The sequence below is a fragment of the Chiloscyllium punctatum genome, chromosome 2 (assembly GCF_047496795.1).
Source record: "Chiloscyllium punctatum isolate Juve2018m chromosome 2, sChiPun1.3, whole genome shotgun sequence".
Classification (NCBI taxonomy): domain Eukaryota; kingdom Metazoa; phylum Chordata; class Chondrichthyes; order Orectolobiformes; family Hemiscylliidae; genus Chiloscyllium; species Chiloscyllium punctatum.
Window position 1 is genome coordinate 106706191 of NC_092740.1, and position 576716 is coordinate 107282906.

At 41.4% G+C, this 576716-nt stretch overlaps 1 protein-coding gene and 2 long non-coding RNA genes across 26 annotated transcripts; 1 reads left to right on the top strand and 2 right to left on the bottom strand.

The window, feature by feature from the left end:
* Window positions 1–25886: 25886 nt before the first annotated feature.
* On the bottom strand, window positions 25887–40178 carry LOC140487761 (uncharacterized). Of its 2 annotated transcripts, XR_011962940.1 has the most exons (4): window positions 40079–40178; window positions 31647–31698; window positions 27032–27268; window positions 25887–25956 (listed from the first exon to the last, which is right to left on the bottom strand). It is a non-coding gene; the product is annotated as an uncharacterized lncRNA (long non-coding RNA). The 2 variants fall into 2 exon arrangements; XR_011962939.1 differs by lacking the exon at window positions 25887–25956 and having other exon boundaries at window positions 26980–27268.
* On the top strand, window positions 39766–399734 carry LOC140487612 (multiple PDZ domain protein). Of its 23 annotated transcripts, XM_072586923.1 has the most exons (54): window positions 39766–39874; window positions 67605–67711; window positions 78207–78288; window positions 87378–87440; window positions 99107–99273; window positions 111565–111720; window positions 124714–124908; window positions 125718–125857; window positions 128611–128833; window positions 132594–132722; window positions 141268–141474; window positions 143040–143154; window positions 157015–157103; window positions 159540–159735; window positions 160140–160232; window positions 161256–161335; window positions 168957–169103; window positions 178166–178336; window positions 180373–180456; window positions 187847–188032; window positions 190346–190555; window positions 193623–193748; window positions 201954–202115; window positions 208120–208246; window positions 227822–228020; window positions 238173–238208; window positions 246791–246895; window positions 262215–262301; window positions 262648–262825; window positions 268493–268603; window positions 271151–271240; window positions 275512–275616; window positions 279876–279962; window positions 280168–280239; window positions 309637–309814; window positions 317016–317212; window positions 320601–320692; window positions 326387–326471; window positions 327238–327318; window positions 346758–346850; window positions 350802–350876; window positions 353374–353536; window positions 356563–356708; window positions 360789–360872; window positions 367253–367446; window positions 372399–372546; window positions 373755–373841; window positions 375808–375910; window positions 377593–377633; window positions 384294–384416; window positions 386896–387000; window positions 387190–387302; window positions 393928–394051; window positions 398852–399734. In XM_072586923.1, the coding sequence occupies exons 4-54, from the start codon at window positions 87425–87427 to the stop codon at window positions 398996–398998; spliced, it is 6468 nt and encodes a 2155-aa protein (XP_072443024.1). In that variant the 5' UTR covers window positions 39766–39874; window positions 67605–67711; window positions 78207–78288; window positions 87378–87424; the 3' UTR covers window positions 398999–399734. The 23 variants fall into 23 exon arrangements, with proteins under 23 accessions (XP_072443024.1, XP_072443023.1, XP_072443043.1 ...); XM_072586922.1 differs by lacking the exon at window positions 67605–67711 and having other exon boundaries at window positions 39772–39874; XM_072586942.1 differs by lacking the exon at window positions 67605–67711 and having other exon boundaries at window positions 39772–39874; window positions 193626–193748.
* Window positions 376458–383113, bottom strand: LOC140487768 (uncharacterized). The gene is made up of 3 exons (XR_011962941.1): window positions 383039–383113; window positions 377436–377534; window positions 376458–376723 (listed from the first exon to the last, which is right to left on the bottom strand). It is a non-coding gene; the product is annotated as an uncharacterized lncRNA (long non-coding RNA).
* Window positions 399735–576716: the final 176982 nt, after the last annotated feature.

The following is a 576716-nucleotide window of genomic DNA, read 5'->3' on the forward strand; positions in this document are numbered from 1 at the left end:
TTAGATGAGCAGTATAATATGTCACAGACAAAAGGGGAATGAGTGTCACTTTAAATTATGATTGCTTCTCTCATTTTAAGCCCCAAGACAATAAGGTATTGTTTTATTTAATCCTTTCCCTATTTACTCCGGTCTCTTACTGAGATAAATTGAAGCAAGTTCCCCAAACCCCAATTTTTGAAATAAACTCATAACAAAATTCTTTAAGATTAAATCACTTACAGAATTTATTAACAAATAATCTGAAACATGAGAGAATTGCTTCACTATTTTGAGTGCACTCAAGATATGAAGAAAGACAAGAAAGCAGTGCAAATAGGTTAAAAATTGCAGCTTAAATGAAGTAGAAACTATTAAAAATCTGTTCACATGGGGATGTAAGAATAGTTTTTTTTCACTCAGAGGGTTGCAGGTATCTGGAACTCACAGCCTGAAGGATAGTAGAGGCAGAAACCCTCATAACATTTAGAAAGTATTTAAATATGCATTTGTGATGCTAAGGCATACAAGACTATTGGCCAAGCACTGGAAAATGCTCTTTGAATAGATGGTGCTTGTTTTTGACCAGTCCAGGCTTGAAAGGCCAAAAGGCCAAAAGGCCTTTTCCAGTGATGTACACAGCTATGTACTCTATGGGGTTACAACTTTCTGGAGATCTGATAATTGTTTTTTTGATGAATTGGGCCCAGTCATTTTTCTTCTTTCAGACCTAGAGTCCTGCTCTCCTTCTGGAGGTCAAACAGTAATTCACTTAGAATACCAGAATTGTAAGTTTATGCAAGTCAACGATTTCTAATTCAAGTTATCTATTCTTAATAGACACAGAACTTAAAATCAAAAATAGAGAAGCAAATTCAGTTTTCCTTGCGTTTTCTCTGCATGTCCTTCAGCCATGATGCGCCTTCATCTTTGGCAGATAGAAAAACAATCAATTCTTTCTTTTAAAACATGCTCAAAAAGAGAAACTTATATTAATGAGATATACAATCATTCTCTCATTCATTCCAAAGAGAAAAGGGAACAGGCACACAGGTAAGATAGGGAATCACAATCCCTACTGTATTTTGTTTTGAGAATTTGGTGGAATTACTGTAATATCCTCATGGGATTGAGGGTGATAAGCTGGCAAAGGGTTTGAATTCCTGCTGGGGTTCTGCCATATCTATAGCATGGTTCATTAGTGGCGTACATCCTGACAGATCCTTTTTTTCAAATTTCCCAAGCATGCAGGCCAAATCCTCCTAATGTTCTTTGGTCAGGGGTGTTAACCAAATATTTGAGCTTAATGTTCTATTATGTGCCAGGCCAGAATCCAACGGTTCAGCAGGGGGATCCTCCTTTCTCCCCTTCTCAAATGGCCTCTCTGCTTATTCTCAGAGATGTCCACCTTCTGTAGACACTCACTGGCTGACTGAATTCTGGTTTGGATTTTGTTTTATCTGCATATGAACTTCTGTGGCTATCACATTCTTCACATTCAGAGTTCTGTAACCTTGTGAAGGGTTTGGTCCCCTGCCTGTCTAATATCCTTTGGAACACTACTGCTGTCATAGCACTGAGCAGCACTGATTGTGAAGTCCTGTCAGTCTTACACTGCTTGCCTATTTGGGAAACTCCTTAGTCTCCCTCTAAATTTAGAAAGACATGCATGCCTGAAAAGCTTAATCCATGGTCCTCACCACAATAATACCTGTGAGCAACTGAAATCTCAAGAGGGAGCTCATTGGTTTGGTGGCATTCAAGTTTTATCAAGTGATTTAGTGGCACCACCCTGAGATCACTATTGGAGAAAGGAAGAAAGTGAACAAATGTCTTCCTCTGGTACAATGGAGTCTGATGGCTCCATATTGAAGGAAGTGTGTAACAAAGTTATGGGGATGTTTTTAAGGTGAGAGCGAAAAAGTTCAAAGGAGATGAGAGTGGCAGGAGTCGAGAATGTGGTGCCAGAGGTGGTGGTGGAGGCAGATAAGATAAGGGACTTTTCGATAAGCACATGAATACGAAAAGAATGAAGGGTTATGGACCAAGGGCAGGCAGAAAAGATTAGTTATCATGTTTGGCACAACATCGTGGACTGAAGGGCCCATTCCTGTGCTGTACTGTTCTAGTTCTATGTTATCTTTTTGATGATTGCCTCTGGTGGTTTCATTGTAGTTCACTGTCAAGCCATATATAGACATTCTTATGAAGTAGGTATGCGCCATTCAGCTGCACATAATTTCTGGAATGGATTGAAAAAGATGTTAGTTCCTTCAAGTCAGACAGACAGACAGACAGGTAGACATTTTTCAATCCAAGGAGGTATATATCCCTCAGCATCATCTATGACTTCCAGGCAATGTGTCTTGGAATAAAATCTGTACCTTTCAACAGACAGTTCTATATAACATATACGACTGATTCTGGGGAAACAACGGTATACTGGCAAAGTCACTGGACAAATAATCCAGAAAAGCAGGCCAATGGCCTGGGACTTGAATTCAAATCCAACAATAGCAGATGATGAAATGTGACTTCAATTTTAAAAATCTGCAATAGAGATAGGCTAATGGTAACCATGCAAGTGATTGTTCAACATTAACTCTGTTTCACTCTCCTCAGATGCTGCCAGACCTGCTGAGGATTTGTTTTAGCATTTTCAGTGCTTTCAGTCAAGAATGCACACTATGATAATTTCTCATCACCTGAGATGGACTTGTCCAACTTAAAACTGCTCAAACGGATGCTCTAATCAGAACCATCCCAGTGAGCTCATTGATACAAGGCCAAAGGAAAAGTTTCCAAGACAATCTCATTGCCTCCATGAGGTTTTGAATTCTCCCATTCTCTTTCTATTCTGGAATAATCAGGTGTCTCCAATTATTTTCAACAAATAAAGTCTATCTCCTTACATGTTTTACCTCTTTTACAGATTACTTCTGAAAAAATATTGACAATCAAATGTTTGACATTGTGACAAATGCAGGTTCCTAAAGAACGCTTCACTTTTCAACCACGTAAAACATTTGAACATTGTTCATTAAGTCCTATTTTAAATTTAAGAATTTATAGTCATTGTCTGACAAATCAAATGCACAAAAGTTAAAAACAAAACCAAAGTATTGTGGGTGTTGGAAATCAGAAACAAAATCAAAAATAGCTGGATAAATATTCAGAACGTTCTGAAGAAGGGTCACTGAACCCAAATGTTGGCTCTACTTTCTCTCCACAGGTGCTGCCAGACCTGCTGAGTTTTTATAGCAATTTCTGATTTTGCATAAGAAGTTACATGTAAGATATAGCTATTGCGAACAAGCAGTCTTGGAATTTGCACTGAATGAGTTCATTTTTTCAAATGATGCAAATTTACATTGATTTCTTTCCTTTTTTATTCACTCATGGGACACAAGCCTTGCTGGCCCGCCAGCATTTATTGCCCTTAAAAAGGTAATGCTGAGCTTCCTTCTTGAACCGTTACAGTTCACATGCACATTTCCTTACACTAAGTTTCAAGTGAACAGACACACATATATAAACTGTGAATGTTTTGCCTACATCATTGTGAAAGTATTACCTACTGAATAGTTATACTCGCTCTAATTTTGGTCCCCATATTAAAGAAAGGCATTGGAGGTTGTTCAAAAGAGATTCTCAACGCTGATTCCTAGAATGGAGTTAACTTATTAAGAACAGCTAACAAATGACATCTTTATTCATGAGAGTTTAGAGGTATGAGGGATGATCTTATTGAAGCATACAAGATTCTGAGACAGCTTGACAGGGTAGGTGTTAAGAAGATGTTTGCATGAGTGGTGGGGTAATCTCAAATCTGGGGATATAGTTGGAGAATAAGAGGGCACTCACTTAAAACTGTGATGCAAGTAATTTCCTCTCCCAGAGTCATTGAGAACCACAGTGAAGAAAAAGGGCCTTTGGTCTAGCATGTCCACACTGGCCAAAACAACCACCTAAATATTCCAGCCTTTTATGCCTTGGCACCGCAAGTGGATACTTCTTAACTGTTACTAGGCCTCCTGCCTCTTCCACCCTTACAAGTCACAAGTTCCAGATTCCTGCCATCCTCTGGGTTTAAAGGACGTTTCTCACATCTGCTCTAATCCTCTGCCATTTGCAATAATCTATGCCGCTGGTCATTGATCCATTCATCAAGGGGAAATGTTTCTTCCTGTCTACAATTTAAATGCCCCTCATAGTTCTGCACATTTCAATCATGTAACCTCTCAATGTCATTTGAACTAAGGAAAACAACCCAGCAATCTAATTTCTCTTCATAACTAGAATCCTCCAGTCTTGGCAACATCCTGGTGTAATGATTATAACGGGGTCAACCAAGTGGACCTCACAGAATGTGAAAACTAAACGGACTGCGGATGCTATAAATCAGAAAGAAAAACAGAAGTTGCTGGAAAAGCACAGCAGGTCTGGCAGCACATATGAAGAGAAATCAGAGTTAACGTTTCTGGTCCGGTGACCCGTCCTCAGAACTGATGGTAGCTTTGTAAATGTCAGTTTAGATGTATTTTAAGAGGAGATAGGTTTGTGAAATATTAGGGAGTTGAAGGCAATGCTCAGCTGGCATGACAGGTGAGTTGACACCTAGCACACATCAGTTATGATCTTGTTGAATGGTGGGGTGGGTCTGAGGGGCTAAACTGGAGACTCCTCCTATTTCATAAATTACGATGTACTTCTACTAGCTGACTAGCCTGGGAGGAAATGAGGACTGTAGATGCTGGAGATCAGAGTCAAGAGCATGGTGCTGGAAAAGCATATCAGGTCAGGCAGCATCCGAGGAGCAGAAGAATCGACGTTTCGGGCAAGAGCCCTTCATCAGGAATAGGCACTCTCAGCTGATATTAATCCTAATGGTTATTGAACGCCTACTTTTTTAAAACATCTCTCACTTGTTTACAGTGTGAAGTCCAAATTTTATCCTTATTGTGGGTCAATTAGCTTTTATATTGTATGGTACTGGATTGGATTGAAATGGGTCAAGACTAACAAAGCATGTCTGCAGAATGGTGAACGGTGAATTTATATAGCTGGTTTAACCAGTTTTAGTTTTCCAAATGTGTGAATTTTAAAATAACCAGCAATAAAGCTAGAGTATTTAACAAGATAAATGTTAGTTCTTTGAATATCTATCACTGCAAGCTATTAAGTAAAGAGAATTGATAATAACTACAATATCGATGTAAAGTAAATCCTAATAAATGATTCTTTTAACGATGTTAATAAGGTCCATTTGATTTCAAAGCAGATCTTAATTTCTTAAAGAGTTCTCTTGACATAGTAAAGGGTTTGAAAACTCGAAGTCAGATTCAGCAGTTACAGTGCTTGCAGATTGCCTGGATATTTGGCAAAACTCTGATTGATTTCTGAAAACACTTTTTCTTTAATTCCTCCTTAGCTAAGAATTTGCTCGCTAAGATTCCTTTTTGGGGAGTTCATATAACAGATCAATAATTATAAAGCTGCTATGTTAAATCTTGATGAATTAGATTTTGAGAAACTGCTGGAGGTGAGTTGCTTTCTTGAATTGCTGTAATCCATGTGGTGTAGGTACACCCTCAATGCTGTAAGGGAGATTCAGGATTTTGACTGAGTGACACCAAAGGAATAATAATTGATTGTTGCACAAAACAAAGTAACTTATGCTGGGAATCCGTCTTGTTCTCAGAAGTTTTGCATTTTCACACCTTGAGAAGCTTCTGTTGTGTTATCCAAGGATTGATTAAATTTGCAATGTTTCCCTTTGTGATGTTGAGATACCAGACCAGCGTCCTCAACTTTCTGGCTGAAGTGAATCAATATGGATAGCCATCTATTTCTAGCAGCCATTTTAGTCTCCTTCTGTCTATTGAAAGAGAAACCAGCCTTTTGTCTCAAAATACGTAATAATTACAGAGTCGTTAAATGTGTGCTTCATTTTTAAAGCTTTCTCCACCTGCAAAATATTTTTGTCAGTGCAACCATTTCCATTAAGTGGACCATCAAGAAATGCTACATATACTAAGCATTATCTGTAGAACCAACAATTAAAGATCATGATACAAGTTCATCAATATCAAAATTCACTTGTAATACAGTTAGAAAGCCAGGCCATAAATGAACTAGGTTTTCAGGCCATGTGTTTGAATAAACAGAGGATGTGATGAACATCTTGATGCTTCAGCTAACTACAACCATGTGTGACTCCTGCTCCTCAGCAGGCAGTAGATGCCACAGGGCTTATAGCAAGAAGGGTGTGTGATCACACATCACATCAGGCTAATGAGATCTTCGGGGGGAGAAACACTGAATCCCTGAGTAGGGAAGATGTTTATTGCCCCAAGCAATCAGCACCACAATGCTACAGGAAGCAGTGAGAAAGAAGGGGAGCAGCAACAAAGCAAAGAACAAAGAGAAGGCAGATATTAAATAGAGATAACTGTAGAATTAAACCCATGTGTAACATCTGCTAACTGTGATGCTGTGTCTAAGGTTGCCACAGTATCAATGAAATAATTCGTTGTCTTAAATTTGTCTTATTATGTGTCACAGGTTAACATGGTGTTTATTTCTAATTTTTTTGAAATACATTTAAGTTTATTACACAGAGAAACTAAGTGTTGTGATAGATCAGAATATTATTCTTTCACCGCTGGGTTCCTGGTTTGAAATGCAATCATGAGAAAAGGGATGGAAGTTATTTTTCTCATTTTGTATGCTATCTGTAAGTAGCCTCAATCCAGTGCTTAGTCAGTGGACAGGCACAGCACAAATTGCTCCGACTGAGTCTTGAAGAGTAAATGTCATTCATAGATATCAAAGTTGATGTAGGCTAGGGATATGCCATATTGATGTATTACGTCATGATTTTTATAGGTTAGCGTAAATGAAGTTCATAGAATCAAAGAAGCATTACAGTGTGGAAGCAGGCCATTTGGTCCATTGAGTCCACACCAACCCATCTTAAGAGCATCCCACCCAGACTCGCACCCAATCCCTGTAACTCTGTATTCCACATCGCTAACCTACCTAGCCTGCACATCTCTGCACACACAGTTTAGCATGGCCAATCCACCTAGCCTGCACATCTTTGAGCTGAATTGAATTTATTGTCATGTGTACTGAGGCACAGTGAAAAGCTTTGTCTTGTGAGCAATACAGATAGATCACATAGTTAAATAGCATTTATAGTAAATAATAGGGAAACAGCGGCAAAAACAAAATACAGGTACATGCTAGTGTTAAGAGTTTGTGAATCCGTTCATTATTCTAACAACAGTAGGGTAGAAACTGTTGTGAAACTAGCTTGTGCATGTGTTCAGGCTTCTGAATCTTCTCTCTCCGATGGTAGAGGTTGTAGAAAAACATTGCCAGGGTGGGATGGATATTTAAGAATGCTGGCTGTCTAGTAGATGGATTCTATAGATGGGAAGTTGGCCTTTGTGATTATCTAGGCAAACTTCACCACTCTCTGTAATCGTCTCCAATCTTGAATGGTACAATTGCCACACCAGGTAGTGATACATCCAGACAGAATGCTCTCAATGGTGCACCTATAGAAGTTGGCAAGGAATTTTGTCGTCGTGCCAAATTTCCTCAGCTGCCTTTGTAACCAGTGCATCCACATGAAGAGTCCAAGAAAGCTTGTGGATGACACTCTCCACTCATTCCATCTCTGTGCTGTTAACGTGTAGGGGGCATGAGTAAAATCCCACCGAAAGTCAATACTGAGTTCCTTGGCTTTGCTGGCATTGAGAGCTAGTTGTTCTCAGTGCACCATTTTTCCAGGTCTTCCACCTTCGTCTGTAGTCTGTTTCATCGCCATCTGAGATTCCACCGACTATGGTGGTGTCATCAGCGAACTTGTAAATGGCATTGGTCTGGTATTTGGCAACACAGTCATGGGTATACAGTGAGTACAGTAGGCAGCTGAGTACACACCCGGGGTGGGGGGGGGGGGGGGGGGAGGGGGGGGGGGAGGGTCCAGTGTTGACTGTTAGTGAGGATAAAATATTACGCCCAATTTTCACTGATTGTGCCTGTGGTCAGGATCCAGTTGCAGAGAGTGGGGCGGAGTCCAAGATCACTAAGTTTAGTAATCAGATTTGAGAGGCTAATAATGTTGGAGGCTGAATTGTAGTCAATGAGTAGGATTCTTACATAGCTGTTCTTGGTGTCAAGATGTTCTAGAGAGGAGTGAAGGGCAAATGATATGGCATCTGACATGGATCTGTTGGTCCAATAGGCATATTGGAGTGGGTCAGGAGTAGTGGGGAGGCTGGAGTTGATTAATGCCATGACCATCCGAGGAGCAGGAAAATCAATGTTTTGGGCTGGAACCCTTCACCTGAAACGTTGATTTTCCTGCTCCTCAGATGCTGCCTGACCTGCTGTGCTTTTCCAGCAACACACACTCAACTCTGATCTCCAGCAACTGCAGGCCTCACTGTCTCCTAATGCCATGATCAGCCTTTCAAAGCACTTCATGACCACTGAAGTTAGGGCCACTGGGTGGTAATTATTGAGACATGCTGCATGAGCCTTCTTAGGCACAGGAACGATGTTGGCCCTCTTGAAACAGGCAGGGACAGTGGCCTGCTGCAGGGAGAGGTTGAAGATGTCTGAGAATACTTCTGCCAGTTGATCTGCGTATATGCTGAGTGCATGGCCTGGTACTCCCTCCGATTCCATCGATTTCCTTGGATTCACACAAAGGAAAACTGATCTGACCTCCAATGCAGTGACTATTGGGAAATGTTCTATGGGAGGAAACCAGAACACCTGGAGGAAGCTCCACACAGATGGTCGTCTGAGGCTAGAATAGAATCCAGGAACCTTAAACTGTGAAGCAGCAGTGCTAACCACTGAATGACCATGCCGAGGTGTTGGGGTAGACCAGAAAACAGCAATTGCTTGTAAAGTTTCCCTAGTTTCACTTTCTTCACTCTGGAGCTGATGCAGAATGTGACTATTTGTAAACACGGAATTAAACTTAATTTGAAAACAGAAGCAAACAAAAATAACAGAGCCAGACCAATGTCAACATCTCAAAACCTAGCCCCTACATGGTTTGGAGGTGCTGGCATTGGGCTGGAGTGTACAAAGTTAAAAATCACACAACACCGGGTTAGAGTCTAACAGGCTTAATTGGAAGCACTAGCTTTCGGAACGCCGCTCCTTCATCAGGTGGTTGTGATGAACCACCTGATGAGGGAGCAGCACTCCAAAAGCTAGTGCTTCCAATTAAACCTATTGGACTATAAACTGTGTGATTTTTAACTTTGTAGCCCCTACATGAAATCTAGACAAAAACTGAAAGAACTGCAGATGCTGTAAATCAGAAACAAAAACAGAAATTGCTGGAAAAGCTCAACAGATATGGCAGTATCCGTGGAAAGAAATCAGAGTTAACATTTCAGATCAAGGGACTTTCCTCAATTTCCCCAGATGTCCAGTTCAGAGGAAAGGCCACTGGGCCCAAAATATTATCTCTGATTTCTGTCCACAGATGCTGCCAGACATGCTGAGCTTTTCCAGCAATTTCTATTTTCATTTATGAAATCTGGACAATCCAGTGTATGCCGAGGAGTAGAATTGAATGTGCAGCAGCTTATAGGGATAGAGCAGTTAAATAAGCCTTAAAAATTGTAAATTTTATGGGGACCACGGTTCACTTCTGATCAGTTTCACCCTTTATCTGGCCAAATGCATTAGGTCTGTGGCTGGAAAGATTTGCACTTATAAAATACTTTTCACAACCAGCATACATCACAAAGTGTTTCACAGTGACTGAAGTACATTGTTGTAATGTAGTGAATGTCTCAGCTCATTTATGAATAATACCTTCCACAATTGTTTTTGTGTTGTTGATTGAGATTTAATAAGGGATCAAGACACCAGGGATAACATGCCTGTTCTTCTTGAAAACAGTACCATGTGATGGACCTTTTACATCCTACTAAGAGGGCATAATGGGGTTTCTGTGTGACACCTCATTTTTTAAACAGCACCTTCAACAGTGCAACACTCCCTCAGTACTGCACTGGAGTGTCAACCTTAATTTTGTACTCAGGCTGTGGAGTGGGGTTTGAACCAGACAACTTGATTTGACTCAGACAAAAGTGTTACTTTGGATAAGGTCAGAAGTCTCACGACACCAAGTTATAGTCCAACGGGTTTGTTTAAAATCACAAGTTTTCAGAGCACCGCTCCTTTGTCAGATGAAGTGCAAGGCACAGAATATATAGGCAGAGAGATAATAGCAAGGTAATTCCAAGTAATTAAGAGTGTTAACAGATAAGTACATATAATGTACTTAACACAATCTGATTAATTAAAACAGAGATAATTACAAATAATCAAACATAAGGTGGTTTGACAATCCAAAGGCTGAAATAATGTGAGCAGGTATCAGAGTCGTCAAGATAGAATCTATGACAATGGATGACTGAACACAATGCAACAATCATCAGGCAGGAGTGTTCCCCCCCAGTTGGGAAACACTTCAGCAATCAAGGACAGTCAGCTTCTGATCTTTGAGCAAACATCTTCCAAGGCGGCCTTCAAGATGCACGACAATGCAGAAACACTGAGGAGAAACTGATAGCCAAATTCCATATTCATGAGGACAGGCCTCAACTGTGCTCTTGGGTTCATGTCACACTACATGTAACCCCATTATACTGTTTGTAAAATCTTCCTTACTGTTCTGTTTTGACATCATGAGCTTGATTACTTGTTATTATCTCTCTATCTTCATTAGTTTGTACAGTTTCTGATTACTTGTTATTTTGATTAGACTCTCTTCATACAACTCTGATACCAATTCATGTTATTCCAGCCATTTGGTTTGTCTCTAGCACCATCTCATTTTTGATTATTTGTAATTATCTCTCTGCCTCACCAATTCAGTTCATAGGTCAATCATTCACTTGTTATTCAGCCTGTTGACACTCCACTCACACGAGTTGTACTTATCTGTTGAAACTTTTAATTACTTGGGATTATTTTGTCAATATCACTCTGGCCACCATCGACACCACAAACTGCTGGCTCAAAGTGGAGAGATCTCCAAGAAGACCATACACATCAACATAGGCATCAATTTTCTACAGAGACACAAGAAAGGAGACACAATCCCAGAAGGACTGTAGACCACAAGCTCACTGAAGTCAACCTTCAACATAGACTATGCTGAGAAACTCTGCCGTCACACCTCTCACACACTCCTCAACCACCTTGTACACCAGCTCTACAGCAGATGCCACAACCTTGAAATCAAGGTAGAGTTCATATTCTCCGCTTGTATACAGGACATAGCAGACCAGCTATGAGACACTGCCAAGCAGACAGGCAATGGAACTATGCCATCTACATGCACACCAAGAACAGGAAACTTGAGAAACGTGGCATCACCACCACAAACAAATTATCCTCCCGTATCACAATTGAAACCTGTATCACTCGTCAACCAGACAAAACCAAAGTTCTCAGCTGAGGACTTAATTTCTGCCCCACTACCAGAATAGATACTATCAGTCATGAAGAAGGGTTACACTTGAAATGTTGACTTCTCCACCTCCTGATGCTGCCTGTCTTGGTGTGTTCTTCCAGCCTCCTTCTTCTCTACCTTGGATTCTAACATTTGTAGTTTTTTTTTGCCTCCAACTCCCAGTCTTATGGCAGACACAAAGGAACTCATCAGGCAAATGAGGCTCCAGGAATTCTTCCACAAAGCCCAAGATGTCAGCAGCAAGCCCAATAAGACAGCCAATGAACTGGAACAGTCAACACAGAGATATGTACTACAGCAACCGAAAAAGAAAAAATTGAATTGGACGCCTCTGGAAGGCTGCTGCCCTAGGCTCGACATATGTGCTCGAGTTGTCAGGAGATGCATCAAGGCCAGAATCATCAGCTGTGCTCACAAGATAGCCTAGAACATTATCCATGCACAATGGAATGCAATCCAAACGCTAAAGGCCAACTGCAACATCATCATCAAGCTACTGTCATACACAATGGAAAGGACTACTGCAAAGAAGCATACCGAGAACTGAACAGACAGGAACACTACAGACAATTGCTTGCTGACCCTATCCATCAACTCACCAGACTAATCAAGACCTTTGAACGGGTCCTTCAGAATATCTTAAGCGTTTTCATTCCAAGTACTTCTCACACAGGGGACTTCTATTGCCTTCCAAAGATACACAAAGCCAACAAACGTGGACATCCCATCGTATCAGGCAATGGGACCCTGTGTAAGAACTTCTCTGACTATGTCAAGGGCATCTTGAAACCCATCCACAAGGAACCCCCCAGCTTCTGTCACAGACTTCTTACAGATACTCAGCATCCATGGACCAGTCAAACCAGGAACATTCCGCATTACACTAGCATCCCCACAATGATGGGATCACTACAACAACCTCACTACTCAACACTGACAATTGCAAATTTCTAGCTGCTATCCTATGACTCATCCACTTCATTCTCAACCATAATATCTTCACTTTCAACAACCAGCTCTAAATCTAGATACACAGAACAGCCATGGGGACCAAATCTGCACCCCAATATGATAATATTTTCACACACAAATTTGAGCAAGACTTCTTTTCTACACAGGATCTACAAGCAACACTATACACCAGATGAATTGTTGACTTATTTCTTCCTTTGGACTCATGGAAAAAGCTTACTGAACCAATTACACAATGATATCAACAGGTTTTATCCCACTATCAGACTTACCATGGACAACTCTTTGGAATTGGACACGCGCATGTCCATCAAGGACAGACACCTCAGTTCTTCATTCTAAGACAAGCCCATGGATAACCTCACGATGCTTGACTTCTGTAGCTTCCACCATAAAGACATTAAAGAAGCCATCCCCACGGACATGCCCTGCCTATACAAAGGATCTGCTCAGAAGAGGAGGAACCTACAATGGACATCCGCATATACTGAGAGATGCCTCATAACAACGGATACAAAGCTCAACTTATTGATCAACTGTTCCAATATGCTAGCGAGTTTTGAGAAGATTTGTAGCTCAGGTTGAGGTACTGGATGTAGGTTTACTTGCTAAATTGGAAGGTTCATTTTCAGACATTTCATTATCATACTAGGTAATATCTTCAGTGAGCCTCTAGACGAAGCATTGTTGATGATTCCTGCTTTCTATTTATAAGACTGGGTTTCTTTGGGTTGGCAATTTCATTTCCTATGGTGATGTCATTTCCTGTACTTTTTCTCAGGGGATGGTAAATCAGGTCCAAGTCAATATGTTTGTTGATAGAGTTCTGGTTGGAATGTCATGCTTCTAGGAATTCTCATGCATGTCTCTGTTTGGCATGTCCTAGGATGGATGTGTTGTCCCTCCCCCACTAACATCGTTACATACAGATGAGGAAGGACATCACTTCAACTGGGACATAATATAAAGAAATTATATTAGGTCCTTCACAGCCTTCAGCATGCTATTGATGTAGACAAACATTTTGTCAAGGTGATCCCTACACCTCTGCTACTCACCTTTAAACAGCCACCTAACCTCAAACAGACTATCTTTCATGGCGAACTACCCAGCCATCAGGAAAACAGTGCACAACCCTGTCCCGGCAACCTCTGGCACAATGTCAGAAGATCAACAAGATTCACACATGGGAACATCATCCACAAGTTACACAACATGTACTCATGTGATTCTGTCAACATTGTCTACCTCCGATGCCACAGGAAAGGATGGCCCAAGGCATGTTATTTCATTCAGACTATGCAAACACTACAACAATGGATGAGCAGACACTGCACAACAATCCAGCTCTGCACTGTCCTCATGACCTGTCCTACCTGCCAATCTCCCTTCCCACCTATCTGCTCCACCTTCCTCTCTGACCTATCACCTCCATCCCCACGCCCATTCACCTATTGTACTCTTTGCTACCTTCTCCCCAGCCCCACCACATTTATCTCTCCACCCTGGAGGCTCCCTGCCTCTATTCCTGATGAAGGGCTTTTGCCTGAAACATCGATTTTCCTGCTCCTTGGATGCTGCCTGACCTGCTGTGCTTTTCCAGCACCACTCTGATCAAAACTATGATTTCCTGCATCTGCAATCCTCACTTTTGCCTATTGCACAACAATCACCAGTCAGGAGTATTCCCTCCCAGTTGAGAAAATCTTCAGCGGTCAAGAACATTCAGCCTCTGACCATGGCTAATTGTCCTCCAAGGCGACTTTTGAGATACACAACAATGCAGAATTGCCAAGTAGACATTGATAGCCATGTTCTATACTCATGAGGACAGGCCTCAACCGTGACCTTGGGTTCATGTCGTGCTACATGTAACCCCACTGTACTGTTCTGTGTTTGTAAAATCTTCCTTACTGTTCTGTTTTGACACCATTACCTTGAGTACATGTTATTACCTTCATTAGTTTGTACAGTTTCTGATTACTTGTTACTTTGTTTAGACCCTCGTCATGCAACAAGTAAGCATGTTAATCCAGCCATTTGGTTTGTCTCTAACACCATCTTATTTTTGATTATTTGTAATTATCTCACTGCCTTAATTAATCGATTAATAGGTCATTTCTTCTTGTTATTTAGCTGTTGCACTTTGTCACATCGTTTGACACTTTTGATCATCTGCAAAGACTTGCTATTCAGCCTGTCGACTTTCCACTCACATTATTTGGACTTATTCATTGACAGTCTTAATTACCTGGAATATCTTGCCATTATCTCTCCACCTATATATTCTGTGTCTGTGCACTTCCCTCCACTTCACCTAATGAAAGATCGGCACTCTGAAAGCTTGTGATTTTAAATAAACCTTTTGGATTATAAACTGGTATTATGAGACTTCTGATTTTGTCCACCATAGCCCAACACCAGTATCTCCACACTTTTAATAAGGATTGTAAGGGTCCAGGAGCACTGCAAATCACCTTCTTGTCTAGTAATACTGTCAAGTGAAATTCTGAGAATATTTGGTCAAGTTCTGAAACTGGTATTATTGTAGAAAAGATCTTATGATTGCAAGGTTTGTGAAGGTTTGTAGCTCAGGTTGAGGTTTAGGGTGTAGGTTTGCTTGCTGAGCTGTAGGTTTAATATCCAAATGTTTCATTACCTGGCTAGGTAACATCATCAGTGGTGACCACCAAGTGAAGCGAAGCTGTTGTCTCCTACTTTCTATTTATATCCTTCTCCTGGATGGGGTTCCTGGGGTTTGTGGTGATGTCATTTCCAGTTCGTTTTCTGAGGGGTTGATAGATGACATCTAGATCTATGTGTTATATCTATCAGAAAACAGAGGAGAACCACCTATACAACGTATTCAAGAAGAATGGATACTCAAAAAATACAGTGCGCAGATTCCTCAAGAACAAACCACGACAAGCAGACCGAACACAGCCAGAAACCCTAACCACCTTACCATACATCAAAGAAGTTTCAGAAATGACAGCCAGACTACTAAGACCCCTCGGAATCCTAGTAGCACACAAACCGACCAACACTCTCAAACAAAAACTAACAAACTTAAAAGATCCAGTACAACCCATGGACAAAACCAACGTCATCTACAAAATTTCATGCAAGGACTGCCACAAACACTACGTAGGACAAACAGGAATAAAGTTAGCCACCAGGATACAGGAACACCAGCTAGCCACAAAAAGACACGACTCTCTCTCCCTCGTAGCCCTACACACGGATGAATAAAACCACCAATTCGACTGGGACAATACATCTATCCTGGGACAGGCTAAGTAAAGACATGCCAGAGAATTCCTAGAGGCCTGGCACTCCAACCACAATGCCACAAATAGACACACAGATCTAGATACCATCTATCAACCCCTCAGAAAACGAACAGGAAATGACATCACCACAAACCCCAGGAACCCCATTTGGGAGAAAGATATAAATTGAAAGCAGGAGACAACAGCTTTACTTCACTTGGAGGTTGCCACTGATGATGTTACCTAGCCAGGTAATGAAACGTCTGGATATCAAACCTACAGCTCAGCGAGCAAACCCACACCCTAGATCTTATGATTGTGGAGAATCGGACTGAAAATGGGTGAGGCAACACTGAAATAGGGATCTTGTGGTTTTGTAGCAACGTGGGGTCAAGTGTATAATGCAAAGGTACAGGCAAATATGTTTCAACACCTCTTAGACCACAAACACTCTTTCCGCATCACCCACCTCAATAACAGCAATGTCAAAATCCTTCTAAATCTATGGGACCCTATCGTGGAAGAGCCCCCACCTTAAGTCAATACGTAATTGTTAATTTACACATTGTTTGAGAAAACATAAATTTCCATCAGCAAACAAAAATTTCCAGATTTTGAAGTTTCCAAGTTTTGATACAATGTATACAATTAAACAACAAAATAACATGTTGTACTCTTTAAATGAACAGGATTTTAAAAATCTTTATTTGGGCAGGTTCAAGTCCTGCTCTAACACAAAAGCAAATACTATGGATGAAGGAGATCTGAAATAAAAACAAACTGCGCTGTATATTTCTAGCAATTTCCGTTCCCTTTATTTCTGAACTTGCATTGATTGAAATGACATGAATAGCTGCCAAGTCAGAGAATGCAGCTACTTGCAAATACAACTGAAACAGTTTTGAAAATACCACCAGCTGGGAGAGACAGCAAGAGTATATCTGATGAACAATTTAATAAGAAAGAATTATGCAAAGTGGCAGGCTTTTTAAATTTGGAATTAGTAGACATGAACCTTTAAGAATCTAGCAGTACAAAGGGCCAGAGTTGGCCAGCAGTATAGTGAAGAGGAAATTTCTGGCAGATATATAGTTGAGTCTGGAGGTATATTTCTGGACAATGATGTGGTCTTGAGGCCTATTGACTTTTTGAGTTGTAGCAGAGCTTAGGATGGAACAGGCTTCAAATAATATTATTTACTAAATGTGGGATCGTCACCACACCCCTACCCTCCACAACACATCCCATCCAGGAAAGCTGCTTATATATAAAAGACAGTCTAAATATTTAAATTCATCAAATGAATCATTATTATAGAAAAATGAGTTTGTTATAATTTTTGATGTTGAGATTTGAATGGACTCTGCAGAGTTTTATGCCATCGGAGAGCTCAGAAAATGTTTTAAGAGAGGTGCAAGATTGCCACCTAGTGACTGTACAATAAAAATGCTTTATCTGACAGGGGACATATTAAGAATGCTGACAAATATTGACATCTTATAAACTTTGGTCAATCCCAAATTGCATTGAGGTCTTTAAAAAGTTTTTAACCAGTTCTTTCACTGTATTTTACCAAACATGTCACAATAATTACACACCACACCCCATGGCATCTGTCACATACAATTCCAACCCCATCTTACCACATATGTTCTCAGATCCACTTGCCGCTCTGTGGTCATTTATAAAAAGACTGGCATCTCTTGTGGTCTGCGCCATCTTTCAATAAATTTTGAAGACTCCTAGACAAGTCCAAACTACGGAACCACATCTTCAACAGCCCTACCATCTGTGCTACCATAGTTCTGGAAGAGGCATGGTAGCATTAAATCAGGGGACTGTATAATGTTGCCATAACCATAGTTGGTTTTCCATGTCTCTCAGTAACTAGCTTTGTAGGGCTGCAAGACTCTCAATCACATCAAATACATGAGAGTGGCTCAGAATGTATGAGTTTAGGAGCTGTCAGGTTAGCGGACACTATCCTCCAGGAAGTAGTAACAGTGATAACAGATGATGTGAATATTAATCGAATTGAGCTCCTTCTGTTGATGAATTCCATATCATTGTAATACAGCTCCCTTAATGCTACGTATGTGCAGCTGTTGGCACCCTAACAACTATTATCATAATATAGCTATTATCATCGTGCAGCAGTATGTACTGTGAGCTGAAATAATTTGCAAAACAAAATAAATTATGGAATTAAATAGGAACACTACACTTTGGGTACTTCAGGCCCTTTCTTAGTCAAAAACAACTAATGTTGTACATTCTTAATTGCCTACTTCTATAAATTAAACAGTAATTAAACAGTAATTAAAATGAAATACAATTGAAATTATAGAATGACAAATTAATTAAAATTAATACAAACAAATTCACACCGTGAATGTCTAATTACCAAGCATCATCTAATGGCAGAAGGTGGTCAGTTCCAGATTGAAATAATTGCATGAATCAATGTCTGCAACTAGGTTGAAACTGTAACTTCATTCCAAATTCAGAAAGGCAGGCACCAGAAAAAGCCAGAGCTTTAAAGGTAAGAACTTTAAAACTTAAGATATTAAAGGAGGAACTGAGGGACTTGGAGCACATGCCTGCAGAAAGTACTTGAGAGCAGGCAAGCCATACAGGAAATCTGAAGGACACAACCTTAAGCTGAAATTGAAACTTTAAGAAATATACTGTCCCTATTTTTGATTGATTTTAAAATGAAACACTGTAATTTTAAGCACTGGAATTTGCCACATACGGGCCTGAATTGAGGTGTAGATCTTAGACCTTAGACCTTACCTAGTTAAAATGCTAGCAGATCAGGGATAAGCAGGAAGGCAATCCAGGAAATTTAACTGGCCAATTATTTGCAAATCAGCTGCCCTGGAACACCATAAAACTTATGTGCCCAGTAATGCTTTCTTTTACAAAGCTACTTTTTATAGATTAGACATATTGTGAGATCGACAAGTGTTTTTCAATCTTTGGCAGACCTTAATATGTAAAGTTCTGCTGCAAAAACACAATAATTAATATCCAGGAAAACTTTGCTCCTTTAATTGCAGCCTTGCCACTTCTTGAATTAGAAGACTAAGGTTCAAGCGTCACACAAACATATAATGCAAGCTGATATTTCAATGCAATACTGAAGGAGCACTGCATCTGAGTCAGTGGTGATAGCTTTATTAATCTACTCAAAAAGTCAGAAGCACATAACAAGCATTTCTCTCTCAACCAACACAATCAAAAATAGATTGTTGACAAATGTGTCTCATTTGGAACAAAAAATGAAAGAAAACAAAGGGAAAATACAAAATTCACAATCAATGAATTAGATTGCTGCTTTGTAGTCCAGCAACATCCTGTGAATGTTGATGGGCAACTAAGTAACTAACAGGAGGAGGCTTCACAAACATTGCCCTCCTCAATTACGGGGAACCCAGAATATCAGTGCAAAAGATAAGGCTGAAATATTTGCAATTATCTTCAAACAGAAGTGCCCAATGAATGATCCATCTCAGGCATCTCTTGAGATATCCAGCATAACAGATTCAATTAATTTTTTGTGATTTAAAAAAAGGCTGCAGTCCCTGGATACTGCAAAAGTACAAGCCCTGATAACATTCTAAAATGGCACTGAAGCTTGTGACCAGAACTTGATACACCCTGAGCCAAGCTGTTCCAGTACAGCTACAACATCAACAATGTGAAAACTTCCATCTGCACAAAAAGCAGATTAAAACAATCTTGGAAATTAATATCTCATCAATCTACTCTCAGTAAAGTGATAAAATTAATTTTCAATGGTGTTATCTAGCAGCACTTGCTCAGCAATAAGCTAAGTTTGGGTTCCACTAGGTTACTCAGCACTTGACCTTGTTACAGATTTAGTCCAAGCATGGACAAAATCGAAGAACTCCAGAGGCGATTGGAGAGTGAAAGTCCTTACATCAAAGTTACATTTGACTGAGTATGACATCAAGAAACCCTGGAAAATACAGACCCAATGGAAATTGGGGTTGTGGCAAACTCTCTGCTACTTGGAGCTCTGCCTGTTATAAAGGAGAATGTGCTTGTTGAAAGTCATTCATCTTAATTCCAGGACATCACTGCAGGAGTTCCTCAAGATAGTTTCCCAGATCTGACCATTTTCAGTTGCTTCATCAATCACCTTCGCCCATTCAAAAGGTCAAAAGACGGGATGTTCTCTGATGATTGCACAAGATTCTGCAATATTCCTGACTTCTCAGATACTGAAGCAGTCTATGTTAATAGGCAGCAAGAACTAGACATGATCCAGGCTTGGACTGACAAGTGACAAGAAACATTTGTGGCCAGGCACTTACCATACCCCAGCAAAATAATCCACCCGTCACCTTTGACACTCCAAGGAATTTCTGTTGCTTAATTCCTCACTATCAAATTCTGGGAGTTGCCTTTGACCAGGAGCTGAACTGGACCAGCCATATAAACACAGTGGCTACAAGAGCAGTTCAGGGGCTTGGAATTTTGCAGTAACACAACACCTGAGTATGTCTGTGATCCTCAAGACACACGCAAGGAGTATGACAGATTATTCTCCACTTGCCTAGAAGGGTTAGACAAGTGTAGCTTTAACTACATTCAAGAAACTTGACATTATCAAGGACAAAGTAGTCAGTTTGATTGGTAACCAATCCACCACTATTCACTGTCTTCACCAGCAACACAAAAGTGGCAGCAATGTGTATTATGTGCAAGTTGCACTGCAGCAATTCACCAAGATACTTTTGATAGCATTTTTAAAACCCATAACCTTTACCACCTAGAAAGACAGAGCAGATGATGTGTGGGGATATCATCTACATGCAAGTTCCCCTCAAAGTCTCACACTATTCTTAATTGGAGCTATATCATCATTCCTTCACTATTGCTGGGATAAAATGATAAGATTCACAGACTGTTGGCACCTTGGATTTACCTGCATACATTGATTGCAGTGGTTCAAGAAAGTGACTCACCACCAACCTCCCAAGTATGATTCTGGATTGTCAACAAATGCTTCCCTTGCCAGCAACGCTCACACATTGTGAATGCAGAAAGACAGGAAGCAGAAATACAAGAAAAAATGGAAAAAGCCAAAACAATTGTCACATAATCAGGTTATATGTGATCAGGACTTCACTGGTTGAAACCCTCCTGGAATGCCTGAGAACATAGTTGACATTCTTAGTAGGTGGCATGGACTTGTAGCATCAGACCTTTTAGATTAGTTATTTGTGAGACATCTTAATATGTTCTGAATCCCCAACTAAATAGAGATTATGGGATGTAGAAAAGCAGCAAGTACTAGAAATAACACATGGTGGCATCTGTGGAAAGAGAAACTGCTAAGGATTTCAGTCTTATATGACTGTTTTTCAAAACTGAAGACAAGTAGAAATGTGATGCAATTTATGCTGTTGAAAAGTGAGAATGAAAAACAACAAGAAATGACATGATCACTATAAGGGCGAGAGAGTTTATTTGACAAAGATATCATAGATGTCTTTTTGTCAACAATATTGCTGAATGCATTGTCATTGTTCATGAAACTTTCACCAGTCTGATGATATCACCCATTTTTACTGGAATATTCTGATCTTTGCTGAAGCTAAAATGTGCGGTGCATGCTGTAGAGTCACAGGAAGGGGAAGACATGCTCAACTTTTATGGCAGCAGTTGTCTTCTTCAGGCATATTTTCAAACGTGTCAGTTCTTTTAATAAATGAGCATGTGTTAGTCCGTGGATGAGTGAATTGCAAATGGTGAGATAGATGTGGCAAGTGGATAAGTACAGGATGAATGGGTGAATTGAATAGGTGGGTGAGTGGATAGGGTTAAGGTAATGGTGTGCCAGATGTTTACTGGATTTGTTTTGGAGGCATAGCTATGTTTTTCAGGTATGGTAGTTGGATGTGGGGGTGGTGTCTAATCTGGGGATGGAGTTAGTTATGTTATTAGGTCGGGGTTGATAGGTCAGATTAAGAGGCTAGTTGAGTGAGGGCTGTATTTGGATGGTCAGAGGGTAGTCTGGTAAAGGGAGTAGTCAGGTCAAATCTTAGAGCTATTCAAATGGTTAGGGCAGATAATTGAGTGGTCAGTTGTATTGCTTATTTAAGTTTCCCAGCTATCAGACCTATGTAACATTTGTTGGGTAAATTTCCAGATAAATACATTTATCTGACCAAAGTATCTGCCTTAACCTCAGGGTCAGAGATACTCATGAAGGATCTTAGGGATCAGGAATTAGCCCATCAGAAGCTCAAACTTTTTAGGCAGTTCCTGTGTACATCTAGTGTTAGGATTTCTTCAGAGTTTCCCAAAATACATCCAATGTATGATAATCTAGAGACTAGAAAATTAGGGCCAAAGTATTTATCTAGAGTGAGTTTAGTTCCTAGAATACTGACCTGATCTGTCAGAAAACAAAACCATGAAAATCAATATTTAAACCAGGAGGTGACAAAACCATACAAAATCAAAATGGGGGAGGGGAGGTGGAGGGTGGTCCAGAGATTACTATCTGAAATTGTTAAACTCAATATTGACCCCAGAAGATTGTGCAACCTTTATTTTAACGATCTCGTTAAAGATGTCTTCCCTGTTTGAGGATCTAGAATCAGGAGGCACATCTTCAGGATAAGGGGTGGACCTTTAAATCAGGAAACATTTCCTCACTTAAAGGGGAGTGAAACGATGGAAAAAAACATGCCATAAAAGACTTTGGAGGCAAAGTCACTGAATATATTTATGAAAGAGATTTTAAATTTTAGGGTTTTGAAATTTAAAACCATCAAGGGTATTGGGAGAAAGCAGAAATATTGCATTGTGACAGGAGATCAGCCATGATTGTATTGAATGGAGGAGCAGGCTAAAAAGATGAAATGGCCGACTCCTGCTCCTGGTGTCTATGTTTTTTTAAATTACCTAATTGAAAGATGAAGTACTGCTCCTTAATTTTGCTTTGGGCTTCTTTGTAAAATCACAATAAACATTGGATGAAATGCAAGCTTGAGGGCAATATAATGAATTAAAATGGCAAACGACTGGAAGCTTAGAATCATGCTTGTGGACTGGGTGGAGATGTCCTGCAAAATGGGTATCCAATTTGCATTTGGTTTTGTCAGTGTATAGGAGACTAGATTGTGAGCAGTTAGAACAGTAGACCAGATTTAAAAAAAAGTTGCTGTTTCACCTTGAAGGTATATTTGGATCCTTAGAGGTGAAGAAAACAAAACAGAGAGTCATACATGAGAAAGTATCGAAATCTAGCTTTGGAACATACATTCCCAACCTACATCTAGAACCAATCATGTACTGGAGCTCAGACCTAGTGAAAGTCCAGACTCTAATGGTGCAGAAGTGGTAAGTGTTCAGGTCTTCATTGCAGTTGCACCTCGGAGGCCGTAGCATCAATGTAGCTTTACTGCTGAGGGTTTCGGAGGGAGAAATGGTGAACTGCAGAGTCAACAAGAGGGACGCTTGAGAAGAAGGTGGATCATTGAAAGGGTGAGTCTTAGTAAAGCTACAAGACAGATGATCAGTGACAAGACAGTAGTGAATTAGAGAATACTAAAATGCTCAAAACTGGAGTATCAGCGAGAGAAAGGGTCTACAGTGATTAGGATGGTCAAAGAAAATGATATGTGGTGATGAGGAGGTTCATAGAGCAGAACTAGTGGTGAGCAGGATCAGTGGAAAATTGGCTATACGTAGGAAATTACCATTTTTTTCAATTGGTAAATGAAAAGGTTTTTCATTTACCAAATTGACATGGTTAGAGAGTTGGCTCACAGGCAGGAAATGGCGAGTGGAGGTAAGGGTTTTTCATTCTGGTTGGTGGGATTCTCAGAGGTCAGTGATGGGACTGCACTGTTTACAATATATTAATGACTTGGAGGAAGGAAGTGAATGAACAGTAGTCAAATTTGCAGCTGACACAAAAATAGCTAGAAAGGCTGGTTGTGAGAAGGCTACAAACAGGTTACCCAGAGATATTGGTAGGTTAAGTAAATGGGCAAAAGTTGGCAAATAGAGTTTAATGTGGGAAAATGTGAAGTTCATTTTGGAAGGAAGAACAAAATAACAGAATATTGTTTAAATTGAGAAATATTGCAGAAAGCTGCAACACAAAGGAATTTCGGGGTAGTTGTGCATGAAACATGGGAATTTAGCACACAGGTACAACAGTTAATCAGTAAAAATAATGGAATCAAAAACAGAAATTGCTGGAAAAATTCAGCAGGTCTAGCGGTATAGGTGGAAAGAAATAAGAATTAATGTTTCGGGTCTATTGGAGTATAATCACAGGAGAATCCTAATGCAACTGTGCAAGGTGCTGGAGAGACCACATCCTAGAGTACTGTGAAGTGAATTGAATTTAATTGAATTTAATGTCACGTGTACTGAGGTACAGTGAAAAGCTTTGTCTTGTGAACAATACAAGCAGATCACATAGTTAAGTAGCATATATAGTAAATAATAGGTAAACAGGGGCAAAAACAAAAACACAGATACAGGCAAATGTTAAGAGTTTGTGAGTCCATTCTAACAACAGTAGGGTAGAAAATGTTTTGTGTGTGTTCTGTACCCTAATTTAAGACAAGTTACCTTTTTTTTAGATTATATTACTTACAGTGTGGAAACAGGCCCTTCGGCCCAACAAGTCCACACCAACTCACCTAAGCGCAACCCATCCAGACCCATTCCCCTACATTTACACCTTCACCTAACATTATGGGCAATTTAGCATGGCCAATTCACCTAACCTGCACAGTTTTGGACTGTGGGAGGAAACCAGAGCACCCGGAGGAAACCCTCGTAGACACGGGGAGAATGTGCAAACTCCACACAGTCAGTCGCGTGAGGCAGGAATTGAACCCGGATCTCTGGCATTGTGAGGCAGCAGTGCTAACCACTGTGCCACCGTGCCGCCCATTGGAGGCAGTTCATAGCATGTTCACTAGGATGATTTCTAGTGGGGTGGTCTTATGAGCAAAGGCTAAACAGTTTGGGATTTTACTCACTAGAGACTGAGAGGAGACCTCATTGAAACATGTAAAATTCTTAAGGGGCTTAACAGGGTAAATGCTGAGAGGATGTTTCCCTCATGGGAGAGTCAAGGACCAGAGAGCATAGTCTCAGAATAAAGAGACACCAGTTTAAGATTGACATGAGAGGAAATTTCTTCTATCAGAGAGTTGAGCGTCTTTGGAACTCCTTGCCACAGAGGGTTGTGGGGACAGCATCTGTCTGTATCCCAATCTTGAGTCAGACTGGTTCTATTTCCATAGTAGGATTGAGTGCCTGCAAATTGTATGTTTTGAACAAAATACAGTGTATCTACATTACAATTCTGCAAATACAAATTCACCCCATAGACTTAAGTGTGTGTGTGAGAAAGACAGAGAGAGAGAGAGAGCGTGAGTATGTAAAGGCATGCGTGTGTGTGTGTGAAAGAGTGAATAGTATAGTGGACCACTTGTAGTGTCACATGAACCCAAGGTCCTGGTTAAGGCCATCCTCATGCGTACCGAACTTGGCCATCGGTCTTTGCTTGGCCTATGAGTTATTGCATATCCCAAAATCCATCTTGGAGTATGTTCACCTGAAGATTCCAGACTGAATGTCCCTGACCACTGAAGTGTTCCCCGACTGGGACCAAGCAGATACTATGATAACGAATAAATGGACAATGCGCAACAATCACCAGATAGAGATGTTCCCTCCCAGTCGGAGCCCAGGTAGTCTACTCATATTCCTATTTCTTATGGTTTTAATATAGGAATTCAGCATTGCAAAACATTTCAACTTGCAGGATATGTCATTTCAATTTTTTTTTCTGGTAAAATCCTCTAGAACCTAGCTGCACATTTTCTTTAATGGGGGAATGTGATTCGCCAAAAGTCTTTTTTTTAAGTCATGATTTTCAGAAATGCAACAGTCTTAAGTGAGGACTTATTGTAGAAATATTGTGCAAGAAGAGTATCATCAATTGTTTGCGGTAAAATGTATTACTATACCAATGTGCACGCTAACTTACCATTATCATGTAAACCTCCACAGTGAGGCATTGAATGGAGGCATCCATCTTGCAGTCAGTTTTAGTTAAGCCATAGTATGGGCCAGACTGTTGCTTTGACTGCTCTTAATATGGTATGTGGAATGGAGCTGACGTTAGTTGTTGAAAAGCTGTAAAAAAAAGTGCAGTTCTTGACAGAAGGACACGGAAATGTTCAATGCTATGAAAGCAACTAGAATAAATTGAAAAAGTGTAAGGAAGCAAGTGTCAGTTGGTAAAACATAGTGGCTGCAATTTTTCCCATCTCAGCACTAGTTGACATCAATGGTGATATCAAAAAGAACTGATGAAGGGCTTTTGCCCGAAATGTCGACTCTCCTGTTTCTCGGATGCTGCCTGACTTGCTGAGCTTTTCCATTACCAACTCTAATCTCCAACATCTGCAGTCCTCACTTTCACCTATCAAAAAAACCTGTCAGCTTTTCCATTAGCAATGGCAAAAATGCAAAATACTGGTGTGATCTACTGAATAAGCCAGAGCTATACTTATATCACTGCTGGGAAGGTTGTTTCAAAATGCATTACACCATTAACCTCTCTGAAGAACCGAAAAAAACCCAGAAATTTTGAAATTTTGAGGCTATGCTTTGAGGCAAAAATGAATATAACATTATCTTGCAGCCCCCTTCCCCTCCACATGCCCAAAATGTCAACTGTTTTGCTCTTTGGATGCTGCCTGACCTGTTGTGATTTTCCAACAGCACCAGCACTTGACCTTATATGCCTTGTCATCCACATACCTCTGAAATGTTACAAGGGTTTCTGCCTCTATTGCTCTTAAAGGCAGTGAGTTCCAGATTCCCATCACTTTGTCCTCCTTTCCTGATACCTTACAGGACCAGTGCACATGCACATCAAGATCCCACTAACTGTCAATGCTTCCCAGGGTCCTGATACTGTTTATCATGTATTCCCTTGCCTTGTCTGTCTTGCCTGTGAGTATTGAATTGAATTGAATTTATTGTCACACATACCGAGGAATAATGAAAAGCTTTGTCTTGTGAGCAATACAGGCAGATCACAGCGTTAAGTAACATTTATGGTAAATAATAGGTAAACAGTGGCAAAAACAAATACACAGGTACAGGCGAATGTTAAGAGTTTGAGATTCTATTCAGTATTCTAACGACAGTAGGGTAGAAACTGTTGCAAAACCGGCTGGTGCATGTGTTCAGGCTTCTGTACCTTCTCTCCGATGGTAGAGGTTGTAGAAAAACATTGCCAGGGTGGAATGGATCTTTAAGAATGCTGGTGACCTTTCCTTGACAACGGGCCTGGTAGTTGGATTCTATAGGTGGGAAGTTGGCCTTTGTAATTGTCCAGGCTGAGTTCACCACTCTCTTTAACTGTCTCCGATCTTGAATGGTACAGATGCCATATCATGTAGTGATACATTCAGACAGAATGCTCTTGATGGCGCACCTATAAAAGTTGGCAAGGGTATTCATCATCACTTTGCCCACAACCAAAGTAAGGCTCACTGGTCTATAATTACCAGGGTTGTCTCTCCTCACCTTCTTGAACCAGGGGACAACATTTGCTATCCTCCAGACTTCTGGCACTATAGACAACGATGAAATAAAGATCAAAGCCAAAGGCTCTACAATCTCCTCCCTGACCTCCCAGAGAATCCAAGGATAAATCCCATCCAGCCCAGTGACTTATCTATTTTCAAACTTTCCAGAATTGCTAAGCAAAAATCACACAACACCAGGTTATAGTCCAACAGGTTTATTCGGAAGCCCTAGCTTTTGGACAGCTGCTCCTTTATCATGTGGTTGATGAAGGAGCAGCACTCCGAAAGCTACTGCTTCCGAATAAACTTATTGAACTATAACCTGGTGTTGTGTGATTTTTAACTTTGTACACCCCAGTCCAACACTGATGTCTCCAAATCAGAATTGCTAACACCACCTCCTTGTGAACCTCAGTCCCATCTAGTCGAGTCGCCTGTATCTCAGTATTCTCCTGGACAATATTGTCTTTTTCCAGTGGGAATACTGATGAACAATATTCATTTAGCGCTTCCCTTATCTCCTTGGACTCCACACACAACTTCCCACTACTATCCTTGATTGGCCCTAATGTTTCTCCAGTCATTCTTTTATTCCTGATATACCCATAGAAAGGTTTAGAGTTTTCCTTGATCCTACCTGGCAATGACTTCTCATGGTCCCTTCTGGCTCTTCTTAACTCTTTCTTTAAGTGTTTCCTGAAAAACTTGTAACTCTCAAGCACCTGAACTGAGCCTTCATGTCTCACCCTCACATAAGCCTTCTTCTTCCTCTCGACAAGAGATTCAACTCCTTTAGTAAACCACGGCTCCCTCGCTCGGCCATTTCCTCCCTGTCTGGCAGGCATGTACCTTTCAAGGACCCATAGTAGCTATTCCTTGAATAAGCTTCACACTTCAATTGTGCCCATCCCCAGCAGTTTCCTTCCCCATCCTATGCATCCTAAATCTTGCCTAATCGCATTATAATTGCCTTTCTCTCAGGAATAACTCTTGCCCTGTGGTATATACCTCTCTCTTCCTATCGCTAAAGTAAACCTAACCGAATTGTGGTCATTATCACCAAAGTGCTCACCTGCCCCCAAATCTAACACCTGGCTAGGATCATTATCCAGTACCAAATCCAATATGGCCTCGTGCTTTGTTGGCTTGTCTACATACTATGTCAAGAAACCATCCTGCACACATTGGACAAAAACTGACCCTTCTAAAGTACTCAAACTATGGAATTTCCAGTCAATATTTGGAAAGTAGGAGAAAGTGAGGACTGCAGATGCTAGAGATCAGAGCTGAAAAATGTGTTGCTGGAAAAGTGCAGCAGGTCAGGCAACATCCAAAGAGCAGGAGAATCGACGTTTCGGGCATAAGCCCTTCTTCAGGAATGAGGAGGGTGTACCAAGCAGGTAGAGAGGAGGGATAAAAGGTAGGGAGGAGGGACTTGGGGGAGGGGCATTGGGAATGCGATAGGTGGAAGGAGGTTAAGGTGAAGGTGATAGGCCGGAGAGGGGGTGGGGGCAGAGAGGTCGAGAAGAAGATTGTAGGTGAAGAAGGCGGTGCCGAGTCCGAGGGTTGGGACTGAGATAAGGTGGGGGGGGGGGCAGAAATGAGGAAGCTGGAGAAAATGAATGCAGCTTATGCCCAAAACGTCGATTCTCCTGCTCTTTGGATGCTGCCTGACCTGCTGCGCTTTTCCAGCAACACATTTTTCAGCAATATTTGGAAAGTTAAAGGCCCCATAACAACCACTTTACTATCCAGGATTATCTTTGTTATCCTTTCCTCTACATCTCTGGTGCTATTTGGAGGCCTATAGAAAACTGATTGACCTCTCCCTTCCTATTTCTAGCCTCAGCCCATACTACCCCAGTAGATGAGTCCTCAAATGCCCTCTCTGCTACTGTAATAGTGTGCTTGACTAACAATGACACACCTTCCCCTCTTTTACCGGTTTCTCTGTTCTTACTGAAACACCTAAATCCCGGAACCTGCAACAACAATTCCTGTCTCTTCTCTATCCATGTCTCCGAATTGGCCACAGCATTGAAATCCCAGGTACCAACCCATATTGCAAGTTTGATTAGAATCCCTACAGAATGGAAACAGGCCTTTCAGCCGAACAAGTCCACACCCACACTCCAAACAGCAACCCACCAGGCCTACCCTACACTTACACCTGACTAATGTACCTGACACTATGAGCAATTTTACATGGCCAATTCACCTGACCTGCACATCTTTGGACTGTGGGAGGAAACTGGAGCACCCGGAAGAAACCCACACAGACACGGGGAGAATGTGCAAACTCCACACAAACAGTCACCCGAGGCAGAGATTGAACCCGGGTCCTGGTGCATCGTGCTCACCCGCCTTATTCCGGATGCTCCTAGTGCTGAAGTAGACACACTTCAAATCACTTTCCTGCTGACCAATGAACTCTTGCAACCTTGAAACCATATTTCTGACCTCAATACTCTCACCCTCATGGACACTGGAACTACAATTTAGGTTCCCATCCCCCTGCTGAATTAGTTTAAACTCTTCTGAATAACATTAGCAAATTCCCCCCCCTAGGATATTAGTACGCATCCTGCTTATAGAGACCCCACCTACCCCAGAATGAGCCCCAATTACCAGCTATCCAAAACCCTCCCTCTTGCACTATCCCTGTAGCCACATATTCAACTCCTCTGTCTCCCTATTCCTCACATCACTTGCACATGGCACGGGCAACAAATCAGAGATAACAACTCTGTTCGTTCTAGCACTAAGCTTCCACCCTAGCTCCCTGAATTTATGCCTTACATCTCCATCCTTTTTCCTACCCATGTTGTTAGTACCTATGTGGATCATGACTTGGGGCTGCTTCTCCTCCCTCTCCCTCTCCCCCTCCCCCTCCCCCTCAAGGTTCTGAAGACACGATCCTGGCACTTGGGAGGCAACATATCAACCGTGAATCTCTTGTTCCCCTAACTATGGAGTCCCCAATGACTAATGCTCTGCTGATATCCCCCATCCCTTCTGAGCAACAGGGACAGACTCTGTGCCAGATACCTGTATCCCATGGCTTAAGTCATGTCCCCCAACAGTATCCAAAATGGTATACTTACTATTGAGGGGAATGGCTATAGGGGTTCCCTGCACTGCCTGTTCCCTTTCCGTCCCCTGACTGTAACCCATCTGCCTCTTTCTTGTATCTGAAGTGTGACTCTGTAACTCTGTAACTCCTCTGAATGACTCCCTCCAAAGTTCATCCAGCTCCAGCTCCAGTTCCATAACGCAGTTTTCGAGGAGCTTGAGTTGGGTGCACTTCCCGCAGATGCAGTCAGCAGGGACACGACTGGTGACCCTTCCCTCCTATATTCTGCAGAAGGAACATTCAATTGCCCTAACTGCCCATCCCTGCTGTTCTAAATTCCCAAAGAGACTTGAGAAATATAAAGAATAAAAAAAACTAGTTACCTTACCAATCCAGCACACAGAATTTTTTTTTATTGGTTAGAGGAGGAGGATGGGTGGGACACAATACCTAAGTAGTGTTTTGGGTTACGCAACCACCCAAATATATTACTTCACTTACTCAACAGTCCCGTGTCCACTCCTGTTCAGCATGCGCTTCGTGTATTCATGAAGTAAGTTTATATAATTGTAAATTTATCTTCCTGGCAGGCCCCTGAACATCGAGACTGATGAAAACACGAGGTAAGTTCATAGAATTTTCTTGTTGTGTAAGGCTATCATCCTCACTACTTACCATCTGACCAATATTTGTATCACCTGTAAATTTACTAATCATTCAGGTCTAACTCATTTGTAGAAACAATAAACAGGAAAAGCCTCAACACCAATCCATGCAGAACCTCATTGGATGCTGACTTCCAGTCCCAAAGACACCACCTTTTGTCTCCTGCCACTCAGTCAATTGTGGATTCAATTTGCCAAATTTCCTTGACTTCCATGGGCTGTTACCTTTGCTCTCATTCTCCCATCTGGGACCTTATTAAAAATCTTTCTGAAGTCCAAGTCAACTTTGTCAATTCCATTGCCCTCATCTACACACTTGGTCATCTCTTTGAAAAATTTTATTAAGTCGTTCAGATATATCTTCACCTTAACAAAACCATGCTGACTATTCTTGATTAATCTCTGCCACTCCAAATACAGATTAACTCTGCCTTCAGTTTTGATTTGGAGGAGCCAGTGTTGGACTGTTCCTCTGAATTGCTATGAATACCTACCATTGAGGTTTGACTGACTGGCCCGCTGTCTCCTGGTTTATCTTTTGCTTACTTTTTGAATATTGCTCCAACATAGGGTGTCTTCCGGTCCTCTGGCACCTCTCCTGTGGGCAAAGAGGAATTGAAAATTATTACCAGCCCCTCTGCTATTTCCTCTTTTGTCTCACTCAACAGCCTGGGTTACATAATTTAGGACGTTTCTTCATTTTACCTCCATTATCCTTCCATGCTCCCTTTTTGCTCCTCTTTGCCTGGGCACACCCTATACTCCTCTGGAGTTTCTGCTGCTTTTAGCCCTCAATATCTGGCATACGTCTCCCTTTTTCTCTTTAATCAGTCCTGCCTAGTTTCGACATCCAAGGTTTGCTGCATTTGTTGGTCCCACACTTTAATTTTACGAGAATGAATTCCACTGGCTGTAGCTCAGTTCATGATTCTCTGCAGCTCTGAAGATTGAATATCATTCCTTGAATTTTTATTGTGGATGAGTCCCACTGCATGTGATTTAAATAAATGCATTCAACCTTTTCTGCAACCTCAGTAATCTCCTTTGATCTTGCTTTGTTTATTTACACTTCTAAATTGCCCTTTATTGCAAAAAAAATCAAAAACCAATTATTAATATGCTCCATATGAACAATACAATCTACATTGCCTCTTAAAATCAATCCCGGTAGATTTCATTATTACGTGAGTTTGCCATTGGGTGGCTTTGCATTCTAAGATCACACTGGAGTTTAAGTAAGATTGTACGACATACTTCCTGTTGGTGCCTTGAACGACTAAAAAAGCTAGTAAGTTTGACAAGCAGGCAGCAGGTACTTTAACCTCACAACTTCTGAATTCTCCTTTGTTTTGGACGAGACATGTTGTTGTTCATTAATTTCTCAGAATAGGTATTTTCAATTCACTCCACCAGGCGGCCAACAGCTCTTAGTTGCTATTGGGAAACATGATCCCCTTGCCCATTTCTAGAGGTATAAAATTGCATAAAATATACAAAACAAAATTATTTGATTAATAATTGTATAAAAATATTCAAAGTAACAACTGCAGTTTGTAATTTCTTTGATTATTGAAAAAAGTTTCAATATAAAAACAAGGAATTCCACTCTCTTTTTCAGCACATATTATTTCTCCTCCTTTCCTCAAAATGGTTCAATTATCACCTATCTTCTAACCCTACTTAACCTGAATACTATACATAGTTTTCTTTCTTATGTACAAAGCCACAGGAAATACCTTATATTGTAAGATACATCTATCATAGCACGTTTTAAATTGAACTATCTTGAGAAGTTCTATTGCTGAAAAACCCAAATTAAATATGACAATTACTTCACTATGCAGTATGTGTTGGTATCGTAGGAAGACGATTTGCCACTTCTGAAAATCATGATCTAGTTCTGCTCTGTTATTGGCAGAGATGGTTGTGGTCTCAAACTCTCCAATCAGATTATAGGTAGTGTTCAGTTGCACTGAACCGAGTAAAACAAAACTCTCCTGGAATATTATATTTTTCCCAACTTATTACCGAAGAAGTAGAATCCTAAGCAGAACATATTTCCTTCTATTCCATTTCATGTATTTCATGTGGAATTAACTAACCAGTACTTCGCAAAATTCTTAGAAGACAAATAGGTAGATACCTATATAAACTCAATATAATCTAACTATCTTGCATATATTAATCAACCTATATAAACTCAATTTAATCTAACTATCTTGCATATATTAACCATTCAACAAATTACGTTCATATTTAAAGAAATTGAAAAATATGCAGCATGTTCATTTTTAACAGAAGGATTGAGCAAGTTAAACCCAAGTAAAAATATGATTTGCTCTCTCTGTGTCCTTTTCTGGACTGAATTACCACAACATGTTTCTCCGAATGATCTCTTGAAACACATTCATTCCATTATTGCTGATCTACGTAACACAATAGTTAGATCTTATCAATTGTAGATATACCAACTATGCCATTTTGAGTTAACAGTCAGATTCAAAATTGAACATACCACATAACCCACAATCTGGAATTTTATGAGTTTGATATGTGTCAAAGAGCTGCCTGGAAAAACAGTGAGACACTCACACTGGCAAGACCTGCTGTTTATTCTGTTCATCATGCACTTAAGAGAATGGCACCAAGCAATGCAATGTCCTACCTGCCATGAGCACTCAGCAACATCACAGGATAGGTCTTGTCTCCTGCTGGCACAGCACTCTTTGATTCCTAAGATCAAGGAGTGACTCAGAAAAATTTGTAGTTGTTGTTGGAGAAGACACATGAGCTGTGAGTCATAAATGTTTAGTGACTCACAATCTAGAACATGTTGATCCCTTTGCAACTCGATATTCTGTAGTTATTCTCCATCTAATTAATACACTGCTTTGTTATTCCTTCTGCCAAAGTAAACAATTTCACATTTTCCCAAATTATACTCCATCTGTCAGGTTTTTACACATTCTGTGATGATGCTTTCTTGTCCCTGTTTTTTTTCTCAGGGGTTTGTAAAAGCACAGGTTCCAAAAAGTTTGTGTTCGATGGGTTTCAGGTCCAATTTGATTATAGCTAACAGATACTGCCTGAGGCAAAAGGCTTTCAAGTTTAAAAACAAACACTTGTACAATGAAAGGGGAGTGGTCAGTTCTCCCAGTTCAGCTTTTCCCCGGTTTGACTTTGTTTTAACAATCTGTTTATTAACTGAAAGCAACTAGGCAGATGCTGTCAAGAGTCAAGAGTGTGGTGCTGGAAAAGCACAGCAGGTCAAACAACATCTGAGGATCAGGAGAATCGATGTTCAAAATGAAGGAATGGAAGAGGCTTATGCCCAAAACGTCGATTTTCCTGCTCATCAGATGCTGCCTGACCTACTGTGCTTTTCCAGCACCACACTCTTGACTCTATTTACTGAAGCAGTCAGGTAGTGTTTGAGGCTGTTGATCCAAGAAACAATTACATGGAAGAGGGTGTTTCATGCTGCCATCTTGCTCCCACCAGTGAGACCCTGGGTTTGATTTTACCTTTTGTACCAAGGGGTGTTAATGGGGATTGTTGCAAGTATTTGGAACAGCATAATTAAGTTGGGATAGTCCGTTAGGTTTTTGGATAGGTTACGTTATTCTGTATTCTGTTTGCTTTTGTTTGTGTTTCATTCGGTAATCTTGGAAATAAATTCTGTTTTGGTTAAAACTAAATGGTTTGACCAGCTGCAACCCTCCTGGAATATCTGCATTATACATGCTCAAATTAACTAGTGAGGTTAGGGTCTGGGCTACTTTCTTGAAATGTTTTGAGGGGTCTGGCCTGGTCTATAACAATTCATTCAACCTTATCAGTGTGCAAACTCTTTATGTTTATTTCTTAAAATATTTTCCAACCTACCTTTCAATTACTGATATGAGTTATAAAATGTTGAGGGTCAAGCACAGACATTTATGGACTCCACTTGTCACATCAACCAATCTGAAAAAGATCCATACTCTCTGTTTTCCATCAGCATTCAATTTTCTTTTCATGCTACTATGTTACCCCCATCTTGCCAGTTCCTGCAATAACCTTTTTTTAAAAAATGGAACTCAAATGGATGAGGAATTTACAACAGCAAGGGGGTGAGACGGATGACAGTTATAGGAAGGGAGACATGTCACAGGTACAGTCACGTAGAGGGATGAACTCCAGGAAAGTAAGAGAGGTAGGCCAGTAGTACAGCAGTTTTCTGTGGCTGTCCTCATTTTAAACAAGTATGCTGTTTTGGAAAATGTAGGAGGTGATGGATTATCAGGGGAATGTAGCACAAATAGACATGTTTCTGGTATCAAGACAGGCTCTAATGTAATGAAGCATATGTTAGGTTCCAAGTGATCGATTGTGTTAAGGTAGTCTCTAGTTAGAGGCACAGGCAGACATTTCTGTGGCCAGCAGTGAAAAATCAGAATGGTGTGTTACCTCCCTGATGTCAAGATCAAGGACATCTCAGAGATGGTGCAGAATGTTCTCAAGGGGGAGAGTGCCCAGCAGGAGGTCATTGTACATATTGGAACCAACGATATAGGAAGGGAAAAGGCTGAGATTCTGAAGGGAAAACATAGAAAGTTAGTCATGAATTAAAAAGGAGGTCCTCGAGGGCAGTAACATCTGGATTACTTATGGTGCTACGAGCGAGTGAGGGTAGGAATAGGAGGATAGAGCAGATGAATGCGTGGTTGAGGAGCTAATGTATGGAAGAAGGATTCACATTTTTGGGTCACTGGAATCTCTTCTGGGGTAGAACTGACTTTACAAGAAAGAGGAATTGAACCTGCATTGGAAAGGGACTAATATACTTGTGGGGGAATTTGCTAGAGGTGCTCGGAGGGATTAAAACTAGTAAGTTGGGGGTTGGGACCCAGGGAGATAGTGAGGAAAGACATCAATCTGAGACTGGTACAGTTGAGAAAAGTGAGTCAAACAGTCAGGGCAGGCAGCGACAAAGCAGAGAACAAGGTAGGACTGATCATGTTAAAATTCAACATCTATAAATCATTGATTTGTAAAGATGGCAGTTAGAGACTGCAAGAGAAACCCTTCAGGAAACCATGTAAGTTTGAAAGGGGTTTTCTGCCAGAGCGTACATTTGGCCTTAGATCTTTGGGTGTTCATCCTCCAAGGCAAACTTTGGGATATGCAATGACACAGAATGGTGGAGCAGAGACTGATAGCCAAGTTCAGTACCCATGAGAATGGCCTCATCTGGGACCTTGGTATCATGACACACTACAGGTGACTCCAATACACCATACCCTCTCTCTCACACATACACACATACTTATACAGACCCTCTCTCATACACACACTCTCTCACAATCACAATCTATCAAGCATGTGAACACACACACACAGTCTCTCCGCCTCACAAGCAACACACACATGTAAGTCTATGGGGTGAATTTGCATTTGAGAATTGTATTTGTACATACATTCTATTTTGTTCAAAAATCACAACCTTGAGTCAATCCATGTGACATTTTATAAATTCCTACTTTGGAAATAGAACCAGTCTGACTCAAGATTGGAATACAGACTCTAACCTCAAACCTTTAATGCATTGTCTGAGCTGAGATGTCACTTTTTAAAATAAAATCTTAAGTTATCTCAGGAATGTGACTTGAAAGAAGTTCTGGGATTTGCATATTAATGCTTTGAAACCTGCAACCCAATTTAAAAGAAAGACTTAACAGCAATCTAGGTTTGTTCAACATATCACATCAGTTGTACAACAGTATGATCATTTGTGATAAATTCTGTCCTATAATTGTGCTCTACTATCTACCTGATGAAGGAGCAGCACTCTGAAAGCTTGTACTTCCAAATCAACCTGTTGGACTATAAACTGGTGTTGTGCAATTTTTAATCTTGAGTATACGTAGCAACCCAGCTTCAACAGCTTGCTCTGATAAAGAATTCCAGAGATTCACTACCCTCTGATGAGAGAAAATTCTCCTCATGCCATCTGAAATGTGTGACTTCTTATTCTGACAATATGGTTTTCGGCCCTAGGGCCTCCCACAATCATCTCATTCGTCTATATTTCAACTGAGTACAAGCTCAATCGACTCAACCTCTGCCCATAAGATAGGCCTTCCATACCTTTTCAGAGTCAAAAATGCATGATGCTGGAAAGGCACAGCCAGTCAGGCAGCATCCAAGGAGCAAGAGAGTCAACAATTCGAGTATAAGCTTTTCATCAGGAATCACATTCCACACCTTTTCAATCTCATCTCCAGTTCTCACTTCCTCTATAGCTATTTTCAACCTACTGAAATTTCTCTGGATTGCCTCCCAATGCCAATATATTTTTCTCCTTAGACACAGAGTCTAAATTTGTTCACAACATTCTAGCTGTGGTCTTATACCTTGTATGGTGGTAGCAAAACTTCCCTACTTTTTTCTTTCATTCCATTTGAAGCTGACCTTCCCTCTTATCCACTGATCTTGGATGTTAATTTGTTGTGACTCATGGACAAGGACTCCCCATCACTCCATTGCTTTCTGCATCCTTTCTCTATTTAAATAATACACCTTTAGGCACAGGATATCTAAATTTATTAGGTGAGATATTTAAATCTAATAGCTGAGATTGTATCTAACAGGTGGAATAATTGAGTGTAATGGATGAGTTATTTGCAGTAAATAAGTGGGATATTAGTACCTATTGGATGGGAGATTTAAATCTAATCTTGGGATATTTGACTCTAACAGGCAGGAATTTGAATCTATTGCATGTGATATTTGAATCTGGAGGATGAATTATTGGAAGTTGACTTGAAGGATATTTAAAGAAGGTTGGGATATTTTAATCTGGTATTTTGAATCTAAGCAGTGGGACATTTAAAACCTAAGGGTTGGAATGTTTAACTCTAACAGGCAGAAATTTGACTCTAATATGCAGAATGTTTGAAATTAAGAGTTACAAATCACACAACATCAAGTTATAGTCCAACAGGTTTAATTGGAAGCACGAGCTTTTGGAGTGCCGCTCCTTCATCAGGTGGCTGTCAAGTGCACAACTGGAGGACACAGAATTTATAGTAAAAGTTCAGCGTGATGTAACTGAAATTATACATTGTTTATTAAGTCTCTCAACTGTTAGAATTACCATGATAGTTTCACTTCTTTCATATGTAAATCACAACTTTTTTTTTAAAAGTTACATTCTCAGGTTAACTGTAATAATTGGTGTCAGTGCAGGTAAGATGTTAGCCCCCTGTGTTCCCTGTCTGTGCCATAATGTTTAGACTAATTCTAATCTAAAAAGTGAGTTAACAGAGTCTTACATGGATTCATACAGTTTTTGAGCAAAGTACAATGTAACTCTGCAAGTACAAATTCACCCCACAAACATGTGTGTGTGTCTGGGGTGGGGGTTTGTGAGTGTGTGAGAAAGAGTGTATATGTGTCTGTGAATATAAAGTGTTCTAAGTCTGTGAGAGGATGCATGTGTGAGTGTGTGTGTTTGGGGTGGGGGATTGTGGGTGTCTGTGAGAGAGAGTATCTAAGTCTGTGAGAGGGTGTGTTTCTTTGTGTATGTATAGTCCAATGGTATCTTCAGTACCATCACACTGTGAACATTTGCTATAAATTCTGTGTCTTACAATTGTGCACACAGAATTTAGATATCCTGATGAAGGAGCGGCACTCTGAAAGCTAGTTGCTTCTAATTAAACCTGTTGGACTATAACCTAGTGTTGTGCGATTTGTAACTTTGTACACTCCAGTCCAACACAGGCATCTCCAAATCGTGAAATTAAGTGGTTCAACTTTAAACTTGAAAGGGTTCAGAAAAGATTTACAAGGATGTTGCCAGGGTTGGAGGATTTGAGCTATAGGAAGAGGTTTAATAGGCTGGGGCTGTTTTCCCTGGAATGTCTGAGGCTGAGGGGTGACCTTATCGAAGTTTATAAAATTATAGAGATGATCATGGATAGGATAAACAGAGATGATTTTTCCCTGGGGAGGGGGATTCCAGAACTAGAGGGCATCGGTTTAGGATGAGAGGGGAAAGATATAAAAAAGATTTAAAGGGTAACTTTTTCATGCAGAGGGGCGGTACCTGTATGGAATGAGCTGCCAGAGGAAGTGGTGGAGGATGGTACAATTGCAACATTTAAAAGGCATCTGGATGGGTATATGAATAGGAAGGGTTTGGAGGGGTATGGGCTGGGTGTTGGTAGCTGGGACGAGATCAGCATTCCTGATGAAGGGCTTTTGCCCGAAACGTCGGTTTCGCTGCTCCTTGGATGCTGCCTGAACTGCTGTGCTCTTCCAGCACCACTAATCCAGTATTTGGAGATCAGCATAGACAAGTTGGACGGAAGGGTCTCTTTCCGTGCTGTACATTTCTATGACTCTATTTAAACCTAAGGGCTGCAATATTTAACAGACAGGATATTTGAATCCAACAATCTAACGGGTGAAATGTTGAAATTTAACGGGTGGGATATTTGAATTTTAAACGACGGGATATTCAAATCTAATGACTAGGATATTTAATTCGAATGGACGGGATATTAAATGTTAAAGAGGATGAGCAGTTGAATCAAATGACGGTCCACTTGAACCTAACGGTCTTTGGTTTCATTCGGAAGCTCCTTCCGTCCAAACTCTACGCATGCACCTCCCGAGGGGGTGGTGCGCAGGCGCAGCCCGGAGTCGTTTGCCAGTGCAGTGTGTCAGGCGGAGTCGGTGCCGCTGGGTGATGGGTAATCTTTAACGGTATTCTTCTGTCGGGTGGGGTAAGGAAAACGAAATGTACTTTCTAATGTCTGAAAACGGGGCTGCTGCTGCTACTGCGGCGGAGGGTGTGCGGGAAGACGTTAGTAGAGAGAAAACAGCAGGCAGCCGAATGGTCGGAGGGAACTGCCGTGGAGACCCCCATCCCCCATCCCCCATTCCCGGGCAGCCCGAGGGGGTGTGGGAAAACCTCCCCCCTTCCTTACCGCTTCTCTTCAGTGTGTGACCAGGGATTTTAGCAGTTCAGCCACACGCGAGCATTCATGGTGCAGCGTCTTGCCCTAATCACTCGCGATGCTTTATTTATCCTTCCTACCCCCAGTTCATAGACTCTGTCCGCATCCTTGAACAGTCCCATCGTATCTGTTCCATCACAGGAAAGGAGCTGGGATTCAGTGTCACTCGGGTGTTGGGCCGGGTCCTATCTACCATTTTCGAGGATATTTTCTACCCCATTGGGAAATGGTGAGAGTGTTGGTTAAAAGCTGTTTCGATGCAGTTTTTATTGTTCTCTTTGGTCACATTTCATGCTTATGGACCTAGTGCTGGAAAGTGGGGCTAGTGTCTTGTTTGGTGGTACAATGGTCTGAAGGGCCTCTTCTATACTGTATGACTCTAGGTTTGAAACATTATTTAAATATTTGTCTGTTGCAGTTGTATGATTGTGTTAGTATTAAAACTTAAATTGTCAGCCAGACTTTGTGAACTTGAGGGATTTTGATACAAAGAAAATGATTTGAACCATAAATATTAGGAAGGCTTGTTTTGTTCCTGTATGAAATTCCATTCCCTAGTTAACAACTTAATTCCTGTCCCTGGCAACTGAGATAAACCTGGCTGACTGCAATTTTGATGTCATTGAGATGTACAGCATGGAAACAGACCCTTCAATCCAACTAGTCCATGTTGACCAGATATCCTAACCTAATCTAGTCCCATTTTCCAGCACTTGACCCATATCCCTCCAAACCCTTCCTATCCACAGACCCATCCAGATGCCTTTTAAATGTTGTAATTGTACCAGCCTCCACCACTTCCAACTTAGTCCATACATGCATCACCCACTGTGGAAATAAATTGTCACTTGCGTCCTTCCTTTTTTATAGAGTGGTGCTGGAAAATGGGACTCTGGTTTCCAGCATCTGCAGTCATTGTTTTTACCTCCTTCCTTTATATATCTTTCCCCTCTCGGCCTAATCCTATGCCCACTAGTTCTGGATCCCCTAGGATATGTTTCTGAACACTCTTCCATACCTCATTTGCATACTCTTAACAGTATATAAGCTGATGTTGGTGTTGAAACATAGAAAATCTGAGACGGAATAGACAATTAATCCCTTTTGAGCATGCTATGCTATTCAGTATGATAATGGTTGATCATCCAACTCAGGGCCCTGTTCCCACTTTCTCCCCAATTCTTTGATTCCTTTAACCTTAAGAACTATGTTTATAGTGTGATTTTTAACTTTGTACAATAACAACACCAGGTTGTAGTCCAACAGGTTTAATTGGAAGCACACTAGCTTTCAGAGCACCGCTCCTTCATCAGGTGGTTGTGGAGGACACAATTGTAAGGCACAGAATTAATAGCAAAATCTTAGTGTGATGTAACTGAAATTATACATTGAAAAATACCTTGATTGTCTGTTGAGTCTTTCATCTGTTCGAATACCATGATAGTTTCACTTTCATGTGTAAATCACAATTTTTTTTTAAAAGTTGCATTGTCAGGTTAACTGTAAAACAATTGGTGTTAGCTAGACAATATGTTGAAGGTGTTAGCCCCCTGTGTTCTCTATCTATGCCATGATGTTTAGATTGATTCTAATCTAAAAAGTGAGATAAGAGTTTTACATGAATTCATACAGTTTTTGAGCAAAGTACAATGTAACTCTGCAGGTACAAACTCACCCCACAAAATGTGTGTATGTGGGTCTTTGTGTGTGTATGTGTGGGTTGGGGGGTGTTGAGAGTGTGAGAGAGTATATATGTGTGTATGTGAGTGTAGAGTGTCTTAAGTCTGTGTGTGTGTGTCTGTATGTATAGTGCAATGGTGGTCACCTGTAGTGTGACATGAACCCAAGGTCCCAGTTGAGGCCCTCCCTATGGGTATGGAACTTAGCTATCAGCCTCTGCTCAGGCACTTTTTGCTGCTGCGTGTCCCGAAGTTCGCCTAGGAGGATGGTCACCCGAAGGTCTGGGTTTGAATGTCCTGGACCGCTGAAGTGTTCCCCAACTGGGAGGGAACACTCCTGTCTGTTGTTTGTTGTGCAGTGCCCATTCATCCATTGCCGTAGCCTTTGCTCAGTTTCCTCAATGTACAATGCCTTCAGGGCATCCTTGCCTGCAACGTATATGATAGACAATGTTGGCTGAGTCACATAAGTACCTGCCAATTAGAAGGTGAGAGGTGTCCCCACGTGTAATGGTGGTATCCATGTCCACACTCTTGAAACATCTTACAGCACCTGCCGTGACTGTTATATGGAAGTGTCCTGAAAGCCAGGCAGCTTGCTACGAGCAATGATCTGTTTGAAGTTTGGCGGTTGTTTAAAGGCAAGCAGTGGAGGTGTGGGGAAGGTCTTGGTGAGGTGCTCATCCTCATTGATAATGTGTTCAGGTCACAAAGAACATGGCGTCATTTTTCAGCTCTTGGGAAGTACTGAACAACAAAGGGTACCCTGTTGGTTGCAGCACATGTCTGTCTCCTGAGGAGGTCATTACGGTTCCTTGCTGTGGCACCTCTGAACTGGTGGTCGATGAGTTGAGCATCGTACCCCGTTCTTATGAGGGCATCCCTGAGAACTTCCAGGTGTCCGTCACATTCCTCCTCATCTGAGCAGATCTGGTGTATGCATAGGGCTTGTCCATAGGAGATGGCTGTTTTAATATGATGTTTTGGATAGAAGCTGGAGAAGTGTAGTATTGTGAGATTGTCTGTGGGTTTGCGGTAGAGTGTGGTGCTGAGGTGTCCATCCTTGATGGAGATGCATGTGTCCAAGAATGAGACAGATAGTCGAGAGTAGTCTATGGTGAGTTTGATGGTGGGATGAAACTTGTTGATATCACTGTATACATTTATCAGTGACCCCTCACCATGGGTCCAGAGGAAGAAAATGTTATCAATGTACCTAGTGTATAATGTTGGTTGGAGATCCTGCGTAGAGAAGAAGTCTTGTTCGAACCTGTGCATGAAGATGTTGGCAAATTGGGGTGCAAATGTGTCCTCATGGCTATTCTATGTGTCTGGATGAAGAACTGGTTGTCAAAGACGAAGACGTTGTGATCAAGGATAAAGTGGATGAGTTGTAGGATGGTGTTTGGAGATTGGCAGTTGTTGTTGTGGCATACTGAGGCTGTTGCCGCACTCCCATCATTGTGGGGGATGATGATGTAGAGTGCTGAAACATTTATTGTGGCGAGGAATGTTCCTGGTTCAACTGGCCTGTGGGTGCTGAGTTTCTCTAAGAGATCCATGGTGTCGTGGCAGAAGCTGGGGATCCCCTGTGCAATAAGTTTCAAGATGCCTTCAATATAGCCGGAGAGATTCTCACACAGGGTCCCATTGCTTGACACGATGGGACATCCTGGTGTGTTGTTTAAGTCACCTACGCAAGAAGTACGTGGGATGAGGGCACGTAGGGAACTTTGAAGGACTGGATAGACTTTCCTGCAGTGATAATGTTGCCTACTGTAGCAAGACTGACATCTCCAAAACATGACTACCATCGACACCACTAAATGCCGGCTTAAAGTGGAGAGGATCTCCAAGAAGATAGCACATATCGACAAAGACATAAAGTTTCTACAGAAATGCAGGCAAGCAGGAAAGATCCCAAAAGGATTACGGATCATGAACCCACTCAAGTTAACCTACAACACAGACCAGGCAGAGAAACGTTGCCGCCGCACCTCTTGCAAACTCCTCAATCATCTCGTGCACCAACTCCACAGAAGGCGCCACAACCTTGAAATTCAGGTGGAGTCCACGCACTCATCCTGAGCTCAGGATACAGCAGTACAACTATGCGACATTGCCAAACGGACAAGGTGACGAAACTACACCACTTACATGCACACCAAGAACAAAAAACTTGAGAAACTTTGTATTCTCACCAGTAATAGCAAAGCCCACCCTGGCACCACAGTAGACAACACTATCGCTGCGGGGAAATCTATTATCAACTTATTGGACCACACCCTTTGACTGGAAGAGATTGAAGAGCTGGGGTCTCAATTCTGCCCCACTACCAAAATGGTAGTTGGTTCTTGCAGCAGACGTGGAGGAGTTCATCAGACAAATGAGACTCCGGGAATTCTTTCAAGGCGCCAGCAGTGATGCCAACGAGCCCACTGGAACAGTCATCACAGGGATCTGTAGAGGAGCGACCAAAGAAGGTGTCAACTTGGACCCCATCGGAGGGCTGCTGCCCTTCGCTTGACATGTATGCTCCAACAGATTCATGATTTATCAGCTGTACCCACAAGATAGAGCAAAATATCACCCGTTCACAATGCAATGCCATCCAGCCTCTCGACAATCACAACATTGTCATCAAACCAGCAGATAAAGGAGGAGCCATTGTCATTCAGAATCTAACCGATTACTGCAAGGAAGTGTACTGACAACTGAACAACCAGGAACACTACAAGCAACTACCAGCTGATCTAACCAAAGAACACACCTGTGAATTAGACACATTGATCAGGACTTTGGATCCAGTCCTTCAGAGTTCCCTTCGCGCCCTCATCCCACGTACTTCTTGTGTAGGCGACTTCTACTGCCTTCCAAAGGTACACAAAGACAACACACCAGGGCGTCCCATTGTGTCAAGCAATGGGACCCTGTGTGAGAATCTCTCTGGCTATGTTGAAGGCATCTTGAAACCTATTGTACAGGGGATCCCCAGCTTCTGTCACGACACCACTGATTTCTTACAGAAACTCAGCATCCACAGGCCAGTTGAACCGGGAACATTCCTCGTTACAATAAATGTTTCAGCACTCTACATCATCATCCCCCGCAATGATGGGAACGCGGCAACAACCTCAGTACTTCACATCAACAACTGCCAATCTCCAAACACCATCCTACAACACATCCGTTTTATCCTCTATCACAACGTCTTCACCTTTGACAACCAGTTCTTCATCCAGACACATGGAACAGCCATGGGGACCACACTTGCACCCCAATTTGCCAACATCTTCATGCATAGGTTCGAACAAGACTTCTTCTCTACGCAGGATCTCCAACTAACATTATATGCCAGGTACATTGACGACATTTTTCTTCTTCTGGACCCATGGTGAGTGGTCACTGATAAATGTATACAGTGATATCAACAAGTTTCATCCCACCATCAAACTCACCATAGACTACTCTTGACTATCTGTCTCATTCTTGGACACATGCATCTCCATCAAGGATGGACACCTCAGCACCACACTCTACCGCAAACCCACAGACAATTTCACAATGCTACACTTCTCTAGCTTCCATTCAAAACATCATATTAAAACAGCCATCCCCTATGGACAAGCCCTATGCGTACACCTGATCTGCTCAGATGAGGAGGAACGTGACGCGCACCTGGAAGTTCTCAGGGATGCCCTCATAAGAACGGGGTATGATGCTCAACTCCTCGACCTCCAGCTCTGACGTGGCACAGTAAGGAACTGTAATGACCTCCACAGGAGACAGACACGTGCTGCAACTGATAGGGTACCCTTTTGTTCAGTACTTCCCAGGAGCTGAAAAACGACGTCATGTTCTTTATGACTTGCAACACATTATCAATGAGGATGACTACTTTGCCAAGACTTTCCCCACACCTCCACTGCTTGCCTTTTGAACAACCGCCAAACCTCAAACAGATCATTGTTCGTAGCAAGCTGCCCGGCTTTCAGGACAAATGGCTGAGTTAAGTAGCCTGCACCACTTTCCATGTGCCATTGTGCACTGAGGGAGAAGAGTAGCTGCTTAAAGTTCTGGAAATGTTTTGATGTTTTCCACGTTTCTGTAATCACAACTGAATGGAAAGTACTAGCAAAAGCAGCTAATAGAATAGCATTTAGGAAATGATTGTGTATATTTAATGTTAAGGGGCAAAGAAGTTTTAAAAACCAAATACTCAGTTATTTGACTTCACTGCAAAACCACCTCCCAAGAAGGAGCAGCACTTTGAAAGCTTATGATTTCAAATAAACTTGTTGGGCTATATAACCTGATGTTGTGTGAATTCTGACAACTCAGCAGAACACTGAACTGTTCCATCTGTATATAACAGCATCCGTTATTGGCTTCTGTGTCTAGTAAAATTTTAAATTTGCTGTATGATTTTTCTTGGGAGGCATAAACAGAAAGTTGTAACAACTGGGTGCTTTTCACAGTATATTCTCAATTTTCCCTCAAATAAGATTTCTGAACAGTGATTGGCCTATTTTGATTTTTAAAAAGTGAGTTGCAGGACAAACACAGCCGATCAGCTGGGGGGGGGGGGGGTCAAATGTTTTGTGTAAGCTCTTCATCAGGAATCCTGCTCCTTGATGCTGCCTGACTGGCTGTGCTTTTCCAGCGCTACACTTTTTTGACTCTGATCTCCAGCATCTGCACTCCTTATTTTTTTCCATTTTGATTTGTGTAGTTTGTGAAAAGCATTGAACACTGGTAACTTTCCATTTTTATCATTAAAAAATAGTTTATCTTTCATCAAAAGATTAATGTATAATAGACTATAGCCTAGGTTAGATTGAAAATATGAATGATTTGTTTAAACAAATCATAGTCCTGTTCTCTATTCAGATTTATTCTGAATAAGTATTGCATCTGTTTGAAAGTTTGTGCCACTAACTAAAGTGAGTGAGGGCTTAAGGGAAAACAGAAGCAAATAGTGCTACACTGCTCAGCTGCTTGCTTTCCACCCAGATGAGTAGAAATCAGATTTGTGACAGAAAGAATGGCTTTTAAACAAAAGTTCTTCTGGTGGAGGTTTTAGGATTCAAATTTATAAAAACTGCCATAGGGCACCTTACCTGAACGCATTCAAAACCAGGTAAGAGTTGATGGCACAAGTCATCACTCATGGATATGATTTACTGACTGTTGCAGGGTGGTTATAACTGGAATTTAAATATGTGGGGATATCAGACTATTTGGAAGGACAGGCAGAAAGGAAAGGGAGGTGGTGTAACTCTGATATTTAAGGATGACATCAGGGCAGTAGTGAGACATGTAGATTCTGTGGAGAAAAGGTTGATTCAGTGTGGGTGGAAATTAGCAATAGGAGAAAACGTCACTGTCTCTTGGCCACCAAATAATAGCAGGCAATAAACAAAAACTGCATGTAAAAATGGTATGGCAATTGCAGGAATTTTAATCTACATTGATCAGTTAAACAAAGTCGGCCATGGAAGCCTTGAAGAGGAGTTCATAGAATGTATCTGTGATAGTTTTCTTGAACAATCTGTAATGCAACCCATAAGGGAGCAAGCTATCCTAAATCTGGTCCTGTGTCATGAGACAGGAATAATTAATGATCTCACAGTTAGGATCCTGTGGGAGCAATCACAGCATGATTTAATTTAATTTAAAATACAGATGAAGGGTAAAACTGTCTTCTGCTAAAGGTCCTACATTGGGATGAAGGAGTTGGTTAAGGTAGACGGGGAGCAAAAAATATACAGTATAGTGAGACAATTGAGTAGTGGAGGACTGATTAGGGATGGTCAACATGGCTTTGTGAATTTGAAATTCTGATTTGATTGAGTTATTTGAAGTAATGAAGAGCACTGAGTGCAGAGCAGAGGAAGTGATCAATTATGGACTTCAGCAAGATGTTTGCCAAGGTTCCTCATGGTAGACTGGTTAGCAAGGTAGGTCTCAGGGTATGCAGGGAGAACAAGCCATTTGGATACGAACTGGCTCAAAATGACAGGATAGTGGTGGAGGGTTGCTTTTCAGACTGGAGGTTTGTGACTAGTGTGCTGTAAAGATTGGTGCTGGGTCCACTGCTATTTGTCATTTTATACAAATGATTTGGATGTGAGCCTAGGAGGCATAGTTAGTAAGTTTGTAGGTGACACCAAAATTGGAGGCGGTGTGGACAGCAAAGAAGGTGCAGTGAGATCTTGATCAGCTGTGCTGAGGGGTGGCAGATGGAATTTATGGTAAGGTCCTGGAGAGTGTTACTGAACAGTGAACCTGCATTCCAAAGTCTTAGTTCCTTGAAAATAGAGTCCCAGGTAGATGGTGAAGGCATTTGATATAGAGATATACAGCATGGAACAGACCCTTTGGTCCAACTCGTCCATGCCGACCTGATATCCCAACCTAATCTGGTCCCACCTGCCAGCACCCAGCCCATATTGCCCCCAAACTCTTCCTATTCATGTACCCATTCAGATGCCTTTTAAATGTTGCAATTGTACTAACCTCCATTACTTTCTCTGGCAGCTCATTCCATACACTTGTCACCCTCTGCATGAAAAGGTTGCCCCTTGGGTCTCTTATATTTTTCCCCTCTTGTCGTCCCGTTCCCCTTCAGTCGAAGCAAAATGCTCGGAGACACAGTTGTTTTACCTTCCTTTATCCAGGCCCTGGAGAGAGAGAGAAAACGATTGCCCATGTGCACAGGGACGTGAGTTCATGGTCTTCTCTCAAACAACCGCTTCTCAATGAATTATAGTCATTTTACAGGGAGGAGCATCCAGATAAGGCAACATGTGTATTAATTGGGTGACCATTACGATCAATGAGTATCGATAGTAGAGGCTAAGCCCTTTACTGTTGTATAATGGTGCGTTCTTAACTTATACAGTGGATACTTTTCCCCTTGTTAGCTGACCTTGCATACTGAATGCTTTCAATATTGTTAAATTGCTCGACATAATGACTGCTTTTCCACCTTGTTAACCCATTACCCTTGCCTCCAGCACCCCGTTGTTAACTGTATGTTCTTATCTGATCTGAGTCATGCTTAGATGTGTCTCTTGTTTCACAAACTCAAAACTTTAACTCTTTCCCTGCCTTCACAAAACTCAGACCTTTTAACTCTTTCCTTATCTGCTTATGTCCTATACACATTCTCACTCTCTCCCTAAACCTATGCCCTCTAGTTCTGGACTCCCCTATCCCAGGCAAAAGACCTTGTATATTTATCCTATCTATGCCCCTCATGATTTTGTAAATCTCTATAAGGTCACCCCTCAGCCTCCGATGCTCCAGGGAAACAGCCTCTGTCTATTCAACCTCTCCCTACAGCTGAAATCCTTCAATCCTGGCTATGCTTGCCTTTTATTGGTCAGTGCAATGAGTATAGGAGTTTGAGATCATGTTGCAGCCGTACAGGACATTGGTTGAACCACTTTTGAAATGCTGCATTCAGTTCTGGTGTCCCTGCTTAGGAAGAATGTTGTGAAACTTGAAAGGGTTCAGAAAAGATTTACGAGGATGTTGCCAGGGTTGGAGGGCTTAAACTATATATAGGGAGAGGCTGAATAGGCTGGGGCTGTTTTCTCTGGAGTCAGTTGAGGGATGGTGTTGTAGAGGTTTATAAAATCATGAGGGACGTGGATAGACTGAATAGCCACTCCCTGGGGTCGGGGAGTCAAAACTAGAGGGCATAGCTTTAATGTGAGAGAGCAAAGATTTAAAATGGACCTGGCTACAGAGGTAGTATTGGGCAAGCTAATGGGCCTAAAGATATACAGAGTCCCCTGATTCTGATGGAATACATCCCAGGGTACTAGAAATCAGAACTTGGCTAACTGAAAGAAGACAGTCTGGTGGTTGATGGGAAATGTTCATCGTGGAGTTCAGTTACTAGTGGTGTACCACAAGGATCTGTTTTGGGGCCACTGTTGTTGGTCGTTTTATAAGTGACCTGGATGAGGGTGTAGAAGGATGGATTTGTGGATGACACTGAGGTCTGTGGAGTTGTGGATAGTGCTGAAGGATGTTGAGGTTAGAGGGACAGGGATAAGCTGCTGAGGTGACAAATGGAGTTGAATGCAGAAAAGTGAGACGTGATTCACTTTGAAAGGAGCAACAGGAATGAAGAGTATTGGGCTAACTGAGAGATTCTTGGCAGTGTAAATGAGCAGAGAGATCTGTGTCCAGGTACATAGATCCCTGAAAGTTGCCACCCAGATTGATAGGATTAAGAAGGCATGCGGTGTTAGCTTTTACTGGTAGAGGGATTGAGTCTCAGAGCCACAAGGTCAAGTTGCAGCTATACAAAACTCTCGTGCAGCCGCCCTTGGAGCATTGTGTACAATTCTGGTCGCCGCATTCCAGGAAGGACATGGAAGCTTTGGAAAGGGTTCAGAGGCAATTTTCTAGGAAGTTGCCTGGTATTGAGGGAAGGCCTTATCAGGAAAGGCCTGTACTGAGGCTGCTTTTGTTAGGTTGAGAGGTGACTTAATTGAGACATATAAGGTAACCAAGTTTAGATAGGGTGGACAGTGAGAATGTTTTCCTTGGATGGTGATGGCTAGCACAAGGGGACATATCTATCACCCCTCAATTTAAAGCTATAGGACAGACGCCAGAGGTAATTTTTTTACTCGGGGCGTTGAATGCACTGCCTGCAACAGTAGTAGACTTGCCAACATTAGGGGTACTTAAATGGTCATTGGATAGATATATGGATGAAAATGGAATAGTGTAGGATAGGTGGGCTTCAGATTGGTTCCACAGGTCGGCACAACATCAGGGGCCAAAGGGCCTGTACTGTGCTGCAATGTTCTATGTTCCATGTAGACTGCTCGAATACAAGAAGTGGCTGTTTAGCATTTAAATAGAAATTAGCTGCATAATTCTTGTTTAAAAGTATTAAATCGTTTTGACAAAACTGTTGAATTCAACAAAACAAGCAAAGTTTAACAATTTTATGAAATCTTATTCTAGAATCTCTTCCTACCAACTACCCTGGAGTCCCTTTTCTTCTTTTCCTAATATGAGCAATTGAGTTTGAAGTTCAATTTGTAATTTGTAAGGTAAGGGTTTGTTTTATTTGTGAGCTTTGTACTGAGATGATTGGAGGTATGTTTTTGTTTGGAAGCATGTTTCTTTGCATTTAAATTGTTTTGCAATCTTTGAAGAGAAGGGTGTTAGATTTCATGAAATTAGTTTAGTGTATGAAAGAAACCTGTACTGTTGGCTTGCATCAGGGACCCAGGGGAGACAGTCAAATCCATAAGGGAGTGAGTCAGTCAGTAACTTATACTTTTTTTTAAGTGATGATTGTAAACTAAAACTCACTATATTCAGTTTGATCTGGGAGTCCTGGAGTGAAGTGAACTGAAGAAAATACATCCTGTAAATGTGGCAAACTTTACTGGGAGGAAACCTGTTGCAGCTTGGCAGGCCTAAAAAATTCGCCTTAGTGTGGAGTTAATTATAAAGCTTTCCTGGGTTGCAAAGTGTGGTGCTGAAAAAGTACAGCAGGTCAAAAAGCATCCTAGGAGCAGGTGAGTTGATGTTTCGGGCATGAGCCCTTCATCAGGAATGTGGAGGGGGAAGGGGCTGAGATAATAGGGGGTTGGGCTGGGGGGAAAAGGTAGCTGAGAAGGCAGTATTCTACATGGATGCAGGTAGAGGGTAATTGTGATAGGGTAGGGTGGATAGGTGGGAAGGAAGATTGTCTAATGTAATATGGTTCACATTCTTGTTCAATCAATATTTTGTTCTTTGTTTTCATTAACTGACTTCCAAGAGATTGAGTTTACTTTAAACAATTGGTTTCATTTAAAAAAAACACTTGGGATCTACGAAGCTTGGTTCATACTAGCATCTGACTTGTTGTATTAACATTAATTGGAATCATAACATTAAAAAATTGTACAAGTTCACTCACTACTTTTTGGGACCAACTAAAGGCATGGCACTACTGTCCAGAATGTGCACACCACCTCCTGAGGTAAGACCTTAGGGGACTTCTATTAGTTTTTTTTGCTAAGCAACCTTCCAATTTTGAGACCTCAATAGTCCCTTGTTCTGGTTGCGATCTGATACCCTCCTCTTTTAGCTTCTCAAGCTTTTTGCTCTAAGTCTCTAGAAGGACCATTGAAGATTTCTTCCCCTATCTTTTTGAAATGGGCAAATTTTCCAGTTTCTTTCTCCCTCATGAATTCAAAACTGAACTCCAAACTCACCTGTCTTGTGCATGGTGAATGATTTGATATTTTATCTATGTAAGGTGCATATATGACTAGCATTGAACTCCTGTTCTGAAAACAATACTGGCTGGAGGTCAGTGAGTCAAGCAGCAACTCCTGTTGGCATGCTCAACTTGGTGAGCTACAGCAAACTAAACCCAGACAGCTAAAGAAAGAGAACATTCTGACTACTTCAGTTTGTATGTCTGGTATTCTATGGTACATACTGTTTGTTGCTTTAACACTTCCATTCCTGTAGTATAAACTTTCATTAGCTTTTAATTAATTTCAAGCTTGTTTGAATTGCATTCACATGAGATGAATTCTTATCCAGGTGTTTATTTTTGTATTTACCACTTTTTTAAAATTTCTGGAAGTAAAAGTTGTATCTGAAAATGAATGATTCTCCAGTCATTCTTTTGCAGCAAGACATTATCAACTTGTGGATTTTTAAAAATTTTAGAGCCATGTTGAAAATGTATGCTTAATTATACAATGTAAAACCACCAAGAGAAAGGTATGCTTTGCATTAAGATACTCAGATACAAGTTGCAAAATTTACTTGTTTCCATTTTTATGGAAAGTGATAGTGTGTTAAACTCATTACATGATATTTTCACAGGCTTAGATGTTTGCAGTAAGGATGAGTGATTTTTTTTTAAAGCATAAATATCAATCTGGTTTACTAATGGACCAGTAGAATCTGTTTTTATTTAACCTATTTTTCTAATCAACATGTTCAGAGATGATATTATACCTCTTTGAACTTTGGCTTCTTGGTTCAGGGTAGGGACAAGAAATTGGAAGATGTTTTAATGAGGAATAACTGTACCTTTTGTTAGACCTCATTGGCTACAATACTGCAACTGCAAAGATATCATTAATTGGTATGGTGCACTTGTAATGCCAGATCCGTTGTGGTTTATTCCTAATTGCCATCTTAAACGTTCAGGCTGTAAGTTTGCTCGCTGAGCTGGAAGATTTGTTCTCAGACGTTTCACTACCATGCTAGGTAATATCAGTGAGCCTCCGTTGATGTGCTGGTGTTCTGTCCCACTTTCTATTTGTCTTGGTCTGGTTGGTTTTTGTTGTGAGAAGTTGATAAATGGGGTCCAAATCGATGTGTGTTTGATGGAGTTCTGGTTTGAATGCCAGGCCTCTAGGAATTCCCATGAGAGTCTTTGTTTAGCCTGTTCCAGGGTGGATGTATAGTCCCAGTCAAACTCGTGTCCCTCATCGTTTGTGTGTAAAGATACTAGTGACCGTCTTTTGGTAGCTAGTTTCCTGCCAGTCTGTCCAATGTAATGTTTGTTGCTGTCCTTGCAGGGTGTTTTGTATATGATGTTTGTTCTGCTGGTAGTTGGTACAAGGTCCCTGAGATTCATCAGCTGTTTGTGGGCTACCATGATGCCAAGGGGTGGAGTAGTCTGGTTGTCCTCTCTGATGTCTTTAATGTATGGTAGTGCGGCTCGAGTCTCTGGCATGTTGTCATCTTTAGCTTTGCAAGAATCAGCAGACTGTGCTTATTTGGTACCTATTGTTCTTGAATACGTTTGTATAGCTGTTTTTCAACTTCTCATAGTTCGTGGGTGCTGCAGTGTTGTGGCTCATTTTAAATGTCCTGATGCAGTTCCATTTTGGGTATTGGGATGATTGCACCTGTAGTTGAGGATCTGATCTTTGTGTCACTTTCCTGTAGACGCTGGTCTGCAGCTCTCCATTGGCTTTCTGTTCCAAAATGACATCTAGGAAGGAGTCTGTTGTTGTTGTCTTCTTTTGTGAACGTTATACCACTAAGGATGTTTGTGGGTTTCTTCTAATTTGTTCCATTCTGTGATGACAAAGGCATCATCTACATTGTGGACTCAAAGCTTGGGCTGGATCACAGGGAGGGCTGCTTGTTCCAACCTCTGCATAACTGCTTCTGCCAAGAATCCTGATATTGGTAATGAACTTGGTGTTTATGTACTTGATTCATCTGGTAGTGTGGCCAGTGTTTCTTTGGCCAGAGTGATGTTTATTGATGTGAATAGGGCCGACACATCAAAGCAAACCATAACCTTGCCATCCTCTACCTTGATGTCTTTGATGTTCAGGAATTCCTAGGTGGAGAGGTGTGAGTATTCTAGGTATCAGCTTATGGTGAAGTTCCTTTGTTAGTTTGTATGGTAGTATTTGCTTTTTCAATGTAGTCTGTTCAGGATGACACCAAAAAACTCTGTACACCAATGTGACTGACTAGGAATGGACAAGTACCCTGGAATGAGCTATCAAAACTACAGTGGACCTAGATCAAGAAAAAAAACTAACCCTATAAGGAAAACTGGTTAAGCTAACACAGCAATAACAGACAATTCAGGAGCTTGGGTAAAGAACCTGTCAGACTGACCATTCTCAGACATAGTGTTGGGGGGGGAAGCTGTCCTAGTTCGAGGGAAGAACTTCGACTACAGGGATGTGGACAAAAAGGACTTAGCTAGCAGCACTGGAATCAATTCTGAAAGACAACAGACTTACTGAAGAAATCCAGCAGGCCATCAGACAGATAGACGGTAGGACAAACACGAAGCAGAAAGAAAAAAGGTACACCCTCAACACACTGGAAAGGAAAGCCCTGGAAGGAGTTGGAAATATTGTAATCCTGTCAGCAAAGGGCACATGACTATCATCCTGAACAGAACACAATACATTGAAAAAGCAGACACAATTTGCAGATACCGGCACCAACCAACAGTGGCAATGGACCTGACTTCACAGCCAGAAACCCATATTACAGCTATACTGAAGAAACTTCAAGACAGACCTCCCAAAGAATGAGACCTGAAGGATCCAACACACTGTTTGTTTCTACAAATTATCAAAGGTACACAAACCAGGGGCCCCCCTCAGACTATTGTCTCACTTTCTGGCACACTGGCATACAGATCTAGCAAAGTACCTTCAATGCAAACTGAAACACCTAGTAGAAGACTCTGTAAGCATTCCATCCAGGAATTCTTGAATGTCAAAGACACAAAGGTAGAGGATGACTAGGTCGTGGTTTCCTTCATGATGGCCCTATTCCCATGAGCAGACATCACCCTGGTCAAAGAAATGCTAGTGGCAATACTAGATGGACCAAGGACAAACATCAGGCAGCACCAACTCCACTAATATCAAGATTCTTGGCAGAAGCAGTTATGCAGATGTTGGAATGAACAACTCTCCCAATATTCAGCCCAAGCTTTGGTTCTGCTATATGGATGACATCTTTGTCACCACAAAACCGAACAAGTTAGAAACACAAGAAACAAACACAAACAACATCCTTACTGGTGTAAAGTTTACATGAGGAGAACAGCAGATTCCCCTTCCTAGATGTCACTATAGGGGGGAAAAACATGTCAATTGAGCACCGCAGATCAGCATCTACAGGAAGGTGACACAGATCGGATACTCGACTACAGGAGCAATCATCCCAACACTCAAACAGCGCTGCATCAGGGCATTATTTAAATGAAGCACAACACACTGCAGCACCCAAGAACTGAAGCTGAAGGAAAACAGCTTATTCAAGAACAATGGGTATCTGATATGCACAGTCCAGTTTATCTCACAACAAATGCAAACAAGAAGACCTGCCTAAGAACTCGAGCCCCACTACCATACATCGAAGACATCTCTGAGCTGATGGCCTGACTACTCCGGCCCCTTGGCATTATGGTAGTCTGCAATCCTACCAACGCACTGAAACAGCTCTTGATGAATCACAACCAACTATAACTAGTATCCTTGCACACAGACTGAGGGACACCCAGTTCAACTGGGACATTACATCTATCCTGGGCAGGCTAAACAAAGACTAGCATGGGAATTCGTAGAGACCTGGCATTCAAACTGGAACTCCATCAACAAACACCGATTTGGACCCCATTTACCAATCTCTCAAAGAGCCAGAAGTGAGTTGCCCACCGCAAACACAACAGATCAAGACACACAGTGGGACAGAACACAGCACTTCAACGGAGGCTCACTGTTAACCTAGCATGGTGACAAAGTCTGAACAAATCGCCAATGTTAAGGGCATTTAAATGGCCATTGGATAAACATGTATAGATCATAACTGAATAGTGTAGGTTACGTGGTCTTTAAATTGGTTTCACAGTTGGGTGCAATGTTGAGGGCCGAATGGCCTCTTCTGCGCTGTTATTATTCTACATTCTATATTCAAGGTCAGCATGCAAACTTACAGCCTGAGCTACAAATCTTCTCAAATTGTAGACATTGAAATGTGCTAGCAAACAGAATGGACCAAGGGAAGCGGGGACCAGCAATTAATACTCATCCTTAATCAGCAGTATTCCCATCCTTGAATGAAAAAGTATTGTGCTACTTGAGGATATGCATGATATGAATAGAGTAGTTTTGCTTTTGAAACATGTCAAGATAGCAGTTGTGTTTTTGAATCTTATAGTGTGAATGAACATTGTACCTAACTGTGTTACCAGTTGAATGCAGATGAATATTTCTTGAGTGGAGAAAATGTGTAACCAATTCTGGCAGATGTAGAGTGCAATTTGTTTTTAATTTTTTGGCTAAACCTGATTTATGGTAGTTCAGATAACCAGGGGTTTGGGCTTTGATTAATTATCATAATTAATGTGGATTTTGAGACCAGTTAAAAGAGAAACTGCATTTATGTAGTACCTTTCACAGTCAAATACTTTTTAAAATATGATAATTGTAGGAAGTGGTGGCACGGTGGCATAGTGGTTAGCACTGCCGCCTCACAGCGCTAGAGACCCGGGTTCAATTCCCGCCTTGTGTGCACATGCTCCCCGTGTCTGCGTGTGTTTTCTCCCACAGTCCAAATATGTGCAGGTTAGGTGAATTGGCCATGTTAAATTGCCCGTAGTGTTAGGTGAAGGGGTAAATGTTAGGGAATGGGTCTGGGTGCGTTGCTCTTTGGAGGGCCTGTTTCCACACTAAGAAGTAAAGCACCCAATTCCTGTAAATGTGATAATCAGCAAATTATCTGTTTTTTTTTGTGCTGTTGATTGGCCTGGACACTACTTTGAACGATCATTTGTTTGAAATTGTGTATGACTATCTTTGTCTGCTTCAGAATAGACTGGGCCAATGATTAGCTTATCCAAAAGTTCAGCACTTTATAATTTACTATACTGATTCAACACCTATAATGCTGCAGTATCAGCCTTGATTTCTGTGCTGAAAATGTGAAGTGGACGTTGAACCTGGGATTTCCTGTTAAGGTGGTGACGGTGCTTATATCTTTTTTAAATGCAGTTAATCATTCCTAATTTAGTTGCCCCACAACTACAGGTAACTGAAAGCTGTGATCCTCTGACAGTCCCATTGTCAGACACAGAACTGGATGGTGCAGACCCTTGCCTTGGCTCAATGACACCAGAGCGGGTAAATGACCCCAGTGAGGAGCTGGATAGCTACCTCAGCCCAGCGAAGGTCCAGCAGTTCGTGTTCACCATGGGGATGCAGACAGCTACCCCAGAGACAGGACAGTCAAATGGACAATGGTAACCCCATAAACTGGGGATTAAAGAAGGTTCCTTTGCTATCGTATAACAGGGCACCCACTCACTAGGTGGGTTCCGCTGAAGCCACAGCTAAATACTAAGAGACTGGTTGGTTAATAAAGGGAACTGTAAATAGGATAACTGTAAATTCGATTAATTCAATCTGTTCTTTGTAATGTTAAGACGTGCAATGTATATATCTATGAACGACATGACAAATTGTACAGGTACCAAAGATTTATTTCTATGAATAAAGTATATTTTGAAATAAAAAAGTTGTCTGATCTCATACACCTGATCAGTCTCCCTGGTAAATACTGAAGCAATGTCGTTAATATTATCCATTTTGATTACCCTGTGACATTAAACTGTTTGTCCCTGAGTCATGCTATTTCCAACCTGCATCTGCTAAGAGTCTGCAGAAACCTGCTTGCCTTCCTATTGGTTTGTTTGAACATTCTTCTAAACTGCCTTACTTCGCTGTCATGCTTTTCTGTCAATAGACTAATATTTATATCCTTTTCCTTACACTCGTCTTCAACTCATCCGTGGTTCGTTTATTTAACAGAATATTTCTTTTCTGAACTTTGAACACATTTAGTCGCTTCACAAGCTGTTTTAAACTGCTGTTGCCAATTGTTTGTTTTACTTTCACAAGCTCTGTTCTCAGCCTATCAACATCTTATTGTATTACACCAGTGCCTGTCATAGTTCTTTCCTTTCTCAGTTATCTTAAACCATACATATATTATGCTTGCTTGTTTCCCAGCTTTTGTTTTCTGCTCTGGTTCATTTCTCTGTTTCAATATCCAGTAGAAAAAACTTCTTTTTTCTGGCTATTTAAATATTGGGTTAGAAGTATTTACTAAATTAGCTCTTTTAATTTATGGTTGCTGCAGTTTCCTTTTTTTTGTATTATGATGCAGCTAAGTAGCTTTCATAGCTGCTCTAACTTGATTTTTAACCATGCATTTAAATTTACAATATAGCAATATTTATGGCTTGGTCATTCATGTCTGTTCTTTATTCTGTGATCTTGTTCTGTTTTCACCTAGTCTTGTTTCATTTCTAGTAGATCTTCTCAACATGTCTTAAATCTATACTACTCTACTTTCTGGCAGAAACCCTTACTCCACTTATTTAGTCTTTTCAAATCTGTTTTATTCAGAATAGAATCAATTACCTGAAATTATTTCTGCTCCATATATTTCAGTATTTCTCGTGAGTAGCCATAGTGAAAATAGAAATTGGAAGAATGGGAGGATTGATTGCCTTAAGCAGGGAGGTAAGGCTGTAGATCTTTAGGGCTATGGGACCAGTTCCAGGGCAAGAAGCATCAATAGGAAGGAACAGGTTATATCTAACAGAACTGCAACCAGCACTTGTGTTGGAAAGTGGTTGTTTGGTTGCTGACAATTCCAAATGTTTAACACCAGTGTATAGAGAAAAGAATAGTCATTGAGATCTGTCGCACAGAAAAAGGCCCTTTGGTCCATTGTGTCTACATCAGTCAAAAACACCACCTAAGTACTGTATTCTAAATCCATATTCTAACATGTGGCCCATAAGCTTTGGCATTGTAAGTGCACATTGAGTGTCGTGATGGTTTCTACTACTTACTGGCAGTGTTCCAGATTCCACCATCCTGAGTGGAAAAGTTTTCTCCACATCTTCTCTAAACCTTCTGCCCTTACTGTAAATTCATGCCCCTTGGTTATTACTCACTCATAATTTTTATGTCTCTTAATCATGTCCTCTCTCAATCAGCTCTACTCTAAGAAAAAAAAATCCAATTTATAACTGAAACACTCCAGCCTAGGCAACATCCTGGTAAATCTCCTCCACACCTTTTGCAGTGCTGTCACAACCCTTCTATAATGTGGATTCCAGAACTGTGCACAATACTTCAGCTGCAACCTAACCTACAGTTGCAAGGCAACCACCGCCTGCTTTTAAACTCCTGCTTCGCCAAATAAAAGTTGGTATACCATAGGTCACCTTCACTTTGTCTACCTGTCCTGATACCAAAAAGGATGATGACACATACCAAGGTCCCTCTGTTCCCAAAGTCCTACCAATCACCATGTATTCCCATGACTTGTTTGTCCTGTCCAAGTGCATCATGTGATATTTACCTAGATTGAATTCCACTTGCCACTATTCACCTTATCTGAGACTTCCAATTTTTTTGATGGTTTATATGAAGAGTAAAGGAGAGAAATTTATGAAGTATATTCAGAGGATTTAGAGTCAGATGTACAACATGGAAACAGGTCCTTCAGTCCAACGCATCAAGTGCCGGCCAGGTATTCTAAATAAATCTAGACCCATTTGGCGGATATTCCTCTGAACCCATCAGATGTCTTTTTTTAAAACATCATAATTTTACCAGCCTCCCCTACTTCCTTTTGGCAGCTGTTTTCCCCCCCTCCCCCCCAACACACACACACACACACACACACACACACACACACACACACACACACCCTCTGCATGAAAAAGGTTGCCCCTTTAGGTCCTTTTTAAAAAATATCTCTTTTTTTCCCCCCCTTCCTGTAAACTGATGCCCCCTCGTTTAGGACTCTTTCTCCGTCTCCCCCCACCCCACACTGGGGCAAAAGACCTCGTCGATTGACCCTATTCATGCCCTTCATGATTTTATAAACTTCTATAAAGTCATCCCTCAGCATCCTGTTTTTTATTCCCCAGTGAAAATAGCCCCAGCTTATTCAGGCTCCCTTATGGTTCAACCCTCCAGCCCTGGCAACATCCTTGTAAATCTTTTCTAAACCCTTTCAAGTTTCACAACATTTTTCCGATAGTGGGAGACCAGAATTGAACACAGTATTCCAAAAGTAGGCAACCACTCCTCTACAGCTGCAACATGACCTCCCAGCTACTGTACTCAGTGGACTGACTAATAAAGACTACCAAATGCTGCTGCCTTTATTCTATGTGCGACTCCACTTTCAAGGAGTCATGAACCTGCACTCCAAGGTCTTTGTTCAGCAGTACTCCCCAGGACCTTACCATTATAAGTCCTGCCCTGATTTGCTTTTCCAATATATAGTACCTCACATTTATCTAAATTAAACTCCATCTGCCACTTGTCCCATTTTGGCCCATCTGATCAAGGTCCTGTTGTAATCTGTACACTGAAAGAACCTTCTTTGCTGTTCCCTACACCTCCAACTTTGATGTCATCTGCAAACTTACTAACTATACCTTCTATGCTCACATCCAAATCATTTATATAAATGATGAGATCCTTGTGGTACGCCACTGGTCACAGGCCTGCAGTCTGAAAAGTAACTCTGCCACCACCATCACGCTCTGTCTTCTACTTTTGAGCCAGTTTTGTAACCGAATGGCTAATTCACCCTTTATTCCATGTGATCTAACCTTGCTAATCAGTCTACCATGAGGAACCTTATGGATTGCTTTACTGAAGTTCATATCAATCATGTCCACTCCTCTGCCCTCATGAATCCTCTTTGTTCTTTCAAAATATTCAATTTCAGCTTGATTTCCTATGCACAAAGCCATGTTGACTGTACCAGATTAGTCTTTGTCTCTCCAAATATGTGTAAATGCTGTCCTCCAGGATCCCCTCCAACAACTTGCCCACCACTGATGTCAGGCTCACTGGTCTATGGTTCTCTGGCATTTCCTTACCATCTTCCATCAAATAATGGCAATGTGTTAGCCAACCTCATCTGTGGCTCTCTAAGATATTAATGTCTTGGCAAGGGGTCCAGCAATCACTTCCCTAGCTTCCCACAAAGTTCTGGGGTGCACCTGATCAAGTTCTGGGGATTTATCCACCTTTATGCATTACGAAATATCCAGCACCACGAGCTCTAATATGGACATTTTCAAGATATTGTTATTTATTTTCCCACATTGTCTTCCATTACCTCCTTCACAGTAAACACTGATGCAAAATACTCATTTAATATTTTCCCTCATCCCCATGTAGGTGGTCTTGTGATCTTTTAAGAGGCCCTATTCTTTCCTGAGTTAGTCTTTTCTCCCTTTAATGTATTTGGAGAGTCCCTTTTGGGTTAATCTCTGTACAGCATTTATTACCCATCCCAGTCGCCATTGAAGGTGGATGAGCTGCTGTCTTCAACCACTGCTGTCTGTACTATAGGTTGATCTGCAATGCCATTCAGGTGGGATTTCAGGATTTTGATTCAGACAATGAAGGAATGGCAATATATTTAAGTCAGGATAGTGAGTGGCTTGGAGGGCCACTTGGGTTGTGGCGTTCCCAAGCTGCTACCTTCCTTCTATACAGAAATGGGTTATGGGTTGGAAGGGAAGGTGCTGAGAATTTTTGAATTTCTGCAGTGCATCTTTTAGAAAGCATACACTGCTGCTATTGTTTTTGGAGGGAATAAATGTTTGTGGTTACAGTGCTAATTGAGCAGGCTGCTTTATCCTGATTGGTGTCAAGCTCCTTGAATGTCGGAGCTGCACCGATCCAGGCAAGGGAAGTATTTGATCACGCTCCTAACTCGTACCTTGTAGAAATTGGACAGACTTTGGAATCAGGAAGTGAGTCGCTTGCTGTGGTATTCCTAGCTTCTGAACTGCTCTTGTAACCACTGTATTTATATGGCAAGCCCAGCTGGGTCTGTGGTCAATGATAACCCTTTAGAATGTTAAAAAGGGATTCAGTGATAGTAACACCATTGAATGTCAAGGGGCAGTGGCTAGATTTTTAGTTATACTACATGGGAACAGTCTATGTCAAACATTTTGGCAAATTTAAACTAGTCACATCTGCCTGCTCCTGGCCCATATCCCTCCCAACTCTTCCTATTTGTGTACTTATCTAAATGTGTAACAGTTCTAACTATGCCCATATCCACCACTTCTTTCAGGAAGTTGGTTCTACCTGCAAACCACTGTGTTTTTTGTTAGATCACATGCATACTACCATGTTTTGTCTTAAATCTCCCTCCTCTCATCTACAACTCTGTCCCCAAGTCTTGAAATCACCCCCATTCTAGGGAAAAGACACCTACCATTAACCCTTTCTATACCCCTCATGATTTTAGAATCCTCTAAGGTCACCTCTCAATCTCTTATGCTCTAGTGGAAAAAGTCATTGCCTATCCAGCCTATCTTTCTAACTCCAACCTTCCATACTTGGTTTCCCAATTCCTGTACTCAAAAGGACTGAGCAAACCTTTTTTAACCACCCTGACTATATGTGACACAAACTTCAAAGAATTGTGTATCTGAACTCCTAAGTCCCTATGTTCTAAAACACTACCCAAGACCAACCATCAATTGTGTAAGACCTGCCCCTGCTTATACCCGAATGCAATACCTCTCATTTATCCAGCTTGAACTACATCTTCTATTTTTTGTCCATTGACACATTTGATTGAGATCTCTTTGGTAATCATAAACCTTCACTGTCTACTATGCCACCAGTCTTGGTGTTGTTGGCAAACCAACTTGCCTGGAAACAAGCATGCCTTCTGTTTTCATCCAAATCATTTTGTTAATGACAACCAATGAGGACCCAGTGAAATAGGGCCTAAGGCCTTCAGTCCGTTAAGCAGCCCTGTACCACCACTGTCTCATGCTGTCAAGTCAATTATCTATCCAATTGGCAAAGCTCACCCTGAATCCCATGTGACCTACCTTCACTAATTAGCCTGCTATGTGCAACCTTGTCAAAGGCTTTAGTGAAGTCCCTGGTAAATGTCTACTATTCTGCCATCAATCTTTTTGATAAATTCCTCAAAACTCATCAAGTTTGAGAGACCATTTTCCTCCCTCAAAACCATGCTGACTATCCAAAAACAATTTTTGCCCCTCCTAAATGTATATATGTTCTCTCTTTATAGAACCACCTTCAACAATTGACTAATTGAAGTCAGATTCTCAGGTCTGTAGTTCCCTGTTTTGTTCTTGAAGGTGCAATATTAGCTACCCTCCAGACATCTCACCTGTAGTTATAGATACAAACATTTCTGAAAGAGGTCTCAATTTCCTCCCTGATTTCCCACAGTGTGGGAATCCTGGGAATTTATCCACTTTTATATTCTAGGACCTCCAGAACTACTGTCATGTGAACTGTTTTTAAAACCGTGAGCTCTCCAGCCTCCATTTTTTTGCTCCACAGTAAAAGCTGATGCAAAATATTCATTTAGTACCTGTGTCTTGGGGTTCAAAACAAAGACCATCTTGATATTTCAGGGACCCTATCCTCTATTTAGTTACTCTCTTAACCTTTATGTATTTGTTGAACCTCCTTTGGATTATCCTTTGGCAAACAAGGTAATGTTTTCTTATATCCCCACTCTGCTTTCCTGATTCCCTTAAGAATGCCCCTTCAGTCTTACTGTCCAAGAGATTCATATGAACCCAGTTGTCTGTATCTAAATTAAGATTATTTATTCCATTATTCCTTAATCTTACCAGCCTTACCTTTCACTCTAACATCATGCCTGTGAACTCTCATCAGCTCACACTTTTAAGCCTCTGATGTTAGATGTCCTTTTTTACCTGTGATCAGTCTAACCCAGTCAACATCTGAAAGTTCTAGTGTCAACCATTAACATTTGCCTTATTCCAATCAAAAAATTTAACAGAAGGCTTGCCCTTTTCCCAAAATCATTTTGAAACCATTAGAATTCTGATTGCTAGACCCAAAGTTCAATTGCCTGCCCTGTCTTATTGCCCAAAAGGTAAAGTTTTGCTCCTTCTTTAATAGGAAATGGAAATTCGTTTTGAACACATTTGACAAAAAAACTTGACCATCCAAACCTTTAGCAGTATGATAGCTGTAGTTAATATTTGGAAAATTAAAACTCCCATTATTACCATCTTATGCTTTCATGTATCTGAACATGTATTCTCAACATGTTCCTGGAATCTCAACATGTATTTGTTCCTCAATTTCTCTCAATTCCATTAAGGTGATCTTTCCCCTTATTTCTAACTTCTATCTTTTTTTTTCACTGACTTTTCGGAAATATCTTGTTATCCTTCCTGTAGCATCTAAAACCTGATGCATGAACTGCCAGTCCTGTCCATCCCTCAGCTAAGTTCCTGTAATAGCTATGGTGTCCCAATCCCATATTCCTAAAGAGTTCACCAGTCTTGTAAGACCTCTTGCACTGAAATAAACGCAGATTAATTGGTTACCGCTTGGCTTTTGTGTAGCATGAATGTTATTTGCTAGTTGCTGTGGACAACATCCAAGTTTAGGCTGATGTATTAAATTTTGAACATGGACTCTTTCAATATCTGAGGATTTATGAATAGTGCTGAATGTTGGACAATCTTCAGGGAACACCCCTACTTAGCAGGGATGGCATGGTGGCTCAGCGGTTAGCACTGCTGCCTCACAATGCCAGGGACCTGGGTTCAGTTCCTGCCTTGGGCAACTGGCTGTGTGGAGTTTGCACATTCCCCCCATGTCTGCGTTGGTTTCCTCCAGGTGCTCCGGTTTCCTCCCACAGTCCAAAGATGTGCAGGTTAGGCGGATTGGCCATGCTAAATTGTCCGTAGCATTAAATGCATTAGTCAGGGGTAAATGTAGGGAAATGGGTCTGGGTGGATTTATCTTCGGAGGGTCGGTATGGACTTTTTGGGCCAAAGGGCTTGTTTCCACACTAGGGAATCTAATCTAATTTAATCACCTTGTGATGCAAGGAAGGTCATTGAAGTAGCTGAAGGTGTTTGGGCCTATGACACTACTTTGAGGAACTCCGTTCAGTGATGTCCTGGAGCTGAAATAGTTGATCATCACCAGCAACAGCAATAACCATCTTCCTATATGCCAAATATGACTCCAACCATCAAAGAGCTTGATCTTCATTCCCATTGATTCTAGTTTTTTCTATAACTTTTTTTTCTTTTGGCTCTGTATCAAATACCTTTGACAACGTAGATCTCATCAACTGCATCATCCCTTTGAAAAGGTTTCCTCAACTATTCCATTTTACTTGCACATGGCTCAATTTGGTATGCATGTAAATGACTATATGCTGTTGTGCCAAAGGTTCTAATATCCAATGTGGATGCGGTTTCTTCACTAGCATGGTTTGATCTGATTGGTTATGTGGGATCTAAACATGTTTCATGTCCATACACTTCCATTCTGTAGGTCGCCCTTACACCTGTTCTGCACACTATCCATCATGAACTTCACTTTTTCATTTTGCACATCATGGTGATTGTATTTTAGGAAATGTTCCAGGATTGTGATGTTTGACATAATTTTCAAACATAAAACATGATAGACTTTAAATTATTTATCTTGACCATGCAAGCTACAACACTTGTGAGCCAAGGGGGGTAGAGATAAATGGGAGGCGTGGGGTGGGACTGGGGCTGGGCATAAGGTAGCTGAGTGTGTAATAGGATGGGGGGGGTGATGGTGATAGGGTGGAGTGGACAGGTAGGAAGGAAGATGGACAGGTCAAAAGGGCGGTGCTGAGTTGGAAGGTTGGATCTGGGATAAGTGGGGGAAGGGGAAATGAGGAAACTGGTGAAATCCACATTAATCCCGCGTGGTTGGAGGGTCCCAACCTTGAGGAACGCCTCATCTGCCTTGGGACCATCCAACCACGCAGGATTAGTGTGGATTTCACCAGTTCCCTCATTTTTCCCTCCACCCTTATCCCAGATCCAACCTTCCAACTTGGCGCTACCCTCTTTTTACCTATCCTATCTGTTCATCTTCCTTCCTACCTGTCCACTCCACCCTCCTCTCTGACCTATCACTATCCCTATCACCCCCACCTTCATATATCTATTGTGCACTCAGTTACCTTCACCCGCGCCCTAACACCCTTTCCCATTTATCTCTCTATCCCCTTGGCGCACAAGCCTCATCCCTGATGAAGGGCTCATGCCGAAAACGTAGATTCTCCTGCTCCTTGGATTCTGCCTGATCTGCTGTGTGCTTTTCCAGCATTACATTCCTGACTCTGATCTCCAGCATCTGCAGTCCTCCCTTCAAGCTAAACACTAAATCTGGTCTACTGTTGGCCTGTTATTTTCACTGACACTGTTTTGACCTTTTCCATTTCACAGTTCAGTTACCAGGTATGGTGAAATATCATGGATCTTCAGTCTAGGTTGCTGATGTGATGCCATTGGCACTTGTTATGCTAATACTTGATGAATCTTCAGGCACTTAATTTGACATCAGGTTCTTTTTGTTAGTTTCTGAGCAATCTAGGTCTGTAATCACAAGAATGGACTCATGAATTACCTCATGAACTGGCTATGCCAGTTAATTGTTGGTCTGACATCTTTGAAGGCCAGATTTTATTGGCCTTATCTGTCCCTATTTTGGCACATTTTATCTTGGGCATCTACTTCATCTTGGGTCCTCCTATTTTCACAGCTACGTTTTGCTTTTGCAGCACAGTTACTTGATGTGTTAGTAAAATGTTATTACATTCAGCTTTGTACTACATTTGATGTCCTGGAGGTCTCAGTGCTGTTTGTCTCTTTGCCATCATTCCCTTTTTCCCTCTGCTGCACAGATTCGAACAGCAATTCAGTGCTGGGATTTGCATAAACATGCACAGATCCTGAGTAGCTACATAGCCACACGGTTTCTCTGCTTAGAGATACCATTATGTGTCAAGCGTATGTGAACTATCCTGTTTGTGTAGTCTGGCTGGCCACAGTTTGGCTCCACAATGGAATGTTTGACTTTTTGACCTTTTATCATTTATCATGCTTTAGGCATATGCATTTACATGGGGGAAGGAGTAACTAACCTGATCAATTTTAACTGTGAGCTGGGTGAGATTTAAAACCAACCTCTTGATTTTTGTACTGACCATGGAGGGACGATAAGCATGTTGGACCTGATGACGGAGCAGTATTCTGAAAGCTTGTGATTTCAAATAAACCTGTTGGACTAAATCCTGACGCCGTGTGACTTCTCACCTTGTCCACCTCAGTCCAAAACTGACATTTCCACATTTATGTAGGATAATGTTCTTGCTGTTTGTGAAGAGCATGATTGAAATCAATGTTTTTGTTTGGTAAGGATACCAAGGTCTATGGAGCAAAGTGGGAAATAATTCACATCTGAATCTGTGACGGTGAGAAATGTGTAACCCATGGGAGTTTCCTATGCTAACCACACTTACCAAGGTGAGCAGTGTGCTGGAGTATGCATATACACCTAGTTGACTGTTATCTGAAGCTTAAAATATGAAGATTGCAGAGAGCATCAAAGGCAATACTTGAAGATAATTTGGAGTTGCCAAAAAGTACTGAGCATACTTGAAGCAGCAGTGAAAAAACTCCAGTTTGTATATTTAAGATTGTCATCTGCTTCTTGATTTGCAGTTTGGCTTTGTTTGCAATGTCCCTTGGCAATGTTTTGATAAGTTTTACACTTGATTCTTTTAAAAAAAGTACTTAAAAATAAGTCACTACTATATATTCTTGCGGATTTTTTTGTTATTTCACTGAAAAATGATGTCTGCCATGATTAAGACCCTGGGACCTTTTTTCATGAGTTTCTGATCTTAGTGACAAAGCACTTAATGTGTCTTAGGGGAAAAAAATGAATATTGCTTATTCCCCTGTAAAACTATATTTAAGTTCCCAAAATTTGGAAGAGTTTTGGGAGGCAACGTGCTTCACTTAGCTTTTGCCAGTATAAGGTACTGAATCATGGTGGATTTGAGATGGGTTTTTTGTAAATAATAAATTGTGATTGAGTCCTGCAGCACAGAGACAGGCCCTCTGGCCCAGACTGGTTCACGCTGGCCAAAATGTCCATCCACGCTAACCTATTTCCCTACACTTGGCCCATATCCTTAAACCTTTCCCATCCATGTATTTATCCAAATACCTTTTAAATGTTAATGTACCTGCCTCAACCACTTCTGCTGGCAGCTCATTCCATATGTGTACCACCCTTTTTTCTAAAAAAAGGTTGCTGTCTGATTCCCACTTATTCTTTTCCCTCTCGTCCTTGATTCCCTAACCTTGGGAAAAAGACTGAGTGCATTCACCCTTTTCATGCCTCTCATCTTATACTTCTACAGGATTTCTCTCCCTGTCTCCACACCCCCCCCCCCCCCCCCCCTCCTCCCCCAGTCTCTAAAGAAACAAGTCCTAGCTTGGCTAACCTCTCTCTATAACTCAGACCCTTGAGTCTTGGCAACATCCTTGTAAATGTTTGTGCTGGTTCCAGTTTAATAACATTATTCTTATAGTAAGGTGACCAAAACTGACCCAATACTCCACATGTAGCCTTACCAACATCCTGTACAACCGCAACACAACTTCCCAACTTATTTAGTCAATGCCCTGGACTGATGAAGGTGAGCATGCCAAAAGCTGCCTTCACTGCCCTGTATACCTGTGACTCCACTTTTCACACAACCTTGCACCTGAACTCCAGGTTCCTCTGTTCCACTACACTCATTAAGGCCCTACCATTCACCATGAAACTCTTACCTTGATTTGACTCCACATTAAACTCCATTTGCCATTCCATGGCCAACTTCCACAGCTGATCTAGATCCTGCTGCAATTTCTGATAACCTTCCTCACTGTTAATGACACCTTCCATTTTAGTGTCATCTGCAAACTTACTAATCATGCCTTGTGCATTCTCATCCTAATCATTGATATAGATAACAAACAGCAATGTGCCCAGCACTGACCCATGAGGCACATCACTAGTCACAGGCTTCCAGTCCAACAAGCATCCTTCTACTATTACCTGGGTCTGGGTGGGTTGCTGTTCGGAGGGTTGGTGTGGACATTTTGGGCTGAAGGGCCTGTTTCCACACTAAGTAATCTCATCTAATCTAATCTACTTCCTAGCATCAGACCAATTTTGTATCCAATTTGCCAGCTTTCCCTGGATTCCATATGACCTGACCTAACCTTCCAGAGCAGCCTACCATGTGGAACCTTTAAAGGCCTTACTGGAATCCATATAGACTACATCTACTGCCCTGTTCTCATTAACCTTCCTCGTCACTTCATCAAAGAACTAACAAATTTTGTGAGACATGATCTCCCACTCTAAAAGCCATGCTGACTACTCTTAATCAAACCCTGTCTTTCCAAATGCTTGTGTATCTTATCCCTCAAAGTTTTCTAAAGTAACTTACCACAGATGTCAGGTTTACTGGTCTATAGTTCCCAGCTGTGTTTTTTTTTCAGCCCTTCTTTGAGGGCACAACATTTGCTATCCTCCAGTCTTCTGGGACCTCACCTGTCACTAATGATGATGGAAAAATATCAGCCAGAGCCCCTGAAATTTCTTTAGCCTCTTGCAGGTTTCTTGGATATATCTGGTCAGGACCAGGAGATTTATCCACCTTCGTACATTTTAATATGTCCAACACCACCTCTCGTGTGATATGAACTGTCCCGAGATAATCGCCACGAATTTCCTTAAGTTCCCAAATCATCTTTGTCTTTCCCCACAGGAGGAACATTCATTTGAAGACCTCTGTCATCTCCTGCAGTTCCACACAGGTCCACTTTGGCCCTGTAGAGGTTCTTCTCGTGGTCTTTCCTTGAAGAGCCTCTTTGGATTCACCCTACTCTTTTTAGCCCAGGCCATTTTAGATTAGATTAGATTACTTAGTGTGGAAACAGGCCCTTCGGCCCAACAAGTCCACACTGACCCGCCGAAGCGCAACCCACCCATTGCCCTACATTTACCCCTTTTACCTAACACTGTGGGCAATTTAGCATGGCCAATTCACCTAACCTGCACATCTTTGGACTGTGGGAGGAAACCGGAGCACCCGGAGGAAACCCACGCGGACACGGCGAGAATGTGTAAACTCCATACAGTCAGTCGCCTGAGTCGCCATCTCATGCCCCCTTTTTTGTTCTCTTGACTTCCTCCTTTAGTGAATTCCTGTATGTTCTATATACTCCCCCCCCCCCCCACCTTTCCCAGGGATCCCCTAGATCCCAGCCGCCTATAACTGAGCTGTGCTGCCTCTTTTTCTGGTCAGAACCTCAATATCTCTTTGTTATCCGTGGTTCCCTATTCCTGAGTAAAAAGGTATGGTGGTGGAAAAGCACAGCTGGTCAGATTGTATCCAAGGAGCAGGAGAGTCAACATTTTGAGCACAAGCTGTTCATGAAGACTTGGGAAATTGGGAAAGTTAGTGGTGATTATCTTGGACAGTCCATATCACAGAGGTGGTTTTGGGATGTTAGAATGTATGAAGGTGGATAAATCTCCTGGTCCTGATTTAAGAGGTTATGCTCCTCAACATTGACTCTCCTTGGATGCTGCCTGACTGGCTGTGCTTTTCCAGCACCACGTGTTGTGATCTCTAGCATCTGCTGTCCTCTCTCTCTCTCCATGGTTCCCTATTCCTGCCAACCTTGCCCTTCACGTCACTAGAACATATCGGTCTTGAACTCCTAGCTATCTCACTTTTAAAGGCCTCCCACTTGCTGGAGGCCTTTTGCCTGCAAACAAACTACTCCAATCAATCCTTGCAAGCTCTTGTCTAATTGTGTGAAAATTCAGCTTACCCCAATTTAGAACTTGAACCTGTGGAGCAGTTTTCTCCCCCTCCATACCAACTATTCTAAAATTAATAGAACTGTGGTCATTGTTCCTAAAGTGCTTCCCCACAGTCACCTCAGTCACCCATCCTGCCCTATTTCCCAGTTTTGCCCTTATCCCTTACTGTAATATAACAGTAATCAACAGTATGTATGGATAACATTCTGAAAATATTAAATCAGGCAACCGGAGCAAGTTAATTTTGTTGACTGATGGAGATTTGCAGAAAATATTCATGATTGATTTGCAATGCTACCTTTTTTAGCAAGTATGAAGAAGGTTCCCTTGGCCATCTAGCACTAACACTGATGTATTGTGCACTTTAGATTCCTTAATCTGTTGATGAGTATTAACTCTAATGATGCTACATTAATTAGCGTCCTGTAACAATTATAGCAGTTAGGTGTTTCATATTTGTTTTAGCAATTGATAGACTGTTTTAGTAATGGCATACACAGCCTAGTGGATCACTTTTTAACAACTTCTGAGTAGTAGCAGCTTGCTCTTTGTAATGTCTATTTTTTTTTCTTTTTGACTCATTTGGAAAAAGGAGCCAGAATATTAACCAGATATCTTTTCTAAGTTTGACTTTTCTAATTTATTTTAGTCCAAATATCCGTCTGGCAGATAATTGTAAAACTGTTACACAAGATTGTGCTACAAATAACTTGGTAAGATTTGCAAGGTTTGTGAAGATTTGTAGCTCAGGTTGAGGTTTAGGGTGTAGGGTTGCTCGCTGAGCTGTCGGTTTGATATCCAGGCATTTCATTACCTGGCTAGGCAACATCATCAGTGGTGGATTAGTGGTGCTGGAAGAGCACAGCAGTTCAGGCAGCATCCAACGAGCAGCGAAATCGACGTTTCGGGCAAAAGCCCTTCATCAGGAATAAAGGCAGTGAGCCTGAAACATGGAGAGATAAGCTAGAGGAGGGTGGGGGTGGGGAGAGAGTAGCATAGAGTACAATGGGTAAGTGGGGGAGGAGATGAAGGTGATAGGTCAAGGAGGAGAGGGTGGAGTGGATAGGTGGAAAAGAAGATAGGCAGGTCGGACAAGTCAAGGAGACAGTAACTGAGCTGGAAGTTTGAAACTAGGATGAGGTGGGGGAAGGGGAAATGAGGAAGCATCATCAGTGGTGACCACCAAGTGAAGCAAAGCTGTTGTCTCCTGCTTTCTATTTATATCCTTCTCCTGGATGGGGTTCCTGGGGTTTGTGGTGATGTAATTTCCAGTTCGTTTTCTGAGGGGTTGATAGATGACATCTAGATCTATTGTTATATCTATCGGAAAACAGAGGAGAACCACCTATACAACGTATTCAAGAAGAACGGACACTCAAAAAATACAGTGCGCAGATTCCTCAAGAACAAACCACGACAAGCAGACTGAACACAGCCAGAAACCCTAACCACCTTACCATACATCAAAGAAGTTTCAGAAATGACAGCCAGACTACTAAGACCCCTCGGAATCCTAGTAGCACACAAACCCACCAACACTCTCAAACAAAAACTAACAAACTTAAAAGACCCAGTACAACCCATGGACAAAACCAACATCATCTACAAAATTCCATGCAAGGACTGCCACAAACACTACGTAGGATAACAGGAAGAAAGTTAGCCACCAGGATACATGAACACCAGCTAGCCACAAAAAGACACGACCCTCTCTCCCTCGTAGCCCTACACACAGATGAAAAAAACCACCATTTCGACTGGGACAATATATCTATCCTGGCACAGGCTAAGCAAATACATGCCAGAGAATTCCTAGAGGCCTGGCACTCCAACCACAACGCCATAAACAAACACATAGATCTAGATGTTATCTATCAACCCCTCAGAAAACGAACAGGAAATTACATCACCATAAACCCCAGAAACCCCATCCAGGACAAACATATAAATAGAAAGCAGGAGACAACAGCTTCGCTTCACTTGGAGATCGCCACTGATGATGTTACCTAGCCAGGTAATGAAATGTCTGGATATCAAACCTCCAGCTCAGCAAGCAAACCTACACCCCTTGGTAAGATTTATTTGTCAAATTATAGTTTAATGCAACACTTTGCTTAAAAATCAGGAAACTAGATTTCAGGTTATTATGGCTGGATTGCTTACATTTTTATATTAATACAACTGGTATTTGATACTTCGCATGTCTGTAAACTTTCCTGTTTATAAATATAAAATTTCAATTTGGTTAGATTTTCCTGTGTCCACACAGTGGAAGTTTCCACCTGAAAAGTGTAGTTATGTGGAATGTCAACTCTCAAGGGTGATTGGATTACTTAACCACTGTGGTCAAATGAAGCTGATTTTAGCTAACCAAATTGGCTGTTTAAAGCCAGTAATTCAAAAGCCATATTTATCACAAAATAATAAATTTAAAAATGAACTCTTTGGAGCTGCAGCAACGTTTCCTTGTTAGCTTTTGCCATTTTAATGAGTCATATCAATTTAAAGCTTGTTGCTTTAATTTTAATGTGCAAATACATGCAATCTACGAATAAAGAAAATACCAAATGATGGTCCTCCTTTCTAATAGATATAAATCTGGAAATCAATCAGGCCAGCAATACTCCCCTGTTTTATGAAGTACTGTGTCAGACGGCAGCTTTGTCAGGCTTTTTATACTTTTTTTTGAAAACTTGTTCAGAGATTTTACATGAAAAGTTCAACTAAGGGTGTGATGCCACACTAATCCAATAGAAAATCATTAAGCCTAGCAGTAATGTTCAGCTATTGAAGTCCTGAGATGAGGAATTTCTTCACTGAATCATTGGGATTCTCTACCTCAGAGAGCTGCGAAGGTTCAGTCATTGAATATATTCAAGCCTGAAATTGGTAGATGTCATAGTAAAAGCATTGTGGAATAATGCAGCAAAATAGTGTTGAAATAAGAGTCATGATCTCATAGGTTGATAGTCTTGGATGAATAATCTACCCCTGCTCCTAGTTCTTGTCTTTTTAAAGTGTTAGGACTGAATTATTTAGTTCTAGATGAATCTTGAACTCTAATGTGTTAATCTTTAGTTGTCCTGAAAGTTTACTTTTATAAACATGGAGTTTTATTCTTTCAGACCTTGGCAGGTTTAGGTAAAGAGACAAAGAAAAGCTGTTCACATTAGCTGATGATGCAAGGACTAGCAAACACCAATTTAAGGTTTGTTAGCAAGAGTATTCTTACACCTTACAGGCAACCTATAAGCTGAGGCAATCGGTTATTTCCAAAAGGAAATTGAATGGACACTTAAAATAAGTTTGTGAAACTTTGGAACTAGAGCTGAAGAATAGAATTGACTGACTGTGTTACCCTACAGGACATCACTGACTCACTGCTGATTGTCCTCCTGTACTTTAATAAATTTTGATTCTTGTCTAACTCTTTTGCATTACTAATGAATAGTTATAATGCCTCCTATTTGTACAGTAAATCTTTTGAATACAAATTGTAGCTCCATATTATGCTTTACTTTGTAATAGAATTCTAAAATCATACAATCACAGAATTATAAAGTACTGAAGGTTTGGATGCTGTAAATCGAATAACAGATTGCTGGAAAAGCTCAGCAGGTCTGACAGCATTTGTAAAGAGAAATCAGAATATTGGATCAGGTGATCCTTCCTCAGAATACTTTAGAGGTTTGTGTCAGCTTTTTTCAGTAACTAAAAGTTAGTACCATCTCCTTTTTTTCTCCCACCCCCCCCTCATTTTCTTAGGAATTCTTCTCCTTGGTCTATTTCTCAAATATCCTTTTCAATGCAACCAAAGACTGTTATAAAACCCACTGGAAAACTGCAAAGCAAAATCACACTTACCAAATGATTTCTAAATGAAGCAGTTACTAAAGAATGTAAGTGAAGCTCTACACTGCATCACTCAGATGCATTTTAAAGTTAGTGTCTCTCCTCTTAGACTGGGTTCAAGTCCCATCTGATCCAGAGGAGAGTACTAACATCTCTGAATGGGTTGATTTAATTTTTTACTAATCTATTTTCTAAAAAAAAAGAATCTGAGCCAGTACTTAAGGTCATGGAGATGTACAGCATGGAAACAGACTCTTCGGTCCATGCCGACCAGATATCCCAACCCAATCTAGTCCCACCTGCCAGCACCTGGCCCATATCACTCCAAACCCTTCCTATTCATATACCCATCCAAATGCCTCTTAAATGTTGCAATTGTACCAGCCTCCACCACCTCCTCTGGCAGCTCGTTTCATACACATACTACCCTCTGTGTGAAAAAGTTGCCCTTTAGGTCTCTTTTATATCTTTCCCCTCTCGCCCTAAACCTATGCCCTGTAGTTCTGGACTCCGCGATCCCAGGGAAAAGACTTTGTCTAGTTATCCTATCCATGCACCTCATAATTTTGTAAACCTCTATATAAAGTCACTCCTCAGCCTCCGACGCTCCAAGGAAAACAGCCCCAGGTAGATAAACAGGTAAATGCTATTTAAAATAAAAATTACTTGTGAAATTTATCAGTGCAATAAGCTACATTTTACAGTTTATTTGCATCCTTCCCTGCAAATATGTATCGCCACCTCTTTTTTGTTCTGCAATTCGTGCTTTGTGTTGGCGTTTAGGATGTGGGCGCACTCTGTTTTTGACTTTTTGGCTCTTGAGTTGCATTTACTGGCAGCTGTATTCCATCTGTCACTGGAGCAGCATATTATTTTGCAGAACCTACTTTGCTTATGTGATGCACATTTCCCCAGTGACCTTTTTTTTAAAATCCATGTTTAAAGCTGAAGTAGCAACATTTAAAATTCACAATCTCTGCCTTATACTTTTGCTTTCTGTCTAGTTACTGTACTATGTAGACATGGCATCTTTTTTAAGTGAGGCTTATGTTTGTGGCCACTTGGCTTTTTGTATTCTTTCTGTCTTTGTATTACTCCAGGTCAAGGAGTCACCTGTCTAATGGACTAGTATTTACCATTGAATTAAAAAAAAGCCTTTCAAACAGACCTTTAAGGGAAAAAAGCCAAGTTCTCTTGGCAAGACATAGCTAAATTACTGTGTCTCACTGTTTCTGGTTCGCACTAACACTTTATGCAACAGAGTTAAAAATCGCACAACACCAGGTTATAGTCCAACAATTTTAATTGGAAGCACTAGCTTTTGGAGTGCTGCTCCTTCATCAGGTGGCAGCGCTTCAAAAGCTAGTACTTCCAATTAAACCTGTTGGACTATAACCTGATGTTGTGATTTTTAACTTTGTACACCCCAGTCCAACACCAGCAACTCCAAATAATTTATTCAACAGTACATTCCAAATCTTAATTGTTCTTTTGTGTGAAGTATGGTTTTCCTTAAGTCATAATTGCACAGTATGTCCATACTTTGTCCATAGACACTCAGCTGTTTAGGCTCGTTGGATGCTGCCTGAACTGCTGTGCTCTTCCAGCACCACTAACTCAGCTGTTTAGGTTAGGCCATAGTTTGTCATTCATTTTCCTCAAGCCCATCTTGCCTTATGTTCTGTTCTTTCTCTGTCATCAGCAACATGTGCCCTTTTATTCTCAACTTGTCATTGGAAGAAGTTTCCTCTTTTATTCTAGCATAATTTTAGATAACGGTCAAATTTCCCCTCCGTCTGGTTGAAAGATAAGTTTATCCAGGTTCTCCTCTCCTCCCCCCCCTCCCCATTATAGTAATCTCACAACCTTCGTATCCTGTCTAAAGTGTGGTTGTCTGAATTGGATAAAATACTTTAGCAGAGCTAAACTAGTTGTTTACTTAGGTTTTGCAACACTTCCTTTTTTTCTCTACTCTAGGGTTCACAACCTTCTTTCTTCAACAATTTCTCTTTTCATCCACTTTAAGATTGCACAATTTAGTTTGTTGCTCCTTCTCAATCATAAGCTCTAATTCAATCATTTTTGTAATTGTTAAATTTCATTTGTCATGTTTGCTCATTTCACCAATTTTTTTTATTTCCCCAAGTCTTTTGCTGTATTCCTTTGCTGCAGTTTGTTACATTTACAGGATGACAAATTTGATAAAGCAATTTAAACTTGCTAAACACTGTTCAACTTGAAAGCAAAACGTTTCTTCAGAATGGCTACAACTGAGGCTCCAACTGACATTGTGATATTTCAGTGGATTTTTGTTTATGCTCTTACACGTCGTAATGTGTCAGAGCATGTGATACTACATGCCATTTTTAAAATGGGGCACGCCTATGAGCAATATTTGGATGGCATGGGTGATTCTTCTTGGCCATGACCTCTGCAAAGTATAGTTGGGGTTTCTTTTGAGATCTAGATATAAAATTTCTGCTTGGCTGGTTGGAATGTTTTTTTTTAACTTGGGGGCCCTGCAGCCTATTCTGCAGATGTTAGGGTGCCTTGACATTAGAAATATTAAACAGTTACTGAAATTTAGAAAGAGATGATGTCATTCATTTTGGATTGAAGTATACTGCACATTAGTTTGTTTTCATGAGAGAGTCCAGTATCTTTTTTGTTTATATCAATCTTGAGTAATTGCCAGAGTTGTGGTTGTCATGGTTTGCTCAGTGTGGCCAAGAGAGGAGAAATCCTTAACATGTCCATTTTCCTTGAAAGGAACAAGGAATTTATTACCATGCCAAGATCAGAGATTTGGAAACCACAATTAACCTTTAACTTAGAATTTACAGTTTTACATGATTAAGATTTTGTTTTAAATGGGGATAAGTAGAGCACAGCCCCATGTCACACAACATGTCACTAACTGTGACCGTGCATGTGTCATTGTTACCAAGTGTGTTCTTATAGCAATTACACAAAATGACCCATTAAAATTAAAACATTTTGGTAAAATCTAAATGTCGGCTAATAATTGTATTTTGCTATAGGACTTGCCGTCCTTGTTCTTTGGATTGGAATTGTCAACAATGATTTAATGTATTCCTGGGGATTTGTTGATATGGCATTCAATTCCATGATACCACTCATGATACTTAACATATCTAATCACCTAATGTTATCCCACTGTTTTGCAAATGTTATTTACTTCAGTTTTGTGTTTAATTATCATTCGCAGCTGATTAAGATATTTGACATTTGGTTTTGTTTTTTACATTACAGGAGCATCTGCTTTTCAAAACAGCACGCTTCCTGGACTGTGAAATTGAGGCATTTTGGTGTTTTTGAAAGGTGCTATATAAATGTAAGCTTTTTTGTTTATGATAAAAGGAATAGCCTAAATTTAGATAAATGAAGAAATGTAAAGATTAATATTGTTTTAAATAAAAATACTTGTTTCTATAGAATTAACTGGAGAGAAAAATGGCAAATTTCACTCAGGTGAAAAGACAGTGGTGGTAACTTCTATGTAAAATTTTTAACCAGTTTTGTTTATCAAAATGAACAGATGAGTTTGGAGCAGAAGTAGGCAATTCAGCACCTCAAGTCTGCTCTACCATTTGATAAAACTATAGCTGATCTGATTTGTAACCTCATCAACATTCCTGCCTACCTGATTAATATTTCATCCCCCTTAACAAAAATCTATTTCCCCTCTGCATTCTAAATATTCTGTAACTATGCTTCCACCACCTTGTAAAGAAGAAACTTCCAAAGACTTAATCCTGTGATGGAAAAAAAATCCATTCCATTTCTTAGAGATGGGCAACCAGTAAGCAGAAACCCCTAGTTCTAGATTCTCCCATAAGACATCCTCTCCACATCAACTCCGTAAAGACTTTTCCAACACCTTAATGTTTCAATCCCATCACTTTTTGCTTGTTTATTTCTGATAGGGTCTCACTAGTGCTCTGGATAACTGAAACTTCATCATGGCAGGAACTGAATAAACAATGTTCTGCTAGCTTCCTAATTGTTGTACCTGCATATTAATTACTTGCGATTTGTGCTTAAGGATGCCCAGATCCATTTTCATCTTTGAATTCTTCAGTTTTTCGCGATAATGAATTTTTTATTCTTCCTCTGAAGATTGACAAGCAAATTTCATTTGCCTACTCACTTAACCTATCTACATTTTCATGGCTGCCTCTTTTCCTCTTTGCATCTTATTTTCTTACCAATGTCATTCAATTTAATCAGGTTATTGGATTGCCCATACAATATTAAATTTAACTTGTATAATATAACATTATGTAATAACGTTGGTATTATAAAGCAAAGATTCTGACAAATAGAGTACCAGTGTCGGATGAGCAGGACAGCTGAGATGTGAACCACTTTTTTTTCCATTGACTTGTGTTTTCTTTCATCCTTAAACTGTTCGTGTTAACATTGATCTTCTGAGCCTTTTGTACTGAGGCTTCCCTAAAGTCTTTCATGATGGCTGTTGGGCCATTCATGACAATGTTGATCAGGCCTGATTGCAAATAAAGATTATCTTGACAAAGTGATGGAGTTTGTAGCTGATGTCATGTGGTTGAAGACCACCCTTGTGTCAGCCACATAATAGCTTCTTGAGCCTTTGATTTAAGGATATGAGACGGCTGTCATCTTACTGCTAGGCTCATCTGCTCCCCTTCTCTTGCATCCTTCACCTTGTGTAGATGCCAAAAGCATTGTTACTACATACACTGACTCTGCATTCCCATCCTGTCCCAAAACTTTGAATCCTTTCTCTAACAAGAATCTTCTCTATTTCTGATTTAAAATAATCCAGTGGCACTCTCTCTGTAGCTCTTTCGCTGTTTTTATCACTATCTGTTTTTATCTCCCTATTTCTCCAGCTTGTGCATCATTGACCCTTCTTCCCACCCTTGCTGAGATTTATTTTTCTCTCCCTTCAATCTTCATTCATGAGATGCTGATATCACTAGCAAGGCCAATATTGCATTCTCATCCTTTGGGAATGTAATGGTGAACGATTTTGAATTACTCTGTACATAATCCAACAGTCCTATTTCTGTAGGAGTTCCAGCATATTTTTGACCCAGTGAAGAAGGATTGTAATTAAAGATAATGGGTTTGAAAGAAGCCTTCGGAAGTTGTTCCAATGCTGGATGCAATAAAAATTGAGTGATATATAGGGTGCAGGTTGAACAGGTTGCTTTCTCCTAAATGGCTTTAAGCTTCAGATTATTAGGATTGCAGTCATCCAGACATGTTATAAGTATTTTGTTTATTCCTTACATCAGTGGTCCTGAAGTTTTAATGAGTTAAGAAATGAATCACTCACTGGAAACTACCCACTCTCTGGTCTGTTTTGAGCTACAAGTATTTGTAGTTTGTGATGGCTTAGGATAGTATGCTGGAAAATCAAGCCCTGCCATTCCCAGAGTCCACCCGAAAGGTTAAAATATTAAAGACACATGTAAAATTCCCCAATTTACCTTTGTTAAAAGACAAATTGACAGAAACACAGATCAGGTTTCTACACTAAACAAGAATTATGACTTATTGCAAGTAAATAGACTCCAGCTATAGGTAAACAATTATGAACTTTGCTCTAACTTTACTAGTTACAATTCTAATCACCTTTATACGCTCCCCCTTCTATGCATAATACACCCAAATATGAATGGGAGGACAGACTGTTTAGAGTTGATGTGAAGATTGTTCTGGTGAGTAACCCCATAGACATAGGAGCAGAAATTAAGCCATTCAGCCTATTGAGTCTGTTTTGTTGTTCCATCATGGCTGATACGTTTCTCAACCCCATTCTCCTGGTTTCTCTCCATAGCCCTTGATACTCAAGAACATTTCTATTTCAGTCTTAAATATACTCAAATGATCTGGCCTCCACAGCCTTCTGTGGCATTGAATTCCATAGATTCACCACTCTGGCTGAAGAAGTTTCTACTTATCTCAATTCTAAAAGGTCTTCCCTATTACTCTGTTCCCTTGGGCCCTAGTCTCTCCTACCAACGGAAACATTTAACCAACATTGACTCTGTCCAGGCCATTCAGTATGTTTCAGTTACTCACTCTTCCCCCAAACCTATTTATCCTTCTAAACTCCATCAAGTATAGACAGAGTCCTCAAATGTTCCACATATGATGTGGAGGTTTTGGGTGGACAAAGGTTTTTTTTAAAAAAAATCTCAACACCAATGGTTACAGTCCAACAGGTTTATTTGAAAAGACAAGGTTTTGGAGCGCTGGTCCTTTGTCAGGTAGCTATTCTTAATACCAAAATGCAGGACCTATCACTTTTCCACGCTATATTTCATCTGCCATTTCTTTGCCCATTCTCCTAACTTGACCAAATCCCTCTGCAGCCTTCCTGCCGCCTCAATGCTCCCTGTTCCTCTACGTATCTTTGTGTTATCTGAAAGCTTAGCCAGAATGCCCTCCGTTCCTTCATCTAGAACATTAAAGTGTATAAAGTGAAAAATTGTGGTCCCAATATTGAGTTTTGCAGAGCACCACTTGTCACCGGCCACCAACCTGAAAAAGGCCCTTTTATCCCCACTATCTGCTTTCTGCCAGACAGCCTAGCTTCTATCCATGCTAGCATCTTCCCTCTAACATCATGGGTCCTTACCTTACTCAGTAGCCGCCTGTGCAGCATCTTATCAAAGGCCGCCTTGAAGTCTAGGTAAATCTATTGGCTCCCCTTGGTCTAACCTGCTCATTACTTCGTCAAAGAATTCAAATGCATTTATTAGACATGACCTCCCCTTGATGAAACCATGCTGACTTTGTCCTATTTTACCATACACTTCCAAGTATACAGAAATCTCATCCTTCACAATGGATTCCAGGATTTTGCCCAAGACCTAGGTTAGGCTAATTTTATAATTTTCCGTCTTTTGCCGTAGTCCTTTTTTTTTTAAAACGGGGGTGTCACATTAGCAATTTTCCAGTCCTGAGATCCTCCTCGATTCTAGTGATTCCTGAGACATCACCACTAATGCCTTCGCTATCATTTCAGCTATCTCCCTTAAACTCTGGGGTGTAGTCCATCTGGTCCAGATGGTTTATCCACCTTTTGGGCCATTCAGTTTTTCTAACATCTTGCTGGTGGCCACCGTACTCAGCTCTGCTTCTTCACTTTCTTGAACTTTTGGGATAGTATTTACGTCTTCCACCGTGAAGACTGACGCAAAGTAATTATTCAGTTCCTCAGCTGTTTCCTTGTTACCCACTACTATCACTGCAATGTTACTTTCCAGTGACTCAGTATCCACTTTTGCATTGCTTTTGCCCTTTTTGTATAACTAAAGAAACTCTGCCTTTTTTTTATATTATTGGCTAGCTTACCATCATTTAATCTTGTCTTTTTTTGTTGCCCTCTGTTTTTGTAAGCTTCCTAATCCTCTGGTTTCCCACTGCCCTTCGCCACATCATTTACTATCTCTGACGTCCCTAGTCAGTCATGTGTGCCTCATCTTCCCTGTACCATGCTGCCTTTTCCTCGGGATGAATCTCTGCCGTGTTTCCTAAATTCTCCAAAAGTTCTACCATTGCTGTTCCACTCTTTTCTGCTAGGCTCCTCCCAGTCAATTCTACCTATCTCCTCCCTCGTGCCTCTGTAGTTGCTTTTATTCAGCTGTAATACCATTACCTCTGGTTCTGTCTTCTCCCCCTCAAATTGCAGAGTAAAGTTAATCATATTATGATGACTGCCTCCTAAGGGTTCCTTCAGCTTAAGCTCCCTTATCAAGTCTGCTTATTGCACAACACCATATCCAGCCTTGTCTGTTCCCTCGAGGGCTGTACCACAAGCTGCTCTAACAAGCTATCTTGTAGACTTGACACAAATTCCATTTTTGTGCAATCCGCTACTAACCTGATTTTTCCCAGTCCACCTGCTTATTGAAATCCCCCAGGATCACTGACTTTGCCTTTCCTACACAAACTTTCTATCTTCTGGTATATCTAGCAGCCCAGCTTCTGACTACTGTTAGGAAGCCTGTACATAACTTGAACGATGGGTTTTTTTCACCTTTTGTGGTTCCTCAATTCAACCCCCACAGATTCTACACCACCTGACCCTACTTTGTTTCTTACTATTTGATTTAAAACACTTTTACTAATAAGGCAACCCCACCTCCTCTGCCCACCTGCCTATCTTTTCGATAGGATGTATATCCTTGAATATTCAGCTCCCAATCCTGATCCCCTTGCAGACATTTCTGTGATGCCCACCATGTCAAACCTGGCCAATTTCAATATGTGCCACAAGCTCATTTACCTTGTGCTGTATGCATTTAGATATAACACCTTCAGTCCTGTATTAACTGCCCTTCTGATTGTCATTTGTTTGTCCAGTGTGCTTGAAGTTTGTTAACCCTTTCTGTACTTTATTTATCTGTGCAGGAGATTTTAATAACCTCTCCTAAGTTCCACATTTTTACCACCACCTCCTTTTAATTTGGGTTTTCAAATTTCCCCTATAAATGAACCCCCCCCCCCATTTAGTTTAAAGCTAGTTATGCGATTCATTAGGACTTTGGTCCCAGCACAGTTCCGATGAAGACAATCCTCTTGGAACAGGTCTTTTGGCACCAGTACTAGTGCCAGTGTCCCATGAATTCAAACCCTGTTCATCTCTGATACCTCCCTCCCCTTCCTGGACCTCTCCATCTCCATTAATGACGACCGACTTGACACTTGACATTTTTTTACAAACCCACCGACTCCCACAGCTACCTGGATTACACCTTCCCACCCTACCTCTTGCAAAAATGCCATCCCGTATTCCCAATTCCTCCGCCTCCGTCATATCTGCTCCCAGGAGGACCAGTTCCATCACAGATCACACCAGATGGCCTCCTTCTTTAGAGATTGCAATTTCCCTTCCCATGTGGTTAAAGATGCCCTCCAACGCATCTCGTCCACATCCCGCACCTCTGCCCTCAGACCCCACCCCTCCAACCGTAACAAGGACAGAACACCCCTAGTGTTCACCTTCCACCCTACCAACCTTCGCATAAACCAAATCATCCGCCGACATTTCCGTCACCTCCAAAAAGACCCCACCACCAGGGATATATTTTCCTCCCCACTCCTTTTCTGCCTTCCGCAAAGACCGTTCCCTCAGTGACTACCTGGTCAGGTCCACGCAGCCCCCCTACAACTCACCCTCCCATCCTGGCACCTTCCCCTGCCAACGCAGGAACTGTAAAACTTGCGGCCACACCATCTCCCTCACCTCCATCCAAGGCCCTAAAGGAGCCTTCCACATCCATCAAAGTTTTACCTGCACATCCACTAATATCATTTATTGTATCCGTTGCTCCCGATGCAGTCTCCTCTACACAGGGGAGACTGGAAGCCTCCTAGCAGAGCGCTTTAGGGAACATTTCCAGGACACCCGCACCAATCAACCACACCGCCCTATGGCCCAACATTTCAACTTCCCCTCCCACTCTGCCGAGGACATGGACTTGGAGGTCCTGGGCCTCCTTCACACCTCCGCTCCCTCACCACTAGATGCCTGGAGGAAGAACGCCTCATGTTCCGAGGCGGAACACTTCAACCCCAGGGCATCAATGTGGTCTTCAACAGTTTCCTCATTTCCCCTTCCCCCACCTAACCCTAGTTCCAAACTTCCAGCTCAGCACTTTCCCCATGACTTGTCCTCCCTGCTTATCTTCTTTTCCACCTATCCACTCCACCCTCCCCCTGCCCCGGCCTATCACATTCATCCCCTCCCCCACTCACCTATTGTACTCTATGCTACTTTCTCCCCACCCCCACCCTCCTTTAGCTTATCTCTCCATGCTTCAGGCTCACTGCCTTTATTCCTGATGAAGGGCTTTTGCCCAAAACACGATTTTACTGTTCCTCAGATGCTGCCTGAACTGCTGCGCTCTTTCAGCACCACTAATCCAGAATCTGGTTTCCAGCATTTGCAGTCATTGTTTTTATCCTGTTCTCCCATGCCAACCTTTTGAGCCGTGCATTACCTGCTTAATCTTATTGAGCCTCAACCAATTAGCTCGTGGCTGAGGTAGTAATCCAGGTTCTGCTGTTTAATTTAGATACAAGCTGTTCATACTACCTTAACGAACCTCTGCCCTAGTTTTATCTATGTCATTGTATTTTTACCCTCTAAGTTCCTCTGCAGCCTAGATGAGAGATCCCAAACTTGAGCACCAAGCAGGTAACACCAATCTTTGGGACTCTTGATCCTGGTCACAGAACAGTGTCTATGCCTTTAACTATACTATCCCTAATTAGAAGAACAATTCTGTTCTCCCCACTACACTTGAATGACTCCCTGCACCGTGGCGCTGCTGTCCCTATTCCCGTTCACACGGAGCAAAATTCTTGAACCTGTTGGACAAGGATGGGCTGTAGCTCCTGCAACTCTACCTCCTGGAGCCCTCTACCTGCCCCACTGACAACTACACCATCCTGTCCCTGACTATTGGCTGAATTCGAGTTAGTCTAAGGAATGTGATTATTTCCTGAAACACAGAATCCAGGTAACTGTCCCCCGGATCTTTCACAATGTTTGAAGCTTAGACTCCAACTTATTAACTTTGAGTCAGTTCTTTCAGCAACCAACATTTACTACAGACATGGTCACTGGGAACTGCAATGGGATCCACCAGCTCCCACATCGTGCAGAAACATATCACCTGACCCTTCGTCCTATTTTAATAAAATAGTTGTGAATTTGGTTTTTCTAACTTTAACTTTGTCTCTGCTTATGCAAGTTGTAACCAATAAATTAACAAGATTCATTTTAACAGACTCAAATTTAGCAGAGTACAGTGCTAATTGGTTGTCGTTATCTGATGCTTCCAGTGGTCTGCACAAAGAACTGATGGGTGGTTGATTTATTTAAAGGTTTTTGACATCAGTTCAAAACTCACAGCTTACAGTAACTACTAAAGGAAAGAAACTGGTTTCTTGAGCCTTGAATTGCTTCCTGTTTAGAGGGCAGACAGGTCCTGAACTGGAAATTGATCTGAAGCCTTCTTATTATCTTGTTCATAGTCCCAGGTTGTTGAGCTGTGTGAGAACCAAGGTTTTCTTTGTCGTGTCTGTGGACTAGTGACTAGTTATCAGCTGCTGGCCAACCAAAGATCCGTTTGTGCACAACCTTGGGCTGCAGCTTGTAGGTATACTTCAGTTGCTGCTTGACCAAGCAGCTCTGTAAACCACACTTGCAATGATTAGGTTACTTGATTCCAAAACGTGCAGCAATCATCCAGCAGTCCTTGGTTTTAAAAAGTATTTTTCTCTCATTGGTCGACAATTTAAAACCCAGTTTTTTAAACAAACCTGTCTTTATAACTGTCTATATAACTGCCTAGTTGCCTTTTCTAATCAAAAGTAAATCCCAGGGTGATAAAGTTGTTAAAATCAAAAGAAGGCAGTCTGTGTCCCTTTTTTTTGTGTCCATTTGTTTTCTCATTTTATACGGATTTTCCTCTTTGCTAGTCCCCTGTTTGTATTGGTCCACCAAGATTTTGGGAGTTTTTAAGCAGTGCTGATTGGCTTAATGTTATCATCCTCACAATGCAAAATACTGTTCACAATTTTTTGCAAGATATAACCCTTCACATGTGGATCTTAGGCACAGTTTCTCCTGAAGTAGCATTTGGGAGATCAGACATCCAATTCTGAGGAGCTTTGCCCAAAGTAGAGAGTTCTGTAGACTTCTGCCTCCTGCATTTGAATTGAGCACAAAATGGGTAATTTGCACAAGGTGGCTGAATTTTCTGTTTATTGGGTCTTGGAGGAATTTATCAAATTCGTATTACATTAAAGCAAGACTGCTTCATAACCTGGTTTCATAATGTTTTCAAGTTTCTTGTTGCAGTGACCACTTTATATTCCTAAAACACAAGATGATACTAGACAATATTGTTGATTTATAAGCTTTAAGAGCATGAGTTCTTTTATCAATTCTGCAACCATGACAGGCCAAACTGCTGCTGCTCTGTGAATAATTCCTCTAAAACCACTCATTACTCAGCTCAGAGGCTTTAGCAGATTCAGTTTTGTTGCAGGACAGGAAATGTAAACTATAATTTCCCATTGAGTATAGAATTTGTAGCAGAACTCATCTTTTTCATTTAATATTCCTTTTTTAAGATTTTAAAAAAAATTCTGTCCCTGTTGAAGTATGTTCTTCGTCAAGTCATAGTTGAAACTGTGTCCAATTGAGACATTCGTCCCATAGGATAGATTAACCTTCTGTACTCTCTGTAGGAAGAGGAATGCGTTTAAAATTAGGGCTGACATCGAATTCATTATTAATGAGCATGTTAAATAACATTGAGCCAATATTGCCTCGAGTACTGCAGTTTAGCAGTAAATCTAATTGGGATTTTTTTTGCCTTTGTTTACATGTTGTGCCCTTTTGAATTTTAGGAAAGTTTTGGCACCAGAGAGATCGATTTCATCTTGTGATTGGAAGCATGTTGGAAGGCTTAGGTAAGAATTGTGTGCAGTTATCATGCTTTTGTTGAGAGAATGACTTGCTAGTTGGATCCCTTTTAAAAAGAAAACATATGCCTTTACTCCAGAATAGGTGCTGGTACTGTTTCTGTGGCATTGAATAATGTTCATCAATCAGAAGAATGTATTGAACTAAACTAAATGCAGTATAATGTATAGCTGAACTCAACTTGCCATTTGGGGACCCCCTGGAAAGGGTTTTCAAGAAACCATCATAATGTTACAACAGAGATGGGAAGAGTGCATTGCCTTTTTCTTGTCATTACTCCACAGATAACAATATAGGTGTAAACATTTTGCTCAGCTCTCCATTGTGGCAATCCTATGCATTAAGGCATCAACCAGGTTTCTTGGTTTATTATAAAATTTCATCAGTGGAAATCCAGAAATTGGTTAATATAGGTTAATGAGCACATCTGATGTAATGGGAATGGGCTTTCTTTATAGAAATTCACTTTTTAAGATCAAAACTTCCCAGCAGTTTTTGAAGACCAAAAACAAAGGCTGAGTTGTTCTGATGTAGTCAGTCTGACATTCTGCCCGTAACTAAACACATAGTTGCTGCTGGTGCCTCTTGCAGATAGTTGCAAGAAACATTGACAAATACTTTGAACCTGCAACTACTTTAAGAAACAATAGAATCATTCCAATTTAGATCAATCTTCAGACTTCTTGCAAACTACTCCAACCAATGTCAAAAGCAGAGTCTGGAACCCGAGAGTTCTAAGTCCAGGGAAGTGGTCTCCAGTAAGAGACATGATTACCAAGAAAAGCCTCGCTTTTTAAGAAAAGAACATTTCATTATCATCTTTTACCTCTTTGAAAAAGGAATGCAATAAATTTATCAATAATTGACACAATATGAAGTTTTCATAACCATATGTAATAATTACATTAACTTGTGTTTAAGCAGACAGGAATTGTTTTTCCACATTTTTGATATATTTTTTCCCAGAATGGAGAGCCTAGTTTGAAATCGAAAATAAAATGTAGGATGAATAGTCAGGGTACCGTGCTTTCATTTTTTTTTCCTGAATTTGAATCCAAGCTAAACTGACTGCAGTGATCCTATAAGAGTATTATGAAATGGGAACAGGAATCGTATGTTTTTTTTTTAGATTAGATTAGATTACTTACAGTGTGGAAACAGGCCCTTCGGCCCAACAAGTCCACACCGCCCCGCCGAAGCGTAACCCACCCATACCCCTACATCTACATCTTACCTAACACTATGGGCAATTTAGCATGGCCAATTCACCTGGCCTGCACATCTTTGGACTGTGGGAAGAAACCGGAGCACCTGGAGGAAACCCACGCAGACACGGGGAGAACGTGCAAACTCCACACAGTCAGTCGCCTGAGGTGGGAATTGAACCCGGGTCTCAGGCGCTGTGAGGCAGCAGTGCTAACCACTGTGCCATCGTGCCACCCACAAATGAACTGCCAAATGAGTTGTAAATAGTTTAATTATTCTGTTAGACTTTTTTAAAAAATAAAAAATATATTAGTTTTTACTTCAGTGACTTTTGGGATAGTGTTTTGTCTTTAATTTTAACAGATTACAGCACAGATTAAATCATTTTGTGTTGTAGGTTTAAATTAGCAGGGAGGTTTTTACCTGTGTTGTAACAAGTAATGTTGACTTATTTAGCAGATAATGTAAATAAAAACAAATGTTTTACAGAGCAACAGGAATGAGTTATTCTTCAACGTGAAGAGGGCCTACCTAAGGTCTTAAATGAGTACGTTGGTAACATACTGTTTGTTACTGAAGACCAATGCAATGTAACTGCAAATGAGAAGGCAGAACCAGTGTTAGAAAAGATAAAAATAGAGGAGACACAACCAAGTTATTGGTACTCCTTTTAAAGTATGACAGCTACCTAGTTTTAGGTACACGCATTGGGAAGGAAAGTTGACATTCTGAAGTCTACGGCTTCATGGATGGAATAATCCAGAGGATTGAAGTATTGACAATGTTATTTCCTTTCCATTGAAGTGAGTGGCAAGATTCAAAGGGATAGCCAAGGACACCCATATGGGGACCCAGATGTGCCTGTATCTTTGATAGGATACGTAGAACACACCATCTTCTGCAGATATACTGGCCACAGCACTCCCCCACCTTTCCCTGCAATACATTGACTATCTGTCCTACGTTATGGTCCCATGAAGGAGTTGAACAGTTCATCAACTTCACTAACACCTTCCACCTTGATCTCACGTTCACCCGGATGATTTCTAATACTTACCTCCCCTTCCTGGACTCTTCTGGTGACTGACTCAACACGGACATCTATTTCAAACCCACCGACTCCCACAGCTACCTGGACTACACCATCTCCCACCGCTTCCTGTAAAAAATGTGACCACTAGTCCAAATTGCCTCTGCCATATCTGCTCTGAGGAGGAGCAATTCTACTTTAAGACATCCCAGATGGGCTCCTATTTCAAGGACTTCAATTTCCCCTCCCACGTGATCAACAATGGGAGCACATTTCGTCAGCTTAGTCGTAGATGTACAGCATGTACAGATCCTTTGATTCAACTCATCCATGCCGACCAGATATCTCAACCTAATCTAGTTCCACTTGCTAGCACCTGGCTCATATCCCTCCAAATCCTTTGTATTCGTATACCCATCCAGATGCCTTTTAAATGTTGTAATTGTACTAGCCTCCACCACTCCCTCTGCCAGCTCGTTCCATACACGCACCACCCTCTGTGTGAAAAGATTGCCCCTTTAGGTCTCTCATATCTTTCCCTTCTCACTTTAAACCTATGCCCTCTCGTTCTGGAACTCACCCATCCCCACGTCAAGACATTGTCCATTTACCCTGTCCATCCACTTCATGATTTTATAAACCTCTATAAGGTCACCCCTCAGCCTCTTGCTCCAGGGAAAAAATCCCAGCCTATTCAATCTCCCTATAGTTCAAAACCTCCAACCCTGGCAAGATCCTTAAATCTTTTCTGAACCTTTCAAGCTTCACAGCATCCTTCTGAAAGGAATGAGACCAGAATTGCACACAATGTTCCAAATGGGGTCTAACCAATGTCCTGTACAGCCGTAACATGACCTCCCAACTCCTGTACTCCATACTCTGACCAATAAAGGAAAGCATACCAAATGCTGTCTTCACTATCCTATCTACCTGCGACTCTACTTTCAAGGAGCTATGAACCTGCACTTCAAGGTCTCTTTGTTCAGCAGCACTCCCCAGGACCTTACCATTAAATGTACAAGTCCTGCTAAGATTTGCTTTCCCAAAATGCAACCCCTTGCATTTATCTAAATTAAACTCCATCTGCCACTCTTCAGCCCTTTGGCCCATTTGATCAAGATCCTAATATAATCTGAGGTAACCTTCTTTGCTGTCCACTACACCTCCGATTTTGGTATCACCTACAAACGTACTAACAATAGCTCCTATGTTCACATCCAGATCATTTATATAAATTACAAAGTATTGGACCCAGCACTGATTCTTGTGGCAATCCACTGGCCACAGGCCTCCTGTCTGAAAAACAACCCTCCACCACCATCCTCTGTCTTCTACCTTTGAGCCAGTTCTGTATCCAAATAACTAGTTCTCCCTGTATTCCATGAGACCTAACCAGCCTCCAATGGGGAACCTTGTCGATTACCTCACTGAAGTCCATATAGATCATGTCCGCCACTCTGCCCTCATCGATCCTCTATGTTTCTTCAAAAAACTCAGTCAGATTTGTGAGACATAATTTCCCACACACACAGCCAATTTGACTATCCCTAATCAGTCTATGCCTTGCCAAATTCATGTAAATCCTGTGCCTCAGGATTCCCTCCAACAACTTGCTCACCAGTCTATACTTCCCTGGCTTGTCCTTACCATCTTCCTTAATCGTGGTACCATATTAACCGACTTCCAGTCTTCTGGCAGCTCACCTGTGACTATCGATGATACAAATATCTCAGCAAGGGGCACAGCAATCACTCCCCTAGCTTCCCACTGAGTTCTAGGGGTACACCTGATCCACTTCTGAGAATTTATCCACTTTATGCATTTCAAGACTTCCTCCTGTGTAATATAGACATTTTTCAAGATGTCACCATCTATTTCCCGACATTCTATATCTTCCATGACCTTCTCCACAATAAACACTGATGCAAAATACTCGTTTAGTATCTTTCCACCATCTCCTGCGGCTCCACACACACTGCCTTGCTGATGTTTGAGGGGCCCTATTCTCTCCCTAGTTACCCTTTTGTCCTTAGTGTATTTGTAAAACACTTTGGATTCTCCTTAACACTATTTATCAAAGCTATCTAATATCCCCTTTTTGTCTTCCTGATATCCTCCTCAAGTATACTCCTATTGCCTTTATATTCTTCTAAGGATTCACTCGATATATCTTGTGATATATATATCAGACATGCTTGCTTATTTTTCTTAACTAAAACCTCATTTTCTCTAGTCATCCCAGCATTCCCTACACCTACCAGTCTTTCCTTTCACCCTAACAGAAATATTCTGTCTCTGGACTCTCGTTATCTCATTTCTGAGGGGAGAATAGAGAAAGTTAGGCAGGAATTAACAAAGGTGGTCTTCAAGAGTGGTAATATCTGGATTACTCCCAGTGCTACGAGTGAGTGAGGGTAAGAATAGGAGGATAGAGCAGATGAATGCATGGCTGAGGAGCTGGTGTATGGGAGGAAGATTCACATTTTTGGATCATCTGGGGCAGAAGTGACCCTGTACAAGAAGGACAGATTGCACCTGAATTGGAAGGGGGACTAAGATACTGGCAGGGAGATTTGCTAGAGATGCTCAAGGAGGATTAAAACTAGTAAGGTTGGCTGGGGGGGTGGTGGGGTGGGGGTAGGTAGGGGTGAAGAGGAAGGGAACCAATCTGAGGCTGGTACAGTTGAGAAAAGAAGCAAGACAAATAGGGACAAAGCATAGACGTTATCTCATTTCTGAAGGCTTCCCATTTTCCAGCCGTGAACATCTGCCCCCAATCAGGTTTTGAAAGTTCTTGCTGAATACCATCAAAATTAGCTTCCTTCAATTTAGAACTTCCAACTTTTAGATCTGGTCTATCCTTTTCTATCACTATTTTAAAACTAATAGAATTATGGTCACTGGCCCTAAAGTGCTCCCCCACTGACACCTCAGTCACCTGCCCTGCCTTATTTCGCACGAGTCGGTTAAGTTTTGTAACTTCTCAAGTAGGTACATCCACATACTGAATCAGAAAAGTTTCTTATACACACTAAACAAATTCCTTTCCATCTAAACCCTTAACACTATGGCATTCCTGGACTATGTTTGGAAAGTTAAAATCCCCTACTATAACCACCCTATTATTCTGACAGATAACTGATATCTCCTTACAAATTTGTTTCTCAATTTCCCGCTGACTATTATGGGGTCAATAATACGATCCCAATAAGGTGATCGCCCCTTTCTTCTCGTTCCGCCCAATAACTTCCCTAGGGGTATTTCTGGGAGTACCCTCCCGAAGTACAGTTGTAACGTTATCCTTTATCAAAAATACCACACCCTCTTCCTTCTTGCCCCTTTTATCCTTCCTGTAGCATTTGTGTCCTGGAACATTAAGCTGCCAGTCCTGTTCGTCCTTGAGCCATGTTTCTGAAATGGCTATGATATCACAGTCCCATGTTCCTAACCCTGCCTTGAGTTCATCTGCCTTCCCTGTTAGGCTGCTTGCATTGAAATAAATGCAGTTTAATTTATCAGTTCTACCTCGTCTGTGCTTTGTCCCTGAGTATTTGTCTAGCTTTTTTTCTCAACCGTACTAGTCTCCGATTGATCTCTTTCCTCACTATCTCCCCTCTTGATCTTCACCCCCCCCAGCACCAGCATCACCAACCTTAACTAGTTTTAATCCTTCTGAGCACCTCGAGCAAATCTCCCTGCCAGTATATTAGTCCCCGTCCAATTCAGGTGCATTCTGTCCTTCTTGTACAGGGTCACTTCTGCCCCAGAAGAGATTCCAATGATCCAAAAATTTGATTCCTCCTCCCATACACCAATTCCTCAGCCACGCATTCTTCTGCTCTATCCTCCTAATCTTACCCTTACTAGGTCGTAATACTGGGAATAATCCAGATATTACTACTCTCGAAGACCACCTTTTTAAATTCCTGCCTAACTTTCTGTATTCTCCCTTCAGAATTTCATCCTTTTCCCTTCCTATGCCATTGGTTCCAAAGTGTACAATGACCTCCTGTTGGTCTGTCTCCCCTTTGAGAACATTCTGCATCCTCTTAGACATCCTTGATCCTTGCACTGTGGAGGCAACACACAATTCTGATATTTCACTGCTGGCCACAGAAACTTCTATCTGTACGTCTGATTAGAATCCCCTAACACAATCGATCACTTGAAACCTGACATCCCCCCTCATTAAGTTAGAGCCTGTCTTGGCACAGAAACTTGGCTGTTCATGCTACATTGCCCTGAGAATCTGTAACTCCCTACATTTTCCAAAACAGCATACTTGTTTGAAATGGAGATAGCCACAGAAGACTCCTTACCTTTCCTGGACTTAACCCATCTAGGTGATTATATCTGCGGCTTTTCTTCCCTCCTAAAACTGCCATCCATCACATCCCCTTGTTTTTGTAAATTCCTCATTGGCTCTAACTGTCGCTCCAACCCATCCATTAGATTTGATAAGTTGTGCAGTCACCGGTATTCATTGCAGATATATTCCTCGGTAACACCAACTCTCCCTAAACTCCCACATTGGACAAGAAGAGTATATTGAATTGTATTGAAGGCCTTTTTTCTTTTGCTTCTTCCAATCTACAGACCCAGAAAATAGCAGCGTTGTGTACCTCTATAAAACACTGCTCCAGGCTAACTTAACACTTATTACTTCAGAGACGTATTTCAATAAAACATAATCAATAAAGAACCCATTCTACTCACTGTTGAACATTTACAGCAAGGCCATACTATTGACTTATCTGCTTCTGTGTTGTGACTTCTTCCCAAAAGGTTCCTCCACAATCAAATGGTCTTTAATGGAGTGATAATTTCCTGCACCTCTGACCTTTTACCCCACCCCTCCAATCCCTGGTCCACACCTTCCACCCCAATAATCTCCAGATACAGTGCATTATCTTCTACCACCTACAATCAGACCCCACCACTAGAGGTATATTTCTCTCCCCACCCTACCTACATTGCTTAGACCATTCCCTTCGTGACACCCTCATCAACTCCATGTGCCCACGCCAACCTACCCTCCACACCTGGCAGCTTCCCTTGCCGTCACAAGAGATGTAAAACCTGTGCCCATACCTCACCTCTGTCCAAGTACCCAAAGGGTCTTTTTACATCTGGCATAGATTTTCCTGCACCCACAAACACCTTGTCTACTATGTCCGTTGTTTTTGATGTGGCCTTGTCTATGCTGGGGAGACAGGGTGCTAACTCGCAGAACGTTTCAGGGAGCGTCTTTGGGAGACATGCATGAAACAACCCCACTGCCCTGTGACAAACTACTTCAGCTCCCCCTCCCACTCTCCAAGGGCATACAAGTCCTAGACTGCCTCCACTGCCAAATCTAAGACACCCGCCAACTGGAGGAAGAATGCCTCATCTTCTGCCTTGGGACCCTCCAACCACCTGGCATCAAAATTGACTTCATCAGTTTTTTTATCCCTATCCATCCCAGAGACAACCCTTCAACTCAGCGCTGCCATCTTGAACTGTCCGTCTTCCTTCTCACCTATCCACTCCACTCTCCCCCTGACCTATCACTATGACTCCGCCACCTGCATCTACCTATTGCCTTCTTTCCAGTTACCCCCCCCCCCCCCCCCAACCAATCTCCAAACCCGCAATCCCTGATAAAGGGCTTATGCCCGAAATGTCAATTTCGCCTGCTCCTTGGATGCTGTCTGACCTTCTGTGCTTTTCACGTGCCACACTTTTTGACTCTGAACTCCAGCATCTGCAGTACTCACTTACTCTTAATGTTATTTCCTGGCAAAACAAGGGAGAGCAATAAACCAAGCTACTATAGCATTAATGTTGATCAGTAACTTTGAGAGACAATAATTCAAGTCAGAATGCCTTGGCACTTGGGTTAATAAAGTCAACAGATTTTTTTGCTTGCAAATTGCTTGACGAGTTTGACTGAAGTTAATGGAAAGATGAACATGTTATAGGATTTAAAAAGGTGTTGAATAAAGTATTATAATAACTGAATTGTTAGCAAAATTGAAGTCAATTGGCTTAAAGGGTTAGTGACCATACGGATAGAAAACTCTTTTTAAGGGTAAAGCAGCAAGTAGTAGTCAATGTCAGTGTCTGCTTTTCAGACTGGAGGGTGTTTCTCTGGGGTTTGGAAATGTGATACATGACGTGCAATAACATAATTCAGGAAGATGTAAACTGGTGAAATGGGCAGGCACATTACAGATGAAATTTGTGCTGTGAAATTGAAGTGTGTTGTAGTACACAATGAGGAGTGCAAATATGAACTAAATGGTATAAATGTGAATGGAGTAGAGAGACCCAAAAATCTGCTGGTCTTTGAAGGTGGCAAGAGTATGTAATTAATACAGGTGGGATTCTTGGCTTTATCAGAAGAATAGAAGGCCAGAAGTTCTAGTAAAACTTAAAGGACTGATTAGGTTGAACTACTGTGCTCAAATGTGGCAGACTTTAGGATCTGTTGGGCCTTTGACAAGACTACAGGATAGCATTACTGGTGGGGGGAATAGTCTGAATTATGTGGAAAAAGCAGGAGTTATGCTCCATCGAGAAAATTTAAACAAGAAGCTTGTAACCAGTATCACATTGATTCAGGCATAACAATATTATGATTCTTTTATGAATGTGTATTTTTTAAAAGCCATAGTTTAAAGAATTTCAGTGGCTCCTGAGGACCACCATATATTTTTGCAGTTTGAATCATCTTATCTCTTGAGAGAAAGTAAGGATGGCAGATGCTGGAGATCAGAGTTGAAGAATGTGGTGTTGCAAACGCACAGCTGGTCAGGCAGCATCCGTGGAGCAGGAGAGTTGACATTTCGAGCATAAGCTTTTCTTCAGCGATTCGATAGAGACATACAAGATGATCAGAGGATTCAATAGGGTAGACTGTGAAAGTCTTTTTCCTAGGATGATGTGTTCTATGTTCTATATGTTCTATCAGGGATGTGGGTCAGGCCGAAGCAGGCTGAGAGATAAATGGGAAGGGGTTGGGCTGGAAGGTAGCTGGGAATGCGATAGGTAGATGAAGGTGGGGGTCGATGGTGATAGGGTGAAGCAAATAGGTGAGAAGGACAGGTAGGACAGTTCAAGAGGGTGGTGAGGAGTGGAAGGTTGGATCTGAGATAAGGTGGGGGGAGGGGAGTTGAGGAGACTGGTGAAATCAGTATTGATCCCATGTGGTTGGAGGGTCCCAAGGTGGAAGATGAGGCGTTCTTCCTGCAGACATCGGGTGGCTAGAATCTGGCAGTGGAGGAGGCCCAGGGCTTGCATGAACTTGGCGGAGGGGAGTTGACGTGGTTGGCCACAGGGCAGTGGGGTTGTTTAGTATGTGTATACCAGAGATATTCTCTGAAGTGTTCCGTAAGTTGGCGTCCTGTCTCCCCAATGGCTCTGATGTATCACCATCACCCCTCACCCTCATTTACCTATTGCATTCCCAGCTATCTTCCAGCCTCACCCCTTCCCACTTATCTTCCCGCCTCAGGCGACTGACTGTGTAGAGTTTGCACATTCTCCCTGTGTCTGCGTGGGTTTCCTCCGGGTGCTCCGGTTTCCTCCCACAGTCCAAAGATGTGCAGGTCAGGTGAATTGGCCATGCTAAATTGCCCGTAGTGTTAGATAAGGGGTAGATGTAGGGGTATGGGTGGGTTGCGCTTCGGTGAGGCGGTGTGGACTTGTTGGGCCGAAGGGCCTGTTTCCACACTGTAAGTAATCTAATCTAATCTCAGTTTGCTTGGGTTTCTTCCACATTCCTGTTGAAGAACGTATGCTTGAAATGTCAACTCTCCTGCTCCTCGGATGGTGCCCAACTGGCTGTGTTTTTCTAGCGCCACAATTTTTCTTATCTCTTGAGAGCTCAAAGATACTCTTGAAACTCTTTATTTTGGATATTGGATAGACTAGGCCTCTTGTCACTTGGAGTAAAGTGTAGATGCATATTCTCAATAAAATGGGTGCGAGAAGAATTCAAACTGATTTTTGTACGATTACAATGTTTGAACAATGACTCAGCAATGTCCCCTGCTAAAATATATTAGCAGAAATTCAAGCTGACTGCCAATCCCAGAAATCCTTCAGAGAAACTTTAAAGTAAGACGATCACTGCTGCAGTCCACTAAGCAACCAGTGTGCCAAACTACAATTTCTTGAACGAGAACTACTAACCTGTTCCAGCTTCAAGTTAATCTAAGAATTCTAGTTTTGGGCAGGTCAGCTTCAAGAACCATCACCAGTACTGGGCAATGGTTTTTGCAATTTCAAGATCTTTATTCAAGACAAAATATCGACTGAACTCAAACGTGAGGCCTACACTAAAATGGAGTTAAATTCAGTTTTCACAATTATTGTTGTATCTTCATCTAAGAGGAGAACGTGAGGACTGCAGATGCTAGAGATCAAAGTCGTGAGTGTATTGCTGGAAAAGCACAGCAGGTCAGGCAGCATCTGAGGAGCAGGAGAATCAATGTTTCGGACATAAGCCCTTCGTCAGGAAGCCATTCATCTTCCTGATGAAAGACTTATGCCCGAAACATTGATTCTCCTGCTCCTCAGATGTTGCCTGACCTGCTGTGCTTTTTCAGCACCACACTGTCATACGTTCTGAGTCAAGTGAGTGACATGCCAGGGTTTTGTTAACCTTTTTGGCAAGCATGAGAAAGATGACAAACCTCCATTTGAAGTACACAAACTTCTTCGGTTATAAAGGGCAAATAAATGGAAATGTCAAAAAAATGTCTGATAGAATTATTCAAAATCACAACCTGTTTTAAAAGAATAGTTTGGGTGAAACATTTTAATGGCAGGAGAGCTAGTAACCACTGTAACACAGATTTATGCTGATAGGCAAAACAAAACAGATGTGATGTAAAGTAGCTGACTATTTTTCTACTGCATTTGTTGTGATCTCGATGGATTTCCTTCATAGGTGATAACAAATTCAATAGTAATATTTGTTAAATTCATGGAGGGAAATGACTTTATGGGGGAGGGCAGGCAATTGGGAACAATTTGATAATTGTTCTTAAAAGTATGACAGATGTGATAGCATAATAGTCTCCTGTACTGTGTCATTGTATTACTTGATCATCTCAGTCACTTATTCGATAAATAACATTCCATACAGTTAAAGTTCCACATTTGCTTACCAAATATAGAAAGCTCCATTTTTAAATGTGGTTTTCTCATGTTTGCCCTTGTCACCAGCGGTGATTTCATTGCGCCAGCTCATTTTGTTAAAATTAATTGTGAAATATATTAAAAAAACACTAAAATCTATGTTTAATTTGAAGCATTCATTCCGTTTTGACTGTGTACCATGTAGCCACGTATTGCAAATACTTAGCATTGCATGCTATATCTTAGTATTATTTTGACACTGTCACTTGAATTAATTTTTATTTGTAGATACCCAGCGAGCTTTGCTGGCTGTGGAACGGTTACAGGCAAAGCTACGAGAAAAAGGAGATACGGCAAATGAGGAGAGACTGAGTTTATTGAGGTCTGTGCTACAGAGCCCACTTTTCAACCAAATCCTGAACCTGCAGAGCTCTGTTCAACATTTGAAAGATCAGGTAAAAGACAGTGTAGTATAAAAAACAAGTTAAAAGTGGTTTATTTTCAGTACTGAGTGCATTACTGGTGTTTCAACTGTCACTGATAATTCTAATCTAAAATACACAAACCAAGATTAACAATTTAATGCATTGATTGCCTGCCTTGAATTGAATATTTGCTGAAATACGGCTCAAATAGAAACAAGTGAGCAATACTTTGAAAAGTAAGCATAGAAAAGAATCAAGGAATCCCCATAGTGTGAAAACAGGCTTTTAAGCCCAACAAGTCCACGCCGAACCTCTGACGAGCATCCCACAGAGATTGATCCCCTTGCCCTATCCCTGCATTTCCTGAGACTAATGCAGATAACTTGCACATCCCTTAAGAATTAGATTAGATTACTTACAGTGTGGAAACAGGCCCTTCGGCCTAACAAGTCCACACCGCCCCACCGAAGCGCAACCCACCCATACCCCTACGTCTACCCCTTACCTACACTATGGACAATTTAGGATGGCCAATTCACCTGACCTGCACATTTTTGGACTGTGGGAGGAAACCGGAGCACCCGGAGGAAACCCACGCAGACACGGGGAGAACGTGCAAACTCCACACAGTCAGTCGCCTGAGGCGGGAATTGAACCCGGGTCTCTGGCGCTGTGAGGCAGCAGTGCTTGCCACCGTGCCGCCCAAACATTGTAGACAATTTAATGTGGCCAATCCACCTAACTTGCACATCTTTGGACTGTGGGAGGAAACCGGAGCACCTGGCGGAAACCCATGCAGACACTGGAGAACGTGCAGACTCCACACAGATGGTTGCCTGAGGTTGGAATTGAACTCTGATCCTTGTGCTGCGAGGCAGCAGCATTAACTACTGAGTCACTGTGCCACAAAATAGTTCTAAAGGGACAGAATATATCAATGTCATTTGGTGACCATCATCTGACCTCAAGATTCCATAGCAAAGCTGAACAAAATAAACTACTTGAATTTAAAAGAGCAACTTGCATTCATGTGAGTTCCACTGGTTTAGGCAATTCCAATAGATGGTTTGGCTGACAAAGTATGTATGAAGTTGCAGCTGTGATGTAGAAAATTTATTCATTGTTTTGTTGTGTTCCACAGATGATTAGATTTGGGAAAGAGTAAAGGAAAATTAACATCTAATGGGGTTGTTGAAAAAAGAGTGATAGATGAGGGAGAGAGGCAGTGCAGCTTAAACTTTTGAGTTTGAAGTTTTGAAATAAAAATCAGAAGCATTGTGGGGAGAGAGAAGTGGCAAAATTGATTTCAAAGTACTGAAACCATTGATGTATGGTTTAGTGGTAATGGAAGTGATACTAGAATAGTGATATTTCAACAAAAACATAGAGCAGCACAGTACAAGGCCATCGGCCCTCGGTCTTGTGCGAACCTGTTACCCTACTCTCAGATCAAACTAACCGATGTACCCTATGTTTTGCAATCATCCATGTGCCTATGCAAGAGTCACTTAAATGTTCATAATGTATCTGACTCTACTACCACTGCTGGCAGTGCATTATAAACACCCACCACTCTGTGTAACAAACCTACCTCTGACATCTCCCCAAAACCTTTCTCCAATCACCCTAAAATTATGCCCCCTTGTGATAGCCATTTACACTTTGGGAAAAAGTCTCTGGCTATCTATCTATGCCTGTAAACATCTTGGATATCTCTGTCAAGTCATCTCTCACCCTTCTTCGCTCCAGTGAGAAAAGTCCTAGCTTCCTCAGTGTTTTTTCATAAGACATGCCCTCCAATCCAAGCAGCATCCTAGTAAATCTCTTCTGCATCCTCTCTCATGTTTCCACATCCTCCTTATTCTGAGGCGGCCAGAATGGAACACAATATCCCAAATAAACCAGAGCTCCATGGAGCTGCAGCATAACCTCTCAGATCTTCAACTCAATCCACCTGCTAATGAAAGCCAACACAACTATATAGCTTCTGAACAACCCTATCAACTTGGTTGGCAACTTTGAGGGATCTATGGACGTGGATCTCAAGATCCCTCTGTTCCACCATGTTGCCAAGAATCCTGCATGAATCCCTGTAATCTGCATTGAAATTTAACCTCCCAAAATGAATTTCACTTTTCCAGCTTGAACTCCACCTGCCACTTCTTAGCCCAGCTCTGCATCCTGTCACTGTCCCGTTGCAACCTACAACAGCCTTCCACACTACCTACCGCTCCACCAACCTTTGTGTCATCGGCAAACCTACTGACCCACTTTTCTACTTCCTCATTCAAGTCATATATAAAAATCACAAAGATCCCTGCGGAACACCCTGGTCACAGAGCTCCAGGCGAATACCGTCTATCTACTACTACCACCCTCTGTCGTCTATGGCCCAGTCAGTCCTGTATCCAGACAGCCAAATTTCCCTCTATCCCATGCCTCCTTACTTTCTGAATGAGCATACCATGGGGAACCTTATCAAATGCCTTACTAAAATCCATGTACACCACATCCACTACTCTACCTACATCAATATACTTTGTCACATCTTCAAAGAATTCAGTAAGGCTTGTGAGGCATGATCTGCCCCTCAAAAAGCCATGCTAACTATCTCTAGTCAAGCTATGCTTTTGCAACTAATCATGAATATGACCTCAGAACCCTCTCCAATAATTTGCCCACCACCAATGTAAGACCGACTGGTCTGTAATTCCCAGGGTCTTCCCTATTCCCTTTCTGGTCAGGAATATAGTTTACCATGATCCAATCATCTGGTAGTACTCAAGTGTACAGTGAGTACGCAAAAATCATCACCGAAGGCGCATGGGTGTGCGCCTTCTATTGAAACCATGGGTGTGTCACATCTGGCCCGAGGCCTTGTCTATCATCAAGTATTTGAACTAATAACATTAGTTGACATTGTGCAATATCCCACAGTGCATAACTGCTGCTGTTTTGTAGCTACCCCTGGAGAGATACAGAGATCTCTCTGTAGAGATCATTCGCCTCTCTACAGGATGAGAGAGATCATCTGCCATGGTATGCCATGCTTGTCGTCTATATTCCAAACATATGAATTTAGAGAAATATGCCATTTGGTAAGATCTCGGCTGATATGTTTATGTTTTGATTTCCATTATTCGACAGACATGATATCTCTTTATTCAACTGACTAACAAGAATCTGTCCCATTTCATCTTAAAAATGTTCAGTGAGCCTGGCCCGCCTCCAGTGATTTGAGTGGTGGCGTTCCAAAATCTTTCAACCCTCAAATTTTTCCTCATTTGGCCCTGATAGGAGATCCTTAATTTTAAACAGTGCTTCCTATTTTTGGCCTCCTCCATAAGAGGAAGCATCTTTTTCCATGTATACTTTGTCAAGACCATTTAAGCCTCTTAAATCCTTCAAGTCACTCTTTGTAAATCACAAGGAAGGCAAGCTGATCCTTCCTTATAAGATACTTGCTTGTTCCAGTATCTGTATCATAAACCTTCTCTGACCTGTGTGCGGTGCATTTGCGTTATCCTAAAAGGAGACTAAAACTATACATAATATTGCAAATGTCCTATAAAACTGAATCTAAATTCTTTATTTTTATTCTACTAAACATGAGGTGACTGACTGGAATTTGCACTGTCTTCTTGTGCCTGCACAGGTTTCTGCCAGGTTTCCTCCCACAGTCCAAGGATGTGCAGGCTAGGTGGATTAGCCATCAGTTTATTTGAACAAAAACAAAAGTTATGGAGATAGGATGGAAGGCAGGGTCTGGGTTGGTTGCTGTTCATGGGTCAGTGCAGATTTGGGCTGAATGACCTTTTTATGCACTGTAGGAATTCTATAACTCTAACCCGTTGACAACCATTCATGGTCCCCGTTAAGAGCTGTTGATTTCCCCACACTGTCCCTCACAAGCTCTCTTCTCAAGGATCACTGGAACCAAAATGTTAATTCTGCTTTCTGTCCATAGATGCTGCCAGACTTGCTGAGTTTTTCCAGAAAGTTCTTTGTTTGAAGCAAATTTTTATGTTCAGTTTCTCTTGTATAAAATTAGTAGTCTGAATTACTTGCATACTAACTTAGAAACTCTTGCACCTGAACATCTAGCTCTCTCTGCACCTCTAAATTCTGCTGCTGTTCCCATTTAAGTAATACATTTTTACATACTTCTGCCAAAATGAACAACTTCACATTTTCCAACATGATATTCCATCTTCTAGATGTTTGACAACTTTCTCAATTTATATCAGTTTGCATCCTCATGTCTTCACAATACAATTCCTAATGTATCTTTGTCATTTACATATAGTTACCATGCCTTTGTTCTTGTCTTAGTGATTTCGGTACGTGGTTAAAAAAAACCCTGTAGAGACTCCTGTGGGACTCTACTCCTTGCATTCTGCCATTCAAAGACACATTTATACAGACTATTTTCTGCTAGCCAGCTAATCTTTTTACTATGCTAATATTATATCCTCTGTTAATAAGCTCCTGTTTTGTCCAATAATCTTTGTACCACATTGTCAAATGCCTTCTGGGAATCCAAGTACAGTACATCTTTTTTGCATCCGTTGATGGGATGTGGGCATTACTGGCTGGCAAACATTTATTGCAGGCCCTAGTTTCCCCTGAAGGTGGTGAGATGCCTCTTTGAAGCCTGCAGTCCAAGTGGTGTGGGTTGATCCACAATGCCCTTGGGGAGGGAATTCCAGGTTTTGACCCAGCAATGGCAAAGGAATGGCAATATATTTCCATGTCAGGGTGATGAGTAGCTTAGAGGGGGCATTGCAGGTCGTGGGATTCCCATGTGTCTTTCCAGACAGAAGTGACCATGTGTTTGAAAAGTGCTATGGTAGGATGATTCTTGAATTTCTGTAGCATTTGGAGATGTTACACAAGACTGTACTAAATATCAGTGGTGTCGGGAGTGGAGGCATGTGGATTTGGTGCAAATCAAGTGGGCTGCTTTCTCCTGGACAGCGCTGAGCTTTGAATGTTATTAGAGCTGCACCTGTTTCAGGCAAGTGGTGAAATATTTTATCACACTCCTGACTTGTGTCTTCTCTGTGGTGGCTAGGCATTAAGAGGTGAATTACTCACCAGAGTATTCCTAGCTTCTGACCTGCTCTTTTAGCCATTGTTTGTGATGAAGTGCTTGCCAGTCATTCCTGATGAAGGGCTTATGCCCAAAACATCGATTCTCCTGCTCCTTAGATGTTGCCTGATCTGCTGTGCTTTTCTAGCACCACCCTCTCAACATTGTTTGTGATGAATCCGTTTGAGTTTCTGGTTAGTCCTGACCACTTGGATGCTAGTGGGGGAGTAAGTGGTGGTAACACTATTGAATGTCAATGGGTAGTGGTTAGATTGTCTCTTGGTGATGCTAATAGCTTGACATTTGTGTGGCGTGAATGTTTTTTGCCATTTGTAAGCCCAAGCCTGAATTTGTCCGAATCCTGCCATTTGGCCATGCTTCAGCATCTGAGGAGTTGCAATTGTTGCTGAACAATCTGCAATCATTGGCGCATATCCCTGTTTCTGACCTTTTTGATGGAGGGAAGGTCATTGAAGCAGCTGAAGATGTTCGGCCTAGGAAACTACCCTGAGGAACTCCTGAGATGACTGACCTCCAACAGCCAGGTATGACTTCAGCCATTGGAGATTTTGCTCTCAATGCATGCTAATTCCAATTTTGTTAGGGTTTCTAATGCCACACTTCATCTCCTACAGCCTTAATGTCAAGTATTGTCAACTCTCTCCTCACCTCCAGAGTTCACCTGTTTTATCCATGTTGAACCAAGGTGTTATGGACTAGACGAGACCCCTCAAAATTATGTAGTGTATGTAATTTCCATCATTTTAAGTTAAACAGTGATTTACAATGAAATAAGGACAGTTATTTAAAGTGAACTGGATGTATGGATTAGGAGGGATGACAGTAGCAAGTCATGGCAGACAGTTAAGGAAGTAGTTTAAGACTCTCAGCAGCAATATATGCTAGTAAGGAGTAAGATGGCAGCATCTGTGGTGACAAAGCAAGTGCAGGGATTCTTCCTCAGAACTGGCTAACTGAGCAATGTATGAACATAAATTTGGAAAAAAAAGCTTACAAGGTGGTCAAAGTCAGTGTCTGAAAGCTAGGATAACTTCTGAATCCAGGAAAGGAGGATTTAAAAAAAACGAACTGAGTAGGTTAGTGAGGAATATACAAACTGACAAGAACTCCTTTTAAATATATAAAAAGGAATTAAGATCAAAGAGAACATTAGAAACTTAATGTGGGAAGACAATTATGGGAACAAAGAATTGGCAGAGGCATTCAACAGATATTTTGCATCAGTCTTAATGGTGGAAAGTGCTTCAAGCGTCCCAAAATACTCAACAAGGGAGAAGAATTGAGTGCCACCACTTTTCCTCGAACACCGGTGAGGTCCCGGAGGACTGGAGAATTGCTAATGTTATCCTCTTGTTTAAGAAGGGTAGCAGGGATAATCCAGGTAATTATAGACCAGTGAGTCTGACGCCAGTGGTTGGGAAGCTGCTGGTGAAGATACTGAGGGATAGGATCTATTGCCATTTGGAAGAAAATGAGCTTATCAGTGATAGGCAACATGGTTTTGTGCAGGGAAGGTCACGTCTTACCAACTTAATAGGATTCTTTGAGGAAGTGACAAGGTTGATTGAAAAAAGGGCTGTAGGTGTCAAATACATAGACTTCACTAAGGCATTTGATAAGGTCCCCCATGGTAAGCTGATGGAAAAAGTGAAGTTGCATGGGGTGCAGAGGGTACTAACGAGATGGATAGAGAACTGGCTGGGCAACAGAAGACAGTCATAGTGGAAGGGAGTTTCTCAAATGGAGAGCTGTGATCAGTGGTGTTCCACAGGGATCGGTGCTGGGGCCACTGTGTTATGCATAAATGATCTGGAGGAAGGTATAGGTGGTCTGATTAGCAAATATGCAGATGACACAAAGATTGGTGGAGTAGCAGATAGTGAAGGGAACTGTCAGAGAATGCAGCAGAATATAGATAGATTGGAGAGTTGGATGGAGAAATGGCAGATGCAGTTCAATCTGGGCAAATGCGAGATAATGCATTTTGGAAGATGCAATTAAAGAGGAATTGAGTGCCACCACTTTTCCCCCATGGAAAAGCCCTGGGGGAAATTGATGTACAGAGAGATCTGTGTGTTCAGGTCCATTGTTCCCTGAATGTGGCAATGCAGGTCGATAGTGGTCAAGAAGGCATGTGGCATGCTTTCCTTCATCGAATGTGGTATTGAGTACAAGATTGGGCAAATCATGTTGCAGTTATATAGAACTTTGGTTTGGCCACATTTTGGAATACTACATACTGTTTTAGTCGCCACATTACCAAAAGGATGTGGATACTTTGGAAAGAGTGCAGAGAATGTTCACCAGGATGTTGCCTGGTATGGAGGGCACTAGCTATGAAGGGAGGTTGAGTAGATTAGAATTATTTTCATAAGAAAGACAGAGGTTGAGCTGGACCTGATTGAGGTCTACAAAATCATGAGATGTTTAGCAAGAAGCTTTTCCCAGAGTAGGGAATTTAATCATGAGTTTGTGAGAGGGAAAGGTTTAAGGGAGATATGCGTGGAGGTTCTTTACACAGAGGGTGGTGGGTTCCTGGAACGTGTTGCCAGTGGAGGTGGTAGAGGAGGGTGCAGTAGCGTCATTTAAGATGTATCTGGACAGATACATGAATCGACAGGGAGTAGAGGGATACGGATCTTTCGAAAATAGGCAACTGGTTGAGATAGAGAATCTGGATCGGCGCAGGCTTGGAGGGCTGAAGAGCCTATTCCTGTCCTGTAATTTTCTTTGTTCTTGTTTTATCACTATGAATAGAGAAGTAGTGTTAAACCTAATGGGGTTAAAAGGATGTACATCCTCTTGCCATTGATGGTTTACAAAGGATCCTCAAAGAAGTAGCTACAGAGATAGTGGATTCATTGGTTGTAATTTTCCAAAAATCGTTGGATTCTGGAGAAGTAAGAGGATTGGAAAACAGCTATTGTGACACTCCTATTTGATAAGGAGAAATGCAAAATGTCAGAAGCCAATTAGTCTAATATATATTCAAAAAACCGTGTAATCAGTTATTAAGGAAGTAATAGCAGCTCGGATGGAAACCATAATCTAATCAGTCAACGTGGCTTTATGAAAGAGAATTAATGTCTGACTAATTTGAGTTGTTCAAGGAAATCTTGACAAGAATGAGTAGAGTGAAGCCATTAGCTGTGATGTATTTGGTCTTCCAGAAAGTTTGACTTTACAAAAGGTTAGGTCATAAGATAAAGCGCATGGTATTGGAAGTAATATATTGGTGAGTAGAGAAACGGACAGTAAACATGAATGGGGATAAAGGATTAATTTTCAGGTTTGCAGACTGTAATCAATGGGGTTTTATCGGGTTCATTTTTGGAACTGCAATTATTCTAAATATATATTAATGACTTGGAGGAAGGAAGCTCGCCAAGTTTGCAGATGACACAAAATAGAGTTTTATTCTTAGTTGATAGAACCTTTCTAGAATCTAGTGAATTTTTGAAAATTAATACCAATGCATTCGATGCCTTTATTGACCACTTTTATTTGATAGACCTAGGTAGATCCAGGATCTACCTAGGTAGTCCCTGGATCTGGATCCACGGACTTATAACTCTCAACACTGTTTCTCTATTGTACTTTGACTGAGTTCCTTTCTCCCTTCCACCTCTGGATTTTATAGCTATTACTTGAATGTTCTTTGCATCCTCTGCAGTTAAGACAAGCCAATTATTTGTTAACTTCATCCGCTATTTCCTTGCTGTTCAATATTAACTCTGCATTCCAGCTCACCAGAGGACCAACATTCACTTTACTGTACTTTTTTTCACATTTCTACCTGGTTTTCTTGTGTTCTCATTTCTTGCTCCTGATTTCATTTGTTATTCTCTACTTTTTTTTCTACTAATCACCTAAGCAGTCAAGTACACAATTTGTGCCTTTTCCTTTAGTTTGTTGTTTCTTGTACTATCTTAATCACCATGATGGGTCTTTCCCCAGAATTGTTATTTATAGTAGGAATATACTTCTGAAATATCTCTTTGTAATGTCTCAGTCAATTTATCCTATATTCTTGATTCCCAATTCACTCTAGGTGATTCAGTTTGCATGCCGATGTGGGTTCCCTATTTAAAATGCTAATTTTTGATCTAATCTTCTCCCTTTCAAAAGATAACAATATATGTAATGGCTACTGCTCCCTGGAGACCGTTTCCTTTGAGGTCAGTCATTTATTCTGTCACATTGCATAATGCCAGGTCTAATATGACCTGCCATCTGCTACTTTAAGAAACCATCTCAAAAGCATTCTAAGAACTCCTCATCCAGGCTACAACCACCTTTTTAATGCAGTTGAAAATTGTGCATGATTATTGCTATTCCTTTTTCATAAGAACTAAATATTTCTTCCTTAATACTTTTTGTATTTTGTATACTGTTGGGAAGCCTGTAGATCATTGTCTTTTCCCTATATTCCACATTTTCACTCAAACCTCTTAATCTTGATGTCAAGAACTGAGGTAATCTCTGATTACTTCATGTTGCCATCTTTGATTTAAGAGTGAATGCCTTTGCCTTTAACTCTGTTCCTATTCTTGAGGTTGTATACCCTTCAGTATTCAGGATCCACTTTTTATCATGCAACCACTTCTCTCATGGCTATCAGATCATACTTATTTAATTCAATCGGCACAGTCAATTTGTCTACTTTGCTACGAATGCTTTGCACATTTAGATATGGAGTCTTTAGATTTGTTGTTACTATCTTTATAAATCTAGTTTTGACTGTTGGGTTTATTCTGTCCCTTCCTGCCACTTTGAGCCTCATTGCACATGTTAGTATTTTATTCTCTTTCCTTAGCTCTACTCCTTAATTTCCTACATCTTCTCAAGCTTGATCTTTTACCCACACGTCCACCCCCACCCCCACCCCAACCCCCACTTTTTGATTTTATAGCTTTCTCTATTTTCCTGGTTTTATAGTTTGCTGCAACACTAGTCCTTGCACTTTGAGTGCAAGACTGTCCCAGTGGTGCTGCTCATCATCCAGAAACCACTTGTCCCACACAGTGTTTGAGCATGTATTCAGTGTATGTGCTAATCTTATGTGCTGTCTGTCATTTGACATGTTATTTAATTACTGTTAAATTATTCAGATAAGCACCCATTTAATCACTTTCTCTGCCTTTTGTATCGCTGAAAGGTCATGGCATGTTTGTCTATGGCCACATGTAAACATTTACGCAACTAGAACTTCTCCACAAGAAGAAACAAAATTCTACCTCTATTTTTCTCTATGCCATCCCAATTGATTTTTAGTTGCATTTTTCAAACTACTAAATGCTTATTTTTCCTAACTTTTTGTATTGTGTTGAAAAAGTTGCATTCCATTTTGCAGGAAATGTAAATAATACCTGGTAACAAATCAGATTTGTTCCAATTTTTTCAGTTAGGTTTCTAACTCCTCCAGGTATAACCTTTTTTCCTATGCTGCTATGTGAACTATGACAACTGGCTGCTCCTCATCCCACTCTCTTTGACAGGTGTTTTGAGTCTTGATACTGCGTAGGCCACAAAGTGTTTGAATTATACTCTTAGTTGCACAGAACAGTGGCTATCTCTAAATAGTCCCCTACTATAAACACTACATCAGATGCAATTGACTGAAGGGATTTTGTTCTGTGTTCTGTTTTGGGTCCAGTGATTCTAGGTCCTCTGAGGAAGGATTACCGGACCTGAACAGTTAACTGATTTATCTTCAGATGCTGTGTGATCAACTGAGCTTTTCCAGCAACTGCTGCTTTAATAGTCAAGTTCTGGTCTTCTAAGTGACTATTCACGTAGGTTTTAAGGAGTGTCTTAAGGAAAGAAAGGGAGGTAGAGAGGCATTGAAGTTTAGAGGGAATCTGAAGAAACTAGTGGTGGAAGGATTGGCCATCTGTGGTTTAAGTGATTTTAAAATTGGACATGTTGAAGAGGACAGTTGGAAGATTGCAGGTATTCTATGGGTCTGGAAGAGATTGCATGAAGGTGTGCCCTTGTGTTTTTGGTGATTTTGATGAAGGGCAGTCTATTGACAAGAAATGTCCTGTGATAAATCCATATGAGACTTCAGAAGGAATAGATTATGGGAAGTAATGCCATTCCACGTGATTCTCTGGCTGCAGTTAGCTAAGTTGTAGCTTTGCATAGTATTAATTTTCACTGTGGTTCCAGGTATTATTTACATTTTCTGCAAAATGGAATGCAACTTTTTCAACACAATAAAAAAAGTTGGGAAAAATAAGCATTTAGTAGTTTGAAAAATGCAACTAAAAATCAATTGGGATGGCATAGAGAAAAATAGAGGTAGAATTTTGTTTCTTCTTGTGGAGAAGTTCTAGTTGCGTAAATGTTTACATGTGGCCATAGAGAAACATGCCATGACCTTTCAGCGATACAAAAGGCAGAGAAAGTGATTAAATGGGTGCTTATCTGAATCATTTAACAGTAATTAAATAACAATCACAGAACTAACAAACTGTATCCCAACAAAAGTGGCCGCTTTAATGTAGAGGGAAAAATAAGGGGAAGAATTTAGAGAAGTGAAATACAATGTATGATGCACAATGGATTTTTTTCGAAATCTATTAGTGCCATATGTAAGATGTTTTGTTTCGTCCCAATCTCTAAACTATATTTCTCTTCATGGTTAATATTTAGCGGTCAGTGTATTTTACTTTAAACCATTCCTTGCTGTTTCACAGCAGCCTGTCTAGATGAAATAAACAATCATTAGAATGGTAGAATCTGTATTGTGTTAAAGCAGCCCAGAAAGTTTGGTCTAATGAGAAGAATCTAGTGGAATAAGCAAAATGTAGTTTATTGCAACCATTTCCAGATTAAAAAGCAGTCTCTACGTTACAATTAAAAAGTGTTGGGAGAACTTAGCCTTATCTGTTTCTCCTAAAATCTTACTTTACTCTCCTACCAAGTCCTTGTGACATCAGTATAGTGATGTTAATATGGTTTATTACACCCAATCAATTCACAACCCTTTTAGATCCGCATGTCATTCCCCAAGCATTCTTCTGATCACTGTTATTGTTGTATATTTTGTTATGGCTATGTCTGCTCATGTGAGCACTGTATTTACTGCTTCAGTTTGTGCATACACATTTAAGATAAGGCTGAAGTATTTGTAACATTCTTCTGCCAGAAGCGCCAAATGGATGATGCATCTTGACCTCCTACTCTTGTCCCTTATATCACAGATACCAGTCTTCAGTCAACCGGATTCACTCCATATGATATCAGAAACAAATGGAAGCAGTAGCAAAGGAGATACAGCACAGGCTATAGACCCTGACAATGTTCTGCCAGTAGTACTGAAGAAAGCAAAATCAGAAATTACTGCTGAATCTCAGCAGGTCTGGTAATATCTGTGGGAAGAAAGCAGAGTTAATGTTTTGATTCCAGTGATTCTTCAATAGAACTGATACTGAACACTTGTGCTTCAGTACATGCCACTTCTCAAGCCAACCTGTTCCAATTCAGCCACAATATTGACACCTATCAAACAATGTAGAATTTCCTGGCTATCTTCTGTACATGCGAAGTAGGAAAAGCTCTAACCTGGTTGAGAAGTGACAGGTGGTGTTTAATTTAGATAAATGTGAGGTGTTGCATTTTGGAAATCACCAAAGGACTTATACACTTAATGGTAAGGTCCTAGGGAGTGTTGCTGAACAAAGCAACCTTGGAGCGCAGGTTCATACTCCTTTAAAGTAGAATTGCAGGTAGATAGGATAGTGAAGATAATGTTTGGTATGCTTTCCTTTTTATTAGTCAGAACATTGAGTATTGGAGTTGGGAGGACATGGTGCGGCTGTACAGGACGTTGGTTAGGCCACTTATGGAATATTGCATGCAGTTCTGGGCTCCGATGTTGTGATACTTGAAAGGGTTCAGAAAAGATTTACAAGGATGTTGCCAGATTGGAGGATTTCAGCTATAGGGAGAGGCTGACTAGGCTGGGGCTGTTTTCCCTGGAGTGTTGAAGGCTGAGGAGTGACCTTATTAGAGGTTTATAAAATCATGAGGAGCATGGATAGGATGAATGGACAAAGTATTTTCCCTGGGATGGGGGAGTCGAGAACTAGAGGGCATAGGTTTAGGGTGAGAGGGAAAAGATATAAAAGAGACCTAAGGGGCAATATTTTAACGCAGAGAGTGGTGTGTGTATGGAATGAGCTGCCAGATAAAGTGGTGGAGGCTGGTACAAATACAATAATTGTACAATTGCAACATCTGGATGAGTTTATTTATAGGAAGGGTTTAGAGGGCTATGGGCCAAGTGATGGCAAATAGGACTAGATTAGATTGGAATATCTGGTCGGCATGGATGAGTTGGACCGAAGGGTCTGTTTCGGTGCTGTGTATTTCTATGACTCTATAACTCTAAAAGTCTGCACCGACACTCCGAAGAGCATCCCACACAGACCATTTAACCCTGCATTTTTCATGGCTAATCCACCTAACCTGCACATCCCTGGACAATTAACACAGGGATGTAATCTAGAGATCTTTGGACTTAGCAGTTTTATAATGTGATAACAGCTGGATTGCTAAAGCCAGATTCTTAGACAAAAATAAGCAGCTGTCTTAAATGAGTTGAAGGGGTTGAAATTGTTCCTGTCCCATCAACTCATTATTGTAGAGTTGTTAGGTTGGAGATTGGAGCCAACAGTATTTTTATTGTTGCATTTTTATTCAGAAATAAGTAAAACTGCTATGGAGAGATTGGGGAGTTCAGAGCTAGAGGGCATAGGTTTAGGGTGAGAGGGGAAAGATATAAAAGAGACCTAAGGGGTAACTTTTTCACGCAGAGGGTGGTACGTGTATGGAATGAGCTGCCAGAGGATGTGGTGGAGGCTGGTACAATTGCAACATTTAAGAGGCATTTGGATGGGTATATGAATAGGAAGGGTTTGGAGGGATATGGGCCGGGTGCTGGCAGGTGGGACTAGATTGGGTTGGAATATCTGGTTGGCGTGGACAGGTTGGACCGAAGGGTCTTTTTCCATGCTGTACATCTCTATGGCTCTAGATGCATCACATTTATCAGTTTCAACAAGTCTCAGCAGTTTTATGATTTCAACCCTTTTTTCACATGACAGAAAATAATACCACATTGAAGCAGAGCATCTACTGTGAACTTAGAATACTTAAATAAACCCCTTGCTCATCTACAGAATAGAATAACTTGTCCCAACCTGTGTCTTGAATGCTGTTATCATCTTCAGCATCACATCATCCTCACCATTCCACAAATCAACTTTTGTGCCATTTATTTCTTGAATGTTTTGAGAAGAATCTCTCACTCGTTTTTATACTAATAATACTCTGCTAACTCATTCATGCCAGATTCCTTATGTTGGAATGTGTATACTGCCTTCCTTGGTGAATATCTTCTCTGATCCATCCAGTCATTCCATTTTCCTTATCTTTGAAGATCTTCTTTAGGCAAACATCCAATGGATGGACAAGCATGTTTAGAATATCAGAAAGCATTGCACTGTCACTATTGTGATCTAATGAAAAGCACTTTCTTTACAAAATCCTCCTAGTATGGCTGCTCAAGGTTTTTTAATCATATTTTCAAACCATCTTCATCTATGTGAATAGCAACTTAGGATATTTTCCATTGAATACCTCATTTGGCTCAGGTATGCATGGTAGCACAGTGGTGAATCTACTTCTCATGGCAAGTTGTCTTTAAGACTGTGTTTTCTCTTCGTTGCTCAGTGTTTGACTTAATATATCAAAATTGATGAGTCTTACTATGATCCCAATATAGACTAATGTCACTGAGTCACAGTCAGAATCATAGAGTATAGAAAAGGCCCTTTACCCCATTGAGTCTGTACTGACAATATCTAGTACTAAAGGTGCTCTAATCCTAACTTTCTGCACTTGCCCCATATCCTTAAATGTTATGATGTTTCATGTGTTCATCCAAATATTTTCTTAAATGTTGTAACGTTTCAGCCTCCACTATCTTCCCAAGTAGGCATTCCAGATTCCTACCACCCTGTTGATTTTTTTCCTTCAAATCCCCTCTGAATTTCCTATCCCTTACCCTAAAACTATGCCCCCTTAATCAAGGTGAACAGCTGCTCTCTACCCACTCTGTCCATACCATTTGATGTTATACAAATATGTTCCTCTCTGACCCCCCCCCCCCCCCCCCCCCCAATCTTGCTTTCTCTGCTCTAAATGAAATAATCTAAGCCTTCTAGTCTGTTATAGATGAAATGCTTCATCCCAGGCAGCATACTGGTGAACTTCCTCTATTTTCCCCTCTCTAGTGCTAACACATCCTATAGTGAGGTGACCAGATCTGCACAAAATAATCCAGCTGTGGTCTAGCCTTTGTACAACTTCAACATTGCCTCCTGACTCTTAAAATCTATGCCATTACTGAAGAAAGCAAGTGGCCCAAATGCTGTCTTCACTATTTGTGTTCTCTTCTGATTTCAGAAGTCTGTGAATAATTGCTACAAGCTCCTCCTGTTCCTCTGAGCTACATAGTATCCTGTCATTCATTAACTACTTCCTTATCTTGTACCTTCTTCCAAATGCATCACCTTATACTAATCAGGGCTAAATACCAACTGTCACTGTTCTGCCTATCTGACCAATCCATCTATAATTTTGTTTGGGGAAAATTTGGTCATCATAGATGAGTTGAACTGCAGGGTCCATCTCTGTGCTCTGTACCTTTGAAAGAACTCGACAGAGGCTGGTATCCCATCACCAAGTAACCCTTTATTATGTGCACAGTGTGTGACACAGACCCTGCCAGCTCAGTGAACAGAACCCCTGACATTCCTGTTTCTGTGAGCCAGGGCTCCCTGATTGGAGAGGTTAACCTTGTCCATTCAGGGAACTTCTATTTTGAGGTCCACCTGATGTTGCAATTACTCCAGACCCACAGTAATGTGATTGATTCTCAATTGCCCTCTGAAATGCCTAGCAAGCCATTCAATTGTACCAATCATTACAAAATCTCAAAGAAATGAAATCAGGTGAATCACCTGGTATCGACCGAGGCACCAGCAAAGACACTGGCAGAAGCAGCCATGACAACTCTACCAGGTCTTCTTTGATAATATCTGGGTGGGGTTTGGTGCCAAAATTGGGACAGCTGTCTCACTTGACTAGTCATGCAAAAGCTTGACATAGTCATACCTGATATAGAATGTCCTGGACACTATCATCACCATTCCTGTCTCACCAGAAGAGGTTATAGCACTGTGGTATATAGATGGGAGGGAGTTGCCCCAGGAGTCCTCAACATTGTCTGTGGAACCCATGAAGTCTTGTGGCTTCAGATTAAACATGGGCAAGGAAACCACGTGCTTACCTTCCTCAGATGATGAACTAGTATTCCTCCATGTTAAACAGCACTTAAAGGAAGTAATGAGGATGGCAAGGACACAAAATGTACTGTGGCAGATTTCAGTATCTCCCACCAAGAGTGGCTCTGCAGCAATTCTGCAGATTCCTAAAGGACAGCTGCTAGACAGGATCTGTGGCAGGTGGTTGGAGAATCCATGAGGGAAAAACATACTTGACCTCACCCTTACCAATCTGCTAGCTCTCGCAACTCAAGATTGGGATCCAAGAGGCTCTGTGGGCCATAACAGCATCAGAATTGTACTCCAGCAAAATTAGCAAATGAATAGCCTGGCATATCCCCCACTCAGCTATTACCATCAAGTCAGGGGATCAACCTTGGTTCAGTGGAGGGCAGGCCAGAAGGAGCTGCAGGGCAGACTTGATGAGGTGTCAATCTAGTGAAGCCACCAAACAGGACAGCCTAAGCAGCAAGTGATAGACAGAGCTAAGTGATCCCACAAACAATGGATCAGATCTAGGCTCTGCAGTCCTGCCATATCCAGTCATGAATGGTGATGGACATTGAAACAACTCACTGGAGGAGCAGTCTCCACAAATATTCCCATTCTTGGTAGAAGAGCCCAGTACATCAGTGCTAAAGCTGTTGCAGCAACCTTCAGCCAGAAGTATGGACTGTATGATCCATCTCAGCCTCCTCCAGTGGTTCTCAGCATTACAGATACCAGTCATTAGCCAATTTGATTCACTCCACGTGGCATCAAGAAACAGTTGGAGACATTGGATACTGCCAAGGCTACAGGCCCTGACAACATTTTGACAAGAAGTAGCTAAGAGGATTGATGAGGGCAGAGCTGTGGACGTGATCTATATGGACCTCAAAAAGGCTCTCGACAAGGGTCCTCGTGGGAGACTGGTCAGCAAGGTTAGATCACATGAAATACAGGGAGAACTAGTCATTTGAATACAGAACTGGCTCAAAGGTAGAAGACAGAGGGTGGTGGTGTAGGGTTGTTTTTCAGACTGGAGGCTTGTGACCAGTGGAGTGCTACAAGGATAAGTGCTGGGTCCACTGCTTTTCATCACTTATATAACTGATTTGGATGTGAACATAGGAGCTATAGTTAGTAAGTTTGCAGATGATACCAAAATTGGAGGTGTAGTGGACAGCAAAGAAGAGTACAACAGGATCTTGATCAGTTGGGCCAATTGGTTGAGGAGTGGCAGGTGGAGTTTAATTTAGATAAATGTGAGATGCTGCATTTTGGATAGACAAATCAGGACAGGACTTACACACCTAATGGTAAGGTCCTGGGGAGTGTTACTGAATAAAGAGACCTTAGAGTGCAGGCTCATTGCTCCTGGAAAGTACAGTCTAAAATAGATAGGATAGTGAAGAAGGCATTTGGTATTGCTTTCCTTTATTGGTCAAAGCATTGAATATAGGAGTTGAGAGGTCATCTTGTGACTGTACAGGACATTAATTGGCCACCTTTGGAATATTGCATGCGATTCTGGTCTCCCTGTTATAGGAAGGAAGTTGTGAAACTTAGAAGGGTTCAGCAAAGATATAAAAGGATGTTGTGAGGTTTAGAGGATTTGAGCTATTGGGAGAGGCTGAATAAGCTGGGGCTGTTTTCCCTGGACCATCAGAGACTTAGGGGTGACCTTATAGAGGTATATAAGATCATGAGGGGCATGGATAGGGTAAACACTGAAGGTCTTTTCCCTGGGGTGGAGAGTCCATTTAAAATGAGAGGGGAAAAATTTAAAAGGGACCTAAGGAGCAAAGTTTTCATGCAGATGGTGATACTTGTATGGAATGAGTTGCCAGAGGAAGTGATGAAGGCTGATACAATTCCACCATTTAAAAAACATCTGGATGGGTATAGGAATAGGAAGAGTTTAGAAGGAGTAAGCCAAGTGCTGGCAAATGGGACTAGATTAGTTTAGGATATCTGGTTGGCATGGATGAGTTAGACCGAAGGGTCTGTTTCCATGCTGTATATCTCTATGACTCTGACTGTAATAATACTGAAGGTTTGCGCTCCAGAAATCACTGCTCCCCTAAACAAGCTGTTCCAGTACAGTTACAGCACTGGCATCAAGCTGACAGTGTGGAAAATTTCCCAAGTATGTTCTGAAGGTAAAAAGCAGGACAAATGCAACCTGACCAGTTGTCCCCTATCAGTCTACACTTGATCATCAGTAAAATAATGGAAGTTGTCATCAGTAGTGCTATCAACAGCACTTGTTTAGTAATAACGTGCTCAGCGACACCCAGTTTGGTTCTGCCAGGTCCACTTACCTATTGATCTCATTATAGTCTTGGTTCAAACATGGACAAAAGAGTTGAATTCCAGAGGTGAAGTGAGAGTGATAGACCTTGACATTAAGGCTGCAGATGACTGAGTGGAATTGAAAACCCCTTGCAAAACTAGATCAATTGGTATTGGGGGCAAACTCCGTGGTTAGAGTCATACTTGACTGTGGTTGTTTGGAGGTTAGTCATCTCAACTCCAGAACATCTTTGCAGGAGTTCCTCAGGTTAGGTCCTTGGCCCAAACATTTTCAGCTGCTTCATCAATGACCTTCCCTTCTTCATAAGGTCAGAAGTGGGGTTGTTTGCCAATGATTGTACTTTGTGCAGCACCATTTGTGATTCCTTACATACTGAAACAGTTCATGTTCAAATGCAACAAGATCTGGACAATATGCAGGCTTGGGCAGATAGGTGGCAAGTAATGTTTGCACCACACAAATGCCAGGTTATGACCATCACCATTAAGACAATCAAACCACTGTGCCTTTATATTCAATGGTATTCCCATCACTGAATCCTCCATTGTCAACATCCTCGGGGTTATCATTGACCAGAAATTCAAATGGACTTCTCACACATCAACACAGTGGCTACAAGAGCAGATCAAAGACTCGGAATACAGTCGGTTCTGATATAACGCGATAGTTCCCATCTCGTGTTGTAAGAAAATCACGCAATAGCAATACCATTTAAACTTATGGGGCTAGAATTGGGTATCGCCAATGCAAGTAAGGAATGTTTGTATTCTACAACTAATGGTCTAAGTTCTTCAATGGCATTAAAGCCAATTTGCGTTGAAGAAACAAGCGTTATTGCAGAACAGACTGTACTGTGATGAGTAACACCTCTAGACTCCCTAATGCCTGTTCGCCATCTACAAAGCACAAGTCAGGATTGTGATGGAATATTCCCTACTTGCATGGATTGGTGAAGCCCCAACAACACTCAAGGCACTTGACACCTTCCAGGACAAAGTAGCCCACTTGATCAGCAGTACATCCACAAGCAGTACATCCACTCTTTCCTCCACTAATGCTCAGTGTCAGCAGTATGTACTATCTACATGATGTACTGCAGAAGTATTGGTCTTTATTGCAAGAGTGTTTCCCAGAGTGGGGGACTCATTTACTAGGGGTCATGAGTTCAAGGTGAGAGAAGAAAAGTTTAAGGGAGATGTGTATAGAAAGTTCTTTATGCAGAGGGTGGTTGGTGCCTGGAATGCATTGCCGGTGGAGTTGTTAGAGGTGGGCACGATAGTAAGGCATTCGACAAGGTTCCCCATGGGACACTGGTTAGTAAGGTTAGATCTCACGGAATACAGGGAGAACTAGCCGTTTGTATACAGAATTGGCTCAAAGGTAGAAGACAGAGGGTGGTGGTGGAGGGTTGTTTTTCAGACTGGAGGCCTGTGACTAGTGGAGTGCCACAAGGATTGGTGCTGGGTCCTCTACTTTACATCATTTATATAAATGATTTGGATATGAGCATAAGAGGTATAGTTAATAAGAGGCAGATGACACCAAAATTGGAGGCGTAGTGGTCAACAAAGTGGGTTACCTCGGATTACAATGGGATCTTGATCACTTGGGCCAATGGGCTGAGACGTGGCAGATGGTGTTTAATTCGGATAAATGTGAGGTGCTGCATTTTGGGAAAGCAAATCTTATAGCAGGACTTATATATTTAATGGTAAGGTCCTTGGGAGTGTTGCTGAACAAAGAGACCTTGGAGTGCAGGTTCATAGCTCCTTGAAAGTGGAGTCGCAGGTAGATAGGGTAGTGAAAAAGTCATTTGGTATGCTTTCCTTTATTGGTCAGAGTATTGAGTACAGGAGTTGGGAGGTCAGGTTACAGGTCTACAGGACATTGGTTAGGCCACTGTTGGAATATTGTGTGCAATTCTGGTCTCCTTCCTTCTGGAAAGATGTTATGAAATTTGAAATGGTTTTGAAAAGTTAGAAGGATGTTGCCAGGGTTGGAGGATTTGAGTTATAGGGAGAGGCTGAACAGGCTGGGGCTGTTTTCCCTGGAACATCGAAGGCTGAGGGGTGACCTTATAGAAGCTTACAAAATTATGAGGGGTATGGATAGGAGTCCAGAACTAGTGGGCATAGGTTTAGGGTGAGAGAGGAAAGATATAAAAGAGACCTAAGGGGCAACGTTTTCACGCAGAGGGTAGTACATGTATAGAATGAGCTGCCAGAGGAAGTGGTGGAGGCTGGTACAATTGCAATATTTAAGAGGCATTTGGATGGGTATATGAATAGGAAGGGTTTGGAGGGATATGGGCTGGGTGCTGGCAGGTGGGTCTAGATTGGGTTGGGATATCTAGTTGGCAGGGACTGGTTGGACAGAAGGGTTTGTTTACGTGCTGTACATCTCTGTGACTCTATGTAATTACCTTGTCTTTCTGAACGTCCCTGAAAAATGATGCTTAATCTCCATCACTGTTTGCACTACTCGCAATGAATCATTTGTTCATCTGCTGCAGTTTTCACAATCAAACTTTCAAGCAGCCACTGTTCAGCATATTCTCGAGGTATTGCGTTTTTTTTGAAGAATTATTCAGTGCCTATTTATAATCTTAGGCTGCACTGTCCAGGTTTATGTAAAACTTCAAATCCTTTGATATCCATCTCCTGATGCCAGTTTCTTTTGCAAGGGTTGGTTTGTGGTCACAGTTACCTAATGAGTTGATGATTTGCAGCAATTTTCTGAGTGAATGGAGTCGTGGGGAGCTTCAGAATATAAAAGGGTCCTTTTGGCCTATTATACTCATGCCGGTCAAAAGCAGCCACCTATGTATTCTCAGCCTATTTTCCAGCACTTGACCTATAGCCTGCTACTGCCTTGGAATCACAAGTTGAAAAATATTGTGCTGGATAAAGCACAACAGATCAGATAGCATTCTTGGAGCAGGAGAGTCGACATTTCGGGCATAAGACCTTCATTAGGAATGTGGCGGGGGAAAGGGGCTGGGAGATGAATATGGGGATGGGGCTGGTGGGATGGTAGGTGGGATGGCGAGAGGTGGATGTAGGTAGGAGCTAATTGTGATAGGTTGGTGGGAAAGGTGGAGTGGCTGGGGGTTGGGTGGCGAGGGGGGAAGGAAATGGACAGGTAGAGCAGGTCAAGTAGGTGTTGTCAAGTTGGAGGGTTGGATCTGGAATGGAGATAACGAGATTTGGAAACTAGTGAAGTCATTGTTGATGCTTTTGGTTTTGGGTCCTGAGGTGGAAGATGGGTTTTTTTTCCTCTAGTTGGCAGGTGGCTTGATTTTGGCGGTGGAGGATGCCCATGGTTTGCATGTCTTTGTGGAGTGTAAAGGGGAGTTGAAATGGTTGGCCACAGGGCAGTGGGGTTGTTTGGTGCGTGAGGACCAGAGATGTTCCATGAACCGCTTCGCGAGTGGGCGCTTGGTCTCCCCAATGTAGAGGAAACCACATCGAGAGCAATAGATGCAGTAAATGAGGTGGGAGGATGTGCAAGAAAATCTCCGCTGGGTTTCAAATGATCCTTTAGAGCCTTGAATGGAGGTGAGGTGATGGAGGCGAGGGGGGAAGGTGTGGGTGCAGGTTTTGCACCTCGTGCAGTGGCAGGGGAAGGTGCCTGGTATAGAGGGTGGGTTGGTGGGTAGCATGGATGTAATGAGGAAGCAGGGAAGGGAAATATATTTTTGATGGTGGGATCTAACTGTAGGTGGCGAAAATGGCAGACGATAATGCGCTGTACTTAGAGATTTGTGGGATGGAATTTGACAGCTGGTGTGTGGTTGTGGTGGGGTTCGAGGGCTGAGGTATGAAAAGTGGAGGAGATGCAATGGAGGGCTTTTTTGATCACATGGGCGGGGAAATTGTAGTCCTTGAATTAGGAGAAGTCTCGAAGTCCTGACACCTTCCCCTGCTACTGTCCAAGGTGCAAAACATGCATCACATTTCCATCCTCACCTCCGTCCAAGGCTCTAAACGATAATTTCAAATCCACCGTGGATCTTCATGCACATCCTCCTATCGTATTTACTTCATCTGTTGCTCTCTATGTGGTCTCCTCTGCATCGGGGAAACCGAGCACCAACACGCGGAGTGGGTCAGGGAACATCTCTGGTCCGCACGCACCAAACAACCCCACTGCCCTGTGACCAACCACTTCAACTCCCCTTTACACTCCACCAAAGCCATGCAAACTCTGGGCATCCTCCAACGCCAAAATCAAAGCCACCTGCCAACTAGAGAAAGAACACCTCATCTTCTGCCTTGGGACACTGCAACCACACAGCATCAATACTGACTTCACCAGTTTCCAAATCTTCCCCACTCCCTCCTCATCCCAGATCTAACCCTCCAACTTGGCACTGCACTCTTGACCTGACCTACCTGTCCACCTTCCTTCTCACCTATCCGCTCTATCCTCCCCACTGATCTATCACAATCACCACCTAACTACATCTACCTATTGCGACCCATCTATCTTCTGTCCCAGCGCCCCCCCACACCTCTTTCCCTCCCCATTCCTTCCCCCCCACCCAATTCCCCCCCACTCCACCCTCCATCTCCCTCCCCAGCCCTACTCCCTCCCCACTCCAGCCCCACCCCCACTCTCGCCCCCCTCCCTCCACTCCCTCTACCACACCCCCACTCCCATTCTTCCCCCCACCCACCCACCAAAATTAATTAATAAATTATTCCAATATGAATTCCTATTCATGATGGCTACTGCTATCAAGAAGCCACCCTGACTCTGTTTAGGTTATGGTTTTCCAACTATGCTGCTATTGCTTCCTTAATTGATTCGTTCTTCACCCTTGACTTCACCTGATGAAGGAGCAGCGCTCTGAAAGTTTGTGATTTCAGATAAACCTGTTGGACTATAACCTGGTGTCGTATGACTTCTGACTTTTTCCACCCGAGTCCACTCTGACCCCTCCACACCTTAATTGATTCAAACATTTTTTCCAACAAAATATGTTAGACTAAACGGCTGTGATTACCTGCTTTTTGACTCCCTGCCTTTTTGAATAGGATTGTCACGTTGGCAGTTTTTGAATCCTGCAGTATTGCTCTACAATTCAAGAAATTTGGAAAAATACAACCAATTCATCCACTATTTTCCCCACATCTCCACTATCTCTGGGTTAGTGGGATGGTCAAAATATATTTGAGTTTGAATTTATCACAGTTCTTGGGGCTATCACTGTTGCACCGTTATATAGTTTTCTTTAAAATGAATATGCTCCTTAACTTTGTTAATTAGCCATGGTTAGTTTAACCCTCTCTTCTAATCTTTCCTCCTTATTGGGATATATTTTTGAGTCATGAAATAACATAATAATGTAATAGTCATGTAATAATCGTTCCTTCTTGGGGGATCTTTTATTCTGCGTTCATGTATTAAACCTGCCTTATTACCCAATACCAGCCGCAGAATAGCTTGTTCCCTGGTTGGTTCCATGACACATTAATACAGGAAAATATCTGTAATGCACTCCATGAATTTGTTGTAGCAACTCTTCCCAATTTGATTAACTTAATCAGTATGAGAATTGAAAGCCACTCTAATTGTTGCTATATTCCTTTCACGTGCTCCTACTATTTGTTGATTTATAGTCTTTTCCAAAGTGTGGCCACTGTTTTGAGATCTGTAAACTCAAATAGATTCCACCAAATAGATTCCACCACCCAAATAGATTCTATATTATTCAAGCCAAGATTATTTCTCTCACCTATCTGCATTTCATTTCTTTTTAACAGTGCAAACATGTGCAGGCTAGGTGGATTAGCCATGGTAAATGCGGGATTACAGAGATAGAGGACGGGGCTGTGTTTGGGTGGGATGCTGTTTGGAGGGTCGGTGTAGACTCAATGGGGCAACCAACCTGTTTCCACACTGTAGAGATTCTGATTCTCCAGCCCAAGCAACATCCTGGTTATGAAGAATTTACACAGCAGCATCTTGGATATAGATTAGATTAGATTAGAATACTTAGTGTGGAAACAGGCCCTTCGGCCCAATAAGTCCACACCGACCCGCCGAAGCGCAACCCACCCAGACCCATTTCCCCAACATTTACCCCTTCACCTAACACTACGGGCAATTTAGCATGGCCAATTCACTTAACCTGCACATTTTTGGATTGTGGGAGTAAACCGGAGCACCCGGACGAAACCTACGCAGACACAGGGAGAATGTGCAAACTCCACACAGAGGCAGGAATTGAACCCGGGTCTCTGGTGCTGTGAGGCAGCAGTGCCACAGTGCCGCCCACAAGATTACATTAGTCGGACAAAAAAGAATATAACTGAGATAATTGGGGAACGCTACCTGACTTGAAGTGACATGAGCCGTTGCCATGTGTTGGTCTTGTACAAGTTGTGAAGGCTGCATCCTGTTGTCTAGCTGAGATATTTGGGAATCTTGCCTGGTCTTCCTCTGCAGAGAAAGTGGAACATCCATAATCATTGTCAAGTGGAGAATTTTTGTTTATCGCACTTGGATGTGCTTTGGTATTTGCAGTTGGAATATTACCCCAGTGACTTATTATAAATAAACAAATATAGAATAATTTCTAGATATCTTTTCTTGGTCTCATGATAGCATCTAGTGGGAGTTTTGAATTTGTATGCAATGATTTGATGCCAATTATTGTACAACTTCTGTGACATTGTACCTTTTTTCAAAAACAGGTGAACATTGTGCCGCCTGCCATACCTTCAGGCATTGATCTTTCTCAGACTGTTGGCTCTCCTGTTACTTCTATTTCATCTCCACTAAATGAATCGTACGTGATAGCTCAGCAGAATGGGAGTAAAGAAATTGAACATGAAACCTCAGCGCAGCCCAATGAAGAATTTGAGCAGATTTTGAGAAGAATGGCCCATGTAAGAAGATGAATCAATGTAGCACAAAGTAACTAATGTTGGACACTATCTGGCCTATTTAATGTATGTTCTTTCAACATAACTTCATTTCAAAGTTTTCAGACACCTACTGACCATAGTTTCTCTCATTACCACTTTTTTTGATTTGTATTAACTATTTGTTTCTTTATTCCTGTTGCCCTGTGTTAGGTAACTCCAATGTCTGGAAGTGTTGAAGGAAAAAAGGAGAATTAAAAACTACTATTAACAATAGTTTCACTATCAAATATATTTTCACCGAGCTAAATTAAATCTTTATTATTTTTTTAAACCTGTTGGTTATTTCTGTTTTCTTTCATTAGAAACGGCAGCTCACATCCTGAGCCAGTCTTCAAATGTGGCTTGAAATTCCTTATCTGCGAATTCAATTTTTGGATTGCCCTTCGATTAATCTGAAGTTCAAGCTGGAATAGTTTCCTCCAAATGAGAGACAAACAAATCCCTTTTGGCAAACTTTTTATTGTATTTGGGTAGACAGCAAAATCTTGGATCAAGTGTTGTCAATAAATGAAAAATCCTTATTAGTCCGTAGTAGTTTGTATTAGGAATTGATCGAAAACACGCCTTGATGTATACTGGGAGCATGCTTCAAGCTTCAGCATTCTTCTGCAGTCATTTCAGATTGACAACATTAATATTTTATATAATAATTGATGGTTGGGGAGGATATTGAAAATTCCAGTTCTGGTTAATATTCAATATTAGTTTAAATTGTTGTATGATAGAAAATCTATTTTTGCTAGTAGTGACCAGAGTCTCCATCCCTCTAGGGTCGTTCCATTGAAAAGGTAAATTTGATGAAACCTGCCTGCGATGGTTTGGGGTTCAGTGTTGTTGGACTTGAGAGTGAAAATAAGGGAGAACTGGGGATCTTTGTCCAAGAAGTCCAAGAAGGCAATATGTCAGTAAGGTAAGAGTTTGAAATCCCCAAAGTAGTCTCAGTGGGCCAAGCAGCCACCTTCTGCATTGTTCTGTTATGAAATTTGGCATTGAGACACCTGATTGATTTATGATCTTGAATTAATTGGGTAGTATGCCGCTACCATTGAGACCTTGAATTGAAACACTTGCTGATGTCATGAGTAGACTTTTCTCTGGCTTATGTTCATATTGTATCTAGATTTTAAGTTTTTAGGCACTATTATTAGAGTCATAGAGTCATAGATATATACAGCACGGATACAGGTCCACCAGATGCTGACCAGATATCTCAACCCAATCTAGTCCCACCTGCCAGCACCCAGCCCATATCCTTCCAAATCCTTCCTATTCACATACCCATCCAGATGCCTTTTAAATGTTGCAATTGTACTAGCCTCCACCACTTTCTCTGGCAGCCCATTCCATGCACACACCACCTTCTGCGTGAAAAAGTTGCCCCTTAGGTCTCTTTTACATCTTTCCTCTCTCACCCTAAACCTATGCAGTCTAGTTCTGGACTCCCCCACCCTAGGGAAGACACCTTGTCTATTTATCCTATCTATGCCCCTCATGATTTTATAAACCTCTATAAGGTCATCCCACAGCCTCCGATACTCCAGGGAAAACAGCCCCAGCCTATTCAGCCTCTCCCAATAGCTCAAAACCTCCAACCCTGGCAACACCCTTGTAAATCTTTTCTGAGCCCTTTCAAGTTTCACAACATCCTTCCGATAGGAAGGAGACCAGAATTGCACGCAATATTCCAACAGTGGCCTAACCAATGTCCTGTACAACCACAACATGACCTCCCAACTCCTGTACTCAATACTCTGACCAATAAAGGAAAGCATACCAAACGCTGCCTTCTATATCCTATTCTCCTGTCATTCTACTTTCAAGGAGCTATGAACCTGCACTCCAAGGTCTCTTTGTGCAGCAACACTCCCCAGGACCTTACCATTGAGTGTATAAGTCCTGCTGAGATTTGGTTTCCCATAATGCTACATTAAAGTAAATTAAACTAAATTAATCTCCATCTGCCACTTCTCAGCCCATTGGCTCATCTGATCAAGATCCCATTATAATCCAAGGTTGTCCACTACGCCTCCAATTTTGGTGTTATCTCCAAACTTACTAACTATACCTCTTATACTCACATCCAAATCATTTATATAAATGACGAAAAGTAGTGGAGCCAACACCAATCCTTGTGGCACTCCACTGGTCGCAGGCCTCCAATCTGAAAAAACAACCCTCCACCACCACCCTCTGTCCTCTACCTTTGAGTCAGTCGTATACAAATGGATAATTCTCCCTGTATTCCATGAGATCTAACCTTGCTAACCAGTCTCCCATCGGGATCCTTGCCAAACGCCTTACTGGAGTCCATATAGATTACTGTGCCCTCATCAATCCTCTTTGTTACTACTTCAAAAAACTCAATCAAGTTTATGCGACATGATTTCTCACGCACAAAGTCATATTGACTATCCCTAATCAGTCCTTGCTTTTCCAAATACATGTGCATCCTGTCCTTCAGGATTCCCTCCACTAACTTGCTCACTGGTCTATAGTTCCCTGGCTTGTCCTTACCACCTTTCTTAAATACTGGCACCATGTTAGCCAATCTCCATTCTTCCGGCATTTCACCTGTGACTATCGATGATTCAAATATCTCAGCAAGAGGCCCAGCAATCACTTCCCTTGCTTCCCACAGAGTTCTAGGGTACACCTGATCAGGTCCTGGGGATTTATCCACTTTTATGTGTTTCAAGACATCCAGCACTACCTCTTTTGTAATATGGACACTTTTGAAGATGTCACTATCTATTTCCCTGCATTCTATATCTTTTATGTCCTTTTCCACAGTAAGCTCTGATGCAAAATACTCATTTTGTATCTCCACTATCTCCTATGGCTCCACACAAAGGCTGCTGCGTTGATCTTTGAGGGGCTCTATTCTCTCTATAGTTACCCTTTTGTCCTTAATTACAAGATGAATTTGTCAAACATATGTAAATTACATGATTTAATCTAATTATTAAGTCGAATTTACCAAAGTCATGTTATGTACAGATAAAACCCCTTTTGGCGTGATTGGATGTGAACATGGCAAATTTCTTTTAGTCTGTCTCATAAGTTTAAAGTCTTTCCTTTCATGCTTCTAGAAGCACTCAGAGCGCATTACAGAGCTGCTTTAGTTAATACAGCCCTATAATAGGAAAAGCTATAGAATTAGACAGTAAAGGGGTAGCTGTAGATGTAGGGGTAGGGGTATGGGTGGGTTACGCTTCGGCGGGGCGGTGTGGACTTGTTGGGCCGAAGGGCCTGTTTCCACACTGTAAGTAATCTAATCTAAAATATACTTGTAACACCAATTTGTTACAGTTTTTTTAATCGATTTTTAAACTTTTTGATTTTACGTTTTTGATCCCCTCGATGGAAATTGTGCAATGAAATGACTTGTAGGCAAGAAGTTAAGTAAGTTTTTCTTTTTAAGTGCTGATGTCATTCATTTCGTGGTTATTAAAAGCTCTGAAACTATTTTTTTTCCTTGCTTTCTTTATGGAACCTACTCGTGATGCATTAGTTTACATTGAAATTTAGGCCACAGACAACATTCTGTTTTGTTTGAAATTGTAAAAAACTATTTATTGAAGTTAACCATGGGAAATGAAAATCATTAAAACATGGTGTATAATAAATGACATTAAATATTTCATCTCTATACTCTTTTAATAGAGATGGCAAACTAAAGGAATCAGACCAAATCCTAGCTATCAACAGACAGGTCCTAGACCAGACTGTCACCCATCAACAAGCTATTGACCTCCTGCAGAAAGCCACTGAACAGATTCAGTTAGTGGTTGCCAGAGGATCTGTTCCATGTTTGACTAGTCCAGGAGCTTCACGTACACCATCGGATGCAAGTACACTCTCTGCCCATTCTTCTACTGTAAGTTTAGTAAGTGTATGAAATGCAAGTTGAGTTGCATTTAGGAGGTACATTGAGGAGGTGGTTGAAAGCACAAAGAAAGGTGATGTTATAGATAATCTAATTCACAGCACTTAAAACCATGTTTCTTGAATATTTTGAATTTTAATTTTAAAATTCATTTATTCATTTGTGTATATTTTGAGTAAATCTGATGTGTGAAAACATTAAATGTGATTTTATGCTGACTGTCTTTCATTTTCAAGCATACTTGAGTCCAGTTAACAAAACCATTATAATTTTGCTGCAAATGGTTTTCTATATAATATCAACAAAAATTACAGTGTTAGCCATATTGCTGTGGAGAATGCAGTAGGAGCTGAGAGTAGGACACCTTCTCTTCCTGCCACCATACCCATCAGCACTCCACCTTGTGATCTTAATTGCAGGTGGTAAGTATGATGGGAGAGGAACGGAAATTTGTAAAATCTTATTTATTAGAAAAAAGTCTTGGTGCAATATTCTTAAGCATATTTCTAAACTTGCTGCCATGGTTTTTAGTTAGTGCTAATTTTGAGTTTATTAGGAATGTATGTTTACTAATTGTATGAAATAGTATCAACATTCTGTTCACACTTGCAGAGACTTCAGTCGAAATTGGTGCTCCCAATGTGAGCAGCCATCTATTTTATGTTGTGTGCTACTATGAAGTACCATTGGCACATCTATCATATCTTTTCAGAAAACCAGTTCTTAAACATAAATTTTGTCTTTGTGTCAGAGTATTTTAAGTAGTATTCTCATCTCATCCAAGACAATTGTTATTACTACATTTAAAAAAAACATTTTAATCCTGCATTCAATATTTTGCTTTCTTGTCAGAAACACAATTTTGCTGCTATTCTCATTTGTTTTTGCACCACACACACTACTGAATCCCTCTGTTACAGAAACAAAAATTGGTGGAGAAACTCAGCAAGTTTGGCAGCATCTGTGGGCAGAAAGCATTGTTAATATTTCAAGTTCAGTGAACATTTTTCAAATCTGAAGATTTATTGGACTCAAAATGTTAACTCTTATCTGTCCACAGATGCAGCCAGATCTGCTGAATTTCTCTTGCAATTTCTGTTTTTGTTTCAGATTTCAAGTGTCCACAGTGCTTTGTTGTATTATAGTATGTTCATTTGTTGCAGCCCCTTTCCTTTAGTCATCTAGTTGTTTTAGATTAGATTAGATTACTTTACTGTGTGGAAACAGACCCTTTTGGCCCAACAAGTCCACAACGACCCGCCGAAGCGTAACCCACCCAGACCCATTCCCCTACATTTACCCCTTCATCTAACACAACGGGCAATTTTAGCATGGCCAATTCACCTAACCTGCACATTTTTGGACTGTGGGAGGAAACCGGAGCACCCGGAGGAAACCCACGTAGACACAGGGAGAATGTGCAAACTCCACACAAAGAGTCGCCTGAGGCGGGAATTGAACCCTGGTCACTGGTGCTGTGAGGCAGCAGTGCTAACCCCTGTTATGTTTCACATCACTGATTATTTCATGCTTATCAGACTTCCTTCCCTCCAGTTTACTACTAACAGTTGTACAGTCTCTTGCTTCTGCTTATACTTCTTGCAACTTGGATGCTACATCACCTACAGCAGATTTCTCCCACACCACAACCTTCTGTACCAGGTGTGCAGTCTTGGTGCACACTCATTTACTGGGTATATGTGGTTCCTTTCAATATATATTAAAACGCTCTGCAATAGCTAAATATTCCTGATGAAGGGCTTTGATGAAACGTTGATTTTCCTGGTCCTCGGATGCTGCCTGACCTGCTGTGCTTTTCCAGCACCACTCTAATCTAGACTCTGGTTTCCAGCATCTGTAGTCCTTGTTTTTACCTACCTTTATATAGCTAAATATAATCTAGTAATTATGTAACAGCTCTTCTATTGATCCAAAAGATATTGTAAGCTTGCAGCAGCTTATATAACAGGAATAAATGGGACAACATTCCTTTAGCTTTATGTTGCTAAAACCAAAACCATCCTCTTAACCTTCTACTAGCCAAGACCTTGCATTCGTCATTGCTGCTGCTTATGTCTTGATCTATGTTGATGTGCTCTTTGGTCTTCATGATATTGACTCTGTTGTCGAGGCTGTTTTGTTCCACATCTACTACATTATTTGTCTCTCTCTTTCTTCTACCTCCTGTGACTGTCTCTCTGCTTCCCAACCTGCTGTCCAAGCTCATTTTGTTTTGTAGATAGTGTATTTATTTGAGCAGAGTGACTAATTGAATCACTGAAGATCCACATCCACTTCCACAATGCAAGAGCTTTATTATTTTAGATTGGTAAGCAGAAAATCTCTGGGGGTCCAGAAGCTGCTTCATTGAACAAAGGAAAGACATAAGTATGTGTTTTCAATCTGCCTTAGCATTTACAAGTAGACCATATTATTGATTACATACAGATTCATTCACATCAGTTGTGACTGTGATCAGCTGATGGACAGTTACAAGAGTTGCCATGATCTCATGATGTTCACCAGACACCTTTATGACCCATCTGTGTATTCTCACAATGCATCTTATTCAACCACATTCCAAGGCTGCTGACTTCTGCATTTGTTATTCAAGTCTCCCTGTTCATAGACTGAGGGCTTCTCCTTACTGTCTCAGGCTCTGTCAATAGGAATTCAGTTAAATCCCTTAATGTTGGTTAGAGGTAAAAATCCATTATTCTTATTATATATTAGTTTATATGCGATTATAATCATCTAAAGGACGTTGACTAATGTGAGTCATGTCTATCCTCCCCTGCTGTTTTCCATATTAAACAGCAAACTTAGGAGCCCCTCTTGTAAGTGAATCAATCAATACTTCTCAAGGATGTCCCTTTGTCAGAATTGTTCCTTTATAACCTGTGACCTTTTTTTGCTGCTTCTTATTCACATTCTGTTGTGTGATTTTTGCGATTTGTACCTTATCTGATTGCTATGAGTTCAAAGGCCATTCTGACAATGTAAATTACTGCTTTAGCTAACAAGTTTTAGCCATTTTCATCAACTAAAATCCACAGACAGCCATTTTATATTAACAAAGAACCATGGGTAGCCCCAACACTAACAAAGAAAAGGGAAACATAACCATTTCAATAATGTTAAAAATCACACAACACCAGGTTATAGTGCAACAGGTTTAATTAGAAGCACACTAGCTTTTGGAGCGACGCTTCCTCATCAGATGATAGTGGAGGGCTCGATCGTAACACAGAATTTATAGCAAAAATTTGCAGTGTGATGTAACTGAAATTATACATTGAAAGATTGTCTCCAAATCATTTCAATAATGAGGGTAAAATGTGAAGTGACTTTTATAAACTTGCAGAATGACGGTCTCTTTATTAAAGTTTATTCTTCAGTTTTTATTTCATTTTTACCGCCAACAGTATTTGAAAAATGTAAATACACATTATTTTATGAAGCTATTGTAGAATTAGATTGTGCGATGCATGCGGCAGGGTTTTGTTTTGGTTGAGGTACCTAGGTTAATTTTATATTTCAGCTGCTTCAGCGGTCCATATAGGAGACTGATATTTGAATAATGCCTACTATTGTCCTCCATAAACCTGAAGTGGTTTGTTGTATATATGCTTTTGTAGAGGTATATGTTTATATAGTACACTGAGTAGATGTGTTATCTGCCTTTATCAAAATTTGAATGTAGTGACATAGAATTGTGTTGTATATATGAGCACTGCAGACTGCGTTTTATCCCTAACAGGTCCACTGGCAGACTGTTGAAACAATTGAGCTAGTAAATGATGGTTGTGGTTTGGGATTTGGAATAGTCGGTGGAAGAACAACTGGTGTAATTGTGAAGACTATTTTACCTGGAGGAGTTGCTGACCTGGTAAGAGTTTTAAAATTCAGTTGCTTTGCTGAGTATGTAATTGCATCAGTGCTACCCACCTTCGTAGTTTTATTGAGATAGAAAGTGCAGTTTTATTCGTGGAATTCTACTAACTCTTAAGAGTGCACTTTAACTGCTAAGATTCAACAAATTTGGCTGAGGATGGAGGATTAAAATTTCAAAAAATAGAAACTGTTAGGGAACCGCATTCCTTCCAGGTTTAAGAATGGGGAAAAGCCAAGAAAGGAATCCATGTTCAGCTGTTGGGTTATTGATTAATATATTCAAATGTCAGTTGACAAAGTTCAAGTGAACTTTCTAGTTTTAACAAGCCATGTGTGGATTTTCCAAACTGGAACTGTCAAGGATCAACCAAGGAAGAGCACAGTGGAGTGTTGCTGAAAATAAAACTGATACTTGGAAGCCTTGATAGAGCAAAATTGTAATGCATTTAACCAGCCTCAATGACAGATTTTTGCTTCATTGTTTATGTAAATGAAAGCTGAAAATGTGTTGCTGGAAAAGCGCAGCAGGTCAGGCAGCATCCAAGGAGCAGGAGAATCGGTGTTTCAGGCATGAGCCCTTCTTCAGGAATGAGGAAAGTGTGCCAAGCAGGCTAAGATAAAAGGTAGTGAGGTGGGACTTTGGGGAGGGATGTTGAAAATGTGATAGGTAGAAGGAGGTTAAGGTGAGGGTGATAAGGTGAGGGTGATAGGCTGGAGTGGGGGTGGGGGCAGAGAGGTCAGGAAGAAGGTTGCAGGTTAGGAAGGTGGTGCTAACTTCGAGGGTTGGGACTGAGACAAGGTGGGGGGAGGGGAAATGAGGAAACTGGAGAAATCTGAGTTCATCCCTTGTGGTTGGAGGGTTCCTAGGCAGAAGATGAGGCACTCTTCCTCCAGCCGTCGTGTTGCTATGGTCTGGCGATAGAGGAGTCCAAGGACCTGCATGTCCTTGGTGGAGTAGGAGGGGGAGTTGAAGTGTTGAGCCACGGGGTGGTTGGGTTGGTTGGTCCGGGTGTCCCAGAGGTGTTCTCTGAAACGTTCCGCAAGTAGGCAGCCTGCCTCCCCAATATAGAGGAGGCCACATCGGGTGCAGTGGATGCAGTGACGAGGGAGTCATGGAGGGAGTGGTCTTTTCGGAACGCTGATAGGGGAGGGGAGGGGAGGGAAATATATCCCTGGAGGTGGGGTCCGTTTGGAGGTGGCGGAAATGACGACGGATGATACGATGTATATGGAGGTTGGTGGGGTGGTAGGTGAGGATCAGTGGGGTTCTGTCCTGGTGGCGATTGGAGGGGCGGGGCTCAAGGGCGGAGGAGCGGGAAGTGGAGGAGATGTGGTGGAGAACATCGTTAACCACGTCTTGGGGGGGGGGGGGGAATTGCGGTCTTTGAAGAAGGAGGCCATCTGGGTTGTTCGGTATTGGAACTGGTCCTCCTGGGAGCAGATGCGGCGGAGACAAAGGAATTGGGAATATGGGATGACGTTTTTACAGGGGTCAGGGTGGGAGGAGGTGTAGTCTAGATAGCTGTTGGAGTCGGTCGGTTTATAGTAAATGTCCGTGTTGATTCGGTCGCTCGAGATAGAAATGGAGAGGTCTAGGAAGGGGAGGGAGGAGTCTGAGACAGTCCAGGTAAATTTGAGGTCGGGGTGGAAGGTATTAGTAAAGTGGATGAACTGTTCAACCTCCTCGTGGGAGCACGAGGCAGCGCCGATACAGTCATCGATGTAGCGGAGGAAAAGGTGGGGGGTGGTGCCACTGTAGCTGCGGAAGGTGGACTGTTCCACATATCCTACAAAGAGGCAGGCATAGCTGAAGCCCATGCGAGTGCGTGCCTCTTCGTAGGAAGCATGGGCTCCAGCTATGCCTGCCTCTTCGTAAGCCGCATAGGTTGTTTTTCAAACTAGAGGCCCTATGACCAGTGGAGTGCCACAAGCATCGATGCTGGGTCCACTACTTTTCATTATTTATATAAATGGTTTGGTTGTGAGTATAAGAGATATGGTTAGTAAGTTTGCAGATAACACCAAAATTGTAGGTGTAATGGACAGCGAAGAAGGTTGCCTTGGATTACAACAGGATCTTGATCAGGTGACATCTTGATCAGATGGGCTGAGAAGCGGAAGATGAAGTTTAGTTTAGATAAATGTGAGGTGCTGCATTTTGGGAAAGCAAATCTTAGCAGGGCTTATACATTTAATGGTAAGATCCTCGGGAGTGTTGCTGAACAAAGAGACCTTGGAGTGCGGGTTCATAGCTCTTTGAAAGTGGAGTCACAGGTAGGTAGGATATTGAAGAAGACGTTTGGTATGCTTTTTTTTAATTGGTCAGAGTATTGAGTACAGGAGTTGGGAGGTCATGTTGCGGCTGTACAGGACATTGGCGAGGCCACTGTTGGAATATTGCATGCCATTCTAGTCTCCTTCCTATTGGAAGGATGTTGTGAAACTTGAAAAGGTTTAGAAAAGCTTTACAAAGATGTCACCAGGCTTGGAGGAGGCTGGGGCTGTTTTCCTTGGAGCGCCGAGGCTCAGGGGTGACCTTACATAGGTTCATGAGGGGCTTGGTTAAATAGACAAAGTATTTTCCTTGTGGTGGTGGAGTCCAGAACTCGAGGGTATAGCTTTTGGATAAGAGGGGAAAGATGTAAAAGAGATCTAAGGGGCAACTTTTTCACAGAGGGGATGGTATGTGTATGGAATGAGCTACCAGAGGAAGTGGTGGAGGCTGGTACAATTGCAACATGTAAAAGGCATCTGGATGGATATATGAATAGGAAGGGTTTGGAGGGATATGGGTCCGGTGCTGGCAGGTGGGACTAGATTGGGTAGGGATATCTGGTTGGCATGGACAGGTTGGAAAGGATTTGGAAAGGCAAGGACTGATTCGGGATAGTCAACATGGCTTTGTGTATGGGAAATCATGTCTCATAAACTTGATTGAGTTTTTGAAGAAGGATTTAGGAGTGCAAAGCTGTGGACGTGATCTACATGGACTTCAGAAAGGCATTCAACAAGGTTCCTCACGGTTGACTGCTTAGCAAGGTTCGATCTCATAGAATACCGGGAGAACTAGCTATTTGGATACAGAACTGGCTCGAAGGTAGAAGACAGAGGGTGATGGTGGAGGGTTTTCCTTCAGACTGGAGGCCTGTGACCAGTGGAGTGCCACAAGGATTGGTGCTGGGTCCACTGCTTTTTATTGTTTGTATAAATAATGTGAATGTGAGAGGTATAGTTAGTAAGTTTGCAGATGACACCAAAATTGGAGGTGTAGTGGACAGTCAAGAAGGTTTCCTCCAAGTATGATAGGAACTTGATCAGATGGGATAATGGGCTGAGGAGTGGCAGTTGGAGTTTAATTTAGAGAAATGTGAGGTGCTGCATTTTGGAAAGGCAAATCCGAGCAGGACTTATACTTAATGGTAAGGTCCTGGGGAGTGTTGCTGAACAAAGAGATCTTGGAGTTGCAGGTCGATCGGATAGTGAAGAAGGTATTTGATGCGCTTTCCTTCATTGGTCAGAGCATTGAGTGTAGGAATTAGGGGGTCATTTTGCAGTTGTGCAGGACATGGATAAGGCCACTTTTGGAACATTGTGTGCAGTTCTGGTCTCCCCTGTGGGAACGATGTTGTAAAACTTGAAAGGGTTCAGAAAACATTCACAAGGATGTTGCCAGGGTTGAAGGATTTGAGCTCAGAGAGAGGCTGAATAGACTGTGTCTGTTTTCCCTGGAACATTGGAGGCTGAGGGGTGATTTTATTATAGAGATTTATAAAATTATGAGGGGCATGGATAGGGTAAATAGAACAAGTCTTTTTCCTAGGATGGTGGAGTCCAGAACTAGAGGGCATACGTTTAGGTGAGAGGGGAAAAATTTAAAAGAGATTCAAGGGGCAATTTTATTATGCAGAGGGTGATGCATGAGTAGAATGGGCTGCCAGAAGAAGTGGTAGAGGCTGATACAATTAAAACATTTAAAAGGCATCTGGATGGATATGTGAGGAGGAAGGGTTTTGGAAGGGATATGGGTCAACAGTTGGAAAATGGGACTAGACTAGGTTTGGATATCTGGTCAGCATGGACAAGTTGGACTGAAGGGTCTGTTTACATGCTATGACTCTGTGTATATTAAATGCATGGTGCCTCCCTTTCTCTGACTTTGAAGTCTGTAAATGTACTCCGCGTTAATTAGCATTCCGGAATGACCCTAATCATTTTATTGCTCTGTTTTAACATGACATTTCCCATCAGTACCTATAACCGTAACTAGTCCTTTCCACTCTCCTTATACCTTTTTTCTTTCATTTGTAATATAGCACATCCCAGGATTAAGCTTTAATGCTCGTGGCTTTGGACAATGTCTAAAGGCTCATGAACTTTCTCTGAAACTGCACCCTTAGTCAATGCCCTCTATCCTGCATGCAGGAGGGGAGTTATTTATAGCCCTTTTCCTAGCTAGGGGAAGATCACTCAAGATTGAAGGAATTTTTAAATTTCTCTCAGTAATAAAACACCCATGGTTTCTCTTTGACATCGGTTATAACGTCTTAACAACGTAGTTGGCTGGTCATTAATTTTAAATTGGATTCTCCCATCGCAGGAAGGGCCACCTGGAGCCTGATTTCTTTTATCCCATTGGTTGGAATGTGCATTAGCTACATTTCTGCAGGATTACTCTTTTTAGAGAAGTGTCTCAAAGTGCAGTTGATTATTGGGTAGGATACATGATTTCCAGCATCTGCAGTCATTGTTTTTACCTAGTATATACTTAAAGGCTAGCTGTCCTCAAAGTAGATGTATCCCACATTACTTGAGAGAAGGAAGCATTGTAATTGTGTAGTCTTTGGGTCAGATCTTCTAGTCCTCGGTGATGCCAGAAGGCTGGAAACTTGTAAAAGTTACACAACTGTTCAAAAATCCTGGCAAATCCATATCAGTCTGCTTTACTCTGGAAGATAATTGTTGTACATATTTTAGTGTAAATGCTTCAAACTGAATCTGTATTTAATCCTTTTCAGCTTTAACCCTTTCCAAGTGAACAAGTAAAATTGTGCCACTTGATTTGAGTGTAGGAAAGTGTGAGGTCATCCATCCTCAGACTAAAAGGATAGAAGAGGATATTTTCTAATTGGTGAAAAGCCATAAACCCTGCTGTTTGAGATCTGCTATCTAAGTTTATAAATCAGTAAAATGCCGCTATTAGGTACAGAAAATAATCAAAAAGAACAATGAAATGCTGGCCTTTAAATGTAGAGGTTAGTATAGGTGAAGAAAATAAATGCTTTATCTGTGTAAAACCCTGGTTTGATTACACCTGGAGTATTATGAGCAATGAAGATAGAATGCAGTGTAGATTTACAGTAATGATTCCTGGATTACGAGGATTTGGTTACCAGGAGAGATTTCAGAAGCTATTTTTTTGACATCTGGAGTTTAGAACCTTTAGAATGATTTGATTTAAGTTTTCAAGGCATTTAAAAGGAAAAGACAGAATAGGTCGATATTATTTGTTGGGTGGGATGTCTAAACCTATGGGACAATTATAAGTTTTAGGACCAGACAGCATCGGAGTAAAAATTTGCACTTATAACTGTAAAACTGTAGAAGAGTAAAATCAGGAAACTTGTACACAGAAAAGGTGAAAATTTTGCAAACTTTTCCGCAAATGCCAATTGATTACAGATCAGTTTTATACTTAGAACTGAATTTGGTAAGCAAAAGTCCATTAAAGGTTAGGTTACGGATCAATTATCATTGATCAGTAAATGACAGAACATGTTCAAGGGACTAAATGGCCAACTCCTGTTCCCAGGCTCTTGAATGTTATTTTAAACTAAGGATCTGAGGCTACTGCTACACAGATGTACATAGATTGAAGTGCTTTCTCAACACTGAAAGCCCAAGATTCTTTTCATTTCTTCTTTAAAGACATTCATAATTTCTCCATTAGGACAATGAACAAACTGTTGATCAACTTAAACTGATTCTTCGTGACTGCTTTTTGTATTGTCTTTCTCATTCTTGGAGAGTGAGTAAATGGTATAAATATCTGCCAAGCATTTTGTCTTGACAGAGTTTTATGTATAACTGACTTAAACAGGTAGAGGGATTTTCTTTTAAATCAATATGCCAGGTCCCAGGTAAGCAAATCTGAGTTTGTTTAACTTGAGATTCTAATGATCCGATACAAAATCCTTGACTTTAATAGGATTATTCTATTAGCGAAAAACATTTATGTGCAATCATTTCAAAACTTAGCTAATTCCTGCTTCCCCAGAAGCTGTCTTTGTTTTAAGGTGATCCTCCTTGGCATCTTCATTTGAAGGGGAAAGGATGAGTGGCAGTATAGCATTTGAAACCATGACACTTGCATTTTGATCATTAGTAGATATACAGCATACATAGAAAGATGTTCACTATACAGCCAGAAGTTTTTTTTTAAACAACCCTGGGACTATAGAGCCACGGTTAATACATCAGTTTATTAAGGTCAGTTGGAATAGTACAATACAACAACTTCCATTTCACATGGAAATGCAATCTTCAGCTTCATAAATTTAATTTGTGAAGCAGTGTTCTGAGGCAGGTCAAAGATCCGAAGTTTTGATGCAGCCAACTGTTGAAAGTGACAATGTGTGATGAGCTGTCAGTTGAAGCAAAGAAGACTGACTTGTCACCAGCTCGTTTGGTGTTTCAATGAATGACATAATTCTATGTAGACGTCAACTTCATCCCAAAACTTTAACTTAGAATTTGGCTTTGTTTTTTTTCCCCTGTTTTTCAGTAGCAGTCAAAATCCTTGAGTACCTGTGAGACATTACTTCATTGAATGTCATGAACCAAATATTATGATGTCAGATTGATATTTTCTCTCTCACTCTTTTTTGTTTTAGTAGCAAATAATTTCTGTAGACTTGAGAAGAGTTTGGGACTAAAGCTAACTCAACACCCTCTCCCAGACTATTACTAATTGAATACCTATCCTGATTGTAGGACAACTGTATATTAAATAAATTGGGGATGTTGTCATGCTCAGTTTGCCATCTGCTATAACTCTAGAATGTATAATCCTTGTGTGGAATGTGTTTCAAAATTTCTGTTGTGCGAAGTACTTGTCAGCTCGCCTGCCTGTTTTGAATCGCAAATTCCAATTGAAATGTTAACACTGACAAATTTATTTTGTACTTTGGCTCTATTGTTAAAGTACAGATTTGAGATGGCCCAAGGAATTCCTTATGAACTCAACCTGTAAACCTCTCACAGTTCTTCCTGGAGGTCGTACCTTTGGTAGTTTGGAATAAAAAAACCTTTTACAGAGAGTTTAGTTTAATTTTAATCATTCCCTTCATTTGCTAATAGCATCACTGTTACAACATAACACTAATACCTATAAGTCCGGCTAACTGGATTCTAATAACCCAGGAGAGTATGACATTGCTCTTCCTTCAAGAGCCCTGGCAGGCTACTTCATTGTACTATCTCAAACAGACTATCTTTATACACAAGTTTACAAAGGCAGTACTGTCACAAATACAAAAAGGGAACAAAAACACTGCATGTTCTGAACTAGATAGGTAATAGTGAAGACAATAACTCGGGACAGAAGTTAGTTGATACAGAGTACTGAGTTTTGTTTCGAGTTCAGAATCAAACATTGTTATTAATTTCACAAACGATCAACCGTTTATCACTCAGTGTCCTGTTTATATAGATTCATTGATGTTAAGGCAAATGTTCTTAATTGTCTTATTCTCCCTGCCTGTCTGTTTTCTAGTGTGCAGCAAATGTGTTCTATAATTTAAAAGTACATTTTAGCCTAAATTTTTAAGGTCAAGTTTTTAAGGCTATAAACCTTTTCACTATCATGGTGAAAATTATTCTTGATTTCTCTGTCACTGAGCCATGTCAAGTGCCTTTTTAAAGTATGAGTGGTGTGGGCAGGCACTTTCACTCAGGAAGATGAGGATGAAACTTCGTGATTTTAGAAGTAGCCTGATCTATTTGGTAGCTGTCAACTGAGCTACCCCCTCATCCACACTCCTCATTGTAGAACTGTATCTAAGTAACTTAGTCTTTTTGCTTAACATTCTCTGTTAATTAATTCTCTGTACATGTTATTAGCTGAGTGAACCATTTATGCATGTATACCCAAGGCTAGCTAGCAGATTACTCTTAATATCCCAATTCTATGTTATTTTTTCCACTGTATTTGCTCTTCTCATTTCCTGTCATGGATACTGGCAATCTACCTTCGATGTCCTTTTTCCCCCATTCCTAAATTGATCTTTCAATTGTGAATTTATGATGGCTCCTCAAATCCTTCCAAAAGGACATCCATTTAAAGGTTAAATTGATTAAACTAATTAAAATCTGGCTTTTAGTATGTTTTGTATCTCATAAGTATGAGCATGGAGAAATCGTCATTATCCTTTTATACAGGACGCTTCCTGAGCAAACTGCAAAAATACTCTGCTTGTAATTTGTTCTTTTAGATAGTCAGTGTCCATTACAAATACTTATTTTGCTCTTCATTTGTGCTAAAGGATGGACGTCTTCAAAGTGGTGACCACATTCTAAAGATAGGTGACACGGATCTACTTGGAATGGGTAGTGAGCAAGTGGCTCAGGTGCTGAGGCAATGTGGAAATCGAGTGAAATTGGTAATAGCTAGAGGAGCTGCAGAAGACTCTTTGCCTGCTGCCCCTCAAGGACTTCCTGCTTTACCATCTGTACCTCCTGTAGCGGAAGAGGCAAGTATGATACCTGGTTTTCTTCTGAACACAGGGTGAGAAAAATGTTTTCTAGTTAATGATCTTGTGAGAGGAGAAATACATTTTTGCCGAGCAAGTTTTCAATCATAATTGGATACATTGATCTTAAATTTGAGCAAAGTTTAATCTTTTTGCCAATTTTCACCATAACCTTTGCCTAAACATGCAACCAATTAAAATGGATGTTGAGAATCTGAAAGTAAAAATACCAATAGTTGGATGTAGTTGACAGATTTGGCAGGATCCACATAGACCTAGGGGCACTGAAGGAATGATGATGTATTTCAAAGTCCAGACAGTGAGCGGCTTGGAGGGGAACTTGTAGGTGGTGGTGTTCCCATGTTGCAGTCCTTCTGGTTCATTCTTCCCTCTCACTTTTCACTGTCCATTTTACAAAACTGCTACATCTCTTGGCACTTCCAATTCTGAGGAAGGATCAGCAATTGAAGCCCTTCATAAGCACCGTCAGACCTGCTGAATACTTACCACATTATTAGTTTTTATTTGCCTTGACTGTATTCGTTTAAAAGCAGTTTGGGTACTAAATTTCATTTAAATAGGAATGACACCATTATGGGCTGATCAATTGTGGTCATATTGGTGTACATTACTGTATGAGCTGAAGGTTGTAAATTAATTGCAATAGAAATTGGCTATTGCTGACCATATTTTATTAAGGTATCTTAACTTTAGCCAGAGTCTGTCAGCACATGCCAATAAAATTGAAAATCATTTGAGATCCCTTTCCCTATGCCTTTTTGGCGAAAATAGTTGGAATATAATTTGCAGACATGTTATAATTCCTATACTTAACTTTGGTGATTTCCTATTTGCCATTGAGGCAATTCTGTTAAAAGGATATTTGTATTTCAATAAGACCTTCTGAATGTTATGAACCATCCAAGATTGCTTCATAAGAATATTAGCAGTCAAAATGTGAAACAACCATAAAAGAACAAGACCAAAAGGTTTGCCAAAGAGGTAGGTTTTAAGGAACACCTCTAAGGAGAAGATGGATTTGAGGCAGAGATTTAGGGATGGAATTCTAAAGACTGTGTGGCTGCCATTAATACTGACAGGATTATATGCTTTCTATAAAAGAACAGTAAACAATAAAGTAGCTATATTTCAAAAGGTAATTCAAAGTTGAGTGGTTTACTGTGTCCTACAGACTTGGAACCAAGATTTGTTTTTTTTTCTGTTGATTCCTATTGTTATAAGAGTTGTTGAAAATACTCAGCAGATCAGGCAGTATCTATAAACAGAAGCAAAGAGTATGCTTTCGGTTAATGACCTTTCATCAGAAATAATAAAAACTCATATTCTATCATACCCATTCAGTTCGATGATCTTTCATTAAAACACATTGGTTAACTCTGTTTTTCTGTGACCGCAGATGCTGAGTATCTTTAGCATTTTCCGTTTAATTTTCACATTTCCACTCTCTGGCATTTTGAATCTTATTGAAGTATTTATAGTATAATCATACTTTTTTTGAAAGTGGAGTATAAAGTATAAATATTGCAATTTGTTTTTTTAATTAGCCTGAACCAGTCTGTTGTCAGAGTGTTGATGGTGAAATATTCGATGTGGAACTTACAAAAGATGTTCATGGACTCGGCATAACCATTGCTGGCTATGTTGGTGACAAAAATCTAGGTACTGTAATAACTTCTAAGATTTTTAAATCTGATTTTATACTGTTCCTTTCTTTCTATTTTCCGTGTTCTTTCAGGAAAGAAAGACCTGAATTTCATCGTTATAAAGTTGTTGTATTTCCCACATATCAGTGAATACTGTGGTTTATTGTGATTTTGTCAGCCTTGTTTATTTTGTGGGGATGATGGTTGCACTTCTGATGTGTTTCATGTTGAGGGTGGAGCATTTTTTCACATTCATTTTTATGGCATTAGTATCTTAATTTTTCAGTTGTAGGCAAACCTTGCTTCTGTTGTGAGATTGTACACAAGGAGTTTTCATAGGTAAAAGCAAGGACCGCAGATGCTGGAAACCAAAGTCTAGATTAGAGTGGTGCTGGAAAAGCACAGCAGGTCAGGCAGCATCCGAGGAGCAGGAAAATCAACGTTTTCCCAAAGTGGAAATGTCTGTCATGAGGGGATGCAATTTTTAGGTAATTGGAGGAAGGTTTTGGGGAGGTGTCAGGCATGGGTTCTTTGCTCAGAGAGTGTTGTGTGCGTGGGATACGCTGCCAGCAGTAGTAGTAGAGTCAGATATATTCGGGACATTTAAGCGACTCTTGGGGAGGCACATGATAATTAGTACAATGAAGGATATGTAGGTTAGTTTGAACTTAGAGTAGATAAAAAGCCGGCACAATATCGAAGGCCGAGCGCCTGTACTGTGTTGTACTGCTGTACGTTCTAATATCTATATATATAAAGGTGGATAGTGTGACTTGCAGGGATCTTGCAGCTGGATGATCTTTGTGTGTCTGCTGTCCTCGATGTTTAAGGAGAGATTTGTTAGTCTATAGATGTTGTTAGAAATTTGGCGAGTTGTTGCATTGCATCTTATACATGATATGTGTAGCAAACATAGTGGTGACTTGGAGTGTGAATGAAGCTTGCTGTTTTGACCTAGATGAGTTTGAGCTTCTCTAAATTGGTGCAGCTGCAAGTGAAGGATACTCATCACACTCCTGAATTGTTTTGAAGATAATGGAAAGTTTTTTGACAAGTTGGGTGGCGAGTTCGTGCAGAATATCTAGTCCCGAACCTGATTTTGTAGCATGGATAGTCCAATTTAAGTTCCTGGTCAATGGTAACTCTCAAAATCTTGATGCTTGGGTTTCGGCATTGCTGGCACTCCTAATTAACATGTGGATTTTTTTTCATTCATGGAATGTGAGCGTTGCTGGGTGTCCAGCAAGTACTGCCCGTCTCTAGTTGCCCTTGAGAAAATGGTGGTGAGCTGCCGCCTTGAACTGCTGCAGTCCATCTGCTGTGGGTTGACCACAATGCCATCAGGGACAAAATTGTTTGAATTTGATGCAGCAACGGTGAAGAAATGGCAATATATTTTCAAAGTCAGGATGATGAGTGGCTTAAAGGTGCAGTTGCTAGTCTTGTTCTTCTAGATGGAAGTGGCAGTGCGTTTGCAAGATGCTACCTGAGAATCTTTGAAATTCTGCAGTGCATCTTATAGATAGAAGACACTGCTACTACTGAGTGTTATTAGTGGATGTTTGCGGATGTGATGCAAATAAAGTGGGCTGCTTTGTCTGGCATGGTGTTGAGCTTGTTGTGTTGTTCAAACTGAATCCATCCAAACAAGTGGGGAGCACTCTATCACATGCTTAATATTGTAGGTGGTGGTCAGTCTTTGGGGAGTCAGGAGGTTAATTACTGTTACGCTGCTGCTCCTTTAACAAGAGTATTTTGTTCTTGTTTTTTTTAACAAGAGAGGTTGTAAAGGCAGAAGTGTTGAATTGTCTACTTTAACAGTGGCAGGGGAGTGGTTTTATTCTATTTTGGTTTAATTTTAGCAGGCATTCAGAAGTTGCTGCAGTGCAGAAAGGTTCCAAGCTTCCGCAGATGGTTCCTGATTGTCTTTCTGTCTGAAATCTCTTTCGGAACTGTTTCCTCCTGTGTTGAATTTACCTCTTGCCAAGGCATGTGTTCATGGGATGTTACAGGAGTTGGAACAGCTCCTTAGTTAAGTTGCTATATTGAATCGGTTGGGTTTTCAAATAGTTGTTGCTCTAAATTCTCTTTTTTTTTGTTTGTGTTTCGACTGTAGTGTTTAAATAAATTCTGTTTGCTTCAAGTGGTTTGACCAGCTGCATCACTCTTGGAATATCCACTTCACGTCTGCCTTTAAAATAAGAGAAGTTAGTGTCTGGGCTACCTTCTTAAAATATTTTGCGGGGATCTAACCTGGTCCGTAACATATTGGGGGCTATTGTCAGGATTGATTTGAAAGTTCCAATTTGGGAATGCGGTTGTTGGATTCAAAGGTGGCAAATGGTAGATGTTCATGTCTTTTGTTCCGCGTGTTAAATTCAGTTGGTTTAAACAGTACTCATGCTCTTTCAATCACTTAGAGCTTTTTGGAGCTTGAAGAAGTGACTTTACAAAAGGTGAACAAAACAAAGCTGCTGGAATTAGCAGACAAGCTGGTGTTGGAGTTGCCTTCATCTATGAGAAAAGGAGAAATAATTTAGCGATAGCTCCGCATTTAGATTTGCTGGAAATGCCATTAGAATCTTTTGGAAATGGCTAAAATTGAATTGAAAATGAAGCAGCTTGCATTATAGGGAAAAGAAAAAGAAAGAGAAAATGGAGTGAAATAGTTTTGAATTATGATTACAAGCAGTAGATAGAGAATAAGAACGAATCACCCAGACAGAGCAAAAAGAAAAGGACAGAATCGCTTTAGCAGAACAAAAAGAAAACGAGAGGAATGCCATAGCAGAACAGAAAGAGAAAGAAAGAGAGCTTGAATTTCATAAATTGGCAGATAGACAGGAAAGTTGGCTTAAAAGGATGGAGGTGAAGGTAGAAGGTAGGCTTAGTGAGGAAGATAGTGAGGATGAGCCAACCCATCGTAGCCAAAGACCTGGTGGGGATCTGTTTAAACAAATCCAAACATTGCCTAAATTTAATAAGAATAATGTTGAAGCCTTTTTCATCTCTTTTGAGAAGGTGACCAAACACATGCACTTGCCAGTTGTCACGTTGGTTTTGTTGATCCAAGCAAAACTTGTAGGTAGAGCCTGTGAGGTACTTGTATCACCATTAGAGGAGATATCTGAGCAGTATGAGGAGATGAAGAAACCAACCTTAAGTTCATATGAGTATGTACCAGAAGCCTACAGACAATGTTTCAGGAGTCAAAGGAGGGGCCCTGGTCAAACATACTTTGTTTGATCCTTTCAAACTGAATGTATTTTTGATGGGTGGATAGGGCATTAAAAATAGAGCAAATATTGGACACTCTTAGGGAGACGATTATTTTGAGGAGTTCAAAAATTCACTTCCTGAAATAGTGAGAACTCATGGAAGAGCAGAGAATTAAAATAGCAGCCGAAATGGCTGATGACTGAGTTGGTTCATAAATCAAAGTTTGGCTTCCAACATCAATTTCAATTCATGAGAGATAGAAATTGGGGAAAAGAGAAATCCTCACATGATAAAGGAAAAGTAGATCTTGGTGAAGATCATAAAAGTAAGTCACCACAAGATTAAAAAGGAAACCCTTGAAGGGGAAAGAAGTTGAAAAGCCCCAGTACTTTCACTGCAATAAAGTAGGCCACATGTATTTTCCTAACCCATCAGTATTGATGGGTTAGGAAAAACACCAGGTAGGCAGATGTAGGAAAACAGGATAAGCCAGTGAATTTTGTTGAAGTGGTGAGGGAAAGCACAGTGGAAATGAAAATGCTACACCAGAATGTACAACCTTGTTGGAAGTTGATTAAGGAGGAGGTACCAGGTGGTCTTAAACCATTTACTTGCGAAGGTAAGATTTACTCACATAGGCCAGGAGCAACAGGTAAAGAAGTTACAATATTAAGAGATCATGTCAATCTTTGATGGTAAGAGATGAGATATGTAGCTTAGAAGTTGAATGTGGAATTCACGGTGAGATTAGAAGTGCTCAGTTATGTAGAGTGAGGTTGAAGTGTCCAGTGAAATGGTATGAGTACTGGAGAAACTCTTGGCTCCAGGATTACAATTTGTCCTTGCTAATGATATAGCTGGGTCACATGTCGGAGTGCTGCCTACTGTGGTTGAAAAGCCAGTGGAAAATCAGACAACTGAAGATTTACGGGAAGCATATCCTGAGATTTTTCTTGACCGTGTGGTAATAAGGTCACAAAATCACCAATTGAAACATGACAAATCAAAGAATACAGATAAGAAAGTTGAATTAGAATTATCAATTACCATGTTTGATCAAATTGTGGGACCAAACAGGAACAGGTGAAGGACAGAGTGGATATTTTTAGCTCAGAAACTAACTGAGTTACAACAGAAAGATGAAATATTGAAGCAATTGTATCAAAAAGTGTACACTGAAGAAGAATCTGCATGATTCCCCGAGTCCAACTATCTTAAAACAGATGTCTTAATGAGGAAATGGAGTCTATCACATATTCAGGCAGATGAGAAATGGGCAGAAGTTCATCAAGTTGGATTGCCAGTGGGTTAAAGAAAGGAGGTCTTGCGGGTAGTACATGAACTACCAGTGGGAGGTCACTTAGGGGTAAGAAAAACTCAAGCTAAAATACAAAAACATTTTTACTGGCCTGGACTGCATAAGCATGTAGTTGAATTTTGCCAGACATATTGTATATGTCAGGTAATGGGAAAACTGCAGGCCTTAATAAAACTTGCACTTTAATACCCATTCCTACATTTGAGGAACCATTTACAAGAGTCTTAATTGGTTGCATAGGACTCCTACCTAAAACAAAAAGTGAAAATCAGTATTTGTTGACAATAATGAATGTGTACACTAGATTTCCAGAAGTCGTTCCATTTCGCAATATCATAGCTAAAAGGACTGTAAAAGTTACTCAAAACTTTCACTAGATATGGGCTACCCATAGAGGTACAGTTAGATCAAGCGTCAAGCTATACCTCAAAATTATTCAGGGAAGTTATGGACAGTTTAGGACTAAAACAGTTCAAATCCATGACATACCTTCCAGAAATGCAGAGAGTGCTAGAAAGGCTGCATTAGGCATTAAAGACCATGTTGAAGGCTTATAGTCTAGACAATCTGAATGATTGGGATAAAAGAATTCTATTTGTAATTTTTGCCATGAGAGATGGACCAAATGAATCGACCAAATTCAATCCATTGAATTATTGTTTGGGCATGAATGATCAAGAAGAAATTTGAGTTAGCATTCAGAGACCACATATTTGGACTATGTCAAATTTTAGGGAATGGTTAAATAAAGCAAGGGAGTTGGCTCGACAGCATTTAAAGGTATCTTATGATGAAACAGGAGGCAGCCAAGAAATCAAAACGTGCAATTTTGCTAACTGAGTTAGTGTTAATTTTACTTCCAGTGATAGGTGAACCTTTTAAAGTAAGGTTTAGTGGACCTTATCAAGTCGAAAGATGATTAAATGAAGTGAACAATTTGGTAAGGACTCCAGACAGAAAGAATGTGCTCAAAAGGTATTTTGACAGGAAAGGAAAGCAAAAGGAGAATATGTTACTGTTTGCAACACAGTGAAGAACCTAGTTCAGACTATGTCGAATTGGACATTGGTAGAATCCTTACAGTGTGGAAACAGGTCCTTGGGCCCAAAAGATCCACACCGACCCTCCGAAGAGTATCCCACCAAAACCCATTCTCCACTACTATACAATTACCCCGACTAATGCACCTAACCTAAAAATCCCTGCACACTGTGGGCAATTTAGCATGGCTAATTTACCTAACAAGCACATCTTTGGGTTGTGGGAGGAAACCAGAGCACCCCACACTGCTAATCAACACAGCAATGAACCTGCACAGTTACTGCCTTTGCTGTTTGAATTCATGTATAGCGGGACATTGGAGTGCATCTGGGAAAATTAACGAACAGTGAAATTCACAACTAATCTTGGAGGAACCAGTTTGGGAGAGGTAACAACACAGGAACATCTAAGTGAATATTTTTAAGTGTTGCTTTACAGTGAATAAAGTGGGTTTGTTCTTGATTATATGTTTTATTGAGATATGTCTCTGGGTTAAAATTAAAAATTTAAGCCATAAGTATTAAGTTAGCCTGGAGCAGTGTTTTGTAGAGGAATAAGACAGTGCTATTTTCTGGGTTTGGAAATTTAAAGAAGAAGAAATGGCCTTTAGAGTGATATGCTCTTCTTGCCGGATGTGGGAGTTTAGGGAGAGTTTAGATGTTACTGAGGATTATATTTGCAATAAATGCCATTGGTTGCAAATCCTATCAGATTGAATGGATCGGTTGAAGAGACAGTTAGAGGCAGTGAGGAATTTCCAAGAGCCAAGGGGGTGGGATGGATGGCAGTTATAGGAAGGGAGAAAAGTTGCAGGTGCAATGCTATGAATGGGTTAACTCCAGGAAAGGTAGGAGAGGTAGGCAGGTAGTGCAGGAGCCTCCTGTGGCTATCCCCATTTGAAACAAGTTTGCTGTTTTGGAAATGTAGGGGGCGATGGATTCTCAAGGGGAATGTAGCTCGAACAGCCATGTTTCTGGTATTGAGACTGGCTGTAATGCAATGAGGGGTATGTGGGGTTCCAAGAGATCAATTGTGTTGGAGGACTGTCTAGTCAGAGGCACAGACCGACATTTCTGTGGCCAGCAGCGAAAAATTAGAATGGTGTATTGCCTCCCTGATGCCAGATCAAGGATGTCTTAGAGAGGGTGCAGAATGTTGTCAAGGGAGAGAGGGACCAGCAGGAGGTCATTGTCCACATTGGAACCAATGACATAGGAAGGGAAGAGGATGAGATTCTGAAGGGAGAATTTGGAAAGTTAGGCCAGAATTTAAAAAGGAGGTCCTTGAGAGTAATAATATCTGGATTACTCCCGGTGCTATGATCCAGTGAGGGTAGGAATAGGAGGATAGAGCAGATGAATGCATGGCTGAGGAGCTGGTATATGGGAGAAAGATTCACATTTTTGGATTATTGGAATCTCTTCTGGGGTAGAAGTGACCTGTACAAGAAGGATGGATTGCACCTGAATTGGAATATATACTGGCAGGGATATTTGCTAGACCTACTCAGGAGGATTTAAACTATTAAAGTGGGGGGTTGGGACCCAGGGATATAGTGAAGAAAGAGATCAATCTGAGACTGGTACGGTTGAGAAAAGAAGTGAGTCAAACAGTCAGGGCAGGCAGGCACAAAGCAGAGAACAAGTTAGAACTGATAAATTAAACTGCATTTATTTCAATGCAAGAGGCCAAATAGGCAAGACAGATGAACTCAGGGCATGGTTAGGAACATGGGACTGGGATGTCATAGCTATTACAGAAACATAGCTCAGGGATGTACAGGACTGGCAGCTTAATGTTCCAGGATCTAAATGCTACAGGAAGGACAGAAACGGAGGAAGAAAGGAGGGGGATTGGCATTTTTGATAAGGGATGACATTACAGCTGTACTGAGGAAGGATATTCCCGGAAATACTTCCAGGGAAGTTATTTGGGTGGAACGGAGAAATAAGAAAGGGATGATCACCTTACCGGGATTGTATTTTAGATTCCCTAATAGTCAGAGGGAAATTGAGAAACAAATTTGTAATGAGATCTCGGTTATTAGATTAGATTTAGATTAGATTACTTACAGTGTGGAAACAGGCCCTTCGGCCCAACAAGTCCACACCGCCCCGCCGAAGCGCAACCCACCCATACCCCTACATTTACCCCTTACCTAACACTATGGGCAATTTAGCATGGCCATTTCACCTGCCTGCATACCTTTGGACTGTGGGAAGAAACTGGAGCACCCGGAGGAAACCCACGCAGACACGGGGAGAATGTGCAAACTCTACACAGTCAGTCGCCTGAGGTGGGAATTGACCCCGGGTCTCTGGCGCTGTGAAGCAGCAGTGCTAATCACTGTGCTACCGTGCCACCCACAATCTGTAAGAATAATAGGATGGTTATGGTCAGGGATTTTAACTTTCCAAACATAGACTGGGACTGCCACAGTGTTAAAGGTTTAGATGGAGAAGAATTTGTTAAGCATGCACAAGCAAGTTTTCTGATTCAGTATGTGGATGTACCTACTAGAGAAGGTGCAAAACGTGACCTACGTTTGGGAAATAAGGTAGGGTAGGTGACTGAGGTGTCAGTGGGGGAGCACTTTTGGGGCCAGCGACCAAAAGTTTTAAAATAGTGATGGAAAAGGATAGACCAGATTTGTAAAAATGAAGTTCTAAATTGAAGGAAGGCTAATTTTGGCTGTCTTAGGCAAGAACTTTCAAAAGCTGATTGGGGGTAGATGTTCGCAGGTAAAGGCATGATTGGAAAATGGGAAGCCTTCAGAAATGAGATAGCGAGAGTCCAGAGACAGTATATTCTTGTTAGGATGAAAGGAAAGGCTGGTAGGTATAAGGAATGCTGGATGACTAAAGATATTGAGGGTTTGGTTAAGAAAAACAAGGAGAAAGTTTGGACTGCAGACGCTGGAGATCAGAGCTGAAAAATGTGTTGCTGGAAAAGCGCAGCAGGTCAGGCAGCATCCAAGGAGCAGGAGAATCGATGTTTCAGGCATAAGCCCTTCTTGAGGAATTCCTGAAGAAGGGCTTATGCCCGAAACGTCGATTCTCCTGCTCCTTGCATGCTGCCTGACCTGCTGCGCTTTTTCAGCTAAGAAAAACAAGGAAGCATATGTCAGGAATAGGCAAGGTGGATCAAATGAATCTTTAGAAGAGTATAAAGATAGTGGGAATATACATAAGAGGGAAATCAGGAGGGCAGAAAGGGTACATGAGCTAGCTTTGGCAAATAGAGTTAAGGAGAATCTAAAGGCTTTTTATAAATACATTAAGGACAAAAGGGTAACTAGGGAGAGAAAAGAGGCCCTCAAAGATCAGCAAGGCGGCCTTTATGTGGAGCTGCAGGAGGTGGGAGAGATACTAAATGGATATTTTGCATTCGTGTTTACTGTGGAAAAGGACGTGGAAGAAATAAATGTATGGAAATAATTGGTGACATCTTGAAAAATGTCCTTCTTACAGAGGAGCAAGTGCTGGATGTCTTGAAATGCATAAAAGTGGATAAATGTCCAGAACCTGATCAGGTGTGCCCCAGAACTCTGTGGGAAGCAAGGGAAGATGGGCCCCTTGCTGAGATATTTGTATAATCAATAGTCACAGGTGAGGTGCCGGAAGACTGGAGGTTGGCTAACATGGTGCCACTGTTTAAGAAGGGTGGTAAGTACTAGCCAGGGAACTATAGACCAGTGAGCCTGACATCATGAGACCTCAATTAACATGCAAAATTGCTATGTGGTTGAATACAGGATCTCTTCCAGATTTCCAGAAACAATTCCCAGGTAGATTAGATTAGATTCCCTACAGTGTGGAAACAGGCCCTTCGGCCCAACAAGTCCACACCGACCCTCCGAAGAGTAACTCACCCTGTTCCATTTCTCTCTGACTGATGCACCAAACACTATGGGCAATTTAGCATGGCCAATTCACCTGGCCTGCACATCTTTGGAAGGTGGGCGGAAACTGGAACACCTGGAGGAAACACACGCAGACATGTGGAGAATGTGCAAACTCCACACAGACAGTCGCCTGAGGTTGTATTTGAACCTGGGACGCTGGTGCTGTGAGGCAGCATGCTAACCACTGAGCCACCGTATCAAAATGATTTAACTTATCTCCATAGGGTATAAGCTAATACTTAACTTTGTACAGTACAAATTGCAATAAAAGAACTAATGTTTTGATTTGTTTACATGTTACTCAAGAGTATGTCACAAGAAATTGCTCGATGTTTGTTTACAAGTAATTGTCTGAATCCGAACAGTGCAATTGGAGGGGAAATGTGCATAGTAATTGCTTGGTGTTTTGGCAGAGACCTGCAAGTATATTTCTGTAACAAGCTGTATTTATAAGCACCTTTTTATTGTCATAGAATGCCCCAAAGTGCTTCATGTTAGAATGATAAAACATAACCTGAAGCCAAGCCACATTTATTTGCATTGCTGTGGAATTGTCGTCCCATTTTCCAACCCCTTCCACTGTCAAAGAAAACCGCTCATCAACACAGTATAGTTTTACCTCCTTCATCTTTATTCTGGACCCTGGTGGGAGAGAGAACGATCGCTCATGTGCACAGAGACATGAGTTCACAGTCTTCTCTGGAACAGCAGTTTCTCAATAAACTATATAGTCATTTTACAGGGAGGAGCATCCAGATAAGGCAACATACATATTCATTAAGTGACCTTACAATCAGTGAGTGTCAATAGTAAAGACTAAGCCATCTGCTGTTACACAATAAATAACTGGCTTCCCATAATGAATACTTTTCAACTTGCTAAACTTGCTTCTAATATTGTAAAATCCCTCTACATAATGACTGCTTCTCCACCTTGTCAACTTTTTACCCTTGCGTCCAGCAAGGGTACATTGTTAACTTACATTGTTAACTGTAAGTTCTTACCTGATCTGAGTCATGCTCAGCTGAGCTGCTTGTTTCACAAAACTCAGAGTTTAACTCTTTCCATGCCTGCTTATACCCTATACACATTGTCAGTCACATGACGTTAAGTACAAATGATGAATAGAAAAGATTTTAAAGAGTGCCTTAAAGAAGAAAAGCAAATTAGAACAGTCTCGAGAGACAATTCCAGAGTTTAGGATTACCATTAGTGAGACGACTGAAATTGAGAATATTCAAAAAACCAGAATTAGAGGAGTGCAGATATCTCTTATTGGCAGGAGGGGTTTAGAGGGAGTGAGGGGCAAAGCCAGCAAGGGATTTGAAAATGAGGATGAGAATTTCAAAAATCAGGTACTAATCTTGTTAGTAGTCAAAGTTTGCTGTCTAAGAATAATGTTCTTCCCAGGGTAGCTGTGTCTGTTGGAACCTTTTTAAATCAAGGTTCAGCCTGCAACTAGCCTCCAGGGCTGGCCTGTCAATCCAAAGAAGCTTGTTTTGTCTGTTCTTTTCCTTTTACAGGCTGCTTCAAGGTCTGTAAGTCATTCCCAGCTAGCAATTCCGAGTTCACAGCTTCAAACCAAAATCAATAAAAGAATAAAATAAAAATAATGAAAACTCAGCAAGGGTTCTAACACAGGCTAAACATGGGGCAAGAACATCTGCTTACTACCTATCATCACGACCCCTCAGCTGGTGAATCAGTTCTCCTCTATGTTCAGCGCTTAACAGAGGAAGAAAAGGGCAGTGTACAGTATTTTGGAAACTTCAATCACCATCAGTATGTGATGTGTCTATGTACCACTGACTAAGTAGGAGAAAGTGAGGACTGTAGAAATTGGAGATCGGAGTCTAGAGTGTGGTGCTGGAAAAGCACATAACAGGCCAGACGTTTCGGGTGTAAGCCAATTCTCCTGCTCCTCGGATGCTGCCTGACCTGCTGTGCTTTTCCAGCACCACATCCACTGACTGAGTAGGCCAAATCTTGAAAGACATAGCTAGGCTAGACCTGTGGCATATGGCAAGAGAGCCAACAAGAGGGAAAAAACTAATTGACCTTGTTCTCACCCATCTGTTTCTTGTATAGTCCTTTGTGGAGACAAACTCATCTTGTGTGTCTCAGTGCATGCCAAATGGTATAGATTTAGAACCAATCTAGCAACTCAAAACTGTGCATCCATGAGGCATAATGCCTCTACTTGTAATTGATGGTCTGACATATCCCACACTCTAGCATCACCATCAAGCCAGTGGATCGACCTTTGCTCAGCGAAGACTGCAGGACAACAGGCAGTAACAGCACCAGGCGTACCTAAAAATGGGGTGTGAAAATGCAGTATAGTACACAAATATTGGAAGCTGCATGCAGTTGACAGCTAAGTGACCTCACAACCAATGAATCAGGCCTAAGTTCTGTGGTTCTACCATGTCCAGTTATGAAGTGTCTTGGATAATTGAATTACCAACAGGATGATTCGGAGATGCCGGTGTTGGACTGGGATGTACAAAGTTAAAAATCACACAACACCTGGTTATAGTCCAATTAAACCTGTTGGATACTACAAGTATTCTCATCCTTAACAATGTAGCAGTTCAGCATGAATGCGAAAGATGAGGCTGAAGTATTTGCATCCCATTCTGGTTAGGTGCGCCAAGTCAAGGATTTACCTTGTCACCACCATCAGAGTTTCATTCCCTCTCCTTCCTTGTCAGTCTTCTGCAGGGACCATTTCCTCTGGTATGCCATGGTCTTCACTCCCAACACAATGCCCCTCTGCCTCATGGCACCTTCCACTGCAACCGTAGAACGTGTAATACCTGTCCATTTACTTCCTCCCTGCTCAGTATTGAAGGGCCCAAACACGCCTTCCAGGTGAAGCAGCGCTTTACCTGCATTGCAGTACTGCATTTGTTTCTCACGATGGGGTCTCCTCTACATTGGGGAAACGAAGTGTAGACTGGGTGATGACTTCACAGAACATTTGCGTTTGGTCTGCAAAACAGACTCTGAACTTCCAGTTGCCTGCCACTTCAACATATCACCGTGTTCCGTGGCCCATATTTCTATCTTTGTCTTGCTGCAGTGCGCTAGCAAAGCTGTGCAGCAGCTCATTTTCTGCTTAAGGACCCTGCAGCTTTCTGGACTCAATATAGAGTTCAATAACTTTAGGGCTTGAGCTTGCCCACGTTCTTATCCAACCCCACACACCAGGCCTTATATAGTCTGCTATTATACACAACCCATTGTTAGCCACTAATATTCTCCATTAATAGCTATTCACTTTCCTAGCCAGATTGTTAGCTATTCCTTTGTCTGTCCAATGTTTTTCTCTCTTTCCAGGTTCTCTCCCCACCTATTATTTACTCCTTACTGACACTTTCCTAGCTTCCATTGGTTCTGAGGAAGGGTCACTTGACCTGAGACGTTAATTCTGATTTCTCACTACAGATGCTGTCAGATTTGCTGAGCTTTTCCAGCAAATTCTACTTCTATTTCTGATTTACCAGCACTCTCGATTCTTTTGCTTTTCTTCAAGTCAAGGATCTATCTTGGTCTTCTCTCAAGGTCTCCAGCATGGTAGTTGCCAGTCTTTAACTTCTAAACCAAAACAAAGAACTGCAGGTGCTGGAGATCTAAAACAAACAAATAAAAATTTGCTGGAGCAACTCAACAGGTCTTACAGCATTTCTGGAGAGAAAACAGTTAACATTTAGTCTACTGATCCAGATGATAAGAACTGTAGCAAAAAGGCAGCTCACATTTCAAGAACAGTTGCAGATGGGCAAGAAAAACTGGCCCAGCCAGCAATACCAACATCTGTGAAAGAGGAAGTGAGCACTGCAGATGCAGGAGATCACCAGTCTCTGGACTCTGCCATTTCTGCCACCTACAGTCATGATAACCTTGGCTGTCTTTAATGTGGTCACCTCATGTGAAACGTGAATTAAATTATCTGAAGACTGGTATTTGTGGGATGGGCTTTCTTCTCCATTGGATTGTTGGTGGTCATTTACAAAGTAATCTTTTACTGAAAGAGGGAGAAAAATATATGGAGACAGTTTCCTTTTTAACCAAATACAATCTGCTTCTGAAAAAAATTGAAAGGTGAAAATACTCATGACCCTTTGTTTTGTTGTAAATAAAGGAGTTTGCTTTATTTGCCAAGCTGACATTTTTGTGTTCCTGTTTTATATTCAAAACTTGAATTAGTGATATTGGAATTACCCGTTTGGCATAAAACCAAGCTGCATAGTTGTAAACAATCTGAGTTTGATTTTATGGAACATGACCTGCCAATGAAGATTTGCTGTGAATTAAGAATTAATATTTGTGAGTTTTCCAAAGATTGAATGTATATTTAAAAATTTATATGGATGGGTTTGTGGTTACAGAGCCTTCTGGTATCTTTGTGAAAAGCATAACTCGAGGAAGTGCGGTTGAACAGGATGGAAGGATACATATTGGTGACCAGATAATAGCTGTATGTACAATTATTATATGGAGAAATCTTTAGATTTTCCTAAGACACTTAGTAAGCTACATAAACTCTAGTCATCCTGCAATCCTGCTTGATGGCAATATTGGGCAAGTCAGATCCCATAATAAAACCTGACTTGATTGATCATAGATTCACTTTTGCGGTTTGTTACTGTGAAGATTAATCCCTGAAAAAAAAACATATTCACATAAGGCTGCGCCAGTGAAACAGAATTTCACCTATTTTCAAATAATATGTTACAAATACTCAAATCCCAGGAATATATAAACCCTAACTCAACTCTTGAATTTTCTGTTTATAGTCAGAGATGTACAGTATGGAAACAGAGCCTTCAGTTTAACTCATCCATACTGACCAGATATCCTAGATAAATCTCGTCTCGTTTGCCAGCATTAGGCCCATATACTTCTTAAACACTTCCGATTCATATGCCCATCCAGATGCCTTTTAAATATTGAAATTGTACCAACCTCCTCCACTTCCTCAGGCAGCTCATTCTATGTATGCACCACCCTCTGTGTGAAAAAGTTGCCCCTTCAGGTTCCTTTCATCTCTTTCCTCTCTCACCTTAAACCTATGCCTCTAGTTTTGGACTCCCCTATCCCGGGGAAAAGACCTTGTCTATTTCCCCTGTCCATACTCCTTATAATTTTATAAACCTCTATAAGGTCACCCCTCCGCCTCCAACTCTCCAGTGGAAGTAGCCCAAGCCTATTCAGCCTCTCCCGATAGCTCAAGCGTTCCAACCTGGGAACATCCTTGTAAATCATTTCAGAACCCTTTCAAGTTTCCCAACATCCTTTCTATAGCAGGAAGGCCAACATTACACGCAGTATTCCAAAAGTGGCCAAACTGATGCCTTATACAGCTGCAACATGACCTCCAAATATTATACTCAATGGATTGACCAGTGAAGGCTAGTATACCTAATGCCTTCTTCACTGACCTTTCTATCTGGGACTCCACTTTCAAGGAATTATGAACCTGCACTCCAAGGTCTTTTCGTTCAGCAACATCCTGTATTTAAATGGCTAGTTCTCCCTGTATTCCCTGATCTAACCTTACTCACCAGACTACCATGAGGAATAGCGTTGAATGCCTTACTGAACTCTATAGATCACGTCCATCACTCTGCCCTCATCAATCCTCTTTGTTACCTCTTCAAAAAGCTCAATCGAGTTTATCTGATTGTCCAGTTTTCTGGGATTGCTGAATCGGTTTTATGTCTGCTTTTTAGTTCTTACAACTTAAAAACTTCTTTTGAAATTTTCACAGTTTAGAGGTTTCACTCATTTAAAAACCTTTCTGCCAAGGTAGTTGACCGTCTTGAATTGAAAGCCCGATTCTCCTGCTAGGAGGAAACTGTTCTCACTTTTGAGTGGAATTCCAAATTATTCTGAACTGAAGTTAAAAGCTAAACTATTGACCTTGGTTCTGTTTTTTTCTTCCCTGTTATTATCTCCATCGTCCTGCTAGACATTTCACTGGATCACATGCCTTGGAAATGAAATACTTGAGTCACTCTTCCAACTGACTTACCAACCTTTTGAAAAAGCAACAATATCTACAAAATGGAGGTCACACTCTGCCTCTATTTTGAAATTTCAAGTTCTAAAATGGTTATGCACATTTATCATAGTGAGAAAGTGATCTAATTTTTTTAACTGATGCTCAGCCAAGTGAAATAACTATATCTTATTTTAATCTGAAACTGCATTGTTTAAATTTATAAAATATGTTTAGAATCCCTACGGTGTGGAAACAGGCCATTTGGCCCAACAAGTCCACACCGAAACTCCAAAGAGTATTCTACCCAGACCCAATCCCTACCCTATTACTCTATATTTACCATGACTGTTGTACCTAACCTACACATCCCTGAGCACTATGAGCAAATAACATGGCCAATTCACCCAACCTGCACATCTTTGGACTGTGGGAGGAAACTGGAGCACCCAGAAGAAACTCACACAGACACCGGGAGAATGTGCAAACCACTCAGCCAGTTGTCCAAGGCTGGAATTGAACCTGGGTCCGTGATGCTGTGAGGCAGCAATGCTAACCACTGAGCCACTCTGCCGCCTGTGTTCAAGCATTCTGAACAAATAATATCATTATTTTAGAAAAGGAAGTAAATATGTACTTTTCATGTCTAAACTGTAACTGTCATCTAATGTGTGATCAGAATATATGGACAATTTTTGGCAGTACACTTTTCATGTCATGACAGCTGATGCAATTAACTTGATCTATGATTCTATGCAATTTGAAATCTATAAATGAAAAAAATAGAATCTCTGAACTGCCAGATCAGCCAGCCCACCCACCAATTCTTTTTTTGTGAGACTACAATTTTGTTATAATAGATCATTTTAGTTATAATTTGGGCAATGTAGTCTAAATCTGTTTCCATTCTAGGTGGATGGAACAAATATTCAAAGTTTCACTAATCAACAAGCCGTGGAAATGTTGCGTCACACTGGCCAAACTGTGTGTCTTATTTTAATGAGGAAGGGACACGAAGCAGGAACTTTGACACAGCCTGACTGCAAAGATGAAGTAAAACCTGAGAAGTGTAGCGATGTCCTCACAATGGATAATAAACATGCTTCAGGTACATTAGTTCCTGCCTGCGTTATGAATTTGACTTGCAGTTGTTACCAGTGCTTTAAATTATATTTGTGTTGTTCTAGAAATGTTTAGAAAGTAGATAATTTGGTTAAAATCGTGTTTGTCATAAGGCAGCTGAAGGGCCAGAAACAGGTTCTTATTTTAAATATCTTTAGAAAAATGCATAGAGGAAACATTTAAAATAGATGAAAGAACTTAAGTGTAAGTAAATGTATGTTAAAGCAAAATACCGATGAGAGTTGACTTTGCAGTAACCAGTCTTTTTGAGGAAAGAAAATTGAATGTTGCCAGTTTGATTGTTAGTCTTGGGGGTTTTTATGTATTATGGGAACTTGTGATTTTAAACGTAGGCAAATTATTTGTCTTCTTTTATGTTAATGATTGAAGATTCATCAGCTTTGGTGAATAGGATTTCAAATACTTCACCACCTGTTGCGGAGCAAGGAATTGAAGCTGAAAGTGACACTGGGTTCACAGCAGGTACAGATTATCCTATGTGAACACATCACATGGCGAGTTATTGTCAGGTACTTGCTTAACCTATAGCATGACTTGGAGATTGTAATTGGAAACCTTTTGGTGTCTAAGTCAGCAATCAATATGTGGTATGTATAGCTTCACATGACAGAATGCAGAGTAGTAACCACTCTAAAATAGGTAGAGCTTCCACTCTGCACCCAGATATTTGGGTAAATTAGTGGACTTGGCCTTGAATCAAAGTTCCTTAACTGAACATGGCACCTGCTCTTTTTGCGGTGGGGTGGTTACATTATGCAGAGGTGGCTGCCTCATGTCCGAGTTTGGTGATCCAGGTGTGTGGAACCAATGTACGTAAAATTACACCTGTTAAGAGCTGATCTGAACTTCATGGATTCATTTGGCTAGCTAGAGTATCCTCTTGAATAGTTAAGGTCCAGCGTGGGATATGGTCATGGGACACCTTTGGGACAAGTCAGTTGTTCTTTGAGAGAAGTAAGGTGTTGTTTCAGTGGTGAAGGTTGGAGTGGATCAGGGTACATGGGGGCATACGGTCAACGTAGATAATGTATGGGGAAGTAGGGGTTAGGTTTTTGCATTTCCAATTCAAGACCAATAATTCAGATCTGAGTGTTTAATTTCAAGAGTAAATTCTGCTGTCATCTGAAATTGAGCTTGTAAGATGTTATGTCAGTCTTTTTCATTATTGACCTGATCATTTCAGTTTTATAATGTTGAACTTCTGATTGTTTAACTTATGGAATCATTCATTTTATCTTTGAAACTGGTCTATACTATTTACTGTTGCACATTGTGGTAGGCAGGAGAAGAAACATGTTTGGTAAATAAGTTTTACGAGTTGAAGAATTTTTGAATCTAGTGACTGAAATGCTCAATATCTGTTGAAGCAGATAGCAAATACATTCTTCCAAAATTTTATGTTATGAGAAGGTTTTTTTTATAATATTCAATATTACAAATCTTAAGTGAAATAAAATTTGTTTTATAAATCCTTCTTCACTCCAGGCTTTCAGCTGAACTCGTCAGAAGAGGAAAGACTTTGTGTTAAGTGGCAGGAGATTCTTGGAGCTAACTCTGAAATTGTGGTATGCAAATGAAAAATGTACCTGTTGCAATTCAGTTAAGAATTTCTGGGCATGGCCAGCTTATATATAATAATCTACTGTCAAATATCACAAAGCATTTTCAGAGAGGTCCTTTTCAGGTGTACTATAATACTGATCAGTCAATTTTCTTTGGAGCCATTTGATGTAATTTTTTTTGCAGCAGTGACATGAAATAAGCTCTTAGTGAATTGGCTGATGATTTTTCACCCACTTTATTTTTAATTGATTTGAAAAATATTGCTAAGGTTTTTGCCAAGTATAAAAAAAAACTGGAAAATAAGTCCTCGAAATGGGCCGTGGAGAGATGGGGAGAGTGGCATGGTTTGTTTGGGAGGGTATAAAAGGTGAAGGGGTATGTAGGTGTGGTGGAATAGGTTGGAATGGAGGATGTGAGCAGTGTGGTGATGCAGAGGTTTGACTTTGAATGTATAGGGGTCATAAATTAGAATGGGTTGCCATGGATGGGGTACAAAAAGGGTATGTGGGTGAGAGGGAGGGGAAAAATGGGGCCTATTTTGTTTTCAGTTTTTGTTTACACAGCTGGGAGTGTGTTAACACTGAGGCTGGCTTTTCATACAGACAGTCTTTGCATCCAGCAACCCTTGTGATCAGACACACTGGAAAAATTGTTTGCTAGTTCCCTCCAAGCCTATTATTATTTTTTTGTGGGAATAAACCAATTTCAGTCCCATTGACTTTAGTCCCCACTACGTGCTCCCTCCATCAGTCAACAGCTCTATCATTTTCTCTGGTGACTGTGTTAGGTTGAACCAGACTCTGAATAGTGTCCTACTTGTCTCCGAATCATGACTCTGATATGACATTCTGGTCACTTTTTTTCTTGTATTATCTCGATTGCCTGTACCCAGCTCTATAGTATCATGCATCTCTATTCCTGCCACACTCATCATCAGTTGAAACCCTCATCATTGCTTCCATTATCTAAATTTGACTATTACAGTACTCTTCCGGTTTGCCTCCTATCTTCTGTCCTTCATAAAGTTTAACTGTTCCAAAGTTCTATTATATATTTTAACTTGCACCATAACCCTTTCACCAATTGCACTGTGCTTATTGTCCTAAGTTGACTGCCAGTCTGGCAACACCTTAATTTTAAAAATCTCAATCTGTGCTACTCTAAATGTGGTCTCTTGTATATCCTGTAGTTCAGTCCCTCTACCATAGACATCATGCCTTCAGCTGCCTGAGTCCTAGTCTTGCATTCTCCCGTGCGATCTTGATGTCCTTTTAACATTTTTTTAAAAACCTACCTTTTTAAATCACTTTTTTAAATTCTGTGCTGTAGCACTTCTTTATGTGGCTCACCATTAAATTTTGATTGATAACAAAAGAAGACAGCGAGTGGTAGTGGATGGAAAGTACTCCGCCTGGAGGTCGGTGACCAGTGGTGTCCCGCAGGGATCTAATCTTGGGCCTCTACTGTTTGTAGTTTTCATAAATGACTTAGATGAAGAAGTGGAAGGGTGGGTTTATAAGTTTGCCGATGACACAAAGGTCAGTGGTGTTGTAGATAGTGTCGAGGGCTGTTGCAGGTTACAACAACACATTGACAAGATAAAGAACAAAGAACAAAGAAAATTTACAGCCCAGGAACATGCCCTTCTGCCCTCCAAGCCTGAGCCAGTCCAAATGTACCGTCTAAATCTGTCGGTCAGTTCCTAAGTATCTATCCCTCTGCTCCCAACCAACTCATGCATCTGTCCGGTCGCATCTTAAGTGAATCTACCATGCCTGCCTCTACCACCTCTGCTGGCAACACATTCCAGACGTCCACCACCCTCTGTGTGAAGTACTTGCCCTGTGTATCCCCCTTAAACATTCCAATTCTCACCTTGAAAGTGTGACCTCTCGTTATGGAATCCTTCACCCTGGGGAAAAAGCTTATCTGTATCCACCCTGTCTATACCCTTCATGATTTTGTAAACCTCAATCAGGTCCCCCCTCAACCTCCTTTTTTCTAATGAAAATAAAGCTAACCTACTCAACCTCTCTTCATAGCTAGCACCTTCCATACCAGGCAACATCCTCGTACACCTTCTCTGCAACCTGTCCAAAGCGTCCACATCCTTTTGGTTAATGTGGCGACCAGAACTGTACACGGTATTCCAAATGCGGCCGAACCAATGTCCTGTACAATTTTAACATGACTTGCCAGCTCTTATACTCAGTACCCCGTCCAATGAAGGCAAGCATACTATATGCCTTTTTGACCACTCCATCCACCTGTGCAGCAACCTTCAGGATGTAATGGACCTGCACTCCCAGATCTCTCTTCCCATCAACTTTTCCCAAGGCACTTCCGTTCATTGTATAATTCACTCTAGAATTAGTCTTGCCTTAATGCATGACCTCACATTGAGGGCCTCTACTGTTTGTAGTTTTCATAAATGACTTAGATGAAGAAGTGGAAGGGTGGGTTTATAAGTTTGCCGATGACACAAAGGTCAGTGGTGTTGTAGATAGTGTTGAGGGCTGTAGAGGCCCACATTGAAAGCCATCTGCCACTTTTCCGCCCAACTCTCCAGTCTATCTATATCCTGTATTCTTTATGCTTGTATCCCTTATGCTTGCTGCTACTCCACCAACCTTCGTGTCATCTGCAAACTTGCTGATCATACCAAAAGTGCCCTCTTTCGGATCATTTATGTATATTACAAACAACAGTGGCCCCAACACTGACCCCTACGGAACATCACTGGTCACCTTTCTCCATTTCGAGAAACTCCCTTCAACTACTACTCTCTGTCTCCTGTTGTTCAACCAGTTCTTTATCTGTGTGGCTAAAACACCCTGCACACCATGTGACTTCACTTTCTCCATTAGTTTACCATTGGTAACCTTATCAAACGCCTGCTAAAGTCCATGTATATGACATCAACAGCCCTTTCTTTATCTATCAACTTGGTCACTTACTCAAAGAACTCTGTTGGTAAGGCATGATCTCCCCCGCACGAAACCATGTTGCCTATCACTGATAAGCCCATTCTTTTCTAAATATAAATAGATCCTATCCCTCAGTACTCTCCCCAGCAACTTTCCCACCACCAACGTTAGGCTTCCTGGTCTGTAGTTACCCGGAATATCCCTACTACCCTTCTTGTACAGGGGGACAGCATGAGCAACCTTCCAGTCCTCTGGCACCTCACCTGTATTTAAGGATGTCACAAAGATATTTGTCAGGGCCCCAGCTATTTCCTCTCTTGCTTCCCTCAGCAACCTGGGATAAATCCCATCCGGTCCTGGGGATTTGTCCACCTTAATAACCTCTGACCTACCCAACACATCTTCCCTACTTATGCCAACGTGTTCCAGACTAATCAAACTTCTATCTCTAATCTCAAGATCATGTACCTCTCCACAGTGAACACTGATGCAAAGTAATCATACTCTCAGGTTCGACACACAGCATTCCTTCATTATCCTTTAGTGGTTCAATCCTTTCTCTAGTTACCCGCCTGCTTCTTATATAACAATAAAATGCTTTGGGATTCTCCTTAATTCTGCTTGCTAAAGCTACTTCATGACCCCTTTTAGCCCGCTTGACTCCTCGTTTAAGACTTGTCCTGCTCTTCCGATATTCCTCCAGGGCCTGTTCTGTTCTTCGCTGCCTAGACCTTTTGTACGCTTCTCTTTTCCTCTTGGCTAGTTGTACAATTTCTCCTGTCGTCCACGGTTCACAAATCTCACCCTTTCTATCCTTTGCCTTCAACGGGACATTCCTATCCTGCACTATCTTTAATCTACCTTTCAAAGTGTCCCATATCTCAAATGTGGACTTCCCTTCAAATAGCTGTGTCCAATCCACATTTCTGTACTCCTGCCTAATTTTGATATAATTGGCCTTGGCCCAGTTTAGTACTCTTCCCTTAGGACCATTCTCATCTTTATCTACGAGTATTCTAAAACTTACAGAATTGTGGTCACTGTTCCCAACGAAATCCCCCACTGCAACTTCTACTGCCTGTCTTGGCTCGTTTCCCAGCACCAGGTCCAATATAACCCCTTCCCTCATTGGACTATTGACATACTGCTCTAGAAAACTCTCCCGGACGCTTCTTACAGATTCTACCCCATTCAGACCTCTGACACTAAGTGTATCCCAGTCAATGTTGGGAAAATTAAAATCTCCCATCACCACTACTCTATTGCCTCTACATCTTTACATAATCTGTTTACCTATTTGTTCTTCTACCTCACGTTCACTGTTGGGAGGCCCAACAATGTAACTGCACCCTTCTTATTCCTCAGCTCCACCCATAATGCCTCACTACCCACGACCTCCATAGTGTCTGCCTTTAGCACAGCCGTGATATCATCCATGACCAGCAATGCAACTCCAACCCCCCCCCGCCTTTTTACTTTCCTCCTTGTCCTGTCTGAAGCATCTATATCCTGGAACATTTAGTTGCCAATCAACATACCCTTCCATCAACCAAGTCTCTGTGATTGCAATAACGTCATACTACCAGGCACCAATCCAAGCCCTAAGTTCATCTGCCTTACACACTAAACTCCTTGCATTAAAGTAGATGCATTTCAGGCCACCTGTTCTTTTGCGCTTATCCGCGCTCTGCCTACTCTTCCCTTTATTAATGCTATCTTCATGATTCTTACAGTCTCCAGTCTCCACCTCACTGCCTACGTTTTTCTCTTCTGGTTCCTAGTCCCCTGCCACATTAGTTTAAAACAGTCCCCAACAGCAGTAGCAAAAACTCCCCCAAAGACTGGTCTGGTTCAGATGTAGATCGTACATTTTGTAATAGTCCCACCTTCCCCAGAACCAGTCTCAATGTCCAACAAATCTGAACCCCTCCCTCCTACACCATCTCTCAAGCCCCATATTCATCCTGCCTATTTTTTCAGTTCTACGCTGGTTAGCACGCGGCACTGGTAGTAATCCCGAGCTCACTAACTTTGAGGTCCTCTTTAATTTCTCTCCTAGCTCCCTGAATTCTTCTTTCAGGACCTCAACTTGTTTTCGACTAATACCGTTGGTACCCATATGCACCAAGACAACTGGCTGTTCACCCTCCGCTTTTAGAATGCTCTGCAGCTGATCAGTGACATCCCTGACCCGAGCACCTGAGAGCCAACATACCATCTGGGAGTCCCGTTTTCGGCCACAGAACCGCCTATCTACTCCCCTCACAACAGAATCCCCTATGACTATGGCTCTATGAGTTTTTTTCCCGCCCTTCTGAGCAGCAGTGCCTACTGCGGTGCCATGATCTGGACAACTGCTGCCCTCCCCTGGTGAGCCATCTCCCCCAACAATATCCAAAACTGTCTACCTGTTTTGGAGGAAGATGATCGCAGGGGACACCTGCACTGCCTTCCTACTCTTTTTCTGTCTTTTGGTCACCCATTCACTGTCTCCCTCAGCAATTCTAATCTGTGGTGTGACCAGTTCACTAAACCTGCTATCCACGACCTCCTCAGCATCCTGGATGCTCCACAGTGAGTCCATCTGCAGCTCCAGAACCATCATGCGGTCAAACAAGAGCTTCAGCTGGATACATTTTTTGCAAGTTTACGAGTTAGGGACGTCAGACATGTTCCTAAGCTCCCACATCAAGCAAGAGGCACATGCCCTGTGTCTGAGGTCCACTGCCATTGTAAGCGTAGCTTTATATGAAGTAACTAAAATCAAACAATGCACTTAAATATATGAAAAAGAACGATAAGAAAGAAATAAAAGCCTTACCTTTCAGAGTCTTTTTCTTCCGGTTAGAGGAGGGGAGCGTGAGGGAGATGCTACACATGTAGTATCTCGGGTTTAGCCACTGCCCAAATATAAATTAAGCCCTTACCCTTCCCAGCTGCCCTCGCTTCACCTCACCTTCTCTTCTCGCCCCTCTATCAAAATGGAGGCCCGACTCCCGAGATAAGTCCCTTTTGAAGTGGGAAAACTTACCCTTCCCGGCAACCCCAGCTTAACCTCACCTTCTCTCATCTCTGCTTTGTCAAAATGGAGACAGATAGATTCATAGAGATGTACAGCATGGAAACAGACCCTTCGGTCCAACCTGTCCATGCCTACCAGATGTCCCAATCCAATCTAGTCCCACCTGCCAGCACTCGGCCCATATCCCTCCAAACTCTTCCTATTCATATACCCATCCAAATGCCTCTTAAATGTTGCAATTGTACCAGCCTCCAACCACATCCTCTGGCAGCTCAATCCATACACGTACCACTCTCTGCGTGAAAAAGTTGCCCCTTAGGTCTCTTTTATATCTTTCTCCTCTCACCCTAAACCTATGCCCCCTAGTTCTGGACTCCCTAACCCCAGGTTAAAGACTTTGTCTATTTACCCTATCCATGCTCCTCATAAGGTCACCCCTCAGCGTCCGATACTCCAGGGAAAACAGCCCCAGCCTGTTCAGCCTCTCCCTGGAGCACAAATCCTCCAACCCTAGCAACATCTTTTACTGGGCTGAGAAGTGGTAGATGGAGTTCAACCTGGTTAAATGCAAAGTGATTCATTTTGGAAGGTTGGATTTGAACGCTGAATATGGGTTAAAGATAGGATTCTTGGCAGTGTAGAGGAACAGTAGGATCTTGGAGTCCATGTACATAGATCCCTTAAAGTTGCCACCCAAGTTGATTGCATTGTTAAGAAGGCTTATGGTATTTTAGCTTTCATTAACAGGGGGATTGAGTTTAAGAGCTGCAAGGTTTTGCTGCAGGTCTGTAAACTCTGGTTAGAGCACACTTGGATTATTTTGTCCAGTTGTGGTTGCCTCATTATGGGAAGGATGTAGATACTTTAGAGATTGTGCAGAGAAGATTTACCAGGATGCTGCCTGGATTGGAGGGTTTTTCATATGAAAAGAGGTTGAGTGAGCTAAGGCTTTTCATACTGGAGAGAAGAGGAAGTGAGGTGACTTGATAGAGGTGTACAAGGTAATGAGAGGCATAGATGGAGTAGATAGTCAGAAAGTTTTCCCCATGGCAGAAATGGCTTTCATGCAGGGTCATAATTTTAAGGTGATTGGAGAAAGGTATAGGGGAGATGTCAGAGGTGAGTTCTTTACACAGAGAGTACTGGGTGTGTGAAATGCGCTGCCAGTGATCGTTGTAAAGTCAGAGACATTAGGAGCATTAAAGTGACTGCTGGACAAGCACATGGGCAGCAGTAAATCGAGCGGTATGTAGGTTAGATTGATCTTAAATTAAGACAAATGCTCGGCACAACATCGTGGACTGTACTGTGCTGTACTGTTCTATGTTCTATTACATTCCTGTGAAGTATCTTTGAGATCTGTTAATTAACATTACAATGTAAGTGTATGATATTGGAGATGATATGCCCCTTATGGTAATTTTTTTGAACTATTATTCATAGTTAATGAAGTTAAGTAGATAACAAAAATAATATAAAGAAGCTAAAAGTGAAGAAATGACTGGCTTTATGGTCATCAAAACTTTTGACACCCAAAGCATAGACAACTAGTTGTGCTAATATTCTAAAATGTTACAATTTGTACAACATTAGTTAGTTTCAATCATTCACTTTTGGCTTGGAATTTCTTGAAGATAATCAAAAATAATGGCTTGTGCTATACCTTTGTTCCAGGTGACTCAAGTAACAAAGTTCAGTGAAAGTAGTGGCCTTGGTATAAGTTTGGAAGCTGCCGTTGGGCATCATTATGTACGTTCCATTCTCCCGGAGGGACCTGTGGGATGTAATGGGAAACTCTATAGTGGAGATGAGCTATTAGAGGTAATATTAAATTTTGCTTGTTTGTTTGTTTTCCTTATTTTTTGTAATTTCAGGTATTTGAGTATGGCTGAAAAGTACATATGCTGCACCATTCAATATGATCATGACCATTCCCCCCACCCCACCCGACCCAAAATCTCCTGATCCATTCAGCCATGAGCTATATCTACCTCCTTGAAAATGCACAACCACTTCCTGTGGAAATGAATTTTACAAGCTCGCCATTGAAGACATTTCTTCAGTCCTAAAAGGTTTACCCCTAATCCTTAAACAATGACACCTGATTCTGGGCTCTCCCACCATCAGGAACATCCTTTCTGCATCTAAGCTGTCGAATTCCTGTTCGAATTTTACAGGTTTCTATTTGATTGTCCCCACTCCTATTTTCCTAAACTCCAGTGAATACATTCTGAACTAATTCTCCTCTCACCCTAAACCTATGCCCTCTAGTTCTGGACTCCCCAACCCCAGGGTAAAGACTTTGTCTATTTACCCTATCCATGCTCCTCATAAGGTCACCCCTTAGCCTCCGATACTCCAGGGAAAACAGCCCCAGCCTGTTCAGCCTCTCCCTGGAGCACAAATCCTCCAACCCTAGCAACATCCTTTACTGGGCTGAGAAGTGGTAGATGGAGTTCAACCTGGTTAAATGCAAAGTGATTCATTTTGGAAGGTTGGATTTGAACACTGAATACGAGTTAAAGATAGGATTCTTGGCAGTGTAGAGGAACAGTAGGATCTTGGAGTCCATGTACATAGATCCCTTAAAGTTGCCACCCAAGTTGATTGCATGTCAGTGTGCCATTCCAAGAATCAATGTGGTAAACCTTTGTTGCACTCCCTATGTAGCAAGAACATGCTTTCTCAAATAAGGGAGACCAAAACTACACAGTATTCTAGGTCTGGCGTACAATACCATGTATAATTGCAGCTAGATAGATATCCTTATTCCTGTATCAAATCATAGATTCATAAAATACAGAAAAGGATCTTCAGCCCATCTAGTCTGCACCAAAATAACTATCATTAAAAGTTGGCAAATCCCAATTTCCTGTACTTGTCTCATATCCTTGAATGTTATGATATTTGAAGTACTTATCCAAATTTTCGTCTTAAAGGTTGTAAGGTTTCCAGCCTCCACAACCTTCTCTGGTAATGCATTTTCATCACCTACTGAGTGACAAAGATTTTTCCCAAATCCTGTCTGAGTCTCCTGCCCCTTACCTTCAAACTATGCCCTCTTGTGATTGATCCCTCAGCCAAGGGAAACAATTGCTCTTTGTTCACTCTGTCCATGTCACTCATAATCTTACACACCTCAATCATGTCTCTCCTCCATCTTCTCTGCTCTAAAGAAAACAATCCAAGCCTATCTAGTCTCTCCTTGTAGTTCAATTCCTCCATCCCAGGCAACATCCTGGTGAACCTCCTCTGCACGCCCTCCAGTGTTATCACATCCTTCCTGTAGTGAAGTGACTAGAACTGCACACAGTATTCAGTTGTGGCCTGACCAACACTCTGTACAACTCCAACAATACCTCTTTTGTATAACTGCAATATTACCATGCTGTGAAAATCAACATACAGTTTGCTTTCTTTACTATCTCCTTAACCTATCAGCTTGCTTTCAGCATTTGGTGTATTAGGGTATCCAGGTCTCCTCTCTCAATTTACAGCCATTGAAATAATCTGTTTGCTATATTTGCTACCAAAATGGATAACCTCACATTTATTTGCATTGTACACCATCTAATGTATTTGCCTAATCGGTCAGCCTGTCCAAATCATACTGCAGCATCTTTGCTTCCTCCTGACAGCTCACCCTTACACCCAGCTTTGTGTCTTCTGCACAGTTTGAGATATTACATTCTGTTCCCTCATCCAAATCATGAACATATGATGTGAATAGTTGGGGTTCTAGTGCCGATCCCTCGTACGCCACTATTCACTGCCTTCCATTCAGGACAAAACCTATTTTATTCCTATGTTTGTTTTATGTCTGCCAACTAATTTTCTATACATCTCAATGCACTACCCCAATCCTCCGAGCTTTAATTTTATGCATTTATCTCTTACGCAGAACTTGGTCAAAAGCCTTCTGAAAGTCCAAATAAACCACATCCACTGACTTCCCGATCAACTATGCTAGTAACATGCTTGAAGAATTTCAGTAGATTTGTCAAGCATGATTTCTTTTTTTCTAAATTCATCTGCCTGTGTCTCACTGTTTTCCACATGCTCTGCTACAAATTTTGAATAATGGACTCTTCCCCACTCTTGATGTCAGACTCACTGGTCTCTACTTGCCTTTTAAAATAACTGCATTAGCTGCCATCTGACCTGTAGGTACTGGTCCAGACTTTAAAGAATCTTGGAAGATGATCAGTAATGCGTCTATTGTTTCCTTAAGTACTCTGGGATGTAGATTACTAGGTCCTGGTGATTTATCAGCCTTAAATCCCATAAATTTCTCCAACATAATTTCTCTTCTAATAGAGTTGCTTCAGTTTCTTCCTCTCTCACCCTGTGTTTCCTATCATTTTTGGTACATTATTCATGTCCTCCTTTCTGAAGATTGAAACGTAGTATGAATTTAGTTTGTCAGCCATTTCTTCGTTCCTATTATACATTCTGCGATTTCTCACAGTAAGAGGCCTGTATTAGTTTTCACCAGTCCTTTTCCTCATTTACATGTCTATAGAAACTTCTACAGTTAGTTCTTGTGTTCCCTGCAAACTTACCCCTATGCTGTATTTTCCCCTTCTTAATCCATCACTTGGTCCTCCTTTGCTGATTCCTCAGAAATCCTTAGGTCTGTTGTTCTTGTGTTACCAATTTTTATACTTTTTTTGCATCTAATACTATATCTAGCTTCTTCGTAACCATTGGTTTAGTCATTACTCGCATCTGCATTCTTCTGCCAGACAGAAATAAATATTTTTTGTAGTTTACCAATTTCACTCATTGCATTAGCAATGACAAACATTCAATGTAATTTCTGTCAGTGATATTTTTTGGTCCATCATAGCCAGCTCATGCTTCATAATATTGTAAATTCCCTTATGATTCATAATCCTAGTCTCACTCTTAACGACCTCACACTCCAGCTTGATGAAAAACTTTTTGATATTATGGCTGCTTATCCCCAAGGGGTCTCCCAACTACATTACCAATTATTCCTTTCTCGTTGCATATTATCTAATCTAAGACGGCATGTTCTTTCGTTAGTTTTTCAATATAGTGGTGCAGGAACCCATCCCACTTACACATTCAGGAATTCCTCCTCTTTGTTGTAAATAACTAATTTGGTTCACTCAAACTATAGGCAGTTGAAAGTCACTCATAATTACAGATTCTCCTTTACCGCATGCATCTCTGATTTCCGATTTAATGCCATTCCCAACATCACTACAGTACCCCGACTAATGTTTTTGCCCTTGATATTTCTTGATTCTACCCACACAATGTCAGCGTGTTTGAGCTAATATCATTCCTCAGTATTGTGTTTAATATTGTCTTTTACTGATAATGTAACTCCACCGCCTTTTCCTTTTTGTCTGTACTCCCTAAACATTGAATACCCATTGATGCTTAGTTCTCGTCTCTAGTGACCCAACAGCCATGTCTTGTTAATCTTAACGATATAACACCCAATTAGATGTGTAAGTGTGATTAATTCCTCCACTTGAGTGCTCCATGCATTCAGGTGCAAAGCCTAAACCCATTTTTTAACATTTCTTGTTCCATTCCTACTGTTTTTTTTCTTTATTGTGACCTTGTTTGCATCTGTTCTTTGATTTGTCTGTCCATCAGTTTTATTCCCTTTGTTTTTTGTACTTGTCCTTGGTTTCTGTTTCTCTGACTCTTTACATGGATTCCATTCCCCTGCCATTTTACTTTAAATCCTTCCCAACCATTGTGACAATTGCTTCCCCTTGGGCATCAGTCCTGGTCCCGCCCAGGTGTAACTTGTCCAGTTTGTACTGGGTCGCAATATGCCAGGAATCTGAAACTCTTCCCTCACACCATCACTTTAGCCCTGGTGATCATCTGACTGAGGGTGTCACAGTGACTCACTGATTAATGCTGCTGTGGCAGAGCCAAGGACCCAATTCCAGCCTTTGAAAACGATCTACCTGTGTACATTCTCCCCGCGTCTAAGTGGTTTTCGTTTGGGTGCTCCAGGTTTTCCACCATGGTCCAAAGATGTGCAGGTTGGGTGGATTGGCCATGCTAAATTGCTCATAGCGTCCAAGGGTGTCAGGTTACATGGATTAGCCGTGGGAATGGCAGCCTTATAGGGATAGGGCAGGGGTGTCAGTCTGGGTGAGTTGCTGTTTGGAGGGTCAGTGTGGAATTAATGGGCTGAATGGCCTATTTCCACACTGTAGAGATTCTGTGATTCTATGTTTGATATATGCCTACTATTTCTGCTCTAACTAGCACGTGGCCCTGTTAGTAATCTTGAGATCGCTACCTTATTTTTTGAGATCTTATTTTGACTTTGCTTCCTAATTCTACTCTACTTTTAGGACCTCATTACTTTTTAACAAATCTATGTCATTGATATCACTGTGTACCCCATCACTGGCTGTTCACCCTCCCCTTCCAGGATGTCCTGTAGCTGCTCTGAAACATCCTTGACCACAGAGGTAAGGTGCCATCCTGGAGTCTTGTTTACAGCCACATAAACTCTTGTATATTCCCTTTAAAATTGAATCCTCAATACCTCCTGGATTTCCATACCTTTTTCGTCCTTTTCTGTGGAGCAGAGCCAACTGTTGTGCCACAGATTTGGCTTAGGCGATTTGGCAGTTTTTGTCTTAGGAGCCATTCCCCTCAGTGGTATCCAAAGTGGTACAGAGAAATGGTCAAAGGTGATTCCTGCATTGTCTTCCTCCCTTTAGACTTCCTGGTGGACACCTATTCACTTTTTGCCTGTAGAATCTTACCCTGTGTTGTGACCACTTCTCTCTGTACATGCTATACATAATTCTCTCAGCTTTGTGGATGCTCCACATTGTTCCTAGCTAATGCTCCAGCTCTGAAAGATGTGCTTTCAGAAATTGCAGCTGAAGACACTTGCTGCACAAATGATGGTCCAAAGCATTGAAAATGTGCCTGGCTTCCCATACTGAACAGGAGGAGCGTGGCTTAGGGCTCTCCTACCAAGACTTACCCCTTTTAATGTAAATCTTTTATAAGATGTTGAATATCAAATGAAAGCAATTTCTCAAGGGCCTTTTTTTAAAAAAAACTGTTCCTTGTTATTACAAAATGAAGTCCTTAGAAACTATGAACCACAAAATGATCTAACAAAATATGTGATAAAAGTCATAAATATTTACTTGACCTTACCTACTATTTAGCAAACAGCTCTCTCCTGATAGCCCTTTTCTATTTCAAAAATATACTTTATTCATAATTTATAAATAAAACAAGTACAAAACAGGCCTGTACAGACTTTGCAGAAAATACAGTGGAATTTTGACTTGTTAATTGCAATTCAGTTGCAACGATAGGTCATTTCCTGATTATGAAACAAACTATTTACAGGACTGTGAATAGTTGGCTGATTGTGGCAGGACTGCAGAAGTTAAATATGATCCATTAGTTGTGGCATCAATTGGCTCTGTCTATCACTTGCTGCTTATGCTGTTTGGCATGGAAGTAGACCTGTTAGTAGCTTCACCAGGTTGACATCTTTTTGGTATGCTTTGTGTTGCTCCTGGCACACCCCCTTACACTCTCCATTGAACCAGGGTTCATCTCCTGGCTTAATGGTAATGGGAGAATGTAGGATATGGGATATGCTGGACCATGAGGTTGCAGGATGTATCGGAGTATGATTCTGCTGCTATTGATAGCCCACACTATTTCATGGATGTCTAGTTTTGAGTAGCTAGATTTGTTTGAAGTCTGTCCAAGTCTGTTTTAGTACAGTGCAGTGACAACACAACATAACACAATGGAATGTATTCTTCATTTTAAGATGGGACTTCATGTCCTCAAGGATTGTGCAATGGTGACTCTTACCTGTACTGTCATAGAAAGATGCATCTGCAGCAGACAAATTGGTTAGGATGATGTAAAGTATGTTTTTCCTCTTGTTAGTTCCCATATCACCTGCTATAGACCCAGTCTCTCAGTTTTGTCCTTTACGACCCAATCAACCCGATTAATACTGCTTGGTGGTAGACATTGAAACCTAGATTTTGAAACCACATTTTGTACTTCTGGCATCCTGCAAGTGTTGTTCAACATGGAGAAGTCCTGATTCATCAGCTGAGTGAGGAGGGTGCATGGTAATCAGCAGGCGGTTTCCTTGCCCGTGTTTAACATGATGCCGTCAGTCTTCTTGGAGTCCAAACTCAATGTTGAGGACTCTGGGTAACTCCCTCTTAACTATATACGTCTGTGCTGCTACCTCTGGCAATCTGACCCCCCTCGATCTGGCCCTATTGTGCTCCCTTGGGGGTCCCCCTTCATCCAGGAAGACCCTCCCTCTGGCTCCTTTTTAACTCAAGGCCAAGTTTGCCCAGAAAACAAAAGTTAAGGCTGTCAGGGAATACCCTATCCCTAAAACACAATGTGGGATCATAAGATGTATAAGAGTCTGTAATTTTCCAATAACTTGTGTGTAGCTTTCTGGAAATAACTGTGTTTCTTTAACAATCTTAAGGAAAGAAGTACGTCAGTCGAATACTTGACTGACAACCTTGGAGAAGCTGAAGGTATCCTAATTTTTCCAAACCTTTTTAAAATGGCAATTGATGCTAATGACTTAGGTATTCAAATTGCAATTATATGAGTTACGTATAGAGAAGTCAATGGAGCAGTCTTCACTGAAACTAACTGTACTAGAGAAAGTACACTACCATAGAAAAGGAGACTTTGAGATTGTTATTGGCTCTTCAACACTCAAAAGCCTACGTCTATCATAATAGCAAAGAAAGATTCATCTACACTGACCAGAATCAACTCACAATTAGTAAATGGTTTAAAATTCAAAATACAAGACCATACTGATGGAGTCTGTTGTTTTTGCCGTTTAATGTAAAGATTAATAATGTTGCTGTAAAAGATAATGTGATTAGATTAGATTAGTTTACTTACAGTGTGGAAACAGGCCCTTCGGCCCAACAAGTCCACACCGACCCGCCAAAGCGCAACCCACCCATACCCCTACATTTACCCCTTACCTAACATTATGGGCAATTTAGCATGGCCATTTCACCTGCCTGCACATCTTTGGACTGTGGGAGGAAACTGGAGCACCCGGAGGAAACCCACGCAGACAAGGGGGGAATGTGCAAACTCCACACAGTCACTCGCCTGAGGCAGGAATTGAACCCAGGTCTCTGGCGCTGTGAGGCAGCAGTGCTAACCACTGTGCCACCGTGCCGCCTACATGATCTCGGATGCATTATTTAAAATGTTTAAATTGCGGAGTTTAAACTAATAGAATAAGTTATAAATTTAAAAATTGCTGAATGGTTATGGAGAATTCTAGTTAAATGGGGGAGGGAAGAATGAATTGATGTAGTCTCGTCTTTGTGGCTTTGTCACATACTGTGTAACAAAGCACATTTTTTTGAAATGGTGTTTCATCCCTTCGAAAGCTACTTATTTTTCGCAGCTTTAAAACAGTTTTTTTCCTCTGTATTCAAAAGTACAGAGAATCTAAATGGCTCAGTCTTTATTTCATAGGGCAGCATACCTTCCAATTTAAAAGGAACAGTTATTTATACCTCTGGGCAAAAATACGAGTCCCGACCTTCCATCACATGGCCACAAAACAGACAACGCAGGAGTGTTGCTTAGTCACAGAGCCTAACCATAATGCCTCAAATTGGCCAAACCAGCCACCCCAGACATCACACACACCTCAGGACATGACTCATCCAGCCCCAGACCAAGAGAACATACTTCTTCAGATTAACTGATAATGAGCCTCCCACTCCACAATAGCCCAACCACCTCTAATATCCTTAGGATACAACTGCTCCGACTAGGAGTTGAGTCTTCACAAAGAGTACCCAGACAAGGAGGCACCAAGGGTACTTCACTTGCCCCCTCAACAATATTAACACATTGATACCAGGATGAAACCCACTAACACCTACTCCAGCCAAGGATCGGCATCTCCATTTCAATTAAGAAAATCTTTGTCAGATACTGGACACTTGAATCTTTTCAATGAATGAATTTTGTTTCTCTTTGTTATACAACTCACACCATTGTCTCATAACTCACACACTTCATTGTTGTAAGGGTATAAAACTCCACTGTTTTCTCTTTTCAGGAAGAAGCTATGGTTCCTTCTGAACAGCCCGTCATTTACTGTTTCAGTGGGGTCAAATCTCTTCCATGATAACACTGTTTGTTAAATAAATCCTTGCCACTTCTCAGGCCGATCTGTGTTTGTGATCTCTGATTAATTCGGCTAAATTCTCTGGCAATACCACACCATCAATATCCTTGCAGTTTAGCATTTGGCCTTCCTGCAGTTGATGGTTTTAAATATTAATGTTTTAAATATTAAACTTGTTGAACATAGCTTAAAAATTGTTGAATAAATTCAGAAAACTAAGATAAAAATATAAGTATTAGTATTCCAGTTAACATAGGGTGGCCCAGTGGTTAGCACTGCTGCCTCACGGTGCTAGGGACCCGAGTTTGATTCCAGCCTCAGGTGACTGACTGTGTGGAGATTGCACATTGTCCCCATGTCTGCACTGTTTTTTGTCGGGTACTCCAGTTTCCTCCCACAGTCCAAAGATGTGCAAGTGAGATGGACTGGCCATGCTAAATTACCCATGATGTTCAGGGATATATAGGTTAGGTGCATTAGCCATTGAAAATATAGGGTTACAGGCTTAGAGTAGGGGGATAGGTCTGGGTGAAATACTCTTCAGAGGGTTGGGGTGGACTTGGGCAGAATGGCCTGTTTCTACACTGTGGGGATTCTATATATTAAAACAATTTATAAGTATATGTTTATATATATATATTTAGTTAAGTATTTATTGTAGAATTAATTTGGTTCTGCTTTTTTTTAGGTGAATGGAATACCACTCCTTGGTCAGAGCCACAAGGATGTTGTCAGTATACTAAAAGATTTGCCTGTTAGTGTCACCATGGTCTGTTGCCGCCCAATCCTGAAGCCCAAGAACGAAACTGATGTAGATCATATGGTTTCCGCAGAAGAGCCCATTCAGTCAATGGAAGAGGTATTGTAGTGGTAGCATCTACCAGTCAACTTGTTTGCACTGTAGTAAAGAAACCTTTACAAGCTTTTCCACACAACAACTATTTACTTTGCACTGATTTCTGTTCTACGTGCCTCACAATAGATCACTTGTTATCAAACTCTAAACATAGCATGATTTGCTGGGAACCGGGACCTTGGGTTCATGTCACACTACAGGTGACCCCATTGCACTATACACACAGACGCAGACAGACAGACACACGTGCACTACTACAGAGGGAGACACACTCCTACAGACAGACACAGTCACGCAGACCTTCTCTCATATGCTCACACATAGACTCCCATACACACCCTCTCAGAGGCTTATACCCCTTTCCAATCACACACACACACACACAGTCTCTCTCAGACACGCATAATCAACAAATGCACACATACACATATAAGTTTGTGGGTGAATTTGTACTTGTAGACTTACATTTTACTTTGCTCAAAAACTCCATGAATCCATGTAAGATACTGTAAATCCGCTTTTAAGATTAGAATCAGTCTGACCATTGTGGCACAGACAGCCCCACACAGGGAAGCTAACACCTTCAATACATTATCTGGGCTGACATGACACCAGTCGTTAAAGTTCACTTGAGAATGTAACATTTAAAAAAAGTTTTGCGATTTACCTATGAAAGAACTGAAAGACCAATGAAAGACCAACATGGTCATTCTAAAAGAAGAGAGACGAAACAAACAATTCAGGTCTTTTCAATATATAATTTCAGTTACGTCACACTCTAAACTTTTGCTATAAATTCTGTGTCTTACAATCTTATTCTCCACAACCACCTGATGAAGGAGCAGTGTTCCAAATAAACCTGTTGGACTATAACCTGGTGTGTGATTTTTAACTTTAAACATTGTATGAACTGGAAAAGTAAAGATCGCATTGCTTGTATGATTAAGCTGAATGCAAAGACTACTTAATCCAGCCTTCTCTTGCTGACGATTATTTCTAATCATTTTGGCTTGTTTCTGTTTCTTTGCTTCTAATGCTGTTGTGCACAAAGTGCTCTTGCTCACAAACTTGGATTAACTGCATATGCTTATTGAAAAACTGACCTAAATTCTGTATTCTGGCATTGAGATTGAGAAACTTATGTTCACACTTTTTTGGTAAAGAAGCAGCTTTTGTAGTCTTCAGGGAATGGCCTCTTTTTTTTATTGCCTATGTTGTGTTGAGTGCTGAGAGGTTATTTATGGAGGTTGCAGTCCCTGCATCATAACAACTCTGCTTGCTGCTGACATTAAAGGAGAGAGGAGGTTTTTTTTCCCCACACACTTCACTTTGGAGCAGTAGTTAAGATCATTTTACTGTGAATAAACAAAGCACCATTGGATGCACATAAAAGTCTTGTCTTGCTAACTTTTCAGTTTCATGTTGTACTCAATTGACCAAGTAATTCACCTGCCTAAAATTATACATTGGAAGTAAATATTTACTATTATGTTGAGAAGTTTGGACCATAAATGTATTTTTATTTGGAAAATTATTCTTAATTTTTCTCTTTTTCTTGCACTAAATGTGAGAGTTCCATTCTATGAATTTATCAAGTTAGAACCTAAATTCAGAAATGCCTCGAAAGCAAAATGCTGTGTATTCTGGAAATCTGAAATAGGATCAGAAAATGCTTTCAGGAAGCTCAATAGGTCAGGCAGCATCTGAAGAGAGGGCGAGGAAAGCAGTAACCATTTCCATTTTGATGACCATAGTAAAGGCCTCCATTTACAGACAGTTGATCTCATAGTCTGACCTGCCAAAGTTTTCCAGCCTTTTCTGTAACTTTATCCTGTCTCCCTGACCAACATATTTTAGAGGATGTCACAAATATATATCCCTTTATGTACTTAGTTTTATTCCAACATTCAGTGGGCCATATTTTTGAAGACTCAGGTAAAATTGCAAAATTGTGAACTTTCGTAGATTGCATTTTATGCACATAAGAAACAATAATTGTGATCGCCAATTCAGCTGATTATGATACAATTATTTTGTAGCCATTGGAATTTCTTCCTTCATCGGCGCCTCTAGCTTGGATTGAGGATCAAGCAGAATCAATTCTTGCCCATGGATTTTTACAGGTATGGATATTTGTGTGTTTAATTTTAGTTTGTTAGTATCCACTTTAGTAAATGTCTGGTTCAGGCCGCATAAGGTCATTCCTATTCCTGTATAGGAAGAAACCATTTAGCTAACGTACCTGATTCCAGAGGAAGTTGTTCATATAGACCTATCAGCTTCAGTCCACTGAACTGACCTTCCTCTCTCAGATTTAAAATCAGTTCTATTCAAGCATTTAGCAAATTCCATTTAAAATTATTGTACAGTCCTGGCCTCAATAAACCTGATTATGATAAAGCATTCAATTGATTGAAAAAATGCCCATATTAGAATAAGTTTTCATTCTTTTCTTACTGTTTTGTCTGTTTAATGATTCAGCATCTCCTCAACACTGGGGAGACAAGTGTAGACTGGGTGATGGCTTTTATGGAACAGCACCACTTCATCTACAAAAATGAGCCTAAGCTTCTAGTTGCCCAACCACAAGACTGTTCCCATGCTAACATTTCTGTCTCAAGTCTGCTGCAGTGCTCCAGTGAAGCTCAATGCAACCTGGAAGGACAGCACCACATCACTGCCTAGGTATCTAACGGTCCTCAGGACTTAATTTTGGGTTCAATAATTTCAAAGCGTGAACACCTTCCTCCAGGTTTGTTACCCAATCCCACATGCCAACTCTTGTTGAATATGGGTTTCCGTCAGCACAGTCATTTTCAACCATTGGCAATTCCTGTTAGCACACATTCAGCATTTATCTCTTTCTCAGTTTATCAGCAATCCCTTTGTCTGCTTGTCTCTTTCTTTCTCTGTGGGCATTAACTCCATCTATTAGACTCCTTTTCTCCCCATTGGCCCATCCATCATCAGCATAATTACCACCATTTCCTTACTGTTTTGATTCTGATGAAGGATAACTGGACTCAAAATGCAACCTCAGCTTTTCTGCCCACAGATGCTACTAGTCTTGCTGAGTTTCTCCACTTTCTGTTTTTGTTTTAGATTTCTATTATCTGCAGTTTTGGTTTATTTTAATGAAGTGGTTTAATTCCACCTTTATTGAACAAGTGCACATGGGATAGTTGCAAATGTTCTGGCATTGATTAATGATTGACTATTTATCCCTACTGTTTGTCAGCCATTCTCCTATTGCCAGGCTGTGAATGGGGTACTTTAAGGAGCAGTAGTTGGGGTCTTGGCTCTTCAGAATATACGCCGATGATTTTCAAGTGTGAATCAAATTAATTTATGCAAAGTATGAAGCTAAGTGAGAATGTGTTGTGAGGAAGATGTAGGATGGATTTGGACAGGCTTTGAGAATAAGAAAGAGCATAGCAGCTGGAATATAATATGGAGTTTATCCGTTTTGCAAGGAGAAATTCATGTCTGATTTTATTGCAGATGAATTTAGTGCAGGAATAGTGATGGCGTGTTTCAATCATTCTGGAGTTCAGTTAACTGCACTTGGAGTAGTTGAGTGCAGTTTTGGAGATATTACGGATATTACCTTTGCCCTTTAGCAAAAAAATCACTTCTGGAATTTAAGTGCAACCAAGCATCTACCCCAGTGAAAATATACAATAAAGTTAATTTTTAGTGCCACATAAATCTAAAGCTTTCACCAAGTCTGAATGTGACCTCTGGACTGCACATTATCTGCTAGTGCATTGAATTCCGGATTGTAATTTAAGACAACTAGTTTTAAACAGTTCATTAAATGGTCATAGGAATTAGGAGCAGGAGTAGGCAATTCAGCCCTTTGAGCCCACTTTGCTTTTTAACATGATCATGGCTGATCTTATTCTGGTCTCAACTCCACTTTTCTGCGAGGTCCTCAAAGCTCTTTATTTTGCTTTTCATCAGAAACTTATCTATTTCTGCCTTGAATCTGTTGATTGATCCTGTCTCCACTGCACTCTGGGCAGTAAGTTCCAAAGATTCACAACCCTCTCAGAAGGAATTTTTCTTCGGCTGTTGGACTACAACGTGTGGTGTGTGATTTTTAACTTTGTCCACCCCAGTCCAACATCGGCACCTCCAAGTCTCTTCATCTCCATTTTGAAACTACCTCCTCTCACTCTACTGTCTGTGAGATCACTTATTCTAGAGTGTTCCACAAGGGGGAGCTTCTGTGCAACATCCACCTTATCAATCCCTTTAGCATTTTGTATACCACAATCAGATTACTTACTCCCCTCACCCCCCTTCTGAACTCCAGCAAGGAAAAGCCCAAGCTACTTAACTGATCCTCATGACAGACTTTTCATCCCTAGGAATCAATGTGCATAATCTCCTTTGTACTGTCTCCAATGTCAACACATCCTTCTTCAAGTAAGGAGACCAAAACTGGGCATAGTACTCTAGATGTGGTCTCACCAATATGTTATGTAATTGTAACAGCACTTGTTTACTTTTATTAGTCCTTTTGCAATAAATGCCAGGATTCCATTTGACTTTCTTATTATGTACTATACCAGCATACCCGCTTTCTGCAGTTCATGTAAAAGACGTCCAGAGAAGGACCCATTTTTCCTGACCCTCTGCTTTCTGTCAGTCAGCCAATCCTCTATTCAAGCCAATACTCTACACCTAACCGTCTTGGATTTAACTTCTGGATCAGTCTTTTATGCAGCATCTTGTCAAATGCCTTCTGGAAGTCTAGATATACCATATCCACTGGATCCCCATTAATCACCTTGCTGGTTACTTCCTCTAAAGAACTCGAGCAACTTTATTCAGCTTGACTCGCCCTCCGTACAACCATGATGATAACTGGTGAATTGAACTTTGGTGTTCCAAGCGTTCAGTTGTCTCCTCCTTTATGATTTCGCCTCAGCAACTTCCCCACTCAAGGTGCAGGCCATCAGGCCCCAGGGATTAGATTACTTACAGTGTGGAAACAGGTCCTTCGGCCCAACAAGTCCACATCGACCCTCCGAAGAGCGACCCAGTCAGACCCACTCCCCTACATTTACCCGTTCACCTAACACTACGGGCAACTTAGCATGGCCAATTCACCTAACCTGCACATTTTTGGACTGTGGGTGGAAACCGGAGCACCCAGAGGAAACCCATGCAGACAACGGGGAGAATGTGTAAACTCCACACAGGAATTGAACCCGGGTCTCCGGCACTTTGAGGCAGCAGTGCTAACCACTGTGCCACCATGCCGCCCCGTGTCTTTAATCCCATCAGTTTATTTAATACCTTCACCCTGTTAGCAATTTCACCAAGTTCCTCTATAGGAACTGCAGTTTTAGAGAATAAATTATTATTTTCCACTGTGAAAACAGAGACAAAATATTGGTTCAGTGCCTCTCATTATTATATTGGCCCTTTAGAGGACAAAAATGGCAACATTTACTTGCACTATTCTTTTCCTTACAGAAGCTTTGGTATCAGTGGTTATGTTTTCTCTTAGTTTCCTTTCATAGTTTATCTTGGATCTTCTGATTTTGTTTTTAGTATTTTTGCTGACATTTAAAGTTTCCCAATTCTCCAGAGTGCCACTAACTTTTGCAGTATGATATATCCTAGTTTTTGCCTTTATTATCCTTGTTCCTTGTTAAGTCATGGATGATTTTTCAGCTTTTTACAATTCATTTTCCTCTCAGGAATATACTTTTAATTTAAAGGTATTTAGAATCTCCCTAAGCATTTGCCATTGTTGTCAACTGTCCTGCCCTTTAATGTTTTTGCCCAGTCCTCTTGGACCAACTCCTTCCTGTACACTTACCTTTGCCCAACACTGAAAGTACATATGCGACTCTGCCTTTATTCTTTCAGTCTGAATTTGAAACTCTGGCATGTTGTGGTCACTCCTTCGAAGAAGATCCTGAACTACAAGACCATTTATCAATTCTTCCTCTTTACGTAATACTAAACCTAAAGTAGCCAGTTCTCTGGCTCCATGACATCTTGCTCTAAGAAACAATCCCTAATACACCTTCTGAACCTTTCTTTGAGGCTACCCTTGCCAAGTTGTCTAATCCAATCAATATACATGGTCAAATCATCCACAATTTCCTTTATGCCCTTCTCACAAGCTCTCATTATTTCCTGATTTGTACAATGCCCTATTTTGGCAGTACTGTTCGGAGGCCTGTAAATTACTTCTACCAAGGGGTTTCTTCCCTTGGTTTTTATTTCTACACAGAGTAGAATTCAACATTTTGGTCCCTACTCCCAATATCATTTCTTTTTACAGCCTTTATGTCATCCTTAACCAATAAAGCAAATCCACATTATTTTGGAATATTTAACTTAGACATTTAACTCCCAGTCCTGATCTTCCTGTAATCACATTTCAGTATCCCCATCTGCTCATACCCATTTGTGTCTATTTGTGCCATCAGCTTTATTCTGAATATTGCGTGCATTTAGGTACAAGGTTTTAAAATAAGTTCTACTGGTTTGTCTTTCTCTCTCTATTTTCTTGTGCACTGTGCTTTCCATACTGACCAATTTTACTTATTAATTCCTGATAAAACCGAGCCTCATCTCCATCGTTTACTCCGACTTTTAACCCCCTTATTTCTTTCATGATTCCTAGCCTCACCATGATTGTTAGAGTGCCTCTGCCTGTTTATCCTATTAACCTCGTTAGTTCCCACCCCCCCCGCTTTATTGAATTAAATCCACCTGAGTTGCACAAGCAAGCTTCCCCGCCAGGATGCTGGTGCCCCTCCAGTTAAGATGCAACCTGTTATTTTTGTACACATCTTACCTGCCTTGGAAGCGATCACAATTATCCAAAAATGTGCAGCTCCTCCACACCACCACCACCACTCCTACCCCCCCCCTCCAGCCATAACAGATTTTTTGCCATGTGTTAAGCTTTACTATCTTCTTATCTCTTGCTACACTACCATGTGTCACAGAAAGTAATCCTGAGATTACAACCTGGAGGTCATACCTTTCAATTTATGGCCCCTCTGAATCTCCTTGCAGGACCGAGTCACTCTTCCTGCCTGTGTCACTAGTACCATGACCTCTGGCAGTTCACACTCCCTCTTCAGTATATCTTATGAATGCTTGAAGAGATCCTTGATCCATTATCTGTAAGGTGGATGTAATACTTGGACCTGATTTTCTTCATTTTGGAGAACACTGCCTCACAGATGGAGTGGAGTCAAAGCATACTCTTTAAAGGTGATAGTGTTTTTTTACCTCTGTTTTCAAATTCCCAAAAGTCACTGTGCCTTGATCCATCTTTCAGTTCAATATCATTTTCCATAGTAATTATCTTAATATTAAATTCACTATCTTGCAAATCAGTACCCAACTGACTTTGTAGCTGACCCACCAGTGTTTATTTGAAGGAATGGGTTTGAGACAATCAAGGCTATTTGTTCCATCGCATCGAATTCCTGAAATTGCCGATTGAATTCCTTCACTAACTTGCTCAGGTGTGCACAGAAGTTTCCTGGGTGGAACCAGTTTTCTTTGTCTTTAATTTTACTTTCCCATTACTTCCTCCAGACTTGGTAAGTGTTGCAGCATTTTGTTTTTTTAATTAAGAGAATCACAGGCCCAGTTTCAGTTCGGATGCATTTACAGCACTGATTTATACGTGTAAAGTCTCTTTCCTTCCCCTACATTTCACAGTTCAGCTCTTTTGTCTGTGAGGAACCCGAAGTTGAGCAACACATCTGGCAGTCCAATGCAAACTTCATTACTTAACTTAAGAAAAATGACAACTTCAGGCATCAGATCTAAAAATCTTTACTGAATTACTACCCCACAAGCATGATCAGTTTGCTGCAGGCAGCTTTAAGTTTGTCAAGTAATGATTTAAAGAAGTGGTGCTGAAGGGTACCCACTCAAATTGAGTTTACAGTCTTGAAAGCAATTTTCATTACATGAAAATATTCTAACTTTGCGAAACGCTGGTGGATTGTACAGTGGTAATTGACGTTAGGGAAAATCAGTATGAGTGTTGCAGATGAAACAAAGACTGTATTTCCACTGAGCATGACTGGTGCAACATCAGTTGTGACAGAAATTTGTTTCTTGGCTTGAGTGTTCTTCTAAAGCAGATGTCTTTTTGAATTTGTTTTTTGATGTCCTCACCCCCTTGTTCTTTAATGGGTGAAAGGGTCAGCAGATCCCCTCTGTTCTCATGCGAATGGTTTTTAAACAAGTAATCAGCTGGGCTGTGTTAGTCATGTTGATGGATCTATTGGACGGCAGCGAGATGCATTCATCAGACTCAGGTCCTGCTGCAGTTGTCAAAATAGGTTTTTGGACAAAAGTTCCACTCAGCTATTTTAGATGTACCAAATTACCTGTTTTGCAATGCTGTTATTATTTCTTCTTCGTTTTTAAATTCTTCGAATAAAGAATGGCAGATACTTAGAACTTGTTTAGTTACTCAGCCATCTATGAATGTTTTGTCAGAAGATGGCAAATGTGAAATGATGCTTCAGTGAGGACTTTACTCTTCGCTAGTTAATTTCCATATCCCTGCTATAGGAAAGATATTGTTAAACTTGAAAGGGTGCAGAAAAGATTTATAAGGATGTCGTCAGATTTGGACGGTTTGAGCTGTGGGGAGAAATTGAATAGGCTGGGGCTATTTTTCCTGGAATGCAATGACTGAAGGGTAACCTTTATAGAGATAGGGCTTAGGTTTAAGATGAGAGGGAAAAGATTTAAAAAGGACCGAAGGGGAAACTTTTTCACACAGAGGGAATGAGCTGCCAGAGGAAGTGTTGGAGACTGATACAATCACAACATTTAAAAGGCATCTGGATCAGTAATGAGCAGCAAAGATTTAGAGGGATTTGGGCCGAATGCTGGCAAATGGGATTAGATTAATTTAGAATATCTGAGTGGCAAGGACAACTTGGACTGTGGGATCTATTTCTGTTTTGTATAACTTTGACTCTATGACTCTCAGAAAGCAGTCACTAATGATCTTTCAAAATGACCTTATTACTAATTTTTTTTTGAAGAGTGCTGTTGAAGGGAAAGCTGTCCTTGAAATTATTTTACTCTGATGGCTGTGAACCTTTGAAATTGTCTATCACAGAGGGCTGTGAGAGCTTTTTTTTTGAGAATATTGAAGGTAGAGATTGATTGATAGATTTTTGATTTCCACAAATACACAGGGTTATTTGGGGATGGGGTGGATAAAAAACATTTGACTGTTCAATTAACCATGACTGTTGAGGCAACAACAATTTGCTAAATCCTAATCCAGAATGTAATACCCATTTATACCCTCATGGTTTACTAATTTTGTTTCATCTGGCTGAGTATCAAATTAACTCCTTTCCCTGTAGAGGTTTGTAATATTTAAGAATCTAATTTTGCATGCGTTGAGTAGACCAAATGGCCTTCCATGGTTTGGATTTTGTTTAAATTTAGCAATAAATGTATACTAAAACATTTTAAATGTATTTTTTTCAGAGTCATGTCAATCCAAATGAGATGAATGCAACATCTGATATAGATGATGCAGTTGTGGGTGAAATAGAAAGAAGACAGAGTGGTGTGGAGGCACAAAACTCTCTGGCAATGTGGGAGTCTGAAATCCAAAACATAGAACTGGAGAAAGGTAGCTCAGGACTTGGGTTCAGCATTCTGGATTATCAGGTATTTAATTTTGGTCTATTTCATCTAGGTTGTATGACAGAACTGTCATTCGTTTTATTTGTACATGGGATGTGGGCATTGCTGGCTAGGTCAGAATTTATTGGCCATCTCTAATTGCCCTAGACAGCATAGCCATGATCTGCTGCAGTCCCAGGGATCATGACACCCACAGTATTATTATTAAGAAAGTTCCAGGACTTTGACCCAGCAACAATGAAGGAATGACAACATTTTCAAATCAAGATGATAAATGGCTTGAAAGGAGATCTTGCTGGTGGTGGTTGCAAGCATCTGCTGCCCTTATCCTTGAAGATGGTTGAGGTTGTGGATTTGGAAGATGCTGTCGGAAGAGCCTCGGTGGGTTAAATGAATTAATAATGGTACATTACATAAAGTTAACAATTAAATTAGCATCAACTACCATTTGAGGAAGAGTTCCAAACATTCACTAGTCTTTTCTGTGTCAAAGTACTTTGGCCCTCATTCTTCGACTTGTGCCCCCCAGTTCTAGAGTCTTCAAATAATGGAAATTGTTCATCTGTTTTCTATCTTGTTTTTCCCTGTTAATATCCTGAACACCTCGATTAGATAACCTCAACCTTCTAAAGGCCTAGCTTGTATAATCCCTCCTTATAACCTAATGTCTGACATCCAAGTATCATCCAGGTAAACCCGCATTAAGCTCCCTCCCAGGGCCAAAACATCCTAAGGTGGTGCCCAGATTTACTTTCTGTAATTCAAATGTGGTCTAACTACAGCATATACGTTTACCCCCAAAACTCCCAATCCTCTAGCCATTTAGATATGAATGCCAGCATTTCATCAGCTTTCTTGACTATTTACTGCACCTGTTCATGGCATTTTAAAGAGCTATGCACCTAAACCCCAAATCTCATTGGACTTCTGCTGTATTTAACCTTGTGCCTTCTTAAAAATAACCTGAGCTAGCCTTTGTTTGGTTTGAATTGGATAGCCTCACAATTGCTTATATTAAAATCCATCCAGTACAGCTATGTTCATTCACCTAAACTGTCAATATTCATCATTTTGTGCTGTTGTCAACACTACCTACAATGCTGACCAATTTCATGTCATAAGCAAATTTGGATATTTGACTTTTTGTGTCATTATCCAAGCCATTAATAAATATTGTGAATAATTAAGGCCTTGACACAGATCCCTGTGGGATACCACTTTTCACATCCTACTATTTGAGCACTTACCCATTATTATACTCTGTTTCCTGTCAGTCAACCAGTTTCCTATCCATGTCGGTAATTTGCCTTAAATTTCATGAACCTCCATGTTAGCTAACAGTCTGTTCTGAAAGTCCATAGAAATGACATCCATCAATTTGATGCCAACCACCTTTGTCACCTCTTCAATAAACTAATGTTTGTCAGGCATGACCTACCTTTCATGATTCCATGCCGACTTTCCCTGATTAACTGACGTTTTCAAGGTGATCAATTACTCTATGCTTGATTATAGTCGCCAACAATTTCCCCATCTTGAATGTTGGGCCAATTGTTCTCTAATTCCTTAGTTTCCCTTTGCCATGTTTCTCAAAAAAAAGAGCAACATTAGCAAATTTTCAATCTAGATGTACAACTTCTGAATTTATGGAACTCTGAATGATTATGGTTAGGGCTTCAGCAATGTGCTCTCCTACCTCCCGTTAATACCAATGGATGGAAGCCATTATGTCCTGGAGATTTGTTACTTTTTAATTTAATAATTATTGATGATTAATTAAGCTAATTTTATTTATACCCTGATCCTCTTAGTTGCTTTGGGAGTTCTGCTAAGCTATCCTTTTTTCCTGTGATTACTGAAGCAAAATAATCATTCAGCATGTCTGCCATTTCCCCATGGTCATTGATAGGACTTGCACTCTTAGCCTTTAATGGGCCAATAGTGCTCTTAACCAGCCGATTATCCTTTCTATATAAGTATTAAGTCTTCTCATAGTCTTTTCTGTCATTGCAAAGTTTTGCTTTCATAATTGTTTTTAGCCACACTCAGAAGCCACTTGGTGGCCTTTAGTCTTTATATTTGTCTCATCCTGTACTGTCTAGAGGTTTGTCATAATTAAGAATTCCATTTTTTTATCAGTCTAATGGACCAAGCAGCCTTTCTTCATCTGGATTCACTTGTAATTTATTGACTGAAATTGTTTGTACTTTTTTGTTTCCTTCCAGAGGACACTTAGAACTTAGTGTGCTTGACTTTTAAATTAGTTGAACGGTGGTTTAAATGAGTTTTTTGTCTTTTAACTCTAAATTATTGACATTTTAACACTTGGAACTACAGGATCCAGCTGACCCAATGCGAACAGTTATTGTAATTCGATCATTAGTGCCCAGTGGAGTGGCAGAACAAGATGGTCGACTTCTTCCAGGAGACCGACTCATGTTTGTCAACAACATCAACTTGGAGAATGCTACTCTTGAGGAAGCAGTTCAGGCACTGAAAGGTGCATCAGGAGGCAAAGTTAGAATTGGTGTAGCCAAACCTTTGCCAGTAAGTGTTTTTTTTCAATATTGAAGGGTAGAGCTGGTGCAAAATTCTGGCATTTGATATAAGCGATAATAACCAAAACTCTTTGGCAGGCAGGAATAGGAATTTGTTTGTGTCTCATCTTTTATTTAGATGTAAAGTGGGCAAATGTATACTGATTATTGCACATGAGCTCTTGCTTCTAATCTGTACCAAATGGTCATACTACGTTTGGGCCATTGACTGTGTTTGACTGAAATGTGCATAGAAGATTTTTCTGTCCCTGTTTCTGGGTCCTTTTGTAAGTGGAACTTGCCCTGTGAAACCTCTTAAAGTTTTCCCAGTTGTACAGTAGCCTGTTAAAAGGACTGTTGATGGGACTGCTGAAGAAATTGCAGAGAGGGCTTTGCTTTTACCTCCCTCTTCCATAGAACGTGGAAGAATTGCATCATAATCCTCCAAGTTGTGACTTGTATTTAAGTTTGTGAAAGCAGATAACTGCATAGTGTGAATACTGTATCTCTGTGCCTTTGTACCCCATTCACTATCAATTGAGGTGACCATTTGTACTATTTATTTGCACTGAATTCCTGGAATTCATTCTCCCTTTTCATCGTTTCTCCCCAGTTATTGCAGTCACCATCTATCATGTTGCTGTTTCTCTTATATTCCAGAACTCTCCAGTCCTATATTCACCAGAGTTCATCCTCCTTGACCCATTCCCCAAATTTCCCTCGTGAGATAGACTACCCCAAATTCTAATCTGTCCTCGACCCCTTTTGTTGACTCATTGCCTGATCCTTGCAATGGAGTAAGATTAGGGTTAGGAGCTCTAACCCAACCTAAAGACTCTGCTAGAAATGTATTATGTATTTTTAACCTAATTCTAGTTTAGACAATAATTTCCAATTAAACTTCATTAAAATTTTCAATTTAGTTTAACATAGATTTCTACTTGATTGACATATATCATGAAGTGATAAATTTTCTTCATAGCCACTGCTATGTTTTCTAATATTGTGGTACCATTCAACATGCTGTTTTATTAACTGCATTTACTTACTTAGCCACTGAGAGGCTGCAGCTAGAATTCACACTTGTTGCCATGCATTGAGGAGCTTGCTCATAATCATTTAGCATTTGAAAAGCTGGTTAATTCAGCTTTAATTGTTAATTACTTTACTTTAGGTTTAAATAAAATGATTTTATTCTGAAAGACTGCCTTACAAACAACTCATGTTTGTGAAAATTCAAATGATTAACATTGGCTTCCTTGAATGTGACCATTCAGAAGCAACCAAGTAGAAATCTCAATAGGACTAAGATTGATGGGGTCTTAATCAAATCTTTTTTGGCTTGTATTGTGTGCTTGACATAATGGGGCTTAATATTGACAGAGCAATTTGTTGTACTGCTTGTGTCTGTCTGTTAGGTGTCTGAATAAACACTGGAGAGTTGGTATAAGTTGCATTTCAGTTGACTTGCTATTTGGAAATATTTGAATGCGGATGCTTTACTATCATTACTGTAAAGTAACTTGTATTTCAGTTCTAAAGTGCATAAATACATAAAATGTGATGGAGGAGCAGCATTGTTTCTTGACTGTATCACAATACTCTGGCTTCATGCTTGATGTTTCAACTCATTTTGTGAAGTGCCACATTTAATTTCATGGCTACTGTTCAGAGCCTTTTGATTTTATGAAAGATGGAGTTGTTCTGCAACCTAGATTTCTGTTTTATTTAAGGGATTTTTGTTTGCTCAATAACTTTGTGAAGCAAAATTCACAACAAATCACCATGAAAATTTTGGAATTCTTATGCAGTTAATTTAAATGTTCCCCCCTACAAGATGAATGGTGAGACTGGGATCTTTACTTGTGTCTCCTGTGATTCTTATCTCTGCACACCTGACCTTTAAAAATGGCTACTCTTGCGTTGAATCTTTGGCATTTAGGTGGAAGACTGGATTAGATGTGGATAGGTGAAGGCGGATTGGTGAGGAAGCTGCTGGGTACAGAAGCAAGATGGCCAGAAAGCCAGCAGCAGGAATCTGGCTCTGTCTGAAAATTTAAAAGTAGAAATTAAAAACATGATACTTTTCTTCGTCCTTTGCATCTCCACTCCCCCATGCAAATCCATGTTTCCTCTTGCTCCATGCCCTATTCTTTACATCAAGGTAAATCCCTCCAGCTACCACGTCTTGTCAGGTTGCAAGCTTCAAAACACAACTTAAGTGACTCTCCATGCTCCCCATGCACCTCATTCTTTCCTATAGGCCTTCAGATCTTCATGCTAACCAGTACTCATTTACATAATCTTAATGGCTCATAACAGCTTCATGTCAAACATGTCCTTCACCTTTTGCCCTTGCATGCACATAGTATGTACTGTGTACAGACCTCTGAATCCATGCAAAGGAATTGGTAGTCCCACCTGAAAGAGGCTATATCACTTGTAACTATCAGTCACCTGAAATGGCATGCACCTGTCCATGATAATGAAAGGCTGTTAAACCAATTGTGCTGCAATACTTTTTAATTCTTTGATTAACTTGACAGCTCCCTTTGATAGACTATGTTAATAGTTTCTCGGATTGTGGCAACGATTCTTTCATGATCTTTATGCACAAATATGCCTGTACTTAACACTCCCAAAGAACACCTGACTTCCCAAAGGTGGCTTCGCTTCATGTGCCTTGGGACTAGATTGGAAAGGTATCTCCTGTCGTTCAAAGAAATGCACAAAGTTCAGAAATACAGTTAGCAGGTTAACTGTACACATTTCAGTTTTCGGACTCCAAGGGTACTGAATTCCTACCTTAGTGAAGTTAGATATTTTTAAATGGCCAGTAACCTCCATAAATTGCATGTGCAAATCCTTATCCAAGCTCATTCCCACCTGATGCAAAATGGGACGTGCCATGTTTGAGGTGAGACTTGCAATTTCTGGGCTCTTCACCATTTTCATCACAAAATACTATTCATTGAAGACTGAATTTAGGCTGGTGTTTTCCGGATAACCATGTGTATCACGTATATCCATCTTGTATATCAGCTGCTTGTGATACACTCTCAATTCCAATGTTTCAGCAGTTTTCTCCAGAGGAGGGAGATTTGCCTACTAATGAGGAAGCTTTACTCTACTTGAATCAGCCTTGTGACGGTGGTGAGGAGGAGGCATCAGCCGATGCTATTTTTCATGCAGAATTAGCACTGGTTAGTTATCTTTTTTCATTCTGAACTGTACACCTGTAGGCATCTTCATCTATGCTTTTCTGTCTTGTTATACTTTACACTTGGTCGAAACTCTTTAAAATGTGTTTGGCTTGAATTGATTGTCTATGTGGTAGCAATTATCAAAGATAATGAATAACTTGGAACTGGGAATAGACTCAAAACAGGAGAGGATTTGAGTTCACTTGTGAATTAGGCAGATAGGAGACATCTAAACTACACATGAGGACAGCAAACCACAAAGGTACTATTTGAATGGGAAGTAAATAATTTGCTTGGAAAATGAAACAAAGTTAAAGGACTCAGAATTGCAATTGAACAAATACAAAAGTACTCCATAATGGTGAGTAGAGAAAATTAATTGTTGGGATATATAAAAGGATCAATATTGAGCCAAATAACAGTGTAAGCCTGATAACGTGGTGTAACTGCACTCAATACTGCATGCAGTTCTGCTCTCCATTACTGCAAAAACGGTGTTGCTAATGTTAGAAACACACAGAAGAGATCAACTGTAATCATTAAAAGATTGAGAATTGAATCATGAGGAGTCTTAAGCTAATTAGGCGAAAATGCAATGATCTTACCTCCAGCATAAGGTCGGAGGTGGGGTTGTTTCCTGATGATTGCACAATGGGAACTACCATTCGTAATGGCTCAAGTGCTGAAAGAAACCAAGCTGAAATTCAACAAGGTCTAGAAAATATCAAGACTTGGGCTGACAAGTGATAAGTAACATACATGCCACACAAATGCCAGACTATGACCATCACCAATATAAGACAATCTAACCACTGACTCTTTTACAATCATTGGTGTTACCATCACTGGATACCCCACTATCAACATTCTGTGGGGGTTACCATTGACCAGAAGCTTAACTGGACCTGCCATAGAACTTTCAGAAGTTGTTTTGGAGTGGTTATTCTTTGGTAAAGGGATGGTTGGAAAATAAGACAAAGTTAAAAATCACACAATACCAAGTTATAGTCCAACAGATATATTTGGAATTACAAGCTTTTGGAACACTGCTCCTTCATGAAGTAGATAGTGGGGCAGGATCATAGGATGCAGACTTTATAGTAAAAGATCAAAGTGTCATACAACTGTTGCAAAGTATTGAACAAACCTAGATTGCTGTGAGGTTTTTAATCACTTAGAATGGGGATGCAGGTTTTGAGTGATTAATATGTAATCCCCAGAACTTCTTTCAAATCACAGTCCTTCGCATCAGTTGTATGGTAAGAGTAGGGAATGCTGGATGACCAGAGAAATTGAGATTCTCGTCAATAAAGTGAAGGAAGCACATTTCAGATATAGACAGCAGGGATTGAGTGAATTTGAGAAGAAGAGAAGGGCAAAAGGAGTATACTTGAGGGAAATCAGGATGGCGAAAAGGGGACACAAGATAGCTTTGGTAAATAGAGTTAAGGAGAATCCAAAGGGATTCTACAACTTTTTAAGGACAAAAGAGTAGAGAGACAATAATGCCCTTTAAAGATTGGTGAGGTACTAAATGAGTATTTTGTGTCAATATCTGTAGTGGAGTGGGATGTGGAAGCTAGAGAACTTGGGGGAATAAATAACGATATCTTAGCGTCCATATTTCGGACAAGGAGGTGCTGGACATCTTAAAACACATTAAATTTGATAAGTAATCAGGTGTATGCCAGAGGTTTGTGGGCACCTAGGAACGTGGTTGCTGGACCACTTGCTGAGATATTTGTATCATCAATAACTGCAGGTGAGCTGCTGGAAGACTGGAGGTTGGCTAATGTGCTATTATTTAAGAAAGATGGTAAGCAAAAGCCAGGGAACTAGAGACAGGTGGGCCTGACATCAGTGATGGGCAAGTTGTTGGACAGGATTCTGAGGGACAGGATTTACCTGTATTTGGAAAGGCAAAGATTGTTTAAAGATAGTCAATTTGGTTTTGTATGTGGAAAATCATGTCTCACTAACTTGCTTGTGTATTTTGAAGAAGTGACAAAGTGGATTTATGAAAGTGGAACAGTGGATGTGGTCTTTATGGACTTCAGTTCGACATTTGACAAGGTTCCACATGGCAGATTGGTTAGCAAGGATAGATCACCTGGAATACAGGGAGAACTAGCAGTCTGGATAGAAAACTGATTTGAATGTGGAAGACAGGGTGGTGGTGGAGTGTTGCTTTTCAGACTGGAGAAGTGTAACCAGCTGTGTGCCATGAGGATCAGTGCTGGGTCCACTGCTTTTTGTCATTTACATCAATGATTTGGATGTGAATATAGGAGATATGGTTAGTATATTTACAGATGAGAGCAAAATTGGTGCAGTGGACAGCGAAGGAGATTACCTCAGAGTAAAATGGGACCTTGATCAGATGGAGTTTAATTTAGATAAATGTGAGATGCTGCATTTTGGAAAAGCAGATCAAGGCAGGACTTATACACTTTGTGGTAAAGTTCTGGGCAGCGTTGCTGAACAAAGAGACCTTTAAAGTGCAGATGTTTTGGATACTGTTGAAAAGGATAGTTTCTCAGAGGAGAATAGAAGAGGCAGTCAGATCTTGAGCACTAAGAATTAAACTTGTGTTAGACTGAGTTTGACTATTTAAAAGAATTGTTATAGGAGACTCTCCCCTGAAAAGGGCACAGACAGTAGATTCTGTGGCAGTGAGCATGAATCTAGGATAGTATGTTGCTTTTCTGGTGCTAGGATTAAAGATGTCTCAAAGTGTTTGCAAAATATTGTTAAACGAAAGAGTGAGAAACTGTAAGTTATTGTACATATTGATAGGAATGGCATAGTTAAGGAAAATATTAAGGCTTTACAAAGTGAATATAAGAAGTTAGGTAGAAGATTAAAAAACAGAACCTCAAAAGTCGTAATCTCCAGTTTATTGCCAGTACCAAGCTCGAATGAGGAAAAATAATAAAAGGATAAAGGAGATCAATGGCTGAAGAGGTGGTTTACTGTTCAGGGATTCAGGTTCTTGCATCACTGGAATCTCTTCTGAGGCAGAAAAGACCTGTTCAAAAAGGATGGGTTTCATGTGTCTAAAAAGGGACCAATATCCTAGCAGGACAATTTGCTAATTCTATTAAGGAAGGTTGTAAACTATTGTCGTGAATATGAGGTGGAATCCTTAAATAGCAGAGTAAATAGAAAGATAGGTATGAATGGTTTTGAATCTAAAAAGAACAAGTTCATTTGAAAAGTGCAAGCCAGAGAAAGAAGTCATCCTGAAGAATTAAATTGTGTTTACTTCAATGCAAGGGATCTTACAGATAAGGCTGATAAACTCGGGGCCTGTTTGGGAACATGGAATTGGAAAGTCATAGCTGTCACAGAAACGTGGCTGTGGGATGGACATGATGGCAAATCAACATTCTGCGTTTCAGATGCTATAGGAAGGATAGAAAGAGACAAAAGATGAGGTAGAGTGGCATTTTTGATTTAAGAAAAACATTAAGCAGGAATAATGTTGTATTAGTACAAGATTTTAGTTTTCCAAACATTGACTGGGACTGCCATAATGTTAAAGGTTTGGATGATGAAGAATTTGTTAAATGTGTGCAAGAAGATTTTCTTTATCAATATGTAAATATTCCTACGCGAAAAGGAGCAAAACTTGATCCTATCTTGAGTAATAAGACAGGACAAGTGACTGTAGTGATAGTAGGAGAGCACTTTGGGTCTAGTGATCATAATTCTATTTGTTTTGAAATAGTTATGGAAGAGGATAGTCCTTCCATAACGTTAAAGTTTTAATTGGCGTAAGGCAAATTTTAATGGTATGAGACAGGAACTTTCAAAAATTGATTACATTAGACTGTTCAAAGGTAAAGGGGTGTGTGATGTGTGAATAGCTTTGAAGAGTGTAATAACGTGAGTTCAGAGTCATTATGTTCCTGTTGGAGCGAAAGGTAAGGCTGACAAGATTAGAAAACAATGGGTAAATAAATATATTGAAGTTCTAGTCAAGAATAAAAAAAACTTATTAGACAACTGGGTTCAAATAAATCTGTTGAACAGTATAAAGATTGTTGGGGCCTTCTTAAGAGGTAAATCAGGAAGGTACAGAGAGGATATGAGATAACCTTGGCAAATTAGGTTAAGGATCATCCACAAAGATTCTACAAGTACATTAAGAGCAAGAGACCAACTAGAGAGAGTGTGGGGCATCTTAAAGATCAAAGAGGTTGTCTCTGTATTGAGCCTCAGGAGATGGGAGAGACATTAAATAAATATTTTGCATCAGTGTTTACATTGAAGAAAGAAATAGAGGCTAAAGAACTCTAAGAAATAAATATTGATGTTTTGAGAACTGCTGTCATTACAGAAGAGGAAGTGCTGGAGGTCTGAAAATATCAAGGTGGATAAATCTCTGGGACATGATCTAGGATATCTCAGGGCATTGTGGGAAGTTAAGGAGGAAATTATGAGGCCTCTTGCAGTTATCTTTTGAAATATTTCTGCGTACAGGTGAGGTGCTGTTCAGTGGTGTTCCACAGGGATCAGTGCGGGGTCCACTTTTGTTTGTGATTTTGTATAAATGACATGGTTAGTAAGTTTGTGGATGACCCCAAAACTATGATGTAGTGGACTGTGAACAAGGCTATGTAATTAATAAAGAGATCTTGATTGATTTGGATCAGTGGGCTGTAGAGTGGTAGATGGAGTTTAATTTTGATAAATATGAGGTATGCAGTTTGGTAAAACAGACTAGGGCAGGACTTATACAGGTTGTTCTGGTATAACATATCAACGTGAATTGGTTATAACGCAATTGACAAATTGTGAGCGATGTTTGGATAATGTTCTGCTGAATGGGTATAGCGATTTTCTATAGTGATTTCCTGCAGTGCGATTTTCTATATCTGTTCCCCATAGTGCTATTTCCTACAGCACAAGGTTGCAGAGGAATACCACTGTTGTGTTAATAAAAGTAGGGCCTTGGATAGTGTTGTAGAACAGAGACCCTTAGGGGTTCAGGTACATAGTTCTTTTGAAGTTTGTGTCCCTTAGGGTGGTTAAGAAGACATCTAATACCCTTGTCTTCACTTTTCAGAACTTGAAGTATTGAAATTGGGACACTATGTTGAAGTTGTAAAAGATGTTGGTGAAGACTCTTCTGGAGTACTGTGTCCAGTTCTGGTTGCCCTGTTAAAGGGCAGAGAGAGTTCAGCGGAGGTTTACCAGGACGTTGCCAGGAATGGATGGTTTGAATTATAAGGAGAGGCTGGAGAGACTAGGACTTTTTCCACTGGAGAATAGGAGGTTGAGGGACGTTATGGAGGTTATAGATAGGGTTAATGACAAGTGTCTTTTCCCTAGAGTGGGATATTTCAAGATTAGGCAGCATATTATAAGATGAGATAAGAAAAATGTAAATAAGACGCAGTGTGGAATAAACATCTGGAGGAAGTAGTAGATGCAGGTACAGTTAAATCATTTTTAAAAACATTTAGATAAGTACATAAACATTTGGAGGGATATGGGCCAAATGCAGGCAAGTGGGGCTAGTTTAGTTTGGGATTATGTTCGGCATGGACTGGTTGGTCCAAAGGATCTGTTTCTGTGCCACATGAATCTGACTCTATAAACAGTAAAGCTAGAGGAGATGACCTAGACCTGAAAGTGAAACTTGCAAAATTAATCTTGAGAAATATTATTCTAATGAGAGAATGGTCATTTGATGAACCAGACAGGCAAATTCTGGAAGCTGATTAGTATTGGTTCATTCTATGTATGGGTAAATTCTAAATATTGTTCCTGTGGTGGGTTAATCCAGAACGTGGAACACAACCTTAAAACTAGTAATCCTGGAATCCTTATAGTGTGGAAGCAGGCCCTTCAACCCAACAAGTGCACACTGATCCTCCGAAGAGTATCCGACTGAAACCCATTCCACTACATTTACCCCTACACATTGCTGAACACTGTGAGCAATTTAGCATGCCAATTCACCTAACGTGCACATCTTTGGATTGCGGGAGGAAACCGGAGACTCATACAGACACTGGGAGAACATGCTCACTCCACACAGACAGTTCTCTGAGGCTGGATTTGAACCTGAGTCCCTGGGGCTGTGAGGCAGCAGTGCTAACCACTGATCGAAACAGAAGGCAAAAAGTGGTTGTGGATGGAAAGTATTCTGCCTGGAGGTCAGTGTTGAGTGGTGTCCTGCAGGGCTCTGTTCTTGGGCCTCTGCACTTGTAGTCTTTATAAATGACTTGTATGAGGAGGCTGAGGATGGGTTAGTAAATTTACAGATGACACAAAGGTTGGTTGTGCTGTTGATAGTATTGAGGGCTATTGCAAGCTGCAGCGCGACATAGACAGGATGCAGAGCTGGGCTGAGAAATGGCAGATGGAGTTCAACCTGGATAAATGCGAAGTGATGCATTTTGGAAAGTCGAACTTGAATGCTGAATGTAAGATTAAAGACAGGACTCTTGGCAGTGTGGAGGAACAGAGGGATCTTGGTGTTCAAGTGCATATAACCCTCAAAGCTGCCACTCAAGTGGATAGGGTTGTTAAGAAAGCATATGGTGTTTGAGCTTTCATTGGGTTTGAGTTTACGAGCCGCAAGGTTTTGCTACAGCTCTACAAGTCCCTGGTGAGACCACACTTGGAATATTGTGTCCAGTTCTGGCCGCCTTACTGTAGGAAAGATACAGAGGCTTTGGAGAGAGTGCAAAGAAGGTTTACCAGGATGGTGCCTGGACTGGAGGGCTTGTCTTATGAAGAGAGATTGACTAAGTTCAGACTTTTCTCGCTGGAGCGAAGGAGGAAGAGAGTTGACCTGATCGAGATATACAGGGTAATGAGAAGTATGGATAGAATCAATAGCCAGAGACTTTTCTCCAGGGCAGGATTGACTGGCATATGGGGTCATCATTTTAAGATATTAGGAGAAAGGTATAGTGGGGATGTCAGAGGTAGGTTCTTTATGCATAGAGTTGTGAATGCATGGAATGTGTTGCCAGCGGTGGTGGTGGAAGCAGAGTCATTAGGGACATTTAAGCGACTGCTGGACGTGCACATGGCCAGCAGTGAATTGAGGAGTGCATAGGTTAGGTTACTTTATTTTACATTGCGATTAATCCTTGGCACAGCATCGTGGGCCGAAGGGCCTGTTCTGTGCCGTACTTTTCTATGTTCGATGTACTATAAAACATCATTTCAGTAGGCACGTTTTCATGCAAAAGATAACAAGTGAAAACTTTCCAAGAGGCTATCGATGCAGAGTGTTTTGAAATTTTAAAGATTGAGAATACAGATTTGTATTGAGGGTAAAATAGATAAAGTCTAATGGGTGAATTAAATTGAGGTTCTAGTCATCTATGATTGAACTGAATAATAGACTTGCTTGAGGAATTGATTAATCTTGTCTCTTTCCTATGTTTCGTTGAAAAAAAAACTGTCATTGACATTAGACTTTATTTCTTAACCTTATCAAATAAATTTGCTATGAATGGACAAAACTTGTAATTCATTGTGTTGTCAAAATGGATGCTAGAACTTCAAAGATGATAAATTTCTATATGCTTTTTATATTGTATATCAATAATCCTTATAATCTTTGTAAGATAATGCAAGTCCAAAATGTACTGTGTAAGGAACAAACCAGCTGTGCACAGCTGCCAAATTTCCCTTAAGGTGCGCGTATGTATGGCTATGCAGCAATCCTAAGAGGAATATGCAATTCAATGTAGCGTGGTCAACAAAATAAATCAATGTGCACAATGCTGTCCAGCATCTGAATGTTTTGAGGTTGTTTTGTTTGTAAATGCAACTACCTGAACATGCACCACAATCTTTTGAAGAGATGGGGCAACAGGAATTCACAATTTTTCCCTGGATTTTGAAGAGAAATTGGAAACAATGCAGGACTATGGAAAAAAATTGCTTTACCCACTGTAGTTCACATGCAATTTGGAATGTATTCTTGAAATTATGATTTCTCTACTAAATTTATTATCAGTCAGAAAATGTTTAAGTTTCAGAGCCTATAGAAATAGCACTGACTTGATCTGGGTCGATAACAATAAACATTTTCTTTGCACGATGGTGTTAGTTTGCAGCTCTGCTCCTTGATATCTGATCAATTGTGGGAACTGTAACTAGATACTGGTAGCTGGTTTTGATGACATAACACACTTAACTAAAATCCAATAATCAACCTTGTCTCATTTCTAGGTAGAAGCAACTGAAACAGGTTTTGCCATTGGAAAAACATTTGAGAGGGATTTATCGTTTGAGGAAGAGGATGACCATCAATCTTCTACTGTTGCCATGCATGGCAGTGCTTGTAGTTCAGACCTGACTGTTAACCTCTCAATTCCCTCACTGAGTTATGAGGTAATGAAAATTCTATAACTTAAACTGCCTCTCTGTATTTGTAAATCGTTGGTGTGGTTTCTTTTTAACTTGAACCGGGACGCAGATTTCTTCCTGAAGGTATTGTATATTTCAGTATTAAATGAATGCTTTTATATATTAAAATGGGAATTCAAGAGATGAGAATAGCTGTGCCATTAGCAATGAGATGAAGGGAGACTTTAAAAAAATCATTGTTAAAGCTCAGGAGAGAATAAGAAGATCAAAAATAACCTTGCAATCCATCGAACTGCTCCAGCATTCCATCTAATTAGTCAGGGGTAAATATAGGGTAGGAGAATGGGTCTGGGTGTGTTACTCTTCGGAGGGTCAGTTGGGCCGAAAGGCCTGTTTCCATACTGTAGATAACCTAATCTAATAATTGTGATTGATCATAGACTTGGACTCCACTTTTCCACTAGTTCCTATCCTTTTAATTCTGTGACAGAATAGAAATTTGCATTTCAATATTACTTATATTCTGTGGTAGACCATTTATAATCCTCTAGGGTAGAGAATTCTGAAGATTCAGAATTGAGTGAAGAATGTTCTTATTTCAGTGCTAAGTAATCAACCCCTTAGCTTGAGATTGTTCTAGAGTCCCTAGTCATGGGAAGCAAATGTCTAAGCATCTATTCTATCAAGTTCCTTTATAATTTTGAAGTTTTCAGATCACCTCTCATTCTTATAGATGCTAGACAGTAGACCCAATTCGCTCCAACTTACAGGTGACCCTCTCATCCTAGGAATCCATGTGGCAAGCCTTTGCTATACTGTCCCCAATGCAAATATATCCTTCCTCAAATATGCAAACCATGGTCTAACAAAATCCATCAAAATTCTCGTAAGTCGTCTTCATTTTTGTGTTCCAATTCCCTAAAAATAAATAAAATGAATGGCCCTGGACACTGGAAATTTGAAACAAAAACAAACTGCTGGAGAAACTCAGCAGGTCTGGCACTATCTTTGGAGAGAAAACAGTTTTGAGCCCAATTACCCTCCTTTAGAACCAGTTACAGTGTCATAGAATTACACAGCATGGAAGCAGACGTTTTAGTACAATTTGTCCATGCCCACCAGATATTAATCTAGTCTCATTTGCCAGGAATTTCTATTGCTGATGGGTTATAGAAAGGAGGTGTTGCAGGTAGCATATGTGTTGCCAGTAGGAGATCATTTGGGAGGAAGGAAAACTCAAGCCAATATAGAAAAAATATGTTTGTTGGCCTGGACTGCATAAAAATTTGGTTGAGTTTTGCTGTTTGTGTCACACATGTTAGGTAATAGAGAAACCTCAAGCAGTAATAAAACTAATGCCCTTAATATTCATTCCAGTTGAAGAACCTTTTACAAGCATCTTGATTGATTGCGTAGGACCCCTTCCTAAACAAAAAGTGGGAATTAGTATTTTTTGGCCATGATAGATGTGTCTACTAGATTTCCAGAGGCATTATGCATATCATAACTAAAAGGATTGTCAGAATGTTGCTCAATTGTTTTAAACTAGAAATGAACTATCCATAGAAATATAATATGTTCAAAGATAAAATTTTACATTGGTATCAATCTTTAAAGCTCATGTTGAGGGCTTATCATCATGACTATTCAGAGGATTACAATTATGGATTCACCTAATGAATCAACTTGAATTAGTTTTTGAACATGAGGTAATTAATTGAAATTAAGTGAGGAAAAATTGGAGAGTCAGAGATCAGAAGCTACATATTTGGATTGTGCCAAATTTTAGGGAGATACTAAATTAAGTTGGTGAGTTGGCTAGACAGTATTAGAAAGTAGCATAGCATATGTTTGAAATAGGAAGCAGACAGGAGATCGAAAATTTGTAGTTAGTGGAGATAATGTTAACCTTACTGGTAGGTGAACCTTTGAAAGCGAGATGCAGTGAGCCTTATCAAATTGAAAGGAACTGGAGTGAGCTAAAGTATTTGAGAACGTCAGATAGAAGAAAAACTCACCAAGTGTATCATGTGAATATGCTCACATGGTATTTTGATAAGGAAGGAAAGCAAAAGGAGAATCTGTTACTGGTTCCAACGCAGTTAAGAACCAAATTCAGGTGATACTGAACTGGACAATGAAGTTCTCAAAAATTGGTATAAATTGAGGAAAATAGAAATGACCTGAAAGAATTATTACAATCACTTGGAGATATATTTGGGAGTAATCTGGGAAGTCCGAAACTGATTACAAATGATGTAGAATTAGGAAATGCTGTTCCAATTAACCAACATCCTTCATGGCTTTACTGTCTAAAATTGGCACAAGTTCTAAAAGAAATTGAAAGCCTGCTCAGATGACCTGTTTGGAAGACTCTGTATTGAGAAGGTGGGACAAATTATTAGATTAGATTAGAATTAGAACAATACAGCACAGAACAGGCCCTTCGGCCCACGATGTTGTGCCGAACTTCTATCCTAGATTAAGCACCCATCCATGTACCTATCCAAATGCCGCTTAAAGGTCGCCAATGAATCTGACTCTACCACTCCCACGGGCAGCGCATTCCATGCCCCCACCACTCTCTGGGTGAAGAACCCACCCCTGACATCTCCCCTATACCTTCCACCCTTCACCTTAAATTTATGTCCCCTTGTAACACTCTGTTGTACCCGGGGAAAAAGTTTCTGACTGTCTACTCTATCTATTCCTCTGATCATCTTATAAACCTCTATCAAGTCACCCCTCATCCTTCGCCGTTCCAACGAGAAAAGGCCGAGAACTCTCAACCTATCCTCGTATGACCTACTCTCCATTCCAGGCAACATCCTGGTAAATCTTCTCTGCACCCTCTCCAAAGCTTCCACATCTTTCCTAAAGTGAGGCGACCAGAACTGCACACAGTACTCCAAATGTGGCCTAACCAAAGTCCTGTACAGCTGCAACATCACCTCACGACTCTTGAATTCAATCCCTCTGCTAATGAACGATAATACTCCATAGGCCTTCTTACAAACTCTATCCACCTGAGTGGCAACCTTCAAAGATCTATGTACATAGACCCCAAGATCCCTCTGTTCCTCCACCTGACCAAGAACCCTACCATTAACCCTGTATTCCGCATTCTTATTTGTTCTTCCAAAATGGACAACTTCACACTTGGCAGGGTTGAACTCCATCTGCCACTCCTCAGCCCAGCTCTGCATCATATCTAAGTCCCTCTGCAGCCGACAACAGCCCTCCTCACTGTCCACAACTCCACCTATCTTTGTATCATCTGCAAATTTACTGACCCACCCTTCGACTCCCTCATCTAAGTCATTAATAAAAATTACAAACAGCAGAGGGCCCAGAACTGATCCCTGCGGAACTCCACTTGTAACTGGACTCCATGCTGAATATTTACCATCTACCACCACTCTCTGACTTCGACCGGTTAGCCAGTTTTCTATCCAATTGGCCAAATTTCCCTCTATCCCATGCCTCCTGACTTTCCGCATAAGCCTACCATGGGGAACCTTATCAAATGCCTTACTAAAATCCATGTACACTACATCCACTGCTCTACCCTCATCCACATGCTTGGTCACCTCCTCGAAGAATTCAATAAGACTTGTAAGGCAAGACCTACCCTTCACAAATCCGTGCTGGCTGTCCCTAATCAAGCAGTGCCGTTCCAGATACTCGTAAATCCTATCCCTCAGTACCCTTTCCATTACTTTGCCTACCACAGAAGTAAGACTAACTGGCCTGTAATTCCCGGGGTTATCCCTATTCCCTTTTTTGAACAGGGGCACAACATTCGCTACTCTCCAGTTATGCATCTAAGCTGGATTTACTCAAAGGATACTGGCAAGTAATTTAATCCAAGAGAGCGAAGATAGTCTCAGCTTTCTGACACCTAATGGGCTTTCCTCATTTGAATTCATGCCGATTGTTATGAAGAATGCACCAGTCACATTTCAAAGATTAACCATAGAGTTTATTTTGTGATTACCCAATTATGTAGAGTACATCAACAGTCTAGGCTTGGTGACAGACCTGGCTAAGAATGAGTTCACAAAAGCCCAAGTTGTATTCCAAGGCCACATCATTGGACATGGACAGATGGCCCCATGGTTGTGAAAACACAGGTTATCGGAGAGTTTCCCATACTGTCAGTGAAGAGGGAGGTACTACGATTCCTGGGTCTTGAGTGTTATTTTGAGTGAATTTTAGTAGCATATGTGCTCCATTGATTAACTTGAAGTCCATAAAATTTCAGTGAGTGTCAGGAGGCATTTGACAGCCTGAGTGCTGTGTTGATCATTGCCCCAGTAATTATGTAAAACCATTCAAGGTGGCTATGTTATGGGTGTTGGTGTTGTACTCTTACAAGAAGATGGCAAGAGGATAGAAAGACCTTCTGGGTATTTCTTCCGAAAGTTGAATATTCATTAACAGAAATATTCCACCACTGAGGAAGAGACCTTGAGTTTGGTGTTGGTGTTGCAACATTTCAACATTTATGTTGCAAGTGATGAATCTGAGACAAACATATATACTGAACAGAATATCTTTATGTTTTTGGAGAATGTTAAGGATTAAACACCAGATTGTTTAGTGGAGTTTATTGTTACAGCCACTCAATTTGTCAACTCTACACATACTTTGACAAGAGAGCGTAATTGCCAAAGTGTTGTCATGACTTTGATGGAAGGTGGAGATGTTTGATGTATTATAAACAGAGATCGACACCCCACCCCAGTTAATTAAAACCAAAACACCTAGAGAGGCTCGCCTCTTAATCTGTAGGAAGAGGTGTGACAAGTGATATGACCTACCTCTCACCCCCTCCCCTCCAATCTATTATAAAGGTATAGTTAAATGAAATGAAATCCTTTCATTTACTGCAAATAAATTGTTACTTGTTGATTAACTCCAACAGTGAACCAATTAACAGAATTGCTAACAATCTGAAGAATTCCCCTCTAACTGCTAATTATTCCCTAATAAAACAAAATCCTAATCCTAATGAAATCCTGTTTCAATAAATACAAATCCCACTTCTATTACAAAACAATAGAACTTTGTCTCCCAAAATTGCAGCAAGGATACATCTTCTGGAATGCTTGTTGCCCTGTCCACTGATCATCTTTCAGGAATGCCGCTTCCTTCAAATTCAAAGTTTGGTAGAAGATTTGTAGCTCGGGTGCTCGTTGTTGTGGTTCTGTTCGCTGAGCTGGGAATTTGTCTTGCAAACGTTTCGTCCCCTGTCTAGGCAAGTCTTCCTTTCTCAAGATCACCGGAGACTGGACAGATAACCCAATTTGTGCATTGGAGTTCATGCATGTCCTAACACTGACTGTGTGGAAATTCCCTGGGGCATTTGAACTCACACCTGCTCCAAAGGACCTTGCGATGTAGATTGTTTTGAATAATTACACTATCTGTACTTGGATAGTACCCCCGAAATGTTAAACACAAAATCCTCACTTAATCTTTTGATAACTATATAAATTAACCCCGCCCAACTTGCACATTCTCCCTGTGTCAGCGTGGGTTTCCTCCGGGTGCTCCGGTTTCCTCCCACAGTCCAAAGATGTGCAGGTCAGGTGAATTGGCCATGCTAAATTGCCCGTAGTGTTAGGTAAAAGGGGTAAATGTACGGGAATGGGTGGGTTGCGGGTTGGTGTGGACGTGTTGGGCCGAAGGGCCTGTTTCCACACTGTAAGTAATCTAATCTAAAAAAAAACTTAAGTGACTTAAAGTTATTATGACTTGTATGTACAGGTTCTCCCTACTGTTCTTTCTATGGGTTCCTGGACTGAAGGAGTTGAGTGAGGTCAGTAGTCAGGAAGGAGTTGCTACATTCCTACACTGGCACAAATATTCTGATTTAATGTAGCACGTGGTTTGAGTAGGAGCAGGATGAAATGATATCTTCGGCTTTTAGAGTGCTCCACCTTTCCCCTTTCGCTACGAATATTTTAAAACTATTTAAAAGGACACGTCTTTTCATATTTTCAAAATTATTCCGTTCTTTAAGGATGCACACGAAAATTCCTTGGATACTTGCAACATGTCCTCCACTGAAGAGAGTGATGAGAAACAGATGTCCTTAGCCAGAGGATTTGAGAAAACCATTACTATTGCAAAAGGCAATGCTAGCCTCGGTATGTATCTGGTATAGATTTATTAAACCTGCTGCTAGAAACAATGTGCTTTTGCCATGTTTTAAGTCTTTATTGTTTACATAGTTATTATCCAATATATTTTCAATCATTATTGCAATATTTTTAAAGAGCTAGTAGATTTTATATTTTTACAGTTTCTTAGGGTTTGGCCTTTGCAAAATTAGGAGTAGCAATGTCGTGAGTCATGTAAAAAGATCTAATGAGATACAGACCATATGTTAGTCACTCTACATCCTCGTCCTTCTGCCTTCATTGTTTACAGCTGTCTGGATGGCACAAAAATGTGGATAGTGCTAAAATAGAAACCCCTATCTATTGCAAAGAATTGGACAAGCCATTGGGACCTGTCAATTATTGCGGAAATAAAACAGGACTGGGGTGATCTTGTGAGTACGTGGATCCATGGGTAGCCAATCCACATTCAGTGAGGACCAATTGGATCTAAAGTTAACCTTACAAAATTTATAAGTAACCACATTCAAAAATGTATATCTTGCAGTACTTTTCATAGAGATAGAAACAGACCCTTCGGTCAAACCCGTCCATGCCGACCAGATATCTCAACCCAATCTAGTCCCACCTGCCAGCAGCTGGCCCATATCCCTCCAAACCGTTCCTATTCATATACCCATCCAAATGTCTCTTAAATGTTGCAATTGTACCAGCCTCCACCACTTCCTCTGGCAGCTCATTCCGTATACGTACCACCCTCTGTGTGAAAAAGTTGCCCCGTAGGTCTCTTTTATATCTTTCCCCTCTCACCCTAAACCTATGCCCTCTAGTTCTGGACTCCCCGACCCCAGGGAAAAGACTTTGCCTATTTACCCTTTCCATGCCCCTCATAACTTTGTAAACCTCTATAAGGTCGCCCCTCAGCCTCCGACGTTCCAGGGAAAACAGCCCCAGCCTGTTCAGCCTCTCCCTGTAGCTCAAATCCTCCAACGCTGGCAACATCCTTGCAAATCTTTTCTAAACCCTTTCAAATTTCACAACATCTTTCCGATAGAAACGAGACCAGAAAAGCACGCAGTATTCCAACAGTGACCTCCCATGTCCTGTACTCAATACTCTGACCAATAAAGGAAAGCATACCAAATGTCGTCTTCACTATCCTATCTACCTGCGACTCCACTTTCAAGGAGCTATGAACCTGCACTCCAAGGTCTCTTTGTTCAGCAACACTCCCCAGGACCTTACCATTAAATATATAAGTCCTGCTATATGATTTGCTTTCCCAAAATGCAGCACCTCGCATTTATCTGAATTAAACTCCATCTGCCACTTCTTGGCCTATTGGCCCTTTTGGTCAAGATCCTGTTGTAATCTGAGGTAACCCTTTTTGCTGTCCACTACACCTCCAATTTTGGTGTCATCTGCAAACTTACTAACTGTACCTCTTATGCTCGCATTCAAATCATTTATGTAAATGATAAAAAGTAGAGCACCCAACGCCGATCCTTGTGGCACTCCACTGGTCACAGGCCTCCAGTCTGAAAAACAACCCTCCACCACCACCCTCTGTCTTCTACCTTTGACCCAGTTCTGTATCCAAATGGCTAGTTCCCCCTGTATTCTGTGAGATCTAACCTTGCTAATCAGTCTCCCATGGGGAACCTTGTCAATTGCCCTACTGAAGTCCATATAGATCACATCTACCACTCTGTCCTCATCAATCCTCTTTGTTACTTCCTTAAAAAACTCAATCAAGTTTGTGAAACATGATTTTCCATACACAAAGCCATGTTGACTATCCCTAATCAGTCCTTGCCTTTCCAAATACACACTCATCCTGTCCCTCAGGATTCCCTCCAACAACTTGCCCACCACCGATGTCAGGCTCACTGGTCTATAACTCCCTGGCTTGTCCTTACCACCTTTCTTGAACAGTGGCACCATGTTAGCCAACCTCCAGTCTTCTGGCACCTCACCTGTGACTATCGATGATACAAATATCTCAGGAAGAGGCCCAGCAATCACTTTTCTAGCTTCCCACAGAGTTCTCAGGTACTCCTGGAGATTTATCTGCCTTTACCTGTGTCAAGACATCCAGTACATCCTCCTCTGTAATCTAGACATTTTGCAAGATGTCACCGTCTATTTCTCTACAGTTATATCTTCCATATCCTTTTCCACAGTAAATATTGATGCAAAATACTCATTTAGTATCTCCCCCATTTTCTGCGGCTCCACACAAAGGCCACCTTGCTGATCTTTGCGGGGCCCTAGTTACCCTTGCCCTAGTTACCCTTTTGTCCTTAATGTATTTGTAAAAACTCTTTGGATTCTCCTTAATTCTGTTTGCCAAAGCTATGTCATGTTCCCTTTTTGCCCTCCTGATTTCCCTCTTAAATATACTCCTACTACCTTTATACTCTTCTAAGGATTCACTCGATCTATCCTGTCTATACCTTACATATGCTTCCTTCTTTTTCTTAACCAAACCCTCAATTTCTTTAGTCATCCAGCATTCCCTACACCTACCAGCCTATCCTTTCACCCTGACAAGAATATACTTTCTCTGGATTCTCGTTATCTCATTTCTGAAGGCTTCCCATTTTCCAGCCGTCTCTTTACCTGCAAGCATCTGCCCCCAATCAGCTTTTGAAAGTTCTTGCCTAATACCGTCAAAATTGGCCTTTCTCCAATTTAGAACTTCAACTTTTAGATCTGATCTATCCTTTTCCATCATTATTTTAAATCTAATAGAATTATGGTCGCTGGCCCCAAAGTGCTTCCCCACTGACACCTCACTCACCTGCCCTGCCTTATTTCCCAAGAGTATGTCAAGTTTTGCACCTTCTCTAGTAGATACATCCACATACCAGATCAGAAAATTGTCTTGTACACACTTAACAAATTCCTCCCCATCTAAGCCCTTAACACTATGGCAGTCCCAGTCTGTGTTTGGAAAGTTAAAGTCCCCTACCATAACCGCCCTATTATCCTTACTGATAGCGGAGATCTCCTTACAAGTTTGTTTCTCAATTTCCCTCTGACTATTAGGGGGTCTATAATACATCCCAAAAAGGTTATCATCCCTTTCTTATTTCTCAGTTCCACCCAAATAACTTCCCTGGATGTATTTCCAGGAATATCCTCCCTCAACGCAGCCCTTATCAAAAATGCCACTCCCCCTCCTCTCTTGCCTCCCTTTCTATCCTTCCAGTAGCATTTGTATCCTGTAACATTAAGCTGCCAGTCCTGTCCATCCCTGATCCATGTTTCTGTAACTGCTATGATATCCCACTCCCATGTTCCTAACCATGCCCTGAGTTCATCTGCCTTCCCTGTTAGGCCCCTTGCATTGAAATAAATGCAGTTTAATTTATTAATCCTACCTTGTCCCTGCCTGCTCTGACTGTTTGACTCGCTTCTGTTCTCAACTGTACTAGTCTCAGATTTATCTCTTTCCTCACTATCTCCCTGAGTCCCACCGCACCCTCCCCCCCCCCCCCCCCCCGCCACCTTACTAGTTTAAATCCTCCCAAGTAGTACTAGCAAATTTCCCTGCCAGTATATTAGTCCCCTTCCAATTTAGGTGCAATCCGTCCTTCTTGTACAGCTCACTTCTACCCCAAAAAAGATTCCAATGATCCAAAAATGTGAATCCTTCTCTCATCCAGCAACTCCTCAGCCATGCATTCATCTGCTCTATCCTCCTATTCCTGCCCTCACTAGCTCATAGCACCAGGAGTAGTCCAGATATTACTATTCTTGAGAACCTCTTTTTAAATTCCTGCCTAACTCTCTCTAATCTCCCTTCAGAATCTCAACCTTTTCCCTTCCTATGTTGGTTCCAATGACCTCTTGCTGGCCCCTCTCCTCCATGAGGACATTCTGCACCCTCTCTGAGACATCCTTGATCCTGGCCCCAGGGAAGCAACACACCATTCTGCTTCTTCGCTGTTGTACCTCGGACTAGAGAATCCCCTAACACAATTGATCTCTTGGAACCCAACGTACCCCTCGTTGCATTGGAGCCAGTCTCAAAACCAGAAACTTGGCTGTTTGTGCTACATTCCCCTGAGAATCCATCACCACCTACATTTTCCAAAACAGCATATCTGTATATCCACAAAAGACTCCTGCACTAACTGCCTACCTCTCTTACCTTTCCTGGAGTTAACCCATCTATATGACTGTATCTGAGACTTTCCCCTCTTCCGATCACTGCCATCCATCACATACTATTGCTGTTGCAAATTCCTCATTGCTTTTAACTGTCTCTCCAACCAATCCATTTGATCTGATAAGATTCGCAGCCAACAGCATTTATGGCAGATATAATCCGCAGTAACCCATAAACTCTCTTTAAACTCCCACATCTGACAAGAAGTACATATCAGTCTATTAAAGGCCATTTTTGCTCCTTCACAATCCAGAAAATAACACTGTCTTATTCCTCTACAAACGCTGCCCCAGGTTAAATTAATAGTTATGGCTTATATTTTAAGTTTAATCAGGAGACGTATCTCCAAAAACATATAATTAAAAAAGAACCCACTCACTAGTGCAGATTCTCTGCAGGCCACATTTAAAACAACAATTAACTTATCTGATTATGTGCTGTGAACTTCGCCCAACAGTTCCTCCAAGATTTCACTGTTTGTTAATTTTCCCAGATACACTCCAATGTCCAGCTTTAATATTATTTTCATGGGATGTGGGTATCACTAACAAGGCCAGCATTTGTGTCCATCAGGAATTTTCCTTCAAAAGGCATGCTGCCTTCTTCAATAGCTGTAAACCATCTAGTGTGCGTACCCCTACAGGTTTGATAGGAAGTGAGTTCCAGGGTTTTGATCCATAGACAGTGAAGAAATGGGAATATTCTTCCAAGTGAATTAATGCAATGAATGTATCCACAGAACACTGCAAGTTGTAACTGGCTAAATTAAGTAAGCAATGGTTGGTCTGGAAGATGAATTTGTAGAATGATGTTATGACTGTTTCCTGATACAATATGTTCTGAAATAATGAATGATAAGCTTATTTTAGTCATTGTGTTATTGCACAATGAGGCGTGGCTAATTAATATTCATTAGTAAAAATCACTACAATTGATTTCTACATAAAATTTGAAAATATGTTCCAATCAGGGAAAAAAAAAGTTGAACTTCAACAAAGGCAATTGCATAAGTATGAGCAGAGAGTTTGATTGAGTAAACAAGCTAAAAGAGAAATTTAAGATTTTTTTTACGACTAATGAGAGATTGCAGATCCATTCAATCCTATGGTCTCTTATCTCTAATAAACTCGATTTGAAAATTCAGGTGCTGCACTACTTCATTAATTTCAGCTCAAACATTTCTTAAAACATCTAGGAATTCACACATTTAGTTAAGGCTCACAAGATCATTCACAGACCTGTTTTTATCTTACTTAGAGTTTATTTTATGATTCATTTTATGATCCATTAGCCGAATCAGAATGTGTAAGCATATAAATTTAACAGTAAGAAATATTTATAATTCAATATTTTCAATCAAAATCTTGCCTTGAGAAAAGAAAACTTACTGGGATTCATTTGTGGTTTGCAATAGAGATAAATATAGTATTAGATTTTCATGTTGTAAAGAAAAGTAATATGTCTGAGGATTCAGCGTATTTTGAAGCCACCAAAGAATTGATGAGCAATTCTTTTGAAGCCACCAAAGAATAGAGTATGAGAGTAAACTACTGAATATCATTTAAAGAGATTGAAATACCTTTTGCAAATATGTAAAAAGGTAAAGAATAATGAAACTAAAAGTTGAATGAATTATCCGGAGCAGTGAGGAAATGGCTGAGGCATTGAACACCCAATTTGCGTCTATTGTCACAATAGGAAATACAAGCTAATTAGCAAAATCGAGCATAATTGGGTGCTAATGAGTGAGAAAATTGAGCTAACCAATATCAGCAGAGAAGAAGTGCTAGTGAAATCTCAAAGGCTTAAAATCCATCAAAACTCCACCACCAAATGATCTTTACCCTAACCTGTAAAAGAGATAGCTGCAGAGATGGTAAACATGTTGCAATGATTTTCCAAAGTTTCCTGGATATTGGAAATTTCAGCAAATTGGAAATTGGCAAATGTTTGATACTTAATAAGATAAGAGAGCAAACCAAGAACTATAAACCAATCAGCCTGACATCAGACTGCTGAAATTTATTATTAAAGAATTTCTCAGCAGTGTACGAAAAAATGCATAGTGTGGTTAGAATGATTCAACATGGTTTTCAAAAAGGAAACCACTTTGACGAATATTGAAAGTTAATAACTGATATGGTAGATAAGGGGGAAGCAAGCAATGTATAATTTGGTTTACCAAAACTCATTTGATTTATGTAACTCAAGATAAGTGCTCATGAATTTGGGAGTGCATATGGGCAGAGTACAGGAATTCCCTGGGTAGATACTTTTTTGAACAGTAAAGGAATTAAGATTTATGGTAAGAGGGTGGGTAAATGGAGCTGAGGCCACAAAAAGATCAGCCACAGTCTTATTGAATGGCAGATCAGGCTCAAAAGGGCAGATGGTGTACTCCTGCCCTTGTTCATATGTTCTTATGATTGGGAGTTTTCACATTAGCAGGCTGTGACTAGTGGAGTGCCACAAAAGTCATTGCTGAGCCCTCCGCTATTAATAATCTACATTATTGAAGTAAATGAAAAGATACGGCATGTTGGCCTGAGTAGAACAAGAGTAGAGATCTTGCACAACTGCATAAGACATTGGTGTGATCATGCTTTGAATTTTGTGTACCACTAACATCATATTTCAGAAAGTAAGCTGTTATACTTGGAGAGATACAACAAAAGTGAATAGGATAGGTAGGTTTGGTACCATTATTGAAAGGGTTAACCAGCGATGAGAAGCAATGTAAATAGGGTCAATGTACTCTAGAGTCTAGAATAATAAGAGTGGTCTTATTGAGATATGAAAGATTATGAAGTAGCTTGATAGACAACTGAAATATAATTTGCCTGATTGTAGAATCTGGAGCATAGCTTAGTACTGAAATGGGAAGAAGTGTCTTCACTCTAAGTTTGAGGATATTTGGTTTGTCTACCCAAGAGAGCATTAGTTTATTCAGGGGATGTAGGTTATGCTGGGTGGCCCAACATCTTTATCCATCACTAATTGTGTTTAAGAGCTAATTGGGCATCTTGAACTTCTGTAATCTGCTTGCTGAATGTTTACTCAGTGCAGTTATGGAAAGAGTTCCAGGATTTGACCCAACTACAGTGATGTAGCAAATATAGTTTAATTCAGGATGGTATGTTTCCTGGAGGAGTACTTTTAGGTGATTTATGTTTTCATGCATCTATGGCCCTTATCTTTCTAAATGATAGTGGATATGGGACTGGAAGCTGCTATCACTTCAGCCTTGAGGAGTTTCTGCGGTTCATCTTATAGATTGTGCACACGGTTGCTACTGTGCATCAATGGTTGGGGGAGTAAATGTCTGTGAATATGGTGATTGTTTTGGATGGTGTCAAGTTTCTTGAGTGCTGGTGGAGCTACACTTATCCTGGCAAGTTGGCAGTATTCCATAAGACTCCTGATTTGTCCCTTGTAAATGGTAGATAGGCTTTGGGGAGTTATTCTCTGCAATATTCCTAGCCTCTGATTTGCTCTTGACCATTGGGCGGCATGGTGGCACAGTGGCTGGCACTGCTGCCTCACAGCACCAGAGACCTGGGTTCAATTCCCACATCAGGCAACTGTCTGTGTGGAGTTTGCACATTCTCCCCGTGTCTGCGTGGGTTTCTTCCGGGTGCTCCGGTTTCCTCCCACAGTCCAAAAATATGCAGGTTAGGTGAATTGGCCATGCTAAGTTGCCCGTAATGTTAGGTGAAGGTGTAAATGTAGGGGAAAGGGTCTGGATGGGTTGCTGTTCGGAAGGTCGGTGTGAGCTTGTTGGGCCGAAGGGCCTGTTTCCACACTCTAAGTAAGTAATCTATTTATATGGTATTCCTGATGAAGGGCTATGCCTGAAATGTTGATTCTCCTGCTCCTTGGCTGCTGCTTGACCAGCTGTGCTTTTCCAGCACCACACTCTCAACGCTGATCTCCAGCATCTGCAGTCCTCACCCTATATGGCTAGTCTAGTTCAGTTTCTGGTCAGTGGTAGTTCCCAGAATATTGACAGTGAGGGATTCAGCAATAGAAATTATGTTGAATGTCAAGTGACGATCATTAAATTCCCTATTGTTGAAGATGGTCGTTACCTAGGACTGTGTGGCACTTATTTTACTTGTCACTTCTGGCATTGTCCAAGTCTTGCTGCGTTTTGATGTGAATTGAATCAGTATTTGAATTGTGAATGGTGCTGAACATTGTGCAATCATTGGTGACCCTTCTTGCTTCTGACTTTATGACGGAAAGAAGGTCATTAATGAGGATACTGGATTAGTGGTGCTGGAAGAGCACAGCAGTTCAGGCAGCATCCAAGGAGCAGCGAAATCGACGTTTCGGGCAAAAGCCGGATAGCCAGCCTAGATACCTTAAGGAGCTACTGTTGTGATCTCCTGGAGCCAAGATGACTAACTAGCAACAGTGACAACCATGAAAGCAATCAGTACAGTGTTTTCCCTCAACTCCCATTCATTCTGTGTGTGTGGGCTTCGCTGGCTGGACCAACATCTTTATCCATCACTAATTGCATTTAAGAAGAGCTTCTTGAATTTCTTTTCCGATTTAAATTTTCTAGAACTCCTTGATGCTTCATTAGAAATGCAGTCTTAATGTCAAGGGCAGTCACTCTCCCTCCCCTCTGGACTTGATCTTTCTTGTCCATGTGCGAAGCAAGGCTGTAATGTGGTCAGGAGCTCAGTGGCTCTGATAGAACCCAAGTGAGCTTCAGTGAGCAGGTTATTGCAAAGCAAATCCTGGTTGATAGCACTATTAATGATCTCTCTTTCATCTCCTTGCTTACTTTACTTTTGTCACTTCTCTTTGTCAAGAATATACTGGTGATGTGGTAATAATTTGGATTGATAATAGGCGACTGGTCATCTCAGTTGGCTGGATGGCTAGTCTGATGTAGAGTGATGCCAACTGTGTTCAATTTCTGCACCAATTAAAGTTACCATGAAGGACTGTCTTTTACCGCATTAGCTTGAGGTGTGGTGACCCACAACTAAAGCCATCAGTCACCTCTTTAATGAGAGAGCAGCCCTGTGGTCCAGTGGGACTATTGGAGCTTTACCTTTTCGTTTAAACTTTTAATAGTCCTTTTTTGTGTGTCTGGATATGACATGACTGCAGTTTTCTACATTTGGATTAATATCTGTGTTGTAGCTGTATTGGATCAGCTTGGCCACAGGGGAGGGCAGGTTCTGATGCACAAGTCTTTCGTACTAATGTCTGAATGTTGTCAGGATACATTGCTTTTAAAATGATTCTGCTGCTGCTGATGGCATTGTCACAGACGCCCAGTCTTGAGTTGCTACGTCAGTTTGAAACTATCCAATTTAGCACTGTGGTCGTACCACATAACATGCAGGAAAGTATCCTCAATATGAACCTGGGATTTTGTTTCCACAGTGACCATGTGGATATGCCATCATTGGATCTGGCTGAGAGACACAGGTGTTTGGTCTCGGGGAATTGAAGTCTGTTGGGAGCAGGTGTTAATCTCAACATCAAGCATAATCTCATTAAATGAGCAGACTTGACAGGCCATATGGTCTTTTCATCTTGCAATTTTTATGCTCTTAAATCAGGAAAATTATCAGCTTCTTTAGTCTGTGTGAAATGAATGATCCAACAATTGACCTCATTTTAAGAAGGAGAAATTTATAGTTCCAACATCCAGAAGGATAGTCATTTGTCGACAACTGTACAAATTGTGCAGTAATTGTTTCCCTGCCTCCTCACAATCACTCCCCATCAAATATGCTGCCTGGAACACAAATAAATTTTATATTGGTAAAACCCTTAAAAGATAATCTGAAGGAAGAAAGACTGATTAAGAAGTGGAAAGAAGAGAAATAGGCATTATTGTCTACAAACAGAAAGCTCATTGGGGTTGTGTGGCATAAAATTTCCGCTCTGTGTAAAACCAGTGTTTAATCTCTGAAGTAACAACATTGTACTTTGGATGCTGGAAATCTGGAATCACAACAAATATAATTCTTGCTAAAATATTTCCAGCACTTCCTGTTTTTAGTTCAGCTTCTTGTTTAACTAAGGATTTTGCTATGGAAATTGCTTATAAAATTTAAAATGTACAGATCTAATTGATCAAGCCTTGCTGCATCTGTCTGTAACTGCAGCTCTGCCATTGCAGTTTATTATTTATTGAGCCAGATTTTCTAGTCTTTGGACGTTCAGATGAGCGTAAGATCCAAGATGCACATTAGAGGCTGATCCAAGTCCTCACATGGGTAAGACATAAGAATTAGAACATAGAACGTTATAGCACAGTACAGGCCCTTCAGCCCTCGGTTCCACAGGTTGATGCAACAATCTGAAGCCTACAGTATTCCATTACATCCATATGTTTATCCAATGACCATTTAAATGCCCTTAAAGTTGTTGCAGGCAGTGTGTTCCATGCCCCTACTACTCTCTGAGTAAAGAAACTACCTCTGACATCTGACCTATATCTATCACCCCTCAATTTAAAGCTATGTCCCCTCATGCTAGCCATCACCATCAGAGGAAAAAGGCTCTTTCTGTCCACATATCTAACCTTCTGATTATCTTATATGTCTCAACATAAGTCACCTCTCAACCTTCTCTCTAACAAAATCAGCCTCACATCCCTCATAAGACCTTCCTTCCAGACCAGGCAACCTCCCTGTAAACCTCCTCTGAACTCTTTCCAAGGCTTCCACGTCCTTCCTATAATGTGGTGACCAGAACTGTATGCAGTACTCCCAAGTGCGGCTGCATCAGAGTTTTGTACAGCTGCAGCATGACCTCATGGCTCTGAAACTCAATCCCTGTCCCAGTAAAAGCTAGCAAACCATATGCTGCCTTATCAACCTGGTGGCAACTTTCAGGGATCTATGTACATGGACACTGAGATCTCTCTGCTCATCTACACTACTAAGAATCTTACCATTAGCCCAGTATCTTTATTCATATTGCTCCTTCCAAAGTGAATCACCTCATACATTTTTGCACTAAACTCCATTCACCTCCAAGCCCATCTCTACAACCTGTAAAATCCTTCAGCACTATCCAGAACTCCACCAACCTTCATGTCATTTGCAAATTTACTAATCCATCCTTCTGTGCCCTCATCCAGGTCATTTATAAAAATGGCAAATAGCAGTGGCCCCAAAACAGATCCTTGTGGTACACCACTAATAACTGAACTCCAGGATAAATATTTCCCATCAACCACCACCCTCTTTTAGCTAGCCAATTTCTGATCCAAACTGCTAAATCACCCTCAATCCCATGCCTCTGTATTTTGTGCATTAGCCTACCATGGGGCATCTTATCAAATACCTAACTGAAACCCATATTCACCACATCAACCACTTTACCTTTATCCACCAGTTTGGTTACCTCAAAGAACTCATTAAGGTTTGTGAGGCATGACCTACCCTTCACAAGATCACGTTGGCTATCCCTAATCGACTTATTCCTCTGTAGATGGTTATAAATCCCATCTCTCATAACCTTTTCCAACAGTTTACCCATAACCAAAGTAAGGCTCACTGGTCTATAATTACCAGGGTTGTCTCTACTCCCCTTCTTGAACCTGGAGGCAACATTTGCTATTTTCCAGTCTTCTGGCACTATTCCTGTAGACAGTGGGGACATAAGATCATAGAACATTACAGTGCAGCACAGGCTGTTTGGCCCTCGATGTTGCGCCAACCTGACATACCAACCTGAGGCCCATCTAACTTACACTATTCCATGTACGTCCATATGCTTGTCCAAAGACGACACATGGCAGGTTAGACGTGGGACCCAGGGAGACCTAGCTATTTTGATTCAAAATTGGCTCGATGGTAGGAAGCAGAGTGTGATGGTTGATGGTTGTTTCTCGGACTGGATTCCTGTGACTAATGGTGTGCCACAGAGATCGGTGCTGGGACCTTTGTGATTTGTTATTTACGTAAATGATCCAGATGTAAATGTACAAGGCATGATTAGTAAGTTTGTGGATGAAACTGAATTAAGGGTTATTGTTGTTACTGAGGAAGATTATCAAATTGTAGAGGAATCTTTATCAGACAGGGAAGTGGGCTGAGGATTGGCAGATGCAATTCAATCCAGGTGTTCTACTTTGGAAAGGCAAATCAAGTTAGCACTTGTACAGTAAATGGTAGGATTCTTAGGAGTGTTTTGGAATAGAGGAACATAGGAGTACAAGTACCTAGTTCTTTGAAAGTGGCTTCACAGGTAGACAGGGCGGTGAAGAAGGCATTTAGCATGCTGACTTTCATTGATCGAAGCAGTGAGTGTAGGAGTTGGGACGTCACGTTACAGTTGTATAAGACCATAAGACATAGGAGTTGAAGTCAGGCCATTTGGCCCATCGGGTCCACTCAGCCATTTAATCATGGCTGATGGGCATTTCGACTCCACTTACCTGCACTCTCCCCGCAGCCCTTAATTATTTGCAAGGTCAAGAATTTATCAATCTCTACCTTGAAGACATTTAACATCCTAGCCTCCACTGTGCTCTGTGGCAATGAATTCCATTGGCCCACCGCTCTCTGGCTGAAGAAATGTCTCCTCATTTCCATTCTAAATTGACGCCCTCTAATTCGAAGATCCTTGTGCCAACGGGTTGTTGTCTCCCCACCTGACAGAAACAAATTCCCAGTGTCCATCCTTTCTCTGCCATGCATTATCTTGTAAGTTTCTATTAGATCTCCCCTCAACCTTCTAAACTCTCATGAATACAATCCGAAGGTCCTCAGCCGTTTATCATGCATTAGGTCTACCATTCCAGGGATTATCCATGTGAATCTCTGTTGGACACGCTCCAGTGCCAGTATGTCCTTCCTGAGGTGTGGGGGCCAATATTGGACACAGTATTCTAAATGGCGCCTAACTAGAGCTTTATAAAATGTCAGAAGCACATTGCTGCTTTTATATTCCAAATCTCTTGAAATAAATGACATTACACTTGCTTTCTTAATCACGGACTCAACCTGCAAGTCAACCTTTAGAGAATCCTGGACTAGCACTCCCTTTGTACTTGGGCTTTATGAATTTTCTCACCGATTAGAAAATAGACCATACCTGTATTCTTTTTTTCCAAAATGCAAGACTTCACATCTGCTAATGTTGACTTTCATCAGCCATTTCCTCTTCTAAACTGTCTAAATCTTTCTGCAGCTTCCCATCTCCTCAGTACTACCTGCCAGTCCGCCTAACAGCGCATCATTGGCGAACTTCACCAGAATGCCTCCAGTCCCTTCATCCAGATCATTAATATATAAAGTGAACCGCTGTGGCCCCAACACTGAACCCTGCAGGACATCACTTGTCACAAGCTGCCATTCTGAAAAAGAACCTTTTATCCCAACCTTCTGCCTTCTGTAAGACAACCAATCCTCAATCCACGCCAGTAGCTCACCTCGAACACCATGGGCCCTCACCTTACTCAGCAGCCTCCCACGAGGCACCCTGTCAAAGGCCTTTGGAAGTCTTGATATATAACATCCACTGGGTTTCCCTGGTTTAACCTACTTGTTACCTCTTCAAAGATTTCTAACTGGTTTGTCAGGCACAACCTTCCCTTACTGACTTACATGCTGACTTGTTCTAATCCAACCCTGCACTCCCAAGAATTTAGAAATCTCATCCTTAACAATGGATACTAGAATTTTGCCTACAACCGAAGTTAGGCTAATCAGCTTGTAATTTTCCATCTTTTGTCTTGTTCCTTTATTGAACAAGGGGGTTACAACAGCAATTTTCCAATCATCTGGGACTTTTCTAACTCCAGTGATTTTTGAAAGATCACAACCAATGCCTCCGCTATTTCCTCAGCCACCTCCCTCAGCACTCCACGATGTAGCCCATCGGGGCCAGGAGATTTATCAGTTTTTAGACCTTTTAGCTTTTCTAGCACTGTCTGTTTTGTAATGGCTACCAAACTCTACTCTGCCCTCTGACTCTCCTTAATTGTTGGGAGATTATTCATGTCTTCCATTGTGAAGACTGACACATTACAGTGCATTACGTTACATTTATTAAGTTCTTCAGCTGTTTCTTGTCTCCCAACACGAGCTTTCCTGCATCAATTTGGAGCAGCCCAATTTCTACTTTTGCCTCTTGTTTTTTTCTTATGTATTGAAAGAAACTTTTACTATTATTTCTTATATTACTGGCTAACTTACCTTCATATCTGATCCTCTCCTTCCTTATTTCTCTCTTTGTTATCCTCTGTTTGTTTTTGTAGTCTTCCGAATCTTCTGATTCTCTTGGTCACTTTACAGGCTCTCTCTTTTTCTTTGATACATTTCCTGACTTGCTTTCTCAGTCATAGCTGTCTAATCCCCCCCAGTAAACTTTCTTTTCTTTGGGATGAACCTCTGTACTGTGTCCTCAATTACACCCAGAAACTCCTGCCATTGTTGCTGTCCTGTCTTCCCCACTAGGCTCGATTTTTGTCAGTTCCTCTCTCATGCCCCTGTAATTACCTTTATTTAACTGTAACGCCATTACATCCAATTTTGCCTTCTCTTTCAAACTACAGACTGAACTCTACCATATTGTGATTGCTGCCTCCTAAGTGTACCCTTACTTTAAAATATTTTATAAAGTCTGGCTCATTACATAGCAATAAGTCTGGAATAGCCTGCTCCCTTGTGGGCTCCATCACAAGCTGTTCTAAAAAGCCATCCTGTAAGCATTCCATGAGTTCCTTTCTTTGGGTCCACCGGCAACACTATTCACCCAGTCCATTTGCATATCGAAGTCCCCCATGATCACCGTGACCTTGCCTTTCTGACATGCTCTATCTATTTCCTGGTACACCTTGCGTCCCTGGTCCTGACCACTGTTAGGAGATCTGTACATAACTCCCATTATGGTTTTTTTGCCTTTGTGGTTCCTCGACTCCACATCGTCTGATCCTATGTCATTCAGTGCCATAGATTTAATTTCATTCTTCACTAAACCGCCACCGCTCCCCCCCCACCTCGCCCACCTCGCCCACCTCCCTGTCTTTTTGATAAGTTGTAAATCCTTGGATGTTTAACTGCCAGTCCTGAACCCCCTACAACCATGTCTCTGTGATGCCTACCACATCATAATCATTCACGATGATTTGTACTGTTAATTCATCTACTTTGTTACAAATACTATGAACATTCAGGTAAAGCTTCTTAATGCTAATTTTCTTATCCTCATAATTTTCAACATCTCTAGTAATATATCTTAAGTTACCCTTCCTTTTTGCTTCATTCCTAGTCTGACTTGAACTTAAACTCTGCACAAATGCTTACCTGCTGCTTGACTTTCTACTTGACTCCATTCTCTCTGTTGCTTTCCCTTCCCTTTCTCTTCCCCCACAACTCACATGTTTAAAGTCCTAGTGGCCACCCTTTTCGCCAGATCACTGCTTCCAGATCGGTTCAGATGGAGACCGCCCCATTGGTACAGATCGCCCCAGTTCAAAAATTGATGCCAATGTCCCATGAAATAGAATCTCTCTTTTCCACACCAATCTCTTAGCCACGCATTCATTTCCCTAATTTTCTTAACCCTTTTCCAGTTAGCACGTGGCTCGGGTGGTAATCCAGAGATTACGACCGTTGTGGACCTGTTCTTCAATTTCCTTCCTAGTGTTTGATACTCCCCAAACTGGTCCTCCTTCCTAGCCTTGCCTATGTTGTTAGTACCAATGTGGTCAATAACGAGAGGTCATGCTTTCAAGGTGAGGTGGAAAGTTTAAGGGGGATACACGCGGCAAGTACTTCACACAGAGGGTGGTGGGCGTTTGGAACGCATTGCCAGCAGAGGTGGTAGAGGCAGGCATGGCAGATTCATCTAAGATGCGTCTGGCCAGATGCATGAGTAGGTGGGGAACAGAGGGATACAGATGCTTAGGAATTGACCAACATGTTTAGGCAGTACATTTGGATCGGCTCAGGCTTGGAGGGCCAAAGGGCCTGTTCCTGGGCTATAAATTTTCTTTATTCCTTGTGGTCCCCAACAACTGGATCTGCACCTCTACCGATGTCATCTACTGCATCTGTTGCAGCCGATGTGGTCTCCTCTACCTTGGGGAGACAGGGCGCCTTCTTGCAGATCATTTCAGCGAACAAAATCTGGGACACCCGCACCCACCAACCCCACTGCCCCATGGCTGAACACTTCAAATCCCCCTCCCCTTCCGTCAAGGACATGCAGATCCTAGGCCACCTCCACTGCCAAACCGTTACCACCCGGCACCTCAAGGAGGAACGCCTCATATTCCGCCTTGGGACTCTGCAAGTATACGAGATAAATATGGATTTCAACAGTTTCCTCATTTCCCCTCCCCCACATTATCCCAGTCCTAAGCCTCCAACTCAGCACTGCCCTCGGAACCCATCCATCACTGCCACCTCTGACCTATCACCTTCTCCCTCACCTTCATCCACCTTTCGCTTTTCCAGCTATCACCCCCCCAAATCCACCCCATTTGCAGTTATCTCTCAATACCAACCCACAAGCTTCATTCCTGATGAAGGGCTTATGCTTGAAACATCAATTCTCCTGCTTCTCAGATGCTGCTTGACTCGCTGTGCTTTTGCAGCACCGCACTCTTGACATGGGCCAGTATGAGCCAAAGGGCCTGTTTTCATGCTGTATAACTCTATGATTCTATAACACCATTAAAACCATGACTTCTGATCTTATCTCTTTTAGCAGCCTCCTGTGTGGTACCTTGTCAAAGGCCTTCTGGAAATCCATATGGATCACATCCTCTGGCACTCCTTTGACCAACCTGCTCATTATCTCCCTTAAAGAATTTTAACAGACTTGTTCTGCATAGCCTACATTGACAAAGCCATACTGACTTGGCTTTCCTTTACTATGAACTTCCAAATATTTCACAATCTCGTCCTTAATAATGGATTCTAAAATCTTATTAGCAACTGACGTTGGGCCTATGATTTCTTATCTTCTATCTTGCTCCCATCTTTAACAGGGGTGAGTCATTTGCATTTCTAGTCCTCTAGGACCCTCCATGGCTCCAGTGATTCCTGAAACATAATCACCAATGTCTTTACAGACTCTTCCAGTATCTCCTTCCAATTCCTGGGGTATACTCCATCTGGTCCAGGTCATTTATCTACCTTCAGAACTTCCAGTTCTCCAGCAACTTCATCTTACTGGTAGCTATTATACTCCCTTCTGCCCATTGACTTTCGTCTTTTGCTGGTGTCTTCCATTGTGAGGACTGATGCAAAATAGTTCAGTTCTTCCGCAATTACTTTGTGACCGATTCCAGCCTCATTATCCAGTGGTCCAATGTCCACTCTCACCTATTTCTTACCTATATTTAAAAAAGGCTCATGCAATCTTCATTTATGTTACTATCTTGTTCATTCTTCGATTTTATCTTCTGCCCTTCTTGTGGTTTTAGTTTTCTTCAGCTCTTTTAATGGGTTCCCAATCCACTGGCTTCCCACTCACACTCACCACGTTTATTTTTTGCAATTATGTTCTTCTTGACATCCCTTAACAGCCATCGTTGGTTTGAGCTCGCCTTGTTTCTCCTTCCTGGAGCTGAATTTATACAGTGCCTCCTAAATGATTCCCAGAAACTCCTGTCATTGCTGCTTTACTGCCTTCCCTGGTATGCTCCCCTTCCCATCAACTCTGGCCAACTCCTCCCTTGTGTCATTGTAGTTACCTCTTACTCCACTATAAAACCATTATTTCTGATTCCAGCTTCTCCCTCAAAATGCAGGGTGAATTCTATCATGTTATGGTCACTGCCCCCTTGAGGTTCCTTCACCTTAATAAAGTCTGCGTTACTAGACATCACTGAACTAAAATTGTCTGTTCCCTAGTGGGCACAACCACAAGCTACTCTTTTTTTAAAAAAAGTCTCATAGACATTCCAGCAATTCTGTTTCTTGGGATCCATTACCGACAGTTTTTCCAATCCACTTGCATTTTGAAGTCTGCCATGATTATTGTTTTAGTGCCTTTCTTCATGCCTCAATCTGATTAACCTCTGCAGATCTGACTATTCTTGTCAAATCCCATGACACTTCCTCCCATGAATTATTGTCCCCACATGTAAAACACTGATCCACCTGTCAAATGTGTGTTGCTTTGTGCTGCAGATGACATTCAAGTTAAAGACAATGAGTTTGTCCTGACTTTATGATATCCTGAAAGTTTTAGCAGTTTTAACTTTCTCCACCATGTACATGTCTACCCACCTATCCAGATTAACCCCACTGATGCCACCAGAAGAGCCATTGTTCATGATTTTTGAAAGCTGTTTAGAGCCATGTATTGGATGTGTAATGAACTGGCAAGTTGCAGAAGCCATAATATTATCTTTTAATTATTAAATGATATGTAGTTTAAGGTAATTTCCATTGTCAATATTACTAAAAGTCTGTTTTTATTCACTGGTTGTGGACATACACTTCAATTAAAATGTCTTAAAATGCTTCGTTCTTACAAACACTTATTTAGATCTATTTATATATTGAACATTCTTACCACCCTTAAATTGATTGAGGATTTTTTAAATAATAAAATTGAGCACTGCACTTGCTTAGATGATCTTTCTTGTACTGTTATACAAATAATTAGAGGATCTTGTTGAAATAGTGTTGAAAAATCTCAGCAGATGTGGCACCATTCGTGGAGAGGGAAACATAGTTAATATTTTGTGAACTGTTTACCTCTGTTTCTGTTTCCATAGATGCTGCCAGACCTGCTGAGTTTTTCACCGCACTTTGGATGTTAGAAATCTGAAGTTAAAAACAGTGTTTTGCTTTAGTAAACTTGTGCTGATTCCTTTCAAAGCAGAAACTCTACCCCAAATGAATCAGTCCATCTATGGGTGTTACTTTCTACTGCTGTAGCTAAGAAACTGTCTGTGGTACAATCTTGTGAAGGAAATTTATTTTATTAAAAACTGACAATTTTTTAAAAATTCATATTTTTAAACAATCGGGAATGCTGTTAACATTTAGTTGCTGTTCCAATAGATTATAATGTAGGAATTGAGCTATCAGATTTGAATGGAAAGGCGAGCATATTTTTCTTTGAGAGGAATTTATTTGGTGTTCTATCTGTTGATTTTAACTTCTTTAAGTAGGTACATTGCTTGAAAAATCAATGTTTTGCTGTTAATGAACATTGTTTCCAGTTCTTTTGGGACTAATGAAATGTTGGTAAAGGAAGTCAGCAATTAGTAATCAATTTCAGATGAGTTCATTTGTAATACTTTGCAGAGATCAGAGGAATTTGAGTTTTTCTCTTGAAATGTCTTTCGTAATATTGTTGTTTTCCTCAGGTAATTTAAATACATTGAGAAAGCCAGAATTATACAAGTGTATGGAAAAAATGGCTTTTTGTGTTAAATGGCTAATGTCATTTCACATTTCTTCCTAATCTTGTAGGAATGACTGTGAGTGCCAGTAAGGATGGCTCAGGAATGATAGTGCGTAATATTATTCATGGTGGATCCATCAGTCGTGATGGCCGAATTGGGGTGGGTGACTCCATCTTAGCAATCAATGGGGAACCAACTACAGACCTCACTAATGCTGAGTCTCGTGCGCTGCTTCGAAGATACTCTTTAATTGGACCAGACATAACGTAAGTGGCAAAAGAAAATTAAGATTTAGATAATTATTGGTGTGGTGGAAGGTTAGGTGATTAAAAACAAGACATTTTTAATGGTTAAATCCCTCTGGCAAATGGCATAGCAGGGACTTGAGACAATAATATATTGAAACCATTTTACAGGCTATATGATTACATACAAATGTAAGTAATAATACAGAAAATCAAAACACACAGAAAAGTACACAAAATATGTCATGCTTCATCCTTATCCCACTGCTTTTATACCACTTGAACTCATTTTTCATTAATGTACTGTAGAATGTCCTGAAGGCAGTTAGAGCTGACAGCAGCGGAGTGATGCTAACACTAACACTAACTGCCAAAGTTGCCCAGAAAGTTGACATATATGGTGTGAATATACCATTTACAGAAGCCAGTTTGAATCTGATGCAAAGTCAGTGGCATCTCCAGGGTCCAAAGCGATGCACCAAGCAATACAGGCAGGCAATTACTTTGAAGTGTTCTCACATAATAAAGCAGAATTTTAACTTAAAATTTCAGCATGAAAGAATTGATTGTGAAACATACAGGTTTAAGGTAGATCCTGAAATTTGAATTGAATAATAGCAAAAGTCAACAGTTTCACTGTTGATATGCTACAAAAATTAAACAATAGATTACTATTTAAATTATTTTGAAAATTGCATGGAAAATTATAGCAATTCTACCCTAACCTATCTCAAAATATTTGAAGAGGAAAATAAAATTTAACAGTCATTCAAATGGTATTTCAAAGAAACATTGATGCAATTAGACAATCTGAAGTATTAAAACTTGGGCTTTAGTTTTGGATATTTGTGTGCACTTAACTAGCCATGACGTTGCCTCAAACTTTTTAAATTTGGCTTTTAGGATTTCATCTCGAGAGCCAGGTAGTCCCTGTCAATTTCTCAACTTGTTGTCTTGCTCACTTTGACTTTTGTATGAAAACAATGCCAAGAGATGTACATTTTAAATCAAACCAATTAAAGCTCTTATGAAAAAGTTTATTTTCCTCACAGAAGTCCTTATCCAAGGATAGCTTGACAAGCTGTTAGCATTTGTCCACATTTAACAAGTCCTTAACCTGTTTCATTGGGGGTGGGAGAGAGAAGAAAACAGAAGTAAATTTAGGCTGTTGATTAAAGACCATAAGACCATAAAACATAGGAGTGGAAGTAAGGCCATTCGGCCCATCGAGTCCACTCCGCCATTCAATCATGGCTGATGGGCACTTCAACTCCACTTACCCGCATTCTCCCTGTAGCCCTTACTTCCCCGAGACAATAAGAATCAATCAATCTCTGCCTTGAAGACATTTAGTGTCCCGGCCTCCACTGCACTCTGCGGCAGTGAATTCCACAGGCTCACCACTGTCTGGCTGAAGAAATGTCTCCGCATTTCTGTTCTGAATTTACCCCCTCTAATTCTAAGGCTGTGTCCACGGGTCCTAGTTTCCTCACCTAACGGAAACATTTTCCTAGCGTCCATCCTTTCCAAGCCATGTATTATCTTGTACGTCTCTATTAAGTTTCCCCTTAATCTTCTAAAGTCCAATGAATACAATCCCAGGATCCTCAGCCGTTCCTCATATGTTAGACCTACCATTCTAGGGATCATCTGTGTGAATCTCCGTTGGACACGTTCCAGTGCCAGTATGTCCTTCCTGAGGTGTGGGGAACAAAACTGGACACATTACTCCAAATGGGGCCTAACCAGAGCTTTATAAAGTCTCAGTAGCACAATGGTGCTTTTATATTCCAACCCTCTAGAGATAAGTGACAACATTGCATTCGCTTTCTTAATCACGGACTCAACCTGCATGTTGACCTTTAGAGAATCCTCGACCAGCACTCCCAGATCCCTTTGTACTTTGGCTTTACGAATTTTCTCACCGTTTAGAAAGTAGTCTGTGCTTTTATTCTTTTTGCCAAAGTGCAAGACCTCGCATTTGTTCATGTTGAATTCCATCAGCCATTTCCTGGACCACTCTCCCAAACTGTCTAGATCCTTCTGCAGCCTCCCCACTTCTCAGTACTACCTGCCTGTCCACCTAACTTCGTATCATCTGCAAACCTCACTAGAATGCCCCCAGTCCCTTCATCCAGGTCATTAATATATAATGCGAACAGCTGTGGCCCCAACACTGAACCCTGCGGGACACCGCTCGTCACCGGCTGCCATTCTGAAAAAGAACCTTTTATCCCAACTCTCTGCCTTCTGTCAGACAGCCAATCCTCATTCCATCCCAGTAGCTCACCTCGAACACCATGGGCCCTCACCTTGCTCAGCAGCCTCCCGTGTGGCACCTTATCAAAGGCCTTTTGGAAGTCTAGATAGACCACATCCACTGGGTTTCCCTGGTCTAACCTACTTGTCACCTCTTCAAAGAATACCAACAGGTTTGTCAGGCATGACCTCCCCTTAGTAAATCCATGTTGACTTGTTCTAATCAGTCTCTGCTCTTCTAAGAATTTAGAAACCTCATCCTTAATGATGGATTCTAGAATTTTACCAACAACCGAGGTTAGGCTAATTGGCCTATAATTTTCCATCTTTTGTCTTGATCCTTTCTTGAACAATGGGGTTACAACCGCGATCTTCCAATCATCCGGGACTTTCCGTGATTCCAGTGACTCTTGAAAGATCTCAACCAATGCCTCTGCTATTTCCTCAGCCACCTCGCTCAGAACTCTAGGATGTATCCCATCGGGGCCAGGAGATTTATCAAGTTTAAGACTTTTTAGCTTTTCTAGCACCACCTCTTTTGTAATGACAACCATACTCAACTCAGCCTCCTGACTCCCTTTAATTGTTGGGATATTACTCCTGTCTTCCACTGTGAAAACTGACGCAAAGTACTTGTTAAGTTCTCCTGCTATTTCCTTATCTCCCATCACTAGGCTTCCAGCATCAGTTTGAAGTGACCCAATGTCTACTTTTGTCTGTCATTTGTTTCTTATGTATTGAAAGAAACTTTTACTATCATTTCTAATATTACTGGCTGGCCTACCTTCATATTTGATCCTCTCCTTTCTTATTATAAAGAAAGCCCAAGCCAAAAATATTGGAAAGTGTAAATTCAACCTTTTTTTTGGAATGAGTAAACTGTTACTGCCACAGTCAGGTATTTTTTTCTTCAATTTCAAAATACAACTTTGTTATCAATGGATTTTCTTGGGAAAAAGGGCACTATGATTTTTATCTCTTCACATTTGACACCAGTAGGATTCCCAAGCTTGTGAATTAACAAAAAGTCAACCATAGATACGTCTTCATTTTTGAAAATCTAATCTTTCTATTCAGTGGATTAGAAATTATTTTTTCCTTTTGTGTTTTTGATAACTAATTGCTGCTTTGAAATATTTGATAACTTAAACATTTAACAATTTTAATTAGTGTTTCATATTTTCATCCCATTTTATTTAATATTGAATTATTCAGTTGACTGCAATATTTAGTATATCAGTGTGACCTCATTTAAATGTAATGTTATTTCTAAATGAGTTTGTCACTCATACACTCGATAATGAGGATCTGCAATTGTAATGTGAAAAACTAGCATACCAATGATATACAGAGGAACCTCGATTATCCAAATGAGTTGGGTGGCAGTATTTCGTTCGGATAATTGATTATTTGGGTAATCAGTTTGACCTTAAACAAGAAGCCATACTGATCTAATGCTGTGCTCTACTGGAGACTTTGTTTAAATCTATAATTTGAGTCTGCTATTTAAACAAGTTAATCTTTGCATTCTGCAAGTTGCTAGTTAAACTGAGAAGGACTAAACCCTTAACACATCATAAATATATGAAATTTTAACAAGTAAGCTCCCAAGCAGCTTCCACAATCATGAGAGCATTTGTCAGTTTCTGCTGAACGCAGTGTCGCAATGGAAAGACAGAAGCATCGCCTCGCGAATATGTTTACATTCTCTTCCATTTTTTCCGTGAAAACCCGGTAAAGTAACGGGAATAAAGCAGTTACTTTTGCAAACGGTTATGTAACTAATCCTTACGTTAAAAAAGTCCAGTCATTGTTGCTTCTTGTGTTTCTTGGTTTTTTTTCCAGCATTAGATTAGATTACTTTTTTTTAGATTAGATTACTTAGTGTGGAAACAGGCCCTTCGGCCCAACAAGTCCACACCACCCCGCCGAAGCGTAACCCACCCATACCCCTACATCTGCATCTACATCTACATCTACCCCATACCTAACACTACGGGCAATTTAGCATGGCCAATTCACCTGACCTGCACATCTTTGGACTGTGGGAGGAAACCGGAGCACCCGGAGGAAACCCACACAGACACGGAGAGAACGTGCAAACTCCACACAGTCAGTCGCCTGAGGCAGGAATTGAACCCGGGTCTCTGGCACTGTGAGGCAGCAGTGCTAACCACTGTGCCACCGTGCCGCCCTCTTTTTTAAAAGTTGCCCATCAGGTCCCTTTTTTAAATCCTTCCCCTCTCGCCCTCTGCTTATGCCCTCTAGCTTACTGATATTCTTCAGTACAAGCAATCCAAATTCACTTATGTCTTTGATGTAATGTTTTTATGCGACCTTGTGATCTTGTTCAGATAATCTGAAATTTGGATAATTGATATTTGGATAACCAAGGCTTCTCTGTATCTTTTTTCTTGTTGATTATGGTCCTTGAAAACGTAGAGGTAATTAAATAACTAACAAATAACTCTTGACCGTTTTTGAGAGAAATGCATCTGGCTTACTTCCTCTTTAATGGAACAGCTGTTTCCACTCGGTGAAACCAGAGGACACAGATTTAACAAGTACAGGGGAAATTCAGTGAAATGCTAACAGCTGTAACTCAGTTGGGAGTGTCCTTATCTCTGACCCACAAGGTCTCAGGGTCAAGTCTCACTTCACAGCTCAATAATGTAAAAACCAAGACTGCAACTACAATACAGTACTGAGGAGAGTGAAGCTGCCATATTTCAGATGAGATGTCCAACAAAGGCACTATCTGCCTATCAGATGGATGGGAAAAAAAAAGCACTATTTGCACTATTTGAAAGAGCTAAGGAATTATTCCACATGTCCTAGTCAATATGTATCCCTCAATTAGCATCACAAAACACAGATTATCTAGTTGGTATCCTATTGTTTACCATATTCATAATAGAATGGTGGAATATGAATGTTGGTCTGTGATGTAGACAGATGAAGTAGAAACACAGTTTCACCTTGTTTTGTCAACTAAATTGTAATTACTTCAACACTAAAACACATTTCCTTGAGGCTTTTCCATGTCTAGTTATTATTTTTATTAAGCTGTTCCATCTTACTGAAGAGACTCCAAGTCAACTCTCATTCACTAACCTGCTGTAAAACTCTCCTTGTATATTTTGACAGCTTTGACAAATTCTACTACTGTGGCTGAGAAAATTCACAATATTCTAAAGGGAAATAGATCCTTTCTTTAAAAAAAATGTCAGGACCGGCATACAGATTATGTCTTCTCCAAATATTATCTGGTCTTTTCTTTAATTTAGGTCATACCCTAACTGTATTTAAATTTCCTGTGAAAATCCAACAATGAATTTTTGAAATATCATTTTTATAAACAAACAGACTAGCAAAAAGGGACTAACACAGCACTTCAACTCACCTTCCATTGGAAAGGAAATGAGACGCAGGAGGCTGGAAGAACACAGCAAGCCAGGCAGCATCAGGAGGTGGAGAAGTCAGTACTTCAGGTGTAACCCTTCTTCAGAACTGGGGGTGGGTGTAAGGGGGTGGAGGACAGGGTGGTAAGGTGGGGATAGGTGAACACAGGTAGAGGGTGCCACCTTGCTGGTCGAAGGGAAGAATGAATCCATTTGGTGGCAAGAAGGAAGGGTCAATGAGAGGAGGAGGAGGAGAGGGAGGGAAGTGAGTCAGGTGATGGGAAGGGAGGTTATTTGAAATTGGAGAACTCAATGTTGAGTCCTCTGGGCTGCAGACTGCCCAGGCAGAAGATGAAGTCTTGTTCCTCCAATTTGTGGTCTGACTTGTTGTGGCAATGGAGGCAGCTAATGATGGTCATTTCGGAAAGGGGTTGGAAAGGGGAATTAAAATGAGCGGGGGCTGGGAGGTCAGGTCGGCCCCTGCAAGGCCAGCTGAGTTGCTCGCAAAACTTTCCCTTAGTTTATGTTTGGTCTCCCCAATGTAGAGAACGCCACATGGGGAGCACTGGACACAGTAAACTAGGTTGGAGGAGTGCCAGGTGAACCTCTGTCTTACCTGAAAGGACTGCTTGGGGCCCTGGATGGAAGTGAGGGGGGTGGAGGATGCCAGCACGTTTTGCATCTTTTCCAGTTGCAGGGTAAGGTACCTGGGGGTTCAGCAGTCTTGGTGGCGACAGTGGCGCGAACGAAGGATTGTCAAACGGAACGGTCCTTGCGGAATGCAGAGAGGGGTGGGGGAGGAGAGATGGTTCTTGGTGGTAGGGTCTAGTTGGAGTTGGCGAAAGTGTTTAAGGATGATGCATTGGAGGAGGAGAAGACTTGTGGGTGCTAGGTGAGGACAAGGGGAATTCTGTCTTTATTGCAGTTATAGAGGTGTGGCTTTAGAGCAGTGGAATGGGGAATGGAGGCAGTGCAGTGAAGGGCTGTCTGGATAACAGAGGTTGGAAAAGCACGTTGTCAAAATAGGTGGACATCTGGGATGCTTGGAATGTCTCCTCATCCGAGCAAATGCAGCAGAGGAATTGGGAGAACTGGATGGAGTTCCTGCAGGATATTAGGTGGGAGGAGGTGTAGTCCAGGTAGTTGTGATACTCTGGATTTTTTAGTAAATATCTGTCGATCCACCATGTGGTATAAGAAAAGTTTGCAAAACTCTGCTCAACTCACCTCCAGTCTGAGAACTCACTTGCTGTTTGAAATCTGCACCCTGGTTCCAGCAGCCTCCAAGCCCTTCCCCATGCTACTATTGCCGCTGCTCCCACCTTTACCCATGTGGAGACTTCATCCAGCACCGGGTCTCTCCAGTCCAAAGCTACTTCCAGTCGGACACCGCTTGCAGTTCCAGGTTGGTTACCAAGCCGTTGTGACCACCTACCAAGTAGCTCCGGACATCACTTGCACTGCTGCCCCGGATTCTGCTGTAGTTTCTCCCCGAAACACTTGGACTGGCCTCGATTTTCCTCCAACTTCTGCCTCCACTTCTGGCTCTGCCCACTCTCCAGTCAAGACTCATACTCCCATTTCCCAGGGTCACTCCGGGTCCCACTGCACACCAGCTCTCCCTCCTCAACCATCCACCCCCAAAATGCACCCATCCCTCCTGTCCCTCTTCATCTCACTCCCCCCTGCACCCCTTCCCACCCCAGCCCACCCCACCTCCAATCTCCTTTTTCTCCCACATGCACCTCTCTCCCCCACCCCACCACAGCACATCCAACCCTCACCTACCACGTGCCATCATCTTCCGACACCCCTCTCCCTTAGTGTCCTTGGTACCACCCCCGCCCCTCACCGACCGCAAATTCGCTGAGGCTGAATGGTCCATCTTCAGTAAAGGGCTCATGTTTGTGCTCCTCCGCCCCCATCTCAACAAATTTTGTACACGCCACAGTGTGGAGTTCTGCTTCTGCTGCCTCTGCCTCCGTGCTCCTTTGACAAAAACTCCCAACCTCCCTCTGAAAACCCCTTCTTCCACCTCCAACCTTCCCCATCCACCTGGTCACTTTCCCACAGGCCTTGTCTCTGCTCTAGACCTTTTCATTGCCGACTGCCAATGTGACATCGGCTGTCTCAATTCCTCCTCCCCACCTTGCACATTTCACCCTCATGCCCTCTGAATGTGCAGCGCTCCAATGTCCACACCAACCCCCAGTTAACTATCCAACCCATTGACAAATGTGGAGAACGGACCTCTGTCGCACTGGCCAGATGCCAACTCTCCAACACCATGTCTTACCTCCCCCTTGACCACAACCCCACCATTATGCATTAGGCCAAAATCATTCGCCTTGTCCTTGCCTTCATTGCCTCTGATGATCTCCCCTCCACTACCTCCAATTTCATAGTCCGCCAGCCCTGCACTGCCTGGTTCTACCTGTTCCAAAGGTCCACAAGCCTAACTACCCTGACCGACCCATTGTATTTGCACGCTCTTGTCCCATCGACTCATCTTGTCCTATCTTAACTTCATCCTCTTCCCCCTTTGTTCAGGCATTTCCCACCTACATCTGTGACACCAACCACACCCTCCACCTCTTCAGTAACTTCCAGTTCTGCGGCCCCAGTGCTTTATCTTCACGATGGATGTTCAGTCATTATACAGGTCCATACCCCACAAGGATGGCCTTCAGGCTATCAGCTTCTTTCTGTTCAACAGAACTACCCGGTCCCCCTTGTCCAATACCTTCCTCCATCTCACTGAACTAATCCTCACCCTTAATAACTTTTCCTTTAACTCCTCCCATTTCCTTCAAATCCAGGGGTGGCCATGGGTACTCGGATGGGCCCCAACTACAATTACCTCTATGTTTACTACGTTGAACAGTCCTTCTTCATTACCTACACATGCACTGTGTCATTAAATTGATGACTGCATCAGTCTAACATCCTGCGCGCAGGCTGAACCACAGCACTTCATCGACTTCTCCCAAAACTGCTACCCCACCCTTAAATTCACTTGGTCCACCTCAGACACCTCCTTCCCCTTTCTTGATCTCTCCATTTCCATCTCTGGTGACAGTCTCCAGATGGATGTTCACTATAAACCCACAGACTCTGACAACTACCTGGACTACATCTCCTCCCACCCAGTATCCTGTACGAACTCCATCCTGTTTGCCCAGTTCCTCTGCCTCCCTTGTATTTGCAACTGTAAAAGATGCAAAACGTGCTGGCACACCACTCCTCTCACCTCCATCCAGGGCCCTAAACGGTCCTTCCAGGTGAGACAGAGGTTCACCTGCCACTCCTCCAACCTAGATTACAGCATCCGGTTCTCCTGATGTGGTCTTCTGTACATTGGGGAGACCTAACGTAAACTAAGGGAAAGTTTCACCGAGCATCTCAGTTGGGGTTGACTAGACCTCCCAGTCATTGCCCATTTTAATCCCCTTTCCCACTCCCTTTCCGACATGGCCATCCTTGGCCTCCTCCATTGCCATAACGAGTCAGATCACAAATTAGAGGAACAACACCTCATCTTTCACTTGGCCAGCCTGCAGCCCGGAGGACTCAACGTTTGACTTCTCCAGTTTCAAATAACCTCCCTTCGCAGACCCTCCCTCTGCCTTCCATTCCTCTCATTGACTCTTCCTTCTAGCCACCAACCGCATTCATTCCTCCCATCAACCAGCCACATTGTACCACTCTACCTGTGTTCACCTATCCCCACCTCACCACCCTGCCCCTCCAAGCCCTCTTTATCTGCAGCTGCCCTTACACCCACCCCCAGTCCTGAAGAAAGGTTACATCCAAAATGTTGACTTCTCCATTTCCTGATGCTGACTGGCATGCTGTGTTCTTCCAGCCTCCTGTTTGTTGACCTTGGATTCTAGCATTTACAGGATTTTTGGTCTCTAAGAAAATTAGATAAGAAAAGTAGCCAGCCATACTGAGGATTTTGTTCTTACTCCATAAATAATTATTTGAAATTCATTGAATTAAACCCTGATGAATGCACATGCAGCAAAAACTTGCAAATGGAAAAATATGTTTTAAAATATAATTACAGAGCTGCAAGGTAAAGTGGGGCTATGGTAATATGGGGCTAGGTGGATTAGTCATAGGAAATGCAGGTTTTATGGGATAGGAGAGTAATTTTGGGTGGGATGGTCTTTGGAGGGTCGGTGTGCACTTGATGTGCTGAATAGTCTGCTTCCACACTGTAAGGATTCAATTTTTATGATTCTGTGCTAATTAGATAACTCTTTCTCGTGCAAACATATTGAATAGAATGTGTGTATCCTCAGTCCTATGATTCTGTATATGAAAGCATAGTGGAATAGATTTATTTTGTAAATGGGCTTTACGTACAGGCAAAGTACTCTAATTTTTTTCGTGTATGCATTGCTAGTTCATATCCAGACTTTGAATGTGTGTGCATCTTTCATGAAACTTGCACGTTATATGCCACTAGTGCAAAAGATACTGCATCACAATACTTTTCGCATTCTAGATCTCCATGTGCACCTGGTGATGACCCTTTTTATGTGTGAGTATTAGAGTGTTTTAAGAAACTGCTGCAAGTACGTAAAATGAAAAACTGTCTTTTTAATAAACATTGCATGCCTTAATCATGTTTAGTTCACTGGTGACCTTCAATCTTTCAGGTTCAATTAAATGACTTCATGTGTAAGATTAGATTATTCAAGACAGAGATTTGAAAAATGGTGTATAGTTGTGTTGGATGATAATGTATTCATTTGCTTCATATTATTAAAATTTAGGACCCCAAAATTTGCAATTCTGGTGTATCTTGGCATGTCCTTGATGCATCACTTAGGATTCCGAGCAGGTTTCCTATAGGTTCTTCCAGACTGAACAATGGTTTCTTGATTTGCATTCCAATGTAATGAGTGAATCCTATTATACAAGTAAGGCTAGAAAATTGGCCATTTAGGTCATGTCAACATCTCGCTCTTCCTAATAACAAATACTCTTCTCAACAAAACAAAAGTGGGAATATATGGTTTTATGCTGTTGATAAAGGGGCAGGTGAAACATATTCCATGTCTAAATTATTTCTAGACTCAGCAATTCCAGTGGTGTCCTGGGAGACTTCCCTTTATCACTTTATGTAAGCATGAACTCTAATTTTGGTCTCTGGTTCCCAAATTCCACAACAGGATGGCCTTGCATGAGCAAAGAGACCTTGGAGTGCAAGTTCATAGCTCCTTGAAAGTGGAGTCACAGATAGATAGGATAGTGAAGAAGGCGTTTGGTATGCTTTCCTTTAATGATCAGAGTATTGAGGATAGGGGTTGGGAGGTCATGTTACGGCTCTACTGGACATTGGTTAGGCCACTGTTGGAATATTGCGTGCAATTCTGGTCTCCTTCCTATTGGAAGGATGTTGTGAAACTTGAAAGGGTTCAGAAAAGATTTACAAGGATGTCACCAGGGTTGGAGGAGGCTGGGGCTGTTTTCCTTGGAGCGCCGAGGCTCAGGGGTGACCTTATATAGGTTCATGAGGGGCTTGGATAAATAGACAAAGTCTTTTCCTTGTGGTGGTGGAGTCCAGAACTCGAGGGTATAGCTTTTGGATAAGAGGGGAAAGATATAAAAGAGATCTAAGGGGCAACTTTTTCACAGAGAGGATGGTATATGTATGAAATGAGCTGCCAGAGGAAATGGTGGAGGTTGGTACAATTGCAACATATATGAATAGAAAGGGTTTGGAGGGATATGGGTCTGGTGCTGGCAGGTGGGACTAGATTAGGTTGGGATATCTGGTCGGCATGGACAGGTTGGACAGAAGGGTCTGTTTCCATGCTGTATATCTCTGTGACTCTGTGACTGGAATGCAAAAACATTGAAGGAGACATTCCAGTTCACTACTGAGGGACTGCTGCATAGTCAGAGGTGCCACACTTAAGATGAGATTGTTAAATAGGGAATAGTGTGAACTCAAAAAGGATATTAATAAGTTGGTGAAGTGGACACAGCTGGCAGATGAAATTCCATGCAGAATAGTGACGTGATGCACTTTAGTTGGAAGAACACTGAAATAAAATATAAAGTAGGATGTATGGAAGGAGAGTGCAGAAGTGATTTACTGGAATGGTTCATAGTTTGCAAAACTTTAGCTATATGGGTAGATTGAAGAAATTGGGTCTGTTCTTCCTGGAGAGAAGGAGCCTTAGCTGGAGATCTGGTTGAAGTTTTCCAAATCATGCAATTGGCTAGAGTGGGTAGGGTGAAGTTGTTTCTGCTGCTTAAAGTAATAAGAACAATAGGACATTAAATTGATGTACAAATGAAATTTAGGAATAACTTTTTTTCACACTGTGAGTTGTTTAGGTAGAGAATGCATGGCCTGAAAATATGGTGGAGGCAGGTTCAGTTGAGGCATTCAAAAGATCATTGGATTTTTTTTAAATATTAAAAGTGTGCAGGGATATGGGGAAAGGCAGGAGATCAGTATTAGATAATAGAGCTGGTACAGGCATGATTAGCTGGCTGATCTCATTCTGCTCTGCAATAATTCTGTGATTTTGAGGTTTGTGCTCTCAAATTGTTGGAAAAGATAGCATGAAACTTTTGAAGAAGAGCATAGCCGTTGTCCTGATATCCTGGCCAGGACATATTTCTCAATCATCATGATAAAAAGAAAATACATTATCTAGCCACATCGCATTGTTTTTGGTAGCTTGCTGAATGAAAATTGGCCACCACAATTTCTATTCTCCAATAGTGACTGCTGTTAAAAGTACTTTGACTCTAAGCCACTTTGGTGCATTTGATGATCATAAAGTATTCTATTATAAATTCAGTTCTTATTTTTGTCCTCAATTCCCATCACCCCTCAGTTTATGGCTCTGCTTAGGTCCTAAAATTTAGATTACATCTTAAATCTCTCAACTTCATTACCTGTCTCATATCCTTTAAATGCTCCCTTATATCTACCTCTGGCGAAGCTTTTGTTCATCCATCCTAATTTACAAGTTCTGTAATTATTTAGGAGTAAAGTTTTTTTTTTAAAAATTACACTATTGGTGGCTTGTTTTTCCTTCAGTCATTCCCTGTGGTAGAGGTAGCAGCCAGAAAACTAAACAGCTAATCCTACATTTGGTCATCACAAAGCAACAATGCCATTTAACAAAGCAGTGACTTAAAGCAGTGCACTCACAATCATTAACTAATACTGTTTCCATTTGAGAGGTCAGAACTATATGATTGGTGCTGTAGTGTTATATCTCACCTTCTCAAATCCTGCTTTTGAATTACTTTATTACAGTTAAATGAATGCTGTATTTAAATCGCTTCCCCATAAAGGATGATCTTTTTGAAAGATTTAACTTATTTCAGAGAAATAAGTAGTCTGCATCTAACCTAGACAAACAAATTATTCTTTGAACCTAGTCACGAAGGCCTGAGTTTCCACTCCTCATGCAGAATATGAACTGGAGGTTCAGGTTTTTGTTCTGGGTGAGTGCTTATTTCATAGGAATCAGGCTAGGTGGCCCTAGAACTAATGCGGAGATGGGCTGGGCAGGAACTTTGATTTAGTGCTCTGGAATTCTTAATGTTTTTAAATCAATGAAACATAAAACAACCCACAGCCCTCACCCCTTATCCACACAAGAAGTTCCCAATTCATGCACCCAACACTCATTCTCATGGCCACTCATACTTCTATGCTAATCTTTGCTATGTCTTCCTCCCATATTCATGGCTGTTTATAGCCCCAGTATCAACATAGTTCCAACTCATGCCAAACCATGCTCCCTCATCTACCTTCCTTCACATAAGAATGACACAGTGGTTCAGTGATTTGTACTGTTGCCTCATAGCGCCGGAGACCCAGGTTTGATTCTAGCCTAGGGCGTCTGCCTGTGTGGAGTTTGCACATTCTTCCAATCTCTGCATGGATTTCCTCTGGGTACTCCAGTTTCCTCCCACAATCCAAAAATATGCAGATTAGGTGAGTTGGCAATTTTAAATTACCCATAGTGTTCGGGGATGTGTAGGTTAGGTGCATTAGCCAGAGTTAACTGTAGGATAATCGGGGAGGGGAATGGGTCTGGGTGCGTTAGTTTTCAGAGGCTACTTTTGACTATTTGGAGAGTTCAGTTTGGATTTGTTGGGCCAAAGGGCCTGTTTCAACACTGTAGGAATTCTGTTTTTAAAAAGAACTAGGGACAGAGGTGGGCAATTCAGCCCCTCAAACCTGCTCCACTATTTGATAGGATCATGGCTGATCTCACCTTGATTTCAATTTAACGTTCAAGTGCTGTTATTAACGATTCAACTTCTAGTTGATTTAGAAATGTCTATCTTTGAGGGAGTGAATTTCACTGATTCATATCCTTTTCAGAGAAGTAATTTATCCATGCTGTTCGTTATCCTAAAACTATGACTTTGCATTCTTGATTTCCCCGCAGGAAACGTTCCTTCTACAACTACTTTGTCAATCTTCTTTAGCAGCTTACAAACCTTGATAAGATCTCCTACCATCGTTCTAAATTCCTTGAACCTTCATGTCAACTCTCTCTATATGCACTGTGAGCAGACCTCAGGACCTATGCTGAGATTAAATAAAGTTTCAAACTGTATTGCTGGCTTGGTTCTTTTTAAAAAGCCCTGCCATTGTGTAAATCCATTCACACTATTTACATTCCTTTGTTGCTTAATTGATTATAAAAACAAGCATTGGAATTGGGAGGTCATGTTTGACAATTTGATTGAAGTTTCTGAGAAGGTATCCAGGAGTGTTGAAGGTTAGTTATGATATGATCTAAATGGACTTTAACAAGGATTTTGAATCAGTGCATCAGCGTAGACTGATCAAGAAAGTAAGCGTCTGTGGGATGCACGGCAAAGTAGCGTACTGAATCCAGAATTGACTGAGATGAAGAAAGCGCAAGGTGATGGGAGAGGATATTTCTGAGACTGGAAGTCTGTTTTTGGTGGCTAACTTTAGGACTTGGTGTTGAGGCTTTGTAGTTTGTGATTATGACTAAAATGCGGGAGGTATGGTCAAGAGGTTCACAGATGGCACGAAAGTTGGTAGGAGGAGGATAGCTGTAAACTGAAGGAAAATTCAACTGTCTGTTCAGATAGGTAGAGCATTGGCAAATGAAATTCAACTTGGAAAAGTGTAAGTTGATGTATTTTTATAAGAGTTGACCAAAAAAATAGACAAGGACAGTATGGTGGTTATTGTGCAGTTCTGGTCGCTGCACAATCAAAAATGTGGAAGTTTTGGAGAGTGTGCAGAAGAGATTTAGCAGAATCTTCCTGAATTAGAGTTTATTTGCTGTAAGGAGAGATTGAAAAAATTTGGATTGTTTTCACTGGAAAGTTGGAAGCTATGGGGCGATTTAATAGAAGTATGTAAGATCATGAGGGGCATGGGTAGGGTGAGTGGAAATGTCAAATATTAGAGGGCGTAGGTTTAGGGTGAGCAAGGAAATCTTTTTGCACAGTGGGCAATAGATGCCTGGAACAATTCTGCCACCTATAGTCAGACCCCACTACCAGAGATATATTTCCCTCTCCACCCCATCAGCATTCCACAGAGATAATTCCCTCATTAGGTCCACGCTCCCCCACCAACTCACCCTCCACTCCTGGTACCTTCCCTTGCCTCATCTTCTGCCCATGGACTCTCCAATCACATGGCATCAGTGTTGATTTCACCAGGTTCCTCATTTACCCTCCCCTTCACCTCATCCCAGATCCAACTTGGTACCGCCCTCTTGAACTGTCCCACCTGTTCATCTTCCTTTGCTTTCCATGCACCATCACCCCACACTTATATCTACTCGTGCCTTCCCAGCTACCTTCTGCCCAGCCCTACCCTCCACTGCCTTTATCTTTCAGTCGCTCCCACCCACTCCACGTTCCTGATGAAGGGCTCATGCCTGAAATGTTGATTCTCCTGCTCCTCTGTTGCTACCTGACCTGCTGTGCTTTTCCAGTGCCATAGTTTTCAATTCTGATCTCCACCATTTGCAGTCATCACTTTCTCCTGGGCCTGGAACAAACTGCCAGGGGAGGTGGTAGAAGCAGGTGCCGTCGCAAGGTTTAAGGACTATTCAGGCAGATGAATTAATAGACGAAGAATGAAAGGATATAGACCATGTGAGGGCAGATAGGATTATTTTAGAATGGCATTATGGTTGGCACAGACACAGTGGAAAGGTCTGTCCTGTGCGGAACTGTTCTATATTCTATTTGGAGAGATCTAACTAGGCAAAGGATCACAATATGAATATAGGACCTCAAAGAGATTGAAGATCAGAAGGCCTTGTTGTGCATATCCACAGACCTCTGAAGGTGTGTGGATGAGGTGTTTAAGAAGGCATTTGACTTGCCCTTGTTACATGACACATAGAATGTAAGAACAAGGAGGATGTATGGAACTAAGTTAGAAGTCAAACAACATCAGGTTATAGTCTAACAAGTTTATTTTGAAATTTGTCGACAGCCTAAATAATAGGTCTCTGCAAATAAACAAAGCAAAATCACTGAGCAGAAACTGAGATCGAAGCTTCATACCCATGAAGATTCCCTGAACTGTGTCCTTGAGTTCATGTTGCGCTTGATGTGACCTCACCACACCTCTCTATCTGTAAACTCCTCCTTACTGTCCTGTTTTGACACTATCACTTTGATAAATTATGATCTCTCTACCTTAATTAGATTGTACAGTTTTGGTTAGACCTTTGCTTGGTATTCAGCTGTCAACACTGTCACACAGTCTGACACTCTTCATCACTTCAGAGAGCTACTGTTTAGCCTGTGAACACTCCACTCAGCCAATTTGTATGATCTTTTGATCTCTGCCTATAAATTCTGTGCCTGTGTGCTTCTCTCGCTCTCTCTTCACCTGACAAAGGGGTAATGCTCTGAACACCTATGATTTCTAATAAACCTGTTGGACTATAACGTGGTGTCGTCTGACTTCTAACCTTGTCCACTCTAATCCCAACATCAGCACTTCCACATCAGTTGTAGAACTCAACATGTTGGTTAAGACATTATTGGAGTTCTGTGCAATTGTTGGTGCCAAATTATAGGAAGAATGTAATTGCATTGGAGAGGATGCATAGGGGATTATTTGACAGGATGTTGCCTGGGCTGGAGGATTTGAACTGTGAGGGAGAGTTGAGCCCACGTGGAGCACTGTAGCAGCTCCAAGACGCACATGTTGGCAGCAGTATGGTGGTGTGTTAAAGTGGCAGGCAATTAGAAGTTCAGGGTCATTTTACAGATCAGAGTGAGACTCAGCACAATCTGGAACAGCAGCATTTCATGTTCTACTTAGGACTGTGTAACCTTCAGGATTCACTAAATTCAATAATTTTAGAGCCTGCCCATCTCCTTCCATGTCCTTTATCCATCCCCACGCTCAGGCCCTATCATGACGTGGGCTGTTTTCAGCACAGCCAATCTATTTTCACATAGTCAGGGTCCAATTATCATCTTTGCTCCTTTGGCTTACTATCCCACCATTACTTTGTCTGCCTTTTTTTCTGTCTTTCTGGGCTTTCTACTTAGTTTTTGTCCATCATTCAATCAATACTAGTTTTTGAGGCAAGGTTTGAATGATAGCCCTCAACTGGACTAGATGCGAATGAGAGGGTAATAAAATAATTATGCTGTATATTGGCTGGAGTAGCAAAGGTACTCTGTTTTATTAGTATGATGCTGAATGTGATTTTTATGCTCGGATTTTGGTTTCAAGTTGATAGAAATACTAATTTGAAATGCATCAGATGGTATCAGATCTGTAGTCAGATGTTCAGAGTAGTAATGCTATCTTCCTTTCTAAAATGAAGGCAAGCATATTTGTGGTTTGAAATCTACCTTCAAAATATTTATCCTTTTGTAGTTTGCTATATATTTCAGAATGATTTTTCAAACAGAAAATGCAATGCAATCACTAGTTGTAATGATTTGAGGTGTATCTGGATAAGTTTGGAGTTTTATTTTGTATTTTTAAAACTAACCATGCTTCCTTCATGCCAATTGAACAAAGCCATGATAGCAGGTTTCCAATTATACAGTTTTATGCTTTTTAAGCAAATACAAATAAATCTTGAAGAAGAATTTAAGTTATTTGAATTTAGTAAATAGGATACTGAGAAGGTATGTGAGTGACCCTATCTGTGTGGGGAAAAAAAATCAAATAATTAATTGGATGATGGCTGTTTTTTATTGTTTTGATTTCCTGAAACTGTAACAGATTGGAGGTAATGGAGATAAGGCAGGAACAGGATACTGATTAAGGATGATCAGCCATGATCATATTGAATGGTGGTGCAGGCTCAAAGGGTAGAATGGCCTACTCCTGCACCTATTGTCTATAAAAGAAAATGTTTCCACATGTTGCTGTTACTTGCAGCAAATGATTATTGCTGTCTTGTAAAGGTAAGTTAATCTCAACTTTGTAATTAGAAAAGAATATAGAGAACTCATGGAATACCAAATAAAAACATCACATGAATGTGGCATGAGAACAAAATGATTTTTCTTTTCTATTCCAAATGGAAAGTGCTGGAGGAATTCAGCAGGTCGAGTAGTATCTGTGAAGAGAAACAGAGTTAATGCTTTGAGTCCAATATGTCTCCTCTTTGGAACTCAGACTTTGAATGAAGAGTTTAGACTCAAAATGTTCACTCTATCCCTCTCAACACAGATGCTGCTAACCTGCTGAGTTTCTCCAGCACTTTGTTTCTATTTCAGATTCTCTAGCATTTGCAGCATTTTGCTTTTATTTTACTGTTTGTAATATATTCATGGCCGTTCTTCTATTCAATGTCTCTAAGCCATAAAATCTAAGTTGTGGATATGAAATGCATTTTGAAACATAATATTCAAATGTTTATTTAATAGATCTTAACAACTTCAGAAAATCCTTTTATTAAGTCAAACTTTACTTTAAAATAATCTCTTATTTCCAAATCACTTTTTAAGAGCCGAAAAGTATTTTGCATATCCCGAGCGGTCCTATTGATGCAGTCATCCCTTTGCCATTTTTTCAATCCGTGAAGATTTTAGTAAAATGTGTGATTTGTATGTTTATTAAAAACTTTATTTAATTACGTTTGCCTTATTTTGTTGTAGTGTCACATATGTGCCTGCAGAGAACTTGGAAAAGTATAGGATGATCATGAATAGACAGCTTGAAGGAATCACCACAACTAATGCATCATCACTGCTCTCTGCCAGGTAAATCCTAGTTTATCAATCAAGACAGTTGTGATGTTTTTTGAAAAATTTAGAGCGTACTTTTTTTAAACAAAACTGAAATTGCTGGAGAAAATCTGGCAGTATTTGTGGAGAGGAAGCAAAGTTAATGTGTCAAATCTAGCGACCCTTCTTCAACACTAATGGAAGCTCAGAAAAAGTGGTATATATGTTAAGGATGGGGTTGGGAGTGTGTGGTTGGGTAGTTTAAATGGACAAACAATATGTGGCGATGGAGCCTAGTTTGCCTCACTGCCTTGCTCTCCCTCTGTCATCCCTAAACCTCCTGTTCCTTGACTTTACATCTAATTGGTCTGAATAAATACAGAATACATTTTAAGGGGCAAAACTGTGCCTCCTCTTGGGAAGTAAATACAGGACAAAGAGTTGATAACGGGTGAGTATTTTGTGACCAGTGACCGTAATTCTATTAATTTTAAAGTATTTATGAAAAAGGAATCACCACAACTGTTCCACAAGTTAAAATTCAAAATTTGGGAAAGGCTAATTTTGATAGTATTAGAAAGGAACTTTCAAAAATTTATTGGGGGAGGCTGTTCACGGATAAAAGAGCATCTGGAAAGTGGGTGGCTTTCAAAGGCATGATAATGAGCATTCAGATACAATGTGTTCCTGTTAGTGTGAAAGGCAAGGCTGGGAGGAGTAGGGAATGCTGGATGACTGAGATTTGAGTCTCTGGTCAAGAAAGAGAAGGTGGTGTAGGTCTGGTATATATAGACAGCTGAGATCAAGTAAATTCCTTGAAGAGTATAGGAGATATAGAAGTACAGACGAACCCTCGATTATCCTAACGAGACGGCCGGGTACTACTACGTTCGGATAATCGATTATTTGGTTAATTGATTAAATGCCTTTCCTCTGTTGCTCGGAGTTTTAAAGTCTACTCCCTGTTCAGGAGACAAGGCAGCAGCATAAGACGTGCGAGCTCCCGCCCCGTCCCTGTCCAACACCTCCTGCCCTTGTCCAGCATCTCCCCACCCCCCCATGCTCCCGTCCAACACTGACCCCTTGACACCCCCCCCCCCCCCCCCCCCCCCCCCCCTACCGCCCCAGTCAATCATTTGGAGACGGTGCCTGTTTAATCAGTGTAAACAAAAGACACTATCACTGTCCAACATGTCTTTTATATAATGTTTCTATCGGGACCTTGAGATCTCCTTCGGATAATTGATATTAGGATAATCAAGGTTCCTCTGTACACATAATTCGGAAGTCAAGAGGGCAAAAAGGAGACAGATAAGGTAAATGAAAATCCAAAGAAATTCTGCAAGTATATTAAGGCAAAAGAGTAACCAGAGAGAGAATAAAACCCCTTAAAGATCGAGGCCATCTGTGTGTGGAACAACAGGAGATGAGAGAAAGACATAGAAGCTAGAGACCTTGCGAATTAAATCGTGATATCTTGAAAAGAGTCCACACTACAGCAAAGCGGTGTGGGAGATCTTGAAACACACAAAGGTGACCTGATCAAAGGTATGATAGGAAGTGTGGGATGTTAGAGAAGAAATTGTGGGACCCCTACCAGAGATACTGGTGGGGGGCAAGGTGGCGAAGTGGTTAGCACTGCTGCCTCACAGCGCCAGAGACCCGGGTTCAATTCCCACCCAAGACTGACTGTGTGGAGTTTACACATTCTCCCCATGTCTGCGTGGGTTTCCTCCAGGTGCTCCGGTGTCCTCCCACAGTCCAAAAATGTGCAGGTTAGGTGAATTGGCTATGCTAAATTGCCCATCGTGTTAGGTGAAGGGGTCAATGTAGGGGAATGGGTCTGGTGGGTTGCGCTTGGGCAGGTCGGTGTGGACTTGTTGGGCCGAAGGGCCTGTTTCCACACTGTAAGTAATCTAATACTTGAATGAGCAACAGCCACAGGCAAGGTGCTAAAAGACTGTAAGCAGTCTAAAGTATCAACAAGCAAAAGCCAGGGAATGACAGACATGTGAGCTTGTCACCAATGATGGGTAACTTGTTGGATGGGATTCTGAGAGACAGGATTACATGCATTTGGAAAGGCAGGGACTGATTAGGGATGGTCAGCATGGTTTTGTATGTAGGAAATCATGTCTCTCAAACCTGAATGAGTTTTTTCAAGAGGTGACCAAGAAGGTAGATGAAGGCAGAGCGATAGATGTTGCCTACATGGACCTTAGTCAAGATTCCATATGGCAGACTGGTTAGTAAGGTTAGATCACATGAGATCCAGGTAGAACTAATCAACTGGATACAAAATTGGCTTGATGGTAGGAGACAGAGGGTGGTGGCAGAGGGTTATTTATCGAACTGGAGGCCCGTGACCAGCGGTGCTCCCCAAGGATCAGTGCTGGGTACACTGTTATTTGTCATTTATGTAAATGAGTTGGATGATAACATAGGAAACATGGCTAATAAGTTTGTGGATGACACAAAATTGATGGTATAGTGTACAGTGGTTATCAAAGATTCCTACGGGGTCTTCATCAACTGCGCCATTGGCTGAGGAATGGCAGGGGGAGTTTAAATAAATGTGATAAACTAGAACAGAACTTCCATAGTTAATGGTATAGCCCTGAGGAGTGTTGTCGAACATACACCCAAGGGTGCAGGTACATACTTCCTTGAAAATATAGTCGCAAGTAGACAGGGTGACAAAGGCGGCATTTGGCACGCTTGCCTTCATAGGTCTGAGCATTGAGTACAGGAATTGGGATGTCATGTAGTGGCTGTGCAAGACATTGGTGAGGCCACATGTGGAGTACTGCGTACAATTCTGGTCACCCTGCTATAGGAAAGATCTTAATAAACTGGAAAGAGTGCAAAAAAGATTTACTAGTATGTTACCAAAACTGATGGATTTGAGTTATAAGGAAAGGCTGGATAAGCTGAGACTTTTTTTTTCCCTGGAGAATAGGAGACTGAGGGGTGACCTTGTAGAGGTTTATGAAATCAGGGGAAGCATAACCAATATCTTTTCCCTCGGGTAGAGAAACCCAAAGCTGGAGGGCAAAGGTTTAAGATGAGAGAAGAATGATTTAAAAGGGACTTGAGGGGCAACGTCTTCACTTGGTGATGCGTATATGGAATGAACTCTCAGATGAAGTGGTAGAGGTGAGTACCATTACAAGATTGTAAAAGCCAATAAAAGTACATGGATAGGAAAATATAGAGGGATGTGGGCCAAAGGGAGGCAAATGGGACTAAAACATTTCAAATAATCAAGAATTTCACATCACCTTTTAAGAGTCTAAAATGTAGTACAGATATCCCAGGAATGGGATATAGTGGCTCAGTGGTTAACACTACCTCATAGCGACAGATACCTGGCCTTGATTCTAGCCTTGGTTACTATGTGGAGTTTGCATATTCTCCCTCTGTCTGCTTGGCTTCCATCAGAGTGTTCAAGTTACCTCCCACAGTCCAAAGATGTGCATGTTACGTGAATTGGCAATGGTAATGTTGTCCTCTAGTGTCCAGGAATGTATAGGCTGGGTGGGTTAGCATTGGTAAATGACTGAGGTTATGGGGAAAGGTTGGGGTATGTCCCTCATCAGTGTCTTTGCAGCAAGGTTGGATTGACTAGCCTTGTTTCCACTGGAGTCTAGAAGAATGATGAGTGGTTTGAAGAGTTTAAGATCTTGAATAGCCTTGACAAAGTGAGCAATGAAAGATTGAACTAAGGAATATTATTTAAAAGTTAGGCATTGCTTTTTCAGGACAGGTGAGGATGTATTTCTTCTGTCAGGGTTATATGACTTCGGAGCTCACCACCTCAGAAGGTGATGGAGAAGGGTAGATTCTTATTGGAAAGGAGCAGGGGTTAATGGAAATATGGAATTTAAAACAAGTCGATTTTTCTTGAATGGTGGAGCAGGTTTGGTGTTAAATGTTTCACTTCTACTATTTCATATGCTTGTAAATGGTCGTGTGGTAAAAAAACCCGCCCTGTAAGGAACAGTGACGTGAGATTTTTCCAGGTATTTACTAAGCAAATTCTAATCCTCAGCATTATAATTGAGGATGGTGAGTGAGCAGTTAAAGCTGAAAGGTTTAAGGGAGCACCTTGAGCATGGTGATCTACACTGTCTTTTCAGTTGGAGAACATGATTTCAACCTGCTTCCATTTTGCTGCATCTTCTCCTTAATCTTTCAAACCTTGGAAAAACTAGAATTATCAATTCAGCCACTATTATGGAGGCCTGTGGCTGCAGTAGAATCAGACAGACTGAAAAGGCCTCAAGGTCTGTGTAAAGCACAGTCCCCTATTCTGTGCTTGGCTGCTGCCTACAGGCAGCTATGCTGTTCCTCAATACCTCTGGGTGCCTCATATTTGGCTAACCAATTTCCAATCAAGGTCCAACCAAAGACTTTTAATAATCCTTTCAGCAGCCTTAAATCATCTATCTGCTGTTTTCAGGCCTGCATTGTAAAGTGCCAGAGAAGAAGCACGCAGGCTGATTGCACAAGGTTCAATACCTGCCTACTTTTATGCTCACCATTGGGACCTAGAAGTCAGTCCTAGCATGCCTTCAGAATGGCTGGTGTTAATCATAGTGTGCATATAAAAATGTTTCATATTAAATATGTTCTTCCATTTCTATCACATCATCATAGGGTGCCAAAGATGTTGTGTGTCCCCTACTGTATAGTATTAAGATGGCCTTGGGTAGTGTTGTAGAACAGAGGAAGTTAGGAGTGCAGGTACATAATTCTTTGAAATTTGCATCACATTTAGACAGGGTGGTTGAAAAGGCATTTGGCCTGCTTGCCTTCATTGCTCAGTACTCTGAGTATGGGAGTTAGGAAGTCATGCCGAGGTTGTGGAAGACATTGGTGAGGCCTCTTCAGGAATAATGCATCCAGTTCTGGTTGTCCAGTTATAGGAAGGATATTATTAAGTTGGACAGGGTTCTGAAGAGGGTTACTAGGATGTTGCTGGGTATGGAAGGTTTGAGTTAGGCTGGATAGGCTGGGTGTTTTTTCACTGGAGCATAGGAGGTTGAAACATATAATCCCTACAGTGTGGAAACAGACCATTGGCCAAGCAAGTCCATACCAACCCTCCAAAGAGCAACCCATCCAGACCCATTCCCTTACCCTATTACTCTACATTTACCCAGACTAATGCACTTAGCCGACACATCCCTGAACACTTTGGGCAATTTAGCATGGACAATTCACCTAACCTGCATATCTTTGGAGGTTGAGAGGCCATCTGATAGAAGTTTATAAATATTTAGAGGTATAGGTAAAGTTAATGGTAGTTAACTTTTCCCTAGGATGTGGATTTCAAGACTGGGGGATCATTTTTAAGGTGAGAGGAGAGAAATTTAAAAATGACATGAGGGGGAAGTGTTTTACACAGAGGGTGCTTCATGTGTGGAATGAACTTGCTTAGAAGGTCGTGGATGCGGGTATAATTATGATGTTTAAAAGACATTTAGATAGATACATGACGAGTGAGGGTTTGGAGGGATATGGCCCAGGAGGAGGTAGTTGGGACTAGTTTAGTTTAGGATTATCTTTAACATGGACTGATTGGACAGAAGGGTCTGATTCTGTGCTGTATGGGTCTATGATGCTTTTTAAGCTTTCCAAACTCTATTTCTAAAAGTAATTGATATGCATGTGAAATCAATTTCCAACACATTTTTGAAACTCTCCATCTTAATACAAATAAAACTAAATAGCACCTAAGATTGCTGTGAAATTTTACCCCATCTAACTGAGTAAGTGCCTGTTGCAACATTCCTTGTGCAGGGATTGGTGAAGTTCTGCCTATTACAGATCTTGCTCTGGAAGGTTTTGGAACAGATCAGAACTGCTAGCTCTAACTTCAGTAACATGAATCATGTAGCACAGAAGAGACTCTTTGGTTTGCCAAAAATAGTTACTACACTAGTCTCTCTTTCTTGACTAAACAGTTGTCGTAAATTTTTTTTAACATTTCAAGTGCTTCATCCAAGAACTTTTTCAAAAGTTTGAAGTTTCCCACGGGCATAGGCAAGGTTTGGAGCACAGGAGGTGGCAGTGATTTTTCTTCCTGGTCCTGGTGACTGTGAAACTGCCATTGATTGTTGCAAAAACCCAACTGGTATACCATTGTCCTTTAAGGAAGGGAATCTTCGCTAACCTGGCCTACTTGAGACTCCAAACATAAAGCAAAGATGTTGATTCTTAACTGTTCTCTGAAATCGCTGAGCAAGTCATTCATTTCAATGGTTATTGGGGATGGCAACAAATAACTCGCAACGTACCATGAAAGGAGAAAGAAAAAAAATGCAAGGAATGAATCGCAGTTGTGAAATTCAGCAAATTCCACATTTTTGAAAACTGCTACTCTTGAACCATTAAGTAATCAATCAGGATCTTCAAATAATTTCTGCATGCTCACTTTGAATGCTAGTTTCTTTTTTTCACATAATAAAGTACACATAAAATGACACTGCCCTGGTGATAGTGGAAATGCTGGTGGGATGAGTGCCGAATGTAACCAACTAGGTTGCCATGAATCAACCATTTAATGTTAGAAATGTCTATCAGTGGGTTCCACCTCAAAAGCTTGTTTTCTGGCTCGTGCTTGAGGTTTCACTTGGAAATCCCACATGTGCATTCAGCTACTACAGGTTTCCAGCTGCTACAAATAAATTATGTTCATGTGAGAAGTGATACTTGGTGCACCGTGACAACTAAGCAGTTCATTTATAAATAATTCTAATGTTTGAGTATCAGAAAAATAACTTTTCAGTAGTTTTAATACAAGTTACACAAATTCTGATTTAATGGATTTGTTTGATTTAAGACACAGTACAATATTGTTCATCAATTTGACAAGCACTATTTTATGTAAAGAGGAACTATGTACCAGCAGAAACAGACTAAAAAGGAACTAGATAACAGAATGTAAAGATTTGGTTATTTTTGTACCCACCTGCCACATAATGATTATTTGAAAGTCCCAGCGACAGATGTGCTGTTAAACTGATTCCATGCACTGCTACCCACTTGGCTTGTAATAACTGCAAACTTTAAGCCCTCTGGAATGTATGGAGAACTAATTATTGATCACATATCACATATGCTTAACGAGTCTGGTTCAATCGTCCCATCCTTACAACCTCATAGACCTCATAGACACGCAGTTCCATGGATTGCAGAAAATAAGCAACAGTGAGTCTGAAAGTTTTGCTTTATGAAACATGATATTTTCATACTTCTTGTAATTTTGAGTGTGCTGCTGGTCAAGTTGTTGTCCTCATCATCATCCTCATCCTCATTTGTTTTTTGCTGGACTTATTGAAAATTGCAATGTTGTAAGCATTTATTGAAACATTTGCATGATAATATAAGCATTTTAAATATAAATGATTTGTATATTTATAAAATATTCTATACTTGTATTCATTTTATCATGACTTTAGTATTTTTCATTTTTTGAGTGTCTTGAAGGTTTATGTTTACGCTTGCACCCATTCTTGATAACATTGAAAACTTCAGTGAACACTTTTCGGAGCAGTACTGTAGATTTAATGATTAATTGAATTTAGATTTAATGATCATCCTTGCCAGTACAGTTTTTGCAATAATGACATAATATTTTTAAGCATAGCTTTAGTCTACGAAGCCGTGATTTGTTTGTGCCTATTAAAGCTACGGCTGAGATTGGATGGCCGCTTTCTCTTTGGTTTTTACTTAAAGAATAAAAAGCAAGAAGCCAAATGCTCCACCATATTTTGTGTAAGTTCTGGGTAGGGCTGTCCATTTAGTGCCCTGACTTTATGTCGTAGTTTTCTTTCCCTCTCTTTCAAGTAAATTCCCTGTTGAAAATTATGAATGAATTAATTTCCTTTCAAGAGCAAATTTGAGGTCATAACTCTGTACATTTTGTCAAGTATCTTAAATCTGTGCCCTCTGGTTATTAACCCACCAGACTGAGGAATGTTATTCACTCTGTCAAAGCATTCAATATTCAAGAACACCTCAATCACATCTTCACTTAATCTTCTGTGCTTCAAGGAGAATAATTTCAATATCATATTCTCTGAAACTACACATTTTTGCTTTATTATTATTTATCATTAATTTTTAATGTGAGTTTTTTTTAAAAGTCATCTGTGGCATGGTGACAATGTCATTGAGCAAGCAATCCAGAGGCGTACACAAATGTGCTGAGGCCACAAGATCTGATCTCACAACAGCATCTAGAGAAATTGAACTTGAATTCATCAAAACAAACCTCTGGAATCTAAAGCTAGTTTCAGTAATAGTGATCATGGCAGCTATCATTGGTTGTTTTAAAAACCTGGAAACAGTGAGGTCTGCAGATGCTGGAGATCGGAGTTGAGTGTGTGTTGCTGGAAAAGCAAAGCAAGTCGGGCAGCACTGGAGGAGCAGGAAAGTTGACGTTTTGGGCTGCAGCCAGATTCCTGATGAAGAGCTCTGGGCCGAAACATCGATTTTCCTACTCCTCGGATGCTGCCTGACCTGTTGTGCTTTTCCAGCAATGCACTGTCAACTCTATTTTTAAAACCTAACTGGCTCACTAATGACCTTTTTATCAAGTAGAAAATCGCTAGCCTTAGCTGTCCTAGCTTATACGTGACTCCCAACCCACGGGAATGTTGTTGACTCTTAACTGTGACCTATCATGCCATTTATTTGAAAGGTGTTTACAAATGGCCAACAAATGCTGCACATTTGCTGAAAAGAAAGTTAGATCTGGTTATAAAATAATAGAGCTGAGACAGGTGTATTGAGTTAAGGTAGAGATAATTCCTGAGAGACTTGAATGAATTTGAAGGGCTGAATAGCTTACAATACATCATGGCTTATAAATTGACCTCCTCCCACATGTAAGAGTCAACCTTTATGTGATGTATAAAATATGAACAGCCAACATTAGTGTTGAAGAACACTGTCTTGAAATGTGAAAAGAATGCGAGCAATTAAAACAAAATTAGTGTGACATTTAATTGGATTATTTCCTGCCTCAGGATACCTTTAACTGAATCAAAATTGAAGCAAACCATTCATGCAAATATAACATTTCTTACCTAAAAATACAGTCAATTTATGTTTCATGGGATGTGGACACTATTGATAGTTGTGGGCCATCCCTAATTGACCTATAAATTGTGAGTTGCTTTCTTGAACTGCTGCAGCATCTACACCCACAGTGATGTTAGGAAGCAACACTGAATTTTGATCTAGTGAAAGTGAAAGAATGTTGAATGTCATCAGAATGGTGTGTGGTATGAAGTGGTATGCAGGTGCTGGTATTCGCATGTGTCTGCTCCTCTTGCCCTTCTAGGTGGTCGAGGTCAGAGTTTTGACGATGCTGTTGAAAGTGTCTCTGATTTGCTGCATTGTATCTTGTAAATGACTTACACTGATGCAACTGTGATCAAAGAGGGAGAGTGTGTTTAGTTTGGTGAATGGATCGTCAAATAGTTGGCTTTTCTGTCCTGAGTGATTGTGAGCTTCTTGAGTGTTATATGAGCTGCATTATCCAGGCAAGGGAATTATTCCATCGTACTGTTAACTTTGTGGCTTGTGCAGAATATTGGGAATCAGGAGGTGAGCCACAAATCTCGAAGTTGTTAACCTCTGATTACTCTTGCAGCTACGGAATTTATATTTCTGGTTCAGATCAGTTCAGTTCCTAATTAATAGTATTCCCTTGGAATTTGCTGATAAAAATTCAGTGATGTCAGTGCAATTGAGTGACGAGGGAAGATGGTTAGATTTTCTCTTGTTGGCAATGGTCATTACCTGGTGCTTGTACAGTCCACATTTCACTTGCCACATGTCAGCCCAAACCTGAATCTTGACCAAATTTAGCTGCACATGGAAACATGTTGCTCAAGTATCTGCAGACATGCAAATAATATTGAACATTGAAATATTTACAAACATCGCCACTTTATAGAGGAGGGAAGATCATTGAAAAATCAGCTAAAGATAATTGGAGCTAGAGCATACTTTGGGAAATTAGGGGCACATGTGGTACAGTGGTAGTGTCCCCAACTCTAAGCCAGACGGTTCACATAAATGACCCACTTGCTCCAAAGTTGTGTAATAACACCTCTGAATAGGTTGATTTGAAAATATCTTCCCTGAGGAGATCCTGCAGTAATTCCTGAGGCTCAGATGATTGTTCTTCACCAAGTACAACCATATTTGTTGAGCTGGGTATGGCTCCAAGCAGTGGAAAGTTTGCCCTGATTGCAGAGTCATCAAGCTTTCCTAGGCTCCTTGATTTCCATACTTAGTTAAATACTGCCTTGATTTCAAAAACATTAATTCTCACCTGTTATCTAAAATTGCAGCTCCTAGAAAGCTGTGATAAGGTCAGGAGCTGAGTGGCGTTGGCAAAATGCAAACTGGACATCAGTTAAAAATTTGCTGTTTAAATAGTGCTTGACATCCTGCATCACTTTGATCAAGAAAAAGCTGATGGTGCTGTATTGGATTTGTCCTGCTTTATTTATGAACAGGGCATAACTAAGCAGTTTTCTAAATTGTTCAATAAAAAACAGTTTGTAACTGTACTGAAACAGATTGGTTTGGCAGGGGACTACTTTTGGAGCATAAGTTATTAGTACTGTTGCTGTCATGTTGTCAGGACCTGTAGCGTTATGCAACTCAACTTGGGGTACATGTTATCTTCCCTTTTCTGGTATTAACCTAATAAACTTAATACAATACTCCATTATAACTTGTAAATCTACAAACTAGCTGCTATAATTAGTTGTACATGTTATAATCTGTTTATAAATTAGCATGGGGGATGGGGTTTAAGGCAGGAATTTCAGGGAGCTACGGTGGAAGCTTAGTGCTAGAACCAACAGTTATCTCTGGTTTGTTGCACGTGACACATAGTGGAGAGGTAAGAAATAGAGAGAGAGAGGAGTTGAAAACGTGGCTACAGGGATGGTGCATGAGGAAGGGTTTTGGATATCTGGCTCATTCTGGGGTAGGTGGGACCTCTACATATGTCGGCCAGACCAGGTAAGGATGGCAGTTTCCTTCTCTCAAGGGCATTAGTAAACCATTCTGGGGTAGGTGGGACCTCTACAAACAGGATGGTCAACACCTGAACCAGAGGGGTACCACTATCCTGAAAAGGAAATTTGCTAATACTATTCAGGAGGGTTTAAATTAATTCAGCAGGGGAATGGGAATCTAAATTGTGGTTCCAATGTCCAGGAGGTTGAAAGTAGTGAGGTCAGAAATATGGTTTCAAGGTCGCAGGAGTTCATTGACAAGCAGGAAGGTGGTTTGAAGTGTGTCTATTTCAACTTCAGGAGCATCTGGAATAAGGTGGGTAAACTTGCAGCATGGGTTGGTACCTGGGAGTTCGATGTTGTGGCCATTTTGGAGACATGGATAGAGCAGGGACAGGAATGGTTGTTGGATATTCTGGGATTTAGATGTTTCAGTAAGAACAGAGAAGATGGTAGAAAAGGGCCAAGTGTGGCATTGTTAGTTAAGGATAGTATTACAGTAGCAGAAAGGATGTTTAAGGACTCGTCTACTGAGGTAGTATGGGCTAAAGTGAGAAACAGGAAAGGTCACCCTGTTGGGAGTTTTCCATAGGCCTCTGAATAGGTCCAGAGATATAGAGAAAAGGATAGCAAAGATAATTCTGGATAGGACCAAGAGTAACAGGGTAGTTGTTATGGCAGACTTTAACTTTCCAAATATTGACTGGAAACGCTAGTTTGGATTGGTTCGTTTTTGACCAAGGTGTGCAGAATGGTTTCCTGACCAGTATGTAAACAAGCCAACAAGGGGCAAGGCCATATTGGATTTAGTACTGGGTAATCAATCTAGCCAGGTGTTAGATTTGGAGGTAGGTGAGCTCTTTGTGATCGTGACCACAATTTGGTTATGTTTACTTTAGTGATAGAAAGGAATAGATATATAACGCAGGACAGGAGTTATTGCTGGGGGAAAGACAATTGTAATGTGATTAGGCAAGATTTAGGATGCATAGGATGGGGAAGGAAACTGCAAGGGATAGGCAGAATTGAAATGTGGAGCTTAGTCAAGGAACAGCCACTGCGTGTTCTTGATAAGTATGTACCTGTCAAGCACGGAGGAGGTTGTTGAGCAAGGAAATCATGGTTAGCGAAAGAAGTTAAATCTCTCGTCGAGAGGAAGAAGAACTCTTATGTTAGGATAAAACATGAAGGTTCAGTTAGGGCACTTGAGAGTTACAAGTTAGCCAGAAAAGACCTAAAGAGAGAGCTAAGAAGAGTTGGGAGAGGGCATAAGAAGTCGTTGGCAGGTAGGATCAAGGAAAACCCTAAAGGTATATCAGAAATAAAAGAATGACTAGAGAAAGATTAGGGCCAATCAAGGATAGTAGTGGGAAGTTGTGCATGGAGTCTGAGAAGATGGGGAAGCGCTTAATGAATATTTTTCATCAATATTAACACTGGAAAAAGATAATGTTGAGGAGAATACTGAGATAGCGGCTACTACACGAGATAGGATTGACATTCACAAGGCGGAGGTGTTAGCAATTCGGGAAAGTGTGAAAATAGGTAAGTCCCTTGGGCCGGGTGAGATTTATCCTGCGATTCTGTGGGAAGCCAGGGAGAAGATTGCAGAGCCTTTAGCTTTGATCTTTATGTTGTCATTGTCTACAGGAATAGTGCCAGATGAATAGAACGAAAAGAATGACTAGATAAAGATTAGCGCCAATCAAGGATAGTAGTTGGAAGTTGTGCACGGAGTCCAGTGCCAAGAGATTAGCAAATGTTGTTCCCTTGTTCAAGAAGGTGAGTGGTGACAACCCTGTTAATTATAGACCAGTAAGCTTTACTTCAGTTGTGGTGAAGTGTTGGGAAAGTTTATAAGTGACAGGATTTATAACCTTGAGAGGAATAAGTTGATTTGGGATCGTCAACACGGTTTTGTGAAGGGTGGATCGTGCTTCACAAATCTTATTGAGTTCTTTGAGATGTTAATCAAACAGATGGATGAGGGTAAAGCGGTTGATATGGTGTATAAGGATTTCAGTAAGGCATTTGATAAGGTTCCCCATGGTAGGCTAATGCACAAAATATGGAAGCGTGAGATTGAGGGTGATTTTGTGCTTTCGATCAGAAATTGGCTAGCTGAAAGAAGCCAGAGGGTGGTGGTTGATAAGAAAATGTTCATCGTGGAGTTCAGTTACTAGTGGTGTACCACAAGGATCTGTTTTGGGGCCACTGTTGTTTGTCATTTGTATCAATGACCTGGATGAGTGCGTAGAAGTAAATTTGCGGATGACACTTAGGTCATTGGAATTGTGGATAGTGGTAAAGGATGTTGCAAGTTACAGAGGGACATAGATAAGCTGCAGAGTCAGACTGAGAGATGGCAAATGGAGTTTAATGCGGAAAAGTATGAAGTGATTCACTTTGGAAGGAGCAATAGGAATAAAGAGTACTCGGCTAATAGTAAGATTCTTGATGTGGAGGTGTTGGTGTTGGAATGAGGTGTACAAAGTTAAAAATCACACAACAACAGGTTATAGTCTAACAGGTTTATTTGGAAGCACTAGCTTTTGAAGCATTGCTCCTAAACCACCTGATGAAGGAGCAGCGCTAATGCTTCCAAATAAACCTGCTGGACTATAACCTGGTGTTGTGTGATTTTTAACTTGATAAGATTCTTGGTAGTGTAGATAAGCAGAGAGATTTTGGTAATCACGTACTTTGATCCCTGAAAGTTGCCAGCTGGGTTGATAAGGTTGCTAAGAAGGAGATTTACTAGGATGTTGCCTGGTATGGAGGGAAGGTCTTATGAGGAAAGGCTGAGGGACTTGAGGCTGTTTTTTTTAGAGAGAGGTTGAGAGGTGACTTACTTGAGACATGTAAGATAATCACAGGGTTAGATAGGGTGCACAGTGAGAGCCTCTTTCCTTGGATAGTGATGGCTAGCACGAAGAGACTTGGCTTTAAATTGAGGGGTGTTAGATATAGGACAGATATCGGAGGTAGTTTCTTTACTCAGAGTAGTAGGAACATGGAGCGCACTGCCTGCAACAGTAGTAGACTCATTAGCTTTAAGGGCATTTAAATGGTCATTAGATAGACATATGGAAGAAAATGGAATAGTGTAGGATAGATGAGCTTCAGTTTCATTCCACAGTCTTAGCAACATCGAGGGCTAAAGTGCCTGTACTGCGGTGTAATGTTCAATGTTCTAAATCAGTTTCAATTCTGTGCTGTCATTATTGCTGTTCTTCATTAGTTAAGGTCAGAAAATGCGTAGCATTTCGATGGGTTCATTAATCTAGCATTTTGCACATCGAGAAGTAAAGCTGTGTGGCATGGTGAATCAGTGATTAGCACTGCTGCCTCATAGAGCCAGGGACCTGGGTTTAATTGCACCCTGTGAAGACTGTGTGTGAAGTTTGCACAGTCCCCCCATGTCTGCGTGGGTTTTCTAAGGGTGCTGTGATTTCCTCCCACAGTTCAAAGATGTGCAGGTTAAATGGGTTGAACATGCTAAACTGCCCATTGTATTCAGGGATGTATAGGTAAGTTGGTTTCGCTATGAGAAATAGTGTTACAGGGTTAGGGTGGATGCATCTGGGTAGAATGCTTTTCAGAGGGTTGGTGTGGACGTAATGGGCTGAATGGGTTATTCCACACTTTTGGAGTTCTGTGTTGCTTTCTAATTCCTTCGTTGTATGCTCTATACTGTTTATTGTGTAGTCCCATAGTTAATGGATATTGCAATGTTTATCAGTGTGAGCAGTTTAAAGTGTCACCACAGTACCAAGATTCTGATTTATTTTAATTGTTTAAATTGAAAATTCCATTAATTGTTGGTGTAAAGTCTATGACAGCCATAGAGTTGTGAACAAAGCATCTCTGGTGTCAAACTGTTACATACGACAAACTTAAGAATTTTGAGGTTTTCAACTTTTCGAATATGCAAACAACTTCTATCTGTGAATAGTTGTTCATTTGACCTGAGGAAAGATTTATTTTATTGTATTTAGTATTTTTGGAATTATGGTCTTGTAGCAAAAATTGTGCTGTTCAGTTTCATATTATCTAACTAAATGTCACTGTTAGGTTTTCCACTCACAGCTGTGCACAAGTAAGGCTGGCTGTTTTAAACTTCCCTTGATCCCTTTTGGGTGGATATGAATGGTATTTCTTGAAAAAAAGTTTCTATTGTCTCCATTTTTGCATACAGTGCCAATATTTTTATTTTAGAAAAATGAGCAGTTAGATTATTTACATGACATTTTGTTCCTGATTGTAAAATGTTAACTTAATTTTTTTCAATGATTCTGTTTTAGCACTGAGTTGCCAGAGCGGGAGGAGGGTGAGGGAGAAGAGAGTGACCTGCCAAATTCATCCTACAACAACTGGAGACAAGCTCGGCGGTATGTGAATATTTTGTTCATTAGGCACAGCATAATAAAGGCAATATAGAAATATTTTGTATCTGGCTTCACTAGCTCGATGTTGTTGGCCAGTTTCCAGTTTAATCTATTTTTATTCATGTTGTGGCACTCTCCTTAGCTTTAATGAAACAAATTGAAAGTGCATTTTGTGGCTTTTTCTAGTGCTTCTATTTGCAATTTATTCTATGTCTGAAACGCTTTCCAAATGGTATATGAAAGAAACTGTAGAAATTCTGACAGGTGTTGTGCCATTCCTTATTTTCCATAGTTGAACATTGTCTGTTACTAAATAAACATAAGGCAATGCATTATTTCATAATTTTAGAGTTGAGTTATGGCGAGAACCTGCAAAATCCTTGGGAATCAGTATTGTTGGTGGAAGAGGAATGGGAAGTCGACTAAGTACTGGAGAAGTTATGAGAGGAATATTCATCAAACACGTCCTGGAGGACAGTCCAGCTGGAAGAAACGGAACGTTAAAAACTGGGGACAGAATTGTTGAGGTATGCTTTTCACAACTGCAATGAAATATTAACTCTCATGAATCTGTTTAAACTTTAAAAATGACATGTTCTTTAAAATTATGCAAATTATTGAATTTTAAGCACACATATAAGAACTTGAAAGGGACACCAGACAGGAATCAACTCAGGAATATTGTTGCGAAGTTTGTGTATAAAAATAGAAAAAATTGTAAAATGGGGGAAAGCATTGCGTTTTTCCTTTAAAAGATAGTGCGTTTTAAGCTTAGAGATTTAAAAATGAATGTCTGTGGACAGCAGCTGCAGATGCTCAAACTGTATCAAAAGTTTTGTATCAAAAGGCCATTCAGTCAGCAGACCCAAGTAGCATTTTTATTCAGCCAAAAAATTTTAAAAAGGCACTTTGAAACTAAGGACCAACTGAATTAAAATCTGATGATAGCAAGTTTTGAGAAGATTTGTACCTCAGGTTGAGGTTCTGGATGTAAGTTTGCTCGCTGAGCTGGAAGGTTCGTTTTCAGACTATTTGTCACCATACTAGGTAACATCTTCAGTGAGTCTCCGGTGAAACACTGGTGTTAGTGCCTGATTTCTATTTATGTATTTAGGTTTCCTGGGGTGGTGATGTCATTTCCTGTGGTGACGTCATTCCTATTCTTTTTCTCAGAGGGTGGTAAATTGGATCCAAGTTAGTGTGTTTGTTGATAGAATTCCGGTTGGAAAGCCATGCTTCTAGGAATTTTCGTGCATGTCTGTTTGGCTTATCCTAGGATGGATGTTTTGTCCCAGTCAAAGTGGTGTCCTTCCTCATATGTATGTAAGGATACTAATGAGTGGGTCTTTTTGTGGCCAGTTGATGTTCATGTATTCTGGTGGCTAGTTTTCTGCCTGTTTGTCCAATGTAGTGTTTGTTACAGTTCTTGCAAGGTATTTTATAAATCACGGAAATTTCTCGGAAATGACCGCCAGACTACTCAGACCTCTTGGTACCATGGTCGCCCACAAACCCACCAGCACAGTAAAAAAGCAGCTAATGAACTTGAAAGACACTATACAGACAACAAGCAAAACCAATGTCATTTACAAAATATCTTGCAAGAACTATAACAAACACTACATTGGAAAAACTGGCAGAAAACTAGCCACCAGGATACATGAACATCAAATGGCCACAAAAAGACTTGACCTACTCTAATTAGTTTCCTTATATAGAGATGAGGAAGGACACCACTTCGACTGGGACAACACACCCATCCTAGGGCAAGCCAAACAAAGACGTGCACGAGAATTCAACTGGAATTTTATCAACAAACACAGTGACTTGGATCCCATTTACCACCCTCTGAGAAAAAGAATAGGAAATGACATCACTACATGAAATGACGCTACCAACCCAAGGAAACCTAAGCATATCAATAGAAAGTGGGTCACTAACACCAGAGCTTCGGATGCTACCTATTATGGTGTCAAAATGTCTGAAAACAAATCTTCCAGCTCAGCAAGCAAACTTGCATCTAAATCTGATCGTGTTAACAACCTGAAACCTATCATATAAAAATTGATGTGCTGCAGAGGGTATATAGCAAGGAGCAATTGGACAGAGAGGGAGAGCCAACTGCAATTTGAAGCGATGAGAACTATCCAGCTCTCGGGATACTAGAAAAAGCACCATTTGTCTATAAAGATACATGCCACATTTGGTGAATATTCTTGACACCTGTAAGGTGATGGTGGTAAAGTGGTAATCATAACTGTGTTTTACACGCAGTTGATCCGGTTTTGATTCTCACTGGTGGTTCAGTGGTTAGCACTGTTGCCTCACAGCGCCTGGGGCCTAGGTTTGATTCCAGCCTTTGGCAACTGTGTGTGGAGTTTGCACATTCTCCCCGTGTCTGCGCGAGTTTCCTCTGAGTTCTCCAGTTTCCTCCCACAATCCAAAGATGTGCAGATTAGGTGAATTGGCTATGCTATATTGCCCATAGTGTTCACAGATGTATAGGTTAAGTCCATTAGTCAGGGGTAAATGTAGTGTAATAGGGTAAGGTAGTGGGTCTGACTGGGTCACTCTTCGGAGAGTCAGTGTAGACTTGTTGTGCTGAATGGCCTGTTTCCACACTAGGGATTCTATGAAAATAACCAAGAAGGCATTTCGGGTTGAAGAAGGTACAGAAAGTTCAGGAGGATCCATTCTGTGTGACCTTTGAGAGAGACCATGTTTCAATTTATTGTTCTTATTACTTGGATTTATATAAGTGGAAACTATGTTATTGAAATTGCGTACCAATATAATTTAATTCAATTTTTTCACTGTTGGAGTTAGATATATAAAGTGTTACTTGTTAATTGTACATGATTTGGAAATGCCGGTGTTGGACTGGGGTGTACAAAGTTAAAAATCACACAACACCAGGTTATAGTCCAACACGTTTAATTGGAAGCACACTAGCTTTCGGAGCAATGCTTCTTCATCAGATGATTGTCAATCACCTGATGAAGGAGTGTCGCTCCGAAAGCTAGTGTGCTTCCAATTAAACCTGTTGGACTATAACCTGGTGTTGTGTGATTTTTAACGTTAATTGTACAGTGAGTGAAAGGATCTAATTTCCTTTAACCACCCCTTTATAACAGATTGTGAGGGTGAGAGGTAGATTTTACCACTTGTCACAGTATTTTATCAGATTATAAGACAGGGTGTTCCTCTCTAGGTGTTCCAGATTTAATTATGAGAGGAGGATTCTGTGTCTCCCCCACCCCCTGCTCTGTAATAGTATTTTTTAAAAACTGGAAGATTAACTTCTAGTCAAAAGCACAAGTTTGCAATGAATTGCAGCCTTTGAGATAACTTTGAAATGACCCAAAATCAAAAATAGTAATAGATCACAACTGTAAAGTTATGATTGCATTGCCTGAGGACTTTGATTAGCACAATGAAAAATGGCTTGCCAGTGTAGGCTTCCGGTTCGCAATCAGTAATTGTCTGATTATTAAATGGTTCGAATCACTCCCAGAATTCTGGTTCTGGACATTGGACATACGGAATGTGAAATGAAGAAGGCAGTAGACAGGTGTTTCAGGGCAAAAGAATTTGTGTTTATTTAACATATGATTCAAGAAATATAGATAAATGCAATAAACAGGGAAATTGACACAATCATAGAGAAAACCTTAATACAGTTAAATACACTAGCTAGTTAAACGTTATTAGAACCTAAAAATAACAGTTTTAATTAAATAATCTTTAATCAGGCTTCCTACCATTGGGGTCCCAATGCACTGTTACCTTCCCCTCCCTGCTAACTTGGTCAGAACTTTGGGGTCTTAGGAGTTTCAGCTCACTACTTAGGAAAACGCAGTTTTGAAATAAGCCTGGCTGTTCCAGCTTGTCATACCCAGAGCCTGGATGAAGACTTCGGACTGCGTAGATTTTTAAGTATGGGTTGAGTCCACTCATGAGGTAAGGTACTTATTAGAAATATCGGGTAAGTACTTTGTTTTCTTTACTTTCTGCTTGTTTTGTGGGTCAGGTTTTCATCTTAGGATATATCTGAGTCCTTGAGTGTCGGTCGAGTTGGTTGCTTTGCAGAGTTTGTCTGTTCTTGGATCTGCTGGGTGTGGTCAGTTACCATTGGTTCTCCTGGTTTGCAATAGGCCTGTGTCTGGTCGTGCTTGCTCGGGAGCTCCGGAATATTCCTAAAATTGCATTGTCAGGTGAGACCTGGGCCTGCAATTATACTGATTGTAGGTCCCTTGTATTTGTGCCAAATAAGTGTTGCCCTTTGTGTTTCTGGTTTCCCAATCGTTACAAGTATGTGTGAATGAATTTCGATTGAAGTTGAATGTCCGTTATCTCTGTAGGTCCCATACTGTCTGTACTGGTAGCCCGAGGTATTGAAGCTGTTTCGGGTTAGAGTCTGTTGGTTTTGGTTGATTGTTCTTTTACAGAGGAGAAGAAAATTGGTCAGCAATCCCAGGCAGAAATTCCCATTCTGTTGTGTATTGGCCACAGCCTCAGACCACTGCTTTGCCCAGTATTTTAGATATTGGAAGCATGTCCGGTATTTCAGATGATGGGGATTTTTGCTTGATCATATTCCATGATAGTGTATGATCATGGTGTACTATCAACTTGTAGTTGAATCAAGATAGTATTATATGCCTTTTTTAATGTTATGTATTTAGTAAGCTGAAGTTCACTACTATCTGCCACAGTTTCTTTCTCATTGTTCCATCATATGCAAAGACTTCTGCCCTAACCATATCCAAATTGAAGAAAAAAATCAGAATATGCTTCAGAACACCAGTGGTGACCATGCTGTCTTTTACAATAATAGTTCAGCAAACTTTGTTTCATACGGTACACTCAATAAACTGGCAAAAATTATATACCTCAAATACTGGAAGTTTACTGTATTATGGTGATGTCCAAGTCGTCAGTTGAGGGTATGAGTTTGTGATTTATATATAAATAATATATTAATTTTCTATTACTTTGTATGTGTTATTACATTGATTATGTGGACCTCTTGGTCAACTGGAATACTTGACCAACAGACCAGGTCCCATAGGTGCATGTTAATAAAAAGCTTGCTTTATTTTATTAAACAAATATTAATATTCAGAGGGCTGATTTGCCATGTGATTTACAAATTCAACATGTAACAGGGAAATGGTGGAAATAATATTAACTGAAGGGTAAAGTTGAGTTGAAATGATAGTAAAATTACAAGTCAGTACACCATTCCTACTTGAGTCCATATAACTTCTATTCTTTAAGTACTTCACTGAGGTGTAGGGCTACATTGGTACATTTTATATCCAGCATTCTTACCAGTTTAAACATGGTTGAAATTCTAAGTTGCTTTGAGTGTTCTCGACATAGTGATGATAAGTTCTAAAATTAGGTAGACTGCATAAAGGATTTTTTTAACCTTGTACAAATATTAACTCTTGTTGTGTTTTCACCTTATTGAGTTGAAGTTTGCTGTTTTACTGATTGCAATATTTCTTTCCTATAATATTTTGTTTCACATTCTTTTGATTTTTTAATAATTCATCTCTGACGGGCATAGAAGATCAACATGGTTTACTGTTCCTGATTGCTGATTAGATTAGATTAGATTACTTACAGTGTGGAAACAGGCCCTTCGGCCCAACAAGTCCACACCGCCCCGCCGAAGCGCAACCCACCCATACCCCTACATCTACCCCTTTACCTAACACTATGGGCAATTTAGCATGGCTAATTCACCTGACCTGCACATCTTTTGGACTGTGGGAGGAAACCGGAGCACCCGGAGGAAACCCACGCAGACACGGGGAGAATGTGCAAACTCCACACAGAGAGTCGCCTGTCCAGTGATTGTGGGAAAAATATACTTGACAAGAGAGTGAAGCTAGACTGCAGCTTCTTTCTTCATCCAAAAGTTTGCTCAATTTGTCAGTCATATTTTTAGCTGCAACTGATCAGTGACTACTTGACTAGAGATGCAAGAAGTTACTGTTCCTGTAGAACTTTAGCCCATTGTGAGTCAGTTGCTTGAAAAGAGCATGGCTTGGGTGGGGCAGAAGCAATGGAGTTTAGGATCTTACCAGTGCCAGTCAATATTTTTCATTGAGATTTTATGTATGATGTCATGTATGCTCTTGTGCAGACTTTTTCGAAAAACCTAATTTATTATTCTTTTCCAGGTAGATGGAGTTGACTTGCGAGATGCCAGCCATGAAGAGGCAGTTGAAGCTATTCGAAAAGCAGGCAATCCTGTAGTGTTTTTAGTCCAGAGTTTAATAACCAGGTCTCGGGTATGTAAACTGAAGAGCACCCAAATTAAAAGTATTTACGATCAAATTATTTAAATTATTTTATGCCTAATATCAATGTATGGAAAATAAATTAATTTATTGTGTTGCATTTTAAAACTGTTATGACCCCCTCTGTCCCGAATAGAACAGATTCCCCCTGTTACCACCTGCTAACTATTTACATGTGAGTCAGATTTTTGGAGCCCTTATGTTGCCTGTCATTTATACTTGTGTTCCCGCGTACCCATTCTAATTTTTGTCTTTCTTCCCCTCTCAAAACTAATTTTATTTGAGTTGATTTTTGTTCAAAGAGTTCACCTAAGATGCATCATATGCTTTTTGGCTATATCGTGTTCTGCACTTCATTTGCATTCCAAGGTGCCCAAGGTTTGATTCCGTTAACTTTTGCCTTTGTTGGAATATCCTAACCTTCATCTGAAGCATCTCCTCAAAAATGACTCACTCAGTTATTGAAATGTCTCTGCTGGATCCCTTTCAAGGCTGAAATTTCCACTTTTCCAATTTAGATAGTCTTGTTTTCAATTGTGTCATGCTCTTTTGAACTATATGTTGGGATAATTACTGTTACTCAAGTAATACTCCACAATTCTACTGGCCAAATCATTTTCCAGAGAAAGATCCAGCAATGTTTCCTTTCTCGTTGGACCCAAAACATTCTAATCAAAGTGTCCTGAAAATAATGCAGTAATTCCTTCGCTGCTTGAATGAAATTACCTTGCCCAGCACCTGCTGTATAACTGTAACATGCAGCCATGTCATCCTACAAGGAGGAGAGAGGTGATGTGAGAGAGAGAGATGATGTGTGTGAGAGAGAGAGAGAGAGAGAGAGAGATGGAAATGTGTGCAAGAGAGGGACGGGACAAGGGACGTGAGAGGTGTGGAAATGGATGAGAGAGAGAAACACGAAGGGGTAGGGATATAGAAGAGTACACAGACCCCTTTCTCACGCATGCTGCACACTCCTCCCTCTTGAGGGGGTGGCGGCATACCTCCTGCTCCCCACTCCTCTTTCCAACTCTTGCTCGCATGCGTCTCCGAATTCATGCCTGCTAGCACCAATCCCCATCTCACCCTCCCCTCGCATGTGCGCCTTACCCATCATCATCTTGCACATTGCCCCCCTTGCTCTCCACTTGCCTTTCACACCTGCCTGTCATCCTCCCCTCAATATAGAAAGGAGGAAGTTTATTGAATAACACCATAGTCTTATCATGCTCTTTTTGCTACTTAACTCTATTCAAGTGTCTCTCTTTTTCCCTCGAAGGATGACCCTCTTTTCGCCAGTGCTATGTTTAACTGATCAGTATTGCCACATCACCTCCTTTTTCCCTCCCCTCCCCTTCTCTGTGCACTTTTACCTACCCAGTTAGTTCCATTTTTGAGACCCATTTCCCTTATTGCCCAGGTGGCAATTTATGTATGTGGCTCACCAACCTTATCACATTCAATTTGTTTACATATATGCATTGAAGTCCTGTCTTTGTGTTTATCTGCTTCTATTTAGTATGTCGCTGCTTCCCACTCCAGTAATCTCCAATAGATTCATTTTATGTAGTATTTTCCTTTCTTCGACAAGTATATGCTGGTGTCTGTTCCCCTGTCAGTTAAGTTTAAATACATTTTAGTGATACTAATGATTGTAAGCTATGATTTGCCTAGTTAGCAGGCAAAATAATACTTTTCACTGCATCTCAGGACATGTGACAGTAATAAATTAAATCAAAATTAGAATCAAATCACAAATATATGAGTCCAGTCTTGTTGAATTTACGCATACCTATTTTGAATAGATGATTCCTGCCCCAGAAATAATGTCTCAAGAATCTGAAGCCATTTAAGTCATTTATTCATCCTCCCTATCTCAGGATTTCACTTAACTTCATCACGAGCTTCTGAGTCTTGTTCTATTAAAAGTTAGTGATTTGGTTGTTTTTAAAAATCACTTAAGTTAATGGATTTTAATTTGTAGCTTCGTATTAGCACAACTTTTCGCATAATATGTAAAATATTGCACTGTTGGTTTTGATAGTGTGGAAACCTACTTTCATGTCTTTGCTAGCTTTTTACAGAACTTAAGTTGTGAGCATTAGCATTGCCGTATAATTTAAGACACACTAGCAATAATCTGAACAAAAATGTGAGGAGACCATGATTTGTCAGCCATGCAATATTTGTCACTTGCACGCTAATTTTCAAAGCCTTTCAAGATAACAGGAATGCTTGTATAAGTTGCCAAAATAAGTAATCAATGAAATGTGGCAAGGCAGTTTTCATTCACTTTTGAACAGTTGTAGACAGATTACAGTTGAACAAAGTATTCTACTGTGTATCTGAAACACGATTGTGGTAAAATATAACATGTTGATATAGGCTCTTATCTGTTGAATATCTATTTTAACAACACGATTATGAATCCTACATGAAGTCTCTTATTCCTAATACACTTTAGTGTTAACTCTTCACTTTATTTTAATTATTTCTAAGTTCATTTGCATTTTCCTCTCTTTCATCCTTTTTTGTTTCCAGCCAGAATCTCAGTGTAATCCTTCATCAACATTTGTTCTTAGTGGGCAGAAATGTTCCTCTACTAACCCATTCTCCTTTGATCCATCTAAGGTAAAAGCATCATTTTACATGTGATAGTCAACCCCTTTGAAAGGGGTTTACTCTTTCCTTGTCAGTTAGCAATTGTTCTGTTTGATTCTGTTTAAATAAGTAACATTGTTAACCATTGAAGCTCAAAATTACTGAAACATTTTTCTGGGATTTTCAATAATCAACATTTTTGTAGCAGACATATTGCACGTTAATCGTTAACCGTTTTCTGTCAAGCTTCTCAAATTGTTTTGTTTTATATATATATATATATATATACACATAACGCTTTGTGAAGCTGTTTTCTATAGTAATGCCTATCTGTTGTGATACTTAGCTAATATTTCAGAGACTTTCATATTATAAGGAATTGTTTATCTTTTCCAAATTTGGATTTGCTTTTGGGAACAAGTGGTACAGACAGGATGCAAGTAAATTTTGTAATTGATATCGATAGAAGTGCAATATTTCAATCTATATTAGTCCAATATGATTGTTCAGTCAGTAATCTGATTACACAGTAAAATATTTTGGTGTAAAACCTGAAACTTGTAAGAGGGATTGGAGCTGAGCCTGGGCAAATAGGAGGTACAAGCCATGGAATGCAGCTTTGAAGAACCTGCTTTTTCAGTGCTACAGTGCATCCAATGTTGCATCTACAGCATAGTGTGAGGTGCATTAATGCCATTTTGGGTGTACAGATGTCTAGTGGAAGAAGAATGTTGAAAAGAGTGTTGATGGCCCAGTGGCATTATTGCTGGACTGTAAATCCAAAGAGTTCGGTTATGTTTTGGAGATGTAATTCTCATCCTGCCATGGCAGATGATGAAATTTAATTTCAGTTAAAAAAAAAGTATTAATAATGCCATGAAACCATTGTCAATTGTTATAAAAATCCATTTAGTTAATTAATATTTTTTAGGGACGGAAATTGCCATCCTTACTTGGTCTGGCCAACATGTGACTCCAAACCTACAGCAATGCAGTTGATTCTTAACTGTCCTCTAGGCAATTGGGGGTGGGCAATAAATTCTGGCCTCATCTATGAATGAATAAAAAAAAATGGCAGTTCACAATACCAACCAGTGTGTAAGTCCTGTTTGGTAATAAGTTTTGGGTATCCTCACTGAATGAATGTGAGGCTTGCAGTACAGCTAAGTGTATGAGGTTGAAGAAGCTATACATATTGAACATGAGTTGTAATTAGGAGAGGTTGCTGGTCGATGAATGAATGATGGTAATGTACTATATTAAGTAGTATGTGAAGACTAACAGTATAGTTAGTGCAACATGGCACTTGACAATTGACTCACTGACCTTAATCATTCATGTTCATTCATTGAACTTGGTGCAGCACTTCATCCAGAACCATGGAATTAAACTCTGACACTGATTACCGTGATTATCTCTGTGTCTACGGATACATGATAACTCTCCTCTTCTGCACTTCCTGCAACATAACCTTGAGTGCGATGCAAGAATCTTGGGCCATGGCTTTTGCCTTTGCCTTTGCCTTATTCTCTATCAGACTGACTTTTAGAATGACTTGTAGCTTCCACTGCAGACAAACTACACTTTCGTTTTGAAATGAAGAGTGACTTTATAAGAATGGCAGGCTGACATGCACTGTTACTCAGATGTATAACCAGTGTCAACTCAACATTGCTGCACATACATAAATTAACAAATATATGTAGATCTCCACTCCCACTTTGGAGTGTTACCTGGCTTTTTGAAACTAAAGATTGAGTGCAAGAAATAGCCAAATTATTGCTTACAAGTGCTTCAATCCCTTTATCAAAATAATTGTGCATTTCTCCAAAATGATTATTGAAGAGGAATGTACAATGTCTTCTACAGAAATCTCTTTAGGTGATTTAGTTTTCAGAGCATGGATCTCTATTCACATTTAGCTGATACTTGCACACTGATCACGTTTACTATCTACCAAATGTAGCATGTTACATTCTATATGTAGGTTCATTGTAATATCGATATTTTGTGGAGAAATCAGCCTAGAAACAGTATTGCATACACTACATGTAGTCAGGTATCATGTTGAAATTTTGTTTCATGCAGAATTTAAATTTAAAGAGTAAACCATAGAATAAAAAGTTTTGTTGACAATGTTAAAGTCTGACGAAAACAAATAATATGTAAGACAGCAGGTTTTTAAAAAATCGGATTTCAAAATTGCGTTTACAGAAACTGTATGGTTAATAGGACAGAATCCTGTACTTTGTCAGTAGTAAGCTTAGAGGCAAGAAAATCATTGAATTTGGCAGGCTGGTCTACTTCTCCTGGAATCAACTTCTGTGTAGGAAGGCCCATCATTAGCCTTCCTTCCCCACTACCAATTGAGACCTTTAAGTAATCAAATAAGGTCCTTATTTCAAAAGTGCTGGTATTAACACAATGATGGAACTCCTGTTGCCATGCAGAGTATGGCATCTAAAGCCATTTTGATAAGTCCAGAAGACTCCAGCTGGGAGAGACACTTGCCCTTGCCTCCAATGTCCTCAGGAGTGGCCTTGCGATGCCGCTGAGCATCAGAGATACCAGCCTTTGATTGATGGGCAACTGTGGCTAGGTGGGTCTTGTGCCCCCCATAGTTTTATTCAAGCTAAAATCCTTCTGGTGTCCTTGACTGATTTGATTGGCAGATCTTCCAGAAAAAGGACATTGAAGGGCTCAGGCTCTCCTGCTCACGCTCTCTCTGACTCTCCAGCTGACTGGAGAGACCACTGATATCACATCATTGTGTCAATGATTTGGAGATGCCGGTGTTGGACTGGGGTGTACAAAGTTAAAAGTCACACAACATCAGGTTATAGTCCAACAGGTTTAATTGGAAGCACACTAGCTTTCAATGCGACGTTCCTTCATCAGGCGATTGTGTCACAATCACCTGATGAAGGAGTGTCGCTCCGAAAGCTAGTGTGCTTCCAATTAAACCTGTTGGACTATAACCTGGTGTTGTGTGATTTTTAACATTGTGTCAATAGTCACTTTTATAAAGTTAGCAAATCTCAATGAAAAAATTTGAATTAGAAACATCAACATAATTTATCTCCTTAGTAAAATAACTCATGATATGTTGATATTTCAGCAATTCTGTATATTGTATGAAGACAATTTGTGATTTACATCACACATTCGTGACAGTAATTAAACCCATTTTTCAGGAATTGGATTCAGAAATCATAGAATCATGCAGTGCAGAAGAGACCCTTTGGTCCATCAAGTCTGTACTGACGTGAGAAACACCTGACTTTCAACCTAATCCCATTTACCAGCACTTGGCCCTTAGCCTTGAATATTATTATGTACCAAGTGCTCATCCAAGTACTTTTGAAAGGATGTGAGGTAATTTGCCTCTACTCTTTCCCAGGCAGCATATCCAGACTATCACTATCCTCTAGGTAAAAAAGCTCTCCTCTCCTCCTCTCCCCTCTCCCCACCCAAAACTGCCTGCCTCTCACTTTGAACCTATGACCCTTGTGACTGACCCTTTAAATAAAGGGAACAGCTGCTCCTTAGCCACTCTGCTCATGCCTCTCATAATTTTGTACACCTAAATTAGATTGCCTCTCAGTATTCTCTGCTCCAACAAAAACAGCCGAAGCCTTTCCAACCTTTCCTCAAACTTAGATTTTCCATCCATGCCAGCATCCTAGTGAATCTCCTCTGCCATTCTCCAGTGCAGTCACATCCTTCCAGTAATGTGATAATCAGAACTACTCACAGTACTCTAGCTATGGTCCCACCAAAGTTCTATACAACACCAACACGACTTCCCTACTTTTGTAATCTGCCTATTTTACCACCATACTAACACCCCCTTCCGCCTTCAAAGATCTGTGGACAAACATTCCAAGGTCACTTTGTTCCATGGAACCTCCTAATATGACGTAGTTCATTGAATACTCTATTGTCAAATTACTCCTTCCAAATTATATCACATCACACTTTTCAAGGTTGAATTCCATCTGCCAACTATCTGTCCATTTGACCATTCTATTTACGTCTTCTTGTAGCCTAATAATTCAGAACTAAGTGTTAGTTGTAGATTTGGATTGGCAGGAAACTGTTGAATCAGCATTAAAAGATCATCACCCTGACCCTGATCCAGTTCTTTGAATGCAGTATCCTTTTAGGCTTACACAGGGTTGCTGAATTTAACCCAATTCCTATTGGAAAATTCTTAATTGAAGCTTTTGATGTTAGGGTTTATCAATTTTTGTGAGCTTGTTTTATTCCAGACTATGACTTTACTTTTGTCTTGGTTTCAGAAACAACCTTTGTCTTTCCTGCAATCTAACCCCTTGCCTGAATCGAGCAGTGGCAGCAGCAGTACTAACCCATTTGCTGACTCTTTTCAGACGAGCAATAGCCAGGTTGGATGATGCTTGCGTGTTTTTTTTCAGTCTTAATAATCTTTTTCGTTTGGAAATTTGCTTTATGTAATTGTACTTCTAAATCTTGAGTTTTTTTTTAAATGAGGTTAACTGAATATTTTACTATATTACTGTTAGGATAATTTATTACTAATCAAACTGTTCTGCCTGAACCATGCAGTATTTTTGAAGTGAAATGTCTTTTTATTTTCCATATTCCTATCAACTTAGCATTTTAAAAATTATTATCTCTAACAAACTTTAAGGTTATTCTGATTCAAGAAGCTAGTTGATAAAGTGGATTAGAACTTCATCCTTTCAATGCTAAGGCCGAGCTAGAGATTGGAATATGTAGTGGTTATGAAGATACCCTGCTAAATGAGTCAGTTTCTAGGGGAATAATGTAACTGAATTAATGATTATACTTAGGGATAGATTTTTCTTTGCACTTCGTTTTTAGCAAAATGTAGTTCTAAATTAATGTCTTCGACTCTCACTAATTTCTGAAAAAAATGGATCATGGAAGAATGCATGCACGGGCTAAAGAAAATTGGATACTGTAAAAAAAAATCAAATGGTGCAGTATGTGGCATTTACTACTGAGTTTGGCAGTTTGCATGGCCTGTAGGTGTAAAGGTACTTGCTGTTAGCCTGAATTATTGATCCAAATTCCACAATGGTGCCGTTACAAACAAACAGCAGGATGTTTCCTTTTCAATATACAAACAGTGCTAAAAGTTCTTCTATTAGGATTCTAAAAGAGCTAGATAACGCAGACCATGATGAGCTGTTCACTTGTCCAGTAGAGTTGAAACCAGAATGCAGAATAATTGAATGAATTAACATTAATCTGAAAAACATTGTTTCATTGAGTTAATCTATGGGACAGAAACCCTACGGAGATGGTGGGAGCAAATGGTGTTGATTCCTTCAAAAAAAAATTGGAATTCTTTCAGAAATATTGTATTTTGGGATTCATTTTATGCAAAATTTGAGGTATAGCAAGTGTAGCTAGCTAGAGAAGAACAGTTTGTGTTAGACTTCCAAAATTTGGAACATTGTGATGTTTGTTGCCCCATGCATAAGTCTCTTGTAAATTAATTGATAGACATTAGTTGGCAGTGCTGTTCTTGTATCTGATAACTACATCATCATGTTAAGGTAAACTGGAGTGACCTTGTATTTCTCTTTTCTTAACTTCATTCTTCTTATCCTGCTCAAGCAATATTTATATTGCATGAACTGTTTAAATTGGTGAAACTGGAAGTTTTTTTTTCCCTCATTGAGAAAGACCAGTCAATCCTGTTTACCAAGAATACACAAGTTGCGGAGGGAGGTCCAAATTTCTGTACCATTGGCTTGAATAAAATGCTTTCTTGTTTAACTCTTAGCTGGTCCAGCAGTCATTTTAAAGCTGTTGTTCTAGATGCCCTCACATGAGGAAGTAGTTCCTGTTCAGCAAAACCCTTGTTCATTTTCAGCACTTTAATTATATTACCACACAATCTTCTAGACATTTGAGCACATGAGCCATGTTTATATAATTCTCTTCTTCATATATGAACTGTTTATGACTTGGTAACATCTGGTAAATAATGTTGACATATTTAGATCAATATCAAAGTTTTTTAGTTGATGCCTACACTAAACACAGTCCAGATGGAAACTGGCAAAGGTTCTATACAACTGAAAACTTATTCACTTTTGAATTCTAGTCACTTGAGATAAAGGCCAATATTCATTTGATTTTTCATGAGTGCTTTAGCTTTCATTTTAGTACGTACATGCACTCTTGTATCCCCTTGCTTCTCCAAACCTCCTGAAAAATATTTTATTTTTCAAATCTACTTTTTCGCTTACATTTTACTTATGCTTTATTCTAGCTTTTATAATTTAAGCTACTTTTGTCCCTTTACAACTTCTTTCCATCCACAAAGCTTACTGTCCCTCTTAATTTATCATCTGTAAATGTGGATATCTAACTGTAGTCTTTCTTCTAATTTGCAAATTAAACAGTGAAAGGTTGAGCCTTCAATCCAGATCTTTAGCAGATATCTCACTACTCTCTATAAAGCAGAGGCTATCCACTTGCTCCGTTTGCCAGTTCCAAATCCATTACTGATTCATGTCAACTGATTCTTCTGTAATTCTTTCATTCTAGTCTGCTGAGTTGAGGTCATGTTTCCTCACTGAGGAGGAAAAAAAAACAAATCTGTCATTTGGGATCACGACTTGGCTTGACCTTTGACCATACTGTGGTAAATGATTTCCTTTTATCTCCCCTGTTAGCATGGGGTTGGAGAATCTAAAGGAGGAGATAAAGCAAAAGAGAAGGAAGGATAAAAACACCACTAACAATAGGCTAATTTTCACATTTGATTAAGTCATATTTAATCTTTTGGAGAAATTCTTAAAGCGAGTGTTTTCCTCATTATAGAGGTTGTTCTTGATTTTTTGGAATTACAAGCTTGGCTGTCCAGTAGGTTGTGGCTTTAAATTGTAGGTTTTTAAAAAAAAAATCACTTGCTAATTTCTTCCTTCCTTTCCTTTAGACATTGACTTAAGTGAGTTATTTAAAGTCATAGAGTCAGAGAGATGTACAGCACAGAAACAGACCCTTCGGTCCAACTCGTCCTTGCTGACCAGATATCCCAACCCAATCTAGTCCCACTTGCCAGTACCCAGCCCAAATCCCTCCAAACCCTTCCTATTCATATACCCATCAAGAGGCCTTTTAAATGTTGCAATTGTACTAGCCTCCACCACTTCCTCTGGCAGTCCATTCCACACACATCACCCTCTGTGTGAAAATGTTGCCCCTTAGGTCTCTTTTATATCTTTCCCCTCTCACCCTAAACCTATGCCCTCTAGTTCTGGACTCCCCCACCCCAGGGAAAAGACCTTGTCTATTTACCCTATCCATGCCCTTCATGATTTTATAAACCTCTTTCAGGTTACCCCTCAGCCTCTAAACCTCAGGGAAAACAGCCCTAGCCTACTCACCCTCACCCGATAGCTGAAATCCCCCAACCCTGGCAACATCCTTGTAAATCTTTTCTGAACCATTTCAAGTTTCACAACATCCTTCAGATAGGAAGGAGACCAGAATTGCACACAATATTCTAAAAGTGGCCTAACCAATGTCCTGTACAGCCACAACATGACCTCCCAACTCCTGTTCTCAATACTGTGACCAATAAAGGAAAGTATACCAAATGCCTTCATCACTATCCTATTTACCTGCGACTCTACTTTCAAGGAGCTATGAACCTGCACTCCAAAGACTCATTGTTGAACAACCCTCCCTAGGACCTTACCATTAAGTATATAATACCTGCTAAGATTTGCTTTCCCGAAATGCAGCTCCTTGCATTTATCTAAATTAAGCTCCATCTGCCACTCCTCAGCCCATTGACCCATCTGATCTAGATCCCATTGTAATCCAAGGTAACCTTCTTCACTGTCCACTAGACCTCCAATCTTGGTGTCATCTGCCAACTTACTAACTATATCTCTTATGCTCAGATCCAAATCATTTTGTCACTTTTGCCCCTCTTTGCATCAGTAAACCTAAATGTGCAGTCTGTAAAAATATTGCCAAGTCCTGGAGGTTTTCTTCCTTCCATGTGCACCAACTGCCTTGGTGCTATATAGTAGTCAAATACAAGAACCCTGACCAGTATTCCTTCTGTACCCTTAACATTGAGGTAAATCAGATTGCCTTGACTGCTACTTCTGTTGAAATTTATTAACACAATGCAGATTGAGATTGGAACTCTTTGACCTACAGGAAAATACTTCTTTTGAAAACGTTTTTCTTAATTATCCATGATGCTCAATGCTAATTAGCCAATCATAATATAACGTTCATCCTGTGCTCTCAAAAGTTCTATTCTCTGTAGCAGAGATTAAAGTGAGAGTCTCTGCAATACTGAGATTTATTACTTGACCACCTTTGTTCTTTCTACCGACTTCACTTGCCGTACTGTTTGTTCAAATTCCAGTCTTGCTTGAGTCGAAACATTCCTTGATATATTGGGTAGACTGACATCATTGTCTTCTGTTCCTGCAAAGACTATGCTCCCTATCTATAATGTAACTTAAATATTTGGACAAGAAAACATTCAAAGAAGTACCCTGAAGATCCATATATTTCCTTTTCTCATCCTAACCGAAAGCCTGAGCCGTTACATGAAGTGTTATTTTTAATGGGTTACATGGATATTCCTTTATCTGATGGCATTTATGCATTTTATTAGACTTCTACAGCTTCAAATGATGAGAAGGCCTTCTGTCAAGCCCATTATTCTATGACCAAAAATCCATTTTCTGAAAATAAATTCAAGGTTAGTGAATCCCTTTGATTTAATCATAATTCCTAGTTCCAGATCGATGATGTAATTATAGGGACCTGTACTAGATTACTTCAGCACATTAACACTTTATAATTAAATCTCAGATTTAAATGATTCATTTTCAGAAATTACCAGTAACATCTGAAGATGAGATTATTTGTCTTATTTCAACCATTTGTTTGTTTTGTTACCATAGGTTTCTGCATCTCGAGCTAGGACTTTTCTGCGCCCTTTCCCAACTAACCCATTTGCAATCAATCCATTTAAGGTTTGTCTCATCACACTGAGTTTAGAGATCAGAAGTAACTGTGTAATTTATATGTGACTGTGATTCTTAAGGGTGATGTGGAAAATTGAATTAAAATGATCAAGTCTGTTCTGCTTTAGATGGAAATAATTAATTAATTAAAAGAGAAATGAGTATTTTGTGATAATGTATTGAAAAGCTAGCTGCACTTTATTTCTATTATGTTGAAATTGATAGTCGGCAATGATAAATTTTCAGTTTATTGTAACATTTTGCCACTAGTTTAATAACTTTGAGGTGTGAGTAGCTGAGATGTACATTGTGTGGAGGACAAGTTCAGGATCTGATTGATCTGTTCTATGTTGGTGAAGTTGTGCCAGCAGAGGCACTACAGTTGACAGCTTAGGTGGATTAGCCACGATTTTAAAAACCCTGTGGCGAAAAGGGGATGAGGATGGAAGGGAGTTGCACGCTCTGGATGGGGTACTCTTTGGAAGCTTGGTGAAAACACAGTGGGCTGAGTGGCCTCTTTCTGCACTGTAGGAATTCGGTGATTCTAAAGTCTTGTAAACATGACTCCTACCCTGCACTGCCTTCTCCAACAAAATGTGTTGCTGTTGCCTTTACAAGGTCCACATTATTTTTCAGAAGGCCATTTTCTGGAGAGCATAGCAGGCAGCCACTGTGTGAGATCCTATTCAGGGAATGTATTGGAGGGTATTTCCTGAACTGTCAAGGCAATGGAATTGCATCTTCCAAGGTTCAGTAGCCTGCATGATGGTGACCTGGTGATCAAATCGCACTCATTCTAAGGACCTTGTGACTCCTTTTGCAGGGCCTTACTTTGGTGTCAAGGGATATTTCTAATGCAATCCATTAGGTTCAGCGGATGAAGGATTACTTAAGGACAAAGGATTCCTGGAAGCTGTCTGGATGCCATGCACACATGTAGATGAAATACTTTTTGCCACAAACCAGTGAAACATTCAGGCAGTGAAATCCTTTCCTTTTGAAGAATTTCCCCAAGCTGCTGAATAAACATCATGTAGATATTGTTGATGACACCCTGCTCCTGAGGAAATCCTCTGATAGAGGTGAAGCACACTGTAATCTGTCCCTGCATTGTGTTATCTGTTTAGGATTCTACACAAAAGACAGTCCTCTTGACTAGCACATCCTTATGTAGTCATGGGTAACAGCTTGAGAAGTGCCATCCATCATCACAACTGATCCTCGGAACAGCTCAGAAGCAAAGAGGTGGCTTTTCTGTTTATAGGCAGAATTTGCTTATAAGACCTGTTGAACCTGAGCTGGTCCTCAATGAGGGGACACATGTCAAACACTGATTGGCAGATCCCTTCCACAAAGACGCTGTGATATTTCTTTGAGCACATTTCTCAGAAATTTCATTATTAGTATAATATGCTGTGAATGTATTACCTCCGTTGTCTCTCACCCCACCTCATTCCACACATTGCAGCTCTCATTTCAAATCATCTACATCTGTTATTGTGGCTGCTGCTCATCTCTATTTGTTTCTGAGTCAGAGTGACCCATCCCCATTTGCTTGGATGGCATTGCCAATTTATTGGCCTTTGTTGGGAAATAAAGCAATGATCCTTGAGCTTTCTTCCTTTTATACAGTGTTCTAATTTGCATTGGCATCCATAACTGATTCTCAGCTGTAAAACTGTGTTTCTGTTGAAATCTGATGACTCTTTTTGTTTCCTGAGACGCTATTCAAAAATTGCAAGCTGTCTCTTAATGAGCTGACAATTAGTTTACTTCCATCAAAACTGCAGCTCTGACATTGTTAGATAATTTCCAACTTCTCAACCTTGCTTTCAAAATCTCAGCATGTCAGAACCATGTTGGAAAGTAGTCTTGGCAGCAGCATATTCTGGGCTCTCCCTCTGCTGCCCAATGAAAATTAATTCCACTCACTATTTTTTCGTTTGTGGTGTTCTAGCTTTCTTTGTCCTGCCTTTCTCCCTCATTAACAAGTACCTGGACAATATATCAGTCATCTCTTCAAAGACAGCCCTCTGTTTGAATGCAATTTTGTCTGCCTAAATTTGATTTCAGTTTACGTGAAATTAACTATTTTCCTTCTGAAGTGCCCCATCTCCTTTCTCCAGAGTGAACCTTAACCTAATGGTATTAAAATCCCCATTCTCCACAGAGTCGCATTATTCCCCAGTCCAGATCCAGCAATGTCACCTATTGGGTCAGAAACATACTGATCAAGAAACTTCTCTTTAAATTCAGTAATTCTTCCTCTCTGCTATTCACACAGTGCTATCCCTACCTGTATCAACATGATTGAATTCCCTCATTGTCACTTGTAATCCTGCACTTTAATGTCATTTCTATCCAAATTTATGCCTTTATATCTTTCTCTGGTTGCTGGTCTACACCTTGGTGTAATAGCACTTGTAATGTTTTATTCACTCTAACCAAATGGATTCTGTCATAAAACATGGAACATTGCAGCGTAGTACAGGCCCTTCAACCCTCAATGTTGTGCTGACCTGTGGAATCAATCTGAACCCCATCTATCCTACACTTCCATTTGCATCCATATGTTTATCGAATGACCATTTAAATGCCCTTAAAAGTTAGCGAGTCTACTACTGTTGCAGGCAGACCGGTCCAGGCCCCTACTACTCTGAGTAAAGAAATTGCCTCTGACATTTGTCCTACAGCTGTCACCCCTCGATTTAAAGCTACCATGTGTCACTGTCCACCCTATCTAACTCTCTGATTATCTTGTACATCTGAATTAAGTCACCTCTCAACCTCCTTCTCTCTAACAAAACCAGCCTCAAGTCCCTCAGCCTTTCCTCATAAGATCTTCCCTTCATACCAGGCGACATCATAATTCTCCTCTGCACTCTTTCCAAAGCTTCCACATCCTTCCTATAATGTAATGACCAGAACTGTACGTAATATTCCAAGTGCGGCCGCACCAGAGTTTTGTACAGCTGCAGCATGACATCATGGCTCCAAAACTCAATCCCTTTACCAATAAAAGATAACACGCTATATGCCTTCTTAACAACCCTATCAACGTGGGGGCCAACTTTCAAGGATTTATGTACCTGGACACTGAGATCCCTCTGCTTATCTACACTACCATGAATCTTACCATTAGCCCAGTACTCTGCATTCCTGTTGCTCCATCCAAAGTGAACCACCTCACATTTTTCTGTATTAAACTCCATTTGCCACCTTTCAGCCCAGCTCTGAAGCTTATCTCTGTCTCTCTGTAACTTGCAACATCCTTCAACACCATCCACAACTACACCTGAGTGTCATCTGCAATTTTACTAACCCATCCTTCTACACCCTCATCCAGGTTATTTATAAAAATGACAAACAGCAGTGACCTCAAAACAGATCCTTGCAGCACGCCACTAGTAACTGAACTCCAGGATGAATATTTCCCATCACGCATTGTCTTTAGCTAGCCAATTTCTCACCCAAGCCGCGAAATCACCTTCAATCCCATGCCTCCGTATTTTGTGCAATAGCCTACCATGGGGCACCGTACCAAATGCCTTACTGAAATCCATATACACCACATTAACCGCTTTACCCTCATCCAGGTTTTTTGAGGCACGATCTACCCTTCACAAAACCATGTTGACTATCTCTAATGAACTTATTCCTCTCTAAATTATTATAAAGCTTATCTGTTATAACCTTTTCCCACAACTTCACCCACAACCAAAGTAAGGCTCACTGGCCTATAATTACCAGGGTTGTCTCTAATCCCCTTCTTGAACAAGGGGACAACATTTGCTATCCTTCAGTTTTCTGGCACTATTCCTGAAGACAATGATGACATAAAGATCAAAGCTAAAGGCTCTGCAGTCTTCTCCCTGGCTTCCCAAAGAATCCCAGGATAAATCCCATCTAGCCCAGGGGACTTATCTATTTTCACACTTTCCAGAATTGCTAACACCTCCTCCTTGTGAATGTCAATCCCATCTAGTCTAGTAGCCTGTATTTCCTTATTCTCCTCGACAACATTTTTTTTCCAGTGTGAATACTGACGAAAAATATTAATTTAACGCTTCCCCTATCTCCTCTGACTCCACGCACAACTTCCCACTACTATTTTTGATTAGTCTTAATTTTTTTCCAGTCATTCTTTTATTTCTAATGTACCTGTAGAAAGCTTTAGAGTTTTCCTTGACCCTAACAGCCAACAACTTCTTATGTCCCTTCCTGGCTTTTTTTAGCTCTTTCGTTAGGTCTTTCCTGGCTAACTTGTAACTCAAGCGCCCTAAATAAGCCTTCGCACCTCAGCCTAACATAAGCCTTTTTGCTCTTGACAAGAGATTCCACTTCTTTGGTAAATCACGGCTCCCTTGTTTGACCACGTCCTCCCTGCCTGACAGGTACATACTTACCAAGAACATGCAGTAGCTGTTCCTTGAATAAGCTCCACATTTCAGTTGTGCCCATCCCCTGCAGTTTCCTTCGCCATTCTATGCATCCTAAATCTTGCCTAATCGTGTTATAATTGCCTTTCTTCCAGAAATACCTCCGGCCCCACATTTATATATCTATTCCTTTCTATCACTAGATGTTGCAAGTTACAGAGTTACATAACCAAATTATGGTCACTATCATCAAAGTGCTCACCTACCTCCAAATCTAACAACTGACCAGGTTCATTACCCAATACCAAATCCAATGCAGCCTCGTCCCTTGTTCGCTTGTCTACATACTACGTCAGGAAACCATCCTGCACACGTGGGACAAAAACTGACCCTTCTAAAGTACACAAACTATAGTATTTCCAATCAATATTTGGAAAGTTAAAGACCCATAACAACTACCCTGTTACGCTTGCTCTTATCCAAAACTATCTTCGCTATCCTTTCCTTTACATCTCTGGAACTATTCGGACATCTGTAGAAAACTCCCAACAGAGTGACCTCTCCTTTCCTGTTTCTAACCTCGGCCAATACTATCTCAGTAGACAAGTCCTCAAACGTTCTTTCTGCTACCGTAATATGTCCTTGACTAACAATACCACTCTTTCACATCTTTTACTAACTTCTCTGCTCTTACTGAAATATCTAAATCCCGAAACCTGCAGCAATCATTCCTATCCCTGCTCTATCCATGTCTCCAAAATGGCCACAACATCGAAGGTACCAACCCATGCTGCAAGTTTACCCACCTTATTCCAGATGCTCCTGGCGTTGAAGTAGACACACTTCAAACCATCTTCCTGCTTGTCAGTGAACTCTTGTGACCTTGAAACCATATTTCTGACCTCACTACTGTCAATCTCCTGGACACTGGAACTACAATTTAGGTTCCCATCCCCCTGCTGAATTAGTTTAAACCCTTCTGAATAGCATTAGCAAATATCCCTTTCAGGATAGTGGTACCCCTCTGGTTCAGATGTTGACCATCCTGTTTGTAGAGGTCCCACCTACCCCAGAATGGTTTACTAATGTCCTTGAGAGAAGGAAACTGCCATCTTTACCTGGTCTAGCTGACATGTGACTCCACATCTATCGGAATATGGTTAACTCCCAACTGCCATCTGGCTAATTAGCAATGGGAAATAAATGACACCACATCCTATGAATGAATAATAAAAACAAAACGACATAAACTGCACTGCCCTCATTTGTACAACTCCTCAAAATCTTCAATCAAAGTTGTCCCTCCCTCTCCTCTCCCATTCTTGCTCACTATTGCTGATCAAGCTTTGTCTCTCCCAGTGGAAATGCTTCAGAATTATCTTTTCCTCCTTTAGCATTTTCCCCAATAACTTTTTAATTGTTGACATTAGACTCACTGATCTGTAGTTCATTGGCTGATCTCTGCAACAGTTCTTAAATATTGAAACCATGTTAGGCATTGTCCAGTTTTCTGGCACCTCTCTTGTGTCCAGATAGAAATTTAAAAATTGGTTCATTGTCTCTGCAATTTTCTTCCTTTCCTCTCACAGCAGCCTGGGACAAAATTCATCCACATATGAAGATCGTTCTCTTTTAAGCCTGCCAGCACAGCTTCCTGGTCCTTCCCTATGTCAATTTACTCAAGCACATCAGTCTCTTCACCTGGATTCTATTCCTCCATCCTCACTTTCTTTCAAGAAGACGATGTGAAGGATTCAACTGATGTTCTCTGGCTCCACCCACAGGTTACCTCCCTCCCCCTTTGGTCTCTAATGGACCCGACTCTCTCCTGGGAGAAAGAGAGGACTGCAGATGCTTCAGAATCAAGGGTTTGGTGCTGGAAAAGCACAGGTGGTCAGCTAACTTTGAGGAGCAGGAGAGTTGACGTTTCAAGCAAAAGCTCTTCATTGGGAATGTGGGCGGCCAAGGGGGCTGAGCGATAAATGGGAGAGGGGTGGGGCTGGGGGGAATGTAGCTGGGAATGCAATAGGTCAATGAAGGTGGTGGATGATGGTGATAGGTCAGAGTGGAGGGTGGAGCGAGAAGTGGGAAGGAAGAGATCCAACCCTCCAATTCAGCACCAGCCTCTTGAACTGTCCTCCCTGTCCATCTTCCTTCCCACCTATCCAAACCAACCTCCACCTCGACCTATCACAATCACCCCCTGTGTTCATTTATCTCTCGCATTCCCAGCTACCTCCCCAGCCCCACCGCCCTCCCATTCATTTCTCAGGTTCCCCTGTCCCTCTCCCATTTATCTCTCAGCCCCCTTGGGCCAGCCACATTCCTGATGAAGAGCTTATGCTCAAAATGTCAACCCTCCTGCTCCTGGGATGCTGCCTGACCGGACTTTTCCCTCACCACACCTTTTGACCCTGACTCTCTTCCTGAGTATCCTCTTCCCATTGATATTCTTATAGAATATCTTTGGATTTTCTGTACTTTTACTAGCCAGAACATTCTCAAATTCCCTCTTTCACTTTCCTATTTGCTTTCTTAAGCTCCAACCTGCACTTCATGTAATTTACCAATGCCTGTGCTGATTTGTTCCTCTTGTCCTTATTATATCCTGAATATTTCTGGTCATTCTTTGTTTTTTGGGCTTGTTACTCCTTCCTATCATCCTAGAGGGAACGTGTTGGGCTTGTACTCGACCCATTTCCTTTTTGGAGTCCCTCCCCCCGCTGTTCTGTAGATTTCCTTACTAGTAGTTGTTCCCAGTCTACCCTAACCAAGATCCTGCCTTATTTTACCAAAGTCCACTCTCACTAAATCCATTTTTTTGTCTATTTCTTTATCCATTACAAGTCACGGGCTCAGATGGTGGCTTAGCGCTTAACACTGCTATCTCAGCCCCAGGGATTGGGACCAATTCCTCAGGTGACTGTGTGAAGTTTGCTTGGGTTCTCCCTGTGCTCGCATGGGTTTCTGCTGGTTGGTCTGGTTTCTTCCCACAGTCCGAAGGTGTGCAAGTTAGGTGGATTAGCCATGCTAAGTTGCCCCAGAGTGTTCAGGGATGTGTAGGTTAGGTTGATTAGCCATGTTAAAATGTGGGGTTACAGGGATAGGTTAATTCTATGATAATTTTAAATTGTACTATGTTGTGATTACTATCACTGAAATATTCTCCCCACCAAATACAGAGGAATCTTGATTATCTGGCATTCGATTATCCGAATATCAGATTATCCAGCAAGATCATGAGGTCTCGATGCTTGGCAAAGCTCTGTTATCTGGCATTCAATGAACTGAACAAAATACTCTCCGCTTGTGTCCTTCAGATCATCGAGGTTCCTCTGTAAACCTTTTGGACTATAACCTGGTGTTGTGTAATTTTTAACAATATAAATGTTGTAATGCCAACACCAAGTTTCCTTCTCAATCGTGGAATATTTCCATTGGTGTTTCTTTAGTTTTCTAGAAAAATACGCACTCTATCTTCTCTTCTTCATCTTCCAAGAGTAGAGCACCGAAACACATCACTCATGTCCTAGCCTCCTTAAATGGCCTTTCATAGTTGTGGCCGACACTGAGGCAGTGGTAACTATTGCTTTCGAGCTGTCGAATGTCTCCTGTTATTATGCCATCCACTGAAACTTTTTGCGTTTCTTCAATAATTCAGTCTGTGGAGCAACCACACTGTTAAAATTTGATATGAGCTTCCAGTAAAAACTTTACTCAAACCCAGGAATCGTAGTACAGATGTCTTTGTCAATGGTATGAAAAACACCCCAGTAACCTTTGATTCCGTGTCCTGTGGAGCCATGTGTCCATGACCAGTGACATGGCCCAGGAATGTGACTTGGGCTTTTGCAAACTCACTCTTAGCCACCGTTATCACCAAGCCTGCCTCCTGAATCAATCTAACAATTCCAATAAATGCTGCAAATGTTCCTTCTCTGTGTAACTGAAGATCACCATGTTGTTGATGTACACCACATAATTGAATAATCCAAAAATGACTTTATTGGTTTGTTGTTGAAATGTGACTGCTGCATTTTTCATACCAAATTGCATAACCTTAAACTGGTACAGGGCAAAAGTGAGGACTGCAGATGCTGGAAACAGAGTTTAGATCAGAGTAGTGCTAGAAAAGCACAACAGGTCAGGCCGCATCCGAGGAACAGGAAAATCGACGTTTCAGGCAAAAGCCCTTCCTGATGAAGTGCTTTTGCCCGAAACGTTGATTTTCCTGCTCCTTGGATGCTGCCTGACCTACTGTGCTTTTCCAGCACCACTCTGATCTTAAACTGGTACAGTCTAGTCGGTGTCACAATAACCAAAATTGTCTTTGTTTTTACAGATAAAGGGACCTGTCAGTAACCTCTGAGTAAGTCCCCCTCAAAATAGAAGTTGCTTGTCCCATCTTTTCAACTCAAACTTTCAAATGTGGAATAGGATATGAATCAGACTTTGTAACTGCGTTGACTTTGTGACAGTCCATTCTTAATCATTGGGTACCATCTGGTTTTGGCACCATTACTATGGGTGAGCTTGCTCACTTTGCCGCAACTCATTTTGAATGCATGCTGTAAGACAACATAATAAATCTCTTTTTGAACCTGTGCCAATTTTAGAAGATTAAGTCTATGAGGATGTTACTTAATTGCATCATGTATAATATCATGCATAATTAGATTAATATTTCCTAAATTTATTCCATATGATTATAATTTAGTCTCAGATAATTTTGATTTCCTCTGGAAGGAAACTCAGCAATTTATAGTCGATAAAATGTGGTGCTGGAAAAAGCAGCAGGTCAGGCAGCATCTGAAGAGCAAGAGAGTTGATGTTTTGGACATAACCCTTCAACAGCAATTTATTCCAATTTTTGATAACTTTCTCATTGTCCAGTTTAACTAGAGGCATTGTCAATTAAAAATCCTCTGAATTTGGATCTTCACTTCGTGTTGTAACTAGTAACACATTCTCCTTTTGCTTTCTTTCCCTATCAAAATATCTTTAGAGCATATTCACGTTACACACTATGTGATTTTCCCTTTTATCTGGCGTTTTTATCAAAGAAATCGCCTCATTCAATCTCCTTTTGACTTGATACGGTCCAATAAACCTTAATTTTAAAGGTTCACCTAACACTCGAATTAACACTAACACTTTATCTCCACTAGCAAAATTATAAAGTTTTGATTTCTTCTCAGCTTTCTGTTTCATCACATACTATGCTACTTTTAAATGCTGTCTAACCAACTCACCCTAAATTTGACACATAATCCAAATGTGGTCTCTGACCTCTGAATCACCAATTTCTCTTTAATTAATTTCAGTGGCCGTTTCACCTTATGCCCAAAAACTAAATTAAATAGGCTGAATTTGAAATATTAATTAGCAGGAGGCAATGGCTAGTGGTATTATCGCTGTACTGTTAATCCAGTGACCCAGATAATGTCCTGGAGACTTTGTTTCAAACCCCACCATAGCAGAGAGTGGAATTTGAATTCAATAAAAATCTGTAATTACCATGACCATGAACCAATCTGGTTCACTAATATCCTTTTAGGGAAGGAAACTGCCATGCTTACCTGGTCTGGCCTACATGTGACACCAGACCCACAGCAATGTGGTTGACTCATAGCTGCCCTCTGGATGATTAGGGATGGGCAATAAGTGCTGGCCTAGACAGCAATACCTTTTTTTTTTCTCAACCATTTGATCACACGTAGTCTCTGACAAGTGAACTTCAACTTTCTTCTCTTTATTCTTTGATTTCTCCTCCTGCCTTGACCTGTGGCTTTGTGACCTTGTTACCATACAGTCACACGAATCCCAGGATATACTTCCTGTAACTCTACAGTTGCCTGATTTTCTACTGGCTTTTCCATCATAGCAGGCATCACTCCCACCTGTGATCCAGGATAAATTGTATTCCTGGAACTGAGAATTTCTCCATTTCTCCTACCAGCACTGTTCATCGGACTCTCAACCACCCTTTATATAAGGGAACACAGCTCTTCTCACCATGAATTCCACACATTACCACTTTTTCTGGCAACACCCTTTTGAGTTACATATCTCCTTATCTCTCACCATCAAAGATTGACATGCTCCTGTATCTGTCAAAATTTTTAATTTCCTTACCTGCCTCTCTTGGTATATGTGAGTGAACCTTACCATGACAAGTAAATTTTTTAGAGGGATCTAGCATTTCCTTCTCCACCAACCCCTGACCAGGTTATACATTCCGGTGCAGCTTACTATCTTCCAATGTACTTTCCCTTACCACTGTGACAAAACTCACTGGCTTATCCTGTTTTCCCACATCCGTCTTCCCTGTGCTTTCTCTAAATCTCGGATACTGGCACAGTATGCAGACAGGCCAACAAGGGGCGAGGCCACATCAGATTTGGTACTGGGTAAGGAACCTGGTCAGGTGTTAGATTTGAAGGGAAGTGAGCACTTTTTTGATTGTGACCACACTTCGGTTTACTTTAGCAATCAAAAGAGATAAGTATAAACCCCAGGACAAGTTACAGCTGGGGGAAAGGCAATTATGATGCATTTAGGCATAATTTATGATGTACAGGATGGGGAAGGAAACTGCAGGGGATGGGCACAATTGAAATGTGGAGCTTATTCAAGGAGCAGCTACTGCGTGTCCTTGAATAGTGTTGACCTGTCAGACAGGGAGGAATTTGTCGAGTGTGGGAGCTGTGGTTTACTCAGCAAATTGAATCCCTTGTCAAGAGGAAGAAGAAGGCTTATGTTAGGATGAGATGAGATTGCTCAGTTAGAGTGCTTGAGAGTTACAAGTTCGCCAAGAAAGACCTAAAGAGAAAGCTAAGAAAAGCCAGGAGGGGAAATGAGAAGTCGTTGCGAATAGGATCAAGGAAAACCCTAAGGCTTTCTATAGGTATATCAGGAATAAAAGAATGACCAGAGCCAATCAAGGATAGTAGTGGAAAGTTATGCATGGAGTCAGAGGAGGTAGGGAGGTGCTAAATGAATACTTTTTCCTGGGATGGCATGAGGGGACATTCTAATACATGAGGGGACATAGCTTTAAATTGAGGTGTGATAGATAGAGGACAGATGTCAGAGGGTAGTTTCTTAGAGAGTATTAGGGGTGTGCAACGTACTGCCTGCAACAATCATAGACTCGCCACTTTAAGAGCATTTAACAGGTCATTGGATAGTCATATGGATGAGAGTGGAAATGTGTAAGTTAGATGGGCTTCAGATTGGTTTCACAGTTCAGTGCAACATCAAGGCCCAATGGGCCTGTACTGGACTAACATAGAAATGTTCCCTGTGACTTCATGTGGCCTACTTTACTGCAGTGAGCTTTTTTATTTCTCTTTTCCCTGGATGACAAGAGATATTGAGGCTTTAAACAGGAAAAAAAGAGGGAGGTTTGGCTCAGGTACAAGCATTTGGGATCAAGGGAATACAGGAGTTTACTGAAGAAGGAAATCAGGAGGGTGAAAAGTGGTCACGAGAGTCTTGGCAACAATGATTAAGTGAATCCAAAGAGGTTATTTAAGTATATGAAAGGAAAAAGTATAACTGGAGAGAGAATTGGGCCCCTGAAAGCCCAAAGTGGTCATCTATGTGTAGAATCGCAAGAGATGGGCGATGTTCTCAATGAATACTTTTCATCTGTAGAGAGAGACATGAAGGTTTGGGAACTTGGGGAAGTTGGTGGTGATATGTTGGGGACAGACCATATCACAGCAGAGTGTGTTGGATGTATTAGAATGCATGATGGTGAATAAATCTGATCCTGACAAGATATATCCAAGAGCAGTGCAAGAGGCTAGAGAAGAAATTGTCGAGGCCCTAGCTAATATTTTTGCATCATTGTTAGTTACGGGTGAAGTCCCAGAAGACTGGAGGATAGCAAATGTGCCATTATTCAAGAAGGGCTGCAAAGAAAGGCTGGGAACTCTCAACCAGTAAGCCTAATATATGTGGTGGGTAAGTTGCTTGAGAAGATTTTGAAAGATATACATGCCTTTGGAAAGACACAGTTTGATTAGGAGTAGTTAGCATGGCTATGAGAATGGGAGGTCATGCTTCACCATTTTCTTAGAGTTCTTTGCTGAGATTTACAGGTATGTTGCCAGGAATGGAGGATTTGAGCCACAGGGCAAGACAGAATATGCTGTGGCCCTTTTCCCTGGACCATCGAAGGCTGAGGGGAGACCTTTATAAAAATTTATAAAATCACGAGGAGCACGGATATGATAAATAGACGAGATATTTTCCCTGGGGTGGGAGAATCCAGACGTAGAGAGCATAGGTATACGGTGAGAGGGGAAAAATTTAAAATGGACCTAAGGAGCAACTTTTTAACGCAAAATGTGGTGCATGTATGGAATGAGCTGCTAGAGGAAGTGGTGGAGGCTGGTATAATTACATCATTTAAAAGGCATCTGGATGGGTACAGGAACAGGAAGGGTTTAGAGGGATATGGGCCAAGTACTAGCAAATGAGACTAGATTAGCTTCGGATATCTGGTCGGCATGGATGAGTTGGACTGAAGGGTCTGTTTCTGTGCTGTATATCTCTATGACTCTAATTGACTGGGAAGTTTGATGAGGACAGGGCGGTAGACTTGGTGTATCTAGATTTTAGTGAGTCCTTTGTTAAGGTTCCATATGGTTGGCCGCTCTGGAAGGTTAGATTGCATGGAATCCAGGGGAAGCTGGCAAATTGGATACAAAATTGGCTTGATGGTAGGAAGCACAGGGTAAAAGTGGAACGATGCTTGTCAGACTGGACACCTATGATGACACGGAGTGCCTCGGGTCAGTGCTGGGTCCATTACTGTTTGTTATTTGGATGAGAATATACAAGGCATGATTAGTAAATTTGCTGATGACACTAAAATAGGCAGTATCGTGGACAGTGAGGAAGGTCGTCAAAAATTGCAGCAGGGCCTTAATCAGGTGTGGAAGTGGGCTGAGAAATGGTAAATGGAGTTTAATAAAGATAAGTTTGAGGTTTTGCACTTTGGAAATTCAAATGAAGATAGGAGTTTCATGGTGAGTGGTCGGGCCTTAAGGAGTGCAAAAGAACAGAGGGATCTTGGAGTTATAGTTCTCTGAAAGTGGGGTCATAGGTAGACATAGCAGTGAACAAGGCTTTTGGCACACTCGTCTTCATCAGTCAGAGCGTTGAAGGATAGAAGTTGGGAAGTTATGTTGCAGTTATACAGGACATTGGTGAGGCTGCACTTGGAATATTGTGTTCAGTTTTGGTCACCTTGTTATAGGAAGGTTGTTATTAAACTGGAAAGAGTGGGCCTCAGGCGAAGCACTGCTGATGGTTCCTGCTTTCTATTTATATGTTTGGGTTTCTTTGGGTTGGTGATGTCATTTCCTGTGGTGAAGTTACTTCCTGTTATTTTTCTCAGGGGGTAGTAGAGGCCCACTGAAGATGTTACCTAGTAGGGTGATGAAACATCTGGAAATAAACCTTCCAGCTCAGTGAGCAAACCTAAATCCAGAACTTCAACCTGAACTACAAATCTTCTCAAAACTCACTAATCTCTACATGGTAACTGGCCATTTCATTTGTTAAGCCATTTTTTCAAATGAAATGAAAATAGCTTCTACATCTTTCTCATTGAAGTTAGACAATACTTGGACGTACTAAAACAGGTCCCCAAAACCTCTCGCTCTGATGGGGTTGCTTGTCATCCGTATCCTCCTGCCATCTACCTTCACTATTTTAAGTGAACTTTGAATTCTCAGTTCCAGTCTGTGAAGTTCAAAAGATCTTTCTCTTTTTCTTGTGCTCAGCTATCCTTTCCTTGCCTTTATGCTCTAGTTTTAATCATAATTCGAACTGTTTCATTTCAATTGAATTTTAACCATTTCCAAAGATTCCAGTGGCATTCCTGACAATTGTAAATGTTGTGCGATTACCACAATTATCTCCCCGTTTCTCACAGACACAGGCAATCCCAATTTCAGCTTGTTTGCCAATTCAGAAAGCTTTGCCTTGCTCACTTTTTCTAACACCCTCAAATTGACTTCTTTCATCCACAGGAAGCACTGAGTGACTGAAAGGCCCATTATCGCACAAGGCACAAGCTGTTTAAATAAATTCAACACCTGAAATAAAAGACAGTAACACCTACGACTCGCTGCCTTTGATCCAATAATCCTAAACCCAGTCTGGACTTAGATTTTGATCTTGATGAGCCCATAATTTGGGCGACACGGTGGCACAGTGGTTAGCACTGCTGCCTTACAGCGCCAGAGACCCGGGTTCAATTCCTGCCTCAGGCGACTGACTGTGTGGAGTTTGCACGTTCTCCCCGTGTCTGCGTGGGTTTCCTCCGGGTGCTCCGGTTTCCTCCCACAGTCCAAAGATGTACAGGTCAGGTGAATTGGCCTTGCTAAATTGCCTGTAGTGTTAGGTAAGGGGTAAATGTAGGGGTATGGGTGGGTTGCGCTTCGGCGGCGCGGTGTGGACTTGTTGGGCCGATGGGCCTGTTTCCACACTGTAAGTAATCTAATTAATCTAATCTAATAATTAATTAGAGACCAGACGCCCTCAAAATATATTAGGAAGGTGGCCTTGACACTGACTGACTTTTTCTTATTCTAAAGATAAATATGAGGTGCTGTATTCCCAGATGCAATTGGATTGGTCAAATTACTCAACGTTCAGCAAAACACAATTTATTCAAGTACTATAGTTAAAATACAACAAAAGAAAGAGGAATGTGGAACAATTTAACTATTGGAACACTTAACAAAATAATAGCTATGGTAATTATTACTAATTAACAGTTCCAATATAGTAACCTCCCATAAACAGATCCTTGGCAAAAGGCAAAATCAGAAAATCCGTTGAATCACATGCAGTTCTGTAATCGAGGAGGAATGAACAGTTGTTTATCTTTTCATATTCTGCTTGTCACCAGTCTTCCAATCTCTCTCTCAAAGAAATCAGGAAAAAACTGACCCCTTAAAACCACAGCATCATCACAAAAGGGAGATGCAATCAGTTGTCTCCCGTACTACCTGCTTGATTCCTCTTGTGATCACCCATTCTGTCCCTGACAGCACATTCTTAAGATGTGAGGTGATCACCTCCAGAAACAGCATAATGATCAGCTTTGCAGACTCTGCAATAACTGCAGCTACTGCTCAGTCTCTAAAGTATGAAGCTCAAACCTCTCTCACTGACAGCATTTTCTGCACGTGATTGTGGCGACTACTTCAAGCTGTCATTTGTACATGGTGCAGGATGGGAATTGGGTCTGTGGTGTCCTTCCATGCCTCAATTTGGGAGATTAATAACCTAGTTTATTAGTCTTTTAACCTGTAGACTTTGTTTTCCCAAAAATGTTACTAATGACACTTGTAAAAGTGCATTGCAAGTTATTGTAAATTGAACTTTGCAACTTTTTCCTTATGCAGCATTAGTCTTAATATTAAAAATTTATATTCCCTATCCAGATGTACATTCCAAGGCCAAAATATTCCACGATGAAAATACAAAGTATAATAGCTATTTTTTTTTTTCATTCCATTCCATTTCTGGGGTACTTCAATACTGTATCCAATACTCTTTAATCACAATATTCATTTCTTATAACATATATAGTCTGAGGGGGCTCTACAGTTTCCATTGCCTTGGTGTACCATGGCTGAAAGTCAAAGGGCAGCAACCTTTCCCCATTGCAGCTCTGTAGCAGCTACCTCAAGCTTCCTTCATGAGAGCGCTTCAGCACATAGACATGAACCCATGAATGAGCCAGTCCGTAGCACTCCGTCAAGGATAACTCCTTGCACTGGAAAACCAAGCTTTGGGTAAACAAAAGTTGTCTTTCATTGAATTGATAGTCATCCAGATGCAGGGAAATGATGGACTTCATGGTATTACGGCTAGACTATTAATCTGGAGACCAAGGTAATGTTCTGAAGACCTGAACTTGAATCCCACCTATAAATGTAAACTTTCTTTAAATACTGGATTTGAGAGGCAAACAATGACCATGAAATCATTGCCAGTTGGTGCAAAAAAAACATCTGGTTCACTAATTATTGCCCTTTTAGAGAAGATAACTGCTGGCCTTAACTCTCTGCAATATGGTTGACCTTTAATTGCAATTGGAGATGGGCAGTAAATGAACATAGAACATTACAGCGCAGTACAGGCCCTTCGGCCCTTGATAAAATACTGTTGTAGCCAGCGACACCTACATCTTGTGAATGAATAAGAGAAGGTTTTTTTTTGTCTGTGTGTCCCTGGGAACAGCCCTTGGAACACAGTGTCCTGCATTGCGAAGCCGCTCAGAACGAACCTTAAAAAGTCCAGAGCTTCTTTGTAAAGACACGTTCCACAAAGAGGTGAATAACAGTCTCTTCCCTACCACTTCTAGGAGTGATGAGAAGCCAAGCGTGTAGGAAGGATCTGATGGGAATGGCTTATTTCAACATCTGCCAAGCCACATATTGCAGTTTTTTTGAAAGTTTTGGTGGTGAATCATTCTACCAGATTATTTTGACAGTTTGCCTAGGGTACCATTGGAACGAACAACCATGTCCTTTTCCCACAGGACTTTGAGGATATAACATGTTGATTACTACGTGGTGAACCTGTGGTCAAAAATTATTTTTCTGTATAAACATAATCAAACTTATCAGCAATAAAGTTAACAAATATCGCTCATCAGTTACTCGTCAGTTGGCTCTTTCCTTTATGCTAACACATTTCATCTTTTTATAAAAAGCTTTATAATGCTTACCGTCCCATACCTCAAATCTCTCCAGTTCAAGTTTTTTTTAAAATTTATTTTCAACTTCTTTATCTGGATGATCATTTTGGTAAACTCTTCTGGCTCTCTGCTGCTTTTCTGCTGTGATAACTTTTAAATCCTAAGGTACACACCTGTATAAAATATTTTATTCTTGATATTTAACGGATGAACAGGAGTTGTAAAAAATGCTTAAGTTGAAGATTTTGTCCAGAAAAGTTTTCTGAAGTTCATGAAGTTTTCTTTCATGAGACATAAATATAGCGCCTGATCTATTAAGAAGTCTGCTTCTCAAGACAGGATGACTTCAGGTTTATTCTTGGGGGAAAGTGAGGACTGCAGATGCTGGAGATCAGAGCTGAAAATGTTTTGCTGGAAAAGCGCAGCAGGTCAGGCAGCATCCAAAGAGCAGGAGAATCGACGTTTCGGGCATGAGCCCTTCTTCAGGAATGAGGAAGGTGTGCCAAGCAGGCTAAGATAAAAGGTAGGGAGTAGGGACTTGGGGAAGGGGCGTTGGAAATGCGATAGGTGGAAGGAGGTAAAGGTGAGGGTGATAGGCCGGAGTGGGGTGGGGGGCGGAGAGGTCAGTACCACCTTCCTAACCTGCAATCTTCTTCCTGACCTCTCCGCCCCCACCCCCACTCCGGCCTATCACCCTCACCTTTACCTCCTTCCACCTATCGCATTTCCAACGCCCCTTCCCCAAGTCCCTACTCCCTACCTTTTATCTTAGCCTGTTTGGCACACCTTCCTCATTCCTGAAGAAGGGCTCATGCCCGAAACGTTGATTCTCCTGCTCTTTGGATGCTGCCCGACCTGCTGCGCTTTTCCAGCAAAACATTTTCAGCTCTGATCTCCAGCATCTGCAGTCCTCACTTGCCCCCAAGAATAAACCTGAAGTCATCCTGTCTTGAGAAGCAGACTTCTTAATAGATCAGGTTTATTCAGCTTTATTCGTGGGGGGCCAGACACTGTCTGTGGAATGGTTGATTTCAAAATGGCGGTTGGAATCTTATTCTAGCATTCCCTCCCAAATTCCCATTTTCAGCAAACTTCAGCGATGTAAGATAGTGATGCAAGTAACAGGCTTGCATATAACACTGAAATTTTGCTAGCTGAATTTTGAGGCTGGACTTTTTAGACACCTGCAATTTTGAGTCATTTAGGGTTTGGAAACCAACTGGTTTGTGGCAGAGGATCCTGGAGTTGTGAAATTTTCACAGCTGAATTCAATTTTTTTTTTCCCAATTTGACACATCAATGTAATGCTAGCTGATCTGTGAAGTGTATTTCTAATACATTGATATAATTGTCCTCAAACAGTAAATGACCATGCAATTGACCAGCATTGTGGAAGTAGAAAAGTATTCAGATGCAGTTATTTGTGATCTATATCAATGACTTATATGAAGGAGCCAATTGTGTTGTAGACAAATTTTCTGCAGATGCAAAGGTAGATGGAAAAACAAGTTGTGAGGTGAATACAAATGTCTACAAAGGTTTAAATAGTTAAGTAGCAAGTAAAACAAAAACAATGTATTATCTAAATGGAGACTAAACGATACATTATTTGAATGCTCTGTATGTAAGTTACAAGTTAATGTGCAGGAGTTAAGATGACAAATGGAATGTCGACCTTGACCACAAAGGATAGGAATACAAAATTAGGGAGTGCATTGTAGGGAAAATGTACAGATTTAAGCTCCTTACTTAGAGGGATTTAATTGCATTGAAAACTGTTCAAAGAAGGTTCACTAAACTGATTTCTGGCATGAAGGCTTTGTCTTATGAATTAAGGTTGATTAGATTGGGCCTAGACTTGAGTTTAGAAGGGCAAAACTTGACCTTCTTGAGTATTTAAGAAAGTGGTAGGGACAAGCCAGGGAACTATAGACCGGTGAGCCTGACATCGGTGATGGAAGTGAGTACTGCAGATGCTGGAGATCAGAGTGGTGCTGGAAAAGCTCAGCCGGTCAGGCAGCTTCCGATGAGCAGGAAAGTCGATATTTCAGGCGAAAGTCCTTCATCAGGAATGAGGCTGGGAGCCTCGGGGGTGGAGAGATAAATGGGAGGGGCTTGGGGCTGGGTGGGGGAGGTACCTGAGAGTGCAATAGGTAATGGAGGTAATGGTGATAGGTCGGACAGGACGGTGGAGCGGATAGGTGGGAAGGGAAGGATGATTGACAGATAGAACAGGTCATGAGGACTGTGCTGAGCTGGAAGGTTGGAACTGGGGTAAGGTTTGGGAGGGGAAAATGAGGAAACTGGTGAAGTCCACATTGATGCCATGGGATCGAAGGGTCCTGAGGTGGAAGATGAGGCGTTCTTCCTCCAGGCGTCAGGTGGTAAGAGAGTGGTGGTGGAGGAGGCCCAGGACCTACATGTCCTCGGCAGAGTGGGAGGGGGAGTTGAAATGTTCAGCCATGGGGCAGTGGGGTTGATTGGTGCGGGTGTCCCAGAGATGTTCTCTGAAGCGCTCTGCGAGTAGGCGTCTAGTCTGTCCAATGTAGAGAAGACCACATTGGGAGCAACAGACACAATAAATGACATGTGGACGTGCAGGTGAAACTTTGAAGCCTTGGATAAAGGTGAGGGTGTAGGTGTAGGCGCAGGTTTTGGAATTCCTGCAGTGGCATGGGAAGGTGCTAGGAAGGGAGGGTGGGTTGTTCAGGGGCGTGGACCTGACCAGGTAGTCGCAGAGGGAACGGTCTTTACGGAAAGCGGATAGGGGTGGGGAGGGAAATAGATCTCTGGTGGGGTCTGTTTTTATGTGGTGGAAATGGCGGAGGATGGTGTGATATATGCAGAGGATAATGAGGTGGAAGGTGGTGGGCAAGCTGTTGGAAGGAATTCTGAGGGTCAGGATTTACTTGTATTTGGAAAGGCAAAGGCTGATTAGGGATAGGCAGCATGGTTTTGGGCGTGGGAAATTGTGTCTTGATCTTGATTGAGTTTTTTGAAGAAGTATCAAAGAGGATTGATGAGGGCAGATGGGTGGACGTGATCTATATGGACTTCAGTAAGGCATTCAACAAGGATCCCCATGGGGGACTGGTTAGCAAGGTTAGATTTCATGTAATATAGGGAAGATAGAACACAGAGGGTGGTGGTAGAGGGTTGTTTTTCAGACGGGACACCTGTGACCAGTGGAGTGCCACAAGGATCACTACTTTTTGTCATTTATATAAATGATTTGGATGTGAACATTGGAGGTATAGTTAGTAAGTTTGCAGATGACACCAAAATTGGTGGTGTAATGGGATCTTGATCAGACAGGCCAATGCACTGAGCGGTAGATGGAGTTTGATTTCGATAAATGCGAGGTGCTACATTTTGGGAAAGCAAATCTTATCAGGACTTATACACTTAATGGTAAGATCCAAGGAAGTATTGCTGAACAAAGAGACTTTGGAGTGCAGGTTCGTAACTCCTTGAAAATAGAGTCGCAGGTAAACTAATGTCTTAATGTTTTCCAACAAGAAAGAGAAGTTTGTTTCCTATACAGGGGAAAGAGGCTTGAAACTTAATAACAATTTGAAGTAACCTTCTGAAGGAAAGTGGATCTCTGCCAACCAAACACAGATATGGGAATCTTACAAGATAAGACATGAATACAACTCACTTTAAAGTAAGCAAGTCATCAGTGTAAAATTTTCCCTATTTGACTGTCATTGCTTGAGCTTGGTCTAGATATTTCCAGATTTTGTATGTTTTCACGTAAACCTATGAGTGAATGATGAACATGTTCAGCCTACCCTCAAAGCGCTGTGTAGAAAATGACCCTTTCATTTCAGTGTACAAGATAAATTGGTATTTGGTGTTATAACTAAAATATGTTGCACTCCTTATTAGTACAGTCTGTTTTGATATAACATGATAGTTCTGTTCCCAAGTTATAAGAAAATAGTGTTGTATCCAATACAGATAAGGAAAGTTTGTGTTCGACAAATAATGGTCGAAATTCTTCCATCGTATTATAGCCAATTCATGTTGAAGAAACACGTGTTATAGCAGAACCGACTATATAAGACGGCGAATTATCAAACATGTCATTGGTAACCCCCCACCATGCTGACCCCACATCACCAGTTTATTCAAGACTGTCCCAGGGTTATTAACTTGAATTGTTCTCCCTTTTATTTTGGAAAAGGGACTCAGGCCTAGTGGCATATGTAGCAGTTGTATTCGTAGTCCTGAATGTAGTACGGTTTGAGACTGCTGGAATGATTTGAGCAGTCTTAAAAGTTCTCACTATAGCATGGGGTTTTGTTGTTATCTTTGGATCAAGGTCTGAGGAGATTTGATGATCTAATTGAATTAATAATAAGATTTGGAGAATTAGGGCTTCATAAGACCTGCCTCTCGACAAAAACAGACTAATGCTGTATGACCAGCCCTGTTGATATTATTGAGACATAATAGATAAGCCATGAGGAAGGGAAGTTTGTTTTTGATCCTTGCTTTTCTGATTCTGTGCAAATTAAGAAGGATTTTCTTCTGTTTGCCGCATCTGTGATCTAGCAGGGAAGGCCACTGACCACCATTCAGTGAAAAAATCTTGAAGGGCTAACACTGGTCTAACTTATGTTGCATAATTTTTATCAGACCCTTTCGAACCTGTTTTGCGTCGTTCTTACCCTCCATTGCAGAGTAGGTAAGGGAAGAAATAGCAGTGGTGCTAGCAAATAAATTCAATTACATTCTAGCCACAGAAGAGGTGTCAGAGGACTGGAGAACAGCCAGTGTAATGCCATTGTTCAAGAAGGGAACAAGGGATCAACTAAGAAATTACAAACCAGTAACTCTAACCTCATTGGTGGGGAAACTATGTGAAGCAATTCTGAGAGGCAGAATTAATCTGCACTTGGAAAGGCAGGGATTAATTAAGAAAATAAGAATGGTTTTCTTCGGGGGAGATTATCTCTGACCAACATGATTGAATTCTTCAAAGAGGTGACCAGGTGTATAGACATGAAGGCACAGTGCCTTTGATTTGGTCTACTTGGACTTCACCAGATGAGGGAGACGGATACAAAGGGAAGAGCCCATGGTATCCAAGGAAATTTGCCAAACACACAATCCACAATTGGCTGAGTGGTAAAAAGCAAAAGGTGACGGTTGAAGAGTATGTTTCCAACTGGAAGTTTGTGGCGAGTAAAGTCTTATGTTGGGACTCTTGCTGTTTGTGGTTCCCATAAGTAATTTAGACTTGAATGTGAGAGGGTTGATCAGTAAGTTCACAGATGATAGAAAAATTGCAGTGATACGTAGTGAAGAGGACAGCCTTAGACTATAAGAGGATATAGATAGGCTGGTGAGATGGGCTGATCAGTGGCAAATGGAATTCAATGCAGATAATGTAAAGTGATGTACTTGGGCAGGACAAACAAGGCAAAGGAATACATGATGATTGGCAGGATCCTCGGAAGCACTGAGGATCAGAGGGGTTTTGGTGTGCATGTTCACAGGTGTCTTAAGGTAGTGAGCTGAAAAATGTGTTGCTAGAAAAGCGCAGCAGGTCAGGCAGCATCCAAGGAGCAGGAGAATCGACATTTCAGGCATAAGCCCTTCAGGAATGAGGAGGGTGTGCCAAGCAGGCTAAGATAAAAGGTAGGGAGGAGGGACTTGGGGGAGGGGCGTTGGGAATGCGATAGGTGGAAGGAAGTTTAGGTGAGGGTGATAGGCCGGAGAGGGGGTGGGGGCGGAGAGGTCAGGAAGAAGATTGCAGGTCAAGAAGGCGGTGCTGAGTCCGAGGGTTGGGACTGAGATAAGGTGGGGGAGGCAAAATGAGAAAGCTGGAGAAATCTGCATTCATCCCTTGTGGTTGGAGGGTTCCTAGGCGGAAGATGAGTCGCTCTTCCTCCAGGCATCGTGTTGCCATGGTCTGCGATGGAGGAGGCCAAGGACCTGACGTCCTTGGTGGAGTGCGAGGGGGGAGTTAAAGTGTCCAGCCACGGGGCAGTTGGGTTAGTTGGTGCAGGTGTCCCAGAGGTGTTCTCTGAAACATTCCGCAAATAGGCGGCCCGTCTCCCCAATGTACAGGAGGCCACATCGGGTGCAGCGGATGCAGTAAATGATGTGTATGGAGATGCAGGTGAATTTGTGAGGGATATGGAAGGATCCCTTGGGGCCTTGGAGGGAAGTAAGGGGGGAGGTGTGGGTGCAAGTTTTGCATTTCTTGCGGTTGCAGGGGAAGGTGCCGGAAGTGGAGGTTGGGTTGGTGGGGGGTGTGGACCTGACGAGGGAGTCGCGGAGAGAGTGTGGTCTTTCTGGAACGCTGATAGGGGAGGGGAGGGAAATAGATCCTTGGTGGTGGGGTCTGTTAGGAGGTGGCGGAAATGACGAAGGACGATACGATCTATCTGGAGGTTGGTGGTGTGGTAGGTGAGGACCAGTGGGGTTCTGTCCTGGTGGCGATTGGAGGGGCGGAAAGTGGAAAAAATGCAGTGGAGAGCATCGTCAACCACATCTGAGGGGAAATTGCGGTCTTTGAAGAAGGAGGCCATCTGGGTTGTTCGGTATTGGAATTGGTCCTCCTGGGAGCAAATGCGGCAGAGGCGAAGGAATTAGAAAAATGGGATGGCGTTTTTACAGGGGACAGAGTGGGAGGAGGTGTAGTCTAGGTAGTTGTGGGAGTCAGTCGGTTTGTCGTAAATGTCGTGTTGAGTCGGTCGCCCGAGATAGAAATGGAGAGGTCTAGGAAGGGGAGGGAGGAGTCTGAGAACAGGTAGATAAACCAGTTAAGAAGGCATTTGGTATACAGAGGAACCTCAATTATCCGAACTTTGGATTATCCGGACAAAATCGCAAGGTCCCGATGCTTGGCTAAACTGTTATCCGAACATTCTATTATCCTAACAGAATACTTCCCGCTTGTGTCGTTTGAATAATTGAGGTTCCTTTGTACTTGCCATTCTTGGTTGAGGCATAGAGTTTAGGAACAGTGAGATTATGCTGGAACTATAAAACATATTAGTTAGGCCACACTTGGAGATGTGTGGAATTTCTGTAAAATCCACGTTATAGGCGGGCTGTGATAGAACTGGAGAAGCTGAGAAGATCTGTCACATTGTCCGGACTGAAGAGTTTCAGTTAGAGAGTGATTGGACACACTCGAGTTGTTTTCCTTACAGTTGAGGAAACAGAGAGATGATGATTGAGATGTATAAAATTGTAAGGAGCATGTGTAGTTTGATAGGGGATTCATGTCCGGGACAATAAGTTTAAGCAGCAGAACGGGGTTGTGAAGAAAAATGTTTTCACCCAGAGGTTGGTGGTTATCTGGAACTCATTGCTTGTAAGAGTGGTAGAGGCAGAAACTTTTGTGGCATTTCAAAATTTAGATATGTACTTGTGATGCTAAGATGTACAAGGCAATAAGCCAAGTGCTGAAAAATAGGATGACAGTAATTAAGTGAATGTTTTAACCAGTGCAGGCACAATGGTTTGAGGGTTATTTTCTTGCTGTAGATTATTATAGCTGTATTATGACATTTTTCAGTATTTGGGCAGTTACTCATTTTGCTTGGTAAGAATACTTAGTCATTTTACAGGTTTTATTTAGTTCTTTGATTTTAACAGGAGAAGTTCAAACTCGCTGTATTTGTTTGGCTTTATTTTCATATTATCCTGGCCTCCTTGTCAAAAATGAAATGAGCTGTGTATTTACAAGAGCAGCAGATAAATACCTGTTACAACATGGGGTAAACCCTCTGCTAATTTAAACCAGTAACACAGAAAAGATTCATCCCATGCTGCAATCTGTTAAAACTTGAGAGGCAAAGAACTATCCCAAAAGTCACTATTTAAAGTAAAAATTAACAACTTTATTCTTTAAATCTAACAGAGAATATTAAAATTAACTACTATTTATTACCCCTTTCTCTTAATCCTATCTTTTACCTCCCAATCTACAGCACTAGTCCAATTTTTAAAAAATCCAGATTAAGATTTACAACAAAAAATCGTGTTTCAAAACCAGTCAGCTTTGCCGAGTTTCCTCTGTAGATTTTCCTCTGTAGATTCTCTCCAGATTGGTTTCTAAATTCTGCAACACAGACTCCCCACAGACAGGTACCTCTCAGAGAGCTCTTGAGCTAGCAGCCTATATATGTTGGTCTTTTGGCAGCTCTCTCTTAACTATTCAAAATATCCAGTTTATGCCACAAAACATCAGATTGTTTCATTGGTTTTAATATTATCAAAATACTAACTTCAAACTTCATTGGAGTTTGGTATCTTGGGGCATAATTTAAACTGATTGGCTGCATTTGAATTAGTTTTTGTCTCATGGCAACCCAACTACTCTTTGTGTGGACCCTGTGTTTACATTGTTACCTTGCTCAGAACACTTCGTGCTGTGTCAGGCAGTTTTGCTAACTTTTCAACACTCTCAAAGGTACAGTACCTCTACACCTTCACAACATACCATGCCTGACATTTTTTTGTTCGAGTTTAGTTCCTAATTCTTACATTCTGGGAATAGTTCTGTGGTTCCATCTTCACAGTGAGAATGCACATTGGGGAATAGAATAGTGTCTGGTTCATTCTCCCTACAAGCATAGTCTTTTCATCTAGAAATTTGTCCAATAATTTGTATCTCGGGCTCAAAACACATTGTAATAATAAGGTTTCATGGGAAGGGTGAGTTTTAAGTGTTGCAAATAATAGTTTGATTGGAAAAAATAATTGTTTGGTTGGTGAATAAATTTGATAAAATGCCTACTGTTGGTCCTCAATGGCAATAAGTCAGTTGGACTTATATTACTTTGACCCTTATCCTCTGATCAACATTTCATTTTCAAATATTGTTTAGGATTAATATATCCTCATGCAAAATAACAATGAAGAATACTGAAAATACTCTGAAGATCTGGCAAAAGTTCGTGATGTAACAGATTCACAGTTAGTACAGAAGCAAATGGCATTGTCGGGATCAAAAGTAAAAGATCAGTGATAAATAGAAAATACATGATAATGCAAAACAAAAGACGCATTTGTTATGAGACATGTGAAGAAGCAAAAGATGTATCTAGAGTAAATGTTAATCGGAAATTCCTGAATCAACATTGGATTTGTTCCTGACCAGTCAGTATCTGACTGCTTTGCTATTAGAGGGCTAAAGATAGGGAAATAGACAGTGTATAGTGAATTCATTCTGGCAGGATGACAGGCATTCAACATAATTGTTTTCCCTGCAGTGTCGGAGGCTGAGGGATGACCTCATAGAGGTGTATAAAATCATGAGGGGCATGGATAGGATAAATAGACAAAGTCTTTTCCCTGGGATGGGGGAGTCCAGAACTAAAGGACATAGGTTTAGGGTGAGAGGGTAATTATTGGGCGGCACGGTGGCACAGTGGTTAGCACTCCTGCCTCACAGCGCCAGAGACCCGGGTTCAATTTCCGCCTCAGGCGTGGAGTTTGCACATTCTTCCCGTGTCTGCGTGGGTTTCCTCCGGGTGCTCCAGTTTCCTCCCACAGTCCAAAGATGTGCAGGTCAGGTGAATTGGCCATGCTAAATTACCCGTGGTGTTAGGTAGGGGTAGATGTAGGGGTGGGTTGCGCTTCGGCGGGGCGGTGTGGACTTGTTGGGCCGAAGGGCCTGTTTCCACACTGTAAGTAATCTAATCTAATCAAATAAAAGAGACCTAAGGGGCAACTTTTTCATGCAGAGCGTGGTACATGTATGGAATGGGCTTCCAGAGGAAGTGGTGGAGGCTGGTACAATTGCAACATTTAAAAGGCATCTGGAAGGGTATATGAATAGGAAGGGTTTGGAGGGATATGGGCCGGGTGCTGGCAGGTGGGACTAGATTGGGTTGGGTTATCTGGTCGGCATGGACAAGTTGGACCAAAGAGTCTGTTTCCGTGCTGTACATCTCTATGACTCTAATACTAACAGAAATTGCTAGAGAAACTGAGCAAGTCTGGCAACATCTGTGGAGAGAAAGCAGAACTAATCTTCAGTCGAGCGACCCTTCTAATTTTCCTAGCCCATTTACTTTCCTTCATACTTCTAAAGTTTTAAGAGAGGTTTTCTAAAAGAGAAAGTCCATTCATTTTCATTATTTATTTTGATGTTTTCTAACTGTCTTAACTCATGCTTCTACTTGAATATTTTTTCAATTATCTCAGTGACTAAAAGTAGACATAGCACACAATTTACAGGTTAACAATGTGCCTATAGAGCTTTGACATGAAAAGATCTCACACTCGTCTGCTTTTCTTTTATTGTCCTCCAATATCTAGATGAGGGTTGAATTAGAACCCAAACCTCTTCCCCTGGTTGGTTTAGCCATCAAGTATATCCAACAGCCTCTTAATCAGTGTCTGCACATTTACCCTCAAGATGAAATAACTGTATCTGCCATAATTCTGGCCATGGGAAATACTATATAAATCCTTTGAAAAATCTTTGTCTCATTAGATTCCATTACCACGCTCAATATAAGGTTCAATTTTGATAAGCGAGATATGTTTATGGTTAAAATATTTTTAACTCAAATATACAAAGACTCCAAACAATTTAAGTAAGTACTGGTAAATGCTGCTTTATTTTTGACTCAATCTTTCCACATCACCACTAATGATCATGTGCTTGTCTGCCATTACTGTATTGGGTCATCGTAAAGGCACTAACTTAGTGTAGTGTCAGGGAGTGGTGATTCTGCATACAGATTGTTTCTGTTAGTATTGCAGTGGGGTCTATTTTTGAAGAAGTTTGACCTTGTTCATGGTAGAATTCCTGTGCTGTCTTTTATCATGTTGGTATTTTGTTTTTAAAATAAAATCCTTCTTTTACTTATGTTCTTGCTGCAGCTAACAACTGACAACTTTGTCATTCAGCACTGTAATCATTTCAGTACAGTAGTCATATTTGAAAAAGTAGGTTGGGGGAAGAAAAGGTTGTCTGAAAGGGAGTTATTTGTGATAATGTTGCCCATGCCCTTATGTTTTACCTATTTGTCCATAAGAGTTACCATTAAACTATTCAGCTTAAAATTCTTTATTTACTGAATTGAAAGTTTCTTGTCACATGAAAGATCTGAATGGATGCTGATTGCAAACTCACGAATGTAAAAAAATCATAGGGCAAACCTGACTCGTGTCTGCTTTATTTCTTTAGGCTTGGTTTCAAATAGTAATTGGCAAATGTTGATAAGTAGATTACCTTCATGGTTGGGTTCTTCAGTATAGTGAGACCCAAAGAAGGGCAGAAAATATTTTTGTTGAAGTATCACTGTTGAGAAATAGTGATTTATAATTGCAATGATGCAAAACCAGGCAATCTAGTTTCAGAATTTGTCAATGTTACTAAGTTGTGTTGATAGGCTGGCCAAAAATAAAACTTGGGACCCCAGTTGTCGCATATGTGCAGTACAACCAAAATGTGATGTGCTAATCTGTATTTCAGAATATCATAAGTTGATCGGAGGTATTTCTATGGTCTAGTGGCAACGTTGGTCTATGTTTGCTGCCAAGTAATGCCTGTTATGCTAAAGTCAGGAAAGTTGATTATCAATGGAGGTCTGAGAGGTTTGTTAAAGCCAGTATTTTTTGGCTGTTCAAAGTCAATGTCTGGACAAGTATCACTGAAAATAAAATGAGGGATTTGCATGCATGCACCACTGTCTGCTTTTATCAAATCAACGGCCAGCTATGAGCAAGATCTGAAGATCTACTAATATAGATATCTTACCAGTCAAACGACAAGTGATGCATCACAGTAATGCTCTTTCCACTTCATTTTCTTGCTTTTATTGGATCTTCTCATTTCTGGTATATTCTTGGGATATCTATCTTGATTTTCTGACTATTTAGCCTTGGGGATAGCTACTCTTCAGCACATGCCCCAAGAATGTTTTCACTACAGTAGTTTCACAGTTCTCCATTAATTCCTTGCTTAGCTGAGTGATGACCTGTATAGTTTTGGTAGCAGAAGTCAAGTGTGTGTTGTGAGTAAATCAAATTGTTGTAATATGCATTCGACTTTCCAGTTCCCAGTACCTCGACAAAGGTCAGGCATCCCTTTCTTTTGTCTGTTAAACTTTCTATGTGTTGTTTTTATGTTGCTCAGGCTAATGCGCCTTGATTGAGCATTGTGCAATGCTTTCTTTTATATTGTTATTTAATACAAAATTTAATGTTCTTCAACATAAAAGTGTATGCATTTAACTATAGAAATACAATATAAATGTTTTTTTAACCAAATCGCTCCATGTCTTATTGTGTTTGTGTATGTTTAAAATATAGACCTCCAGCCAACCAGATATAGAGACTGAAATTATGTCAGCACTCTCCGATCCACAGCTATTGCCACCTGAACCTGTTGAACAAGAGGAGACGAGCACTATCGTGGCATCACGAGGGAACATGGGCAATAAATCAGAAGATGGTTTCGAGGAAGTTGATGAATTTGGTTACAGTTGGAGTATGTAATTTATGAAAAAAATTGAAACATTACAATAATGCACATCACGCATTAACTTTCCATCTCAATGAATTGTCTTTAAATGCAATTATACTACTAAATCAGTATATAATCTTAAAGGACAATACTTTCAATATGAATTATTCTACTGCAAATACTCCAATCATCTTATTTAAAAGATTGCATGGTTACTGTTTGTTTACATCTCTTGGCCTTTTGAAAATAAATTTATTTTAAGTTTGTTATGGATGCCTAACATTCTAGATTCTAAAATTTGGCAAAGAACTATTTTCTGAGAAGCTTCACTGCATTGGTGAATGTCAGCCAGTATTCTTAATAATAATATGAAATTAGCATGTTTTAATGAATATACTGTATAGGCAGTCAGAATTGGATGTTGAACGTAACTAGCTCTTCATAACTATCCAGAATGAAGAAAATTATGTCTCTTCACTACAGTGTAACCTTGTTTTGTCAGTGGCAGCTAGTCATTAAGTCAGCTTTCAATTTTGTTTCTCTGTCGGGCTAAACCGTGAACTGGGAGAGAGATTTTCTTAACGGAGTTGCATGTCTTTAAAGAGGTTGGAACAAGTACTTTGCATTGTAAATGCATTCCTCTGCCCATAGATATATAGTTTAATAAGTTATCTTTATTTGGCTGTATTGTGATTATTCCCTGCATAGCAATGAACAGTTTGAAACAGTTGTTTCACATCTCTTACGATATTGTATGAAGAATGCTGTGTTGCCTAATCCAAATTAACTAATTTCTTACATCTGCATTGCCTGCAGTATTACACCAAGCAAAGATTTTGTGTACAAGAATAACAAATTCTGACTCCAAACTTAAGATTCTTTTTTAAAAAATTGATAGATCAACTATCTAAAGCAAGATATGTCCTTAAATATCATTGTCCTGTTTATGACTTCAGAGGTGATTACAAATGAATGTCCCCTGCTCGTTACTGGAGGCTTAGGGGAGGGGGAGTGAAGAAATTAAAACAACATTTTTTTCATCCAAAACCAGGTGTCATGTAAAATTAAATGATAAGCTAAAGTTGAAGAGGAAGGGGCACAGTTATTAAAAATAGTTACAATGTGGGAAACAGGTCTACGGATGAATAAGGCAAGCAGAGGAGAACTGAGAGCTGTTAAAATCACTTGACAAATTCACAATATTCCACAAACAAGAAAAATGTTAGAAGTGAGTTGAGATTTCTGATGTGAACACAGCCAATTAGTCAGGATAGGCTTATATTAGCAAGGGTCCATAATAATTAATTACACAATTTGCATAAGTTTTAAAAGGACAGCCACAGGAAGAATTGGACTGAGTTGGAAACAGAGGAAATCTTTGTGAAGGCAGAAGATATGGCTGAGATACAAAGTGACTAGTTTGAACCGGACTTCACCTGAAGAGGAAGATTCTGCCAATGTTACATGGAAGATGAGCTGGAAGGAAATGGAATAGGATGAAAAATAGTGGAGATGTTTAACATGCTACCAGTCCTCAAAATAGAAAAGATGCTTCGTTCAAATCAGATCCATCCCAGGTCACTGAGCAAACTAATTATCAAAATTCTAATGCTCATGGCTAAAGCCTCCCAACCTTGGATCTTGAGATAGAAGAGTGATGCCAGATGATGTCAGGATTGCATTTCTCTTCATGAAAGGAGAGAGGAATAAATTTATCAATTAAGTGCTTCCAATCCTACGACTAAGTTATTTGACACTTTTTTTAAGAATGTTCATAAATACCACCTTTTGTTAACATGTTAGTGTCCCAAATTTGCATTTTCAAAGACATTTGAAGTTTGTAATTGTGATGTTCCAGTATGTTGTGAATGTTCAGATGATTCTTCAAAATTTAAGAAAAGCAAACAATAAAGTGCCTGCAAATTATGTGATCTTTGATAGTGTCAGCTGCAGTCAGACCTGAAATAGAAGCAAATAGTTAAATGTACACATTCTCTGCCATCCAGAAAACACTCATATTAAGGATCATCATAAGTACACTATTCAAGCAGACTTGTATTTTTGTTTTGCCATGAACAAAATACATATTGAAACTCACTGCATCTTAAATGAATGTGAAGAGGTCCTCATCAGTCATTCTTCCGTTAACATAGCCTGTCATCCAAACACACAGGTCGTTGCTGCCTCAAGAATTTCCCGTTGTGAAAAGACATAATGCAGAAACGCATGACTTGTTCAGAAAAGAGACTTGTAACAGGTCACATGGATGAGACAACCATCTTTATTGCCTACTTTTAAAGACCTAAGAATCAGCTCTGCAAAATCTGAAAAATCACCTGAAAGCCATCAAACCAGTTGCCAGACAGGTGCACAGCCAAATTAGTAATTAGCTATACCTTAATTTTGAGACAGACTCTCTGTAACTTGTTCCAATTTCAAGTTTACTTCAGAACCAATCTCGTAGGAAGTTAACTGTAAAGGAGCTTCATAATATAAGAAGAAATCTCTGCTTAGCATTCATCCAAAACCTCAACTAAGAGACTGCACAGATGTGGTGGATGGCATTATGGAACAATTGAACATTGCACTCATTTTTTCTTCTTTATCTTTATCTAATCTTTACATGAGTGATATTATATGAGGTGAATGCATGAGATGTTATGTTTTAATCACCAGAGCAGGTGTTGAATAATAAATAGCCTTTAATTGAAATACATTAAAAAAACTTGCTTTTGGAATTTCTTAAATTGCAACCATTGCTGTTAGGGTAAGAAAACACCTCATATACAAATCATGTTCCATTCTGGCAACAAAAAGGAACACATATTGAGTCTATGACAAATTCAGTGTGGCAATTCAGGATGACTCCATTGCAAATGACCAAAGTTTGACTCTAATTGGAAGTAGAATGGAAAATTATCATTTAGGCAAAGTCATTGAAACAAAAAAATGGGATTACAGCAAACTTTGAGGATAAACAGTAGAAAATGGATGCTTGTTTCTGATGTGAAAGCATTCCTGTAAGAAGAAAACTTAACTCAGAAAAAAATTGGCAAACAGCTAAGCAGATAGAAGTTAATACTGTATGATAAAATCTGTATGATACAAATACCCATGCTACTGAACATGCAAGTTACTCCTTAAAGCAAATCATAATTGTGAAAGCCGCAACAAAGGTACAAATCCTGCTAGCCCAGAATTAATCACACGATACAATTTGGTTTTGTATGCCTCAAAACCAATCTCTCAGCATACTGTTGTTATTACTGGGTTCCCCCCACAATTGACCAGCATAGGCTTGAAACTTAACTTCACCTGAATATTCAATATTGATAGAATGCAGGGAGCGAACCTGGACTCTTTCCAGAGATCTAACAATAATATTTCACAACTTTATCCTATGAAGGCTATAAGAGCTGTTGAAGCTTTGCAGACCACCTGACGAAGCAGAACCTCCATCAGCAGATAACTGCATTTGAGAACTAAATGTCTGTTAGTGACCATTCTTGAACCCTTGTGGACCGATGTTGATAAACATTCGGCAGATAATGTTTAACTGGGATTTTTAAAAATAAAAAACGGTAAATGTGATAGTGTAATAACAGCGGTGCCTTAATTACTGCTTGAAATTGCCCAAGTGTGAATGAGGGGACGTAAGTATACATTTTAATTTAGCATTAAAAGGAAACCATACTTGCTATATCACATGCCAATATAATGTGCTTTCAAATAATACTCAAAAATGTTTGCACAGAAACAGACAATAAACTGCCTGCTTAAATTCATGTTGCCTTTGGCATGATCACCTGAAACTCGAGCAAATATCTAATTAAATATGAACATTCAATACATCTAACAAATTCATACATGACTTTCTTTAAAGAATAGGCCACTACCAAAAGAGCTAAAACATCAAAGGAAGCTCATATTTTTTTGTTTATTTGGAAATGGGAATGTAATGGCTTTCTTTAGAGAACGGGCTACTACCAAAATAGCTAAAACATTAAAGGAAGCTCATTTTTCTGTTTATTTGGGAATGGGCAATGTAGCAAGTCACACGTGAAAAGAAACACCAAGCATCAGCTGTCCAGATGCAGAGTCCATCTTAAAGCCATTTAACCAACTGCCAGACAACTGCACAGCCAGAGTTTATAAAAAAGTAAAAAAAATCAGAAAGATAACAAACTCCTGATTAAATTACCCTTTATTTAGTGTTCTTGTGGTGCAATGAGTGTGTCCCTACCTGTGATAGGAGGCCAGGTTCAAATCCTAACTCTTGCAGAGGTATGCAATAACATCCTTGCAAAGGGCTGATTAGAAGATATTTGAATTACCCATTACCTTATCTGGGCTCTGATTTAGAACTTGTTGCAGGTCAAATGGGAAAGGCAGCTGTTTGCAAAAGATCTTGCAGGGATTCAAACTGACTTTGAGATACTTCTTCAGCAAGACTGAGTTCCATGACAGTGAGACACGTTCTGTAAGAAAACCCTTTAACCACTGCTGTCAATTATGCACCCAGTAATCTGCAAAACCTTGAAAGGGAATGACGATGATCTCTGTCTTCTGATCCACCTTCAAGTCAGCCTGGGAAATCCGCGAGTTTCTAAGACCGTCCATGCTTCCAGAGTAGCAAGTCAACTTGGAATCATCGTTTTTCAACAAAATGGAGAATGTGTTCCCTTTTATGCTTACTATTTTATATCCAATTTTGGGGAGAGTGTTAGATATGGATGAGTCATTTCATTCATCGCTGAATGAGGTGTATGCAGGAATATCTTCACTTTGAAATCAGAAGCTGACTGCTGGATTATTAAATTCACTCAAAATTACTTTGAGGGAAAGAAAGTACAAGCATCCACAAACAAAAACATTTGATCATGGGCAAATAACCATCTAAAATTTGTTAGTGACCATAGCTCTTCTTTGAAGTAGGTGAAGGACTCTCTTCAATCTTCAATCACCTGAAAACGAATCTCCTGCAAAGTTGACTGCAGCAATGCTTGCAACTAACTAAGGAAACCTCTGCTTTACTTCACCTAAAGCACTAACTGATCTAAGGAACTACAAACCTGTCACAAAAGAGAGACTATTACAATTGTACATTGTAATAATATTTTCTTTCAACTATATTCAGTATGTGTGAGAGAATCAAATTATTGAAACACATGTTTAGAAACCCCTACACCAAATGTGGGATAATCAATAAACTTTAAGACTCTAAAAAGCTTTCTACTGGAATTATTTTTATTAGGATAATCGCAGTTAAGGAGAAAACACCAACAGCTTGCATTGCAAAATGCATTGATCACAGGCAATAAAAAGGAACACATTCTGTCTGATACATGGAAAAAGTTGTCAGAGGAAATTTGTTGAAGTGCTTATAGTTAGATCATTTTAAAGCCATTTGGAGAAGTACATGGATAGGAAAGGTTCAGGGGGAAATGGGCCAAACGCAGGCAAATGAGACTAGGTCAGTTCAGGAAACCTGGTTGGCATGGACAAGTTAGGCCAAAGGATCTGTTTCTGTGCTGAATGACTCAATGACCGTATGCTTCTATTTTGTAGAGAAAGTTTATTTCTGCTGCTGATTTAGTTCTACTTCTGTTCTGTTTCCACAACCACTAATTGGACAGTGATTGCTAGTGGATTAATGCAAATCTTTGAAGGTGATGGATCAAGTTGGGAAGGCAGTTAAAAAGGCAAATGGAATTTCTGGCTTTGTAAATAAATTAGTAGAGTACAAAAGCAAGGATTTTATGCCAAACCTATATAAACCATTAAGAGTACTGTGACTAATACTTAGCACCACATTTTATTAAGAATATAGAGGCCCTAGAGGATACAGATTGTTTAAAATATCAGCGGTGAAACACTTGAGTTTTAAATCAAAAAGGTTTGTGATGGTATAAGGAGGCACTGCTTCCAGCTGCAGAATTGTCCTCCAACCAGGGAATGTAGACAGTTCCTATGATCTGGATGCACAGCCTGAATGGTGGTGGAAGCAAATTCATGAAACGATCCCAGAAAGGAATTGGAAAACTATTTGAAGAGGGTACATTTGCAAGATTCTGGGCAAGGGCAGAGGAGTGAAACCAATTTCAAAAATGCTTCAAAGAGCCAGCATATGCAATTTGGGCTAAATTACTACCACCTATATTGTTCCTGTATTGTTTTGCTAGTTAATGAAGTGTAAGAAAATTCTGAATTAGTTACAAGTGAAATGTAATTGGGGTAGCATGTCGAACCTGGCTTTAAAATTAAGTATGATATTCCTTACACCTTGAAACAGGAAGTTCTTCTCAGGTGGTGGCACAAAGTGGACATTATTGGACTGTCCACCTGTTCTGTACAATGTGTAAGATTTAATTTCATTGTCAACAATGAAATTGAATATCAAGCACAGTATTAGACAACCAGAATGGTACCACTACTTTGGACCACCATTAGAAATAAATTTCTCACTCCAGTGGGGCGCATAAATATATGCATGCACAAAGTTTGTGTGTCCAGATATTAGCTGAAACCTTTATTGTAATTTGTATTTCAGAGCGGTGGCTGCAAAGAAAAATCATAATTGAAATACTGGCAAATGCATTTAATGCGAACCTTTATGAACGTCTTTTTCAGGCACACCAGGATTAATTTTTCTTCATTGTAACCAGAAATTAGTATATTACATGAAACAACGAGTAATTCTCCCCGTATCTGCGTGGGTTTCCTCCGGGTGCTCCGGTTTCCTCCCACAATCCAAAAATGTGCAGGTTAGGTGAATTGGCCATGCTAAATTGCCCATAGTGTTAGGTGAAGGGGTAAACGTAGGAGTATGGGTCTTGGTGGTATACGCTTCGGCGGGTCGGTGTGGACTTGTTGGGCCGAAGGGCCTGTTTCCACACTGTAAGTAATCTAAGCTAATCTAATCTAATCAACCTTGAAGTTTAAGATAATTACAATTAACTGAGAATGCGGCTTTTTTTTTACTTTTCAAGAGAGCAATATTTATTATGATAAGAAATGCAAAAAATAAAATGATTAGTAGGCTTATGGTAATTTCTAAATGTTTATTTAGTTTTTGTAGACTAGTAAGATCAGAATAAATGAATGGTTGCATTTCTAAAGCATCTATACTGGAAAGCTGAAATGGTATAAGTAGTGTAAGCAATTAACTGAGGTGAGTTTTTGTAAATCTTTTACTTTATTTTTCTGATCTGCACAATCCATGAAGAAAAGATCAGACAACGGTATGGAAGCTTGATGGGAGAGCTACATATGATTGAACTGGAGAAGGGAAAAAGTGGGCTAGGTCTGAGCCTTGCTGGAAACAAGGACCGATCCAGAATGAGTGTTTTTGTAGTTGGCATTGATGCAAATGGAGCAGCTGGTAAAGATGGCAGGATAAAGATCGCAGATGAGTTGCTAGAGGCAAGTATCTTTCACTGTGAATGTTTTACACAACTGCTGCAAAAAAGTGCACATGACTTATATTGATCAAATGAATTGTGTTCCAAAAATCTTTCTCATTTATCTCCAAAGAAGTGAAACATAACATTTTATATTACCTCTTGTAACATTTTTTTATATAATGAATAAAGTAGTTCAGTAATTTCATAATCTGATGCCACTTTGAACAAAAGGATTATTGCAACATTGAAAGATTTTTCACTAGAAATGTCTTCTCCTTCTCCATCAATAAAGTTATATCAATAATACATATTTAATGCAGGAGTAAATATTCAGCTCCTCAAGTATTCTCTGCCATTTAATGAGATCATGACTGATGAGATTGTGACCTCTACTTTCCTGTCAACTTCTGATATGCTTTAATTCTCTTGTTTGTCAAGAATTTACCTGACTAAGCCTTAAAAAAAGCTCAATCTATTTTCCTTACTGCTCTCTGGGAAGGGAATTCCACAGACTAATGGCTCTTTTAGAGGTTAAAAAAAATGCTTCATCCCCACTTTAAATCGGAAGTCCCTTATTTTTAAACTGTCCCTATTTCTAGTTTCCCATAATGGGAAATATCCTTGCAGCATCTATCCTGTCAAGTCTCATCATGATCTTATAACTTTCAATAAGATCATCTTTTACTCTTTGAACTCTAGATGGAAACAGATAAATTTGTCGAATCTTGCCTCGTTACACGACTCCTTTTATCACTGAAGTCAACTGAATGAATTCTTCCCTCTACTATTTCAAAGGCAATTATATTCTCCCTTAGTATGGAGAGTGAACTGTGCACATTAATTCAGATGTGGTCTCAACATTACCCTGTGCAATTGCAGCAAAATATTTATCTGCTTATATATTCCATTCTCTTTGTCATAAGCAACCGTAATCCATTTACCTGACTAATCATTGCCATACTGTATGCTCATGTGTTGTGGTTCATGTGCCAGAGCACCCAGATCTCTCTTCCTCACAGTTCTGTTGTCTTTTTATTTTAAATAATAGCTGTTTTTCTATCCCAACTGCCGCATTCTGACCCACCTGCTTGGAATTTGTGCTGGGACATCAACTACTTATAATTCATGTCAAATACTTGGATGGAAGGACATAAATGTGTTGCTAAATTTGCTGATGACACAAAGATACAACTTAACTCAGTTGTAAAGGGGCAGAATCTTGTACTGTCCTGGAAGGGAAAACTTAATTGCATGGAAGGCCAAATTCAGAACCCCGACATCAAAACTCCACTTGACAATCTGAAATAATCCATCGAAGTCAACGGTCTTTTTCCTGTTGGATAGACAGTTTCCAGAAGATAGTGAGAACTAGATGCTGGACGATCAGAGTGTATAAAGAGTGGAGCTGGAAAAAGCATAGCAGGTCATGTAGCATCAAGGAGAAGGGGAGTTGACATTTTGGGTTGGAACTTTTCATCAGGACTGGGGAAGGAGAAGGGGGCTGTGAAATAAATAGGGGGTGTGGGAAAGGTGGGTGAGATGGAAATAAGTGGATGCAGGTAGGACGTTGGTCAGTGATTGGTCAGTGGGAACTGTGGGGGCATATAGGTGGGAAAGAAGATGGATAGGTAGGGTCAGGTTAAGGTGGTGGGTTTGAGAGGGAGGGTTGGGGTGGGGGCGGTTGAATTTGGAAGCTGGTGAATTCTATGTTAAATTTGTAAGCTCGTGAGGTGGAAGATGAGGTATTCTTCTTTCAGTTTGTGTGTGACCTTGTGTTGATGGTGGTGGAGGCCCAATATGGAAATATCATTTGGGGAATGGGAGCAGGAATTGAAATGGTGGGCAACCGGAATGGTGGGGTTGATTGGAGTGTACAGACCATAAATGTTCCTGAATCAGTTTCCAAGATTGTGCTCAATCTCTCCGATGTAGAGGCGACCACTTCGGGAGCAGCAGATGCAATAAACCAGGTTGGAGGAAATGCGCATGAATCTCTGCCTGATTTGGAATAATCCTTTGGGGCCTTGCACGGAGGTGAGGGGGGTGGTGTGGGGCAGGTTTTGCATCTCCTGTGGCCATAGGGGAAGGTTCCACGTTTGGAGGAAGGGTTGTTGGGGTGTATGGACCTAATGAGGGAGTTGTGGAGGGAACAGTCCCTGCTAAAAGCAGATATCTGAGAACTGAATTGTCTTATCTTTTTTGTAAAATAAATTCACGCCAGAAGTTCTGATTAATAGAGAATGTCATTTGGTATAGTGCCAAATAATAGTTTACAGTTTTGCCTTTTTTTCCATTGCATCTCTGTTGACCCATCGATTTATCTATTTTCCTAGTTCACTTGAATTGGCTCTGTATTCACACTTTTATAATTCCCATTACTTTAGTCTAAAACATTAGCCTTAAGTCCACTCTTCTCTTCCCCAAATTGAATTTGAAGTGTTATAATCACTGCTCCTGAGGGGCTACTTTTCTAAGAGATTATTAATTAAGATAATCTACCTACATTAAATTCCAGACCCACAGCAATGTGCTTGATTTGTAATTGCCGTGAGCAATTAAGGATGTGGAACAATATTGGCCTAACCAATCATGAATCAACAGGTTTAGAATGGCCTGCTCTTTGTTTGGCATAATAATATGGTGAAAACTTATCTTTCAGGCAACTTTGCCAATCTTATTCATCTATTCAGTTTACGTATACATTAGTATCACTTTACTTCTCTCACGATCACCAATTATTTGTTATTGTATTCCTTTTCTTACAGTATATTTGTTAGGAGGTCTATAAACAACTCTTAAGTGGCTTTATACCTTTGCTAGTTATCTCAGCCAAACTTATTTTATATCTTGATTTTCAGGCTTAGTCATTTCTATTATTATATTAAGATCTTCCAGTTTTTTTTAATCGTGTTTTAATTGATTATTCTATTCAAAGTTTCTTTCCCTATCACAAAGTAGGATCAGATCCCATTAGGTGCCATTTCTAAAGAGAGTTGAAGAATCACTGCTGACTGTGTTTTGTTTCTGATACTCTATTCTCAGTGCAGTTGCTCTGTTGTTCCATAATTGAGAAGGTGTTATGTTCCCTGACCTTTATGCTTGTCATCTAGTGTGGAACTTTAAAAGTACTGATTTTAAGAAATTCTTTTTTATTGCATTGCAATCACTAATTCACCAAGAAAGAGCATTTCTAAAAGAAAACAAAGATTTTGTCCCTTGTACTTAATTTGAAAAGAAATGTTTCTGTGTTAAACAATGCTGATTTATAAATCTTAGTAAAAATGAAAAGCCTAAACTCTAATATCAAAACGTAATGGGATTTTACACTTTCTGCACGCATTATGCGTTTTTAAGCTGTTGACAAGGTTGGATATTTTTTAATATCCCCTATTTTGCTTAATTTTCAGATAAATGGGCAATTATTATATGGTCGTAGTCACCAAAATGCTTCATCAATAATCAAAAGTGCGCCACCAAAAGTAAAGATTATTTTTATCAGGTAGGTTCAGTTTATTTGCTAAAATAGCATTTGTTATATGCAGGATGGATGAAAAAAATCTTAATTCCTTATTAAAATAAGACTCAATTTTGAAAGAAAATTGTATCAATCTGTTATGCTTCTTATCATGTAATTCTATGTACTTTGGGGTTTCTGTAATAAATTATTAAACTTGTGATTGATTTGTTTGTGGGGTATGGATGTCGCTTGCTAGGACAATATTTGTTGCCCATCCATTCACATTGCTGTGGGTCTAGAATCTCATGTAGGTAGATTAGATAGGGTAGCAGATTTCTTCTCGAAAGGGCATTAGTGAACCAGGTGGTTTTATCACAGTTAAAAGTGGTCATCATTAGAGTAGCTTTTAATTCCAGATTTTTCTTTGAATTCAGATATCACTATCTACCATTTTAAGATTTAATTCCATGTTCCCAGAACAATAGCCTGAGGTAGTGGGATTACAAATTGAGTGACGAAGCAGGTATGCCATTGATTGCCACAGCTCCTCAATATAGTATTACAAGGTAGTTTAATTAGCACGATCCAGAATTCATTACATTCTGAAACTGGTTAAAAAAAACAAAGTTCATTCATCGGAAGTTCTATTTATGTAGTTTGGAATGTAGATATAAGTTAAACATCTGGCTATTGCCTTTAGATGCTAGGGATTTGCATTAGACAAGTAGTTTAAGTTTGAGCAGTTTCCTAAGTTTCCAGATCCACTTTCATAGCAATGTCTACAAATGGCACAATGTTTGCCTTTTGTGGAGATGGTTGATGTCAGGGGAGAGCATTGGTGCAGGATGAAGTTGGGCTTACCACCTACAGAAACTGAACATGAGCAGACCATGGCTATGGGTGACTGCTGAGGAAAGCTAATTAGAAAGCTTGCTCGGGTTCTTTGACCCTTTGTTCCAGTTGTGTAGAAGGCGGTTAGGACATCTAGCCCTCATCCCTTACTCTTCACCCATTTCCCATGGCCTTTGGTGGGGAGATCTTGTTTCACAAACTTGATCGAGTTTTGAGGAAGTAATGAAGATGATTGAAGTGATGGATGCTGTCTATGTGGACTTAGCTAAAACATTTGACAAGATCTTTCATGGTAGGCGAGTCCAGAATATTAAGCCACATGGCATCCATGGTAGGTTGGCAAGTTGGATACAAAATTGTCTTGGTCATAGAAGACAGAGGATATTTGTGGAGGAGTGTTTTTCTGACTGGAAATCTGTGACCAGTGGTCTGCAAGGATCAGTGCTGAGATCTGTGTTGTTGGTATTATATATTTTAATATATATTTTATATTTGTACAAATGATTTGATGGAAATGTAGGTGGACTGTTTGGTATGTTTGAAGACAAAAAATAATGGAGTTATGGATAGTGAGGAAGTCACTATCAAAGGATTTAGCAGAATATAGATCAGTTTGAAAATTGGACAGAGAAAAGGCAGATGAAAGTTAATCTGGACAAGTGTGAGGTGATGCATTTTGGCAGTCAAAGTAAATGGCAGGACTCTTAGGAGCATTGATATACAGAGGGAATTTGGGTGCACATCCATGTCTCTCTGAAAGTGGCAAACACAAGTAGATAAGGTGATCAAGAAGGCATACAGGATGTTTGCCTTCATTGGTCCAGGCCTTGAGCCTGAAAGTTGGCAAGTCATGTTGCAGCTGAGTAAAACTTTAGCTAGGTCACATTTGGGAATATTGTGCGCAGTTCTGGTCATCACACTACAGGAAGGATTTGGAGGCTATGGAGAGAGGGCAAAAGAGGATGTTGCCCTGGATTGGAGTGTATTAGCTACAAGAAGAGGTTGGACAAACTTGGATTGTCTTTGCGAGAGTATCGGAAGTTGAGGGGTGACCTGATAGAAGTATATCAAATTATGAGATGTACAGTGGGGTGGATTGTTCGAGTCTTTCTCCCAGGGTGGAATTGTCAAAAAGCAGGGGGCAAAGGTGAGAGGGGAAAAGTTTCAGGTGATAGAGTCATACAGCATGGAAACAGACCCTTCTGTCCAACTATTCCATGTCAGCCACACTCCCAAATTCGTCCCCCTTGCTTGCATTTGACCCATATCCACCAAACCTTTTGTTTTCATCTACTTATCCAAATGTCAATAACTGTACCTGCATCCACTACTTCCTCTGGCATTTCGTTCCACACATGAAACACTCTGTGTACAATGTTGCCCCTCATGTCCTTTTTTAAAACATCCTCCTCTCATCTTAAAAATATGCGCCCTAGTTTTGAAATCCCCCACCCTAGGGAAAAGACTCATGCTATTCACTTTATCTATGCACCTCATAATTTTATAATCGTCTATAAGATCTCCCTTGAACTTCCTCTGCTCCAGTGGAAAAAGTCCAAGCCTATCCAGCCTAGTTTTATAACGCGAACCCTCCACTCCCAGCAATATCCTGGTAAATCTTTTCTGAATCCTCTCCAGTTTAATAATATCCTTCCTATGGCAGGGTGACCAGAATTTCACACAGTACTCCAGAAAAGGCCTCACCAATATCCTGTAAAATCTCAACATGATGTCCGGACTCTTATACTCAAATATCTGAGCAATGAAAGCAAGCATGTTAAATGCTTTCTTAACCACCCTGTCTAAGTACATAACTTCAGTTATGTACCGAAACACCGGGGCAGCACAGTGACTCAGTGGTTAGCACTGCTGCCTCACAGCACCAGGGTCCCAGGTTCGATTCCAGCCTCGGGCGACTGTCTGTGTGGAGTTTGCTCATTCTCCCTGTGTCTACATAAGTTTCCTCTCGGTGCTCTGGTACCTCCCACAATCCAAAGATGTGCAGGTTAATGAATTGGCCAAGCTAAATTGCCCACAATGTTCAGGGATGTAAAGTTGTTAGGTCATGTGTCTGGGTGTCTTCAGAGGGTCAGTATGGACTTAGTGGGCCGAAGTGCCTGTTTCCACACAGTAGGGATTCTAATACACTGAAGTCAATTTTGTATCCAATTGGTAAGCTCACCCTAAATCCCATGTGATCTAACTTTACTCATTAGTCTACTAGGCAGAGACTTCAGTAAAATTCATATAAACAATGTCTATGCTCTTTTGGTCACTTCATCAAAAACCTCAATCAAGTTAGTTGACACAACTTCCCTCGCACAAAACCATGATGACTATCCCTAATCAGTCCTTGCCTTTCCAAATGCATATAAAACCTATCTTCCAGAAACTCCTTCAACAACATACCCACCACTGATGTCAGGCTCACAGGTGTATAGTTTTCAGGCTTCTCCTTATAGCCATTCTTAAATAAAGGCACATTAGCCACTCCCCAGTCCCCTGGCACCTCATCAATGATGTTAGATGATATAAGTATTTTTACAATGAACGATACAATTTCTCCCCTAACTTTCCACAATGTGCGAGGAAAGTTTCTTTTACACACCTGGAAGGTACTGCTAGGGTAAGTGGTCAAGCCACAGATGATGGCAATGTTTAAAAGGCATTGAGACAGACACATGGACAGACAAGGAATTGAGGGACACAGACCATGTGCAGGCGATGAGATGAGTTTAGAATGGTATTCCGATTGATGGAGCAATGGTAAGCCAAATGGTTTGTCCTATGCTGTACTGTTGAATATTCTATGAGTAGCGAGAACAGCTCACAATGTCAATTTTCATTTGAACCAGGAAAGGAAGTTTGGTCCTCTACTTTAGTGGGAAAGCAAGTTGCAATGAAGAAATAAGCAATGTAAAGGTGAATATGGAGAAATTGGGTCAATGAGCTGAAATTTGGCAGATGAAGTTTAACATGGATAAGTGTGAGGTTATACATTTTGGTCAGAATAATAAAAAGACAACTTATTATCTAAATAGAGAGGAACTTCTAAATGCTTTGGTTAGACAGATCTTGGTGTTTTCATGCATGACTTGCATTTGTAGCGGATCATGAGGACAACAAATGGAACTTTCACATTTATTGCTAAAGGAACAGTGTATAAAAGTAGGGAAGTGTTGTTGCAATTGCACATGGCAGTGGTGAGACTGAATCTCGATTACAGCGTACAGTTTTAGTCCCTATCCTTGAGGAAGGATATAATTGCTTTAAAGGCAATTCAGCGAAGGTGCACTAGATTAATTTATGAGATGAAAGACTTGTTTTATGAGGAGCGATTGAGCACAGTCTAGGTCTCTACTTACTAGTATTTAGAAGGATGAGAGGAAATTTATTTGAGGCATATAAGGTAAAGGGAATTGACAAAATAGACACAGAGCAGATGTTTATTTTTGTGGGGCAATCAAGAACAAAATGAAGAATTATTTTTGTCAGAGGGTCATGAATCTGTGGACATGGGGGCACTGAACTAATTTAAGGAAGAAAAATTTTTAATGGTTTAACAAGCTATGGGGAGCAGGCAGGAAAGTGGAGTTGTGCTGCTGGGGAGAGATGAGTTTGTAAGTAAGTGTTATCACTGTTATAGTTGAAAAGTTAGTAGTCTATTCATGCTGTGAGATGTTGCTTTAAGGTTTGTGACCGTTCTAAAATTATAAGGCTGAAGTCAAGTGCATGACTGGTAGGTAAGGGACTTAATCTACAGAAGTTGATTTTACTTGCATATGGGGTTTTGCTGAATAGTGCAATGTATGAGGCTGATGGTGCAGTTATCAGTCCATTTAAAGTTGTATTTATTGACCTTAACCATATGTTTAAAGTCATTTAATTTATTGTGGCATCCATGTCCTCAGAGCTGATCTCCTTGTATAGTGTTATGCTATCCCTCCCTTTTTGAGAGTTTGATCGAGAGTCATCCTGACTCCCTGCATGTCATGCTTCCGAGTTCACACTCACTTTGAAGGTGATAGTTCCTGCTGTAGTCATAAAGAATCCTATCTTTAAACAACAGAAGCCAGTGCTAGGTAGTTACAATTTTGGGCTTGCTGATGATGCATGCAACCAGTAAACAGAAAAGTTAACACTGGCTTCATGCAGCAATCATGCTGTTGACCAGCAGCTCAAAGACAAAACGCTTTTCATCAATGTGCACAAACGGATCACATTGTGATCTCTGCACCTGTTTCTAGGATTATCAAATGTCTCTTGACCCAAATGAGATATAATTTATCTATAGTGCATTATTTGGTCTACTTCAGATCCCAAAGATGGTATATTGTGTAGATCATTTATGTCCTCACTTGATCTAATTTCTGTCTATGAAATTAGAAGTGCAATTTTATACTTTATCTGAACTTACTGAAAGATTTCTGCCTTTTTCATGACCTAAATTGAGTAAACAAAAAAATCACATATTACGTAACTGCCGACAGAGCTTTTGGAAATATGTGCATGCCACAACAATAGCCAGCGGTGTTTCCTTTGATCCTTGAATGCCACTGATTCTTTCATTTTCTGTGGCTCTTGTATTAGTATGGTGTAACATTTTTATAATACATATGCACAGTATGTATTGGTTCCTTCTTTCTTTTTCATCATCTCTCCCCCTCACAAGCACAGTAAAATTATTATCCAATTTTCATTCAACAAATCTATTCCCTGAATGCATTTTGTATCTATTGTTTTAAAATTTCACACACAGCAAATCTGACTGGAAAAGCTTGGGCAATACATCATTTGTTAAGGCATTTGGAATCATGTTAGTGTTCAGAGCAAATTAAATTTAGTTTCTCCTTTTCATTGCCAATGTTTGTATTTCTTTTACAGAAGCACAGATGCAATCAATCAAATGGCAGTCAGCCCTGCAAAATTAGCTGATATAATCACAGCTACTTCAGGAGCCCACCATGAGGTATATGATTAAGTATCATTACAGTAATCTCGTTTTGTCCTCTGGTAAACACTTAACGATTTCCATTCTATGAAGAGATATGCAGTTTTACCAATGAAAAGTATGCAGTTCATTTCTCTGATGCTGATCTTTGAAGATAATGTAAATCCATAGTGTGTAGGCAATTAACGCTTACTATGTAGATATTTTATGGCTTAAAAACATGAATGGGAAAGACTTGACTTTATGTTGGATACTAACAGAAGAGAACTGACTAAGCACAATTCTCATTGTTCAATTAACTCTTTAAAATTATACAACATTTTGAGATTTGAACCTGGCAAAAAATCTTTTCTCCATTAATGAAATTTGATTATCTTTCCTAATACTATGATGATTCAAACTAAAAATATATATTTTCTATCATAAATTTTTGTATTTTAAACAGTTATGTCTTATTTATAAATATATTTTCATTATTCCTCCTGTTAAACTTCCCCGTAGTACACGTGCCTGAAAAACAAGTTTGCTGCATATTATACTGTAGTTAGTTGGCAGGAACAAACTAGAGGGGGAAGGATTGGATTGTTGTGTAATTTTATATTAGCTGATAAGACAAACAAAGCAAGTTCTCTATGATTCTAAGATTAAAAGATATCTTTGATATATCATACATCTGTATGACTAATGTTTAAAGTCACGATGTTGCAATAACTACAAACTCTATTACTATTATTGATGGCAAGTACTACTGGATGAAATTATATTTTCTGGCTTTATTTTCAAGAAAGAGCCAAGTACATCATTATCCCAAACTGAAAAGGATCTGACTTTGTTTAAAAATTCTCAACATATTCTACTTGCTAAGGTAAATTTATTGCAAAAAGTATTAATTATATCTTTAGAACTGTAGAAAATAACGAATGTAGACATTATGTCATTAGATGTATGTAAAGGACACAGGTATGTTTAATCAAACCGTATTTTGTGAATAGGATAACTTGAACTTCTTTACAAATTTCTTTCTATTCCATCAGACAACTGAAACTGCTGCTCAGCAGGCCTTTGCTGAAGGTCTTGAGATATTAGCTATCAATACAATTCAGATGGTGACATAAAGTACTTCTTTGAAGACTACAACTATTTAACCTCTCCTGGCTGAGTTAACTTTGTGAGTAGGAATGTGCAGGCTGTTCAAGAAACCTAACAGATTGGGAGAGTGTTGATTTTAGACACAAGAGCACTTTTGTCTGTCTTTATTCTTCTTTCATGGGATGTGGACATTGCTGCAAAGGCAGGCATTAGTTGTCCATCTCTAATTGCCCTTAAACTGATTGTTTGTTCATTCATTTGAGAGAATTAAGAGTTAGCCATATTACTGTGGGTCTAGGATCACATGGAAACCAGACAACAGAAGTAGATTTTCTTTGCTGAATAAAAATAGATTATAGAAGTAAAAGTAGGCCATTCGACTCCTCAAACCTGCTCTGCCATTCAATATGATCATGACTGATTGTTGAGCTCAATACTCTACTCCCACCCTCCCGACATATCACTTGATCTCTTTAATCACAATGGTGAGATCTACCTCCTTAAAATACAATGCTTTGGCCTCAACCATTTCCTACAGTAGTGAATTCCACAGGTCCGCTACTCTCTAAATGAAGAAGTATTTCCTCATCTTAGTCCTAAAAGATTTATCTCTTATCTTTAAACTATAATCTGTGGTTCTATACTCCCCCACCATTGGGAACATCCTTCCTCGATCTAATCTGTTGAATTCTGTTAGAATTTTATAGGTTTCTATAATATCTTTTCTCACTACTCAAACATCCAGTGAATAAAAATCTAACCTACACTATCTCCCTTTATACGACAGTCTTGCCATTTAGGAATCAATTTGCTAAACCTTCACTGCATTGTTTCTACAGCAAGAACATCTTCCTCAGACAATGAGACCAATGTTGGGCAGCACAGTGGCTCAGTGGTCAGCACTGCTGCCTCACAGCACCAGAGAACTGGGTTCAAATTCTCTTAGGAGTTTGGAGTTTGCACATTCTCCCCATATCTGAGTGGGTTTCTTTTGAGTGCTCTAGTTTCCTCCCACAGTCCAAAGATGTGCAGGTTAGGTGGATTGGCCATGCTAAATTGCTCAATAATGTTCGGTGTGTTAGCCATGGGAAATACTAGGTTGCAGGAATCGGGTGGGTCTTGGTGGATGTTCTTCGAAGGATTGGCATGGACTTGATGCACATGGCCTGCTTCCACACTGTAGGAATTCTATACTTCAAAACTGCATACAATATTTCAAGTGTGGCCACATTAATGTCCTGTACAATTGCAGCAAGTCATCCTTATCCTATACTCAAATCCTTTTGCTATGAAAGCCAACATAAAGTTTGCCTTTTTTACTGCCTGCTTCACCTGCGTGCTTACTTTCATAATTAGTGCATGCGGACATCCAGCCTGTCCAAATCACATTTCAATATCTTTGAATCCTATTCACAGCTTGCTCTTCCACCCAGCTTTGTGTCATAGAGACGTAGAGATACATAGCATGGAAACAAACACTTTGGTCGAATGCAACCATGCTGACCAGATATCCTAAATTAATCTAGTCCCATTTGCTACACTTGGCTCATATCCCTCTAAATTCTTCCTATTCCGATACCAATCCAGATGCCTTTTAAGTGTTAGAATTGTACCAGCATCCACCACCTCTTCCTGCAACTCATTCCATAAATGTACCAGTCTCTGCTTAATAAAGTTGTCCCTTAGTTCCCTTCTACATTTTTTCACTCTCACTCTAAATCTCTATCCTCTCATTCTGGATTCTCCCACCTCTTGGAAAAGACCTGCGGTATTTACCCTATCCATGCCTCTCGTGATTTTATAAACTTCTATAAGGTCACCCTCATCATCCGACACTCCAGGGAAAGTAGCCCCAAGTTCAAACCGTCCAACCCTAGCACCGTCCTTGTAAACCTTTTTTGAACCCTTTCAAGTTTCAGAACTTCCTTCTGAAAGGTGGGAGACCAAAATTGCACACAATATTTGAAAACTGGCCTAATCAATGTCCTGTACAGCCACAACATGACCTCCCAACTTCTATACCCGATGCTCTGACCAATGAAGGAAAGCATACCAAACGCCTTCTCCACTATCCTATCTACCTATGACTCCACATTCAAGGAACAATGAGCCTGCACTCCAAGGTCTCTTTATTCAGCAACACTACCCAGGACCTTACTATTAAATGTATAAGTCCTGCCTTGGTTTGCCTTTCCAAAATTCAGCATTTCATGTTTATCTAAATTAAACTCCATCTGCCACTTCTTGGCCGATTGGCCCATCTGATTAGGATCCCATTGTACTCTGAGGTAACCTTCTTCACTGTCCATTACACCTCCAATTTGGTGTCATCTACAAACTTATTAACTATACCTCCTATGTTCGCATCCAAATCATTACATAACTGATGAAAAGCAGTGGATCCAGCACAGATCCTGTCCCTCAGGATTCCCTCCAACAAATTTCCCACGACAGATGTCAGGCTTACCAGTCTATAGTTCCCTGCCTTTTCCTTCCCACCTTTCTTAAATAGTGGCACCATGAGAGCCAACCTCCAGTCTTCCGGCACCTCACCTGTGACTACCATTGATACAGATACCTCAGCAAGAGGCCCAGAAGTCACTTTCCTAGCTTCCCACAGAGCTCGAGGGTACACCTGATAAGGTCCTGGGGATTTATCCACCTTTGTGATTTTAGACATCCAGTACCACCACCACTGTAATATGGACATTTTTCAAGATGTGACCATCTATTTCCCCACATTCTATATCTTCCATGTCCTTCTCTACAATAAACACTGACACAAAATACTCATTTAGTATCTCTCCCATCTTCTGCGGTTCCACATAAGCTGCCTTGCTCATCTTTGAGAAGCCCCATTCTCTCCCTAGTTCCCCTTTTGTCCTTAATGAATTTATAAAATCACTTTGGCAGATAGCTTTAGATTCTCCTTAACCCTAGTCACCTCCCCTTTTATCACTCCTGATTTCCCTCTTAAGCATACTCCTAGTGCCTTTATACGCTTGTAAGGATTCACTAGTTCTCTGCTATCCATACCTAACATATGCTTCATTTTTCTTGACCAAAACCTCAATTTTTTTAAACATTTGATTAGATTAGATTACTTACAGTGCGGAAACAGGCACTTCGGCCCAACAAGTCCACACCGACCCGCCAAAGCACAACCCATCCAGACCCATTCCCCTACATTTACCCCTTCACCTAACACTACAGGCAATTTTAGCATGGCCAATTCACCTAACCTGCATATTTTTTTTTGGATGGTGAGAGGAAACTGGAGCACCCGGAGGAAACCCAAGCTGACACGGGGAGAATGTGCAAATTCCCTGAGGCGGGAATTGAACCCGGATCTCGGGCGCTGTGAGGCAGCAGTGCTAACCACTGTGCCACCGTGCCGCCCACAATTTCTCTCGTCATCCAGCATTCCCTACATCTACCAGCCTTGCCTTTCACCTGACAGGAACATACTGTCTCTGGATTTTCATTATCTAATTTTTGAAGGCTTCCCATTTTCCAGCCGTCCCTTTACCTGCGAACATCTGACCCCAATCAACCTTTGAAAGTTCTTGCCTAATACCGTTAAAATTGGCCTTCCTCCAATTTAGAACTTCAACTTTTAGATCTGGTCTATCCTTCTCCATCATTATTTTAAAACGAATAGAATTATGGTCACTGGCCCCAAAGCGCACCCCCACTGACATCTCAATCACCTACCCTGCCTTATTTCCCAAGAGAATGTGAAGGTTTGCACCTTCTCTAGCAGTACATCCACATACTGAATCAGAAAATGTTCTTGTATACACCTAACAAATTCCTCTCCATTTAAACCCTTAACACTGTGGCAGTCCCAGTCTATGATTGGAAAGTTAAAGTCCCTTACCGTAACCACTCTATTATATTTACAGACAACTGAGGTCTCCTTACAAATTTGTTTCTCAATTTCCTGCTGACTATTGGGGGACCTATAGTAAAATCCCTTTAAGGTGATCATCCCTTTCTGATTTCTTAGCTCCTCCCAAATAATTTCCCTGGGTGTATTCCCAGGAATATCCTTCTTAAGGACAGCTGTAATGTTATCACTTATCAAAAATGCTACTTCCCCTCCTCTTTTGTCACCCCCCCCCCCCCCCCCTCCCTTTCTATCCTTTCTATAGCATTAGTATCCTGGAACATTAAGCTGCCAGTACTATCTATCCCTGAGCTATATCTCAGTAGTTGCTATGATATTCAAGTCCAGTGTTCCTAAACATGCTCTGAGTTAACCTGCCTTCCCTGTTAGGCATCTTGCATTGAAATAAATGTGGTTTTTCAGTTCTACCTTATTTTCTGCTTTGTTCCTACCTGCCCTGACTGTTTGACTTGCTCCTTTTCCCAACTGTACCAGTCTCAGACTGATTTCTTTCCTCACTATGTCTCTGGGTACCAGCCCTCCCACCACCCCCAATGCCACTTCCACCTTACTAGTTTAATTCATCCTGAACAGCTCTAGCAAATCTCCTTGCCAGTATATAAGACCCCTTCCAATTCAGGTGCAATCCATCATTCTTATACAGGTCACTTCTACCCCAGAAGAGATTTCAATGATCCAAAAATGTAAACCCTTCTCCCCTGCACCAGCTCCTCAGACATGCATTCATCTGCTCTATCCTCCTATTCCTACCTTCACCAGCTCATAGCAGTGGGAATAATCCAGGTATTACTACCCTCGACAGCTCCTTTTTAAATTCTTGCCCAACTTTCTACATTCTCCATTCAGAATCTCATTCTTTTCCCTTTGTGTCATTAGTTCCAGTGTGCAGAACAAACTCCTACTGGTCCTTCTCCCCTTTGAGAACATTCTGCATTCTCTCCGAGATATCCTTGATCCTAGCACCTGAGAGGCAACACACCATTCTGATTTATCACTGCCTGGCAGTTTGTACTACATTCCCCTGAGAGTCCATCACACCCTACATTTTCCAAAGCAGCATACTTATTTGAGATGGGGATAGCCACAGGAGACTACTGCACTACATGTCTCCTTCTCCTACCTTTCCTGGAGTTAACCCATCTACCTGACTGTATCTGCGCTTTTCTCCCTTCCTATAACTGCCATCCATTACACCCCCTAGCTCTTGTAAATTCCTCAATGCCTCTAACTATGCATCTATTGACTGTTGTCTATTATCTGCCACTCCACCTGATCAATGCAATGTATAGGATTCGTACCCAAAGACACTTCCATGAGACATAATCATCAGTAACATGGAAACTCTCTCTAATCTCGCCCATCTGACAGAAGATCACATCATTCTCCTGAAGGCCATCTTTGCTCCTTAACAATCTAAAGACCCAGAAAGTAGCACCATCTTACTGCACTAAAAAAACACTGTTCCAAACTAACTTAGTATCTTTGTTTTATATTTTTAAAATTTTAATCAAGCAACAAATCTCAATAAAACATAGAATAAAAACGAACACACTCATAGAGTCATACAGCATGGAAGCAGACCTTTCGGTCCAACCTGTCCATGCCGACCAGATATCCCGACCCAATCTAGCTCCACCTGCCAGTACCCGCCCCTTATCCCTCCAAACCCTTCCTATTCATATACCCATCTAAATGCCTCTTAAATGTTGCAATTGTACCAGCCTCCACCACATCCTCTGGCAGCTCATTCCATACACATACCACCCTCTGCATGAAAAGAATTGCCCCTTAGGTCTCTTTTATATCTTTCCCCTCTCACCCTAAACCTATGCCCTCTAGTTCTGGGCTCCCCTATCCCAGGAAAAAGACTTTGTCTATTTATCCTATCCATGTCCCTCATAATTTTGTAAACCTCTATGAGGTCACCCCTCAGCCTCCGATGCTCCAGCGAAAACAGCCCCAGCCTGTTCAGCCTCTCCCTGTAGCTCAAATCCTGCAACCCTGGCAAACATCCTTGTAAATCTTTTCTGAACCCTTTCAAGTTTCACAACATCTTTCCAATAGGAAGGAGACCAGAATTGCACGCAGTATTCCAACAGTGGCCTAACCAATGTCCTGTATAGCCACAACATGACCTCCCAACTCCTGGACTCAGTACTCTGACCAATAAAGGAAAGCATACCAAATGCGTTCTTCACTATCCTATCTACCTGCGACTCCACTTTCAAGGAGCTATGAACTTGCACTCCAAGGTCTCTTTGTTCAGCAACACTCCCTAGGACCTTACCATTAAGTATATAAGTCCTGCTAGGATTTGCTTTCCCAAAATGCAGCATCTCGCATTTATCTGAATTAAACTCCATCTGCTACTTCTCAGCCCATTGGCCCATCTGGTCTAGATCCTGTTGTAATCTGAGGTAACCCACTTTGCTGTCCACTACACCTCCAATTTTCGTGTCATCTGCAAACTTACTAACTGTACCTCTTATGCTCGAATCCAAATTATTTATGTAAATTACAAAAAGTAGAGGACCCAGCACCAATCCTTGTGGCACTGCACTGGTTACAGGCCTCCAATCTGAAAAACAACATTCCACCACCACCCCCTGTCTTCTACCTTTGAGCCAGTTCTGTATCCAAATGGCTAGTATTCCATGGGATCTAACCTTGCTAATCAGTCTCCCATGGGGAACCTTGTCGAACGCCTTACTGAAGTCCATATAGATCATATCTACCGCTCTGCCCTCATCAATCTTCTTTGTTACTGCTTCAAAAAACTCAATCAAGTTTGTGAGACACTCTACTTACTATTGTAGATTTACAGTAAGGTTGCACTTAAAAATTGTGAACTTTGCTTCTCCTGTGCTATGAGCTCTCTCATACAGCCTCCTCCAAGGTCAGCTGTGAATTTCACTGTTTGTTAGTTTTTCTTAGATGCACTTCACTGTCCAGCGACACTGCTAAGGCAGTGGCTATGGAGATTCATTGCTATGTCAGACAGCCGAGTAGATTTCTTTGTCTGACCATGTGATCTGTGTCATTGTCTCTCTTCTTCCTTTTTCATGTGCAAATCTTAAGAGAATATATTTAGTTCCTTCATCTAAACTTACTAACTGTGGGCGGCACGGTGGCACAGTGGTTAGCACTGCTGCCTCGCAGCGCCGGAGACCCGGGTTCAATTCCCGCCTCAGGCGACTGACTGTGTGGAGTTTGCACGTTCTCCCCGTGTCTGCGTGGGTTTCCTCCGGGTGCTCCGGTTTCCTCCCACAGTCCAAAGATGTGCAGGTCAGGTGAATTGGCCATGCTAAATTGCCCGTAGTGTTAGGTAAGGGGTAGATGTAGATGTAGGGGTAAGGGTGGGTTACGCTTCGGCGGGGCGGTGTGGACTTGTTGGGCCGAAGGGCCTGTTTCCACACTGTAAGTAATCTAATCTAATCTAAATAATTTACACATATTGTGAATAGCTGGAGTACCCATCCCTGCAGTACTCCTCTCATTACTGCCTGCCATTCAGGACAAGACCCATTTATTCCTACTGTTTGTTCTCTGTACGCTAGTCATTTTTTATGCTTCTCAATTCACCGCCCTCATTCCATTATGCTTTAATTTTGTATTTTAATTTTTTATATGTAACCTTATCAAAAGCTTACTGAAAGTCCAAATGAGCCACATCCACTGATTCCCCCTGACCAATTCTACTGGTTACATCCTCAGTAGATTTGCCAAGTGCAATTTTCCTTTCGTAAATCCATGCTGTCTGTGTCTGATTCTCCAACTGTTTTCTAAATTTTTTTTTTAGATTAGATTACTTACAGTGTGGAAACAGGCCCTTCGGCCCAACAAGTCCACACCGCCCCGCCGAAGCGTAACCCACCCATACCCCTACATCTACATTTAGATTTACCCCTTACCTAACACTATGGGCAATTTAGCATGGCCAATTCACCTCGCCTGCACATCTTTGGACTGTGGGAGGAAACCGGAGCACCCGGAAGAATGCTCTGCTGTAAAATCCTTGATAATGAATTCTAGCATTTTCCCGTCAGCGTACATAAGACTCATCAATCTATAATTTTAAATAATGGGATTACATTGGAAAGTGGCTAATCTGAGCTATTCCAGTGTTTAAACAATCTTGGCAGATGACTACCAATGCAACCACTATTTCTTAGGTCACTTGTTTAGGTACTCTAGGATGTTGATTATCTACTTCAGATTTTATCAGCATTCAATCTCATTCCTTCCTCTTGCTAAACCCAGTGTTCCCCATCATTTCTGGTATGTTTTTGTGTCCTCCTTTTGTGTAGACAGAAGCAAATTATGAATTTAGTTTGTCAGTCATTTATTTGTTCCCCATTGTAAATTCTCCCCTTTCTGACTGTGCTGCATTAGTTTTCACCAATCCTTTTCCCTCAATGGAAACTTTTACAGTCAGTTCTTTTTCTGCAAGCTTACTCTCGCACTCCATTTTCCCCATTTTAATCAATACTTTTGATCCTCTTTTGCTGACTTCTAGTTTGTTCCCAATCGTCAAGTCTACTGTTTTTTTCTTGCCAAATACTATCCCTCATAAGACTTGGTTTGGCCACTACTGCGTTTGCACTCATGCACCAGACAGGAATAAAGATTTTTTTGTAGAGCATCCATCCCGTCTTTGACTTTGCAATTGCTTATGGGCAGCACGGTGGCACAGTGGTTAGCACTGCTGCCTCACAGCGTCAGAGACCCGGGTTCAATTCCCGCCTTAGGCGACTGACTGTGTGGAGTTTGCACGTTCTCCCCGTGTCTGCGTGGGTTTCCTCCGGGTGCTCCGGTTTCCTCCCACAGTCCAAAGATGTGCAGGTCAGGTGAATTGGCCATGCTAAATTGCCCGTAATGTTAGGTAAGGGGTAGATGTAGATGTAGGGGTATGGGTGGGTTACGCTTTGGCGGGGCGGTGTGGACTTGTTGGGCCGAAGGGCCTGTTTCCACACTGTAAGTAATCTAATCTAATCTAATCTAATCCACTGCCATTCCTTTCATTAACATTTCTCAATCCATCATAGTCAACTTACGCCTCATACATCATAGTTTCCCTTATTAAGATTCAGGACGCTGGGCTCAGAATCAGTTACCTCACTCTCCATCTCAGTGGAAAAGCTGATCATATTATGGTTGCTCATGAAGGTGGACGCACTGAGGAGCAGACAGGGGGCAGAGAGTGTGATAGACATTAGTTAGAGGGAGCTGGTCACACCACAGGTTCAGTTCAGGACCCACCAGCGGAGGCAGGCAGGTAGTACAGGTAGTCCTTTGGCTATTCCCCCCTCTAACATTTTGGATACTGTTGTGGAGGATGGCCTTTCGGGGAGTATAACAATAGCAGCTAGGCCTATGGTACCACAACTGACTCTGCTGTAGAGCAGTCATAGAGTCACAGAGATGTATGGCATGGAAACAGACCTTTCGGTCCAACTCGCCCATGCCGACCAGATATCCCAACCTAATTTAGTCCCACCAGTCAGCACCTGGCCCATATCCCTAAAAACACTTCCTATTCGTATACCCATCTAGATGCCTCTTAAATGTTGCAATTGTACTAGCCTCCACCACTTCCTCTGGCAGCCCATTCCACACATGCAGTACCATCTGCATGAAAAAGTTGCCCCTTACGTCTCTTTTATATCCTTCCCCCTCATCCTAAACTTATGCCCTCGAGTTCTGGACTCCGTCACCCCAAGGAAAAGACTTTTCTGTTTATCCTATCCATGCCCCTCGTGATTTTATGAACATCTATAAGGTCACCCCTCAGCTTCCAATGCTCCAGGCAAAACAACCCCAGCTTATTCAGCCTCTCCCTATAGCTCAAATCCTCCAATCCTAACAACATCCTCCTGACAGGAAGAAGACCAGAATTACATGCAGTATTCCAAAAGTGGCTGAGCCAATGTCCTGTACAGCCGCAACATGACTTACCAGCCTTTCCTTTCACCCTAATAGGAATATACTGTCCCTGGACTCTCGTTATCTCATTTCTGAAGGCTTCCCATTTTCCAGCCGTCCCTTTACCTGCAAACATCTGCCCCCCCCCCAATCAGCTTTTGAAAGTTCTTGCCTAATACTATCAAAATTGGCCTTCCTCCAATTTTTCAACTTTTAGATCTGGTCTGTCGTTTTCCACCACTCATAGAGTTATGGTCACTGAGCCCCAAAGTGCTCCCCCACTGACACCTCAGTCACCTGCCTTGCCTTATTTCCCAAGAGTAGGTCAAGTTTTGCACCTTCTCTAGTAGGTACATCCACACACTGAATTAGAAAACTTTCTTGTACATGCTTAACAAATTCCTCTACATCTAAACCCTTAACATTATGGTAGCCCTATTCTATGTTTGGAAAGTTAAAATCCCCTACCATAACCACCCTACTATTCTTACAGATAAGTGAGATCTCCTTACAAATTTGTTTCTCAATTTCCCTCTGACTGTTAGGGGTCCATTATACAATTCCAATAATGTGATCATCCCTCTCTTATTTCTCAGTTCCACCCAAGTAACTTCCCCGGATGTATTTCCGGGAATATCCTCCCTCAGCACAGCTGTAATGCTAACCCTTATCAAAAATGCCACTCCCCCTCCCCTCTTGCCTCCCTTTCTGTCCTTCCTGGAGCATTTGTATTCTGGAGCATTACGCGGCCAGTCCTGTCCATCCCTGAGCCATGTTTCTGTAATTGCTATGATATCCAGTCCCATGTTCCGAACAATGCCCTGAGGTAATCTGCCTTCCCTGTTAGGCCCCTTGCATTGAAATAAATGCAGTTTAATTCATTAGTCCTACCTTGTTCTCTGCGTTGTCCCTGCCTGCCCTGACTGATTTGCTTCTTTTCTCAACTGTACCCGTCTCAGATTGATCTCTTTCCTCATTATCTCCCTGTATCCCAACCCGCCAACTTAATACTTTAAATTCTCCCGAGCAACTCTAGCAAATCTCCCTGCCAGTATTTTAGTCCCCTTCCAATTTAGGTGCAAATCTCCCTGCCAGTATGTTCGTCCCCTTCCAATTTAGGTGCATCCTTCTTGTACAGGTCAATTCTACCCTAAAAGATGTTCAGATGATCTAAAAATGTGAATCCTTTTCCCATTCACTAGCTCCTCAGCCAAGCATTCATCTGCTCTTCCCTCCTATTCCTACCCTTACTAGCTTGCAGCACCGGGAGTCATACAGATATTACTACTCTTGAGGACCTCCATTTTAAATCCCTGCCAAACTCTCTGTATTCTTCCTTAGGAATCTCAACCTTTTCCCTTCCTATGTCACTGGTTCCAATGTGTACAGTGCCCTCCTGGTGGTCTCTCTCCCCCTTGAGAACATTCTATGCCCTCTCTGAAATACACTTGATCCAAGGAGGCAACAAATCATTTTGATTTTTCGCTGCTATCCAGAGAAACATCTGTCTGTGCCTCGGATGAGAGAGTCCCCAACACAATCGATCTCTTGGAACCCGACGTATCCCTCAGTGCTTTAGAGCCAGTCTCAATACCAGACACTTGGCTGTTCGTGCTATATTCCCCTGAGAATCCATCACTCCCTACGTTTTCCAAAACATCATACTTGTTTGAAATGGGGATAGCTGCAGAAGACTCCTGCACTATCTGCCTACCTCTTTTACCTTTTCTGGAGTTAATCCACCTATGTGACTTTTCTCCCTTCCTATAACTACCATCCATCACACCTCCTAGCTCTTGTAAATTCCTCATTGCCTCTCACTGTCGCTCCAACCATTCCATTTGATCCGATATGATTCGTAAACAACTGCATTTATTGCAGATATAATCCTCAGTAACACGTAAACTCTTCCTAAACTCCCACATGCAACAAGAAGAGCATATCATTCTACTAAGGGCCATTTTTGCTTCTTCCACTCTGCCATACCAGACAATAGCACCGTCTTTTTCTCTACAAAACACTGCTCCGGGCTAACTTAATGCATATGGCTTATATTTTTGAGTTTAGTCAAGAGGCATATCTCATTTAAATGTATTTTTAAGAAAGAACCCACTCTATTCACTACTGCAGACTTACAACAAGGTCCCAAGGTCACACGTAGAACAGATAAGTGAATAGTTTTGTGCTGTGACATCTCCCAAACAGGTTCCTCCAAAATCAGTTGTGAATTTCGCTGTTTGTTAATTTTCCCAGATGTACTCCGATGTCCAGTGATACATGAATTCAACAGCAAAGGCAGTAACTGTGCAGGTTCACTCTTGTGTCAGTTAGCAGTGTGGGTTTCTTTCTCTCTCATTCTCCTGCATTGACCTAGTCTATGTGCTGCCTTTATCTGTTCTTCTCCCTTTTAAAAGTGCTGTGTTGAGCAAGATCCAAAAGAGCAATAGTGGTAGGAGACTACACTAGTTAGGGGCACAGACAGGCGTTTCTGTGGCTGCATTCGAGATTCCAGGATGGTGTGTTCCCTCCTTGGTGCCAGGGTCAATGAAGTCTCTGAGCGGTTGTACAAAATTCTTAAAGGGGGACAGTGAGTAGCAAGAGGTCGTTGTGCATGTTAGTACTAATAACATTGGTAAAAAGACGGATGGTGTCCCGTGAGGTGAGTACAAGGAGTTAGGAATGAGGCTAAAGAGTAGGAGCTCAAGGGTGATAAGGGAGCTCTGGGTTGCTACCGATACCACATGCGACTGAGACAAAGATTAGAAAGATAGTACAAGTGAATGCTTGGCAAAGGAGCTAGTGTAAGTGGCAGTGTTTCCGGTTCTTGGATCGTCGGAACGTACACTGGGCAGGGTTACCTGTACAAAAGGGCCTTTGATTCCACTGCCCATCACTTCTGTTATTCGAGTTTGTCTTTTGTTCTTGTCCTTGATTTTCCTTTCTCTGACTTGTTGCATGGGTTCCCCTTCCTCTGTCAATTTACTTTAAAGCTTCCCCAATTACTCTAGCAAATGCTCCCCTTACTGCTTCAGTCCTAGACCTGCCCAGGTCTAACCCATCCAGTTTGCACTGATCCCACCTACCCAGAACTGGACTCAATGCCCAAAGAAATCTGATAAATTCTCTATTTTTTCGCACTGACAGGACGAGCAATCATCCTGAGGTCGCTATGTTTGACCTCTTTTAAGCTTGATTTTTTGACTCTGTCTATTCTTATTTTAGGACCTCATTATTTTAACTATGTCATTAGTACCAATGTGTACCATGACCATTGCCAGTTCATCCTCACCCCTCCAGGATGTCCTGTAGCCGTTCTGAGACACTTTTGACTCTCGCACCAGAGAGGCAAAATACCATTCTGGAATATTGTTTATGGCCATACGATAGACCATAGGAGCAGACTTTGGCCATTCAGCCACAAGTTTGTTCCAGCCACAAAATTGCCTATCTGTTTCTCTTACAATTGAAGCCCCTATGACTGTTGCATTTCCACACATTTCTCCACACTTTTGCACACTTTGTGCAGCAGAGCCAACATGATGCCCTGAATTTAGCTGTTGTTCCTTTCCCCGAGAGGTAATTTCACCTCAACAGTATCCAAAGTTTTTCAGGTGAATTACCACAGGATGCTGCACTGCCTCTTTTGTCCTCTTACTCTTCCTGATGGTCACCATTCCCTTCCTGCATATGGAGTCTTAGCATGCAGTGTGACTACCTCTTTATATGTACTATGAACAATTCTGTCAGTTTTGTGGATGCTCCAAATTTTCCCCAGCCACCATTCCAGCTTCAGATCCTGTGCTTCCAGGAATTGCAGCTGGAGACACTTCCTGCACGCATGCTGGAGCTGGGCATTGGAAGTTTTCCTGGCTTCCTACAGAACAGTAGGAGCAAACTGTGGCTTTGATCTCTCCTGCCATGACCTACCCTTTTAATTTAAACCTTTTGGAAGATACATAATATCAAATAATATCAATTTCTCTGCGAACAATCTGCCATTTTCCATTTTACTACGGAATGCAGCACTTAGAAACAATAAACCACAAAAAGGCTTTAAAAGGTACAAGCAACAACAGTTGTAAATATTAACCTGACCTAACCTATTTATTGATCAGCTCTCTCCCTTAGAGTCTCTACTCCCGCAGTATGGTGAGACCACTCAGTTTTCATTTGATGTCACTGTTTGTTTCAACAAGCAGACTGCCAGACTGCTTCATGGCATCTGCAAGAACACTGTTCCCAGAATAAAGGATATTAGGAAACCAGATACATTTTTACACATCAAAAAAACCGATAGCTTTGTTGTCACTATCACAGAGACTAGCTTTCGATTCCAGATTTTATGAATTGAGTTTTGAAATTTTATTTTGAAATTCTTCTGTGTTGGAATTTGAACTTGTGCCCCCAGGGCATTCGTCTGAATCTTTCCTGTATTAGTCCAGTGATACTACAATTTCAACATTGTCTTCCACAATTATCCATGCCTCTTATATATACCCAAATGTGTATCTCGGATGTGTCTATGTATCTCTTATTTCAAACCTGCACCTCATTCTGGAGTCAGCCTGTTGATAGTTTTGGCTCTTGATCAAGTAAAAAGCACTTTGCAAGCTTCATGCCAGGACCAAATGGTGATCCAGTACCTTGGTTAGTATTAACATATTTGGGTGGATTTGGATCTTGTGGATCTGCCTGATTCCAGTGTTGGTCGAAAGGGCCAAATGGTAAGTAACAGAGAAAGCACTACTGCTTAGGAGAAAGCACTACTGCTCCTAGCTGACCAGCAGTGTTGGAAAGGCACTTTGTATACTCCTGTCTTTACTACTGGGTTGTTTTTAAGAATGGGAAATGTGCTTCTCCAGAGTTAAACCTGATAGACAGTTAAGAACAGCACACATCCTTGTTTTAATATTATAGTGTCCTATCCACATCCAAGGAGTGGATTGGTTACTTGCGTGCCTTAGAGAAAACCAAGGATCCACTTGAGCTGTTATGACACTCCAATCCAACCTACATTTTGTAACAACACTGACCTTGAAATGTCTTAGCTCTTGTGAAAACAAACTAGCTAGTAATATAAAAGAAGATTTGAGAGTTTTTTTATCTAAAAGTTACAAGAGAGATAAGAGTAGAAATGAGGCTTGAGAAATAGTATTGGGGAACAAAGAAATAGTAGAGGAACTGAAAACATATTTTGCATTAGTTTTCACAGTTGAAGACACCAGAACTTCAACTAAATCAGGGGCATAGGTGAGCATAATCGAAGGTGCTAGGGAAGCTGAAAGATCTGAAGGTGGATAAATTACCCGGACCAGATGACTACACCATATTTCTGAAGGACGTAGCTGAAGAGATTGTAGAGGTGTTGGTGGTGATCTTTCGGGAATCACTGGAGTGAGAAGGGTCCTAGAAAAAGGCTAACATAACATCCCTATTTATAAAGAGAAGGAAGCAGACATAGGCCAGTTGGTAAGATTTTAGAGTCTGTTATTGATTGGAGTACTTAGATGTGCATTCTAAAATAGGGCTGAGTCAGTACAGCTTTGTCAAGGGGAGATTATGTCTGACAAATCTGTTAAAACTCTTTGAGGGTGTAACAAGCAAGTTAATCAAAGGAGAGCCAATGGACATTTGGTTTTGGATTTCTAGAAGGCCTTTGACAAAATACCACTGAGGATGATGTTAAATAAGATGAGTTCATGATATTGGAGCATAATACTAACATAGATAGAGCATTAGCTAATTGGCAAAAGGCAGAGAGTATGGATAATGAGGTCTTTTTCAAGACTGTAATTGGTGATTAATGGAATACCGCAGGAGTCCAAATTGGGACCACAACAATTCACGTCATATGTCGACAATCCAGATGAAGGAACTAAGGGCATTGTTACTAAGTTTGCACATGACACAAGGGCCAGGTAGTGTTGAGAAAGCAGGGAGGTAGCAAAAGGAATTGGACAGGCTAGGAAAGTGGGCAACTGGAATACAGTGTGGGAAAATGTGAGGTTATGCACTTTGGTCAGACGAATAAAGGCACAGACTTTACTAAAAGGGGAAATAATTTTAAAATCTGAAGTACAAAGGGACTTGGAAGTCCAGTTCAATATTTTCTTAAGATTAACATGCAGGCTAACTTGGCAATTGGAAAGACAAATGCAATGTTAGCATTCACTTTGAGATGGCTAGAATACAAGAGAAGAAATGTACTGCCGAAGCTGTATAAGGCTCTAGCCAGATCATAGTTGGAATTTTGTGAGCAATTTTGAGCCCCTTAATTCGGGAGGGATGTGCCGGCTTGATAATTGGAGGGGCTTTGGAGGAGATTTACAAGAATAATCCCAGGGTTGAAGGACTTGACATACAAGGAGTAGTTTAGGACTCTGGGTCTGTATTCAGTGGTGTTTAGAAAGATGTGGGAGAATCTGATTGAAATTTACAGAATAATGAGGGGCCTGAATAGAGTGGATGTGGTGAAGATGTTTCCACTGATTGTAGACTGTGACCAAGGACACAGCCTCAGAATATGACAATCCTTTAGAACTGAGCTAAGTTGGAATTTCTTCAGCCAGAGGGTGGTGAATTTATTGATATCATTGCCACAGAGGGCTGTGGACACTAAGTCATGAGTGAATTTAAGTCAGAGATTGACAGGTTATTGATTGGTAAGGGATAAAGACTTAGGGAGAGAAGGCAGAAGATTGAAAATCATATCAGCCATGATAGAGTATTGGAGAAGATTTGATGGGTCAGAGGAGCTAATTCTGTTCCAATGTTTAACAGTGTAAACTGAAATCATCTCAAGATATGATATGTATCTCTGATGACATTTGAATCTGGTGCACAGTACACTAATTATTTCAATAAGAAAACTGTCTGACTACCAGAATCTTTCTATCAAATCCCTCTGTAACCCCATCCCAGATATAACCCTTTGACTTGGCATTGCCGTCTTGATCTGACCTACCTGTCAATCTTATTGCCCACCTATCCACTCCACACTTCCCACTGACCAATCACAATCACCTTCTATCTGTATCCACTTATTACCATCCCACCTGCTTTTCCCCCAGCTCCATCCCCATCCATTTCTCAGCCCCAATCCACCCTTCCAGTCCCTGAAGGGTCATGTCCAAAATAAGTACTCTCCTGCTCCTCGGATGTTGCCTGGCCTTCTGTGCTTTTTCCAGTGCCACTCTTTATAGACTCTGACTTCTCCAGCATCTGCAGTCCTCAGTATCTCCTAGTTGCTGCAAAACCTCTTCCAAAGATATCCAACTTGAAGATGTTTTCCTCCTCCCTCTTCAAAAATCTCAGTGAGTTTCTCTCCAACTGCAATCCCCAGTCATCATCGCCACCCTGAAGCTCTTCAATCACATCCTGAAACAATTCTGTTACTACAGCCCCATTTCCTTCCTTAGCACCTGCCTACGAAACCAATCTATCCCCCATGGGCTCCAGCCAACATTCAGACCGTCTCAAGTTGGACCAAGCTGGGAAACAGCTCCCTACAGCACCTCCAAAATCTCCAGAAATGGTTCTCCCATACGGATCCTCAGCCATGCACGGACACTTACTCTCCCTACAGTCAGCCCTGCCCCAGCTCAGGGCCTCACTCTCCCAGATCTGCAAAGCACCTCTGTTGTTCTTCATCCTCTGAAGGATCCATGCCCTCAACCACCACATTTTCGCCAGCTTATCAGATATCCAGAAGCATAAGTACACCAAACTTTCATGCACTTACCTCCAAATCCAGGCCTCTGAAACCACACCAGACCCCACCCCACCCCTGCCTCCTATGGAATCCTTTGGATGCCATTAACCATGTAGCTGCTCCAGCCACCTCCACTGCCACAGAACATGACATAATGTCTGTGGAAGCCGCCAATTATGCTGCTCCCACAGCAGCTGCCTCCACAACTGCTGTCAACCACGCTGCCTGCACAGTTGCATGGCTGCTGACATCACCACCAATCACATGATCGCTCCCATGCATACTCCCACTCCAGAGATAGTCTCTATCCCACTCCCAACTCCAACACCAACTCAACACACAGCTCCAGCTCCAAACCCTACTAGGTATTTGCCAACCCGCCCGACCTCCCCCTCACTGAGAACGAACGGTCAGTTCTCAGCAAAGGACTGCTTTCATTCCACTCTGCCCTCATGTCACTGAATTCTGTACACACCGCAATGTTGAACTGTTCTTCCAACATCCACACCTCCATGCCTGCTTTTGTGATCATAACTTCCCACCACCCCCACATCCTAATACCCTTTCTCTCACTTCCAACAAACTCCCATCTTCTTGGACACGCCTCTTATCCTCCCTCGACCTCTTCATCTGCAACTGCTGTTGTGACATTAACCACCTCAATCTCTGCACCCCCTCACACACTGCAACCTCCCATCCTCGCACCATGCAGCCCACCATTACATCCGCTCCAACCTCAACCACATCACCAAACCTCTGACAAGAGAGGCACGTAGGTATATGGTGCATTGATCTCTACATCGGTGAGGCCAGAAGCCAAATCAATGACACCTCCTCCTACCGCACCCTTGATCACTACCTCACCTCTCATCACCAAACCATGGTCTTTGAGACCATTCACAACCGCATCACCTTAGGTGATCTCCCATCCACAGCCTCCAACCTCATAACCCCAAACCCCACACCGCCCAGTTCTGTCTATTACCCAAAATCTACAAATTAACCAATTGTCTCCATCTGCTCTTGCCCCACTGAACCCATCTCTGCCTATCTCAACTCTGTCATGCCCCCTTGGTCTAGGAGCTCCCCAGATACATTTGAGACACCACCTACACCCTCCACTTCCTCCATGACTTTCAATTCCCCGGCCCCAGCACTTCATCTTCACCATGGCCATCCAGTCCCTCTACACCTGTATCCCCTATGAGGAAGGCCTAAAAGCCCTCCATTTCTTCTTCTCCTGCCTACCCAGCAAAATTCTCTCCAACGACACACTCATTTGGTTAGCAGAATTCGTCCTCACCCCAAAAGAAAAACATTCCTGACCCTCTAAACTGCCACCTAATACATAATGGTTTATTTTGTTTGCTTATAAAATTCTGCCAATGTAAACACAAACCTATTACTGTTCAGGAAGCCTTTCTTGCACACTGATGTTGTTAAAAAATCGTCATGGTTCTAGAAATATGTACAAGTTAATCATTAAGCCCTTTCAGACACACACAAAACCCACATGCCACTAGTTCAAATTGAAACATCCAAACTCATAAACAAATAACGTTTGAAATATTGCACTCCTTGCAACGCACTTCTTTTAATAATTCAAGCTGTGCCATATTTAATTTAATCTATTAGAAAGCTAAGCAGAATTTCTGACGTTTTATTTGTACAGGATCAAGGTGGACTTGGAATTGCAATTAGTGAAGAGAGTACACATGATGGCGTGGTTATTAAGAGCTTAACAGAAAATGGTACTGCTTCAAAAGTAAGTTCAAAGAAAAAAAGAACCTAACAATTGTGTAGCATCCCACACAATATCAGAATGGTCTGAAGTACTTGAAAAATCTATTGAATTAATTTTTGAAGTATCCCTGTTTTATTGTGGCAAATTGAGCAGCCAAATTGACAATAGCAAATTCCTAAATTTCATGATGATAATTTAGTATTTACATCCCTTGCTCTTCAGATTTAGTGCTCAAATCTCTGGATTGAGTCTTGAACACACAGGACCTAACCCAGCTGAAAATTGAAATTATCTTGTCCTTAAAACTAATCAATCTATTGTGTTACTGATGTATATTTATATATATTATATATGTAACAATATTACATAGACAAACTTCTCATTGTGTTGACTAAAAGTGCACTTATGATGAGCTTTCAGCACAGTTTCATCAATGTGGGACATTTGTTTTGAAACATTGTCTGCTTACTATTTTGTGAGAACAGTTAGCTATGCACTACACTTAAAATTAAGTAAAGATGCATAATGTTTATATATACTGAGACACTCCGCTTATGAATAAAGACAAAAGATTATTGAGGGTAAGGAAAGAAGCATTAAGTGTACAGATAACAGAGGACACAGAGATCAGGAGAGAAATATGTAAAAAAGGGAAACAAAGAGGAACTGCAAAGTTAAGTATCGATGAGAGTCAAGAAAAACAGTGACAGATTTTGCATGCACACCAGTAAGTAAGGCAAGGATAAGATTGTAGCCATTAAGGGATAAGCATAGTAGCAGACGTGTTAAGTTGTTAGCTTGTGTTTACCAAATTGTCTCAACAGCAATAAGATCATCTCATATAACATTTCCTTATAATATGATAGTTGGTTTTCTATCACACCTGTGGCAACTTTGTGAAATCTTACGATGTTAAAGAGGTCTCATAAATGTACTTGATTATTGAAATAGGCAAATATGGCATTGAGTAATGAGTTGAATAATGACGTAAGTGCATTTAATATAAATGGAATATATTAAATTAAACAAACTGAAAGAGGACAGAATCCCTGGACAGGTTGGCTCACATTCACACATTTTAAAAGAATCGAGGAAAGAGATAGTAAAGGAACTTCCATTAGTAATGAGTAGTACAAGAAGACTGGCAGGCAGCTAATGTATTTAAGAAGGAAAATAGAACCTGTCCAAGGAATTATAGACTAGTCATCTTAAAATTGGTAGTCGGAATAATAATGGAATCCCTACTAAGGGAGAAAATGAAAAACATAACTAGAAATAAAAGTAGAAACAAAAAAATGTAAATGTTGGAAATTCAGAAGATACAATTTTTAAAGACCATGATTAAGATGCCCCATACTAGACTAATATACAAGAGTAAAAGATGAGTGTCAGAATCGATTGCTAGTTGGCATGAGAAGTTGCCAGAGAAATTCAGCAGACTTTTTGCAGTATCTGTGTGGAGAAAAGAGGGTTAACATTTTGATTCCGAAGACTCTTGATCAGAACTGTTGTATTGATCTTTGAATAAACTATACTCCGAGTACTGCATACATTAGATTAGATTACATTACATTACTGAGTGGAAACAGGCCCTTCGGCCCAACAAGTCCACACCGACCCGCCACCCACCCGTACCCCTACGTTTATCCCTTACCTAACACTACAGGCAATTTAGCGTGGCCAATTCACCTGACCTGCACATCTTTGGACTGTGGGAGGAAATCGGAGCACCCGGAGTAAACCCATGCAGACACTGGGAGAACGTGCAAACTCCACACAGTCACCTGAGGCGGGAATTGAACCCGGGTCTCTGGCGCTGTGAGGCAGCAGTGCCAACCACTGTGCCACCGTGCCGCCCACATTGGTGAGGCTTGTTCTGGAATACTGTGTTCAGTTCAGGTCACCCAGTTATTGGAGGGAAATTAATAAGCTGGAGATGGTTCAGAAGAGATTTACCAGGATGTTGCTGGGTATGAAAGGTTTGAGTTATAAAGAAAGGCTGGGACTTCTTTCACTGGAGCGTAGAAGGTTGAGAGGTGACCTTATAGAAGTTTGTAAAATAGTGAGAGGTATTGATAGGGTTAATGAGAGCTGCCCTTTCCCTAGGGATAGGGGATTACAAGACTAGTGGCTACATTTTTAAGATGAGGGGAGAGAAATTAAAACAAAAGGGGAAATATTTTACATAGAGGGTCTTTCGTGTGTGGTATGAACTTCCTGAAAAGGGGTGGATGTGTGAACAGTTACACTGTTTAAAAGATGTTGGATAAATATTTGAATACAAAAGGTTTGGATGGATAGGGGCCAGAAGCAGGCAGATGGGACTAGTTTAGTTTAGATTATATTTGGCATGGGCTGGTTGAGCGGAAGGGTCCATTTCCATGCTATATGACTCTAAAATATAAAACAAAATCGAAGGCTGGAACGGGTGCAGAGGAGGTTTACCAGGATGTTGCCTGGTATGGTAGGAAGATCGTATGAGGAAAGGCTGAGGCACTTGAGGCTGTTTTCATTGGAGAAAAGAAGGTTTAGGGGTGACTTGATAGAGGTGTACAAGATGATTAGGGGTTTAGATAGGGTTGACCATGAGAACCTTTTTCCATGTTCTCAGCCTTTTTATGGAGTTCAATGTAGGTAAGTGTGAAGTGATTCACTTTGGTAAGAGTAAAAAGAAAATGGAGTACTGGGCTAATGGTCAGATACTTGGTAGTGCGGATGAGCAGAGGGATCTTGGTGTCCATGTACACAGATCTCTGAAAGTTGCCACCCAGGTAAATAGTGCTGTGAAGAAGGCATATGGCGTACTGGTTTTTATTGGTAGAGGAATTGAGTTCTGGAGTCCTGACGTCATGCTGCGGTTGTATAAGACTCTGGTGCGGCCGCATCTGGAGTATTGTGTGCAGTTTTGGTCGCCATACTATAGGAAGGATGTGGAGGCACTGGAATGGGTGCAGAGGAGGTTTACCAGGATGTTGCCTGGTATGGTAGGAAGATCGTATGAGGAAAGGCTGAGGCACATGGGGCTGTTTTCATTGGAGTAAAGAAGGTTTAGGGGTGACTTGATAGAGGTGTACAAGATGATTAGGGGTTTAGATAGGGTTGACCATGAGAACCTTTTTTCACGTATGGAGTCAGCTATTACGAGGGGCATAGCTTTAAATTAAGGGGTGGTAGGTATAGGACAGATGTTAGGAGTAGATTCTTTACTCAGCGAGTCGTGAGTTCATGGAATGCCCTGCCAGTAGCAGTGATGGACTCTTCCTCTTTATGGGCATTTAAACGGGCATTGGATAGGCATATGGAGGAGAGTGGGCTAGTGTAGGTTAGGTGGGTTTGGATCGGCGCAACATTGAGGGCCAAAGGGCCTGTACTGCGCTGTATTTTTCTATGTTCTATGGGTGACTTGAGGGAGATCTTCAAAATTATGAAAGATTTTGAGAGATTGGATCAGCATTCCCTCTAATTTTCATTCTAGCTGTATGAGCCTTCAAGGTCCATATGTGGTAGCAACTTACAGAACTGGAAGTCATTGCCAAGGTCATTGTGCTGATCAATGGATATGAAATAGTTGTGCATCATGCAGCTGAGAAGGAACAATGTTGGAGTGGATCTAGAGAGAATGTGGTCTCTTTGAGAGAGGAGCATGACCAGAAGCCATCAGTATAAAAGAGTCATCAAGAAATCCGCTGTGGAAGTCAGAAGAAACTTTCTCATCAATAGAGATTAAACTTGCTACCACAGGGACTGGTTGAAGCAAATTAGCTACATACACTTAGAGGACAAGCTAGCCAGGTGTATGAAGAAGAATGGAAATAGAGCATGGTGATAGATTTAGTTGAGAAGAATTTTAAACAGAGGCATGAAGTGTTTGGGCTGAATAGCCTGTTCCTGTGTTACCATCTTATACAATCCTATAAGTAACACAAGAAAGTTGTTCTCTGAATCAACGTCTAATAGATTCCATTTCCATAGGATGGAAGGATTAAGGTTGGGGATCGTATCTTGGCTGTGGATGATGAACCCGTTGTAGGCCACCCTGTTGAAAAGGTATCTGTATATTATTCTATTTTATCTGTCACATTAACTAATCACTTCTCAACACCACATTTAATTAATAGTTGCCCTTCTATTGTGAACGGGGGAAAATAAATAGTAATGAGTTGAAAGAGTCCACATTACAGAAGAGGAGGTGCTGAGGGTCTTAAAATGCATAAAGGTAAATAGATCCATGGTACCTGATTAAGTGTATTCCAGGGAATTGTTAGAAATTAGCGAAGAAATTGCGGGGCCCCTAGCAGAGATATTTGAATTATTGACAACCACGAATGTGGTTGTGCCTTTATTTAAGTTGTGCCTTTATTTAAGAAAGGCTGCAAGGAAAAGCCCAGAAACGATAGACTGGTGAATTTGATGTCTGTGGTGAGTAGGTTGTTGGAGGGGATTCTGAGAGACAGGATTTACAGGCATTTGGAGAGACAAAGGCTGATTAGGGATAGTCAGCATAGTTTTAAGCATGGGAAATTGTATCTCATAAACTTGATTGAGTTTTTTTGAGAATATAACCAAGAAAATAGACAAAGGCAGAGTGGTAGACCTTGTCTTCATGAACTTTAACAAGGTCTTCGACAAGGTTCCTCATAGTATGGTTAGTAAAGTTAGATTGCATGGAATCCAGAGAGAGCTGGCAAATTGATTTGATGATTAGAGACAGAGGGTGGTGGTAGAGGGTTATTTTTGAGACTGGAGGCCTGTGACCAGTGGTGATCCGCATGGATTGGTGTTGCGTCCACTGATGTTTGTCATTTATATAAATGATTTGGCTGAGAATGTGGGAAGCACAATTAGTATGTTTGTGGATGAGACCAAAACTGATCGTATAATGGACAATGAAGAAGGTTACCTAAGAGTACAACAGGATCTTGATTAGCTGGGCCAATAGGCCAAGAAGTGGCAGAAGAAGTTTAATTTAGTTAAATGCAAGATGTTGCATTTTCATAAGGCAAACCAGGGCAGAACTTAGAGTTAATGGTAGGCCCCAGGCAGTGTTGTCGCACGGAGAACTTGGAGTTCAGTTACATAGTTCCTGAAGTTAAAAATCACACAACACCAGGTTATAGTCCAACAGGTTTAATTGGAAGCACACTAGCTTTCGGAGCGACGTTCCTTCATCAACTTTGTACACCCCAGTCCAACACCGGCATCTCCAAATCATAGTTCCTGAAAGTAGTGTTGATGAAGAAGCGTTTGGCACACTTGCCTTCATTGGTCAGAGCATTGATTATAGGAGTTGGTACATGTTGTGGCTGTACTCGACATTGGTGAGTATTGTATACAGTTCTGGTTGCCCTGCTTTAGGAAGGATGTTATTATATTGAAAAGAGTGCAGAAAAGATTTACAACGATGTTACTTGGACTAGAAGGTTTAAGTTATAAGGAGAGGCTGGATAGGTTGGGACGTGTTTCCCTAGGGCATAAGAGATTGAGGGGTTACATAGAGATTTATCAAATCATAAGGGACATAGATAAGGTGAATAGCCAAATTCTCTTTCCTAGGTTAGGGGTGTAAGAAGCTGGAGAGTATAGTTTTAAGTAAGAGGGAGAAGATTTAAAAAGGACCTGAGGGGTAATGCGTTCACACAGAGGATGGTGTGATGGTGTATATATGGAATGAATCATCAGAGGAGGTGGTGAATGCATTACGGTTAAAACATGTAAAAGACCTTTGGACAGGTACCTGAATAAGAAAGGTATAGGTGGATATAGCCAAACACAGGCGAATGGGTCTAGTTTAATTTTGAGAAACTTGGATGAGTTGGACTGAAGAGTCTATGTGTTGTATACTCCATAGCTGTATAGATATTTGTTCAAAGAAGGCATTGCTGAGGCACCAATTAATTTGTATGCATTTTACAGTTCTTGATGAATATTTGGTAAAAGGAAGTTTCATCCCACTGATGGGCTTCAGCTAAAAAAAGTTCCTCAGGCAATACATTTTTCTCTCAGTTAAGATTCATTTGAGTATTAAATCATTTCAGTTCATCCTTTGAATTTGCTTTTTTCAAGTTTAGTATTATATCTGAATTTCAATGCACTGATATGTCCAAGATCATCCTAAACTTCATTATGGTCATTGTTACCCATTGATGCCTCAAATTTCATTTTTCCTCTGCTGTTTCAAGTTGAGATGAGTTTTTTTTTCCTCCTATTGTTCTTAACACCCTGGTCACCTTTGAAGTTACTGTGTTTCTTATGTCTGCCCCTATCTCGTGACTATAATCTGCATTGAGCTAATTAATTTTGCTTCCAGTAGATAGGATGATGGGTGGCACCAATGCAGTTCCTGATGGCATGTAATGCCAGCAACATTGAGGAATTACTTATTTTAATATTGTTGCTTTAAGCTTGTTGCATGATAATCCGAAGTTAATTACTATGAAATAAATTGGTTCTTTTTATCAGCCAGTATCATGTCATTTGTTAATGCGAAGCAATTAATTTATATTAATTACATGTGAGCATTAATAAATTGCTGGGATTTTCCTAGGTTATAAGTTTGTTGAAAAAAGCAAAGAATACTGTAAAACTAACCATCAGTTTGGATGAAGTGAATGTACAGACATCACCTGTTTCCACTGCTTCATTCGAGTCTAAAAGCATTCAGCCTCTTTCAGTACAGAATATTGCTGATACAGATTGCAACAATAAGGGTAAGCAATATTTAAGTACATACATTCAATGTAAAGTATATTAGGCCTCTTATGCATCCCTTGATTTTCTTTGCCTCTCCATTCGTGGCTGTGCTTTCAACAGAGGTCTGGAATTTCTTCCCGAACTCGCTTCATGTTTTCTTGTTGCTTAGCACTTGAGAGCTACCTCTTTGAGTGAACTTTCGGGTACCTGACCTAAGGTCACTTCTTGCTCAGTATAAAATATTGTCTGATAACGTTCATTGAGAACACATTGATTCATTATGTTTAAGGGATTCTAAAAATGCCAGTTGTTATTTTTCACTTGTAAATTAACAGCCTGAAAAGACATTTTGTCAGCAGTTCCAACTCAGACTTTCCTTTATACAGGCTGAAGTTCTAATGAAATATTTGGATACAGAACACTAGTTCACAAAATGAGTACAAATTGAGAATAGAAAAGGTTTCAGTGGATTTGAGAGTTTGGATGCCTGAAGTAATAACAAAAGATCTCAACAATCTGTTGTCAAAAACTTCTTATTACACAATAGCCTTGAAACACTTCTAAAATCATAATTTTATTTATTATAGAATCATTACATTCATTAGCTCCCTGTATTACTGAAAGCCATACCTTAAAATATTAGTATATGTTGTGCCATGTAACATGGAGAATAGGGTGAAATAGACCTCTGTACTACCTGTTTCAAGGCAACTACAAGATCTCTTTAAGTATCAGGATGGCATCTCCAAGGATCACCCACCAGTGACATTCAATAGAAAATACTGTTGTGTTTGTTGCATTTCTGGCTCTTTCTGCAATTCAGTGAGCTTTGGATACTTTTGTGGCATAGCTTCTACAAGAAATATCAAAGACTGTCATGGTTGAATATATATTAGTTTGGACTTTGCTTATTAGACACAGACACACGAGCACACACACACAACCCCGGCAACTGTCATTGAAAGGGGGTGTTTTGGAAAACTAAAGTTAACATATCAATATTTGCTGTATTCCTTTGCCGTTTTCCATTGCTAATTATAGAATCATAAAATCCCTACTGTGCAAAGGCCAAATTGGCCCATCGAATCTTGGACAGCATCTCACCCAGACCCACCTTATCCCCGTAAGTGCACATTTCTAATTCACCAAGCCTACACATCCCTGGGCACTAGTGGACAAGTTATTGTGGACAATCCATCTAACCTGCACATCTTTTGACTGGGTAGAAACCAATGCACCTGGAGAAAACCCATGCAGACATTGGGAGAACATGTAAATTCCATGCACGCAGTCACCCAAGGCTAGAATCAAACCTGGGTCCCTGATGCTATGAGGCAGTAGTGCTATTTACCGTTTTGCCCTTCTCCAGTCTCAGTTTCTATTGTACCAATGCTTACTTTAACTGTTTCATTCTTTAAATATTTATTGAAACTCATGCGAACATTTTTTATATTTCTGGCTAGCTTTCTTTCAAACAGTTAATTTTTCTTTTTTGCTGTTTCTATTTTTCGTCCTATCTTCTGACCTGCTATTTTTTATTGCGCATTTTTTTCTTTAAGTTTGGTATTGTCTTTAACAGTTCTGGTTAATCATGGATAGTGGATTCTTGAAATTTTTCTTACTGTTGGACTGTAATTTTAATGGTGATTTATGTTATCTGAAATATTCCCTTAATCATATTACTAAGGAATGAAACACAAGCATCTGTTCTGCCTGTTTGTGAGGTTTTTTTGTGTCAAAAATGAGAGTTGTCTACATTTGCCAAAAACATCAATTTGCATATGTCATATTGGATACAGGAATAATCGATGCATGTTTGTACTATTTTTCTTTTTTCCTTTTTCTGGTTTTGGTGTATTTTGTCAACAGTTTGTTTTTAGAGATTGCTCGGTGCAGGATGTATAAAAAATGTTTTCTCTTTAATATGGAGCATGATAACGAGAATACTTGTGCTATAATTGTAGATGCTAGAATAGCTATACCTCTATGGTGAACCAACCCCATGTCCACATCCACATCCACAGAAGAGGGCATGAATAAAAATACTATCTTAAAATAATTTAGACATTTGCAATTTTTGAGAAGATTTGTAGCTCGGGATGAGGCTCAGGTTGTAAGTTTGCACGCTGAGCAGGAAGGTTTGTTTTCAGAAGTTTCATCACCATGCTAGATAACATCATCAGTGAATCTCCAGTGAAGCGCTGGTGTTCTGTGCCGCTTTCTATTTATGTGTCTTGGTCTGTTAAGGTGGGTGATATCATCTCTGGTTCTTTTTCTCAGGAGTTGCTAAATGGGGTCCATATCAATGTGTTTATTGATGAAGTTCCAGTTTGAATGCCAGGTCTCTTGGAATTCCCATGCATGTCTCTATTTAGCCTGTCCTAAGATGATTGTTTTGTCCCATTCAAAGTGGTGTCCTTCTTTGTCTAAGTATGCCAGTGATAGTGGGTCAGGTCTTTTGGTGGCTAGTTGGTGTTTGTGTATCCTGGTGACTAGTTTTCTGCCTGTCTGTCCAATGTAGTGTTTGTCACAGTCCTTGCAGCATATTTTTAGACATAATTTAGACATAACGAAAAATAGCTTAAGTTAAAAGAAACCTGCGGAAGGAACATGCAAATCAAAATAAAAAACACTTTTGTTGGTTTGGGGAAAACCATTGATTGATTGAAGGAAATTTCAGCATTTGTACCAAGCTTACCTTTGTAAGCACTTATTGCTTGGCAATGTTTCAGACTTCAGTATTTTCCACCTATAAATGTCAGGATTTAAGAGTACAGTGACTGATCATCATGTCCAAGGTGAAACTTCTTCTAAGTATCAGCATTTTAAGTCTGATGCATGAATCGTCTGCTGTGCATTAGTGTGAGTAAGATGCTGAAAAGAAGCCCTCCACCAGGGTTTTTCATACCTTACAGAAGAGGTTATTTCATCACTTCTCCAAATATACACGGTATTTATCAATAAGCACATTTTTGAGTCAAGTAGTTTGTATTCTGCTCATTTCACATAACAAGAACAGAATTTGTTTTCTTTATGATTAAAGGATCAAGCAGAGCTTCATCTCCTGGTTCTTCATCTTTCGATATATCCTCTTGCCCAATTGTCCCTGGACGAGAAACAACAATTGAAATTTCGAAAGGATGTACTGGACTTGGGCTGAGTATTGTTGGAGGAGCAGATACGTTATTGGTAAGTACATTTGAACCATTTAATCCCCTAAATTCTAGTATCTGTAGTTTTCAAAACACTTCTTACTAGTTACTTTGAGGCAGTTCATTCACGTTGAGCAAATTGTTTGCTAAATCTATTGTAAGTATTAGAACATAGAACTTTACAGACCCCTTGGTCCTCGATGTTGCACTGACCTGTGAAACCAATCTGAAGCCCATCCAACCTAAACTATTCTATTTTCATCCATATGTTTATCCCATGACGATTTAAATGCCCTTAAAGGTGGCGAGTCTACTACAGTTGCAGGCAGGCATTCCACACCCCAACTACTCTCTAAGTAAAGAAACTGCCTCTGACATCTGTTCTATGTTTATCACCCCTCAATTTAAAGCTATGTCCCTCATGCAGTCCGTCACCCTCTGAGGAAAAAGGCTTCACTATCCGCCCTATCTAACCCTCTGATTATCTTATATGTCTCAATTAAGTCACCTCTCAACCTACTTCTCTCTAACGAAATCAGCCTCAAGTCCCTCAGCCTTTCCTCACAAGACCTTCCCTCCAAACCAGGCAACATCCTAGTAGATCTCCTCTGAACCCTTTCCAAAACTTCCACATCCTTCCGTTAATGTAGTGACCAGAACTGCATGCAATACTCCAAGTCTGGCCACACCAGAGTTTTGTACAGCTGTAACATGACCTTGTGGCTCTGATACTCAATTCCTCTACCAATAAAAGCCAATGCACCATATGCCCTCTTAGCAACCCTATCAATCTGGGTGGCAACCTTCAAGGATCTACACACGTGGACACTGATATTTCTATGTTCATCCACACTACCAAGAATCTTACCATTAGCCCAGTTCTCCTTATTCCTGTTGCTCCTTCTAAGGTCATTCACTTCATACTTTTCCACATTAAACTCCATTTGCCACCTCTCAGCCCAGCTCTGCAGCTTATCTTTGTCCCTCTGTAACTTGCAATATCCTTCGGCATTATCCAGAACTCCACCGACCTTCATGTAATCCGCAAATTTACTAACCCATCCTTCTATACTGTCATCTAAATCGTTTATAAAAATGATAAACAGCAGTGACCCCAAACAGATCCTTGCAATACACCACTAGTAACTGAACTCCAGGATGAACATCTCCCATCAATCACCATCTCCTGTGTTCTTCCAGCTAGTCAATTTCAGATCCAAAATCACCAAACCCCCCTCAATCCCATGCCTCCGTGTTTTCTGCAATAGCCTACTGTGGGGAACCTTGTCAAACGCCTTACTGAAATCCATATACACCACATCAACTGCTTTACCCTCACCCCAGTCCAACACCGACATCTCCAAATCATGCTTTACCCTCATCCACCTGATGGTCACCTTCTCAAAGAACTCAATAAGCTTTGTGAAGCACGACCTCCCCTTCACAAAACCAGGTTGACTATCCCTAATCAACGTATTCCTCTCTAGATGATTGTAAATCTTATCTCTTATAACCCTTTCCAACACCTTATCCACAACCAAAGTAAGGCTCACTAGTCTATAATTGCCAGGATTGTCTCTACTCCCCTTCTTGAACCATGGGGCAACATTTGCTATCCTCCTGTAGACAATGACAACATAAAGATCAAAGCCAAAGGCTCTGTAGCCTCCTCCCTGACTTCCAAGAGAATCCTATGTTAAATCCCTTCCGGCCCATGGGACCTAAGTATTTTCACACTTTCTAGAATCGTTAATACCTCATCTCTGTGAACCTCAGCCTCATCTGGTCTAGTAGTATTGATTGGTATTATATGCTTTTTTGGGAAGAAAGCCCATTAACTATTAGAATTAATCTAAAATCTCCCCCGCAGATGAAAATGTTCTAGCAATATTATTTTGTATTTGTGTACTATTTTGAAATTATACAGCTCATCCACAATGTGAAGGAACCTTTCGGAAGACTGGTGGCTTCAGGAGCTTGAAATGCTCGAGGATAAATATTATTTTTATTTTGTTGTGTGTGAAAAGTCTATAGAAGAAGTTAGGTCTTGGAGGATTGCATGTGTTTAGCAGAGCTTGCCCATTTCAATCTGTTAGCTTCAATAGATGGAAAATTGGTTGATTTCCCTTAAGTATGCAAGAACCTCACTGCCAGTTTCACTCCACATCTGTGTTCAGGTTACTCTTTATATCAACGCACAAGAAACATGAAAATGTGACCCAATTTTCATGGGAACCAATAACATAGCCAGAAATGTGGGCGGCACGGTAGCACAGTGGTTAGCATTACTGCCTCACAGTGCCAGAGATCCGGGTTCAATTCCCACCTCAGGTGACTGACTGTGTGGAGTTTGCACATTTTCCTCATGTCTGCGTGGGTTTCCTCCAGGTGCTCCAGTTTCCTCCCACAGTCCAAAAATGTGCAGGTTAGGTGAATTGGCCATGCTAAATTGCCCGTAGTGTTAGGTGAAGGTGTAAATGTAGGGGAATGGGTCTAGGTGGGTTGCGCTTCGGCGGGTCAGTGTGCACTTGTTGGGCCAAAAGGCCTGTTTTCCATCCTGAAAGTAATCTAATCTAATCTAATGATTGAGCTTTGGATGGAAAAGGTTTTCACTGCATGTTGTGGAGTTTTAAGTCCACCATGTGCATCGCTTTCCACCAGGGGTCCTGTCTAAAGTTGTCAGCCTGAATGATAAGATTGCCTGCGAGTTGGATGGAAACCACTCTGGAACAGGCTCAATCTGGATAGGAAAAATTGATCCATCAAGTTTGAAGCTTGATCCTGAGAGGCTTCAGTTCCTGATCCAGTAGATGGGAAGACACAATTCTTAAAACCAGACAATCCAGTTCCATATGCGTGGTCGTATTTGAGTGGAGAAGTGTGAACTGAGGCGAGTAGCTTGTTTGTTTTCCAGGCTGCACACCTGCTCCTAACATGCAAGCTGTGTTGAAGAGGTCAGTAGCTTTACCCTGAAGTTGCTCCTGCCTCAGTTTTGCTGCTGGATTAGCCAGGATCTTTGGAAACCAATGTGCTCAGAGTTAATCCTGCAACGTATTTAAACTTTGAGGCTACTGATCACATTGCTTTATTTAAATTGATTATTTGCATCTTGGGAATGGCTTGTGTACCAGTTCCTTTCCCCATTCCAAAGAAAGTGGAAATGGGTGAATTAGGATCAGGTTTACAATTTTTAAAGTTTCAGCATCTTAGCATATCACAAAACATGTTACTCACATAAGTTAGCAACAATGTCCGTGGATGTCCGTCATTGCGAAACTGGGATTGAAATTGTACCTCCTGGTACTTCAGAATTGTTTAAATCACTGTGTAGAACATAGTGTAACATCTCAACCCTGCACTTAAATTGAAAAGCATTTTGTTAAAAATTAACACACTAAACAGTCAAATAGAAAATGAGAATCATAAATTATGTAAAACAAAGATTGAGCCCAAGGTAATAAGAATTATGAAAACAAAAGAACGACAAGAAAGGCATGCCATCAGAAGATGGAAATTACCTGTGTAAACCTAACTACTTGGATAACAACATTGAAGGTCTCAATACAGGCTAGAAGGCTCAATACCAATTAATCCAGTGCCAGATGGAATTCATCTCCAAGAATCAAAGACTGGAGAGAAGCTTCGTGAGACAATGTAATTGAGGGAGTTAACTGTAGATTGGGAACAGGCCTATGTAATGCTCATGTTCAAAATAAGCCAAGTATTCCTTTAGAATTTATAATGAATTAATGTTGAGCAAATTAAATCAACTTGGTGAAACCAAAGAGATTATTGCAGTTAATGGATGGACTCAGGAGATAGATGTTTTTTAAGGAAATTCTGAGTTGTAATAATACTTTGTAAATATTTAATCCCGAGTTATGGCAGATTCATGGGTAGTGTATTAGCTGATACCTTTCAAATAACGGCACCTATTTTCTTTTATTAAAAATTTCTTCATGCTGTTTATACATATTTAATACTTGTGCTGCTGATCTGCAATTGGGAGCAAATGTGTATATACTAACAGATTTTGAGGTTTTGGAAATAGGCTATCAAACATATCTAAGTTGTTCAATTTATATCAAGTACTGTTTCATCTGAATTGTATTTGCAGGGTACCATAATTATTCACGAAGTCTATGAAGAAGGAGCTGCAGCCAAAGATGGCAGATTGTGGGCTGGAGATCAGATATTGGAGGTAAAGAAGGATAGTTTTGAAAACTAATTTACTGATGTTAGGTTATGACTGAGAAAACCGACCAGTTGCATTGCAACGTTTATCATGCAACATCATTAATTTTTTAAATTGAGCATAAATTCCGTCAAATCTTTAAATTCATGAGAAAGGCTAAATCAAAAGTATTTGAATGAAATAGCAAGGTGGGTAATTCAACCTCTCGAATCTATACCATCATCAAAATCATGATCAATCATCTACTTCAAGGAAATTTTCATAGGGACATAGGAACTAGAAGCAGGACTGGACAATTCAGCCTTGGGCCTCCTCCACCATTTAACATGATTATAGCTAACCTTGTCCTGGTCTCAACTCCACTTTCCTGCCTGATCTCCATAGCTCTTTATATCCCACTTCTAATCAGAAACGTACTTATTTCTTTCTTTAACCTGGTCTGCCTCCATTGCACTGTGGCAGTGAGTTCCACAGATTCTCTGAGAGAAGTGGTTTCTCCTCATCTCAGTTTTGAACCTACTTCCTCTCATTCTATATCTATGCCCTCTTGTTCAAGATTGCCCCACAAGAGGAAGCATTTGTTCAATATGCACCTTATCAATCCTGTTTAGCATTTTATATACCTAATTCTTCTGAACTCCAGTGAGTACAAGCCCAAGCTGTTCAACTACATCTCATATGATAGCCCTTTCATTCCTGGAATCCACCTTGTGAACCTCCTCTGAACTGCCTGTAGTGCCTACACATCCATCCTCAAATATGGAGACCAAAACTGGACATGATATTCCCAATGTGGTCTCATCAATATATCTAAGTTGTTCAATTTATGTTGAGTACTGTTCATTTTATATAATTGTAGCAACGCAGCTTTTATAATCCAGTCCTTTTGCAACAACTGCCAGAATTCCAGTTTTTTTCCTTATTATATACTGCACCTGCATACGCACTTCGAGTCATAGAGTCCTACAGAGACAGGTCCTTTGACCCAAACCGGTCAACGCCGACCAAATATCCAATCACTCTCCCCATTTCCCTACACCTGGCCCATATCCTTCCACACCTTTCCTATCCATGTATTTGTCCAAATGGCTTTTAAATGTTATTAATGTACCTGGCTCAAACACTTCTGCTGGCAGCTCGTTCCATATGCATATCAGCCTCTGTTTAAAAAAAGTGTCCCCTTAGGTTCCCTTGTATTCTTTCCCCTCTAACCTTAAACTAATGCCCTCTAGTGTTTGATTCCCCAACCCTGGGAAAAAGACTGAGTGCATTCATCCTATCCATGCCTCTGATGATCTTACATAGTTCTGTAAGACCCCCCCACAGTCTCCTATGCTCTAACCTCTCTGTAACTCAGACCATTGAGTCCTGACAGCATCCTTGAAGATTTATTCTGCACACTTTCCACTTGAATAACATCCTTCCTATAGAAAGGTTACCAAAACTGAACACAATACTCAAAATGCAGCCTCACCAATGTTCGATACAACTGCCAAATAACTTCCCAACTTCTATACTTGGTACCCTGACTGATGAAGGCCAGTGTACCAAAAGCTTCTTTATACCATGTCTACCTGTGACGGCACTTTCAAAGAACCATTCACCTGAACTCCCAAAGTTCCTCTGTTCCACTGCACTCCTTAAGGCCCTATCTTTCACCACTTCATTTGATTTTCCAAAATGCAAGGCCTCAGACTTCTCTAAAACTGCATATGCTGTTTCTTGGCCCACTTCCCCAGCTGATCAAGGTCCTGCTGCAACTCCTGGTAACCTTCCTCATTGTCCACGATACCTCCTATTTTACGGTCATCTTTAGACTTACTAATCATGCCTCGTACATTCTCATCCAAATCACTGATGTAGATAACAAACAGCAATGGGCCTGAGACACACACTAGTCATAACAGGCCTCCAGTCCGACAAGCATCCTTCCACTATTACCCTCTGCTTCCTACCATCAAGCCAATTGTGTATCCAATTTGCCAGCTCTCCCTGGATTCCATGTGATCTTATCTTCCAGAGCAACCTACCATGTGGAAACTTATCAAAGGCCTTACTGAAATCCATATAGACTACATCTACCACTCTGTCCTTGTCAACCTTCCTGATCACTTCATCAAAAAACACTAACAAATTTGTGAGGTGTGATCTCCCATGCACAAAGCTATTCTGACTATCCCTAATCAAACCCTGTTTTTCCAAATGCATGTAAATCTTATCTCTCAGAATCTTCTCAAGCAACTTACCCAACACAGATGTTAGGCTAACTGGTCTGTAGTTCCCAGGTTTTTCTTTGCCACCCTTCTTGAATGAGGACACAACATTCGCTACCCTCCAGTCTTCTTGGACCTCACCCGTGGCTAATGATGATACAAAAATATCAGCCAGGGCCCCTGCAATTTCTTCTCCACCCTCTTGCAGTGTTCTTGGATATATTTGATCAGGACCAGGAGATTTATCCACCTTCATACATTCTAATGCATCCAATACCTCTACTGTGATATAAACTGTGCCCTATATTTGACCACTAACATCCTCAAGTTCCCAAATTTCATATCTTGTTCCACAATAAACGCAGACGAGAAATATTCATTGAGGACTTCGCCCATTTCCTTCAGTTTTACTCATACATTTCCACTTTGGTCCTTGAGGGGACCTATTCTCTCTCGTTGTTCTTTTTCATTTAACATACATAAAGTACCTCTTTGGATTCACCCTAATTTCCTCAGCCAAGGCTATCTCGTGCCCCCTTTTCACCCTCCTACCTGATTTCCTTCTTCAGTTAACTCCTGTATCCCCTATATACCTCCGGGGATTACGTTGATCCCAGTTGCCTGTACCTGAGCCATGCCCTCTACATTTTTCTGGTCAAAGCCTCAATATCTCTTGCCATTCAGGCTTCCCTATTCATGTCAACCTTGCCGTTCATCCTTAGATGAACATATGGATCTTGAACTCTAGCTATCTCACTTTTAAAGGTCTCTCACTTGCCAAAGGTCCCTTTGCCTGCAAACAAGTACTCCAATCAGCCTCTGCAAGTTCCAGTCTAATTCCATCAAAACTTGCCTTGCCCCATTTAGAAATCGGATCTGTGGAGAGTTTTGTTCCTCTTCATAACTGTTTTAAAATTAATAGAACTATGGTCACTGGTCCCAAAGTGCTCTTCCACTGTCACCTCTGCTACCTTATTTCCCAAGAGTAGGTTGAGTTTTGTCCCCTCCCAAGTAGGACCCTCTACATACTGCTGGAGGAAACTTTCCTGAACCCACTTAACAAATTCCATTCCATCTAACCCCTTGACATTATGGCAGCCCCAGTTTATGTTAGAAAAATTAAAATCCTCTACTATGACAACCCTATTGCTCCTGCAAGTCTCCCCAGTCTCCCTGTATATTTGTTCCTCTAATTCCTGTTGAATATTTGGGGGCGTATAGTACAATACCAATAATGTCACCATCTCCTTCTTATTTTTTAGCTTTACCCACAAAGCCTCGCTGGATGATCTTTCATTTACCGCGATTCATGCACAAAGACACTCAGATCCCTCTGCTCTTTGGATCTGCTTCCCACTTAAATAATAATTTGCCTTTTTATTTTTCCTTGGGATAACCTCGTACTTATCCACATTATCCTCCATCTGCCAGATAGTGGTCCATTCTCCTAGCCTATCAAATCCCTCTGTAAACTCTTTATCTCCTTCATCACTGGTTGCTTTCCCACCTATTTTAGTATCATGCAGGAACTTTGCTATGTTACACTCTGTCCCAGCTTGCAGGTCATTTATATAGTCTGTAAATAGTTGAGGTCCAAGAACTGAACCCTGCAACACCCTACTAGTTACAGCTTGCCATCCAGGGAAAGACCTGTTTATCCTGACCTTCAGTTTTCTATCAGTCAGCAAATCCTCAATCCAAGCCAATATTCTACACTTAAGCCCCTGGGACCTAACCTTATGAATCCGTCTTTTATGCATTAGCTTGTCAAATGCTTTCTGGAAGTCTAGATATACTCATTACCTACCTTGATGGTTGCATCTTTGTCAAGCATGACTTGCCCTTTCTGAAACTGTGCTGATCCTGGTGAACTGAACTTTGTTTGTCTATGTGTTCAGTTATCTCTTCCTTCATGACTGACACCAGCAATTACATTATCTGCTTCTAGCCTCTAGCCAGAAGCATCCCTCCTGCACCTGCCTTTCAAGCAATGAATTCCAGACAGGTTTGGCCTCCACATAACAGTCCTGCCATCTTTGGAAGTTGTCTGTCCAGAACATTCCTTATAGCAGGATTTTGTATGTGGACTATATCTCTAAACAGCCCAACAGTATACATGGAGGTTATTTGACCCATCCTGCCTGAAAGCTGACTAGTTTCACTTTGTGCTCTTCATCCTCTTTGAAAGTTACTGTTGAATTTGCCCTCAACACCCTTTCAGAAAACGTGTTCCAGCTTATAATAGCTCGTTTTCTGTGAAGAATCAAGTATTTAAATAACTTGTTTGATTTATTTAAATCAACGTGCATAGTACCATGACCATGATGATTCACACCTAAGTAAATTCCCATGTGCAAATAGTAGGTTTTTCTCATCTGTGTTTTATTACTTCTAAATGGTACATCCCCTGTGGCTTTAGCAGAGATTTGGCAAGGCCAATAATTCCCTATTACTGATAGATTAGATACCTGTGATGATAAATGCCTTTTGGGTTTTGGAGATTGTGAGAGCCACAAAGACTCTTGCGTCTGCAAGAGCAGCCATGGCCAAAGGACAGGAAGGATCGTGTAGAGAAGAGTGGAGAAGAAAGGCTTGAGAACTAGAAGTACTCTGAGCAAAGTCCCAACTTCCATGTGCTCTTTAACTACCCTCTGTATTTTTATACATGTTTGAAATTCCTTGCATTTTTCTGACAGCAATAGTTAGTAAGTACTTGGTTGTTCTTCATTCTGCCCTGTGGAAAAACTGGAATAAGCCAACATACACTCAGTTACCCACCATATCTAATCTTTTCTTTGGAGATATTCATCAGCATTAATATCATGCATTCTTATTGGAGATGGACTCCTCCAAATTCTCTCCAAGTGTGTTCCCTGAAAGGCTAACTGAAGCATGCACATTTTCTGCTTTTGCAGAGGTTCGGGATCATTCCCAATGTTCAGCATTTACATACTGAGCATTGTTTACACAGTTCTTTGCCCTCTGAGGCTCTTCTTTGCTGCCCTAATCTAATGTAATGAGTTTTAGCATGCAACAACCAAGTTGGTTGAACTGCTGTATATCCTGATATGTGGGTATCTGACCTTGTGGAAGGTCTGCATGAGGCATGCAAAAGAGCACCCTCAGCTGTTTGCCTTCCTCTGAGGATTCTCCAGCTGCCTCTTGCTGCTGCTCCTGTATGACACTCAAAGAAACTATGGGAGATATAGAATGCGAATTACTGCTAACATGGGACGAAAGCTCAAACTCCAGATGGCATTTCATGATATTTCAGTAAGTAGTAACGTCAATTTCAGACTCTCCCAACTTGCTAATCCCCAAACCTTGTACCTCCATTGGTTGGTGACCCAAGTGATCGTCAGTCTTCCCTCACTCCCAGCATTTCCAACTCCAATGAACTCCCTTTCTCAACACTAAACAAAGAAGAGGACTCTTCCGTTGGAACCTTGAATACCTAACCCTGCTATTACACACTCACCTGGTATTTGTCAGTTAGGTACAAGAGGCAGTATTTAAGTGAAGCATGGAAGTTAAATTTCTTCACGCTTAGCACTCTGAATGGTTGTCTACTGTTGTCAAACATATCCTGAGTTCAAATCCATCATTTGGTCCTCTGGGCTTGAGGTGCTATGAAATATAATCTACAATGGTCCTGATATTAAATGGATAAGCAAATAAGGTGTTAGGAAGCAAGGTTACAACTGCAAGACCCTCTGGGACCAGGTACATGGTTTTCTGTCCATCTTAAGAACAGTCACTCTCTTAAGTTACATGATGCAGTGTCCTACCTGACAACCAGTTAGATTAAGCGTGACCCATGGTGGGAGGTCATAGTTGTGGTGACTGTTTCCCACCATCTCATCGTGGGAGAAGCTTGGGACTGGAAACAAGAAGGTGAGAGATTGGGGCTGTGATCTGGAGGAACTGGGGGTGGGGAGGTGTGATGTTGAGTCATGTTATGGAAGCTGGGAGCATCATGATTCCCATTTTAATCAAGAGGCTGCAGAGCTGACAGATCAGAGACTGGGGAGAAAAGTAGTCAAGGCTACATATGAAGAAACACGGCCATAATTTCATCTTGGCAAAGTCAACATATTTGCTCAATTATGCTGCAGGTCTTTCTTTTAATATGATAATGATATCTTCATTTAACATTCCATTATATTTCTATAGGTTAATGGAATTGATTTGAGAGTTGCCACTCATGACGAAGCAATAAATGTTCTGAGACAAATTCCTCAAAAAGTACAGCTGACAGTCTACAGGGATGAAGGCCATTATAAGGAGGAAGATATGTATGACTTGCTGATTGTTGAATTGCACAAGAAACTAGGGAAAGGTCTTGGACTCAGTATTGTTGGAAAAAGGTATCAAAGAAATTCTATTCACTAGATTCAAATCTGATTGTGCAAAATAATAATTTGTAAATTTCCTCATATGATGATCTTCACAGAGACCAACAGCGTTTAAGGAGAAATTCACACTTCTCATATTATCTAAAACAACTACTCCATAAGATTTCATATTTCAAATAAAAAATACTTCACTGTACGAGAGTTAAACAAAACTGAATTACATAGTTTATAAGTACATCTGCTTCAGATTGGAAAACCTCAACAAACACTGACATTTTAACTGCTTTCTGCATTTGCCTCCATGTTAGAGATCCCTTACGCATGACAGGGTCTCGAAGATTCATTCACCAAGGTTTGCATTCTACAATTCAGTTTGGTTTTTCCTCAATATTCCAGCTACTCACTCAGTTGGAAGATCTCTTGAGGTCTTTCAACAGCTCAAGTTTGTGGAATTGCCCAGATCAAGGTTAGGTCTCACTCACATTCTTGATGAGTGGCCTTTCAATCATACTCCTGTTGGTTTCTGATAGCCCTCTGCCATGGTTTCAACTGTTCTACATCACTTTGCCAATTCTCTGTCTGTGCTATTTCCAAGCTATTTCTTAGTGTTTCCAGAATTCCAACCAAACCTCCAAACATTTGGGGCAGCAAGCGAGCTAACTCTCAAACCTCCCAACTGAAAATATCCACTTGTAAGGCCAAGCAATCAGAGAAAATCGAATGGAAGAGAATGGTGAGGAGCTACTGTTCTAATCGAAGAGTTCTCCTGCCAGAGACTGGTGAATCTATTGGCAACAACTATTATAGAAGAGTAAGGGCAGTGTAGAAGACCATTACTGAATCACAGGACCTGTTTGCCTTGAGTGCAGTACAGGCTTAGGGACTGACAGGATTGATGACACGTTTGATCATGATTATAAGTACTTTTGGTCAGGAACAAAGGTACGCTTAGTTAGGGCCACCTTTAGTTACAATTGCATTTGGGGACATGTCTTTACACAAGGCTAGGATGGGGAAGGCCACTTTTACCTGAGGCTGGGCTAGGGGAAGCCACATTTAGCTGAGGCTAGGATACAGGAAACCTCCTTTAGTCAAGGCTGCGATGAGGGAATCCACCTTTAACTGTGGCCCAGTTGTGCTTGATAGAGACTGACGAGTTTCCTTTAGCCAAGCCCAGAATTAGGAGTCACTGGTAGCTGCATTCACGGTTGGGGATTGTGTTTAGTCAATGCCACGTTCAATGTTTACTTGCAGCTGCAGCTGGGATCAAGAATGTCTTTAGCTGGATCCAGAGTGTGGATGGACACCATGTGTGGCTACATGGGGTTGGAGAATGAGCCTGTAAAGAGGAATGTTGGGAGTTTAAGAGACTGTAGATTGAGATGGATGCTGCAATGTGAGAGGAGATGGAAAAGTGGGCTGGAAGAAGGTGTGAAGGGCAAAGTTGGCTACAGTAGATAGAAAGCAGTTTCAAAACTGTCAGCAACATAATCCTCAACTAATTACAATCCAAGAAAACTTCAAATCGCTGCTGTAAACGATTCCTTGCAAGTGAAGATTGAGATGCATTAAAAGGGCTGGTAACTGTCTAGTTAAAATCTGATGAAGGGGCTACTCTCCAAAAACTTGTGATTTCAAATAAATCTGTTGGACTATAACCTGGTGATGAAGAGAGTCATTCTGGAAAAGTTCAGTCGGTCAGGCAGCATCCGATGAGCAAGTGAGTGGACGTTTCGGGTATAAACCTTCATCAGGAATGAGGCTGGTGCGTCAAGGGGGCTGAGATGTAAATGGGAGGATTGGGGCAGGGGTTAAGGTAGCTGGGAATGCAATAGGTAGATGAAGGTAGGTCAGAGAGGAAGGTGGAGCAGATAGGTGGGAAGGAAAATGGATAGGTAGGACAGTGCCGAGTTGGGAGGTTGGGAGTGGGATAAGGTGTGGGGAGGAGAAATGGGGAAACTGGTGGACTCCACATTGATCTCCTGTGGTTGAAGTGTCCCAAGACAGAAGATGAAGCATTCTTTCTACAAACATCAGGTGGTTAGGGTTTGGCGATAGAGGAGGCCCAGGACCTGCATGTACTTGGGGGAGTGGGAGGGGAGTTAAAGTGTTCAGCTACAGGGCGTGGGTTGGTTGGTGCGGCGGTCCCAGCTGCAAGTTGTGCAGTAGATGATGTGTGTGAAAGTACACGTAAACTTCTGTCAGATGTGGAAGGATCCTTTGGGGCCTCGGATGGAGTTGAAGGAAGTGGTGTGGACACAGGTGTTGCACCTCCTGTGATGGCAGTGGAAGATGCCGGGTGGGGGGGAGCGTGGACCTGATAAGGAGGGAATGGTCTCTCTGGAACGCAGATAGGGGTAGGGAGAGAAATATATCCCTGGTGGTGCGGTCTATTTGTAGGTGGCTGAAACGGTCAAGGACGATGCATCAGAAGGTTGGTGAGATGGACGGTGAGGACCGAGGGTTCTGTCCTTGTTGTGGTTGGAGGGGTAGGATTCAATGACGGAGGTGTGGGAAGTGGAGGAGATACGCTGGAGGGCATTGTTGACCATGTGGGAGAGGAAATTGCAGTCTTTGAAGAAGGAGGAGATCTGGACTGTTCGAAGGTGAATTGGTCCTCCTAGGAGCAAATGCAGCAGAAGCGGATGATTTGGGAGTCAGGGATAACATTTTTACAGGATGGGAGGAGGTGTAGTCCAGATAGCTGCGGAGTTGGTATGTTTGTAGGAGAGACCATTCCCTCCACAGCTCCCTTGTCAGGTCCACACCCTGCACCAACCCCCTCCCAGCACCTTCCTCTGCCATCATAGGAAGTGGAAAATCTGGGCCCACACCTCCACCCTCACCTTCATCCATGATCCTTTCACATCAGACAGAAATTTACCTGCTCCACCCTCCTCATGACCTGTCACTTCCGCCCCCACCTTCAGCTACCTATCACATTTCCAGCTACTCACTCCCCTCCCATTTATGTCTCAGCCCCATTGGCCCACAAGCCTCATTCTTGATGAAGGGCTTATGTTCCAAATGTCAACTCTCCTGCTGCTCAGATGCTGCCTGACCGGTTGTGCTTTTCCAGCACCACTCTCTTAGAATCTGTTCTGTAGCATTTGCAATCCTCACTTTCTCCTATAATCTGGTGATGTGATTTCTGACGAAATCCAAGACTGGTTAATTTTTTTTGCTATCCATAATTATTAAAGGATATGGAGCAAAATCAGGTACATGGAGTTAGATTTCAGATCAGCTTTGGTTCCATTCGATGGTGGATTGAGGCTGATAGGTTAGACAGGCCTTATTGCTGATGCCCAACACATCGATTCTCCTGCTCCTTGGATGCTGCCTGACCTGTGCTTTTCCAGACTCTAGGTGTCCCTTATTGTCCCAATCACAATGTTAAGAGGCCTGACATAAGGCTGACACAACTGCAACTCCTGAACATGTTGTAAGAGACAGCATTTCAAATTATTGCCACAGCAGTCATTGCTTTCCAATCACCTTCAGTTCTTTCACCCTCTTTAATTAGGGTTAGAATCCTCTTACTCTGCATTTCTACTTCCAGGCACCCAACATTCTCTGGCTGCCTGTCTGGCAAGCATTGCCTCACAATGAAAGTTAAGAACAAGAGCACAAATTGATAAGGAAGCAAATTGATTTGATGCTGTGTGGGCATTTTAGAGAGCAGTGTCAATGTGGAATCGGTACAGACTTGCCTTTGATTTTGACCAGACTGGTTGGTAGCGACACTTCTGAAGATCACTTTCAGACTTAATGTAAATTTGTTTTTTGGAAACTGAGATAATCTGTAGCAGATATTTGAACCATCTGTGTATCTGTCACTATTCAGCTATAACAAGTCTCAGATAACACATACCACTAGAATAAATAATTTTCAGCAATTCTTATTTATCAATGTCTTATAATTAGTATATTTCATGTTATATCCAATGTATATTTTGTAGATGAGGTGAGATTTTCCTGGGTCCATATCTGGGCACATGTATATCCAGTGTGACGATGCTGTGGTTTAGTCCCAGTTTCTTTTACAGACAGAGATTGGGAGACAGGTGTCAAGCAGATTATGAGAAGATAAACAACTTGTAAAACCTTGGGTGTTTTTCTTTTAAAGTTGGAATAATAAAAGCAGCCTGAATGGGAGTGGTCAAGCTCCTACCCATAGAAGCAGGGACTTTTAGTTTCAGTAGCAGTTGCTGTTGGGGTCTTGAAGAAATGGAAGTGTTTTTTTCTGTCTCAAGATTATAGCCAAAAGCTCTGGTTTCTTTTCCTAGGTGACTGGATTGTATGTGAGACAAAGCTGTTTTCTCAATTTGCCTTTTGCCAAGGTTGTGTTTATGTTACAAAATTGGAATAGTTAATTAGTAATAGTTACTGTATCTATTATTCTGTTAAGTTTTCCAGTAGAGTTAAGTTATTCCACATTCTTCTTTCTTTTGTATTTTAACTATAGTGTTGAATAAATTGTGTTTTACTTAATGGTTAGTATTTAACTACTCAAATTGTATTTAGAACACAGCACTTGACATTTACCTTTGAAATAAGAAAATTTCTGGTCAATGCTACCTTCTTAATATATTTTGAGGGCATCTGATCTGGTCCATAATACCAGGATGCAGTGAAAATTAAGATCAGACTACAAGTTTGTAAAACAAAACTTCCACCTGATTTTTCTTTCCATTTATATTAAAAAAATGCATTGCCTTATGGACTTTTAGTTTATGTTCCTGGTTTTGCACTATGCAGGCAATTCAGTGTTTTTGGTATAGATTCATAAACAATTTCACCCTAGACATTATGGAATATTTTTCACCAAAACCAGATGATTTAAATAATCTTCACTAGCTTAATGTTCATCATGTTCTGCTCCTCCCCACCCAACTACCACCAGAGCACACAGAACGCAGCATCTCCCCATTATTTGTCAAATCTGTACTTGTTTTCTACAGAAATGATACTGGGGTCTTTGTGTCAGACATTGTGAAAGGAGGAATAGTAGATCTGGATGGAAGTCTTCTGCAAGGGGACCAAATACTGTCTGTGAATGGGGAGGATGTTCGAAGCGCAACTCAGGAGACCGTTGCTGCTATGCTGAAGGTCTGACTAATGCAAAAATTATGATTTAGGAAGGATTTGGAAACAGTAAATGGGACCAAGATTTTTAATTTTGGCAGTGGAAATATTAATATATTTTGATGTTGATATGTTCTCATAATGTAAGTCATTTGCTCCATAAGTTTCCCAAAACAAAGTGAGAAATACAATTTTTTTTTGTTATAGGACTTTTACATTTTAGCCTTACTGTAACCAAGTTATAAGGAATTTGGCCAAATTTAATTCTTGGAATTTTAATTCACGAAATTAGGAATCAGGATGACTGATCATCAGGAAATCTTCAAATAGGAGTTGGATAACTTATCTTTTAAGGCAAAGTAAATAACATAATGCTTTGCATAAATATAGAACTTCAAGCTAAATTTTAGCCTGAACTGATTCTGGGCTAAAAATGGAAGAGAAAGTAATAGATAATGTAGGAAGTGTGTTAGGGGGGTGAAAATGGGTGTTTATTCAGTTTAGGAACAGATAAGATAAAATGAGATAGCAATGACTTGTATAAACATGGAAATGAATAAATAAAATGGCACAAGCAATTCAGGAATGAAGGAGTTATATTCCCTTTTAACATACTGAGGTCACGTATCTGTCTAGCACTGTAATTTTCTCTATTTTACTCTCCTAAGTTGTTTAATTGTCCTCCTCAGAACCTTTATCGAACTTCAATTTTTTTTGGAGACCCACAGACCTGTAACCTGCCACTGGACCTTTCAATCAGTTGAGCCCAGGGACAAACCACTTTATTAGATTTTTCCACCATATTTGATTGCTATTCTTAAAAACATAGTTGCTTTCACAACTGTATTCAAGTGCAGAGTGTCACAGTTTTTTTTCATATTGAACTCCCGTTGCACAATTATGACTTTAGAAAATATTACACTTCAGAAATTTTCAGTTCCCAGATTCAAAATCAAAGAAAATTGGTTCTTTTCCTTTTATCTGGCTTCCTAAAGACAGTGGTTTCCTAAAGACCACCTGTCTGTGTTCATGTGTTTTATTTTCTGTATCAGTTTATTAGAATAAAATAACCATATAGCAGTTTGTTCTGACATGTAGCGTATTTCATGATTTTGTGATGTAATACAAAATATAAAAATTCCTGACAAATTAATTCATAGTCTCCACTTTTATAGATTGAAATGTTCTCAGATATTCAATAAATAAAGTAATCTTTCTCCTCTTTCCTTTAGCGTGCTCAAGGCACAGTGAGATTAGAGGTTGGCAGGTTAAAGACTGGATCATTTTCACCTGATAGAAGAGGTTCCCAAAGTAGCCAGGTTTGTGTGTCTCAGCTGATGTTTGAGCCTTTCCACAACAAATAAGTTGATTTGTTGGGCATGATATTATCATCTATTTTTCAGTTTGTGTAAATTATAAGCAGTTGGAGCAATTGTTATTTTAATCATTTGCAACTAAATGATGTTGGAAGCATATTATGTACAATTAAATTATGAATCTAATGTTAGCAACTGTTATCTATTATTTACGTTGTTAGTTGAGACCAAATAATTTAAAGTTTACATGCTTTTTTTTTTACAAAATCCATTTACTGGATTGAATTTCAAGTGTTGATTATTATTAATCTTGGATTTATCATGTTGGAGGAATAGGCATAATTTTTGATTAGATTATTGGAATAAGTCCTGAAGTACGTACTGACAGTAGGATACCTCAGGTGTTCCCTGTATTAATTTCCTAAAATGCTTTGCTGTCATATTGTTTCCTTTTTGAGGAAATGGATTTCAATACATTATTTAAACTGAAGGCTAATTAGCTTTGAAGAGTCTCATAAATGTTGCTCCCTGTCACCTTCTTCCAGTATTTTTCTGCTAATTTCTGGCTTTTTAAAAATTGGCATTTTTAACACGTCTATTTAATAAAGTTTTTAGAAAGGTCAATGGTGAAGTAATACTTTTAATACTCCACCTCGCCCAGTTGCCCATTCTCACCACTACCCCTTACAGTGCAGAACTGGCCTCCGGTCTAAAACACAGGACTTCGTCTTAATCAGCTAACAGTTAATTTTGGCCAGTTTTATGTTCTTTTTGGGAGGGATGGTATGATTTGTTATTAAGGATAGGTCTACAAAGCATAAATTGATAATAGAACCTGTGAGAATAGGAAGCTCCAAGCAGCTTGTTTTATGTTACTTTTAGATGAATGTGTTTTATCTTGCATAGGTTGTGCACATGCCTGATAAAATCAATGTTTTTGACCATTCTTGATTATTTTTGAGAGGGTAGTGATCATAATTATACTACCATTACTTTTTCTTATGATTTTCAGCAAGAGCACCCTGTTTAAATTGGTAATAAGAACTCCAGCATTAGAAAATCTGCAACTTCAGTTGATATCTAACATCAAGCTTGAAATATGTATGTTTTGTAGTGTTAAGGAAGACCCCATAACAAATTATTGTCAACTCATTATGTTGTAGTTTCAATTTACTAGAATTGATAACTACAAAATGTTCTTGAAACTTTCCCATTCACAAGTTCGTCATTCCTGTTTGTGACTTAATACTTCTGCTGTATTTCCTGCTAGTCACTATAATCTTACACTTGTTTCTTGACGATGGAAAATCACAACAATTTGCAGAAGTGCTCCAGTACTGATGATTGTTGAAAGGATACTGTCATACACTTATGAGAAAGATTTGTAGTTTGTGAGGTGTTGAGCATTTAAAAGATTATTTTTCAGTTTTGCAGTAGTATTTCAGCATTTTTAGTAGTTGAATCATTATTAATATTTTACAGCATTAATCCAAGGGATTGTTGAAGGATTAATTGCATCATAAAATCCCAAGCATTAGATCCTTTTTATGGTTATCTTAATCCTGCATTTGGGTTACTATCTAAAATTCTCAGAAAAGGACCTTAACAATTCTTTTTTTTTAGAAAATAAAGTTCAAACTGATAAAACAGCAGTTTGTATTTTTATGATACTTGTGGTCCAGGGCAGATAACAATGATTTTGATTACCAAAAGGAAGTTTTTTGGCAAGCAAATTGCAAATTTATTTGCTCTCTCCTGCTGTCTACAGAATGTACAACTCCGATTTTTGCACTTTAGAACTAAGTTTAAAAGCATATAAATTTACAAAAGTATTGCGATACTGAAAAAAATAATACCAAGTTGTATATAATGTTACTATCTGAAAAATCTGCATACTGAATACTCAAAGCAATGTTTAGATATATTTATTTTATAATCACAGTCATGCTAATTATGTCTATTTTCTCAGGTCAGTGAAGGAAGTAGTGGTGGTGGGCTGACCACATTCTATTCTGCTGCATCTGGATCTACCCAAGCTGATCTCCATGAAACTGGGTACAGAAAACCTGCCTGTAAGAGCTATTCAGTCTTGTGGGTTAATCCTGAGTATTCTACTTGATTATTATTAAATTATTAAGCTTTTATTTCTAACGAGCAGGAATACAGACCAGCCTGGGAATGATATAGAATCCCTACAGTGTGGAAACAGGCCCTTCAGCCCAACAAGTCCACACCGACCCACCAAAGAGTAACACACCCAGACCCTTTCCCCTAATGCTGTCTATTTTATTCCATTGCAGTGATTTTGATAGTACATTATCATGAAAAAACTCCAGTATGTTTAACACCAAGAATGGTTAGGCTATTTCATCTCACAAATTAATTTTATCATTGCCTTAGTAAGCATACCTTAAGTTGGTAGTAAGCAGTTTATTGATTCCAATAACTAGTATTTAGTTTGTTACAACCAGTTGAGGAAGGCTGGATCAGCTCTTGTCTTTTGAATTCCTTCAGTTAACTGCAAATTTATTTTCTTTTAGCATATAGCTATATCGCAACTTCAGTTAAATATCGTTCACTAGATCAAAACAAAGACGCCAATCGCCGGGTTTCCTTGGGTGATAGAGAAGGGATTTTATTATTTATCAACTGCAAGAAGAATAACAATCACACAATCATAGACATAAAGTTTTAAAAGGGGAGAGCGCAAAAGTATGTAGTTTAAAAGGTCCTTAAGGTACTAGGTTTAACCTGAGCACAATAGATGAATTGATGACTTCCGACCTCAGAGGTTGCAAAATATGTAGATAGCTTTAAGTACTGTATAATGTATAGAACATATGTTTCTCCCATTTGCTTTTCACCAGTCATTGTCTTCCAAGAAGCTAAGAGAAATAAAAAGGAAGAGAGTGAATATACCTTTCAAACCTGCATATTGTTCTCTTCTTACCTCCCTCTCTCCCTGTCCAAACAGTGGTGACGGAAATCCACAGCATTTTTGTAAACTCATGCATTGGTCTATTCTAGCTAGATAATCTACAGGGATCTTGAGTAAGCAAAGATTTAAATAATTTTAATAATTTCTCTGACTGATAAAAGCATTTTAGATGAATATAACTCCATTTTCTATCCAGATTCAGTATCTCAAGCATATGCATAACAACATATATAAGATTAAGTTTCAGGAACACTGAATGCATTCTTCTGAACAGAACCAGTTTAGTGATCACTTTTCCTACTTTTGGTCTAAACATTAATACTGTTAAGTGTTACTTGATTAATTAGCCCAGGTGTTCTGTTAATTGCTGTTTCATGCCTCAGAGCATGCTCTGATATTTAAAGTTTGATTCTGCTCAGTTTCCTAAGTGAATCAGACAGATTGATCATGTGAGAGAGCTAATGGTAATAGAAAATCTGTGCTCATACTACGACAGTTTTCGCTTGAAAGGGACAGAGAATGCATTAGTAACTTTGTGTAATTGCCAAACAATTTAATAAGCTCTCCCATGAAATTTAAAAAGGTGCAAAATTGTACATTCCTGCATTCGGCATTATATATTCTCTGTTCTACTGATGAATTACAAAATGAAAACTCACAAAATGTAGCTTGCTCTCTCTCCGTGGATGCTGCTTCACCCACTGTGATCTCCAGAACTTGTTTTCAGTACAGATTCCAGCATTTGCAGTAATTTGCTCCTGAATTACAAAGTGAAGTTTGTTCATAAAAAGCTCTCTTTTCATTTTTTTCATGAAGGGACTGAGATCCAAGGGCTAAGAACAGTGGAGTTTAATAAGGTGAGTGGTAACGTGTCCTATTTCCACAGTAAGCTACAGTAACGGTTTGTTAAAAACTCACTTTTAAGAAGTGCATAAACCATCCTTCTATATAATAATGGTGAATTTGCTCAAATCTCTGGAGAGGGACATGAACCCACACCTTCTAAATCTGAGGCAAGAGTGAGCCCATGACTGACACCAAACTGAGACTACGGTCATGGAGATATTACTCCTCAGACAGAGATAATTCAGCATCACCATCAAATCTGTGTCAGGTTGCCACAAACAATTCATCTGTTCCATTCTCCCCACTCTATCACTATAGCTCAACAAGTTTATTTCTCTCAAGTGTCTATTCAACTGTTTTTTTGGTGAATTGTTGGTCATCTCTGTAGGCATCACCCTCACATTTTTATTGCATCTCTAATCCAAAACTTGAAATCTGTATCCCCTAGTCCTATGCCATCTGCTAATGGCAACAGCATCTCTTTGTCCACCCTATCTTGAACTTCTCTGATAGATCATCGCTCAAATTCCTTTGCTTTCATGAGATTAAAAAAATTAGCTTCTTCAGTCCATCCTTGCAGCTAAAATATCTCATCCCTGCAACCATTCTGACAAATCTCTGCAGCCTCTCAGCAGCTCCCTAGCAATGGCTGCTGGGGAACACGGCCTAATAGTCTGAAAAATACCGATCTATCATGACTCTTTTTTTTTCTTTCCTCAGACAATTTTCTTGTATCAAGCAGAACATGACCCTCTGATTTCATTAAGCCACTTTTTTTTAATTAGCCTATTTTTCTTACCAACATGTTCAGAGATGTTATTACACATCTCTGGAGTAGGTGAGACTTGAACCTTGGCCCCTCAGTGCAGTGATAATGGCATTACACTGTGCCAGAAGAGGGCCCCACCCCACTCCATAACACTTCAATTTATTTCCTTATTTAACCTATTTTTCTAATCAACCTGCACACAGCTGCAGCAGGTGTGACTTGAACCCAGGCCTCCCAGACCATGGGATGAAACACTACTTGTGCACCTCAAGAGACAGCCCCCGCCCCCCACCCTGGTTACTAGTAGACAGACAGGAGGCTGGAAGAGCATAGCAAACCAGGCAGCATCAGGAGGTGGAAAAGTCAATGTTTTGGATATAACGTTCTTCAGGACTAGTTCTGGTTGTAGGGGAAGCTACAGATAAAGTGGGAGGGGAAGTTGGGGTGGGAAGCGTAGCAGAATGGTGTGATAGTGATAGGCAAACACAGGTAGTGGGTACAACCTGGTTTGTCAATGGAAGCAATGAATCTGATTGGTAGCTGAAAGGAAGGGTGGTAGGTAGAATGGAAGGGAAGAGGCGGGGCTAGAAAAGGGAACGGGGGATAGGTAAGGAAGGTTATTTGAAATTCGACAACTCTGTTAAATCCTCAAGGCTGTAGGCTGCCCAGGCGGAAGATGAGGTATTGTTCCTCCAATTTGCGGTCTGATTAACTGCGACAGTGGAGGAAGTCAAGGATGGACATGTCGGGGGGGTGGGGGGGGGAAGAATTGAAATGGGCGGTGACCTGGAGGTCAGGCTGGTAATTCCGGGCCCAGTGAAGATGTTTTGCAAAACGGTCACCTAGTCTATGTTTCGTCTCACCGATGTAGAGAAACCATATCAGGAGCACAGTATGCAGTAGACTAGGTTGAAGAAGATTCACCTGTTTCACCTGGAATGACTGTTTGGGGCCCTGGATGGAGGTGAAAGAGGTAGTGTACGGCCAGGTGTTGCATCTTGCATTGTGCTGAAACTTGCAAGTGCACAATCATGAAGAAAATGGCTGCAAAATTACTCGGTGTGACTAGAGTAAGTGCCTCAATCTGTGAAAGCAGGGGCTGTAGGATTCACCAACATTAAGATTTTTTAAAGACAAAGAACATTATGCACAGGCCCATGTACTATACAGGACACAAAGCTTTTTTTAGGATTCTTTCTCTTGAGCATTTTAATGCATTGACTCCCTCTGTGTGTTGCCTGATCGACTCTGTCACAACTTAGCCAACTCAGACCCATACAAGATTCCACTTCTGCTTAAAGTCCATATAAAAAACATCAAATGCCCTACCTCCAAACAACAACAACCTGTATTAATATAACCTCTTTAATTTGGAGGTGCTGATGTTGGACTGGGGTGTACAAAGTTAAAAATCACTCAACACCAGGTTATAGTCCAGCAAGTTTATTTGGAAGTACTAACTTTCGGAGCGCTGCTCCTTCATCGGGTGGTTGTGGAGCATAAGATCGTAGGACACAGAATTTATAACAAAAGTTTATAGTGTGATGTAACTGAAATTATATATTGAAAGAGACCTGGATTGTTTGTTAAATCTCTCATCTTTTAGAATAGGGCATATTGGTTTCAGTTCTTTCATATGTAAATCCCAATACTTTCTTAAAGTTACATTCTCAAGTGAACTTTAACAGGAGGTGCCATGTTAGCCCAGATAATGCATTGAAGGTGTGAGGTGCCTTGTGTGAGGCTATCTGTGTCCCAATATTCAGAGTGATTCTTATCTAAAAAAGGGATTTATAGAATCTTACATGGATTCATGCAGTTTTTGAGTAAAATGTGATTCTGCAAGTACAAATTCACCCCACAAACTTGTGTGTGCATGCGTACATGTGGGTGTGTATTTGAGGGGGGTGGGGTGGTGGTGAGAGTATGTGTGAGAGTATAAAGGGGTATAAGTCTGTGAGAGAATATGTGTATGCATCCTAATTTTGGCACTTGCTTTCAGATGTTATGCAGTCATAAAACTGTATAGCTTGGAAACAGAGCCTTCATCCAACTCATCCATGCGGACCAGATATCCTAAATTAATTGATCTCATTTGCCAGCATTTGGTCCATATCCCTCTAAACCCTCCCTATTCATATACCCATCCAGATGCCTTTTAAATGTTGTAATTGTACCAGTCTCCACCACTTCCTCTGGTAGCTTGTTCTAAACACACACACCACTCTCTGCATGGAAAAAGTTGCCCCTTAGGTCCCTTTTAATTTCCCCTCTTACCTTAAATCTATGCCCTCTAGTTTTGGACTCCCTCACCATAGGCAAAAGCTCTTGGCAATTCACCCTATCCGTGCCCCTCATGATTTTATAAACCTCTGTAACTCAGCCTCCAACATTCCAGGGAAAATAACCTCAGCCTATTCAGCATCTCCCTGTAGTTCAATCTCTGCAACCATGGCAATACTCTTGTTAATCTTTTCTGAGCCATTACAAGTTTTGCAAAATCTTTCCTATAGTAAGAAAACAAGAATTAAAAGCAGTATTCCAAAAGTGGCCAAACCAATGTTCTGTACAGCTGCAGCAGTGACCTCCCGACTCCTAGACTCAATGCACTGACCAATAAAAGCAAGCATAACAAACACTGCCTTCACTAACCTGTCTACCTGGGACTCCACCTTCAAGTAACATGCACTCCAAGGTCTCTTTGTTTAGCAACACTCCCCAAGACCTTACTATTAAGTGTATAAGTTCTGCCATGATCTGCCTTTCCAAAATGCAACACTTCACATTTATCTAAATTAAATTATTTGTGGGAGGTGGGATGACTGAAGGAGTATGAACCTTCGAGGAGGTGGCTGCAATAGCAGGGACAGAGTGAGAGAGAAAAGTGTGTGGCATGAACTGGCGTAGCAGAGGTTCATTGACCCCGTCCCAGCACTGATGGCCATTTCACCAGACAGCGAGGGTGATGCTGACTCAGGTGGTGACTTCGCACCAGACTGCCAGGGTTGGGTAGGATACCAAAATCCATGTCAGAGAATCACAATGTCATCATCCTCTTCTCCAATGTATTCAAAATCTGAATAATCAAGGTAGATTTGAAATGCCAGTGCTTATCCAAGTTCATATCAACCTTTTAAAGATGGCATAGAAGGTGTGCTGGTCTTTCAGCAGATGCAAGGTGTTTCTGCAATGGTGCATGGTAAGTTGGAGCTGGAATTAGATGTGAGGGACAGGATAGGCAGTTAACAAGGCGTGTTTGATAAAGTATGGAGAGAAATCTCATTAGGCCTTGGGATGGAAATCCCTCTTAAAGGATCAACATAACTCAAAGTTAGTCTAAATAACACTGAGATTCAGCCCAGTGTATCTTCCAAAAATGCATACTGGCTGTCCTGAATTTATTTAAATCCCTCCAAATGCCTGTTAAGTTTATTCATGTAATTCTTATTTCTGAAATCTTCCCTCATATTGATGTTAAACTGACTGGTTACTTAGAATGTTATTGCATCATTCTTTTGACAAACATGCCACAATTGTCAGTCTCCAATCTCCCCCTCTCTATTTCGGAATGGAAATTATAGCAAGTCCTTCAATTGTCTCCACTCCTACTTCTCTTAGCAATATGGACAGCAAACCATGTGGACTAAGCAAAGTATCTACTCTAAGCATAGCCAGCTTTTTGGTATCCTATCATTTCTCCCCCTTCCATGGCTTCTAATATCTCTGCTTATTCCAATGTAGTTTTCAGCATCTTCTTCCTTTGTAATAGATGATACAAAGTACTCACGAGGTGTTCTAGCCTTTGCTTGCCTTAAGCTTCTCTTACTTTTATTTTGCACTCATGGCCCCATCCATCCTGTTTCCATGCACTTATCAAGTAAATGGCATGTACATTGTATGTTTGGGTTCCCTTTTATAATACCTGCCATTCTATCTTCATTTTCTGGTGACCAGACCTGCTTTCCCTTTCTTTTCCTCTTTCAACTTACTGCATCTGACTTGGTTTTTTTTTGAAGAACTCATTTAACTTGTATCACGCAGGTTTTTTTTTGTTTTATTGTATTCTCTGTATCTGCTTCTCTATCCAAAGAACCTTGGTTTTTGTTCTTTACCTTGTGTGAGTGTACATAGCCTGCACCTGAAACATTTCCTCTTAAAGATTATCCAATGTTCTGTTACAGTTTGTCCTTTTAAATCTTACCTTGGCAAGTTCCCCTCATCACAGTAAAGGTGGCCTTCTTTCAGCTTAAAACTTTTATTTTAGATTGTTCTTTGCTCTACTCCATTACTAAACTCACCCTTATGTCACAGTAAGTAGTACAGCAAACTTTGTTATAACAGGGACATTATGAACCAGCAGAAATAAACCTCAAATACTGCAAAGTATTATTTCTGTCCAATTATTATAGTTTTTAAAATATATTTACCTCACTGTAAATATACTTGTTCATTTGAATGGCCACACAAAATAAAACAATTTATTCAATTTTGAGTCAACTTCTCACATATCACATCTGTTGTAATGTCTGAGTAGTCAGTTGAGGGGACAAGTGAGAAGGCTTTTTGCCAGTAGGTTTTATTTAAGACAAAATTGCATTTTCTTTTCTGATTTATACTGTAAATAAAGTATAACAATGATGTGCATACCCCCTGCGCTGTTTCCATCAGTTGGTGTGTTTTTACATTGATTATGCTGATCTCTTGAGTATCTGGAATATTTAATCAATTGGCACACTCCTCTCATAAATGCCGGATACAGGTGCACAATCCATTATCTGAAATGCTCGGGACCAGCTGGTTTTTGGAATTCAGAATTTTTTGAATTTAAGAATAAATGACGGTTTTGATGGTGAAATTTTAAAAAATCTTACCAGAGGAACACACTCACTGACTAAAACAGACCTTGAGAGAAAATCGAGGCCTGCCAGTGCTTGGCCATGTCACATCTGAGTGACACGCATTGAGTGGGTGTTGACGTGGGTTAACTGTTTGCTCACCAAACAATCTTGTTAATGAGAAAAAAACTTCACAAAAAAACCTTTGGACTTTGGAGCTTTTCAGATTTCGGGATTTTGGATAAAGGATTGTCTACCTGTAATATAACATTTACTGTACTTGCATGTAAAGTAAAACTATAGAAATAGCAGAGTGAGCCTTTTATTTGACATAGAGACTTTAGAATGTACAGTAACCACTTTAGTCAGACAGAGTATAAGATTCATCCTGCCAAGTAGGAGGTCATTTGAAAAATGTCTGTAATATCTCGTATCTTTTAAAATTTAAAATATGCTTCTGACTTTCAGTGACCTTTTAATTCTCCTCATTCGTTCTCAAGTGTTCCTTGTTCCTCTGAAGGAGCACTATGAATGCACATTGCAATAGATTAGATTAGATTACATTACAGTGTGGAAACAGGCCCTTTGGCCCAACAAGTCCACACCGACCCGCCGAAGCGTAACCCACCCATGCCCCTACATTTACCCCTTACCTAACACTACGGGCAATTTAGCATGGCCAATTCACCTGACCTGCACATCTTTGGACTGTGGGAGGAAACCGGAGCACCCGGAGGAAACCCACGCAGACACGGGGAGAACGTGCAAACTCCACACAGGCGGGAATTGAACCCAGGTCTCTGGCACAGTGCTAACCACTGTGCCACCCAGTCGTTAAGTATAGTTGTAGTAATAATATAAGTAAAAGTATATGAGCATAATTCAAAAGATTTATTATAGATAAGAGAGAAAAGGGATAGTTGTCAAATGCGATCTGCAAACATAACTCTACTACAGAGCAAGAACAATCCAGTATAATAATGTTGCAAACCATTTCAAACCTGTAAATGAAAATACAGGGTGTATTTTTATTTCCTCTGAATTTCATGTGGTGTTGTTGACCATAGGGGCCTGCTGATTCGCTGGGAATCAGCATTGCAGGAGGCGTAGGCAGTCCTCTTGGAGATGTCCCCATTTTTATTGCAATGATGCAGCCAAATGGAGTAGCAGCCCAGACCCATAAACTGCGAGTAAGTTTGGAATTTTGGCTGATTACTTATTAAGAAATTATTCATAAGATTCCATTCTGTATTAATTGATTAAATATCTTTGTTGGAACATTTAGCATAAAGAGTCGTGTTCAGTAAAGTAAAATGATCTAAAACCAGATTTGTTAAAATGTCATGTAGATGCAGTGTTAGGTTTCAATCAGAGTTTACTTCCGATTTTATGCTCTTGTTTTCCCCTCAACTATCTATGGTGTAGTAAGTTATGTTCTACATAAATAACACCATTGGATCATGTTCAACTGTGTGTGATTTCAACTCTCTGTTTTACTTCACTCATTGTGCAAATAGATATCTTATTTTCTGTACTTCGAACTTTGTTTTATGAAATAATTGATCTTTGTGTTATCTGTTGTTCATACAATCAAGCTAAGTCTGTATTTCATCACGTAATGTATTTTCCGCCACTGTTCTCTTAAGTGTAATTATCTACAGAGTCTGTTTGGTCAAGTATCATACAGGAAAACTACTTACTGGTCTAACTAGAAGATACACTTGTATTGAACAACAAGAAACCTTTTAAATATTAGCAACTAATTACAGGTTGCAATGATATGATAACTATTGTCAAACAGACTTGAAGGAGAACTTTACTCCTTTGAAACCGTAAACTGTTCTGTCGAAAAGCCCACATGACATAATTATAATGGGAGTGCTTAAGCCATTTCTCAGAATTAACTTTTCCAGACAGTTACACCCTTGTGTGTACAAAAAGCATTGTTGAAATGAATTAAAATATTTCAGAGTGTACAATTTGCAGCACAACTTTGCCCATCCTCTTAAAAATGTACAATTGAATGTCAGTATATAAAAAAGTCAATGACTTATATAGACTATAAAATCATTCAAAATGAATAGTTAGCATTAACAGTTTACAGCAGGCTAACTTATAGAGTCATAGAGATGTACAGCATTGAAACAGACCCTTCGGTCCAATCTGTCCATGCTGACCAGATATCCCAACCCAATCTAGTCCCACCTGCCAGCACGCGGCTCATATCCCTCCAAACCCTTCCTATTCGTAGACCAATCTAAATGCCTCTTAAATGTTGCAATTGTACCATCCTCCACCACTTCCTCTGGCAGCTCGTTCCATACATGTACCACCCACTGTGTGAAAAGGTTGCCCCGTAGGTCTCTTTTATATCTTTCCCCTCTCATCCTGAACCTATGCCCTCTAGTTCTGAACTCACCGACTCCAGGGAAAAGACTTTGCCTATTTACCCTATCCATGCCCCTCATAATTTTGTAAACCTCTATAAGGTCACCCCTCAGCCTCTGACGCTCCAGCGAAAACAGCCTCAGCCTGTTCAGCCTCTCCCTATTGCTCAAATCCTCCAACCCTGGCATAATCCTTGTAAATCTTTTCTGAACCCTTTCAAGTTTCACAACATCTTTCCGATAGGAAGAAGACCAGAATTGCACGCAATATTCCACCATTGGCCTAACCAATGTCCTATATAGCTGCAACGTGACCTCCCAACTCCTGTACTCAATACTCTGACCAATAAAGGAAAGCATACCAAACGCCTTCTTCACTATCCTATCTACCTGCAACTCCACTTTCAAGGAGCTATGAACCTGCACACCAAGTTCTCTTTGTTCAGCAACACTCCCTAGGACCTTACCATTAAATGTATAAGTCCTGCTAAGATTTACTTTCCCAAAATGCAGTACCTCACATTTATCTGAATTAAACTCCATCTGCCACTTCTTGGCCCATCTGGTCCAGATCCTGTTGTAATCTGAGATAACCCTCTTCGTTGTCCACTACACCTCCAATTTTGGTGTCATCTGCAAACTTACTAACTGTACCTCTTATGCTCGCATCCAAATCATTTATGTAAATGACAAAAAGTAGAGGACCCAGCACCGATCCTTGTGGCACTCCACTGGTCACAGGCCTCCAGTCTGAAAAACAATTCTCCACCACCACCCTCTGTCTTCTACCTTTAAGCCAGTTCTGTATCCAAATGGCTAGTTCTCCCTGTATTAACCTTGATTTGTGATATTGTCAAGTTGCTGCTCAATTATTCCAGGTGACTTCAAAATGGCTGTTAACTTCAGATTGAGGTCATCAAGTACACTATAAGTTGAGATTTATGATCACCTCCAATAATGGCATCCCATTGCCTTTCTGCATCATCTTAAAAGTGACCAGGAATCTAATGAGAATATTATAAATAGGTTTGTGGTTTTGTATCAAAAGAAATTGAATAGTGCTTTTATAATCTCTGAACACTAAAAATCAATCCACGTCTGAGTGCAGAATTTACTAACCTTAGTCTATGGGCAATTGATGGTGCAACTCTGGTCTGCTGATGGTACTTTACACATATTAGATAGAAGTTTGAGATATGTATCTTTAATATGATTTCAGTCCAAGAGATATGTCAACTACCTGTCAAAGCAACTGATTTTAATCCTGTGTTGTTAATTATAGATTGGGGACAGAATTGTAAGTATTTGTGGGAAACCTACAGAAGCCTTGACTCACTCCCAGGCTGTCAGCATGCTGAAGAGTGCTACAGGTCATATTGAATTACAGGTATGACAAAGCATCATGTGATTCAATGGGTATTTGGCATTTGTTAATATTTTATTTGTTTGGTGAATTCATCTAAATTTCTGATTCTGATCTGTCAAAATATTCTCGCATTAATTTTAACAGTTGTATCTTTAAAATTCTCGTGCATCGCTGTGCATTCTGAATCCAGCTGTAAACAATTGTTTCTAGGTGGTTGCAGGTGGTGATGTTAGTGTGATAACTAATCAGCAACAGGAGCACACTACGACTACACTTTCTGTCTCAGGATTGACAGCAAGCTGCATTTTTCATGATGACCTAGGGTGAGTATTTTGGACACACACTATACCTTAGAAGGAGGATTATTCTCTGAAAATACAATACAAGGACCTGGATATTCTGATGGCCAAATAGTCACTGTAGAGTAGTATAGACTAGAGTTGCACATCAGGACCATGTATGGCCTGAGTCTGAGGGAATTGCCTGAGAAATTGAAAATTCAGGCAGGGCAATTGTTATGTTTTGATTTAATTTTTCAAAGGGGTACACAATGCATTTGCTGTTGTCTTCTTGGACTTGAGCGAGGCTTTTGATCAGGTTCTGTATGGGAGCTTGATAGTGAACGTATCAAGGAAGTTTAGAAACTTAGATCCACAATTGGCTGAGTGGCAGGAAGTAGAGGGTGATGGTTGAGTATTTTTCCAACTGAAAGTGGTCGATGGGCTGACCAGTGGTAAATAGAATTCAATCCAGGTAAATGTCAGGTGATACTTTTGAACAGCAAAGGGTGGTGGTCGAGGCGTGTTTTGATGCCTGAAAGTTTGTGACCACTGGGATTCCATAAGAAATAGGAACAGGAGTAGGCAATTGAGCCATAGAGTATTAGACATGCCTTTTAAATGTTGTGATTGTACAGCCTCCACCACTTCCTCTGGCAGCTTGCTCCATATATGCACCACCTTCTGTGTGAAAACATTGCAGCACGGTGGCTCAGTGGTTAACACTGCTGCCTCACAGCGCCAGGGACCCGGGTTCAATTCCTGCCTTGGGCAACTGTCTGTGTGGAGTTTGCACATTCTCTCCGTGTCTGCGTGGGTTTCCTCCCACAATCCAAAGATGTGCAGGTTAGGTAAATTGACCATGCTGAACTGCTGTAGTGTTACGTGCATTAGTCAGGGGTGAACGTAGGGGAATGGGTCTGGGTGAGTTGTTCTTCGGAGGATCGGTATGGACTTGTTGGGCCGAAGGGTCTGTTTCTACACAGCAAAGAATCTAATCTAATCTAAGCTAGTCCTGCTCTGCCATCAATAGGATCACGGCTGATCCAACATCCCACATTCTATTTCCCTGCTCTTTCCCCATAACTCTTCTTCCACTACTGATCAAGCATCTAACTATGTCAACCTTAAATATGCACGAGGACAATGCCCCCACAGCTCTGTGACAAGCAATTTCAACTATCTGAGAGAAGAAATTCCTCTCCATCCCAGTCTTAAATTGGCACCCATTTATTCTGAGACTATTCCCTCTGACCTCCCACTCTCCCTTGAGGGAAATGGCCTCTCAGCATTAACCTTGTCAAGCCCCTTAACAGTCCTATATGTTCCAATGAGATCACCTCTCATTCTTCTAAACTCAATTTAGCCTGTACTCAAAAGAGAGCCCCTCTATACCAGTGAACATTTACCAAACTGCCTTCAATTAGATGATACTTTTTTCCCTTAAATAAGGGATTAAAACTACTCCACATGTGGTCTCACCAGCACCTTGTACACTTGAAATAAAACTTCCCTACTCTAATGCTCCAACTCCCTTGAAATAAGAACCAACATTCCATTTTATTTCACGGGGATCAGTATTAGGACTTTTCCTGTTTGTGGAGTACGTAAATGATTTAGACTTGAATGTAGGAGAGTTGATCAGTTAGTTTGCAGATGATATGAAAATTAGGGTAATAAGTAGTGAGGAGGATAGCCTTGGATTACAGCACAATATAGATGGACTGGTCAGATGAGCTGATCAGTGGGAAATGGAATTCAATCTGGACAAGTGTGAGGCGATGTACTTGAGCGGGGCAAACTAGGCAAGGGAACACATGATTAACAACCCTGAGAAACACAAAGAATCAGATGAACCTTGGTATGTATTTCCACCGGTCCCCTAAGGTAGCAGGACAGGTAGATAAAGTGGTTAAGAAGGCATGTCATATACTTGCCTTTATTAGCCAATGCACAGAGTTTAAGAGCAGGGAGGTTACCCTGTAATTATATAAAATGTTTATTAGGCCACAGTTTTAGTATTATGTGCAGCTCTCATTCTCAGAAAATTGCACTATAGCTGGTATACAAGTGATTTACCAGGATTGTTCCTACGCTGAAGAGTTACAGATTAGATAGGCTGTGGTTATTTCCTTGGAGCAAAAGACTAAGTACAGTCATGATTGAGATGTATTCTGAGGGGTGTAGCTGGGTAGAGAGAAATGAATAATTTTGCCCATGGTGGAGGAATCAATAATTGGGGCATAGATTTAACTGATTTTGATTTATTATAGTCAGGTATATACCTAAGTACAGTGAAAAGCTTTGTTTACGAGCAATACAGCAAGATCATAGTAAGCAGACTTGATCAGGTGTACCCTAGAAACTCTGTGGGAAGCTAGGGAAGTGATTGCTGGGCCTTTTACTGAGCTATTTGTATCATTGATAGTCACAGGTGAGATGTCGGAAGACTGGAGGTTGGCTAACATGGTGCCACTGTTTAAGAAAGGTGGTAAGGACAAGCCAGGGAACTAAGACCAGTGAGCCTGACGTCAGTAGTGGGCAAGTTGTTAGGGAGTCCTGAGTGACAGGATGTACACGTATTTGGAAAAGCAAGGACTAATTAGGGATGGTCAATATGGCTTTGTGCATGGGAAATCATTTCTTTGAGTTTTTTGAAGAAGTAACAAAGAGGATTGATGCGGGCAAAATGGTGGACGTAATCTATATGGACTTCAGTAAGACATTCGACAAGGTTCCCCATGGGAGACTGGTTAGCAAGTCAGATCTCACGGAGAATTAGCCATTTGGATACAGAACTGACTCAAAGGTAGAAGACAGAAGGTGGTGGTGGAGGGTTATTTTTCAGACTGTGACCTGTGCAGTGCCACAAGGATCGGTGCTGGGTCCTCTACTTTTCATCATTTATATAAATGATTTGGATGCAAAAATAAGAGGTATAGTTATTGAGTCTGCAAATGACACCAAAATTGGAGGTGTAGTGGACAGCGAAGAAGGTTATCTCAGTTTACAACGGGATCTTGATCAGATGGGCCAATGGGCTGAGAAGTGGCAAATGGAGTTTAATTTAGCTAAATGCGAAGTGCTGCATTTTGGGAAAGCAATTGTCGCAGGACTTATACACTTAATGGTAAGGTCCTAGGGAGTGTTGCTGAACAAAGAGACCTTGGAGTGCAGGTTCATAGCTCCTTGAAAGTGGAGTCGCAGGTAGATAGGATAATGAAAAAGGTGCTTGGTATGCTTTCCTTTATTGGTCAGAGTACTGAGTACAGGAGTTGGGAGGTCATATTGAGGCTATACAGAGCATTGGTTAGGCCATTGTTGGAATATTGCGTGCAATTCTGGTCTCCTTTCTGTTGGAAAGCTGTTGTGAAGCTTGAAAGAGTTCAGAAAAGATTTACAAGGATTATGCCAGGGTTGGAGGATTTGAGGTATAGGGAGAGGTTGAATAGGCTCGGGCTCTTTTCCCTGGAGCGTTGGAGGCTGAGGGGTGTCCTTATAAAGGTTTACAAAATCATGTGCATGGATAAATCGACAAAGTCTTTTCCCTGGGGTCGGGGGGATTCAGAACTAGAGGGCTTTGCTTTAGGGTGAGAGGGGAAAAGTATAAAGGGGACCTAAGGGGCAATTTTTTCACGCAGAGGGTGGTATGTATACGGAATGAGCTGCCAGAGGAAGTGGTGGAGGCTAGTACAATTGCAACATTTAAAAGGCGTCTGAATGGTTATATGAATAGGAAGGGTTTGGAGGGATATGGGCCAGGTACTGGCAAGTGAGACTAGATTGGGTTGGAATATCTGGTCGGCATGGACAAGCTGGACCGAAGGGTCTGTTTCCGTGCTGTACATTTCTATGACTCTATGATCTAACCAAAGACATACAGATCGTAGGGTGCTTAGGCAGAGTGTGACATACAGATTACAAGATCGACATTATTTAAGTTAGAGAGTCCATTTATCAGTCGAATAATGGTGGGGAAGAAGCTGTTCTTGAACATGTGCATGTGTTCAAGCTTCTGTATCTTTTGCCTGACTGAAGAGATTGCAGGAGAGCATTACTAGGGTGAGAATCTTTGACGTTGGTAGCCTTCCCATGACAATGAGAAGCGTAGAGGGAGTTGGAATGGAAGGATGGCTTCCAATACGGTCTGGGCAGCACACACAACCCCCTGTAGTTTCTTACAGTCCTAGGTAGAGCAGTTGCCTTACCAGGCCATTATGCACCCACATGGTATGCTTTCTGTGGTGCATCAGTAAAAGTTGGTGAAGGTCCTTATGGACATGTCACATTTCCTAAGCTGCCTGAGGAAGAGGCGACGTTGTTGTGCCTTCTTTGCCATCACATCAATGTGGGAAGTTCAGGACAGGTTGTCAGTTATCATCACTCCAAGGAACTTTACACTGTCAACCTCATCTCCATTGATGTAGGTGAAGGTGTGGTCTCCTTTTTTTCTGAAGCCAGTCATCAGTTCTTTTGTTTTGCCGAGAGAGTGATTGTTATCAGTGCACCATGACAACAAGCCCTCTATCTCCTCTCAGTATTCTGACTCATCATTGTTTGATATCCATCCTACCACAGTGGTGTCATCAGTAAAATTGTAGAAGGTATTCATTCAGGATTTGTCTACACAGTCATGGGTGTATAGGGAGTGCAGTAGGCAGCTCAGAATGTATCCTTGGAGGGCAACCGTGTAATGGTTTATCGTGAAAGAGGTGTAGTTGTTTATCTTCATTGATTGCAGTCTGTGGATAAGGAAGCTGAGGAGTAGACCTGAGACCTAGGTCTGAGTTTTGAGATCTGTCTGGAAGGGATTATGGTATTGAAGGCGGAGCTATAGTCAATGAGTGGGCGTCTGACATAGGTGTCCTTGTTGTCCAAATGTTCCAGGGATGAGTGCAGGACTAGGGAACTAGCGTCTGCTGTGGACCTGTTACTTTGGTAGGCAAATTGCAGGCAGGCTGGGAGGCTCGAGTTGATGTGAACCATGACTAACCTCTCAAAGCACTTCATGATTATAGAGGTCAGAACCACTGGGCGGTAGTCATTAAGGCATGTTGCATGTGCTTTCTTTGACTTTCTAAGATTTAAGGTAAGAGGCAGGAGGTTCAGAGAGCATGTGAGGAATTTCTTTTCACCCAGATGGTGGTGAGAATCTGGAACTCATTGTGTACGAGGGTGGCAGAGTTAGAAAACCTTATAACATTTTAAAATTATTTAGATGTACATTTGTGATGCCAAGGCATACAAGGCTATGGCAAATGAGATTATTTGATCAGCCAAAGGACCTTTTTCTGTGGCTGTGGACCTCTATGAATCAAAGTATTCCACTGGCTTATCAATTTCTAACTCATTATTCAGTAACAAACAGCACTCATGCTGCAAATCACTAACATCAAATGCCATTTTGAAGGATCTGGGAAAGACAAATGTCACCAATACTGGTTTATTTATTAAGATTGCCTGCAGAATGTCAAAGTAGACAAGTAAGAGGCTAGAACAACACAATAAGCCAGGCAGCATCAAGAGGTAGAGAAATCAATGTTTTGGGTATAACCTTGCTTCACGAATAGAGGTGAGGGTAGGGAGAGCTGCTGATAAAGAGAGGAGGGGTGGGGGGAGGCACAGAATGGTGAGGTAGTGATAAGTGAATACAGGTGGTGGGTACAACCTGGTTGGTCGATAGGAGAAATGAATCCGATTTGTAGCTGGAAGGAAGGGTCAGTAGGTGGAATGGAGAGGAGGAGGCAGGGCTGGAAAGGGATTTGGGAGATGGATAGAAATTGGAGAAACTCAATGTTGAGTCTTCCGGACTGAAAGGCTGCCCAGCAGAAGATAAGGTGTTGTTCCTCCAATTTCAGTCTAATTCACTGTGGCAATGGAAGACGCCAAGGATGAACATCTCTAACCGGAAGTGGGAAGGAGAATTGAAATGGGCGATGACTGGGAGGTCAGGCTGGCCCTTATGGGCCCTGCTGAGATGTTCAGTGAAACATTTCTTTAGTTTCCATTTGGTCTCACCGATGTAGAGGAGACCACATCGGGAGCACCAGATGCAGTAAACTAGGTTGGAGGACATGTAGTTGAACCTCTGTTCCACCTGTAAGGACAGTTTTGGGCCCTGGATGGAGGTGGGGAAGGTGGTGTGCCAATATGCATCTTTTACAGTTGTAGGGGAAGGTACGGTTGGTGGGGTGATGGTGGGGAGTGTGGTGTGAATCAAAGAATGGCGAAGGGAATGGTTCTTGTGGAATGCACAGAGTTGGAGAGAGGAAGACATTCTGCTGGTGGGGTCAATTTGCAGTTGGCGGAAGTGTTTGAGGATGATATGTTGGGTGGGGTAGAAGACTAGTCCTCAGAGTTGGGAATTGTGTGATTCTACATTATGGAGTCTTAATTCATGGTTTGGAACCCCCTATTCTAGGGAGAGGATGGATTCATTGATGATGGAGCAGGGTTTTGACCGAGAAACCTAAGGCATTTGATTCAGTCTTACTGATGTTTATTGGAATTTGATTATAGTATTAATTCCTCCCAAGAAATGGACAGGGCAACCAAGGCATTAAATTACGAAACTTTACAAATTAGGTTTGGATGTGGTGGGGTGGGGACAAGCAGGAGGCTGCAGGAAAAATGTACAATACTAAGCATCATTGTTTCTCTTATCCTTCAGGCCTCCACAATATAAAACGATTACTTTGGACAGAGGTGCTGATGGGCTGGGCTTTAGTATTGTTGGTGGATATGGCAGTCCACATGGAGACCTTCCTATTTATGTGAAGACAGTATTTGTGAAGGTAATGAAACAGCGAAGATGTCTGAATTTTGAAACTCTTGCCAATCGTATGCATGCCTGTATTACAGTTTCAGAGCATGTTTATTTAATTCAGTTCATCATTAAACCATCATGAAGCACAGATCACAATTTCAACTGCCAGCAAGAGATGAGTTCAGGTACAGGCAGGGGGTTAAAGTCTTAAAAGTGACATTAGCAATAAACCTGACAGTATTCCCGCCCCCGCCATCTTGGTTTAGTCAAGGCAGGTTTGCAGGCAAGCAGCAAATCTCTGTGGAGCTGTCAGTTTGGAAAGAGATTGACCCAGCATTGTGACTGTGACAGCCAGCAATTAATTCCTCCTCCAGTGGAACTGAACAGCTGCAACTACACCTGACTGAGAGGCTGATGTAAGAGAATGCCTTCTTTCACTAAAAGATAATTTCCAATGTCTTGGAAGTCACTTTGCCTGTCTTCAGTCACTTCAGACTATTCCTGATGTCACCCTTCACTGCAGAGCTTATGCAGCTCTGCCTTGGACCCCTGAGAAGCTAACTGAGCAGAAAAAGCACCAGGAGCATCACCAGCTGCAATGCCAATTGTCATCTCCTCAATTTGATTCCACTCCACAGGATAGAGAGGAGGAACAGTGCTCCAGCTTAACAGAAGCAAGATCCCAACAGGGTCTACAGGCAGAAGTGATATGGAGATGCCAGTCTTGGACTGGGGTGTACAAAGTTAAATATCACACAACACCAGGTTATAGTCCAATAGGTTTACTCGGAGAACTGCTCCTTCATCAGGTGATTGTGGAGAATACGATTGTAAGACAAAGAATTAATAACAAAAGTTTATAGAGTGATGTAACTGAAATTATATATTGAAAAAGACCCAGATTGTTTGTTAAATCTCATCTTTTAGAATGACCATGTTGGCTTAAGTTCTTTCATATGTAAATCGCAAAACACTTTTTAAAAGTTACCTTCTCAAGTGCACTTTAACAATTGGTGTCATGTTAACCAGATAAGCTATCGAAGGTGTTAATTCCCTGGGAGGCTGTCTGTGCCACAATGGTCAGGCTGATTCTAATCTAAAAAATGGATTTACAGAATCTCGCATGGATTCATGCAGTTTTTGAGCAAAGTAAAATGTAATTCTGCAAGTACAAATTCACCCCACAAACTTATATGTGTATTTGTGCATGTGGGTGTGTGTGTGGGGGGGGGGGGGAATGGTTATGAGTGTCTGTGATAGGGTCTGTGTATGTGTGAGAGTGTAAAGGGGTTTAAGTCTGTGAGAGGGTGTATGTGGGACTGTTGTATAAGTGTATGAGAGACAGTGTGTGTCTGTCTGTGTCTGTGTACAGTGCAGTGGGGGTCACCTGTAGTGTGACAGGAACCCAGGGTCCCAGTTGAGGTCATCCCCATGGGTACCAAACTTGGCTGTCAGCCTCTGCTCGGCTACTTTGCATTGTTGCCTGTCCCAAAGTCCGCCTTGGAGGACGGCCACCCGAAGGTCCAAGGTCGAATGTCCCAAGCGGCTGAAGTGTTCTCCGACTGGGAGGGAACACTCCTGTTTGTTGTTGTTCTGCGGTATCCATTCATCCGTTGCCGTAGCCTCTGTTTGGTCTCGCCAATGTACCATGCCTCAGGGCATCCTTGCCTGCAGCGTATGAGATAGACAACGTTGGGCTGAGTCGCATGAGTACCTGCCACATACATGGTGGGAGGTGTCCCCATGTGTAATGGTGGTATCCATGTCCTCACTCTGACACGTCTTGCACTGTCTATCGTGACAAAGCTGTATGGTATTATCCTGAAAGCCGGGCAGTTTGCTACAAACAATGATCTGTTTAAGGTTTGATGGCTGTTTAAAGGCGAGAAGTGGAGATGTAGGGAAGGTCTTGGCGAGGTGCTCATCCTCATTGATAATGTGTTGCAGGGTGCGAAGAACATGGCGTAGCTTTTCAGCAGTTTTACAGCTGTTTAGCTTGATTCTGTTGGTAGTGATGGCTGGTGAAGGGAATCAACCAGGAATTCCATTGCTATTTCAGTCGAGTTAACTCAAAGGTATAGGTTAGGAGGGGGACTGAAGATAGAGTGTGATAATGCCCTATAGTTTCAAATCGCTTGTCAGCGCTCATTGTTGGGCACAGATATGGTGACTAAATATGTGGCAATGATACTGAAGTAATCTAGCACTATGAAACCATATTTGCAGAAGTTTGATTCTTAATTACATTTGGCAACATGCTGTTTGAATATATTACAGAAATTGTGCAAAATCGGATGTAATTTGAAAGAGAGAAGGCAAAATCAGATGTAATGGTGTTACAGTTAAATAAAGGGCATGAGAGAGGAATTGACAAAAATCGACTGGAAGCAAAACCAAATGAGCAAGACAGTAGAACAACAATGGCAGGAGTTTCTGGGTGTAATTGAGGACACAGTAGAGAGGTTCATCCCAAAAAAAAGATAGATCATCGGGGGTGGGGGGAATTAGACAGCCATGGCTGACAAAGGAAGTCAGGAAATGTATTATAGAAAAAGAGAGAGGCTATAAAGTGTCCAAGAGCACTGGGAAATCAGAAGTTTGGGAAGATTACAAAACAAACAGAGCAAAACAAAGAGAGAAATAAGGAAGGAGAGGATCAAATATGAAGGTAAGCAACCAGCAATATTAGAAATGATAGTAAAATTTCTTTCAATATATAAGAAACAAACAAGAGGCAAGAGTAGAAATTGGGCCACTTCAAATTGACACAGGAAGGTGAGTGATAGATGGTAGATAAGGAAATAGCTGAAGAACTTAATAAATACTTTGTCAGTCTTCACAGTGGAAGACATGAGTAATATCCCAGCAATTAAGGAGAATCAGGGGGCAGAGTTGAGTATGGTGGCCATTACAAAAGAGAAAGTGCAAGGGCGGCACGGTGGCTCAGTGGTTAGCACTGCTGCCTCACAGCAGCAGGATGCCAGGTTCGATTCTAGCCTTGGGCGACTGTGTGGAGTTTGCACATTCTCCGTGTGTCTGCGTTGGTTTCCTCCGGGTGCTCCAGTTTCCTCCCACAGTCCAAAGGTGTGCTGGTCAGGTGAATTGGCCATGCTAAATTGCCCATAGTCAGAGGGAAATGGGTCTGGGTGGGTTACTCTTCGGAGGGTCAGAGTGGACTTGTTGGGCCGAAGGGCCTGTTTCCACTCTTTAGGGAATCTAATCTAAAAACTGATAAATCTCCTGGCTCCGAGGGGCTACATCCTAGAGATCTGAGGGAGGTGGCTGAAGGAATAGCAGAGGCGTTGGTTGTAATCTTTCAAAAATCACTGGAGTCAGGGAAAGCCTGGAAAATTGCTGTTGTAACCCCCTTGTTCAAGAAAGGATCAAGACAAAAGATGGAAAATTATAGGCTGATTAGCCTAACCTCGGTTATGGGTAAAATTCTAGAATCCATCATTAAGGATGAGATTTCTAAATTCTTGGAAATGCAGGGTCAGATTAGAACAAGTCAGCATGGATTTAGTAAGGGGAGGTTGTGCCTGACAAACTTGTTCAAATTCTTTGAAGAAGTAACAAGTAGGTTAGGCCAGGGAAACCCAGTGGATGTTATCTACTTAGACTTCCAAAATGCCTTTGATAAGGTGCCTCACAGGAGGCTGCTGAGTAAGCTGAGGGCCCATGGTGTTCGAGGTGAGCAGGTTTCAGTGTTGGGCCTGCAGCTGTTCACTTTATATAATAATGATCTGGATGAAGGGTCTGGAGGTATTCTAGCAAAGTTCGGCAATGATACAAAGCTGGGCGGACAGGCAGGTAGTTCTGAGGAGGTGGGGAGGCTGCAGAAAGATTTAGACAGTGTAGGAGAGTGGTCCAAGAAATGGCTGATGAAGTTCAATGTGAGCAAATGCAAGGTCTTGCACTTTGGAAAAAAGAATACAGGAACAGACTATTTCCTAAACTGTGAGAAAATTCATAAAGCCAAAGTACAAAGGGATCCGGGAGTGCTCAACCAGGATTCTCTAAAGGTTGACTGGCAGGTCGGGTCCGTGGTTAAGAAAGCAAATGTAATGTTGCCATCTATCTCAAGAGGGTTGGAATGTAAAAACAGCGATGTGCTACTGAGACTTTATAAAGCTCTGATTAACCCCCATTTAGAATACTGAGTCCAGTTTTGGGGCCCCACACCTCCGTAAAGACATACTGGCACTGGAGTGTGTCCAGCGGAGATTTACGCAGATGATCCCTGGAATGGTAGGCCTAACATATGATGAATGGCTGAAGATCCTGGGATTGTACTCATTAGAGTTTAGAAAGTTGAGGGGAGATCCATTAGAAACTTACAAGATAATGCATGGCTTAGAAAGGGTGGATGCTGGGAATTTGATTCCTTCAGGGGATACCAGGACCCATGGGCACAGCCTTAGAATTAGAGGGGGTCAATTTAGAATGGAAATGAGGAGATGTTTCTTCAGCCAGAGAGTGGTGGGCCTGTGGAATTCGTTACCATAGAGCGCAATAGAGGCCGGGACGTTAATGTTCTTCAAGGCAGAGATTGATAAATTCTTAATCTCATAAGGATTTAAGGGATACAGGGAGAGTGCAGGTAAATGGCGTCAAAATGCCCATCAGCCATTATTGAATAGTGGAGTGGACTCGATGGGCCGAATGGCCTTACTTCCATTCCTGTGTCTTATGGTCTTAACTTGTGAAGTATGAATTTTCATGCAACTGCAGGAACCAAAGTTAAGCTATATACAGCAAAAATCATTCAGTTGCCATGTTATTATTAGTGTACTATCACTGTTAAATCTAAAGATGTTGTAATGTTTAGGGGGCAGCTGCTGAAGATGGACGACTGAAGCGTGGTGATCAAATAATTGCTGTCAATGGACAAAGCCTTGAGGGTGTGACACATGAAGAAGCTGTTGGTATCCTGAAGCGCACAAAGGGGACTGTTACATTAACGGTACTTTCCTAATGTATGTTGTTCTAGATGAAAACACTAAAGCTTAATTGGACATTTCTGATGAGAACTGAAATGCATTTATGCATACATACAAACATGTAAGAAATGTAAACGCATTAACAGACTGCCATAGTATTTCCATACACCATGTTCAGGATCTGAATTATAGAAGCTTTTGATTGGTCACAGCATAGTCTATAGTACTTATTTTCAGATGCAACATTATTTTAACTTCATTTTCAAATTTTATAAACTTGCCCATTTTAGGCCTGTAAATAGTTCCAGAATTACTGTGTAACATCTTTAATTTTCTGCTTTTAAATAGTCACCAAACATTTTCCAATTGAACAGTTGATTGGTGGTTTAATAAAGTTTTATTACTTTGATTAATTTCAATAAAACAATAAATGCTACATGTCACAAATTAAATGCTTTTTACATTTTGAAACTCGTTGACAGTGTTTTTCTGTGAAAATCCATGTTATCTTGGAATAGATGAATATGATGCAAATTTACTGCTTAAAAATTGTTTGATAAGTGTTTCCTGAATAGAGTTCTTAAATCACACATCCATCATTCTGCATTACTGTTATCAAACAAATGCAGCAGTGGAAGTAATGCTCTTGAATTATCAAAAACAGATGACGTGATGGTAGGATTGCATGTAAAATTAGGCTGACTCAGCCATGGTTACCTTAGTCTAGATTAGAGTGGTGCTGGAAAAGCACAGCAGGTCAGGCAACATGGGAGGAGCAGGAAAATCGACGTTTCAGGCAAAAGCCCTTCATCAGGAGTGAAGGCAGGGAACCTCCGGGGTGGAGAGATAAATGGGAGGGGGTGGGGCTGGGGAGAAGGTAGCCAAGTGTATAATAGGTGGATGGAAGTGGGGATGAAGGTGATAGAGAGGAGGATGGAACGGATAGGTGGGAAGGATGATTGGCAGGTAGGACTGGTCATGGTGCTGAGCTGGAAGGCTGGAACTGGGATAAGATGGGGGTAGGGGAAATGAGGAAACTGGTGAAGTCCAAATTGATGCCCTGGGGTTGAACTGTTTAAAGGCGGAAGATGAGGCGTTCTTCCTCCAAGCATCAGGTGGTGAGGGAATGGTGGTGGAGGAGGCCCAGGACCTGCATGTCTTCGGCAGAGTGGGAGGGGGAGTTAAAATGTTGGGCCATGGGGCGGTGGGGTTGATTGGTGCGGGTGTCCCGGAGATGTTCCCTAAAGCACTCTCATTTTCCCTCCCCCCAGCTTATTCCAGTCCAAACTTCCAGCTCAGCACCATCCTCATGACCTGTCCGACTTGCCAATCTTCCTTCCCACCTATCTGCTCCACCCTCCTCTCCAATCTATCACCTTCATCCCCACCTCGATCCACCTATTGTACTCTTGGCTACCTTTGCCCCAGCCCCACCCGCTCCCATTTATCTCTCCACCCCAGAGGCTCCCTGCCTTCATTCCTGATGAAGGGCTTTTGCCCGAAACGTCGATTTTCTTGCACCTCGGATGCTGCCTGACCTGCTGTGCCTTTCCAGCACCACTCTAATCTAGACTCTGATCTCCAGCATCTGCAGTCCTCACTTTTGCATGGTTACCTTAGTGCTATGTCAGAAAATGGCAATGGTTCATTGTCTTTCACTGCAAAGTGACTGAAAAGTAATTTCATCAAATGGTCAAGTTGCTACGGTAAGCTCCTGCACCTTGACTAATTAATATTAATGAGGCCTAAACTCAATTTCAGGCTGCCTTGGACCTCCTATTTTTCAGGTGCATATTACATCTATGTCGTTTCCTTCAAAGTGAAACAGTGTGCTCATAAGCTTATACCCGTCTGACTGTTCTGAAAGTAATCACAACATTGTCCACTGAACAGCCATTATTCACAGAGCAAGATCCCACAGACAGAATTAAACATTGTGATCAACATTTTTTTGAGGAAAGGGTAAAAATGATCTGAAATAAGCTATGTGCAATGCATTTTGGCTGAATATTTTAACAGTGATCAGTTGAATGTACCTGTTTCTGAATTCTTGGAAATGTAAGGGGTAACAATTCTTAAGCCAAAGTCTACCGCTTTCAAGCAAATCCAGTAACTGGAACAGTGTGTTAAGATTGCTCTAAACTAGACAGTTCAGTATAGAAAGTAATTTCACCTACAAGAGGTGGATTATTAGCTTTACAAGTTATTAGATAATCTGGCATAGTGAATCACATGCCCTTTATTAATTGTTCTTCGCCAGTTGTCATTTCTTTCACTTCAGTGAAATGAAAAACATGCAGGTTCCTTAAAAGGTATCTGTTTTGCCAATTTACACTAAGCAGATGAAGGAGAAAATCCAGTCTTTTTATCTTAACAGTATTATAGCTCAACTTAAATGTTTGGGTTAGAATTGTGTATTTAACTCTATATAGACCTAAAAGTAAATGTTATAGTTCTGTTTACAACTATTTGATCAGTGTTCTTGGATAAGTGAACAGTATTGTTCTTTTGGGTTAGCAATACTAATTTTAACAAAACAATTAAACTACGCTAGCCAGTACATTGTTCAGCTGAACTCAAAACAATTTTAGAATATTTTGCTTTTTTTATGCTCTGAAATGTATCTATTTTGACTTTAAAGTAATGTACAGATATTCTTCTGTTAATAGCTATTGTTGGTAATTGTAAAAACTTTGTTTTTAGCATTTGTAAACCAACACACATTTTAATAAACATGTTCTAAACAACCAGCTTTTACTTGATTACTTCTTTCACTTATTTTAAATGTAGAAACAAGAAATTGGGCGGCACGGTGGCACAGTGGTTAGCACTGCTGCCTCACAGGGCCAGAGATCCGGGTTCAATTCCCGCCTCAGACGACTAACTGTGTGGAGTTTGCACGTTCTCCCCGTGTCTGCGTGGGTTTCCTCCGGGTGCTCCGGTTTCCTCCCACAGTCCAAAGATGTGCAGGTCAGGTGAATTGGCCATGCTAAATTACCGTAGTGTTAGGTAGGGGTAGATGTAGGGGTATGGGTGGGTTGCGCTTCAGCGGGGTGGGGTGGACTTGTTGGGCCGAAGGGCCTGTTTCCACACTGTAAGTAATCTAATCTAATCTAAATTACCTGTGACAAATATAGTATCAATATTTTAAAAACATAATACGTTGATGTATACCCATTAAAAACGTCACTGGAGGAAAAATAGAAAGCCATTCGGTTCTTCTACTCTGCTCTCATCAGTTTTTAAACTTTCCTTGCACCAACTATTTGTCTATTTGCTCCTGTTGAGTACTCAAAAGATTACAGTTCACATCCATACTTAGACTCATTCGGCTCCTAAAGCTTTAGGGTGTTGATGTATCATCCACAAAATGAATTAACTTTGGCATTCATTATCTCTTGCTATGTAAACAAATACAACAGCCAGATTGCATTTGGAGATTCTAAAACAGCAATGTGACAAACATAGAAATAGTCCTTTGAGCCCTGTTGACCCATTCAATATGATCGTGGCTGATAATCGAACTGAGTATCGTATTCCCACATCTCCCCGTACCCTTTGATCCTTGTAGCCCTAAGAACTACATCTAATTCCTTCTTGAAAACATTCAATGCTTTGGCTTCAACCTTCTGTGGCCGAGAATACCAGGTATCCTAAGACTATGACCTCTGATTGTAGGTTCCCTTCTCATTAGAACATCCATCCTGCATTTTCTGTGACTAGCCATGTTATAATTTTATAGGTTTCTATGGGATACCTCTTTTTTCTTCAAAGCTCTAGTGGATATAGCCCTAACCAATCCAGCCCGTTTTCATACATCAATCCTGCCATCCCAGGAATCAGTCTGGTAAATCTTTGTGACATTCCCTCTATAGCGAGAACATCCTCAGACAAGGAGACTTAGACTGCAGGTACAATGATAACAAAATAACAAGCATTAGCAGAGGAATTGCCATATGACCAAACTCCAGGAACTCTGTTTTGGTGTTATTATGTCTACAGCAAGAGCACAGATTCTGAAGAATAAGATGATGAATTTAATTCGTAAATCCCTTGAAATGCCATGAATAATATTTTCATTCCAAGACACCTTTATAGACCCATAATGGATGCATCTTTCTATTGAAAGCACTCGCTGATTTTTAAGTATTAAAACAAGATGTGACAAAATGGTATCCATGGTTTAAAAAAAAGTTTGTGTGCACATTAAACACTCAATGTAGGAAAAAGAGACACAAACCTCTGTTCTGCTGTCGTCACTTTGTTTCACATATCCACTTGGTCCTCCTTCCATTCAATTTGAGGAAAGAAAAGAAAGCCAGAAACATTTCTCCTGGAAGTCCCAAAGTGGTGTGCTGCCAGAGGAAGTGGTGGAGGCTGGTACAATTGCAACATTTAAAAGGCATTTGGATGGGTATAAAAATAGGAAGGGTTTGGAGGGATATGGGCTAGGTGTTGGCAGGTGGGACTAGATTGGGTTGGGATATCTGGTCGGCATGGACGGGTTGGACCGAAGGGTCTGTTTCTATGCTGTACATCTCTATGACTCTCTGATGCCTTTAAGCCACATTCGTGTGGCACATTCCCTTCGACTGAATGTGTGTCCACCTACAAGTTTAAGAGAGTTTCATTAACTATGACATCAAAAATGGTAGTTTCTGCATGAAATCAGTATTCAGCACTCTGAAACCACAGTCCACCCATTGCATCTTTGTGGCACACATACAACACACTTGTGTTTGTCCTCTTTGAAGATTTTGAAGTTCCAGTTTTCAGTAGCATTGACATAAATAGTGCTGTGGGTCCAATGTTCATCCCCACTGAATCTGAGATCTGCAGACTGCCAGCACTTTAAAATTAATTAACTTTTTAAATCTAATATTAGTATTGCTGTAAAATAAGACATGCTGTCAAAACTTTTTGCCTTGATCAGGGCAGAATCACAAGAATACCAATTCTCAACGGGGACATCACTACTTTGTGGCAAGGGAACTACTTTGTGGCAAGAATGATCTGATTGAAAAAATAAATTTGAGAGGTTTGTTAGGGAAGATGCTGAATCATAGAAACCACACAGTATGGAAGCAGGCCATTCAGCCTATCGAGTCCACACTGAATTTCCAAAGAGCATCCCATTCAGACCCACCTTGCTACTCTATCCCTGTAACCCTACATTTTCCATGGCTAATCCACCTTGCCTGCGTAACACTGGATACTATGGGGAATTCAGCATGGCCAATTCCACCTAATCTTGAAGGATGCTGCGTCTTCTTGATCTAGAGCTAAGGGAAATTGCTTAAAGATAAGAGGTATTGCATTTAAGATGGTGCATTTGGAGAAATTTCTTCTCCGATTATCTCTTTCCCTAGGAAGCCAGATCATTGAATATAACCAAGCTTGGTTTACATTGATATCTGATCTATAAGAGACTTTGAGGTTATGGAAGAGAATAGTAAGAAAGTAGCATTAAGGCCACAGTTAGATCAGCCATGACGATGAGTGACAGAGTAGACTTGGGATCAAATAGCCTACTCCTGTTTCTAGGTTTTATATTATATCATGGCTAAATGTGCCATAAAGTAGGCCATCACTTCAAAGTAGTTAATAATGAGCTCAAAGTTATGGATCAAGCCCTTTGGCAAGTTGGAGTTTGTCTCCTAAATGAGCAAAAAGAACAACAAACTCTGTCACAGACCTGCCAATGCATCAAATACCTCTGTGCATACCCATTAACATTCCCCTTAATAGCATCCAAACAAAATCTTCACTTGAGTCTCTAAATCATAGAGAAGTTCTGATAGCTGAAAGCTGGTGATCAAGTTGTGGTGTACGATAATAGAGCAATGGTAGATGTCGTCACTTGGATCAGGACAGATAGACAACCCGTTATCCAAGATCCCGAAATCCGAAAAGCTCCAAAATCCAAAAGCATTTTCGTGACGTTTTTATTTCATTAACAAAGTTGTTTGGCGTGCAAACGGTTAACCCAATTCCACACCCACTCGATGCATGTCACTCAGATGCGACGTGGGTGGGTGCAGCCCAGCACTGGCAGGCCTCAATTCTGTCTTGGGGCTCATAGTACTCACAGTGAATCTGCTGTTCAGTGAGATCTTTATAAATTTCACTGTCAAACTGTCACTTAATCTGAAATTCGAAAAATTCCGAATTCCAAAAACCTGGTGGTCCCGAGTGTTTCGGATAAAGCATTGTGTACCTGTATTTCCCAACTTGACTCTCCTGTCATTGATCTTTTTTTCTCCACTGCAGTCACTTCCTCAAGAGCCAGCCTCTGGGAATTGACCCCATTCTCTTTAAATGCATTCTGTTAAGAACTTTTGGCTCTTTGTGGAAATGATGCTTACCTCAATCTCTTCCATAGAGCTTCATTACATCAGAGGAACTAGGTGGCTTCTCTATTGCTCCATTTGCACTTCTCTTCCTTCCAGCAAAATAGTCTGCTTGCAACAGTTGTGTTTGCCTGAATGCAATGCTCCCTTTGAGAAGACAGGTAAATTGTGTGTCATTCCAACCATGCATCATGTTCATGGGTCCTCTGTGGAACTTGTCAGTAGCCCATTCTGGACTGGGCTGCACCATGATTTTTTTTAAATGTTGCCTGCCTCAGCTTGACTAGATTTGGAGTATTTAGACAAATTTACCATAAACACAACCCAAAAATGGCCCAAATGCAAATTTTTAGTCTGCTGTCAGTTTGATTAACAAAACTCTAATCAAATTAATTCAGCATCCCTACCTGACAACATGGTCTTCTAAACAATCAATGAGTCTTTGCACTAGGTGGCAGTCTTGTATAAACTAACAATTTTGAATTTAAAGAACTTGAATTCATTTTCTTCCCCAGTTAGCTTGTAATTGTGGTCCTTGAATCACTGTTCAGAATTTATACACAAGGTCTGTCTGCATCCAATCTATTATTTTAAATCAAACATTATGTCATAGCATGAGTTAATCTGAAACAACAACCTGATAATTTAGAAACCAGGAGATAAATTTTCATCTTTAGTGCTCCTGGTGAATGTCATCATGAAACAATAGCACATCAGCGATTAAAGCATTTATATCAGTGCTTATTTTAAATTCATTAGACTGCCGACAAATTACATAGACACAGAAAACATGCATATAGACTCCTTGATTCATCTGGTACATTATCCCCATTAAAAAGTGGTTCCATTCATAAAATTTAAATTAACTCTCAAGCTTGAAAAAATACATCAAGTCTAATGATATTTGAACACTTCATATGCAGATATTTCAAAGAGTCATTAACTAATTATTATTAAAGGATTGTTTAAAAAATGAAAATGTTGGGTATACCCAACAGGTCTGGCAGCATCTAGAGATAGTGCCAAGGTTAACAACTTGTCCTTGGTGATTTACAACTAGCTAGCGTCGCAACATTCACGTAAGCATCACTCCCATTTCTTTCTTTAAGTGTAACAGTTCTTAATTTGTCACTTCAGCCCTTTTAGATGCAGCTTTCATTTCAATACTTGCCCTATTACCAACCCCGTTACACCAGGTTCCCTTTTGCCATTTAATCACCCCTGTTTTCTATGCTATCAACTGGTGTCACTTCTGTCATTTCCTTCCTCCACTCCATTGCTGCCTCCATGGTAGCACAAAATCTGAATAAGGTCTAAACTTTTCTGATTCTGGCAAAATATCATTGCCTTGAAACATTAATTTTATCTCTCAGTCCAGTTGTTATAACAGCAGGTGAGTATTTATAGTATTTCTTCATCTTATTTCAGATTTTCAGCATCCACAGTAGTATTTTACTGTCAGTGAACAAATTATCACATTAATTTGTAAAATGTTTGAACACCAATCAATGGGAAGTATAGCTTCAGCTCTGGTTTTCCCAAAGATGCTGTAGATATTATGTTAAATGTCCACGGCTCTCCATGCTCTGTACAAATGCAGACCTGCAGGAAAAATGTTGGGATTGCATCAGTAGAATCATGTCATTTTGATTTCCTTGGTTTTGTTGACCAAATGAAATCCCTATAGATTAGATTCCCTACAGTGTGGAAACAGGCCTTTCGGCCCAACAATTCCACACCGACCCTCCAAAGAGTAATCCACCAAGACCCATTTCCCTCTGACAAATGCACCTAATACTATGGGCAATTTAACGTGGCCAATTCATGTGACCTGCACATCTATGGACTGTGGGAGGAAATCCACGTATACACGGGGAGCATGTGCAAACTCCATACAGATAGTCATTCGAGGCTGGAATCGAACTGGGGACCCTGATGCTGTGAGGTAGCAGTGCTAACCACTGAGCCACCATGCCACCCGATGCTTTTGATTGTGATTGAATTCCCGCATTCAGGTTGAAAAAGAGTCCTTTAGAACATGGAACAGTACAGCAGAGATACAGGCCTTCAGCCCATCATGTCTAAATGGACCATGATGCCATTCTAAACTAATCCCATTTGCCCACACAAGGTCCGAAAAGGACAAGTCTTGGCTAAAAAGAAGTTCTAAATTGGGAGCAAAGTCAATTTAACAGTAATAGACAGGAATTTTCAAAAGTTGCTTGAGGAAGGCTGCTTGCAAGAAAAAGGGTGCTTTCAAAAGTAAGACAATAAGAGGTCAGAGACAGTATGTTCCTATTGGTATGAAGGACAAGGCCAGTCGGAGGAGGAACACGGGATGACTCAAGATTTGAGGCTCTGGTCAAGAAAAATAAGGAGGCGTGAGTCAGGTATAAACAAATGAGATCAAGTGAATCCCTTGAGTAGAGGGGAAGGAGGAGTACTCTTAGGAGAGAAATCAGGAGGGTAAAAAGGAGATGAGAGACAGCTTTGGCAGATAAGGTTAAAGAGAATCCAAAGCGATTCTTCAAGTACCTTAAGGGCAAATGAGTAACTAGGGTGAGAATAGGGTCCTCAAAGATCATCAAGGCAATTTATACATGGAACCATAGGAGAAACCAATTTTTAGCACCAGTACTTACTGTAGGGAAAGATGTGGAAGCTACGGAACTTGAGGAAATAAATACTGATGTCTTGGAAACAGTCCACATCACAGAAAAGGAGGAGCTGGAAGTCTTAAATTCACAAAGGTAGATAAAGGCATGGGACCTGATCAGTATATTGTGGGAAACAAGGGAAGAAATTGATCAGATTACTTAGTGTGGAAACAGGCCCTTTGGCCCAACAAGTCCACACCGCCCCGCCGAAGCGTGTACCACCCAGACCCATTCCCCTACATTTACCCCTTCACCTGACACTACGGGCAATTTAGCATAGCCAATTCACCTAACCTGTACATCTTTGGACTGTGGGAGGAAACCGGAGCACCCAGAGGAAACCCACGCAGACACTGGGAGAATGTGCAAACTCCGCACAGACAGTTGCCCAAGGCGGGAATTGAACCCAGGTCTCTGGCGCTGTGAGGCAGCGTGCCACCATGCTGCCCATTGCTGGGGTCTTAGCATAGATATCCACGTTGATGGCCACAGGTGAGGTGTGGAAAACTGGAGGATGGCTAATCTTGTGCCATTATTTAAGAAAGGCTGCAAGGAAAAGCGAGCGAACAATAGACAGGTGAGCTCGATGTCAGTGGTGGATAAATTGTTGGAGGATGTTCTGAGAGACAGGATTAACATGCATTTGGAAAGACAAGGACTGATAATGGATAGTCAGCATGGTTTTGTGTATAGGAAATCATATCTCACAAACTTGATTGAGTTTGTTGAAGATCTGGCCAAGAAGAAGATAGATGAAGGCATAATGGTAGACATTGTCTATTTGGACTTTAGCAAGGCCTTTGACGAGGTTTTGCATGATAAACTGGTTAGTAAGGTTTGGTCACATGGGAGCCAGATAGAGTTAGCCAGTTGGCTTGAGGCTGGAGACAGTGTGGTAGTAGAATGCCATTGTTTGGACCGTAAGCCTGTAACCAGTGGTTTCTGGCAAGGATTGGTACTATGTCCACTGGTGTTTGGCATTTATATAAATAATCTGGATAAGAATATAGGAGACATGGTTAGCAAGTTTGTGGATGACAGCAAAATTGGTGGTATTGTTGACAGTGAGAAAAGTTATGTTTGACTACAATGAAATCTTGACCATTTGGACCAATGAGCCAAGGACTGGCAAATGGGGTTTAATTTAGATAAATACGAGTTGTTGCATTTTGGTAACCATGACAAGGAGGTGCTGGTGTTGGACTGGGGTGGACAAAGTTAAAAATCAACACCAGGTTATAGTCCAACAGGTTTATTTGGAAGTACAAGTTTTCAGAGCGCTGCTCCTTCATCAGGTAGCTAGTGGGACAGGATCCATAGGGCACAGAAGTTATAGTAAAAGATAAAAATGTCATATAACTGATGCATTGTATTTGAACAAACCTAGATTGTTGCTAAGTCTTTAATCACTTAGAATGGGTTGGAGGTTTCCGTTCATTAATATGTAAATCCCAGAACTTCTTTCAAGTCACATTCCCAAGATAACTTGAGGTTTTATCAAAAAAAAGTGACATCTCAGCTCAGACAATGCATTAAAGGTGTGAGGTTAGAGTCTGTCTGTATTCCAACCTTGAGTTGGATCAGTTCTATTTCCAAGTAGGAATTTATAACGTCACATGGATTGACTGCTTTTTAATTTTAAATTGTGTGCTTTTTAAACAACATAGAATGTATCTGGAATTAAATATCTGCAAATGCAAATTCATCTCATAGACTTATATCTGTGTGTATGCATGCATGTGTGGGGGAATGAGTGTGTGTGCACATGAGTGTGACGTATTATATGTCAGTGAGAGGGTATACGCGACTTAGAGTATAGGGGTGTGTGAATCTGAGAGAGAACTTGTGTATGAGAGAGGATCTGTATGAGTGTGTGAATGTGTGTGCATAGCATAGTGGGGTCACCTGTAGTGTGACATGAACCCAAGATGCCGGTTGAGGCCATCTCATGGCTATCAGCCAAGTTCGGTTCCCTTGAGCATGACGTCAACCAGGATCTTGGGTTCATGTCACACTGCAGGTGACCCCACGACACTATGCACACTTTCACACACTCACGCAGAGCCTCTCTCATACACATGCTCTCTCTTAGATGCAGACACACACCTACACTTTCACTCACGTGCACACCCTCTCACAGGCATATACTCCATCACACGCATGCACATACATTCACATATACACTCCCTCTCTCTCTTTCTCTCTCACACACACACACACACACACACAAACAAACACACAGTCTCTCCCTCAAATACACGCACGCATGCGCACATTTAAGTCTATGGAGTGAATTTGCATTTGCAGATACATTCTATTTTGTTCAAAAAGCATGCAATCTGTAGGCAGTCAGTCCATGTGACATTTCTACTTGGGAAACAGAAGCGGTCTGACTCAAGTTTGGAATACAGACAGACTCTAACTTCACACCTTTAATGCAGTCTCTAAATTGTGATGTCTTTTTTATATATAAAACCTTAGGTTATCTCAGGAATGTGACTTGAAAGAGGTTCTGGTATTTACATATGAATGAATCGAAACCTACAACCCCTTTCTAAGTGATTAAGGACTTAACAGCAATCTATATTTGTTCAATACATTGCAGCAGATGTATAATACTTTTATCTTTTACTGTAAATTCTGTGTCCCATGATCCTGCCACACTTGCTACCTGATGAAAGAACAGTGCTCGGAAAGCTTGTAGTTCCAAATAAACCTGTTGGACAAGAACCTGATGTGTGGTTTTTAGCATTTTGGTAAGAAAAACCATGGCAGGACTTACGCAGGACCCTAGAGAGTGTTGCCCAGCAGAGTGAGACCTAATGTTCCAGGTACATAGTTCCTTGAAAGTGGTGTCACAGGTAAACAGGTAAACAGGGCGGTGAAGAAGGCATTTGAGTTTAATAGTTGGGAGGTCATGTTAGGCTGTATATGAGGCCACTTGGAGAACTGCATACAATTCTGGTCACCCTGCTAAAGGAAGGATGTTATTAAGCTGAAAAGATAAGTGGCAGAGCAAAGTGTGCAGAGGACTTGAAACTTTGCGGAGGAACATAGATACATTGAGTGAATGGGCAAAGGTCTGGCAGATGGAATACAATGTAAATAAATATGAGGTCATACATTTTGGTAGGAGTAATAGTAAAAAGGATTATTATTTGAATGGTTAAAAAGTTGCAGCATGCTGCTATACAGAGGGACCCGGGTGTCCTTGTGCATGAATCATAGAAGATTGGTCTGCAGGTACAACAATTAATTAGGAAGGCAAATGGAATTCTTTCCTTCATTGCTAAAGGGATTGAGTTAAAAAGCAGGAACATTATGTTGCTGTTGTATAGGGTGCTGGTGAGGCCACACCTGGAGTACTGTGTGCAGTTTTGGTTTCCTTACTTGAGAAAGGATGTACTGGCATTGGAGGGGGTGCAGAGAAGGTTCACTGGGTTGATTCCGGAGTTGAGGGATTTGGTTTATGAGGAGAGATTGAGTAGACTGGGATTATGTTCACTGGAATTTAGAAGATTGAGGGGAGATCTTATAGAGACATATAGAATTATAAAAGAATAGATAAGATAGAAGTAGAGAGGATGTTTGCACTGGCAGGTGAAACTAGGACAAGAGGGCATAGGCTCAAGATTAAAGGGAGCAGATTTAGGACTGAATTGAGAAAGAATTTCTTCACCCAGAGGGTTGTGAATCTATGGAATTCCCTGCCCAGTGAAGTAATTGACGCTACTTCAGTACATGTTTTTAAAGCTAAGGTAGATTTATTTTGAACAATAAAGGAATTTAGCGATAGGTGAGAGCACCGATAAGTGGATCTGAGTCCATGAAAACATCAACCATGATCTTATTGAGTTGCGGAGCAGGCTTGAAGGGTCGGACAGCCTACTCCTAGTTCTTATGTTCTTATAAAAAGGCACAGACAAGATTTAAGTATGTTACCGAGACTGGAGGCTTTGGGTTATCAGGGGAGGCTACATAGGCTGGAGCCTTTTTTCCCTAAAGCTTCGAAAGCTGAGGGGTGACCTTATAAAGATTGATAAAATCATGAAAGGCATAGATAAGATGAACAGCCAATATCTTTTCCCGAGGGTAGGAGAGTCAAAAGTAAAGGGTTTAAGGTGAGAGTGGAAAGATTTAAAAGGGACCTGAGGGACAACGTTTTCACATGGAGTGTGGTGTATGTATGGAATTAGCTGCTAGAGGAAGTAATAGAAGGGAGTACAATTACAATATGTAAAAGATATTTGGATATGTGCATGAGTAGAAAAGCTTTAGATGGATATGGGCTAAATGCAAGCTAATGGGACTAATTCAGATTAGGATATTTTATCAACATGGACAAGTTGGACTTAGGATCTGTTTCTGTGCTGTATGACTCTGACATACTGTCCTTTTTTAAAAACCTTGGAGAGAAACTGTGACACAGTTCGCAGTAGCTCACAACACACAAGGCAACAAGCACCTCTTCAGATTCTGGAGGCAATGATCTGTAGAAATATCAGCAATAATTTCTCAGGGATGGTATCACCTCTCTCTGCTAATGTCATTCTGGATGAACAAAGCACAGTGCAGCACTGGAACAGGCCCTTCAGCTCTTCAAACCTGTGCCCACACATTTTGCCCTTCCATACTAAAACTTTCTACACTTACAGGATCCATATCCCTCTATTAATTTCAAATTTAGGTACTCATTCATGTGCTTACTGAATGCTGCTATTATGTCAGCTTCCACCACATCCTCTGACAATGCATTCTAGGCACTCCACCACCCTTTGTTTGAAAAACTTGACTTGCATATCACTTTCAAACTCTCTCCCCTACACCTTGAGCCTGTGCCTCATATAAGTCACCCCTCCACCCTGGGAAAAAACCTCATACTTCCCACACTATCCATGCCATTCACAATCTTATAAACTTGTATCAGGTCACCTCTCAATGTCCTGCATTCCAGCGAAAACAAACCCAGTCTATTCAACCTTTCTTCACAGCTAAAATCCCCCATACCAGGCAACATCCTGGTAAATTCTGTCCCGTCTCCAAAGCATCCACATCTTAATGAATGTTAAAAAATGGGTCATTCTCCTGTCCTCTGGGACCTCACCTGTGTCCAAAGAGGATACAAAGATATCTATCAATGCTCCAGCACTTTGTTCTATTGTGTCCCTCAATATTTTGGGATAGATCCCATCAGGACATGGGGAGCTATCTATCTTAAAATTTTTTAAGAAGCTCAATGCCTCTTCCTTTTTAATAGCAATTTGGCTTAGGAACCTGATACTCCCTTCTCTGTGATCAGCTTCCATCAATTCTTTGTACTGGTATTCACTAAAAAGAAAGTATTCATTTAGAACCTCTTCTTGCTCCATACACATTCCCTCATTTGTCCTTGAGTGGGCCAACCCTTTCCGTAGCTACCCTCTTGCTTCTTATATGTATAAAAAGCCTTGGGATTCTCCTTAATCCTGTTTGCTAATGACTTTTCATGAGCCCTTTCAGCCCTTCTAATTTCTTGTTTAGTTCTTTCCTACTTTCCTTATGTACTTCAAGGACTCATCAGTTCTGATGTATCTTCGCTCAGTATATCTGTGAAATATTCCTTTATCAGTAATGCAACTCCCCAAACTCTTTTACCTCCCTTTGTATCACACCTGAAATATCTAAACCCTGGGACATTTAGCTGCCAGTCCTGACCCTCTTTCAGCCAAGTCACTGTGATCTCAATTAAGTCGTAGTTCCAAATACTAACCAAAACTCAAAGTTCATCCACCTTGCCTATTATACTTCTCGCATTGAAAACATGTGCCTCAGACCACCTCCATGCTCTTTTCAGCAGTGTTTCCCTGCCTGTTCTTGTTCTGAGTAATATTTGTGTTGGTTTCTGCATCTACTGCCCAACAACTCTGGTTCCCATCCCATTCCCTCCCCATCACTCTACCATATACCCCACCAAGGATATCAGTCCCAGTCCTGCCCAGATGTAACCCATCCAGTTTGTACAGATCCCACCTTCCAAAGCTCCACGAATCTGAAACCCTCCCAAGCCATCTTTTCAACAACATGTCCATCCTTTGTATCCTGCCGTTTCTACTGTGAATCATAATCTCTGTGGTAATCCTGGGATAACTACCTTCAAGTTCCTACATTTCAACTTTCTTCCTGGCTCTCTACATTCTGCTTTTAGGACTTCATCCCTTCTTTTGCCTGTCTTTCATACTATCTCGGGTTTGCTATCGGTGCCACGAGATAGCAAGGCGAGGAACAGGGAGCGGGCGCAGCTTAACACATGGCTGCGCAGCTGGTGTAGGAGGGAGGGATTCAGATATGTAGATAATTGGGATGCCTTCTGGGGAAGGTGGGACCTGTACATGAAGGACGGGTTGCACCTGAACTGGAAGGGGACCAATGTCCTGGGTGGAAAGTTTGCTCGAGTAGTTCGAGAGGGTTTAAACTAGTATGGCAGGGGGGGTGGGAACCTGAGCTGTATACCGGTGGTGAGAGTTGATGGAGATGAGGCAATAGCAAAAGGTAACACAGCCAGTGGGAAGGAATTTCCTGGGAAAGAACCAAGGGATCGGTTAAAGTGTGTTTGCTTTTATGCAAGGAGTATCAGGAATAAAAGTGATGAGCTTAGAGCATGGATCAATGTTATGTTGTGGCCATCACAGAGACATGGATTTCTCAGGGGCAGGAATGGTTGCTGGATGTTCCAGGGTTTAGAACATTTAAAAAGAATAGGGAGGGGAGAAAAAGAGGAGGGGGTGTAGCACTGCTAATCAGAGAGGGTATCACAGCTACAGAAGTTACCATTGTCGAGGAGGGTCTGCCTACTGAGTCAGTATGGATGGAAATTAAGAACAGTAAGGGAGCAGTCACCTACAGGCCCCCCAGTAGCAGCAGGGAGATTGAAGAAAGCATAGGTCGGCAGATTTTGGAAAAGTGTGAATGTAGTAGGGTTGTTGTAATGGGTGACTTTAACTTTCCCAATATTGATTGGAACCTCCTTCGAGCAGATGGTTTGGAAGGAGCTGTTTTTGTAAGGTGTGTGCAGGAGCGTTTCCTAACTCAGTACGTTGACAGGCCGACAAGGGGAGAGGCCATTTGGATTTGGTGCTCGGCAATGAGCCGGGACAGGTGTCAGATCTTGCAGTGGGATACCATTTTGGTGATAATGACCACAACTGCCTCACATTCCACATAGCTATGGAGAAGGGAGGATATTTAATTGGGGAAAAGGAAACTATGATGCTATCAGACGTGAGTTGGGAAGCGTGGACTGGGAGCATTTGTTCCATGTAAAGGGCACTATAGACATGTGGAGACTGTTTAAGGAACAGTTGTTGTGAGTGATGCATAAATGTGTTCCTCTGAGACAGGCAAGAAGGGGTAAGATAAAGGAACCTCGGATGACAAGAGCGGAGGAGCTTCTCGTCAAAAGAAAGAAGGCAGCTTACGTAAGATGGAGGAAGCAAGGGTCTTGCTCAGTTCTAGAGGATTACAGGCAAGCGTTGAAGGAGCTCAAAAATGGTCTGAGGAGAGCCAGGAGGGGGCACAAAAAAGTCTTGGCAGGAAGGATTAGGGAGAATCCAAAGGCATTTTACATGTATGTGAGGAATAAGAGAATGATCAAAGACAGAGTAGGGCCGATCAGGGATAGCATAGCGAACTTGTGTATAGAGTCTGAGGAGGTAGGGGAAGCCCTAAATGAGTTTTTTGCTTCTGTCTTTACTAAAGAAAAGGACCTTGTAGTGAATGAAACCATTGAGGAGCAGGTTAGCATGCTGGAACAGATAGAGATTGAGGAAGCTGATGTGCTGAACATTTTGACAAACATTAAGATTGACAAGTCACCAGGGCCAGACCAGATTTGTCCTCGGCTGCTTTGGGAAGCGAGAAATGTGATTTCTTCGCCACTTGCAAAGATCTTTGTATCCTCGCTCTCCACCGGAGTCGTACCTGAGGACTGGAGGGAGACAAATGTAATTCCTCTCTTAAAGAAAGGAAATAGGGAAATTCCCGACAATTATAGACCAGTCAGTCTCACGTCTGTCATCTGCAAGGTGTTAGAAAGGATTCTGAGGGATAGGATTTATGACCATCTGGAAGAGCATGGCTTGATTAAATGCAGTCAGCATGGTTTTGTGAGGGGCAGGTCATGCCTCACAAATCTTATTGAGTTCTTTGAGGATGTTACTAGACAAATTGATGAGGGTCGAGTGGTGGATGTGGTGTATATGGACTTCAGCAAGGCATTTGATAAGGTTCCCCATGGTAGGCTCATTCATACGGTCAGGAGGAATGGGATACACGGGAACTTAGCTGTCTGGATACAGAATTGGCTGGTCGACAGAAGACAGCGAGTGGTAGTGGAAGGAAAGTATTCTGCCTGGAAGTCTGTGGTGAGTGGTGTTCCACAGGGCTCTGTTCTTGGGCCTCTACTCTTTGTAATTTTCATTTATGACTTGGATGAGGAAATTGAAGGATGGGTTAGCAAGTTTGCAGATGACACAAAGGTTGAAGGTGTCATTGACAGTATAGAGGACTGTTGTAGGCTGCAGTGTGACCTTGACAAGATGCAGAAATGGGCTCAGAGGTGGCAGTTGGAGTTCAACCTGGATAAATGCGAAGTGATGCATTTTGGAAGGTCGAACTTGAAAGTTGAGTACAGGATTAAAGACAGGAGTCTTGGCAGTGTGGAGGAACAGCAGAATCTTGGTGTGCAGGTACATAGATCCCTTAAAATTGCCACCCATGTGGACAGGGTTGTTAAGAAAGCATATGGTGTTTTGGCTTTCATTAACAGGGGGATTGAGTTTAAGAGCCGTGAGATCTTGTTGCAGCTCTATAAAACTTTGGTTAGACCGCACTTGGAATACTGCGTCCAGTTCTGGTCACCCTATTATAGGAAAGATGTGGATGCTTTGGAGTGGGTTCAGAGGAGGTTTACAAGGATGCTGCCTGGAATGGAGGACTTGTTTTACGAAGAGAGGTTGACTGAGCTCGGACTATTTTCATTGGAAAAAAGAAGGAAGAGAGGGGACCTAATTGAGGTGTACAAGATAATGAGAGGCATAGATACAGTTGATAGCCAGAGACTTTTGGGATGTTCTTTCTGCTTATCACTGGGTGGATAATCTTCTCCGATACCCTTCACACCCACGCTGACTATGAATTCTGCTCCCAGAATGCAACAAGTGACAACTCAGCACCCTCGGTTGGATGATGCACATTTCTGCTGTATGCATCTTCCTCACTCATCCTCATCCCATAAAGTGAAAGGTGTAGGTGAGGTAACCATGAACCTCTTGCTTCCCTCCTCTTGATACTGCCATTATGCTGTTACATTTTTGATGGTGAGTTTGCCTGCCCAGGAAGATTGAGGATAGCAAATACATATCTCTGAGGAAGATGTACAATATCTCAACCTTACAACTGGAGCCATCTGCTCAAACACTATGCTATCGAATTCTAATGGGTCAGTATAACCCAGGGTCCTCATCGGCACAGGTGGACTGCAATCAAGATGTAGGATGTGTGAGGGACTTTGAAGTAAACCTTCATGGGATTGCAATAGGAAAAAACTGTATATGATGCTTGGGCTTTGTAAGATAGCTCCAGTGCTCAGATCAAAATGCTACTGGCGCAGGCTTTGTGCAGAATGATTTCCCCAGTATTTCCACTTTTTAGCAATTTCCATGGCACAACCTGAGCCATGCTGCAATGTCTGTTAGCTACCACTGTAACACAGTGAGAGATCTGTCTCTGAGCTACTGTGACTGTTGCTGCACCCAATTTCAAACATCTCCATCAGCCACAAGCAAATCGCCAAAGCAGATGATGATCCTTGTTTTTGATAGGTATGCAGGCAGCCAAGCAATCATTACTCAAGAAAATAATGATGAATGTTGGCATCTCACCCTATGACACTGTGGATCCCAAAGCACTTGTCCTCAGTGGGGATGTCAGCAGGTGTGTGACAATAAGTGCTACTCAGCTAGTCCTCTCATTGTTAACTTTCAGACAGGGAGACCAGATTCTTGGTGCCCTTGCCAAGGGACTGCACTCCAAAGGTATTAAAACTGAGAGCTGCTGAAGTTCATCTTACCAGATGTCACAATACTGGTTCTTTTTACAATGCGACTATGCCCTTGAGTATTTTTTTCAGATAGGGGTAAGTGACCAGGCTCCAACTTGGCTGAGTTTGAAAGTTTTATTGAGGCCCATTGTTTACCCCTAACAGATGGTGCTTCAGGCCAAAAGCTCTCATGTCTTTTAAAAAATTAGTATAATCAAAGGGGAGTAGCTAGCCTTTGTTTAGATTAGAGGTTTTTTATTATTCAGTTCAGAACTTTAGTCAGTTCAGCAGGGGATGTGTGAAACAGGTTGCTGACCTCCTCTCTAACTTCAAGCCTATAAGCTCTTGTTTCATTTTTACTGTTTGCATGAAGGGATGTGTGCATTGGGACTGTCGCAAGTGTTTTTGGAACAGCATCATTAAGTCGGGTTTGGATCCGGTATTCTGTTTTCTGTTCTTTGTGTTTCAAACTGTAATTATGTAATTAAATTTTATTTGTTTAAAACTTGGCAGTCGAACCAGCTAATTTACTCAGGGAATATCCACTATACACTTAGCTAAAACAGACAGCAAAGTCACAGTCTGGGCTACCTGCTTAAAAAATGTTTGAGGGGTCTGGCCCGATCCATAACATACTTTGGACTGTTTGCAGGATTTAAACAGAAAGTTGTAGGTGTTAGTGTCATTTATTTCAGGTGTTGATTTGGTTGGTTTGAACAGCACCTGGATAGCAATGGCTCTTTCAGTCACCAAGGTGTTTCTGGAGGTGGAAGAAGTGACCTTGGCAGTTTTACAAAAGGCAAATCAGACCAAGCTGTGGGTATTAATAGACAAGCTGGAGCTGAATTCTCTTCCTAACATGAGGAAAGATGAGGTGATTGTAGCAATAGCTCAGCATTGAAATTTGCTGGAAACACCATCAAGATCTGTAGAGATGGCAAGAATTCAATGGCAAATGAAGCAGCTTGAATTAGAGGCGAGAGATAAGGATAGGGCAGCAGAAATAAAACAGTTTGAGTTACGATTAAAATCAGAAGAAAAAGAAAATGAACGAAGGGATTTAACAGAAGAGGAAGAAAAAAGTGAGTTGAACTTCAGAAATTGACACTTAAAAGGCTGGAGATGAAGGCTAAAGGTAGGCTTAGTGAGGAAGGGAGTTAGGATTAGCAAACCCAGGGTAGGCAAAAGCCTGATGAGAAACTGTTTAAGTATGTTCAAGTATTGCCTAAATTTGGTTAGAAGGATGTGGAAGCCTTTTACATCTCATTTGAAAAAGTGGCTAAACAAATGCAGTGGCTCGCAGCAATGTGGGTTTTGTTGATCCAAACCAAACATGTAGGTAGAGCTGGTAAGGTATTCACATCACTATCAGAGGAAGTATCTGGAGAATATGAGTGATGAAGAAAGCAATCATAAGTGTAAATGAGCTTGTACCAGAAGTCTACAGACAATGTTTCAGGAATCTAAGGAGGGACCCTGGTCAAACCTACACTCAGTTTGAAAGGATCAAACAAAGTAATTTTGATAGGTGGATAAGAACTTTACAAATAGAGCAAACTTACAATGCTCTTAGAGAGGCAATTATTTTGGAGGAGCTCAAAAATTCACTGCCTGAAGTAATGCAAACCCATGTAGAAGAGCAGAGAGTTAAAACGGCAAAGCTCACAGCTAAAGTGGCTGATGATTAGGAGTTGGTACATATATCATGGTTTGGCTTTCCAAATCAATTTCAATCCATGAGGGAAAGAAGTTGGGGAAAAGGAAAGGTAGATCTCAGTGAAGAGCATAAGGAGAACTTACCACAGGGTAAAAAGGAGTCCCTTGAAGGGGACAACGAAGATAAAAATAAACTCCGGTGTTTTTCATTGCAATAAAGTAGGCCACATGAAATCACAGTGTTGGTGGGCCAGGAAAGCACAGGAAAGCCAGATGTGGGAAAGCAGGATAAGCCTGGAAGTTTTGTTGGAATGGTATTGGAAAGCACAGTGGAAGCTTGAAAGTTGCATCAGAGTGCACAAGCTGATCAGAGGTTCGTTATGGAGGAAGTGCCAGATCTGCTTAAAAAATATACCTGAAAAGGTAAAGTTTATTCGCATAGGCCAGGAGTAGCAGGGAAAGAGGTTACGATATTAAGGGACATAGGATCCTCTCAGTCTATGATGTTGAAGGATGAGGAGACATGTAGTCCTGAAGAACTATTGCCAGAAAGGTTTGGTAACAGGAATTCATGGTGAGACAAAAAGTGCTCAGTTATGTGAAGTGAGGTTAGAGTGTCCAGAAAAGTGTGGAGAAGTTGTGATAGGAGTACTGGACAAACTCTCAGCTCCTGGAATACATTTTATTCTTATGAATAGTATAGCTGATTCACCGATAGGCGTGCTGTCTACTGTAGTTGAAAAGCCAGTGGAGACTCAGGCAACTGAAGGACTGCAGGATTCTTACCTGGGAATCTTCCCTGATTGTGTAGTAACGAGATTATAGAATCACCAGTTGAAGAAGGAGAGATCAAAGGGTATAGGTAAGTATGTACCTGTCAAGTAGGGAGGGAGTGGTCGAGTGAGGGAGCCATAATTTACTAAAAGAGTTGAATCTCTTGACAAGAGGAAGAAGAAGGCTTATATTAGGATGAGACGTAAAGGCTCAGTTAGGGCACTCTAGAGTTACAAGTTAGCCAGGAAAGACCGAAAGAGAGAGCTAAGAAGAGCCAAGAGGGGACATAAGAAATTGTTGGCAGATGGGAAAACCCTAAAGCTTTCTATCGGTATATGAGGAATAAAAGAATCATTAAAGTAAGATTAGGGCCAATCAAGTTGTGGGAAATGAAGTGTGGAGTCCAAGGAGATAGGGGAAGAGCTAAATGAATATTTTTCGTTGGTATTCACACTGGAAAAAAACAATGTTGTCGAGGAGAATACCAAGATACAAGCTACTAGAACAGATGGCATTAGGTGCTCAAGGAGGAGGTGTTAGCAATTCTGGAAAGTGTGAAAATCCCCTTGGCCAGATGGGATTTATATATATGGATTTCAGTAAGGCATTCGATAAGGTTCCCCACGGTAGGCTATTGCACAAAACATGGAGTCATGGGATTGAGGATGATTTAGTGATTGAGGCTACTGAAAGAAGACAGAGGGTGGTGGTTGATGGGAAATGTTCAGTTACTAATGGTGTACCACGAGGGGTCCACTGCTGTTTGTTATTTTTATAAATGACCTGGATGAGGACATGGAAGGGTGGTTTACTAAATTTGTGGATGACACAGATAAGCTGCAGAGCTGGGCTGAGAGGTGGCAAATGGTGTTTAATATGGAAAAGTGTGAGGTGATTCACTTTGGAAGGAGCAACAGGAATACAGAGTACTTGGCTAATGGTATCATTCTTGGCAGTGTGGATGAGCAGAGAGATCTTGTGGGTGGCACAGTGGCACAGTGGTTAGCACTGCTGCCTCACAGCGCCTGAGACCCGGGTTCAATTCCCGCCTCAGGCGACTGACTGTGTGGAGTTTGCACGTTCTCCCCGTGTCTGCGTGGGTTTCCTCCGGGTGCTCCGGTTTCCTCCCACAGTCCAAAGATGTGCAGGCCAGGTGAATTGGCCATGCTAAATTGCCCATAGTGTTAGGTAAGGGGTAAATGTAGATGTAGGGGTATGGGTGGGTTACGCTTCGGCGGGGCGGTGCGGACTTGTTGGGCCGAAGGGCCTGTTTCCACACTGTAAGTAATCTAATCTAATCTAATCTTGGTGTTCATGTACATAGATCCCTGAAACTTGCCACCGAGGTTGATAGAGTTGCTAAGAAGGCATATGGTGTGATAGCTTTTATTAGTAGAACGATCGAGTTTCGGAGCCACGAGGTCAAGCTGCAGCTGTACAAAACTCTGGTGTGGCCGTGATTGGAGAATTCTGTAAAAAGTCTGGTCACCAAATTATAAGAAGGATGTGGAAACTTTGGAAAGGTTTCAGAGGAGATTTACTAGGATGTTGCCTGATATGGAGGGAATGTCTCATGAGAAAAGGCTGAGGAACTTGAGGCTGTGTTCATTAGAGAGAAGAAGGTTGAGAGGTGGCTTAATTGAGACATATAAGATAATCATGGGTTAGATAGGGTGGACAGTGCGAGCCTTTTTCCTCAGATGGTTATGCTAGCATGAGGAGACGTAGTTTTAAATTGAGGGGTAATAGATGTAGGACAGATGTCAGAGGTAGTTTCTTTACTCAGAGAGTAGTAGGAGCATGGAACACACTGCCTACAACATTAGTAGCCTTGCCAACTTCAAGGGCATTTAAATTTAAATTTATGGATGAAAATGGAATAGTGTAGGATAGATAGGCTTCAGATTGGTCACAGGTTGGCAAAACATTGAGGGCTGAAAGGCCTGCACTGCGCTGTAAAGTTTTCTGTTTGATGAAGTGGCATTAGCAGACACTGTGTTCAATCAGTTGAGAAAGAGAATTTAAGCTTGGTGTTGGCTTTGCAACATTTCAGTGTTTATATTACCAGCAACGCATCTGAGACAATCATATACACTGATCATAGCCCATTAAAGTTTGTGGAGAAATTTAAGGACAAAAATGCCAGATTGTTAGGTGGAGCTTGTTATTACAACCATTCAACTCGAACATTGTGCATGTGACAGATCGAGAAAATATGATCACTGGTATATTACCAAGACTTGAATGAGAAACAGAGCTGTTCAGTGGTGAAAGAACCATGAACTGAATCTGAATGTGTTTGCACATTTCTAGTCAGTGTTTACATAGAACATAGAACATAGAAGAATACAGCACAGTACAAGCCCTTTTGCCCTTGATGTTGCGCCGATCCAAGCCCACCTAACCTACACTAGCCCACTATCCTCCATATGCCTATCCAATGCCCGTTTAAATGCCCATAAAGAGGGAGAGTCCACCACTGTTACTGGCAGGGCATTCCATGAACTCACGACTCGCTGAGTAAAGAATCTACCCCTAACATCTGTCCTATACCTACCACCACCCCTTAATTTAAAGCTATGCCCCCTCGTAATAGCTGACTCCATACGTGGAAAAAGGTTCTCATGGTCAACCCTATCTAAACCCCTAATCATCTTGTACACCTCTATCAAGTCACCCCTAAATCTTCTTTTCTCCAATGAAAACAGCCCCAAGTGCCTCAGCCTTTCCTCATACGATCTTCCTACCATACCAGGCAACATCCTGGTAAACCTCCTCTGCACCCGTTCCAGTGCCTCCACATCCTTCCTATAGTATGACGACCAAAACTGCACACAATACTCCAGATGCGGCTGCACCAGAGTCTTATACAACTGCAGCATGACCTCAGGACTCCGGAACTCAATTCCTCTACCAATAAAAGCCAGTACGCCATATGCCTTTTTCACCGCACTATTTACCTGGGTGGCAACTTTCAAAGATCTGTGTACATGGACACCAAGATCCCTCTGCTCATCCACACTACCAAGTATCCGACCATTAGGCCAGTACCCCATCTTTTTGTTACTCTTACCAAAGTGAATCACCTCACACTTAGCGACATTGAACTCCATTTGCCACCTTTCTGCCCAGCTCTGCAGCTTATCTATATCCCGCTGTAACCTGACACATCCTTCCTCACTGTCAACAACTCCACCGACTTTTGTATCATCTGCAAACTTGCTCACCCAACCTTCTAGCCCCTCCTCCAGGTCATTTATAAAAATGACAAACAGCAATGGTCCCAAAACAGATGGCTCTGCAAACTCCTCCCTTGCTTCCCAGAGAATCCTGGGATAAATGCCATCAGGCCCAGGGGACTTATCTTTTTTCACCCTTTCCAGTATTCATCAGACCTCTTCCCTACATACCTCAAAGCCGTCCATTCTAATTAATTGTGACTCAGTATTCACATCGGCAACAATGTCCTGCTCCTGAGTGAATACTGACAAAAAGTATTCATTCAGTATCTCCCCAATCTCTTAAGCCTCCACATACAACTTCCCACTACTATCCTTGACTGGACCTATTCCTACCCTAGTCATTCTTTTATTCCTGACATAGAAAGCTTAGGGTTTTCCCTAATCCTACCAACTAAGGACTTTTCATGTCCCCTCCTTGCTGCTCTTAGCTCTCTCTTCAGAACCTTCCTGGCTACCTTATAACACTCAATCGCCCCAACTGAACCTTCATGCCTCATCTTTACATAGGCTGCCCTCTTCCATTTAACAAGGGATTCCAATTCCTTATTAAACCACGGCTCCCTCACACGATCCTTTCCTCCCTGCCTGACAGGTACATACTTATCAAGGACACTCAATAGTTGCTCCTTGAACAAGCTCCACATATCAATTACGCCCTTGCCTTGAAGCCTACTTTTCCAAGCCACGCATCCTAAGTCATGCCTCACCGCATCATAATTTCCCTGCTCCCAGCTATAACTCTTGCCCTGCAGTGCACACTTATCCCTCTCCATCACTAGAGTAAAAGTCACCGAATTGTGGTCACTGTCCCCAAAGTGCTCACCTACCTCTAATTCTAACACCTGGCCTGGTTCGTTACCCAGAACCAAATCCAGTATGGCCTCATCTCTTGTTGTTGTTGTTTATGTGTGTTTAAAGTATAAACTTTAAAGTTTAAAGTATGCACTTTTTTTATTTTGGGGGGTTTTGAAAAATGAAGCCATCTTTGGATATTGATTGTCTTTTTTTTAGTGGACAGGTGTCACAATACTGATTCTTTTTCCAAGGTTTCTGTGCCCTTGAGTCTTTTTTTCAGAGCGGCTATGTTTGAAAATTTTATTGGGGCCCTTTGTTTACCCCTAACAGATAGTGATTCAGGCCAAACGCTTTCATGTCTTTAAAAAAAACAGGTATAATCAAAGGGCAGTGGCCAGCTAACTGCGTAGCTAGCCTTCATTTAGATTACAGATTTTTTTATTTAGTTCAGAACTCTGGTCAATTCAGTTGCAGCAGGGGATTTGAGAGACAGGCTGCAGACCTCTATCTCTAACTTCAAGCCTGTAAACTCTTGTTTCATTTTTACTGTTTGCACTAAGGGATGTGTGTATTGGAACTGTTGCAAGTGTTTTCGGAACAGCATCATTAAGTGAGGTTTGGATAGGATAAGTTATCTCGTATTCTGTTTTCTGTTTGTAATTTTCATTCCATAATTTTGTACATAAATTTTATTTGTTTAAAACTTGGCAGTTGAACCAGCTAATTTGCTCCAGGAATATCCACTGTACATTTAGCTAAAACAGATAGCAAAGTTACAGTCTGGGCTATCTGCTTAAAAATGTTTTAAGGGGCATCGCCTGTGCATAACACAGGCCATCTGCAGTGCAAAAGTAGGCATCTTCCAATAAACAGCCACAGATCAGGAGCATGAGAGAAGGACACCAAATTATGCTACTAATGGAATGCACAAGCATGCCATTTTCTGTTTTGTTCTGTATAGTTGATGTTGGATAAAGCTGTTGAGTGAATGATTTGATCTGTTTGGTGATGGTCAGTGGGATTTTTGCCATAGGGAAATCTAAAATAACTTCATCTGAAGTGAAGCCTCATCATCCTTCGTTTAGTTAGAAGTAACGGATCCTTTTCCTCCTCCTCCTCCTCACCCTATCTCGGTCGTCTCCACATTTCAGGAGGTAATGAACTAATGGACTGTTAGAACTGTGAGGTTCAAAAATATTGGACCCTCTTGGCTGTGTACAGCAGGGATCCTTGAATAATCCATGCAATGGAAACTTTGCATTACAAGCAAATAGCTATCTCATGGATCTATGAGGGGCTCCATGGATTCCGCTGAAGACTCACTGACCTTACTTGTTGGGATCAATCGAGAGGTTTATGAATCTAGTGTTGTCATTCCTGTGACTAACAAACAATCTTGCAGTGCATTATGGAGTCCAACACAATAATGTAAACTGTCGCAGGATAAATACATCTTAGGTCCACCACATTAGAAGGTGTTTACCCTCTTGGTACAGTTATTTGCAAACTTTGGATTGATACTTTTCTAATCCTTGCAGTTGCTATATTTCTTCCCATTGATATTGGTGCCCTGGAACTTCTCCACCTCCCTGTTTCCTCCCTCCATCTTTTCTAAATATTTTATACTCGAATTCCTGTTCTAGGTTTTCTTGTATCCATATATTAGTGGTTACTATGACTTAAGTGCATTTAGTGTGCATGCTTTGCAGACAATTTACTCATTTTGTTTAGTATTTCTATTCTTTTGCTGGGCACTTTTGGAGGAATTAGAAATTGACTATTCCTTTAAAAAGTAGACAAAGTGCCTACATTAAATAACAATTGTATCTTAAAAGTTAGGGATATGATACACTGTTCCTAGGAATCGAAAAGTGTGGTGCTGGAAAAGCATAGCAGGTCGGGCAGCATCTGAGGAGCAGGAGAATGGATGTTTTGTTCCTGATGAAGAGCTTATGCCTGAAATGTTGATTCCCCTGCTCCTCGGATGCTGCCAGACTTGCTGTGCTTTTTCAGCACAACACGTTTCGACCCTCCAGCATCTGCAGTCCTCACTTTCTCCCTGTTACTAGGAATGACAGTTTAATAATAATTTGCATTTATTATCAACCACATTCATTAATTAAGCTATACATTTAATACTTGCTGTCCTAATTTAGAGAATAGGTACCTTAACGTATATTTTAAAGTATCAACAAATCATGTACAAGCTTACTAAATTATTGCCCCGAACCTCAGCTCTTACATCTCTATGTCTCGTTCCTTCTCTCTGACCATATCTTATTCCTTAAAGTGCAAAGCAACATATGCTCTCTTACTGCACCACAATCCCTCACTAACAACATTTTCCAAGTTAACTAAATAGTCCCTCTGGCTGTACTTTGTCAAATTGGACTTTATGTTCCTTATCTGGGTGGAACCTGGAGGAATGAGCCCTCATGTTTGTATTTTTAGGTACACTTTGGCACAATTCCCAATTGATATGATCTTAGGCCTATGGGCGCTGGATTCCTGCTACTCTACTCCATCTTTTATATTTTAAGAAAGAGTTATGCATCTCTGATAGAAGATTCCAATCAGGACTCCTTCAGATTCAGACTTCAGGCTCTTCCAGTTCAATGTAATTTAGTGCTAATATGTTATAGTGAACAGTAGTCAGGGAAGTCAAACTATATTCTATTTTTCACAGAAGTTAGTTGCCATATTCTGAGTTTTAAATGTGTAGCATCATAGTTACCACTTTTACAGCTTCAGTATAAGGATAGGTAAGCAATGTGGGCTCAGGATGTCAAGAGGATAAGTGCCAGACTGGGTGGGATGCCAGAACTGTAGAGTTCCTACGCACAAGCCTTGTCAGGTCTGTTGTGGGGAAGGGGTTATCAGATCTCAGCAATCCAAGATGGCGTACATCACAGGCAAAGATGGTGGGGCGGGAGAGAGAGAGAGAGGTGGGTGGGGAGATGTGGGGAAGGATGAAGACAGAAGGAAAGGAAGAGAGTGCAAATGAGAGAGAGAGAGAGAGAGAGAGAGAGAGAGAGAGAGAGAGAGCATTTTGGATCTGGTGGTGAAGGTTGTAGGGTGTTTGGGCCTGAGGTGGTGAGGAACAGAATGCCGAATATTGGACAGAAGAGGGGTGTAGTGTCCCACGGGAGCAGGGTCATAAGATCCAATAACATGGGAACCTCTTGGCTGGGAGGAGAGGTGGGTGTTGGGTCAAAGTCACAGAGGATTGTGGATTGGGCATCAGGTTTGGTGGCAGAGTTGTTCAGGTCCTTGGCAGTGGTGGATGTCAGGTGGGTGTCTGAGCCTGAGGGAAGTTTACTTGGAGAGAGCATGTGGTCAGCGAAGTGTCAGTTTAATAAGTACACTGGCCTGCATAACAAAAATGACCACAGTAATTAATTGACATGAGTGCATTGGGTTAACCAGAGAATGTTGTATAATAGTGTATTAGAGTCATAGAGTCATAGAGATGTACAGCATGGAAACAGACCCTTCGGTCCAACCCGTCCATGCCGACCAGATATCCCAATCCAATCTAGTCCCACCTGCCAGCACCCGGCCCATATCCCTCCAAATCCTTCCTATTCATATACCTGTCCAAATGCCTTTTAAATGTTGCAATTGTACCAGCCTCTACCACATCCTCTGGCAGCTCATTCCATACACATACTTCTTTGAAATATAAATGTAAATGGTCTATAGTGTGCAGAATCTTCCTAATGCATTGTAAATCTCAAACTAAGAACTGGAACGTAGTCAATATGTCATTGTGTGCACTCAGATTTATTTAGCTTGGTTTTTCATATGGCTGGTAGGATTATTTACATTCTGCATTGTCTAATTCCCACAGCAACACTAATATGATTTTAATATTTTGTATAATCATTTGTAGCTATAACAGTACCTGTTAGAGGAGCAAAATAGGGTTAAAGTCCAGTTTTCAAAGGGCAGTCAGATAAAGTTAAAATGGATCACTTGATTGTACAGTCACTAAAGCACACTTTATACATAGTTATAGAGAAATACAGGGAGTAATACAGAAATAGGGAGCAGACTATTCGGTCCACTTTGTGCACGCCAATCAGATATCCTAAACAAATCTAGACCTTTTGCCAGCATTTGTCCCATCTCCCAATAAACACTTTGTATTCATATACCCATCTGGATTCATTTAAATGTTGTAATTATACCATTCTCCACCGCTTCCTCTAGCAGCTCATTCCATACATGTGCCACCCTCTGCATGATAATGTTGCCCCTTAGGTCCCTGTTAAATCTTTCCCATCTCACCTTAAACCTATGCCCTCTAGTTTTGGACTCCCTGACCCCAGGGAAAAGACCTTGTCTATTTACCCAAATCATGCCCCTCATGATTTTATGAACCTCTATAACGTCACCCCTCAGCCTCTATGCTGAAGGGAAACAGCCCCAGCCTTTTCAGCCTCTAGTTCAAATCCTCCAATTCTGGCAACATCCTTGTAAATCTTTTCTGAACCCTTTCAAGTTTCATAAAATCCTTCCTATAACAGGGACTCCAGGAGTATTCCAATAGTGACCTAATCAATGTCTTGTACAACTTGAACTTGACCGCCCAACTCCTTTACCCAATGCACTGACCAATAAAGGCAAGCATACCAAATGCCTCTTAACTATCCTGTCTACCTGGGACTTCACTCTCAAGGAACTATGAATCTGCACTCCAAGGTCTCTGTTCAGCAATACTTCCCTGGACCTTAACATTAAGAGTATAAGTACTGCCCTGACCTGCCTATCCAAAATGCAGCACCTCACATTTATTTAAGTTAATCTCCATCCACCACTCCTTGGCTCATTAGCCCATCTGATCAAGATCCTGTTGTACTCTAACATAACCTTCTTCACTGTCCACTACACCTCCAATTTTGGTGTCATCTGCAAACTTACTAACTATCTTCGAGGAGAAAGTGAGGACTGCAGATGCTGGAGATCAGAGCTGAAAATGTGTTGCTGGAAAAGCGCAGCAAGGTCAGGCAGCATCCAAGGAACAGGAGAATCGACGTTTCGGGCATCAGCCCTTCTTCAGGAATGAGGAAAGTGTGTCATGCAGGCTAAGATAAAACGTAGAGAGGAGGGACTTGGGGGAGGGGCGTTGGGAATGTGATAGGTGGAGGGAGGTCAAGGTGAGGGTGATAGGCCGGAGTGGGGTGGGGGCGGAGAGGTCAGGAAGAAGATTGCAGGTTGAGAAGATGGTGCTGAGTTCGAGGGATTTGACTGAGACAAGGTGGGGGGAGGGGAAATGAGGAAACTGGAGAAATCTGAGTTCATCCCTTGTGGTTGGAGGGTTCCCAGGTGGAAGATGAGGCGGTCTTCCTCCAACCGTCGTGTTGCTATGGTCTGGTGATGGAGGAGTCCAAGGACCTGCATGTCCTTGGTGGAGTGGGAGGGGGAGTTGAAGAGTTGGGCTACGGGGTGGTTGGGTTGGTTGGTCCGGGTGTCCCAGAGGTGTTCTCTGAAACATTCCGCAAGTAGGCGGCCTGTCTCCCCAATATAGAGGAGGCCACATCGGGTGCAGCGGATGCAATAGATGATGTGTGTGGAGGTGCAGGTGAATTTGTGGCAGATATGGAAGTGTCCCTTGGGGCCTTGGAGGGAGGTAAAGGGGAAGGTGTGGGCGCAAGTTTTGCATTTCTTGCGGTTGCAGGGGAAGGTGCCGGGGTTGTGGGACCTCATAGTCCCACAACCCCGCACCGCCCGTTTCTACCTCCTGCCCAAAATCCACAAACCTGACTGCCCCGGCCAACCCATTGTCTCAGCCTGCTCCTGCCCCACCGAACTCATCTCTGCATACCTCGACACGGTCCTGTCCCCCTTAGTCCAAGAACTCCCCACCTAAGTTCGGGACACCACCCACGCCCTCCACCTCCTCCATGATTTTCGCTTCCCCGGTCCCCAATGCCTTATCTTCACCGTGGACATCCATTCCCTGTACACCTCCATCTCCCATCATGAAGGACTCAAAACCCTCCGCTTCTTCCTTTCCCGTCGTACCAACCAGTACCCGTCCACTGACACTCTCCTTCGACTGACTGAACTGGTCCTCACCCTGAACAACTTCTCTTTCCAATCCTCCCACTTCCTCCAAACCAAAGGAGTAGCCATGGGCACCCGCATGGGCCCCAGATATGCCTGCCTCTCCACAGGATATGTGGAACAGTCCATCTTCCGCAGCTACACTGGCCCCACCCCCCACCTTTTCTTCTGCTACATCGATGACTGTATCGGCGCTGCCTCGTGCTCCCACGAGGAGGTTGAACAGTTCATCCACTTTACCAACACTTTCCACCCCGACCTCAAATTCACCTGGACCGTCTCAGACTCCTCCCTCCCCTTCCTAGACCTTTCCATTTCCATCTCGGGTGACCGAATCGGCACGGACATTTACTATAAACCGACCGACTCCCACAGCTACCTAGACTACACCTCCTCCCACCCTGTCCCCTGTAAAAATGCCATCCCATATTCCCAATTCCTTCGTCTCCGCCGCATCTGCTCCCAGGAGGACCAGTTCCAAATCCAGATGGATCCAGACCACCCAGATGGCCTCCTTCTTCAAGGACCACAATTTCCCCCCAGATGTAGTCGACGATGCCCTCCACTGCATCTCTTCCACTTCCCGCTCCTCCACCTTTGAGCCCCACCCCTCCAACCGCCCACCAGGACAGAACCCCACTGGTCCTCACCTACCACCCCACCAACCTCCATGTCCAACGTATCATCCGCCAACATTTCCGCCACCTCCAAACGGACCCCACCACCAGGGACATATTTCCCTCCCCTCCCCTATCAGTATTTCAAAAAGACCACTCCCTCGTCAGGTCCACACCCCCCACCAACCTAACTTCCACTCCCGGCACCTTCCCCTGCAACCGCAAGAAATGCAAAACTTGCGCCCACACCTCCTCCCTTACCTCCCTCCAAGGCCCCAAGGGACACTTCCACATCCACCACAAATTCACCTGCACCTCCACACACATCATCTATTGCATCCGCTGCACCCGATGTGGCCTCCTCTATATTGGGGAGACAGGCTGCCTACTTGCGGAACGTTTCAGAGAACACCTCTGCGACACCTGGACCAACCAACCCAACCACCCCGTAGCCCAACACTTCAACTCCTCCTCCCACTCCACCAAGGACATGCAGGTCCTTGGACTCATGGGCGGCATGGTGGCATAGTGGTTAGCACTGCTGCCTCACAGCGCCAGAGACCCGGGTTCAATTCCCGACTCAGGCGACTGACTGTGTGGAGTTTGCACATTCTCCCCGTGTCTGCGTGGGTTTCCTCTGGGTGCTCCGGTTTCCTCCCACAGTCCAAAGATGTGCACATCAGGTGAATTGGCCATGCTAAATTCCCCCATAGTGTTAGGTAAAGGGGTAAATGTAGGGGAATGGGTGGGTTACGCTTCGGCGGGTCGGTGTGGACTTGTTGGGCCGAAGGGCCTGTTTCCACACTGTAAGTAATCTAATCTAATCTCCCCCATCGCCAGACCATGGCAACACGACGGTTGGAGGAAGAGCGCCTCATCTTCCACCTGGGAACCCTCCAACCACAAGGGATGAACTCAGATTTCTCCAGTTTCCTCATTTCCCCTCCCCCCACCTTGTCTCAGTCAAATCCCTCGAACTCCGCACCACCTTCTTAACCTGTAATCTTCTTCCTGACCTCTCCGCCCCCACCCCACTCCGGCCTATCACTCTCACCTTGACCTCCCTCCACCTATCGCATTCCCAATGCCCATCCCCAAGTCCCTCCTCCCTACCTTTTATCTTAGCCTGCTGGACACACTTTCCTCATTCCTGAAGAAGGGCTTATGCCCGAAATGTCGATTCTCCTGTTCCTTGGATGCTGCCTGACCTGCTGCGCTTTTCCAGCAACACATTTTCAGCTCAAACTTACTAACTATGCCTCCTATGTTCATTTCAAATCATTTATGTAAATGAAAAAAAGCAGTGAATCCAGCACTGATCCTTGTGGCCTCCAGTCTGAAAAGCAACCCTCCACTACCACCCTCTGTCTTCTACCTTCAAGCTAGTTCTGTATTCAAAAGAACTGTTCTCCTTCTAGTCTGTGTGATCTAACCTTGCTGACCAATTAAGAACTTTAACTTTTAGATCCAGTCTATCCTTCCCCATCGCTATTTTAAAATCGCTCTGCCATCTCTTTCTCCTGTAAGAATCTGTGTTTGATTTTACCTTTTTGCCAAAGGATGTTTATGGGGATTGTTGCAAGAATTTGGAACAGCATCATTAATTTGGGATACTCTGTCGGGTTTTCACATAAGTTAAGTTGTTTTATTTTCTGTTGTCTTTTGTTTGTGTTTCATTCGATACTCTGTAAATAAATTGTTTTATTTAAAACGGAGGGGTTTTGACCAACTGCATCACTCCTGGAATAACAACTATACTCCTGCTCAAAACAATGAGAAAAGTTAGACCGAGGCTATCTTCTTGAAATGTTTTGAGGGGGATCTGGCCTGGTCTATAACACCATAGCACGATTTTCCATAGTGTGATTTCTATCACGGTTTCTGATAATGTGATTTCTTTTTATAGTTCGAGGTTCCAGAGGAACACATCTGTAGCATTATTGCAGAAAGACCTGTACACACTCAACAAATTATTCTCTGTATCACAGTTGAAAGATTCAACATTGATTTACCAAGGGTTTTGTACCAGTTTAGATGAACAGAAAGTTATTCATCTTTAGTTTCTTGTTACTTTATGACCATTTGTGGCCCATTGCAATTCTTCTGAATATTCACATTTACCAGTTTCATTTTCAAAAATGTTCTGGGCACATGATATAACAATAGGAATATAAGTTCAAACTGAGCAAGCACATCTGTTGTCAAACCATATACAATTGACCTAATGCAGACTCTATCCAACCACTCTCAACCCTTAGGGGAGAAACAATGAGGCAGCAAATCCCTAAAATTCTCCATAACCATTGAAATTATAAAGCAAAATTCGAGGTCCATTCTCAACATTTTTAGTAAAGCAGAATTCAGCAAGGTGTACAGTGAAACTGATGCAGCAGTTGTTGAAATGCAGCACTATTTGAATAAATTATATTAGAGAGGTATAGAATTTCAATAATCTGATACATGCTCCCACAATCTTGATTCTGCTAATAATGATTAATTGGTGGCTAACTTCTCCAGTCTCCTGAAAGGTAGACAAATTAACATGTCAAAGAAGCAACATTGAGAGTACATTGATGTGTTACTTATATAACACAGTCATGGTTAGTTTTTTTTAATTCACTCATGGAATCGCTGGTTGGCCAGCATTTATTGCCACTTTCTGGTTGTCCTTGAGAGAATGGTCATGAACCACCTTCTTAAAACACTACCATCCGTGTATTGTAGATACACCTATAATGTGAATGATTTCCAGGATTTTAACCCAATGATACTGAAGGATTGGTAACATGACTCCAAGTCAGGATGGTGAGTGACTTGGAGGGGAACTTGCAGGTGGTTTATGTTCACATGTATCACCTGCCCTAGTCCTTCTAGATAGTTAAAAAGGTAAAGTTGACAAAGTTCCAGATGACCATAAGGTTGCTGTCTCTTTAGAGATGACTGGTGGTGATTTAAATCTGAGGATTACATGCCTCAGGTGATGGGTGCGATTGAGAAGGAGACTCCTTCATAATAACCTCTGCCGTGCAGGAATTGAACTCATACTGTTGGAATCACTGTGCATTAGAAGTCCAGTCAACTGTATGTTCACCTGACCCTTTAGACTAGAAGTCAATGGATGGATTTCCGACCATCTCACAATATTTCACATTTCCTAACTAGCAATTAAATCAGTAATGATGTGTCTAAGAAATCTTAGAAACTAAGTACTATGAGATCAAATGATTCGGCATTCTGTGATGATCCTAGCCGATGTTAATATGGAATAAGTCAGATCCAAGAATGAAAAGGCATGGTGGCTCAGCAGTTAGCATTGCTGCTTCACAGCGTCAGGGACTTGGGTTCAATACCATCCTTATGTGACTCTCTTTGTGGACTTTATACATTCTCCCCAAGTCTGCTTAGGTATCCTTTAGGCGCTGTTGTTTCCTCCCACAGTCCAAAGATGTGCAGGTTAGGTGGATTGGCTGTACTAAAGTTTCCCATAGTGACCAGGGATATGTGGGTTAGCCATAGGAAATTCCAGGTTATAGGGTCATGAGGTGGGTCTAGGTAGGATGTTCTATAGTGTGGACTTGATGGGCTGAATGGCCTGCTTCCACACTGTATGGTTTCTGTGATATGAGATGGCTTGGTATTGCTTTATTTCCTTTTTTTAAAACTATAGTCTGCGAGTGTGCTATCTCTTAAACAAGTAAAACATACATAAACTATAACATACAGCACATAGATGGAATGATTTCAGAATAACTCCAGCAAAATAATTTCAACAGACACTGTTCCTCATATCTTAACAATATCTTTACAAACAATAAAACCCCAATGAAATTTTACCACTGTCTCCACACTGAGACATCTTGTTCAGGTTGGCAAAACTGCTTTACTTCTGATATTCATTAGATACTTTTTTTTCAGCCGATCTCTATCTCAGAGACTAAAAGCAGACTGTAAACTAAACCCACTATTCCTTATGCTTCAAGAGCAAAAACATACAAGTTCCTTAAACTCAGTTTCTTGTGGTATTTCAAAATATTTTCCTAGAGAATTTACCCCTCCTGGTTACACTATGTGCACCTCCACATCCTGATTGAATGAGTTTTAGATTTATTTTAGTCTGTGTGTATCCCTGGGCTTGCGTCAGTCAGCAACAGTAGATTACCTGTTTTACCTTTTCTACTTCAGTGAACAACCAATCTACATTGGGGAGACAGGCCGCCTACTTGCAGAATGTTTCAGGGAACACCTCTGGGACACCTATACCAACCAGCCCAACCGCCCCGTGGCTGAACACTTTAACTCCCCCTCCCGCTCCACCAAGGACATGCAGGTCCTTGGCCTCCTCCATCGCCAGACCCTGACCACATGACGTCTGGAGGAAGAGCGCCTCATCTTCCGCCTAGGAACCCTCCAAATACATGGGATGAATGTAGATTTCTCCAACTTCCTCATTTTCCCTCCCCCCACCTCATCTCAGTCCTAACCCCCGGATTCAGCACCGCCCTCTTGACCTGCAATCTTCTTCCTGACCTCTCCGCCCCCACCCCTGTCTGGCCTATCACCCTCACCTCCTTCCACCTATCATGTTCCCAACGCCCCTCCCCCAAATTCCATCCCCCCTACCCTTTATCTCAGCCCACTTGGCACACCAGCCTCATTCCTGAAGAAGGGCTTATGCCCGAAGCGTCGATTCTCCTGCTCCTCGGATGCTGCCTGGCCAGTTGTGTTTTCCAGCACCACATTTTTCAACTCTGCTCTCCATCATCTGCAGTCCTCACTTTCTCCAAGGATACCACAAATTTTCAAGCTTTCAGGTGAAGAGTGATCGACTGGTTCCCCTCCTTTAATCATGGATTTAGCTAGATCATAGCATTAAAAGTTAAAGAATCCTTTAGCTGCAATGCAGGGGTGACAAGTGAATATTTTTTCCACTGTGATCTTCACAGCACTCTCGCACTTGTACCCAGGCTAGCCTCCATGAGTATCTCAGCATACTGGCACACCTTTCTTCCCTAGTACACAAAGACGAGCATTAAACTCATTTTTGATCCATGTTCTTGTTATTCTTGAAAGGAGAAGGCACAAAAATGTCTCTCAACCAATCTGCTGTCCTTTCTCCCATCGTGGTCCAAGGTAATTGCCAGGATGCTACAGTTCAGTGTATACTTTATTCCTCCCTTTTGTGTGTCTAGTTATCCGACAGATGAAATTTACAGCCACAATCATATATCTGTCAATCTTCCTTCCTAACTATCCACTCCATCCTCCTCTCCGACCTATCACCATTACCCCACCTTTATCCACCTATTGCACTCTTAACTACCTTCCCCCAGTCTCACGCCCCTCCCATTTATTTCACCACCCCTCGGCTAACAATCTCATTCCTGATGAAGGGCTTGTGCCTGAGATGTCGACTCCCCTGGTCCTCAGATGCTGCCTGACCTGCTGTGCTTTTCCAGCACCACACTGTCAACTCTAATCTCCAGCATCTGCAGTCCACACTTTCTCTCACATAAGTCCATTTTTGATCCAAGGTGTGATCTATAATCATGCCATATACAAATAGGTCTCACTAGTCCTTGTACCAAGCCCTAAAAGAAATTGCACAAATTAATCTAAACTATGCCTACCCCTTCTTAATACAAGAAAACACAAAATATAAGAGGTACAGTTAGTAAGTTTGCAGATGACACCAAAATTGGAGGTGTAGTGGACAGCAAAAAGGGTTACCTCAGATTACAACAGGATCTTGACTAGATGGGCCAATGGGCTGAGAAGTGGCAGATGGAGTTTAATTCAGATAAATGCGAGGTGCTGCATTTTGAGAAAGCAAATCTTAGCCGGACTTATACACTTAATGGTAAGGTCCTATGGAGTGTTGCTGAACAGAGAGACCTTGGAGTGCAGGTTCATAGCTCCTTGAAAGTGGAGTTGCAGGTAGATAAGATAGTGAAGAACGCATTTGGTATGCTTTCCTTTATTGGTCAGAGTATTGAGTGCAGGAGTTGCGAGGTCATGTTGCAGGACATTGGTTAGGCCACTTTTGGAATATTGCATGCAATTCTGGTCTCCTTCCTATCAGAAAGATATTGTGAAACTTGAAAGGGTTCAGAAAAGATTTACAAGGATGTTGCCAGGGCTGGAGGATTTGAGCTGTAGGGAGAGGCTGAACAGGCTGGGTCTGTTTTCCCTGGAGCGTCGGAGGCTGAGAGGTGACCTTATAGAGATTTACAAAAATATAAGGGATATGGATAGGGTAAATAGGCAAAGTCTTTTCCCTGGGATTGGGGTGTCCAGAACTAGAGGGCATAGGTTTAGGGTGAGAGGGGAAAGATATAAAAGAGACCTATGGGGCAACGTTTTCACACAGAGGGTGGTATGTGTATGGAATGAGCTGCCAGAGGAAGTGGTGGAGGCTGGTACAATTGCAACATTTAATATGCATTTGGATGGGTATATGAATAGGAAGGGTTTGGAGGCATATGGGCTGAGTGCTGACAGGTGGGACTAGATTGGGTTGGGTATCTGGTCGGCATGGACGGATTGGACCGAAGGGTCTTTTTCCCTGCTGTACATCTCTATGACTATATAATTAATATTAATGTCATATGTTTTCTCACATTTTCAACATATGTCATAGTATGGATTGTATGGCTACATGATTTCCACTAGCTTAAATTAAAGTGAAATATGAGAAAACTCTTCACTGACAACTGTTGTATTTGGTCATGAAGCTGCTTCTTGCCAGTTTAATTTTTTTTTGTTGACTTGAATTTAATTTAGCATCACGACTTTACGACATCACTAATGTAACCACTAAATAATATAAATTACCCCAAATAATCAAAAATTTCAAAATGCAACCTTTTCCCTTTGACTTTGGAAAATACCAAATAGAAAATGCAATACAAAGTTTTAGTTTTAAGTTCAACTAATTGCATTGTTGCAGTTTGAAAAAGGGAATGATTCATGAAGTGGAGAATTACTTAGTCACCACATTTCCTCTTGATGGCGCTCATGCTGTCCAAGTTCATCTTATTTTAATTTTGGGCAAGAGATTACATCTTTGACTCTGAAAATTGAGATGAATTTACATAATGTAAGTTTTGAATAGTTCCATGAAAACATACACTGGGCTTTCGAGACTGAGAGAGAAATCGTTATGCATAGAATAAGTTGATGAAATTTAACTAAATACTAGCTTCTCCAATGTGATCACCACCTTATACAGAACAACTGTATTATCACAAACAATTGCCACACAATAGCTTGCCTCAATGTGTGAAAGGGAAATAAAGAAAGAGAAATTTATTTAAAAATTCAGTGATAAATTGCACTTTTGTACCTTTTAATACTGAAGCGTGTACACATAAAACACTGATACCTCAATGATCAAATCATATTGCCAAATGGAGATCCCATTGCATTCAGCACAATGATCCCTTTCACTACTAGCAAACCAAGACAGATGTGACTTCGTAGTTCACTTGTCTAATTGGGGTATAAAATTGCAATTGCAGCTGTTACTGACATCTGTGTTTTTATAAATTGACCAAAAACTGAACAGCTGATATTCATGATCTATAGATGGCTGTCAGCAGCTGTCATTGCAACAAGACTGCTTCTGTTACTGAAAGAATGAGAAATGGACCTTTTGGTAGTAAGCAGCTTACCAAAATCTATCAGGATATTCCAGACAGGATGAATTGCTGACCGCATATTAACAAACAATCCTATTGATCTTGCTCACTGATTTACTTTGTTCACTGTTGCAGCCTCCTGACATTTTACATCAATATTAATTCTGTACAATAAGATTTCTCATTTTCATAGATCACCACAGTGTGGAAAAAGGCCCTTTGGCTGAACATGTCCACACCAACCCTCTGAAGAGTAACCCACCCAGAGCCATTCCCCATTCCTATTACTCTTGACTAATGCACCTAACCTACACATCCCTGAACACTATGAGCAATTTAGTTCGGCCAATTCACCTAACCAGCATATTGTTGAACTGTGGAAGGAAACCCACACAGACAATGTGCAAACTCCACACAGACAGTTACCTAAGCCTAGAATCAAACCCAGGTCCCTAGCACTGTCAGGTAGTAGTGCTAACCACTGAGCCACCATGCCATCAACTCTCACCAAGCTCCTAAGTGTTCCTTAAGACTTTGTTTATAACTCACCTAGAAATAGCAACCAGATGAATGGGCTATGATCATGTCAGCAACAAAGAGACCAAAGCATATCTTTCCCTCCTTAATTGCCTAGTAACAAAACTGATTATATTAATTAAGCACGTTCACATAATATGCAGTTTTCATTTGCTATTCTTATTCCATATGCAGTGATTTACATTCTTTGTTATCTCCTATGTAATTTGCTTTGCAAAAATATTGAAAAGAATCTGAGGATAAATGTTAATGCAAGTGACACTTGTCAAGAAGCTTCAACCTCTTTGTTACTCACTCATAACTCTTGTGTATTTCAAAGTCATTCAATGAAAAGTCAATCATTGTTGACAACAGATGAATTAGTGGTGTGGTGGTAATATCACTGGTCTAGTTACCCAGAATCCTAGATTTAGGGCATGAGTTCAGATGCCATTGTAGCAGATAATGAATTTGAATTCAAATTCTTAAAAGAAACAATCCTAACCATTTTTGTCATCAAAAACCTATCTGTTCCATTAATACCCCTTTAGAGAAGGAAATTTGCCAACTTTATCCGATCTGGTCTACATGGCCCATTCCCAAAGCAGTGTTATCTCCTAACTGTTCTTTGAGCAATTAGGGATTGACAATAAATGCTGGCATTGCCAGTGATGCCAATGTCCATGAAAGAATAAAAAAGAATTCTTCAAGTGCATTCTCCTAGTACTTTATCTCAGTTTTGTTCAGGACAGTGGATAGAAAAATCAGCACAAAAGAAGAGTGGGACCGACAAAAAAGGCACAGGCACAAAGAAATGTGTGCAGTATTTAAAGACAGCCATGATGGAGGCAAGAATTGATGCTGATGAGCAAATGGTCCAATCAGGACAAATAAGGAGATACTGAGAATTCTTTTTAAACTAAAGGCAATGATGTTGAAGTCTACTTAAATTCACATGCTGAGATGATCCAGGTTATGAAAATATCAAAATTGAAACAAAGCTTAACTGGGAAGCACTGGGGAAAATCAACCTGGTGGCTTTCAGATTTTCTGAACTATAGAGAGCATGAGGTAAATTATAAAAATTTAAAAATGATTCTTTTTCAAATGATTAATTCTCAGCAATATGGATTTTAATGGCACATTATATTTTATTTCTTATTGCTACTTGTTGAGAATCTGGTGGTAGATCTTTTAACATTGCGATTCTCGTAGTGAAGGTTCTTCCACATGTTGTTAATGAGAGAGTCGCAAGACCTTCACAAAGCAATAATTGCTACACGTCTGGCATCTAGGATGTAAAGTACAGGCTGGGAGCCTCATATTTATAGATCTCCTAGTTTTTAATGGATAGAGATACGTGTTATATGTTAGGCACCTTCAATCCATCAACCAGTTTCAACTTGCTCCAACACAAATGAATGTAGGTGAATTTTGCATTAGTGTCCATTGCTGACTGTAATTTAACACCCAATTAGTATATAATTGACATTAATGAACGATTAATTATATACGTGCCATTCAAAATGCTGAATGACTTGAGGACTGTGCCCAAGCACCTGCTATTCGTGTTCTTCTAGTTATTACAAGCCACGGATTGAGGGGCTGAAAAGACTTGGTAGATTGCAGCAACACATCTGGCAGTTGCTGTGCAGCGCAAACATGGATTGTGTGTCAGTGGTGGATGGCATCAACGTTTAAGTAAAATGATTGTGTGTCGATCAGTTGGGTTGCCTTATCCTAGTGGGGATCACTTTTTTAAGAATACTGGAGATGTATGCATCCAGGCAAGTGGAGGGTATTTCATCACAATCCCATCTTTGTGCAAACGCTTTGGTCAAGAGATATAGCCTACCTGACCTCTGACTTCTCTAGTAGACATGCCATTTACTTGGTTGGCCTAGATAGGTTTCTGGTCAATGGTGATTCCTGAACAGGAGATAGTGAGGACTGCAGATGCTGGAGAAGTCAGAGTCAATGAGGTGTGGTGCTGGAAAAAGCAAAGCAGGTCAGGCAGCATCTGAGGAGCCAGAGAGTCGATGTTTCAGGCATAGGGTAAAGCTGCCTCACCTGCTGTGGTTATTCCTGAGTACTGACAATAGAGCTCGAGGAAAACAGAACTCATAGAGTTATATCTAATAACAGCAGCAGAAAACTTTGACCCAACTCAAGCCTCCTCCCAGTTACATTCTCTTTACAGTCAGTGATGTCAGTCTGATGCTATATGATATTTCAACCATTTCTAGTTTCCTAGCCAAAATTACCTCCTTCTACCATCGGAAGTCAAAACCCATATCCTTCATCAGGAGGTCTGAGGCCTCTCTGCTTCTTTCTTGAACTGTGCCCAACCAATTTCCATTGTTACCAATCACCTCAATCTGACTTACTTGTTCTCACTCCGAGCAATTTCTCCTTCAACACCACTCACCTCTTACAAATCAATAGTGTTACTGTGGGCCCTTGTTATGTTTGTCTTTTCATGGGGCTTATGGAAAATCCTATGTTCCAGTCGTACTACTCTCACAGCTCTTTCTCCAGTGCATTGTTGTTGTTTTCTGCTCTTACCCAGAAACTGGAAAAAATTTGCTTCCAAATTTCTACTTTCTTTCACCCTCACCTGGTCCACCTTTGACTCTTCTCTTGCCTCTGCGTCCACTTTTGGATTGGAATATCTATCAACACTTATTACAACTTACCAACTCCCACAGCTACATCCTCACACTCTGTTTCCTATAAGGACTCCATTTTATTCGCTCAATTTCTGCCTTTTTAAAAATCTGTTCCAATGAACAATGGTGGTTTCAACTGGTTGTCCTTTTTCCACAATAAATGAGTCAATCTGCCACTGTGCTTGCTCGGGTCCCTGCCTATGTCTGATTCATTTGTCTCCCTTCTGCTCTCACCCTTTCCCTTCTCTCCCAAAACCATGACAGGTTTCCCATGTCCTCACTTTCCACCCCCACCAGCCTTCATATTCAAAGGATCATCCTTTCCCATTTCTGCCACCTCCACCAGCATTTCACCATCACCTAATGTCTAGATATAAAAGCCATAATTGTTTCACCTGAGGATTCAGTTGTGATTGTGTTTTGTGCTGTGTACTGTGTACTGCAAACCACAAAAAAAAACTGTACTGAAGTGGTATATTAACCATAAACATCAGCCTGATACTATGTTTCCAATTTCCCTTTGTTTGTGGGCACAGCCCCCAATTTTGTTATGACCATGGTTGCAGGGTGGTCAAAATCCCCTCCTGATTTGACATCAAATGGTTTTATTTTGTTTGGAAGGGACATACTTGCCAAATCCTTGACTGATTAACTATTTGTTTATGCACTGTAATCATAAAAGAACCAATCGGACAAGTTTAATTGAGTTTAACAAAGAACAGAGTTAGCTTTCCCAGGCATAAACCAATCTAAGTTAAATACTAAAACGTGCATTGACCTAAATGTACACAAACTGCACACACATTTGAAGTTTACACACATACAAAATAAAGGTTACAGATTGGGGAAAAATAGATTAACTAATTCAAAGACCATCAAGAAATTTTAACCAGTGTACACTCTGTAACTTCCTGACCAACTTGGCTCTCAGTTGAAATTGATCGTCTGAATGGTTCTGATTCAGAAAGGTAGACAGCCAAGTTGATTGTTCTTCTGGTGAAAATAGGGCTGGGTTGAATTATTTTTTAAAAATGTGTGTCTGCCACAAGGAGTCTATTAGATAATTACAGTCAGTAAACAGGTTTGAAGCCCGCTGGGTGCTTGGAGAAAGGCGGAAGTAAGACAGATCCCACCAAGGTCTTTGCTCTTAGCTGCTTATCCTTATTTCTGCTGTAAAATATATTCATATGATTTTCTTTCTCCAAACTACCAAGGGGATGAAAGAATAAGACACTATCTATTCTAAAGGTTACTGTGGAAGTTATCTTCATCAGGATCCTACGGTCCACATGATTAGTCTTAACAGTCTCTCTCCAATAGTAGAATACCTTAGATGATTGCCATAGATGCCTCACAAATGAGGTGCAATGTGTGAATCCTTCAAATTCCCCAGAAATGATTGCCTTTCAGTTTTACTCAGAAACACAGAACGTTGTCATCACTCAAATTGTTTGGTATGTCAGTAATGCAAATTGAGGTTAGCTGTTGGCTGTGTATTAAAGCTGCTTTAGTATCTGTTTTAAAGTCTGTTTTTGAATTTCAAACTTAATTTTTACATCTATGGATTAAAATGAATTGTTTAGCTTTAAACACATCCAGATGACATTACTAAAATATCTCACAGTATTGTTCGGGGAAAATAAACAGTATAGGTTTTCTGTAACCACAGGTAGATACCAACAGTTACAGATGTGAACATGTAATGTTATGAGTCACATGTATTAGTTTAATATGATTGCATAATATCATGTGTACTATGGGAACACTGTTGGATAAAGATAGCGGTGAATAAGTGTGTACTTCTTGGATTGGAATTTGTTATCTGTAGAGTTATATACAACTTTTCTTCTTGTAATAAAGATTTGAGCTGTACATCACTTTCTTGATGTGTACATTTCCCATTCATGCAAGAATAGAAGTTTAACCAAAGGAATCCAAGTCTCACCTGATCTAAGAGGGAATAAAGGGTTTAATTCATCCTTTTAGTTATTACATTATAGTCAAAATGTGTGGTGCTGGAAAAAGCACAGCAGGTCAGAAAGCATCCAAGAAGCAGGAGAGTTGATGATTTGGGCATACGTCCTTCATTAGGAATGTTGAGGGAGGAGAGGGAGGGGTAAGGACACTGGGAAATAAATAGGGGTGGTGGGGGTGGGGTCTAGGGGGAAAGTAGCTGGAATGGCAACAGGTGGATAGAGGTAGGAGATGATTGTGATAGATTGGTGAGGAGGGTGAAGCGGATAGTTGGGAAAGAAGATGGACAGGTGGATCAGGTCAAGATGGTGGTGCCAAGTTGGAGGATTTGATCCGGGATAAGGTGGGGAGATGGGGAGATTTGGAAACTGGTGATGTCAGTGTTGATGCCATGTGGTTGTAGGGTCCTGAGGCGGAAGATGAAGTGTTCTTCCTCCATTTGGTGGGTGGCTTTGATTTGGTGGTGGCTGAGACCCAGGATTTGCATGTCCTTGGGAAAGTGTGAGATGGAGTTGAAATGGTTGGCCACGGGGCGGTGGGGTCATTTGATGCTTGTGGACCAAAAATGTTCCCTGATCTGCTCCGCGAATTGGAGCTCGGACTCTCCGATGTAGAGGAGACCAGTAAATGAGATGGGAGGATGTGCAGGTAAATGTCTGCCAGATTTGAAATGATCCTTTTAGATCCTTCGACGGAGGTGAGGTATGGGTGCAGGTTTTGCGTCTTGTGTGGCAGCAGGGGAAGGTACTGGGTGCAGAAGATGGGTTGTTGGGGTTGTAGACCTACCGAGGAAGTCGCAGAGAGAATGGTCTTTGCGGAACGCAGATAAGGATGGCGAAGGAAATAAACTTTTGGTGATGGGGTCTGATTGTAGGTGGCAAAAATGGCGGAGAATAATGTGCTCTATCTAGAGATTTGTGGGCTGCAATGTGAGGGGGTTCTATTCTTGTTGTGGTTGGGATTGTGTGGTTCCAGCATCTGTAGTTATCACTTCCTGTTAGTTATTATATTATTGCCCATTAACCATCGATATGCACTTTCTGCAAGTTTATAAGTAATTTCTGCATTTTGTTTAAATATTGCTCTCGGTTGATTATATTCCCATTTGATATTGTCTCCAAATTAGAAATTGTCATTCCATTTCATAAATCTAAACTATTCATACAAATTGTTAATACTGGTGATCCAGAACTGATCCTTGTGGAACACCCACTTCCACCCTTTATCTTTTTAAAGTTCTTTCATTGGATGTGAGCATCACTGGCCAAGTCAACATTTGTGGCCCATCCTTAATTACCTTGAATCCAGTGACTTGCTGGACCATTTCAGAGGGCAGTTAAAAATCAACGACATTGCTATGTGTCTAAACTAGGCCAGATCAGATAAGGGTGGCAGATTTCCTTTCCTAATGTCTATTCGTGAACTGGATATTTTTTTTCAAACAAAGAAAACGTTATGGCTATCATTACTGAGACTAACTTTATATTCCAGATTTATTTGTTTACTTTAATTTGAGATCATGCAGCTGCAGTGAGATTTGAAAACATATATCCTTAGAGAATTAGTATGGGTCTCTCGATTATAAATCTAGCAGACATGACCACTACAATGCTATCACGCCTTAACAGCTACCTTCATCCTGTTTTCTGTTTGTAGCTAGCTTTGTGAACAAATGGCAAATACAGTCCCTACATTTACAAACGCTGCTGATCTTGAGATGCTAAAATAAAGGCACATGTTTTATACCAACATTCAACATAAAATTGATCTTCCATGTACAAGTACTCCAAAATGCGATGATGTTACCACAAACATTTTCATTAGCTTTGTTTTTCTCATGGCCTCAAAGTGACTGGTGAGCACATTAGATAGCAATCTTAAACCTACAATTTGTACCCTGGCTACTGTTCAGCAAAGCAACTTCAAAAAAATTATGAATTATTCTGTATCACAGCTGCCTCAAGATAGACTGTGGTGAGTTATGGAGAAAGCAGATGACTAGGCCATTGGGAGCTTGAACGTTTGAAGAGAATTTTAAACAGAGGCATTGGTGGATTGTGCACCCTCATAGATCACTGAGCACAGAGGTATAGTTAGGTGAATAAAACTTGGTGCGACTTAGGATAGGCGCTGTAAAGTTTTGAGTTGAGAGTGTGGTGCTGAAAAAGCGCAGCAGGTCAGGCAGTATCTGAGGAGCAGGAGAATCGATGTTTCGGGCAAAAGCCCTTCATCAGAAATGAGGCTGTGAGCTTCAGGGGTGGACAAATAAATGTGAGGGGTGTGGGGCTGGTGGGAAGGTAGCTGAGAGTGCAATAGGTGGATGGAGATGGGAGTAATGGTGATAGGTCCGAGGGGACGGTGGACCAGATCGGTGGGAAGGAAGGTCGGTGGGACAGGTCATGAGGGTGGTGCTGAGCTGGAAGGTTGAAACTGGGATAAGGTGGGGAGGTGAATGAGGAAACTGGTGAAATCCAAATTGATGCCATGGGGTTGGAGCGTCCTGAGGCAGAAGATGAGGCATTCTTTCTCCAGGCATCAGGTAGTAAGGGAGTGGCAATGAAGGAGGCCCAGGACCTGCATGTCCTCAGCAGAGTGGGAGGGGGTGTTGAAGTGTTCAGCCATGGGGCGGTGGGGTTGGTTGGTGCAGTTGTCCCAGAGATGTTCTCTGAAGCGCTTTGCAAATAGGCGTCCTGTCTCCCCAATGAAGAGGTGACTGCATCGGCAGCAACAGATATAGTAAATGACATGTGGAAGTGCAAGTGAAACTTTGATGGATGTGCAAGGCTTCTTTGGGGCCTTGGACAAAGGTGAGGGGGGTGGTGTGGGTGCAGATTTTGCAATTCCTGCGATGGCAGGGAGGCGGAGAAATTGAGAATAGGAGATAGGGTTTTTGCAGGAAACAGGGTGGGAGGAGATGTAATCCAGGTAGCTGTGGGGGTTGGTGGTTTGTAGAAAATGTCGGTGTTGAGTCGGTCACCGTTGATGGAGATGAAGAAGTACAGGCTTGAAGTGCCTATTCCTGGGCTGTAAATTTTCTTTGTTCTTTGTTGAATGGGAGGGAAGTGTCAGGTGAATTTAACGTCAGGGTGGAATGTGTTGGTGAAGTTGATGAACTGTTCCACTTCCTTGTGGGCGCATGCGGTGATACTCATGCAGTCATCAATATAGTGGAAGAGAAGGTGGGGAGTGGTGCCAATGTAAGTGCGCAAGGTAGACTGTTCCACATATCTGACAAAGAGGCAGGTATAGCTGGGGCCCATGCGGGTGTCCATGGCTACCACTTTCATCTGGAGGAAGTGGGAGGATTCGAAGGAGAAATTGTTGAGAGTGAGGACCAGTTCAGCTAAACAAATTAGAGCATCAGTGGAAGGGTACTGGCAGGGACGTCAGGAGAGGACGAAACAGAAGGCTTGGAGGCCCTAGCCATGGCGGATGGCAGTGTATAGGGACTGGATGTCCAAGGTGAAGATGAGGCATTGGGGACCAGGGAAACAGAAGTCTTGGTAGAGGGCATGGGTGGTGTCCCGAATATATGTGGGGAGTTCCTGGACTGGGGGGATTGGATGGTATCAAGGTGTGTGGAGATGAATTCAGTGTGGCAGGAGGAAGGCTGAGACAATAGGTCAGCTGGGGTAGTCAGGCTTGATTAGATTAGATTAGATTACTTACAATGTGGAAACAGGCCCTTCAGCCCAACAAGTCCACACCGACCCGCCAAAGAGCAACTCATCTAGTCCCATTCCCCTACATTTGCCCTTTCACCTAACAATAGGGCAATTTAGCACGGCCAATTCACCTAACCTGCACATTTTTGGACTGTGGGAGGAAACCGGAGCACTCGGACAAAACCCGCGCAGACACGGGGAGAATGTGCAAACTCCACACAGACAGTTGCCTGAGGCAGGAATTGAACCCGGGTCTCTGGCGCTGTGAGGGAGGAGTGCTAACCACTGTGCCACCGTGCCATGGGTCTTGGGTAGGAGGTAAAACCAGGTGGTGCAGTGTTCCTGACTATGAGGTTGGAAGCTGTGGGTGGGAGATCCACTGATGTGATGAGGTTATGTATGGTCTGGGAGATGATGGTTTGGTGATGGGGGAGGTGGGGTTATGGTTGAGGGGGTGGTAGGAGGCCATGTTTTTGGGTTGGCACCTGCATTCAGCTGTGCAGAGGTCAGTGCGCCAAACTACCACTGCACCCCCCTTGTTCGCTGATTTGATGGTGACATTGGGGTTGGAGCAGGGGGAGTGGAGGGCTGCAGACTGTGAGGGTGAGAAGTTGGAGTTGGTGAGGAAGGAGGTGGAGGAAGAACGCCTCACCTTCCACCTCACGGCCTTCCAACCCCATGGCATCAATGTAGATTTCGCCAGTTTCCTCATGTCCCCTTCCCCCACCTTATCCCAGTCCAACCTTTCAGCTCAGAACTGCCTTCATGACCTATCCCACCTATCCGCACCATCCTCCCCTCCGACCAATCACCTTTACCCTCACCTCCATCCACCCATTGCACTCTCAGCTACCTTCCCCCAGCCCTACCCCTTCCCATTTATCTCTGCAGCACCGAGGCTCCCAGTCTCATTTCTGATGAAGGACTTTTGCCCAAAATGTCGATTTCTCTTCGGATGCTGTCTGACCTGCTGTGCTTTTCCAGCACGAACTCTCAACTCTAATCTCCAGCATCTGCAGTCCTCACTTTCGCTGTAGAGTTTTGGAATTGACTGACTTTGAAATTGGATGTCCACTTAGAAAAAGCAAACTAGGAGATATGTACTTGCTCATGAATGACAATCCAATTTATCCTGGCATTAAAAGTGCTTTTCAAATCTCAACTTGAGAAAGCTCGTGTGGAATACTAACTCAGGAGAGAATTTGCATTTCAATCACATCTCTGGCATCCTAATATTTTACAATTGTTCAGATGGGTGGAAGATGGGATGCTGCTCGGAGGGAGCTTTGAAATGAACAAATCTGGAAATATCTAATGGGTGCATGAGGATTTAAGTACCTGCTGAGATCATATAAGATTTGTGAAGGTTTGTAGCTCAGGTTGAGGTTTAGAGTGTAGGTTTGCTCGCGGAGCTGTAGGTTTGATATCCAGATGTTTCATTACCTGGCTAGGTAACATCATCAGTGGTGATCTCCAAGTGAAGCGACAAGTAGACCAAACACAGCCAGAAACCCTAACCACCTTACCATACATCAAAGAAGTTTCAGAAATGACAGCCAGACTACTAAGACCCCTCGGAATCCTAGTAGCACACAAACCCACCAACACTCTCAAACAAAAACTAACAAACTTAAAAGACCCAGTACAACCCATGGACAAAACCAACGTTGTCTACAAAATTCCATGCAAGGACTGCCACAAACACTCTGTAGGACAAACAGAAGAAAGTTAGCCACCAGGATACACAAACACCAGCTAGTCACAAAAAGACATGACCCTCTCTCCCTCGTAGCCCTACACACAGATGAAAAAAACCACCAATTCGACTGGGACAACACATCTATCCTGGGACAGGCTAAGCAAAGACATGCCAGAGAATTCCTAGAGACCTGGCACTCCAACCACAACGCCATAAACAAACACACAGATCTAGATACCAGATCTAGATACCATCTATCAACCCCTCAGAAAACGAACAGGAAATGACATCACCACAAACTCCAGGAACCCCATCCAGGACAAAGATATAAATAGAAAGCAGGAGACAACAGCTTCGTTTCATTTGGAAGTCGCCACTGATGATGTTACCTAGCCAGGTAATGAAACGTTTGGATATCAAACCTACAGCTCAGCGAGCAAACCTACACCCTGGAGATCATATAACGTTGTAGTTTAATGTCGGGAGTGTGGTGCTAGAAAAGCACAGCTGTTCAGGCAGCATCCGAGAAGCAGAAGAATCGACGATTCGGGTATAAGCCCTTCATTAGGAATTCCTGATGAAAGGCTCATACCCGAAACATCGATTTTCCTGCTCCTCGGATGCTGCCTAACCTGCTGTGCTTTTCCAGCACCACACTTTCAACTCTGATCTCCAGGATCTGCAGTCCTCACTTCCACCATTGTAGTTTAGCATGGATGAGGAATTTAAAACTCTTGATCATGCTTCCATCATCCTCTCACTTCCAAACTGGTGCCTTAGTCTAATACTCTTTCTCAGCTTGGCTGTACCCCACGTTACAACCTCATTTCTAACTCATTAAATCCAAAGGAAGTACGTCTTATTGTACTTGACAAGGAATTACTTTAAATTATTCATTCACATGTAGGCATGTTGAGGTGGGATGACAAAGTTTTTTTCAACCTGTTTTTGCAATCTATTTGTTATTACACATCACTGGAGCAGGTGTGACTTGGACCCAGGCCTCTCGGTTCAGGGGGAGGCACTGCTACTGAGCCACAAGAGGGCCTCTGGCAGGTTTCTTTCCCTGTTGAATTTAAATTCAATCATCTATGGCGGTATTCAAACTCATGTCTCCAGGGAGTCTGAATTATTAGTTCAGTGACATTTTCACAATATCATTGTCTCCCCCATTATACTGGGAGTTAGGAATGATTGAGCTAATGGCTTTGAATTTGTTTGTAGAGAGATTTGCATTAACATTTAATGTATAACGTATTAAACAATAAATCTTTATACGTCAAGAATTTGGTTCACACCGCGGAATCTTTCAAGTCTGCACCAATTGCCAATAGTAACTATGTTTACCCCCCGGGTCTGCTGTAACCAGCTGCTGGCAAGTCAGGTGACCTGATATCAAAGTTTGTGTTTGGGCCAGCTGACAATGCACCAGAAATCAATAATCGCCATGAGAATGCAGGTGAAATCTTTGGACCAATTCTTATATATTCATAGGCTTTTTAGTTCAGGGATGCATCAACAAATTCTACTCCTACATGTATCTAAAAATTATGAAACTTTACAATTGAGAGGAACATTTCAGATGTGACAGAAGTCCAAGTGTGTACCTCTGACATCGACCCTTACCCACAACTGCCAATATTTGTAAATTTACCTATACAGTGCTTCTGTGTCTTACAACCCTATGTATTAAATCTGGGAAATGAAAACCTTAAATTTCTCAGTCTTTTAATGTGACAGCCCCTATGACGCTGACCTATTAATCAATTAAAGATAGGCTTGCCACAAAATGGTCAAAAATCCTCAAAACATTTTTTACCTAATGTTTATTGCTTTAAGAACAAACATTCTAGCAAGTAATGTCTACTTGCTTCATGAATATACATATTTCAGCAAAAGATAAACACATTTATGTAACTAGCATTTCACAAAAAGTTGGATCTTGATGCTTTTATCTAATTTATTACCCCTTGAACTGAATTGTATTGTAGAAACAAAGTTAATATACTGATTATCACAGGCCTGGAAATGTGATCAGGTTGAGCCAGTTTCTCAGGCATCAGTCTATTGTGCTTAGGAGAAAGCATGTGCTTGTCACAATTTGCAAGTGCCTCACCCATTAGGATTGGGATATGAACATAGGAACAGGAGTAGACCATTCGACTCATCAAGCTTCTTCACTTCAATGATTTTTCCCCACCATCTCTTCATTTATGCCACTGGTAATTAGAAATCCACCGATCTGTAAATATACTCAATAACTGTGATCTCATAGCCTGCTAGAGTAGAGAAATCTAAATATTTTCCATTGGCTTCCAGGGGGTGTGACAGAACTACTTAGAGTCATAGAGTAATACATCGTGGAAGCTGGCCCTTTGGCCCAAACTCGTCCATGCTGACAGTGGTGTCCAATGAGCTAGTTCCAATTGCCTGCATTTGGTTCATATCCCTCTAAACCCTTCCCATCCTTGTACCTATGTTTTTAAAATGTTGCTAATGTAGCTGTCTCAACCACTTTCTCTGGCAGCCCATTCTGTATACCACACCACTCTCTACGTGAACAAGTTGCCCCTCAGGTCCTTCTTAAATCTATTCCCTCTCATCTTAAACCTACGCCCTCGAGTTTTCAATTCCCATCCCTGGCAAAAGGACTACATGCATTCATCCTATTCAATGCCCCTCATGATTTTATATAACTCAATAATTCATCTACATTATAAGGAATAAAGTCCTATCCTGGCCAAACTCTCCCTGCAACTCAGACCTACTAATCCTTGCAACATCCTCATAAATTTCCTTTACATTCTTTCCCATTTAATGATGTCTTTCCTACAACAGAGTGATCAAAATGTACACATACTCCAAGTGGAGCCTCAGCAATGAGTTATACAACCATAACATAACTTCCCAACTCCTCAGTGCCTCAACTGATGAAGGACAGCATGCTACATACCTTCGTCACTACCCTGTCTGCCTGCAATGCTACTTTCAAAGTGGCATTGTACTCCTAGGTCCCTCTGTTTCACAAGACCTCTCAGGATCCAACCATTTACTGTATATCTCCTACCTTGGTTTGATTTTCCAAAGTACAACACTTCACACAAGTCTGTATTGGGTTGCATTTGCCAATCCTCAGCTCACTTCCCCATTTAATCAAGATTCCTCTGTAACTTTTAATAACCTTCCTCATTATCAATTTAGTATCATCCATAACCTTATGAATCATGCTTTCTACATTCACATCTAGATCATTTATGTAAATAACCAATAGCAAATGTTCCAGCACAGATCCCTCTGGCACACCACCAAACAGGCCTCCGGTCTGAGAAACAACCTTCAATCATTAACCTCTGCTTCCTACAGTTGAGCCAATTATGAATCCAATTTGCTAGCTTAACCTGGATCCCATGCAACCTAATCTTCATGACTAGCTTGCCAAGCAGGACCTTGGCAAAGGTACTTAAAGCAATGAATAACATAACTTCTGTAAACAAGAGTTAGTTAGTGGAATTTATTTGTAATATTGAACTGCACAGTGATTAATCTGCTAAGTAATCCCTAGCTGGTTAGAAGAAGTCTTCACTCATGCTACTTGAAGGACACTTAGAGCATGTGCAGTCAGTTGCTGGGTTGTTATCTCAGGATCAGGTAGACCTCTGGATCCTTATGGGGTTTTTTTATTTTGATTTTGGAAAGTTGGGTGTTGACTGCCGTGAAGATATCTTTGAACTAGTTTTGGTTTGTTCATAAACAATTTCACAGTGATCTTCGGTGGAAGAAATTAATAAGGAAATAATAGACTGGAGTGACTGGGAAAAAAAGGATGACGAGTACACTGCCCAGCAGGTTATGTCAACAGTGAATATTTAGGGGACATTTCTCCTGTATGACATTTTGGAGAAGCAATGCACAGATACCTTCACTTCACAAGTGAGGTTGACACCTGATCGTTAGGTACACCTGATGCTGCTCCTGGCATACCCTCCAGAACTGTCCATTGAACCAGGATTGATCTCCTAGCTGGATGGTAATAGTCGTGTGGAGGGATGCCAGGCCATGATGTTTCCAATTGAGCTGTAGTACATTTATGTCGTTGTTGGTTGCCCACAATGCCTCATAGATGCCCAGCCTTGAATTGCTAGACCTGTTCAAATTTAGCATGGTGATATTTACACACAACATGATGGAGGGTATTTTCAGTGTGAAGGCGGGACTTCATCTCCATAAGATCTATGCATTGGTCACTCTTACAGATACTGACAAATGCATCTGCGGCCAGCAGTTTTGTAAGGATGAGGTTGAAAATGTCTTTCCTTCTCATTCATTCCCTCACCACCTGCTGTAAACTCAGACTGATAGCTATGTCATTTAGGGTCCCACCAGTTTGAACAGTAGTGCTGCTGTCAAGCCATTCTTTGTGATGGATATTGAAATCCTACAGGCCTTTGTCACCCTTGGTTCTTCCTCCAAGTGTCATTCAGGTGTTCAAGCAGAGGGAGGATGGTACATGGTGATCAGCATGAGATTTTATTGTCCATTTTTGATCTGAAACCACAAGACTTCATAGGGTCCAGAGTCAATGGTGAGGAATCCCAGGTTAACTCCCTCCCACTATATACCAGTATGTTACTACTTCTTCTGGTCTGCCCTGGCATTGGGATAGTGATGTCTGGTACATTGTTTGTAAGATATGATTCCCTGGGTTGACTATGTCAGGCTGCCATTTCACCTGATGAAGGAACAGCACTCCACAAGTTTGTGATTTCAAATAAATATCTAACCTGGTGTCATGTGACTTCTGAGCTTGACTAGTCTGTGAGACAGCTCTCCCAATTGTGGCACTAGCCCCTAGGTGTTAGTAAAGAGGACTTAGATGATCTTTTATCTGCTTGTTTCTCAACAATATGTCTACCTCTAACCTAAAAGTATTCAAAAGCTGCACTTGCTCCTCCTTTTCAGGAAGAGAGTTGCAGAGACTTCATCAGGATCTCATTTACTTCAATCAAGTCATTTACTCTTACTCTTACTCTTCAATTTACTCTTCCAAACTCCACCCGGTATAAGGCTCTCACCAGAAGAGAAACTGTCTAATTCAGGTATTAGACGAGGAAATTTTTTTTGAACTCCTTCTAATTTTGTTTGTCCCATCAGTATTTCCCACCCATAACATTTGTATCCAACCCTCCGCCTTCCATTTGTTTTACTCATGAATTAGTGAATGTGCATATCGAGTTTTAAAGAGTATATATTAAGTTTCATAGTTCCAGACTGGTGATACTTTATTTTTCTCAGCCATTTGTTAAGTAATAATTAAGTTTACAACAAATGTCTTCTTGTTGATGATGAATCCTGGTGTAAATCACTTTTATCCTGAATAGCAGTAGCAGTCAGACAAATTGATTTTCTTGTGGTTAATTCAGATTCTTACATACTTGTTACATTTTGCAGAATAGTTGGGCTCAATTATCCTTTCTAGCTGATTGTAATAGTTCTCCGTGTTTGATTACACATGCCTGAGTGCAGTCATTTTGAAAAAGACCTGTAGGCTAACTGCTATAAACATGAAGAAGCAGACATTTTAAAGCAATGAATAAAACTCCTCATACATGCATAAAAGTGTCATTACTAGACATCACTTCGACCAGTACCTTCACTCCACCACATGTAGATTTCTTCACCCATCTATGCCTGAAGTTCTGTGATTCTCTTCTCTAATGCCCTGTGCCTGGTCTCACCCTCTTCCCTTAAGATCTTGCTTAAAAGTCACCTCTTTAACTAAGTTTTTGTACACCTATCTTAATATCAATACATGTAGTTTAGTGTCAAGTTTTACTTGATAACATTCCTGTTGAATGCTTTTTGCTTATTTCCTAAGTTAAAGGTGTACTATGGAGCCAATTTGTTGTTTTATGCCTCAATAAATGTCTAAATCGATTGCAGAAGAAGAAAACTCAGGCTGGGCATCTAAGGGAAAGTAAAGAAAGACAGCACACTGGTAACACTCCACGGAGTGGGGAATCATGAGCTTCAATGGGCTTCTTGAGCTTCAGCAGAAAGATCACAGAAATGAAAAAAAGGAATGTTTGTGTAAATGCAAGGGAAATTTGATGAAGCAACATTCGTTAAAACACACTGGCTCAGCAGTTAGCTCTGCTGTTTCACAGCACCAGGGATCCAGGTTTGATTCCCGCCTTGGGTGACTGTCTGTGTGGGTTTCCTTCCACAATCCAAAGATGTGCAGATCAGGTGAATTGGCCATGCTAAACTGCCCATAGTATTGAGTAAATGTAAGGGAATAGGTCTAGGTGGATTACTCTTCAGAGGGTTGGTGCGGACTTGTTGGGTCAAAGGGCCTGTTTCTATACTGTAGGGAAGCTAAAAAAAAAATGCGATGAATCTGCAATTCCTGGAGATTGAGATTATACGTCAAGGAAGTTCTATCAGAGAACTTAGTCCATACTGTTGGTCATTACCATCCTGATCTCATTCACTCACTGTTTTATATTATTAAGGTCTCTAGCATATGTGCCATAAAGTCTCACAAAGACAAAACATAAAAGAGATCTGCATTGATATAGAATAGTACATGGTCAGAGCTGAAAAATGTGTTGCTGGAAAAGTGCAGGTGAGACTTGAACCAAGACTTGAACACAGATAAAACCTGGTTCAGAGGTAGCGATACATAAGTCCATATTTACACCATAGGAAATAAGAACAGGAGTGGGCTCTTCAGCCCCTTGAGCCTGAATCACCATTGATAACGATCAAGGCTGATATGACATTTCTCACATCCACATTCCTGCATTGTCTTATAACCCTTGATTCGCCAACTGATCAAGAATATATCTACCTAAACATTAATTATACACAAGAATTCTGTCAGCTCACTGTCTGTGGTGCACTCAACCCATTGAGAGAAGAAATTCCTCCTCATCTCAGTCTGACGTTGGCACCCCTTTATTTTGAGGTAATGCCCTCTCATCCTGGTCTCTCTCATGAGTGGAAATATCCTCTTAAGATGTCACTACACGAGCCATTCTTAGTATTTCCAGAGCATTCTTCTCTGCACAAGTGGGTATCTCTGAAGAGACTAGTGATTACGCTATCTGAAACTAGATAAGATACCTTTGGGTGAAACTGGTTTGGGTGGTGCCAATTTATTGGCCATGACAAATAACTTGAGGCTTCCAAATTAACATCTGTGCACACTTCTGATGTGAAGTTCATGAAATGCCATTGTTGAAAAAAGCTTGAAATATCTCGATTTAACATATAAAGGGAACATGCAAAGCAGGTTGCTCATGACATTAATCAGACTACTTTGCTGATATAATGCCTATGAAATGCAGCTTGTTTGCCAATTATTTGTTTCTGGCTATTGCTATAAGATTCAAGCTCGGAGTGGAGGGTTCTTTTTTTTTAGTGACCATGAGGCTGCTGTACAGAACAACAGACCTTCCTACTGAAATCAGGTTTGAAAAGGAGAACAAGAAGAAAGCTCACATCTGAGTTCAATTGGAGTTTAATCCAGGTAAGTGTGAGGTGTTGGACTTTGGGAGATCAAACATTACGGAACAATTAATAGCACAATTCTGAATAGCATCATTATAAAGAGGGACCTTGGGGTTCAAGTCCATAGCTCCCTGAAAATGGCCACGCAAATAAATAGGGTGTTAAAGAATGTCTACTTGCCTTTAGAACATAGAACATTACAGTCCAGTGCAGGCCCTTCAGCCCTCGATGTTGCACCGACCGTGGAACCAATCTGAAGCCTATTTATCCTACACTATTCCATTTTCATCCATATGTTTATCCAATGATGATTAAAATGCCCTTTATTGATCAGGGAATTGAGTACTAGAGTCAAGATGTCATGTTACAGCTTTATAAGACTTTGGTTAGGCAACACTTAGAGTATTGCATTTAGTTCTGTTTGCTACATCACAGGAAGGATGTGGAAGCTTTGGAGATGGTGCAGAAGAGGTTTACCCAAGATGCTGCCTGGATGAGAGGGTATGAGTTATAAAGAGAGGCTAGAAAAACTCAGATTGCTTTGTCTGGAGTGACGGAGGCTGAGGAGGAACTTGGTAGAAGTCCATGAATTTATAAGATGCATAGATAGAGTTAAATCTTTTTCCTAGAGTTAGAATATCTAATACTAGGCAGCATGCATTTAAGATGAGAGGGGACAAGTTCAAAGGAGACAAGAGAGGCAAGCCTTTTACACAGAGGGTGGTAGGAGTCTGGAATGTGCTGCCAGGAGTGGTAGTGGAGACAGATAGCAAATGAATATGCAAGCAATGGTGAGATATGGACCGAGGGAAGGCAGAGGGATTAACTTAATTTGGTGCTATGTTTGGCGCAACATTGTGAGCTAAAGGGCCCGTTCCTATGGTGTGCAGTTCAATATTCTATGTTCTATCTGAAAGTAGAGAGAGGAGGTGGAGATCAGCTTCAAGCACAAGACCATATCTATCTGGGTATTCAGGGCTTAGTTGAGCTTTGGTAATGTCCTTCACTAAGGAGTGCCTTTCGGTAAACCTGGCAGGGTGAGGATGGTGTTGCCAGTGGCTGTGAAAGAGACCATATCTACAATGCTTATAAATTTGCTGCTGAAGAACAGCACCTTAGAGCTGAGAAAGTAACTCCATGTCCTGTTGGCAGAGACATGCAGAGTGAAAATGAAGATTTGTTCATAGGTGCAAGGTGGCATTCTTTGACAGCACTGCTTCTTTCTTCATGTCATGCAAGTTCAACTTTACCATGTATCATAACCAAAAGGGATTCAAAATCCAGCCGACATGTCATCGGTATGTGCATTAATGATTCGCAACCTAGCAGTAACTTGGCTTGATGCCTTCGCTCTATGGCAGTCTGCCATGCCAGCACTGAAAACCAAAGGGTGGTTACTAGGCACCAAAGGCTATCGCTGATGGCATATCTGGCCCACGCACATCAGGTCGAGAGTCATGCTTCACTGAGAATGTGGTAGGGAGATCACAGGAAGTCTGAAACAATATATGCAAAGCCTGTACTTCATTGGAAAAGCTCTTAGGTCTCCAGATCTGTGGTTGCATAATTCATTATTCACAATGTTATGAAGAAATAATTCAAATAGCTTATCAGTAACCTTCATTCCAGTTCATCATTCACTCCTTTCCTTCCCTCTGTCATTGATCATTGTATTGTCCCCTTGGTTGCAATGTAAAACTAAAAAAAACTAATACAAAATATACATCACAAAATCAATGTATAAATTAAAAGCCTTCTGCATTACGTACAAAATAAAATTAATCATTCTTGTGCATTGGGGCTGATCTTGCTTGTGCCTTTGCCTGCCCTGCAGCTCCAATGGGATAGAACATAGAACATAGAACATAGAAGAATACAGCGCAGTACAGGCCCTTCGGCCCTCGATGTTGCGCCGATCAAAGCCCACCTAACCTACACTAACCCACTATCCTCCATATACCTATCCAATGCCCGCTTAAATACCCATAAAGAGGGAGAGTCCACTACTGCTACTGGCAGGGCATTCCATGAACTTACAACTCGCTGAGTGAAGAACCTACCCCTAACATCAGTCCTATATCTACCCCCCCTTAATTTAAAGCTATGCCCCCTTGTAATAGCTGACTCCATACGTGGAAAAAGGTTCTCACTGTCAACCATATCTAACCCCCTAATCATCTTGTACACCTCTATCAAGTCACCCCTAAACCTTCTTTTCTCCAATGAAAACAACCCCAAGTGCCTCAGCCTTTCCTCATAGGATCTTCCTACCATACCAGGCAACATCCTGGTAAACTTCCTCTGCACTCGTTCCAGTGCCTCCACATCCTTCCAATAGTATGGCGACCAAAACTGCACACAATATTCCAGATGCGGCCGCACCAGAGTCTTATACAACTGCAGCATGACCTCAGGACTCCGGAACTCAATTCCTCTACCAATAAAAGCCAGTACGCCATATGCCTTCTTCACTGCACTATTTACCTGGGTAGCAACTTTCAGAGATCTGTGTACATGGACACCAAGATCCCTCTGCTCTTCCACACTACCAAGTAGTCTACCATTAGCCCAGTAATCCATCTTTTTATTACTCTTACCAAAGTGAATCACCTCACACTTAGCTACATTGAACTCCATTTGCCACCTTTCTGCCCAGCTCTGCAGCTTCTCTATATCCCGCTGTAACCTGCCATATCCTTCCTCACTGTCTACAACTCCTCCGACTTTCGTATCATCCGCAAACTTGCTCACCCAACCTTCTAACCCATCCTCCAGGTCATTTATAAAAATGACAAACAGCAATGGTCCCAAAACAGATCCTTGCGGAACACCGCTAGTGACGGCACTCCAAGATGAACCTTTGCCATCAACTACTACCCTCTGTCTTCTTACAGCCAGCCAATTCCTAATCCAAACCTCCAACTCACCCTCAATGCCATATCTCTGTATTTTCTGCAGTAGCCTACCATGGGGGACCTTATCAAACGCCTTACTAAAATCCATATATACCACATCTACCGCTTTCCCCTCATCTACCTCCTTAGTCACCTTCTCAAAGAATTCAATAAGGTTTGTGAGGCACGACCTGCCCTTCACAAAACCATGCTGACTATCCTTGATCACATCATTCTTATCCAGATGTGCATAAATCCTATCCCTTACAATTCTCTCTAAGACTTTGCCCACAACAGAAGTGAGACTCACTGGCCTATAGTTACTAGGATTATCCCTACTCCCCTTCTTGAACAAGGGAACCACGTTTGCTAGCCTCCAGTCCTCTGGCACTACTCCTGTAGACAAAGAGGACACAAAAATCAAGGCCAATGGCTCTGCAATCTCCTCCCTTGCTTCCCAGAGAATCCTAGGATAAATGCCATCAGGCCCAGAGGACTTATCTATTTTCACCCTTGCCAGAATTTCCAACACCTCTTCTCTACATATCTCAAAGCCATCCATTCTACTTATTCGTGCCTCAGTATTCATATCGACAACAATGTCCTGTTCCTGAGTGAATACTGACGAAAAGTATTCATTCAGTGCCTCCCCAATCTCTTCAGCCTCCACACGCAACTTCCCATTACTATCCTTGATTGGACCTATTCCTACCCTAGTCATTCTTTTATTCCTAACATACCTATAGAAAGCCTTAGGGTTTTCCCTAATCCTACCAACGAAGGACCTTTCATGTCTCCTCCTTGCTGCTCTTAGCTCTCTCTTCAGGTCCTTCCGGGCTACCTTATAACTCTCAATTGCCCCTATTGAACCTTCACGCCTCATCTTTACAAAGGCCGCCCTCTTCCATTTAACAAGGGATTCCAACTCCTTATTAAACCACGGCTCCCTCACACGACCCTTTCCTCCCTGCCTGATAGGTACGTACTTATCAAGGACACTCAATAGTTGCTCCTTGAACAAGTTCCACATATCAATTATGCTCTTGCCTTGGAATCTACTTTTCCAATCCACACATCCTAAGTCATGCCTCAATGCATCATAATTTCCCTGCCCCCAGCTATAACTCTTTCCCTGTAGTACACACTTATCCCTCTCCATCACTAGAGTAAAAATCACCGAATTGTGGTCACTGTCCCCAAAGTGCTCACCTACCTCTAGTTCTAAAACCTGGCCTGGTTCGTTACCCAGAACCAAATCCAGTATGGCCTCACCTCTTGTTGGCTTATCTACATATTGTGTCAGGAAACTCTCCTGCACACATTGCACAAACACTGACCCATCTAACGAACTTGAGCTATAGCTTTCCCAATCAATATCAGGAAAGTTAAAGTCTCCCATAACAATCACCCTATTACTGTCACTCTTCTCCTGAATCATCTTCGCAATCCTTTCTTCAACGATTCTAGGACTATTAGGAGGCCTGTAAAAGACTCCTAACAGGGTGACCTCACCTCTTCTATTCCTAACCTCAACCCAAACTACCTCAGATGGCAAATCTTCGTCCATCTTCCTTTCCACCGCTGTAATACTATCTTTGACAAGCAAAGCCACACCCCCCCCTCTTTTACCCCCACCTCTGACCCTACTAAAACATTTTAAACCCTGGAACCTGCAACAGCCAATCCTGTCCCTGATCTAGCCATGTCTCCGTAATAGCCACAACATCGAAGTCCCAGGTACCAACCCACGCTGCGAGTTCACCTACCTTATTTCGTATACTTCTGGCATTAAAGTATACACACTTCAAGCCACTCTTCTGTTTACAGGCACCCTCCTTTAAGATTGATGCCATATTCCTAACCTCCCTACACTCCAGGTCCTGCACCCTAAAGCTACAGTCTGGGTTCCCATGCCCCTGCAGAGTTAGTTTAAACCCCCCCCAAGAGCACTAGCAAACCTCCCCCCAAGGATACTGGTGCCCCTCAGGTTCAGGTGCAGACCATCCTGTTTATAGAGGTCCCACCTTCCCCAGAAAGAACCCCAGTTATCCAAGTACCGAAATCCCTCCCTCCTGCACCATCCCTGTAGCCGCGCATTTAACTGTTCTCTCTCCCTATTCCTCGACTCTCTATCACGTGGCACGGGTAACAAACCAGAGACAACAACTCTGTTCGTTCTAACTCTGAGCTTCCAACCTAGCTTCCTAAAAGCCTGTCTAACATCCTCAGCACTCCTCCTACCTATGTCATTGGTGCCAATATGGACCACGACTTCAGGCTGCTCCCCCTCCCCCTTAAGGACCCGGAAAACACGATCAGAGACATCACGTACCCTTGCACCTGGGAGGCAACATACCAAACGTGAGTCTCTCTCATTCCCACAAAACCGCCTATCTGTGCCCCGAACTATCGAGTCCCCAATTATTATTGCTCTGCTCTTCTCCACCCTTCCCTTCTGAGTAGCGGGGACAGGCTCCGTGCCAGAGGCCTGAGACCCGTTACTTACCCCTGGTAAGTCGTCCCCCCCACAAGTATCCAAAACGGTATACTTGTTCTTGAGGGGAACGACCACAGGGGGTCCCTGCACTGGCTGCTTCCTCCCAGTCCCCCTCACTGTCACCCATCTATCTGCCATCTTTGGAGTTACTACTTCCCTATAGCTCCGATCTATGACCCCCTCTGCCTCCCGAATGATCCGAAGTTCATCCAACTCCAGCTCCAGTTCCCTAACACGGTCTTGGAGGAGCTGGAGATGGGTGCACTTCCTGCAAGTGTAATCAGCAGGGACACTAATGGCTTCCCTCACCTCATACATGTTGCAGGAGGAACATTGCACTGCCTTCACTGCCATCCCTCTAAAGCTAACCTTTATTTTAAAACAAAACTGGGTCTAAAGAATACAACAAGCAAAATTCAGCACTTACCTACTTACCACAACGGATCTTATTATTAGGTTAGAGGAGGAGGGCGGGTGGGAGGCACGACCTCTGTAGTGCCTCGGGTTCTTCAGCTGCGCGCTTTTAAAGGGGAAACAAACCTACCCAGGTAAGCTTACGCTCTACCTGCTTCCGGGTCTCGGCTGCCTCTCTGGTCGTCGTCACTTCCCCCTGCTGCTCCCGCTCTTTCAGTGAAGAGAGAGTGAAAAAAAACACCGCTGCCCGCTACCGGTAAGTACTTTTAAAACAAATAGTCTTACCTTAGCTGCTGCTCGCACTCAAAATGTTAGCTCAGAGATTGGGAGAAGATTTCAGCTGGCCTTTCAGGACAACCTTGTATACCTCTAAATAACAAAGGACTGTGGATGGTGGAAATCAGTAACAAAAATAAGAATTGCTGGAAAACCTCAGCAGGTCTGGGAGCATCAGTGGAGAGCCTGATGTGTGGGTTTGGGGTAAGGATATGGGAGAAGGTGCTCATGATCTACAATTACTGAACTTGATATTGGATCCTGAAGGTTGCAGTGACCCTAAGTGTAAAATGAGATGTTATTTGACCAACTTGTGCTGGATTTCACTGGAACATTGCTGCAAGCCTGTCACAGAGATGTTGACCAGGGAACATCGTGGTGATTTGAAGTGTCAGATAACAAGAAGGTCAACATTACTTTTGTGGAGAGAACGTAGATGTTATGCTATGCTGTCACTCAGTCTGCATTTCGTCTCCTCAAATGTAGAGTGGATCACATTGTGAACAGTACAGTAGACCACTTCAATTCTCCCTTCCACTCCCCCAAGGACATGCAAGTCCCAGGACTCCACCGCTAAATCAAAGCCACCCACTACTGAAGGAAGAATGTCTCATTTTCCGCGTTGGGATCCTTCAACCACACGGCATCAATATCAACTTCACCAGTTTCCAAATCTCCCCTCCCCCACCTCATGCCAGATCCAACCCTCCAGCTCAGCACTGACCTCTTGACCAGTCCTGTCCATCTTCCTTCCCACCCATCCACTCCACCTCCCCAGCGACCTATAACAGTTAACCTCCATCTGCATCCACCTATCACTTTCCTACCTACCTTCCTCCCCCCCCCCCCAGCCACGTCCCCACCCCTCCCCCCCACCCCATCTATCTCTCACCCTTCCCTTTTCACATTCCTGATGAAGGGCTTATGCCTGAAATATCAACTCTCCAGCTCCTTGAATGCCATCTGGCCTGCTGTCCTTTTCCAGTGCCATCCTTTTCGACTCTAGAATACAGTAGGCCAGATTGATTAAAGTGCAGGTAAATCCCTGCTTCACCGGAATGCTGTGTCTGGAGCCTTGCATAGTAAGGAGAAAGGAAGTAAATGGGTAGGTGTTGCACTTTATGCAATTGCATGGGAAGGTGCCAGGGGGATGTAGTGAGGTATTGAGTGGCCTGGAGGGGAAATGTCCTTCGAGTAGGCTGATAAGGGAAAGGACAGGAATTTTAGTCTGGTGATAGAAGTGGCAGAAATGTCAGTTAATAGGTGGTGAGAATCTACGGTTTAGAAAGAAGATGGGCATGTTAGAGACCCTTTGTAGAATTTGCCATCATTGGAACAAATGTGACAGAGGTGGAGAAACTGGAAGAATGAAATAGAGTCTTTACAGGAAGCAGGGTGTGAGGATGCATGGACAAGGTAACTGTGGGAATTGGTGGGTGTGAAGTGTATATTAGTGGCTAGCCTTTTCCCAGAAATGGAAACAGATGTTGAGGAAGGGAAAGGAGGAGTCAGAGCTGGATCAGGTGGAAGTGATCTGGAGGGAACCCATGCAGACACAGGGAGAACATGGATCGTGTCAGAAGTATCAGAAGACTTTTTTGATCTGTGTTGTGGTCGGTTGTCATGGGTCCTCCTGGTTTGGAACAGGCCTGTGTATGATAGCTCTTGTTGGGAAACACTCAGAATGTCCTTGGATTGCTCTCAGATTGCTCTAGAGATTGCTCCAGAATGTTCCCGAACTTATTCTTGGAGTTGCTCTTTCAGTTGAGATCGAGGCCATTCCAATTATACTGATCTTCACAGTAAATCTGTGTTTCTGGTGTTTCCTTCTGTAGTCAATTAGTTTTCAAATTGTTAAGAACATATGTGAATGGATTTCGATTGAAGTTGAATGTCCATTATTTCTGAAGCCTCATACTGTCTGTGGCCCATAGCCCAAGGTGTAAAGGCTATCTGTTAGTTTTGGTTGATTGTCCTTTTATGGACGAGATAAAGATTGGACTTTCAGTTTGAACAATAGTCCCAAACAGAAAGCCCATTCTACTGGCTCTGTTGTATATTTGCTGCAGCCTCTGTCTAAGGTTTTGCAGAGTATTTTGGAGATTAGAGAAGTCCAAGGTCTTGTCCAGTATTTTAGATAATGAAGATTTTTGCTCAAATCTACCACAGTGGAAGTGAGTTTTGGCAAATACCTGGTCAAACACCAGAAGCAACAATGAAAGTAATGATAGTAAACAAGAAAAGAAGGTTAGAACTGAAATCCCAGAAGAGAGAGGAACAGAACTTCTTCAAGGTGGGCATACCTGGAAGAGATACAGCAGTGAGTTAAGCACTAAATAAAAACAAAGAACTGTAGGTGCTGAAAATCAGAAACAAAAACAGAAATTGCTGGGAAACCTGTGCACCTTTTGACCTCAGATACTCAGCTTTAGTGTATCTGCAGTAAGGATGGCATTAGTTTGATCTTGCTTTGCTACAGGTTGAGTTCTCATTACAATAGTCTGAGCTTTTGCTGCAGCGTATTGGAAATTGTGGACTCCTTTAAACATTGTTCACTCAGTGTTCCAAATTCAGTATTTCTGTGTTGTGTTTCATTGTGTCATAATAGCAAGTAGCCTTCTATCAACAAGAGATTGATCAGGCACCAAACTACCTTTTTGTGAGTGAGTGTTTTTGCAAATAAGAAGGCTTTGTTCTGAAAAGAAATAAAACCTTACCCTCAAAAGAAGATGTGCAAAGGGATAATGGTCATCAGATGTCATGAGTAGTTATCCCATGGTCATTGGCCAAAAGGATTCAGACAATTCACTAACACAGCATAAACTGTGTCTAAAAATAACAGTGTCCTCAGGTGAGGGGGTTGGTGCTCATCAGGCAGGGATCCTGAGTGAGCTGTCTTTTCCAGGTTGAAGATGGGCCAGAAGAAGAGAAAATCCAGGTAGAGTTCCCAAATCCCTTGGCTAGAGAGCAGGTTGCTCCTTTGCAACTTTAATGAGATCAACACATTCTGCACTTTGTGTTCTCTGGGATCTATTCTTAATTGTAATAGTTATGTACTTTTCTTTGTCCAATTAATTGTGTCTCATATTTAAACTGCTATTACTTATAAACTGTCCAAAAATTGTTTAAAAATTGTCGACTGTCTATATTCGGTAACTGCGATCATGAACCCCTCCATCCCCAAGATCAACAAGCAGTCAGAGTTTCGGTTGGGAACTGCTTGTGATGCAATTGAAACTGCAGAACCAAAAGAATCAGATGCTACTTCATGTGTAAGTGCACAAGCCTATTCTGCAACAATCATCTTCAAACTCTGTGCAAAGCTTTTTTGCAAGTTTGTACCACACTTGCATACATGCTCCTTGACATTGAACACAAGTTTTCAGCAGAATTTTCAATGTCCAAAGAATTTGAATGCAATGACCTTTTCCAGTAGCTTGGTCCATTAAACATCTCATGTGAGTCTTCTGCAAAGGAACCCAAGTCTAACTTGACCCTCTGGCAAGCTGACACCAGCATTCTCATTGTTTCGTGCACTTCCTCCACATTATTCTGCCTGAGGCATCACTGCATGCAGATCTGCCTTCATGCTATTCTTTGAGGTATGCACAATGACATTATCAGAGCTCAGCAGGTCCTGTGGCATCTGTGGAGAGAAATCAGAATTAATGTTTCAAGTCCAGCGACCCTACTTCTGAAAAAGGGTTACTGGACAGAAATGTTAATTCTGATTTTTCTCGGATAATGCTGGACCTGCTAAGTGTCTCCAACATTTTCTGTTTTTGTTTCAGATCTTCAGCATCCACAATTCTTTGTTTCATTATCAGAGCCGATTGCTCCAATTGTAAAATCATCAATCTTGCTCTTCCTCCACTGCCTGGCTGGGATGCCATTCTCCTCAGAAAGAGAGTATGGGGTTCTAGATATAGGTTTGCTCCCTGAGCTGGAAGGTTCATTCTCAGATGTTTCGTCATCATACTAAGTCACATCTTCAGTGTTCCTCTGGATGAGGATCACTGAAAAAGTTACCTAGTCTGGTGACGAAACATCTGAAAATGAACCTTCCAGCTCAGGGAGCAAACCTACATCCAGAACCTCAACCTGAGCTACAAATCTTCTCATACTCGCTAGAGTTTGGGGTGTTGAAATGAGGAGTGAAGGAACATGAATCTGCCATTTATAAGTGAAAAGAGTCTGTGGAGTGTAAATGGAGTGAAGCCATGTTTGTGGGCTATCCAATGTAGCCTTCAGCATATAGCAGATAAAGTAACTGATTACTTTTAATATATGTGCATGTCTATATGGGTATCTATAGAGCATGATTTTGTGGAGCTCTGTCAAACTTTTCTGGTGTGGAGAAAGATATACCAAAATGATCATCATGACTTTCTGATTAGGTTTGGCCAATCAAAATTCAGTGACCATAATCCTTCAAATAATGGACAACAAAAAAACAACATTTTGCTGCAGGAGTACAGGGCTTTATTGGGGCTTTCCAAAGGGGAGTGTGATACACAAAATAATTGTCATAGTTTCTCCATTGATTAGACTAATGAAAATTTACCTACCTTCCTCTGCCGATCAAAAGTAAGTTTCTTTGTGTCAGTCTTTTAGCACTGCATCAGCTATTACTGTCCTTCACAGTGCCAAATGCAGGAATGATAAAGGGGAGGAAAACATAAACAATTTCAATTTGATTCAAGTGCAGAAAGCTAGGAAAGGAGTGCATCATTCGCTTCTCCCAGTTGAGGGCTTTAATTACGCAACATTTGAAGAAAGTGGAGAATACTTGAAATGTTTTTCTAGATGTCCATGGAGAATGTTTAAGAAAGTAGAGGAATATCTGTGACTTAAACCTGGGACTTTTCAAAACTGTCATTGCTCCTTCTGCTGCAACAAACTGATTTTCCTGTTCCAGCTGTGGAAAATTTTGCATTTCATAGTTGGCCTGTACTTTACAATGGCCATCATTAGAACAGTTTTCGTTAGACTATCACTGGATATTAATCACAGTAAATGATGATTCCTGTTTGATCAGGGGTACTAATAGCTCTTATTCAATGTAAAAATCAACAACACAACAACTTGGTCTATTGGAGCAAGGGCCAACTAGTACAATAAATGGTAATATTCTGGTATGTGTGGATAAGCAGTGTTATGATCTATGTTCGTAGTAATACTGGATAAGTCAGATCCCAGAGTCAAGCCTGACTTGATAGATCATAAGTTTTATCTTTGCAATTTGTTTACCATTCAACATGTTCACAAAAGGTTGCTACAGTACTTTTAAGTAAAGTACATCAAAATTCACCCTCTCCAAAGCTTCCACATCCTTCCTAAAGTAAGGCGACCAGAACTGCACACAATACTCCAAATATGGCCTAACCAAGGTCCTGTACAGCTGCAACATCACTTCATGACTCTTGAATTCAATCTGTCTGCTAATGAACGCTAAATATTGCACAATACAAGAACTATTTGAAATAGTCTTATCATAAGTATCAAAAATAATTATTCAATCTTTTTACTCTCAATAACAATCTCACAGATGCTCATATTTCAGAGAATTATTCCACTTTAAAGTATCTTTTACAGTTGTCCTCCAATTTCTGGAGCATTTCTCTTCTAACTTAAAAGTCACTCAGAACTTTTGTTTCTTCAGCCTTTACTGTTGTGGAGACTGGTAAACTGCATTGCTGATGTTCCAAGCCTTTTTTGTTGTCTGAATGATAGGCTGCTCTTTGACGGAAGCCTTGCCCGAAAATTAAGTTCAACAAACTTTCTGGATGGTTCGCTCATTCTAAAAGGAAACTTATCTCTGTCACAGCACACCCTGTTGCTAGGCAACAGTCCAATGTTTTATTTTCTCTCTCTGCTCTTTGTTTTCTAAAGCATTGAGTTGAATTGAGGTTTTTTAAAAAATATTTTATTTATGTGTATGTAAATACATTTCAAGCAACGTGTTACAACTTCAGTTCACAAAAATGAAATTAAAACTATGTCTCCCCTTCTTAATACACATAATATAGAAATATAACATAAAGTTTAAAACAATTTAGTTCCCTTTAGAACCCAGATTTCCTAATAATAATATAGTATAAACATTCATCACAACAAAGATATCCAGTTATAAAACACAGAATATAGAACAATACAGCACAGAACAGGCCCTTCGGCCCACGATGTTGTGCGAACATTTGTCCTAGCTTAAGCACCCATCCATGTACCTATCCAATTGCCGCTTAAAGGTCGCCAATGATTCCGACTCTGCCACTCCCAAAGGCAGCGCATTCCATCCCCCCACCACTCTCTGGGTAAAGAACCTATCCTATACCTTCCACCCTTCACCTTGTAACACTCTGTTGTACCTGGGGAAAAAGTTTCTGACTGAAACTATTCCTCTGATCATCTTATAAACCCCTATCAAATCACCCCTCATCCTTCTCCGTTCCAATGAGAAAAGGCCTAGCACTCTCAAACTATCCTCGTACGATCTATTCTCCATTCCAGGCAACATCCTGGTAAATCTTCTCTGCACCCTCTCCAAAGCTTCCACATCTTTCCTAAAGTGAGGCGACCAGAACTGCACACAGTACTCCAAATGTGGCCTAACCAAGGTCCTGTACAGCTGCAACATCACTTCATGATTCTTGAATTCAATCTCTCTGCTAATAAATGCTAATACACCATAGGCCTTTTTACAAGCTCTATCCACCTGAGTGGCAAAGATCTATGAACATAGACCCCAAGATCCCTCTGCTCCTCCACCTCACTAAGAACCCTACCATTAACCCTGTATTCATGCAGAAACAGTAATCCATAAAAGTGGCAGTGCAAGTTGATATGGTGGGGTAAAATTGGACAGAGTGATGGCACCTGCTACGTGTTAGGTGATACATTCTCAGAAGTGACATGAGATAGCTTTGGCAAATAGAATTAAGGAGAATCCAAAGGTTTTTACAAATATGTTATTGACAAAAAGGTAACTAGGAAGAGAATAGGGCCCCTCAAAGATCAGCAGGGCGGCCTTCGTGTGGAGCCACAGAAAATGGGGGAGATACTAAATGAATATTTTGCATCAGTATTTACTGTGGAAAAGGATATGGATGATATAGACTATAGGGAAATAGATGGTGACATCTTGCAAAATGTCCATATTACAGAGGAGGAAGTGCAGGATGTCTTGAAACAGGTAAAGGTGGATAAATCCCCAGGACCTGATCAGGTGTACCCGAGAACCCTGTAGGAAGCCAGAGAACTGATTGCTGGGCCTCTTGCTGAGATATTTGTATCATCGATAGTCACAGGTGAGGTGCCGGAAGACTGGAGGTCAGCAAACGTGGTGCCACTGTTTAAGAAGGGCAGTAAAGAGAAGCCAGGGAACTATGGCCTGGCCTCGGTGGTGGGCAAGTTGTTGGAGGGAATCCTGAAGGACAGGTTGTACATGTATTTGGAAAGGCAAGGACTGATTAGGGATAGTCAACATGGCTTTGTGCGTGGGAAATCATGTCTCACAAACTTGATTGAGTTTTCTGAAGAAGTAACAAAGAGGATAGATGAGGGCAGAGCAGAGGATGTGATCGATAAGGCTTTCGCCAAGGTTCCCCATGGGAGACTGATTAGCAAGGTTAGATCTCATAGAATACAGGGAGAACTAGCCATTTGGATACAGAACTGGGTCAAAGGTAGAACACAGAGAGTGGTGGTGGAGGGTTGTTTTTCAGACTGGAGGCCTGTAACAAATGGAGTGCCACAAGGATCGTGCTGGGCCCTCTACTTTTTGTAATTTACATAAATGATTTGGATGCAAGCATAAGAGGTTCAGTTAGTAAGTTGCAGATGACACCAAAATTAGAGATGTAGTGGACAGCAAAGACGGTTACCTCAGATTACAACAGGATCTGGATCAGATGGGCCAATGGGCTGAGAAGTGGCAGAAGGAGTTTAATTCAGATAAATGCGAGGTGCTGCATTTTGGGAAAGCAAATCTGAGCAGGACTTATGCACTTAATGGTAAGGTCCTAGGGAGTGCTGCTGAACAAAGAGACCTTGGAGTGCAGGTTCAAAGCTCCTTGACAGTGGAGTCACAGGTAGATAGGATAGTGAAGAAAGTGTTTGGTATGCTTTCCTTTATTGGTCAGAGTATTGAGTACAGGAGTTGGGAGGTCATGTTGGGGCTGTACAGGACATAGGTTAGGTCACTGTTGGAATATTGCATGCAATTCTGGTCTCCTTCCTATCGGAAAGATGTTGTGAAACTTGAAAGGGTTCAGAAAATATTTACAAGGATGTTGCCAGGGTTGGAGGATTTGAGCTACAGGGAGAGGCTGAACAGGCTGAGGCTGTTTTCCCTGGAGCGTCGGAGGCTGAGGGGAGACCTTATAGAAGTTTACAAAATTATGAGGAGCATGGATAGGGTAAATAGGCAGAGTCTTTTCCCTGGGGCTGGGGAATCCAGAACTAGAGGGCATAGGTTTAGGGTGAGAAGGGAAAGATATGAAAGAGACCTAACGGGCAACATTTTTTCGCAAAGGGTGCTGCGTGTATGGAATGAGCTGCCAGAGGAAGTGGTGGAGGTTGGTACAATTGCAACATTTAAGAGGCATTTGGATGGGTATATGAATAGGAAGTATTTGGAGGAGTATGGGCCGTGTGCTGGCAGGTGGGACTAGATTGGGTTGGGATATCTGGTCAGCATGGACAGTTTGGACCGAAGGGTCTGTTTTCATGCTGTACATCTATGACTCTAAGTGTGATAAGGGAAAGATATACACAATTTATGGTAAGTATCTAGAGAGTAATGTGGAACAAATGGACTTTGACGTACAATTAGATACTTGGTGTACAGCATAGGTAGACAGGATGGTCAAGAAGTATTATGGGAAACTTTCCTTCACTAGCTGGGGCATAGAATATAGGATCAAGGAAGTCTTGTTACAACTTTATAAAACATTGGTTAGGCAGGTGGGGGGGGCACAGACGGAACACTATGTGCATCTCTGGTCGTCCACTATTAGAAAGATGCGATTGCACTAAAGAAGGTGCAAAGGAAATTCACCAGTATGTTGTCTGGGATGAAAAGTGTCAGTCATGAGGACAGACTGGATGGACTGGGTTTGTTTTCCTTATAGCAGGGGAGGCTGAGGGGGGGAACTGACTGAGGAATACAAAATTATTAGAGCTCCTGCAGGATGTGGGAGCTCAGGGACACTTCCATTTTCCCTGATGACTACAAGTATGGGAAATGCACCCAGCTGCAGCTCCTGGGAGACTGTGTTAGGGAACTGGAGCTGGAACTGGTGCTAGGGTAGAGAGTGTCTTGGAGCGACTGTAGAATGTTCTCAAAGGGGAGGGGGAGCAGCCAGAAGTAATTGTGTATGTTGACATAGATAGAAATAGGGATAAGGCCTTGCAGAGTGATTATCGAGATCTAGGAAAAAAGCTAAAAACTAAGACCTTGTCAGTGGTAATCTCTGAATTACTTCCAGTGCCATGTCCTAGTGAGGGTAAGATCAGGAGGATATGGCAGATGAATGTGTCACTAAAGAATTGGTGCAGGGCCAGATGTTTAGACCACTGGGATCTTTTCTTGGGTAGAGGTGACCTGTTCAAGAGAGATAGATTGCATCTGAACTGGAGGAGGACCAATACCTTGGTGGACAAATTTGCTAATGCTACAAGGGAGTGTTTAAACTAGATAGGCAGGGGGATAAGTACAAGGCTGGAAGGAGAATCAGAAACAGTAAGTTGAAGAGACAGGCCAGGCTGGAACATGACAGGGAGCAAGGAATGCTGTTGGATTAAATTGCATCTATTTCAATGCAAGAGGGCTGACAGGTAAGGCCAATGAACTTGGGACATGGATCGGTATGTGGGACTGAGATATTATAGCCATTATAGAAACATTGCTAAGGGAGGGACAGGACTGACAGCATAATGTGCCAGAGTACAGGTAGTTTAGGCGGAATAGAGGTGGTGGAGGGACGGGAGGGGAAGTTGCATTTTTGATTAAGGCAGGTATCACAGCAGTATTCAGAGACAAAATAACTGAAGAATTATCCAGTGAGGCTGTGTGGGTGGAGCTAAGAAATAAGGGGGTGGTGACATTAATCCCAAATAGCCAACAGGAATTAGAGCAACAAATATAAAGGGAGATTGGGGAGACTTTCAGGAGCAATACGGTTGTCATAATATGGGATTCTAATTTTCCTAATATAGACTGGGACTGCCATAGCATGACCGTACTGAATGGCAGACCTGGTACAAGGGCCTACCCATGCTTCTAATGTGTATTACGTCTGTAAGTCTGTATGACACAAACTTGGGTGTCAGTGAACAGGTTGTTGCTAAGTGCCACTTGGCAGCATTATCAACAAACCCTTCTGTTATGATAATGAAAAATATGAAGTATTAATATTTAATTTTCTTCATCTGATTTTTATACCTGAAGTCTCTCATGGACTAAAATAGTTTTTAAAAAGCATCAGCACTAACTAAAAATAGCTGCCCTGCTCAGGTGATTAGGTTGACCCAAGCTCACAAAACTACCAATGTTTTGCTTTTAATTCCAGTTTGTAATTTTTTAAAAGAAGAACTGCTACAGAAAACCTGAAGATTTATGATGCCAATAGAAAGCTGCATTATTTAATTGACTTTATAGAACTGAGTTACTTGTTCACTTGTTCGGCCTTTTTTTACATTCTTGCATGGACAGCAATTGTTGCCCAACTGATAGGACCTCTAGGCTTTTTCAGAGGATGGTTATGAGTCAACCACAATGCTGTAAGTTTGGAGTCAGTGGACCAGACCACAGAAGGACTCAGATTTCCATCACTAAAGTGTTTTTACAACAATTAACAATAATTACATGGTTGTTTTTATACTATGTTTTAATTCCAGATTTTATTGTTTTCAAATTTCATAGCTTGTTGCTGTGATTTGTGCCCACACCTCCTCCCTCACCTCTATCCAAGGCCCTAAAGGAGCCTTCCACATCCATCAAAGTTTCACCTGCACATCCACCAATATCATTTATTGTATCCTCTACACTGGGGAGACTGGGCGCCTCCTAGCAGAGCGCTTTAGGGAACATCTCCGAGACACCCGCACCAATCAACCAAACCGCCCCGTGGCCCAACACTTCAACTCCCCCTCCCACTCTGCCGAGGACATGGAGGTCCTGGGCCTCCTTCACCGCCGCTCCCTCACCACCAGACGCCTGGAGGAAGAACGCCTCATCTTCCGCCTCGGAACACTTCAACCCCAGGGCATCAATGTGGACTTCAACAGCTTCCTCATTTCCCCTTCCCCCACCTCATCCTAGTTTCAAACTTCCAGCTCAGTTACTGCCTCCTTGACTTGTCCGACCTGCCTATCTTCTTTTCCACCTATCCACTCCACCCTCTCCTCCTTGACCTATCACCTTCATCCCCTCCCCACCCACCCATTGTACTCTATGCTACTCTCTCCCCACCCCCACCCTCCTCTAGCTTATCTCTCCATGCTTCAGGCTCACTGCCTTTATTCCTGATGAAGGGCATTTGCCCGAAACGTTGATTTCGCTGCTCGTTGGATGCTGCCTGAACTGCTGTGCTCTTCCAGCACCACTAATCCAGTATTTGATTTTCAGCATCTGCAGTCATTGTTTTTACCCCGCTGTGATTTGATTCATGAGTCATGACTTTGTTCCAGAAAATTTACCTGGGCCTCTGGATTATCAGTTTGGTGACATACCACAGTGTCACAGCCTCCCCATGGTTCAAAGTCTGGTTAAAAATCAGCCACATCCTCTCTGAAATACCATGGTCCCTTTCGGTAGAAATGGTCTTTTTAATAAAATGGCTGTGTATTCTTGTCCACTCTCCCATCTTGGATGGGAAATCCAAAGGCAAGCCTCAAATGGCTGTGATTTAGAAAGGGCAAATGAAAGGCCAACAATCCCTGTATTGGGGTTCTTATCTTGGAAATAGTTTCAGCAGCCATCTATAAACTAAGGTCATAGGGTACCACCCACAGTGTCACCAGAATGTAATCATGTGAATAGCGTTATCGCAATATACTTATGGCATCCACAGAATTCAAAAAACAGTCATGACATTAACACCAGTGGCAAAGCATCATCAGAGATAATTTGCTGTTAAATGTGACTCGATTCAAAATCACTCCTCTTCCTGAAATGCTGACATATAATCAACGTTGTCATATAAGGTTTGTCATAACCACTGTAAATGTCTTAATAAAACTGCTATGATTCTGAAATTTGAACCCTTGTGCTTTGACACAGTGGGGTTTACTGCACTAAATTATGTGATAACCTGAAAACAGATCCTGTTGGTTTATGAGGGATACCTTTGACCAATCTTCCAAACTTATTGCTACTTCTGTTTTGAGAGTGTGGTGCTAGAAAAGCAGATCCAAGGAGCAGGGGAATCGATGTTTCATGCAAAAGCATATCCTGATGAAGGACTTTTGCCCGAAACATCGATTCTCCTGCTCCTGGGATGCTGCCTGACCTGCTGTATTTTTCCAGCATCATACTCCTGACTTCATCTTGTTGGGTGCCTTGTGTAGTCCCTCGCCATCGATTATTTGGCCCAGGTACTCCAAAGGGTCTTTACAAAACTTGCACGTTTCACTTTTTATGCTGGAAAAGTGCAATCTCTTTAGGGTTTCTTCTAGTTTTTTTGAAGCTCATCTTCAGAGAATCCATATTATCCAGATAATACTGGACACCTGGCAATCCATTCAAAATTTGGGCCATGACCCTCTGCAATGCTGATATGATGCCAAAATGCAGTTGCTTGTTTTGGAACAGTCCCCTATGTGTCACTAGCATCATCAGTGGCTAGGACTCTTGTTCAAATAAGCCAATGGGCTGAGAAGTGGCAGACAGAGTTTAATTTAGATAAATGCGAGGTGGTGCATTTTAGGAAAGCAAATCTAAGCAGGACTTATACACTTAATGGTAAGGTCCTAAGGAGTGTTGCTGAACAGCGAGATCTTGGAGCACAGGTGCATAAATCCTTGAAAGTGAAGTCTCAGGTAGATAAGATAGAGAAGAAGGCGTTTGACGTGCTTTCCTTTATTGGTCAGAGTATTGAGTACAGGAGTTGGGAGGTCATGTTGAGGCTGTATAGGACGTTAGTTAGGCCACTTTTGGAATATTGCATGCAATTCTGGTCTCCTTCCTATTGGAAAAATGTTGTGAAACTTGAAAGGGTTCAGAAAAGATTTACAGGGATGTTGCCATGATTGGAGGATTTGAGCTGTAAGGAAAGGTTGGATAGGCTGGGGCTGTTTTCCCTGGAGTGTCAGAGGCTGAGGGGTGACCTTATAGAAGTTTATAAAATCATAAGGGGCTTGGATAGGGTAAACAGTCCATGTCTTTTCCCTGGGATGGGGGAGTCCAGAATTAGAGACCATAGGTTTAGGGTGCGAGGGGAAAGATGTAAAAGGGGCAACTTTTTCATGCAGAAGATGGTGCGTGTGTGGAATGGGCTGCCACTGGAAGTGGTGGAGGCTGGTACAATTGCAACATTTAAAAGGCATCTGGATGCATATATGAATAGGAAGGGTTTGGAGGGCTATCGGCTGGGTGCCGGCAGATGGGACTAGATTGGATTAGGATATCTGGTCAGCATGGACAAGTTGGACCAAAGGGTCAGTTTCCGTGCTGTACATCTCTATGACTCTCTATGACTCCTTCTGCAAGTAGGTATGTAACAGATCCATTTTTTGAGATTTTCTTTCCCTTAATCAGTCTACTGAACAGATCCTTAAGGAGTGGAAATGAATATTAATCCATATACATACCTTAAAATCACCATAAACCCTCACTGTGCCATCTGTTTCTAAGACTGTGACAACTGGAGTGGCCCATTCACTGATGGTCACTGGTTCCAATGCTCCCAGGTTCACCAGTAATTCCAGTTTTGTCTCCACTTGAGTCATAGAGTCATAATCATAGAGATGTATAGCACATAAACGCACCCTTCGGTCCAACCCGTCCATGTCGAGTCGATATCCCAACCCAATCCAGTCCCACCTGCAAGCACCCTGCCCATATCAAACTCTTTCCATTCATATACCTATTCAGAAGCCTTTTAAACATTGCGATTGTACTATACAACCCTCTGCGTGAAAAAGTTGCCCCTTAGGTCTCTTATATCTTTCCCCTCTCACCCGAAATCTATTTCCTCATTTTGAGTGGGAGCAGCGGCCGAGGAAAAACGAACCCGGGAGACTACAGCTAAGGTAAGACAGTTTGTTTCAAAATTACTTACCTGTAGCGGGCAGCGGAAGTGAGGTTGGAGCGCATAGCTGGGCGGGAAGGCAAGTGATTAGTATTTGAGTGGGTGTGTTCTAGACCCCAGGTCCTACTTCCGTAGGGCCTCCCTCCCACCCTCCTCCTCTAACCTAACTTTAAAGTCCACAGGTTATTGACTCAGTGTTCTTGTTTTTGGAGACAGTGTACAGTCATGGCAGCGCAGGCGGTGGAATGTTCCTCCTGCAGGATGTTTGAGGTAGGGGTGACCACCGATACTCCTGCCGACTTCGTCTGCAGGAAATGCAGTCAGATCCTGATCCTCACCGAACGAGTTAGGGAACTGGAACTGGAGCTGGATGAGCTGAGGATTATTCGAGAGGCTGAGAGGGTGATCGATAGAAGCTACAGGGACATAGTTACGCCAGAGAACAGAAGTAGCTGGGTAACAGTTAGAGGTGGGAAGGGGAAGAAACAGGCAGTGCAGGGTTCCCCTGTGGTCGTTCCCCTAAAAAATAAGTATGCAGCTTTGGAAACTGTTGGGGGGGACAGCCTTGCAGGTGTAAGCTGCAGTGAAGGGGTCTGTGGCTCTGAGATTCAGAAGGGAAAGGGGGAGAAGAGGAGAGCGCTAGTTATAGGGGACTCTCTAGTTAGAGGGACGGACAGGCGGTTCTGTGGACATGGGCGAGACTCTCGGATGGTTTGTTGCCTCCCAGGTGCTAGGGTCCGAGACGTCTCGGACCGTGTCTTCAGAATCCTTAAGGGGGAGGGTGTGCAGCCAGAAGTCGTGGTACACATTGGCACCAACGACATAGGTAGGAAGAGGGGTGGGGAGGTCATTCAAGAGCTCAAGGAGTTAGGCTGGAAGCTAAAAGCTAGGACAGACAGAGTCGTCATCTCTGGGTTGTTGCCGGTGCCACGTGACAGAGAGGCAAAGAATAGGGAGAGAGTGCAGTTGAACACGTGGCTGCAAGGATGGTGTAGGAGGGAGGGCTTCAGATATTTGGACAATTGGACTGCATTCTGGGGAAGGTGGGACCTGTATAAACAGGACGGGTTGCACCTGAACCAGAAGGGCACCAATATCCTGGGGGGTAGGTTTGCTAGCACTCTTCGGGGGGGTTTAAACTAATTTGGCAGGGGGATGGGATCCGGACTTGTAGTCCAGCAAGTAAGCTAGCTGTGTGTCAGGATGTCCAAGACTGTAGGGAGGCTGTGGAGAAGGTAGCACTGACAGGGACTACTTGCGGACACAGAGATGGGCTCAAGTGCGTATACTTCAATGCAAGGAGTATCAGAAATAAGGTGGGTGAACTTAAGGCGTGGATCGGTACCTGGGACTACGATGTTGTGGCCATCACGGAAACATGGATAGATGAGGGACAGGAATGGCTGTTGGAGGTTCCTGGTTACATATGTTTCAGTAAGATTAGGGAGGGTGGTAAAAAAGGAGGGGGGGGGGTGGCATTGCTAATTAGAAATGGTATAACGGCTGCAGAAAGGAAGTTTGAGGGGGATCTGCCTCTGGAGGTAGTATGGGCTGAAGTCAGAAATAGGAAAGGTGCAGTCACCTTGTTGGGTGTTTATTATAGGCCCCCCAATAGCAGCAGAGATGTGGAGAAACAGATTGGGAAACAGATTTTGGAAAGGTGCAGAAGCCACAGGGTCGTAGTCATGGGCGACTTCAACTTCCCAAATATTGATTGGAAGCTCTTTAGATCAAGTAGATTGGATGGGGCGGTGTTTGTGCAGTGTGTCCAGGAAGCTTTTCTAACGCAATATGTAGATTGTCCAACCAGAGGGGAGGCCATATTGGATTTGGTACTCGGTAATGAACCGGGACAAGTGGTGGGCTTGTTAGTGGGTGAACATTTTGTTGATGGTGACCACAATTCTGTGACTTTCACCTTGGTTATGGAGAGAGATAGGTTCGCACAACAAGGAAGTTTTTACAATTGGGGGAAGGGAAATTACGATGCTGTAAGACAGGATTTGAGGAGCATACGTTGGGAGCATAGGCTGTCAGGGAAGGATGTGGTGGAAATGTGGAACTTTTTCAAGGAGCAGATACGACGTGTCCTTGATATGTATGTACCGATCAGGCAGGAAAGAAATGGTCGTGTGAGGGAGCCTTGGTTGACGAGGGAGGTTGAATGTCTAGTAAAGAGGAAGAAGGAGGCTTACATAAGGTTGAGGAAACAAGGTTCAGACAGAGCAGTGGAGGAATACAGGATAGCCAGAAGGGACCTGAAGAAAGGGATTAGGAGAGCTAAGAGAGGGCATGAAAAATCCCTGGCGGATAGTATCAAGGATAACCCCAAGGCATTCTATGCGTATGTGAGAAACCTGAGAATGATGAGAACGAGGGTAGGTCCGACCAAGGACAGTGGTGGGAGACTGTGTATTGAGTCGGAAGAGATAGGAGAGGTCTTGAATAAGTACTTCTCTTCAGTATTTACGAATGAGAGGGACCGTATTGTTGAAGAGGAGAGTGTAAAACGGACTGATAAGCTAGAAGAGATACCTGTTAGGAAGGAAGATGTGTTGGACATTTTGAACAACTTGAGGATAGACAAGTCCCCCGGGCCTGACGGGATATATCCTAGGATTATGTGGGAAGCAAGAGAGGAAATTGCAGTACCGTTGGCAATGATCTTCTCGTCTTCACTGGCAACTGGGGTGGTACCAGGGGACTGGAGAGTAGCGAATGTTGTGCCCCTGTTCAAAAAAGGGAATAGGGATAACCCCGGGAATTACAGGCCAGTTAGTCTTACTTCTGTGGTAGGCAAAGTAATGGAAAGGGTACTGAGGGATAGGATTTACGAGTATCTGGAAAGACACTGCTTGATTAGGGACAGCCAGCACGGATTTGTGAAGGGTAGGTCTTGCCTTACAAGTCTTATTGAATTCTTCGAGGAGGTGACCAAGCATGTGGATGAGGGTAGAGCAGTGGATGTAGTGTACATGGATTTTAGTAAGGCATTTGATAAGTTTCCCCATGGTAGGCTTATGCGGAAAGTCAGGAGGCATGGGATAGAGGGAAATTTGGCCAATTGGATAGAAAACTGGCTAACCGGTCGAAGTCAGAGAGTGGTGGTAGATGGTAAATATTCAGCATGGAGTCCAGTTACAAGTGGAGTTCCGCAGGGATCAGTTCTGGGTCCTCTGCTGTTTGTAATTTTTATTAATGACTTAGATGAGGGAGTCGAAGGGTGGGTCAGTAAATTTGCAGATGATACAAAGATAGGTGGAGTTGTGGACAGTGAGGAGGGCTGTTATCGGCTGCAGAGGGACTTAGATATGATGCAGAGCTGGGCTGAGGAGTGGCAGATGGAGTTCAACCCTGCCAAGTGTGAGGTTGTCCATTTTGGAAGGACAAATAAGAATGCGGAATACAGGGTTAATGGTAGGGTTCTTGGTCAGGTGGAGGAACAGAGGGATCTTGGGGTCTATGTACATAGATCTTTGAAGGTTGCCACTCAGGTGGATAGAGTTTGTAAGAAGGCCTATGGAGTATTATCGTTCATTAGCAGAGGGATTGAATTCAAGAGTCGGGAGGTGATGTTGCAGCTGTACAGGACTTTGGTTAGGCCACATTTGGAGTACTGTGTGCAGTTCTGGTCGCCTCACTTTAGGAAAGATGTGGAAGCTTTGGAGAGGGTGCAGAGAAGATTTACCAGGATGTTGCCTGGAATGGAGAGTAGGTCGTACGAGGATAGGTTGAGAGTTCTCGGCCTTTTCTCGTTGGAACGGCGAAGGATGAGGGGTGACTTGATAGAGGTTTATAAGATGATCAGAGGAATAGATAGAGTAGACAGTCAGAAACTTTTTCCCCGGGTACAACAGAGTGTTAGAAGGGGACATAAATTTAAGGTGAAGGGTGGAAGGTATAGGGGAGATGTCAGGGGTGGGTTCTTTACCCAGAGAGTGGTGGGGGCATGGAATGCGCTGCCCGTGGGAGTGGTACAGTCAGATTCATTGGCGACCTTTAAGCGGCATTTGGATAGGTACATGGATGGGTGCTTAATCTAGGATAGAAGTTCGGCACAACATCGTGGGCCGAAGGGCCTGTTCTGTGCTGTATTGTTCTATGTTCTATGTTCTATGTTCTTTGTTCTGGACTCCCCCACCCCAGGGAAAAGAACTTGTCTATTTACCCTATCCATACCCCTCATGATTCTATAAACCTTCATAAGGTCTTGTCTCAGCCTCCGACGCTCCAGGGAAAGCTGGATGGCGTACAGTATTGGACGTACTTTCAGACTTCTTGGACAAGCCTCCTGCTTCAACTGAAGTTTAATTTCTACTCCTTTTATTTACCCCAGGGTTCATTTGAAGACTTTTCAAGATGTCTTGCAAACTCATATTTAAGTCCACCAGCCTGTTAATATTCCCCAATTTAACTTTAACTTCAGTAAACAATAGCATCCAAATAATTCAAGATAGTTGCCTGTCATGACATACAGAGGGATTTTACACACTGGTATCTTTGCTGTATTTTTACGAGTATGTAGCCCTTCAGTAGCAGCTCTTGTTCTGTGTATGTCTGTAATCCTGGCAGGCTTCAATGACAGTATCTTTAACTTCTCCCTATATACTGATTCGAGAATCAGAGACACGACTGCACTCGTATCCATTTCTATCTTTACTGTCTTCCTCTCTAATTTGGGAAGGACCCAGAAATGATCAGCTTCACCCCATACCAAAAAGATGTTTAACTGAATCTCTGCTGACTCTGAGTCTTCTGTATCTCCTGTAGACCTGACTGACCCCAGGTCGATTTCCTGTCTACTCCCTAATGGCGGTGTGTACCTTATGCTTTGTCCTCTGAATTGTCTCTTTTCAACACTCTTTTTCTGTATCCAGACATGGTCACTCAACAGTGTTACTTCAGACAGCTAACTCAATCGAGGTAGCAATTTTGAAAGCTGCCTTGAAATCTTGGCCATTCCTTGTTAGTAGCTTCTGTTAGATGGCTTTGTGTTGGAGGCCACAAACCAAACATTCTCACAGGCACCTTGGAGGAACCCTTCAAATTTATTGTGTTCTTCTAACCTCTTTAAGGTAGCCATGAACTGGGGCAATGGACTGTCCTTTGTGCTGTAGCTGTTTATAAAAACAAAAACATTCCACAATCATTAGTGGCTTTGGTGTGAAATAATTCCCCAATATTTTGCATAATTCTTGGTATGTCTCTGTGGGTTTCTCTAATTGCAACACACACCCTAGAATCATAAAGATCTTGCAACCAATAATATTCAAGAAAACTTGTACCATTATGTCTTCAGCCACCGTATTCACTTTTAAATATGTTTCAAGACGTTTGGTGTACAGCATTCAAAATCTAGCTTTTCATCAAATGGTCACATTGTTCCAAATTGACACACCACTTGTTTTCCTATCAGCGGGAATTTCTCCCACGACCCTAGTAGCCATTTGCAGCCCAAGTCCCTAAGGTGCAAAGTCTCCATATCGGCCACAATATCACTGAAGATGTTATCGTACTGTTCTGCTCTGGCATTGATCACAACACAAGTCCTTTCGCAACCACTCTCTTTGATGACTTTGGTAAGCTCCTAGATGAGTACTCCCTTATTCAGGTGTGACCTGAGTCCTCTCACAACCACCGCTCTCTGACTGTTCCACAATGCTGACCATTCTTCCCTGGTGTCGACTAAAGCTACCACTTCCCTCGATGTTACCTCCAAAATCCTGTGCCATGTTTGGAATCTGGGTGACATCCTTCCTCCCAACAAAAAAAACAGCATTCACACAGTTTGTGGCTGGATTCCACACTCATTGCCAGTTATTATGTTTATGGTTAACTAAATAGAACATGAGGTAGATGGAGGATAAATTTGAACAGGAATTTATTGTGCATCCTCTCAGCTCCACAGTTGGTTTTAGACAGCCTTCCCTAACTCCCACTTGACCTGCCCTCTTAAAGGGGCAACACACACTTAACTACATGCCCATTCTTCTAAACTCCATTGAGTACAGACCCAGAGTCCTCAACTGCTCCTTGTAAGGTTAGCTCTTCATTCCTGGAATCATTCTTGTAAATGTTTTCTAGATCCCCTTCAATGCCAACAAGTCCTCCCTTCGACACAGGGGCCAAAACACTGCTCAAATATAGTCTGACCAGAACCTTATACACCCTCAGTGCATCCCTGCTGTTGGATTCTAGCCCTCTTGAAAAGAATACTAACATTGCATTTGCTTTCCTAACTGCCAAATGAACTTGCATGTTAACCTTAAGAGAATTCTGAACTAGGATTCTGGAGTCCATTTGTGCTTCAGATTTCTGAAGCCTTTCCCTATCGAGTAAATAGTCTGAATCTCTGTTCTTCTGATAATGTACATAACATCACAGTTTCCCACATTGTACTCCATCTGCCACTTGCCCACTCCCATTCTCCCACTTGTCCAAGTCCTTCTGCAGCCTGCCTGCCTCCTCAATGCTATGTTCCACTCCATCTATCTTTATGTCATCTGCAAACTTAGCAACAACACCCTCAGTTCTTTGACCATTTCATTCGTGTATAATGTGAATAGTTGATGTCATAACACTGATCCCTGTGAAACTCCATTAGTTACTGGCTGCCACCCTGAACAAGACCCCTTCCTCCCACTGTCTGCCTTCTGCCAGTTAGCCAGCCTACTGCTGTAGTAGTATTTCAGAATGGTACACTGTCGCCTCTCTCTTACCTTTTATATATCTAAAGAAACTCTTGCAATCTTTTCTTATATTACTAGCTAGCTTACTCTCAAATTTCCTCTTCTCCCCCTCCGTATTGTTTTTCTGATTGTCCTGTGTGGGTTACTAAAGATTTCCCAATTCTCCTACTTCTTACTAATCTTCAACCCATTACATGCTTTTCCTTTTGCTTTTATGGTGTCCTTAGCTTTCCTTGACAGCTAAGATTGCCTCATCCTCCTCTTAGTATGTTTCTTCTTCATTCAGATCAAATTCTGATGTGCTTCTTAAATTACTCCCAAATACTCCTACCTTTGCTGTTCCACCATCTTTCCAGTTCGGCTGCCCTTCTAATTACCGGAGCTAGCTTCTTGCTCTTTTCTTTGTAATTACCTTGACTCAATTGTAATAACATTATATCTGACCCAAGCTTCTCCCTTTCAAACTGCAAGATGAATTCCGACATATTATGGTCACTGATCCCTCTATGAATTCCTTCATCTTAAAGTCTCTAATCAGGCCTGCCTCGTTACACATCACCCAAATCAGAATCATCTGTTACTTAGTAGGGTCTACCGTAAGCTGTTCCAAACAAAATCTCATAGAATATTCCACAAAATCCTTTTGTGGGATCTGCTACCATTCTGATTTTCGTAGTCTACCTACACATTGAAGTCCTGCATGTTTATTGTTATAGTGCCTTTATTACATGCCTTTTTCTATGTCCTGATGTATTTTCTTTCCCACATTCTGACTACTGCTAGGAGGTTTGCACATAACTCCCATTAGGGTCTGTTTCTCCTTTGCGGTTCCTCAGTTCTACCCACACAAATTCTATGCATTCTGACGCTACTTTGTTTCTTGCTTTCACTTAAATTTCATTCCCATTTACAAGGCAACACACCCCAACGTGATTCTCCTGCTCACCAAATGTGCATAGCATCAACCAGTCATCAACGGCACACTTTCCTGAGAAAAAGAAGGGTTCACGCCTTCTTGGAGGCATCCATAATCAAAGTATTGGCAGTACATCAGCGTTTGATCCTGATATCTATATGATGTCCTCATAATCAAAGCCACGACTAATGCAGATAGCTGGACTGACCACCAGCTCACCCATTCCTCAATCTCCATCAAATGCCACCAGAAGGAGCTGAAGGTGAAGAATTAGTTCAGAAAAACGTTTAATGTTGAGCGACTTTAAGAACCAAGCAAACTAACAAACTTTCAACAATGTTTTCATCAATATCTCAAAAGAATTCTTTGGCAAATTTTGATGGAATTAAACAGAAGCTTTCAGGGATTGATTGGCGTAGTTTGTGAGCAAAGGGACCTCTGGCAAGTGGGAGGCCTTTAAAAGTGAGATAGTAGAGTTCAAAGCTTATATGTTCCTGTGTGGGTGAAGGGCAGCTTTGGCAGAAATAGGGAACCCTGGATGACAAGAGATATTGAGGCTTTGATCCGGAAGAAGGAGGTATGGCTGAAGTACAGACAGTTGGGATCAAGGAAATCCCTAGAGGCATATAAGAAATAGAGGAGTTTACTGAAGAAGGAAATCAGGGAGGTGAAAAATGGGCATGAGATAGCATTGACTGAGATGATTAGGGCGAATCTAAAGTCATTCTTTAAGCGTAATAAAGGAAAAAGAATAACTAGAGATTGAATAGGGCCCCTCAAGGACCAAAGTGGACATATATGTGTCGAACTGCAGGAAATGGGAGAGGTCCTCAATGAATATTTCTCCTCTGTGTTTACAGTGGCGAAAGATATGAAAACTTGGGTACTGAGGGAAATTAATGGTAATATCTTGGGGACAGTCCCTATCACAGCAGAGGTGGTGTTGGACATATTAGAAGGTATGAGGTTGGATAAATCTCCTCGTCCTGATCAGATATATCCAAGAACACTGCAGAAGGCTAGAGATTAAATTGTGGGGACCCTGGCTGATATTTTTGCATCACTGTTAGCGACGGGTGAGGTCCCGGAAGAATGGAGGGTAACAAATGTAGTGTCCTTATTTAAGAGGGGTTGTAACGATAAACCTGGGAACAATAGACCAGTAAGCCTCACATCTGTGGTAGGTAAATTACTTGAGAATATGCTGAAAGATAATGGTTTGATTAGAAATAGTCAGCATGGCTTTGTGCATGGGAAGTCATGTCTCACAAATTTGTAAGAGTTATTTGATGAAATGAACAGGAAGGTTGATGAGGGCAGGGCAGTAGATGCAGTTTATATGGATTTCAGTAACGCCTTTGACAAAGTTCCACATAGCAGGCTGCTCTGGAAGGTTAGATTGCATGGAATCCAGGGGAAGCTGGCAAATTGGATATAAAATTGGCTTGATAGGAAGAAGCAGAGGATAATTGTGAAAGGACCCATGTCAACTGGAAGCATGTGACTAGTGGTGTGCGTCAGGAGTTGGTGTTAGACCGATTGCTGTTTGCTAACGAAATCAATGATTTGGATGAGAAGTTTGCAGATGACACTAAAATAGGTGTTGGGCCAATATATCGGCCAAGTACAGAGAAATGGAGTTATGCAGGGAAATGATAGACATATTGGTCGACACTCCATTTCATTGCCATCACTCGTCACCTTGTCAAGAACAAGCTTCACAGTGGTATTGACATATGTCTACAGGATTGATGGAAAACTTTTCAAGCTCAACCAGTTGAAGTCAAAAAAGCAAATAAAACTGACCTTGCTTGTAAAACTTCAGTATGCAGATTACAAGCCTATAAACTGCTCTACAAGCCTCATTTAATGTCGTGCAATACAGAAGCATACCAAAGAATTGGTTTCAGTCACAACTTCAAGGAGACTCAAATTCTTTTCCAACCCATCCCAAACAAGTTCTAGTCCTTCCCTCCATTAATGTAAACACAGAAATTCTCCCACACCTGAAATATTTCCTTACCTAGGAAACTACCTCTCATCTAATGCTGACATTGATGCAGAGATTCAACATTGCAGGAAATCTGTGAGCGCCACTGATGGACAACTAAGGATACCATAACATTTGTGCTGATACCAAAATCTTTGTGCATAAGTCAGCCATTCTGCCAACTCTTTATAATTTGGTTCTGAAACCTGGACTATGTATAGCCAGTGCCTCAAGAACCTTGAGAAGTACTATCAATGCTGTTTAAGTCAGATTCTCTACAATAGCTGGGAGGTAGGCATACTAACATCAGCATACTCAATGCAGCCAATAGCATCAGCATCAAGACCACAACCATCTAAAGCCAACACTAGTGGGCCAGCCATATACTAAGGATGCATGAGTCTGACTGTCAAAACAAATCTTCTTTCAGCTCAAGTAATGCACTCGAATGACAGGAGTTGAAAGGAAATGTTTTAGAGACTCCTTGAAGGCTTCCATTAAGAAATACAACATAGTTGTCAATGCATCTTGTCCTGAAGAAACCGACTTGGAGGAAACCCCTGATGAAAGGATACAATTAGCAAGAGAAAGTATGGAAAAGGAATGGGATAAAGGGATGCCAACAATCTCAAGGCCAGGTCGAATTCCACCTCTGGAATACACCTGCCAAATGTGTGGTCAGAGATGCAGGTCTAGGATCGGGCTCATCAGCCATGCAGAGAATACATGACCAGTAACACCGAATTTCCTGGATGGACAGTCATACATGTCTTCGAGTGATTGTCAGCTATGGATTCCCCTCTCTTTCCTTGTCATTCTACTTCTACCCCATTCTCAAAACCTTCCCACAAGACCACACCATCTTCCCATGCAACTGCAGAAAGTTTGCCTATTTATCTCCTCCTTCCTCACTATCTAAGGCCCCAGACAGACCCTTCCAACTGAAGTAGCAATTTACTTGAACTTCATTTAGTCTGGTCTACTGCTCGAAATGTAGTCTCCGCCACACTGGGGAGAAGAAGCATTTTGCGGATCACTAATATTACATCCGTAAAAATGATCCCCACGTTCCAGTTACCTGCCACTTTAACACCTCCACCATGTTCTCATGCCAATGTTTCTGTCTCAGGATTGTTCCAGTGCTCCAATGAGTCTCAAAGCAAGTTGGAGGCACAATATCTCATCTTCTGTTTAGGACCCAAAATTGAGTTTAACAATTTTAGAGTATAACATCACCTTCCATGTCCAGTATCCATACACACCACCCAGGTTCTGACATGAAATGGCTTGCTTTCAGCACAGCCAACTCGTTATTAACTACTTATAATCCCCATTATCATCCATTTAGCTTCTCTTCTTCCTGGATTTACTATGAAATGATTCCTTTGTCTGGCCAAGCTTTATTTCTCTCTCCCTGAGTTCTACGTCCACCTATATGCTTTGTGTTATAATATCTGATAGATAAACTGACATCACAAGATGAAATACACTCATCTATATACAAAGCACTGTTCCAGGGAGGAGCTAACCAGAATTGTAGTTGTTCAGTTGTCTCCAAGATGTGTACCAGGATGATCAATATCACAACCACCTGATGAAGGAGTGGCACTCCGAAAGCTAGTGTGCTTCCAATTAAACCTGTTGGACTATAACCAGGTGTTGTGTGGTTTTTAACTTTGTACACTCCAGTCCAACACCGGCATCTCCAAATCACAATATCAGTAATGTAAGCTTTGTGTCTCACAAGAGACCAGCATACACCTCAGATGTAATAAAATAAACTATTAAGTATGATGTCATAGAATTTCACTAATTATCAGGATTGAACCTCACCTCTGTTGGAGAATTTGTGAGGCTATCTTTTGCCAACTTCGCTTTAGTGATGTGGACTAATCCCAATAAGAAGGATTCTGGCAGTGAATCTACGCAAAGCTTCTCAGCCACACTATTATAGCGTGCTGATAGTGCAAGCACCCAAAATATAATACTCCAACATGGAACAGGTTGTCACGCTATCAGCATATATGTGCAACCGAATGACTAATCTCTCAGCTTACATTTCAGCATACTACCTTTCACCAAAGGTCTGATTGCTGCAGTGAAATCTCATATTACTGTGAACTTGGATTGGCACGCACATTCTTCTGGATGAGAACAATACAAACATATGAATTAGGGGCATTAGTAGGTAATTTGGCTCCTAAATTCTGCTCTGCCTTTAATAAAATGATGTGTGATCTGATTAAGATCTTGACGTTTTCCCACCTGACCCACCAATACCCTTTGATTCCCATGTTGATCAAGAGTCTATCAACCTCTGCCTTAAGGATAAACAATGTTCCTGCTTTCTCCATTCTCTGGGGAAGAGAGCTCTATGTAAGATAGGCAAGGCTTGATAATAACACATAATTGTACCAATGGTAATTATTAATTAGCAGGTAACCTGTACATTAATGATCCATTTAATGTGTGTGAGGTGGTGAGGGGCTTTGGGGTGTCCCTATGTTTAAAATGTGTTCAGCTGTAACACGTCAGTACTGGCATCAAATCAGCATCAGGCACTGGGCAACATCACTGGATAGAATTTTACCACCTCTCTGGTGATTTGGAATGATGCTACTGTACTATTTTGCCAGTGATAGAACTGATTGACCTCTTGCCCAGTGCCACTTACCTTTAATTGATTGACCTCAGCCCAATTTTGCAGGCATTTTGTGGCTAAAGAATGCAGCAGTGCAAATGAACACCATGCAGTAAAACCTCTGGTGGAAGTGTCATAACTGGGGGGTGGGGGGCATGGTTACCTTTCTGCAGCGGCTCTGTGATATATAATAATGACTATCTATGCAGTGATGCTAAAGTGTCATAAAAAATCAACAAAGCAAAGAAAGGCCCTTTGGCCCATTACATCCCTATCAGTCACAAAGGAGTGGCTCAGTGGTTAACACTGCTGCCTCATTGTACTAGGGTCCCAGGTTCAATTCCAGCCTTGGGTGACTGTCTGTGTGGAGTTTGCACATTTTCCTCATGTCTGTGTGGGTTTCCTTTGAGTGCTCTGGTTTCCTCCCACAGTCCAAAGATGTGCAGGTCAGGTGAATTGGCCATACTAAATTGCCCATAGTGTTCGGTGCATTCGTCAGAGGGAAATGGATCTGGGTGGGTTGGTGTGGACTTGTCGGGCCAAAGGACCTGTTTTCATGCTGTAGGGAATCTAATCAAAAGCCATCCCCTAACTTTTCTTAATCCCATTTTCTAGCACTTGGACCACAGGCTTATATGCCTTGGCACCAAAAGTGCACACCTAAATATTTCTTAAATGTTATGAGGGTTTCTGCTTCTACCATTCTTACAGACAGTTCCAAATTCCCACTATCCTCTGGGTGAAAAAGATTTTGCTCACACCTCCCTGAAACTTTCTGCCCTTACCTTACAGTTGTTTATTCCTCCATCACGTGGAAATGTTCTTTCCTGTCTACCCTATCTATAACCTTATAATTTATACATCTCAATCATGCACCCTTTCAATTTTCTCTGCTCCACCTATAAGCTGCAAATAACATTGTTCCCAATTCCTGAGGTCACCCTGATGAGATTCAGGACCTCTCCAAGTTAAGGATTTAACAATAGACCTCCACTGAAAATAGGTAATGGAATATCTAGGATTGTGTCTTGTGAAGCTTTCATTAGACACTCAATATACAATGAAACATGTGTCAGTAGAGAGAATTTGGTAATGATATTTAATATGTTCCCATGCGTAATGCTGATCAGAATATAAGCACCAACAACAATGGTTGGCTATCTTGCAAACTGCACTGCGACTGCAACTGCACCTACAAAATAAATAGCGAAATTGAATGCAGCAGGAGCCAGAAATGTTAGATAAAGTTATTCTTTCCATCTTTAAAAATTATTAGAGATTTGTTGTCACCTTAGTTTCAAACATTTGAGCGTGATATGTTTTGACTTACTTTAAAATTTGGGGAGTACCCCGATAGATTCACATTTCCTTTCATGTCCACTTCATTCTTACTCAAATGAAGTACAAATGAGGTAACACAAGTCAATGAGCAGAAGCGGTGTTGTTTCTCAGTCAATTCGTATGAACTTTAATTGACATCAAACTAGTATTTAACGAGACTATAAAAGGTGATGTTCACTCACGTTCTCCAGGAAACAAGTTGCTTTAACAAATGGAGACATAAATAGTCACATAACATGGAATCCTAAGTATTCCATGTTACTTCTCTTCCTGAAATCTTGGGTCATGTGGTGGGACTTAATGTTTTTTTTCAAATTGTATATTTATTTCAGCCTTCTATAAGGTCCATCAGATCAGACACTAATATATCTGTATTTTAATATCAGGAACACTGTAAATATTGCTCAGAATTGTCCTTCTAGATATCATAGAGTCTTAGAGATTTACAGCTGAGAAAAAGTTTCTTCAATCCATTGAGTGTGCACTGGTCAAAAATAGCCACTTAACTGGTTATACAAGGAATGGAGGGATATAGACCATGGGCAGGCAGAAGGAATTGGTTTAATTTGGCATCATGTTCAGCACAACATCATGGGCTGAGGGTCCCATTCCTGTGCTGTGCAGTTCTATGTTCTATGTTTGTAATTATTCAAATCACATTTGCAGCATATAACTGTCATAAGAATTTCTACCTCTACCACCTTTACAGGCAGTGAGTTCCAGATTCCCAACCTGGAAAAAGGTTTTTACTCACATCTCCATGAAACCTTCTGCCCCTTACCTTAAATCTATGCCCGTGGTCATTGATCCCTCCATCAAAGGAAAATGTTTGTTTATGTCAACCCTATGTATGTCCGTCTTAATTTTATATATCTTAACCATGGATCCTTGTAATCTCTGGAGATCACAGTGGTCAGACAGCAGCTATGGAGAGTGAACAAGCTAACGTTTTGAGGCTAGATGACTCTTCAACTTCATTTCAGGTCAAATGGAGAGTCACCTAGACTCAAAATGTTAGCTTGCTGTCTCTCCATGGATGTTGTCTGACCGGCTATGATTTCTAGCATTTGTTGTTTTCAGTACAGGTTCCAGTATCTGCAGTAATTTGCTCCCTTCGCAATTTCCTCTGTAACAACCCAAGTCCGTCCAATTTATTTTTATAACTGGAACTCTCCAGCCCAGACAACATCTTAGTAAATCTCCTCTGCTCCCTCTCTAATACTATCACATCCCTCCTATAATATGAATTCCAGATTTAGCTGTGGCCTAACTAATACTTTATACAGTTATAGCATAACCACCCTGCTCTTAAACTCTATGCCTTGGTTATTAAAGTCAAGTGTACCATACGTCTTTTTAAGGACTTTATCCATCTGTCCTGATACCTTAAAGGACTGGTGTACATGAATACTAAGATCCTGCTGATTCTTGGTGTTCACGTGGTCCTATTGTTCATCATGTATTCCCTTGCCTTGTTTGCTATACCCAAGTGCACTACCCTACACCCATCCAGATTGAACTCCAATCACCATCAATCAGCTCATCTGACTAGCCCATCAATGTCCCTATGTGATCTAAGGCTATCCTCCTCACCATTCACGATATAAACTGTATCATCCACAGACATATTGCTCAAGCTTTCTATGTTCAAGTTCAAATCATCAATGCAAACTACAAATGGCAAATGTCCCAACACTGATCTTCATGGGACCCCACTAGACAGGGATCACCAGTCAGACAAACACCACTGAACCATTTTCTTCCACCTCCCACCACCCAAACAATCATGGTCCCAAACTGCCAAAATTCCCTAGATCCTTTGGGGTCATGCCATTGTTATTAGTCTGTCAGGTAAGACCTTATCAAAAGCCTTACTGAAGTCCAAGCAGACAACATCAAAAACATTGCCCTCAGCCACACCCCCCAAAAATTTGATCAAGTTAGTCAGACATGGTCTTCCCTTAACAAAACCATGCTGACTATTCTTGACTATTCTCTACCTTTCTAAATACAGATTAATTCTGTCCCTCAGAATTGCCTTCAACAGTGTTCTCCACCAGCGAGACTAGACTGACTAGTCTAGTCCTTATTTATCCCTTACTTCCTTCTTGAATAATGGTTGTCTTGCAGATCGCCAGAACCTCCCCTGTGGCCAAAGAGGAATTGAAAATTATTGCATTCACTGCGGCTATTTCGTCCCTTGCCCCACTCAACAATCTGGGATATATTTCGTCTGACCCTGGATATTGCCCAATTCAACAATCTGGGATATATCTCATCTGACCCTGGGTATTTTTATACTCTTAAGCTTGCCAGACCAATCAGAATCTCCTTCTGCATATGATTACTCATAATAGTCAAAACAGTCCAGCCAGACATGACCAACTATAATTTTACTGCTTACTAGATATCACTTTTAAACATGTTGAAGGAAAATGTTGCAAAGTAAAACCCCAGCAGCGAACTTAAATTTTTTTTTTCAAAAACTCTGTAGATGCTACATGACGTAAAGATCTCTGACCATAAAGAACTCTCCAGTAACTATTCAGGGAACCAAAGGAATTTCTTGTCCCTGAGCTGGTATAGTACATCACTAAAAGGTAATCAGAGAAATACCTGAAGGAGGGAACATTGCATGGTGTTGGGGGTTGGAGGGGCGTGGGGGAGTTATGTGGTAGGGGATTGCATTTTCAAAGATGGACTAAACATCATGAGACTGGGGGAGGCTACTGAGATGCTTTTGTGTAATGTCTCCTTTGGTTTGCAGCCAGTTGGTCGTCTGAAAGGATGCCTCACCTATTTTTATGCAGGGACAAACCTGGGCATTGAAATGAAGAAGCAAGTGAGCTACAGAATGTATGGAGCTGGGAAGCAAGTGGTGCAAAATATGAATGCTTTGAGCTGAGGCTCTAATTTCATGTCTCTTTCCACCATCATTTCAGACACAACCTTGAGTTTTTCTCTACTAGCAACAACTGGAGGGTACTCTGCTTAACGTCTGCAAGGTGAAGGAACAGAGGTTATGAATTGACATTTGGAGGCAGAGTAAGGCATAAAACATGAAGAGAAGAGAGTGGGGGAATAGAGCAGAGAAACTGCGGAGTGGGGCATAAAGCGAAGAAAACCTGGAATGCAGGTTAACACAGTGAGAGTTGGCAGTGGACGATAAAGCAGAAAATAAACTGGAATGGGTGATAACCCAGAGAGAAAGGAGAGTGTGGGAATAAAGCAGATAAAAAGATGAATCGGGAATAATGCAGCGAGAGGGGAGTGGGAGAAAAAGAGAAGATGGGAGTGGGGTATACAGCAGAAAGAGACTGCTGTGGGAGGGACTGTGTGTTTGTTAGTGCTGTCAAGGAGGGTTTAAACTGAAACAGTCGAGGAATGGGAACCTAAGAAGGGGGTGGAGTGTGGGCAAAGAAGGGCGAAACAAGGATGGAAGTATTAGACAAGAAGGCAGTAAGCAGAAGTGGAAAACAGAAAAAAAGTGAGAAAATAATCAATCCATTAGTAAGGAAAGTTATTGGCTCAGAAAATCATGATGTGGAATCTGTATGGATGGAGATGAAAAACAACAAGAGGCAGAAAACATTGTTGGGGTTGTCAAACAATATTGGAGATGTAAGGAAAGGCATTAAACAAAAAAAAAACTTGGAGATGCATGCATTAAGGGTACACTTGTAATCATGGGTGATTTGAATTTTCCAACAGAGTGTAGAAACCAAACCAGATATTGTGGAGGACGATTTCCTAGAACATCATGATCTGGAGGCACCAAGTGTTGGACTGGGATGTACAAAGATAAAAATCACAAAACACCTGATGAAAGAGCAGCATTTTGAAAGCTAGTGCTTCCAAATAAACCTGTTGGACTATAACCTGGTGTTGTGTGATTTTTAACTTCCTAGAACGTGATAGTTTTTGGACTGATACATTCAGAAACCAGCCAGACAACAGGCTATTCTAAGGTAATTCCCTTTGTGTATGAGCAGTTTCTCGGCAACACATTTCTCATGCACCTGCTGACATAAGAGGCTGATTTCACACGGAAGGCCAAAACAGGCCTCATTTTTATATGTTACATGAAAGGCAACAGCTTCGGAACTCGCCACATAATTTGTCTTTGGACAATTGGTATTCATTTTCTTTATGAATGATGTCCTGCAAAATACAGTAAAAGCTGGTTGAGACTTATGCCCTTGATGCTATGTATCATGATTGAAAACTTGTTCCATGTGTTGTCCTACTAACGTACAGTCAAGAATAGAATGGTGGGTGAATACAATTTTAAATGTTTGTTCCTTTGAGGTCCAACAAATTTAGATCATTACCTTTGCCTCCATTTTGTTCTATGTTATTTTCCTATTTTTAGTTTATTGGGCTAATTTCTTTATCCCTTCATATTGCATTCAGATGGCAGTTCATGGCTCATTTGGATACACTATTTGTTTCTTCACTCTTTACATCATTGCCCTCTTGGACTGTTGCATTATGAAATCTTCCATTTTTTAATCTCCTCTGGCCTCCACCTTATCCTCAGATCTTTCCATTTGCTCTTCCTGCCCTTTCCACTGGTTCAAAAATATTTGTTTTTATTTTCTTTCAATTTTGCTGCAAGTTTGTTGATCTGAGATATCAGGCTAAATTTTCCCAAAAAATGGTGAAGTGTCGGTTTCAGGGACAATAGATGTAAAGCTAAAAGAGCACAGCAGGTCAGATAGCATCCACACAGCAGGAAAGGAGCAGGCCGAAACCTTTCATCAGGACTGGGGAGGGGGAGGGGAATGGGGATGGGAGGTAAATAGAGGGAGTGGAATGGGGCTTGGGGGAAGTGTAGGTGGATAGTGATAGGTAGAGGAGATAGGGGTCAGTGGGAATGGTGGAACAGATGGGTGAGTAGGAAGATGGACAGGTTAGAACAGGTCAGAGAGTTGAAGAGGGGGTGTGGTGTTAAATATGGAATAAGATTGGGGAAGGAGGGACTTTGAAACTGGTGAAGTTAATGTTAAGGCCCTTAGGTTGTAAGCTTTCCAGGCAAAATATAAGGCATTGTTCCTCCAGTTTTCACTTGGCCTCACTCTGACAGTGGAGGAGGCCAAGTATGGACATATCACTGGGGAGCAGGAGAGGGATTAAAGTGGATGGCAACCCAAAGGTTGGGTTGGTTAGTGCATGCTGAATGCAGATGGTCCACGAACCAATGCCCGAGTTTGAGTTTTCTCTCCCCGATATAGAGGAGACTACTTCAGGAGCAATGGATGCAACAGATAAGGTTAGATGTCGTGCAAGTGAATTTCTGTTGGATCTGGAAGGATTGTTTAGGGCCTTGGACAGAGGTGAGGGGGAGGTCTGCGAGCAGGTGTTGCACCTCTTGCGGTTGCTGGGAAAGGCACTGGGTGTGGTGGAGACGTTGGTAGGAGTGTAGCATTGACAAAGGGGGTCGCAGAATGAGTGGTCCCTATGGAAAGCAGATAGGGATGGGAAAGTTTCCAGGAGGTCCATGAAGGGTTTGTCATTGTGTGCATCAGTGAGTGTTCTTTTTACACGGCTGACCTTAGATGTAGCAGAAGCACTTGCTAGTGTCAGAAACTTCCAACATTTATCACATGGGTACCATATTTAAATGCCAGCTGTGTTTAATTTCAAAGGCTGCCAGCCTGGTCTGAAGTAGACACCCTGATAGTGCCTCATCTATGTACTGGAAAAACGCCCTGTAGTGGAGGAAGATGGTTAATGACTTCTGCACTCTGCAAAGGTAACCACCACACTCTTCTCTCCACTACATCAAATTCACTCCATCCCTCTACTGCACCCACCTCCAACCAAGACTTAAAGTCTGCCACTCCTACTATTGTGCAACTTTCCTCAATGGCTCCCACCCACTCCATTCCCCCAAAATACTGACCTTCCTTGCCCGCTGCACTTCTCAATCAATTACTCATCTTTCCTGCATGAGGATGTACCAGGCTCCTGACTGACCACTGTCCTCTTTGACTAGACTAAGGACTGCTCCTCTTACATGTTGAGACATGGCCATTTGGTTGTAGCACATGCTAGGAGTTTATCATAATAGCTGTTGGCATATGGCGTGCATGCAATATTAACATAGAATTTACGATCTGCCTCACTAATGTCCTTCAGGGAAGGAAATCTGCTACCATTACCTGGTCTGGCCTACATGTGACTCCACACACAGACCAATGTGTTTGACTCTCAACTTCCCTCTGAAGTACCTAGCAAGCTATGCAGTTATATCAATTGCTATGAAGTCTCAAGAAGGAACTGAAACCAGATGGACCACCTTTCATCAACCTAGGCACTGGAAAAGACAACAGAAACAGCCCTGTCAATCCTGCATTGTCCGGCTCACTAACATCTGGGGGCAACTGCCAGAATTAGGAGAGCTATCTCATAGACTCGTCAAGATACAGTCAAACTCATGTTATCGTACATGACAAACAATGTCCCAGACACACCATCACCATGCTTAGATCTGCCCTGTCACAATGGTGGGACAGGACCAGCAGAAATAGTGATGCAGTGATATTCAGTCAGAAGGGAATTTCCCTGGGAGTCCTCAACACTTATCCCAAATTGCACATGATCTTAAAGTTCAGGTTAAACACGGGCACAGAAACCTCCTGTTGATTAAAACATACTATTGTTCCTCAGCTGATGAATCAGTACTCCTCTATGTTGAACAATGCTTGGAGGAAGGTGGCTAGGGCACAAAATGTACTCTGGATGGGAAATGTCAATGTCGAGCAACAAGACTGAATCAGCAGCAACACTATTGATCAGCTGGTTGGGTTCTAAAGGACATAGCTGCTAGAATGAGTCTGTGGTAGGTGGTAAGGGAACCAACAAGGGGGAAATCATACCTGACCTCATCCTTACCAATCTGCTGGCTGAAGATGAATCTGTCCATGACAGTATCAGTAAGAGTGACCACTGCACAGCCATTGTGGAGATGAAGTCCCAACTTCACATTGAGAACATTTACAAGATACCCTACAAAGATTCATCAAAAGTCCTCAGACAGCATCTTCAAACCCATGACCAATTCCAAGTTGAAGGACAAGGGCAGCAGATACATGGGAATACCCTCACCTGAAATTTCCCCTCCAAACCACTCACTATGCTGATTGGGAAATATTTTGCTGTTTCTTTACTATCGCTGAGTCAGAATTCTAGGACAACCCTCCCCCTCCCCCTCCCCCTCCCCCTCCCCCCAAGGACATTGTGTGTCAACCTACAGCATGTGGACTGCAGTGCTTTAAGAAGGCAGCTCAGCACCACCTTAAGGGCAACGAGAGATGAGCAATGAAAGCTGGCTGCCAGCAATGCCCACATCGCACCAGTGAATTCTAAAAAAGTGATGGTGTGTGTCAAGGTATCCATCCATTTAACTGTTCATTGCTGGCATAATTGACAAGTTGAAGAGTGTGGTGCTGGAAAAGCACAGCTGGTCAGGCAGCATCTGAGGACCAGGAGAATCAACATTTCGAGCATAAGCCCTTCATCAGCTCATTCTTGATGAAGGGCTTATGCTTAAAACATCAGTTCTCCTACTCTTTGGATGCTGCCTGATGGACTATGCTTTTCCAGCACCACACTTTCGACTCTGATCTCCAGCATCTGCAGTCCTCACTTTGTCCTCATAAATAACAAGTTGCCTGGCTCTCCGTTAATGCTCAAATGTAAGGCAAAGCAAAGCAGAGTTAGTGTGAATATCTAAGAAGATGCAAAATGACTGAGCAGTAAGAAAGCAAGCTAAGACCCCTGACATGCATCCTGTTCCAAAGTTTGAGATGGACGTATTTCCCTGCTCACGAGATCACCCAGCAGCAGCAGTGCAATGCAATGTGCCGGTGAGCCTCAAAATGCCTCAAAAAATGCTGAACTGTAAAATAAGTGAATCCAAGATGTGCTGTGATGTAGTGAGGCTTGTGCTTTGCTGATACTGGCCTCCATGGATGGAGGGTGCTGGTGGTCGTTGCATGTCCTGAGATGTTGGGGAACACTGGCCAAGATGGATGCCCAGCATGATACTGCAAGCTGCAGCCATCACATTATCATTCTGATTTTCAAGTCAAGAATTGATGCTGTATAGTTTCTCTTCAGTACTTGGGAGAATAATAACTGTATGTAAAAGTGAGTAAAGGTAATAATAAGATTATCACAAATGTAAATAGGTCCCTTGCGATTCACTAATGGGTTTCTTACCACATTGTTAAGCAGAAAAATCTGAACTTACTTTTCTCCACGTCAAGAATCTTATTTTTCCAGTCCTGCCATATTTTGTCACATTAATTAGGCATGATGAAAATTCATAGCTTCCACTATTTCCCTCTACAGACTTTGCTTGACCCATTGATTTTTTTTCCAGGTGTTTCTCATTCAAAGTTTATCATTGTCCAGTTGTAGTGCTTAATTAGATATTGATTGGAATATTTTTGTCACTACTAGCAATGCAAAGAGTTAAAACTTAGGTTCACAGTGAAAATGACCAGATAATTCCTGAAACATATTGCTAAGAAACCTAGACAGATTGTTTGAATAGGCATAGATAATTTGTCATTATAATGAGTGATCTGAGGACAGAGAAGATTATGATTGAGATGTATAAAATTATGAGGGGCATACATAGGGTAGACAGGAAGAACATTTTCTTTTTGATGGAGGCATCATTGATCAGAGGGCACAGACTTAAGGGTCAGAAGGTTGAGAGGAATTGTGAGTAAAATGTTTTGTAAATCTGGAAAACGGGAGACTAGTGGGAATCTGAAACTTACTGCCTGTTAGTGCACTAGAGGCAGAAATGCTCATAACATTTAAGAAGTATTTAGATGTGCACTTGCAATGAAGAGCACACAAGGTTATGGGCCAAGTCCTGGAAAATGGAATTGGAATAGTTCAGTGGTTGTTTTTGACCAGTATGGATACAATGGGCTGAAGGACACTCCTCTATGCCTTAGATCTCTAATACTCTATGATTGACCTCCAATAACAAAATCATCTTCCTATGTACCAGGCATGATTCCAATGAGTGGACAGTTTTATCCCTGATTGCTATTTACTCCAGTTTGTAGGACTCCATAATCCCACACTCAGTCAAATGTGGCCTTGATGTGAAGGATAGTCTCTCTTACCTCATCTCTTTGGTATTACTCTTTTGTCCATGTTTGGGTCAAGACTGTAATGAGGGCAGGAGTTGAGTCACCCTAGTGTAACCCAAGGAGAAAGTGAGGACTGCAGGTGCTGGACATCAAAGTCGAGAGTGTAGTGCTGGTCAGGCAGCATCTGAGGAGCAGGAGAATCAATGTTTTGAATCTCCTTTGAATCTCCTACTCTTTAGATGCTTCCTGACTGGCTGTGCTTTTCCACCACCATGTTCTCAACTAATGTCATTGAGCACATTATCATTGAGTAAATGCAGTTTAGCAACAGGGTCAGCAACGCTTTTCCATTACTTTATAGACTAACAAGAGTAGACCAATGATGTGGTAATTGGCTACATTGGATTTGTTCTGCTATAGCTATAAAGCAGTAATAGCTTCTTTGCGAAAGTGAGGACTGCAGATGCTGGAGATTAGAGTCAAGAATGTGGTGCTGGATCCATCTCCAATTACACAGAGATGGTGAAGAATCACAGAATTGTTATGGCTTAGGAGGCCACTCGGTCCCACACTGGTTCTTCAAATGAGTATTATTACCTACTGCTAATCTCCTGCTTTTTGCCTATACATTGCATGTTATTTCTATCCAAATAATCATCCGCTTCCCTTGAATGCCTCAGTTTGATTTGCCTCCATCACATTTCCAGGTAGTGCATGCCAGAACCAAATAACTCATCATATAGTATCCGAGGAGAAAGTGAGGACTGCAGACGCTGGAGATCAGAGCTGAAAAATGTGTTGCTGGAAAAGCGCAGCAGGTCAGGCAGCATCAAAAGATCAGGAGAAGGGCTTATGCCTGAAACGTCGATTCTCCTGCTCCTTTGATGCTGCCTGACCTGCTGCGCTTTTCCAGCAACACATTTTTCAGCTCATACAGTTTCCGGTCAGGATAGTACATGACTTGGAGGCAAACTTACAGGTGGCAATGTTCCCACGTGTCTCTTTCACTTTTTCCTCTCATGGTGGGGTTCTCAGGTTTGCAGTGTATCTTGGAGGTATATGGTGGTAGTGGACAAAGTGAATGTTTAAAATGCTCGAGAGGATGCTGATCAAGTGGGCTGCTTTGTCCTCAATAGTGTTGAGCTTCTTGAGTGTTGCTGGATCAATACATATCTTGACAACTGTAGTCATTTCATCAGACCCCTAACTTGTGCCTTGTAGATGGTGTACAGGTTTTGGGAAGTCAGAAGTGAGTTACTCATCACAGAATTCTCAGTCTCTTATCTGTTCTATTGAACATTGTATTTAAATGGCATCAACACACTCTTGTTTCTGGTCAGTGATGACCTTAGGACATTGATGGTGGCAGATTCACCAATGGCCATGCTGTTGAGCATGAAGAGATTATGTTTAAATTCCCTTTTGTTCAAGATGGTCATTTTTTGGCATTTAAGCGTCATGAATGTTGTTTGTCATTTAATTGGTCTAAGCTTGGATGTTGTCCAGGTTTTGTTGCATGTAGCATAGGCTGCTCCAGTATCATAAGACAGTGAGGTCTGCAGATGCTGGAGATCAGAGGCAGCATCCGAAGAGCAGGGAAATTGACGGTTTGGGATGGAGACCTTCATCAGGAATTGGTGGAGATGAGTTTGTTGGGGCAAGAGCAGGCTGAGACAACAGGTCGGCTGGGGTAGTCAGGTTTGTGGATCTTGGGTAGGAGGTACAATCAGGCGGTGCGGGGTTCCCAAACTATGAGGTGGAAAGCTGTGTGTGGGACATCCCCTAGGTGATGAGGTTGTGTATGGTCTGGGAGATGATGGTTTGGTGATGGGAGATGAGGTCATGGTCGAGGGGGTGGTAGGAGGAGGTGTCTTTGAGTTGATACCTGGCTTCAATGGTGTAGCGGTCAGTGCACCAAACTACCACTGCACCCCCCTTGTCCACTGGCTTGATGATGAGGTTGGGATTTGAACAGAGGGAGTGGAGGGCTGCACAATGTGAGGTCGTGAGGTTGGAGTGGGTGAGGTGGATGGAACAGGTTGAGGTAGTTGATATCACGGCAGCAGTTTGAAATGAAGAGGTTGAGGGCGGGTAGCAGGCAAGCACGGCCAGGTGGATAGGGCGTGTTTTAGGTGGGAGGGCGGGTGTCTTGGTTGTAAACGTAGGCACAGAGGCGGCAGACGAAATGTTCAAGATCACAGCGTGTGTCGAACTCATTAATCTGGGACCATAGAGGGATAAAGGTGAGGCCTTTACTGAGGACTAAACATTCGACCTCAATGAGGGGGAGGGCTGGGGGAATGGTGAAGACACGGCAGGGATGGGAGCTAGGACCTGGAGTGGGTCTGGAGTTCGAGGTGGGGGAGGAGAAGGTGATGAAGGGCTTCCTGATAGGATTGGTGATGATTCGCCATGGCAGATTCATCGCCAATGATTAGCCACTGCCAGTTCTCCATCAGCGCTTCTCCACTGGGGTCGTTTGATCTCTGGAGACTATTTGCTACCGGAAATATACATATGTACTGATTATTTTCCCTCCCACGTGTTCTTTCATACTTCTCATTCCCCTTTATTTATACAACTACATACTACATATTGATTAAAAAAAGAGGTAAAATAAATATCATTTTATTGGCTTATATATAAAAATGAGTTACAAACTTTAACCAGAAAAAGGACATATATTTTTAAAATCTTTATAATGGTAGTAAAATCTCACATTAATATTAAACAATGAAATTTTAGTTCATTTGATAGTTATGCGCTATTTATATATAAAGATAAAAGCCAAAGCAATTATCATTTTTGCTTTAAAAGCATAATTAGGATCGTGTTGCAGTGACGAGTTGCTCCAACTGCAGCTATATGTCCATGCATACTTTGTGCCAAATGAAAGAAACAGCCCCTAATTCTAACTTCAGCAAAACAATCTCTCACAGCACTGACAGCTGCCTGCTCAAAGTCATAATGGATATACTGTGGTCTGGGATTAGGTACCAAGGACTTTCAAACATGCATACATACGTTGAACGCTGCTTATTTGGTGGAAGCATATATGATATTGGATGGTCAAGGAAGTAATCATATAATCATATTTGGTAGGGAATCTTGGATACATCATTTAGCATAATCAACGTTATTTGTGGATGGTACGTTCAACATTGTCCCTATTTATATACTTCTATTTGCAGTATTTGCAGTGGCAAATTGTCTTCAGTGGCCAATGGGCAGTGGCTAAGCATCTGCGGTGAATCTGCTGTGGCAAATGGTCCCATCCCGTCCTGATAAAGGGCTCCAGCCCGAAATATCAATTTTCCTGCTCCTCGGATGCTGCCTGACCTGCTGTGCTTTTCCAACAACACATTCTCAACTCTGTATCAGAGGAGTCATGAATGGAAATGGACAGTGTGTAATCATCAGGAAACTTCCCTACTGATCTTTTGAGGGGAGGAATCATTGATGAAGTAGCTGAAGATGGTTGGGTCTAGGAACAACCCTGAGGAGCTCTTACAGTGACATAGAACATAGAATATTACAGCACAGTGGCCCCTTCAGCCCTGTGCTGACATGTGAAACCAATCTGAAGCCCATCTAACTTAAACTATTCCACTTTCATCCATATGTCTACCTAATAAACATTTAAATGTCCTTAAAGTTAGTGAGTCCACTACTGTCAAGATTACAGTGTTGCTGAAATAGCACAGTAGGTCAGGCAGCATCTGAAGAGCAGGAAATTTGATGCTTCAGGCAAAAACCCTTCATCAGGAATGTTCCTACTACTCTCTGAGTAAAGAAACAACCTCTGACATCTGTCCTATATCTAACACCCCTCAATTTAAAGCTATGTCCCCTCATGCTATCAAGCACCATCTAAGGAAAAAGACTGTCACTATGCACTCTATCTAACCATCTGATTATCTTATATGTCTCAATTAAGTCACCTCTCAACCTTCTTCTCTTTAATGAAAACAGCTTCTGTTGTGGAAAAATCACTCAATATTCTGTAAAAATTACTAGGAGATGCAGAAAATTCCTCACAAAGTTAAAATTTAATTTGCAAGGAAAAGCTGTGGCAATCAGCTAATGACTTCCTGATTGCCCACCAATCCTTTGTCTCACTGAAGTTTATACAGGTGTTGTTATAACATTAGCATAACCAATCATACTGGCTTGCTTTGTCCTTCTAAACTAATCATTGGCTGCCACATTGGTTCCCTACATTACATTCAACCTACCACATTACCCCAATATCACCTTCACCATTAGCTCATCTACCAGTGATTTAACCAGACTATCACAGTGCACTACCATTATCTGTTTCTGGAGCCCTGTAATATGATCCCAGGCATGCGTTACAACACTACGTTAACTACGTAACTGCCAGAGTAACTTCCATATATTCTCCTCTTTGAAACCAACAAATCTCACACAGAGAAAGAATACAAAGAGGCTGGACGCACAAAGGCCAATCGATTGGCATAGCCCCAAAAGCGGGCAATAACAATTTCCAGGGTCCAGACCTCAAAGGATTCATCCTCTGCACCCAGAGTCACAGGCCAAAAACCTGTCCCACAATAACTGAACCAGGAAAAAAGACCTTAAGACCCTGCACAATCCAAATGCGCACATAACACATGCAATTCGGGCATCTTCATCCAAACAAGGCTTCAGCACTGCAGCAGATGTCAGATCATAGTAATAGAACAGCGGACCCGAAGAGGGGCTGGGGCAGAGTCCACTGGAACAATAGGGAATTGTCGCGCAGCTAAAAAAGACTTAACTAAAGATAGAGCATAGCAAAAGATAAATGCAACAACAAGCAACACAATACCCACACCAACCCTAATCTGAGCGAACCAAGTCCCCTCATCCACCCAATATACTATCCAACCAGTCAAAAAACCAATAGCCGGACCCCGCATTCTCCTTAAGCTCCTTCCATAAATTCCACAGCTTAACCTTTGCCTGAGTAAAAGATCCCTCCGGGCTGGTATTATTGGGTATAAAAGTACAGAAATGTTTCCCAAACAGTATACAGACCCCACTTTTCACAGCCAACAACCAGCCAAGGCCTGCCTATTCTGCCACACCATCCGACTGGTCACATCCAATTGCTCACCTCAACCTTGGAGTCCATCTGTGCCTGTAGGAGCACTCTGGTACAGTCATTAAGATGATACCATGTGATTCGATCCTCCACTTGAACGGCAGTAGGCGATGCCCTGGTTACAGTAAAAGGACTCTCCCCCTTCTCGGCTCATTCCACTTTCTCCGGAAAACCTGTACAGAGACCTGATCTCCAGGTTTAACAGGCCCCTCCTTGTTACCAGACACTGGCTCCCTCAGTTTTTCCTGTGTGTGTGTCCATAGCTAGCTGTTGTATGTACTAATTAAGTTCAAGGTTTTAAGCTAGGCCCGTCATACGGACCCCTCCACTTGGACGCTGGGATGGGTCTACTGATAAGCATTTCATGCGGCGTCAAGTTAGTCATGTGGTTAGTCTGCATAGGGTAGCTCATTAGTACCAGCGGCAGCGCATCGACCCAGTTAAGATTGGTGCTTGCACAAATTTTATTCAACTTAGCTCTCAAAGTACTGCTAATCCGTTCCACCATTCCCTGCGACTGGGCATAATACACATAGCGAACCCTCTGCTTAATCGCAAAGTCTGCAGCACCAACTTTACTTTCTGGATAAAGGCAGACCTATTATCCGAACTGATCTCAGACAGTATACCAAACCTTGGAATAACTTAATTTGTTAAAAATTTCACAACTGTGCCTGCCCCTGATTCTTTCGACTGAGTTGCCTCTACCCATCTACTAAACCTGTCGATTACCGCCAACATATATCTCTTCTTTCTCTTTATCATGTCCACATAGTTGATCACCAAATGCTTAAATGGTCCCTCAGGTACTGGTATGTGTCCTATAGGGGTCACTATCCCCTGTCTGATATTATTTTAGGTTTGGTTAGAGTGGTGCTGGAAAATCACAGCAGGTCAGGCAGCATCCAAGGAGCAGGAAAATTGAGGTTTCGGGCAAAAGGCCTTCATCAGGAATAGAGGCAGGGAGCCTCCAGGGTGGAGAGGTAAATGGGAGGGACTGGGGAGAAGGTAACAAAGAGTACAATAGGTGAATGGGGGTGGGGATGGAGGTGATAGGCCAGAGGGGAGGGTGAAGCGGATAGGTGGGAAGGGAGGTTCTGGATTAGTGGTGGTGGAAGAGCACAGCAGTTCAGGCAGCATCCGAGGAGCAGTAAAATCGACGTTTCGGGCAAAAGCCCTTCATCAGGAATTGTAGGACAGGTCACGAGGACAGTACTGAGCTGGAAGGATGGAACTGGGGTGAGGTAGGGGGAGGAGAAATGAGGAAACTGGTGAAGTCCACATTGATGCCCTGGGGTTGAAGTGTTCTGAAGCGGAAGATGAGGTGTTCTTCTTCCAGATGTCGGGTGGTGAGGGAGTGGCGGTGGAGGAGGCCCAGGACCTGCATGTCCTTGGCAGAGTGGGAGGTGGAGTTGAAATGTTGGGCCACAGGGCGGTGGGGTTAATTGGTGTGGGTGTCCCAGAGATGTTCCCTGAAGTGCTCCGCAAGAGGCGCCCAGTCTCCCCAATGTAGAGGAGAATGCATCGGGAGCAACTGATACAATAAATGACATTGGTGGATGTGCAGGTAAAACTTTCATGGATATAGAAGGCTCTTTTGGGGCCTTGGATAGAGATGAGGGAGGAGGTGTGGGTACAGGTTTTGCAATTCCTGCGGTGGCAGGGGAGGGTGCCAGGATGGGTTGTTGGGGGGCGTGGACCTGACCAGGTAGTCACAGACAGAACAGTCTTTGCTGAAAGCAGAAAGGGGTGGGGAGGGAAATATATCTCTGGTGGTGAGGTCCGTTTGGAGGTGGCGGAAATGTCGGCGGATGATACGGTTAGTGTGAAGATTGGTAAAGTGGAAAGTGAGGACTGGGGGAATTCTGTTTCTGTTATGGTTGGAGGGGTGGGGTTTGAGGGCGGAGGTGCGGGATGTGGATGAGATGCATTGGAGTGCATCTTTAACCATGTGGGAGGGAAATTGCGATCTCTAAAGAAGGAAGCCATCTGATGTGTTCTGTGGTGGAACTGGTCCTCCTGGGAGCAGATACGGTGGAGGTGGAGGAATTGGGAATATGGGATGGCATTTTTGCAGGAGGTAGGGTGGAAAGAGTTGTAATCCAGGTAGCTGTGAGAGTCGGTGGGTTTGTAAAAAATGTCAAGGTCAAGTCAGTCATCATTAATGGAGATGGAGAGGTCCAGGAAGGGGAGGGAGGTGTCAGAGATGGTCCAAATGAATTTAAGGTCGGGGTGAAATGTGTTAGTGAAGTTGATGAACTGCTCAACCTCCTCGCGGGAGCACAAGGTGGCGCCGATGCAGTCATCAATATTGTGGAGGAAGAGGTGGGGAGTGGTGCCAGTGTAACTACGGAAGATGGGCTGTTCCACGTAGCCGACAAAGAACTGGGGCCCATACTGGGGCGCTGATATTATTTTGAGCACATACATCACATTGCAATAATATGTAATCCACTGAAGCCTGCAAGTAAGGTGACTAAAAGCCATCCCTCATTATCTTCCTCAGCTCTGCCCCTCTAGCACAGTGATCCAACCGTTGCGCCTCTGAGATGAGAATGGTCAACAAAGGGGTAGGTGCCATCCACAAACCTTCCTCTGTGCATCTCAGGCCTTCTTAGTTTCGCCTGGCGTCCCTTTATCTCTGTCCTTAGAGACCCCAGGTCCGTCTGGACTGTTGATTAATCTTATTTTGCCCTTGGTATGGTACCTGTGGAAAAGCCTCTCCAAAAACATTTATAATTGGCATGGAGTTTTCTGGCCCTTGCCAGATGGTGTTAGAGGGTTCTCCCTGAACCAGCATGTTGTTCATTTGATTAGTGCCGATCAGCACTGTTCTCACTGACAGCATTGTCTGGCTTTTCTCTCTTTCTTTCTTTTGAAGTTCCTCGAGCTGCATTTGTGTCAACTTTCTTTGCACTTCTTCCTGTTGTTTAGCCAGCTTCTTTTTGCCGTTCCGGTATCTTTCGACTGAATGGACTTTGTGATCTCTGAATTCTTGGCGGGCCATTGATATTAGATCCACAAACTCCTCTAGCTTAGATTTGAACTGGGGGGGCATTGCCTTGACAATACCAGTCTGGAACATTGTGGTCAACAGTTGGCTACCTCCTACATCTTGGTAAAAACAATGACTGCAGAAGCTGGAAACCAGATTCTGGATTAGTGGTGCTGGAAGAGCACAGCAGTTCAGGCAGCATCCAAGTAGCTTCGAAATCGACGTTTCGGGCAAAAGCCCTTCATCAGGAATAAAGGCAGTGAGCCTGAAGCATGGAGAGATAAGCTAGAGGAGGGTGGGGGTGGGGAGAAAGTAGCATAGAGTACAATGGGTGAGTGGGGGAGGGGATGAAGGTGATAGATCAGGGAGGAGAGGGTGGAGAGGATAGGTGGAAAAGGAGATAGGCAGGTAGGACAAATCCGGACAAGTCATGGGGACAGTTACTGAGCTGGAAGTTTAGAACTAGGGTGAGGTGGGGGAAGGGGAAATGAGGAAACTGTTGAAGTCCACATTGATGCCTTGGGGTTGAAGTGTTCCGAGGCGGAAGATGAGGCAGTCTTCCTCCAGGCATCTGGTGGTGAGGGAGCGGCAGTGAAGGAGGCCCAGGACCTCCATGTCCTCGGCAGAGTCGGAGGGGGAGTTGAAATGTTGGGCCACGGGGCGGTGTGATTGATTGGTCCGGGTGTCCCGGAGATGTTCCCTAAAGCGCTCTGCTAGGAGGCGCCCAGTCTCCCCAATGTAGAGGAGACCGCATCGGGAGCAACGGATACAATAAATGATATTAGTGGATGTGCAAGTAAAACTTTGATGGATGTGGAAGGCTCCTTTAGGGCCTTGGAGAGAGGTGAGGGAGGAGGTGTGGGCGCAGGTTTTACAGTTCCTGCGGTGGCAGGGGAAAGTGCCAGGATTGGAGGGTGGGTTGTTTGGGGGAGTGGACCTGACCAGGAAGTCGCGGAGGGAATGGTCTTTGCGGAAGGTGGAAAGGGGTGGGGAGGGAAATATATCCCTGGTAGTGGGGTCTGTTTGGAGGTGGCGGAAATGTCGGTGGATGATTTGGTTGATGCGAAGGTTGGTAGGGTGGAAGGTGAGCACCAGGGGCGTTCTGTCCTTGTTACGGTTGGAGGGGTGGGGTCTGAGGGCGGAGGTGCGGGATGTAGACGAGATGCATTGGAGGGCATCTTTAACCACGTGGGAAGGGAAATTGAGGTCTCTAAAGAAGGAGGCCATCTGGTGTGTTCTGTGGTGGAACTGGTCCTCCTGGGAGCAGATACGGCGGAGGCGGAGGCGGAGGAATTGGGAATACGGGATGGCATTTTTGCAAGAGGTAGGGTGGGAAGAGGTGTAATCCAGGTAGCTGTGGGAGTCGGTGGGTTTGTAAAAAATGTCAGTGTCAAGTCTGTCGTCATTAATGGAGATGGAGAGGTCCAGGAAGGGGAGCGAGGTGTCAGAGATGGTCCAGGTAAATTTAAGGTCAGGGTGGAATGTGTTGGTGAAGTTGATGAATTGCTCAACCTACTCGCGGGAGCACGAGGTGGCGCCAATGCAGTCATCAATGTAGCGGAGGAAGAGGTGGGGTGTGGTGCCCGTGTAATTACGGAAGATCAACTGTTCTACATAGCCAACAATGAGACAGGCATAGCTGGGGCCCATACGTGTGACCATGGCTACCCCTTTGGTGCCAACAAAGAGAGAGGCATAGCTGGGGCCCATGCCAACAAAGAGACAGGCATAGCTGGGGCCCATACTAAAGGGGTAGTCATGGGCACACGTATGGGCCCCAGCTATGCCTGTCTCTTTGTTGGCTACGTAGAGCAGTTGACCTTCCGTAATTACACCGCCACCACTCCACACCTCTTCCTCCGCTACATTGATGACTGCATTGGCGCCCCCTCGTGCTCCCGCGAGGAGGTTGAGCAATTCATCAACTTCACCAACACATTCCACCCTGACCTTAAATTTACCTGGACTATCTCTGACACCTCCCTCCCCTTCCTGGACCTCTCCATCTCCATTAGTGACGACCGACTTGACACTGACATCTTTTACAAACCCACCGACTCCCACAACTACCTGGATTACACCTCTTCCCACCCTACCTCTTGCAAAAATGCCATCCCGTATTCCCAATTCCTCCGCCTCCGCCTCCGCCTCCGCCGTATCTGCTCCCAGGAGGACCAGTTCCACCACAGAACACACCAGATGGCCTCCTTCTTTAGAGACAGCAATTTCCCTTCTCACGTGGTTAAAGATGCCCTCCAACGCATCTCGTCTACATCCCGCACCTCCGCCCTCAGACCCCACCCCTCCAACTGTAACAAGGACAGCATGCCCCTGGTGCTCACCTTCCACCCTACCAACCTTCGCTTAAACCAAATCATCCACCGACATTTCCGCCACCTCCAAACAGACCCCGCCACCAGGGATATATTTCCCTCCCCACCCCTTTCCGCCTTTCGCAAAGACCGTTCCCTCCGCGACTTCCTGGTCAGGTCCACGCCCCCAAACAACCCACCCTCCAATCCTGGCACTTTCCCCTGCCACCGCAGGAACTGTAAAACCTGCGCCCACACCTCCTCCCTCACCTCTCTCCAAGGCCCTAAAGGAGCCTTCCACATCCATCAAAGTTTTACTTGCACATCCACTAATATCATTTATTGTATCCGTTGCTCCCGATGCGGTCTCCTCTACATTGGGGAGACTGGGCGCCTCCTAGCAGAGCGCTTTAGGGAACATCTCCGGGACACCCGGACCAATCAACCACACCGCCCCGTGGCCCAACATTTCAACTCCCCCTCCGACTCTGCCGAGGACATGGAGGTCCTGGGCCTCCTTCACTGCCGCTCCCTCACCACCAGACGCCTGGAGGAAGAACGCCTCATCTTCCGCTTCGGAACACTTCAACCCCGGGCCATCAATGTGGACTTCAACAGTTTCCTCATTTCCCCTTCCCCCACCTCACCCTAGTTCTATACTTCCAGCTCAGTAACTGTCCCCATAACTTGTCCGGACTTGTCCTACCTGCCTATCTCCTTTTCCACCTATCTTCTCCACCCATTCCTCCCTGACCTATCACCTTCATCCCCTCCCCCACTCACCCATTGTACTCTATGCTACTTTCTCCCCACCCCCACCCTCCTCTAGCTTATCTCTCCATGCTTCAGGCTCACTGCCTTTATTCCTGATGAAAGGCTTTTGCCCGAAACGTCGATTTCGAAGCTACTTGGATGCTGCCTGAACTGCTGTGCTCTTCCAGCACCACTAATCCAGTACCTCCTACATCTTGTTCTGTTTCAAGCCTCCACCTTTTTAGATGGTTTTCTAGATAGGCTGCTGGGTTTTCAGTGTCTCCCAGTGGATCCCCTCTCAAAGCTTTGGGATCAATCTTTGGTGGTTAACAGATTAGAGTTGTGCTGGAAAAGCACAGCAGGTCAGGCAGCATCCGAGGAGTAGGAAGATCGACATTTTGGGCAAAATCCCTTCATCAGGACTGAAGTTAAAATTCACACAACACCAGGTTATAGTCCAACAGGTTTAATTGGAAGCACACTAGCTTTTGGAGTGTTACTCCTTCATCAGGTAGTTGTCAAGGAGTGATGCTCCGAAAGCTAGTGTGCTTCCAATTAAACCTGTTGGACTATAACCTGGTGTTGTGTGATTTTTAACTTTGTACACCCCAGTCCAACACCGGCATCTCCAAATCACCAGGACTGAAGGCAGGGAGCCCCCAGGGTGGAGAGAAAAATGGGAGAGGGGTGGGGCTGGGAGGAGGTGGCAAAGAGTATAATGGATGGATGTGGGTGGGGATGAAGGTGGTAGGTCAGAGAGGAGGGTGAAGCGGTTGCAGTGAGAGAGAGACTCACTGTGAGCCTTATGGAGAGAGAAGGAGAACTTCTTCAAGGTAGGCATCCTTGCAAGAGGATTCACAATAAGGTTAAAATCAACTAGACAAAAGTGAGGACTGCAGATGATGGAAGTACACATATTGTACTCTTTGCTACCTTCTTCCCAGCCCCAGTCCCCTCCCATTTATCTCTCCACCCTGGAGGCTTCCTGCCTTCAGTCCTGATGAAGGACTTTTGCCCGAAACGTCAATTTTCCTTCTCCTCAGATGCTGCCTGGCCTGCTGTGCTGTTCCAGTACCACTCTAATCTAGACTCTGATTTCCAGCATCTTTTGCTTAGGTGGGTAACAGTCTAAGGGCCAGGCAACCTCTTTGTCTTACTCGATCAAACCCCAGCACCATCAATCATCAGATTATCCACAATATCCTTCAGGCAGGCATTATCTCTCTGAATTTTGGGAGCCCCACCACCTGTATTAGCATTGCCTTCAAATCCCCCATAACCAACAACCATCCTGTGGTCTCATCCTCAAAGGCTCTAATCCACTTTCCTGCTCCATCATGTAAACTGGGCAACATATTTATCAGCCCTTCTGGATCCTGGGTTCTTCAAGGAATGCATTGCGGCTGTCTCCCCCCTTTTATAAGCAATGGCAGCATCTTCACCTGTGGGAGCTTCCTTCCCTTATTAAAATTGTTACATTGTGAGTCCTCATCAGATTCCAATTCTGATCTTACTTCTATTTGCCCCCCATCCTTTTCCTACTTGTTGTGGTCAGCCCATCTTCCTGCCTGTTTTACTGCCTCCTATGCTCCCCTCTCCCTATCACTCTCTGTCTTCTCTGTTCAACATTCCTGGAATGATTTAGATATGCCTCATAGTCTTTGTTCTTTTAATATGCGTAATGTCTGAATTTCACCTTGCAATCTCTAATCTTCTAATTCAGTTTGCCTCCTTGCCTGTTCTGCCTCTTTTTATTTTTAATGCATTCGGCTCTGGGTCAACTTATCCCAATTCAATTCTCCCTCTAGCTCTACTGTTCTCTGTATTACAGGACAGTGCGTTACATGCTCTTCACCTGAATAGGGAGGAGACCTTTCTAATTCTTTTAATAAGGGATACATAAGCATTTTCCCGTAATGAGCTTTCATATCCAAGGGCTCTTTGCCCTTATCGAAACACATGGAGCTTTTCTCTTCCAAAGTCTTTGTTTCCAAAAGCTGTTTGTTCTGCTCTCTGGCATCCCCACCTTATCCCCATCCCCACTGACCCCAGTCATAACTGGTGCATGAAAGCTTTTCTTCTCAATTCTTCCCCTACAATTCTAAATAGCATTAAAATTTCTGCCTCCTGTTCTCTTCAATATTCTCTTCTTTGATTTATCCTTAGGTCTCTAATTCTTATTTAGCCCTTCCATTTCATCACACATACTTATAGCAAAAGTACTCTCTTTTGGCCATTTACTTAGCAAACCCTTAGTTCTTCTTTCCCATTTTTCTGAAATATTTACTATACCATTTCTTCCTACTGGAAATTTCTTACTCAGTATTTCAACTGCAGTCCCTTTGTTCCTCCTGACATATATTTCAGTCCAGCTAAGCTATTATCTCTGTTCTCACAATTCACTCCCTTATGCTTTAAAAGTCCGGAAGCACCTCATCATTTATTAGGAGTATTCCCTATCTCTACAACTTGCAATCTATCCGTCCTTAAACTTCCTTAGTTTCAACTAATTAATAAAAGCAATCTATTCTAGTTTGTTCTGCCTATACTATTCTAGGACTGCATCTACAGAATGCACTAGAAAAACCTCTAAAAAAAAATTATCTTAAATTCCTACAGTGCAAACTAAAATTAAAACACTCCCGGATCTCGAGCTCCAGGGAACAAGACACAAACATTTAACCACTAACAAGCAATTATGCATTCAAACCAGATCACAATGGTTAAACTCTAGAGACACACACACACACACACACACACCTAAATAGACTCTTTGTTACATCAGTCTAACTATCATACAGACCTAGTCTTAAACATTCAACAGTCTAGTAACACTTTAACAACTATGGCTATTGTCTGCTATTTTACTTTTAATCATCTACTACCAATCTGCTGGCTTTCAAGTTCATTCAAAATTACTAATACTAAAAAAAATCCTTACCTGTTCTGTCCGTTCAATCCCCTGCTTTTCATTTACTTTTTGTTTTGTTTTTCTTTTTTTTCAGCGCGGTATCCACAGAACTTAAACACACCACGTGGACTTTTGTCTCAATATCCTTATTCTATACCTACCTAACCCCCTGTGCAGTGTTCCTGAACAATCGTCTGTGTCTCCTCAAACTTTAACTTACCGTCCCCTCTATGGTTCTTTGGATCAGAGAGACCCACCAACACCTTTCTTTGCACTTCTGTGTTCCCGAGGAGCTCCCTTACTTGATGGAATATAGTCAAAATTAACAGCAGGACATATCTTTTTTTGAGGGTGGCCATATCCTGTCTGTCTCAGGACAGTTCTCGGTTCAACTGGGAAATGCCCTGCAGCTGCAGTCTTTCAGAGGGAAAGGTCTCATCCCAGTCCCATCTGGGTCACCAAACTTCAAGTCCCTCAGCCTTTCCTCATAAGGCCTTCCCTCTATACCAGGCAACATTCCAGCAAATTTCTTCTGAACTCATTTCAAAGATTCCACATCCTTCCTCTAACGTGGTGACAAGAACCATACACAATACTCCACGTTTTGGACTATTGTACAGAGATTTGCACAGCTGCAGCATGACCGCATGGCTCCGAAACTCATCCCTCTACTAAGAAATGCTAACACACCGTATGCTTTCTTAATAATCCTATAAACCTGGGCTGCAACTTTCAGGGAGATCTCTCTGTTCATATTCACTACCAAGAATCTTACCATTAGCCCAGTACTCTTTATTCCTGTTACTCATTCCAAAGTGAATCACCTCACACTTTTTCACACTAAACTCCATTTGCCACCTCTCAGCCCAGCTCTGCAGCTTATCTATGTCCCTCTGTTACCCACAACACCTTCGGCACTATCCACAACTCTGTCAACCTTCGTGTCATCTGCAAATTTACTAACCCATCGTTCCACCCCCTCATCTAGTTCATTTGTAAAAATGACAAACAGCAGTGGCCCTAAAACAGATCCGAACTCCAGGATAAACATTTCCCATTAACCACCACCCTCTGTCTTCTTTCAGCTAGTCAATGTCTGATCCAAAACACTAAATCACCCTCAATCCCATGCCTCCATATTTTGTGCAATGCCTACTGTGGGGAACCTTATCACACACTTTACTGAAATCGAAATACGCCACATCAATGCTTTACCCTCATCCACCTGTTCGGTCACCATCTCAAAGAACTCAACAAAGTTTTTTGAGGCACAACCTACCCTTCACAAAATCTTGTTGACTATCCCTAATCAACTTAGTCCTTTCTAGATGACTATAAATCCTATCTCTTACAACCTTTTCCAACACTTTATCTATAATTGAAGTATGGCTCACTGATGTATAATTACCAGGGTTGTCTCTACGCCCCTTCTTGAACAAGGGAACAACATTTGCTATCCTCCAGTCTTCTGGCACTATTCTTGGAGACAATGACAGCATAAAGATCAAAGCTAAATGCTCTGCAATCTCCTCTCTGGTTTCCCAGAGAATCATAGGGTAAATCCTGTATGTTCCATGGGGCGTATCTGTTTCCAGAATTGCTAACACCTCCTACTTGTGCACTTCTATCCCATCTATTCTAGTAGCCTGTATCTCAGTATTCTCCTCGACAACATTGTCTTTTTCCAGTGTGAATACTGATGAAAAATATTCATTTAATGCTTTGCCTATCTCCTTTGGTTCCACACATAACTTCTCACTACTATCCTTGATTGGCCCTAATCTTACTCTAGTCATACTTTTATTCCTGATATACCTACAGAAATCCTTGATCCTATCTGCCAACAAATTCTCATGTCCCCTCCTGGATCTTCTTAGCTCTCTTTTTAGGTCTGTCCTGGCTAACTTGTAACTCTCAAGTGCCCTAACTGCAGCTTCACAACTCATCCTAATATAAGCCTTCTTCTTCCTATAGACAAGAGCTTCAATTTCTTTTTTAAATCATGGCTCTGTCACTCGATAACGTCCTCCCTGCCTGACAGGTACATACTTATCAAGAACACGCGGTAGTTGTTCGTTGTGTAATCTCCACATTTCATTTGTACCCATCCCCTGCAGTTTCCTTCCCCAACCTATGCATCATAAATTTTGCCTAATTGCATCATAATTGCCTTCCCCCAGCTATAGCTCTTGGCCTGCGGTATATACCCATCCCTTCCATTGTTAAAGTAAACATAATCAAATTGTGGTCACTATCAGCAAAGTGCTCACCTACCTCCAAACCTAACACCTGGCCGGGCTCATTACTCAGTAACAAATCCAATGTGGCCTCACCCCTTATTGGCCTGTCTACATACTGTGTTAGGAATCCATCCTGCACACATTGAACAAAAACTGACCCATCTAAAGTACTCAAATTAGAGTATTCCCAGTCAATATTTAGAAAATTAAAGTCCCTCGTAACAACTACCCTGCCAATTTCGCTCTTATCGAGAATCATCTTTGCTATCTCTTCCTCTACGTTTCTGGAACTATTGGAGACTGATAGGAAACTCCTGGTAGGGTGACCTTCCCTTAGTGTTTCTAACCTCAGCCCATGCTACCTCAGTAGACAAGTCCTCAAATGTTCTTTCCGCCACTGTAATACTGTGGCGGAACAATACCATACCTCCCCCCCTTTGACCATCTCCTCTGTTCTTACTGAAACATCTAAATCCTGGAACTTGCAACAATCATTCCTATCCCTGGTCTATCCATGTCTCCAAAATGGTCACAACATCGAAATCCCAGGTACCAACCCATGTTGCAAGTTCACCCACCTTATTCTGGATGCTCCTGGTGTTGAAGTAGACACCACACTACAAACCAACTTCTTGCTTTCTGGTGCCCTCTTGCAACCTTAAAACCTTATTTCTGACCTCACAACTCTCAACATCCTGTATATTGGAACTACAACTTAGATTCCCATCCCCTCGCTGAATTAGGGTTTAAACTGGAGCTGAAATGACTGACCTCCAACAACCATAACCATCTTACTTTGTGTTCGGAGTGACTCTGACCACTCATTCTATCCCCCTTCAACCCATCCCCACTGCCATCTCTTATCAATCCCCAACTTGTCTACTCAACACATTAATCATCAAGAATTAACCCATTCAATCTACCAAATTCCCCCAACCATTCAACTATCATCCAGGCCTATTTTCCAGATTCGCATTCCACCCTACAGTACCAAGGTGGGTATACTTTTCCATCTGCTTTATTAAATATTCAGGTCAAGTATTTCAAATCAGGGTCAATTCTTTCAAGTAGTCATAAAATCTGATTTTTGACTCACATTGGGCCGAAGGGCCTGTTTCCACACTGTAGGAAATCTAACCTAATCTAATTTAATTATTTTGTAATAAAAAGTACTGCAGAAGTTGGCAATCTGGAACACAGATAGAAAGTGGTGGGGAAGCTCAGTAGGTCTGCCAGCATTGAAGGAGAGAGAAATAGAGCTCAAGTTTTGAATCTGAAATGCCCTTTTATCAGAACCAAAGGAGGCTGGAAAATAAAGGTTTTTATGCTTTTGCCAAAGTGGGAGGAGGAGCAAGTAAAACAGATAGCAGGAAACTCCAGATCAAAAAGCATGGGAGACCATAGTATGGTAGAAAAGAGGTATAGATGAAAAATAAGCTTTAATAACAGAAAAATAGATTATATAAAACACTGCTTTAGTGACGGTGGTGGGGGGTGAGTGGTGAAGGGTCAGGGGGTGTAATGAAATGGAAGACATCATTCATGATTTGAAGTTGTTGAAATAATTATTGAATCCTGAAGACTGTTAAGTGGCCAAGTGGAAAGTAAGGTTCCTGGTCCCCCAGCTTGTGCTGAAAAACTGTAGTCGACCTGACACAGAAATGTTATATCAGTGCAAGATTGTTTATTGAAATGGCAAGAAACTGGAAGGTCAAGGTCATTCCTACAGACAGAGTGGAGGTGTTACACAAAGTTGTCACCCAATCTGTGTTAGGTCTCATCAATATAAGTTGATCTCTAGTTCACCTGGAAAACATGTGTATGGACAATAATCAGGGAAAAGGTAGATTGGCAAGTGTTATACCTTCTGTGATAGAATGAGAAGGTGCCCTGAAGGGAAGGAGCAGTGCTTGTGGAGAAGAGGTAGTAGAAGTGGCGAGGTGGGGAGCAAGTGGGTCACAGAGGGAATGGACTCTGCAGAATACTGTCAGTGGAGGGAAGGGAAGATGTGTTTGGGAGTGGTGAATAGCAGAGGATAATTCTTTGAATGTAGAGACTGAAAATGAAGACAAGGGAAACCCTGTCACTGTTCTGTGTGAGAGAGGTGTAGGTGATGGCAGACTGGTGGTAAATGGGTCAGTCACGGCTGAGGGCCCTCTCAAATAGATTGGCAGAATTCTTAGGGTGAGGAAAAGATAAAAAGAGGAAAACATGTTGGAAGCAACCACATGATGTCATCAGGTCAGGTGCAACAAAGATAGAGAAACCAGAAGAATGGAATGGAAAACTTACAGAAAGCAGGAAAAGTTTTTTTAAAGTTTGTATTTGCTTGGCAGTTTGTAACCTCTCAATCTCTTGTTCCTCTTCCTTCACAGTATTTTAAAAATGTGGAAAAATGGTTAGAATACATTTAGATGCTTTATGATGGTTGAAGCTACTTTTGCCATCATTATTAGTTACTTACATAAAATAGCATATTCTTTTAAACCTGAGCTGATATTTGGAGTTTTTACATTATGCATGAGATTGACACAAGGGTAGAATTGTGATGTGCATTTAAAATAATCATCCAGAAGTATGACCCTGGAAAATTATGGGCAATCAATTCAGTGCATATTCAGATAACAAACACAGGAAACATAAAGTGTAGGTATTAATAGTCAATATTACGTGGGGGAAACAATATTCTTGAACAACATGATTTCTGTAAAAGTCATTTTGGTTCATCATTCCATTACATTGTTAATGAAGAACCTCAGGCTGGAGAAAACAGAGGCCTCATGAAAAGTCCAATATTCTGTCACCATCAATATTGACAGTTGAAGGAAAGTTTGAGTTTAACCTTCAAATGCTGAGTATCCTAACATTAATTGGCCTGAATTTTGCAGTCAGCAGTAAATGAATGGAAACAACCATTCTCTACAATGAGGATTACCCTCAGATTTTCTATAAGCATTTGCACTAGAACCCATTGTGGTTAGAAAGTCCCTTTCCACAGCATGGCCCTTTCCACAGGGAATCAAGGGCTCATGGAAACATCTGTGTATCTTTTTAATCAATCAAAATGCAGAACCCTTGTTCAGACATACAGATCCTGAACTAGGAAGCATAAATGTTACATTTTCTCAATTGTCAAATCAGTTACAGAAAACAAATTAACGATTGGAAAAGAAAGATAGGAATAAGAGAGAAAAAGATATTAACAATGATCTAAAGAAATATTAGAACAACCTAAGAATACCCCCAAACTGTTAAAAGTAATAACAGATAACAATGAACAATGCAGCATAGGAACAGACCCTTCAGCCCTCCAAGGCTGCACTGCCACATTTTGTCCTTCCATGTCTTCACTTACTGGATCCGTATCCCTCTATTCCCTTCCTATTCATGTATTCATCCACGTTCTTCTTGAATGTTGTTGTTGTGTCTGCTTCCACCATCTCCTCCAGTAGCGCATTCTAGGCACTCATCACCCTGTATGTGAAAGACTTGCCTCACACATCTCTTTTAAACTTCCCTCCTCACACCTTAAAACGGTGTCCCCTAGTAATTGACCCCTCCATCCTGTGAAAAAACTTCATACTTGCTACTCTATCCATGCCATTCATAATATTATAAACTTCTATCAGGTCGCCCCCTCAACCTCCTGCATTCCAGTGAAAACAAACCCAGTCTATCCAACCTTTCATACATAGAACATAATAGCGCAGTACAGGCCTTTCAGCCCTCAATGTTTTGCCAACCTGTGACCAATCTGAAGCCTATCTATCCTACACTATTCCATTTTCATCCATATGTTTATTCAACGACCATTTAAATGTTCTTAAAGTTGGTGAGTTGACTACTGTTGCAGGCAGTGCATTCCACAATCCTACTATTCTCTGAGCAAGGAAACTACCTCTGACATCTGTCCTATATCTACCACCCCTGAAAATGTGTTGCTGGAAAAGCGCAGCAGGTCAGGCAGCATCCAAGGAACAGGAGAATCGACGTTTCGGGCATAAGCCCTTCTTCAGGAAGGCTTATGCCCGAAACGTCGATTCTCCTGCTCCTTGGATGCTGCCTGACCTGCTGCGCTTTTCCAGCAACACATTTTCAGCTCTGATCTCCAGCATCTGCAGTCCTCACTTTCTCCTCCTATATCTACCACCCCTCAATTTAAAGCTACGTCTCCTCATGCTCGCCACCACCGTCTGAGGAAAAAGGCTCTCACTGTCCACCCTATCTAACCATCTGATTATCTTATATGTCTCAATTAAGTCACCACTCAAACTTCACCTCTCTAACAAAAACAGCCTCAAATTCCTCAGCCTTTCCTCATAAGACCTTCCCTCCATATCGTAAATATCCTCTGCACCCTTGCCAAAGTATCCACACCCTTCCTATAATGCGGAGACTAGAACTGTATGCAGTACTCCAAGTGCGGCTGCACCAGAGTTTTATACAGCTGCAGCATTAGCTTGTGACTCCAAAACGCAACCCTTCTACTAATAAAACCTAACACACGGTATGCCTTCTTAACAACCCTATCAACCTGGGTGGCAACTTTCAGGGATCTGTACACATGAACACTGAGATCTCTCTGCTCATCCACACTACCAAGAATCTTACCATTATCCCAGTATTCTTTATTCTTGTTGCTCCTTCCAAAGGGAATTACTGCACACTTTTCCACATTAAACTGCATTTACCACCTCTCAGCCCAACTCTGCAGCTCATCTATGTCCCTTTGTAACCTGCAACGTTCTTCACCGACCTTAGTGTCATCTGCAAATTTACTAACCCATTCTTCTATGTCCTCATCTAAGCTATTTATAAAAATGACAAACAGCAGTGGCCCAAAACAGATCCTTGTGGTACACCACATGTAACCACCTTCATCCCCTCCCCCACTCACCCATTGTACTCTATGCTGCTTTCTCCCCACCCCCATCCTCCTCTAGCTTATCTCTCCATGCTTCAGGCTCACTGCCTTTATTCCTGATGAAGGGCTTTTGCCCGAAACATCGATTTCGAAGCTATTTGGATGCTGCCTGAACTGCTGTGCTCTTCCAGCACTACTAATCCAGAACATGTAACCAAACTCCACATTTCCCATTAACCATCACCCTCTGTCTTCCTTCAGCTAGCCAATGTCTGATCCAAACCACTAAATCATCCTCAATCCCATGCCCCGTATTTTGTGCAATAGCCCACCATGGAGAACCTTATCAAACACCTCATTGAAATCCATATACATCACATCAACTGCTTTACTCTCATCCATCTGTTTGGTCACCATCTCAAAGAACTCAATAAGGTTTGTGAGGCATGACCTACCTTTCACAAAACTGTGCTGACTATCCCTAATCAACTTATTCCTCTCTAGATGATTATAAATCCTATCTCTTACAACCTTTTCTGACTCTTTATCTACAACTGAAGTAAGGTTCACTAGTCTGTAATTACCAGGGCTGTCTTTACTTCCCTTCTTGAACAAGGTGACAACATTTGCTATCCTCCAGTCTTCTGGCACTATTCTTGTAGACAATGGCAACGTAAAGATCAAAGCTAAAGGCTCTGCAATCTCCTCCCTGGCTTCCCAGAAAAGTCTAGGATAAATCCCATCTGGCTCAGGGGGCTTATTCACACTTTCTAGAATTGCTAACACCTCTTCCTTGTGAACGTCAATCCCGTCTAGTCCAGTAGCCTGTATATCGGCTTCCAGGAGCTGCAGCTGAAGACACTTCTTGCACACGTACAGGTCCTGGGGCACTGAAAATGTGCCCAGCTTCCCACACCGAGCAAGAGCTGCAGACTATGATTTGGAGCTCTCCTGCTATGTCCTACCTGCTTTACCTTAGTTAATCCTTACAATATCGAATATTTTTAATATTAAATTGAAGCTGCTGGTGCCCTGATAACAATTGCTAAAAAATTTAACTGCTACATACCAACAGTTTCCAGAAGCTGTTTAGGCTCACACTTCTTTCCCTGCTGGAACTCTCACTGTCGGCCTTCCTCTCACAATTTTCTGTCTCCTCTCCTCTGAACCTTACCTCTCCTGCTTGTTTGGTTAGAGGATGAAGGAGGGATTGAAATATGACAGAAATGACTCTGAGGAAGAAACATCTAAACTCAAAACATTAGCTTGCTCTGTCTCCATTTACGCTGCCTAATCCTCTGAAATCTCCAGCATTTGTCATTTTTCACTACAGTAAGGTAAGGTTTGGGCTGACCACGCCTTAACACCAGGTCCTTCCATGGTGCCCTTCATATCTAAACTGACTACAAAATCCACTCCCAGAATGCAAATGAAAAATGCCTCTGGTTGGATGTTCTTCCTGTTGCTTGTCATCAAGGATAATCTTCCACAATGCCCTTCACACCCATATTCAAACTTGACTCCTGGATTTTTTTTGTTAGTATCAGAAACTGATGTTTTAGCACTATCTGGTTGGATGCTCTTCCTCCCGCTTGTCACCGCTAATGGTCTTCACACCTGTGCTGACTGCAAACTCCACTCCCAGAATGCAAATGGGCAATGTCTCAGCACCCTCTGGTTGTTTTTTTTAAACGTAATAGAACAATGCTACACTGGATTTATTTCAATGCAAGGGGTCTAACAGGGAAGGCAGATGAACTCAGGGCATGGTTAGCAACATTGGACTTGGATATCATCGCAATTACAGAAACATGGCCCAGGGATGGGCAGGACCGGCAGCTTAATGTTCCAGGATACAAATGCTACAGGAAGGATAGAAAGGGAGGAAAGAGAGGAGGGAGAGTGGCATTTTTGATAAGGGATAGAATTACAGCTGTGCTGAGGGAGGATATTCCTGGAAATATATCCAGGGAAGTTATTTGGGTGGAAATGTGGGCAGCACGGTGGCACAGTGGTTAGCACTGCTGCCTCACAGCGCCAGAGACCCGGGCTCAATTTGCACATTCTCCCCGTGTCTGCGTGGGTTTCCTCCGGGTGCTCCGATTTCCTCCCACAATCCAAAAATGTGCAGGTTAGGTGAATTGGCCATGCTAAATTGCCCGTAGTGTTAGGGGAATGGGGTAAATGTAGGGGAATGGGTCTGGGTGGGTTGCATTTCGGCAGGTCGGTGTGGACTTGTTGGGCATAAGGGCCGGTATCCACACTGTAAGTAATCTAATCTAATCTAATTTAATCTAACCGAAGTAAGAAAGGGATGATCACCTTATTGGGATTGTATTATAGATCCCCTAGTCAGAGGGAAATTGAGAAACAAACTTGTAAGGAGAGCTCAGCTATCTGTAGGAATAATAGGGCAGCTATGGCAGGGGATTTTAACTTTCCAAACATTGACTGCCATAGTGTTAAAGGTTTAGATGGAGAGGAATTTGTTGAAGTGAGTACAAGACAATTTTCTTATTCAGTATGTGGATATACCTACCAGAGAAGGTGCAAAACTTGGCCTACTCTTTTGGAAATAAGGCAGGGTAGGTGACTGAGGTGTCAGTGGGGGAGCACTTTGGGGCCAGTGACCATAATTCTATTTGTTTTAAAATCGTAATGGAAAAGGATAGACCAGATCTAAAAGTTGAAGTTCTAAATTGGAGAAAGGCCAATTTTAACGGTATTAGGCAAGAACTTTCGAAAGCTGATTGGGGGCAGATGTTCACAGGTAAAGGAACGGCTGGAAAATGGGAAGCCTTCAGAAATGAGATAACAAGAATCCAGAGAAAGTATATTCCTGTCAGGGTGAAAGGAAAAGCTGGTAGATATAGGGAATGCTGGATGACTAAAGAAATTGAGGGTTTGGTTAAGAAAAAGAAGGAAGCTTATGTAAGGTATAGACAGGATAGATCGAGTGCATCCTTAGGAGAGTTTAAAGGAAGTAGGACTATACTTAAAAGGGAAATCAGGACGGCAAAAAGGGGACATGAGATAGTTTCAGCAAATAGAATTAAGGAGAATCCAAAGGGTTTTTAGATTAGATTAGATTCCCTACAGTGTGGAAACAGGCCCCCTCGGCCCAACCAGTCCGCACCGACCCTCCAAACAGTTTCCCTAATGCACCTAACACTATGGGCAATTTAGCATGGTCAAGACTTTACAAATACATTAAGGACAAAAGGGTAACTAGGGACAGAATAGGGCCCCTCAAAGATCAGCAAGGCAGCCTTTGTGTGGAGTCACAGAAAATGGGGGGGATACTAAATGAGTATTTTGCATCAGTATTTACTGTGGAAAAGAATATAGAAGATATAGACTGTAGGGAAATAGATGGTGACATTTTGAAAAATGTCCAGATTACAGAGGATGAAGTGCTGGATGTCTTGAAACAGGTAAAGGTGGATAAAGCCCCAGGGCCTGATCAGGTGACCCGAGAACGCTGTGCGAAGCTAGAGAACTGATTGCTGGGCCTCTTGCTGAGATATTTATATCATTGATAGTCACAGGTGAGTTACCAGAAGACTGGAGGTTGGCAAACGTGGTGCCACTGTTTAAGAAGGGTGGTTTAGACAAGCAAGGGAACTATAGACCAGTGAGCCTGACCTCGGTGGTGGGCAAGTTGTTGGAGGGAGTCCTGAGGGACAGGATGTACTTGTATTTGGAAAGGCAAGGACTTATTTGAGATAGTCAACATGGCTTTGTGTGTGGGAAATCATGTCTCACAAACTTGATTGAGTTTTTTTGAAGAAGTAACAAAAAAGATTGATGAGGGCAGAGCGGTAGATGTGAACTATGTGGACTTCAGTAAGGCGTTCGACAAGGTTCCCCATGGGAGACTGATTAGCAAGGTTAGATCTCATGGAATACAGGGAGAACTAACCACTTGGATATAGAACTGGCTCAAAGGTAAAAGACAGAGGGTGATGGTGGAGGGTTGTTTTTCAGACTGGAGGCCTGTGACAAGTGGAGTGCCACAAGGATCGGTGCTGGGTTCTCTACTTTTTGTCATTTACATAAATGATTTGGTTGTGAACATAAGATGTGCAGTTAGTAAGTTTGCAGATGACACCAAAATTAGAGGCGTAGTGGATAGCAAAGAGGGTTACCTCAGATTACAACAGGATCTGGACCAAATGGGCCAATGAGCTGAGAAGTGGCAGATGGAGTCTAATTCAGATATCTGTGAGGTGCTGCATTTTGGGAAAGCAAATCTGAGCAGGACTTATACACTTAGTGATAAGGTCCTGGGGAGTGTTGCTGAACAAAGAGACCTTGGAGTGCAGGTTCATATCTCCTTGAAAATGGAGTCGCAGGTAGATAGGATAGTGAAGAAGGTGTTTGGTATGCTTTCTTTTATTGGTCAGAGTATTGAGTACAGGAATTGGGAGGTCATATTGCGGCTGTACAGGACATTGGTTAGGCCACTATTGGAATATTGCGTTCAATTCTGGTCTCCTTCCTATCGGAAAGATGTTGTTAAACTTGAAAGGGTTCAGCAAAGATTTACAAGGATGTTGCCAGGGTTGGGGGATTTGAGCTATAGTGAGAGGCTGAACAGGCTGGTGCAGTTTTCCCTGGAGCATCGGAGGCTGAGGGGTGACCTTATAGAGGTTTACAAAATTATGAGGTGCGTGGATATGTTAAATAGGCAAAGTCTTTTCCCTGGGGTCGGGGAGTCCAGAACTGGAGGGCATAGGTTTAGGGTGAGAGAGGAAAGGTATGAAAGAGACTTATGGGCAATGTTTTCACACAGAGGGTGTTACGGGTATGAAATGAACTGCCAGAAGAAGTGGTGGTGGCTGATACAATTGCAACATTTAAGAGGCGTTTGGATGTGTATATGAATAGGAAAGGTTTGGAGGGATATGGGCCAGGTGCGAGCAGGTGGGACTAGATTGGGTTGGGATATCTGGTCGACATGGACGGGTTGGACCGAAGGGTCTGTTTTCATGCTATACATCTCTGTGACTCTATGAACAATGTAATAAAAATAATTAAATTCTCAGCAGATGGAACTCCCTAGTTTTAAAAGTTAGTTTTCCATGACAGAATGGAAAGTTAACAATTAATCAGAGTTGTTATGTTATTAATAATATACTTGCATTGGAATATTGAATTCAAAGAGTATCATGTAAGTGCAGCTCTTCCATGTCTTTCCACGTAATTCACTGCTCAGTGTCTTGGTGAGACAAACATGCAACATCGCTTCTGAGGGAGAAGGGCAATTTGGACAGCAACTTCTTGACCTCCAGATTAAACTGCACTTATGTGGTCACTGAATGTTGTTGTTCATGATGTGCTTATTTGGTAGTCAGCGTGATCAGCTCACTGATACTTTTATAGCAAACTCTTCGACTTTTTTGCCCAACTAGCATGTAAACATTTTAAAATCATTCATTGAAGTGTTATTACAAATTTTAAATTAGGAAGTGAGAAAAAGTGATTTGAAACTTACCACTAATTTATTTGATAACAAATTAATTGGGCTATATTTATTTTACTAAGCGCAAGTTCCTTTGAGTTTTTTTGGAGGGTTCCTCATCATGAAGTCTCATGAGTTTTCTGTCATTTATCTTACTAAAGTTGCCTCATTAATGGCCACATGGTGTCCCTCATGTCCAATTCCATCTCCACCATATTATGACTGGTCCTTGAACAATTTAGCTCTGACTGGATATTTGCTAAAAGTGCACTCAGATAAGAATCATCAATTTGGAGCTGCCCTGCCAGGTTTTTAACATTTGCCCTGGACATGGCAGATAAGGGGAAATTGGTATCAGTAGACAGGATGGTATAGAATTTGGATGTCTTCTTTCTCTGGAAATGGCTGTGGAGGCCACAACAACAGACAAGGTGGTTACCATCAGTTTAGTCTCAGTTATCTGAAGGAAGAGAGAAGGTGGTGGTGGAGTTTGCTTTTCAGACTGGAAGCCTGTGACCAGTGATGTGCCACAAGGATTGGTGCTGGGTTCACAGCATTTTGTCATTTATATAAATGATTTTAATGTAAATACAGGATGAAAGAATTAGTAAGTTTGCAGATTGCACCAAAATTGTGGATAGTGAAGAAGAACGTCAGAGTACAACGGGACCTTGATCAGATGGGCCGGTCAACCAAGGAGTGACAGATAGAGTTTAATTTAGATTAATACGAGGTGCTGCATTTTCGAAAGACAAGTTAAGGCAGGACTTATACACTTAATGGTAAGGTCCTGGGGAATGTTGCTGAACAAAGAGACCTCGGAGTACACACTCAAAATTTCCAGCACATCCTCCTTCTTAACGTTGACCTGTTGAGCATATCAGCCTGTTTCATGCTGTCCTCATAAATAACAAGGTCAGTCTCACTAGTGAATAATGAAGCAAAGTATTCATTAAGGACCTCCCCTATCTCCTCCAACTCCAGGCACAAGGTCCCTCCATTATCCCTGACTAGCTCTACCCTCATTCTCTTGTTCCTCGTGTAAGCGTAGAGCTCCGTGGGGTTTTCCTTAATCTTACCCGCCAATGCTTTTTCATGTCCCCTTCTAGCTCTAATCTATACTTCAGTTTCTTCCTGGCTTCCTTGTAACTCTGTAGAGCCCTGTCTGATCCTTGCTTTCTCAACCTTAAGCTTGTTTCTTCCTCTTGACTAGATGTTCCTCATCTCTTGTCATCCAAGGTCCCTTCACCTTACCATCCCTTCCTTGCCTCAGAGGGACAAACTTATCCAGCACTTGTAGTAAGTGCTCCCTAAACAACCTCCACATTTCTGTCTTACATTTCCCTGAGAATATCTGTTCCCAATTTGTGCTCTATAGTTCCTGCCTCATAGCATTTTAATGACCTCTTCTCCAATTGGATACTTACCCATACAGTCTGCTCCTATCCCTCTCCATGACTGTAAGATAGAAAGTGACACAATTAAATCTAAAACTAAGGTCCTGAATTTAAGGAAAAGTACCTTTGCTGGTATGAAGCATGCAATGGCTAGAATAGGCTGACCTATTTAAGGGGTTGACAGTGGGTAGGCAATGGCAGACATTGAAAGAATACATGGATGAACTACACCAATTGTATATTCCTATCTGGCTTTAGAGTAAAACAGGGAAAGTGGCTAACAAAGGAAATCAGGGATAGGGTTACAGCCAAAGAGGAGGCATATAAATTGGCCAGAAAAAGCAGCACACTTCAGGACTGGGAGAAATTTAAAATTCAGCAGAGGAGAATAAAGGACTTAATTTAGAAAGGGAAAATAGAATATGAAAGTAACTTTGTGGAAAACATAAAAATTGCCTGCAAAAGCTTCTATAAATATGGGAAGAGAGAAAGACTGGTTAAGACCAATATAGGTCCCTTGCAGATAGAATCAAGTGAATTCAGAATGGACAACAAAGAGATGGCAGGCCAGTTGAACAAATACTAAGGGTAAATATACTCATGAGTACTCCTCCTTTTACCTGGTTTGTGCTACCCTTCTGCTTTTTGCTTTTGTTCTATTCATGGGCATCGCTAGTTCAGCCAGAATACTGCTCCTCCCTAACTGTCCTGGTGGACCCTTATCAAACCACTGCAATCCTTTCTTCTGCTTTATTTTTGTCAGCATCACAGACTCATATCTATGTTCTGCCAGCATTTATATGGGTAGTGCTAGTTAAACAAAGCATGAATAACTGAGACGGAACTCCTAATAATGAAATAATCAAGCCATTGGTTTTGAAGATGTTGAATGACAGGGCTGTGATTATTCCTTTTGGAAATGTGTTCTATTCTGGGATTATCCTTTGGTAAAAAGGTTATTGATTCACTATTTTAGGAAACCAAAGATCTTTGTCATTGCTGGAGGGCACCGGATACTTGTTTCTATCAGTTTCCAACAGTCCATTCCATAATTTGTGGAACACAGTCAGTCTATTTTTCTCACTGCTTTGCTGCAATTATTCCCATTCCAAATCTATGATTGAGGATGTAACATTTCTTGCACTGATTGATGCAGAATCAGCCGCACTTTGCATCTTGCCATAAAAAGGATTTCACACATAAATTACATATTCCTGGACTGAACAAAAAATATTTGGTAAGCTCGTACTCTGATATTTTTGTTGCAATACCAAAGATTCCTCCACAGAAATCCAAGAACTCTGTGTGTTTTAGATATAATCTGCTGAATATGGAATCTCCACAGACACTATTTTAAAATGAATCACAGCGTGTCTACATCCTGAGCATTTGATGACTAAACATCAAGCTATCTGTTGGTGAATCACTTTTGTTTTGTTTTTGGTACTGTCGCCTCTCCCATTGGCCCTGTCATCTTCTCCACTTGCTGTCACCCCATCTAACCCCAACACTACTAACACTGCACGTCCTCTGAATGGCCCACTCAGTTGCTTTGGACATCTCTCCACCTGAAATAAAAATAGCAGCTGCATAATTGACTTTCCTCTTTTTTAACCTACCTCTCCTACAATAGGCTAGAAAAGATCTAGACGTGAGTCAGGGTGCCCAGAATTTGAATTTTCACCACTATGCAGACCGCATCTTGTACAGACCCCTTTAAAATTCTTCCCAAAATTATGAAAGCCACCTTTGTGCAACTGCTTTCCATTTCCTTATGTGGTGCAATTTATTCCCGTACACTATCTGACCAATCAGAGATGAGACAGGATTTGTGTAACTGACTAAAAAAAGGTCTGGTGGTGATGAGTGGTATGAATTCTGAGACTTTTTTATTCTTTAATGGGATATGGGCATCACTGGCAAGACCAATATATTTGACGACCCTCATTTACCTTGAATGGTGCAGCTTGCATTTCAGACCAGTTCAGAGGGCAATCTCAACTAAGAGACAATTTAACCATCACCCTCTGACATTCAATGGTGTTATTATCCCTGAATCTCTACATCCTGGGAGTTACCATTGACCAGAAGCTCAACTGGGCTAACCACATAAAAACAATGGCTACAAGAGCAGGTCACAGGCTAGGAATATTGTGGCTGGTAACACAGTTCCTGATTCCCCAAGGCCTATTGGCCATCTACAAGGCACAAATCAGGAGTGTTATGGAATACTCCTCACTTACTTGAATGGGTGCAGCTCCAACAACACTGAAGAAGCTTGACACGATCAGGACAAAGCAACCTGCTTGATTGGCATCACATCCACAAACATTCCCTTCCTCCATTGCTGATGCTCAGTAACAGTAGTGTATACTTATCTACCAAACATACTACAGAAATTCATCAAAGATCCTTAGACAGCACCTCCAAACCCAGAAAGACAAGGGCAGCAGTTACATTGGAATACCACCACCCGCAAGTTGCCTTCCAAGCCCCTCACTATCCTGACTTAGAAATATATTGCCTTCCGTCACTGTTGCTCGGTCAAAATTCTGGAATTCCTTAGGCATTGTATGTCTAACTACAACATGTAGACTGTAGCAATTCAGGAAGATAGCTCACCACCAACCTCTTAAGAACAATTCGAGATAGGCAATAAACTGACCAGGCACTGATGCCCATGTCCCATGAGTAAATGAAAAAAAAAGTTGAATCAATTATGTTGCTGTGGCCTGGAGTTACATATAGGCCAAACCAGATAAAGATGACACTTTTTTTTCCCCTAAAGAGAATCGGATGACAGTCAATGATTATCATCATTACTGATGCCTTTCAATTCCAGATTTATTAATTGAATTCAAATTTTACTGGCTTTCCTGTTCGGAATTGAACCTATGCTCTCAGAATATTAGTCTGGGTCTCTGAGTTATTAATCCAGTAATATTATTACTATGTTGTCATCTATCCATTTGTGTCTTCATTTCCAAGTCTGCCATCCTTAAATCGATTCTCCTTCTGATTCACAGCAACATCTCACTGATGGAGAACCAATGCACTTAACCTACACATCCCTGAACACTATGGGCAATTTAATATGGCCAATTCACCTAACCTGCACACCTTTGGATTGTGGGAGGAAACCAGATCACCCAGAGGAACCTGCACAGACATGGGGAGAATATGCAAATGCCACACAAACAATCGCCCAAGGTTGGAATTAACCCAAGTCCCTTGTACTGTGAGGCAACAGCACTAACCACTGAGTCAGCATGCCACGACAAGTTTGTTGCATTAGTGTGAGCCTTTGAGGGTAAGGCAGTAAGTGAAGCATAAACCTGCCTCTCTGCTAATACTCTGTCCTCGGTGACGACTTGCCCTGTGGCCAGCCTGCCAATCTCAAGGCCCCCTCTTGAATCAGCATAGAAGGTGCCGAGTAGACCACACCATTTCAATCAACTCCACTCCTAAGCGTTGTGTGATTATTATTCCTGCAGGGTGTAGATACAGGTTGCTAAGTCAAGTGATGCTTGTAATCTGAACCTCCTGAATCACATATATCTCTCCTGGCAATGTTAACATCCTTAAAAAGCTAAAGCGCTGTGAGCACTTTGCTTGTGTGTGGCTGTAATGCAAGTTTTCTGGGTGATGAAGTGCTTTTCAAGTGCCTCTAGCCAGAAGTTGGCTCAGTATGCATTTACTTTGTCCCTGTCAGCTGTGCATTATGTCATACACAACTTATGAAACCAAAGAAAATTGTTGAAGTGCATCTCAGATGGACCCAGACTCACTATGGCTGCTGACCTCTTGAGCAAACTCAAGCATGCCTATTTGTTATGGCTGGCATTCCTTCTCCTGCAACTCTCTGGATATAACACATCTGTCTGTTCTAGCTCTCAACACCTATACCACACCTTCCAACTGATGGACTGTAGGGTTGGCCTGAGCGCTTGCTCATTCTGTGTTGGTCCAGCTGAACACTGCTGATCAAGGGCACTCCACGTCGAGTTCCTGTCTCCTAAATTCTCCTACTGACCCTAATTGTGTAGCTAGACATCAAATGGTTAAAATTCTATAAAATTCTGCTGGATATTGTACAATAATCTCGTGCATCGCTACGTCTTGAAGTCTGGTTCCCAACACCATCAGGAAGATTCAACCTATTATCTTTAAAGTAGAATAACTATCATCTTGCTCATTCAACACTTTTCTGTCTCTCATAATCTGCTCTTCTGATACAGTTGATTACAAAAAGGAGTTCTAACATCTTAAATGACTTGCTGTATAGCTCAGTGATAGTATCCTTATAAGAAGCCAACACTAATTTTAGTGTCTTGTTTCTAAACAAATAAACTTCACAGAAACATAGCACACCCAGCCAGAAGCATTCAGTGTTTCTCTGCACACAGACTGAATTCCCTAAATCTTGTTAAGCCAGTTTTCATGCCAAATGTACAACCCTGGAGCTGTTGAATGCAACTGCCATTATGAACAGCAGTCCAAGTGTATCATTTGATGGGAGGAGTATGTGAATTCCACTTGTAACATTGTAATTAATGAGGCATTCCAGATTTAATCTGTGTCATAAAATCACACCATCACAGTTTACCTCAATGCTATCCAACATCTATCTCAAATCATGTATCTGTCTTCTCATCAGTAGAGATACCTTGCATGTTCATGTGTGAAATAAACAGACAACTCTGAGACCCTAAACACCGTTGTACATGTGGAGCTATTTATGTGGGAGCTTGCAGAAACACGCTCAGTGGCCTTTTGAGTTTCAGAAGAAACCAGAGTTACTTGTTAATGAGGTAATGCTAATCTCCTTCAAAGGCATTGGCCAGGAAAACATAGCTACAATACATAATTCATAGTAAACATATTTATTCATGGATCAGGAATAACAATTGCCAAGATTGCTGATCTTGTGTTCTCTCAGATCTGTTAGGAGGTTTTCTAGAGCCTAGAGAGTCTCTAGAGTTTTACTTTACAATGAAGTAGATATATTGAGAGTCTACAATAATCATATTTGTATATTGTCACGATCTCATGTCCCCTCTTAATCTTCTTTGTTCTAAAGAAAGCAATCCCAGTGTGTCCAATCTCTTTTCATAAGTGAAAGTTTTCAGCCCAGGCAACATCCTGATAAATCTCCTGTGCCCTCTTTCCAGTGCTATCACGTCCCTCTTATGGTGTGGATTTCAGAAGTACTCCAGCTGTGGCCTAACCAATGTTTAAACAGTTCCAGAATAACCTCCCTGCTCTTAAACTCTCTGCCTCAAATAATAAAGGCAAGTATGCAATATGCCTTCTTAACCACTTTATCCAACTGTCCTGATACTTCAAGAGACTGGTATACATGCATACTAAGATGTGTCTGATTCTCTGTGCTTCCCAGGGTTTACCATTCTTTGTGTATCCCTTGCCTTTTTTTTTGTGTTGCCCAAGTGCAGAATCTCACATTTATTCAGATTGAATTCCAATATTCCACTTCTTCCACAAATTGCCACAAATACAAAATCTGATTGATTCAGTTTCCAGGATGGTTAATGTCTGAGTATAGTAAAAGAACATCACTCTAAGTTTCTTCAAATGCTAAGAAAATAAAAATAAATTTATTTTGTAAGGTGGTAAAGGAAAAGACAGTCATGAATCTTAACAAGAAGATACTTATCTTTAACAAAACGTTGTTTCTTGTGTGATAGCAAGTAGCTACAAGGTACCTTACTATGCCAGAAATTGCTCTGAAGGCTATGAGGGCCCCTATGGATATTGATCAACATTCCATGGAATATTAAGAGGTTCTTCCCCATACCCACCCAAGCCAGTATGGTTCTGGAGGTCTTAAAACACATAAAGGGAGATAAATCCCAAGGATCCGATCAAGTGTGTCTCAGGTCATTGTGGGATGCTAGGGAAAACATTGCAGAAATTGTATGATCAACAGCCACAATTGAGGTGCCAGAAGACTGGAGGATGGTTAATGTTGTGCCATTATTTAAGAAGGGCAGCAAGGAGAAGCTGGAGAAATACAGACTGGGCAGCCTGACATCAGTGGTGGCTAAGTACTTGAAGGAGATTCTGAGAGACAGGATCTACATGCATTTGGAAAGGCAAGGCCTGATTAGGATAGCCAGCATGGTTTTGGTGTATGAGAAATATGTCTCAAATTTGAATTAGGTTTTCTGCAGAGGTGACCAATAAAATAGCTAATAGCAGAGCAATGGACATTGTCTATATTGTCTACAGACTTTAGCTAAGCTATCAACAACGTTCTGAATGGTTGACTGGTTAGTAAGGTTAGATCATATAGGATCCAGGGAGAGCTAGCTAGTTGAGTACAAAATTGGCTTGATGGTAGAAGACAGCAGATAGTGATAGAGGGTTGTTGTTTAGACTGGAGGCCTGTGACTAGCAGTGTGTCACATAGATTGATGTGGGTTCACTGTCATTTATATAAATGATTTGGATGAAAATATAGAACGCATGGTTAGTAAGTTTGTGGATGACACCAAAATTGGTAGTATAGTGGACAGTGGCGAAGGTTACTGAAGAATACACAGGATCTTGGTCAACTGGGCCTGTGGGCTGAAGTCTGGCAAGTGGAGTTTAATTTAGAGAAAAACTAAATGTTGCAGTGTGGTAAGACAAACCAGGGCAGGACACAATCTAGACACACAGGGCCTTACCACACAATGGTAAGGCCCTGGGTTTTGCTGTTGAACAGTGAGACCTAGGGATGCAGGTAGATTTTTCCTTTAAAATGGTTTCACAGGGAGGGAAGGTAGTGAAGAAGATGCTCACCTTCATCAGTCAGAGCACTGAGTACAGGAGTTAGGACATCATGTTACAGCTGTACAAAACACATTTGGAGTAGTGTATAATGCTGGTCACTCTGTGAAAGGAAGAATATTACAGAAATAGAAAGAGTGCAAAAAAGATTGACTTGGAGGTTACCAAGACTGTTGGTTTTGAGTTATAAGGAAAGGATGGATAAGCTATGACTTTTTTTCCCTGGACCATGGGAGGCTAAGAGGTTTACAAAATTATGGGGGGAATAGATAAAATGAATAGTCAAGTCTTTTCCTCAGTGTAGGGAACTCCAAAATTAGAGGGCATAGGTTTTGGTGAGAGGAGAAAGATTTAAAAGGGACCTGAGTGGCAACTTTTTTCACAAACAGGCTGGGAGAGGTAAATACAATTACCAACATTTAAAAGATGTTTGGACAGGAAGGATTTAGAGGGACTTGGGCCAAACATAAGCAAATGGGACTAGTTCAGTTCAGGAAACCTGGTTGGCATAGACAATTTGGGCCAAAAGGTTTGCTTCCGTTTTATATGATTTTATGACAACATCAGTTTGGGTGACACTTAGTACAACCTCCAACAATAATCTTTTCAAAACCATTACCTTATAGAACACTGAGGACAAGCAAAAATGGACACCAATATGAAAAAACTCCAAGTATTAACTGCAATTAAATGTAATACTTAAATTCGCTGAAGGTAAATAGAGCTATTTACTGAGACATTACACCACTCAATGATGCAGTTAGTGCTGATAGTATGTTACATTCTGTAAATTGACATGCTGCCTGCATCTGAAGCCATGAGCCCAGGTTAATCATGCATTGTGATCATAGAACATAGAATATAGAAAAATACAGCACAGTACAGGCCCTTTGGCCCTCGATGTTGCGCCGATCCAAGCCCACCTAACCTACACTAGCCCACTATCCTCCATATGCCTATCCAATGCCCATTTAAATGCCCATAAAGAGGGAGAGTCCACCACTGCTACAGGCGGGGCATTCCATGAACTCACGACTCGCTGAGTAAAGAATCTACCCCTAACATCTTTCCTGTACCTACCACCCCTTAATTTAAAGCTATGCCCCCTCGTAATAGCTAACTCCATACGTGGAAAAAGGTTCTCATGGTCAACCCTATCTAAACCCCTAATCATCTTGTACACCTCTATCAAGTCACCCATAAACCTTCTTTTCTCCAATGAAAACAGCCCCAAGTGCCTCAGCCTTTCCTCATACGATCTTCGTACCATACCAGGCAACATCCTGGTAAACCTCCTCTGCACCCGTTCCAGTGCCTCCATATCCTTCCTATAGTATGACGACCAAAACTGCACACAATACTCCAGATGCGGCTGCACCAGAGTCTTATACAACTGCAACATGACCTCAAGACTCCGGAACTCAATTCCTCTACCAATAAAAGCCAGTACGCCATATGCCTTCTTCACCGCACTATTTACCTGGGTGGCAACTTTCAGAGAACTGTGTACATGGACACCAAGATCTCTCTGCTCATCCACACTACCAAGTATCCGACCATTAGCCCAGTACCCTATCTTTTTGTTACTCATTCCAAAATGAATCACCTCACAATTACCCACATTGAACTTCATTTTCCACCTTTCTGCCCAGCTCTGCAGCTTATCTGTATCCTGCTGTAACCTGCCACATCCTTCCTCACTGTCAACAACTCCACCGACTTTCGTATCATTAATATTTGTGTTATTTTCAACACTTTCAATTTTGTTCTTATAAGTGAAGAGAACTTTTCAGATTCAGAATAGGAAGCATAATTTTATTTTCAAAGCAATACCCTATTTCTACTTATATTTTTAAAAATTCATTACTGAGACATGGGTTTTGCTGGCTATCCAATATTTTTATTGCCTGACACTTGATACACTTGAGAAAGTGATGATCAGTTGTCGTCTTGAATCACTGCAGTTTGCATGTTGTAGGTAGACTCACAATGCCCTTGGAGAGACAATTCTAGGATTATGATCCAGAAATAGTGAAGGAGTGGTAAGTCAGGAATGGTGTGTGGCTTAAAGAGGAACTTCCATGTGTTGGTATTTTCATGTATCTTCTGCCATTGTCCATCTGGATGGAACTGTTCATGGGCTTAGAAATAGCTATCTAAGAATCTTTGATGAATTTCTGCAGTGCATTGTGTGTCATTGGTCATGCTGCCGCTATTGAGTGTTGGTATTGGAGGGAATGGATGTTGGTGGATGTGGTGCCAATGAAGTTGGTTGCTTTGTCTTGGATGGTGTCAAGCTTCTTGAATTTTATTGGAACTACATCCATCCAGGCATGTAGGGATTATTCCATCACACTCCTGACTTGTTGTACAGGATGGGCTAAAGCTGATGATGATATTTGACAGCATGACCTTGAATGAGTCCTGTGTACATTCCTGTCCGTACTGAAGATGGCTCAATCAACTTGTTTTCTGTACGTGCTGTTCTGTACTTGCTGTTTGTTACACTGTATAAGACAGAGCGAGTTTTGTTTCGAGTCATTGGACTTCACCTTGGACCAGGATTGCTGTTTTTAGGTATTCAGTGAACAAAAGGGAATCAAGTCATCCCTGAGAAAATAAAGAATACAATATAAGAAGTGGCTCACAACTCACAAGACAGAGACACAGAAATTTTATCGGTCTGCCTGGATATTGGTGCAGACATACACCTCAATTGACTACACCATTAAAGCCTTTGCATGCTATTACTCCAAAGAATGAGGCAACAAGCAGCACAAAGCAATTATGGACGCTGAAGAGGCCGTAGCACTAGCACTTCCCCTAGCTCCTCAGATACCTGGCTTACCCTTTGAATTACAAGTGTCAGTAGTACAAGATGTAACCACATGGAGTTTATGGCAGAACCTTGTGCTTCTGGTCCAGAAAACTAATTGTTGCCGCTACACTTTACACACCATTTGAAAAGCAACTTTTGGCCTGCTACTGGGCCCGAATAGAAACTGAAGGGCAGACGGGTGAGGAAAAAGTTCTTCACAGATGTGAATTATTGATTCTGATGTGGGTGCTATCTGATGTTGCAACTCACAAGGTTAGTAGAGCCCAATAAAGCTCCATTGTAAAACGTAAATGGCACATAACTGATCGAGTCAAGATGGCAAAGGAAGGGGTTGCCAAGCTCCATGAACAAATAGCTGAATACCCACCAGGTGAACCAACTCAGAGTTCCAGAATGGTCATACCTGTATCTCCTGAATTTGATTGGTTCACTGATGAATCAACCACCTGAAAGAGCATTTGTGTCAAAATTCTCCACACAGAATTTTATCTATAGTGAAGGAGATGGGTGTCGAGCCAGTATGCCAGATTAAAGCAGCTGTGGTCATAGCACTAGAAGAAGAGAGTTAAAATTTACACAACACCAGGCTATAGTCCAACAGGTTTATTTGAAAGTATCATTTGCAATAAATTCTGTGTCCAATGATCATGCTCTATAGCAGCGCTCCAACAGCTAGCACTTCCAAATAATCTGTTGGACTATAACCTGATATTGCATGATTTTTAACTTGGTCCACCCAAGTACAACACTGGTACTTCCACATCATAGAAGAAGAGAGGCAGTGCCTCAACATTTAAACTGACTTGTGGGTGATGGCCAATGGAATGGCTGTATGGAAGCCAACCTTGCAGACACATGACAAGAAGATTGCTGGGAAGACCCTGTGGGGAACAGAACTTTAGAAACAAGTATGGGCAAAGGCACAGCACATGAAAATTACTGTGTACCATGTTGCTGCCCATATGAAGGATGGTTCGGCATCTGCTGATCAGAACAATACATTGGACGGAATGGTAAAATCCAGAATGGTTGAAAATGTATCTGAAGAATATCATACTGGAAAATGGGCTCACGAAAAATTAGGACCTTTAAGATATCATGACACTGTGCAAAGGACAAGAGATTGAGGTTCGCACTTACCTACTGATCCGGTGAAAGACGTCACTGGCAGGTGTGAAATATGTCAAAAGGTAAAATATGTATCACTGCTGGAAATGGCAATGGCACAAATCAAATGTGAAGACCAGCCTATTCAAATTTGGCAAATTGACTATGTTGTTGGTCCATTACCATTGCAACAACGATATCAATATCTGTTAACCATGGTGGCTACTTACTCTGGGCTAATTGCTTTCCCGATAAGCAAAGCACATCAGAGTAACACTGTTAGGGGCCTAGAACAGTTGATATCCTCCTATGAGGAACCATCAGAAATGCAATTATGGCTCTCACTTTCCAGGTCAAGAGGTGCAGCAATGGGCTGCAGACAATGGGATACATTGGATGTTCCACGTTCCTTATTACCCTCAAGCAGTTGGCCTCGTTGAATGAATGAATGGGTTAATAAAACACAAATTAAATTATTGACCCCTAATCATACGTTACAAGGGCGGCTCAAGTGCTGCCACAGGCATTGTATAATTTAAATAATTGGCCTCTAAAAAGAGGGACATCTATGAGTAGAATGTTTGAAGGAGGTGGCCAGTTACATCCTCCTAATAAACTTATAGTGTCTAATGACCTTTGCACAGGAGGAAATGTTTGAGTGCACCATCCATAACACCCGCCTAAGCCTGGTGAGATACTTACCCATGGACAAGGTGATACGTATTGGGAATTACTAATGGGCAGGAATTACCATGTTTTTACCACAGGAATTACCACAGAGGGAAGATAACAAAAAGAAAGTGAGTTGTCAAAGATTGTACTTGGATAAGATATGATTTCTTCACAGAGCCATGCAACTTTATTATGGATGGATATTTCTGTGGATGACTGTTCAATTGACATAGGCAATGGATTTACATGGCTGGTGTGTGGATATGGTGTCGACAGCACAAGAGACTGAACAAATACAGGGCAACTTTACTTGTCAACCAGGAAATCGATGTGTCATTGGGTACTATATTGCTACATGGTCAGTGTGTGGATTATGAGTAGCACAGGAATAGGATATGTTTACTGAACCTAAAGGATACGTACAACTGCAAACTGCATGGCAAGCGGAAATGGCTTGTAAGATATACTATGCTATATTCATTAGTTTCCTGATGAAGGGCTCCTGCTCGAAACATCGATTTTCCTGTTCCTCGGATGCTGCCTGACCTGCTGTGCTTTTCCAGCACCACTCTAATATTGACTCTAATCTCCAGCATCTGCAGTCCTCACTTTCGCCTATATAACTACCTAGTTAATTAATAGTACCAAGTTATCGCACTGGGTAAAGAACGATACAAATACATTACAAAAGGTAAATGAGACAGTAAAACCATGTTACTTATGGGTTAATGGAATGGTTGTACCAAGGCATCTGAAATAGTGAATAGGACATGGATGGTGGCCATATGGTCAGTCCAGAAAATGAGTCAACAACAATTAGGGATGGCCCATGTTCAATATGCAACAAAGTTGTTGTATCTTCCAAGATGCTTAATCTTACGAAATGGGTACAATGTAAATTGAAACCCCAAGGATGTAATGTCAAACCTTTAATTATGAGACAGTGAAAGACCAAGCTAAAATGAGGGCTTGGTATGATATTAGGAGAGCTAGGAACAGGTATTTCCAGCACCACACGTTTTGACTGGGAATGTCATTAGGCTATGAAATGCTTGAGATAGAGGAAGTATGCTATCCAGTTGGTTATCTGATGTATTGCCATGGAAACAACTGAATAGAACAGGATAAATTTTATGCATCCTGACAACAGAATAGTTTCAATAATTATACAGTTTGTATGTTCCTTGAAATTACTCATCAATTGTTAAGAGCAGAATTGGAATGAATAGTTCTGTCAGGATACAGTGATAGTTGGGTGAATTTGTTCAAATGTTCCGGACAACAGTTACTGATCAAACCCAATCTGCAATATACCACCTGTAGCATAAACGGGTGTACTTCTACTATGAGCATTATTAATACAGAATTGGTGTAACCTTCCCTCATTTGTTTGGCCAGCATCTGTGACTGCCACAGATGAGACGGAAGTGGATTGATGAGGCAGGTAGGGCTCACAGTGGGACTGATTGTCAGAAGTGGCCATTTGGTATGGTATGTCTGTTCCACACTTCAATATTCAAAACGTGCTCCCTTGAACATTCTGCAGGAACATGCACATGGCAGTTAGTTCCATATAACACATTTATTCACGAGACAGGACAAAATCAGGCCTGTACAACCAGTCCCCGCACTATTTATTTAGATAGTATCCGAAAGGATCCTTCAGTTAATCATTATGATAAGGATATATACACTATGATCCTCAAGTAGACAGATTATATCAATTAGGAAAATGGTAGGATGTACAGCACTCCTGTACCGCTTTTGGGGTGCAGAACTTTCCAACACTTGTCAACCTGACTCAGTTGGAACAAAGACTCAGTGAAAATGCCCAAATTAATCAGGAATTAGCGACAAGGGGATGAAATATGCATTGAATGGAAGTCGCCATGTCATGTGAGGATTACCAGTTAACATGACTTGCTGATTCCATCACAACCTTGACCGTTCATCACTGGTGGTATTTTTTTTGGGTTGGTCCCCAGAGGCCACTGCAATCATTAATTTGATGATATATCCAATGGTTATATTATTTGCAATGATGAATAAATACTTATATATTCTTGTGGAGTAATTGCTTTTTTTAAAATTCATTCACGGGATGAGGGTGTCACTGGCCAAGCCAGCATTTACTGCCTATCCCTAATTGCCCAGAGGGCAGTTATGAGTCAACCACAATGCTAGGGGCCTGGAGTCCCATATAGGCCTGACTGGGTAAGGGTGGCAAATTCATTATCTGAAGGATATTAGGGTTTTTCCAGCAATCATCATCATTAGACTCTTATTTCCAGATTTTACTGAATTCAAATTACACCATCAGCTGTGGCGGGATTTGAACCTGGGCTCCCAGAACATTACCTGTGTCTCTGGATTTGCATCTGCATTTACAATTGTAACGTGCATTGTCAAATATCATTGAGGTGGATTTTACAGGTTGGGCTAAAATTGATAATTACCTGGAATGAGTCCTGTGAACCTTCCTATACATGCTGAAGACAGCACAGTTTGTTTTCTGTACTTGCTTTTCCGTACTTGCTGTTTGTTACACTGTGTAAGACAGAGAGAGTTTCATTCCGAGTCATAGAGTCATAGAGATGCACAGCATGGAAACAGACCCTTCAGTCCAACCTATCCACGCCAACCAGATATCCTAAATAAATCTAGTCCAGCATTTGGGCTATATCACTGTAAACCTTTCCTATTCATGTAACCATCCAGATGCCTTTTAAATGTTTGTTTAAATATCCTAAGATATGACTAGAGTGATTCTCTTGTTCCTTTGGAGATAAGAGAATTATAGAGTCACAGAGTCATAGAGATGTACAGCACAGAAACAGACCCTTCAGTCCAATTCATCCATGCTGATCAGTTATCCTAACCAAATCTAGGTCCATTTGCCAGCACTTGGCCCACATCCATATAAACCCTTCCTATTCATATACCTATCCAGATGCCTTTTAATTATTGTAATTATACCTCCCTCCCTCATTTCCTCTGGCAGCTCATTCCATACATGCACCACCCTTTGCATGAAAATGTTGCTGCTTAGGTCTCTTTTAAATTTTTCCCCTCTCACCCTAAATCTATGCTGTCTGGTTCTGGATTCCCCCAACCCAGGGAAAAAAACCTTGTCTAATCATCCTATCGTTGGACTTCGCCTCAGATCAGGATTGCAAATGGTGGCAATAACGAACCTAAGCCTCCGGACCAGCCATTGATTAAGGAGTCCCAATAGGCAGAAGGGCATAAGGTTTATGTTTTTTCCCTTTCTTTTTTTGTTATTATTTAATAATATTCATATTTAAGCAAATTGCTGTTGTTGATCATTTTCTTACCTACATTTAACCAAATCCAAAGTACACCTTGGATATACTTTGTGATTCAAGACACTTGACTCTTGCAAATGATGGACAGGCTTTAGTAAGTGCTGCTGACTTGCTATTATAGCCACTGTGTTTATGTGGTGACACAAAATAAAAATGGAAAGAACTGCAGATGCTGTAAATCAACAATAACAGTAGAAATTACTAGAAAAGCTCAGCAGGTCTGGCCGCATCTGTGGAAAGAAATCAGAGTTGACCTTTCAGGTCATGTAACCCTTCCTCAGAACAGCTTTACCTGCACTTCACACAATCTAGTCTATTGTATTCGCTGCTCACAATGTAGTCTCCTCTACATTTTGTCTGCATGAAAGACCCTGAACTTCCAATTGCTTGCCACTTTAACACATCACTTTATTCCCTGGCCAACATCTCTATCTCAGGCTTACTGCAGTGCTCTAGCGAAGTTCAATGTAAGCTGGAAAAATAGCACCTCATTTTCCAATCAATAACGAGTCCAATAACTTTATGGCTTGAGCTCTCCCATGTTCTTACCTCAACCCCCACACACATGGCCTTATTATCACGTAGTCTGTCATGACACACAACCCATTGTTAGTCACTGCCATCCACATTAATAACTATTCACCCTCTTAGCCAGATTGTTATACACTCCTTTGTCTGTCCAACTATTGTTCTCTTTCTCTTTGGGATTCTGAGGAAGGGTCAACCCAAAACATTAACTCTGATTTCTCTCTACAGATGCTGCCAGACCTGCTGAGCTTTTCCAGCAATATCTATTGTTGTTTATGTGGCCAGTCCAGTTGAATTTCTGATCAATGATAACCACAAGGATGTTGGTAGTGGAGGATTCAGTAGTGGTAACATCATTGAATGTAAAGGGGCAATGGTTATATAGTTTGTTACTGGAGACGGTCATTGCCTGGCATTTGTATAGCATGAATATTACTTGCCACTTGTCAGCCCAAGTCTTGTCTAGATATGTTGCATTTGGACATGGAATGCTTGAGGATCTGAGGAGTTGTGAATGGTGCTGAATATTGTGTAGACATGGGCGTGTCCATTTCTGACCTTATGGTGGAGGGAAAGTCAATGATGAAGCAGCTGAAGATGGTTGGGCCTAGGAAACTATCCTGACGAGCTTCTGCAGAGTTATCCTGGAACTGAGATCACTGACCTCCAATGAACACAACCATCTTCCTATATGCAGTTATGTTAAAAAATCATATTCAAATCAGATAAGCTTGCAATCACTACTTCCAGTGATTTTTATATTTAAATATTCAGTACTGAGAAATTTTCTTTTTACATGGATATGTAGTGTAATTTAGTGGAATATTTTGTAAAGCTGTATGGAAAGATAATCCTCATGAGAGCTAAGACCACACTGAAGCATTCTTTATTGAATATCAGCATTCTCAGGGTTAACGGTTGTTCAGATATTTCGATAGGGTCTGGTTCTGTTAAAACTTGGACCTGTGATGCAAACAAGAAATAATGAGGATCTTCAGACCAATGTCACACAAATTAAATTTAAGAGCAGATCTTCACTGGAGTTGTTTTAAGGATTTCTTGTCCATCCAGAGTCACCCCAGTCTTTCCACATGCAAAAACGAATGAACTCAGGGCATGGTTAGGAACATGGGACTGGGATATCATAGCAATTACAGGAATTTGACTCCGGGATGGGCAGGACTGGCAGCTTAATGTTCCAGGATACAATGCTACAGGATGGATAGAACAGGAGGCAAGAGAGGAGGGGGAGTGGCATTTTTGATAAGGGATAGCATTACAGCTGTGCTGAGGGAATATATTCCCGGAAATACATCCAGGGAAGTTATTTGGGAGGAACTGAGAAACTAGAAAGGGATTATCACCTTATTGGGATTGTATTATAGACCCCCTAATCGTCAGAGGGAAATTGAGAAACAAACTTGTAAGGAGATCTCAGCTCCTTACAAGAATAATATAGAATATTATATTCTATAAGAATAATAGGATAGTTATGGTAGGGGATTTTAACTTTCTAAACATAGACTGGGACTGTCATAGTATTAAAGGTTTAGATGGAGAGGAATTTCTTAAGTGCATACAAGACAATTTTCTGATTCAGTATATGGATGTACCGAGCAGAGAAGGTGCAAGTGGGAAGTAAGGCAGGGCAGGTGATTGAGGTTTCAGTGGGGGAGCACTTTGGGGCCAGCGACCATAATTCTATTCGTTTTAAAATCATGATGGAAAAGGATAGGTCAGATCTAAAAGCTGAAGTTCTAAATTAGAGAAAGGCCAATTTTGATGGTATTAGGCAGGAACTTTCGAAAGCTGATTGGAGGCAGATGTTCACAGGTAAAGGGACGGCTGGAAAATGGGAAGCCTTCAGAAATGAGATAACAAGAATCCAGAGAAAGTATATTCCTGTCAGGGTAAAAGGGAAGGATGGTAGGTATAGGGAATGCTGGATGACTAAAGAAATTGAGGGTTTGGTTGAGAAAAAGAAGGAAGCATATGTCAGGTATAGACATTATAGATCAAGTAAACCCTCAGAAGAGTATAAAGGAAGTAGGAGTATACTTAAGAGGGAAATTAGGAACGCCAAAAGGAGACATGAGATAGCATTGGCAAATAGAATTAAGGAGAATCCAAAGGGTTTTTACAAATATATTAAGGACAAAAGGGTAACTCGGGAGAGAATAGAGCCCCTCAAAGATCAGTAAGGTGGCCTTTGTGTGGAGCCACAGAAAATGAGGGAGATAATAAGTGAATATTTTGCATCAGTATTTATTGTGGAAAAGGATATGGAAGATATAGACTGTAGGGAAATTGATGGTAATATCTTGCAAAATGTCCATATTACAGAAGAGGAAGTGCTGGATGTCTTGAAACTGTTAAAGGTGGATAAATCCTCAGGACCTGATCAGGTATACCCGAGAACTCTGTGGGAAACTAGAGAACTGATTGCTGGGCCTCTTGCTGAGATAATTGTATCATTGATAGTCAGACGTGAGGTGCCAGAAGACTGGAGGTTGGCAAATGTGGTGCCACTGTTTAAGAAGGGCGGTAAAGACAAGCCAGGGAACTATAGACCGGTGAGCCTGACCTCAGTGGTGGGCAAATTGTTAGAGGGAATCCTGAGGGACAGGATGTACATGTATTTGGAAAGGCAAGGACTGATTAGGAATAGTCAACATGGCTTTGTGCATGGGAATCATGTCTCATAAACTTGATTGAGTTTTTTGAAGAAGTAACAAAGAAGATTGATGAAGGCAAAGCAGTAGATGTGATCTATATAGACTTCAGTAAGGCGTTCGACAAGGTTCCCCATGGGAGACTGATTAGCAAGGTTAGATCTCATGGAATAAAGGGAGAACTAGCCATTTGGATAAAGAACTGGCTCAAAGGTAGAAGACAGAGGGTGATGGTGAAGGTTTGTTTTTCAGACTGGAGACCTGTGACCAGTGGAGTGCCACAAGGACCGGTGCTAGGTCATCTACTTTTTGTCATTTACATAAATGATTTGGTTATGAACATAAGAGGTACAATTAGTAAGTTTGCAGATGACACCAAAACTGGAGGTGTAGTGGACAGCGAAAAGGGTTACCTCAGATTACAACAGGATCTGGACCAGATTGGCCAATGGGCTGAGAAGTGGCAGAAGGAGTTTAATTCAGATAAATGCGAGGTGCTGCATTTTGGGAAAGCAAATCTTAGCAGGACTTATACACTTAATGGTAAGGTCCTAGGGAGAATTGCTGAACAGAGAGACCTTGGAGTGCAAGTTCATAGCTCCTTGAAAGTGGAGTCGCAGGTAGATAGGATAGTGAAGAAGGCGTTTGGTATGCTTTCCTTTATTGGTCAGAGTATTGAGTACCGGAGTTGGGAGGTCATGTTGCGGCTGTACAGGACATTGGTTAGGCCACTGTTGGAATATTGCATGCAATTCTGGTCTCCTTCCTATCGGAAAGATGTTGTGAAATTTGAAAGGGTTCCGCAAAGATTTACAAGGATGCTGCCAGGGTTGGAGGATTTGAGCTATAATGAGAGGCTGAACAGGCTGGGGCTGTTGTCCTTGGAGTGTCGGAGGCTGAGGGGTGACCTGAGAGGTTTACAAAATTATGAGGGGCATGTATAGGATAAATAGACAAAGTCTTTTTCCTGGGATAGGGGAGTCCAGAACTAGAGGGCATAGGTTTAGGGTGAGAGGGGAAAGATATAAAAGAGACCTAAGGGGCAACTTTTTTCACGCAGAGGGTGGTACATGTACAGACTGAGCTGCCAGAGGATGTGGTGGAGGCTGGTACAATTGCAACATTTGGAAGGGTATATGAATAGGAAGGGTTTGGAGGGATATGGACCGGGTGCTGGCAGATGGGACAAGATTGGGTTGGGATATCTGGTTGGCGTGGACGGGTTGGACCGAAGGGTCTGTTTCCATGCTGTACATCTCTATGACTCTATAACAAATATTTGAACTTAAAGACCTCTACAGTTTTGTGATGCAGTTTGTGATATATGTGACCTAATCTACACGAGCCATGCAGCTTTTCTCTGAAGGTAATTTTAACAAGTAGGAAGATATGATAAATCATAGACTGTCGATGGTAGAATGAAGCAGTGAAAATTTGTTTTTAACCATCATTCAGAACAGTGTTAAAATGTGCTTGCAAAATCTTACAAGACAAATGTTGTTTGATATGTGTTTAATGACTTGATGAAGATGAATCATGAAACACTCTTGCAGGGTGACTATTCAGGTCTGTATTAATTACACAAAGGTACGTCAAATTAAAATATCAGAAAATGGCATCTTTCCCAACTGTTACGCATCCTCCACATTCCCCCTTTGTCTGCAGTGTAAAAATCATCATTTTCCAAACCTCTTCAGTTCCAAAGAAAAGTTATATTGGATTTAAATCATTGACTCTGATTCTCTCTCCACAGATGCTTCCAGGTGTTTCACTGGCACTTTCTTTTTTTATTGTTGCTCATCAATCACATCAAGGACAGAACCACACTCCTCCACCCCACCCACCTCCAGATACATTGTAGCATGCTCTGCCATTTCTGCCATCTACAAACAGACCCTACCACCAGGAATATATTTCCCTTTCCACCCCTACCTGTGTTCTGGAGAGACCATTCCCTCTGTGACTCCCTTGTTAATCCACGTCCCCCCACCAACCCACCCTCCACTTTCAGCACCTTCCGCTTCCACTGCAAGAAGTGCAAAACCTGCGCTTACACCTCCCCCTCACCTCTATCCAAGGCCCCAAAGGATTCTTCCACATCGGCAGAGATTTACCTGTACTTCTACACATGTTATCTACTGTGTCAGTTGCTCCCGATGTGGTCTCCTCTCTCTGGGACACATGCACGAAACAACCCACCAAACATTTGGCCAAACACTTTAACTCCCCCTCCCACTTGGCCAAGTACATGCAAGTCCTGGGCCTTCTCCGCCGCCAATCTCTAACCACCCGATGCTTGGAGGAAGAATGCCTCATCTTCCACCTTGTGACCCTCCAACCACATGGGATCAAATGTGGATTTCACCAGTTTCCTCATTTCGCCTCCTCCCACCTTATTCACGATCCAACCTTCTAACTCGGCACAGCCCTCTTGAACTGTCTTACCTGTTCATCTTCCTTCCCACCTATCCACTCCACCTTCCTCTCCAAGCTATCACCATTACCACACCTCCATTTACCTATCACACTCTCAGGTACCTTTCCCCAGTCCAACCCTCTTCCCACTTATCTCTCCACTCCCTCAGCTCATAAGCCTCATTCCTGATGAAGGGTTCCTGTCCGAGACATCGATCCTTCTGCACCTTTGATGCTGCCTGACCTGCTGTACTTTTCCAGCACCACACTCATGACTCATAATGGTTAGAGTCTTTCTTGCTGGAGATGACATCACCTGATATTTGCGGTGTGTTTAGGAGAAAGTGAGGGCTGCAAATGCTGGAGATCAACCATTATGTCTTGACAGTCAATATCTTTACTATTATTGAGTCCCCATTATCAACATCCTGGGGTTTACAGTTTGCAACTCGACTCATTGGAATTTAGAAGAATGAGTGGTAATCTCATTCTTAAAAGATTGTCAGCTTAAACGCTGAGAGGATACCTCCTGCCATAGGAGAGTCTAGAATCAGAGAGAAGAGAACATAGTCTCAGAATAAAAGGGTACTTATTTAAGACTGGGATGAGGAGGAATTTCTTCAGAGGGGTGTGAGTTTTTGCAACTCGCTGCCTTGGAGAGCTGTAGGGACAAAATTATTGTCAAAAGTTTAAGGCTGAGAATGATAGGTTCTTGATCAGGAGGGAAATCAAGAGTTTCAGGGAAAGGGCAGGTACGTAGATGTGAGGAATGTTGGATCAACCATGATCCTATTGAATGGTGAAGCAGCCTTGAGTGGCCAAATGCCTACTCCTGTTCCCATTTTTTATTGTCACTAATGACCAAAACCTGACATGGAATAGTCATGTAATTACTGTGGCTATAAGATCAAGTTAGTGGTTAGAAATCTTGCTGCGAGCAACTCACCTCCTACCTCCCTAAATTATGTGTCTTGTGGATGATGGACAAATCAGGTGTCTGATAGAATATTTCCTACCAGCCTGGGTAAGTCAGCTCTAACAACCCTCATCATAGATAAAATCTTTACAGTGCGGAAGCAGGCCATTCAGCTCATCAAGTCCACACTGACCCTCCGAAGAGCATCCCTCCCAGGCTCACTGTATCCCTGTAACTCTACATTTCCCATGGCTAATCCACCTAGCCTGCACATCTGTGGACATTATAGGCAATTTAGCATGGCCAATCCAACTAAACTGACATCTTTGGATTGTGGGAGGAAACCACAGTATCCGGCAAAAACCTATGCAGACACAGGGTGAATGAGCAAACTGCACACTGTCGCTGCTGGAATCAAACTGGGTCCCTGGCACTGTGAGGCAGCCGTGCTAACCACTTTGCCACCATCTTCTCATGGGCAATTAGGCATGAGTGATAAACATGTGTCCAGCAGCAACACCCACATCATATGAATGATAAAGAAACTGTTGTTCTCACACTCACTGTTTCAAGGGAATTTCAATTTTCAAAGGGAAGCTTGATTCTGCAAATTCCAATTGCAAAAGTGCTGACTTCATAAAAGTGCATAGAATTCTCCATTCTATTTGTCTTTTAGGTGCAGACAAGAAAGCACAATCTAGGTTTCTATACTTAACAATCATTAATATGTTGCAAATAAATGCTACAGGGAAAGAACTATGCGTTGTCAACAAATAACACTAATAGTTGGCAACCTTAGCTATGGTGAACAGAGTACTATGCAAGTGTGTCAATCTGCCCACTGGACAATGTTAATTAAACATCTTACAAAAATAACCTCAGATTATCTTTTTCAATATCTCAGAATATACTGAAAACACATGACTGACAGAAAGTTTAACTAGAAGCATAAAGCTGCTTCATTTTATCGTCAGTATGTGAATATAAGAGGAATATTTTAATTAAAACGTACTAAATTTTTCAAATCTCTTCCAAGTAAAATGAAAAATTCTGCTTCAACATCATCCTGCCATGCGTTCACAGGCTGACAAATACACAAATGACCAAAGCTTATACTTATTCAATGGCCAATAATTTTGTAATAAGTCGAGGTTTTCTCAGAATATCCCTGCCGACCGATTTACGTGTGCACAATGGTTAAGTAAGAGAATTCAGAAATATGAGGAAAAGAGAGAAATGGATTTTCAGTCATAACTCAGCCTTTAATAATAGAACAACTTCTCAGTGATGAATAGGTATGCTACTGTTTCTAATTTATCCCTTTCATTTTCCTTCCAAATTGATACTGTTTGCAGGAAATGGGGGCACTCTATTTTTGACTTTGTCTTAATTCAGTGATTTGCCAATAGACCTCACAAATAAGGGAGAAAATTCAATTCCACTAAGAAAGGAATCCCATTTCCAGATCAATTTAATCGGTCATCTTAATAATCATGCTATGAATGTTCTGTCAGTGTCCGTGTGAGACCATATAACCATGCTGTCCATTGGCTACAGAACCAGTGTAGACCATTAAGTGGCTAATTAAAGCTTCAGCCTGCTCCCCCAGGTAGAATACTAACAATGAGGGCAGAATGTAGTTACATCAAATAGCAAACCAGCAGTTCTAGTTTGGCTGGTCTGTCAGGTTGAGAGGGGTGTTGTTTGATAGGTACCCATCTGATTGGGCACTTTGTGCCAAATTGACCAACTCATTGATGGCAAGGGCCTCCAATTCCAGTCCTTTAAATCTCTCATCTCCTTCCAGCCATCCTGACTGGTCTTGCTCAGGAGAAAGTGAGGACTGCAGATGCTGGAGATCAGAGCTGAAAAATGTGTTGCTGGAAAAGCGCAGCAGGTCAGGCAGCACCCAAGGAGCAGGAGAATCGACATTTCAGGCATAAGCCCTTCTTCAGGCCCTACATACCTGGTTTCATTGTTCCAAGGCTACTCATTATCCTGATCCTGTCCCCCCGCAATACTGGCCATAGCCACCACTTCCACTGGCTTTGAAGAACTGCTGGCCAATCAAAGGCTTGCAGCTTTCTGGGCTGGAACATTTCCCCTGTAGGACACAGAAACCTCCGCATTGACCAGGTGGGTGAGAAATTGTTTTTTAATCAGTTTGGGGATGCACCGAACAGGTGTTGTCATAGGCTCTTCAACTGCTGGACAGGACCTCCACAGTGACAATCAAATTCACTGTGGGTGTGAGTGAGATCTAATGAAACCTTACATGCATTGAATTAGAAATCAATGACAAGGTGATGGGAAGGCAACTTAAAAAGGAAATTCTACAGATTTTTAACATTGGTGACTTAGACTTGTTTGACAAAGTCAAAAATAAATACTTGGTTGGTCTGTGCCTATGACATTTTTGCACTCTTTCAAATCATATTCATCCCTTGAGATTATGAAATGCACTTTTCGCTCTATGCTTTGAAAGTAAATGCATCTGCAATATATAATAGAGAATACAACCTGCTGATGAAATCCTATTGCTAGCAATTCGCTTAAGGGAGAACAATTATGCTTCACAAGGGGCATGAACTACAAATGGGATAATTAAATAGCATACAACAGCATAAAGCTGATATTAAGTAGTCCTTGCTGAAAGGGTACAATACCATAGCATGCTCCTGACGTAATTTTCCCTTCTGTTGTAAAATACACCTCCTCATCAAATAACAAGTAATTAAATCCTCAACGACAAGCACCAGACAAATTAATCAGCAGAACAGCTCAAAGCATAATTAGCCAAGCAAACTAAAATAAATTGAAACCCTTTGTATAACGTTACCACAAAAGTTCTCAATGCATGCGAACATGTCCCAAAACGCAGGAACAGAATGGTTATAATAACCACATAATATTTGTTTCTTTTAGTGCAGAGGGAAGACATACTTGATACGTTTGGCACTTTGGTGTTTTCCTGCTCTTTATCAATGAGATAAAATGATATGATGTTGTTGAGAGGATAGTCAGAACTCAGATCTTGTCCTTTGATAAGTAGTTTTTTCAACAAATGAGGTAAAATTACCTAACCTGGAAAAAGGTGACATCACAAAAATGAATGTCAGTTAGAATAAAATAGAATAAAAAATATTTTCATGTGTACTTTTACATGAAAAGAATAATGAAAAGTTTTATAAGATTCCCCATTGCAGCATCGACACCAATGACAGAAGTCATACATAAAAATAATTTTAAAAAAGTAAAATTAAGACAAAGTTCAACACAGTTCAGTTAATGGTTCTTGGCTCAGGAAAAGCTGATTAAATGCTTGTGCAGTGAATGAAACTGAATAGAAATAGCTGATTAAGATGCTTCAGTGACATATCCATTCTTCACAACTGAGCAAAGACTGAATAATAGCAGCTAGGCCACTGAGTTCCGACAGCTCTTCACAACTCTGCCTAGTCCCACCCAAGACTGATAATCATTTGCCCTTTCAAGTAAGTAGATATTCCTTGTTACTTTGTGTTCCTTTTGAATCCAATTATTTTGTTGCTCATGCCACTGAGCTAACTCTGCACAGTCTATACAGAGCAAATGTTGAACCTATCTGCAGTGCTTGAGTCAGTAGCATACCAGTAGCACACATTGCTATTTGAGACAGCAGTGTTGGCCCATAGGAAGGTAATATGTATGGCATCATACTATAGGTATGTATCCACTTGTAATGATTATCCCTGTGATTATTTACACATGAAGGTCAGATCCTTTGTGCCTAATTTGGAATTCTTAAGAATTAGTGACATTTTGAATTTATGTTACAATTGATTTATCATAGAATCCCTACAGTGCTGAAACAGACCATTTGGTCCTACAAGGATACACCAATCCTCTGAAAAGTAACCCACCCAGATCCATTCCCCTACTACTCTACATTTTCCTAACCCGCACATTCCTGAACACGATGGGCAATTTTAACACGGCCAATTCACTTAACCTGCACATTTTTGGATTGTAGGAGGAAACCGGAGCAAATCCACGCCAACACGGGAAGAATGTGCAAACTCCACATAGACAGTCCCCTGAGGCTGGAATTGAACTCAAGTCCCTGGTAATACAAGATAACAGTGCTGGCCACTGCGCCGCACTATTCACAATGTTCAGTACTATTCTGAAATTTAAACATGAGTCGAGCTGTTAAATTGCTGCTTAGACTTAAACAAAAAATGAAATGTTCAGTTTCTGTAATGAATGATTGATAAAGGAAAGGAAACCAAATGTTGAATCCACTGTTTTGCAGCACTTAACAACATGAATGTATGAAGAAATACAGCCAGAATACACAGTGAATTTTGGTGACAAAATTACAGAAATAATAACATAAATCTCATTGCAAGACAATGTATCTATTGTATTTCAGAGCACATGTAGTTCTCCTATAGTGTGCAATTATTAAAAGCAATTTGTCTCTAATGCGATTTGTGAATTGCTGACCTTTTTGTAATAAAGCGAACTCCTGTTCACTGTTACACGATTCTCATCCGCAGCACTAGGGTGTCACGTTATGTGGAGGACTGGACTCCGCATCGGCATCACGTGATCAGTGGGCTATTTGCTTTCTCGTGAAAAGCTTTGTGAAAGGTTTTGTGAAATGTTTGTGCACGTGAACCTGGAAAAGCTTCATGAAAATGTCTGTATAGCCTGAGGACAAAAAGCTGGGAGCAATCTGTTAATTTAAAAACTTAGAGTTGAAATAGAGTGAAATTTCACTATAATCAACTAACAGTAAAAGGGCAATGTTGAGCAGCAGTTTGAAACTTGGCTTTATTGTTTGTATTAATAGCTTTTTTCTCTTTTTTGTTTAAAAAAATGTTGACATGTAAAAGAAAATCTGCAGACACATGTGAATCTGTTTCAGTGACTAATCCTTATGGTAACCAACTGCAAAAAAAATCCAGCACAGAGGCTTGGACATGGTCAGTCAGCTCCTCAGGGTGGTCAGAGTCAGGAAACTCTGCACACAGTGGGTGAGGGAGAGAAGGATGGGTGACACACTTACTTTTGGTGCATGTGTGGAGATGTCCTGAGGGGGTGAGTAGGCTGTGCAGAAGAGATTCAGGGTTAGTCAGGGTCAGATGATAACAAGGATGAAAGTGAATGGCAAAGATGTTGCAGGAAATGGTGGGTACAGTAGCAGAGACAGAATGAATGTGAAGTATCAATGAGAAGACGGTGGAACTTTCACTGGCAGAGTGGACAAGGTCATTGATCTTCTTCCTACATTCTGGGCATTCCTTCAGGTGGATGAGACTACAATGGCCTGGATGGTAACTCTGGTCCAAGTTGGCAAAGTTTCAGTAGAATGGTGTCCTCTGTTAACCTGGAAGAAAAGCACATCCTGCCTCTCTATTACCCCATCCCCATCAGCAGCACCTCCATGTCCCTGCCCACAAAGAGAGGCACCAATTTTCCATTGTCTGCCACATCCAGAACCAATGTCAGGAACCATGCAGGGCAGCTCCACACTGACAGCTCTTGTCTGGGTGCACCTTATCTTTTTAAAGATGGTGCTACATCATGGATGTTGGTCAATTCTGAGATATCCAGGAAGTGGTGAGTTGTCTTGGAAGTGGCCCATGATGTGGTGGTGCTAGAATATGTGAGAGGGACACAAAAGGGTAGGGAAGGTAATTGATCAGGCAGGCTTTGTAAAGTAAGGTGGTAGAAGTCCCCAAGCATCACAATGTGAAACCCTCTGAAAAACTCAACAAAACTGACACTAAAGTGAAAGAAATTAAGATTCAGCCCTTAATCTATTAAGGTAGGTTTCATTTTAGGATCTGACTTATGCTGTGCTGCCATTGGATTGGATCAAAAAACTGGCGAGAATGTCGTGCAGCCAGCTGGTGTAGATGCTAATTGAGAGTAATCAGATGAAGATTCTGATGAATTGCACGATACAGTACCATGCAACAAGTCAGTTACAATAGGTCAAGATTCACTTAGACTATACCATTATTTGCATTAGGCTAACTAACTTGGTTTCGATTTTTACTGATAGTTTTGCTCCTTGCTCCTAACCCTGTTTTTACCATATGCCCCATTATTTCGATTGTACGATTTTCAATAAAATGGCATTGCACAGGAATGCTGCTATGGTGTTGTAGAGGAATTATCTGTATCTTATCTGATAACATGGTAATCGAGATGCATTTTACTCTTGAAATAATCCTATTTTTCTGAAGTGAACTCACAAGGTCACTGTCATAATCACAAATGTAAAATTTTCCAGAAATTAATTATCTTACAGTAATTCTCTTGCCTTAAAAATATTTCTTGATGTATTAAAGAATGATTGTCTTCTCAAAACTGATTCATAACTGCAACTAAGTATTATAATAACAGTGTAAAAACAATGACTGCAGATGCTGAAAACCAAATACTGGATTAGTGGTACTGGAAGAGCACAGCAGTTCAGGCAGCATCCAATGAGCAGCGAAATCGACGTTTCGGGCAAAAGCCCTTCATCAGGAATAAAGGCAGTGAGCCTGAAGCGTGGAGAGATAAGATAGAGGAGTGCCTATCCCACCATCTGTTAGTAACCTGATAATAAGTAAGCAAAAATAATTTTAAAAGCTAAGCCAATGTTACTCGTTCTACAGTCAACATGTAGTCACTCATGCTAAAATTGGGAGAGCTGCCTCATGGATTAGTTAAGTAACAGTGTAACATAAACATTGTACTAGTATCATACCTTACAACAATACCCCAGATGATATTGTCACCATCCCTGATTATGACTTGTTCTCACTGGGAGCTGGTGACAGTGGTATGCAGTCAGGAGGGTGTTGCCTTGGGAGGTCTCAAATTTGACTCTGTAATCAATAAAGCCTTATGACTGTCCTGATGATTACCATTTTATAATTTATGTTGTTATACAGTCATCAAAGTTCATAAACATTTCAGGGCTTATGCTGTTCGCACAGATTAGCAACTGCTTGGCATGTTCCTTATCATGCCCCACAGCTGTTAAATCGGTCCATTTGGAGGAACCATTGAGAGTGAAAAGGGCACAAAGTGTGCTCTAGGTGAGGATTTCAATGCCCATCACCAAGTGTGCCTTGGTAGTACCACTATTAATTGAGCTGGTTGAGTCTAAAGGACATTGTTATTAGACTGGGTCTCAGGGAAGTGGTGAGGATATCAAAAGAAAAAATAAAAACCTATTTGACATTGTCTTCACTCATCTTTATCAGCTGCATTTATCATAATAGTATCAGTAAGTGTGACTCCTTCTCAGTCCTAGGAGCACAGTCCTAGAAACTTAGAACTTATTAGCATGAGAAGACCATTTAGGCCTTTAACCCTGCTCTACTATTCAACAAGGTCATAGGTGATCAAGTTGCGATCTTCACGCCACTAAACATTTTGCACCCATAAACTGCAGCTCCCTTCTCCATCCACTATCTCTCGAACACAACTTCCAATGAATTCAGTTACTCAGTTCTCACTACTTTCTGGGGAAGAAAAATATTGTCCTCGTCACCATCTTAAAGATTTTCTAACTAGTTCCCCCATCAAGGAAGCATCTCCCTGTTCTCTATCTTATCCAGCTTCTCAGGAATTTGTATGTTTCAATAACAAATAAAAACTTAATGTGTTTGCTGTTCTTGCTAAGTCAAACCCTTAATCCAGGAAAGAATCTAATGAATGTCTTTTGAACAGCCTGCAAAGCCAGTATATCATTTTTAAATACGGGGACCAAAACTGTATATTGTACTCCAGGTTTGGTCTCATCAACCCTGTACGGTTATAATAGTTATCCATGTTTTAAAACTTCACCCTCCTAGCAATAAAGGCCAAAATTCTATTGGCTTCTTAACTACTTGCTGCATTTTTATGCCAATGTTTTGTGTTGTACGCACATGAACAGTTGAATTCCTCTGCACTGCATTTTTTCTGGAGTCTCTCTTCAGTTACATAATGGTTTGACTTTTAATTCTTTCTTCCAAGTATTTTACTTTTCACTTTCCCGATATCTTACTGGCATACAGTTTCCTGCTTTCTGTCTTTCTCCCTTCTTGAACAAGGACATCACGTTAACGGTTTTCCAATTCTTTGAAGCCTCCTTGAATGCAATGAATTGTAGAGAATTTCAACCAATGCTTTCACAGTCTCTACAGTCACTTCCTTTAAAATGTAAGAATATAAACTATCCTGGTGATTTGCTTATGTTTGGTCCCATTATTTGTCAAATATTTTGGCCTTCATGATGATAGAACATAGAACATAGAAGAATACAGCGCAGTACAGGCCCTTTGGCCCTCGATGTTGCGCCAATCCAAGCCCACCTAACCTACACTAGCCCACGATCCTCCATATGCCTATCCAATGCCCATTTAAATGCCCATAAAGAGGGAGAGTCCACCACTGCTACTGGCAGGGCATTCCATGAACTCACGACTCGCTGAGTAAAGAATCTACCCCTAACATCTATCCTATACCTACCACCCCTTAATTTAAAGCTATGCCCCCTTGTAATAGCTGACTCCATACGTGGAAAAAAGTTCTCATGGTCAACCCTATCTAAATCCCTAATCATCTTGTACACCTCCATCAAGTCACCCCTAAACCTTCTTTTCTCTGATGAAAACAGCCCCAAGTGCCTCAGCCTTTCCTCATACAATCTTACTACCATACCAGGCAACATCCTGGTAAACCTCCTCTGCACCCGTTCCAGTACCTCCACATCCTTCCTATAGTATGGCGACCAAAACTGCACACAATACTTCAGATGCGGCTGCATTAGCACCTTGATGATGGTTGTTGTAAGATCCTTCCTCCCATTAGCACCTTGTTTATCTGTTATCATTGGACATTTACAGTGTCCTCCATGGTCAAGACGAATGCAAAATATTAGTTCAAATTGTCTGCCATTTTCTTGTTTCCCATTATCAAATCCCCAGTTGCATACTCCAAGGTACCTTCAGTTCAGAGGAAGAGATGAGGTGTCAGGACTATAGCGAGTAAAAAGGGTTCATGTCCTGAGCAACAGAAGAGGATGTCTAACTGGTCTAGGAGATTTGTAGTTAGTGAGTGCATGACATAAACATGAATTCAACTGAATAGTTTCTTGGTTTAGACTATGGGTGGAATCCTATGAGTGACAAGGGCTTTGTATGGGATGTATGGTAGACCAGCTGAGATGTTTAGTGAGGCCCAACTCTACACCAACATCATTTCACCATATCTTGATTACTTTTCTTAAGTAGTGTAGTGACATTTTTGACAGGTAGTGGCAAGTTCCCAATTGATACTCTTTGTTGCTTGTTAATAGCCCAACTCACAACGGGTTGCAACCCCTTACCCAACTCTCCCTATAAACGAGATGTCATGAGAGCTCAACAATTCGTGATGGGTTCAACTCACTGCCTGCTCCAAAAAATGTTGAACATTGGGCACCAAAATAACAGGCCACAATTACCCCACATCCACAGTCATTGAATCCGAATTTTGCCAGCTTCTAAGAACCCTTAAGACACACTTCAATCGACTTACAGGATTCTTCTTCACTTCAGTGTTGAAACTCAGTAAGTACTGGCAAATGTCATTGTAAGGTTTTCACCTCTGGGATCTGGGCAAGTGTGCCAACCCTAGTTCAGGCACAAACCAATGAGAGGTGCATGTGCACGCTGACCAGATGCATATCGAGTTTTTGATTATTTGTCTATTGATAGGGCACAATTGTAGTTAAATGTCATTTTGATCTGTAAAAAGCTCTTGGAGTTAACTGTTCATTAAGTTACTTTGTTTTGAGATAGACAGTTTGCCATGTAATCACTGAGCATGCTTAAATTCAGGCAAAACTCAACACTGCATCTATACATTTATGAGCTTTATCGTTTGGAGTAACTCTTTAGCAGTGACCTCTGCCCATTTCCAAAAGCAAAATGCAAAACAAGACATTGAGAGGGTGGGAATTATCAAAAATCATTCTGCTGGTCAGGAACCTTTCCCATCACTCACATATTTCAGGGAATGACAAACAACATGTCAGGAATATTCCTTACTCATTGCGATGGGTAATATGTTGGTGATCTACCAATATTACATTTGATATATTATGTTATGATCCAGTTAGAAAGAATTACATTACAGAGAAATTTGCACTATTCACGCTTTATTGTTTTAAGCAATGACAAAAATTTAATATTGTTCAAAAACAAATCACATATATTTTGTATAGGATGAATTAAACTCAACAAGTTGTCTTAACATTATAAGTCATCTGTGTATGTTTAGCCCTCAGTTTTACTCACTTTCCCCAAGATTCAGTTTTGAAAGGCATGTTAGTTTTAAAGTTATTTACACATGTAAGAGTCAACCAAAGATAAGCTGCAGTCTTGTGGAGAATTCTGAACTCCAGTTATACTCTGGCGTAAGTTTATTTTACTAGCTTTTGAATATCGAAGCTTCAATTTCTTGTTATGGTTACTTTTCAGTACATTAGAACCAATCTACTTGTTGATTCCTTTTTCACAAGATCCTATGAAGATCACTATTCGTTCTTTCACTAGTTTAACAAAAGCAATCTTCCAGTTTGTGCTTATTCACAAAATTCAACCTGAGATTTAAGCATCACCTGCATTTGACACAGTGGATGGAGAAGTTAGATTTTTACTCTGCTTAGAGCTTATATTTATCTAATTGACATTCATTTGACTATCTTCTCTTCATGATTTGCAAACCAAATTGGTTCCAAACTTCAGCAAATTCTCACAGCATTCACTTTGATAAACTGAAAGCAGATACCCTCACTCAGTTCAAGTCATGTCCATGACAACGTAGCCTGAACTTGGCTTTTCTAGAACAGATCTTTAGATTAATTATCCTACTTTTACAATATACTCTTCACTGTGATAAAATAAATGTGATTTACATTCTCTCAGGGTTCATTGAATACTTTTGAACTGTAATAACCCCGAGGTGAAGCCCAAATGATCTGAAGTCAAGGCTTAGTGCAGACTAAAGGCTGAGTGCCGGCATGGGCTGGTTTGGAAGGAATGTTATTTCTGAACATTTTATTTCTTTATTTTTCTAATTTATTCCAACTATCTGATATGCTGGAAATTTTATATCTTGATTTTGAAAATTTTTTCCCAATGAATTTGTACTTAAGAATCTGTACGTAGGTACCTTTGTATCTAAGATGATGCCATAAGTGGCAACTTGTAAACTTTTCACTGTATTCATTTGAGTACGTGAGAATAAAGCTAAATCTAATTCTAATTCACAAGCTAACCATATCCCTGGACTGCTGTTTCTCTTGCATGTGTTGTAGACATTATATGTGCATTTCTTTAGTTATGTAAGCCTACTTGTTATAGCGAGTTTTGAGAAGATTTGTAGTTCAGGTTGAGGTTTTGGATGTAGATTTGCTTGCTGAGCTGCAAGGTTCATTTCCAGATGTTTCATTACCCTACGAGGTAATATCTTCAGTGGGCCTCAGGTAAAGCAATGCTGAAAATTTCTGCCTTCTATTTATATGTTAGTGATGGGTAGTATGGGTTAGTGATGTCATTTCCTGTGGTGATGTTATTTCCTGTGGTGAAGGACTTCCTGTCCTTTTCTCAGGGGTGGTAGATGGGTTCTAACTCAATGTGTTTGTTGATGGAGTTCTGGTTAGAATACCATGCTTCTAGGAATTCTCGTGCGTGTCTTTATTTGTTGTTTAGTATTCTCACTCTTTGAGTTGGTAACTTTTTAAGTCAACATGACCCCAATCTTTTAACTGTAATAGGCTCTTAACTGCTTTAATTGCATTTATCCCATTTTCTACACTTAAATTTTAGTTTTTAAAACTAAAAGTGTACACTAAAAGGGGATCAGAGTCAAGGTTGGAGTGGTGTTGGAAAAGCACAGCAGGTCAGGCAGCATCTGAGGAGCAGGAAAATCGACATTTCGGGCAGGAGCCCTTCATCAGGAATGAGGCTGGGAGCCTCCTCACTTTCACCTATTAAAAGGGAATGTCAATAAGCTCAATTGATTAGATGGCTAGTTTGTGAACAACAGTGTGGGTTCAATTCACACACCAGCTGAAGTTACCATGAAGGAGTTTCCTTTTTAACCTCTCTCCTTGCTTGAGTATTGTAGCCTTTAGATTAAACAACCACCATGTGGTTCTCTGTAATGAGAGTGCAGTCTCCCTTTGACATTTTGATACTAAAACACATGAACCATGAACTGGATATTCACAACAATTGTAAAAGTGGCGACATTTGAAATGCACTTCATACTTCATTGACTGTAAAGCACTTTAAGGTGATCTGAAGGTGCTATGTAAATGTATGCCTATTCTTTCCTGCAGCACCTTACAACACAAACTTGGAAATTGATACATATGTAATCTAAGAGATATTTTATGTTCAGATTTCTCTGTTTGGTAATTTTGGCAAAATGACCAGCAAGTGCCTAAAACACTTACGTTTCCAGTTTCACAAGAAATAATAAACAGAGGGGACTTCACAAATGAGTGTGTGCTGTTGCTACACTGAGTGATCTGAGTAATCCTAGGTCATTGATATATTTTCCATTCAGTTAATTGAGAAATTTAACCTTATGGGTCAAATTCTAAACATCAGAGTGTCAAGCCTGACTTTGTGTTCTATACAAACTGCTTTTACTAAGAATTCCATTATCTAAAATACTCCCTTCCATTATTGAGCTGGCATAACCATATTGAGGAAAATAACCCATCTGTTAATGTGCTTGACAGCATTACTCATTGCATACTCACAAGTGAGAAGTCTGGACTTTCATTCTGCATTATCTAGTGCACTTTATTATACATCTGGCTGCATAGTACTGCCAAATTTTTATTTCAGGAGGTTAGGTTTCAACAGTTCAGAATAAAATTAATTAGTTCAAATGTCTGGATTCTACCTACAAAACCTAATACTGCCAAAGTCAGGTGTTTGTTTCGACTAGCCAGAAAGCAAATTTCATTTATTTACATATGTTACTTATATTAATTGTTCTTTTTTCATCATTTTGCAGTTTTTCCCCTCATGTCATTGATATTTCTTCGACTGAAATTGTGGAATGTTGCCTAACTATGCCTCAGGAGAACTTACTTGTATTGACTTCCTCTTGTATTTTCTTTTGATCCTCTGAACAAAGTTATGATTTACTCTGTGCATCTTCCCTCGATTGACAGCTGAGATTTACAATGGATACCATTTCCAAGGCGCATTGCAGTAACTTGTCAAGGTTCCTACAACAGTATCTACCAAACCTGCAAATTCCCTCAGTTGGCAAGACAAATTCATCAGATACGTGGGAACACCACCAGTTACAAGTACTTCTCCAAGCCATTCTCCATCCTGATTTGGAAACAAATCACCATTCCTTCAGTGTCACTGGGTCAAATTCTTGGAACTCCTTTCCCAGCAGTACGTTGGATGTATCTGCACTATGTGAACTATTGTAGGGGTTCAGAAAGCCAACTGATGGTCTTGAACTTTGAAATATATTTCAGAAACAGAAAGACACTGGAATATGTTTGTAAATGATGATGCCAGTACCACAGTGGAAGCTCAGGCTGAGGTGATGTGACACATTCTTGGTGCTGTGCTAAACCAGCTTGCCATCACATCCAGATTTGTTTTTATTCACTTAGGGGGATGTGTATCATTAGATGGGCAAGCAATAAATTGACCATCCCTAGTTGCATTTGAGATGAAAGTGAGCTGCTTTCTTGAACTGTTGTAGTCTATAGGGTGTAGGGTTTGAGCTATTGGGAGAGACGGAATAGGTTTGGGCTCTTTTCCCTGGAGCATCAAAGGCTGAAGGGTGACCTTACAGAAATTGGTAAAATCATGAGTGGCATGGATAGGGTGAACAGCGAAGGTATTTTTGACAGGCTACAGGAATCCAAAACCAGAGGGCAGAGGTTTAAAGTTTAAAAGGGACCTAAGGTAACTTTTTCATGCAGAGGGTGGTATATGTATGGAAAGAGCTACTAGAGGAAATGGTGGAGACTAGTACAATTACAATATTTAAAAGGCATCTGGATGGGTCTATGAATAGAGTAAGAGGGCTAGAGGGATTTGGGTCACATGCTGGCAGATAGGACTAGATTAATTTAGAATATCTGGTCATCATGGATGAGTTGGACCAAAGGGTCTGTTTCTATGCTGCACATTTCTGACTCTAGGAACACCCACAATGCTGGAAGGGAGGGTGTTCAAGGACTTTTGACCCATCAACACTGAAGAAATGGCATTTTTTCAAAGTCAGGATATTGAGTGCTTTGGAGGGGGAACTTGCTGGAATATTGCCAGGATCCATTACATTTGCAGTATTCAGTACTTCTTGCTATGAATTTTAGTGAATTGATATGGCTGAAGACTGGCATCTGTGATGCTGGAGACGTCTCGAAGAGGCTGCAATGGGTCTTCCACTCGGCGCTTCTGGCAAAAGATTGTTGCGAGTGTTTCAGTTTGATGTTTTACACTGAAGTTCTAGGTTCTGCTATCATTAATGATGATGTTTGTGGAGCACTCTTCTTCAGTAAGTTGTTTAATTGCCCACCACCAGACACAACTGGATGTGGCATAATAGCAGAGCTTAGATCTGACTTGTGGGATTGTGTAGCTCTGTTTATAAGTTGCTGTTTCCGCTGGTTGGCGTTTGGAGCAGTCCTATTTTGGAGATCCATCTGGTTGACATCTTATTTTTAGTTATGCCTGGGCTGTACCTGGTATGCCCTCCTGCAGCCTTCGTTGATCCAGATTTATGGCCAAGCTTGACAATAATGGTAGAGTGTGAGATATGGGGATGTGCTGGGACATGTGTTTGCAAATTAAAGTACAATGATGGCAATGTCTGTAGTTCTTGCTTGGAAAGACTCAAATATAATGGTTGAGTTCAATGTTGTTTTTGACTATCCTTACTTGTATGTGAGGCCCCATGTCTGGTGAACAATGGCTGATTGAGTTCAATGACCACCTTCTTTTCAATCTGCGGCATTTCAGGCATAGCTCCTGGGTAGACGGTCTGAAAGCTCTTGACGGATAGTACCCTCACTGGAAAGATCTTCTTCTTGACCCTTTTCATAGTGCTTATTCATCTTGGAAGCCAAAATGAGAGCCAACAATTGTCCCCAACGTCTGTCCTTATTGAACATGTAATATCAATTGTCCAATTGCTACTTCAAAACTCCACCTGGTGCTTCCACAAATGCACGTGAAGCTAAAGGTAAATAACAAAACACTTCACAATCAACTTGTTGATTGCCCTCCCCCCACTGCTCCCCTCCAATTATCCCCAGTTGGGTGTTAACTCACCTTTAGTGCTATGCGATGTACAAACTCACTATCGGGGGCAGTGACCACAACTCGGTGACTTTTACTCTAGTGATGGAGAGGGATAAGTGTGCACTGCAGGGCAACAGTTATAGCTGGGGGCAGGGAAATTATGATGCGGTGAGGCATGACTTAGGATGTGTGGATTGGAAAAATAGGCTTCAAGGGAAGAACACAAATGATATGTGGAGATTGTTCAAGGAACAGCTAATCGGTGTCCTTGCTAAGTATGTACCAGTCAGGCAGGGAGTAAAGGGTCTTGTGAGGGAGCCGTGGTTTAACAAGGAATTGGAATCCCTTGTGAAAGGGAAGAGGGCGGCCTATGTAAAGATGAGGCGTGAAGGTTCAGTTGGGGCGATTGAGTGTTATAAGGTAGCCAGGAAGGATCTAAAGAGAGAGCTAAGAGCAGCGAGAAGGGGACATGAAAAGTCCTTAGTTGGTAGGATTAGGGAAAACCCAAAGGCTTTCTATAGGCATGTCAGGAATAAAAGGATGACTAGGGTAGGTATCGGTCCAGTCAAGGATAGTAGTGGGAAGTTGTGTGTGGAGGCGGAGGAGATTGGTGAGACACTAAATCAATACTTTTCATCAGTATTCACTCAGGAACAGGACATTGTTGCTGATGTGAATATTGAGTCACAAGTGATTAGAATGGATGGCCTTGAGGTACGTAGGGAAGAGGTCTGGGGAATACTGGAAAGGATGAAAATAGATAAGTCCCCTGGGCCTGATGGCATTTATCCTAGGATCCTCTGGGAAGCTAGGGAGGAGATAGCGGAGCCATTGGCCTTGATTTTTATGTCGTCGTTGTCTACGGGAATAGTGCCAGAAGACTGGAGGATAGTGAATGTGGTCCCCTTGTTCAAGAAAGGGAGCAGGGATAGCCCGAGTAACTATAGGCCAGTGAGTCTCACTTCTGTTGTGGGCAAAGTCTTAGAGAGAATTGTAAGGGATAGGATTTATGAACATCTGGATAGGAATAATGTGATCAAGGATAGTCAGCATGGTTTTGTGAAGGGCAGGTCGTGCCTCACAAACCTTACTGAATTCTTTGAGAAGGTGACCAAGGAAGTGGACGAGGGTAAAGCAGTAGATGTAGTGTATATGGATTTTAGCAAGGCGTTCGATAAGGTACCCCATGGCAGGCTAATGCAAAAACTACGGAGGTATGGCATTGAGGGTGCATTAGAGGTTTGGATTAGGAATTGGCTGGCTGGAAGGAGACAGAGGGTAGTAGTTGATGGTATAGGTTCATCTTGGAGTGCAGTTACTAGCGGTGTTCCACAAGGATCTGTTTTGGGACCATTGCTGTTTGTCATTTTTATAAATGACCTGGAGGAGGGGCTTGAAGGCTGGGTGAGCAAGTTTGCGGATGACACGAAAGTCGGTGGAGTTGTGGACAGTGAAGAAGGATGTGGCAGGTTACAGCGCGATATAGATAAGTTGCAGAGCTGGGCAGTAAGGTGGCAAATGGAATTCAATGTAGCTAAGTGTGAAGTAATTCACTTTGGTAGGAGTAACAAGAAGATGGATTACTGGGCTAATGGTAGACTACTTGGTAGTGTGGATGAGCAGAGGGATCTTGGTGTCCATGTACACAGATCTTTGAAAGTTGCCACCCAGGTAAATAGTGCTGTGAAGAAGGCATATGGTGTACTGGGCTTTATTAGTAGAGGAATTGAGTTCCAGAGTCCTGAGGTCATGTTGCAGTTGTATAAGACTCTGGTGCGGCCTCATCTGGAATTTTGTGTGCAGTTTTGGTCGCCATACTATAGGAAGGATGTGGAGGCATTGGAACGAGTGCAGAGGAGGTTTACCAGGATGTTGCCTGGCATGGTAGGAAGATCGTATGAGGAAAGGCTGAGGCACTTGAGACTTTTCTCATTGGAGAAAAGAAGGTTTAGGGGAGATTTGATAGAGGTGTACAAGATGATTAGGGGTTTAGATAGGGTTGACAGTGAGAACCTTTTTCCGCGTATGGAGTCAGCTATTACTAGGGGACACAGCTTTAAATTAAGGAGTGGTAGGTATAGGACAGATGTTAGGGGTAGATTTTTTACTCAGCGGGTTGTGAGTTCATGGAATCCTGCCAGTAGCAGTGGTGGACTCTCCCTCTTTATGGTCATTCAAGCGGGCATTGGACAAGCATATGGAGGTTATTGGGCTAGTGTAGGTTAGGTAGGCTTCGGTCGGCGCAACATCGAGGGCTGAAGGGCCTGTACTGCGCTGTATTTTTTCTATATTCTATCTCACTATGCTCCAAATGAAGAAAATGTACCTTTTAACATCAGGAAACGCTGACTAAGAAGCCTTCCAGTGCACCCAGGGTATAACTTCGGTTATGGCCTTTACTTGCATCCTGTTGAAAGAAACTGGCAGCACAGCACTAATCCTTTCCTTGTATCCTGGAGGCAGCAACGTGGAAAGAAAATTTTCACCCTTAGTTTCCATGGGCTTTCCCCATAACACAGAGCAGAGCTTCCTCCCTTCAGAGAGCAATACAAGTATACTGTTGATGCAGGTCTGCTTGCATTTTTCTCAGAAATACTCCATGTATTGTAGCTAATATTGCAAACTAATGAAATATTCGAGAACAGACTTGGGAAGAACTAAAGTTACCATTTTACGTCAGAATATCATACTTCACACAACCTTTGAGTGCTTGGGTTATGATATTGGGCATTAACTTACTGTTCACACTTTGGAAATCTCCACTTTCTATGCACATGTGCAAAAATGGTTTTAAATGATGGTTGCACTGCACTTAAAATTGGTTACAGATCTCAAAAGACTCCCATGTCTGTTAGTCTGTGGGATTTTTTTTACACCACACAGCATGAAGCTTTTTGGATATAATGGGAATGCTATTCCCTTACTTGGCACATCCTGTCAGTGTATGCCAAAGCAAACATTGAAGTATCCATAACTATTTGCAACATTCTCTGGAGGGAAAATAAACTGCCTGATGATCAGAGCCCTGAGGTAAACACAACAGAGCAATAACAGCTTCAGACATGGAGTGATGGACTGCTGTCTCTGATTTGACGTAGGACAAACAGCTTTGACCTCTGACAACATCTGTTGTGGAGAAATTTCTCACGCTGAACACATTCCACATACTAGAGGTTCTTAAGGATCAGATGCTGGGAGTGTCTCCTTATTTTGCAGACATTGATTTGCTCTATGTATCAGCAGCCTGAGAGAACACTGGGACCATGGTATGGTATATGAGCCTTTGTTTTTCAGACTCAATTGTAGTTTAATAATAATATCCACAGAAGTGGAAGTTCAGTTGGTGCTCTTAGTTGAAGTCATGCCTAGGAGTTTGAAAACAAGAGAAAATATCTTTTAGGGAGTGAGACCCCCTTGATCTCTTATTTGAATTCAAATTCCTCTGTTTGTACACTTATCTTTCTTATATGAATAGTAACTAAAAGAAGTGATAATTGGCATCTTATACTGTTGTACTATTGGCAGGCGCACAACTACATAGCAGTTTGGGGAATGCTAGGTATTGGAATTCTTCAGTAAAACTATCAATACTCCAAGGCATCCAAGCCTTTTTAACCTTGTTGCCAAAATACTGACACTGAGCTGTTGCCAACTCAAAATATTCATACTATTTCCATAAAGCAAAATTCCACCTGGAAACTAATGACTATTACGACCCCAGGGCTAGAGTTTAATTGGATTTCAGGTTTATTTATTCAATGTTTTAAAATAAAAGTAAGAAAGGCCGACTAAATTATAATCCCATCGAGATAGTCGAATTTCATCTTGCATTTAGTCTTAAGCTGGCAGTAATTTTAAAAGGGATAAAGAAAGCTTTCAAATGCCCCAGCATTCTGAAATAAGAATGAGGTAACATCAACACTATAACTATGTCAGCCTGTTATTTAAAGCAAATCCAATGACTGATAGACCCTGTATCATAGCGCTCATAGAGGAGAAACCTGACCAGTGCATTTTTCATAAGGCACTCTGATATTTGAGAATGGATGGCAAATAGACAAAATACAATGCCTACTTAAATATCGCAAGACTTGATTCTTTGTCTTCTGCTGAATAAATATACTTTGCTCCACATCCTACTGTGTAATTGGTATAACAGATGCTGTTTTCTGACAGGACCAAAGGGAACCTATCTTTAAGTGGCCCTCCAGGTGCCAGTTAAGCTGCAGACAGGACTTCCAACTGAGAGCAGTAAACTCACTTATTCGTGATGCTCCTTGCTCCATTAAAGTTCTCTGTGAAAAAGCAATATATGCTGTCCATTTTTTCAATTGCAGGAGTTGCGCTCCACTATTATCAACAGAATAAAATATTTAAAAATAAAAAGTTGAGATATTCATAGAATCATGCAGTTATATAACACAGAAACAGACCGTTCAGTCCAGCTTGCCCATGCTGACTAGATAGTCTAAACTGATCTAGTGCCATTTACCAGCATTGGGCCCATATTCCTTTAAACCCTTCCTATTTGCATACCCTTCCAAATTCCTTTAAAATGATGTATTTTAACCTGCCTCCACCGATAGCTCATTCTGCGTGAAAAAGTTGGTCCTCAGATCTATTTCCCTTCTCACGTTAAACCTATGCCCTTGAGTTTTGAACTCCATTAACCTGGGAAAAAGTCCTTGGCCTTTACCCTATCCAGGCCCTCATGATTTTATAAACCTCTATAAGATCACCCCTCAGCCTCTGACACTCCTTTATTTGGTACAATGATTTGGAGTGTTATGCAAAAAGTGGTGAAAACATTTCAGGGCATTTGAAGGTGACAATAAGGAAACACTCAGCGTGGAGGGTGTATCAGTGGGAGAATCTGACCAATATCTGAGATCCTGTGAATTGTACTATAATTTGTTTTGCTGAGCTTGCCTTTCCACTTTAACAGTTAATACAATTTTTCTTCACTTTTCTTCCTGCTTTGCCATTAAAGTGTTGATTTCAAATTGGCTACTTCTTTCAGAGTTGGCCTTTCTTAGGGCATGTAACCAGTGTTTGTGTATGGAGGCTAAGAGTGTATTTTAGCAGGATTTCATGGAATGTTAGGGTTGTTGTGGGCAGGCAGGAGGAAGGTAGAGAAAAGTCTTCAACTTTCATATATTAATTGACAATGTCAGTCCCTCAAAATATCTGCCAGGCATCATAATTTGAATGGCCTCAGGTGACTTTGCTGGTCCATTGTGGTCCTTTGGTAGAGAACATAAGTGTTGTCTCAAGAGCAGAGGTCAGCAGTTAGTGTCGTGTCAGGATATTTTCCAGATCAGCAAAAAACAACCCAGGAGGAAGACCCCTGGAATTTTGAATTCTGAATGAGGCACATGGATCTCATAGGAATCATGACAAGCAGTCTTAGAACCAATGCAGATTCTGTTGGGTATAGATGGACAGAAGATCTGCATCAATGTTCCAGCATTTCGTCAAAGTTTAAAAAAAATATAAAGAGTCCTCACTCCCCACCCTTCACATTCACATTCCCCGTCCATGTCAATGCACGTCAACTCATGTCCCTATCCACCTCTGTCAACCCTCATACACTTCATAAAAGCCAATGTACCCCTGTCCACATTTGTAGAAACCTCATAGTCACGATACCAACTCTTGCTCTCCATTCTCATGGCCCTTCATCATCTCTTTATCAACTTGATGCCAACTCATGTTAACTCATGTCTTTCTACACACCAATCTCTTTCCTTATACACCTACAATACCAACTCACCCAGTATCTACCATGAACATGCCCCAGGACCCATGCTGAGATGAGATTAAATAAATTTCCAAGTTTTTATTAAATAATTCAGTATTAAAAGAACCTATGAATACATAAGTAAATTCACTACCCCTAAGTTCCTTTCATCCCTTATATAAACATACATTGCAATTAATAGTCACACTTCAAAGAGCACGTAGAGCTATCAATAAAGCTGTAAACTGTCAGACACAGTGATAATAAAATGTTGTCAAATCAGTTATGTAGTACTAATCCCATAATGGTGACCTTCAGACATATGACAACAGACAATGAATCAGTTAAGGCTGATTTTCTAGATATATATTTTACAAATTTTAAATATCAGGAGTTTTAAATGCTTAGCAACAACTATTAACAGGTATTTTTGAGAGCTCTCTTTACAATATTTTTACACATTCATGCAGCAAATTTAAAAAATATTCAAGACCATTGCATTTTCGGACCCATTGAAAGTCTTGATGCATGCAAAGGGTTTAATGTGCTCAGGTTGTTTAAACCTTCAATGGATTGACTTGTGTGCTAGGACATTACAAAAATTTTTAAAAGTCATTCAGTGGATGTGAGCCAACATTTACTTCTTCATGCCTTATTGCCCTTGAGAAGGTGGTGGTGAGCTTTCTTTCTTGAACCACTCAGTCCAATTAATATGGGGATACTCACATTGCTGTTCGAGATAGGATTCCTGGATTTGACTCAGTGTGACAGTGAAAGAAGAGTGATACATTTCCAAGCTGAAAATGTGTTGCTGGAAAAGCGCAGCAGGTCAGGCAGCATTCAAGGAACAGGAGAATCGACATTTCGGGCATCAGCCCTTCTTCCTGAAGAAGGGCTGATGCCCGAAACGTCGATTCTCCTGTTCCTTGGATGCTGCCTGACCTGCTGCGCTTTTCCAGCAACACATTTTCAGCTCTGATCTTCTGCAGTCCTCACTTTCTCCTGATACATTTCCAAGTCAGGATGGTGATTGGCTAGGTGAGGAATTTGCTGGCCCTTGTCCTTCTATGTGGTAGTGGCTGTGGGTTTCAAAGGAGCTGTCTAAATATACTTGGCAAATTTCTGTAGTGCATTTTGTAGCTAAGGCACACTGCTGTTACTGTGTGTCACCGGAGAATGGAATGGATATTTACAGATTTAATGCTAATCAAATGGGCTGCTGTGTCTTTGATTTTGTTGAGTACCTTCAGCACGGTTGGAGCTGCACCCATCCAGGGAGTATTCCATCGCTGTCCTAACTTATGCCTTGGAGACGGTGGAGGCTTTCAAGAGTCAGGAGGTAAGTTATGCAAGATTCCCAGCCTCTGGCCTTCTCTTGGAGTCACAATACTTCCGTGATTAGTTGAACTTGTGATGATGCTATCACTTTAAAATGGTTATTTTTCTGGGATTTTTTGAAGGGAAGTTTCAAAGGCTGAGGTGCTGACCTGGCTATTGGACCCAACCTAAGGCAATAGGTTAAGAGGCCTATGGGTTTTTTTTAAAGCATTTGCAACAATGGAAGGGGAACATTTTTCATGAGATTCCTGCTGTTCTTGTCTTGATCCTGTCCCCATTAAACCACAGATCAGTCAATTTCCCCTCCTGTGCGATTCAAATCCTGAAATCATCTAATATTGGAAACAGTTTTCTCTCTTCAAGTATAGAACTGTTCAATTATACACATCATTATAGCACTGTTCACTTAAACACATCATTCTTTTTTTTGTTAATGCTTTTTCAATCATGTTGTTAAGTTTGTCATAGAAAGCATACAAAAAAGAGCCTTTGGTCCATTGTGTCTGTGCTGGTCAAAAATGATTCTATTCCCATGTTCTAACACTTGGCCCATAACCTTGCATGCCTTGGAATTGCAAGTGCCCATCTAAATGTTACGAGAATTTCTGCCTCTACCACCTTTTCAGACAGCAAGTTCTGGATTCCCATCTCTGGATGAAAGAAATCTTTTCAAAATTATCTCTTTGTTTTAAATCTTTGACCCCAGTCAATGATTCCACAACAAGTGAAAGGTTTCTTCTTGTGTACCCGATCTTTGCCATAATTTTATATATTTTCATTATGTCCCCTCTCAATCTCCTCTGCCGTAAGGAAAATGACAGCCTATCTGATCTTTCTTCATAACTGAAACTCGTCAGCCCATCCTGATAAATCTTCTTTGTACCCTCCACAGTGCTATCACATCCCTAGTATAAAACTTCAGAAGTGGACACAGTATTCTGGCAGTCGCCCATTTCTTCATGCCTTTGTTTAAAATTAAGAGAAACAAGTGGTCACTGTTAGTCGTCTGAGCACATAATATTAATCAATCGAAACATGCATCCCCATTCTAAGTGATTAAAGACTTAATAACCATCTAAGTTTGTCTAAGACATTGCATCAGTTGTATGACACTTTGATCTTTTACTCATAAATTCTGTGGGAGAAAGTGAGGACTGCAGATGCTGGAGATCAGAGCTTAAAAATGTGTTGCTGGAAAAGCGCAGCAGGTCAGGCAGCATCAAAGGAACAGGAGAATCGACGTTTCGGGCATAAGCCCTTCTTCGGGCTTATGGCCGAAACGTCGATTCTCCTGTTCCTTTGATGCTGCCTGACCTGCTGCGCTTTTCCAGCAACACATTTTTAAGCTCATAAATTCTGTGTCCCGTGTATCCTGCCCCACTGGCTACCTGATGAAGGATTCGAACTCTGAAAGCTTGTACTTTTAAATAAACCTGTTGGACTATAACCTGGTGTTGTGTGAGTTTTAAGTCTCAAGATTAGAGTGGTGCTGGAAAAGCACAACAGGTCAGGCAGCATCTGGGGAGCAGGAAAATTGAAAATGGCGGAGGATGATGCGATGCATACGGAGGTTGGTGGGGTGGAAGGTGAAGACCAGGGGGTTCTGTCCTTGTTATGGTTGGAGGGGTGGGGTTCGAGTGCGCAGGCGTGGGAATTGGATGAGATGCATTGGACGCCATCTTCCACCACGTGAGAGGGGAAGTTGCGGTCTTTAAAGAAGGAGTCCATCTGGTGTGTTCTGTGGTGGAACTGGTCCTCCTGGGAGCAGATGCGGCGGAGGCTAAGGAATTGGGAATACGGGATAGCATTTTTGCAGGAGGTAGGGTGGGAGGAGGTGTAATCCAGGTAGCTGTGGGAGTTGTTTCCTCATTTCCCCTCCACCCACTTTACCCCAGTTCCAACCTTCCAGGTCAGCACCATGTTCATGACCTGTCCCACCTATCAATCTTCCTTCCCACCTATCCGCTCCACCCTTCTCTCCGACCTGTCACCTTTATCCCCACCTCCATCCATCTATATTGCGCTCAGCTGTATTCTCCTCAGCCCCACCCTCCTCCCATTTATCTCTCCACCCTCTAAGCTCCCAGCTTCATCGCTGATGAAGGGCTTTTGCCCGGAACATCGATTTTCCTGCTCCTCGGATGCTGCCTGACCTGCTGTGCTTTTCCAGCTCTAATCTTGACTCTAATATCCAGCACCTGCAGTACCCACTTCTGATTTTTCACTTTGTCCACCGCAACCCAACACTGGCACCTCAACATTATTCTTCTTTTAAGAAACTCCTTAAAAGCTATCTCTTTGACTAAGGTTTTGATCATCTGCCCTAATCAGTTCTTAGAAGGCCCAGTATTATTGCTTTGTTTTATATTGTTCCTGTAAAATTTGTCTTCTGTTAAAGGCGCTGTATCAATAGAAGTATTTTGTAATTCAAAGCATGGTAATGTTAAGTTATACTCATTGAGCCATCTGCATCAATTCAGCTCCATGGTGTGTTCAATGTGAGTACACCAGACTTAAAATATGTGCATTCAATGCGGTCTTCACTCTTGATATTTTACAACATGTCTCTTGGAGTTGTGTCAGTGAAAATGTTATGCAGCAAGGCTCACTATCACAAAGCATCTTGTTTGACTACAAAGAGAAGTGACACTTTATCTGCCCACAGAGACAGGTGTCAAACCCTGCTGGAGGCAAGCTTGTTTACTTAGATTGTGTGAACCAGTGAACAATGCAGTCTGAGCAGAGATTAGAAAGCAACCAGATTTGGGTTTTCACGTGAATGTTATTCGTTGAAAGTTACATGTTCAAACCATTTAAAATGTTGCCACTTTGCAGCAAGAACACAGGACACTGCTTATCAATGCAGGTTAAAGTTAATAAACTAGTTAGTCTGCATGCACTGCAGAATGTAATGCCTTAATGCTCATGACTCAAACTCCTTACATCCATCACCCTGTAATCAAATACCATTTAAAACCCAAGTCCAAACTCACCCACCAAGTGTGTCTGGATTGGCCACAATTGTCTTCCATTCCTGTTACTAAGACTCTTCATTTTGATTTACAGATGCAGAAAGTTAACCATGTTTCTACAGATTAAAGTGAAAATCACACAACATCAGGTTATAGTCCAACAGGTCTATTCAAAAGCACTAGCTTTTGGAATGCTGCTGCTTCATCAGGTAACTAGTGGAGCAGGATCATAAGACACAGAATTTATGGCAAAAGATTATAGTGTCGTGCAACTGGTTTGATATCTTGACACAGGTAGATTGCTGTTAAGTCTTTCATCTTTTGTAGGCATTAATTTGTTAATATTTAAATCCTCAGGAGACAGACGCAGGATGTGTCGGACAGGGTACACTTCATTGTCCAGTACTTCCCGGGAGCAGAGAAACTACGTCATGTTTTCCACAGCCTACAACACATTATTGATGCCAAGACCTTCGCTATGCCTCCACTTCTTGCCTTTAAACAACTGACAAACCTTAAACAGACCATTGTTTGCAGCAAATGCCCAGCCTCCAGGACAACATCGACCATAACACCGGACAACCCATCTTGGCAACCACTGCAAAATATGTCAGAGTATCGACATGGATATTACCATTACACATGGGGACACCATCCACTACGTGCACGGTAGGTACTCATGTGAATCGGCCAACATTGTCTATCTCATGCACTGCAGGCAAGGATGCCTTGAGGGCGTATTGGCGAGACCAAGCATGTGCTACAACAATGGATGAATGGACACCCTGCAACAGTCAGCAGACAGGGATGTTCCCTCCCAGTCAGTGAACACTTCAATGGTCAGAGACATTTGGCCTCAAATCTTTGGGTGACCATCCTCCAAGGTGGACTTCAGGGTACACAACAATGCAGAGTGGCCGAGCAGAGGCTGTTAGCCAAGTTCAGTACCCATGAGGGTGGCCTCAACTGGGACCTTGAGTTCATGTCATACTACAGGTGACCCCACTACATTAGACTTTCTCGCGCACACACACACACACCCACTGACACACAAGCACACATAACGAACACACTCTTACATGCTCACACACTCTTACAGACCCTCTCTCATAGACATGCTGTCTCTCAGACACATACACCCCACACACTCTCACCCATGCGCACACCCTCTCACAATCATATACTCCATCGCACTCATGCACACACTCTACAAAGCATGCGCACACACACTTTCTCACACGCACACATACACACACTCTCTCCCACACACATACACACACGCACACACTCTGTCTCTTTCACATGTGTGCGCACACACATATAAGCCTAAAGGGTTAATTAGCATTGGCAGAATTGTATTTGAAGAAACATTTTATTTTGTTTAAAAAGGGCACAATCCAGAGGCAGTCAGTCCATGTGACATTTTATAAATTCCTACTTTGAAAATAGAACCAGTCTGACTCAAGATTGGAATACAGACAAACTCTAACTTCAAATCTTTAATCCATTGTCTGAGCTGAAACGTCACTTTTTTAATAAAACTTTAAGTAATTTTGGGTATGTGACTTGAGAAAAGTTCTGGGATTTATATATTAATGAATCGATACCTGCAACACATTCTAAAAGATGAAAGACTTAACAGCAATCTAGGTTTGTTCAATATATGGTATCAGGTGCATTACCCCATGATCTTTCACTATACTGCTCCATTAGTTTCCTGATGAAGGAACAGCGCTTTGAAACCTAGTACTTCCAGATAAGCCTGTTGGACTATAACCTGGTGTTGTGTGATTTTTTAACTTTGTCCACCCGAGTCCAACAGCAGCACCTCTACATCATGTTCACAGATTAAAGTTATTGGCCGCTATATTGTCAGGGACCAGACGTACGGCACACATTGCGCATATGATCTTTCAGAAGTTCCAAAGCACTGACCAGGTGTGAATGACCCAGAAAGTTTGGTCTTCCAGTTGTTGATTCATGTCCCTGTCAAACCCCCTCTACCCCACTCTAAATCAGTCATCAAACAGTTCTGGCTTACTTATCTTGCCAGCTACTTTGGAAACTTTAAACAAAGTAAAATCCCATCTGTCTCAGAAATTTACTATACATCTGAATATCCCTGACCCTTTAATAACCTCCTGAC

Coding starts and splice junctions, on each gene's coding strand:
- LOC140487612 (XM_072586923.1), top strand. Junction 356,709..360,788: donor GAGGAGCAGATACGTTATTG/GTAAGTACATTT, acceptor TTGTATTTGCAG/GGTACCATAATTATTCACGA. Junction 384,417..386,895: donor CCCAGACCCATAAACTGCGA/GTAAGTTTGGAA, acceptor TGTTAATTATAG/ATTGGGGACAGAATTGTAAG.